Below are 479,426 nucleotides of genomic sequence, written 5' to 3' on the forward strand. Positions count from 1 at the left end.
TCGTTGACTGCCAGGGATTTCTAAAAATCTCAGTATTTTGTATTTAAATGCCAGAAGTATTGTTAAAAAGCTCGTGCCTTTACTTGCTCTTGTTACGTCGTACTCTCCCCATGTAGTGGCCATAACGGAAACCTGGCTACATGATGTAGTGCTTGATTGTGAATTTACCCCACCCGGTTATGTAGCAGTACGCAATGACCGATCACGTGGTAAAGGTGGTGGTGTAGCGCTACTGATTCGTTCTGACATCAAATTTTTTGTGCTCCCCGACACACCAGATGTTGAACTAGTTTGGTGTAAACTATGTTTAAATAAACTGTCAATAATTGTTGGTGTATGCTATCGTGCACCAGGTTCTTGCTTAGAATATTTACAAAGGCTTAGCACATTTATGCACAAACATGACTTCGGTACCTCAGAATTTGTCTTTATGGGGGAGTTTAATGCACCGGGTATTAACTGGCAAACGAAAAGTTGCACTGGGCAAGAAATTTCTATTTGTAGGGAACTTGTATCTATTTCCCTAACCCTGGGCCTCACTCAAATTGTACAATCTCCAACTCGCCACAACGCTCTCCTAGACCTCGTTTTCCTCAGTTCTCATTTAGTTCAAACAGCATTTCAGTGCGACGTAATTGATGGCATTTCCGACCACAAAGCTGTGCACATATCGCTTCCATCCCGTCTAATTAAACAGCAGCCTAGCATTACGCAGTTTCATGATTTCGTTCATGCTGATGATACCTCTATCACAGATGTGCTAGCTTCCAACTTTGATTCTTTTCAGGCACTTTGTAGTCACGGTCACGTTGACACTTTAGTCAGCGCATTTGAGCATGTCGTGAAGTTATGCATTGATCAATTCGTTCCTCTCAAAACCAAAAAAAGAAATCCGCAGATTCCATGGATGAATCGCAGCTTGCTGCAAACTTCACGTCGGGTTCGTCGTCTGCGCCGTTTGAAAAAGACAGGTAATCCAGATGTTATCAGTCGCTTTAACACTGCTGTGATAGATCTGCGTAAAAAATGGAATGTGCTAGGAACTTTTATTTCCAAATTGAACTTCCAGCATTATTAAAATCTAACCCACGCAAATTCTGGTCTTCTATTAACCCCGCTAGAACCGATACAGTTTCCTTTATATTAGATGGCACGGCAGTTTCAGACCCTATTAAGATAGCTAATGCGTTCAATATCTATTTTCAGTCAGTGTTCACGCACGACAATAATGCTCTCCCTTCGCTTAGAAGTTCTAATCCAGAGCTGTCCGTCGACGATCTGGTAATTAGCACAGATGGTATCCTAAACTTGATTCTCAAGTTAGATACGAAGAAGTGCACTGGCCGCGATAACATTCCAAATAGCTTTCTGGTGCGATACGCCCTGTGGTGTTCACGTTATTTGACCATCATTTTTAACAAATCTTTGTCTTCAAGTACAGTCCCCGAGTCCTGGAAGTTAGCCAAGGTCCTGCCTATGCATAAATCAGGAAACAGACAACTCCTCTCCAACTATAGACCCATATCACTTACTTCCAATTCTGGAAAGCTGCTCGAACACATCATTCATAAACACATAACTGAGTTTCTTGAATCGAATAATCTTCTGTCCTGCACACAACATGGATTTCGTCGCGGCTTCAGCACAATAACGCAACTAATGGAATTTTCACATGGTATTATTAGTAATTTAGATATTGGTAATCAAATTGATGCAATATTTATAGATTTCTCGAAGGCTTTCGACACCGTTATACACAGCAAGCTTATAGGTAAACTAGAGGTACTTTTAAATAATCCGCAATTAATTGACTGGTTAGCAAGCTTTCTAAACTCGCGCTCTCAATTCGTCTCATTCAATTCCAAGTCCTCGTCAGCAGTAGAAGTTACATCTGGTGTCCCACAGGGCTCCGTTCTCGGTCCCCTATTATTTCTGATTTTTATAAATGACCTTCCCAGCAATATTAGGTCCCAAGTTCGCCTGTACGCCGACGACTGTGTACTTGACCAGGTAATTACTTCTCCTAATGATCTTGCCATACTTCAAGATTCTTTCTCGCAGTTTTGTTCTTGGTGCTCGGATTGGCAGATGCAGATAAACTTCCAAAAAACAGTAGTTTTGTCTTTCACGAACAGCCATTCTCCATCACAATATGCATACTCCTTCAACAACATCGCAGTTCCCCGAGCACAGACATACAAATACCTTGGCGTTATGTTCACATACAACATGCAATGGTCGCATCACATAGATTACATTACATCTAAAGCATTAAAAAAATTAGGTTACTTAAGACGTACATCATCTGCATCGCCAAAATCCACCAAATTACTAATGTACAAAACACTGATCCGCCCTATATTAGAGTACGCTTCGTGTGTGTGGAATCCATACAAAGTGTGTGACGTGAATAAAATTGAATCTGCCCAAAGGAAATCTGTTCGCTTCATTTTTCATCGCTATGACCATGATTTTTCGCCCTCATCTGCAATGAAATCTTTGAAGTTATCTCCACTGTGCGCTAGGCGTGATATTGACTCTTTGAAACTTTTGAACTCTTATGTTCATTCATCATGCCGGCTATCTAATGATAATTACATCGTGTATGCTAATGCTCTTACAACTAGACGTGGTCACAATCTTAACATAAGGCCATTCTTCGCACGTACTAATATGTTCAAATACAGCTTTTTTCCGAAAATTATTGTCTACTGGAACGATCTACCCGGTTCTGTTCGTGAAATGAATATGTCAGATTTTTTGGAGGCACTTGAATGACATTGTTGTCCTTTTTTTTTTCTTCTTCTTCTTTTCATTTATGTACCCGGTTGTGCTCAAGAGGTGGCGATATTTGTTCTGAAGAAGAACTTGTTGTGCTGTTACTGTTATTCTTTCCTATTGTATGTACCCCACTCCTGCAATAGCCCTGCATTGGGCTGCAGTATTTGAAAATAAATAAATAAATAAATAAATAAATAAATAAATAAATAAATAAATAAATAAATAAATAAATAAATAAATAAATAAATAAATAAATAAATACCAGTGGTGCTAAAGTTGCTAGAATCTTATTTGCATATAAGTTAATTCACTGCATGCAAGTCAAACTTACATCCACGAGATCCTTCACATCGCTGATATGTAAAATCCATGCGACGCAAAGCAACCCCATTCTTGCACGCATCACATTTCGTTACGGGGCAAGACGCAAGAGAATGTTCAATCACGACACTGTAGCAACATCAGAATTTGTGCGATAGACACCGCACCCAGTGGAGTACCCGGCGCAAGACAGTGGCTAAGAGCAAGTGTCGCGGCATTGGCGCAACTAAAAAGGAAAGAAATCGAGAAAAAAAGAAAGGTACGTGGGCTGGGCGTAGACGTCCGCGTGCTTGTCTTCCTGATCTTCTACCATCACTAGATGACTCTATGGCGTCAAAATAAATACCGTCACTGCCCTTAGACTTATTCAGATGGCTTAGCGGCACCAGTACCAGCTCGAGAAGCGGAGCTCTTCCAGCGATTATTGTTTCGCACGGTTGTGTTGCGATAGATGTATTTTGTATCTTAAGATACGCGATACATTATTGAATGTATCGGAAATACATATACAGATACTCGTTTTTCGAGACGTATCGCGATACAGATACAAGATACCCATAGAGTATCTAAGATAGTATCTAAGATACATGTATCTTCGATACTGCCCAGCACTGCATATCAAGGAGATGATAAACAGAGGTAAAAATATAACAATACCACTGGCTTTGATGCCGAAATTCCCCAATTATGAATCGCGTTACTTATTGCATGCGGCTCTGAGAATCAATTGGCGTCAAAATAAGTTAAGTCTCAAAGTTCATAGAAACCGGAGAAAGGAGGCGTGAGCGTGGTCATTTATAGCGGATCCAAACGGAGTTCATCTAAGTATTCCGCAACGAACGGCACATGATGTGACAACGCGCCGCGTATTCACGCATTCCGTCCGTCGTCCGCGACAGTACGGACGGGATATGCCAAGCTATTTTTCGCATCCTTATTTGGATGGTTGCAGGCAGCAGATTTTGGTTAAAGTAGAATTTGTCTGTCTGGTAACATGCATTATTTTACAGTTATTATGAGATCACAAACAGCCTATTTTATGGCGTAGTTGTTCGGTGCCGCCGCCGCCGCCTCCGGTGTGCGTAAACAATGCAATAAGTAACGTGATTCATTATTGGGGAATTTCGGCATCTAAGCCAGTGGTATTGTTATATTTTTACCTCGGTTTATCATCTTCTTGATATGTAATATACATTCTAAAGTACTAACAAAAGGAGCTGAAAACCATGTGCTACAAATACACTACCTATTTTTTTTTTTTTTATGGAGTAAATTCAGTCGGTTTGTACTGCCCGCATAGGAAAATAATGCAATGGTGGGACTAAACTTCAAATTTTTTTTTCTTAACTAAAACAAAAACTACTTCGATTAAACTTTCTGTGGACAAAGGTGTTATGATTCTCAATCGTATGCGCTTTTCTGCTTATTTTTCCTTGGACCACCTTAGGGTGCTACAGACGTCGGAACATAGGCTAATGTAGCGTTTTTTCCAAGTTCAGGATTTTATTTTGGAGCCTGTGCGTCGCACACAGGCAAAACAAAAATTTTAGAAGATAGTACGTGTTATGCAGAGTTCTATAAAAATAATTGATGTATTTGGTCTAGAATCGTCTTTTGTGAAAAAAATCCCGAAAACGCTGCAATTTACTCAATTTTACCTACGCGCCAAGGAGTGAAAAATATAAAGCTACTCTAAGCAACCGTCCTATAGTGAAAGCGCGCTGCTCCAAAAACACGAAAAAGCAAGTTTCGAATGAATGCATGAAACCATCCATTTATAGCGAATTTTTCTTTCGTACCTGGTTTTCCACCATATCGAGAAGATCAAATGGCGCTCACGTGCCCGAAAAATTTTTGCCGCTCAAAATGTTTTGGGAAAACACTGTAGAAGTAATGTATATGTGTGTAATTTTCTCAGGTTTTTGCAGAGAAATTGATTTTTGTCGAGCGCCCCGACTGTGACACTTGGCATGGAATGACCCATAGAATTCGTTTCTATACCTTCACGGATTCGTATATGGTTATTGCGGCAGCATTTACTTCCTCAGAGGCTGGCATTCCACCATTCCCATTGACCCCCAATAATCAATGTCTTGCCCCAGTTGCGAGTTTCTTCTAACGTCGGCGAGTTTGTTCATTTGATCACACCACGTTTACTTCGCTGTCATCCTCGATTACGCTTCATATGTTCTGTCGGGCATCAATTTGTAAGGTACCCAGATAAACAATGAAATTACCGATGTACATAATGGAACAGTCATATAGGTTAGAAATGCAGTGGAACTCTGTGAGTATTATTTGGATATCATTGGTACCGATAGTGTCCACAAGAGGGGTGGGGAGAAAAAAACTTTGAAAGGCAGGAAGGTCAACCAAGCAAACATCTCGCTAATATATAAACAAAGGTCCAAATTATTAAGTGGCATATTACATGACATGATATGATATGATGATATGATATACGATGTGATATGATACAGCTTTACCGGTTCAACGCAGCCCAGGAGCAAAACTAGCAGCTGCAACTCCTGAGGCAATAATAACTGCGCCCTGTCGAAGTTTTGAAGGCCTCATCTTTCAACCTTTAACGAGATTGCAGAGATCGTAGACGGAGTCACGACAAGCGCTCTTGTCGACACGGGCCGTTTGTGTGATCAGTGAAGTACACCCCCGCAAATTGAACAAATTTGTGGTGGTGTACTACACGGCAATCCCACGCCTCGCCGTGCGTGGCTTTGCCGTGTTCGGGGAAAGGGGATCCTGGGGGTCGAGCCGACGCTGGGCGCTTGGACCTTTAAAGGGACACTAAAGAGAAACAATGAATTGGTTTAGATTGATAAAGTGTGCTCGGAGAACTCTTGTGTAGTTTATTTCACCACCATAGGTTTATTATTAGAGGAGAAAAAAAAAGTTCAAAGTTTCATTTTTAAATTTCGCGCCGAACTTTGTAATTCGTGATGTAAAAGACTTCAAAGAGCATTTAACGTATTTTGGCACCACTGCCTCGACGAAATTTCCACAAACTCGTTATGTCGAGTCTCTGGCCCCCTCAAAGGACAATGTACTTCGATTTAACCGATTAGGAACTACGTAGGCCCAAGCAGGCGCCGTCAAAAATATGTGACGTCACGGCAAATGGTGCGGGAATTCCAAGGTGGCGTCGCCACCTGTATTTTCTTTTCGCGCGTTTTCTCGCTTATTAAGCGTCTTCGCGCAGAAAGCGTGTTGTTTTTGGTATCGTGGAAGACTACTTTACTAATGCGAGAAAAATCGTTTTGCTCTTTAGTGTCCCTTTAACAGCCCCCGACAGAGGCAACACACCCCTTTGGCTTCACGTAGACGGCACCCCTGCACACCACCCAGGGGTAAACGGCAGCCGCCTTTTCAAAAAGGGTCTCAAGCATCCCTAAAAAAAAGAAAGCGATTTATTAGTTGTCGCACAAAGAGATGCGACAAGCTATAAGTCCGTTAAAAGTGTTTGGATGCGAGCTCGTGGATCTATCTAAAAAAACAACGCTAATTTACACACGGCCAAGAGAACATCACACGAAGACGGACGCTGAGTCCCCCATTTCTAACTAAAGGGGTACTGACACAAAATTTTGCGGCCGAGATAGCATGTGGGATCGATTCCCGTGAACATGCGTATATCATCTGCCACGGCCGGACTAAGGCGCGCGAGCGTTCAGTACGCTCGGCCGCCTTTCCAGTCAGGCCGTGTATCTGCAAAATATCAACAGCGAAAAATTGAAGGACACTTTGTAAATTCCAAAGTGGGTTCGGCGAAAGCCTGTGGCCATTCGACTGTCATGGTATCGGGGGAATCCATATTCTTGGAGCGCTTCTCCGAACCGCTTGCCGTGGAATCATCACTGGGCCGCTTGGAAGACATCCGACTAACTCGACTGCTGTAACGAGACGTCTGACCAAGGAGCGTTGCCGCGCGCGCCGCTGTGCCATCCCGTGATTGCTAAGAGAGTGTGAGGGGGCACGGACAGACGCCGCCGACGGACGCCGCCGTCGCATAGCAAGAGTTGCCATGCGCCGCTGTGCCATCACGTGATTGCTGAGAGAGTGTGAGGGGGAGAGGCCACAGCTGGCACCATTCCAGGGCACGGACGGACGGACGCCGCGAGTATCAGACATTAAAGGCTTTCACCTTAATATAGCTTGGAAGGTATACTATATGAATTTTGAAGTTCGCGTACGCGATCCAAGTGTTAAACGCCGCGCCTTGTGACATTGACGCCCTTGAAAGTGACTCGAAGGCGACCCCGCTACTTCCCCGACGTCACCACGCTGCAGCCGATACAACAAGTTATGATGACGTCATACTCGACATTTTTCTTTTGCCGCGCTTGCGCCAGCAGACTGCTTTTCGGCGGCTGCTCGCGAGCCCGTGGCCACGGGGCACGCGCGTTGAAAGGTTTGTGTTTGGCGACACTGCTTTCCCGTTTCCTCTTCGAAAGGACTTGTTGATTTCCTTGTTCTGTATGGGCCACGGTGTAAGAATATACTCAGGTGATGACACTCTTCCTCCAACGCATGGGAAACCGCAATCCGCGCGCGTCCACATAATGTTCGGGTTCTCATCAGATGACTTGCAGAGGGCGCTACGAAAAGCGGGGCAGTCGTCTCCATAGCAACGCGCATGCTGCTGATAACGTGCATTTTTCTGTGCCATTTTGCTGGATAATGTGCATTCGCCAAGCGGCGTCGAGGGGCGAAATCGAGAGAGCAACAGGAGAGGGAACGGCGAGAGCGGCGGCGATGACGCAGCACCACCGTGATTCGGCTACTCGCGGGCGCTCTCCGCCTCAAGCCGTTAGATGGCGCACCGCTCAACGGACCGACGACCGAACATTTTCTGGCCGCTTAGGCGAGCGCAGTGTCAACACCTGAATATTCTTACACCGTGGTATGGGCTACGGACCGCGCGGAAGTGCGTCACAGTTCTATGTGCTGACGTGTTCAAGCACTACACACGCTAGGTGGTGATAGTTGCACTCGGCGGCTTGACGTTTTTGGAGCTCTCTCAAACCGAACCTGAGACGGGTCGGTAATTAGGTGCCTGTAATTAATTATTTGTCGCGCACTGCAGCAAACGATGTGCCGTGTTATGGCTAAGATGCCCCCAGCAACACATTGCAGCAAAAAAAACGCGAGGCCAAAATTTTTGTGGCTTGACTCGGGGCCAGTCTTATCACGGTTTTCCTGCGGTTCGATGACCACCTCCCCCTCTCCCAAGTCGTTGCTGCGGGCAGCGAAAGGTTTGAGGTCGGAGACGTTAACTAGACCACCGACTTGCCTCCCTTGAGAGTCAGCCACTTTGCACACCAGAGGCGACACTTTGGTCTGCACTCGGTATGGGCCCAACCACTTGGCCGACAGGGAGGCAGAGATGCCTTTGGCGGCGTCACTGAAGACGTGATTACGCCTGAAGACGAGATCGCGGACATCGTAGTGCATGTCCCGATGCTACCGGTCGTATTGAGCCTTCTCTCCAGCTCGCGAAAATCCCGCCAGTTTAACAGTTGTGAGTTGTGCCCATTCGCGTCTCCTCGCAGCTTTCCTATACAATTTAAATGTCAAAGTCACACATGCTCGTGATTTACATTTCAAGCGAAGCTTTAACTCGCAGATTTCGGCGCCGTACACGAGAAACCTGGCGCCGGCGAGCGTACAGAAATGCAGCCCTCGAAGGTGCACCGGTCACATATATGCGTATTTGTATGCGCCGTTATCCAATAACTGATGCTCTCTGGATCGTGGGCTACTCGGCCGTTTCCGATATGGCAATCTGATATTTTACAGAGGTCATTTGTCATTTCACGTTGCCACATTTCGTTGTTGCCTGGATATGAACGCACTACAATTGTTGTCGCCTGCAGCAGCAAGTGAAGTGTTGCGCTGCTAAGAACGTGGATGAAGGTCTGATTACAGGCATGGTCGGAGGAAGGAAACAGCTAGGAGGGAGCATTGCGCAATGCGATGGAAATAAAGAAAGACAAGAAAATAAGTACGTCAGGCACGTGCACACCAAGCTTCGCTTGCCCCCATTTTACCGATGAGGCAAAGGCTCCTGAATCTTTTCAGCTGTTATCGGCTCTGCTATGATATTGAGTATGCCGTGGAGCTTCGCACGGCAACGTATGCGTACGTATGTATATACATTCTACCTTTTTTGTTGTTGTTACAATTAATGCTTGGCGTTTTTTGTATGGATCTAACTGTATGTTATGTATAACGCATCAACTGAATGTATTTGCATCCACTCCTGCTAGGGCCTCTAAATAGGCCTGCAGTATCCTCTAAATAAATAAAATAAATAAATAACAGCAGCTGTAGTATTTTGGTGCCACTGCTACTCAAGACGCCTGCTTGCACTCACAAAATATTGACTGTGTGGCTTTGTTCTTGCTTTTTTCTTTTTCTTACGGCGAAAAATTAATAGCTCTTTAGTTGACAAAGCGTCTTCCCTCTATATTCTGCATTTACAGGTGACACAGAAGGCAGTTGCAATGGTATCTTGTGAATAACTTGTAATCTTGTGTAGTTCACGATGAAAGGAACATTTATCATCCCACAACTGGAAATGAAACCCAGAGACCGGTTTGGAGAGAAAGAGAATAAAAAAACTCAACTTGGCGTAGCCTACTCTGAATTTCAAACTGCGCGGGCCTGAAACCGAAACCGAGAATGCACATTTGCGACACCGTCCGCTTGTGGTGCCCAATGCGTTTATTAGGGAAAGGAACCAGGCAGGCCAGTGACCAGGCAGGCGACCAGGCTTTCATGCTTCTATGCGAGCACTATGCGTGTCTTGTTTCCCTTTGTTTAGTTGTTCTGTGCTCACTCTCGTTGGAGGACTCCCTATGTACCAAGCTTTTTCTTTAATTGTAGTTTTTGTCGCGAGCAGGTCTAATGAGTGATTTTGAATTGTAAACGTCGGATCACTATTCATGCTGCATTCAACACCACCCCTTCCCCCCAGCTTCGGTAAAAGACATTTGGGATGAGATCGACTTTCCCGTACCGCTATGGGCTCACCGGTGACGGCGATGTTCACATCGGCAAAGCTCGTTATCCGAGCGAACTTTCCCGCCCCTGTCAAGCCAGCTCGACGCAGCGGTGTTGGCTGTGCGAAGACGTTGCTACTTGGAACGACGTTATCAGTCGCTTCGGTTATGAGTTGTGGGAAAAGCAGACCGGTATGCTCTGCCTCCGAACAATACCGCATGCCAGGGGCTTCGTGTATGAGCAAGTCACGCAAGTTTCGTCCACCCTATCCGCTCTCCTCGAACGGCACTTGTGCATTGATGAGGTAAACTTTACTTACAATGCCTTATTATGGGTCTCTGACCTCCAGAGGCACCATGTGAAGCTCATACGTCCTGGCAATTCTGTTCGCCACGTGAAGGTTTCGTGCAGTTGCACTCATTCGTGCGATCCATTCCAAGTCGCCGACTTTAGTTCTTTGGCGACTTTGGAAACTCTCGTTTTCGAGGGCTTCCACATCTCTGCCGATGCGGTCTCTAAGATAGCTTCGACATTATCTTGCAATGCAGCTACACTGAGGAAAGTGGTGATTGAATACGCACGCATGTCGCAAGAAGGTAGCGATCTATTGTGGCGTAGCCTGCAAGGATGCGTTCGCCTAATGTCAGCTTCGCTGTCGTACACATGCTTTCCCGGAAGCGTGGATCAATTGGTCCGTCTTTTGCAGTCGTCCCATACATTAGAACAAATGAAGGTTCCAACAATGACACACGCAAAGCATGTGAATCAGGTAGCTAAGGCGCTAAGGAATAGCACATCTCTGCAAGATATTTACATCTGTGATGCATCAACTTTGTCAATGGCACCAGTATTCACAGCTCTTCAATTTCACTCGAGAATAAAATGCTTGCATTTAGTCAAGTATGCCATCTTTAGAAGCCAGGGAACATCTGTAGCATCGATGCTCCGTTCAAACAAAGTACTTCGGATATTAATTATAGAACATGGTTCCCTATCCACGTGTGGTGCTGAGGAGCTTGCAAAGGGTATAAGGGAGAACTCGACACTACAGTGCTTAGAGTTCCTGTCATCAAGCGTTGGCGCAGCTGCCATTTGCTGTCTCTGCAAAGCACTTGATCAAAACAAGACCCTGAAGAGGCTGAAGTTCAACAAATATTATGCGCTGAACAGCGAAAGGTAACATGCTACATGTGGCGTCTCGATCATGAACATAGTATGATGGCTATATACCAGTGACTGTACTTTCTATTGACCCATAAGTAAGACTGGCTGTGTTGAATTGCAAAATGACATGGACATAATTGAAAGATGCCACTCAGACTGGACAATGAGTGCAAATACCAAAAAAAGCTAAGCTATAATTTACCACGTGCAGTGAAATTACAAAGGACACACACACTCTTTGTGGGTGTATAGTTTCTGCTGCATGTAAAACTTCTACTATTGAATGGGCTTGAGCACTGTCTCGTCTTGGCTAGCATGATTATTTTTAACCATGGTTCATCCACCTGGCCAACATATTGCAGTTATTTCATTGGTGCCTATCTTATACACCTGTATGGTTACCTTCACAATCAAGCAGAAATAAAATAGTGAGAATAAGTTATAGTAAGCTGGTCAATTCAATTGCCAAATGACAGTATAACTAGCATACCTGTAGAAATGATATGAAAGCGAACAGAACTGCTTATGTAGTTCTGTTTATTTAAAGACTTCACATTGAGGACTTTCATTTGTGTAGACACTCCCTTCCCGAGTGTCAGTAGGCATAAGAGGAGACAAAATAAGTTCAGACTGATAAAGTATTGTTTGAAAACTCTGTTGTCATTGTATCATTATTGGTTATTGAAGAAAAAACAAAGTTCCATATTTAAAATTTTGCACTGCAAAATCGCCCCTGGTATGTCATTGCAACTGTGAAGACCAAGGTGCATATGTGGTAGCATTGAAGAAAAAGATATTGACGGTAGAGGTGTCATGAATCTGAGTGTCGCATGCTTAGACAATGGCAAAGAAACATGCCAGGCTGTGAGCAAAGTAAGCAAAGAAATGAAAGAACGGGGGAGCCAATCCCAGAGGTGCATGGAGGTCTGAAAGGACCAATCTGTGAGGACCACGGAAGTCCAAGGCAACCAAACAAACGATGGGAAAGATTGACGCACTGTAGTGCAAGAAAAGTTAGCCATGTTTGCAAAACAGGGAAAGAGAGGGAAGAAAGAAGTCAGAACATCGGCCATGTGTCGGGGCATTGAAGACGAGCCATTGGGTTTTGAACCTCAGCCAACAAGGTTTTGCCTGAGGCCAGAGCAACTAGTGTCAATGGCTGGCAGAGTTTGGAGCTGGCTTTCCAAAAGTTTTCTTGCAGTAAAAGTAGTGTTTTTGATATTGTGCAAGGCTAGTTACTAATATAGGTGAGGTGGTTTCTTCCTTTGGTGTCCCTTTCAGATGCCTCAGTGAAGAGCTTTTTTCAACTTGCATATTACGTTGATCTGAAAGCATATTGTACATTTTGACCAAAAGCAAGCAGTTTGGTTGCATTGTTTACAATTCTTATCTTTCTAACTTCTTTATAGGGCGAGCTTGGCAGCTGTGCTGGGGAGCAGCAGCTCCTATGATCGTGTGCTGGTCCCACTTGTTGACGCCGACGTCAAGAGCATTTTATCACATCATACCAAGGTTCAGCTCTTTCCCACGGAACTCAGCCTAGACAACATCTGTGACATTTCTTCTGTGCTTTTCCAGGAACTCTGTGAAGCCCTAGCTTTAAGCACTACGGTGCAGACTCTGAAGGTGTGCTATGAGGGCCACGAACCAGTCAAGGGAGACTTATTTTCATCAATGCTGAAAGACAACAAGTCTATCACATCTTTGGAGATTTCCCTGCACTCAGACCCTGCTAGTTACTGTCTAGCGGTAAAGGTTGCTGCAGCACTTATCCACAACACAACTCTGCAGGAACTCAGTGTTTGCTTTGCCTCTTTAAAGTTGGACCGTTACACAGCCTTATCATTCTGCCACATGCTTTCTAAGAATGAAGCTTTGTGCAAGGTCTTTATAAAGATATCTCATGAGCTGTGTGATAAGAGCCTAGAACTGCTTTCAACTGGAGTCCAGAACAGTGAGGTACTGTTGGAATTTGGCACAGGAAAGGTAAAGATTCCACTTAATTGCACCACCTACCCTATGTTCAAGACCCTGCAGCAGAACAACAGCCGATTGAATAAAGCAGTTATGTTTGTTCAGCATAAGAGGGACAGGCAGTGTGCTGTGGCTTTTGAGTACCTTTGCAGAAAGCCTCACTTTGTCTCCTATGTGGCAAGGGTGGCAGGACAAAGCATTTCAGAGGCCTATCAGAACATTAAGTCCTCTCAGCGCTATCTTTTTGACAACTTCTTTGTCATTGCAGGAATTGTGCGACATTCTGTTCAGTGTTATCCTGGCCAGGGAACCCAGATTGATGCTTTGAATGCAGATAGTTGGCGTGCCATTGCTCAGTATGTCAAAATGTCAGATATTAGTGCCTGAGGACATGTGACATAGAATTGTATATATCTCTTATGGCTATGTTTTCATAATTTGTCTGCTTTTTGTATGCATTAACTTTGCCTCTGTGTGTTATGTCATTTGCATGTGTGCTTGAGTCACTCTCATTAACTGCTATTGTATATATTACATTTACTGGTCTTCACAGTATAATAACAAATGCAGTGGCTTGTTTTAAACCTGGGGACAAGTGGTTGCGTGACCAGCCACTGCTGATATTGCAAACCGCTGTTAATGATTTGTCTGTTCAAAAAGTCATTTTTGCAGTATTGTAAATTAGCATGTACAATCAGCAGTGATAGACCAGTTTCAAGGAATGTCAATTACATGTACTTATAAGTGGTAATAAGCTCAGGCTACTACTGATAAGGTCCATTACACACTTGGTGGTAAAGTTGCTTTGAATGAGAAGGCATGGTAATCATTAGGCATGAGCTGGAATGCTACCACGTGTACTTATATGGGTACTATGACACCAAAAGAAAGGAAGATGAGGAAACACACAATGGCAGACAAGACACCTGATCCCTAACGTCTTCGTTACAATTGTTTTTCCATGCCATAATACTTATACCAGTATGTCTGACCAACTACCACAATCTAATACTCTGCCACATGTGTGTGAAGTAGTCTAATTCAATTTGAAGATTCCAAAGGCTAGGTGCCTTTGTTGATGCATTGGTGTGTGCAGTGATGGGAAAGCTGCTACAATTGCTCCAAGCTGCTACATTTAATTAAAGCTGCTACATCTATGCTACAAATGAGCACCATTGCTCCAACCTGCTACATTTCGTGAAAGCTGCTACATCCATGCTACAAATGAGCAGAACTGCTCCAAAGCTGCTACGCATAGCCTCCGAGATTACCTGGCAATGCGCCGCTTTATCTCGGAGGCCACCGTCAAGGGGATTTGTTGGCTCTGTTTGTGAAAAATGCTGGTGAACTTCTTACAAGGTTCCTAAAACTGTTTCAGGGAACCGAACCCCTGCTTCACATTCTTTATTATGAAATGGTGATGCTGCTAAAAAAATCTTGGGAAGGTTTTTAAGGACTGAAGTGTTTCAGGCAAAGTCAGGCAGTCAGCTCGCATTCATTGATGTTGAGTCCTCTCGGAACTGGAAACAACATGTAGAGGTAGGAGCAGACACCGAAGAAGCTATTAAGACCTGGACTGCTGCAGAGAAAGCTGCGTTCCGGCTTGGAGCAAGATCGTTCTACATTACATGTTCGAAGTACTTGATGGCAAAACTTCCTCTTGAGAATCAGATGCTCCAACATGTCAGGTGCCTGCATCCGAGCAATCATAGTGCGGAATCTTCAAGAGACTCCTTCAGATATCTTGCAAAGTGTGCACCCCAGGTGGTTCAACCCGCTGAAGTTTCATCTCTTCTTGATGAATTGACGGTGCTAAACTTGAACCAGTTACATGCAGGTTCTGACATGCCACTGGACAAATACTGGCATCAAGTTTTCATCATGAAAGATGGTCAGGGTGGGCCAAAATATCCGCTATTGTCCAAGCTAGTCAAGGCACTTCTATCACTTCCGCATGGCAATGGCGCTGTTGAGCGTGGATTTAGTGAAAACTCAAGAGTCCTGCACGACAGGTCAAATCTTTCTCTCTCAAGCGTAAATGGCATACGTCACATAATGTCATATTCAAAGAGGTTTGACAGTGACCCGTGCTCATTTCCAGTCAATTCCGATGTCATCAAGGCTGTCAAGGGGGCATCAAGACGGTATGCGGAGCGCCTTGCAGCTGAAGAGCGACCATCAAAGCGTATGCGTATAGATGCAGAGCAAAGTTCACCGAATGTGGAACTTACCAATGACCAAGCCAAAAAGGAAGTGGCTGAGGCAGAATGGATGATTAAAAATGCTGACTTGTTGATTCAGCGGGGCATAAAGTTGAAGAACTTCTCTGACATCGAGAGTGGGCGAGCAGTGCTTGCTCAAGCACGAAAAAAGATGGCCGAGTGTATGCCACACTTGCATGCGGAGAAAAAAGGGAAGAAAGCTTAGTGTGTTTCATGCAAGTGACATTCATGTATTGTGTACCTGCGTCTTTGTGCCAACCAGTCTTCATATATTTGTGATCCTAGGCTTTGTTTAAAGCTTGCGTTGGTTGCGCCGTCATTGAACTCATGCGCACACTGTATTTAATACTTCATTTTATTGTATAATAAAAGCAATAAAACGCCATCTGACCTGTTTTTTTTTTTTCTTTTTCGTTTTCGCAACCTGCTACAAAACTGAGGGCAGCTGCTACAAATCATCATTTTTCCTGCTACAAAACCTGATACAAAACACTTTTGGCCATTCCCATCACTGGTGTGTGTTTACTATCTTAAAGTTTGATGTATACTGTGTGCTTAGATTTAGGTGCACGTTAAAGAACCCCGGGTGGTCGAAATTTCCAGAGTTCTCCACTACGGCGTCCCTCATAATCATATCATGGTTTTGGAACGTTAAACCCCAACAATTATTATTAAAGTTTGGTGTACGGTGCTGTCCAGTGTTGAAAAGAAGACTTCAGTGCACTGCCGTGTCTTGACCTGTAGAAAGTGAACCGGCTGTGATAGTCTAACAGACAAGGTGTGCTGCTAAGCTTGAGGGCGTAGGTTCGATTCCTGGCCATAGCCTCCGTAATTTAATGGGGACAATATGCAAGAACGCCCGTGTACTTATACTTATGTGCATGTTAAATGAATGTCAGGTGGTTAAAATTAATTCAGTCCCCACTACAGTGTGCCCCATAATCATACCACTGTTTTGGTACTTAGAACCCCAGAATTTAATTTAAGACTGGAAGATGGGCAAATTCCAAATCCCCAGTTCCAAAGCAGAAGACGTGGTACGTCCTTTCGACTACATTGTAAAACAGCGCAAAAAGACTGAAGACACAAGTGGAGGACCACACAGGACTTGTGTCGTCATCTTTTTGCGCTGTTTTAGAATGAAGTTAAACCAACTAGACCAATTTTGCACACTGTTGCAGTCCTTTCGACACTTGTGCTAGCAGGGGCGTAGGCACAAATTTTTTTCAGGGGTGGGGCGTGGAGGCCAGGCAGGCAAATGTAGTCGAGTGTCATTTTGGGCTCTGTACACCATGGCAAAAAAAAAAAATTAAGGGGCGGGGGGTTTGGCACGGGCCCTGTGTGCCACCCCCCGGCTACGCCACTGTCAGCTAGCATCAGCAGAGTGACGGCTACACAATGTGATGCTTTTTAACAGTGTACTGTTCTGCACATGTAAAACTTTCCTCAAATGTTTGTATTAGCTACACCACATGGCTACCGTAGTTGACTTGGGTAGCATGGCAGAACTTTTGTGTAGGGACGGGGGGTGTACTTCGACGGATAGACGTAACGAGGCATGAGCCGGGAGCGAGATAAGAGACGACCAGCCAGCTCGTGACCAGAACGAAGACTGAACTTTATTAACGTAAAGGTGATGTAACCAAAGGGCATATGGTGCCACCAGTACGTCACGCACTGGGGCGCACTAGTAGCGACCACGACATTTTGTTCAAATTCCCTAGTGTTGGAGCACAACTTGTGTAATTGGTACTAGCAATCCAACAGGAGCTACCAGTCCGTTCTTGGCAGAGACTGCAAGTTTGCGATTTGGGCACTAGGAAGATTTGATAAGGAAATTTTTAAACGAAGTTCGTATTGTTGACGAGAAGGAAATTATGAAAATGAAAAATGTTTACACTAGAACCTGCTGAAACAGTGTCGCTATCACTCCTTATTATGTAACCTGGCAAAGATAACTGCAGAGTCTTCGATGCTGTAAGTGGAAAATTCTTTTTTTTTGTTACACTGCTGCTCTGGTAAATTGATAGCATTGTTAATTTTCTTACTCTCGATGCCTTTCGGCATTTGGGGGCAGCAAGAAGAAAACAAAAGGTGATCACGCAGCGAGTGTGTCTGGAGAGAGAAATGCAATACGGAAAGGCAGGGATGTCAACTGGAAAATAAACATCTGGTTTGCTATGAAGAGTCTGTAAGGAAGACAACGAAGGTGGTTCTATTCCAAGCTGGTTCTTAGAATAAATGAAGCGTACAGCACTGCCTTGTTGAGCAACTTGGCAAACCACACTTTTAGCTTGCTCATTCTTGGGATGGTGATGCTCATACTAAAAAATCCTTGGACTTCACGCAGTGCTACCAGTCCCATCATGGTGCTGGAGATTTGTGTGTGCGTGTGTGACTCCATAAATAGTGATGACCTTGAGCTGTTGTTTTACTTCTGGTGTTGGCATCTGGTGTAGCTTTATGCAGCTCAGCCATTTCTGTGAATATTTTCCCATGACACCTCAAAACGTCAACTATATAAAATGTGGAATAGACAGGCAGGAGATGCACAGTAGTTGGTGTGCAAACCATCCTGAAAGATGCCGATTGCTGTACATTCTTGAGCTGTTGTCCTTGGAAGTTATTGGTTTTGTTCTTTGTATACTATACTATTGGTGTAAGAGGTGAAGACTCACACGTCCTGTTGGTGGAGAAGAAAAATTTGTAAAACCTACAAGGCATGTGATGTAAACTTGCACATGTCATGCAAAATTTTCAACTCGCAGCCACGAAAATCGGTTTTCAGTTTTATTTCCATGTGCAGCACTACTACAAAACAAATACATGTGGCCAACCACACTACAGGTGAAATAAAAAAAAGCATATAAAAACATAGGGAAGCTCAGCTACTATGCGTCAGCTGGTGACAAGCTGAAAGCTTTTAGAAGTTAACAATGAAAAGAGCAATGGCACACAACCAAAAGTGAGCACAACTTGCTAGCTAGATTGAGAGTTCTTAAAAAAAAAAAAAAAAGTGTCCAGCATCAATGGCACCTTCAGTCACCTTAAAACCTGAGTGGCTCTAAGCAACTGTTTAACAGTGTAACATGCTCTAACGCCTACTGTTCACGAGGGGCAGACAACAATTATACATACACGTGATGCAACATTTCAGAGCTAGCCAGCAGATGTGGGTAATCGTTCATCAGCGGTTCACGTTTTTCCTCAGCCTGCTGCATTTACCCGAACTGCTGTGTATTTAGGAACAGAGACTAAGAGTGGTATGTTAGCATGTGTATACTTAATTGTCGTGCAGGTTTTTCTGCATCCGAGAAAGTGAAAAGCTCACATGAGAGGGAGCGCAAATATTAACAGCCACTTTTATGATTATCAAAATGTTACAGTAGACAAGTGGTGAATTGTGATATGATGATCATTATCAGCCAAGTGCCTTGCTATCATTCACAGAGGTTTGTAATCTGCCATAAGCACCAGCCAAATCAATGCCTTTTCATGCCAAGGGGACTGGTGCTGTGTAAACTGCAAACTCAAGGGAATGCGCAAGGCGTGGGCTTTGATTATATCCCAAAGGTGAACCATTACACAAGCATGTATATGTGATCCCTGGGTACAACACGTGTGCAAATACCGCACACCATACAAATTCTTTCCATTGCGCAAAGCAGTTTGGACGCTGCTGTAGTAAGAGTAGAGAAAGATATGTCTCCTTTACTGCTTTGCACGATCCATTCGGAGGCAGATTTGGCCACAAAGCAGCATTCGTACGTTGCGATGCATTAAAACGCTGTACCAACACTCAAGAGAAGTGCCTTATACATAAAACTGTGTATATTTTGCTTGCATTGCAAACAAGTCGAGAAGTCTTTCAGTCTAAACTTATTGGTTCTGAGGAAAGACGCTGTGAATAAAAAAATTATGAAGTGCCATAACAGCCATCTGAAGTGTTTTACCACAAGTCAAAATTGTTTGGAAAAACAAAAAAGAATGACTTCAAGGCACATATGCTGCTTTCTGACACTGTGATCAGCCAGACAGGAGTAGATGCAGTGACTGAACTGCTGCATGTTTAACTGCTTTACATTTGCAATGACAGTGCAGTTTGTTACACTGCTCAAACAGTGTTTAAAACTCCAATATAAGACCAGAGACAAAAGATGAAGGAATGCCAGTGTTTTTCAGTGAATGGCAATGCAAGAAGGTTGTGAACACAAAACCACACAATTGAACCGACCACTCACATCATTAATGTAAGTGTGTTTCTTACATAGTTCACATGGGGATACATATAACACACTACAAGCTTTGTTAAGATGAAAAGAACAAGGTACAATGCTGTACAAATGCACTTTATCTGGTGTTGCATTGCATTAAAAAGTACTCAAAGCTGTGTCCGTTTAAGACAGTCAGGTGGGCTGGTACAGATGAATGCCCTTCTTACACTGCTTTTTTCCCTTTCCTTTATCAGTCATGCAAGTTCAAATGTGTTCTGCCTTGTTTAAAGGAACAGCTGTGCTTCCAAGATTTCAAAGCACAGCATTCAACATTGAGGCTGATTAATGGGTAAGAACACATACAAGAATTACACAATACTATACACAAGAACAATGCCAAGTGCCTGGACCCAGAAATGTTGACATAACAGTGCTTTACAAATGAAGCAAGCAAAACTATATTATGTATGTAAGTGAATACGGAGCACTGTTTTTGAGTTTCCATACTGTAAAGCTATCTACAGAATTGCCAAACTGACGTTCATGATTAAAAGGACAAACAAAAAGCACCGACTAAGGTTAAACACAATTAATGGACAAATAAGGTAGATGTACTGTACACTTTTCTGACTTAGATGTATACAGTGGGCATCAAGGGGGCGCTTGCTCAATGCCAACTTGCTCATTCAATTGATTACAGCACCAGATGTTATTTTTATAGGTTTATTCGTACCTCACTATAATAACCTAAACAAATATTTGAAAAGGACGAGGTACTTGCTGTGCTCTTAAGAGCAGTAAAGTGTATGAACGCATGAACTCGAGATAATGCAAAGCTTGTATGAGCACTGCAATATTCATGTAGACACAAAAGCTGCCTTGTGCATGCTCCAGGAGAGTTAACTGTGAATGGGCAGTTACCATTACAAGAACCACATTGTAACCAATTGATTTTTATATGTTGTGATTGCACAGTATGCAATGCTAGTACCAAAATTTTGAACCAAATTAATATTCCTAGCTACTGCTTACGGTACCTGTGGCAATAAGGGTCAGCTTCCATACACTGAGGTCACTAGCATAATATTGCAGGTTACTTGGCTGACCTTGCATGCCTTGTAACTCCTTGCAACGTTGTCATCCTTCAGGATTTGTTTGCGCAGGACTGCTACAATGGCTGGCACTACTGGTGTGTGACCACAGCAAATGCTCTTTTTTATATGATATATGAGCTATCTGTCAGTACACTGCCCTCTTACAGCACCTCTGGATAAATTCCAGAGGCCTTGCCGTGCAAGTGCAATGTGTCGTAAAAACTGCCATTTGCAACTTCGTTTTGGGAGTATTTTTGTTAATGTGTCACAGCTGCCTTGGTTTTCCGACTAAGGGGTAATGCCCAAGAATATAAAGCAAGAGTATGATAATATGATAGAAAACTGCATGATTCCAATACTACATTACCGAGCCTTGCATTAGCAGCGTACTACTAGATGCAAACAAATTGGAATACTATGAAGCTTGCCAGCTTTGTTAACAAAATGTGATGAATAGCTCTTTGGAGGTACTGATGTCATGATTCATTATGACTGCTCATTAAGCATATTCGGCATAACAAAACATTACAGGAAAACCTTTCTAAGGCCATCCTTCTGACTTAGATGCAAGCAGCTCTTTACAGTGTGCAGAATATACAAGCCAACATAAGTAAAGGTCTATGCTTTTCAGGTTTTGGACTCATTTTCAAAGCAGAAATGGTAACTTATCCGACTGTAAGCATTGAAAAAAGCGGCAATCAATGCCCACAGTAAAAAAAATAAACACAGTTTTGAAAAAGCTAAAATACAGAGGCAGCAGTGCTTCAGACTAACACAAATGATACCTGCCTCTTAGCAAACACAATACTAGCATAATGTGCTGTTGATACTACAATGACCGCTGACAAGTGATAATATGTATGACAGTATGGCATACAGGGTGTTTCAAGAAATGGAAATATATCCGAAAATCCTCAAAGTAAAGGAACTGCAATATTTGATCGCTACCTTTGGCATTACTTTTTCTGTGGTGGCAGACATATTAAGATGACTAGAGACATTAATTAGGGCAATAATTGCAGAAATTAAAATTTACCTGTTTAACTAGAATAGACAGACAGTCGGGCCAGATGTGAGCACTGAAGTACTTTCTGCAAAAAGCCCATTACCGCTTTGAGATTTAGAAAGAACAGTCACTAATAATTTTTACGGAGCGATAAAATTCAGCTATTTTGCTGGAGAACTGAAGCCGAAATGCCAAAGAGCACAACTGCCATATTCTTCCGAGACGTCTCAAATGAGCGAGCTTCGTTACATCAATTATCAATCCACTTCGCTTTGTAGGTGTGTGAGCTGCACTTGCCGCGATAGCTTGCATGCTGCATGTAGGTTCAGGAAATTAACATCAGTGCAATCGTTGCAAACAGTGTCATCATCCTGGGCACCTGCTAGAGTATTGCAGTGGCGCTCTTTGGCGCTTCGGTTTCAGTTTCGCCAGTGAATTTGGTTAAACTTATTCCAGAAAAATTACCAGTGGCTGCTATTTAGAAATCTCAAAGTGACAATGGGCTCTTCACAGGAAGGACTTCAATTCTCCCTAAAAGAATTGATTGTCAGGCTGATTGGTCGAGCATAACTGGTAGAGATAAATTAGCAAAAATAATATAACAATAAGGGCGCGCTGGTCTTTGTCTCCTTCCTTATGTTCCTTGTCATTTTATTATTTGTGCTATGTTATCTCATTAAATTCTCCCATTTGATCTGATGTCTGACTAAAACATTAATCATTCTTAATTTATATAATTAATGCTGTAATTAATGTATACTCATCACAAGATGTCAACTGCCACAGACACAGTAATTGTGAAGGCAGCAAGCAAATATATTGCATTTCCCTTATTTTTCAGGATTTTTAGACATTTCTTGAAACAACTGGTATACATGAAGCAAGTTCAAAAAGTGTCTAAACATAGCAAAGCAGAGGTTTTCTTTTCTAGAATGCAGATTTTGCAACATCCAAAAGTAAAATTGTAAGAATCTAAAAAAAAAGTGGAGGTCTCTGATGTATAAGATATGGTTACTTCCAACCTGCGCTGAATGCTGCATTCATAAAAGCATGAAATATGAAAAGGCAACAAACTATACATGTCTTTATACAAAGTCCAAACTTTGACATCATGCTGAACTACACAGCTGTAGCCCGTCAAGGTGAACGTGAAGGCATAGGCGTGCGCACAGGGGGGGGGGGGGGAGTGGCCGCCCCCCCTAATCACCTAATAGGGAGGGGGTGCAAAATCTGCCCCGTACATTGACCCTTCTAGTCACATAAGGGGGGGGGGCACAAAATCTGCCCCATACATTAACTTAGTAGGGTGGGGGGCGCTGCGATGAACCTTCGCACCCCCTGATGGGGAACCCTGCGCACGCCTATGCGTGAAGGAACCCCTTAAGTTACTTCCTTTTATCCGTGATGCATAACACCTGCTGATAGTGTCCGCATGATTAATGCTAATAGACTACTGAATTTGTTATTGAAGGAAACAATTCCAACACAACCATTATTATGTTTCAGCATAGTGCAACTATACTGCTACTAATGTCCCAGCCACCTGTAGACATCTGTGGCACATTTCTAGCAGGCACAATATTAGGAGCTGGTGTGTTACACTGAAAAATTGCCTATTTTTTTTCTGCAGAGTTATTTTGTAAGGTTACAATTGCTTTGGGTTGTTATCAGAATTGCATTACTTGATTACTTGAGTAGGTGAACTGCCTCGAGTCTTACTGTGTCATCCAAATCATGGAACATCTTGGTACAATGTCAAATGCATGGCATATAATATTTGCTGTTTTTGGGATAACTTCTTCATTGTAATCATGATTGGCATCCTGGAAAGTGTCTCAATAACAAGATCAGTGCCTCTAACAAGCATGCCCATACTATATGAATGCAACCAGACTTAGAGGAACTGAGCACCTGCTGCTCCTAGTTCATGTGCTTACACTTCCAAGCTGCCTTGTTTATCTCTTCTTGGCTGTGACTCATTTGTTAAATACACAGCATTTTAATTTTCTCAGCGTACTTTTGTCCCTTGCTCTTTAGAGTGTCAAGGTTTCAACTAGTAGTGTCACCTGCTGTCAAGGTGAATTTTTTTCTACTTTTGCTTTCTTTTCAATGAGTACCACTTTGTTTCCATCCATGCTCTACCAGTAAAATGCGCTCCAGCAACCACAGCTGTTTTGCTCAGTCACTAGGAGACTTGCTTGTCATGACACCAGCATGGAAGTTTAGGCTTTCTAATTTTGTTTCGAAGTAAAAGAAGGACAAACCAAACAGACGGTATAGTTCAGCATGCTCATAGGTTCATCTTATCAGAGGAGCACAACATAATTACAAAAAAAAATTTTCACCGAGGAAAGGCCAATGGATATGTTCATATGCATGAGAAGCTAGTCAAAATAACGAACCTGAGAGCTGTGACATAGTAGTTTCACACACCAAGCCATAAGCATATGTACAAGAGAGCAGAGTGAACAATGATATTTGGCTAAGCTATACAATGCAACATAAAAGACTGTGAATCTTGGCGAGCTATATCATAAAATGCATTGTCCGCATGGGCACAAGATGGAAGGAAAGCTGCTTGATGACATAAGAAAAAGAATAAGATGCACAGCTTGACCAAGCACAACTAAAAAATGTGGCGTAGCTTTCACTTTCATGATAACTTTACGATGATTCAATGATACCCGGTATGGACTGCCCAGAGTCACAAACACAGCAATTTAGAGTTAAAGGAAGACACACACATTAAACAAAATGATTTACATAGAAATATGCACATGACAATTTTCAAAGATTACACCAAGTGTCGTGACAGAAAATTCACATCGATGATGTTAACAGACGATGTATACAAGAGGGAAACTTACATGCACCCAATCAACAGATGCTCCTGTTGGTGAACTGAGTTCAACGCTCAGGTTTTCCTTTTGATGATGCCAGACTAGTTTGCTCAACTGTTGCTGCATAACGAACACTGTTTTCCTCCGCCTGCTCACGACTGCCACCATGCAGCACCTTGTCCGTTGGTTTGTTCCTTGCCAAAATTCGAGTGGTTCGTAGGCCTCCCTTTAGGCTGATCATGCAGAGTACAAAAAGGGATAGCTGTCACATTTTCCCTCCAGGAAGAAGGAGCCTGGGACTTCGTTGGCTGCAGTTGTCATAGATGATAACTGGGCAAGGCATCTCCTCTGCTTGCTACCCTGCAACAACCTTGAAGCTCCGGCCTTGGCACTGCAATTAACAGATTGCAAACAGATTGCTAAATTCTACAGTGACTCGATTATTGCAGGCAAGAAAGCAAAGGCAGGGGCATTAAAACACATTTGTAACACAGCAAAGAAAACACTTGTAATTTATAGACGTTGGTGTCATGAAATTTGCATGTGCCGAACGTGAACACGCTCCATGCCACAGGGAGCCCAAATCTCACATAAAAAATTGCACTCTTCTCCCTGCAGTTCCCAGGTAGGTACACACAGCCCTCTGGACTACTAGCAAACGGGAAAGTAACAACTAGAGACTCGTCCCGCCTGTCCTGTCACCTTCATTGCACATCGACACTAAAGAGTTGCAGAAAGAAGACAAAACAAGAAACGAACAAGAAGCATAGCACTGTTACTGATGCCGGCGCAAACTTAAAGGGCCCCTAAACCACCCACAGGTCAAAATTTAGTTGTGGTGTTGAAGTTGTGCACAAGTCTACAACGAACACGTAGCCGTGAGAATTTTTTTAAACGTTGCCATAAAGTGGAGTTAGATGTGTTTGATGATACAAAAGAGGCCCTCATTTATTTCCTCTTTCCTTCGCTATGCTCTGTTTGTGGGCTCGTCTCTCCTCCTGGCTAAGTGCTCCTCCTCACTGTGTGAGGAGGAAGAGCGGCGATTGTGTGTGTACGTGCGTGCAGACAAACGGGTTCTTTTTGTGGTTGACATGAGCAGAGGACAATGTTGACGTCACCGCGAATGCTGAGAGGCTGAGGGTTGCCTAAAGGCCTAGAAAGGAGAAGGGATTGTTTCTTAGAATTTGTGGGGCGCCCACAGCTCGTAGTGCTGCCGCATTTGGCATTGGTGATCATGACGGCATTCTGCACTCGATGCGCGTGTTTACTTGAAATGTTAAAAAAATTATCAGAGGTGGTTTACGAGCCTTTTAAAGTATTATCTATGTTAAGAAGAACCTATGCACTTTATACGCACCTCTTATCATTAGGTATACTACTCTTTAAAGATTGCGACATAGTGAAAAAATTACACCATCTCCCACTAAAGGGAACCATACGGGGATGCGAAGCAGCGCATGGGTTGACTTAAAGTTCCGTTCATCACGGGCACCTTGCTCGATGTTAATGCGTCCTTGCAAGTGTAGCACACCATGAATTCACTGTAGTTGCAGTTGCTATTACTTGTCCCGAACTCTTGTTGGAATGGCACGCGGGTTCATCGCCATGCCACGTGAGAGCACGTCGGTTCATCGCGCGTCTGCAGAATCTTGTTCCCTGACGCCATCACGTGATTGCTGAGAGAGTGTAAGGGGGAGGGCCACAGCGTCTTAGCAAGCCCCTTACACAGGCCAGAACGCACTAGCACGTGCCAGCACACATGGTTCCCGCGCAGACGGTCGCCAATGGAAGGACGGACACAGCCCCGAGCAAAAGCTGCTTCGCATCTAAAAGACAAATTAGCTTTCAAGAGGAGTGAGGGCATGAGGCACGTTAAGAAAAGGACAGTGTTTATCAGCACTCATGTCTACGTTTGTATAGTATACGTAGTTAGATGTGGGTTTTAAATTGCTCATTTTATTTCGCTTCAGCATTATCTGACACTATATTTTAATTTGGAAACAATAAAATGTAATGCTAATGCAGCGACACGGGCGAATGTTTTAAATGTAACTGGAACGTGTTCCTTTCGCATTATAAGGAACTTGTAACGGGAACTCGTTTCAAGATTACGGAGGAACGAGCTTTTGTTCCTGTTTTAGAGGAATGTGCATAATACTGAGATATGGCCACGAACTTGAGAAGCCATGGGATTGCACCGGTAATTAAACTGTTACCAAAGTTTCATTTGATGCCATAGGTGGTCTGCATATTCAGTAGGGAGCATACTGACTAACATTTGCCTCATATTGACTTGACAGACCTAGGATATAGAGTGAATGAATGACATAATATAATAAGAATAATAGCTAGGGTTTAACGTCCCAAAACCACAATATTATTATGAGAGACACCGTAGTGGAGGGCTCCGGAAATTTCGACTACCTGGGGTTCTTTAACGTGCACCTAAATCTAAGTACACGAGCCTCAGATATTTTCGCCTCCATCGAAAATGCAGCCGCCGCGGCCGGGATTCGATCCCACGACCTTCGGGTCAGCAGTCGAGCGCTATAACCATTAGACCACCGTGGCGGGGCGTGAATGAATGACAAAAGGTGTGGTTGGACATCGATGAATGGAAATAAGTGCTGGTGGTTCCATAGTCATGGGCATGAAGTCGAGTTGGGTATGAAGAGGAGCAAGCGCCAATTAGAATTAATGTCGCTATTAACGTTAGTGACCATTGGCAAGTGTGAATAAATGTAAGCGTGAATGAGGGTGTTCATGAGTAGTGGGCATGAGCAGGTGCTGTTGTGAACCATTTTAAGCATGAATGCAATTCAGTGTTGGTGAGTTGCGCAGATGCTGAGCCAATAAGTGCATGAGTGAGTTCCAATGGGTGTTAGTAGTACAAGGAAGCATGAGTGAGTACATATAGTTCCAAAGACAGATTGAGTACGAATGGTTATCTATTTATTCAGCTAACCTATGGACGCTGGCTTTGGTAAGCACTTAGGCTGCCCATATACAGCTGCAGCACTTGGGCTGTTTACCAGCTCATAAAATGTTGAATGTGAGGTGACCAGAAGAGCTAGTTCAAACCTTCATCAGCTGGCCAATAGTTGGTTTTTAGCAGACAAAAATCCTTGTGCTGTGCCAAACTGTTTGTGGAAAAGCACTATAAATATTCCCTGCAAACTTATTTAGCAAATCCATATGCTACAACTGTGACCGTATTGTGAAGAATAATACTGCCCGACTTATGAATGAAAAGACAGAAAGGATTGCTTAAGCATCTGCTCTTGATGCCAGTGTTATCCATAAGTCAAATAATTAATGAAGCATCATACAATAAGGGGAGGCCTCTACTTCTGCTTTGTTACAGACCATTGTATTTCAAGAACTTGGTTGTAAATTAGTGCCTATGGGCTTCGATTTCGGATATGTGCTTGGTTCTGCACTGTACAACTGACTATGCAAAAGGGTGTACCTGTCTTCACGTAACACAGCTCAATCCACTGACCTGCCAAGGCCGTTGAGGTGAACAAGGCTGTTCAGTCCTTGAACTTGTGCCTGGAGCGGCTGGCAGGTGCGATGTCAGCCTCACTGAGGAATTCAAGGTAGCCTTCGGCACCAGTGAAGATGACATCAACCCATATACGCATGGCCTCAGCTGTGGGTGCCATTAGGTGGAAGGTGCGTTCATATGTCTTGACACAGAACGTCACACGTGGGTTTGGACTCTTGACAGAGTGCAGGTGGTCCACATAGACCTCTTCTATGGCCTGTGTTAAAAGAAAAGTCAGAAGAATAAAGGTGAAAACAATGTATGAAACATTGTGCAATGTAATAAAAAGCAGAGAGATTCTGACACAGATGCACAACAGAAAACAGATCCCTGTTGTGACTAAACGACAGCAACATCAACACATGAACTGAAGCTTACCTTACAATTTTGCATATAATGCGTAAGCCCTAGGCATTGGTGTAACAAAGCCTTATAGCGTTAGGCTGCTAAATGGTGTGTTCAAGAAAAGTGTGATAACTGAAACTACAGCCAACCGTGCCATAACAGGCACCCAATGTCAACATGCAGAGAGTTGTATTATGGTCCATAAAAGTGCACAATTTCAGTTGTGTTACCCGAGCGCAAGTGTGAAGCATTAATGTAATTATGGCATGCAATGCTCGACATGTAGCTTCATAAAACAAGTTTAGCAATAGTGACAAGAGAAAATTTCTACTATTATTCATATCAACAAGCAAGAATTTGCATGGCACATCAAAGACATTGAATATCACTCGCACGTGACCCAGGTGCTATACCAGTGATGTGATTATGCAGCACGTAAAGCTACAGTCACATGCATGTATATCTATTTTCTGCTCCTTGAATTGCTTCAGTAAAGAAGTGAAAAACAAATGTGCCGGTGGGTACAAAACATGGCTGTGGTAAAAAAAATAACTGTGGTAGTAACAGCACGTTGAGGTAACATATATACTATAGTGTATTCAATTTTAGTATGCAGCTACCTAATATGTCGCACAAAAAATCTCAGCTTCAGTCAAGAACCCAATGCTGCAGCCCGAGTATCACAGGGAGGCTGTCACTGCTACCATGCACAGTTGGCATCAACAGTTTATGGGGTACAGCATCTTGTGGTTTGCATTTACAGCCTCTGCTAGCATACATGAACAACACATCTGTTATACATTTTTACTGATAAAAGTGGAGAAGGTTATAAACATTCTGCACTTTTGGTCCATCACAATCCTACTGCACTTGTGTGGTCCATCAAAAAATGGCGATGGATCACATCTAGCTGAGAGTTCACACAGGTTTACCTCGTGCGCGCTTACAACTTATGTGTGTTGTATCTGTTCCCAGTTAGGTCCAAATGGTGATGCACCGCAGCAATTATAAAAGTTCATATGAAAGTTATTTTGTACACTGTACATAGTTGTGCCGTGCATTTTTTAATGCCTGAAACGCTGAGTCTGTGAGCGACACAAACAACAAACAAAGGGAGATCTTCAACTGCATGTCGACCAGGAAAAATTTCCACGGGGAAAAAAAGGAAAATATCCAGACCTCAAAGACAAGCTTATAGACTTCTTTAAACAACCCTATGTAGACTATGCTTGTCAAGATAACGGCCCTTGAACTGACATGCCATCAAAGTGTATCCAGAACTGATATGAAAGCCAGCAAAGCTGGATCCCAGAAGGAAAGGAACTGCCAGAAAACTAAAGTTCCCATTGTTTGAAGGCCAATTGTACTTATCTCTCTGTTCTAATCGCCAACACAGGGGCATGCCACAGTTTTGTTTTACAAATACGGTAACATCACATTCAAGTGTGTTTTTATTTCAAACTAGAAATTTGCGTGTGAGTTAGATTCAAGTAAATAAAGTAACAATGTAGCTCAGCCCCTCGTAAACAAGGCCAGTTTTATAGCACAGCTGTGTAGCACAAGTACTGTCTGTTTCAATCTAAGTCACGTTGTTGTAAATAAGCACTTTCTTGGATAAATGCTCGTGCCAAAGTACAGCGAGGTACAACTGATATGTACGATGGGGAGCCACTCAGGCATGTAATCGACGAGGCTGTCCAAAGTCCATGCACAAGTGCTGATGAGAGGAAGGATTGTGCAGATACAAGTGAGTAGATAAGCAACTGCAGGTGATGTTAGTGTCTGCGTGCAGTGGAGTGGGCTCTCCTAGATCTCCCAGTAGCAGTAACAGCAGAAAACTATGATCTGGTATTTGCCAGTTATAAATCTGAGAAAGGGTGTCACTGGGAGCCAGTACCCAACAACTAGCTGTAGTGCCACTCCTGTGTTCGGTTTATACCATTTTCTTATTTACAGAAGTTCTCTTTCTACATGACTGCACACACACCTTGAGCAGTTGGGACATATTCCAATCTGACAAATTTGCCCAAACTGATTTTTTTTATCCAAAGGTATGGCAATTTTTCACGCAGCAAGTTAAGTTGATCACGCATGTAAAGACATTAACACTGGTAAAAGCAGCCACTATAACATAACACAGGCTCAATCATTAGGTGCATGGGTAGGATAAATATATTTCACCTATCTATATACTGTGAAGAAGAAGATGCGCCTCCATCCAGCAGCATCGCCAACGCTCGGCTCGCTCGGCTCGTGTTTCGGATCGCCGCTGTGCCTCTGGACGCTTCTTCTCGCTTGCTTGCCGCTGACGACCATTACGTCTTTCAACGACCAATAAACCTCTTCACATTTGGTGGAGGGTGCTGTTCATCCCCGTCGCTACGCCCTGGAGCTGCGTAGCCGGACGCTACCGCCGATCATGACTGACCACGCAAACCCACCGGCGCCTTCGTCCCTGTCCGTCACCTGCACCGGGCTTCCTCGGCTCCGGGACCCAAAGGTCTTCAGCGGTGCAGATGAGACCGACGTGGAAGACTGGCTTGACCACTACGAACTGGTGAGCGCGCATAATAAGTGGGATGACCCCGACAAGCTAGGCTACGTCATATTTTATCTGACTGGCGTCGCCGAATTGTGGTACAACAACCACAAACAGAACATCCCCACATGGACCGTCTTCAACACGTCCTGCTCTGAAGTATTCGGTCGACCAGCTGTCCGCAAGCAGCGCGCAGAGCAACGCTTGCGCGTCCGCTCACAGCAGACTGGAGAAAGCTTCACAAGCTATATTGAGGACGTCGTCGACCTTTGTCGACGTGTCAACGACACCATGCCCGAAGCTGACAGGATCAAACAAATCCTGAAGGGCATTGACGATGGCGCATTCCAAATGCTCTTGGCTAGGAATCCGGGCACAGTTTCAGAAGTCGTCAGCTTGTGTCAGAGCTACGACGAGTTGAAGAAGCAGCGCGCTCTGACTCGGCAGCCTCCACGGGGTGGCGAGTCGCTGTGCAGTCTCGACACCATGCCTGACCATTCGACGTTGCTTCAGCAGGTTCGAGACTTCGTCCGCGAGGAAGTTGCCCGCCAACTTTCCTTAATGCCTTTTACTCACGAGCCTACCACCCGTCTGCCCACCCCGCTCCGCACTGTTATTTCGGAGGAGGTTGCCCACGCTGTTCCCCTTGCGCGCCGCGAGCCGCCTCCATCCAGCCCTGTTCACTACGCGCGTGCATCGGAGCCTGTGGCCGCTCCTGTCGCCTATGCGCAAGCCGTGCAGCCTGTAGCCGCGCCCCTCACGTATGCTGACGTTCTGCGTAGGCTTCCGCAACCACCTTACACTACGCACTCTCAGCCCACGCAACCGCCTGTCTATCCTTCCACTTGGGCAGCACCGACAATCGCCAATCCATGGAGGACGCCTGATAATTGACCGATTTGCTACGCCTGCTACACTCCTGGACACGTCGCCCGCTATTGCCGCCGTCGCCCCCAAACTTTCGGCGACCGTGCCCGCTCGTCGCAAGCCGGAAGCCAGCCCTTCCTCCAATACGTTCCTGGCCCATCACCGCGCGATGCCCCTACTCACCGCCCTGACTTCCAGCCGCAGCGCTCACCATCTCCTCGGCGGCGATCACCGTCCCCCATGCGTCGCCGGCCCGGACCCTCCGACCAGGAAAACTAAACGCCGCAGTTCAAGAGGCAAGAACTGCGCCATCTCCGAACTGTCCAAGCCCTCACTCCTCCCCAAATAACGTGGTCGCCATAACTGTTGAAGGTGTTCGTACTTTTGCCCTTGTGGACACCGGCGCCGCCGTTTCTGTCATAGCCGCTAATCTCTGCCGTGTATTACGAAAGGTAACGACGCCGCTTTCGGGACTATCGCTCCACACCGCAAGCGCGCAGCAAGTGACGCCTCTCGCAGCCTGCACTGCAAGAGTGGTCATTGAAGGCAATCTGTACATCGTTGAGTTCATTGTCCTTTCTGCCTGTTCGCATGACGTCATCCTCGGGTGGGACTTCCTATCCCGCCATAATGCCGTCATCGACTGCGCACGCGCCGAAGTTGAGTTTTCCCCATTGTGTGACGCCCCATTACTTGACGCTCTTCATCAGCCGCCCAAGATGCTCGTTCGTGAGGATACCGACATTCCGCCTGGCACTTTCGCACTGGTCCCTGTTTCCTGCAACGCCCACACCGACGCTACAGTCTTTTTCACGCCGTCCGATGTCTTCACGAGTCGTAGAGCTCTGCCGCTCCCTTTCGCAACGATTGACGTCGCCGCCGGCAGCAGCAATATATTCGTCTTGAATCCGCTCTCTGCACCTGTCACGCTGCTTGCAGGCGAATGTCTCGGCCGCGTGGAAGATCTCGACTCTTCGTCTTTGGTTGACGTCCCGGATGACTGCTGCGACCCACCAAATGCCCTGTCGGCACTCGGGGAGTCCTCCAGTGATATATTTTCCAGTGCCATCGCCGATACCCTCACCCCTGCCGAACACGCTGACCTACTTGCTCTTCTGCACGAGTTCCGGAATTCTTTCGATGTGTCGCAACCTCAACTGGGCCGCACGTCGCAAGTACAACATTACGTCGACACCGGTTTACACCAGCCGCTGCGTCAAAGACCATACCGCGTCTCCGCTGAAGAGCGCCGCGTCATTAACAACCAAGTCGAAGACATGCTTCGTAGAGACGTTATTCGACCATCGCACAGTCCCTGGGCGTCTCCTGTCGTACTGGTGCGTAAGAAAGATGGATCTATCCGGTTTTGCGTGGACTACCGTCGTTTGAATAAGATAACCCGCAAGGACGTCTATCCTTTGCCGCGCATTGACGACGCCATTGACACCCTTCACGGAGCAGAATTCTTCTCGTCACTGGACTTGCGGTCTGGCTATTGGCAAGTTCCTATGGCTGAAGCCGATCGCCAGAAGACTGCGTTTATTACACCTGATGGCTATACGAGTTTAACGTCATGCCCTTTGGACTTTGTAACGCGCCTGCTACGTTTGAACGACTTATGGATAATACACTACGTGGTCTAAAGTGGTCTATGTGCCTGTGTTACCTCGACGATGTCGTGGTTTTCTCCCATGATTTCCCTACACACCTCCGTCGCCTCAGGCACGTTTTGACTTGTCTGACCAACGCTGGCCTTCAGCTTAACCTCAAGAAATGCCGCTTCGCTGCCCGGGAGCTCGTCATCTTAGGCCACATCGTGTCCAAACAGGGCGTATTACCTGACCCTGCAAAACTTCGTGCAGTCGCGGAATTCCCTAAGCCCACGACCATGAAGGAACTTCGAAGTTTTGTAGGTCTATGCTCCTATTTCCGGCGCTTTGTTCGCAATTTTGCATCCATCATGTCACCGTTAACCCAGCTTCTTCGCGGCGACGTGAACCTCTCCTCCTGGTCCTCTGCATGTCACGTAGCCTTCGCTACACTGCGCCGCCTGCTCACTTCCCCACCTATTCTTCGTCACTTCGATCCGACGGCTCCTACCGAAGTACACACAGACGCCAGCGGGGTCGGGCTTGGCGCTGTCCTCGCTCAACGAAAGCCCGGCTATTCCGAATACGTCGTCGCCTACGCTAGTCGCACGCTGACGAAAGCCGAAACAAATTACAGCGTGACTGAAAAAGAGTGTTTGGCTCTGGTGTGGGCGCTTGGAAAGTTCCGGCCGTACTTATACGGCCGCCCGTTCGATCTAGTAACCGATCACCACGCGCTTTGCTGGCTCGCCACGTTGAAGGACCCTTCTGGCCGCCTAGCGCGATGGGCACTTCGCATCCAGGAGTACGACATTCGCGTCGTATACCGCTGCGGACGCAAACACTCTGATGCTGACGCCCTCTCCCGCTCACCTTTACCGCCAGATCCAGCGTGCGCAACCACATGCGTCCACCCCTTGTCATCTCTCGATCTCGACTCCATTGCCACCGAACAACGTCGTGACCCGTGGATCGCTTCTCTTCTTGATTATCTATGTGGAACATCCACCATTCCTGTATCTCGATCCCTCCGTCGTCAAGCTTCCCATTTCACCATCCGCGATCAACTGCTTCATCGCCGCAACTACGCTGCCGATGGCCGCCGATGGCTACTGGTCATTCCACGCAGCTTGCGATCACAAGTATGCGCCTCTCTTCACGACGATCCGCAATGTGGCCATGCCGGGGTGTTCAAGACATACGAGCGCCTTCGCCATCGCTATTACTGGCGCGGCATGTACAATTTTGTGCGGAAATTCGTGCAGTGCTGTCCTGACTGCCAACGACGCAAATCGACACCTTTACGTGCGACCGGCGCATTGCAGCCGCTTCCATGCCCTGCCAAGCCATTTGATCGCGTCGGCGTTGACCTCTACGGTCCCCTTCCAATGACCGCAGATGGCAACCGGTGGATTATCGTGGCTGTCGACCACCTGACACGCTACGCCGAAACTGCCGCTTTGCCTAGCGCTACCGCTCGGGATGTCGCCTCTTTCATTTTACGTCACTTTATCCTTCGACATGGCGCCCCTCGAGAGCTCCTTAGTGACAGAGGCCGCGCTTTTCTCTCCGAGGTCGTCGAAGCTCTGCTCTCGGAATGCCACGTCATTCATCGGACAACCACAGCATACCACCCGCAGACTAACGGGCTCACGGAACGGTTTAACCGCACCCTGGGTGATATGCTCTCGATGTACGTCGCATCTGACCATACCAACTGGGACCGTGTTCTCCCTTATGTAACATTCGCATACAACACCGCGATACAAACAACTACCGGATTTTCGCCTTTCTTTCTCCTTTACGGACGCGAGCCTTCACATACTATTGACACCCTACTTCCCTACCGTCCTGATGCTTCCGAGTGTCCACCTGTCTCCGAAGCTGCTCGACAAGCCGAAGAGTGCCGCCAGCTCGCCCGCACGTTTACCTCGCAAGAGCAGCAGCGACAGAAAGAAAACCGCAGCACTTCACTTCCAGACCCTAGCTATGCCCCAGGGTCTCTCGTATGGCTCTCTGTCCCATACCAGACTCCGGGACTCTCCTCGAAGCTCGTTCCAAGGTACGAGGGCCCTTACACCATCTTGGAGAAAACCTCTCCAGTTAATTTTCTTATCGAGCCAGTTTCTCGATCGGATGACATGCGCCGGCGTGGACGTGACATCGTCCATGTTTCCCGCCTCAAGCCGTACCATGAGCCTCTACCTGAAACTTCTTAGGTCGCCAGGATGGCTCCTTTTTCAGCGGGGGCGATTGTGAAGAAGAAGATGCGCCTCCATCCAGCAGCATCGCCAACGCTCGGCTCGCTCGGCTCGTGTTTCGGATTGCCGCTGTGCCTCTGGACGCTTCTTCTCGCTTGCTTGCCGCTGACGACCATTACGTCTTTCAACGACCAATAAACCTCTTCACAATACTAATGTTGATAGGTGAAATATACCAATTCCACCCTGTGCAACTGAAAGTCACTCTTCCTTTACCTTTTTTTCTTCTCCTGAAACTTTACTCAAACACCACACTAGAAAAGCTGATGTTCTACCTCCTGCTCACATTCTTGATAGATCAGACGGATCTCGTAAGGTGTTCTTTCCTACTGCATACCCGTGCCACCTCATTGGTACATGGAAGAATACAATAAATTTTACAATAATGTCCAGATTTTCCATTAGCCCATTCATTTTACGTTATTCGAGCTTTGTCTTTGAGTTTTCAGATTTATTTAATCTCCTCAAAATGCCTCCATAAAATATATGTGCCATGTGCATCCATTCCTTCAATAATGCACCTCTATATAATTTGAATAACTGATAATGGCCGCTACTACAGGTGGCCAAGACTGACATGCTGTCACTTAATATCAGTCATGGTTGAATGAACTTGAACCACAATATTGCGTGCTTGCATCCGTACCTGAAATGGCACACCACCTTTCAGCTTGGTTTCAGTCTTGTCGCTGAAGTACATGAGGGCCCGCCGATTGCGGTCAAAGACGAACCAGCGCTTCTTCCACGAGCGCCACTTGCCACCCAGCTTGTGCAGGTAGCCACGGCAGGATGATGATGTGAGCTGCACGTGTGGGCACAGCTCCACCTGGTGACCCGCAGACTCCACATGTTGTCGCAGGTCGCACTCGGCGCCGCGCACGGGCAGGTACCGTGTCAGTGGCCTCTGCACATCCACAACGGAGGAATGGAATGGGCTGCGTTTTAACGACTGAGACTGACACTGTTATCACGTTATACCAGTTCCTTCCAAGTAATTTTGCTGCTTTGTGCTAGTGAAAGGGTTTCACAGATGTGTGAGTGTTCCGATTTTAAGGACACATTCACGTGACACCCTCATAATGTCACTGGTGGAACACAGACCATGTAAGCACATGATATTTGAGCTTTATTGAAATAAGCATGTTTACTACACAGCTGTAGCTGCACAATGCCGCAAGCTATATATCAGACTGAATTTCAACACCTGCAATCCCGAGTCAAATGAAGAGTCTGTTAGGCAGGCAGCATGTGCTATCAGCATAAAGTAAAATGCAAGACACTTTGAAACTACTCATATAGTATATCGTTCTGTTTTCAGGTTAACCGGTAACTGTAAATGTGACTTAATTGAAATTGTAACGTGTAGACTTTGGACAACTCCAGGCTTAGGGAAACCTGCTATAAAGTACCAGCCTATACACTAATTAAATGTAATGAGCATTCTGAGTAGTTATTTACTGTTTGCATTACATAATAATAATTTCCAAGGTTTTAGGTGCCAATACCATGATATAATTATGAGGCATGCCGAGGTGGAAGGCTGTGGATAATTTTGACCATCTGGTGTTCTTTAACCTGCGCTGACATTGCACAGTGCGTGGGCCTCCGGTACTTCGTCTACATAGATATGCGACCGCCACACCCAGAATCAAACCTGTGTCTTTCGGGCCAGGAGCCAAACACCATAAACACTGCACCACTGTGGCCACCTTGTTTGCATTTCAACTTAAGTTGATGGTACACTGCTCGATGGATGTACTCCAGATCCACATCTGGGAAATGCTTCAGAAATCCCAAGTTAATGAGGCTTTTCTTTATAGAGATAAAGTTGCAAGTTTGAGGGTACAGCTAGTAGTAGCTCATGCAGATGTATTTAAAAGGTTACAAGGACTACCTGGGCCGGTGACAGTACTTTTAGGGTTAAAGGAGTACTGACATGGATTTTAAAATTTTTCGGGTTGTTGCTCTAAATGAAAGCACGGGTGTCGAGAACCCTAAAAAGAGTGTCGTGGTGCCTGGGGATGCATTGCATATATTTTTAATACCGCTTCTTTCAACCAGCAGTTTCGGTTTCGGTTTCGAGAGGGCGGCTTCATAGTGACGTGTCAAGTCTGCCCGTGACGTCATTGGCAGACTGCAACCTATGAAATATGCACCTGCTATCCTTTGCTGTCAGTCGAACGTGGTTCATGATGAGTGAACTGTCGTCCAGTGCCTCCGACAGCGATTTCTGTGATTTAGGCTGTATGCAGAACCCAGACTTCGCAAACCGAGTGAGCTGACTTGAAACGTCATAGGGCTCTCCATGCGGTGAAGCTGCCTTGCAGATGCTGGGAGATGAAAACTTTAAAATCAAACTTAAATATTTATACGTGTTTCCCGGATGCGGTGTGGGGAGAGCGTTAACACTACATGCCAAGGAAACCAAAAACGTCCGTTTTGCTGCACTTCAAAATCGTGTCAGTACTCCTTTAAGTTCTGCATAAATTGTTCCCCTCATTGATCTGTTCTGCTCTTGTAAATCTTTGCCTCATTCAGGAATATGCAGAATGTGCACAACTGCGTACATTGATAGTGTCTGATAGAAATAATGACACTTAACATCTGTTGCATACATATTGAGGCACTTCTGATTAGGTGTCTGTTTAAAATCTGATCAAAATGAGCAAAACATTCTAGCAAAAGTAGCTGGAAAACGAACGTCTGGGCGCTTGATCATGGCATAATGATACATATTGTAATGTTGCACGTTAACCTTTCATTCCTCGCAACGCTTTACACCAGGTAAATATCTGTCGTTGCAAAGTTGGCGTGCTTAATATATACTGCACATAACAGCTGAGCCTCCCTAGTTGCTGTTTTTTTATAGAGCTCAGGCAAAGAGTCTAAACTTGTGGTTTCAACAAAACTCGCTCAAGGAATGAGAAGCTGTTCTACAGAATGCTTGCCCAAGATGCATGAAACAATATTTTATTGGACATAATTAACTGCCATTTAAAGAATTTATAGATGGAAGGTGATACAATTGCTGCACAAACTGTCGTTATAGCCCTATTCTGTGTTGATTCAAAGCCATTTCAGCATGCTCACTTCCGACACTCACATCTTATGCACATTGAAGGTATGCCACAGAGAAAAATAATTTCAGCTGAATTAGTAAAATACTTTTCTGCAATACAAATATTACACTCCCACCATGTGTAGTGAACTGGACGTGAAGCCAGAAGGCATGATATGCATAAACAGCGCTTCCCCTCTATGCTAAAAAATTAAATTGATTATCTGGAAATATCTGTGCAATGAAATAGTGTATGCTGACACATATATAAGAGTGTTTCCTCATTCAATAATTGCGTTAACAGTGCTCAGTGGCCTTTCCTAGTGTGTGTTTCAGTGCTTAACTGATCAGCTCAGTGCTTCATTGATTAAAAACAATGAAAACAACACAAAGAGTGCTCTGTGTGCCATTTGCATGGTCCCTGTCTCTTTATGCTTACCGGTTTCAATATGTCACTGTACCAACTAGTTCGAGCCCAGCCTCTTAAAAACAAGTTTGTTATGAATAATAATCCTGCCAAAATTACCTCTCGAAGTAAGTTCTGCCAAGTAAGTCAGCATGCCTACCTGAGCCTTCTGTTTTTCTCGTCGGCGTATCTCGTGATGGATGGCGTCATCACCTGAACGAGACACCAACCCTGACCGGTCCTCTGAATTCAGCTGCAAGTTGCGCTCATGTTGATGCACCTGCACAGGAAGGAAGACAGCTATTTTACCACTTGCTTGGCTTTCGAACTGTCTCTGTGCCATGGAAACTTATGAAAACGATATGCAATTCCAGAGTTGTTTCCAAAGCAATGCTAAAAGACATACTAACATGAAATTTCCAAAACGTCATCTTTTACCCCGTCAAATGGTAATCCGAACACGCTGTCAAACACCTGACCACATTTTACAATTTACCACAGTAAAAACTGCTTAGCCAAACAGTCTCATCAATAAAAACTGCTTAGCCAAACAGCAAGCCCTTGCGAAATCATGCCACCACAGGGTAGAAGAAAGCGTAGCAACCCAAATTAAGCGACTTCAGAGCAGTGGCTATCCTAAAGGAATGATTACACAAATTTGTGAAAAGCAGATAGGAGAACTAAAACACGACCCTAGCATAGCTAGAGTACCTATAGATAAAAGCAAGAGGCCTGTCGTTTTGCCATACATACACAGTCTTTCACATAGAATGAGGAAAATCGCTGCGCGACACGATATTAACGTAATCTTTTCAGCTCCGCAAAAGCTGAAAGGCTTGTGCAAAAAGGTCAATACAGGTCAAATGACCCAAAAGCCAATTTGCGATGTTAAGCACAGAGACAGGTTCGTAGAGTGCACGAAAGGGGTGGTGTATAAGATACCGTTATCGTGTGGTAGGTTGTACGTCGGACAGACGGGACGATGCCTTAATCTAAGGCTAAGAGAGCATCGGTACGCTTGCCAGCAGCTAGCAGCCGCTAGTAACTTAGCGGCACATTGCAAGAAATGTTCATGTAAAGCCTTCTTCGAAAGAACAGCTGTAGTAGCCCGCTCCGAAGATAAAACGGTCCGAGAAATTTTAGAGACATTGAAAATTATGGAAGAAGGCGAGGAAGCTTGTGTTAGTGCCCCTTCTATCGTCCTTACGGCGGCTGAGGTAGATTTTGCGAAAATTACAAGCTAATTTTGATTCGATCTTGCTTCTTCGAATCGCGTTCCCTCCTTACCCTCCTTTTTCACCTTTTCCTTTCTTTCGTACCCCCCCCCGCGCTCATTATCGCCCTGCCCCGTTTGCCTTCTTATGAGCATCTGCGCATGCTCGTTTGACACGCCCCTTTCTTGGGGTTACGTTTTTTCAGACAATAAACCAGTTGGTAGTTTGCGCTCGTTGCCTTATGTCCTGTACTTTTTCGTTTGTGTCGTTTGTGTTCACTAAGCGCACCTTTGAAGACAAACAGTCTCACTTCCAACATCCAGGAGCAAATCTGTTCCTGCAATTGCCATGGCTTCAATATCAGAGCAGCCTGAAGAAATGTGTGAACACCACTTCTCTGCACTTAATCGTACAACGAAACGCTTGATTGCGCAAGCGCCGAGTGCACCGGTGCATCTCCGAAACGCCCCCACGACCTTCAAACACAAGACACTGAAGTGTAAACATGCGACTACTTTTCAACGTGGCCTGGCAACACACACGAGCGCGATGCCCGCCCATACTCGAAAAATAACGTGTAAGAGCCGTGACCGCGTTCACTAGGCGCAACGCGTCGCACTGCAGGCGTGGCTGCGCGCTGAGATTTCAAAGAGTAACACCATCAGCACTACTCAAGTTCTCGAAATACCGCGCGCACCGCGGGCAACGAGTCACCCAAAAGTCGGGAGAGGAGGCCACACAGGACAATGCACGGAAAGCGGCAGCACGTCGTTTCACCGCGTAAAGTGGCCCCATCAACCCCCTCTTCTATCCCATAAATAACTTTCCCTGAGGTCTTATTTGCGTCGTTGGCTCAGCCAGCATGATAAGCAAGCGGCACCTACAACAGCGGTGAGTGTACCTCTCGAAATGCGTCCGGAATAAAAGGCGGTGCTCCGTAGCGTGCACTCACCGAAAGGTACAAAACGTGCGGATCTCCGAACATGGCTCGGTACAACGCGAGAACAGCTGTTCAGCAATCATGGACCGCTAGACGACGAACTACGCTCACGCTGCAAAAACGTCCGCGATGCCATCAACACACAACGAACACGTCGCTCAGCGTTACTGCCTCAGTTGATTGAAAGGGGCCGTTCGATGTGTGGCGCGGCTGGCGAGGTCGAAAGCGGGAGCGCTACCAACGCTACGCTACAGAACATACGCTACAGAAGACGCGATAAAGAGGCAAGGAGGCGGCGTCGGCGGAGCGAAGCGAGTGCACGTTGCCATGGGACCAGAAGAGAAAGGAAGGACTCCTCCTCGCTTCTACCCACGAGAACTCCGAGCGGGCGGCGGAGTCGCGATGCGTGGCGCCATCGGTGAACGCAGTCGTCATCTACGCGCTACTACGAAACTGGGGCCTCCGTGACGGCAGACAGAGCCCTCCGATCTCGGATACGAAGTAGCCGAACGCAATTTCTCAAAGGGCAGGTTAGGGTGTCGTTGCGTAGGGCTAAGTTGCCGGCCACCGCGGCTCCCATTGAGTTAATATACTGAGTATATTAACTCTATGGCGGCTCCTAACGCAAAGGTGGTTTCACAGTGGTATCTTCCGATAAATTGAAACCGCCCATAGGAATAGCCGCAGATTTAACCCGGCACCATTTCATCCGCTTACCAACTCATTTAAGTACAGCTTCTTTCCTCATACAAATGAAAAATAGAATTTACTACCAGGTGAAATTAAGTTGTTGCCTTTAGAGGAATTCTTGCATCAATTAACCTGATTCACACCGTGTGTAATAATAGCTGCTGTTTACTTATGTAACATTCATTATCCCTGCAGTGTTGCGGTGGATTTGTGTTGAAAAATGTTTTGATGTGTTTACAACGTATAAACCCACTGGTGCCCAATTGGGCTGCAGTAAGTATTAATAGAATAAATCAATAAATACAATTAAGAATTTCCCGTTTTACACGATAAACATATCACCGAACACGGTGGTCTAGTGGTTAAGGTGCTCGACTGCTGACCCGCAGGTCGCGGGATCGAATCCCTGCTGCGGCGGCCGAATTTTCGATGGAGCGAAAATGCTTGAGGGCCGTGTACTTAGATTTAGGTGCACGTGAAAGAACCCCAGGTGGCTGAAATTTCCGGAGCCGTGCACTACGGCGTCTCTCATAATCATATGGTGGTTTCGGGACGTTAAACCCCAAGTTATTATTATTATCGATAAACATATCTCTTTGGTCTAGCTCGTTAGGTTGATCATAACAATGGACTTTAAACAATGACAGGGCAGGACCAACTGAGGGAAGCTATAGGGGCCCAACTATGGGGCCCACGGAGAACGCTGATTTTTCGCTCACGACCAACGACGCCCGAATTTCTGCGAAACGAGCTCTTTAACGCTATCGCGTTAAAATGTCTCATTCTACGAAGTTTACTGTCACTACTATGACTACTACTACGGCGCTACAAACACTACTACTACTAATACAACACTACTACTGCTGAAATGTCTTCAGCGCAATGCTTAGTTATTAAATGCGAAGCATTTCTTAGCGAACCTTTGGCACTTTGAGCGTTTCTATCTATCTATCTATCTATCTATCTATCTATCTATCTATCTATCTATCTATCTATCTATCTATCTATCTATCCATCCATCCACATACGTCTGGGTGCTCTCATGACCGCCTCCTTAACTTGGTGTAGACCAAAATTTGCACGAGAGGGTGAGAGTGTTTGACGAATATGACTGTCGGGTCATAACATGAATAACGTGAAAATCCTGTCGCGTACGTCGTCAAACCCTTTCCTCGAGACACGTGTGGCTCATACTCGTTCACCACGGGCGCCGGTGTACGGGTATGCGCCACAGGTGATTGACAGTTTATATCTACCGAGGAACGGCGAGAACAGATATTCGAAAACTTTAATGCGAGAACGTTACGAAAAACCGAGATCGGCAGCGTTGACCTGACAAATGGAAAGAATAAAGATTAGGAGACAGCAGGAATCAAACCCTAGCATCCTGCGTGGCAATCAGGTATTCTACCGCAGAGCCACGCCAGGGCTATAAACTGGTTTGGAAAAACGGTCTATGCAGGCGTAATGTCGGTGCAACGTCAACTGTAGTTGTGGTGCTGGCCATCTAATTTACAAACACGATACAGGTGTCATATCAACTTAACGTCTGTCGTTCCAGTGTTTTCTCCGCTTTTAAAGCAGTCTAATAAACATTACATTTGGTATTCCTATGAGTCCGCAAGCTATATTGAAGCATTGCTCAACCTCGGAGGAATACATTAACGAAAGTTACGTATGATGTCCGCATGATTGCACCATAAATTGCACTTAGTTTCGATAATACTGACGTATGTACTCTAGCGTGAGGGCTGACGTTACGTGGCACTATAAGTTAACCTTTAAACGCCACTGTTGTCGACGTGCCTGGTAAGCCCACGATGTGCACACAATTACAAAAAACACGTCGATTCACCTGGTAACGCTTGGCTCAAAGCCATAAAATATAGCACAGAGGTACTCGCCGACTGCTTCGCATGAAACCGATTCCCACAACGCGTGGGATCTGCCAAATTTTTATTTACTTCATGCCATGGGATCAGTCAACTTACTAATTTTGCTTGAACCGTCTTACGGGTCCCGCTTTATGACGGATCCGGTCAAGTCGCGCCCATTAGGCTTAGAAAAGAAGAAGAAAGCGGAAAACACCACCTCGTGCTAACGTGACACTTCTTATTTTTCTATATACCCTAGACGACCGATGAATTCCTTTTCCTTCGCCTAAATTTCCGGTTTCATGGTCAATCCCCCGTAGTGGGTGAGAGCCAAAATTAAAGGACCAAGCAAGCATCGGGGAACAGCAATAAGAAGAAACTGAAGAGGGTGACAGTCGCTGCTGCCACAGCTGCCTGTAACGCCGTGCTGTAACCATTATTCTCAAAGTGCAAGGAGGCCACTCTGAAGACAACAGCGACAGAAGTTACTCCTAACAACGCAGCAGCCAATCCTGCCATCCCGTTTTCAGATGCTGGGTAAGATCTCGACAAGAGGCGTGAAACGTCACATGTATGATTTGTACAGAGAAACTATGACACCGTTCAGTGAACTCACTATCGGAACGAGCGCAACTTACACCGGGGGCCATGCCGCTGCGGTGTGGAATTACATCGCGAACGACGAAGTGACGTCACTGGTTAGCGACCGCAGTGCTGCTTTCAACTTATTGCTTCTGACTGCACAGAATGCGCGTTCCAATCAAAAACAACTTCTTGGCCTATAGTTGGCACTTGCTATGGGACATAATTGAAGCCCGTGTCATCGGCCTTGTGTTTTCTTTCGTATCGGCTTTGTGCGCGTCTTCATTGTGCTTATCGCGTTGCTTGTAACACACACAGGCACAGATAGAGAGATATGACGCGTTGGTAGTCTTTTAAAGTAGGATATATACATATGAAAGGTGCATATTGCGCCACTGTGCCTTTACAGACTCAACGAAAGGACAACGTGGGAACAGAAAAGTAGTGATCCGGATGGACCGGAAGCAGCAGCAGCATGAGTTACCACAACGAACAGCGAGCACTCGGTGACGCCCGGAAAAAGTTTTGTTGTCGGACTGGGCGTCACCACGGTCGTTTCGCTCAACTGTTTCTTATGCGTGATGGTGGCCCGTAAGGCGTTCCTGCTGCCTTCCTTCGCCGTGCAAGAGGCCCAGCAAGACGACCGGCCGCACCAGCGTGCGGGTTCTACTGGTTCTGGCAATGAGGCTAGAACGCCAGCCATGTTCCACGCTGCGGCTGAGCATCACACGTCTACGGCCTCGGGTGGCAGGGGGCCGCGCGAGGCCGCGGCCGGGCCAACCCTCTGTTCACCGCAGCCGTCTGCGAGCGCCTGGACGCCTACCTAGGCGACACGCTGGAGCGCGAGAAGGACCCATGCGACGACTTCTACGGATACGTCTGTTCCCGGCAACGTGGCCGCATCGAGGCTCCCCTCCCTGTACAGGTCAGGATCACAGAGGTCGCTTCTGCATGTTTGACTCACGGATGGCAGAGCGACATCCCCGTAGAGGCGTTGGTCCCACATTCGCACTCTGGACGTGTGAGAATTCTTTTAAAAACGTGTAGGGGTTTCCAGGGGCGTAGCCACAATTTTTTTTCGGGGGGCTTCAACCAACCTTTATGTATAATCGTGCGTGTGTATGTGCTCGTGTATGCAAAATTGAAAAGTTTTATTGTTCTTTTCTTGGGGGGGGGGAGGGGGGGATAGGGGGTATTCAATTATGCTTTGAATGAATAATCGGGTAATGAGGCCTTGCTGAACTTAAAGGCGATAACTACGGATCGCCTATACCGTATAAATTATTAGATGCGTTTCAGAACATGCCAACTTCGGGCATAACATGTCGGTACTTTGTGGTAAACAACACTAAGTGTGCTGGAACTGTTTGCTAAACGCTGCTGAATTTCAGTGCGCACTGAAGCGCTGAAATTAAAAAAAATATCCGTAGCACAACAAAAATACGATAGTTTGATGTATTCAAGTGTTAGAACGTTGAACCGAGCATTAAGATTACCACGGTGCAATAACATGCGTGCACGTGCAGTCGCAGGGATCCGGCGGTCTTCTGTACGACGTTCAGAAGGCACTGTCTCACTACGTGGCGAGTCACGAGAGGGCCTACCACGACTTTCCAGGCGTTTTCCTAAACAAGGCCGCGTACTTCCTGCCCAACTGCACCTCTGCCTACAGCCGCAACCGGCTCGGCTGGGATCCCTGGCAGGATGTGCTCAAAATGGTGGACATGCAAGGCTGGCCCCACCAGCGAGGCCTGCCGCTGAGAGACTCCAGAGTCTCGGACAAGGCGGCCAAAGTAGACGCGCTCCTCGGCGTTTTCCCATTTGTGCAGGTATATACGACCATATGCATACACTCTGTACGCAAATAGAAACTGACTAATAAAAAGGCCCGTCACTATAGCGACTGCACTATTATAGTGACGGGGTAACAGTTATCATAGACGTGCTGAGGCCGAAGAGTATACGTTAAGTGCACCAAAGTGACGCGAGCAAACCACTCAACCGAAGAAAAAAAAATGCTACGCCACCGGTTCAGCCGCCGCGCGCATTGATAACTGTCCATTATGTAACTGCGCAAAAAAACGGTAATGGATCATTACCAACTCGCCCAACTTACCACTCTCTGCAATTGATAACTGTTACGGACACCCTCACCGTGCTGTGCAAAGTAATTATAAATACTGTTTCACAATATCATCATATGACATGCCTTGCTTGCGTACTTTTCCCTTCTCTCTCTTCAAAACTCGGCGCATCGCCACTTTTAATGTCAATAATGCTATGTAACGCTGATAGCGCACACGCGGTTCGCGGCCTGGAAGAACTGGGCGAGCATCGTTAAAGCTATAGGAAAGATGCGAAAGAAGGTAGATTTCAATTATTGCTGTGGTACAAGAAGACACCCTGAAGAAAGCGAGTTTGTTCCAGAGTACAAGACGCGACAGACAGTCAACTGTTTTCGCCCAGTTAAGCAGCTGAACGAGCTACCATTGGCATCAGCGCCTCTTGATCTCGTGGACGTGAGCGTGAAAGAGGTCATCAGAGGTTTTTTTTTTTTCCTGTTTCATTTTTGTGTGTATAGTACAACATAATAGTACAACATAAAATTTCGAAGTAACCTCGACGACGCATGTAGCACGTCTTTGAATATCCAAAATGCATGATGCAGGATGACCAAAATGCATTTAGGTTTTTTGACGTGCTGTACGATCCACCCTGCTCCGTCATCACAGTTGAATAGTATATAGGACAAACCTTAGCGCATCGAGGCACGTTCACGGCAAGATCCCCTTCTCTATACAGGTTCGTGTGAAGAGCGAATACCAACGCTGCTGCGCGATTCAGCTGGACGTTCCGAGCACGGTGTTCAAGCGTCACGCCCTATGGCACGCCCGAGACCCGGCGCCGAACTACACAGACACAGTGTTGGGCAGCCTGACACTGCTCGGCTACGTTGCCGGCAGCGAGGAGCTGGCCAGGGACGTTGCGGTGCTCGAGACGCGCCTCGAGAACGCGCTCGACCTGCGCGGAGGCCCGCCCTTCGGTGGGAACAGTCCCAGGGATCCCGGCGCGCTTCCCGCCAGCCGCCGAAACTGGCACTGGCGGTCATACCTCGAGAACCTGCTCGCCGGCTTCGCCATCGACAAACAGACCCCTAAAGGCACGCTCCTCCTCAAAGCTGCGCTCTTAACCAAGCTTGCAACTAAGCGCGCCCGCCGTCAGTATCGTGCCGTCGATATTATCACATACATATATGGCGACAATAATAATTGTTCGGGCTACGGAGCCCTCCGTAGTGGAGGGCTCCGGAAATTTCGACCACCTGGGGTTCCTTAACGTGCACCTAAATCGAAGACACGGGCCTCAAGCATTTTAGCCTCCATCGAAAATGCGGCTGCTCCGGCCGGGATTCGATCTCGCGACCTGCGGGCCAGCAGTCGAGCACCATAGTCACTAGACCAACACACACACACACACACACACACACACACACACACACACACACACACACACACACACACCACACACACACACACACACACACACACACACACACACACACACACACACACACACACACACACACACACACACACACACACACACACACACACACACACACACACACACACACACACACACACACACACACACACACACACACACACACACACACACACACACACACACACACACACACACACACACACACACACACACACACACACACACACACACACACACACACACACACACACACACACACACACACACACAACACACACACACACACACACACACACACACACACACACACACACACACACACACACACACACACACACACACACACACACACACACACACACACACACACACACACACACACACACACACACACACACACACACACACACACACACACACACACACACACACACACACACACACACAGAGAGAGAGAGAGAGAGAGAGGAGAGAGAGAGAGAGAGAGAGCCTTCCATGAGGATGAAACTGCCGCTAGCAGCAACATGACAAAAGCACAACACGTTTATGCCGTTCATTATTACTTTGTAATGATTAACTGAGTAGATAAGGTGCTGTGTAAGGGTCCCGGTACCGTCCCTGAGTTTGGGATCCTTGTCTGTATATAATCTATTGTGATATGTTGTTATTAACAAAAAATAAACTGACAGTGAAGTTCTAAACTAAATTTAGAGCCAATATGTCGCATCCTAAAACCGCAAGTTCGATTGTTTGGCGTTCGGCCTCTCTCGCGTGATGCCACGCGAAATATCTTTTTCTTGTCCGCCCCATATCGCGAAATCAAATCCCTTACGTCAGTAAAGAAAGAACGATGTTGACAGCCACGACGCATTATTGTTATCTACCGGAAGTTACTGTTGGCACCACTCGGACTTCTTTTATGACTTCGTCGTTATGTGCAGTGTTCGACATATACACAGCCATGTTTTCATAACAGCGTTGTTCCGTGTCGTTCGGTGCTCACGTACTGGTTTTCGCCAGCGCGACTCCCATGTAAATGACTCGTATCTACAGACACCGCTGTGGTCGGTACCGCGCAGATGGCGGCAGATCTCGCCCGGCCGTGGGCAGCGTCGAGGTGTGGGCGAGCGATTACCTGCAGGACCTTGCCGAGATCATGGAGAACAGTTCGCGCACGACGCTCTTCAACTACCTCGGATACCGGCTCATGGTGCACTTGGCGCCGCTGCTGCCGGACGACGCGGCCTTCTTGGTGCCGCTAAGCCACGAACGAGCGGTGCGCGGTGGCTCGGACCGCTTACAGGTGCAGCAATAATTCAGTTTAGACTGATAAATTATGCCTTGACAGCCCAACCTTCGTTAATTTTGCTATCATAGGTTTATTAATAAAACAGAAAGTGAGGGTCAAAGTCTCATTTTTAAATTTCGCAACGATATCTCTGCATATGAATGTCAGCGTGAAGTCACGGATTTCAAAGGTACTTTTTCGTATTTTGTTCACAGTGACTGAACAAAATTTCCTGAAACTTGGTACGTTGTCTCTGGCCCCCTTAGAGGACAGTGGTTTGTTTTTAACAATTAACCAGCATACGCTGCCAAGATCCGTGACGTCACGGCGAGTTGGTGCGGGAACTTCAATATGGCGACGCGACCAGCATTTCCCTTTCTGCGCGCTTTCTCGGTTCGACCAAACAACTTCCCGCGGCAGGAGTACCAATACCATATGCATCGCTTTTCTTTTTAGCATCTCTTCAACACTTTTGCCGTCATCACCTTTTCCACGAAAGTTGACGACTGATTTCGTAAAATAACGGCGATGCTAAAACGGACATCTTTCCGCGTCTCGTGAGGCGCGATCATCCTTGCCGCAGTGCACAAAGCAGCGAAGTGCAGGCGAATGCCAGAAAATGAACAACACACAGTGTGCTGCAGCAATTAAGTTACGCCTCTATTGCTTTCCATCAGTTTGAGCCTTTCACTTGCTTCGTTTATCACTCGGAAGAGAAACCTGCTGCCTTGCATACGCGTTAACTATACATGGAGAAAAAAAAGAAGAGAAAAACAACGTTTCTTAGAACGGAAGTTGTAAAAGCAAATGTGCCAATTATGCCGCTGTCAATAGCATGTGCTACAGACTATATATCCGATGGAAGTCCGCTTATAGGTGACCGCTCGAAGCCCTTCAGTCGAACGCGAATTATTTTGACACGATTTAATACGCAAGAGCGAAGGTCGTTTCCGCTCTTAGTCACGGTGATGCTCGATATAATTACGAGCTTTATGATTGTTGCCCCCCCCCCCCCCCCCTAGCTGTAGCTGTCCCCAGTTTTTCTTTACTACTCACAGGAACGTTCCAATGTTACCTAGAATCAGCATGCGCGGAGAAATCATTATACAACAAATTACTGCTCCGGCCGGTTTATTTAGTGTAAGCAACGATGCACGCGTGTGTGTGCCCATTAGCGCTTTACAAGGACAACAACAACAACAACAAGAAAAGTGTTTTGGTTGAGTTACAATTGATACATATAGCCTGGTATAACATAAGGCAAAACGCCTATACAAGGATTGTGCGGTCCCCAAATACACTACAATCTTCACAGTAAAAAACAGCGCAATGAAACGACGACAAGAAAGACCAAACAGGACCAGCGCTGACTACCCACAAGTGTATTTATTTTACATCTTCTTGTAGTTTTATTGCGCTGTTTTTTTACTATGACTGCCTACCAACAAGCTCGATTTCGTACGCATTTAAAAGTACAATCTTCCAAGGCATGCATCGCAGGCATGCGGTCGCCTCCTCGAACGACTGTTCCCGTTCGGGACGCGCACATTCCTGCGCATGGTTCTGGGCGCCGGGAAGCCGACGCGCCGCCCGAGCCAGACGGAGTCGTTCATGGAGGAAGCATTCAACGAAACTCGGCGCTTGCTCGCTGAGCGGGTCATGTTCGCTCACTGGTTCAACCCTGTCGAGCGCGTCATAGCACGCGAGAAGCTGGCCGACACGCAGTTCGCGTTTATGGGCGCCGTGCGAGACCTGAACGTGCCCACGGCCTACTACGACCCGCACGGGCCTTACTTCGACGGCGCACGGCTCGTGCACAGCTACGTTGAGATGCAGGCGCACACGCGCCGGATATACTACCGACCAATGACCGTGGGGCGCCAGGACTGGGACTTCGACAACAGGTGCGGCGGTGAATACTTAAAAGGGATCTGGATTCTACGTTATAAATGCCACAATACCATTGTCACACGAGAAGATTTAATGTCATTTGTATCTAATCACATTCTACTCATCAAATGACATTAGGTGCCGTGCGCGCTGCTACACGGCTGTATATAATATCATTAGCATATGATGGTAATCAGGATGCAGCCATGACTGGAATGAAAAAAAAAGCCACAGCGTGTGTAAAAATATGTTATGTATATCAAGCTTTATAAAAATTATATCAAATGTCTGGCAGACTGCCTTGACGCCATCGGTGGCACGCATTTTGTAATTCGGACTGACGCCTACTACTGAGCATATGACCTGACATGGCCGGCAACGCTCTTGATACTCAAATCTTTTTGAGCGAATAAGCTGAATTGTTAGGCAAAAATAACTTGAAAATAAAAGCATAACTGTTATAATGAATTATTTGCATTTTATGCATGTATTTGCACGCGGCTCCTATTCGGCGAGAGTACTCATTCGTTTGCACATAACATTTTCATTCAATGACATTCGCTGTCCCGCGCGTATGACATCCAACTAACCACATGAAATGTAAATGCCGCTAGGTACAAATGATATTGTGGGGTTTTCGTGTGAAAGGGATATTACACTGCTCTTAACCATGGGCGTCCCTGAACTTTTCATTTATTTATTTATTTTGCGTCGGAGAAAACAACGGGAAAGCAAACAAAAAGTACATAGGACGGTAAAATAGTGGCCGTGTCGATTAACGCTCCTTTTTTTGTTCACTACGAGCTACGCTTACAAATGAATCGGTACCAAATATGTCAGCTTGAAAAGTGCGAGTGGCCATTCAAGAGAGCGTCAACAAAACTTGCCAGACAGAATTGGCCGCATTTAATAAAGCAAAGCGTTCCACAAGACAGCGGTCCACAATATTAATGCACCCAAGCTCCCATCACATAGAGAAGGCGATCACTCAGATGCAATACCGGACGTACCCAGCTCCTCCAATTCTGTACGGCTGACGTTGTAACAGTCTATAATCTAGTGCATTAGCCAGCCTATATTCAAGGCCAATTGGCAGGAAAAGCAGAAAACACTACTACACCAGTGCAATAAAAAAAAAAAATGCCACCACCTCCCATGGTTTAGAAAACCTGCGCACGCGGGACAACGCAGGTACCACGTGAGCAGCTTGCGCCCAGGCTACGAATTTGTTCAGGGCCGCAACCTGCTGTTCGTGCCGTACGGTGTGCTCGGGTCAGCGCGGGGCGTGTCGCGTGAGCTAGAGGCGGCGTTCGAGCCGGCGGTGGCACCGTTCCTGCTTCGGGGCTTGCTCGAAGCCGTGGACGAGCGCGGCGCCTGGGTGGACCATCGGCGTCGCACCCGAAACTGGTGGAGCAGGACGGCGTACAGGAGATTTGGCGCCGTCAAGGACTGCTTCTTCGGCGAGTACAAGAGGACCATGCAGGCGATACTGGGCAAGGCGAGTACACGCGCACACAAAGTGGAACGCACTGGGGTATATGCCGGGCATTGTTGAATATCGCCGTGTTCTCAGCTCTCATGGGCACAGGGGGCTCCAACTCTAGATTGGCCAATAAAATGCCGCCATTACAGACTACTTGACAGTACGAAGGAGTTCGATGATGTCCAGCAATAATACTCCTCGGTGTATAGAGAAAACACGAAAAGTCGTTCACTAAATGCAAGGCCGCAACTTTCTGGTAGCTCAAGTGCGAAATGGCCAGAGTAATTATTCATACGTGGCAGAGACATCATGTAACGGCCTATTCTCTTCAGGATGCGTGAACAAAAACCGGCAGGGCCGATAGCTGTAAACGCCAGTCTCGTTACACCGACCAAAGGTGGATTGGGGGGGGGGGGGGGCTAAATACAAACACGGACACGGCCATTGAACTTTTATGCAACCCGGCATGAACCGGGGAAAAAAAAAGGCTCACTACCCACTAACAAATAATATAATAACAATATCTGGGGTTTTACGTCAAAAACCACGATATTATTATGAGGCACGCCGTAGAGGGCTCCGGAAATTTCGACCGTGCATCTGGTGTTCTTTAACGGGCACTGTCAACGCACAGTACACGGGCCTCTATAGCATTTCGCCTCCATCGAAGTGCGACCGCCACGGCCAGGATCGAACTCCCGATTTTCCGGTCAGCAGCCGAGCACCGTAACCACTGCACCAGCGAAGCAAACAGCCGACTAACAGTCTACGCTTGTAGTTTCGACGCAATGGTATCCGCGGAAGGGCTGCCTATGGCCAAATAACTTACAAAGCGTAGGCCTACAGTGAACCGCAGCACACTAAGAATTGCACGAGCGCTTCCCGGGGACCATTTTCTCTGTCATATCATCACAGGTATTGACAAATAACGCATTAAGATCTTACACTTGGTAAAGTCATCATCTAGAAGACCTTGTGCAGAGAATGACATGGGATCTCTCCATCAATTTATTTAGTCCAGCGTATAATGTTCACTTCGTGGTGTACTTAGAACTCGTCCTGTAGGTGGTGCGATGATCCCGACACCCAGTGAACCCGCGGCGCAATCAGTGAGACTGGTGGCTAGCTTACCCGCCGGACCTGCCACGTCGGGCTGGCTCTCCCCCGATTCAGTATTCATCCTCATTACCCCCAAAGGTGCGGCTCAGGTGACCACCTTTTGTGAGACGTATGCTTACTGTATATACAGATATACCCTATACTAACTCCAGTGTGAGATGGACCGCGTCTCTTCCTTTCTAAATAATCACTCCCCCTGGAGCACTGGTTCTCAGCCATGGATGTTTCAGGGTACCCTTGTGGACTGGTGGAAGTGATGAGGGACCCCTTGCACTGAGAGGAAAGGGGGCGGGGGGGAAGGGTCATAAGTTAACGCAACATGCAGCTTTAAATAGGTGCCTTTTATTTCTCCCTGGCCACGAATGATCAAACCAAAGGGCCACAATTCGATCTCAACAGCTTGTAAACAAGTTCTCAACACGATCTCAACAAGTTCTCAACAACAATCTCAACAGCTTGTCAACATTCAACCTGTTGCTATGTTTGCTCTTCAAATATGCAAGCCTGGAAAAAGCATGCTCACATGACTATGTCCTAGAAAACTGCAACAAAAGTTTCACAGCCATCTCATGGAAAACAGGGAACATAATCAGCTCCGCCGCAATGCAAGGTTGTTATGCGGCGAAGCATATTAAAAATCAGAAGGGACCGATGTCACACGATATAGCGTGCCTCCAAAAACATGTTTTTTTTTTTTTTTAGATGCGAAGCAGCTTTTGCTCGGGGTAGTGTCCGGCGGTGGCGTCCGCTTCCGACCGCCTAGCACAGCCATCTGAGCGCTCGCTCGCGCCAAGGAGAAGTCTTCCTCTTGTTCTTCGACCGCCTTGATGATGATACGTGCAGAGCACTTAAGGGGCCCGGGCTGGCGTATGCTGTCCTAGCTTGGCGTAACGCAGACAAAACCATGTGTGCTGGCACGAGCTAGCGCGTTCGGGGGTAAGACGCTGTGGCCTCTCGCCCTTACACTCTCTCAGCAATCACGTGATGGCGTCGGGGAACGAGATTCTGCAGACGCGCGATGAACCCGTGTTGCCCGCGTGGCGTGCTCCAACAAGTTCGGGACGAGTAACAGCAATAGCAACTACAGTGAATTCATGGTGGGCTCCACCTGCAAGGACGCGTTAACATCGGGCAAGGTGCCCGTGATGAACGGAACTCTAAGTCGACCCATGCGCTGCTTCGCATCCCCACACGGTTCCCTTTAGTGGGAGATGGTGTAAGTTTTTTTTGTCTTTTTTTCGAGCATGGGTTCGCGGACCGCCAAAAATGGCATCGCGGGCCCCCCATTCGAGAACCGCTGCCTTAGAGGGTCTGACGTCAAAGCGGTAACTGCAGAAAATGTGCTGAGCCCCGTTGAAAGTGGTCGTGATGTACAATCACCGAGCTTTCGAAACGGAGGCGTCGGAAAATGCAAAAGCTTCGAATACCGTGAACGTCCCGCAGGCTTGGGCGCGAGAAACTCTTCAAGTCTGCAACTGAGTGTGTTTATGCTTGCAACCTTTCGCGAACTGGAAGCACTGACCCACGCGCTGTCGGCGCGCACCCGCGGTAGCAATATTTACACGTGCGGCTCTAGACATCTGCAATTCGTACCTGAAGAATAAATCGCCACTTATACACGCGCTGAAGTTCCGAAGGATGAAAGCGCCTTAAGATGTGCAGCCACTGACCATTAACACACGCCTGCACGAATGCGCCTTTTGTTACTATATTGGTACGCGTACTTGTTTGTTTTTCCCTTACCTTCTAACTAACCATCGCTACGAAGTTATTGCTCAGCACTAAACGAGTCTTTATACGCATCGGAAGTTTTTCGAATATTATCGGAGATTCTAATAAGACCCGCGGTGGTATAGCTTAGCGGCTAAGGGGTCGCGCTGCTATGCTTGAGGGCGCGGGTTCGATTCCCGGCCACGGCGGCCGCATTTCGATGGAGGCGAAATGCAAGGACACCCGTGTACTTAGATATAGGCGCGCGTTCAGGAGCAGCTGGCCAAAATTAACACGGAGTCCCCCACCTCGGCACGCCCCATAATCACGTCGTGATTTTGGCGCGTAAAGCCCCATGCATTATTAATTACTTAAATTATTAATTACTACAAGCGCGACGAAAATATACGTGTACATTCTAGAGTTACGCGAGCAACGGGTATTATGTTTTGAGTGTTTAATTTGCTTGGTAGCCGGCCGCAGCGGCTGTTTTTTCAGTGGAGGCGGCAATGTTTGAGGCCAGTGTACTTAGACTTAGGTGCACGTCAAAGAACTCCGGGTGGTCGAAATTTCCGGAGCCCTCCACTACGGCGTCCCTCATAATCATATCGTGGTTTTGGGACGTTAAACCGCAGATATCAGAGTTTGCTTGGTACAAGTTCACCGAATAATGAGTTAAACAATTGCCTAACGCATTAACTGTTGTATTGTTTACCTTCACAAAGACCAGACAATAAAGCATATCCCTGGCGTTGCCTAACTAAAACTGAGTTACGTGTAAAGAAAAGTACGAGTGCGACATGACAATGCGCTCAACGGCCACAGCGATTATAGATAACGTTCTCGGTATGACAAATCAGCCTTAGGTAAAGCGGTACAGAGAACGAATTGCAGTGACGAAGCATTTACTCATTTGACGTGAGGTCTGTGTCCGTTTCTCCAGCCCGATAATTCTAGCTTTGATACACCAGGCGTGAATTCGTCCGCCCCTCGATACTGAATCATGTTCCAAGCGGAACAAGCAGATAACACCAAACACCGCGCGCACACTTTCTAGTGATCAGCGTCACATTTTGTTTTATTGTCACGTTAGCATCATTGGTAGCGTGTCGTTGTCATTGGGGACAACACTCATTCTTAACCTACATAAAGGCATAAAATTTGGGCCTGACGAGATAGCTCATTTATGTCTCTCTCTCTATCTTTATCTTTCTCTCTTTTCTTTTTTTTTTTTTGCACAGACGCATGCACTACAAGCATACGGTCATTATAATGTGATTTAATTACGATCGAAACATGCACCTGAGATGGCATAAAACCCTGAATAAAACACTGTTATTCGCCAGCTGGTGCATATAGAGTACGTCCACGAGCATTTTGCATTTCTGTTTCCGGCAAAAAAGCAGCCCGCTGCGGCGGGGAGTAGCACACGAGTTTTCGCAAACGTCTGCAAAATGCCGCAGCAACTGCGCCACGATGGCAGGTGCCAGAAGTAACGCAGATCAGCTCATACTGCCACGGGCGCTTATTTCTTCATTTTGGTGTGATGGGGCTTCCGCCACAGGAAACTCACCACTGCTCGGCGCAGGTCGCACCGCAATGTTTGGCAAACTTCTCAACTGTTTTAGACTATTCCGATAAAATTGCGCGCACGGCGCCAGTAGTCGAATTTATTCTGAAGCTAACACGAGCCCCGGCGATAACGCTGGAATTTTCGATCATTCATGTTTAAGAGAGGACGCGTTCCGCCGGCAATCGACGACCTTTGTGTCGACCTTTGTATCGACGATCTTTGTGTCTCGAGTGTTACTTGATTGCACAGCGAGTGCAACCCTTACAAAAATGTATGTAGACGGTCTATAGGCTGTTTAAGTTCTTTTTTTTTTTTGTAAGAGAATGCCGTATCCGGGACCGAAGTTCGCCCAATAAAGAGTTTCATCTTTAACATTTTGCTTGCCAGCTTTCTTACCGTCGCAACTACGTGACAATATAATGCGCCGTAAGTTTCACGGAGGCCATAGCCTGAATACTAATAATAATTCTGGGGGTTTCACGTGCCAAAACCACGATATGATTATGAGGAACGCCGTAGTGGAGGACTTGGGAAGTTTTGACCATCTGGTGTTCTTTAACGTGCACCTAATTGTAAGTACACGGGCTTCCAGCATTTCGCCGGCCGCCGCGGCCGGGCTTCGATCCGGCGACCTTCGCGTCAGCAGTAGAGCACCATAACCACTAGGTCACCGCGGCGGGTGAAAGCCTGGATACTATCGTGCCCATGCCGCGCGTGCAGGATGTGGACGTCGTGAGGGACACGAGCGCGCTGGTGGCCGAGAGTCTCCTGCTGGAGCCATTGTACGCGCGCTACCTGCGTCGCCTGGCCATGGACGGCAGGGCGGCTCGCGAGCGACGCAGTCCCGTAGCCGGCCACACGTTCGAGCAGCTCTTCTACGTGCTGTACGCGACAGCACAGTGCGAGCCGCGACCGGCCATCGAGCAGCGGCAGGTGGCGTTTGGGGAGGCGCCGGCAAGGGCGCGCGTCAACGTCGCCCTGCGAAACCACCCGCCGTTCGCCGCGGCCTTCGGATGTCAGCGCGGCCACGACATGCGGCCGAAGAGAACGTGTCCCACGTGGCAGCACAGCTAATACGGGATACAAGTATGCGGCTATATACGAACCGAATGCGTAAACTGGTGCTTTCGCCTTTTTCTTGCGAAGTTGTTCGCATGTCAGCTACGCTTAAAGGATAGACAGAAAACAGTGTGCGGGATGTCGGATACATGCAACTCTAATATCTGATAAAAGTGACTGCACCAAAATACCAATAGCTGAACTGAAAGTCGAATACGCATGGTCACAGCTACACATGCTCATATTTAAGAGATTCATCATTATTGCTCATGAATGAAAATAAAACCAAGTCCGATGTACACGCAATATGGTTGCGTACTATTCTGAATAACCAATGAAGTATGACGTAACGACTACTACGCGAGTTCGTGCCATTCGCTAAACTTGGGCTCGTAGATTGGGCTCAGGTTATGTAAAAAGACAAAAATATATAGACAAAAACCACGTTTAAATGTACATATATACCCCATAAAGTGGACGGGGGGATGGCCGCCGCGGTAGCTCAGTTGGTAGAGCATCGGACGCGTTATTTAAAGGTCGCAGGTTCGGTCCCTGCCCGCGGCAAGTTATCTTTTCGTCCCCTTTTCTTTCTTCACATTTACCTTACATTTACTACTAATAACATCCTCTATACTTTCCTTGGCATTATTGTCTGTCAGTGCTCATTAATATTGTGTATAACAAAGAAAAGCGAGCCCTTAAAATTTCCACTTCTTTCACATATATATATATATATATATATATATATATATATATATATATATATATATATATATATATATATATATATATATATATATATATATATATAAAGTATGGAGTTGTAGTTATTGCAGCCTAACTGTCCAATAAGCCTGAAAAATCGTATACCGGACCGATGCATAGCGCCTCTTTTTTGCCTACTCCAGATATCATCTGTTCAAGCGTACGCAACTTTATATTTGCAGGAAGGGGCGCGCGCACGCACACACACAAATGAAGCCGCAGTGACGATGCACAGGCGTCTCTGTTTTGCGTTCTGTGCGTTTGCATTTATCGGCAAACTGTCTTTCGGCAAAGGCTAATTAACTAAAGAAGCAGTTACCCCGATAAAACTTTTCTGTCGCCGAATGGAATTTTATACCCGAAAGCAACACTGCGGTTATGACAGGAGCTATTGGAAAAACTTCGGATTAATTTTTTTTAAAGGTACACTAAACAGGAGTCTGAATTAAGCTGCGTACTGACAGTATCCTCCTCAAACACCCAAAAGACGAACTTTACTACGAGAGAAGGCTCGGTAAGCCAGAAAATGCGCAAAAACGAAAGACAGCTGGCGATGCCACTTTGGTGTTCCCGTATTAGCGCACCATGACGTCACCATCTGCGCGGGCCTAGCTGTTTGAGAGTCCTTCAAACGCGTCTTTCTCTTGGCCGAGAAATTTGGGTGAAACGAAGAACCACCACAGCGCACGTAAGAAACGCTATAGCGCTAAGCGAAGACCGCTGGCAACGCAATTCCTTCATCACTGCACACCATCTGAAGTATCTTCAAGGACCCCCTTTACAGAGAAGGCTTTGTCAAGGCGTGAGCGAGTAAGTTGCTCGGAAGTTTGCGCCATGGCTTACAAAATTAGTGTCGCCCGTTCGCACAAGGCACCTGTCCTGTTCAGAGATCGGTTTTACTTCAGCAGCAGGATACGCGGCGAGAGAGTAACTTAGTTGCGGAATCGCGCGGAGTCGAATCACGTGACCGACGGACGGTGGCGGCGTAGATGGGAAATAGATAGGAAATCTTTTCCCGCGCAACGCTATCGTAGACGTGCGCTATATTTAAGCATGTAGATGTGGGCACGCACCTGACGACGGCGAGGCTTCGATTGTACTTGGGCGGCCAGGTAAATGCAGAGCAAACGACGTAGTATATAGCGTGCAGTATGCGATGTCTGCAGTGGAGTCACTTAAAATACTGCATTGAGCACGGGCTGACGCGCACTTCAATTAAGTCGCTCACGCAAGAACTTGCAGCGTCCGTGGTCGAACGTGCAGTTGGTGTCAAAAGTTTACGGCAAAGAATAAACGTTCGCTTGTGATAATACGCAGTGAAGCTGTAAATAAATCAGAATACCGCGCAGCGTGCACGGGCCTCGGAGATATTCCGACTTTTCTCGCAGATCTAGCAATCTAAAATTTTTACGCCAATCGTACGTGCTAACACTGTGATGCTGTGATACAGCCCAAGGCAACACTGCCAAAAGGTAGTGACTGGTGGTATCAGAGAATGTATTCAACACAGACGTATTCATCATTATATTACAGCTATTATAACATGAAAGGTTTTTTTGGATAAAGGCTCTTAACTATCTTCTGTCTCTTCCACGTATTTTGTTATTTCGTTATTTTTGCGCTCCTTTAGCCTCGTTATAGTATAAGCCACCAACTCGCCCAATAACATGTCTTGCTAAGCGCACAATAAGTATAAATGAATTAAAGGGACACTAAATAGAAACAGTGAATTGGTTTAGATTGATAAAGTGTGCTCGGAGAACTCTTGTGTAGTTTATTTCACCACCATAGGTTTATTATTAGAGGAGAAAACAAAGTTCAAAGTTTCATTTTTAAATTTCGCGCCGAACTTTGTAATTCGTGACGTAAAAAGTTTTAAAGAGCATTTAACGTATTTTGGCGCCACTCGCTCGACGAAATTTCCACAAACTCGTTATGTCAAGTCTCTGGCCCCCTCAGAGGACAATGTACTTCGATTGAACCGATTAGGAACTACGTAGGCCCAAGCAGGCGCCGTGAAAATATGTGACGTCACGGCAAATGGTGCGGGAATTCAAAGGTGGCGTCGCCACCTGTATTTTCTTTTTGCGCGTTTTCTCGCTTTAAAGCGTCTTCTCGCAGCAAGCGTGGTGTTTTGATATCGTGGAAGACTACTTTAATAATGCGAGAAAAATCGTTTTGCTCTTTAGTGTCCCTTTAAATTAGATGAGCGTACTGAGCTATCGGCCGCACATGTAGGTCTTCTCCGAGAAGTCCCAATTCGAGAGTGTTAAGAAAAACAAAAGACAATAAAAAGAACGCACAAGAGTGGTAACGTAAACGCTGTCACAGAGGTTTCTTGTGGCAAACTGGAGGAATCATAAATATGCTTTTACGTCCCAATACCATGATATGATTATGAGGGACGCCGTAGTGGAGGGCTCAGGAAATTTCGACCAGGTGGGACTCTTTAACGTGCACCTAAATCTAAGCACACGGACCTCAAGCATTTTCACCACCATAGAAAATGCAGCCGCCGCGCCCGGGATTCGATCCCGCGACCTTCGGGTTAGCAGTCGAACCCCATAACCACTAGACTACCGTGGCCGGTAAATCATTTAAATTCTTCTGTGTGTCGAACTGCAGAAATCGATTACGATAAATGGCGAAAACGAAGGACAACGCGCGAAATATTTCAACAGGAGAGTGGGTGAGAAAAAAGGAAGGAATGCCGCAATTTTGTTCTGAGGCACCGCGACAACGACTGTGAAGCAGCGTTGTGTGAACATTGATCTAAATGTGAGTCAACGATGAAGTATCATTAATTAAATTAATACGTATAGAATTATTCTGCAGCAAATATGGCCTGCTATATTTCAATAAAGAATCACGCAGTAGAGGCTTGCTTCGACGACAGAGTAAATAGGTGTGTTGCGGTAATGCCACGTTTACAGGAACAAGAAAAGTCGCGACCAGTGTGGGACGTGGGGCGGAAATGCTCTCGCCTTTCTTACGACGTTCAGCAAACATCGTCCACTAGACAATTTGTTAGACACATTCGGATAGTCTTGCGTTTAGTTTTAAATTTTGCTATACAGGCGCTCAATCAGCAGCCTTCCACGAGGCGCTAAATTATACAATAAAAAAAATCAGGGACACGCTTCGGGGGCCGAATTTACAGAGCTTTATCTTCAGTAAGTGCATTTGTCCACTGTACGGTAGGGCTCGCCAGTATGTCCATCATATAAATTGGCAGAATTTTTTTTCTTACGAGCAATTCAACAGTAACATCTTTTTGTGAATACGGGCTCAGGTCACTGAAGTCGCGGGGGACTAAATTAAAAAAAGATGAAATAATTGCGCGCGAATACGCACCTTGTAATAGTACGATTTCCAGAGCGCGAGGATCATGGCTGTGACAGCGTCGCGTATGCCGACCACTTGAGGAGTGACAGTCGTCAACAGCTTGCAGAGGAACGTCTGCACGCTCGACACACAGCGCGCCGCCACTACACGACCCGACAGGTGAAGGGTCTTCTTCAGGGGGCGGGCCAGTTCGCTGGCTCTCCTTATTCCCGAAAAAAAAGCACCAGCGACTCTATCGTCAGCACCCGAGTGTCCACAGGAACAGTGGCATTGGAGTCCCAAAGGAAGAATCCGACTGAAGAACCAGCGCGCACTCGGCCTCACGAGAACGAAGAGCCCACTGGCGCGCAGTTACTCTGGTGCGCGGGAGAAGAAACTCTTCGGCAGCGTAGAAGAGAAAGGTGGCCCTAGGACGGCGTCTGAATGCTCAACTGGTGGCCGCCAAACGGGGTTCTGTTTTGGAGGGCAGTGAGAGGGGGAGAAGGAAGGCGAGGGAGATAACCTCGGAGACGAAGAAAGAGAAGCGAGCGAGTGAGCATATCAGGGAGTTCACGGGCAAGGCATCCCCACTAAATTTAGAGGCTAAGCGAGGCTTCTCTCTCTCTCGCGAGCCACTCTGGCAGCCACGTGTCACGAACGCGTGCGTGGGATCGCCGCTTTCTTGGGCCACGCTCGAAGCCGAGGGCGCAGGAAGGAAGAGCTCCGACTGCCACTCGTGCAACGATGTTGACACAGAGACGCCTTCGGTTGTTTGTGACACCATTCGGTCACCACGCGTTCTCTTAGCACCCCGCACGTCGCCCTTTCGCAACTTCCGTTTTCCCTCCAAAATATGACACTTCTTTCTGCGCGACGGTTCGTTTAGGGCCGTCGGCGTGGCGTATAGTAAACGGCTCGATTATGTCACGCAGACAACGTCGTCACCGTCGATGTGTTTCGTATCTGGCTGACGGTCTACGCCAGCACACACGGACCACCTTCGCAAGCTGTTGCGTCACGGCTGAGGGGCTCAGCCATGCTACGTGTACGTAGGTGCGGCGAAAAGTAAGCAAAAAAAAAAAAAGTCTGAATGACACCCTAGTTCGAACAGCAGCTTAACGACATTCTTTAAATCCATACAATCATTGTGTTTGCTCTTTACTGACTTTTGTAGGGTCAGGGCTCATTGCAATTGAATTGCTAACCATTCTTTTCGCGAGACAGGCGCTTCAAGTGGGCATGCCTGACAACAAGGGCACATCGAAAAAAAAAAAAATGATTGATATGAAAAGATCGCTCGATGGACACCGCATTTCACTCCACGAATTCAGTTTATCTCGGGTGCTAAAAAGTATGTTCGTATGGTACCGATTCGGTAAAAAAAGAGCGCGGCAGAGAACACACGAGACAGTTGCTGTCCGCCTTCTGCACAAACAGCCAAGTGCATTGCAGGTGTAGAATCCCATTCGCCGATGGCCTTGAAGGTTGAGTATTTCCCTTATGCGTTTTCAGCTGCATCTGAAGAAGAGGCAGGTTGGGCCGCCGTTGCGGCATCCGGGCGGGCTTTCTATTTCCGACCAGACGTTTCATTTAGACATTGTCCCGTTGCGTCATGTGCGTCACTGCCTTCCTCGAGCTTAGAGCTGCATAGCTATGATCGAGACGAAGAGGACGTTGCGAAGAAAGCTTGCGGCCTTACAAAAATCGATCCCAGCGATGGCCGTCGATTGCACCATTAAATTCCGAATAGCAACGAGTAGCTCCCCACACGGACAATACAATTATAGATATATTATTTTCCACATCCGCGATAAACCCGTCACAAATAATTTAAATACCCGCAAATGTCGCATTACCTCATTCGGTCTACCCAGAGATTGGTGTACTTGGGCATAACGGAATGGACGAATCCAAAGCAATGACATAATTGAAGCTAACAACCTGAATTTTATTCTAAAAAGACAGGGCGTGCAAACACGGACACAAGAAAGAAGTCAGGACACCACAAACGCCGACTAACAACTGAAGAGACGCACAACGGCTGAAAAGAAGAAGGCACGAAAACTTATCTGCGCATGCCCATGCAACAGGCGAACCTACTAATCCGGCACGCGTGGCGGTCCTACGTGGAAGATAACTGTTAAGGCATTTGATTTCATCTTTATGCAAGTTAATCGACGGTTGGCTCACGCATGCGCTACCACTATTCTCGATATGCCATGCTTCAATCATCAGGCGCGTTTCTTCATTTCTATGACGGTGCAACACTGCGCATTCATCGAATTTTGGCGTGCACTTACAATCTCGACAATGTAAAGATAGATTAGAAGGTGAGCCTCCTGTTAGCGATCTCTTATGTTCCAACAATCTCTGGTTAATGCATCGGCCCGTTTGTCCTACGTAGAAGCGACCGCAGCTGAAAGCCGTTGTGCGTCTCTTCAGTTGTTAGTCGGCGTTTGTGGTGTCCTGACTTCTTTCTGTGTCCGTGTTTGCACGCCCTGTCTTTTTAGAATGAATACTTACCAACTAGCTCAGCTCTCTGTTATTCTAAGCTGAATTTTATGTTTCCGCAAAAGATTCGCCGTACTGTCCAGCAATCCAAAGCGCTTCGAGTACGCACCATCACAATGTTACACGATATCCAAAATACTTTAAACCGTGAAAAGCATTTTCAGATAGCGAGGCATGCGCTAGAAAAAAAAAAAAAAAAGAAAATCCCAGCTCATGCAGACTAGGCGGCCAAATTAACTAAAAATTTGGCAGGAAAGAGTCACCCATAATGAAAAGATGACGATTTTATTGGAAGCCACCATGAAAAATAATGAGAAAACATAGGAAGTTAGAAAGAAATGTTAAATGAATCTTCGCTGTCTGTTTTTCTTTCTTTCTTTTTGTTTTAAATCCCGTCTCTTATGCAACGCCCCCTGAATGTGGGGGGCCTTTAAGGAAATACAACTGACATGAACTGAACTAAAGACGACAAGGTGAAGAAAATGTACGGAATTTGGGCCGCGGGAAAGAGAGGGAGCGCGCGTCACAAAATGCTCCTTGAGGCGGAGCCCACAGAGAAGACACCTCGTCCACGTGTGGGCGAATTGGAGAGATAGGTGAAGGAAGGACAGGGGGTTAACCAGAGGAAGCCTCCGGTTTGCTACCCTGCACTTGGAAAGGGGAAATGGGATGTAAAACAATGAAAGAGAGGAAGGAGACTGTGCGACGAAATGGAGGTGCACATTAATCTCTGATGATGAGTCGAACTTTCCCGTCACTGCTGTTAAGCTAACGAGTCTGCTCAACTCTCGTTGCGTGTCGTCGACCGAGCTGCATAAAACGAGCACCATGGCGAAGTCATCCACCTGCAAGAACTGACCGAGCGCAGGTTCAACCGCCCGGCAAACGTAAACATTTTGCTTGCAAATGCATAGCCACCGCATCCGAGTTCAAATAAACGGGTTCGCGGACTAGGCGCGATGCACAGGGACGCTTTCACCGAAAGACACGGGCCGCCGTCCAGCGATACACATTAGTGCTACCGACGACTGTCAACGTGTTTCGTGGGGCTCTTGAACAACAACTCGTCATCTTCCTGCCAACGTGATCTGGTGCAGGCCTGAGAACTGTAACCAACAATTACTAGTCGACATCTACAATGGGACGTCAGTTTATTTAATGAGCGTGGGGCAGTTTAACGTACGCAAAATATGGCGTTCGTGCTGACTATGGAGAAATGAAATGCGCCAGAATTTTTAAACATGAAGCGTTCTTTGCCTCATTCCAGTCGCTTTGCCAGGGGACACAAGATATTTTGCCTTGTCACACTTCGGACCTGCTCTGTACCCCAATGGAATGTAGCAAGTGCTAGCTATATCTAAAACTGCTTTTTTAAGCACAATTATAAGTAACTTGATCACGTTTGATCGGCGTTCTCTGCGCAACCCTTAAACGCAATAATTCACGTGCAACACCTGTATAGGCAGGCACTAAAGCTATAGCTAACAAGCCAGTGACCTTCGACAAGTTTGCGGTAACGCTATGTACTGGAAAATCGCAACTTATGCTCAAAATCGCAACAGTAATCAAAGTCCTTTAGCTTCTTGCAAATTCAATGATCGGATGTCATCATTTATACTTGGAGATCGGCTCAGAGTGCACTCTGTCGGGAGTAAAAGCACCATTGAGTTTCTGTTTATACAGACGTTCATAAGCAAGCGCTGCGGCTTGCTTTAATCCAATGTTTCGGATTTTCTAATGTGCGACTACTAAAAAGAAGTTAATATATCGCATATTTTGCATGGTCTAGGAATAAGATGTATTTCCTTCTTCCGCCAGTGCTGGTTTGAGGCGAGCTGAAGGTGCTCAGGTACGGACGCCAATTCAGAGTTGGATTCGGATAACGCGCCAATCGTTCTGACATTTGCGATCGTTTCACGCCAAATTCAGTTCAGCCAACCGCACACCTCCTTTCCTATCCCCACTTGCATCGATGCCCTTGAGACACGAGCCGCACAATCTTCTGCGAAGACACAATCCAACGGCGGCAACTATGATAAGTTATGCAACAGAGGACATTCTGACACTCAGGAGAGCGAAAGGCCTAGCTGACAGCAGTGTGTCGCGGCCCTTTTAATAAACGCGTTCCCGTGCGCCGGTGCAACCGTGGGCTCCACGCGCCAAGAGTTCTAACTCGGCAATGAGTCGCTGAAAAATAACCTTGAGGTATGAAGCGGCTCTGCAATATATATACCTCTCGCTGCTCATCTGCACGGTGCAGAAGCGGTTCGCACCGGTGGCCATATTTTTAGCATCACCTGCGAAGCGACAGGGACGCCGTGTCCTCATATCACGGTAAGCGCGCGCGTGCCTCGAAATAAGCACGCGATCTATTTAGCATGCTTGAAAAAAAAAAAAAGTCGAATTTATGCGATCTATTTGCACGTATTTGTAACTGTATAGAGTCCGGGATGTGTGCCGGGAAGTTAAAAAAAAAACCGAGAGTAACGGTAAAAGCGGGAAATCAGCATCGGAAAGCAAGCAATGAGAGCGAAATTTCCTTTTAAGAAAATCATACAAGCAAAGCGACGCAGTTAACTGCGCCGCTATTTGCTTGTACGATTTTCGTTGTAAGGGCCCATTTAATATGTTGTGACGTTATCGTTGAGGGAGCTGGATGAGATGTTCTTTCTTGGGTGACGATGTGGTCTTTGTTGGGTGATAAATAGGCGTAGATTATGAGAATAAACTTTAGTTTGTAGTTAGCGCTCGTCTCGTGTTACTCACCTGCTCAAGTATGCAATCTTACAAACTTGCCCGGATTTCAGTTCTCGTAAACTACGAGGCAGACAGTAGAAAGAGTCTTCCTTTCCACTCCTGCCTGCCTCCTAGTCTTGCTTTTTGAGTTTAGCGCTACAAATCATGTGATTCAGAATAGACACGTGATGTAACGATGGTGACAGTCGCTCATCATCGCCCCACGCTATACAAGAAACTTAACTGATATATATATATATATATATATATATATATATATATATATATATATATATATATATATATATATATATATATATATATATATATATATATATAAACACCTGGTGCTTTGCTTTCCGCAGGAAACTTACTTATCGAGTAACAGAAAGGCGTTCCACAGAAACCGTGCCACGAGCACAGAAACGCGCCGATGTATCGCTTCCTTGTTGCGCCATTGGGCAAGGAAAACAGTCGGCCGGAGCTCCCACTCGAGCGCTAAACGGCCGAGCAGGCCTGGGCAGATGCGGGCGCGGCGGCACGCTGACTGCACCAGACGGAACGGGCCGACAGCCCACGCTCAGATTCCGATCGCGGGACCCCCGCAGAGGTACAGTCTTTGTTGATTGTCTTTCCCAGCGGCAAAGCGCCGCTGCTGGGAAAGACAACACAGCCGGAGACGGCTGAAGGCATCACTGGTGGTAAAAACAAAAATAAAACCACTGAAAAAGAGACACCAAGAGACGAAGCTTGGCTCGCACTGCAGCTCGTCGGTGCAGTGACTTCTCCGAAAAGAAGATAATGAAAACGCTCGAAGGCGAGGTTCGTTCGTGAGTGGGCTTCTAAAAATTGCCGCTGGGAATCTTCATTGTCTTCTCGCTCTAGCGCCCGGGGTTCTTCCCTTTCTTACCTCCTCTCTTTGTTTCTTGCTCATGCACGGTCCTCCTCTCACCCTAGTAGCGCTGAGAAACAATGAAGAAGGCACCGCGTGACGACATCATGACGCCGCCCGTGACGTCATTCATTCTCTCCTGCTCGCCATTGATGGAACTCGATGCGGAGCAACAGCGGCATTCCTCTGTCGCCGTGAGGAAACGTTACGATGGATGCGTACTCGGGTGGGGCTGAGAGAAAACAGAGGCCGGGGAGCGTAGTTTTCGGAGCACGCCAACGAGGAAAAAGGCGAGGTGGGCAATAAGGTTCCACGAAGGACTGAGTACAAAGGAAGCGGTGATGTGAAACCAACGACTATAAGTAATTCAGCCTTCAACGGCGAACGGAAAAGAGGAAGAAAACGCCAGGCCTGCGCGGATAGCGCAGCACAGTTACAGCGAAAGCGGGAAGAGCGGCATTTTTAGATCCCGTTATAAACTCTCTTGTGGCTACTGATACAAGTACACTAGCAACGCCACAAATCATAATTTTTGTGAAGTCGGGAAGCATCCACCACGACATTATTCGTCATACTGCGGAGAAGCGAGGGTACCATCTGTAAGGCATCATTTGCACTTTGTTGATGCGACGGTTGATGACGATGAAGAATTATGGCTGAGCTCTTTGTAATGGGTTGGAAGCTTTAAAAGACCCACTAGTTACGTAATTCGCATTGTGTGACGCCCGGTCGTTATTGAACTCTCCCGCCACGCTTTATAACATACGTTCACGTGAGAAAGAGAGAGAGAGAGCGAATTAACTTTATTGAGACCCTGAGGAAATGGATCATGGGAGCCTTATGGGCTTCTTTGGCAACCAATAGAAGTGCAGTGCGAGGAACCCACTACGCTATAAATCACGATAATTATTGTGAAGTAGGGAAGCAGCCACTATGCAATTTTTCGTCATTCTGCGGAGAACCGTGGTACCCGCTAAATACCTGTAAGACATTATGTTCACTTTGTTGATGCTGTGGCTGATGACGATGAAGAATTTATGGCAGATACCTTTGTAATGGGTTGGAAGCATTCAACAACACTCTCGTTGCGCAATTCGCGTTGTGTGACGCCTGGTTACAGAGTTCGCGTTGTGTGACTCCTGGTTGTTATTTTACTCTTCTACCACACTATATTACATATCTTAATGTGGTCCCTTACCGACATCAAGCCTGTAAAGTGTCTTTTTGCAAGGCGTTTTCAAGCACCGGCATGGCTCTGAGGTAGAACACTGGGCTCCCACGCAGAGCGCCCAGCTTCGAACCTCGTTCCATCCCGGAATTTTTTTCTTATTTCGCTTTTTTTTTTTGCTTATTTCGAGCGATTGTGGTTACGGACACCGGCGGCGGAGGCGGCGGCGGACAACCTCGGCGCCAAAAACGGCCCTTGTTGTGATCTCATAACGGCTTTCGCTGTAAAATAATGTCACTGCTTTTGTTTTGATTTCTCAAATCCTTTTAACAAAATTACACCCATCGCGGTCACTCTGGATAATCCTAAAATATAGGTACTGATATGCAAGGCAAAGTACTCTATTTTGCATGGCGTTTCGTCCGCACTGCTCTTTGGCCAAAACGAAGCGGTGGAGGAACTAACGATGATGAAGTGCGGCAGAGGCAATACCTCGCGTCGCCGACACCACTGAGCACGGTCGAGATCAAGACGCCGACAAAGGTTCTCATCGATACTCGTTACGCGGCTAATATTCTTACACAGCCCGGCTTTGTGTCAAAAGCTGTCCGTAGTTCCAGCTGCTTACGTAAAGAATCTAAAAACTCTAAATAATTGCATTTGTCGATTTATAACCCTGAGTGGTCCGCTCGAGCAGAGGTCGTTATTTGGATATCATGATGATATATGGAGGTTAATGGCGCAAGGGCTACATTGTATTTCAAGAGAAGCGCTTCAGAAATTGTAGTGTTTCTTACCCGCCGTGGTGGCTTACCGGCAATAGAGGTATATGCTAATATAAGCATAAGGTCGCGAGATCAAATCATGACCGCGACAATCGTATTTCGACACAAAAACAATGCAAGAACATCCATGTACCATGCAATGGGAGCACTTTAAGGCACCCCAGGTGGTCCAGGTTATTGCATGACTTATGATGACATCCTAGGGTTTGAGCTCCCTAGATGAGATACGACGCTATCCAAGGCATGGTAATTCAAGACCTAACCAGGCGGTAAGTTTTGTAGAAAAACAGACGCAACTCCCGAGGGAGACGCGAGGCTCTGCGAGAGAACTGTGCCAGAGGCGTAACATTAATCTTGGTGTATGCTCAGAATTGTATAATGTTGTGATCGTGTGTTTGATGTTATGTGTAATTAGTCTTAGTGTGTTTTCCTGTGTATGTCAAGTCATAGAGAATATCTGAATTTGGAGGTGCACATGTGATCTTGTTTTACCTATTTGAACTTATGCTCGACTACTTGAGACTCAAGTGGTGTTCGATTTTACTATGTTTGCACTTCTTGTGTTCGACTGTATAACATTCCGTGCCCTTTTTCTTATTATTTTGTACTGCGTATTTCGTCTGCTAAGCGAGCAGAAGTAGCCGGTGCCACCATCAAGGCACCAACCTCTCGTATTCATTATTTCAGTAAAAAAAAAAAAGAACTGAGCCACCCACGGAGATCACTGCTGTTAATAACCCTCCAGCAGTCACGGTACCTTACGTAAAAGGACGATGCAGCGCGCAGACTGCAGCATTACGCAAACGTTATTAGGCCCGCTGGGGCCACGAAATGCGCAGAGAGCCTCGATGTGTTCAGGGCATTCGACTCCAAGCATGTTTTGCAAGAGACTTGTGAAAGCAGGCACGGCTTAACTCTCACAGCTCCCTCTGCCTTATCATTTCCACCCACGCCACAAAGAAATTAATGGAAAGGAAACGAATGATGCGTGTTTATGCTCCAGTATGTCATATATGTATAAAATGGCTCCCGTGAGATGCAGTACTTGTGCAGCGTGTTATGCAATAAAGTGGAAATCTTTATCTTATCGTCGGCTGAAAAAAACGAAGAAAAGAAACAATATCATTATTGTTATTAAACGAAGGCCGCGAGTTAAGCAAAAAGATTAACAGGAAACAAACGCTCAAGGAAACACATGCGCCCAGTAAGGTAGTTCCCTAGTGCACATAAAAAAGAAATGAGTTGTACGCGCCTAACGTATTTTGGAGTGTGTCTTACACGCCATACAGCAAACTCAATCTGTAGCACTATATCACGATGGCTCAGTAAGCCTCACAAATGTAGTTTATATTGAAGATCGAGTTAGAGGAAAACAGGCAAGGAATATATCCCAGAGAATAATAATAAAGATATAACACACGAGGTAAAGTATTCTTGACTGCTACCACTCGAACGAAAACAACTCAATTTAACGTTGCATGACGCGGGTTCGAAGCGGTTGGAGACGAAAACACGTACGGATGGACACAGAGTACGCAGCAGAGGCGAAATGGATTCGGCGGAGCGCTAGAACAGCACCAGGCGAAGCTGCTTCATGCGTGAGAGTAAGCACACTCTGCCTGTACGATGCAGGCCTTCAACGTCACTGTTTTCTTGCCGAATGAATAAGCTGCGCTACAGAAAACCAATACAGCAAAAACGAAGCCACGCAGTTACCGAGCGAAGTTCAATCAGTACCCCGGGCTAAAGATGTTTTCTTTTTTCTTGTTGCATCTGTTATTCCTGCCGTTTGTTGACGACAATCACCTGCCAAAACAAGAGCAATGGCGCGTCGATGGAACCCACGTGGAAAAACACGCGCAGCCCTCTCTCCGCTGTCAGGACGAGGCAAGACTGGCGTAAAAACAAATCGCGTAGCTGGGAGAGCTTATGCGTCAAGTTTAAGACAAGTTCCTTTTTCTTCCTTTTTAACGGGTAAATTTATGAAACCTTTACGTTTTGTACGGTTGCTATGGAAGACAAGTTTAACGTATGTAAAATTTTCGATGCGCCCCAACGTGATTGGTGGTCTCTCCCACAGTCGCTCCATACCGTGTTCATGTACAGCCAATCGCGCCGCTCAGCAGAAAGCGTGAAAAAAGAATAGTGCCCCTAAGAGATGTATGCTTGGGCCGCGCTCCGACAGGCTCCGGTTTGGATCAGCAACGCCACATAGCTTGAACACAGGGCTGTTATTTGATCTGACGTTACCTCTTTCGTTCTAGCTACCTCGTAGAGCTTCGCACGTGCTACCAATAACCAGTAATGAATATGCGCTTGCCGCAGCAAAGCTGGCGGAGAGTGCAGCCACGGTCGGTTAACGGGAAGTGGTGTGCCTATACATACACTGTCGCTGTGACGACTACTCTACCTGCTGTCGTTAGCGCATCAACAGTGCTAATTGCCTGTTGCATGATACCTTTATGTGCTTTAGTATTAAAACACACGTATCTGAGGCGCATAGATCACACACTACATACAGCTGTCTCGGGAGGTGAGACAACACTAAGCAGGACTGTTCCAATTTTTTCCCTATGAGTACGAATCGAACTAGATGCATTTTTAGTGAGTTAACGGAAGCGGAAAGATGGTAGCTGCACGAAACCAAAATGTTAGAAAATAAAGTTGGGCAAAGAAAAAGGCGTTTCCTACATGCTCTCAACCAGAACAAAAGAGTGAAACAGCAATAAAAACGTACGCAGTGAACATCTCTCTCTCTCTCTCACACACACACACACACACACACACACACACACACACACACACACACACACACACACACACACACACACACACACACACACACACACACACACACACACACACACACACACACACACACACACACACACACACACACACACACACACACACACACACACACACACACAAAACGAACGAACAAACAAACAAACGATTTGTTCGCAAAACAGTTTGCAGCGCCATCAAAGCTGTCTGCGGTGATGATTTGTTGCTAGTAGGTAGACAAATCGAGATTTGTAGCAAACTAGTTTCGAGATTATAGCTACCTGCCACCAACCGAAAGTACAGCAGATGAGCTGAGCGATCGCCTAGCTGTGCGCACTAAAGCACGCAAGGCCTACGAAGTACCACATGCAGTAAGTTGGCCTGAAAGCTTGAAGTAATGAAGGGCGGCATCGAGTGAGTTCATTGTGATCATTACATCGTCTTCAACGTATTGCAAGGTTCCTGTAACTTCCTGCAGCAAATCGGCCCTGACAAGCTGGCTGACCTCTATTAGACGCGGCTTACTCAACACGGATTGTTAAACTTCAGCTGAGGCGAAGTCGACGCGAGAGAGCAGTGTCCTGGCTATCCTATGTTTCCCACCGAAACGGTTAATTTCGCTACGCGCCGGAAAGCGCAGTGCGTATGACCAGCCAGAAGAAGACACACACCTTTTAAAGAATACATTAAAAAAAGGAAAAAAAAAGGTCATTTCCTCCGTCTGTCTATTCTTTAGTATGCGTCCAAGTGCATCGCCATGCCAGCTCATCTGTTTACTTTGCAGTTCAAGAACTTTGCAACTTCAAAAGTCAAGCGAGAAGCAGCGACCGAACCTCAGACGCTAAACATGTCCCAACACGCCACCTCTTCTCAACTTCTTGTTCTCTTCATAGGCCAGGTTTACGTGTTTCTTGCGTTTTTTAAGGCACGCACTTGCGCGAGCCAAAAGTCATAATTAGCCCGGTTAGTTTTTTTGTCTACGCGGCTTTTCCGCTCCCGCAGGTCTATTTGGTTGCTCGAAATAGTCGGCATGCGACGAAAAAAGATCACGCAGTTTGCCGCCAACATCAAGTATATAGAAAACAAAGTGAGATGAAAAGAAATTAGGAAGACACACAGAACGATGGGTTTGAACTTCATTTACATACACATAACTAACTGCGCAATACACACGCTGAGGTTCTCTGCCTCGTGTTCTCCCGTTTGCTCTGATGCCGTCATTCGTTTAAGGTGAAACGTTGTGAAAACGACTAGGACGTTTTTCGTCCTTGAGAACACTCAGGAAAAAGAACGCCCCTAAGAAAAGTGAGCGGAAGCGATTTCGTCAAAATTCGCTGCGAAGCGAAATGAGGATTAAGAAACGCCATGGGCTGCATTCCTCGGAGCGATGCGACTGAAATCAGTCGGACGTAAAACCAATATAAGCGTGCTAAGATCTCGACCTAATTGTGACGTACAACGTAGTAAGGAACATCTAATTACTCTCACCGTCTGGGTCAGGGTAATTCTTTAACTTGCTCCCAATGTACGAAAGAAAGAAGATGATTTTTATAGGCTCGTTTTTTCTTTGTTAGACACAATATTAATGACAACTAACAGACAATAATGCCAAGGAACAGCATGTCAAGGACTATTATGCCAAGGATCATTATTGTCTGTTAGTTCTCATTAACACTGCGTCCCAATGTACCAGAATGTTTGCATTGCGCCCCTAATCGAAATGCGGTCGGGATCTGGCTTTGTGTATAGAAGCGAAACGCTACGGCAACCGAGCCACTGCAGCGCGTTAATTAAATCGGAAAAATAATGACGATCTGAACTGCTCTCTCAAATCCGAGTCGACGCGCTAAGAAATAGTGCAGCGCTGGTTGGAGTGCGACGGCAGCTGACCGCGCGACAGAAGTGGCAACAGAACCTATCTGCGGAGCATGGGCGCCGATGTGCCAAGACAGTTTCTTAGAGTCAAGACGACGAGCAGTATCAAAGCGTTACGCTAGCAGCCAGGATGACCATGAAAATAACGTGTATACGCTATCTAATTACATTCGCCTTACAGTTGCTTGAACATTACACGGACGGACAGCTCAAACATTCTGCGTTATTTTCATCGTTCAGAGGATATACCGTCTGGTTCTTCAATATTCCTATGGTTCAGATATAGATTACTATATGCGAGACGTTTACAGTTAGGTTAGAATAGGTTCCCAAGTTTTCGTAAAGCCTTACCACGCTGGCCACGTGGTGCGTAGTTTCTGCCCGCAATGTCCAACCCAACGAACGCTCCTTGCGCTTGCACAGTTCGAACCTGGACTACTGCAGGAAAATTAGATTCTTTGCTGAATCCACAATCAGTAAGCTTCTGACGCCGGCGGTGTACATTCTTGCGCCAAGTAAATTACGGAGACTGCACTTCGGTGGCGCAGGCAGGCCGTATTGTTGAATCCGTTCTCTTAACATTTTCTTTCGAACAGCTCCTGCAACGCTGCATATTCTAGAGAGACACCGTATAAACGGCGGGTGCTACGCCATCGCCCGCCACAGCTACACCAAAAAGGACACGCGGGGCGGACTGCGTCGCGCCGTCTTTCCGGCGACAGCCGCTCCGAGATCTGGGTCGCCGTAACTTACTTTCCGGAGCATCTTCCATCCACTCTTGTCAACGCCTCGATGTCGCTTCATTCCAGCGGAATACCAGACGCACTTGGCAAGCAGGCCGCTTTCAATAAGGCATACACAACCGCTTGGCCTTGGACGTGCAGCTCTGCCGACGTCACTCGGCTCGCAAACAACTGCTTGAAAAATTCACTGCAATTTGTAGTGGAGGTCTCAGACGACGGGAATGGGTCACTCCGCAAGGGTTTGTTGTCTGCTTGGCTCGCGACGCAAAGGGTCGCCTAGAAATGGCATTAAGGGGAACCCATTCCCTACCTTTAGACTGAATGAACAAAATCAGTCATACAGACTTGACTTTTTCTGTACATGAGTTATTGCTGCTCTGCTTTATTTTATTAATTTTTTGCGGGTGCACTTTAGTGTCGACATACGTGAGTGTGTGCAGCGTAAACGTACTTTGAAGTCATGTTTTCCCACAATGATAAGCTGTAACTAAGCTTTAGTTCTGCGTAATTCCTCGTCCCTATAGATTTGTACTCGATTTAAGCTTCGAAAGATATTACACCTCTCACAACGACAACTAACCGATAGCGTTTCCTAGCTCGCACGCAGTGCGAATAACGGTACAAAGATCTAAAGTTAGTGCGCTACACCTGGTACGCTTCGATGCCCTATAGTTGAACTTGTGCCAGCAAAGCAAGGAAAAAAGGCCAAAGTGCTTTGACGAGCATACGCACGGTGGCGCACATGCTATCGTATTCCTGATCGCAGAAATTCTTCGCGTCTCTCGCGCAATGTGCGTAGTACCATCTTGGAAATGTCTTCGAATCAAGAAAAAAAAAAAACAAGAACACGCAAATGAGAAAACGCTCCAAACTGATCGAAACAATCCAGTGTACTACACCTTACGAAACGCACCAGACGAATCCCAGATGACGCCATCGTCATGCAGAAACATCGCTCACCACAACCGGGGAAGCATCGAAGAGCGCAGGCAAAAGTTCCTAAAGAGCGAAAACGAGACCATATGCAGAAAACAACGCCGGAATTCGGGGCTCGGGGCGATAAAGACAGGAAGGATGTAGGCAGAGGTCAAGCAAACGCAGTCATCTTTTAAGGCAGCCGTGATCGAGTGAATCGAGCTGAGCGCTGACTTTAGTCCAGAACCCCCAAAGGAACTACGCTTCGGCGCATGGAGCACGGTCTGTCACACGATCAATCAATCGAAACGAGACTGGAGGAAAGTGAGGATATATTTTTTCTCTCCCTTTCACCCGTTAGTTTCCAAATCGCGGCTAAATCCTGGAGGCGATAATCTGTCGAACCACTTGGATTTCGTCATGCTGCTCACGGTTAGTGCGCCTCGCCATCGATGACCTTGCACGTGTCGTGTTACGAAGTCACTGAATAGTAATGATCACTTCACTTGCATTGACGCAATGTCCATAAAAAAGGCTACTTGCTCTTCGTTACATGTCAAGAACGAGACGAACGCCCATACGCCCCTCCCCCTCTCCCCCCCCCCCCTCTTTTTGCTGTCTTCGTTATTTTTTTTCAGTCAATTAGGTTTGTATTATTACACAGGTTCACATTTTTTTAACTTCTTCAGCGAGGAAAAACATGGTCAGCTAGGGTACGTGTGCGGTGGAACTACAGCAGAGTAGTTGCGTGGCCAGCTGCAGCATGATCACTTTCCACTTCCGCTATTGCCATCAGAAATACTCTCCACCTTCGGATTCTTGCCGTCCAACAATAACGAATGCAATGTCAGTGTCGAGAAAGGCAGAAGGGGAAAAAGAAAGACAGAAGTTAAGGGACCGATACCTGTGACATAAAGTGATAACGTAAACAAGCGCTGATGCTAACGTCATGGTCGACAATCTATGTCGATGCTGACGTCCTGTTGTTTTAGCACACTCTTTCAAAGTAAGTTTCTGACGTGTCACTTCAACGAGCAAGACAAGCTTCCTACGCACTAACACGACTGAAGCGCCATCGCATGTAATATGAGCGAGCACAACAAAAACGCCGCCAGCAGCGCAATGCGCCCAACAGACGCCGCAAACACGGAAAGTTCCGCTGAGAGGCAGTCTCGTTAACCGCATACTTCTGGCTCAGCCCAAGAGTAAACGAACTGCAACGGCGTTTCCCCGGGGGATCGACGGCGCCACTTATTTTCGACAGGGCGTTTTTCACACCTTCCTCCGACGCTTACCACACAAGACGCATCTGGAGTGGCGCAAACACACACAAACGCAGGTATTTGGCCCGGAGCCCAGTCAAGGTGCTAGCGTCCTCAGAGAAACAGTAGTGACGACGTGCGAACGACAGCCAATCCGTTACGCACTTTGGGGCCGCTTTACGCCGAATGTTTGCTCGAATGCAGGAGCCGGAAGGCATGGGTGCAACTCGGCGTCTAGGCTGTCACGGGCGCCGCTCAATTCCGGAAAAACCCCGACGCGTTCTTCCGGTGTGTCAGTGCCATGCTGAGACTTCTCGTTAAGCCAAATGGCATGCCGGAAAACAAACGTAACAGGCAACGGAGGTACCTCGCTACATTTTTACTTTTGGTCGACACGCGCTCCTATTTCGAACACGCGCCGTTCTCTGACGACTTACGTGTGCATAGTGGGCCTAGGAATACGACTACTTCACGGCTAGTTTATCCGTCACAACCAACTGCACGTCGTCGCTATAATCACGTGGCTTCAACATCGTATCCCGATTTGTCGCTCGCTCCACGTTTATCAAAAAAAAAAAAAGTTGATGGTCAATACGTTTCAATGAAGCCTACCTTAACTTCGGTACTTGATTTGCGAGCGCAGCGTATCTCGTTTTACATGCAACACTTCTAAATTAAGAAGCATAACATTATACGTGGCAGCTGTGCCCTTTTGTGAACCTTCAACGGCGAAGAACCGCACAGTAGTAGTTCAACATAACACAATTGCAGATTCCCTTCATTTTTTTTTTTTCTTAGATCGAATGCCATGATGTCGCCGAAGAGGTCGCAAGAGGTTCCTATACCGTAGAAGCCCTATACGCGTGACACTTGACCAAAGAAACAAAAAGGAAAAGGAAGGACAAGGAACTGTAACGAAGAGGGGTCGTTTTAATGACGTTTCGACAAGTCAGCCTCAGTTATTCATTCAAATATACTATCCGAGCCCGTCCCACTCAGCCATATTAGCAGGTCTATACCCAAGGGTCTCCATAATTATCCTGCCCAGCAAGCCAAGGAGGTCGCCTTCGTGTTCGGCACACAGCGCCACCAACGTCACAGCAGAGAGAGAGAGTCCTTTCATTAGGGATATAAGACAAGGAGGTCTCCAGGGAAGCTGAGAAGAAAGGGGCGGAGGGCGATGCACGCCGGACACGGTCCCGCTAAGAGCTCGCAAAATTACTCGCCCGTAGGTCGAGACGGGGGGCCACAACCCTTTCACTCCGAGCATGAAACGGAAGAACCGTGCGCAACCGCTCTAGAGGCTGCACTTCTTCAGGTACGCAAGCTTGAAGGGCACTGCAGTCATCAACATTACTCTCGACCTCTTCGTTAGTGCACAAACTGTGTTACAAAGACTGGTCCGCATGCTCATCCCTACGAGACCGTAATGCGCTTTCCTTGTATAGCGACGCGTAATTATGCCGCTCTTGGGGTCTCCGCTGTGAAACGGTCGCCTCTATAGAGCCTTCCCGCATACCGCCACTCTACAAGTCACATTGACGAAGCTCTGCGCTCTCGCATGGTCCACTTTTCTCTCGATGCGACCCCACACGCCTGCACGGGGAGTAACGAAAATAGCTCGAGTGCACTTATCTGTGCGTCGACACGTAATCGTGCAAATCAAGGAAATGATCACGGATAGAGAGTCAAGTACGCATGCATCCAGCATTAATACGCCGAATATTCACTCACGAGCATTCGCGATACCTATGTGTAGGTGGTCAAAATTTCCGGAGTCCTCCAATACGGCTTCTCTCATAATCGTATCGCGGTTTTGGGACGTAACAGCCCAACAATTATTATTATTATTATTATGTAGTTGACGTTGTAGGACTCTATTTCTATTTCTAATTTCCTGCCCACAGTCTGTAGCGAAGATAACCTGAAGAGACGCAGCCGGGGCGGACATGTAATTTCACTCGTGTTTACCTCGTGCGAAACGCAGTTTATGAAAGAAAACATTTGGAACGCGCAGTGCAGCGTCTCGCGTACGCTCGCAGCCCGAATTATTAATGAACAAAGCGGGCGATCGGATCGCGACCCGTTTATCTCCTGCGCAGGGTACGGGAGGCTGCTGTGCCAGCGCTCCACGGCCCACTCATACAGCGACGAGCGTGTTCGCGGCGTTAGACGGCGGCGCACCGCGATAAATAATGCACTAACGCGAATGCATGACAGCGCGAAACTCGCGTTAGGCTTCCTCTATGGGGTCACAGTATCGGTCGCGCTAACCACGGAAAGTTCTTAAAGTCGAAACAACGCCATCAACGGGCTAAGTTACCCTCGCGTTAATGGAATATTGTTGGTATATAGTACGCTCACGCGGATGTTACGGCGGCTTTTGCGTTACAAGGAAGTAGACAGAAAAAGAAGGAACTAAGCGACGTTTCCTTAACTGATAACTTCCACGTGACGGCATGTGCGCAGCTTTTTAACGTTCTCGTACTACGGTATGGCGGCTGCGATGACGTCAAGGCAGCATATTCACTGCTGTCATGGCTATAGTCGGCGTCTGTGCCGGAATGAAGCCAAAAACGTTTACGTGACGTCATGGACGAAACAGTTTGGCGGCTTCGATCACGTCAGTGTAAACCATCTACTACTGATTCATTTTTAATCCAACTTAATCCAACACCACATCGGCGACAAGTTCTCCGCTCTGCTTCAGAAGCATGCTCACCAATCTCGGTGGCAGACGTCATGCTGATAACATATATCGCGCATAGTTAACGGTGACAAAGCTTGTAATGGGATGTGGCATCGCGCGCCTTCGTACAATAAATGCGTCACCTTTGCTGGCATTGTGGAAGACCACACCTGCTTCTGGAAAGCGTCGCTGGGCTTGAAGGCGCCCAATGCAAGGTGAAAAGGGGCCAGTTGTGCAGTGCAGCCGCATCGGGCATTCGACACAGTGTGCAGAGGTATCACGGCCGCGTCATTTATACCAGTAACAAGACCCCTCCCCCCTAAGTGTTCTGCGCAAAGTCGCGTATGCAAGTACGGCGTGCGAGAAATACACCAAAAAACAAAGTAATGCGCTCCAGCTGACGCGAATAACACCCCACTTGTATGGTGTGCGTTGCCCATTGGTGATTCCGCATAGCAGTGGCAGCTAATTTGTAGGCGCGGTCACTCGCTTCAGGAGTAGACGTGCGCAATGATAACCGATGACGCCTTAGGTTCGAAAGATGAAACTGTAGGTTAGGATAGCGATCGCAGTGGAGAGGTTCGGAATAAATGTTTATAACCTCATCTAAAATAGCACGTATTTTAGGGCAAACGGCAGTTTTCATATCCTGTCCAAATTGAAGTATCGATAATAATAGTTCATGGGGTCTAACGTCCCAAAACCACGATATGATTATGAGAGACGCCGTAGTGCAGGGCTCCGGAAATTTCGACCACCTGAGGTTCATTAACGTGCACCTGAATCTAAGTACACGGGCCTCAAGCTCTTTCGCCTCCACCGAAAATGCGGCCGCCGCGGCCGGGATTCGATCGCGCGACCTTCGGGTTAGCAGTCGAGCACCATAACCACTAGACCACCGTGGCGGGCAATTGAAGTATCGAAGTAGCGCGACTCGTGTATACGTACGACGGACGCTCACACTTAATAAAACCAATACTGTTCATCGTCCCGCACTTAAGAAAAAAAAAAGAGTATGCGTGACTCCTTTCGGGGAGTCTTGAGTTGCCACGTATATGACTCTCTTTAAAGGGACATGTTAACTTTCTTGTGGGTCACACGACTCTCCGAAGTGAGTGTAATGATCTCCGAAGAGAGTTATCGTGCCCGTTTAATGATAGTCATATACGTGGCAAGTCAAGGCTCCCGGAAAGAAGTCACGCATACTCTTTTTGTTTCTTGGAGTGCGTACTTAAATATGTGAGATACAAGGGAAGGCGTTGTAAAATGCCACAGGACAATCTAGCCCAGACAGTGGCTCCTCGTGTCATCTCGATTCTTCCGTATAAGCTTCGGCAAGCAGACTTAGACCAAGAAGCTTAGCAGTCTACGTTTAGCATTCTTTCCACCGAGAGAAGCAAACGTCCTCGTCACTTCACTAAGTTTCGCAAGATGTAGAGATCGACCGCTTCTCCTATGAGCGACACGCGCGTCCACTCCACATCCACCACTTTCCCGAGCGCTTATTTTCGTCATCGTTAGCTCCATTCAGAGAGAGAAAAAATGAAGAGCAATAAGAAGGACACGGACTTTTTCATAGCCAGAAAGAGACCGCACCACCAAGCCACATGTACGCAATACGAGGCTTTGAATGGGGAGAAAAAGATAAACGAGAATAAACGAAGACAGGAAAAATGAAGGCGCATGCGTTCTTGGCCAGAGTGGCGCAACGGAGACCACATGCGAGGGCGCACAAAACACGCTCGGCGGGGACTTGGATGCACGACGCGTGTCGTGGCCTCTGGCCGCAGCAACCGTTCGTCACTGAGCGAGCTATATGAAAAGTGCATGCTGTCGCGGCACGCTCCTACCAAACTTTCTTCCGCAAAAGTGAACGCAGCGACGACAGTGTACGGGCGAGATGATTTGCCTCGCACAAAAAAAAAAAAAAGTATTTGTCAATAGCTGCAAAAGTCAAAGGAACGTCTTCCGTCCACACTTACGAAGTAAATTTTTTTAGAAGTGCACTCCTATGAATTAAAAACAACAACTAAAGAAACATGCAGCCCAATTCATACAGCAAGGACGATTTCTGCAAGTGATTTCATAAAGAATAACGCGCGAACGGAACGCGGAAAAACGGCGACAGAACACTGTGCCAAAGCGAGCACAAACACCGCCTCGTCCTAACGTTTGTTTTGTTATTGATCATGGAGGGATATTTCGGAAATTCGAAATGTACGCATACACTAAGCAATCAGATATTTTTAAAAGAAGCGCTACGTTACGAAGTGAAGGAGAAACATTAGCAGGATTCGGTGCACGTTATTTGTGAGGACTGTGCGAATAGGATTATGAAAGCTGAATAGAGATCTGTAGAACGGCACGCAACAGCGCTTTATTTCTCGGAACAAATGAACAGTAAGACGAGAAACGGTTCAAGCTTTTAGTACAAATGGTGCGTACGCGTCCGTGCGATGCATAAAATAGAAACGTATACACGCTTATTCAGTAGTGCATGCTGAAACTTAGTGCAGTGTCATCAAACAAATCATTAAGAAATTAACCCCCCCCCCCTCTACTTCCAAAGAAAGTCTATGCAAACAAGTTTGAACAATTATGTGAAAAGAAATATTTCATGAAGCGGCTTTTTACGCGTGCACTACAATTTTAGCCCAAGTAATTTGAACATACCAGCTAAAGTGGAACGCGCCTTTAATGATGGTAACGCGGCTTTATGGGTTTCCCCGTGCGAAAGATATCGCACATTTTAACGCGATAGCCGTCGAAGAGCTCGTTCTGGAGAAATTCCGGTGTCGGCGTCGTTGGTTGTGAGTGAAAAATCATCATCTCGTATAACATATAAAAATCTCTTAGGTTCGAGTGAGAATCGAACCCAGGCCGTCTGCGTGGGAAGCAGCTGTTCTACCGCAGAGCCATTTATTGCTTGGAACTGTACTGAAATTAAGTTTAATGCTTCACAAACATACACGTCCTGTGTACAGGTGTCACAGTACAAGAGTTAATATCGCAGTAAAATGGGGTACAAGCGTATATTGCCACCGGGCGTCACACCATGTGAACTGCATAACGAGATGACGTGGCTTAAAGCCGGCCACCCATTACAAAAGGCACACACATTACTGCGCGTACTTCCTTACGAACATGTAGTGGGTGCACCGCAACTTCGAAAAATTATCACGCGCGTAATTGCTGCTCGTTTAAAGCATGCCACCCATTACAAAGGGCATACACATTAGTGCGCGCATTCTCTTACACAGACGTAGTGGGTACACTGTTGTCATAAAGGTGCTGTTGAAGAAGGCGGAAACCTTTACCTTTACTATAGGTATGTCGAGAGAGAGAGAGAGAGAGAGAGAGAGAGAGAGTGTGTGTGTGTGTGTGTGTGTGTGTGTGTGTGTGTGTGTGTGTGGTGTGTGGTGTGTGTGTGTGTGTGTGTGTGTGTTGTGTGTGTGTGTGCGTGCGTGCGTGCGTGCGTGCGTGCGTGCGTGCGTGTGTGTGTGTGTGTGTGTGTGGTGTGTGTGTGGTGTGTGTGTGTGTGTGTGTGTGTGTGTGTGTGTGTGTGTGTGTGTGTGTGTGTGTGTGTGTGTGTGTGTGTGTGTGTGTGTGTGTGTGTGTGTGTGTGTGTGTGTGTGTGTGTGTGTGTGTGTGTGTATGCGTGAGACCGGGCGACTGAACATAATGAGAAGCGAAACAGAGCACAATGAGCATGGAGCCGGATAACGCTATCGCGTTCAACTCTTAAATGCGAAACTTAAGCGTCCCCCAATTTTTTCGAGCGAGTTTTGAGATGATGAAATTTCTTCAAGTTAAACGATATCAAAAAAGGAAGAAAAAAAAAAGAAAAACGAGGAGCAACAGGTCCACTAAAAACGCAAGTACAATGTCCCCTCGTAAATAAGCAGAAGGCCAGACACACTTCCAACACAAGCTAACACGCATTTCAATATATTAATCACGCTTTTCAAAAACGCCTAGTCGGTCGAGAGGCAGTAAAGAAGGGGCCGAAAGAATTTCATTACACACAGCCGAAGCGGAGAGACCGCGCGCAAAAGCCGGTTGAACAGTGACATATGGAGCCGCCGACGGCGAGTAACAGCGCTCAGCTCGTACAAAAATAAATACCAGCGGTCTTTCCTGCCAGAGTTGGCAAAGAGGCAAAGGAGGCGGTTGAAGGGGAAGGGTCGTTTCATAAGAGGCATCCTAACCTGCATTGAAGGGGCGCATTACCCCTGTCGCGTTTATCCACGTTCAGCCAGCCACTAGAGGCGCGCTGAGCGAGGGATGTACGTGATTAACGAGCCAAGACAGCGTACAAGAATTTATAACGAATGGCAAGGAATGCAATTACTCCGGAGCATGTAAACAGGTCGCTCACGGGTGAAATAACTGGGCTGCTAACGCAAACAATGTCGTGCTCTAAGGACAAAAGGTGAAGCGCGAAAACAGCGATAAAGAAGATGTATATTCACTCGCGCCATGTTGCGTACACTATAATTGGTGGCGATGCAAAAATCACGGGGAAAAAAGCTCTCAGACGTCACAAGATCTCGTCGTATGGGGACACGAAAAATCATCATCAGAATGTGTTGCCTTGTTTGTATGCTTTGGCGTTTAACAAACGGACAAAAGAGCGTATAGACACAGGCAGCGCTCTTTCGGTGCCAATACGTTCACACGTCGCGTCTTGAGAAGTCTGTTTCTTAAACCGGCCAACCCGGAGTTACTTCGAATTAACCCTGAGCAATAACTCTCAATACAGCCTAATCCCGGAGTACATATAGCAGAAAATATCCCCTAGCCTTTTACAAGGTTCTGGCGAGATCCGCCAGGGTACTACTTGGCGCTGTTCGGTGTCTGTCAACTATAACGCGAATAAACGGCATTTTTTCGTTATGTTTGACCCCCACAATGAAATTCTTTGCAGGTTTTGCGTGAAACACCGGCTTACGCATCAACAGTATACTCAAAATGCACTACGCACTGTATACATGCAGTTCGAAGCACTGACAATATAGCAGAACGCTGGAGAACTACTCGTGCGAGTTAAGTAAAAAAAAAAAAACTATTTTGCAGCAAGAACTTCTTGCTTTTCCTATTTCTGCTCCTTCCCTCCCCCTTTTTAAAAATTACACCCATATAAAGGCAATGTTGAAATACAGCATCGAGGGTACGTTTTGCAAAATACACGCCTATCAATTATTCCGGCGTCCAGGACAGGTACTTCTCGTCTACTTTGTAATGTTAATAAAAATATCGTGCATACACCGTGATAAATTAAATGAAAAATAGCAAGAAAATGAAGCAATACGAGGGAAAATACAAAAATACGAACTGCTACTTCTGGAGACTGACTAATGTGTTATATTTTGCTATTCACCACAATGAACAATTTTAAGTGTGTACTCGTGCTGTTCTTTTTTAGTTATGTAGCTTCGCCGGAGGACAGTTTGTATAGAGGTCAGGGCCTCAATCAGGTGCACGCTAGCGCCTCTGGTCCTAATCAATTTGTTTTCTGTAAGAAAACGAAAAAAAAATTTGTGAATAAGAAATAAGCAAATTTTGCATGTATTTGAACCACTGTACTACCTGGTTGTGTCGCGTTCTTCTCTCTTTGTCTCCGACGTCAGTGCGCGCTCTCCAGTAACGATGGATGCATACCAACTCGCCCAGTTTTCTGCTTTCTTATGTACTATACCTGGCAGAAACACGGGCGCTGTTCCGTTCAGCTACAAAACAAAACGGCATTGCGGCAGCTTCATGCCGCATCTTCTTCGCCTATTGGAGGAAAGTGTCACCGAAAAATTGAACCGCAGATTTTTATTTTACGAAGCAACAATCTGGACGCCGAGATGACCTGTGGTGCTATAAGCTTCAATTAAGCACCCCTTCGCGCTATTTAACGTGCACGTGACCGAAGCAAGATATGCGAGCATTTCCGCATGTCACTACAAGCTCTATCCAAAGGCTGACGGCTAAAAAAGAGGTCGACTGAGGCCACGAACTGTCATCTGGTTTTGTCCGCAGCGCAGTCACATTCCCCGCTACGTCGGCTTTAAATTATCAGTGGAAGAGCGAAAGCTGTGGCCGGTGGCCCTAAAGGCTTCACTAGAAAAATGTGCCGCGATCAATCAATGCGTATCGTTGCCAGACGTTGAATAGAATGAAGGGTAAGGGAGACCGGTAAATGAGAAATCGCAGGCGTCTAGCGGTGATGCTCGTGAGAAAGAACAGACAGGAAGGCGCCAAGTTTCTTCCGCTGTTTCGTCGAGCTTTAAGAGAGCGCCGAGAAGTGGAGCGGATGCACCGGATTCAGGCCACGAGGGTAAGGGGCGAAGCACAACATCCGGCCGACGAATCACCAGATGATGCCAACTGACAAGGAGCTCGTCTCTCGCTGAACGCGCAGAAAACGTAGCCCGTAACGGCCAGAGAACAAGCCAAGAGCATAATCACCCACACCTATTTTGACATTCCGCGAAATCTGATATGCTTTCTGCGCTGACGACTCAATGACGAGAACCGAACTTTTCAGCATGTATAGCACGAATATTCATGCAAAGCCAGGGACAGGTGTTACGGCACTGCTTGCGGTATGGCATTTTAATGTTGTCTCATCAGAGCCATCACGATGGAATATATACGATGAGCAAAAATCACGCGTGGTTAGGAGGAAAAAGTGCATAATAAGGAGACGTGGAAGGGGACATAATATTATCCCTATATAGTTCATCGCAGCTTGTCTTGTGTTATTTCATGCACCTTTCTCTGGCATAAGAAAAATAATAACAAAGAAAGAAAATCTCGCAGGTTCTACAGTTGTGCCGAAACCAAGAAGACGTGAAGCTTTCGAAGCGTTAGCGCAGACGCTGTTGCCTGTAGATAACGCTAATGCTTGACGTTGTTTGGTGCACGCAACTGACATTCTTGAACGGCTCTCCGCTTATTCGCAGGTTTGCCTAGGAATCTCTGGCAGTCTCTTTTCGCCATTACTCGCGTTTATGCCTCAAGACTGCCTATGAATACTTCCACACGAGCGAGTTGTATGGCGTGATTGACGCACTGGTGTTCCAACGTTGCCGGGCCTAGTTCAGCTGTCTTTAAACATTTTAGGCTAACAAAAAAAGTCGGATGACGTAATCTCGGAACCTCCCGTTTTCTCCGTTATTCGAAGAAATTACGAGATACTTGTAATACGGACAGCAAAAGTTCCAGGCAGACGCTACATCGAAAGCAAAGCGTAGTTCATAACGCTGCTTAGGCAGTCAATAGAGTGGCGAGAAACAAAGGAAAAAAGTGATGTCACGGAGAGTGCAGAAACGTGAGCCTTACTTTTATCATGAGCGCGGTACAGAAAGATGCGCCACGTACCTGAAAAGAGAGAGAGAGATTTGCATTTAGGATAACTCGTACGAGAAAGTGTACAAAGAAAATGTCTACAACGCACAATCGAAATACAGTAGTCGCTAACTACATAAACGTATTATAGGCGCATAATACATGGTCCTCTAGAGCAATGGACAGCGCAAGCCATGATTACTAGTGAGGATTGTGGACAAACCTCAGTATATGACAAAATACTCTTAGAAAAATGTTTTGCATAAAAGTTTTTACTAGAAAGAACAGCAACAAAGGTCATTCTACAGAGTACATAGTACAAAGCACAAAGTACAGGATGATCGCTGAAAACTCAATGAAAATGCACTGTGATGCTAATAATAGAATTATTGTTTAACCAAGCAAATCATGCAGAGTGGACTCTTCCATGCCATTCACTACAAAGCACGCTGAGCATTCAAAGACCGGAAGCATAATAAAGGCGGCACTACAAAACACCATCGTTTCGTAGAACAATCGGTAGCGAGCACCTAAAGCTGGAATTTCAGTCCGGGTATTCGAGGCACGCGTTCGAAGCTGTAGGGATGCCATCAATTCTAGTGAAACTTGCTGAAACAGATTCTCCCAATTCCTTTTTTTAGTACGTGGCAGCACGTCTGACTATTACAAGCAATATTTTACGACACGTTGCCGTGCCTCTGCTCAAAGATACCACAGTAACGCAATACACAGAACATTGCCTACCATAGCCGACGACCCAACAGATTTTTAGAACGGCGCAGAATGACTTCACACCGAAATACGCACGCTGACAGGACGACCCTTTGGAGCGTGTGTGACGCCGCTCACAATTCGGCGAAATGTATTGCTTTGCTACAGCACACAGTTACCCCGAGGTGACAGGACCAAGCAGACAAGGCGTTACGCAGGAACGGCTCACTTGTCACGAAGACGCGTCACAAAAGGTGTCACGGCCCTTTGAGAATAAAATTGTTGCGACGTATGCCCACGAGCTAACAAGGCTAGTAGAAAAGGCTCTTGAGAGTAAGTTTGCGCGCTAAGAAAGCGGGTCAAACAAGTCGAAAGCGAGAAATATATTTTTTTTTTATCCGGCACGCGAGCCCTGTTCTGTATGCATTCTAGATGTGCATGAAACGGAGGGACACCAATCAAGGCAAAGAGCAAAAGTAGGAACGTTATTTTACTTTACGAAAACGAAAAAAAAAAAAAAACCTGACGTGTCGGGTCCCATTCGGACCCGACCCTTCAGGGGTGACTGGGGTGCACCAAAGAGCAGTGTTTATATAGCCTTCTTTACTTGAGGCCGTGGGGTCAAGCCTTTTCTCCATAAAGGCCCAACCACGTGCACGCGATTTTTGAGCGACAGGATTTGCTGTCGCGGAGGGCCATCCACCGCCGTCGCGTCGCAGGTTTCTGGAAAACCAGAAAACATCGCTTGTCGCCCGGAAGTGAGCATGACGATTTACGTCAACATGACAGCATCCCTCATCCTCGCTTCGGTTGCAGTTTGCTCTTGATGCTTCTTATCGGCGCGTACTTCAAGGAATGCAAATTATAGACAACTTTCTTTACAGCCAGATCTCACGCGGAGAGCGAGGCAGCGGCCGTATTTTTTCGTTAATCTTGTTATCGACGGTTTGTTTTGACGTTTCGGAGGTAGCTTGCTGCAATGTCAACATCGTCGTCCTGTGACGTAGCCCTTCTCCATGCCCTTCTCCTTGCGAGGCCGCGATGTGAGGCGCTGCGGATTTTTTTAAAGATTTCATGACAGCAAGGGGAAACGTTGTCGAGATACTCCTCGTGGACTAGCCCTAACATAGCGCAGTTTGCAAAGTGCGACGTAGTAGCGTATATATAGTTACTGTGTATGCCACCTAAAGGTAGCATATGCAGTAGTCTAATAGCATACGCTTCCGGGAGCCCCATCGAGATCGCAGCAGATACTACTGTCGCGGTTAAACAAAAGATACGCGAAAAAAGAAAGTCACAAAACGCTTTTATGGCTTCCTTATCTCACAGAAGACAATAATAAATTTGGCATGTTGCCATTCATCTACATTGTAATTCTTTTTCGCAATTTACCTGAGTGCACGCAATAGTTTTCAATCGAGCAACCGTGACACTTTGCCGCGAACATGTGGGTGCTCCCGTCGTGAAGCGACAGCGCGACGGAGCCCGTTTGTTCCAGTCGCTCGTCACTCAAAAGTCGCGTGCATGTGGTTGGGCCTTAAAGTGCCAAAATGCGTTAAAGTAGACGCTCGGCAGCGCGCCTGTAGACCGGCTAACATACATTTCTCTGAAGAAGACACCCACGACGATTGCTAAACGATATGTGGAAAGGCGGCGACAGTCCTGGAGTGCCATCAGAATTCAGAGAAAGCCTTGGCACAATGGCGTGCACAAGAAAGCACGCGAGTCAAAAGGTGGGGGGCGCGGAACGAGAATTATATCGGAGTACCCACAGAGAATGCGTTAATGCATGCGCAGCCTACGGCGAAGCTAACCAAACACAAGCCGTGCTAACGGTGGCCGCATCAGCGTAGCGTGACCTGCCAGCCAGCCCTCGCGTGACCTGCGAGACCTGCCAGCCATTAAAAAAAAAAGAACCTACCCAACTCAACAACCATTTTTATCTGGGGCGGACACAGTACCCTCCACCATAGAGTTTCCTACAATACTTAATAGAGGGAACTCTGGCGCTAGTGTCTATGGGAGCTGCAACGCATGACGCTTCAGCCAGCATGGGAATGATGAGTAGTACACAAATTTGTCTAAACTTCGTACTTTCGGCTCCGTTTGGCTCCGCGTCGCCTGCATCCGCTTTGTCGCGAAACGAAGTTCAGCAAAAGTCAGCAGTTTCACTTCGCCACTTTAACTTCTTTAGGCTCAGCGATTCAAATCTGGTCACGAAGTTCACAACGATCCATTCTTTTATCCGAAAGAAAACCAAAACATAGCAATAAACAAAGCCACAAGCACGTTTGAAGCCGCAAGCACGAAGGCTAGGCAAATTTGTGTACTACCCGTCATTCCCATGGTAGCTGAACGATCGCAGCGCCAGAGTCCCCTCTAGTTAATTTTAGGAAACTCTATGCCCTCCACTACACAGAAAATTAAGCAGACCACAGGCTCTGACACTCAGGCTACTGCACGTCGGGTCATACCCTAACCTCTCGCTATTGCACAAGATTTATCCGGAAATACAGCCAACTTATGCATGTTCATTATGCGCGGATATAGCCAATCTAGAACACATGCTCTGGCGGTACCCCGCGTTACGCGGCGACGAAGTCATCACGCCGTCCAAATGCGAGGCTGCTATTACCAGCTCCGGACTCGAAGAACAGCTATGGGCAGTTCAACGGGCCCGCGACGTAGCAGAGAGACTTGGACTTCCTCTTCCGACGTGGGAGCGGCCCGCAACGTGCTAGCGCGTTCCGAGGGACCAAAACAAAGTTTATCCATCCATCCCAACGCGTTCGCTTTATTGCTTGAGCTATATAGGCAAGGTACTCGCGAGCTCAAATGCCTGCGCTGACATGCGTAACCAGAGACGTCCCCAAGAAATTGGAAGTCAAAAACGACAACAACAATAAACAGACGAGATCACACACAACACGTTTGAACGAAATGTCACGAATGAAATCCCGCTAAAGAATGTAGGCGCACTCCGTTCCGCTACACTGCCAGAGCGTTGCGACTTCGGGCCATTCTGAGCTCCTTCCGCTTCTGAGATCCGTACGAAACTTGTGGAGGCAAAAAAGAAGCGTCACTAGTGTATCGCTAAACCTGAATGTTTGCGACTTATAAACAGCACAATATTTCCTTTCGTAGGAGTGCCTGTTTCGTTTGTGGAATATAACCGCAAGATTTCTGGCTTGGAAGAGCTACCAAGTGCCCAGCAGAGGCCGCCACAAAATAGAAAAGCACGACCAAGATTGGCGTGAGAAGCTACCAACACTGACAAGAAACACATATAAAGAAAGCAAATGAGGAAAAATTTCATTATAGCAGAGAGAATGAGCGCTAGGTTCGATAGGGTGGCGTTTAGATTCGCATCACCATTAAAGCGTCGTTGTGAGAGTATCACCACCGTGACATAAAGAAAAAAACGAAAAAAAAAAACGAGAACACTGCTGGAGAAGAAATCTGTGGCGCGTACCTCTGGAAGAAATGACGGCGTTGTCACCAAGCGAAGGAACAAGCGGACAGGAAAGCTGAGCTGAAGTAAGCGATAGCTCGCTGCCTAAGCAATCCACCGAGTAGTTGGCTCCGAAATAAATAGAAAGAAATGCCAGGCTCACGGGCACGCGGAACATAAGCAACACATAAGTTTGGTGGCACCACTGGTGAGACAAGGCACATTCCTAGCACCGCGACAAACAGGCGACCAATATTTTTCGCATTGGTGCCGGCGCATAGTATCGTGTACCCAGGAAAAGGCTAAACGGCAGCGCCTTGCGCATTTTCTGGTATATTAATTCTTAAACGACAAAATCAAGCTTTCTTCCCACTATAGAATGACCGAAGCAAATAGCTAGGCAATCCACATAGGCGCAGAATTCACAAGGACAACACATAATTTAGGCCGCTCACACTGAGCATTTAAACATGTGTGAGTACGCGCGTTGGTGTGCATATAAACGCAAGTCATAAGGTATACCTCGAGGGATGAGCGAACATGACAAAGCAAGCAATTTCAATGACGTAAAAAAGGCGCGTAGCTCAGAAACAGCGTAGATTTGATTTGCTTAAAGTGGCTTGCTCAAAGTAGAAAAAAAAAAGGCAGATGTCCAGCGGAACACGGGAGCTCGAAGAGATAAAAAATACTTGGAACATCGGGTGTCGATTCTCGTTTGTTGTTGTTCTTCTTCTTCCTCCTCCTCCTCCTCTTCTTCTGCTTCTTCTTCTTCTTCTTCTTCTTCTTATTATTATTATTATTATTATTCCCTTCACACATCTTGCCAGCTATCCGCGTTTTCACGCACAACTTCAACATGCTTTCGCGAACTGTAAAGGAGGCTTCTCCTAGCGCACAAAAGCGCGAGGTAGAACCCCCCCCCCCCCCCCCCCCGCGTGAAATCTGCTGATGTTCAAATTGGTTGCAACGATGAAACAGCCAAATCTTGAGGCCGTAGTTCGAATACAAATAGGTCTTCTTAACCATGTCTACAGTGCAGAGAAGTAAAAATATGAATTAAGAAAACTAAAATTTGCCCACTTACGAGAGTAGACACACACAGAATAGCCAGCAAGGCAGCAACCTTCAGTACGTATCGTGGCGTACTTAGAATACACACGCGTCTGGTTTTTGTAGCAGTAACAGCTAAACGCATGATCTGAGAAGGCGCATCTAAAACGGCATACAAGAATAGAAGGACACAGGACGCCCAACCTTTTATTGTGCTGAGCTAAACGCGCAATTGACGACTGTTCGTAGGCTCTTTTAGGCGAGCGTACGTACGTGTACGTAGTGAATTTTGAGAGCGGATGTGTGTACGACAATATCAGCAAAAGATGTACGAGCGCACACCTCCGACGAACAAGTTCTTTGCGAATGAATTGTGCATTGTCAATTTTCCAGTGTGTGTGTGTGTGTGTGTGTGGTGTGTGTGGTGTGTGTGTGTGTGTGTGGTGTGTGGTGTGTGTGTGTGTGTGGGTGGTGTGTGTGTGTGTGTGTTGTGTGTGTGTGTGTGGTGTGTGTGTGTGTGTGTGTGGTGTGTGTGTGTGTGTGTGTGTGTGTGTGTGTGTGTGTGGTGTGTGTTGTGTGTGTGTGTGTGTGTGTGGTTGTGTGTGTGTGTGTGTGTGTGGTGTGTGTGTGTGTGTGTGTGTGTGTGTGTGTGTGGTGTGTGTGTGTGTGTGTGTGTGTGTGGTGTGTGTGTGTGTTGTGTGTGTGTGTGTGTGTGTGTGTGTGTGTGTGTGTGTGTGTGTGTGTGTGTGTGTTGTGTGTGTGTGGTGTGTGTGTGTGTGTGTTGTGGTGTGTGTGTGTGTGTGTGTGTGTGTTGTGTGTGTGTGTGTGTGTGTGTGTGTGGTGTGTGTGTGTGTTGTGTGTGTGTGTGTGTGTGTGTGTGTGTGTGTGTGGTGTGTGTGTGTGTGTGTGTGGTGTGTGTGGTGTGTGTGTGTGTGTGTGTGTGTGTGTGTGTGGTGTGTGTGTGTGTGTGTGGGAGAGAGAGAGAGAGAGCGTCGTGTGTCCACAGAAAGAGGAAATGAGTAGGTCGGAAGAGGAAGAGGTATTAGCTGCCAGGCGAGACGGAAATTGACGGTGCCACATTGACAGCTCACCAAGAATAGCGGTCGAGACGTGATTGAACGAGGCGCTCCACGCAGTGAGACTGCGCGCGGACGCACACGCACGCACACGCTGATCTGACTGGAATTCTGACTTATGAAGCCGGAAGGAAAGCCGGGTCAACTACGCGCATAAGTTTCTAACTTGTTCGTTATCGAGCTCCAAAGGTCATCGCAGCAGTGCTCCTCCATAATGCTGAAGGAGAAAGGAAAAAAAAAAAACGAGCGAACTGAGGGAAAACATATGTTGGTCGTGTGTGACGCCCTCGAAAAGGACGAAGATGACGGGGCCACGCGGCCAGGAGCAGCGATCGATTTCACAGACAGCTGCGGTTTCGATATAGGCCCAAGCAAACGGCAAAGGAAAATGAACATCAAACCGAAAGGGCGAAAGAGAGGTCGGGTTAAGTACGAGACAGACGGTACGATTTTCCATGCGATGCGACGTCCGACACAGCGGTGGGGAAGCGGGAATGGTGGCTGTCCGATGCTATGAAAGGTCACCATTCCGGTTTCCCCACCGCCGTGTCGGGCGTCGCATCGCATGGAAAATCGTACCGTCTGTCTCGGCCTTTATAGGAAGTGCTCCCTGCTCTGCGGCAGAACGGTAGACGTGTATTTATGAGGTAACCAGGGATGGGATGTAATGCACTAACACTGCAATAAACGCGGTATAAAAGTGGTGTCACACTATATCATGGTCCGCCAAACAACAAAACAGAATTTTATTAGTTCCAAGTCTTCAGCTGGTTGTTTAAAGAGACACTAAAGAGAGAGACAATTTTTTTTCGTATTGGTAAATTACCCTTTCACTGCAGCAAATCAACCCGCCTGCCGTGATAACACGCTTGGTAAGCGAGAAAACGCCCTAAAAGAAAACGCGGGTGGCGACGCCACCTTGAAGTTCCCGCACCAGTCTCCGTGACGTCATAGATTTTGACGGCGTCACTATGGCCTACGTAGTTCTTAATCGGTAAAAATGGAGTATATTGGGTGCGTTCCATTACTCACCGTAGACAGCTAAATAGACAGCTAAGTGGACAGCGGCCATCTTAAGTCCCAGTCCAATTCTCACGTAGCCAGCAAAATAGACAGCTTCGAGAAGACGGCGTCGGAGACAAAAACAATGCAGGCTACTTTGCTGTCCAAACAAGATGGCGGCTCAGCGAAATGCTTGCGTACCTCGGATCTAGCCGGCATGGTCGTCTGTACACCAGTAGGCGCTTTTCCAGGCTCTCAATGTAAGCTACGTTCACTTTTTGATAGATTTGAACACGAAAAAAAGGTAAAGAAATAACTGTTACGTTTGTTTTTTCTTAGCTTTTTCTCGTCGACGCGAGGTGGCGTCACATCGCGCAGACGTCTTCTAGACGCGTTCCATTTCTCGGACAACATGAGCTGGATGCTGTCTTCTAAGCTGTCAGCGTAGACTGTCTACGATGCTGTCCAGGAGTGAACACAGCCATTGTCTTCAGACGGAGCCAGAGACTTAACATAACAAGTTTCAGGAAATTTCGTTGAGCCAGTGTGGTCAAAATACGAAAAAAAAAAACGAAATCCGTGACGTCACCACTGGAGATTTCGGCGGGAAATTTAAAGTGAAACTTTTGACATTTATTTCTCATGTATTAATAAACCTAAGGTGGTGATATTAGCTACACTATGGTGTTTCAGAGTGTAATTAATCAATCTGAACTAATTTACTGTTTTCTTTTAGTGTCCCTTTAAAAGCGCTAACCAGTATATGACACGGCGATGGCCCCAAGGGAAAAAAAAAACTGCCGGACAGATGTTTGATAGAGGGCCGCAGCCACAACACGCTACGAAAGTAGGATTTAATGATATTAAGAAGCACAATGACGATATCGAGTAGGCGGAGAGTAAACAGAAAAAAAAAACGAGATAAAGAAAGCCCCGCTAAGATAGGAAGCAGGACTGGCTGTCACTCGTCGGCCATGAGCGCTAGAAAGCTTATAACAGCACGAAGCGGCTAAATGTGAACGACACGCTGTCACTTATGGCAAAGTTCGCAGCCGATATTGAATAAGATACTCATGGCTTTAATTTTCTTAGACATTAAGTGAGAAACAGTGACTGAAATGCACTTTCGGAAGGGAGAACTGCAAATGTGACACCTGAATTAGGATTTTATTCCGATGCCACCGAGAAAAGGCCTTGCTGCTTAACTTACTCCACAAAGGCTTGCGAAGCAGCGCAAGGCTTTTATTTTAAAAAAAGAATCACTTGGTTTTCTCGAATGAGGCATCTCATTGCCATCGACGTTTTTACATAGCAGCGAGGCTCATCAGCAACCATCTTGCACATGACAACGTGGCTTTTTGGCTGGTTAAATGCATCAAAAGGTGTCATAGCGCTAGCAGACACGGACGAGGAAGGCACAACGGGACGAGCGCTAACTTTCAGCTGTTTATTGTTTATTGTCAGAAGCAGCAGTATAAGAAGACCCGTACACGGAAGAAGGCCCAGTCACCACACATGGACGCTGGATGGTTTCGTGTGCGGTGATTGGGCCCTTCTCCGTGTACGGATTTACTTGTACTGTCTTCCTCGTCCGTGCCCGCTAATGCTATGACACCTATTGATGCATTTTGCACTTAACGTTGAGAGCGAAGCCAACGCCCCAAACTTCCAGTAGGACAAGGACAAGGCAGCGTCTAGCGTATCCAGAAGAGAGCGCTTCCACAACCAGGAGGGAGTGGTGTTACAACACAACGACGCTGTCGGCCTTGTTTCATCTTTTGATCGAGCGGCGCTCAAGTGCCATGGCTGAGCGACGAAAGGACAGCTCTGTACCGTGGTTCCTGCCGCGTCGCTTCATCGTGCCGGTGTTTGCCTTGCCTACGCACCAAGGACACGCCAGAGTGCAAATGAGCGGACCTGTGTAAACACTGTGGAGGAGTCCAACTAAGAGAGCAGAAAAAATAAATAAAACGAGCAAATAGAAAGAAGCGAATGGGACAACGAGAAATACCCGAACAGTAAGAAGCACGGACCAGAAAAAAGCACTGCCGCATTGATTTCAACGCGGGGAGTGGAGTGGAAGTATCTACTTCGTCCTGAGCACAGACAAAAGGATAACGAATCGTGTCGCGTGCGGAGCCAAGGGCGGAATTCGCTATTTCACAAAGACCTTGTTTCGCAGACACAGACATTTCCAATAGACACGATCGCTTTCTCGACCAAACAGCGACCGCGGACGTGAGACGTTCATTGCGAATCGGTGCCACTGATTTGAGTGGATTGTTAATTTCCGGGCTTATCGCTCCGTTTCAGCGTACTTCAGCCATAGCAACACAACTGACACACGAAATATTGCACAGAGAGAGCATAGAGAGAGAAAGAGCGCAACCGAGTGATAGTGTCTACCTATATGTTTTACGCATGCAAGAACACACTTGTAAACTGAATACACTACGACCACTGCTTCGCGTATTGGTTAATCTAAAGAACATGTACTGCAGGCAAAGTTCTTGCTGGGTAACTAGGTGTTTACCCTAGGCTATATTTGATGCAACAAAATTTTCGTGCTCTATAACCACGTCGTAAGGATATAAAAAGAAAAAGAAGTAAATGAAAATGTCGCAACAGACCGGGCATTGCCTGACCGATACAAAATATTTTTTTCTGCTTCACGATACTATCATACACTTGAAGCGGCGGAATAACGGACGAGTACATTATCTCGCAAACGTGAGATATACCTTGAAAACATAACGTTCGTCACCACCGAAATGTTCAACACGATAGGCTATATGCGAACAGGCTCTGGAAATTATCGGCAATAGCACTACCAGAGCAAAATCCCAGTAAGGTGCGTTTTAATTTATTAAACCTTAATCTTCGGCTTCAGTTCCCCGCCCCGCACAGCAGCGCACTTCTATCACGTATAAAAGATGTATGCAGCACGAGCGAAGAAAATTCGAAGGGAAGCTTCGACTCGGCTGACTACGAGAGAAAAAGTTGTAAAGATACTTTGATTTATTTGTATCCTTAGGTTGTAGATCGCGCAGCCATTAAACGCACCACCTTGCAGAATACGTGTTTTAACACCGCTCGATGGAAGCGTGTATCACGCTTGAATGAGCGGGCGCGCGGAGTTACCGGTAATGATGCTGACACCACTAAAACGTTCTTTATTACTTTTTTTAGTCCCTCGATCCATCCAAGCTGCGTCAACGTTAATTACACAGCCATTAGCGCTGGTGCGCCGACAGCCCCCCACGTTCCTAAGACATGTCGATGTATGAAAAGAAAAATGCCGAAAGTGGTGTTTCCAAGCAATTTTTTTTCCGATATCTGCAAAGAGTAAAGGATCAATAAAGGTAACTCACCCAATAATGTGCCCCTTGACTTCCGCTGTGATGTAAGAACAAGTATATCACACAGCGCTAACACATCAATTATTTGTTAGTTGAACAAGCACCCATGAGTGCTTTCATAGTGTAGTTTAAGAAACAAAGACATAATCACGTAAATTGGTATATTGAGACGGTCAGCGCTAACATATCCCGCAGTACAGCAAGACCAGTACTCGAGGAAAAGACAGTTCTCACAGCACGAAGACAAAGGTACCAGGCTGGCGCTCCTCTATCGTCAAAAAAAAAGGCAAACGAAAGAAATGTTCTGAAAGCTAAAACACGTATTAGCAAAACAGAAGGAGATAAAAATAAACGCCAATACCGCCGAAATTTCCGACCAGAAACCAAGAGGAAATATCTCTAGACAAAGAAATACAACAGCTGGTTTCGACATAATCGGCTCTACAACAGCGTACCCGTTCAATCAATTTAATATTAACGATGTTAATGCGAAACCCTAACCGAGCGACAAGACATCATACTGTCACGGATGAAACCACAGAAAACTTCGGGTAGACGCTAAAAAGGTGGGGCGTTGTCAATTCTGAAGCAACTTGCAAAGTAGTATCTTCAACGCGAATTGCAAGAATAGTGCCAAAACAAAGCGGCGAGACAAGTTTTCGAGTAATAGCAGTGCACATTTTTCTTTGTCTCCAGACAAGCAGAACACGCGCTTTGAGGAAAACGTCATGATCGTTGTTTGCGAAACGAACGTATTCTAACAGTTCAGTCTACAACAGCCGTACGCGGGCTTCTTCTGTAAAGCGTGCACCGCCGCGCAGTCTGTATCAATGCGAGGAAGTTGACTTTACATCTGAGTACCACGAAACAGGCACAATTCAAGTTTTCTTCAGAAGAGGCGTTCTACAGAAGTAAACTGGCGTTTCGGAAGCGGCGTTCGTTTCAGTTAAAAAAATTCCGAGCACTAATTTGGAGAACAAATCTGTGCTGCCGGACGTGCTGCTGGAGCTTTCTGCATGAACTCGCGCGATACAAGCGCTTGCAAATGTTCGTTAATGCTGGCTGTCCGCTTTCACAACAGCGTAAAAATACATATGGACTATCATGTCTATGTGCCTCACTGCATTAAATGAATCCCACACCACGGCTACTTCACTCTAAAAATTTCGCCGTAACTTTTTTTTTTGTCTAAGATGAGGACACAAATAACACTACGACGGCACGTATTTGTAATGATTTAAATGAAGTTAAGAAAACTTAATTGGGTCAAGGTTTATGACTTATGTTGATTCTTCTAACAACCATACTAAAATCAATTAGTCATAGTGGGCACGTGCCGAAAAGCAAGCGACAGGGAGGCGACACAATTTACGATATCCAGGGAAATTAGTAAGTAGTGATCTAAAAAGAACGGTCCTGAGAAAATGAAGCCTGCGAAGCACATGCTTATCTTTCACATGCAATACATAATGCGAGTGACGCAAACAGTGCCGCATCAATAGCTGTACGAAAAGCAACGGAGACAAGGCGGTTGCTTCTCTTGAAAAGAAAAAGGCTACGGCTTCCTGAAGACTGCACAGCGATTCCGACACCACGGGCTGACAATGCGAATGTGCGAGTGAACAAACACAAAAGCAAGCATTACGATGCTCGAGAAAACGAAATAGCCCCGGGCGGCAAAGGCAATGTTTAAAAATCGCATTACCGCCCGAGATTTACATTTCTTTTTCCTTCAGTACCAAGGAAGCGAAATCAGTCGGCGCAATGCAAAGCAGGCCGGAAATTTACGACGCGCTCTCCCGGCACGTTCCAAGGGAAGCTTTCCGCGAAAGGGCGAAAGACCCGACGTTTGCATACGGAATTCTGACTGTGCCATCCAAGCGGGGGTCATGATTTAACGGTCCTGCAACGCCTCCCCTCCCACCTTCACGAGTAACCGCTTTTCAAGAACGAGCAGTGAGCCGCGTCCATACATTAACCGAAGGCCGAAGGAGAAGGCGGCCAGAATAAATGGCGCACACATGCGCAACACAGTTATGAGGAAATGAAGAGAAAAGAAAAAAAAATAACTGCACCGCATCAGCCACGAGCGGCCTCCCTCTTGCATACGTAATCGGCCACCGGCAGCGAAAATATATTAGGCACAATCGCTTCCGCAAAGAAGCCGTGCAAAAGATGGCACAGCGGCTACGGAGCCCGCATTAAAATATTCTCACGCTATAAGTCCTCCGAAATAGAAAATTTCAACCAATCCCGAGGTCGTACATAATACTAGCGAAGGCAGCCAGCCAGAGACTAGGAACACTTCGAACAAAGAAATTAAGTTAGGCCCCTAAGGTCGAGTTCACAAAACTTTTACTTTATAAGCGACCTTTGTCACTGGCTGGCCGCCTTCGTTATTATTACGTTTATTAGCAGGATTCGCAACTACTTCAGGAGCAAGATTAAGCTGTCGGACTCACCAATGTGCGTCCAATGTAACGTCCCAGAAGATCTGAATCATGTTCTTTGAGAATGCAAGCGATACGCGCCAGAGAGACAGTCTCTGAAGGCGGCCTTGCACCTTCAACGGGGCTCGTCCTAAGAGATGCGACATCTTCTGGGCCCATGGCAAAGCAGCACCTATGCGCTACGTGTCTCGAAAGCGCTGTTGGCTTTATTGCGGGCTACGAGCCTGAACGAAACTTTGTAAACTTGTGTGGCTGTATGTGTTATGCGTTTATCAGTGTATATATCATAATCGTCACCCAGCACCTGGAGTAGCACGTCAGGCGAATAGCCAGGCAAACATCTCCAGCTTTTCATTAAAATGTTTTTCTCTCTCTCTCAATAACACAGAAATTATAGTGTAAGAGAATTTGTGCGAATAGGGGCCTCGGAATTTTATCGAAATGACTACGCTTCATAACTCGTCACATCGCCTTTTCGAAGTTCACAGAAATGCTTTACTTCCACCACGTTCATTTATTCTTTCTGGTAAACGTTTAATGAGAGCGAAGTTATATGGCAAGTAGTTAGTGTTCCAAAGCATCATTTATCTAGAGTTTTCCTTCAAGTTTTCCACGACACTTGCGGCTCGTGGTTAGCAGCTAAGCTGCACTGCCCTTGAAAGTTCAGTTGCCTTTCCTTACGCGAGTACACTAATAATATTGTGTTCGGACAAAAACTAGGAGGAAAACCCTGCATCCAGAACTCTTTATTTGAAAGGCTGAGCTGGTTAAATAAGTTACAATGTGCACGACATGCACTAAAACAACAATATTCAAACCAGACAAGTTCACTGAGCATAACAACAAGAGAGAAGGCAGCAGTAGTCACTGAAGAAAACACCTCAGTGCACCAAACAATACCCGGATGTTTTTTGTGGATTAATGACAGTAAACGGCAGGAGGAGCGAATATGCTTGCAACGTAATATGAAACGAAGCAGCTTCTCGGAATAATCGATCATGCCTTAGCCTGGCTGCATCCATTTTCTAAACACCCAAGAAACGTAAAAAAACGATTACAATAAGCTAGTACGTCTCGTATTGTTTAGGGATGGGCGAATATTCGGGCGTTTCGATAATACGAATAAATATTACAGTATTCGAATTCGCTTCGACATGAATTTAGAGTACTTGAAATGAACGAATATATGCATATTTGAGCGCATATAACCCCTCTGTAAAGGCTGTTTCACTGCTGCATAGGGGTGCTATGCCGCGAAGCCATCCGTGCAGAAAAAATTCGCACTGCCGCAAAGCTACACTTCAAGGTTAAATGTGCGAATCACCTCCACCTCAATGAATTATTATTTTTTTAAAGTTTAAAAGCGTGTTATACGGGCTTATATGCGCTAAGCATGCAATTTTTTAAAACGTAACGCATTGTACCAGTTATAACTTGCACCCTACTGCTATACAAATCTTGCTACTATTGAAAGTTGCTTCCACTTCACTTCGAACCAAAAAAGTGACATTCACATATGCCTAGTTCCAATTCTTAAAAATAGTGTGCAAGTTAGTTGGGTCATGACAAAAATGCCATTTTTTCTCAATAATATGTGATATATACTATTTGAACTATCCGACTCGAAATTACTCGACCAAATCACTATTCGCTTCGAATTCGCTTCGAATCTCTAACTTACTATTCGCCCATCCCAAGTATTCGTATGTTTCTTTACAAGAGGAAAGAAACGGCTCGTGAAGTAGTTAGGCTCAACCATACTTCCGAGTTATAAGAGATGTTTCGATCAGGGAATGCCAGCAGTTTGTGTACACAAGAAAAAAAAAACTGATTTGTCCTAGAATCACAGCGGCTGGTCTGTGGTAGCGTAGGACAGGGTTTCTGCGTTCGTAAGTGCAAAATTTTAAGATCTCTCAGTTTACGATATACTTTGAGCCCATTAAAGCAGTATTACACGAGACCATATATGCCATAACTGTGGCGTCATTCTTAGTATTAAGGCGAACGCCTCAGATGCCTCATCAAACGCGAAAAGTGACCGTCGGCGTGAACACTAAGTGATACAAAAAATCATCCCCATGTGATTAAGCCATCACATGACGCCATCACGACGTCACAGGTCACCAAAATTCGTGACGTCATATGATGATGCCCTCACACGACATAGTCGCTTGGTCAAACATGGGCCGATCTCGGAGGAAGTGCTGCAAACCCACGAGAGGTGCAGAAAGCTGCGATGCCACCGATCCTGGAGGCAGCGCAGAACAACGTTAGGAACCAGAAAGCTTTGTGGGAGGGTGGGGGGGGAGGAGAATCAATACAATCGATCGATAAGAAGAAGCAAAAGGAGAAGAAGACCAATTTCGCCTTCGAGTCGTCTGAAGCGTCTGAATAACGAACCGTGTGACTTTTTGAACGTGTGAAGCGAGCGAGAACAAGCCAAGAAAACAGTGAAATGGTTGCTAAATACACGAAGTACCGTACATCTTAAGTTCCGCACAGGCACAGCTCTGAGCCATCGACTGTGCAGCAGCACTATCACGTAAAAGTTGAGTGCTCTAACCAAATTTCATGGCGAATTACCCTTAAAGGCGCCTGGTCATTAGGCCGGTACTCGTTTAAGTGCGATATAAGACGGCGTAGAATCGCGCCTAGTAGTTTTATGAAATTGCCTCAAAGTTTGTCCCGGCTGGTAGCTTGCCCATTCGCGCGTTAATTGCATTCCACGCTTGAAGGCACTCATACCGCCATTTTAGAAACTGTGGGCGGCACACGAACGTTGAATGCTGGGCACAATAAAGTTCACCACAGTTCCTCACGACAGTACTTCTCTAACACCCCGACTACTCAGTCTTTCGAACGGGATAACTTTCGATGACCTAAACAAGGACACACGTAAAGTTGAAATAATAGAGTTAATTTACCATGCATATCTAGGGCCGCTTCTATTCATACATGCATGAGCAACAACCAAAAAACGCTACGCCGTGAGCATAGCACTCGCCTTAAAGGGACACTAAAGTGAAACAATGAATTGGTTTAGATTGTGAAATTAATGACATTAGCGTTGTCAGAGCACACTTTATCAATCTTAGGTTTTATTAATAGAGAAAACGAAGGTCGAAGTTTCATGCTTAAAATTCGCGCCGAAACCTCCACGCGTGACGTCACGGATTTCAAAGTATACTTTTCGTACTTTTCCTAAAACTTGGTATGGTAAGTCTATGGCCCCACAAAGCAGAGGCATTGAAGACGCATAGTGAGTACATAGGTACGCTAGGAACGGTAACGTGACAAACAAGGGCGAGTAAAGGACCGATGAAGAGCTACGTAGGGACCTAGTAGACACCGTCCAAATCTATGACGTCACGGCGATTAGTGCGGAATTACGATGTGGCGTCCACCACCCGCTGTTTCTTTTCGCTAGCTTTCTCGCTTACCAAGCGTCTTCTCGCAGCAAGCGTGGTGTTTTTGGTATCGTGAAAGAGTAATTTACTAATACGAGAAAAATCGTGCTTCCATTTAGTGTTCACTTGAAGCGCGAATGGAGTCAGCGCTTAAAGAAAGTTGGACTAGTTAACTGAACAGGCGCTTGTTCTGCATCCTTGTCTCTGTGACTCCGACGTTCTCCCGCGCTGGTCACGAGATATTGCCTACAGCTGCTCTTGCTCGTTGGTTTTGACACACATGCCTTCACACAAAGTAAGGCCGCTTTCAATTTCACAAGTTATACACGAACATCTCTAGTAGCGATCGTTATGTGCTAACGCAGTTTACTGTCGCTCTTCTAGGTATATAAATCAGTTTGATTGTTCCGCATTTAAATGGAGAATAAAGAGAAAAATTATCTTTCGCGCATTTGTAAACTACCCTTTGACAGCGCGAAAACCACAACTCTTGCCACGAGAAGGTGCGAAAACGCGCAAAAATAAAATGCATGTGGCGACGCCACCTTTCTCGCACAAACTCGCTGCGACGTCAGAGACTTTGACGGCGTGTACCAGGGCATACAAGGTTGTTTAGCAGCAAAAATGCAGCGCATTATCCTTGGAGGGGGCAGAGACGTAGCCCACCACGTTTCAGAAAATTTCGTTGAGACAATGCAGCCAAAATACGGGAAGAACACTTTAAAATACGTGACGTCACGCTGACGTTCGTATGCGGAGATCTCGGCATGATAGTAAAAAAAAGAACAAAAAACTTTGGCTTTCATTTTGACTTATATTAATAAACCTATGATGGTGAAATTACCTACAGCAAACATTAAAAAAATAATTTATAAGTTTAACTTGATTCATTTTGTCACTTTATAATGTAGAAAATGATTATGCATAGGGCAAGTGGAACCTCCACGCTCGCTTCAGCCTCTTGCAAATGTCTCGCCTAGAAATAGCATCTTTTGAGCGCTCAAACGCACACCAAAAAAAAAAAAAGAAGAAAGTTTAATAACAAAAATGTCGGTCTAAGGGCACACTGTACACAGCCTAGCATTAATTTACGCTTACACACGCAGTGGCCGATAATTCAAGAGAAGGCACCAATAAAAAGTTGCCTGGGCTATCATATGTTATTAGCTAAATTGCACAGCGTTGGCAGTCATCTTTGTAGGTTCGCAAACGGGGCTTGAAAGACATTACGCCAAAGTTGCCGCCAACAGATACTTCGACAGAGAGACGAAAGCAAGGAAGCGATCCGGAGCATCAGTCTCTTTCCAAGAAGCTCAGCCTGCACAGTGTTATTCTTGAAGCAGCAGCTGAGCCTTACATGCCGTAACTGAGAACGACGAACGAAAATCCGACGGCCATGGAGCAAGGAAGACATAAGCTAGTAAAACTAATGCTTCACTTGACGAAGACAAAAGAGAAAACTTACGTAAGTGTCACGCGCTGCACCGGGTCACGTTCTTTCATTTCAGCCCGATGACAAAATATATAGGCCAGTGTCAGAGCAATAGGCCGAGGATGCAGCGTGAGAGTGGGCGCAATAACGCGAGCCTCAATCCCTGACGTCAATCAAAGGGACTTGCGCAGAGCCTTAATACTGCAGAGGACACGACTGTTACATGGGGTCGACGAAAAAGAAAGTAAGGTCTAAATCGCTGAAGGCGCCTGCTTAACACAGTTTCGCAGAACGGCGAAAGACGGGCCTGCTACCACGGCTCACTATAGCCATCAGTGCAGAGCGAAGCCGCTAGTTGCCATGAAATAGTGTTTAATGGTAATATACTTGATAGTTATGTAGCGTGTATAATGGTTAATCGGCAGAAACTACAAAAGAGCAGAAATAAAACGACGAAAAGTTAGACACTACGAAGAAACCGATAAACAAATAGGACAAGAAGAAGACAACGTCATAGTTCCTTTCGGGAATCGCAACACTCAGCGGAATACATTTCCTGCATTTTGCCACACGTGTGTGGGAAGCAGACAGTAAACTGCCTCAAGTCTATACTTGTACTCTTGCGCCCAGAGCTGTGCCCTTCAAACTTCCCTCTTTGTGCTCGTAACAAACGCGGTGCGCGTTCGCTCGCCCAGCTGCACGCCACATATAATCTCGGGTATTAAACGAGCTCCGGTGGGTTTGCTCGAGTACGCACGAGTCTGGTCCCATAGACACGGAGCATTTCGTACGCAAATGTGGCTCGTATGAAAAGACGCGGGGCCAGTCGCAAAAGCGGATGCACAGTTAAAAGGAAGCCGGACGAGAGCGATTTATTGCAGAAAAACAAAGAAAAATTATGCACGAAAAGCGTAACGGACGTCGCCGCACGAAGTTTAAGCCCAGCATACGCTGTTACGAGTGTATTCCACATGTATATACCTCGGAAAGAATAATGGATCCGGTGCACGAAACAGGGAGCTGCGGTAAGACAAAGACGGCACCGTACCCAGATTCAAGATGCATACACAAAGCACATGTGGTCTTCGCTATAAAATGAAATCTGTAAAGATAGGCACTTAGAAGCGGCAACTAAACATAATTAAGTTGCTACGGTAAACAAAATTAACAGTGATAGAACTACTTCTCAACGTAAACAAAAATAAAAAGCTTGTAAAGAGAAGAAAGACCCGAGAAACAACTCGTGGAGGCAAAAGGACCTTGCCAAACGCAGCGAGTGCTGCGGTGGTTCTATGTGTAACTTAATTTTGACTTATTTCCTAATATAAATATGTAAATGTAGTCCGCCTAAGCCGACTGTACTTTAGCCGGTCCAGAAAAGCGTCAGGTTGGCATGCCCACGCAGGAGTTGGGAATAAGGAAGTCAGAGCGGAAGGATAGACGCTGTTACAGAGCAAATCAAGCCAAAAGACAGTGAACATTACGCCAACACCGAACTATTAGAATAACGGAAAAGGAACAAAAGTTCGGACTAATAGGAAAACGGCGCAGATTCCCTCGCCGCGTTAAGGATAGCCTAATGATAACGTGCGCATAAATAGAGGGCAGAAAAGAGCAGAACTTGGCGCACCGAAAAAACAATAATGACATCCTCGCTTTCAAAAACTTTGTACGCGGATAGCAGACGAACGGCAGTAGCACAAATGGTTCAGGGTGCGGGAATGTCTGTTATTAAACTAATTTAGAAAGGTGGTTAGGAACGGAATGATGAGGCTGCAGAAGTAAATGTGAATGGGGTAAAGTCGACAGATGCTGAGGTGAGCCGCACGTGGCTGATAATATAAGACTTGGAAAATTTCAGTTCAAGAAGAAAAAAAAAGCTCCTTATCGCTACTCGCGAAAAGCTTTCCCAAAAAGATCGCGCAACGACGCGTCGGGCTGATCTTTTTTCGAGAAACGTTTTCCCTATATATACATTCAACGCTTATTATTCCTGAGCATGCCAAGCCTTTATGTTACAATTTAGATGTCCCAAGAAAGCTGTTTTCTTGAACAGGCGGCAGCACAGGCAATAAACTAACGGAAAAGCTGTATGCCGAAGTTCAAGAAAGGTATATAGCTCATTAGGAAGTGAAATGGTGTAAATATAGCGAAATTTAGGAGCGCCTCGGGTGCGATTCTGTTATTCTGCGGTGCAGCTGACCGTTCAAGAGCAAGGGATTCCACTAAAAGAGGGACCTCGAGCGGAGAAAAGGTAAGAAAAAGTGTACGTAGAATTACAATATCCCATTTGCGAATTCAAAAACGAAAAGCATAAAAAATAGAGAACAAAGTGCACGTAATGAAATACAAGGCAGTATGCGATGTTTAGCATTAGAATACCAAAGTTTCGCAGCGAATGCTAGATCAACAGAAAAAAGAAGGAGGCATTGAACGACAAGTATAAGCTGACAGGCACTCGACGAAGACCGGGAGCCACAGACAAGCACTACATGTTATAGAGTTAAACATGAAGCCTTGTGGCGGTAAGGTGAACACGGTGCTTTAGTCAGTTACTGCCCCAATATGCGTCCGTAACCTACACATCACAGCTGCCTCATTGATAATGCTCATCATTCGGTAAAAAACAGATTGTCACTGGGTGCCGTCGCTATTAGCACCGGCCAGCGCGCCTTAGAAACAGCTCGGCACCTATGCGCTTGTGTATATTATAAACGCGCATGGAGCTACAGGCAAGGCGGGAGGTAGAGCGGATAGGCACGAACGGCGTTGCTTCATGATTAAAAGATCAGATTCCGCAGGGTCTAGCTGAGTTCAAGCACCTATACGCAAAGACACATTGAGGTAGAAAGAGTGGAAATGGTATCGTTAAGCCTCTAGGCGCTGAAGAACGTCACAAGTGGCTTCAGAGCATATAAGAGCCCACGGGACCAGAACGCCTCGGAGCTGCAAGCAGAAGTGGTACGACGATCCAATCAGGCAACGATGCACGCGAGGGGCTTCTCGCCAGGCGCGCCCGCGGGCACAGACGAGTGCAATAAATGTGGCAAGACGTGCGTGCTGCTATGAAGGCACGAGTTTGTGGCCAGAGTTTCGCTGGCGCAATCCGCTGCCAGCACTTTTATAACGCCCTCTTCCGTCGGGAAGCAAGTGGAGCAACACGAACACTCCGACAGGGCTGGTGCGAGTGTGGCTGGGAGTGGGCCACCGCGAACAGCGAGCTGTCACAGATACACTATGCATGCGGCTGAGCAGTAGGCGGTGCGCTGAGCAGCAAACTCTGCCGCCGTAGATGTCATTACATACGACACTTCAAACTCTGTTGTGACTGCTGCAGCCGGAATGACAACGGCACCTGACGACCTGGTGGACAAGAACGACCCATCAGTATAAATCTGCCTTCGGTCCGAGTATGTATCATGTAAATGCAGCAGCGTCGCTGGTTGCAATGCTGTTCTTGAGTGGCTGGTCTGCCTTGTCCCGAGAATTGTAAGGCCTATCTATGGCTGCTCGAAGCACCAGAGATGGACATGTAATTTTCGTTGCTGGCGTATATACTGATAGAATACTGTTTACATGATTGATTACTACGTATAAGAATCTAGCTCGAGGTCTTTCGCACGTCAGCAGGATCAAGTGGTGATCGGTGATTTGAAAATATCAAGCGAGAGAAATGATTTGGTGCCATGTCCCGTCTCTTCAATAGTTCTTTCCTTTCGATTTCAATTGTAGCACTAAGAAGAAAAAAAAGCAGACGTCAAATAATGGTTGATATCCAAGAGGAAACTTATATAAGTTAGCCTGATGTCGAGATTTGTATTTTACAATAATGCAATAGCTTTCAAAGTGCCATATTGTTTTTTGGCCGTCAAAGCGCAGTAAATTTTATCGAAATTTGTTCAGCTGAATATCGTATTCGCAATCCTTCATTACCAGCGAATGCTTTACTTGACCCGAGCAAACTCTCTAAAAATAAACAGCGTCACGGTGAGAAGATGCGGACCGCGCAATCAATGTTTTTTTTTTTTTTTCCCCATGTTCTAGTCTCCTCTCGTTTACTGCCAAGCAGTCTCTCATGGAGCACACAGCACATTCGCTGTTGCGTATCATAAAGTAGTAACTCGTTAATGATATATCAGCGTCGAATTAAAGCGAGCGGTCAGTTGAGATTTCACAACAATATTGAAGAGTGTCAAGTTCAGGTACGAAACATCATAGAGCCGGTTCAGCGCCGTTTTCTTACGCCTGCGCTGTTGTCTTAAAAATACGCTTAATGGAAATTTGTTGTTCATTCAGTGCGTCTTGCCAATATGACGTAACGACGCCCGAATGACTGGTTTCGTACGCAGCGCCGGTAATTGCGCCCGATCTTGCATCACAAACAGAAAGCTCTGTTGTTCTTAAGTTTCACGAAGGAAGCCAATCTGGCGGACAATGTACAGTACCAGCACGCGCCACGGCTCTAAGGAAAACAACACGCGGAATAGGTTAAATTTCCGAGCGTAAACAACGCGGTCAGCGTGATCCGTAGCTCGTTCCACAGAGCGTACTGTGAAAACAAAACAAGCCACGGGAACAATCGATAATTGCCTTCTATCGATTTATTAAATGTTCTTGAAAATTGGGGTTTCTCTTATTCAAACCTGCTGTTAGGTCACGCAGTGTGTGTGTGTGTGTGTGTGTGTGTGTGTGTGGTGTGTGTGTGTGTGTGTGTGTGTGTGTGTGTGTGTGTGTGTGTGTGTTGTGTGTGTGTGTGTGTGTGTGTGTGTGTGTGTGGTGTGTGTGTGGTGTGTGTGTGTGTGTGTGTGTGTGTGTGTGTGTGTGTGTGTGTGTGTGTGTGTGGTGTGTGTGTGTGTGTGTGTGTGTGGTGTGTGTGTGTGTGTGTGGTGTGTGTGTGTGTGTGTGTGTGTGTGTGTGTGTGTGTGTGGTGTGTGTGTGTGTGTGTGTGTGTTGTGTGTGTGTGTGTGGTGTGTGTGTGTGTGTGTGTGTGTGTGTGTGTGTGTGTGTGTGTGTGTGTGTGTGTGGTGTGTGTGTGTGGTGGTGTGTGCGTGCGTGCGTGCGTGCGTGCGTGCGTGCGTGCGTGCTTGCGATGCGTGCGTGCGTGCGCGTGCGTACGCAATGTCAAGAACACATAAGGTGCTAAAATCAAATCAAAGTGCGCTTCATTGAGCAATTACCTTATAAACAAAAAAAAAAGCTTTACCTACAAGCGAGGAACGAGAAATCCCAGTACGGTGTTTTCGAGAGGACGGTGAGGCGCGTGCGCTGGTACACATAGTTAAACGCATACCCCATTTCGGAAAGAATAGTTTCAATGGTTTCTGGAGGAAAAATGGAGATTCAAAGATTCATATATGTCACACTGTGTGGGACCGTTATGCAAAGTATTGGCACGTGTACTTAGCAATACATCACAAAACGATCCTGAACAAAATATATAAAGGAAGAAGTAAAAAAGAAAAAGAAAACACTGGAGATGAACGCTGAATTTTTGCCAGGGTCCTGCAACAGTTCGCAGTTCCAAGCAACACAATTGCGACGATTTAAAAAAAAGCGGCCTATGATAATCTACAAACGATGAAGGAATGCGGGGTGCGTTCCCACACGTCGCAAACAGATCGCCGCATTCTTGCACTGTCGCCGCGTTGAAGATACACGTCGACACTTGTCTCCACAAGGTCGCAGGCGAATGGTGCTTACGTAAAACGATTTTCAGCAGACAAAGCCCTTAAACGGAGCATTGCGTAAGCCGCTGTGTGCCACGCAACAAAAGTATGTCGATCGTGCCAGATGCACAATCGTCGGCAGAAGGCAACAGAGGCAAGAATACCTTACGCAGATTGTTTCGTCTTTTTTATTCGTCTCACGTACATACATACATTCCCTGACCCTGTTATCACGTACGCTGTAGGGGACAGAAAAGCCGATTCAGCCTTGAATTCTTCACTGCGTAACGAAAAGCGGGCAGAACGATACTCGAAAACACGCGAGTGTAGGATGACGATGATGATCAAAGCTTTATTTCTCCCAAAAGGTGGGACCGACCCAGAAATCGGTTACGCTGCTATAAGACGCGACGACTGTTTCAGGAGAATCAAGATCGATTATTGATAACGCATAAATGTTCTTCGCCATGAAGAAGCAAATGACGCAGTAATGAAATTGTGTGTTCGCGCGCAGCAAAGTTCCCAGAGAAAGCGTGGCCGCCGGGGATCGGCCGGCCGTGCCGCCGCAGTTAAACGGGTCGGGAATGATACGCTGTTGCACCGGCTACATTGTCGTTGAACAATAAACAAGAAAAGGTTCGCCCGATCATTATGCCTCGCAGCTGTTGTTAGCACGCGGATAGAGGAAGGGCCACCACAATTGTTCTTACGTCACTTCCGTGTAATGTAATGCGGTCATCGCGGGCTCTCAAAGTGTAGTCTGGGTACGAATCGTTTTAAAGAGGTCGCTAACACCTGCTGCGAACACTTCGAGCTGATTTCTACATCAATACAATAACATCGATGCACTTCAAAATCCCAAACTCTCGAACTTTCTGACACTCGAAGAACTCGTACTTTTTATTTACAAGCTCCAAAGGTAAGCATGTAAAACGAATCATGAGAATGTGTGGGTTTCGGAACGCGTAGAGCCAGTAACCGTACTTTGCTGACGGATTCATGTTCCACAGTGACGACCGTAATGCCAAGTGGTAGACGATGTCTTCTTTGGGCTTTTCTTGCTATAAGCAGTTCAGAATTCTGTGGTGCGCACTTAAGTCCCCGCGCTCGTGCGTATTGTTGGGCGACATCCGCTGCTACTTGTAGCGCGTCCTGTATTTCACGAACTGAGCGTCTGGTGGAATATGTTGTAATATCAGCATATAGCGCATGCCTGACAACTAGCAGAGGAGGTTGTCCGCTCATTGCTGCATTAAATGGCACGAGAGAAAGTACTGACCCTTGTGGCATGTTTTATTTATTTATTTATTTATTTATTTATTATTTATTTATTTATTTATTTATTTATTTATTTATTTATTTTTTTTGAATAGGATGAAGTAAGTCCGACCGTATGCTTCCGATTCCAATTGTCGCTGTGCGATCTTTGAGAAAAGCTCGGACATAATCGTCGGTTCGTCGGTCGCATTTGGCTACCGCTAGATGGTGTCTAATAGATCATGAGCTATGTCATCGAACGCGTCATTTAGACAGACTCAGGCCAGTATTCGTGGTGAGAGAGATTACGGCTCCGAATGCGAGGCTAACCCTGCCTCTATAAAATACTTCGACCAACAAACACACCTATGAATAAAACATCGCACCGCGGTTATTTATTTCGCGCCCCCGCGGAGCGGGAGCAATGACACGTCGACTCTGTGATTACGGAACATCCTACAACGAGCAAATGAAATGGGATACCACGCATTTAAAATTTTCAATCTGCGATCAAGTTTCTCGAAACGGGAGTGCCGAACTTCGCCAAGCGTATTTCGATATTGCATGCACGAACATTTCACTTGCATCAAGTTTCAGTGCGTGCCGCGTATTCATGCGGTCAACAACCTAAAGCGATGTTTAGAAAGGCAGAGACCCCAGCTAGTTGGTAGGAATCCAACATAAAGGGTAAGGCGTGCAATCACGGTCACAAGAGAAAATAACAACGTTAGTGTCGTCGATTCGGCTGCCAACGGCATTTATGTTGTCTTGTTGCCTTCTCTTGTGCCCGGGTTTTCCAAAGTGACGCACTGGCGAAGATGTTTTCAGAAACGTAAGCTCGTAAACAGTTCTCCGGTGTCGAAGAGATGGAGCACGGATAAAGTAAAAGAAAACGATAACTCGAGAACATAGGCACGTTAAGGGACTGCGCGTGTAAACACGGTCACAAGAAAGAAGCGAAAACACCACAAACGCCGAAACTTGACTTATCTTTCGTGTCCGCGTTTGCGCGTCCAGGCCTTTAACACGAATACGTACCAGCTAGCGCTCTCTCTTATTCTAAACATAGGCTGAACAATGTAAAATTCATTATTGTAAAGGCTGAGAGAGTTGCTGAAAAATTTAGCTCAGAGATAACTGAAAGGATGAAAAATAAACCAAAAAGTAATGTTTGCTTGAGGCCGACCGAGTTATGAAGAAGAAGAAAAAAAAGGAGCACGAACAACGCAGGCAGAAAGAGAGATAGAGGGAGAGACGACGCTTGAAAATATGCGCAGATACAGGGTGATTCAGATAAAAAAGCCCGAAGTATTAAAAAAATTAAGCATAGGCGCTACGCGTCTCCGATTAGCACAGTATTGTTCCAAGCCATATAGAGCACGTCAAAATCTTTTATTTTTCCAATCCGCAAAGCTCGGCATTTAACAAAGATTGCTTCATGAAATTTTTAAATAGTAACTCTAGAGAAAAATCTTGATTACAAAAGTTGTAGCGCTTGTTCAGAAACATCGAATTTTTCGATCTACGGTAAGACATCTCCCCTGCTTAATTTTTTTCCGGCATTTCTTTAAAGCGCACCAATTAAAAAAAAAAAAAATAGCACGTGACTGCCGCCTAACGCGCGGCGCTTTTAGTGCCCTCAAATGTAAGTTGAACGAATTATCAAAGTCTGCCCCGCACGGAGGCGGATTGAGCAGGCTATTGGTGACTGCGATGGACGCTAAATGATGGTAGAGGCGTATACCGTCTTAAAAAAAAAAAAGAACAAATTATACGAAAGAGCGGCCGTCACGTGCGAGTGCATATTTTATCTCGGTCCTTCATCACGCTGTCACCCTCAACCCTTCAAATGTGTTTCTTCATGGGTGCGAAAAGAAAAGAAAAAATGCCTACGCTGCATCAAATGCTGCCTACGTTCTGATGTGGCATTTGCTTCGTAGCTGCCGCTTTTTCGCTGAAGAACTTTTTCTTCTTTTTTTCTTTTTTTTTTTGTTCTTGAAACGGTATGCTCCTTCTGTCGCTTAACGTCCATCGCAGTCACCGATAGCCTGTTCAATCGACGTCCGTGCCCGAAGCAGTCTTTGATAAATCGTTCAACTTACATTTTAGGGCACTGAAAGCGCTCCGTGGAAGCCACGTGTGTATTTTTTTAAATTCGCGCGCTTTAAAGAAAGACCAGAAAAAAAAAATTAAGCAAGGGAGTTATCTTACCATAGATTGAAAAATTCCATGTTTCTGAACAAGCGCCACAACTTTTGTATTGAAGATATTTCTCCAGAGTTACTATTTAAAAAGCTCATTAAGCAATATTTGCTAATTTCCGAGCTTTGCGGACTGGAAAAAAATATTCTGACGTGCTCTATTGGCTTAGAACAATACTGCGCTATTTGGAGACACGTAGCGCCAATGCTTATTTTTTAGTACTTGGTGCTTTTTATCTGAGACACCCTGTACGTGCAAAAACGGTCAATGCAAAGCTATGCGCGCTCAGGAACGCATTCTGTCCGTGGGTGACGAATATAAGAATGAAATAATAAATAAGAAACTCATACAGCGTACTTTATCGCCTCAGAGTACAGCGACACCTCGTCACTCGTTTCTAGAAAGCGCAGGCGCTTCTTCTCAGAGCCCTATCGCTGTTACAAAGCAGATACGAAGGTCCTGGGCCAGCTGTCTCCAAACGAGTTTTCCTGCTTCTTGGACTCCCCCCCCTCCCTCATTTCGGAGAACGGATTAGACACCTACACCTGCTGTCTTTTCCCTGAACTGAGCGCTTCGGCGGGAAGCTGGCAGCTACGCGCGGGTCGCCTCTGTGGGACGCGTATTTGCATCGAGTGTGCTTTTGGTTAAAGCTGGTCCGACGTGGAGAGTGAGAGCGCAGTGGTCCCTGGCGTGCCATCCTGGGGGCGGTGACCTATGTGTCGAAGAGACGGACCCTCCAAAGGCATGCATGCTTGTGATTGGACGTTTGCTAGTTATGCAGCTTCAAAAGGCATGCACGTTTGTGATTGGACATTTCCAATTAAGGAGTTTCCCTATCTTGGGAATGAAGCGTATTTAAGGGGCAGCAGAGCGTCTGCTCGGAACGGATCGATCGGACTAGATGTCGTTCTGACGATTATGTCCTCTGTGATATTGTAATAAACGTCTGTTAAGTTTTCCTCAACGCCGGTCTCTCTGCCTCGGCTTCCTGCTGTTCTGGACGTCCCTGGGCCTGCGGTACGACTCCCGCCGCTCAGCTCCACGCTACCCCCCTGAGTCCGCGTCGGCCAACGTCGCCGCTCGTAACAACTGGTTGCAGCGGTGGGATGGATCCAATACCCACCCGTAACATCGCTTAGTTTCGAATGCGGATAGTCATATCGGCTATGGTCATAACAGACATACCGTATGCAGGAGCACGTAACGTATAACGTGGCAGTATGGCAACCAGTTCCAAGGAAACACTAAAAGTGCGCACCAGTAGCGATGATCCAGAAGAAACAACACCACCAGAGTAAGAGCTTCCGCTTCGTGAAAGTGTTCGCCTGGTTCATTCGAAAGCGCAGTCAAAATTATGCATGGCGCTGAACGGAAACGAGCCAGTGCGTGGCTACCACGGCATTCAGATACACAATTACTCCTCGCCTCCTCGTCGTCCAAGCTCCTCGTCTATGAAGCGGTGTCTTCAACAACACTTAGGTCAGTAGGCAAGAAATAAAACAAAATGAAGCGCGAAATGTACGCACGGTTAACGACAGACTTCATAACATTAATGGCAAGGAGTGAGCAGGAACTGCAACCCGGCTAGGTAAGACCAAACAAGGCCACAGCACGCCCTGCACTGGTTTTCTCTTCCTCCTATGAATATTCACTAACCGGCCGCATTTCCTACGCCAGTGACGCGAGAACTTTGTTGCATGGGAAACGACGGGCAAGATACCCGGTCATTAAGAAACAACATAAGCGCTTTAAGTCCTGTATCGCATAGACGCGCTAAATAGGAGCGTCCTGTAGCGCAACGCACCGCAACGCGAGATGTTTCGACAAATCAGTTGTTGTAATTTTCACACCGACTACGTAAAGCCAGTAGCGAGGATGAAATTTTCTCGAAAAAGATGACACCCTCACACCACAGACATAAAAAACCGACTTAATCTACAGTATCAAGTACGTTAAAAATTGTGGCGAGCAAACAACAGAAAATTAGTGTGCATAACTTAACACGTACATCACACAACCAGATGCAACAAAGTAAAAGACGATCACACATATTTTCAGTGTCAGGGGTTCCCGCCAGGACTGAACTTATTTAGTAGTAAAAAGCGACGATACGGTGTTGTACCATGAGCACAATATCATAAAAATATTCCGTTCTAAAGTGAGGTCCAACTGATATTACTCTCGAGGCACAGCGATGCCGTGTACGTAAAATGATGATAACTGTTGAGGTTTTACGTCCCAAACCCACGATAGGATCATGAGAGATGCCATAATGGAGGGCTCCGGAAATTTCGACCACCTGGAGTTCTTTAACGTGCCTGAAATCGCACAGTACACGGCACTCTCGCATTTCGCCTCCATCGAAATGTAGCCGCCGCAACTCGGATTCGATCCCGAGACCTTCAGGCCAGCAGACAAGCACCGTAATCATTAAACCACCGCGGCGGTGTATACGTAAAACGACTCAACTGCGTTTTGCAACTACGCAAACATTACTCGCAAGTGCATCTATTCTCGAAAGCAGTTACGTACAGTCGACGCCAGAACGACCACCACGCGCAGGCGTCTTCTACTACTTACAGTATACTCCTCGGCTGCTCAAGAAAAAAAAAAAGAAGTTTCTTTTGATAGGCATATTAACGCGCCGAATACACTTCCCTTTGACGTAGCTAGTTCGCCCGGTTTCGTGACGCTGCGTGCCATACTGGTGATGTCAGTGCGGCCTGAAGAGCGAAGAGCTAATGGCGACGAACGCGCCTAATCGTAAATATAATATTTTCATTTTTTTTCGGCAAGTGAGAATAAGCATTCTGGACATGTCGTGTTAGGGTGGAAAATTTTCGCTGTTTTGGTTACACCACGCTATAGACAAGCGACGTTGGCATCATGCGAAAGATTTAGGCCAATCTCGAAGGGCAAGAAGCAGAATGGTTTTGCGTCAAACTGACCCATGTTGCAATACGCGCGATAATAGTTGTCCTAAAGCAGAGATGGGGCGGCTCTCGGTAAACAGAGTAGACCAATACCAAAAAAAAAAGTTACGTGGAAAATGTTGTATAATTAAGGTGGACGCTCGACATCTAGCTGGTAGAGGCGCAGGAGGGAAACATGCTAGACAAAAAAAAAAGAAAAAAAAGAAAAATAAAGGCGAACCGGAAGAAAACCTTCAGTGACCATTCTCGTGGCGATCAAATCTGGAAACGGTCGCCTGGCCACTCAAGGTAAACAAACAAGCAAACAATAAGTGAATGCTTACTGAAAAACCAAAAAGACGCGTACCATCAAGGAAAAGGTAAGGACAGGACAGAAAGGGCGTCATTCGCAACTAACTTTATTCCCAGAACATCAGCGACATATATAACCACAGCGACCCTGCGCGCGCACATCGCCTCACAAGCTCGTCAGAAAACACGCGATAACATGATCAACTAATCGAAAAATGAATCGATGAAACTAAATTCACCCCCACGCAGAGCAACAGATGTGTCACTAACACAGCATTCTTTCTTCTTTCTAATATAGTATGCTTCCATAATTTCACACGCTAAGACATCGTTACTCTTTCCAAGAACGGAAACACTGGCAAACCCAGGCTCACACTTGCAGGAACCACAATGCACAGGCAAATGTGCTGAATGTTTATTTTTCACCGAAAGTTCGTGCTCCCTCTAGTTCGTACGCCCTTTCTGTCCTGTACTTACTTTTTCCTTGATGGTACGCGTCTTTTTGGTTTTTCAGTAAGCATGTACCAACTAGCCCAACAAAAAGTTCTATTAAATAAGTGAATGCCAGCGTCAATCACTTCCGGCTCTGAGAGAGGCCCTTTGTCCCCCGCTGCTGCGATAACAGTGCTTCAGCGACAGCCTGAAAAATCATTACAGCGAAGGGAACAGCCAATGAGCGCTAAGTACGTGCACAGTTTAGCAAAATTACCACCGCTCTTACTTGAGCGTGTGAGTCCGAGACGATGGTGGCGATATGGGCTTGTTGGTGAGTCACATAGTTGGAAAGGTATCTAGATTTCGGAGCAAAACATGGCCAGAAGAACAAACGAAGACGAGGCAAGGGCGAGAGTCTAAGATTATTTATAGAAACCTAGCGAATCCTTTCGGCCGCTGACCACTTTACCACCAAGGCGCCGCTATCATTGTCCGCAAGAGAGATGGATTATTCGCGCTTGCCATGAATAGTTGTCCACATATGCAAGGTAATCATTCACGTTTCTTGATGTATTCTTGAAGTAACAGTATTGCTTCTTTTTAGTGCGTAGGTACGACTGATTCCAGAAATAAAATTTTCATTGTTGAAATTAGTGCTTGTTCCGTCTTCGTTTCTTCTCTTCATGTTTGGCTGCGCTGTCCAGATACCATTTCAACTATGACTCCGAGACCAGTGGCGGATATATTATTACGCCCCGAAAATTTGTACAGCTCACCGCGGTAGGAAGATACACCTTGGCGCAGCGCGCATTTCCTTCTCGATTTCAAAATTTCGCTTTCTCGTTTCCTCACCCAACAAAATGAGAAAATGCCCAAATAAAGAACGCCACATGCCGTTGCCATAGCTGTGAATCTTTAAGCGATCTCGGAGAATACCTGAGTGACACACATTCAGGTACCGTGCGAGAACACGAGAATATAACCTACGAGAACGGAAATCTGGTCGAGTTTGTAAGAATGCATCATAGAGCAGGTAGTACAAAAAGCACGTCGACACAAGCCAGGCACATAAACATGAGCGCTCGTCTGGTGTTTATGTTCCTGGCTTGTGTCGACGTATTTTTTTTCGCTACCTGCTCTGTGATATATATCTACGATTTCTCATATGTTCACAGTAGGTCTTGCAGTTCGTCACACGGAAGAGCGATGTAATCTTTCAACATAAACTACGAGTCACCCGGGCACTAACTTTCAGCACGCAGTCGTAAAGTTCTCGTCGCTCTAATATAATAATATCCGGTGTTTTACGTGCCAAAATCACGTTACGATTACGAGTCACGCCGTTGTGGAGGGCTCCGGAAATTTCGACCACCTGGGGTTCTTTAACCTGCACCTAAATTTAAGTACACGAGCCTCTAGCATTTCGTCTCCATGGAAATGCGACCGCCGCCCGGGATCGAACCCGCGACCTGCGGGTCAGCAGTCGAGGACCGTAACCACTGTGGCGGCTAGCTTTCTCGTCGCTGTAAAGATGGAAAGCTCATCGCGCATTACGCCCTAAAAGGAGTCAACCCTAATGACCTCGCGAAACTGCGTGCCTTGAAATTGTAGCAACAACCTGAAGAAACAACAAAAAAGCTTTTGACAAATGTTATACTTTACGAGAACGCCGTTAATTCAACCATAGGCAACAAAACAGCAAAAAAAGACGAAATACAGGCGGCATGCCACGCGCATGACCTCCCGTTGTCATCTGCGGCGTCGCCTACAGGACGAAAAGGTCACCGCTCGTTAAGCTTGTTTGCGAGGTTCGGTTGCACAGGCTGAACGTGCTCTACCGAACAGGCGGGCGATTCACCGTTGACAAAAACAAGGTGTGGGCGCCTCTCTCATTTGCGTTCCCTCCACTTTTCCTTCCCGCGGGAAACTAAAGGCTCTGTTTATTTTTGTTTCTTTTTTTCGAAAGTCTGCCCTTAGGCATAATAATTATTGATTCAAAAATACACATACAAATTTGTGCTGGCGAGGATGATGGAATGCTACGCGTCTCGTGTGGAAGCTCAGCGCCTGCGAAAACACTTTCGTGTTATTAGCAATGTGAAGATGATAGCAAATTTCGCCACAGTGCGACAGAATTGCTACACGGCGCATTTCATTTCCAAAAGGTATCGTAGCTCCACGTTATTCCAGGTATTTAACTATTCTTTTATCGGAAACAGTGGTGTTACTAAAGAAGTAAATCGGATGCGACAGTCACCTTGACAAGTCTCTATAGCCACAAAAGTAAATAAATAAATAAATAAATAAATAAATAAATAAATAAATAAATAAATAAATAAATAAATAAATAAATAAATAAATAAATAAATGTTAATTCGTGCAGAACATAAAAGCTATATTACACTATTACACTATACAATTCCCTCTCGTTGGAAATAAGAACCTCTTACACCTCCATCAACCCTGATCTTAGTTTGAGAGCGCCGACATTAACGAACTTGAAAAAAAAAAAAAAAAAGAAGCCGAATGCTGAACATTGTACGTCGTATATCTGTTCTCTCCTGCATCACAAGACTCCATGGAGCACGTATCCAAGAAGGGGAAAAATGCCATCAAATAAGTCGGGTTAAAGTAAACAGCGCACTTAAGCTCACTGTCCCTACCGATGATGTAGCTGCAGAAGAGCGACGCAAATAGTAATGAGCGCACATCTATACAGAGTAGTGCGCGCGCGGAAATAATTCCATTTGCTTCAGCTTTATTCTTGGCGTACATACGTTCGCTCGTGCACTGTCCTTAACATAACACTTTAGATTAGACTCAAGTGACTGGAAAATTAACAGAGTGTCGACAACCGACGGCGAAGCTCGCTCAATTATTCAGCTCCATTCAGACTACACATCCGGATGGAAGAACAGAAAGCTAAACACCACATCGCTAGCCTGCACCGGCAGCGCAAGAAAGAACAGGGAGGATTTAATGATAACGGCACGCAGAATATTTGCTGATAGTGCGTAAGACCGCCCCTTTGAAAACGTGAGAACAAACGACATTAAAGACGGGGAAAATACAGTAGGGTCCTTTTGGGCACTCAACACATACCTAACGAGGGCAATAATTATCATACAAAAATAATCAGCAATCGCTACTTACGGGCATGTATTGACAATGCGTGTATTGTCGAGGACTTCGCGAGGCCCCAACCGGCCACTTATACGGATTAGGCCACCACGCCGGGTCAGCAGCTGCCCCGAGACGTTGGATACATAGCTCCATGCATCAGCCGCTCCTCGACTTTATTCCTACGCATTCTCATTGAACATACGCCGCCGCTAGAGCATACTTTAAGTGGGCGTTCTTGGAACTGATAGTAATAATCGATGAGGTTTTACGTCCCAAAACCACGATATGATTATGAGGGAGGGCTCCAACAATTTTGACCATGTGGTGTTCTTTAACGTGCACCTAAATCTAGGTACACGGACCTCGAGCATCTCGCCTCCACCGGAATGCGGCCGCCCAGGCCGGAATTCAATCCCGCGACCTTCGAGTCATCAGTGGTGCGCCATAACCACTAGACCACCGTCGCGGATTAAGGAGAAGAGGGGGCTCCCTGCTCTTATTTGCGGACCGCACGCTGCGACGCAACGAAATCAATGAGGAAATGCGACGAGAATTTTTTTCAGAAATTAGTTGCTTAAAGTAATTCATTACATTACAAATTACAAGCCCACAAGAGGAACTCATTACATTACTCATTTAAGCAACGGTAATTCGATGACACTGTAATTCCACAACTGCGAAGTCTGATCAAGATCAATTAAATGCCTTAAATTTGAGATCATTCGCGCTAAAAACGATTATGCGTGTTCGTAATCAAAGCAGGAATATATGCTCGATCACTCCTATTCACTAGCTGAATAGCATCGGAAGTACGCGCCCACTAACAAAACACGACATCCGTAACACTCATGAGGAGATAGTAAGCAAACAACTGACTCGATTCTCAGTACTGCTCGTGGTATCAACGTGTACGCTTTATTCGCGCATAATATTTTACGTACTGCGCAGCAGTCCGGATACCCGAGCGCTGCTTCCGGGACAGCTAAACACGGCCGGCATTTTTAGCGTGCGATAAGATCCGTTCGGTTCCGGTAATTGCGCTGATACGCGAGGAAACTCAGACGACTGCATGCACCAGAACAGGGCCGCGCAGAGTATCTCTTAATTGCGGACTCCAGTCGAGTGGAATGCAGAGAATGACGCGACCTGGAATCGATACGAGGATCTATGTTTATACGAGAGCACGCCTATCGTACTAAAAGCCCGCTGCAAGGTAGGTTCTGAATCCCTGATCCCAGCGACAGTATGCGAACAGTCGAGTGTATTCGCTCATGCGAACGGACTGCCAAGATTTAGTACAATAGTTGCGTGCTGCAATTGCCGAGTGAATAGGCACGCACGCTACCTCTACGTGCGCGAGGCATTCTCCGCCCTCGATTACACGGCGTTGGCTTCAGGGCTGACAAAGTTTTCGAGAGACGGAGAAGGCGCTTAATATCATAACTGCGCGGGTTTCACATGCCAAAATCACGGCATGATTATGAGGCAAGCCGTAGTGGGGGACTACGGATAAATTTAGACCACTTGGTGTTGTTCATCAACGTGCACCAAAATCTAAGCACACGCGTGTTTCTTGCATCTCGCCCTCGTAGAAATGCGGCAGCCGTGGCGGGGAATCGAACCCGCGCCCTCCAGCGTAGCAGCGCAACCGACAGAGCAGGCGAATCCACCTCGAGCCATCCGGGGCACCAGTAGTAAATACTCTGACACTCTGCACGAAGGCCCAGGCCACGTTGTGAAAGGTTGGAGCATAGAGCCACACAACGTTGAACTCCCGCACAGCCTGCACTTGCCATGCTGCGCGACTGCTAAAGATAGAAAATTGTTCTCACATTTCTGTGCAGTGCCTTTAATCTCCTCAGACATCATTCACTCGACGGTGTTGTTAAAGATAGGCGGATTTATGGACACACTTAAACGTGTTCAAAGAAGGCAGCATACTTTGCAACAAGCTCTATCAAGCATTCGGTGCCGATGAGGCCGAGAGCGGACAGCCTCATTCTGGAAAGAAAACTTGACCTTCCTTCAAGTCGTAGAATGCCATAGTAGGAACGTAGAATGCCATAGTAGGAACCAGACCAAAGGGACGTTCTAAACACATCTCACAAGACTGAGGGTGTTCTAGCCCACCGAGAATTCTGCCGGTCAAAATCCCCACTGCCGGGCACGCAACGATACTGCGGCACAGTACTAACTTCTTGGTAGGAGCGAGATCACAGCTTCTCACCTTATAATAAAGCCATACAAACAGTGACTAGAATAAGGCCCTTAAGGCAGTGCCTTCCCAATGCTATTCAAGTTAAACACACGGTTTCTCGAACGCACCGTTGAGAGTGACCGCACACTGAAACTATAGAATCAAACGATATTCATAGGCGCACACCGCGACTGGCTGCTGCACGGCTAGTAGGCAGAACAGATCGTTCAGCATGGCCTTCCTGTAGAGGAAAACAAGTATGCCATCACAAAATACTTCAAACAGTTTGGCCGAGATGCTCTATAGTCGTCAAGCACAACCACAGTGCGAAATGTGAAATACCATTTTCGTGTGCTTGTTAAGCAGAACATATCTGCCACATTACTGAAGAGAAACCACGCCCGCACTTGAACAGCACCTTAAACGGAAGCACCGTTTCTAGTAGTTCAAGTGAACGTCAATCACCACCCACCTTCCTTACTTTGTTTACGAGGGACAGAAAAATCGCATCACGTACCTGAAACGAGAGAAAAAAAACGAAAGAACCATGTCAGCCATTCGAAATGCGCGCACTTCGTGAATATTTACAGAGTGACACAATAAACATGTCACCGGCAATAGTTCCTCAAACTTTGATTGCGATTTCGCAACAAAACGGAAGGCGAAAACTGTGTTTATTGTTAACTGATAAATTCAATGCTCAAGTACAAATATCGCAGTAAACTGTGTTCACGAGAACGGAGCGCTCCGTCAAGTAACGCCTGTCGACTTCATAGGTCGAGCATTCATGACATGTACCTATACATATCAAAGTAATTTCGCGCAATAAAAAAGGGAGGGAAAGGGACATCATCCGAGGTGCGATAGCTTCTTTACTGTATAAATGTTGTTAAAAAAGTTTTGAAAATATACACCTTGTTTACGCGAACAAACTAACTGTGAACCAGACGCAAAGTAAATAACGGTGACAAGCGCGGAACAAACAGAGCTATAAATATGCTTTCGAGGATGTACTGCGCATTTCTTGACTCTAGTTCTAAGCTTAACGACGGGGCAGAAGAGTTGTTCGAAATCAACTTTCTGGACGGTGCGCTGAATCCGACGCCATAACGATAATCTTTTCCGGTTCTCGGGACCGATTCGCACAAATGGCTCCCGCTTCGCCGGCCCTAATCCCGCTCGAGGAAACGGTAAGCCCATACCAAATACTGGCGAGTCGGGAGGCCTCATGCGATGTCGAAGGATTAGTCGAAAGTGTTTTATCGAAGAATGCGCGAAACAGCGCATGTCTTGATCATAGGCAGTTTCCGGCGCAAAAACTTTTCTTGCAGCCTCCTCGACGTGGCGCTAGAAAACTTCGCCCAACATAATCGTCATCGAAATATCATATGTAGCAACACAACATTTCAAGACAAACAGTAAGTGCACAACCGACTAGCAGCGACCTTGGAAATAATCACTCTGACGGAATTGAGCGAGTGGTCGCGTCGTACAGTTGAGCAGCCGTTTTCGCTTAAAGCTTAGCGAGTTGTTAGCTGCCTGAGTACTGGAATCGCAGCCTCTTTGTTCCCGTCTTAGTCTGAATTGGAGAAAGCCAGCAATTAAGGAAGCGAAATACTCGACACGCGTTGTGTATGTCTTATAACTCAAGCTTGCACAGTTATCAATAAGGTTTGATCACGTCATCCTTGACAATGATTCAATATCTATAGGCCTGTTAATTTATAGTCATCGGTCTTACGTTATTTTTGCCTTGCAAATAACTCAGAAGAACGGCGGAAGTGGAAACATCCGTTTTCTCCAGAAAGTAAACAGCTGTCGTTATCGTAATAGCGCCTGGAAAGTTACCAGTTATCGCATTGTTTGGTAACGGGATAATAGCAAGTGTCGGACGCTATACAAATATCCACGCAAGTGAATATGTCCTTGGCCTCCTACTGCGCGCACTGTGAACTCGCTATATGAGCAACAGATTACATAATGCAATGTACGTAAGAACAGGATTTTTGTTAGGTAATTGCGTAGTAATTCTAGCACAGCGCTTCCAACCGCTTAGAGGCATCAGGAGACAAAGATGTTGTTGCGGTGGTTACGGATGCACTTGAGCGTCCCAGCATCTTGGGTGTATCGGTAGAGGATTAATTTTTTTTTAATTAGCGGCTGAAACCGCGCATCCTCGTTTCAAATAGCAATATGAAACGCATAGGGTGTCAGCACACGATAGGCGAATGAAAGTACACTGACGGCTAGCTCACAAGTCCGCTATTTATTTCTCAATGATATTTACTCCTAAGTAATAGACTGAGAAATAAGTACGTGACTGAGAGAGCTACAGTCGGATGAAACTCTAGAAGGAAGCGGCACCACCACCACAAAGGCGGATGCACACAAATCTGAACCAATGAGCACGACCTCATGAATGACCCTCTAAACATGTTTCTGTACCTTCTAAATATGTTTCTGTAACCTCTGGTGTACCACAGGGGTCAGTTTTAGGACCCCTTTTGTTTTTGTTATTCATTAACGACATCACTTCGGGTATCATATCATCATTTAGAATGTTTGCAGACGATTGTGTGGTATATAGGGTCATCAGTAGCGATTCGGACAAACAAGCACTGCAAAACGATTTGAATTTGATTGCCACATGGTGTGAAAGATGGAAAATGTCATTGAATGTGAAAAAAAGTGTCCACGTCACCTTTACTAGGAAGCCCTCACATTGCAGCAATCGTTACACAATTAATAATGCCACTCTTCAAGAAGTCATGGAATATAAATATTTAGGTGTATATTTCACTGCTGATCTGAGGTGGAACAGACACTGCACTCATGTCAGGAACAAGGCTATAGGAGCACTGAACTTTCTGAAACGTAACTTCAGTTGCTTGCCACGGAAACTCAGAGAGCAGTTGTATTTTACACATGTCCGCAGTATACTCGACTATGCGTGCGTCTGCTGGGACCCCTATACAAAGGAACTCATTACTAAACTTGAAAAAGTACAGAATAGAGCAGTCCGTTTTGTCATTGGCAATTATGAAAAAATGCTTAGTATGACGGAAAGCAAAAAAATATTGAATTGGCCTCTTCTGGAACATCGTCGTCGTAACTTCAGATTAAAATTTTTCCATAGTATTTACCATTCTAAAACAGGGATAAACAGGCAACTGTATTTTCAGCCACCCAGCTATGTTTCTCAACGAAGAGACCATCAGCTTAAGATACGTGAGATACCTTTTAAGGGTGACACTTTTTGCTACTCTTTCTTTGTTCGTACGATACGAGACTGGAACACCCTGCCAACTGAAACTGTCTGTATTTATTCAAATGACGTTTTTTTCCATGCTTTATGAATGTATTGTTATGTGCTTATTTATATGTAATGTACCCTCCCTGCTGTAATGCCTCTTGGCGAAGCAGGTACTTAATAAATAAATAAATAAATAAATAAGGCGCACGGTAGGCGACCCCGCCTTCGGAAAACGTCGCCGAGTACATGAGCGGGATTATTTATTCAGTCACAAAGGCAATCGGCTCCGTGCTTAGTTCACCTTGGCGGGGTCTTTTCTACCTTGTTAAGTTGTATCCGACTATAGACGCGTGTGAAAATTAAGGCTTAACAATGACTACGCGACGGCTGATTAGTCCGCAAGAGTGAATTATGTATGTAATGTCAAATACATGCTGCGAATTACTGATCCACCCGATATTGCGTATATTTTCAAACGACTTCAAGAACATACCAGAAACAATGTGCACTACTGCCAATGACGTCGTAAAACATTTGGTAATTTCTCCACGACACGATGGCGCAATTTTCCCGGCGAGATCAGACAGCGGAACGATCGAACAAAAGCGCACACAGCCCATTCGACAAATTGTGTTAACCTAGCCAGTAAAAGTAGAGATTAGAGAAGCGTGTTATGTGAGCCAGCCCAGTTATTTCCCTGAAAAAAGAAAAAGTATACGCCCAATCGCGCAAAGTTGAAAGCACGAACTTCGAGAACATGACATCCATGTCTATCGTTGCTTCATAAATCTTGGATAGATCACGGCTGCAATGTCGCCGAGTAAAACGGACTGCATACCCTTGTTCAAAATTTCACAGCGTTCGAAAAGTTATTTGAAATGCCCGCGAAAAAAAAAAACCAATATCAGAATAGGTTCAACCAACAACAACAACAACAAAAATGAGCCTATAGGTGAGTGAAAATTACGATCACATCCATCTTACATGGAAGTAATTCGGAACAGAAATAGCATCTCCCGGAATAGCATCTCTCATTATGGAAATGTATGAAGGTAGGAAAATCTTTGAAAAAGTGCTTAAAGCCTGACCAAACGTACGCGTTGCAGCGCGTCAGCGCGTGGCTACACGAAGCTGCGCGCCCTCTCCCTATGAAGAGAGAGGGGGCGCACCTTCGTATAGCCACGCGCCCTCTCCCTCCATAGGGACGCGGTACCGAGTCTACACGCCACGCGCTGACGCGCTGCAACGCGTGCATGTGGTCAGGCCTTTAGGCCGCCGAAAATTAAAACGAACTAGTACACTAGTACATGAGAAATTGAGAATATAAAGTTGGTAGCTATGGTGGCAAGCGAAGGAATACTATTTTCTTTTGCAAACAGAGTACTAATGAACAATGAAAAGCTTCTAGTGAGGCATAGCACGACAATTATGTGGGCAAAGATACGGGACTAATATAGCGGAAGCAGCCGCTATGCAATTTTGCTTCATTCTGCGGAGAACCGTGGTACCTGCTAAACACCTGTAAGACATTATGTGCACTTTGTTGATGCTGTGGCTGATGACGATGAACTATGGCAGAGTCCTTGGTAATTGGTTGGAAGCATTCAACAACCCATCCTTCGCGCAATTCGCATTGTGTGACGCCTGGTTACAGAATTCGAGTTGTGTTACGCGTGGTTGTTATTTTACTCTTCTACCACCCTACATTACATATGTTAATGTGGTTCCTTCCCGACATCAAGCCTGTATAGGGTCTTTTTGCAAAGCAGTTACAAGCACCGGCATGGCTCTGAGGTAGAATACTGGGCTCCCACGCACAGGGCCCAGGTTCGAACCTCGTTCCATCCTGGAATTTTTTCTTGTTTCGTTTTTTTTTTTTTTTTCGCGCGATAGTGGTTACGGATACCGGCGGCTGCGGCGGACAACTACGGCGACAAAAACGGCCCTTGTGATCTCATAACAGCTTTCGCTGTAAAAGTATAACAGTACCGATATATATTTTCGATACATCATCTAATTAAAAAAGCGTCGGAAGGTGCGAGAAAACTGAATAGAAATAAAGAAGTAAAGGATGAAGCAATGGGAATTACAGTAAAAACTTAAATACTACGGCGAATAAAACAAGGATGTAAAGGTGGCGGGCTGGAACTTTCCGACGGCGTGAGGAACGGCTGGACGCGCATTCAAACAAACAAGCAAACAAACAAACAAACAAACAAACAAACAAACAAACAAACGAAAAGGAAGGAGGAAGGTAGCGAGTTTAGGAAGTATCAATACTTGCGAAAGAGCGCTTGGAACTTTCAGCACGGGAAAATTCGATTTAGCGGATCTTCGGTAATAGATCACTCTACAAAAATTAAAAAAATAACTAAGAGTTTGCAAATCGGAATACTCACGGAAAGAGGAACTTTTGAAAAGGAGAATCCCCTTTTCGTGTTTAGCCAGGCGCCAGACTTACGGTGCTTAAGATAAGGACATGAGCAATCCGAAAGCACCACGCCTCGACAGCAACTCAATATAGAGTCACCGGGCGGATCGAAGAAAGCTAGGTAAAAAGACGCGCGCAGAGAAAAAGCAACAGAAAGAAATGCGTAATTTTATCGTCACCTTAACTTCGTCACGTCGTATTTTATCTACTCATGGCGCGTCAAAAACGCTGAGCATCACGCACTTCGCGCGCGACGCCAAGGAAGGAACGTGCCAGCAGCGAATTCCTTTTCCAGGACAAAAAAAAAAAAAAAAAAAAAAAAAAAAAAAGATCACCGATGGTTAGCGGGGCACGCGCGCTCGGGCAATAAAACGTTACGAATGCAGAACAGGAAGAAAAGAGTGTCTAAAAGCGGAATTTCACTGAGCTAAAGCAAAAAAAAAAAAAGTTACACAGCAAGACAGAAGCGCAAAAAAAAGAAAGAAAAAAGTACCAGCGTCCTCTTTTAACCTTCTCGAACAAATACGGGCCTATGCACAGCAAACTGACGATTACGCGCGTTCTATCCTCGAGAGCATAAAGACAGATAAGAAAGGCAGCTCGTACTTCAGAAACAGTCGACTTCTTTGTCAAATAATAATAATAATAATAATAATAATAATAATAATAATAATAATAATAATAATAATAATAATAATAATAATAATAATAATAATAATAATAATTATTATTATTATTATTATTATTATTATTATTATTATTATTATTATTATTATTATTATTATTATTATTATTATTATTATTATTATTATTGGGGTTTCACGTCCCAAAACCACGATATGGTAATGAGGGACGCCGCAGGGAGGGCTCCGGAAATTTCGACCAACTGGGGTTCTTTAAGGAGCACCTAAATATAAGTACACGGGCCTCAAGAATTTTCACCTCCATCGAAAATGCGGCCTCCGCGCACGGCATTCGATCCCGCGACCTTTCGGGTCAGCAGTCGAGCATCATAACCACTAGATTACCGTGGCGGGTTTGAATGGGTAACAGAAAATTGTGTCGATCCTTTGAGATAAATGTCGTTTAGTGTACAAGCTTTATTTCACAAGTTTCCTTTTTCTTTCTGTATACCTGTACTGCTATAATTAGCTCTTTAATCAAACATCGGTTACTAAACAGAGGTGTTCTCGTTTCTTTTATTTTGCCTTTCAGTAGCGTTATGCGGGGCGAACACGTCGACATGCGCAAACTCATCCAGGAAAGTGCCGAGTTATTAACCTGGTTAACAAGCGCTTATCTGCCCGGGATGATGTTTACCGCCAATTAGAAATGCAGTTTACGAAAATTATGCGAACAAAAATGCACAAAGGCAGAAAACAAGCTGAAAACACAGCACTTGTGCTCAACCTTCATCTGTTTCTTCTCGTTTAATTCCTTTAGTCAAGATGTACTAACAGGCTCACATCATTAACCTTGGAGCTGAAAATTTTTGTAAAGCTAAATAACTTATATGAAGGCCGCTGAACAGTGCAGAACCATTTCAATAAGATAAAGTTCGAGTAATCAAAGAATGAAGCGTTACGGGCGAAACGAAAGAAATAACGAAATTTGCCTCTTGGTCAAAAAGCAAGAAACACTTGTAGTAACCGCCTTTCGAGAAAATTCCGCGTCGCGACGACGACCAGATGACTGGTAAGCCAACGAATAATCGAGAACAGAGCAGCAATATTCAAACAGTGCCGGCGAGCTTGCATAGTGTCGAGAGATTAACGCGCTGGAATGGAATGCCGGCCAAAGTCAGGCGAGCGCTAAATGAAAGTAAGGGTTTGCTATAATGAAGGACGTCAATCCATCTCGCAGGAGCCACATTATGAAAAGGGAACGAAAAACGGAATAATTCCTTTCCCCGAAAGGCACAAGTAAGTGGGATCGTACACGACACAAACGCCCTATACACTTCCATAACGTTGTGTTAGGAATACAGCAAACATGAAGAACCAGAGCGACAGGAAGACAAATATTTGATTACAAAAGATAGAGAGCCGCTGCGCAAACCTCAATATAAACTTACCGGGAAGACAATAAAATCGCATAGGCCTTGCGGTAAGGGCTCCCATGACACGTTGCTGAAGAAGAAAGCTGACAACGTGGCTCGAAAGAACAGCGCCGTGACGAGCAGTGGGTAATACCGGCACGTTTCTCGACACCTATAGGAGTCGAAGCACCACGGGAACCGCACAAGGTTTTGCGAACGGGTGAACGCTCAAGACAGCGTCTTGGACTTCCCAAGACATCAAGCACTACGGCGTCAACGGCCTTCGGACACCGGTCGGCATCACAGAAGTTTCCAAAGCATATGATATCTGCTTCAACAAGACATCACCAACGGAACCATGGACTTCTCAGCAAACGTACATCGATTCGTGCACCAATTTCACAGAGACACTTGTGTCAGGGTTAAGTTCGCAAATGCAATGACCGAAGAACAACGCGTGAGTCCTTCGGCGTCATACCAGAAAGTGCTCACTTGCGCTTTAACGTTGCCTTGCTGACGCACTGAAATTAGGTTGGACGTCAGCTAGAAAGCCGGCCTACGCAAGCACGTGCATTCGGAATTCGAGTTTCCAGCAGAAACGTTTGGCACAGATAGCCGATGTCTCAATCTCCATTATCGAAGGCCACTTATCGACGCGCGGCCTGTTTTTATCAGCGGAAGGACCTGCAATTGTACTTTTCCCAGGAGTGAGGCAGATGTTAAGACTATTGACGTTTAATGCTAGAGCCAATTGAATCGCGGCGCAACTGGTGTTCAATTTCTGGTCGTCATCGTATATGGAAAAGCGCGTACTTTATGGCAAAGCGTCCGATATGGCAAGGTAAGGTTATGTTTTTCATTTTGAAAGGAAAGGGGAAAAGGGATAAGGATAGAGGGAGGTTGCTACACACGGAGCGCGCGCATGTTGAGACACACGGGCGAAGCGCCCATATATTCGCACACTATATGTATATAGAACTGTCACTGCAGGCAGATCTGCGCAGTATGAACATTATATCAGCAGCAAAATACCCAAAAGGAAATAGGTCGTCTGCAAGATTATCTAAATACAATGTTACTGATAAGAAGCATAAGAAGATGAAGCTAAAGAAAAGGACATAAAGCCAACCAGACTAGGCACGACAACAGCAAGAAATCTCCTTATCGCCAACGAAGACAAAAGCGAAAACGAAGAGCCGTTGATGAAGGAGTGACTGTCGCCTAAACGTGAAGGCTACCATACACAACGAGCTAAATAGAGAGAAGGCAGAGCGCACGGAGAAGTAGCTGTACTTGCGACAGTAGACGAAACAAATTAGTGTGGAAAGAAAAAGAGAATAAGTAAAGCAGGCGAATGCTGCGACTGCACCTAAATGAGAAATAGCCCCGAAGTGGCAGGGGAGCTGACGAAAAAACATGCCACGCTGCGGTGACCATGCGAAGATGAATTGCACTGGGAGGCCCCGACAGCGCAGCCACTACACGCGGACGGCGCCTCGGTGACGCTGGACCAGGGGCAGTGGAAGAGCGCGTGCCCCGCAGGGAAGCTCATCCCGAGTCGGGAACGGCCGCAGAGGGGACGTCACGCGATGTGATGGATCGAACGCGCGTTGCTGAGGGACAAGAGCATGGTTAGGCGCCTGGCCCACGAGACCAGGAACCCACGGGGGGACGCCGCAGGAGAAGGCACTCATCTTCTGTTGCAATGATGCGCGTAGGAGACGCGCACGTTGCAATCGGGAAGCTAGACGTCCTCAAGCAGTTACCGTCAGAAGCTGAAACACAGGACTCTGGTTTCGAAGTTCGGTGCATAGAGAATCAATGCAAAGAATGTCTAAATGTAAAAGAGAGAGAGAGAGAGGGAGAGAGAGAGAGCAAACTTGTCATAGCGAAATTCCAGTGTGGGATAATTTGCAGGCAGCTGTATTTTGCGACTTCAGGAAACAATACTCTAGAAAGAAAAAAAAAATAGAAAGCTAATTTGCAGCCACGCGAAGGGGTTCGTCTACGACTCTAGGCAACTCGCAGAGCGACGTTCTTCGGTCAAGCATAATCATAAATCACATCCCATTATATTCCATTCGGATTAGGCGCTTCTTATCTTAAATTTCAGTCTTGTTTGAAGCGTGAAATGAAGGCTGCTTATATATGAAACACAGCAGCGTTCCTATTCGAGCCGTCCTACCTAGAGCTAGCAAGCTTAAAGGGAAAACGCAGAAAAAGTGGTACAATATACTAGCAAAAAATCAATACGGCGCTCGGTCATCTGTCCTTTTCTGTCATCATAATATTTGTGAGTTATTTACCTAGTTATTAAAGATATTAAACTGGCAGCGCTTAGTTAACGCTAACTGGGATGCCTTATATTCCTGCTGTTAGGGATTCCATTCAAGAAAACGAGCCTCTACTAATTACTATATGCAATTATAAATTTAAGAGAGGTAAATATGGCCTGCGCCACGGGGGCAGGCCAGAAGAAAACGGCTCTCCATAATGGAGCACATATCTAAGCAAAGCCTCTGTGGCATCGACAACGCAGTGTTCTTATTTCGTCTCAGCGTAGCATGAAACAAGGATGGAAAAGACGAAACAGTACAATACAATATAATAACAAGAAAAAAAGAAACAGAACTGTCTCACGGGGGACACGCTTGTTCGAGGCTTACAACGAAGCGCTAATGTGACGACGCCTGCACGCCTCTGCTGAATGGGGCCCGGGGGAACCGTTTCGGAAACGATTGGACCGCCGAGAAACAGCCACTCTCCGGAAACAGGTCGCTTCCGAGAGGCTGGGAGGCGCGCACGTAATACACGCATCAGTCGCACCAGAGCCAGCTTCGAGCCACGCTCGGCCGAATTCCATCACCGCGGAAATTGCAGCTTGAGCGGGAACAAAAAGCCATAGTACACAACCACCACCTCCTGCAATGTTCGCGGCTTTGCGATGCAATGACAGACAGGCTACCGACGACCACACGTATATTTAAGGGGCAAGGATATGGACGCGAATGGAGCCTGTGAAGCAGGCAAAGAAGAATCTGTTAAACTAAATTACGAGGTATGAGACAAACTCGACGCGTTAAGCGATTATACCCGTTCCGTCGATGCATTTCGATCAAGAGAAACCAATGTGCGGGTCTTCGCTCTGCAGTGAGGATTAAGAGGAGCGCCTTACGCGAACGTTAGCTACGATTAGCTCCGGTCGTCCATTGATACCGTAAATAACGACTAATTACATGCGTGCAGTAATGTAAACAAACAAAACTAGACATTCCAACAGGTTCTTTAGGGTGTAATAACAAAATTTAGAATACATATTAGTAATTGATCCGCACTGAAAACGACTCCGCTCCACATATCACGTAGCACTAAAGCGCCTGCACGGAAAGCATCATGAATGACTGAGATATCGGGAAAGCTAAATAGTTGCCCGCGGAATGCTTAGTGAACTTGTCAGATATTACTGTTTTGCCATTACAGAAACATAACAGATGCACTCACAATTAAAAAAAACCACCACCTGCGAACATAGAGACTATAATTAACTGCAGTTCATGATATCGTAGCAAGCCATGACAATATTCACGTCATACAAAAATTATTCTACAAAAGCATGTCATTTGTTGATCATTCGCGAGAAACAACCCAGATAAATACGTGTGACCGCACTCGCAGCATCGCAACTATCCCTATAGCTACTATAGTTAAAGAAGTTAGCCATGCAAATGGCAACTACCCACCTTCCAACTAAAACACCTAAAGTAACCTACAATGCAATGAAAGACGGAAACTCTAAATCCGCATCGCTCAACTTTGCCGATCCCACGAATCAACGGAATGATGCTTATTAATTTTTCCGGGCTGCAGATTGCAGCTTTTAGGAACATAAACACCGTTGAAACAAGCAATTAAATCCAGCAAATTTAAAATTCCGGCGCTAACGTTCATCACTGAAAGAAGTTTGCATGCCACGTCGTACCTCTCGCAAACCTGCGATGTTCCTACAGGTCAAAATCAGGGTATTACTTTTAATATCTGATCGAAATCGCTGTAAACCATGATGTGAAACATTTCGTTACGAATGCAACGAGCGAGATTAAGTCTTTTAACTTGAATAACTGAATTTAACGTGTAACTAAAATCTGTAGAAAGCGTGAAGTTATAATTTCGGATACTAATGTACAAGTGCAACCACCACCGAGCAACGCCTTTCTGGGCGCAGCTACACAACAACTGCACCACGACCGCACAATCAGAAATGCCCTTTCCAATAAACCCGCACACTCCTTAACGCATTTTTGCAACAATAACACAAACAGATAGAGAGAGAGAGAGCTAGGCAGCTCGTTTGGACCTCGCAAATACTTCATTGGCATGGCGAACGCATCTCCAGGTCAAAGAAAAAACAAAAAGCAAGAAAACGTCATCGGACTTAAAAACTTGAATTAACCGACGCCGAAGCAGGGACGAACTTTTCAGAAAAGTCCCACGTCTCTCGGATAATTAGTTTTAGTGCTAGGGCTTTCCTGAATTACTTAGGGACATAAGAATGGAAAGGAATAACAAAGGAAGAAACAATGTCTCTGGAGAGTGCCGCTTCATGTTCGCGTTTCGCGCGCTTAATGCAGTCTCCCCTGCGCTCCAAGCCGTCAACTTTGTTTTTATATCATTGTAAAAACGCGGCTAAGGCCGATGTTCGCGGCGCCGAATTTCGAAATCGCGAAAGAACCGTTCCCCCCCCCCCCCCCCCCCCCGCCCCTGTGCGTGCTACTTGTGTAATTGGAAAAACCTGCGCCACCTAAAAGACAACGCGAAGAGGTACACGCCAAAAAAAAAAAAAAGATGGGGGAAAAGGAGAGAGGAACTGAACAGAGAACAAAGCAAGTTCGAACAGAAGGCGGCCATTTTGGTGCTCAGCAAGCGATTCCCTGGGCTGGAGGAAATGGACGCAAAAACGCACGCAGAAAAGAAAGTCCTGTAGCACTCTGTCGAACGTTTCCGGTGTTTCGTGTGGGAGCTGGAGAACAAAGTGCTACCGAAAACTAGACGCAGACAAGTAACACAGTGAGAACTTCTATTGACGAAGGAAAATAGAAGATCAATGGCAAACTACGATTACTCGAACTCAATGGAATCAAAAGACAAAGATGCACAATAATGCTTCTGTGTCGTCTATCTACGTAGCCTAATAATAGATTCACCGCACGCAGTTAAAGATATATAGGTCGTAAAGCACAGTAAGCCTAAACTCCGTGGACATTATAAAAAACATCAACTTTAACACGTGTCCATATTTTTCCACGATGAATCATGAAGATTAGCCTACTGAGGTGTGGACACGGAATTACGATATATCTAGCAACCGTACACTTGCACAGAATTAAGGTTATTGGTGGTGTTTATAACCTCAAAGAGCAACTTCCTACGGTAGAAAGAAGCGAAGGATGAGCCTTCTCGTCGGCGCCGACGTAGTGATGCAGAACTATCGGTAAATTGACTATCGATAGTATCGATAGTTTTTTTGAAACTATCGATAGTGTAAACAAACTATCGATAGTGCTACTATTGACAAGACAAGAAGAAATAGTAGAGAAGGAAAGGCAGGGAGGTTAACCAGTATAGGACAACCGGTTTGCTACCCTACACATGGGGACAGGGTGGGGGAGATTTAAAGATGAAGAGGAAAGAGAGAGAGAGAAAGATAAAAAGATAGCACGACACAGCACACATAGAATCAGTCGGTCACTCTTGCGTGGTAGCATAGCACACATAGAAACAGTCGGTCACTCTTGCGTGGTAGTTGGTCACTCCTGCGTGGTACGCGACATTTCTGTCACAGGCGCTTGGCCAAGTTCGTCGCTCTCAAAAACCTCAGCAGTGCCTTCGTCGCCTTCAGTTGTGATGTCTTCTGTTGACAACATGCAAGTATTGTTTGAACAGACATTGGTCTACTATCAAGGCACGCTAGAACGGACGCCAATGACTGTCTCTGAGCATTATATACCGGACAGTCGCACAGGACGTGGTGTAGCGTCTCCTCGCAACGACAGGCATCGCAGAGAGCGTTGTCGGCCATTCCAATTCGAAAGGAATAGGATTTCGTAAATGCCACCCCTAGCCACAAGCGATAAAGCAGTGTGGCCTCTCTTCGGCGGAGTCCAGTTGGCATACAGATGTGCATCAAAGAGGACAGGTGGCGTTGACGATTAGTCCGGTTGGTTTGGCTGCTTGGTGGGCACCATAGAGCGAGCGTGATCTCCTGTGCAAGGCCTCGAAGACTGCTGGCAGCGTCAGACCTTGAAAGTGGGATGGTATCTTCCTGTGTGCTTTCATGAGCTGTCCGAGCGGCATTATCGGCCTGTTCGTTCCCTATGACGCCGCAGTGACTTGGCAGCCATTGAAACGTCACGTGGTGCCCTTTCTCATATGAAGTGTGGAGAAGACCTCGAATTTCAAAAACGAGCTGTTCATATGGCCCGTGACGCAGAGCAGATAGCACAGATTGTAGGGCTGCCTTTGAGTCGCTGAAGATAGACCAATGGTGAGGTGGTTCCCGATTAACAAAACAAAGCGCAGCGCGCAGAGCAGCTAGTTCCGCAGCTGTCGACGTCGTGGAGTGGTCGGTCCTAAAGCTGATGGTAATAGCTCTTGCTGGGACAACCACCGCACCGGACGAACACTGGATGTTTGTGGAACCATCTGTATATATATGTACACTGTCCGCATACTTCTCGTACAAAAGAAGCAGAGACAGTTGTTTCAACACAGGTGACGACAGCTCAGATTTTTTCCGGATCCCTGGTACACTGAGTTGAACTGTGGGTCGAATAAAACACCAAGGGGGCATCGGTGGTTTAGATGCAGTGGTGAAGCCCGAGGGAAGTTTATCGTTGTACTTGACGATAGTTTTAGAAAATGATGCGTGGCGCCTCTCTGAAGGCAGTGTTGCAAGGTGATGACAGGGAGCACGTGCAAAATGTCTGATGTGCGTTCTCAGGACTTCCACCGTAATGTGAGTTTGCATTGGATGGTCACGAGCAATCGCAATAGTTGCCTCTATTGACGTACATCTGGGCAAACCAAGGCAAGCTCTGAGTGCTTGAGCTTGTACTGCCTGCAGAACACGAATATTGGTCTTACAAGTATTACTCAGCACGGGCAGGCTATATCTAAGAAAACCGAGAAAGAGCGCTCTGTAGAGTTCCAGCATTGCGTCTACTGACATCCCCCACGTCTTTCCTGCCAAGAACTTGAATAACTGGGAAATTGCTGTCAGGCGCTGCTTCAGGTAGGCCACGTGCGGGCTCCAACATAGGTCCCTGTCGATGATTACGCCAAGAAACCTGTGAGTTCTGGCATAAGAAATGGGCCGCCCGTTGATTGAGATGACATAAGGTTTCATTAGTTTCCGGGTGAATGCCACCAGTGCGCATTTTTCTGGTGATATGCTGAGACCTTGTTTACACAAGTAGCTAGCTGTCAAAGTTGCTGCTCTTTGAAGCCGCGCACGTATCTGAGGACGTGTGACTGCCGAAGTCCAGACACAGATGTCGTCTGCGTATATTGAAACCTTGATGGTAGTTGGCAAGTAGTCAGCAAGCCCAATAAGTGCGAGGTTGAATAGCGTCGGGCTGAGAACTCCGCCTTGAGGAACGCCCCTGGAGGTATAGCGTCGTGTAGTTGGGCCATCGTCTGTTAACACAAAGAATGACCTTGCAGCCAGGTAACTTGCAATCCACGAAAAAATTCGACCACCGAGGCCAACCGCCGCAAGTGCATCGTTAATATTACTATAGCGATATTACTGCCACGCATGTTTATTGCTTTGTTTTGACGTATTCGGGTTTCACCCACAAAGTCTGTTAGCAAAGTTTGACGCAGACCGCTCCGTAATGTTTGAGAAGCTCCACAATAGTTTGAGATCATTCTGTTAAGATTACGCACCGGACGCGAACAGTCAAGTTTATTCGAGAGCTTACGCGAGCACCAGCGATGACGCTGGAAGGTTTGATGACCGTTGTATAAAGGACGACGCGTTTTACCGAAGATCAGATTACTGAACGGCTGACGACTGCTCCCGCCACTATCAGTGCGCAGCATGTATCGCTTGTCTTTTGAGTTTTGATTTTCTGGGCGCAAGTTCACCCAAGTAAGGAGCTCCGTATTTCCCGATCTTGCTGCAGCCTTCTTGACCGTCACAACCACGTGACAGTACTATCGATAGTGGTGTGAATAATGATGCGTTTGCTGGCTGGCCATATTGCCAAAATATTTGGGATAGCCTACTACGAGCTTCGCTTAATTTATGAGCAATTTTTGGCAGAGAAATTAAATATTTCCGCAGTGAAAATGGCGGTATATATCCATCAATAAATTCGTATCCAAAGGCAACCAATTACACCGTACATTTAACTTCTTGATATTCTTTTTTTATTTTGAAATCATAAAATGCAATATCAATTTGAAGCCGCGCAGTCTCACCACATGTAAAGGCTTCCTTTCCGCTACAGCTGAACAGTTTCATTTATGATCATGTGTCAGCAGAGCGCTGGTGAAGAGCACAATCATGTCAATTTGCCCTTCAGCCTGCTCCTCCGACTATATGTACCACGCGCGCGGGGAACCAGTTTATTCTGCAGTGAGTCCGCGCTTTTGATTTTATACTATCGATAGTACCATCGAAATTTTTACTATCGATAGCGCTATGGATAGTATTTTTCACCATCGATAGTTCGATAGTGACTCAGCTATCGATAGTATCGATAGTACCATCGATAGTTCTGCATCACTACGCCGACGGCCACCGCACACTAACGCAAACGCGAGAATTTTGAAAGCAGCGGATGTTCAATAAAAAAAAATTGCAGTGGCTTAGCTCGGCTATGCCAGGATATGCGTAGCGTTAGCAAAGGTTCAGCTGATTATTCTTAGCTTTCCATATTGTCTAGGATTATTAGCCTTCTTCTGTTCATTCTTCGTATGCTGAACCGCTAAGTGCCAGGCAACTACTTCGGGATCCGATGAGATAAGCATCTCGGCTCTTCTGCGCCGTTGAGCAGCATTTGCGCTCTCCTTCTCAATGGCGTTAACCACCTGCAAACGCCAGTCAGAGGCGCTCTCAAGCGGCTCCAGCGCAGCGTCAGACGGCGACCGCACAGCGAAGGCGAACAGCTGCGCGCGCGCCGGCGCCAGTACGTCTACCTCGGCTACGACGTCACTTCTCTGGAAAGCGCAGACCGGCGGCAGCGAGTCGCGCGCGGGAGGTGCCAGCTCCGATGCGCCAGATGTGTGACATCACTGATCTTCACGCATGCGCAGCACGGCTCATGAGGATCCACGCGAAATCGGCTCCGGCTAGGCAAGTGTAGCTAACGCTACAAAAACAATTATTATAGCGAATTATTCGTGATACGGACGCTGCCTCGCAGCGGCAGCCACGGCACGACACTACTACAGAGAGCAGGAAAGGCTGTGTTCGCATTTTGCAAGGAAATGGATGATATCTGGTGGGCGTGTAGAAACTACGCCTGCTATGTATTTCGCGGGCCGCTTCTTCGGTAGCAGCAACGAAGCGCGCATACCGTGAAACATGAGGCTTTTTAAGGTATTGCTGGAAAAATTTGTAATTTGTGTGACATTTTCTTTTGTACTGTATTTGTTTCTTTTACTTAGTTCAGACACTTTCGTTTGATCTTACTACAACGCATATATTAACATTTGCTACAGATGTGTTTATTTTTCTATTGATAACTTCGGTAGGGACCCTCTAACAAATTTGTTGGGTCCCAAAAGTGTGTTCTTTGTAATAACATGCTTGTCTTGTGTTAAATAAACTTTCAAGCTTTAAAAGTAGGGTTGGCACGAAAAAAAAGCGTAACACAGTTCATTGGTGTTTGACAATGCAAATGTCGTACTTGCAGCTGCTGCACGATACACGAGTGCGCATATTTGAAATGCTACGTAAGCAACCCTCCGTCGCATATTCGCCGTCAAACATGCGCCTCGAGGCATTGTTTACACCTGGCACGTCGCCGGCTAGATGGAGGAGGACGAGCCATGACACACGCAGCTTCGCGCACAAAGCCAGCGCCTTCGGCAGCAAAGACGTCTGTGTATGCTAAGGAGATCTCGTACGCACGAAGCATATAGACGGTGTTTCTCCTGTATACATTTGCACGCTGCGGAAACTGCAGAGTCATAAAACAAACGTCCGCGGATCTTCAACGGAAGGTCTGTTTGCTTTGAAAAGCCCCTGAGGCATAGAATGCAATGACTGTTGAACGTCTAAACAACTGAGTAGAAGCCGAGACCAGGATCACTTAAACATTAATAACAATAAAGAAGGCATAAAATAGACAGACAGGACATAGCGAAGCAGCATATGCTAGACTGTCACGCAGCATCGCGTATAGTTTTTGCCCCACTCTGATATTCAAGTAACAGTAAACTGAACGTCACAGAAAGGCGCTCCTACGACCTGCGATTCAACCCAGTTTTTGCAGGCCAGATAAAATCTACGCGGCACAAAAAGGGGGACTGGGGGCGGGGGGAGAAAAGAACAGGCATTTGAAAGTTATACCCCAAGAACTATAGGGGGTCTAAGTAACTCCAGCCAGGTAAGTGCAAGCTGCGAAGCGACGCTACCATTCAAAGAGTAAACACGTCGAACGACGACTTTCACATAGAAGAGAAATCATACAAGCTAGAGATTCGCAGATGAATCCATGCATGCCCTCATTTGAAAGATTTTGTTCATTCAAGGGGATCTCCTTTATATACAGCAGCCCTTTCAAGGGTTTTAAGCCTTACAGCTTTAGCCTTCAACATCAGGCTTTCTTTTTCGCTGCTTAGGAGTATTTGCCGTTCTCCTCTTCTGCCTTAGCCACTCAGCGCAATGGTATCAACTGTGCACACAAAGACGACCAAATACGCATTGCCATGCCTCTTCCCGATCCACTTATGTAGGCCAGCGGACAAAGTCATGTTACGGTCTTCAAGATCACTGCGTTACAAGCAAATCTACCAGATACACCAGGTGTATAATCAAAACAAAGCTTTAAAAAAGGGCAAATTAAAGGATGACAAACAGCCGGAGTTGATAAACTCATGATTTCTTCCAGTACTACTGAGTCATCCCCCCCCCCCCCCCCAAAAAAAAAAAGTTAGAATGACATACCATACATATATGCCAGTAAAGTTTCATAAACTGCGAATTAAACATTACCAAGACGCTAGTGCGAATCATAAGCGGAAGTTATTGTCTAAAAGGCCAAATTTAAATAAAACTTTCCTTTCAACGAAGGCAAAAACTTTCGTATCTTTTAAAAAAAGGACAAAAGAAAACTTTCACGGCAGTAAAGGCCGCAGTTGTGTTAGTGAACGACCGACCGACTCGGAATTTTCAGTAGCTGATGTCTCTAGAGCGCAGCGTGCACTAGAATGTACGTTATCTCTTGTAACACTAAACGTATGTACTAGGGCTCTCGATAAACAACATCGGAATTACTTCCCTATAAATATTTTGTACATTCAGGTACCATGTTTTACACTCCCAAATCTACAGTTTACCTTTCAGCGTATTATTGCAGAGGAGGCGCTACTTTTCTCAGTAATGAGCTAAATGAGTCTGAACGCACTTTGATTACTCGTTAGAAGGTAGGCATACTTCGTACAAGTATCTTTTTAAAAAGTTCTTTATATCCAAGAAAATGATTTCCTCTGGCACCTATTAATGAAGAAATGACTTGATCAAGCAGGATGTCATTAGCTGTAAACGAATGACGCGGAACTCATTAAACGTTTACAAATACTCTCAACTTACAAATTATGCTTTCTGTGTGGCTTTTGTAATTGCACTTTTAAAATGTTCTCACTGTAACATTGTTGTTCTTCCATTTACTTAATTGTAAGCTCCATTATGCTTTCCAATTATGTTCCCCCATTGCTCGCTTCGATTCACCTACCCTGTAATTAACCTACATAATATCGACAGGAGGTCCCCCCGACAGTTTCGACTTCGGGACCTCCTCCTGAAACACTTATGTACTATGTCCCGTGTATCTTTTTCGAAAAAATAAAAAATAAAGCATCTCAAAAATAGCTGCAGCGATCTTATTTTTATTTTTTTGCAGCAGCTTCAATTTGCCACTTGTAGACTGTTTATCTTTAGCTAACACAGGAAAGTTGGACTCTCATAACGTAATCGTTATTTTAATCATAAACCAGCTCTCTGTCCTCTGTCAAAAACGAATTTTTTTCTTCGTTATAACAGGCGGACCGGGGGGAGGGGGAGGGGGAGGGAACCGAAGAGTGCAGATACCTTAATTAAGCGCTATTCCAGCAAATCCCGACAATGGGGCGAAATTCATCTTTGGTTTTCGCAATATTTGGATGCTGAAAGATAAGCGAGATATGGTAAATTAGCTTCACTTAATTAGGCAAAATTGCGAAGCTCTTAATCTCGCGGTGCGTTAGGGACAAGCACGTGCAGTGAAACAGCACTGATGGAACCAAGAAACGAACAGGATCATGGAAAAAAAAACTTAGAAGAGAAAAGAATAGAAAAAGAAAACGGGAACGGTGAGAGGAAAAAAAAAAGAAATTTCGCACAGTGCGGAGGGAGGATGTCACTATGTGTGAAAGCGCATATAGTCAAGGCCTGCGTTGTTCGGCGAAACATTGTCTAAGAAAGCGGGGATAAAAACCAGCAGGGACAGAGAAGGCCCCTGAGCGACATCAAAGGAGACTGCCGAGGAACGCAAATAAAGTAGATTAAAAGGCGAGGACTGCGAGACATCAAAAGGACGGGACGTGCTTACGCTTATCAGAGGCCTCAGAGCCAATTTACCGTACCCGTATTTCTATTAGAAGGACACGATGAACGGTGCCCTTTACGGCAGGCGCATCAGGCAGTATAGAAAAAAAGAGAGAACAAGGAAGAAATGACTGGCCTTCAGAGTCGAGAAAAAAGAAAAAAAAGCTTACACTATGAGGGCACACGAAAGGCATACGAAAGAAAGACGTTCTAGCGCGGCATAAGATGTAAGGTTTACAAAGAAAGGAGCCCGTCCTATAAGAGCCCAGCTTTTATGAAGTGTCCTCGAACCTAGAACTACGAGTATCTGAGTACTCTGACTTAATTACGTGGTGCACAATGAGCTCTTAAGACGTCTCACAGCGGCAGTGACAAACAAGATAGATAAAATGTATAGAATGGCAGGAGCGGGGTGCAGTGACCAGAGGTAGTTCCTGCTGACGACCCTGAACGAAGGAAGAGTGTAATAATAATAATTCTTGGGGTTTTACATCCCAAAACCATGATATGATTACGAGAGACGCCGTAGTAGACGGCTCCGGAAATTTTAGTAATGATAATATCTGGGGTTTAACGTTCCAAAACCACAATATGATTATGAGGGACGCCGTAGTTGAGGGCTCCGGATATTTCGACCACCTGGGGTTCTTTAACGTGCACCTAAATATAAGTACACGGGCTTCAAACATTTTCGCCTCCATCGAATATGCAGCCGCCGCGGCCGGGATTCGATCCCTCGACCTGCGCGTCAGCAGTCGGGCACCATAACCACTAGACCACCGCGACGGGTTTATGGAGGGAAAATGCATGTGAACACCGCCGTACAATGTGAATGAAAGGCAAGGTGCCGCCTGGCATTGCGTAAGAAGTGCTATTTCGCCAATGTCACTGGAGGGATAGCAACTTGAGCCGTGGCGCTTCGCGCTTCTCACTATTTTGCCAGAGCCACCACTGCCAGAGCCAGGGTGACGTGGCGCTCGACATACCTCACGTTTCTGCTCGGGTCGGGTGACCACGAGCAGTAGAGGCGCAAACAGACTCTCCCGAGTGGGAAGGTTAAAAGTGAGGCGAACACAAAGAAAGTAACGGCGTACACTGGGCACCGGTGAAGCATACATATATATAACTTATCCAGCGTCCAAAGAGAAGAAATGACGGCACACACAAGCATGAAAAAAACAGAATGACCTTTCGCGACAGGTGGCATAAAAACAAAAACAAATAATAAATCTTAGGACACGAATAATGCGTGTGTAAGTTAGCGTAGGTTTCACTTTCAATAAGTGTGTCCGGCCATTGGTTCAAGGACACTTATTGGTCACGGCGCGACGAATATGGACGCGCTATAAAAACAATTAAGTCTAGGAGCTATTACCTGCAATCATTTTAATCGCACGAGAGTGGAGTTCCTACATCTCTATTTCAAGTATCCTATTCCTCTACTTTAAATGACTAGCAAGCAGTGACTATTGTGAAGCAAGACTTGCTGCTGGGCGAGTTATTTGACGTCAAAAGGAGACATGTTAGCGCAAACTAGGAAACCATAAGTCGAGAAAGGAGGATGCAGAAAGGAAGTTTAACGTCCGACCTTTCTTCTTCCTCCTACTTCTTTCTCGAGTCTTTGTTAACCAGTTTGCGCTCGTGTGTATCCCTATGACTATTGTGAAGCACTTCTATTTTAGTGTATGATAGACTCAAAATATGTGCATGTAACACCCATCACGTAAAAATATAAAGCACGAACAACAGGTTTTTGCAGAAGCCTAATACGAACGGGTGGTTTTGGGTGTGTTCTGAAGTAATCGTACGAGGTTACAGGATAGCAGGCATAGATAACAGTCATACTTTTATTTAAGACGCATGTACTGCATCGTTACGGTGAATATGGAACAGGTACTAAACGCTGCAAGAAATAAAAATCAGCACTAATATAAGCATTGGCTGTATCCTATAGTGCAGTTCACAGGGGAATTTATCAGCTTAGTATTTACTAGGAAAGGAAGAAACTGGAACATCGTGCTTCTGACTTCACCGCGTCAATGCGCTCGGAAAAGCGCTGCCCCCAACAGAAGTTTTTTGCAACGCTGCACAGCTTTCGCGATGTCCAGTACAGCGGCTCGCAATCTGTGACCGACAGAAAAGTCCTAGGAAGGGAAAAGGAGAAGGCAGGGGCGGGGAAGGGGTCCAACAACAAGCCAGCGCAATCGCAAACTCCGGTAACAGGGTGAAGAAGACGGGGCAAGATCCAATCACGCTGCGTGAGGCAGACTCTTGGGCGACTCGTCGATAGTGGCACACATGGGGATTGCAGAACAAGGGCGCCGGAAGAGAGAGAGAGAAAGAGAGAGCGGTAAGGCCGACCAGAAACGATCCCGGCGCAATCCCGTTCCAAGCCGGCGCCTTCGCCTCACTTCACTTCACTCAGCCTGAAAAGGCCAAGCAGGCGACGTGACTCTTCTAGCATCAATGCGCCACGTATCTCGACGAGAAAACAATTTGGTGACCACGAGGCAGTACGCGTACAGTGTGCCTATCCCTCCGCAATGTACAGTGGTGGTGCAGTTTAGTGTACCGGCCTTTCTGAACGACTGTAATCAGAACGCTCTTCCCATGTCTGTTGTTCTTTGTTCTCGCTTATTTCTCTTTCTCTCTACGCTCTTTCCGACCCCTATATCACCACCCCAATTGCAGGGTAGCGATACCGAAGCTAATATCTGGTTAACCTTCCGGCCTTTCTCTTCATCTCTTCCTCTCCCTTGCATGCCTGAAGAACGCAGGAACTCTGACCAGTTATTACCTTTCGCGTGTTGCTGAGATCTTCAATTTGGTGAAGCAACTGAGAGCACACTACACCTTTATGTAGAACGGGTGTAACTATTCCAGACAAGTTATGTCAATATTTTTTATTGCAGTGTCTCTTGCACAAGGAGCTTCCGAGGTTAATCACCAGCGCGAAATAATGCAGAGTGCAACACTCAAAAAAAGGAGGTGCTCGTCACAGATCGCTGTTCAATGGAGCAGGTAATTGACGTAAAGAGAATAGGAAGAAGATGCACAAGTGAACTGGACGCAGTACCAGCAACCTCCAAGGAAGTGGAGAGATATTGCCTGTTCGAGTAATACAGTGGAAGCATAGTCTCCCATAAAGTGACACAGCATAGGTAGGCCCCAGAAATGCCCATCTTTAAGAACGATTAATGGACCGAAACAAAAAGAAACAGCGCAGAAGCGTCATTTCTGTTTTAAAATGAGGTCCTTGCGGTCAAAGAAAATCTCAAAAAACGAACAAGCAAATCACGCGAAAGTCGATATGCATGAAAAGAAGTATGCCATGATGTTGAGTTTCGTTTTTCTTTTTTAGCTACAACATCAAATTCCGACAGAAAGCGAAATGCCGCATAGTAAAACAGGATAATTTCAAAATACACGAATAAACGATGTCTGCAATCCCTGAAGGTAAGAATGAATGACTTAATTTGAAAGCTGAAGCGCCTTTTCAGGCGGGGATAAATAGTTACTTAGAGTCTTAGCTAGCGCTCCCGAAGGGATCTATAGAACACTGGCCTCGTATTAGCTTTGCTGCAGCCGCGAGGACAACGCCTCGCTAACAGCAAAGTATGGCCGCTGCCGGAGGATTACGTCGCCAGGTCTCAGGGAGAACGTAATCTACGCTTAATCCACACTTCACGAGACAGCACCAATGGCCTCTTAAGGACTGGCTTCTGGTACTTGCTGTGCAATGCATTAGCACATCTGGACGCATGAGCGCCGACGGCTAATCAAGGAATAACGAACATTCTCCGACTGCACACTCCGCAGCTACTAACTCTGAAGCCTTAAGTAGTTTACGTTAAGTCAATTTTCCTGAGAAGCATCTAGAGGTGAGGATGTCATGAAATTCTGGCTAAGGCAGAATAGAAAGCGAGAATCCCTAGACTTTGGTGACTCGACTGTTTAACGTCTGAGCCAATTATTTCGACACTAGACAACATCATTTGACATTGAGTAGATGGCTGCAGCACTCCTGAAGAACAAGCAACACTTGTAGAAATTACGTAATTAACTTGGCAGCTCGAAGAGACGTCATTACGATGGGTATAAGTATGCAGCTTGCATTTTCTCCCTGATCACAGCAGCGCCCTCCTTTTAAAGACAGAACTTGAAAACTATAAACCGGCTGGCGGACCGATGCGATCATGTGATTTCTTATTTCATAACTGCTCGCACTAAAAGAAGCCAAAAGAAGAGCTTCTAAGTTAAACAAAAAAAATGCGATGCCAACAAAAGTCTCCTGCACTAGTGAAAGTTCTCCTGCAAGCAGAGAAAAAAGTGAGTTTTCCTGCACGCAGAGAAAAAAAAAAAAACATGGCTGATCCCTCTGTCACATGAATCGGTATAACACGAAAGTGAAACGTGTCTTCACAGACGTAGTTGATCGTTCGTTGGGCATCCTTTAACCCCAAGGGCGAAGGAATGAGTGCTATAGCAACAAATTGTAATGTCACGCAAAGAACGGCAAGCAGCTCGAAACTTACAATGCGCTGCTCAAGCAGAAAGGACGCACGGAACGAACATACACAGGATGAGCGCGAACTGTCACAGTAACTTATTTTTGTGTGAGCAGCGCGCTCCTTTCGCAAAAGCGGCCCGCTGCAGTGAGCGAAGTGACCTTCGTGCTCTCAATGCAAGCTTGCGGTGAGAGCACAAGACGTACAAACCACCGCCATCACGAAATAAGCGCGCGCACGAGCGACCACGCCCTGTAGAGGCGCGCACTCATCGCGACGCGTGGGGCGGCGATCTTTAAAGCGCGCTCTTCGAGCCCTTCGCGCCATCTCGCGAGTGATAACGAAAACACGCTGATGTACGACCGATCGCTCAGTACCGCCACCGGCAAATGGTGTATATAAAAAGCTCGCCGTTAGCATGGCGAAGAACTTGCCGCCTGTGGCCTAATCGTTTGGCGCCGCGCGCTGCGGAGCGAGGGGTGGTCAGTTCGACTCCCGGTGACGGAACTTTTTGTTCTAGTTTTTCTTTGCCATCTGTTAGTCTTTATATTTTACAACATCATATCCGCGACTGAAATACGTCAGTGGAGCCGTGGTGGACCCCGGCATAAAAGACTTTCGTGTTAAAAAAAAAAAAAAAGAACCGCCATGCACTTCTTTTAAACGACGTAATCCTGGGCGCATATAACCACGCACAAAAGAAAACACCATGACAATACGGAACGGCACCATGAAAAATGATAACACGAAACGGAAAAAGTGGTCATAGTCAACCAAAATACATGCCAGGTGCGATATTTGGTGAACTTCTGGCCAGTGCTTTTTGCACTGGTTTTTATTCCCCGTCATAGCTTGCACGTCTAGCAGCGAGCTGAGTTGGCTCTATATCTACATTAAAAAAAAAATAACAACACGTGATTAACAATAAACTCAACGGCGACACAGTAAACTAAACAGCACGCCAAATAATGCCTCCCTTCATAGAATCGTGCAACGAAACTAGAGCATAAATGGCGAGAATTTATTAAAGGGTGTATTTAACGCACCCAAACGGCACAGTGGTTTACGTCGGACGAAGTTGTGGACAGGTCATTTTCACCAACTGGGATTTTTTTTTTTTGACGAGAAATGATGTACGCATAAGTACACGAGCGTTTCCGAAATGCGGCAGCTGCGGCGGCAAATCACAACCGCCACGTTGGGCTCGGCAGTAAAATAGCACAGCCACTGAGCCACGGTGGCCCTTGAGAGAGAGAGATGTCTCGTGTTCAACGAGGGCTGACAAGAACCTGCAATGCAACAAAGAAAGTGCACTTGTAAGCGGGAACAATACGTCGCTGCATAGTAGCAACTAGGGGGCCAGGAGGCGATATAATGCTGCTCCAATGCGTGAAACTTTCAAAAGAGCTTGCAAGACCGGATAACGACAGCGGCGAGAAGAAGCTAGCGGTTCTAATGGTCCACTCTCTCGTAAGTCAGAGTGCGTGCCGCAGTAAACGTGATAAACCGTGCGCTGGGGCGTTCCTAGGCTTCCCGTACTGCTCGAACGTTAGACCAAGCACATTCAGCGACTTCGGCTGTAGAGTTATACGGAGGCCACTCCACGGGGGTTACACGATGACGAGCACAGCATCAGCAACTTCTGCAGCGCGCACACTGCGAGGCACCATAGCAGAACATGTCTCATACGAGAAAGAAAAACTGCGATGCTGCGCTGGCTCGAGTATTGATTAGCCTGCTCTGGCACCCTCGAAAAATAATGGACATTAGAGGCTTTCGTACAGATGAAGGCAACGGTTTCCCACGATAATGTTCTGCGTCCAGGACGCTCGTAATTCGCGAAACCCTGACGTCAATCAACTGCAACTCAATATCTTAACCGTGCTCACAACCACCATATGTTTGTTCGAACTATAATGTTTAACACTACGGTCTATGGAGCAGGGGGAAGAAGAGGAAGGAAACATAAAGGATACAAGCAAAGAGGTTAACCGCTAAGAGGTTCGTCAGGCTAGCACCCAGAGTGACAAAGAGATAGACAGAGAGAGAGAGCGAGAGGTGAAATTACGCACGCATAGACTGCACCACCTAATCGATCGAAGAAGTTCGCACAGGCCCGTCGTCCTCAAGAAGCACAAGATTGCCGTCAATGCCTTGTGGGCCGACGAGCAACGAGGCACGCTGTTCAAGTGGCACTTGGTTAAAACCACCAAGCAATTCCACATACAATTTAGACACCACAGGGAAAGTCTATGCATGGAAACGCAAGACCGAAAAGGAGGAAAGACAATAAACAACACCACGGTCACCAAATGCACCACCTACTCTCCTCTGAATGTACACTTCGGCAAGGCGCGACTAACGGGCAAGATATATGAAAGCTTCCCGACGAGAAGACACCGCTGCTCCGTAGCAATGTGGGGCCGACCAAGGCCACAGGCCAGGGTCGGCTCAAATAAGGAAGGATATGACCACGTATAGCAGCTGAGCTCAGCGGTTTCGCGCCTGGTTCTGGCAGCGCCACGGTTTCCATCACGATGGCGCCGACACGCGACTGTACACAAAATGCTGCTGTAGCCCAACCCCGGCTACACGGGCATCTGCCAACAAAGTGTCAGTCTCCGACAAGGGCGTAAAACGAAAACGATGTGTTATTCAGAGCAGCCGCGACCCGAGCAATCACACGGAGTGTCTCAGCACTTTAGCACCCACCTCCACGTAAAACAGCCTGGAACGACCACGTAAGCTCAATCACAGTGATGACCGAAGGCACCACACGGCAGTGTGGCGACACGTGGCGACACGCCGTCATTAAACGAATGGCTCGCAACTCGCGCAGCACTTTCGCAACGCCAACAAATCACGCACACGGAGATGATCACAAATATCATTACGAGCGAATAACGGCAACGTATCGGTAACGTATCAGTTTTAAATGTCACGGCATTTATTCGGCTATGGAATTTATTCGGTTAAGGCGCACATGTAGACCCATCCGAGCTGTACATCCGAGGTGAACTAAAATTATGCGAGACACAGGCCATACTGTGTCGTGACCAGCGCTGCGTCTGCGTCGTCTCGCTGGAGACCCAAGACGCCTTGGAAACCCACGATAGTTATTTTTTTTTTTTTTCACGGAGCAACGTGACGGAAGAATCCAAGAATGGTTTGGGTTCTGCGCATGCGCCATGGCGGCTCGGAAATTTCTTGGGTCCCTAAGCTCCTTGGGTCCCCAATTCTTAAACTCTCTCATAAGCTTGAGCAAATTGGGGGCGTAGAGTCATTGCCGCCTCGGCGGACCTGCGCCAACGTGCTATGGTGCAATATGCTGTGAAGAACATGATTGGTTGTACACTATTTATTTAACCGTTTCATGAAAGTTTCGCCACTCAAAAGCTACAACACATGCGTTAGATCTGAATATCCGCGCATAGTCTTCTCGTCAAGTGTGCGGTACGCGTGAATGAAGCTGTTCGCACATTTTCGCCATATGCGAGTCTAGAATTATTTGCCCTTATGAGGCGGTACACATTCCGACTGACGTGAGCGTTATTAAACCATTTTTCTGCGATAGTACTGGCTCAAATTACCGCACTCGTTATCGTTGGTTTCTTTCTATCATGGTTCTTTCCAATCAGGCAATACTTCACCTCAGTTAAATCTCATCATTCAACTTTTTTCGTTAGTAAAACCCACTGACTTTGTGCAATATAGTACATGCTAAGCTTTGCAACTTACAATTAGTATATGTAATCGAATTGAGATGTGTTGTCACCAGCACATCTTCTTTCCAAGGTTAGATGCCGTCTATAGTAACTACATTCGGATGCATTTTTGCCACAGTGAGTCATTTTACTTATTACGGAGGCGAAAACCACAGGTTCAACGTACTTAAAGTTCAGCAGGAGACCTCTGACGGTTGCAACGTCAACAATGCGCACAGTCGGCGGTGCGACGTCATTACAGCAGTCAGTGATGGCATTGCCACGTAGCGATCAGTGACCAAGTGGACGCAGTGTCACTCGTGATTAGAAATAGCATATGAGAGACGGCGCCGGCTGCTGCACAAATTGTCGCTGCCGGAAGATAATAGGCTGCTTCGTTGTTAACGAGTGGACGGCGCATGCGCATTACGAATTGCCCACGCTTTCCGCGATTAGAAGCGGAGAACACGAAGGCTCCAGCCATCCGAAACTCGTCTCGACTTCGTCACAATGAGCGGTCATTTTCGGGCGTGTGAAATCCCACGTCGGGCATTACGACGAGAGTGAACCGTTGCGAAAATTACTCATGGAACAGGCGCAATTATACGGAAGCCGGAAAATAAAGCACGAAAGTGTACTTGAAAGTCTTTCCTCTTTCTTTCTTTCTTTCTTTCTTTCTTTCTTTCTTTCTTTCTTTCTTTCTTTCTTTCTTTCTTTCTTTCTTTCTTTCTTTCTTTCTTTCTTTCTTTCTTTCTTTCTTTCTTTCTTTCTTTCAACATATTATTTAGAGCCGCGGACATGAATATTCGCGCTTAGCAGCAGCCTTATTATAATAATAATTGTGGGGGTTTAACGTCCCAAAACCAGGATAAGATTTATGAGGGACGTCGTAGTGGAGGGCTCCGGAAATTTTGACCACCCGGTGTTCTTTAAAGTTCATTGACGTCGCACAGGACACGGTCCTCTAGCATTTCACCTCGATCAAAATGCAATCGCCGCGGTCGGTGATTTGGCGGTGCCCTACAGCGCAAGTTGTTGGAAACCTACATTTAATATAACGGATACACTGCAACGGCACACTGCCCAAAAGAACAAGAGAAATAATCGACGCGCCTCCTACACGTACGTGCAAGGTGACATGTGTATCAGTCAACCTTCGATAGTCTTGCCACAGGCCGAGTTATGATATCTGCGAGAGTGTTCGAGGGATCTGTTCTTGAGTAGTCAGCCACGTGTGTAACAGTCATTTGCCACTTCTATGTGTTTTTGTTACCTTGCACACGTGAGAGGGATTTTCTGTTATCGTTTCTTTGGGGTTTTCTACTTATCCTCTTTCGTTAAAAATAACCCTTAATTGCGAGTCAGTGTCCATGTTTTCCTTCGTCTTTTCGCGCTTTTTTTTTTCGTTCAAGGTAAGCCCTCCACGCGTGCTGCTTGACTGAAAGCTCCGACATCCTATCCACTCACCGTTCATTCTAATTGCGTCTCTCTCTCTTTCTCTCTGTATCACTCGCTCTCGTTCTGTCACGCGAAAGTTCGAGGACATTGGTGATCCATACGCGGGTTGCCACACAAAAAGAAAGTTTGTGAAGATATTGAATGGAATCAGAGAGCGCTCAACCGATCATTATATAAGTGTGTATTCCTCGAAAGGGGCGCCAGCCTCTCCCTACTTTTCTAGCAAATGCGTATGTTACGCATGAATAATCTTTTTAATGAGAAGAAGTTTCACATGCATCGACACGGTGTTACCGATTTTGAAATATGCTGCCCAGTACGCATACGCAGTGTTGCCTAAACGATCGATAAATTAAGTACCGGAGAAGCGGGCAAGCGCAGCGCTGAAGCAACGAAGAGGAATAAAAAACGAAAGTACAAAGCGACACAGCTCTCAACAGTGCAGTTAGAAGGGGCCACATGTACTCAAGATCCAATATCAGCAACGTTATACAACCGAGGGCCAATTCTAATTGCGTTTCTGAAAGATGTCGCAAACGCACTTCCAACCAGGCTGAGCCGGTAACAGCGCTCGAGCGCTGTTTCCACACTAAGTCTACACTTACTGTCATCGACGGCAAAGTTTGCACTGGTGGACTTTCGCGCAACCCTTGGATGACTGGCATGAAAATATGGCTCTTTCTTCTGATTTATTATGAAGCAATCATGAGCAAGAAAGCTTACCATGGACCCTAAATATCGCAAGCAAGATTTCGCGAAACAAGCGCATTGCGCAAATACCTCACTATCGAATTTGTCAGTCGTTTCTCGCGTAAAGCTTCAACTTCTTTTTTGTCCTTTTTTTCTTGCGTGAGGAGGCAGAAACAACCACGGCGGTAAAAAAAAAATGTTCACATCGTTAAGTTCGCGGGCAGCAAAAAAAAGAAACATCTGTTAAACTACCGAATAGTGAGGTACGTCCGTCACTTAGCAATTATTTATTCCAGCCCTTCAGCACATAGGACATGTGTGTCAGTTAGGACTATCTTCACATGCCGCCACTAACAATGCAGACAAGAAACTAAGACGAATAATAATAATAATAATAATAATAATAATAATAATAATAATAATAATAATAATAATAATAATAATAATAATAATAATCTCTGGGGTTTAACGTCCCAAAACCACGATATGATTATGAGAGACGCCGTTGTGGAGTGCTCCGGTAATTTGGACCACCTGGGATTCTTTAAAGTGCACCTAAATCTAAGTACACGGGCCTCAAGTATTTTCGCCTCCAACGAAAATGCAGCCGCCGCGGTCGGGATTCGATCCCGCGACCTTCGGGTCAGCAATCGATCGCCATAACCACTAGACCACCGTGGCGGGGCTTAAGACGAATAAACACAAGGCATATAGATGGATCAAAGCACTACAAGCGCTTCTTCCATCTGTTCCCAACCTAGCTCACCACCGGAGCGTCATCGACTTCTCCACATTCTGGAAGCAACAACGAAACGTAAGGCGAAGTAGCCTCCGCGGGTGACGCAACTACACTGACAGGCGCCCGTAGAAGAAAAAAAAAAAAAAACATGCCAGTCATACAAGCCAGTCATACACTGTCGATCGCACACATTGGATATGTGCGCCGCCACCAACACATCTCAGTTTTTTTTTTTTCTCCCTCGTGCTGTCGCTCAGCCACTTTAGACTGATTTATTCAAGCAGGGCGTGGTAAACAGCCTCAGTGACGCCCATTACTAATAAATGTAGGCGCAGCTTGACAGTTCAAGGAGCCTCAAATAGTAAGCGCTTCTGCGAATGAAGCATGACTGTTCGAGTAAATGAAACCGATATCTTGTAAGCTCGAGCTGCCAAAAACCAAGCTGTCACACAAATTTCCACACTTTCTCGAGTGCATCTCACGTACGCCAGTGGCCGGCATATTGGTTTCAAGCTTGCGTAATAGGAAATTAGCTTTCCCACTGCCATACGCGCACAACTTAGGTTCATTGCTAACGAAGAGCCACGAAATAACGCAACCAGCTCGGAATAGCAGGAATAGGGGAAAAACAAGTCGGCGCCAATTTCCCTGCAAATAAATGCAGATGTTACAGCTTAAAGTAGTCCTGACACAAAAATTTTCGCCCCGCGTTTTTTTGCTGAAATGTGTTGCTGGGGGCCTGTTAGTCATAACACGGCACATCGTTTGCTGCAGCGCGCGACAGATGATTAATTACAAGCTCCTCATTACCGACACAGCCTCAGTTTCGGTTTGACAGAGCTCCAAAAACGACAAGCCGCCGGGTGCGACTATCACCACCTAGCGAGTGAAACGCTCGGTCACGTGAGCACACAGAACAGTGACGCGTTTCCGCGCGGTCTGTCGTCACCGGGCTCGTCGTCGTCTGATGGCGACGATTTTCTTGCGGTGGGGATGCAAGGAATTTTCGACGTGGCGAATCACTTCAGGTTTGATCCGCTGGCGAGGAGCGCTTCGTCAGGAAGCGCGTCAAAACAGAAATGGCGGCTACGACGTCATCATAACTTGTACCGCCTGCATTAGTTACGTAGGGGAAGTAGGGGGGTCACCTCGGGTCACCTCCGAGGGTGTCAATGCACCCGGTGCGGCCTACAATGCTGGATCGCGCTCGCGAACTTCAAAATTTATATAAAATACCTTCCAAGCTTTATTCGCTGTCGATATTTTGCAGATGGTACACGCACGTACACGAGAATCGATCCAGCCGGCTATCTCGGCCGCGAAATTTTGTGTCAGTACCCCTTTAAGCCACTTATCCCAACATATGACCAGGCAAGCTGGCAAGTGACCTCCTACATGCGAGGTGAAAACCATGCTAAAGAGATACGGGCACCTTATGGCAACAAAACGGAGCAGGTACTAAGAGAAAACTTCTTTAAATTCAAAATCAGAACTTCGTTGACGTGTCTGATGAGAGTTGAGTCCTCTGTCCTATATTTTTCTACACTGCGTTTTTATGAGCAGGTGACCTGTGGCACGAGTGCAAGTGATAGAAAAAACGTGGAGGACGCTTGAGCTTCGCTTTCAAGGGTAGAACGCAATAGCGTAATCGGACCGTGCTCGTATCGCCTTCCCAATCGCTAGCCTAGTTTCGCTTCTCGGTGGAGACCTAAAGCGCGCCGCAAGGAAAGCCAAAGTGCGGCCGCCCTCCGGGTTCAATATCCTTTCATGTGGCGCGACGAAACACGGCCACACGGCGCGGCGATGCCACGTAAGAGCGCGGCCGTGGGCCTTTTGCGCCATCTCGCGGGTGTTGTGTCAAGCCCCTGAAAAACCTCCGAGATGTGCTTCCCACCAACGCTAAATGGTGTACATAAATAGCTCGCCGTTAATATGCTAGAGGATGTATGCGTGGTGGCCGAGCGGCTAAACGCATCGCGCCACGGAGCAAGGGGTCGCAGGTTCGAATCCCCAGTCCCACTTGAACCAACTTTTTTATTATTTCTTTATTTGCATCTACCTCGAATTTTCGCTCACGGAAAGCACTCATTTTTCGCTCACAACCAAAGACGCCGGCGCCGCCGACCCCACCGACACCAGAATTTCTGTGAAACGAGCTATTTAACGCTGTCGCATTAATAGAACGCTGCTGAGACGTCGGCACCGAGTTACAAACACGCGGCAAAGGATGCTCTCCACAGCAAGCGGGAAAAGCAACCTGTTGAAAAAATTCGCCGCGCATCTCGTATCTGCGTGCTTCGCTCCAAATGTCGCTCCAAATGGCAGAAGACGATAGTTTTCTGCCATTTATGTTTTGCCTTGCCTCAGACAGCGCCTCCTCGATGTTGAATCGGCCCCGTCTGGCTGGAATTGATAAAATAGAGGAGGTGCTGCGTGAGATATGGACGCCATCTGGGAGTGGCGTCGGAAAACATGAGCTTGTGCAGAACCCAAGGTCACTGCCGGATTGCAGCACCATATCGTTGGCAGAGGGCTTTTTCGTGCATAGCGTCGCATTTTCAGCGAGGCCTAAGAAACACTAGGGTCTTTAGAATTACGTATCTATGTATTTTCTATTAAAGGAACGAACACACCACTTAATACTTACGTACTGATGTTGCGCCTCAGATATGCGTAATATTTGTTTTTTGATCGAAAATGTTCACAAGTATGAATGCAGCTACCAGTTCAAGATGGCTGGGCGTTCAGCAAGTGCTTAAACTTTGGGGGGGTGGCTGAATCGTGTGACAGACAGAGAGACAGACAGACAAAAAGACCAAAATTTCTGCGTTCAAGTATCCCAAGAAAGACTATCGCCTTTGAAACTGCGCGGTTGCAATGAGCTACAGTTTCTCCACATGGGCAGTTACAATTCATCTGAGCAAAATTTTGTACGACTATGTCAACCAATGTGTTTGAAATGGTGTATATCTGTAACCAACCGGTATAAGTCCGTGCCCAACGCTGGTGATGAGTTAGCGACTAATTGTGCACCCGTTTTACGAGCATGCGCTTCCACTTTTTTTTATATTTTAGTGCGACCCAGAGACATGCTCTGCGAGTATCTTGATTTTTCATGATATTTACTTCACAGTGTTCAGCATATTCATGATCTTTTTAGTAGTTCTGGTGTCTGGATCTTCCTAGCTCAAATTTTCGGCTAGCCGGCCCTTTTCACGGTGGCCACGTCTACCACATTCCACGTCAATTACCGAGCGGCGAGCTGCCGACTGCTCCACCGATTCCTCGTCATTACGGACGAAAATGCGATACACTTCAAAAATACCAGTGTTGCGTAGCCGTCACTACCTATGGAAGTTTCATGCTTTAAAAAAAACGGAGCTGCACATTAAAGCTGAAGCACCAGCCCTAGGCCGAAAGGAACGATAACGGACTCTCCTCTAAAAATAGGATCCGTAAGCCCTCCGCGCCCGAGCGCTCAAGGACACAGCCTAACTGCGTCGCGCTCTAAGCTTATCTTTGATCCCGTGTAGCGCAGTCAAAAGCGTATAACGACACTGATAGGCTTACGTGCAGCTCGCAGCATCAGGGCCATTGCTGCGAGGCATAAGTCAGAGCCACACCACCGGTACGAGTCACTAGCTCACTCGAGGGAGCCTAAGGCCGCCGATAGACTTTGTGCGATGCGTAACAGCGTTCCGGAGGCGAAGGATTGGCGTGACGTCCACCGAAACAACCTTCAGCATTCGACTGTTGCCAGGCGTTTTGGTCACAAAATGTGTAGGCAGAAAGAAGGCCTCTTTTGCTAATAAGTTCCGCGTCGGGTCTGCAAGCGGGCAGATAAGCTCAACGTGAACGATTTACTAGTGATTTTAAGTATAGCGAACTGTCGTTTAGTAGACACCCAGCTAAAACGCAATATAAAAACAACATATCGCGCACGCATATATATATTCAGGATTGTGGATTAGCGGGTACGTCACTGCGTTTCTAAGCATGAGGTCGCGGGTGCGATTGTCGCGGGTCATCAATCGCTGCCTGGATGTTTATACTCACACTGACAACATAAACCATCCAATAATTTCCAGAAGTTCCCAGTATTGGGCAAATCGGCCCTTGGTATTTTTGCCGCTTTCTTAGTAAACTTTAGAAAAAAAAAAAAGCGAGGAAAAAAGGCTTTCGTTTTTCGGTGTTACCCCGTGTAGAAGAGACGGCAATGAAAAGCGGGACCTTTATAAAGGCGGAGATCACATTCAGCCGATGATGCCGTCATAGTGAATACCCGTAAGAAGAAATGCGACACCCAGTGGGGCCCAGCAGCCCACGACTCGGCGCATGCGCCCTGCCACGAAGAAAAACGAGAAACTAAGAAGGGTGGCTTGCGGCAATCCGTAACTAAGGAAACGACGCCGTCAGAACAACTCGAGGAGTGCTGTATGCAGCACACACAACAGCGACTACGTAAGCGCCGCGCGAAAAGGAGTCGGAACAAGCGCCGCTTCTTTTAATCTCCTCGCGACTGCCAGCCCGAGAGCAAGGAACTCGCCAATTCATGCCGACGGAAGGAAAACACGGCGAACTGCCCACGCCTCGAGCTGCAGTCGCGACAATTTTCGCAAGACGAGCGGAACCGCGTCACAAAGTGGCCCTTCCAGCGTCAGCGGAAAGGAAACGTCAATTGTCGAGCGGCAGTATGCATGACAAAATAAAGACAACACGAGAATAGGCGGGAAAGAATAGGCCAAGGGGCATTCGAAGCTATACACGGAACATGCAAGTGCTAGTGGGCAAAATACGGGCGCGGGCTCGACCAACACGAGCGTCCATTGACTTGGCTGCAATCGATCCAATGTTGTCGCCTACGACCAGCAGCTGGCGCCGTCAAAGGGCAAACAACTCTGGCTAGGCAGGCAAGCGATCAAACAATGCGATTTAATGTTTTATCTGCCAAAACCACGATGCGATTATTAAACAGGCCGTAGTTAGAGGACAGCGGATCAACTTTGACCACCTCAGATGCTTTAACGTGCACCCAAATCTAGGCACACGGGTTTTCTTGCATTTTGGCCCTACTGAAATGCAGCTGGTGTGACCAGGGACGAAAACCCGCGTCCACGAGCTTCTCAGCGTAACAATTTAACGGCTAGGCTACCACGACGGGTTTCAAGGGATTATAGCAGCTAGCGCTTTACAGCGTAAGAAAAAAAACACACATAAAAAAACGCCGAGAAAGCAGTGTAGCCGCCGCTAGTCTTTCAACAACGTGCAGTCATTACTTTCTAAAATGTTTAGTCCGACAGCCGATCTGCGCCAGCATTCCTTCTAAACCTTTTCGTGCCCAATGTAGAGATGAAGTGCCAGAGATATACACTCACATACTCCAAACCACCGCGCATTAAGAATATCCACAAACACCTCGTTTCCTCTTTAGGCCGAGAGGGCGGTCCATAAGGACTACACTTTCCGCGAGTGCAAAACCCAATCAAAGCCCTTCAGGTCGAAGCAATCCAAAATGTGGCGGAATCGTTCAGTAGCATGGAAGCTTAGCCGTCGCTTTGCGAAGTAGCATATAGCGTCGTATAAATGCAGGTGCGTGCACAAAATGGCGCTGGCGCTGGATGGAACTGTCGGCCCAAAAAGCATTATCTGATAGCTATCTCGCAATGTCAAGCGCACGACAAGAATTCTCCATCAGGATTCGACACAGGGATGTGTCGCACAAGAACACGATAAAACCACTTGCCCGTCATAAGAGGGCGGATATCCTGTCTCAAAATTTGCTTTCAAGCAGCTTAACCAGCAATCCCGCCAATTTCTGCGATGATAACAGAACGGGGGATGACATGAGCATTTGTTCCTTTAGCCCCCTTCGTTGTTTTCCAGATTTCCCAGAGCGGGACGGATCGTTGCATCTACGGAGTAAACAAAAGCATTGAAAGTTATAAGAAAACTAAAATGAGAATAGAAACGCAGATAACAGAGCTAACATACAATTAAAAAAAATACAGTTGACGTAGAAGCGAAGTCTTCCAACTTCTAAGCACCCAATCACCTGCCTTACTTTTATTCGTACGTGTACACCCTTCTGTGTCAAATTGAGCATCCTTCCTGTTTACACGAGGTACTAATGCGCTTCCCTTGTACGGGTCGCATAAATCCTGCGGCGGATCCGTATTGGATCTATTTCCCTCCCGGAGGCTGTTGATCTTAAGTACGGGCCTGCAGTACGTCGCGCCTCCACTTTTTGCCTTGTACTGCGCGCCATTATTTTTACCGCGAGTTACTATTTGGTGGCAATAGGAACCGGAGTATTTGCATTCCATAACGCTCGGGATTGCCGCTTTCCTTTAATTAAATAAGAGTTTACATAGCGAATAGAAAAAAAAGAGAAGATATAGTAAATGTTCTATAGTATATTAAATATAGTAAAAAACTATTAAAAAGTTCTATTATATTAAAAAGTAATAGCATTGGTACTAAACTGTTCGCCCATGAATTATTATGCCCGGCCCGATGAGGATGTGTCATCCAAACTCTTCATTCATGCATGCGATAGCGAAGCTGCCAGCCATCCCTGGAACGTCTTTTTTTTCTTCAGACATTTCACATGATCACTACTGTGTGCGTCTGAGTCGCGTGTCTCTGCTATGATCCGCGCTCAGCTCGTTTATTTGTGCACACCTGCGCTATGTGTTAATGCATTTCTTGTTGTCGCCTACCCCTTCGTTAAACTCGGTCATTCTTTACTTATCGTGAAAAACAAAAAAAAAGGAAAAAGAAACGCTGCACTGACTGTTTTTTTTTCTTTTTTTTTACTTTGTGATGAGCTGATTCCCATTTTTTCTCGCGCATGTATTAGTTTTGAATTGTTTACGTTGTTTCGCGCGCGCATTGTTTTTGTCTCTTAAGGTCTCAAGATGTTGTTTTCTTGTATTGGAAAACATATTGCCAAATGTATCTGTAACCCACTCCTATCTACAACTTCGCATAGAAGCCGGAGTACTGACTAAATGAAAAAATAATAAATGAGACACACTTATACTAGCCAGCAAAGCAGGATCGACTTAGCTCTGCAAATATCAACACTGTACCCACTTGCACATAGCTGAGGGAAAGTCCACACACTACTCTAAACAAGAGGTCACTACCGACAACAAGCAAACTAACCTTGCATAAAAACAAATCACAGTGGCTACAACCACTGCTACTCCATTATCGCCTGCCAAAGTCGGGACCTTAAGCAAGTTGAGCACATCCGATATCACACTACTTAGCTGACTAGGTGTCGGAGCAGCTCACTAAATCACAGCTATACCATAAATGGCTGACTAGTCCCTGTGGCGCTCATTGAAGATAAGGAGAGACCGCCGAATATTTACTTCCTATGGTTCCTGATTCGACAACCAAAGCCAGACTCACAGATGTCCTTTCAGTGGACGGAGGCGATCGGCCTTCCTTTAAAGAAAAAAAAAAAGAAGTCCTGCCATGCTGGTCTGAGCAATTCATCAGCGCAGAAAGCCACACGTGTTCTTCACAGTACATAGGGTCGACAACATATTCTAGTACCCAATTTTAAGTATGCTGCGCCATGCTTAATGCGTGTGAATAATCTGGACTGACGTCTTATCTCCAGCCTCACCTCCCATCCACTTTCTTACGTTTAGCACAGTCAGCTAAATCTATTTAACCTCCACGCTTTCCTTACCTCTCACCGTCTCTAAACGCATTAGACGCTGTCGCCCATGCATCCACCATTTCGATTTGCACAAGGCTCAAGCAAAGAGCCGTGGCGCGCGTACTGATAATCTACGTAAAGTGCTCGATAAACACTCACGGCGAACGAGTGAAAAGGTTCAGAGCCAGCAACGAGCGACTGACCAAGTACGCTGTTGACATTAGTCGGTAATGCACTGTTCACTACTGTGCGTTCCACTTAAACGCGTTAGCTCTCATTCGGTATCGTAGAGGTCATGAATTTATAGAAAAGGTCCCGCGAGAGGCCACGGAAACATGAAATGCCAGCGGCGTCACTTTACCCTGTTGGTGCAAGGAATCACGAATGTCCATCTCGTTCCCTCACTTATAAACAAGTTCCACATTGCCTGGAAAAACACTCGAGCGACTAACTCCAATAACGTTCCTCTAAGCTAAGCTCGCTAAGTGCTGAAGCGTTCCGAAGACCCTGCGCGCCCTCACGTCCGACGCCGCGTGGTAAAGCCGTTGCTTTCCATCGCTCAACGGTCTCAAGGAAATCAGCGCCGGCCTCTCCCAAATCCATGGGCAAACTAGGCAGAATGAGCTCAGCAACAGCCGCAAAGGAACTTCGGACGCACGCCCCAATAAGGCAAAAGAAGCACGCGCAGTGTGCGTGCTGGCGTGGTCAAGAAGAGCAAGAGAGTCAAGCGAAGTGCCAAGTCATCTCGGCCGTGACACAAATGCGAACAAATTTACTAAGGAGCATGTTTTCAGTGCTCATTTTTGTTTAGAGTCATCATGCCGTCTTCACCCGAATCCGATGGCTAAAAGAAAATAAACAAACTAACTATATTGGATTACCACTTCCTTACGCCTGTGATTACAGTGTGCGCGAAATTACCTTCGAGTACCTATTAGGCATTCAGCCGTGGTCCCTGTCGACAGCGCTGCGTACACTACACGGCCGACCACTGGCTATCGAAACAACCGAGCAACACCGACGTTGTAAGGATGTTGTACGCCAGTGATTGCGACCGGTGGCGCTGGCTTACATTTTTGAGCGTCGCTGTGGTATACAGCTGAATGGGCTGAGCGTATTCTAAGGCGAAAGGCACAAAGACGACGACACACACAATGTGCAAACTCATGAAGAAGTGCGCCTCTTGATTTAGCGTGTTCTGAGGTGGGTTCGGTCGCCACCTTCTACCAGTTTGTTTTTTCTATTTTTTTTTCGGCTTCGACTGAAACGGCGCTCACACCAATATCATAAAAAGAAACAACAAAACGCGCGACGTGTGACAAGCCTTGAATCGTCAAGCCGCAGCCAAACCCGAGTCTCAACCCCAGACACTGTCTAAGCCATCCTCACCTCACTAGAACGGTATTCCCGAAACAGATACGAGCGTCATACTCGGCACGCGACAGCAGTGGGACGGTTGAAATGTCGACAAAATCAGAAGTCTGCAAAAGAAATATACGCGCCCGGAGCTCGGCCGAAAATTAAAGGTCGGAATGCGCCAACGATTCCATTCTTCCGTCGTGCTTTGCTGAAAGTCCCGAAGACGACGCATAAGAAAGACTGGTACGCAGACCAAACTAGATTGGCGCGCGGGGCGCAAAAAAAAAAAAAAAAAAAAAAAAACGACGAGCCCCACGAGAAGAAAATTTCGCGCTTTGGCGAGCACCGGGGCGCACACAAAGCGAACGCTCAAAACATCCGCTCAGCTCTCCTCATTCGAGAGCTTTTCAGCGCCAAGCCAATTCCGGACCCTTCGAAGGGGTTTGACTTTCTTTTTTTTTCTTTTTTTTTTTGAAAACAGCTGGCGCAGCTGCTGATCGATTGAAACTGCCACGAAGGACTTCTTCGTCGTCTCACGAGGACACACACACAAAAATACAAAAAGAAAGAAGACGGATTGGAGCACCGAGACAGCGGGTTTGCTTTAACCGAAGTGCACCGAGCAAGTCCCGGCACGTATACACTGTCGTCGATTCAAGTGGGCACGTTCGCACCTCGACGCCTCATCGCCCATTCAATCTGGCTTCAGTTAAAGAGAGACTCTCAGAATAAGCAAGGAACGCGTGAGAAGAGAACTGGAAGCGACCAAGGACAAAACCTTCCACTGAACGCAATCACAGTTTGTCATTGTTTTAAAGCGAACCAAGCGTTTCTAATGTTTCAGTTCATTATATTTAAAGTGATCGTCAATAAATACCAAGAGCGTTAGTACAAAGCTTGGTAATACCGCGTTGCCATGCTTACACGCCGAAAGCAATATGGTAAATACACAGGTAGAGTAGAAAAATATGGGGAAATCGTAAGCTTTGCCTCTAAAAACGCAACGCAATAGCGGACCCCGTTCGCGTCGCCCTTCACTCGTTGGCGATGCTTCTTAGAGGACGCCTCCACCATGCTGCGAGGGCAGGAACGTCCCGCTGTAAAATGTCTTTGGGAGCCTATTGCAATTGCAGCTGCGGAGTACCCACTTCGTGTCTGTAAGCGAATACGCGTACCTGTGGCATAGCTGCACACTTTGGAGACGCTTTAGCTGATGATTAATTATAGCTGAGCCCTTTTTAATAGCTTGGCAGCTATAAACGACCCGCTCGTCACGCAAATCACATGGTGTGCCGGCTGGTGCGATTCTACGTTTCTGCTACGCTCGATTACCTCTGTTAGCGTGACTCCTCGCACGACACGGCTATTTCATAGGGTCTCTTTCCGAATCAATCCCAAGTACTGGCGTGGCTCTATGGCAGAATACATGACTGCCACGCAGAACACCTGCATTCGATTCTGACGCCAACACCGCATTTTCTGCGACACGAGCTCTTCAACGCTATCGCGTGCATATACACCGGCTCCAACGCAGTGCATTATCCCATAATCAAAACGACTGCCAAAAGCAGCGTGGCACTGATGAACAGAAATTACTCGTAAGAACAGCGCAACAGAAACGAGTATCGTTCTCCATCGTCGACGACTAACTACACATTCATTTCATACGCCGTAGCAACCGCGACAAGTCCGCAGCGCTCCCCATCCTGAACGAAGCCACATTGCGCGTTTCGCCAAGGTGGCCGCGACGCCTACCCTTCGCCGCCCGGTTGGCCGGTGGAGGACGGTATAGAGAGAAAAGTCACGTACCTGCAACGAAAAGAAGGACGACAAGGAGTTAGCGATTTCCCTGCTTATTCACGACACTGCAACAGTAAGCTGGGCGATACAGAAACAACACTATAACAATTGTTGAGGTTTTACGTGCCAAAGACACGATATAATTGTGAGGCACACTGCAGTGCGGGACTCAGGATTAACTTTGACCACCTCGGGTTCTTTAACGCACAGGTAAATCTAAGATCACGGGTGTTATTGTACTTAACCCCCCTCCCCCTCAACGAAACGCGGCCGTCGTGGCCGGGACTCGAAGGCGCGACCTCGAGCGATACAGAAACAGCTCAAAATAGCGTTTGAATAGATTCTAAACATAGGGTGTTTAAAAACACATACACACGGCGAACGAAACATTGCGCATCATACAAGCACACGAGAGACAGGAAATATCGCATGGAGTTGAGACGATGCAAGTTACACGGTGACGCTGTGTTAAAAGAACTTTTGGAGTGATACCATGCATCTGCAGTTCAGCAGGACAATCCGCTAAATATTCATACAACCTAAACAAAGCAAGAACTGACAAGGTCCCTCATGCGTTCACCTACGACGACTCGAAGGCGAAATCCATCTTCTTCCCAGTCTATCCTGCCCCGCCACTCTCCGAAAGCTTCGTGCACCTAATGTGATTTTGCATTGCCTCCACGATCTGAGGCCCCTAACCTTGTTTCACACTGTCTCCGTGATCGGCTCACCTTTGACCAAGCTGCGATGTTGTGTGACGACGACATCATGCGATGTTATGTCAAGTGAAGTCATGATGACGTCATAAATTTTTGCTATCTCCGACGTCATGATGACGTCATATGGTGAATTCATCACGTGATGATATTTTTTTCCATCACTCGCGTTGTCCCTGCACGCCGCGGGAAGCGGTCAATTTTCGCGTTTGATCAGGCATCTAAGGCTTTCGCCTTAATAATGAGGGGTGTGCGAATATTCGAAAATTTAGAATAACGAATCGAATGTCACTGTATTCGATTCGGTACTCGAATCGAATAGTACATATTCGAAATGTCCAATACTTTTAGAATAGTTTTCGAATAATGAGTACCGACGGGGGAACCCCAAAACAACGAAACTGTGGAAGAGCTAAAGGCAATTGTTGTTCTTTTAATCACTAAATTACCAATGTGCAGCAGCTCAAGCTTTCGCGGGACTGCTGACGTCATATATATTACCAGATGAAGGCCATCGCTATTCGAATATCTCTATTAGATCTAAACGCACTAAGGGCTCGGGAGAAACGCGCCCTTCGGCAAAGAGCCGAAGCGATCTTCCCCACCGGCCTTCGTCGAAGCCCGGGCTCGGCTCCAAAACTTCAGTTAAATTACGTATTGTTTTCCTACGTGGTGGTATTCCCCGAACGTTTTCACCACTGTGTCCTGATATATATATATATATATATATATATATATATATATATATATATATATATATATATATACACACACATTCTTACACAAGCGTTAGGCTTTTTGTTTATGTTAGCGAAATATCTCGCTTTTAGGTATTAATCTTGCCAGCAAAGGCGATAAGAAAATTCCATGGAAGATTTATTTCCTTCATCGAGCGCCTCTAGCGCTTTATCATCTGTATATCTTATCACAGGTCCTCAGACCAGTGGCGTAGCCAGGGGGGGGGGGGGGCACACCGAGCCCGTGTCCCCCCCCCCCCAAAAAAAAACAATTTTTTTTTTGCCATGGCATACAGAGCTCAAAATGACACTCGATCAAATCTGCCTGCCCGACCCTCACTTCAGATCAAGGAGGTCCCCCCCCCCCCCCCCTCCCCCGAAAAAAAGGTCTGGCTACTCCCCTGCCTCAGACCATCCTCGAATGCGCAGTGAAGATGTCATAAGTCTGCGCGCATATCACTTTTTCTTTCTCTTTCTCTCGCTTGCTATTTTCCTCCGCTTTCCAGAACGTAGGGTGTAAAACCCGCTGCAATTTGGCTAGCTCCCTACATTTTCGTAATCTCTGTCTTACCACGCATAGAGGAGCACGCCGGATCCGGCGATCAATTCACTATGCAACGACCACCAGCTCAAGTGCATATACATTTTTTTTTTCACGTATAGTTGCGGAGCACTGGACTGAAGTGTGCAAATAACTACATTTCAATGACAACGTAATCGCGCATAAACTCCTCCCAGGACTACGCACATAAGCGTTTTCCGTTCGTTCCGTGCGCAAATTCTGCTCGGCGCTCTCATCTTATAAGACGGCTCAGCGCGCACACTACAAGTGTCAGCAGTTTCAGCGGCACGTTACCAATGAGAGCAAGTTAGAGGAGCTACCTAGAAATAAGCGAGGTCTTAATGGCTACAGCGATGAACATTCAAGTAATATCAAAGCTGGCCAATTATTACATACAACGAGTATTAAAGTATACTTAAAGAGCTTTGCGAGAGCACACAAACGGAATGGCAAGCAGGATTAACGTGTACAGCCTGCAGTAACGTGTATCTCGCCCTTTCCATTTGCCTGTGCCTTCACATTTACAGTCGGCAGCAATGTCGCACGTGCGCTCTTGCGTTTCATCATATCAAGCATTTCGCTTCAGCCGGCTAATTTCGACACGCTGATGAGGCGGGCACGTTATAGAGCCCCAGATGGAACGCGAAAGATATGAGGACCATCATAACAACGGGACAAGAACAGCGCTTTTGTACATTTGAAACTTACAATCTGCTCGCAAGTGCGCGAACGAAAGCGACGGAGAGGTTAATGGCGTGTAAGAAACATGCAATGGCAAAAATGTACATACAAATATTATCAGGTAACAACGAAAAAAGAAACCTAGTGAATATGAGCAGCGCTTTGACCATGTCCCACTCTTAAAGAATCGCCGACTAGCTGTTCAAGAAAGCTTAGCATGATTCCGTAATCCAGTGGGTCCTTTTGCAAGTCAGGATGCAACGTGTGGACAAACCGTTACGACGTAGCGTTCATTATGTGGGGATTGGATACACTGATAGATGCACCTTTTTAGCGTTTTGGAGAAGTTATGCAGTAGAATGAGCACAGATTCCCGAGAGAAAATGACGTGTTTGCAGTGCGTAGAGAAGCTATATGTAGTAGCAAATGGTGCGTTTGAGAAAAGTAAATGGCGAGCAAGAGTGGAATTTCGTGTTCTTTATTGAACGTACGCTTCTATATAAACCACGAGTTTTAAAGCGTACATACAGAAGTACATCAAAAATTCATGTTTAAGCAGCACAACTCCAGGTCTTAACCAAGCATCACATTCCTAGCTGCCAAGTTGTTTTCAGCAGTCAGTACTTGCAAACACCAAAATGCATTGTGTCGCAGCCTTCAAGAGCTACCTGAAGGCCGGAAACGTGCATTTTACCGCTAAAAAATTACCGCGTAAGGAGAAACCAGGTAAATGGTGGACAGCGCTCACTTGCGCTATCACCAAGAATGCACAGTCATGAGCATCGTTGGACTGCGACTATCTCTTTGCCACAGACAGAACACAGAAAGAGAGAGAGAGAGATAATTCTCTACCTGAAAACATACCGGCTGCTAATATGACAGTTTCAAAGGATAATGATGAAGGTAGAAAAGATTTGCAAAATAACGCGTGTGTTAAGATGAATTCCTGCCGATGTCAGAAACTCGCCAACGCACTACCATGCACTGTTTGGGTTTTCGTCTTTTATGAAGTACTAAGTTCACATTCTACGTATCAGAAAATACAGTGCGTATAAAAGTCGTCTTGCGTACAGCAAAGCTTTTCACTAACAAAAATATGCAAAGACTCCAAAGAATCCCAATGCAATCCCAACAAGACCACCTGGTCCGCGTTCACTGAAAGCGTCGGAAACAAGCGCAGTCAAAGAAAAAGGAGTAAATGTAAATATAATCTCGTGAAGTGGACGCAGTAAAATAGCTTTCGAAAGAATAACGCGCATAGCATGCAAAAAGCCTGGCACCGTGCTGAAGCGAACGTGGAATACGAAAATACGGTCGAAATGGTATTTGGTCGTAAACGCAGAGTAATATAAAAAGACGGGCACACGCGAATGTCTCATCCTTTCTCGTGGCTCAAAGTGCGTTATCCTTGTTTATGTACTTTAGAACAGTTGAAAAAAGAAAGTACTAATACACTTCCGACTCAAATCACGACAACCTGAGCATATCAAGTTCAATGCAGAACGATAAACGCGTAACACTTGCGATGAGAAAGATTTCCGCCATAAGGTACTCGCCCTCTTACAAGAACCAAATTCACATCGAAAGCGCAAACAGGTCGACGAAAGGGTTTGCGAATGAAGAAAACATGAGCAAAAAAAAAGCCCTAACCTACAGACGATGCACACTTGAGAATAGGCCATAAATATGAGTGAAGCGGCGCCGGAAAATAAATCTGAGAAGAATAAACATAACTCATAAGCAATGCAATTGCAGCCACCGCACAGAGCTGTCACATGTGAAAGAACAAGAAAAAACAGTGAAACGCACGAAGTGCTGCTGGTTCACGCTGTTGCTTCGCATTTCGACGACTCGCCCTAGAAACTGCAGTCATCGTAACCTTTTTTTAGTGCCAAAAGAAGGCAAACCTTCACATTCCTCGAACTTGTACTCGTGCTGGTTCTCGAAGAAAGCTTAAGAGAACAAGGCACAACAGCAAGTTGGCGAAAGCGCCAGGCAGTAATAAAAAGAACGAAACCAATTCGCCGAGAACACAAGCGCAGTAGCGATGTCGTAAAATTCCCCGCGCGGCATCTAAAAAAATTTCTAGTCTTGGAAGAGTAGCGTTGAAAAACGCTCTCAAGGACTCCAAAGTGATCTTCCAAGATTGCCAAGTTCGAGATCGTTGCGTGCTCGGCTTACATGCAGCATCGTATACCACGCCTATAGAAACTTGTTCGGCGCGAAGCGCGCCGCCTAAATCATAAAACGAACGCAGGGAAACTTCAGGCACATTCAGGAACCTTGAACGATACACGAGCCTGACGATACAATAAGATCCTGTGCTGAATGAAAACCTTCGTGAGTACCCACCTTTATTATTGGACTTAAGCACATAGCAACGGTCTCCGAGTTGACTTACTTCGCGTCGGAACTTTAGGTACTGAAAAGTATTCTGCGTATGGAAGGAACTCGACAATCAGATTAAAGTACTGAAATTTAAGAAAAAGCGCCAAAAAATTACGAATATTAAGATATCACTAAGGAAAGGTAAAAGCTATCGGAATGATTAAAGGCGCGTTCTTACTAGATTATATAAAATCTTCGCGCCTCTATAGTCGTTTTCCGACTGAAAGGAACACACGTTGCCCAAGTACGCAAAAAAAATAGTATTATCCGGTCATTTTGCATGTCGTCCATATAAAATTTCTGCGAAAACGAACGCACAAGAATAGCCTATCGCACTTGATGTGCACAGGTTGTTTCGTTACGGCCAATTCTTGTTTGCGAGCATGAATGGTATCCATTACGATCCTGATAATTTCATGTTGAGGAATATAGAATAGAGAAGATCCTCCGCATCAACGGAAAATGCAAAAACCGACTCCGAAGGACCGCCCGGTGGTGAATGGGCGCAAAAGCAACAGTGCGTGCACTAAGCGGCACGTGACTCCGTCTGTGCCTTGCGAGATGGGTGTCGCTTACAAGATACCGCTTGCTTGCGGCAGATGCTACATCGAGCGCAGTCCCAGTGACAGACTGCGAGAGCATCGTGCAGCAATGGACGCGCAGGCAGCGGGGGAACATTTGACGAACCATTGCCGCAGGTGCGTCTGTGCTCCGGAATTGATTGCTACACGTGTGCTACGAACAGGCAAGGACAGGCGACTCGAGAAATAATAGAAGCGTTTCGCAGCGTTAGTAGAAGCAGTTGTGTCAGTGTTCCTTCAGTTGCTCTGTCACAGAAAGAGCTCGAATATTTGGATTCATATCTTGTACATGCAAAGTGGTGACGTGTGAAGTGCGAAAAAAAGAGCCCCCTCGTAGTGTGACGTAGCGCATGCGCAGTTGTCCAACGTGTTGTGTGTTTCCTTGCAGTAAAGTCTGTTTATGTGTAACGCCCGTCCTGTCTATGAGTCATCTCTTGGGTGTGTGCTCGCTAGACTGAGTTCATGTTAAAAACGCAGTATGTATCAGGCGTCTGGTGCAAAGACATAGAGGACCTTCCTGTGTACATCTCTTCATTGTTCGTGTTTTTTTTGTTTTTTTAGCGCAGCCATGCATTATGTTATATGGAGGACGCTTAACCTTCACCTTTAACTCTTTGAGACGCCGCCTATGAACAACTGCCTGTATATACGTCAAATCGATACAACGTTATTTCAAGGCGCTCAATAGTCTACTGCAACAAAAATGATGTCACAATACGTTAATTTATGTGTGTTATAGTAATTGCTCCTAATTAAATTGTGATTAAAATCTCTTTATTCTGAAGTCATTTATGCCGTTTTTGCTAAAATAGAACGAAATCTCAGGCTAAAAATATGGTGCAAATTCTTTTCCGGTTAAGTTGAACAAAGAAAAATTATACTTTTGTCACGGCTCGCGGGACGTCCAACTACTCGTCGAGCACAGTAGTGCCTCCAGCACAGTGATCATAAGCACACCGCAAAATGAAGTTAAATGAAGGCAAACTTATTATGCAGGAGGTTCAGTTCATCCAAAGATCAATGTATCTTGCTCTTTCTTAGTCCTTACTCGATACAAATAACAAAAACAAGTGGTGTACGTAATCGCGTACATAGCGTCTCAAAGGGTTAACAGTGGAAAGTGATTCATACTTAGGACTGTGCAGCGCTCACAAAAAGGGACAAGGGACAGAAGTACACAGGACAGCGCTTGTCCTGTGTACCTCTTCTGTCCCTTGTCCCTTTTTGTGAGCGCTGCACAGTCCTAAGTATGAATCAATACCAACTCGCTCAATTTTCTGTTCTAAGTGGAAAGTGACAAAGTTATCGGGCCCTGTTCACATCGCTTTCTCATTCACTTGCCATAATTCGCTTCTCGGTGGACAGCTCCACCGCGCCGCGACGTCTACGCGCGTGACACTGGTCGTTGTAAACTCCCCGAGGGCGCCTGCTGCAAGTATACCGTTGCGAAGTATCCACTACGCCATAATTCATCATTTTGTGAAGAAGCGAAGCGCCCACTACGAGTGTCTAAGGATACGCGCACCCACCTAGCTGCGCACTTTGCTATAATGTGGCTGATCATGATCATAATGAATTATTTCTCAGCTCTTCGTAATGGATGGGCAGGTTTAAACCACCCACTCGTTGCGCAATTCCCATGGTGTGACCCCTTGCGCGATTCTACGCTTCTGCCACGCGATCTCACATAACGTTACTCCTGGCCCGATACGACGCCTGCTTATGAATCTCTTTCCGAAACAGTTCCAAGCACCCCTGCGACACTGCAGCAGAATACTTGACTGTCATGCAGGATACTTGGATTTCATTGCGGCTGGAACCCCGAGACCACGTAAAGAATGCGCAGTGCAACGGGCGTCTGGTGCAAGAGCAACCACACAAATCGTAGTTTTCATTACTAAATATTAGCGTACTTCAGGCAAAAAAAAAATAATAATTTATCCCACTTGTGCTTCTGCGCCTCCTGTCGTTCTTGCTGCAGTTCACTGGCGCCCCCAAGTGTAGAAGCCGCTATCGAAATACATCGGCGGGAGAAATACATGAAGGAGCAGTATTGATTTCAGTCACGCATGCGACCACCTTCCATCCACTTGACTGATTCTCAAGGGATAATTCTGCTACGAAACGCTCACTTTAGGCACCTCTGTTACACTTTTCCGTGCACTTCTGAGCGTAAATACAACTGACGCACACCTTGCCCAGATTTCATGAAAATCGGCCATTCCAGCGCAAGAGAGAATCGAAGGCCAGCAAGGGCAAGAGGAAAAGTCGGAGTCGACGCGGTGATGTTACGACGCACTTTTTGACGGGTGCCAGCTGTCAGGACGAGATCACAGGATCCGCGAATACGTTACCAGCGGACAAAGAACGACACTGTGTGCGTTCTCTTTGCGCGAGCAATAAAGAGCCCGACGCTGCCACGAGTGACCACAACGCTCGGTGCTCACATTGTTTACAGATGCGTCGCAGCAATCGAGCACCAGCCCTACAGCGACAGGATCAGGAAATGAAAGCCAGCTTCCTTAATTAAAGACACCGATCCTTTACAGAACAACGAGCGCCGACAGAAAGAGGGCGAGACGAGAGCCAGCGGTCATTCCACCGAGTCAACAACAGCGCCATGCGCGCAATAAACACGAGAAAACAATAAGGTCGGATTGCAGGGTTTCGGCACGGCAATATTTGCGCTGGGGTAAGCACGACAAAAATAATGAAAGCACAACAGACGACAAGGCAAGCTGGCCCGGCATCGAGGCCCGTGCTGCTCGGAATTCTACTGTTTATCCTCCCGGAAAACAATTTCTGCTCGAGTGGCGTAGATTAAAATTTTTTGCTCAACATTGTCGTTGATAATTTTTAAACATATACGCCTGTTTTTAAACATGAAAAAAAAAAACCTTAACATCGACATTCTGCTTTAAATTAGTACCCAAGTCGCGTACGCTTCGATACACGATACAAAGTGTTTTAGTTTGTCGTTTTTACGGCCCGCTCTGCTCCGAATTGGTCTGCTAAACCACAGCGGAGCGGCGGGCGATTATTTCGTTTTAGTTATCTGTTTTCCGTTGCCGAGCGGAAGGATGGATGGATGGATGCTATGAGCGTCCCCTTTAAAACGGGGCGGTGACATGTCTGCCACCAGGCTCGAAGAAAAAAAAAAAAAAAAAAAGCTTCCTTGTTTCATGTTGGCCTAATACCTTATCTACATTGATTAAATCTATGTTATTATACCAAAAAATATAAATTCACGGTCCATCTCTCTGCCTCTTAAGGCAGAATGACCTTATTTTTCCGCCATTATTAAGGCAAACTTATTATGCAGGAGGCTCGTTCAACTTCCGCAGCTGCAGCGCCCTCTCGTGAAATAAAATGAAAAATCATTTTGTCACTTTTACACAGTAAAACAAATATGTATCATTCACTCGTTCACGACGAGCGCTAACAATGCGTTAACGGTCCATTTTATCGGAAAAAACAATAAAGCGACGACTTGAAGAAAGCCACGCGATGGCCAGCGTGGTTGCATTCCAGATACACTCCAATCCGTTTGGACGCCAATGTTGTTTTCGTCAGCTGTGCCATTTTGTTTGCTTCGCGTCACCTTTCTTAATTTGGCGACTCGAAGTAATCACAAGTGTCGGTCTATGCGAAAGCGCTTTTGCGGCATGCGCTGCGCAGACGAAACTGAAGCCGCCGTGCACGAGGAAAGCACGGCGGGCACTGGAAGCAGCCATCTTGGAATATGCAGGGAGTCGACGCACGCGTGAGGGAGGGCGCGCGTCGACACCCCTAGCTAGCGCGAACGGCAGCGGAGGGTGCATTTCACAATTTTAGTTGGGCGTCCGCAGCAGCACGGCGGACGCAGGCTGCCAGCCATTAGCAAATAATAAAGGCTCGTTCACACCGGCGACTAGCCCTGGTCGCGCGACCATTTGCGACTGCAATTCAAAAATGCGACTCAAAGCGACTGATGTTCACACCTGTGTGCGACCTATATATGTCGCCACATAGAATTCACGTCTGCTCGTATATAAGCTCGTATTGCCATTGCCCCGTAAAATAAGGTGACGTCCTGTTCCTGCGCATGTGATTGGCTCAGAGCTTTGCGACTGCAGTCGCGCGACTGAAAAATCTAGCAGCGAGCGACTGAGTCAAAGCAGTCGCTTTGCGACCAAAACGACCATTTGCGACCATTTGCGACCAGTCGCTTTGCGACTAACGTAGTCGCGCGACCGTTGCTAGTCGCCGGTGTGAACGAGCCTTAATAAAGGCAGGCTGCGTCCGCAGAGCTGTTGCAGACGCTCAACTAAAACTGTCTATTCGCGCCCCCGCTCCGCTTAGATGCTGAGCGGAGCGTAAAAACGGCAAACTAAAATACTCTATTAAACCGGAGCATTACCCAACTCTCCCTGCCACTATATAACGCTAGTCCAACAAACCATATTTCTGCTAAAAAAAATGGGGGACGATTAAGCTTCACCTTCAAGAGTTGAACGCGATAGCGATATCGATATCCGATAGCGATAAGTGCGAACGATGCACCTGAATTCGTGGAAACCTGCGGAACCTCTCATTCCGACTCCCCTACCCGGAACTCCATGGGTAGTCTCGGGCATGGACCTGTGCCATTGCAACGGACAGACTTTCTTAGTTGTCGTGGACTACTACTCGCGATACCCGGAAGCTGTGAGGCTCAGACGCACTACGGCGGGAGTGATCAGAGAGATCCTCAAGAGCTTGTTTGCTAGACATGGCATTCCCAGGATCGTCAGATCCGACAATGGACAACCATATTCCTCACACGAGATGGCTGCTTTCGCACGGTCCTACGGGTTTCAACTCGTAACAAGCAGTCCTCACTACCCTCAGTAAAATGGGGAAATGGAGAGAATAGTGCAAATAGTCAAGAACTTGTTCTCAAAAGCCAGAGACCCCTATCTCGCTCTCCTGGATTATCGAGATACGCCAGGCAACAGCGGACACTCTCCTGCACAACTATTAATGGGAAGGCAGTTGAGGACAAGGCTACCAAAGACAGAAGAATTGCTTCAACCAGTGTGGCCGGTGCCAGAGCACGTAGCCGAAAGCGATAAAGTCAACAAAAAGCGTTACGAAAAGGATTTCAATGATGGTCATTGCGCTCGACCTTTGCCACCCCTAGAACTGGGGAACAGAGTTTGGGTACGCCCAGATGATTTACAGGCAACAATACTGAGCCAGGCTCAGCGCCCAAGGTCATACGTCGTAGAGACAGATGAAGGTACAGTGCTTCAACGTAATCGCCGTCACCTTGTGCCGTTTGACAGCTCGACTGCCCCGAGTGGGACTGAACACCTTACAGCGCAAGAAAGTGAAACTAGCGTTGCGCCCCCTAGCTGTCCTACTGCCGAACAGGCCGGTCAGCAACGAGGCGCTGACGGTTGCGATCCCGTGATTCGTACAAGAAGCGGTCGTCGGGTCGCTCCACCAGACCGTTTGAACTTGTAGTATGTGTGTTCCGCCCATCACTCTGAAAGGAGGGAGATGTCGTGGTCGCTACTAGTGCGCCCCAGTGTCTGACTTACTGGTCATTCGTTCAGACAGTAAGTCAGACACTTACTGGTGTCTGACTTACTGGACTATATGCCCTTTGGTTACGTCACCTTTATGTTAATAAAGTCAGTCATCGTTCTGGTCACGAGTTGGCTGGTCGTCTCTGATCTCGCTCCCGGCTCGCGCCTCATTACGTCCCCCGATCCGACAGACGTCACCTCTAACGTCATCATGACGTCACAGATCACCAAATTTGTAGTCATTGTGACGCCATGATGACCATTACTATGACGTCCATAACGTGACGTCACATGACGTCGTCGCTTGGTCAAAGGTGGGCCGATCACGGAGGCAGTGCAAAACGGTAAGCGCAGAAAACGTTCGGAGGAACGCGGGGGAGAATCGGTACATATACTTAGAAGAAAAAGATGAAGAAGATGGCTTTCGTCTTCGAGTCAGCTTAGGCGAATACATGGAGAACCGTGTGATTTTTTTTTCCCTATTCCTGTAAAGCGTGCTCTGCCACGAAAATGCTCAATGTGTGGCAAAGCCTCTAGGTTGGTATCGATGTCTTCTCCCGTTGATTTCTGTCATGGCTAAGCGAGCGAGCGAGACAGAGACAGACAAGCAGGAACTTGTATAGGCCCATTACTTTTGCTAATTCACTAAACGTACGTAATGATGCTCTTCAGTGAACAAGATGCGATCAGCAAACAGCAATATTAAGCGGAAGGACCAATAAAACCAGAACTCACACCCACCTAGATTTATTAATATTGAGATCGCTGGCCCGTGTCCACATTGAGTAACCACAATAAACGCTGCTCTTCTCGACGAATGACGTTTGAGTCTAAGGGCTATAATGTATTAGGTTAATTGGTGATTACAAATCGAGTTACGCACGTGCTTCTGGTACAAGGCAGTGCATATAACTTTTCTGGCGTGTAATGAAAAATATTAGCGTAACGTGCACTGAAGCCACAATGCTAAAGAGAAAGGGGAGCATATGGGCACCCAGGTAGGCCTGGCTGTTGCTGTTCTGTAAATATTTTTTCTTCCTTCCTCTATTTCTTTCTCTTTCTCGGACTTCTTCTCTACCTCTTTCTGCATTTCTCGCTTACTCTTCCTCTCTCTCTCTCCTTCTCTCCTTATTTCTCTTTCCGCCATTCGTTCTCTCCGTTTCACTCTTTCTACCTATGCTATGATTTACTCTCACCATTCTTCCTCAGCCTCACTTCCCTTTCCCACCCCCTTGCTATATTATACTACAAAAGGCTATGACTATGCTTTGCTAGCGTGCCTGGATAGCCGAGTGGTCAAGACAGTCGCCTCTGTATCGTGGGTACGCGGGTTCGAACCTCGCCTTACAAAGAAATATTTTGCCCTAGAATTGATCTCTTTCTTTATCTTTATATCTATTTCTTTATCTCTCTCTTTCTATCTGCCTGTACTCGTTCCCTCGCCTATCAGATTTATTGCATGCCGCGCCGGAGAAAGCGGCGCACGTGTTCTGGCAGCGAAGCAGAAGAAGACGACGACGACGTTGAAGAAGAGGACGAAAAGAGCGAGTGCCGGTTCATGACGATGGTAATTTTTGTTCGCGGTTCATGGACTAACGGCCGCCTTGAGCAGCTCTGCTGTTAAAAAAAATGCCCCCACCTCCCCGAAGGGAATCGTGAGGAAATGCGAATGCATTTCTTGCGCCGAGAGTACACGGCGTAGTAATTTTAATGGCGTAAAGCTGGACACATCGACGCGCTCAAGTGTCTCCCTTTTGGGCGCCTCTTTCAACGAACGCTTCCTACGTGCGTTCGTAATCACCTCAGGGATGTTGCCACCGCCTTCAATGCAGCACAAACGCGTTTAGAACGCGCTGTTTTCAGGCTGTGCCAAGGCAGCACAAACGCTACAAACGCGTTTCAAACGCACTGCATTGAGGCGGTGGCGCAGGGAGGAGAGAGAGCGAACGGCGAAGGAGCGGCGAAGCACTGCACCTACCCTCTCCACACACGCGGGAGCTCCGCCGAGCCAATGCTACACCTAGAAAAAAAATTGCGCTGGCCGAGCTCCCGCGATGCGAGCGCCCTCACACGCCAGAGCGCGCTCCTCCTCTCCACTCACTCTCCGCTACTCCGCCCGCACCACCTGCTCCGGTTGCTAGGGGCGAGGATAAGCGCGCGCGCCCGCAGCTGTTGCTATGGGAAAGGGAGTGAGAGCGGAGAGGCGCGCAGACAACGCCGGATGCCTTACATAGCCCGACTAAGAAATGCATTCGCATTTTAAAAAATTCTGGGGCTTGACGTCTCAAAACCACGATATAATTATGAGGAATGCCTTAGCAGGGGAATCCGGATTAATTTTGACCATTCCGGCTTCTCCGACGTCGACCTTATATTTAAGTACACGAGCGTTCCTTGCATTACGCCCCCATCGAAATGCGCTTCTCGTGACCTGTCAAAAAACCATGAAAAATATGATTACTGTGCTAAACAAACGCTTACATAATCATTCTTCATAAGTAAACTACTGCATCTGTTACATAAGCGAGCATACCAATAAAAAGGAAAAAAAACATTTCGTTGCCTTACACCTGATTGACCATGCGTAAAGTGTTGGACGAACGAAAATACGGGTTCCTGCCGAAACACGTGACCCGAAACTAGCAATATAGGGCGATATTGCAATCCATTCTCAATTAGGAGGCGACATTCCAGACAACAGCACCTGCTCGATACACTTTAATCAAACGTCACTTCCATTTCGTAATAGGTTCCGCGAAAACAACTAATATCGTTACCAACGAAATCCCAAGAAAAGAAATATTAAATACATTAGTAGCTGATTATCCTAGTACATTACGTAACATTGTATGCTTGATATCTGTTCGCACGACTGTCTCAATTTATACGACGCAGGTTAATTCCACCCAGTTTCGAAGAAAAGTATTTATGATCAAGGAGCGGAACAAACTGCACGTAACAGACTCCGTGACAACAGTTGGTCCGACAGAATGAGAAGTTAAAAATTCTGTGTTTTTTTTTCAGCAAAGCTCCCCTATGTTCTCCAACACTAAATCGGAACTACCCAAGGAACGTAGGACAGCAAGAGGTTAAATACAGATGGGCAGACATAGCGCAAGCTCGATGACGCTTTCAAACAATGCAAGTTGCAAAAGGACTCGCTCGTCAAGCTTATTATACCATGCAAAGCGAGCGAATCGGGCACTGTGTTCATTTTTTCCCCCTTTTTTTTTGTTGATTATTCAGTATCACCTGTCTTCCTTCATCCCTGCAGTGTGCAGCTTTCATCTCCCGTGTGGTAAATTCACCTCGTGAGTAATGAGACATATTTAGAGGCCACAAAAAATCACGGCCGCCTGCAAAGAAACCCACGATCTGTTACCTAGCGACCGCAAAAACCTGCCTGGCGGAATCTAGCACGGTGTGCTTCAAGCACCTTCCCGGGGAACCCTTGCAGTAACTTCGGTGGTTGTCGCTGCATGCTGTTTGCTTCTTCTGCGGCCACTTACGAAAGCAATAAGGCACAGCCGTCTCCAGCGGCGACACTGAGAGCGACAAGGCAGCCCAATTTAACGTTCCGCTGGACTGAGACGACTGGGCAAGCAGAACGGAAATTGACGGTGCCACGTTTAGCCGCCAACCCGAAGCCAGACAGTCAGTCGCTAGCCCTGGCGATGCGTTGCACTCGACCGCTACTCTGGACAGCGGCCCGATCTTTCAAGAAGGGGCGGATCGGTGAACAGGCGGTGCGCGGCCGTGGCGTCCTATGCGTCGAGTGGACCCGGGAGACCGAGTGGGTCAATCCAAGTGTCCTCGAATCCCACAGGGTTCGGAAGAACAAAAAAAAACCCGAATGACGTAGCGCACAGCGGAAGCAACGCAAGAAATAATTTAAATGACAGAAAATACGCGCGACGTCCGCAAAACTCCAACGTAAGAAAACATCTCCAGCGTCCCTACCAGTAGAAATCAATCTCTTTTCCGGTTGCGATCCGCAGGTATCATCCAAGCAACAGAGAGGAGCCAGACGCGGAGTGGGCGAAATCGAGTCCCTCGCAAAACAACTCCAGTCCCGTCGGTCCACGAGCGGCGCAGGCACACATTCACGTCGGACAGATCAGTGGTGCCGCGCTTCAATGAAACGCTCGAGACACGAGTACGCGTCGACACAAAATCTGTTTAGCAGATCTGCTCCTCTCACTCTCACCATCAGAAATATGGCTGAAACAATTTCCACGCTTTTAAAGGGCGTTTACGGGATGGACTCGATAAAATGGTATTTCCGGCAAGCTAACGAAATGATGTAACTGTAAAAATAATGACATTTATGTATATCGATTCTTCGAGGGCTTTTCGCACGAGCAAAATTGAATAAAGTTGCAAAGTTTGATATTTTTTCCAGGAACAAGGCAAACTCAAAGGGTAGAAATTAATTATATACTGGAAGCCTTTTCGACATACTACAAAAAAAAATAATTTAGTCGCTGAAGGTGTAGCAAATAGTCTGAAAAAAAATTGCGAATTTCACTTTTTTTGAGAAAAGCTCTGTATTCATCGTCAAAAAAACTTGCCTTGGTGGTCGGACTAAAATATGCACGATACATCATTTGAAAGCTCTATGTATTAGCTGAACATAGACAAAGTTACAAAAGGGTATAAATTTTTTAACTTGAGAAATATTTTTTTTGAAATTCTGTATCTCCACCAGCTTTTCGCCAACGTAACTCAAGCGGCATGAAGCACTCACAAAGGCAATCTTCAGCCCATGCCCACTGACCTGGAATGCAGACGTCAAGCACGGTGCTGTCTATAAAGCAACCCCATTTCCTTTTCCATTACTTTATAGACAGCACCATGTTTGACGTCTGCATCCAACCCAGTCAGTGGTCAGTGGGCCTGGTCATATATATATATATATATATATATATATATATATATATATATATTCTACAGCGTACAGCGTTGTCTCTCGTGCTGAAATACTTTATCATAACATCCAGAACATTTTAGGTGGTGCCCCGTAATCTCAACTATCTAATAGTTTTTGATGCTTCTCTGCTCATGCGCCGTGAGGTACAGTTTTTCTAGGTATATATAGAAGTTCCTTCCTAACAAACACTTCAGTCATCACTCAGCACTGATGTTTGCCTCTCTCCGTCTTTCGTCTTCGCGTGCTGCACCCCTTCCAAGTATGCACCCACTGGCCGAAGTCCTCGCCTGATAATTTTTGTTATCTACATCAATCGGGGTTTTCTTTTTTCGCTCCCGGACAACGACACCGACACGTACACTGAATTTCCCACGACACGGGCTCTTTAGCGCTCTCGCGTTAGAACAGCTTCCAGCTCGGTTACACGTAAAAGTCTCAGGTAGACATTCTGACGTTGAAACAGTTCGTGGGCTACCCGAGAACAGCTGGCATTGCCGCGCCACGGTGCGCGTGCTCGCTGATAGCCGGCGGAGGATCATCAGCGCAACGACGCAGTATCAGCTAAGAAAGCTCGGCTACGAATGTGGTGGACACTCGTCGACACCAATCCCAAACCTTGCATTTTTCCCCCTTTGTCCTTCTTTTTTCCCCTCGTTCCCTCCGGCTAGGACGCAGTCATGCGTACCTAAAGGGTATGTCACAACTAAACATCACCATCGTCAGCAGCCAATCAAAAGGGCACAGACCCATCTATCCATCCATCCTTCGGCCTTGCGTTCACAGAGTTACTGTGACTAGGATGACCTACGATTTGTAAAATTTAGTAGTAGAACGTTTACAGCAAAACCAAACTTGTATGTGCAGGGCGCTTCAAGTAACGCAGAAGCATTCTTCACTCTCTTATCGGCCCTTATCTCACAACGGTAAGGGCTACTATTGTAAGATAAAGCAAGCGAAATCGAGAAAGGGTCCCTACAGTTCCTTGAAAACAGGTCTGAGGTAAACGTCCACACGATCCGCCATTACACCAAAAAAATTTTTTTTCTGCGATTTTACGTGGCAAAATCACAATTATTAGGCATGGCGTACTGGGGGACGACTGATAATTCTGATCCCGTAAAGTTCTCTAACACGCGCCTAAATCTTAAGTGCTCGAGCGTTTTCACATTGTAAAAATTTGTACACCGTACGCACAGCTCCACGAATTATCTACTGCAATACACTGTAGTAACTACATGCCTGCTTAACTAGCTCGCGCTGACAGTGCAGTGATATCACCGAGGTGTAAGTTGCCGTGACCTTAACGTGACATTAATTATACGCAAACACACACCGTAACGTTAAGACAAAGAATAGGGAGTGATACGTACGAAAAGCTCGTCGCGCAACGCCGAAACAAAAACAAAGAAAAAGGCAGGCGGAAAACCGGGCGCGACGCGTCTCTGCCAACCAACGCTGAGCATCTGTTCACTTCTTCTGGACATTCCACTTTGAGTAAGCTTGTTTCTAACTTAATTAAGGGAGGGAGAGAGAGAAAGTGAGAGAAAGAGAGTTCTCACGCGTACTCGATACATCATCGCTGCTTTCAGGTGCTCTCGAAATTCACAGAGGAAAACAAGTTGCATAGTGATGCCAAGGCAAACAGCGCTTGTGTTTCGCCTCGGAAAGAGAAGCGAGGGGAAACAGCACGATCACGAGAAACGATAAGGCTGAGTAAGTACAATACGATAACTATTCAAAGATAAAGTGACAGCGCTTGCGCACTGACGATCAACGCAAGCCTGGATGAGAATGCCGTTGGGGATAACAGCAAAACGCAGTGACATACTGCGCACTTCGCGAGGCCAAGGCCCGAGGGAACCGTTTGCAAAGTCATTTGTTAGCAGCAGAACGAGGGAGGCTAGACGCCCGACGCGTACACTGCCGCAGCCATCGTAAACCTCGCGAGGGAAAGAAGGTGTTAAGGCATGAGGTGGTTGCTGGAAATCAGTTGCATTATATAGAAAAAGAAAGGAAGAAAAGCACCTTACGAAAGAGCGATAGGCAAAGCAGTATCCCACCTTGCTATTGGTCGGAAAGCTTGCCGTATGTCTGCCGCGTGCACCCCCCCCCCTGGCTCCCCAGCCCGCCCCCCAAAAAGAAAAACAAAGTGCGATGGTCTATAACACAAGAATAACATTGCCGGAACACGTCAGCGACGAGGATAACCACAACCATGTTCACAGAAACACGTCCCCAGGCGTTCACCCTCACGAATTTCAGCTGGCCTCGGTGAAACAACTTTACGAGTCTAGAGCTGCGCCTGACTCGGGGTCATATTCACTATCGCCACGAAAAAAAACGGCAGCATGCCTGTCTTCCTAAAGAAAGTTTTTGCCACTTGCCTAGGCCTGTGAGATTTGACGAACAAAAACACAAACTTCAAAGGCTCAAAGACCCTCTGCATCAGATTTTTTCGCAAGGGACACTTTGAAATGTAGGTAGCGCAAAGAAAAAGACAGGGTATTAGGATGTGATCTCGCGCTGCAATCAACAACGGCAGATATTAGCACGAAGACACAAGAAAAACTACAGGAGAAGCTGCAATGGGAACGCATTGCCTTCTTGCGTTGGTCCAGCTAAATTGACGGTTACTGATTTAAACATTGAGCAGTGCACCTGACGGTAACGCTTGCGTTCGACAGATACACACAGTACTCGGCGCGTGCGCAGTGCCATATGGGAAGCATTCATAATAACTTTTGGTGTTTTACGTCCCAAACCCACGATGAGGGACGCCGTAGTGGATGGTCCGGAAATTTCGACCACCTGGCGTTTTTTTAACACACACCTAAATATAGAATAACAGAGAGCTGAGCTAGCTGGTGAGTATTCATTCTAAAAAACAGGGCGTGCAAACATGGACACAAGAAAACTCACAGGTTCCCTTTCGAAGGTGAAAGCCATCTTCTTTTCAGTTGATGTATTGATCCTGTCCCGCCATCCTCCGAGAGCTTTGCGCGCCTAGCGTGGTTTTGCATTGCCTCCAAAATCGGAGGCACCTCACCTGGTTTTGCATTATCTCCGTGATCTGCCCACTTTTGACCAAGCTACGATGTCATGTGATGACGGCATCATGTGACGTCACGTGGCGTGACGTCACGCCAAGATTCGCTACGACATGGTGACGTCGTCACATGACGATTTCTTGCATCAGTCGTCCGCGGTGCCGCGGACGCCGACGCCGGCGGTCAAATTTCGCGTTTCATGAGGCATTTAAGGCTTTCGCCTTAAAAGAAGTCAGGGCGTGTGTGGTGTCTTGACTTCTTTCTTGTGTCCATGTTTGCGCGTCCTGCCTTTTAGAATGAATACCTAAATCTAAGCACACGGGCTTCGATCATTTCGCCTCTATCGAAACACGGCCGCCGCAGCCATGATTCGATCGCGCGACCGGCGGCTCAGCAGTCGAGCACCATAACCACTAGACCACCACGGCCGGTTATATAGGAAGTAGTCTGAACGATTCGCTCTAATGTAATGATAAAGATGATCAGTTACGCGAAACGCTTACGCACGTGCCCATTGTTTGCATCGAAGCAGACAGACAACGGCAAATGTATTTTCCGCGAAAACTGACCGGCGTCTCGCGTCGGCGTCCACACGAGTGATGAAAAAAAAAAATTCATCGCGTGATGACTTCACAGTATGACGTAGTAATGATGTCACAGATCGCCAAAATTTGTGACATCATTATGACATCATAGTGGCGTCACACGACGTGACATGATGACGTCATCACATGCACCTTAGCTTGGTAAACGGTGAGCCCATCACGGAGGCAGTGCAAAACGAGGTGAGGTGCCTCTGATCCTGGAGGCGATGCAAAACCACATTAAGTGCAGACAGCTTTTGGGAGGGTGGCGGCGCAAGAACAATACATAGACTGAGAAGAAAAAGAAGATGGCTTTCGCGTTCCCGTCGTCTTGGGTGAATGCAAAAGGGACCCTGTGAGTTTTTCGTTTGTGTGTCCACCTGCCTCACAGCCGGTACAATCGCGTTACACTTCCGAGTCCACGCTCCCGAAACCAAGACAAAAAAAAATAATAAGCATGTCACCACCTGCTAGTTTAATATTTTCGCACTAGAAAAATCGCCAATGCCCCGATGATTTAAAACAAATTTCTCGAACACTTATGTGAAAGCGGGTGAAACAGATTTTTCGAGAAATTCTCCATCGCTTCGCATTTTGTATTTGTTTCCTCACTCTTCCTGCTACTCTGTCTCATCGCGACCTCTGCACGTAAACGCCGCGAAGTGCTGTGTCAGTAAGCTGAGCTCAGTAAGGACATCTGCTGGTAGCGAGATAAAAAAAAAATTCAGACGTGTCTCTCTCAACCAATACGCAAGAAAAAAATTGGGGGACGCTTAAGCTTCGCCTTTAAGAGTTGAACGCGATAGCGATATTCTGTTCCTAGTGCGCAGTTTCAACACTACGAGTGTTTAACAGAATGCGCACACTAAGGTGTGTGCCTTATGTAATGGGTAGCATGCTTTAAACCAGGAGCTATTATGCGCGAGAAACTTTTTCGAAGTTGCGATGCACCCACTACGTGGTCTTAAGGGAATGCGCGCAGTAATGTGTGTGCCTTTTGTAATGGGTGGCTGTCTTTAAACCACCAAGTCGTTATGATATTGACATGGTGTGACGCCCGATGACAATGTACGCTTGTACCACGCAATATTACTCCGATATTACATCTCGTACTTTGACACCTGTATACAGGGCGCGTATTTTTGGGAAGCATGAAAGTTACTTTCAGTGCAGCTCCAAGCAGTGGCGTGGCTGTGTGGTAGAACACCTGCTTGCCACGCAGACGGCCTGGGTTCGATTCTCACTCGGACCCAACATTTTTATTATTTATTTTATTTGCAGCTTTTCCGATTTTTCGGTCACGGACAAGATGATGATTTTTCGCTCACAACCAACGGCCCCGACGCCGACGGCGGAATTTCTGCGATACGAGCTCTCTAACGCTATCGCGTTAAAAGGGCTCCACGCATGGTAACATCGTTTACATGCCACAGGGACGGGCCCATGGCAAAGCAGCACCTGTTCGTTGCGCGCCACGAAAGCGCTGCTGACTTTCTTGCGGGTCACAAGCCTGACTGAAACTTTGTAAACAGTGTAGTCTATGTATGTGCGTGTGGTTATCAGTGTATATATCATAATCATCATCACCCAGCACCTGGAGTAGCATGTCAGGCGAATAGCCAGGCAAACACCTTCAGCTTTTCATTAAAACATTTCTCTTTCTCTCTCTCTCCTCCGTAGAAAAAGACAAGACAAAGTTAACTAAGGAAACTCCGACATCTGAGAGGTTTCACGAATGATAAATCAGGAGGCAGACAATGCTTTTAACTCAAGTTAGAGTTCCTGTCAATGCTTTTAACAGGAAGCTGAGAGTTAAGTATTCGGCTAATGGATTGGACGACAGAAAAAAATGTCGTTAAAGGACACGTAAATAATACGCAAGCGTATGCGTGCGCACTCCCTGCAAAGTGCTCCAGGTGCTCTTACAAGTAATAACCAAAGAAAGAATTTGTCCGAAAAAAAAAAAAAAACTGAAGCGCACGTGGTTTACAAAATCGCTAACACTCCCATGAAACTACTGAAGAGGTTTTGTCACGAACGAGGCACGAAGAAAATTTTTCAGCTCCGAAATTCGCAGCCTTGATCTTAAAAGTGCCCCAGGAGATAAAAACATTTTTAACGTTATAGGAACGGGCTTGACTAGAATGAGCCACCGACACGCTCCACAGAAAACGCTCGCATTGTCATCGCAGAGGATGTTACATACTAGTGTGAGTGGAAGGGATGAAACGTACATGGTGTGAAAGATCGTCTTGCAATGTCGCTTTTATCCTATACACACTTAGTGTACTAGTCAACTATTAGACTAAAGCGCAGGCAGATTTGAATAGTTCGCGGCGGTGACCAACTTATATTATTGGCGCATTGACAATCGCTTAAATACTTCCAGACACAAAAGAAAACCAAACGCAACGTAACTGTCTTGTTGCTAACAAGTGTGCAGGCCATACAAATTAGCTCGAATGCCGGTGTGCATCTATAGGACACGAATGGCGCTAGCACAAATTTCCAAGCTATAGATGTACAAGGCAACGAAAGTCAAAACCTCCCATTAGAAACGTAATTCACCGATTGATGTTGGACAGATGTACAAAAACTTAACCAGGTAGTCACGTGGCGTTACGAAAGTACACAGCCATGCCGCATCTTTTGGAGCAGAGAAGAAATGCGAGACAGTGCTTTGAACACACGGAGCAACAGCACCGCCTGTTGAATTTCTAAGGCTCCTGCCGAAGCTCACGTTTGCGTCCCCATCGGCTAGACTCGATGAAGAATATCGGTTTTCCGATTTGAACGCAGCACGGGACATACGCTAAGCGATGCGCAATGCTAACTCACGCGGAAAATCGCTAGTCCGCGGTGTCCGTGTTTGCATTTCAGTTCTCTAACCAAATTCCAGTTGCACGGCCAAACGTGCACCGCATGCCCTTCGGGGCATCGCCGACTCTCCGTAGAGATGCAGGATAGCAAACGGCCAGTAAGCGCGCGTGAACAGTCAAACTGCGCAGCGGCACGAAGAGAAGAACGGCAAAGCCGCTCACCCGTTAGAAACGAATTCCGGCGGCAGACTGCTGAATTCGTAATGCGCGCAGCGAGAACCGAACCAAGGAAGTACGGGGAATAGAAAGTGCGCTGGCGCAAGCACAGCCGGACGATGTCGAAAGCGGCACTCGACACGTTTCCACATCGAAATTACTTTGTTGCTTCACCTACCGCGGGTGCTCTGCACTTCACGGTACCCCGAACTTTCAACACATTGACCATGTAGACATTGTGCTTCCTCCTCCGCTTCACTGGCAGCGCGTGGGATATTCTACGCCCGTACGCCGTAAGGCATCCTCAGAGACCGATGAAGCGGCCACTGGAGTAGCCCGCTGTACACCGATGACGGTTTCGTTGTTGCTCGTAAACTGCCCCGCACGTTTGCGCACACTCAGCTACGGAATAGTTCCCTCAATTTCGACTTTGGCGAAATGTATGTGCCGCGACGTGCTATTACGAGCGCGCTCTCCAGCCTTTTACGAAAGAAGGCGAAAGAGAGCGGCGTGATTATCGAGATGCTATGTGCGAGAACCGAAGAACATATGGTCCACGATTCCCCCGGAAGAAAATCAACATTCATGACGCAACGGCGTCACAAGAGCGCACTCGATATCTTACGGTACAAAAGGCTCGACGCGTACCAGAAGAAGAAAAAATTCCGGAGGCGACCCTAATCTCTGGCTTAAGACTCTGGTAGTGGCACCAATGCACCGATCGTCGACCGACAAGCGACACGGGGGGCACTTCTCGGCTTAGCCTTTTGTAAGCTCCCTTCAATGCCTGGTGCTGCCTACACACGTTCGCCGCCACACTATTCCTCTCTATTCATGGAAGGATAGACAACCATAAATGCTATCCTTGTAAATATCACTGGGTCCCTTACACTTCACTAATTGAGAAAATTCCGTTGACAGTTCCAGAAGGAATTTAAATAAATAAATAAATAAATAAATAAATAAATAAATAAATAAATAAATAAATAAATAATAAATAAATAAATAAATAAATAAATAAACAGGCAGAAAACAGACACATGGACGAAATACCTGTACCAGCAGCTAATGAAAATTGCGTGAGCACCGCTCCATGCAGATTTCTGCGAGTGCACTTGGACCAGCAAACCGCGTTATGGCAATCGAGAAGAGGTGAGCCCTTCCAAAGCAGCCAATCACCCCAAAATCATTCCCCGAACCTGCACTAAGCCCTGCTGCGAGAAATTCAATTCTCCACTATCGATCCACCGCTGCAAAGTTTATAATCGAACGCTTTATGTACATATCGGGGTCGTCGCAGGACAGGACACAATGGGCCTTGCAGGAGTTTATAAGAACTTCTGCATGGCAAACTCGCACGAGGCTCGAAGTTGATGCGATCACGCTAGGCTTGCGCGAATATTCGAGCAGTTCGAATATTCGAACGAATACAGTATTCGAATTCGCTTCGATTCGAACGTAAGTTATTCTAAATGTCTAAGTATTCGAAATGAACGAATAGACATATACAAACCGCATGTAACCCCCTGTAGAGGTGGCTTCACTGCAGTGCAGGACTGCTATACCATTAATACACCTATTGAGGGGAAATTCGCAGTGCCGCAAAGCCCCACTTCAAGGTTAAATGAACAAATTACCGTCAAATCGATTAATCATTTTTTTAAGTTTAAAAGCTCGTTATACTGGCTTATATGCTCTAATTATACCGAATTTTAAAACGTAACGTATTTTACAGGTTGTCACTTGCATTCTACCGAAAAGCAAATCCTGCTACTATTCGAAGTTGCTTCCACTTCCTTTTGAACCAAGAAGAATGACATTTGCACAAGCCTTGCTTTAATTTTATAAAAACTATTGTGCAGGTTAGTTGGGTCACGACAAATATGCTAATTTTTCTTTATAATATGCGATATATATGCTATTTGAATTCGATTCGAAATTATTCGACCAAATCCCTATTCGCTTCGGGCCTAAAATTTACTATTCGCGCAAGCCTATATTCCAAACGCTTATTCCAAACTGTGTGTTATACCGTTTCATCCGTGATCAGTTGTGGCAGTGCGCATTGGCGGCTATTCGCAAGCTACGCGCGTGCGGCAAGAAACTGTGTGGGAAACGGTGAGGTTAACTTTCAGTTTGGTGACAGAACACCGCACTGACTGCAGTATTAATCACTTTTCTTTTGTGCTGCTGCTGCTATTGTCGTCGAAATACATAGTTATATATTTTTTAATACACAACCAGCAGAATGCTTCGTAAGTTTCGTTGTCATCGCTGTACCGTCACGGAACGACAATCGCACAAGTCTCATTCATTAAAATGCTGCTCTAAGTAAGATACGGCTCTCGCCAAAAGCGCTGCCAAATAAGACTATACTAATTCCCTACGTAAATCTGCGATCTACTTCCTAAACAAACCACAGAGTGTAAAAGGGACGACGACTGTAAGCAAGACCCTTCAAATACTCAAGTTTCGATACGAATTTGTGTAAGAAACATTGCGTATAATGGTAGAGAGAGCTAACGAAGAATACACAATAACTGAAAATCTACCGGGAGAGAACAAAACAAAATGAGTGACGGAGACAGCCACTCCATTGTTATAGTGACGGTATATAAATGCACACGCAGAAATAGACCAACGCGCTATCAATTTGCTGCCAAAAGCTTTCATCCGTAAAGTCATTACTGAACTCCAAGGACTGCTCAGCGCAGATGCCACTTTGCTCTGCCAGGAAGAGTCTGCCGAAACGAACAGAACGCTTTTAACCGCAGAATGTCACAAAAAAGAGAAAAAAAAAAATAACGAAATGGGAAACATCTCCCAGAGCCGGTAAAAGGATAGCCCAGAGAACTTCAAAGGAAATTTCAGATTTTGTGTTGTTGAGCGAGAAAAGAGCATTTGCCCAACTGCGAGACACTTTACTCTCGGGAGTCTCCCGTATCAGCCAACACAAACAGGCGCCCAATCAAGGAACCGAGTACGGCCACTTAAGCTTTACTGCACGGCAATTCCCGCCGAGCAACGGAACACCGTAGCGTTTCGGGTGCTCTCCCCTTTGTTGCGGCTCTTTCAACTTCAATTGAAACTTCTGTAACGAAGGAAAGAAGCAAAAAAAAAAAGTTGGCAGAAAACACTCAAGTTGCCACCAGAAACAGCAGCAAGCGGGACAAACACAGAAGCGGGACAAACACAGAAGTGGGACAAACACAGAAAGGCTCCTAGCTTACATACGCGGGGAGGTTGGCTTTATACGAGACCGAAATTTCTGAAGCCGCAGTCTGCAGCACAGACTGGTGAGAACACGAGACAAGAAATGACACTGCGCAAGAAGCTGAGCAGTGACTGAAAACTTAAACCTACGCCAAGAGCGGGAGTATAACTTTAATTTTACGAGTATAAAACACCGTAAATGAAATGTTTTTGATTTATTTGTTTGTTTGTTTGTTTGTTTGTTTGTTTGTTTGTTTGTTTGTTTGTTTGTTTGTTTGTTTGTTGTTTGTTTGTTGTTTGTTTGTTTGCACTCCTGCGTGCCTGTATACGTGTGTTATAAGGACGGTGCTTGGGAACGGCAAAACGAGAATACTTCCCACCATCAAAGCCATATTTGTAGAATATAAAGCAACACATTCTGGTCTTAAAATGCGCACAGTGTACACATACGTGGTTCGTTCTTTAAGTCACCATGCCGCCCCAAGAAGGAAGGTGATCAAGAGAACGTTTTTCAACGTAAACACTAAAAACTTCCCGCGCGCGTGCGCGCGCACACACACACACACACACACACACACACACAAAACACGCACATACATACATACATACATACATACATACATACATACATACATACATACATACATACATACATACATACATACATACATACATACATACATACATACATACATACATACATACGTACATACATACATACATACATACATACATACATACATAAGGCCGACGGATGTGTCCTGGCAAGTATCAATGCACTGTTCAGAAAGACAAGTAAATCATTGACATTGTCACAGCTATGCTGAATGAGGAACAAAAAAAAAACGATGCACTCGAACAATGCACGCGCGACGTTCCCTAACCCCGTCGGGAGACATCAGCTCAGGGTTCGAACCAATGAAGCACATCCAATCGTGCGGAGCTCGCGCAGTGACGCAAGCCTTCGTCGTAAGTGGCGATGAAGACCACTCGAGAAACATCGTTAATGCTGGATAAGCAATCAGACGCAGACCGCTGCCGCCGCTATGTGTTTAAGGGAACCCAATGCAGGATTTATGTACGCGGTTACTCCGGACATCACTCCATGGTTCCTTGCACCCAAGCTTGCGGTGAATCAGCCCGTTAATAAAGCGAAGAGGAACAACCGAAGCGACGTAAACACGATGAAAGAGACGCTTTTCAAAAAAGCGCAGGACTGCTCAGACAGTGAAAAACACGAGCTCAAAGAAAATATTACCGCCAATTATCAAAGAGAGTGCTAACCGACAAGACCGACACCAACAGCAAGAAAAGAGGCGCTGTCTGACGTGAAAGTAATGGCTCCCTTTTTTTTAAATTTTACTATTCAGGCACGCTTCAATTTAAAGAAAGACAGGCAGGCACTATATACAGTATCAAATTATATGACCCAGAGGATGCAAACGTTCCACGAGACAAGCTACCCATCTCACAGCGAGGTTTTTTTATTCTTTTTTACATAGTTTTAGGTTTGCGAAACACAGCTGATCTGGAACATTCGCAAATAGTAAAAAAAAAGAAATCCATTGCTGACCCGAAGGTCGCGGGATCGAATCCCTGCCAGGCGGCCGTACTTCCACAGAGGCGAAATATTAATGAGAACTAACAGACAATAATGCCAAGGAAGGTATAGGGGGTGTTATTTGTAGCAATTACGATATAAATGTGAAGAAAGTAAAGCGGACGAAAAGATAACTTGCCGCCGGCAGGGACCGAACCTGCGACCTTCGAATAACGCGTCCGATGCTCTACCACTGAGCTACGGCGGCGGTCATCCTCTCGTCCACTTTATGGGGTATATATGTGCATTGAAACCTAGGAGTGTTAGTCAGCGCCGGTCGCAGCCATAGCGGCGAGTGTGGAACACTCGTTTTCTGCCTGTTGGCGTCACGTAGCACGTGATCTTTTTACGGGCTGGCAGCTGACCAATAATCCCTCGCATATTACCTGAAGGCGTCAAATCTGCCAGAACGAGACCCTAACCATGAATGAAGGAAAGGAGATGGCTTTTAAGGGCTCGTTTTTCTTTGTTAGACACAATATTAATGAGACCTAACAGACAATGATGTCAAGGAAAGTATAGGGGATGTTATTTGTAGCAATTAGGATATAAATGTGAAGAAAGAAAAGTTGATGAAAAGACAACTTGCCGCCGGCAGGGAATGCTAGAGGCGGCACGTGTACTTAGATTTAAGTGGATATGTTAAAAACCCCCAGGTGGTCGAAATTTCCTGAGCCCTCCACTACGGCGTCCCTCAATCATTTCGTGGTTTTGGGACGTAAAAAGCCAACAGTTATTCTTAAACTGTTGTCAAGAAAAGAAGGCACGCCAGCTTATTTTTTTACTTCACTATAATTGAAATTCACGTTAAAGATTTCATGAAGCTAATTGGTATCATATCATTATATTTACGGCTGAAGGGGAAAACGTACGTCGCACGTCGGCCTTGACCGCCACACGAGCACGAAGCTTTTCCCTGAACAGCTCCGCTTTCAAGCAACCTGATCTCGCCGATACCCCACGGTAACGGTGCCTTCAAACATGTCAATGCGCAAGTCGACTATTTCGCTACTTTGTATTAGAAATAATACAAATAGTAAGCCACAATTTTAAATGAGCATTCGTAAAAAAGGACACTGCCCAGTACCACGTATCACTTACAGATTAATTTCACTAACGATAATCAATTAGCGGAACGCTCCAAAAAGCCTACACCATCGACTGCGACTATTCATACCACGTGAAAGCATCAAGATTGGTTTGGTTTATGGGATTTAACGGCCCAGCGACTCGGGCTATGAGAGACGCCGTAGTGGAGGTCTTCAGATAATTGCGACCACATGCACTCCTTTAGCGTGCGTTGAAATTGGGCAGTACACGGGCATCTAGCATTTCGCCTCCATCGAAATGCGACCGCCGCGACGAGGATCGAACCCGCGTCTTTCAGGTCAGCAGCCGAGCACCGTAACCACACGGCAAGCGCGGCGGCTGAAAGCATCAAGAGCTAATACCAAAGCTCGCGAGTAAAAAAAAAAAAGCGCCAGGCCTGCGCAGAGCGCGCAGCACAGTCACAGCGAAAGCTGGAAGCGCGGCCTTTCTAGAGCCTCTTCTAAACTCTCTCGCAGAAACTGATGCAAGTACACATGCACGGTGTCCACTGCGCCACAAATAATCATTTTTGTAAAGTTGGGAAGCACCCATTATGCCATTATTCATCTTTCTGCGGATAAGCGAGGTACCCGCTACACATCTGTAAGGCATTATGTGCACTTCGCTGATGCTGCATGTGGCTGATGGCGATGAAGAATTATGGCTGAGCACTTTGTATTGGGTTGGAAGCTTTAAACCACACAGTCGTTGCCAATTACTATTGTGTGACGCCCGACCTGGCGCCTGTATAGGGTCTTTTTGCAAAGGCGGTTCAAACACGCGCGTGGCTTTACAGCAGAATACTCGACTGCCACGCAGAGGGCCCGGCCAGCCCGGCTTCAAATCCCGTCCGATCCTGGTTATTTTTACAGCGAAAGCTGTTATGAGATCACAACTACGGCCGTTTTTTAGCGCCGCAGTGTCCGTAACCGCCATCGCTCGAAATAAAAAAAGTCACAGTTTCGTCGCAACGGCGAATCAATGAATGCGATAGCAATAAATTGGAATGTAACGCGAAAAACGGAAAGCAGCTCGAAATTGTCAGCGCGTCGCTCGAGCCCAAAGGACGCACGAAAAGAACGCACACAGGACGAACGCGAACTATCATGCGTCACAGCTCGACACTGGAAGCGCACTGCTCAAACATTAAGCAGGACGCACGAAACGAACACGTACACACAGGACGAGCACGAACTAACTGTCCCAGTTGTTACTTATTTCTGTTTGAACAGCGCGCTCCTTTCGCAAACGCGGCCGCTGCAGAGAGCGAAGCGACCTTCGTACGCTCTGTGACTTCAGCGCGGACATCGCGGGGAAAGCACAAGACATACAACTCCCCGCTCCCCCCCCCCCCCCCGCCAGCCGCCCCCTTCTTTCCTCGAGATAAGCGCACGAAGGCGACCCCGCCCTGTAGGGCGAAGAGCAACGGCGTTCGCAGGAACGGGGCGACGATCTTTAAAGCGCACCACGCGTGCACATCGCCCCATCTACATGGCAACTAAGAAAGCATGCTGAGGTAAGTGGTGTATATAAATAGCTCGCCGTTAGCAGGCTCAAAGACGGTGCTGTTGGTGGCCTAACCGTCTAACGCCGCGCGCTGGAAAGCGGGAGGTCGCCCGTTCGATTCCGCGCGTCGGGAAGTCTTTCTGAATTTTTTTTTCTTTGTGGCTCTGATATATATATATATATATATATATATATATATATATATATATATATATATATATGGTGTTATGGGCGTGGATGCGGCGTACCAACGTTTTTTTACTTTAGTGCTGACAAAGAATTCTTCATCGTCTTCAGCCGTCGCATCAACAAAGTGCACATAATGCATCACAGATGGTGTCTCGCTTCTCCGCAGAATGACGAATAATGTCGTGGTGGGTGCTTCCCAACTTCACAAAAATTATGATTTGTGGCGTAGTGGGTACGTTGCTAGTGTACATGTATTAGTACCCACAAGTTAGTTTATACCGGGCTCTAGAAATGCAGCTCTTCCAGCTTTCGCTGTGACTGTGCTGCGCTTTCCGCGCAGGCCTGGCGTTTTTTTATTTATTTCATTTTTTTTATTTCACGCGATAGTGATTACAGACACCGGCGGCGGACAACTACCCCATGCCGTTGTGATCTGATAACATATTTCGCTGTAAAACAAAAACATCTAAAGGCAAGATCGCGATAGACATATACCGATTATGGCCGATGATAAAAATCGAAAAGATAGCACGATGGAAGTAGGTCACACCCTACTCCTCGCCGCTTAGAAAGAAGTAGCGAAAACCTCGCGAAGCTCCGAAATGTAGGTCAAGCTTGCCAAAGGAGCGAAACGGCACTGTGACCTTTAAAGGGGTACTGACACCTTTTTTCGAAGGCGAGTTTACTCTGCCATACATATCTCCTGTATGCAGAGACAGCTCCGAGCAAGTGTGAAGCTCAGCAAATGCTAATAAGATATTTTAATTTGATATTAATGTCAATTTTTCCATGGCGCACCTACTGACATCGACACTAGCTTGACGTCAGGCTACAGTACAAATTCCGGTGACTTCACGCAGCAGTCTGGCTTGTTGTGATGACGTTAGGTACCGAAACTTCCAAGATGGCCGCTTGTACGTCATCAAAACTTCCAAAATGGCCGCTTGTGCGTGGAAACGTCACTATATATTGTGCGAGCACGTGACGAGAAGCTCATACCGTGTTGTGACGTCAGGGTACAGTAGGAACTGAAACTAGCTTTTAAAAACGTACTGTAATTACTTTTTCAGGGCGCACTCGCGCTTATCACTACCTTTTCTAGGCTCTTGAGGGCTTGGCCTTTCATTTGACGCAAAAAAACGACAACTGAAAATATTCGTGTCAGTACCCCTTTAAAGGAGGCGAGGGAGGAAGGAAACGGGCGCAAGTGGGGACCGTGAATGCAGAATGTCCTCAACCGTCATCAAACACAAAGAAAGTAAAGAAAAAATCAAGCTAAATTCAATTCTCCGGGGAATGCGGAGGCACTTTCCACAAAGAGAACATTACAGGCCGATGAATTCAGTGCTTCGTTTTTAGCGCAACCGCGGGATTCGCCTTGCCGAAAAGAAGACAGAACTGCAAGCCGTACTGCAAAACAGTTTTTGCCATCGGCATTCGCGTATGTACTCAGCAATTAAGACGCGTAGTCAACTATATACCGCAGAAAAGGGTAATAACAATAATAATAACATTTTTCATAGGCAAATTCTCACAGGAAAAAAAACGCGAAATTAACGAATAAGATTTCCATTAATTAGTCGCTATATAGCTTTTACGACGAGACAAAACAGTGTAACCTGCGTATGCTAAAGCGAAGATCCAAAAGCGCAAAAACCACGTAACCACGTTTCGCGCTTCCAAAAAAACAATGCATTTTCAACGACCGCGAGCCTTCGTCAAATAAATAGAGTAGAAAAAGCTGATTATAATCCATAAAAAGTATCAGCCGAGGCTGCTTTGCATCCTGCAATACTGAAAGCAACGTCAGGAAACGAACAGACTCGGAGCAAACGCAGCGACGCTGGAGACCCGTATACAAGCAAACTGCGACAACCCGTGACGTTTCAAAGTATCCTGAAAGTATTAACATGCCTCGATCGAGTGACACGTGTGGTGCCATTCAGCACCTACGATCTTCCTGCCCGCGGACAGATCAACGTCATGAACTGTTTTGGTGAATGAATCTCTGTCCGCATTTTTTTTTTTTCGCGATGCAACGGTGCATGCGCCTTTCCCCTAGCGGAAAAGTTGCGAACGCTTCAAGATTTCGGAGGCTTTCGTTCTGGCGATTCCAGTAGTTCCGACCCCTACAAAAAGCCATACCTAAACGGCAGAGGGCAGCACATGAAAATGGAAAAGGCGGATTGGGCCACCGCACGATAAGAGAAGCATCAGTCCACAACCCAGCGAGCGCGACAATACCTGACGATGTTTTCTGTAAAAGAGGCACATTTTGCCGAGAAGGACACAAGTCACAAAGCTCCTTTTCAGCACAACCACTCGAAGAAAGAGCAACATTTTGGTAATCCGAGGCGCGATGAGTCCCAATAAACCTCCCGCAAACGCGCCTGCGACTGTGTGTGAGCGTGTTCGCTACACCTACGTGGGCGTTCAGCCGCACAGTTTCGGAGAGGGCAGCCGGAGGGAACAACGGAAAAACGAAATACCGAGAAAGTCTACCACGTGCGAAAAGCCGAAAGAGGGAGAAAAAGAGGCGAACAAAGCGATAGCAAATAGAGAGACGTTGTGGTGTTGGTGGTGTTCTTCGGTAATCAGCGGTTACGGCGCCGGAGGGCGGCCGCAATAACTCGCTTGCGCAAGAAGGCCCCGCCATAGCACCGTCAGAGAAACGAACGCCCAGAGCGCCTCTTCTCCTAGCCTTGTCTTCACGCGCGCCTCTCGAGGAACCATTCGGTGCTATAGGATAGAGTACAGCAAGAAAGGCCTCCTGTTAACTCCCTGTACGTGTACAGCAAGGAGGCAACAAAACACAGGGGACAGCATAAAGGACGCAAGCTCAGAGTGGCAGGAACAAGTACGAAAGCCTCGGCTCGTGGCCAACAGATACGACCGAGCAAAATGAAACGTCTCCAGTGCCACAGAGGCACTGGCATTCGTGCGAGAAGCGAATCACGGTGACTGAGTTTACAGAACTACACGAAAGTCCCCATAACAACCATAAAGTTAACTGTCCCGAGACATTCGCTCGAAGCAAGAAAGCGCGAAGAGTGCCAGTAAGAACTGTGAAGAAAAGGTTTCGTTGAGCCAAGGCCTAATCTAAGTTCCGGAGCGCGAGCATGAACGGCAAGGACTCCTGGAAAATAGAGCGGCGCGAACAAGAGAAACGAAAGGTAGCGAGAAGTTACTTAGGCCCGAGCGATCACCTGCGGCGTCCCGAGATTTACTTAGCGCGCATTAAGTAACGACAAAGCGCACTGCAGCTCTACGCTTTCTAGCAAATTGCGTGGCTGTTTCTTCAGCAGTCTTCTACACCACAGAGGCTGCTCTTCGGCAACGCTTGCAAAATCGAGCGCTTCTGAACTTACACACAGACATTGCTACGTTCAGAACATGCAATTACGATGTTTCGGACTAGTCATGCACGATCAGCTAAGGCATAAAGATTACATAAGTTACACGCAAGCGCCTTGTGAACACAGAACAACCACACTTGTAGGCCACACCACTGAACGTTATAATGCCGTGCGGTAAAACGACCGCAAGAACGAGTAGGCAGAGAGGTTTTCCTCCTTCTGACAAATGCACAGGGCATCTCAGGGTTCATTACAAACTATGAAAGTATTTAACGCATTCGTTCTGTCGACAAGATTTATTAACAGAAGTATTCTCAACTTGCGCAGGGACAGTAGAACGGCAATAACATTTTGAGTTTGTACAAGAAAAAATTTCACAAGTGAAGAATACTACGGCCAAGGAATATCAGCTTGCGATCGACAACGACATCATTATGAATTTACAGATGTCAAGCTGGTTATCGACGCACTCGTGTACAGTGTTACGACTGCAGCTTTCCTAATTGTCTTGGATTCAGATTCACAGCAAGTGATCAAATTTAATCCATGTGAGATGTTTCGATCCAGCACCATGCTGCACGTTTTACATCAAAAATCGAGCGATTGGCTGGTAGCGAGTAAAACATTTGCCGTTTTAGCAAAATTATATTTACACTGGAGTTAATGTAGGTCAATCAGAAAGCGAAAGGCGCCGCAAAACTCACTTCGAGTAAAATTTTTTATACCTTTACACCACCGACAAACCCAATCGCATCATAGGGCGGATAACACATTTCACTCCTTTATTCAGAGAAAAACGAAAGCGTAAAACTGGCACAGTAAAACTTCAACTCGCGTGGCTGAGTCTCACAAAGCAAGTTGCGAAAGCTTCGCATAGAGGATTCGCTTATAGCAACACCACTTCTACGAGGGGCCCATAACTACAGGTGTCAAAATCGAAGCGTTAAGTAATAGTTGAGCTTAATGGAAGGACTGATACGCCAACAGAAACCTAAACTTGGTATATATATATATATATATATATATATATATATATATATATATATTATATATATATATATATATATATATATATATATATATATATATATATATATATGAAGAGAGAGAGAAAGAAAGAATAAAAGGCGCGAATAAATTCTCCAAGCCTGCGAAAAAGGCTAGCAAAGCAGGGTGGCAGTAGGAGCCAAAACGACAGGAGCTGTAACAAGTGTGACACCACCGCATCTTCTTCGCAGTGCGGGAGTTATCAACGGAACGCCGCGGTAGTGACAGATGTGGACAGCTGGGATCAGCATCTGGCCCAAGAAAGCTGACACATTGGGGACCACTGTCATCTGGTCCGATCCCCTGTGAAGCCGGCTCCCGCGACGGGATCACAGCTGAGCATCTACATTCTCTGGCGAAACGCGTCCAAAAGAAAGCTCCCAAGCATAGTCGAATGCACCGCCACATTCCCTTTATTTTTGGTTAGAAGCAGGGCGACGCCGAATGAAACAAAAAAGAAACGGCAGGAAGAAGGATTTCCGTCTCAAATCCGTCTCATAAGAACGCTCCGACAGGGTCGCGGGTTGCTATCAAATAGGTAAGTGTCCCAGGGTTTAATTATGCGGTAAGTTTCTCGTGCTTTTTAGTTCTGCACCTTGTCTCCATCATCATCATTCTCAGCCTGTTTATGTCCATTGAAGGACGAAAGACACTGATGTCCAGTTCATAACCTATCCTGTGCGAGTTGATTCCATTTTATTAGGGGTGTGCGAATATCAAATTTTTCGAATACGAATCGAATACGAATATTCACCTTCGAATATCGAATCGAATATCGAACATCAAAGGAAAAATGCCTCCAGAGTAAAAATATTTTATTTAGCATGTAGCTATTTGATAAAATAAACAGCCTGACTGGCAAGACAACATACACTACTATCTCCAGAACACAATGTCCAGGATAGCACAATGCACATCACAACACAAGCAAATATCACGGCACAATGAAAGTAATGACTAGATGTTATCATGAAGAAATATGAGTTTCTCCACATGATCAGGCAGCAGGCGCTCTTTTCTAACAGAGACAACCCCCTCTGTCACTGAAAAGGCACGCTCGCTTGGAACAGAAGTGGCTGGTATAGGGAGGTGCATGGGGCAAAACTTTGCCAGAGTGGGGTATCTGAAGGTGCCTACAGTCCGCCACCAGTCACATGGGTCACTGTCTTTCTTCAGAAGTGGTCCCGCATAGTGAACTAGTGGTAGTGCGGCATGTTACGGCCGCATAATATTGAAAATGTACGGTTACATGATCGCCAACAGCGCTGCACGTTGGAGATGCACCAGCAATAAATCATACGTATTGGGGCGCTCGTCGCAGGCAGATATCGTGCCTCCGTGTACTTACGATGTTTATCGCTCCTCTCGGCAACGTTTTTAGCTATACGAACGCAGCAGAAATGTGGAAGACGAGTTATTTTATGTTATTTCATGCATGATAATCGAATCGCATATTCGAATTTTCGAATATTCGTAGTTATCGAATATTCGAAACTATTCGAATACACGATTTTCGAATCGAATACGAATATTTCGAATGTAACATTCGACGAATATTCAAACTTTCGAATATTCGCACACCCCTACATTTTATCCCTGCGAACTTAATTTCACCACTCCATCTTCCTCGACTACGTTTCCCATCCCTTGGTAACCATTCCGTTGCTCTTACTGTCCACCGGTTGTCTGTGCCACGCATTTCGTGGCCAGCCCAGGTCCATTTCTTTCGCTTGATGTCGACTAGGATGTCTGCTACCCCTGTTCCCTGACCCATTGTGCCGTCCTGCGATTCATTAATATTACTGCTAACAATTTACTTTCCATTGCACGCTGCGTGGTCCTCAACTTTTTCTAGAGTTTTTTTTTGTTATCCTCCATGTTTCTGCCTTATCTGCTAGAACTGGCAGTATGCAGTGATTGTATACTTTTCGCTTTAATGAGAGTGGCAGCTTTTGCGACATTATTTGGGAGTGCCTGCCGAATGCGTTCCAGCCCATTCTTGTCCTTCGGTAAATTTCCTTTTCGTCATAAAGCTATCCTCTTGGTAGTTGTCCCAGGTATACATATTCTTGTATACACTCCAATTGCGAACTCTCGTTTCGCCAGGTTATTCAGCATTATCTTGTTCTTCATCATATTCATTTTCAGGCCTACTTTATACTTTCTCGGTTTAATGCACAAATCTCTTTTCTTTTTTTTTCTTTCTTTTTTTTACAGTTTGTTGCCACCGTTAGTCCGTACCTCAACTAAAAGTATTGAGCAGAAAACCACAGGCTAGTCTGTTTGCCTTCCCTACAAGTCCTCTTATTGCACTCTCGCTCACACTCTCACCTTTTTCTATCTTTCTTCACCTGCACTCATTGCTGTTCCCGTAACTACACCGTATACGCGTGAAAAGTTCTGCCCAGGACAAAAGTTTGCCGACTGAATTGTCCCGCTGCTAACGAACACATTTTAGATCACAATGGCCTTAAGCAATCATGTTCTGGCATAACAACACGAAATGCTGCAAGTTGAAAGCACTTATCAAAAATGCGCACGCATCTCAGAGCTTCTAAACAGGAAGCAACGTACCGTTAGCCCAAGCCGGAGGTTGTCAACCGCAGACACAGAAGCCTTCTTCGAACAAGGCATATTTGTTCGATTACAGCGATACATAACCCGTGGTTCAGTGCGAAAATATTTACAAACGCGTGCGGGAGGCAAGCATGACAAAACTAAAGCCAGGGCGTGAAAACACGGACACAAGAGAGAAGTCAACACACCAGAATTGCGTCTTGACCTCTCACGTGTGTCCGTGTTTGCACGCCCTGTCGCTTTAACGTGAATACTAACCAAATAGCTCAGCTCTGTTTTATTCTAAAGCTAAAGCGACGACGAGAAACGGAGAGAGAATAAACTTTACTTTACAAAAAGGCTCCTTGTCCAGTTTTGGAGTGTTGTGAGGTACATGATGCAGAAGTAACTCAAGATCCACACCAGATCCACACTTCGCAAATAAGCTAAGAGATTCACCGAAGTCTCGGCAGCTAACGCGACGTCCATTTCGGTACTTCGCCACTGCGCAGGCGCGATGCACACGAGGAACCGGCAGAAAATCCACGCAAACTCGTCGTCCTTGTGTAGAGAACCATGGCTCCCTCTTACTTCTATATTTCCTCGTTGATTTTGGTCGTACAGGTTGCGTTATACACCGTCCGCACTACGTTAGCGTGGTAACGCGAGTAACTTCGCAGAGCGTGACAGTGTTTAGGCACTAAAATAAACTGGCATTTACTCGCACGTCCGAGGTCGGTGCCGTCACTGCCGCATTCTCTTCGCAGAGAAATGAACGCATTCTTTCAGACTGTCAGACGAAAGCCGAACCGGCGCTTGACTGAATACGACGGCAACGAGGAGACAATAGGCAACCCGCTTAACTAAAATCCACCGGGCATGCTGTCCCAAATTAGCTACGCACGTACCCCCGGCTGAAGAACGCGCTACCTGCCACAGTCATTAACTAGAGCAGAAGGCGTGGCGCGGGAAAAACACGCGCGCGCACACGTGTACACACACCCACACACACACACACACCACCCACACACACCACACACACACACACACACACGCACCACGCGCGCGCCATGCACTACGCGCACAATCCCTCGGCGGGCGCTGTTAGACACGCGCCGTAGAGGTATACGTGAAGACCAACTTTTTACACACAATCAACCAGCGTCCCTGAGGAATGAGGACTGCCGCGAATTCATTAGCGTAGGCAGAATTTTTTTTTCGGAGGCGAGTAGGTGGGGGGGGGGGGGGGGGCAAGATAGAAAGGGGACATGAAGCCACGATAGAAAGAACCAAGGGGAAGGCGGTAACGACTGAATGGCTTCATCGGAAAAATATCTCAACTAGTGCCTAGTCTCAACATGCCAGGTGGACACGGCTCTAATTAAGATAGCAATGACGCAAAGTGCAAGCACAGGAAATTATGATGTCATGCCTTCGTGCATAAAAACGAGACAGATAAAGAAAGAAAAACGTTCCGCCCATGGTACCAAGCAGCGATGGCAATAAAAAAGGAATTAGAACAGTATACGAATGCACCTAGCTTTATCGACAATATGAGTAGCACCAAATTCGCGTACCAATAAAAATAAAAAGCATGGTGTCACGCGCGTAAATGAAATGCAACATCAACAGCTATTACTCGATTACCACGAACACTCGCTGTCACACGCTGGCGTGATGATGAGCACAAACACCTTGGAGGGACCGTTTTGAGCAGCTTCACAATTCAACGCGCCTCCGAAACCTCCGACACTTGCAGAGCGGGAGCATTAAGCGCATCACGGTACCAGCAATATCGCCTGTCCTTAACCTTTGCACCCGCTGAAGATTACCACAGCGATACGGCGTGCGGCCAGCGTACGAACTCACCCTCACGGACATCTACACAAAGCCATGACGCGCTAGAGAAGACGCGAGCAGTCACTCTGTCCTTCGCACAGCAAGCTTACCGAACTGTAGCGAACAATAAGTATACCTAGCAGAATAAAAGCTGCAGCGGTACCTTCTTACCTTGTTCCGAAGGCACCAGAAAAAGAAACGGAGGGAGCACGTACCTGTAAAGAGAAAGCGAAGACGATTAATTGAGAGCGATCATAAGTGAAGCGCTCAGGACTCAAAGAAAAGTTAAATGTTCTGTAACTTATATAGGAATGACGTGCTTACGCTCTTTGGACGGGATTTGAACGGAAGTGTGCGCTTGGACCTAGCATACATTCATTGATGGGCGTCAGTAAACTCTGCCTTACGATGTTGTTTTTATTTGTTTTACTTCATTCATTCATTCATTCATTCGTTCATTCATTCATTCATTCATTCACATAATTTACCAGTGTCACATATTGTTTTTTTTCATATTTATTTATTTATTTATTTATACACAACATAACAAAACAACGCAGCGGAAGAACAGTTGACATGAATTTCTCCGCAGAGAAATGATGTGACCGAGGTACGCCTCATCAGACTTTCTCCTCGGCAATTCTTGCACAGCAGAAGAGGACAAAACAAGCAGACTTCAAAAACATGCTCAGATTGCACATTTTCTCCACTGTTCATTCTGCGTGAAAAAATGACGTCAATCGCTTTGATAACCTCTCGATTTCCTTTCGCTGTTTACAAGCACGAGCGAAGAATAGCAAGCCGATGCGCTTCCCATCAACATCCTCGTCAAAAGCCGGTAGAAGGCGAAGCCTTTTGTTTTGGTTTTCTCATATATCTATAAATTTAGGACGACAGAGAGGCAAAACAGAAGACCATGCTATTATACCATTGTGAGTGAGTGAGTGAGTGAGTGAGTGAGTGAGTGAGTGAGTGAGTGAGTGAGTGAGTGAGTGAGTGAGTGAGTGAGTGAGTGAGTGAGTGAGTGAGTGAGTGAGTGAGTGAGTGAGTGAGTGAGTGAGTGAGTGAGTGAGTGAGTGAGTGAGTGAGTGAGTGAGTGAGTGAGTGAGTGAGTGAGTGAGTGAGTGAGTGAGTGAGTGAGTGAGTGAGTGAGTGAGTGAGTGAGTGAGTGAGTGAGTGAGTGAGTGAGTGAGTGAGTGAGTGAGTGAGTGAGTGAGTGAGTGAGTGAGTGAGTGAGTGAGTGAGTGAGTGAGTGAGTGAGTGAGTGAGTGAGTGAGTGAGTGAGTGAGTGAGTGAGTGAGTGAGTGAGTGAGTGAGTGAGTGAGTGAGTGAGTGAGTGAGTGAGTGAGTGAGTGAGTGAGTGAGTGAGTGAGTGAGTGAGTGAGTGAGTGAGTGAGTGAGTGAGTGAGTGAGTGAGTGAGTGAGTGAGTGAGTGAGTGAGTGAGTGAGTGAGTGAGTGAGTGAGTGAGTGAGTGAGTGAGTGAGTGAGTGAGTGAGTGAGTGAGTGAGTGAGTGAGTGAGTGAGTGAGTGAGTGAGTGAGTGAGTGAGTGAGTGAGTGAGTGAGTGAGTGAGTGAGTGAGTGAGTGAGTGAGTGAGTGAGTGAGTGAGTGAGTGAGTGAGTGAGTGAGTGAGTGAGTGAGTGAGAGTGAGTGAGTGAGTGAGTGTGAGAGTGAGTGAGAGTAAGTGAGAGAGAGTGAGAGAGAGATGAGTGAGCGAGTGAGAGTGAGCGAGTGAGAGTGAGTGAGTGAGTGAGTGAGTGAGTGAGTGAGAGAGAGAGAGAGTGAGTGAGTGAGTGAGTGAGTGAGTGAGTGAGTGAGTGAGTGAGTGAGTGACTGACTGACTGACTGAGTGAGTGAGTGAGTGAGTGAGTGAGTGAGTGAGTGAGTGAGTGAGTGAGTGAGTGAGTGAGTGAGTGAGTGAGTGAGTGAGGTGAGGCCTTCCGCGAGATAACGGTACCTATTGTGCCACCAGTTCGCTGTGAAATACAGGTTTAAAAGAACTGTACAAAAACAAATACCCCATGCTCGAGCGATCAGTATAATGAAGAATTTCCGTTACTTCCTTCCTGCTTCACATATATTGATTCCTCGCACACCTTCGGCAGACGCGTCTTTTGTTTGCGAGTAAGGGTTCGCAAGGACAGACCCAGAATTCTTCGAACCGCAGTAAAAACTCGGCCGCGCGATATGTCGACAAGCCACGAATGCCAAGCGACAAACACCGACAAGCGATGCCCGAGTACCGTTAATGCGATTAGCGTGAGTGTTCGAGCGAGACTTAGCCAATTAACCTGACGCCAGGAGCGGAACTAACAAAGCCAGTGATACGAGGCAGCCCTCTACACACAAGTTGTGCAGGCCTGGACAAAGGAAGTCCCTAGGGAAGCTGCATGCAGGCTAGGTGCGCATTATTAGTGCTGTAGAACGAGCCGTCCACAGCCCACAAAAAGAAAAAAAAGATGAAAAAAATATTGGGCTATGGCATTTGGCGCTAATTGAGCGCATACATACCACGGCTATGCCGAACAAGCGACGCCTACATCGAGTTCTAAGCTTACTGTTAGTGTACTCTAATTATCACAAGAGAGCTTTCATAAGCCCCATTCCCAACAGCCAGTCTTGATAATTAGCGTATAAAGGAAGCTGGAACACAGTTGTCCTGCGTATTCAGAGCATATTCTCTGCACATCATCTCAATGACATTGGAAGGACAAGCTGGAGCCGATGGGGTATCATCCCTTTTAACAGCTACAATTTTTCAAAACAATTATCAGAATAAATTTAACTGGATCTTACAAACACGTTACAAACATTACGAGCCAGTAAAATGGAAAAAGGTCACAGTTTCGCCGCAACGGCGAAGCAATGATTGCGATAGCAATAAATTGTAATGTAACGCGAAGAACGGAAAGCAGCTCGAAATTGCCAGCGCATCGCTCGAGCCCAAAGGACGCACGAAAAGAACGCACACAGGACGAGCGCGAACTAATGCGTCACAGCTCGACACTTGAAGCGCACTGCTCAAACATAAAGCAGGACGCACGAAACAAACGAACAGGTACACACAAGACGAGCGCGAACTAATTGTCACAGTTGTTACTTATTTCTGTTTCAGCAGCGCACTCCTTTCGCAAAACGCGGCCGCTGCAGCGAGCGAAGCGAAGCACCGCACCGGCCGCCCCTTCTTTCCTTGAGATAAGCGCACGAAAGCGACGACGCCCTGTAGAGCGAACAGCAACGGCGTTCGCCGGGGCGGGGCGACGATCTTTAAAGCGCGCAACACGCGCGCACGTCGCGCCATCTGTGGCCACTAAGAAAGCATGCTGAATTACATGTGTATATAAATAGCTCGCCGTTAGCAGGCTGAGAGACTGTGCTGTCGTAGCCTAACGTCTAACGCGGCGGGCTGCAAAGCGAGAGGTCGCCCGTCGATTCCGCGCGTCGGAAAGAATTTAATTATTTTTCTTTGTGGCTTTTCTATATATATACATACTTATACATATACGGTGAATGACGGCGACGGGGACGGACATTTTCCAGCCGAGACTGTCCATATAATGCTATCGCAATAAAACGTAGCTCCCAATACAGCTTGTTAAATAGGCATTCTGGAAATATGAATTTACGTGAATAAAAAATATGCACACAGAGATCCGCGTTTCACAGACCATATTGCTTCCAAATGCCTTTATCACATTCGATCAACGTTGACTATGCCCAGTAGCACTGAAGACGCAAAAGGATGACATGCGATTTTCCTCCAGCGAACCCGACCGCAGACGCACTCAACGAGAAATGATGACGAGACACAACGTCCCGGGAACTGTGGCACGAGGGATGCTCCAGTAAGAGATGAGGAATTGACGGAGCACGCCCACCGATGCATTGCATCCCAGGCACTGCGTTGTGATGCGTAGTGATGATGGTGTGGAGAAAGAAGATCCCTGTTCTAAAGCATTGCACAATTGAGAAGAGGAAAGGAGAGAAGGCTGCGAGAACTCAAAAGAAAAGCCCACTTTTGAAAGCGTTGATATTTGGTTCACCACTCGCATTTGTTATGATCTTATAACGACTTCAAACAGCGAAAAACCGCGCGCCATCGACAAGCTGAAGTCGAGGTGTTTAACGGGTATATTAAGCTAAGCAAACGATCTGAATTACCCAAATTCACGCAATGTGGCAATGAGCAAAAAAATGGCGGCAACTCAAACTTTGGGTCTACTGTGACATGCTGTCTTAAAAATTCCCCACACGAATGCTAAGATCAGTGAATAGAATAACTTTAACTGCACTAAAAAAAATTACGACCTAACGTCGCCCTCATCATTTACAAGAGGCCATTGTTAGTGTTTATCCCGCCCCTCTCGTCCAATCCTTCTCGACCACCTTGAAAGAAACGCCACTCGATCAACTTGACACGGATAAAAAGAAGTGACACCGCGTAAAGGGTTTATATGAAATATCAATAAACAGATACAGCGAATTCAACGACAGAAGAATCTTCCAAGGTTGCCGCCGTTGCTCACGATGTCGAGAAAACTGCGAGCGAGATAGGAGGTACACCACGGGAGCACGCAGACCCGTGTCGTCGGTGCATTATTTTTACTCCCATCAGCGACCAAATGGCCCGTGCTTTATTAGGGACGACAAACAGCCCGCGACGGAAGTCAACGGCCGTGTCCTTACCCGGAAGACGGGGCTAACGGCGAGTATCCCGCGATGCTCCTCCTCTGGCAAGCATCACAGAGCGAAGAAGGTATCAAGCAGAACGAAACAGAAAACAAACGAGCTATACAGACGATAGGCAGGCACAGCGCGTATGCGACATGACGGTGATACGGTCTCACATCCGCTAGTTACGCGAAGGGTCGCTTAATGAGTTGCCGCTAAAGGGACTCTCTGGCATTTCGTTCCATCACCAACAGCGTCCCAAACTTGTGCCGCCTCAAGACGCGACTTCTATGGTTTCGTGGTCTTTGTGTCTTCAACCTTAACATAAAATTATTATTATTATTATTATTATTATTATTATTATTATTATTATTATTATTATTATTATTATTATTATTATTATTATTATTATTACTTGTGAATCTCCTGCAGAGCTATCTGCTCAATAGATATTGTTATGTTGCCGTAAATGGCCAAACGTCTTCTTTGTATAAAGTGACTAGTGGGGTCCCTCAAGGGTCGGTATTAGGCCCACTCCTATTTTTAATTTACGTTAATGATGTTTCTTTTGCCATTCGTAATTCTTCTTTCCTCTTGTATGCCGATGACATCAAGATTTTTAAGGAAATTCATTCAGTTAACGACTGTCGCTTGCTGCAGTCAGACTTGCGCTCTTTTTCCGAATGGTGCGACGGTAATAACCTTTCTCTGAATACCTCGAAGACAAAATTCATGTCTATCACTCGCAAAACATCTAGCGTGTCATTTCAATACTCTGTCAATTCTGTGCCGTTATGCAAGGTTTATGAAATCAGTGATCTTGGTGTTGTTGTTGACAGCGCGTTAAACTTTTCTTCTCACGTTAAGCGTGCTGCTATGAGGGGGCCTTCGTTCTCTCGGATGTGTTTGTAGAATATCTCGAGAATTCAGGTCTCCCATGGCCCTACACAAATTGTACACGGCAATATGTCTTCCGCAACTTGAGTATGCGTCCGTGATATGGAATGGCATTGCTCAATCCAGCGGTAACACCATTGAACGAGTCCAGAAAAAATTCCTCAGCATATATAACCATCGCTTTGCTAAAAATGACTCTGGATCTCGTTCAAGTACTGCTGAATTATTATCACTGCCATCACTTCACTGCCGACGAAATCGCTCTGATCTCTTATTTCTTTACAAGCTAGTCCACGGTATCATATCCTGCCCTGTACTTCTCAATTGTGTAAATTTTCGAATTCCGCGTAAGTTAACCAGAGAGAACAGACCGTTTCATGTACCCGCCTGCTTCTTCCAACACTCTACCGTTCACAGAATACAAAGTCTCTATAATGTTAATTTTCTTGATCTTGACGTTTTTCATAGCCCACAATCATTGTTTTTATCCGAGCTTTGCACTGTTTGACATAGTGTGGCACAATGTACAAAGTCTTCCCTTCTCAGTCTTTCCACATAGTTGTATATATGCAATCTAATTTTTTATGCCCCGTCAATATTTCTCGTGTTGTCTTATTTACTCCTCCCCTTTTGTGTTCATTTCTCTTTGTCTACGTGTTTTGCTCTTTTTATTTCTGAAAACTGTCTGTATTGTATTGTTTATTATTATTGTTTTTTTTTTGCGTGCGCCAGCACAAAGACCTTACGGTTGTTCCTGGGCACGTTAAATAAATCATTGATTGATTGATTGATTGATTATTATTATTATTATTATTATTATTATTATTATTATTATTATTATTATTATTATTATTATTATTATTATTATTATTATTATTATTATTACGAGGCAACTATTGGGGTTCCTCAAGGATCAGTTTTAGGACCCCTCATATGTATGATATTTTTCTTGACGAAGTTTCTTCTGTCATTTCGAATTCTTTCCGGAATGTTCGTTTTTGGGGACTGACTAAACATAGCACCCAAAGACAGCGACACTGCGGCCGCAGCAAGAACCGCGCCGCTAACTTACGCCGCATTTCCGACGCATACAACAGCATCTAGATCCATCGCTTTCAACACCCAACATGCCTCAGCGTGTGCGCAAGGAACAAAAAAAAGTTCGACTCAATACATGTCGACATTGTTCAAGCCACAATCTTTCACTTTTATTTACGCGTCATGAAAGGCCCGAACGAAAGCCCCGCATCGGTGCCGTCTAACCAGTTGAGTTAATTAAGCAAGCTTACCTTAGCACATAAGCTACCCCGAAGTAGGGAGGAAGCTGTTGTAAGCCCTTGTAAGCCGTCGACGCTTACTACGCAGAAACAAAAAGTATAAAAACATGAACGCGCACTAAAAAAGACATCTTCTGCATCTCCTCGATTACTCCGTATGAAAGAATTTCCTTGCAAGGCATATGCTGAGAGAAGGTCGAATCTATTCTTAGAACGTTGTAGATACGGGTGGAAAAGGAAGGAATGATAAACAACTGCTTCGTTTCCCTTAAGCCTGCGCTTACGACGGTATATTATGACGGATTATGCTACTTTTTCCAAGGAAGTTTCACAATAAAACGCTCAGCAAGTTCTCAAGCAGCGCTATAAAATAAAACTTAAGAAGAAAGGAGACATACGCCTCAGGGGGGGGGGGGGGCGAAATCTGCCCCATACATTGACCCCCCCTAGTCACTTAAGAGGGGAGGGGGGCGCAAAATCTGCCTCGTACATTGACTTAGTAAGGGGGGGGCGCTGCGATGAACTTTCGCCCCCCCCCCCCCCCCCCGGCCCCTGATGGGGAACACTGCGCACGCCCATGCTTGACGTCACTAAAATGACTACGCGCTTTGGGTGGAGCCTTCGAGCAAGTTCTCTAACAGGAGGGGAAGCGATGGCTGTAGGCGGAGATGACATTTTGTAGCGTTAGCTACACTGGCCTAGCCGAGGCAGTTTCGCGTGCCTCTTCAAAAGCCGTGCTGCGCATGGGCGAGGATCAGTGATGTCACACAGCTGGCATACCGGAGCCGGCACCTCCCGCGCACTCCGCCGCCGTCGGTCTGCGCATTCGAGAGGAGTGACGTCGTAGCCATGGCAGACGTACTGGCGCCGGCGCGCGCGAAGCTATTCGCCTTCGCTCTGCAGTCGTCATCTGACACTGCTCTGGAGCCGCTTGATGGCGCCTCTGAATGGCGTTTGCTAGAGTTACTGTATATGCTACCTTTAGGTAGCAGAGTTGCGCATCTGTCTTCCAACGCCGCTAGCAACCATGCATTGCGGAGAAGCTGACGCTCGGGCCAATTTTTGTATTTCTCGACGCCGCCACGGCAGCGAACTGAATTAACACTTGTCATCGACAGATAATGCTTATCGCCGGTCATTGACACGCCTGACATGTTAATCGGCGACACGGTAGGCATGTCGCCTGCAAAAACGCAGTGCGACTTCACCGCATAGCTGTGGTTGCTAGTCGGACCTATGCGCAACTCTGTTACCTAAAGGTAGCATATACAGTAACTTTAGCGTTTGCCAGTGTGGTATAGCCATGGAGAAGGAGAGCTCAAATGCTGATCAACGGCGCAGAAGAGTGGAGAAGCCCAACTCATCGGATCCCGAAGTAGTTGCCTGGCAAAATAAATATACATGTGCCACATAATACGTATACCATGTGTGTGTGTGTGATTGGAGCAGCAGTAAGCATGATAATCAAGCTAATCCTAAACAACCAGGGAAGCTACGAATAATCATCTGAACGTTTGCTAACGCTACGTATATCCTGGCATAGCCGAGCTAAGCCACTGCAACATTTTTTTTTTCTTCGGCTGTAACCGAGTATGAGAATGTAAATAGCAAAGCTACAGTAAACAAAGAATACCGTGAAATTAGGCACCAGAGCGACGAAAGCTACGCCCCGAAAATAACGCTCATTATTCGCTGAAGCAGCTAACAATGTTCATCTCGATACGAAACTTCTAAGATGTCACATTAACTTTACATCACGTAAATGGGCACTCACAAAGTGTGAACACAAAATATCGAGCAATGCCGAGCAATGTCGAGCAAGTACATCTCAAGCGAAATGCAGCTACCCCGCTCAACCAGGCTACCTTACAGGCAAAGCACGCTTTACAGGAAACTAACCGCGCTGTAGTATTTTATTTCAACCCTTTACAGGAAGGACAGCTGGTTTATATTTGACAGCAGGTACAAACAGATAGGCCAAAAAAAAAAAAAGGCCGTCCTAGACTAACAAGAAATCGCCAAACAGGTTGGTTTCCTATTCGCGGAATTGCTTTTAAAATATCGTGAAACAGCTTTTTTTTTTTATCCGATGAAATATATTAATGTTACGCTTTAAAGCGGAGGTCTCAAGCTCACGTCAGCGCTAAAAGGCCGCAGTCACGCAATTTAGCCCTACAAGGTCCGGGACAGCCGCGCGGGGGGGGGGGGGGGGCAAAATGTTGCTTAGCATTGCATTTGGAAGTACGCTTTTCCCATATCCCATATATGGGTTATTTCTAAAGCGGATTTGACGACACGTTAGAAAAACATCGATACTGATTTCCAGAATAACTAAAATCTGGACGCCGATTCTGAAGTATAGAGTTTTCCTTTCACGGCGATGTTTCAACTCACAGTGACCGTACGGGCTGCCTCACGAAAAATACAAATACTCGAGACCAGTCCCCTCTCTCTACCTTACACGAATAACGCGCTCTTAATTGCAAGTGGAGAGAAAATAACGCGAGTACTGTATTCATCAAAGCGACAACACTTTATTTCGTGTGAAGCCGCGGGACGCGTGTTTGAGACCCACGCCTTAGCTCTGTAACCACAGCCAAATACTAACGTTTTGAAAACATTAAAAGTGCGTCCCGTTTTAAGCAAAAAAAAAAAAGGTTTAGGCAACAAAATTAAAAATGAAACTCGGAGATATATTGCAAGAACAATCATATGACAATAAATAAATAAATAAATAAATAAATAAATAAATAAATAAATAAATAAATAAATAAATAAAAGCCAAACTAGCAAACAGTTCCACGTCTAAGAAATATCTTGTGTGTGAACATTGTTGTTGACGCGTAAACCCTGTTTATGACGCGTGAACATTGCTTCTGTGAACGAACCTTTTCGTGCGTGAATTTTGCATCACTTTATTGACAACTTCATGGCGCAAATTATTACGTAAGAGAAGGGGAGTAGCCGGAGCCGTACCTAGGCAGCAATCCCGCCTCAACCCATTTAATAATTTTTTTAATGTTTTATTTGCGAGTGCCATTGCTACGAAAACTTAGTACGGATGTATAAGATGGTCATCGATCCTCCTCCTCCTCCGGAGGAGGAGGAGGAGGAGGAGGAGGAGGAGGAGGAGGAACAAACTCCGTTCAAAATGAAGAGAGGTCTCGGGGCCCAATGCTGGTGGCCCCCGGAAGGTTCTTTCATTCGAAAAAAGATGCATAAAATCATGCTCGAGGTAAGGAAGCCTGATGCTTAAAATGAATCAGTTTGCAATAGAAATGGGACAACGTTGCTCACTAGCAGCAAAAGTAGAAATGCAAAGAAACTAAGCGAAACGATCCTGAAGAAGGAAAAAAAAAGAACGAAAAGGAAGCGACATATATTCAAAAAATAGTTCCAACTTCATCACAACACTCAGCACTCCTCTGTACTTGGCGAATCAGTTATGCAGAAGCCTGCAACGTTTCTGAAAGGGAAAAGAAATGTCATACACGCGTTTGTAACATGCACGGAAATCTAGACGATTTTCTCAGAAAGAAAGCCTTGCAGCAGGCGAAAATTCCGACATGGTCTCAGCACTTACGTACGAAGTGAAACCTTATCCCTTCGTCGCTCAGCCGAACGTAAATAAAATTAGGATATGTAAAGAAAAATGCACTCAACGTGCACACATAAACCCGAAGGCAGTGCGCCTACGAGAAATTTAAAACCGATGCACCAGAGAAACGTGCACAGGACTTCGCGCGTTCCTTCAGTTTCGAGTAAAGAGGAGCATACAGCAAAGCTCGCCTCGGGGCAGTCATTTCCCCGCTTGCAGGTAAGATACACTGTGCGACTGGCAGAGCGGAAACCGTGTGAGCGCCTTGACAGGTGAATGTTACCACCGTAACGTTTCCAGATTCGAAAAGAAGAATGCATTCCAAGAAATGCGCTCCTCTCCCATTTGATTCTAGGAACATGTACATACACGATGAAATTGAGTTTCTTCCAATGCATGTTTACTAAAGCCAACAAGTAACATCTGCGAAGTTCAGCTAAATAATGCTTAGCTTCAAAATACTCGAGCGTGTGAGAACATAAAAAACTCTCACAAAAACAATATTGTTTTTAAAAAAAACGGCACAGCAGCGTTACGAAAAAGGTGCAATGTTAGCAGGTACACCTGTTCGGAGGTTCCCCCAGCACCTCTGAGTGCCTCGGAACGTAATCAGCAATATATTTTTAGACGACAAGTTCCTATTCTACAAACAAACCCCGTAGTGAATGGCGTGAGTTGTATAAATATTTGCGATCCCGTTTCTCTTTTTTTTTTTTTTTCAACAGCTCCGCTCAGACAGCGTAGTTGTTTTCGAAAAGCTAGCTCACGCCAGAGAGAACAAGTACTATACCTACTTTAAATAAACACATCTCTCTCAGCCTTATGTATAGGCCACAACAGAATTACGTGCCGCAGACCTCATTCTGAACCGAACCCGCCCGTGTGGCGCATTTCGAAAGGTGATGCCCTGCTGCAAAGCGGTTCGGCTGCTACCGCCGAAGCGTCTCACAAAGGATCGAATCAGGAAACGCTGATAATGTATTTTTCTCTTTTGATGTCTCGATTCGGCGAGATTCTCGGCTCTTGTGATCTCGAGCGTGAAATCCGGCTACTTTAGTCGTTACACGTTCTTGTGATTAGGGTTTTCTTTTTTTTTTTTTCACTACCTTCTCCGGTACGACCTCTTCGTTCTTGCGCATCCAATCTATTCAGAGAAAATGCTTTCCATATCGCACATGTTTCACATCCGGCTGATCAAAACACTTTTCGCGCTGGCATGCCTTGAGCTATCGGCCTTTGCTATTTTCACCGTTTCCGCTTCATCGTGAAAGCAGGGAGCTCCGCGAATGCATCGCGAAAGGAAATAACTTTTTGTTTTTTCGTTTTGAGTGCAATCTTCCCGAAAGACGAGATAGTATGCCGAAAATTTTAACGCCCCCGATCCTCTTGGCCAACCTTTCCAAACGATCGCGGGTTCGATCTCGACAGCGGCGGTCGCATTTTCGATGTAGGCGAGAATGTCAGAGGCCCGCACTTAGGTTTAGCTGCACGTTGGTGGCCGAAATTTCCGGAGCCCTCCCCTACGGCGTGCCTCATAATCATATCGTGGTTTTGGCACGTGAAAACCCGGCAATTATCTATTATTTTCAAACTAGAGCAGCTGCGTCAAAGTTGTGCATTCACAGAGAGAACACGACATCAGGCATCATCAAAGAAAACAGTTGACCCCACCAGGAAATACGCTCGAATAACCCCGTAGTGAAAACCAATGTCATCAAGCTGTTTCGAAAAGATAAAAGTAATTTAAAATTATAAAAAGCTCGGTTCATCAGAATGAAAATTTCGAAGTGGACACGTACTTTTTTTACGTCCACGATGTCTCGAGCGGGTGTCACGTACATTATCCTTTTATATCTGCCGTCTTGAGGAACAATTACACGTAAAAACCCGAACTTTTTTTTTTTTTGGTACAGTAGACAAGACGCGAGTATGCTTTCTTATATTGGCGCGCAGGAGAGCGAGAAAACGCATTCGGACTAACTTGTTTATTTTATTTTTTTAACAAAAATAAAATTAAAACTATGATTTGTTCAGTAAAAACAACAATAGCAAGCAGCATAAACGAGTGCAATCCCCCGTAGCTGTTTTATGTAGGTTTTCTTTTTTTTATGCGAGAAATCACAAGATCGTCTCAGGAAGCGCCAACCGAAATTGTGGGCGAAAGTGTCTCCATATAAATGGATGGCGCGCCATTCCCGTTTTGCGACCCTCTACAAGCTCCGAAACGATCCGCTTTTGCTGTCGCTGTAAATATGATTTAGGAGGCTCGTTTAGCCGCGATCAGTAGCAAATCCTCGCTGGATAGGCAACAAATCACGTGAGCCAGTCGAAAGCAGCGGCAGTCACAGCAAAACAGCGGTCGCAAAAAACAAGCCAGTAAAGCAGCCACCGAATGCGCCTCTACTCACAGCGAGACCTTGGGTATCAACGAACACGATGAGCGTGGGTGCGTGCATTGTCTTCCCATTCTGGGATACATGCGGCCATGCACTCTGCTGGATGAGGTTCAACGAACCACTGTCTCGACTGCGCGCAGCGTCACAAGTAAGGGCCAGGCGGCGGTCGCCGCGAAGCTGTTTCGTGTTCGCAAGCGCCGTTCATTACAGGCACTGGCTATCATCTCGTTGTCTCCGTCTCGTGGTCAACGGCATTTCTTACGAACCAGTCGCGTGGAAGAACGGTTCCCCCGAAAAGAAACATTCTAGCCGCCTTTGTTATCAGAATGCCTGCTACCACGAACAGGCGGCCCAGCCAGTGTTCGGACCGCTCCAGCCTACGGACAGCATTTCCGATGCGAGATCATCACACGTGCCCATGAAGCATTGCTAACGTAACGGCATTCCATTCATCGGCAGTGCGTTCCCCGTTGCTCATGTCAACGGTCACATGAGATAAATGCTGCAACAGCACTCGATCAAGGAAGGCCCTCACGAAAAAGTGGGGCGAAATCACAAAGCCATTTCATAACCCTTTCATTACCTCTCATAAACCCGTTCCTTTTTTGTTTCTTGCAAGTTATCTTCCCGTTTTAATGTTTGCTTACATATTGGATGCCGCGTTTGAAAGCCCAATGACCCAGTAACACCTGTAACGGGCTGTATCACTTTGTTTTGACCATATATCTGCTATGCTCTCAGCCGAGAGTGGCAGTATTGAAAATAAACAAAAGAATGTCGCCATCGGTCCGTAACATCGCTAATAACTGTAGTCCCAAGTTAAGATCCACTGGCTCCTGGTACGAACAGTTCCAGCGCAAGAACTTGCTTCACAAATAAGAACATCCAACTGATATTCTCAAAAACGTAGATCAGTACAAAGAAATAAAGAAAAATCGCACAGTGCGACAACAGTGAACGTTCGGTCATGCATTCAGGGCAAATCTAATACAGTTGTTTCCACTGGATTTTGTACTTCTGTTGCCGTTACCGGCGTCCAATAGTCGACCGTGGAAACGACCCACTCAAATAACGAAATAAAAAAAAGGCATGTCAGCGAAGGGGAGGTAGACAACACGTGTCGCGACGTGGGCTTGTTGGTGCATCTTGAAAGGCAGTATAGCTTAGCGCTGGTGAAGATGAGTACAACAATGAAGGGACACATGGGCGCCACTCAGAACAATAAAGTTTATTTCTTGATCGGATCGAACAGAAGTGCCTTCAGATACACGTCACGAGATCGTCTGACCTTCGTGACGTCCAAGAACCAGAAAAAGCCGGGCGAACCAACAGAAAAATACACTTGAGCGGGATCAGACATAAAATAAATTTTACGGCATACGCAAGGAACTGATTTTTTTTTTTTTTGTCAGATAGCGTTAGGGAAGTTAGGTAGACGCCCGCGAAGTTCCCGTCAAGTTCTTTATTTCACCAGACGGGGGCTCTGCGCAAAACCCGGAACGGCAGACATGTGACAAGAGAATCGAAGGGGAACAAATAGCGCGGCGAGAAGGTGACGTTTGCGACATCAACAAAAGACCACATTAGGAACACGACGAACGAGCCCGGTTTGCGCTCCTAAGTTCCTCTGACAGCGCCTTTCTTTCTTTCATATTTTTTTTTCTCCCCGCGAGGACCGCAAAAAACGCAAGGAGGCCGATTCGACAGTATTTCCCCACCTAGTAATTCCTCCATATCCAGCGTGACAGGCACTTGACAGCCAAGGCCTATATGCAGCCTTCGAACGGGCGAGGCACCAAGCTGCTTCGCAAGTTAAAGAAAAAACTCTAAATACGAGCTCGTGCCAGGGTCAAATGAAGAAGACACTGCCCCTGTGCAAGCTAGGCTTCCAGAAACGTCTAAGCGCCGTGCGCTGACAGCACCATCGCATTCGTCATAGCCTTTGCACTGTGAGCGCGACCGCTTAACGGACTGGTCTCAATTGCGCTCAACAAGCACGTGCCCTACGGCGTGCTTCATGCGTGAATGATTACGTGCCTGAAGTATTACAGGTAAAGAAAAACGTAGGGCTTTATTGATGCCACAAAAGTGATCAAAACTGGTCGCGATCGAGACTGCTGCGCAGAGACTTCACAAGTGAGTGAGCGTTTCGTCATCGGTTGCCGCCTCTGTGCTGAGCATTAACCACGAATAACGTCACCATAACCATAGCACCGGTCAATCCCGATCATCAATCTTAGCAGCATCCTTCCGGACAGACAGGCTACGCTTGCTTCATTAAATGCGAAAGGAATGGAAAATTTGGGTGTAATCATAAAATGGAAGCTAAACAAGAACTGGGAATGAGAAAATGCAACTGTTATGCAACTGTTAAAAATATAGTTATTAACTTCCGTAACCTTAATTGCCCGGGTGGTCGATACCCTACCAGGAGTATTCTATTGAAGCACTCCTCATGGCCACAGTGTAGCCTTTCGAAGCAAAACGTCCCTGTGATTCGACAACGGTGTAAAATATGTCTCCATACCACCAACATGTCGACGAAAAATCGTGTATTCGTCAGTGGCACGGTACACTGAAGAAAATAAAAAGCTCCCTCGCAGAAAATGCTTGTTAGAATCACAGCCTAACGTGTGTCTTAATCGCAAATATATGTAAATGATTAGATACAAGTTATTTGGTGTTCTGCCTCCCGATAGCTCGTAGTGCTAGCTTCTTGATGCTGCTGCTGAGTTGTTTTTGCGAACAACGAAACTGCATGAGCGACTCTCTCTCTTTCGCTCTCTCTCTCTCTGTGTGTGCACGTGCGTGCGTGTAGTGTGTGCGTGCGTGTAGTGTGTGTGTGTGTGTGTGTGTGTGTGTGTGTGTGTGCGTGCGTGCGTGCGTGTGTGTGTGTGTGTGTGGTGTGTGTGTGTGTGTGTGTGTGTGTGTGTGTGTGTGTGTGTGTGTGTGCGTGCGTGCGTGCGTGCGTGCGTGCGTGCGTGCGTGCGTGCGTGCGTGCGTGTGCGGGCGTGCATCTCTATATCCCGACCTAATAGACTGACGCACCAGCATGGTACAAACAGCGATAAAAACAGCAGTTATTTCACATCACGAATAAAACAAAAGAAAAGCGCCATTGTGTAAAAGCTAAGCCTCGCCATCTTACGGCTAGCCATGAGGTTTCCTATATTTCCGTTGTACACGCCACACGGCGCGTGGGCCCACGAGGACCGCTAGCTTGTGGCATGGCACGGTGGGAGACGAGTGGTCGAAAGAAGGTTTCGTGGCAGCGCCACACAAAAACCCAGAGCCGTTCAGCGTGCCGCATTCCAGCCGCTACATCAGGCACGTACCAAGACTAACTCAAATAGATCGCGCTGCACTTCATCCGTGCGTCGGGCGTGGACGGTTAAGCCGACGCGACCACGAGATTGCACATACCGCGGGGAAGCCATTTTTACGCGTATACACATATACTCGCTGGTCTCCATTCAAAATTTTTTTTTGCTCCTACTTTACGCTACATTTCCTGCGAAGTATACCCTGAAGAAACTTCATCGTAGCGTACAGCGTAGCGTTCGATTTTGCCCTTGTGAGCGTGCACATCACGCCTTCCCGTACTCGCAGCACAACGCTCGTAATCGTTTCACGTTAATGGTGCGTGAAGCGCACCTCAAACTCGCCAACATACGGACCACCTTAACACATTGTGATATCAAAGAAGCACGGCTGGGGTAGTGGTGGCAACACTGCTTCAGGGGACACTAATGCGAAAAAATAGTACGGGCAAGATATATAATATATATATATATATATATATATATATATATATATATATATATATATATATATATATATATATATATTATATATATATATATATATATATATATAAATATATATATATATATATATAAACACGCATGTATATACACACACATCGTCCCGCAGCCTCCCGCAAAACTTTACAATTCACTACATGCATGCTAAGAGTTTTCACGGAGCTTGAATGGCCTCAAAATGCGGAAGAGTGGTATTTTTCCCCCTTCCATGCCACGCGCTTAATATGCCAGCGAGAAAGAGGCAGACGAAGACGCAGTAGCTCTCGCGCCAGTGCCTTTGTTTTGGCTGTGCTGTGCCGAGCCCGTTCGGGACTTGGGGCCTTGTATCGCCGCCTTGTGCACGTCGCCTTTGTATTAAACGTGACATTTTATTGGTGGAGGTGCGGGGTAATCTCACCTATGCAACAGACCCCTTCCAGTAGCAGGAACGCGAACCAGAAACCGGAACTTACGCCAGTACACCGTGCTAGCCGGAGAATTCGGGGACTGGCCCCCGAGATTGTGCCCTGCTGTACAACTTCAACGTCGACAGGTATGGAGGATACTACTGCGCTCACCCCTGCTGCCATCCCTGCTGCTGCAGCTGCAGGTGCACCCGCTTACTACACACTGCAAAAACCGCGCGTGCCGAGTCCCTTCCGTGGTGGTCTTTTTGAAGACGTGGAAGACTGGCTGGCTGAGTTCGAGCACGTAGCGGATTTCAATGGATGGGACGAAGACGCGAAACTCAGGAATGTCTACTTCAGTCTTCTGGATGGTGCTCGTACATGGTTCCAGAACCGCAAGGGCCTCCTAACATCATGGCGCGAGTTCTGTCGCAGGCTCCTCGAGACGTACTCCAGCCCTGATCGTCGAGAGCGAGCTGAATGGGCCCTCCAGTCCCGCATTCAGATGCCTAATGAAGGTGTGGCTATGTACGTGGAGGATATGGTCCATCTGTTCAACCGAGCCAATCCAAACATGCCGGAAGACAAGAAGCTGCGACACTTGATGCGAGGTGTGAAAGAGCAGCTCTTTGGTGGACTCATTCGTAGTCCGCCGAAGACGGTTGCGGAGTTCCTCACTGAAGCCGTCGCCATGGAGAAGGCGCTGCAGCAGCGGAACCAGTATGATCGGCAAGTGAATGCTACCTATACTACCAGCCTAGGATCATTCCCGACTGACGTGGAAACGCTTCGGCAGCTTATACGTTCGGTTGTCCGCGACGAACTGCAACAGTTGCACCAGGCGCAGCAGCAGCCTACCACTAACTGCATCGCCAGCATCATACGCGAAGAAGTGCAGCATGCGCTCGGAGCGCATCGTCGCGAAGCACCTGTTCAGGTTCCTGCACCACTTCAGGCGTTCGCACCTTCAAGTGAACCTCGACGTGTGAGTTACGCCGACGCTTTGAGACGCACCGTCCCGTCGTCGGTGACACCACCTCCGGTGAGCGGCTTCCAGCACGCCAGTTATGCCGACACATTCGGACACATCTCACCCGCAACAGTGCCGCTATCGGCAGCAACCCCGTATGCCACACTTCAGTCTGCACAGGCGGTTCCTTATTTTGAGGACACTCGGCCCGCAGCGCGTAAATCCGACATTTGGCGCATGCCGGACCGACGACCGCTCTGCTACCACTGTGGTGAGGCGGGTCACGTGTACCGAGAGTGCCAGTACCGGCGACTTGGCCTTCAGGGTTTTCCTGCCAATTCACCCCGTCCCCGGTTCGGACAGCGACCACCCGAAATTGAAGATTTTATCGCTCGGCAGCGTCTACCACCCAGGCGTCAGTCGCGTTCACCATCACCACGGTCGCCATCCTATTCGGGCAACAGGAGTCGGATGCCGCAAGGACGATCTCCGAGCCCTCACCTGGAAAACTGACGCCAGCGACCTTTCGAGGCGAGGCCGCTGATTATCGACGTGATGAAGACCTCGACCTCCAATCGACGAGACATCGGACCGACGGAAATTCGACGACGCATGTATCCCAGCCTGGCGACATTTCAATGGACATACCTGTGCTTATCGACGGTCGGAATGTAACTGCTCTAGTAGATACTGGCGCTGACTACTCGATTATTAGCGGAAAATTGGCCAGCCTACTGAAGAAAGTTATCATGCCTTGGACAGGGTCCCACGTACGCACTGCTGGAGGACATGTTGTCACGCCGCTTGGTGTGTGCACTGCGAGGCTACAAATACGAAGTTCCACGTTTTTGGTCAGCTCCCTCGTGCTACGCGAATGCTCCCGCGAATTAATTCTCGGAATGGACTTTCTTCGGGAATACGGTGCCATAATCGACCTACGCAGACGCTGCATTTCCTTTTCTACAGTCAAGGCTACGTCAAAGGACACCTGCCGCCGTACAGCCGCCCTTCGTGTTTCCGACGACAGTGTGACAATACCACCTCGTGCAAGTATCATGATTCAGGTGTCTTCCGAAGGAACAAGTGATGGTGAAACACTGGCAGAGTGCAACGTCTCCCTGTTGCTGGCGCTTGGAATTTCTGTGGCACGAGGCATCGTTGACATTAGGAACGGTCAAGCCGAGGTCATGATCACGAATTTCACAAATGAGCATCGTCACCTGTTCCGTGGCACTGCCGTCGCCTACGCTGAAGCCTTGGAGGACGTCATTGAGTGTTTTACGTGTGAAGACAGTAGCCGCGATGGACAAGCCGTAACAGATGTTGACATCAACAACGCACTGTCAGAAGAGCACAAGAAGGCCTTGCGAGAGCTGTTACTTGAATTCAGGACGTGCTTTGCTCAATCGTCTAAAGTGAGTCAGACGCCAATCACGCAGCACAGGATAATCACTTACGATGACGCAAGACCTATCCACCAACAGCCATACCGTGTCTCGCAGAAAGAACGCGCAGCCATTAAGGAGCAAGTCAAGGAAATGATCGACGATGGCGTTATCCAGCCTTCGAACAGTCCGTGGTCATCACCCGTCGTCCTGGTCAAGAAGAAGGATGGTACGCTTCGCTTTTGTGTCGATTACAGAAAGCTCAACAACGTCACAAAAAAAGACGTTTATCCGCTGCCGCGTATTGATGACTCTCTTGACCGGCTACGGCGAGCGAAGTATTTTTCTTCCCTTGATTTGAAGAGTGGCTATTGGCAAATCGAGGTTGATGAACGCGACCGTGAAAAAACAGCCTTTGTCACGCCGGATGGCCTCTATGAATTTCGAGTGCTCCCGTTTGGTCTCTGCTCTGCGCCAGCTACCTTCCAACGCATGATGGACACTGTGTTAGCCGACTTAAAGTAGCAAAGCTGCCTTGTCTACTTAGATGACGTGGTCGTATTTTCAGCCAGCTTCTCCGAACATCTGAAGCGACTACGACAAGTACTCGAGGCAATCCGGTCGGCTAACCTTACGTTAAAGCCACAGAAATGCCACTTTGGCTACGAAGAACTGAAGTTCCTTGGGCATCTTGTGAACGCGGAAGGCGTTCGTCCTGACCCCGAGAAAACCGCCGCTGTAGCAGCCTTCCCGACTCCTGCCGATAAGAAAGGTGTTCGGCGGTTCCTTGGGCTATGTGCATACTACCGGCGCTTTATAGGCAATTTTTCGAAAATTGCCGAACCACTTACTCGACTCACTAGAGCCGACACACCATTCGTTGGAGCTCTGAACAAGAAACTGCATTCACCGAGCTTCGCCATCGCCTGGCATCACCTCCTGTTCTTGGGCACTTCGACGAGGAAGCCGAAACAGAAATTCACACCGACGCCAGTAACATCGGTCTGGGCGCGGTACTCGTGCAGCGGCAGGAGGGAGTTGAAAGAGTCATCGCTTACGCAAGTCGCACCCTATCACGCCCGGAGTCCAACTACAGTACCACGGAGAAGGAGTGCCTTGCCGTCGTATGGGCACTTGCTAAATTTCGACCGTACCTCTATGGCCGCCCATTCAAGATAGTGACGGATCATCACTCGCTGTGCTGGCTCGCGAACTTACGAGACCCTTCCGGACGACTAGCACGGTGGAGCTTACGTCTGCAGGAGTACGACGTCACTATCGTGTATAAGTCAGGTCACGCACACGAAGATGCAGACACGTTATCACGCGCGCCAGTTGAACCTCCCCGCTCAACACCTCGAAGATGACTGCCCTTTTCTTGGAGCCGTAAGCATAACAGACTTAGCTACACGGCAGCGAGCAGACGCTGGATTGCGACCTATAATGGAACATCTAGAAGGCCGCAACGTATCTCTGCCCCCGAATATCGCCCGCGGATTGTCATCCTTTTGTTTGCGACAGGGCGTGTTGTACAAGAAGAACGCTGCTGCCAGCAACAAAACTTATCTATTGGTCGTTCCAGCAGGGCTTCGTGACGAAATTCTATTTGCCTGCCACGACGAACCTTCATCTGGCCACCTGGGCATCACCCGAATCCTCGCTAGGGTACGCAAGTCATACTACTGGCCGAAACTTGCCGCTTGCGTTAAACAATACGTTCAAGCCTGCCGCGAATGCCAGCGCCGAAAGTCCCCATCTGTTAAGCCTGCGGGGTTACTTAACCCTATCCAGCCACCCAGAACACCCTTCGATCAAGTCGGCATGGACCTCCTGGGCCCGTTTCCCTTGTCGTCTTCGGGAAACAAGTGGATAATCGTCGCTACAGATTATTTAACCCGCTACGCTGAAACGAAGGCTCTTCCCAAAGGCACAGCTTCCGAAGTCGCTCAGTTTTTCACAGAGAGCGTTGTACTACGCCACGGCGCTCCATCCTGCGTCATCACAGACCGAGGAACGGCGTTTACGGCAAGGCTCCTTGAGCAGGTTTTTCAGCTAAGTTGCACCACGCATCGCAAGACAACAGCCTATCACCCACAGACAAACGGATTGACCGAAAGGCTGAACAAAACGATAACTGATATGCTGTCTATGTACATAGACGTACAGCACAAGACGTGGGATGAGGTGCTGCCTTACATAACATTCGCGTACAATACCGCTACGCAAGAGACCACACGCTTCACGCCGTTTCGTCTCCTATACGGTCGTGAGTTCAGACGATGTTGGATGCAATGCTCCCCTGCGACATTGACAACATCGACAATCTTGACGAAGATGCTGAGTGTTTTGTGCAACGAGCCGAGGAAGCACGCCAACTGGCCCGCGTGAACATCAAGAAACAACAGGACGTCGACACACGGCGCTACAACCTCCGCCACAGACAGTCGATTACCAACCGGGTGACCAAGTGTTGGTATGGACCCCCGTGCGCCGCAAAGGTCTTTCTGAAAAGCTTCTCAGTCGGTATTTCGGCCCTTACAAAGTGCTACGACGAGTGAGCGACGTCAACTACGAAGTCCTTCCGGACGGAAGCCAATCACCACGACGCCGACAGCCACGACCCGAGATTGTGCACGTGGTGCGGTTAAAACCATACTACACATTGTGACATTGATGACATTAGGTTTTTCGTTTATGTTTACCGTGAATGCTTCGTTGAGCATCGAGGCGATGCTCCTGCGGGAGGAGGGGCAATGCCACGCGCTTAATATGCCAGCGAGAAAGAGGCAGACGAAGACGCAGTAGCTCTCGCGCCAGTGCCTTTGTTTGGCTGTGCTGTGCCGAGCCCGTTCGGGACTTGGGGCCTTGTATCGCCGCCTTGTGCACGTCGCCTTTGTATTAAACGTGACAATATATATATATATATATATATATATATATATATATATATATATATATATATATATATATATATATAAACACGCATGTATATACACACACATCGTCCCGCAGCCTCCCGCAAAACTTTACAATTCACTACATGCATGCTAAGAGTTTTCACAGAGCTTGAATGGCCTCAAAATGCGGAAGAGTGGTATTTTTCCCCCTTCTGACAATGGCGGTAAGGTATACGTTACCCATTAGCAAAAACAACCCGAGGAGTACGGTAATTATCAATTGGCAGGCACAGACGTTGCCGCTTCTATATACCTGTCTTGTTTTTTTTTAAAAATCATGAATAAAGAATAGAAAGTGCGGCCCGTGAACAATCTGGAATTGAAGCTGCAAACATGGCATCCTGTCAAGAGAGAGAGGTTTATTTATAAAAAGCTCTGTGTATAACAGCCGCACATGTGGCGGACACGCTTCACAGATCTATGCGACGAGGAAAAGCGCATTTCAAAGGCGGTTCCCTATACGCCATCCTTTTCCTCCATCCATCGCCCAACAAGGCAACGAACAAGATACAGCACACAATTGTACACTCACGTACGCCACTGAGAAAAACCATTTAATAATACCTGTTGGGCTTTTACGTCCCAAAAGCACGATATGGTTATGAGGGACGCCGTAGTGGAGGGATCCAGAAATTCCGACCACCCGAGGTTCATTAACGTGCACCAAAATCTAAGTATACACAGGCCTCGAGCATTTCGTCTCCATCTAAATTAGGCCACCGCAGCCGGGTTTCGATCACGCGACCATCCCGGAAGAAATTAACCGACAGCTTAGCTTAAAGGTCAGAAAGTCGTTCTACAAACGGGTTGATAACAATTCTCCCTTTCGTAGATATTCTAACTGGTATTCACTATGAATTAACAGGTCAAAAAGTAGGACCAATGTCATGTGCACATCGCGTAAGAGGCTGCAACGTCAGATGGCGCCTGCGGAAGCAGCATCGCTGAGAAGGTTACAGGGCGAATACGATGAACACCGAGAAGAGGGAAGGCAACCAAAAATCGACAGCGACGCGACAGCAGTGACGTCACACGTGACACTTTCGCTCATGCGACGGCAACATGAAGTTCCGTTTTTGCAAACTTTAGGCTGTGGAAAAGCGCACAGCACGCAGAGAATGAACATCGCAGATAACCACGGGCCCAGCGGCGCGGAAACACGTGAAAGGTATGCGCAATCAACCGATAAATAAGATGTGGGAGCCAAACTGAATCACGCAAGCACCGCGCGTGCAGAACCAAAAAAAAAAGGAATCGGTGGATGAATGAATGTGGACAGGAATGCGAGAGACTCGCTACACCGACTGCGAAGACAGCCAGCAAGCAAATGCACCGAACTCGCCCGAGCTGCTCATTTTCGCGCGCGACCTCCATTCGCACCACTTGGTTCGCCATGAGCTTATGCGCGCTCGAACGCCTCCTCTAACCCGAACTCTATATATAGTAGCCTAGTAATACGTTTAGCATCGCTGCGACCAATAAAAAAAGAAGGAAATCGCCGGCCGACATTCTGCCGAGAAAATAGTAAAAAAGGACTGATGATTTGGACAATAAGCGAGTAGAGCACGTGTGTGGTAAAGTCCTCCCTCCCCCCCCCCCCCCCCCCCCCCCCGTTTCCTTATGTTAATTACCAATTACCGTGAAGAATCACAACTCGAAGCTGGATACATGGCATTCTACCAAACTCTGAGCATAATAGCCGAATATGTGACGGACACGCTTCACCGATCCTTACGCGTTTTTTATCCTTATCATTAACATCGCGTATTCGATAGAAACCGTAGCAGCTAGCTCCCGAGTGGCAAACTAAAATGACAATCGTGGTTCAAGTTCACCATTTCTGAAATGTTATTCTTGTTGTTACTATTACAAAATGTTTATAACAGAAGCTCGTTCCAACTAAAGACAAAGCTGCCAGGCAAACTCTTGTAAAACATGTATGTACAGAATATGTACGGTTAACAACAGTGTTGAGGACAGCGCAATAATGGTTGTGTCAACATACAGCGAGTAAGAAACAAACTATTAGGTAGTGGACAACTACAGTAGACTAAGCAAACTGGAAAGGTGTATCGTAGATTAGAAATAATAGAGGGACGCAAAATGACGTTCAATTTATCGACTAATTAGTCAATCAGTGGGTACTTCAATCCCCTGTCATTCGAAATAAGCGAGTCAAATAAGCAAACCCCAGAAACAATGCAAAGCGTAGAATGATTTAACAAAAGTAAGTCGGCACCAATACCGCCAAATTGTACGACAGAAACCGGAGAAGTACTTCTAGTTGGAACCCGAAGAAATCTTGGCACAATGAAAGGCCTCGGGGTACGTTAAGTCACCGTGGCCGGTCATTTGCCCCGCGAAGGAATAAAGAGTCAGAGGCCGCTCCTCGTGGAGATCGCGGCGAAAGATGCGTATATCTTCACCACAGCAAGAGCGCACGATAGCGCAATAGCGTTTCGAGCCAAGGAGCGCGCAGGCAGCGCGCGCGCGCGCGCCCCACGGCGCGATATTTAATGTATATGCTAATAGCACGCCTTTTGTGCGCGTGTCCCGCGCATTCAGTCGCGAACAAATGCATTCGCTGGCGGCGCCTCGGCAGAAAAGGCGAGACCAGAAAGAAATAAGAAAAAAAATGGGGAAGGGGGGAAGCACTCGTTTATTTTATTTCACGCGTCGCATTTTCAATTATGCGCACAAGAACCAGCGCGGCTGCACTGGCACAAGCCACTTCACTAGGCGCACGGGAAACATTATTATTGCTGCAACGACCAGTGTGTGTTTACAGTGTGCGTTACGAGAACAATGCAGCTGCACTACCACGGTGGCACTCGGTGAGTCGCACAAAGAAGTGTTTGCGACGAATCAGCTGTACGCGATCCCGTTCTTCCAAGAGAGCAAACAAGACAGTGGCTAGCTCGGAAGGCAGGAAACTTATTCGCGGGCTAACCATTGCAGCGAAGGCATCCACTGATCGCACCATGGGGAAAACGTGCAATTGCAACGCTATTGGTTGAACGGCGAAATGAAGTAATTTTAGCGCTCATTTACTCGTCTTTGCGAAAGAGGACATATAACAGTCTTAGCACTGACTTCAGATTCCGCGCCATCGACAGGACCAGCATGCATATATTGTAAAACTATAAACTAGTTCCCATTATGGAACTTGAACCAGGGTGTCGCACTTATTACAATACATACGGAAGAACGTAGGCGCGAATGGCCGTCGTCTTGAGATTTCTGGCTTCGCAAACTGGTGTTCTTTAACAAAATGTTGCGCTATAAACGCAAGTATTCTCTATGGCTCTGTATGTGCGCGGAGTCCTACTGCGTTCTGCGATTAGAAAAAAACTCCAGGCCTGCGCGGAAAGCGCAGCACAGTCACAGTGAAAGCTCGAAGAGCGGCATTTCTACAGCCCGTTATAAACTATCTTGTGGCTACTAATACAAGTACACTAGCAACGTACACACTACGCCACAAATTAATTTTTGTGAACTTGGGAAGCACCCAACACGACATTACTCGTCATTCTGCGGAGAAGCGAGGTACCATCTGTAAGGTATTATGTGCAGTTTCTCGATGCGACAGCTGATGACGATGAAGAATTAAGACTGAGCCTTCTGGAATAGGTTGGAAGCTTTAAAGGACCCACTAGTTACGTAATTCACATTGTGTGACGTCCGGTCGTTATTTAACTCTTCCACCACGCTTTATAACATATGTTAACGCGAGAAAAAGAGAGAGAGGGAATTAACCTCGTTGAGACCCTGAGGAAATGGATCTTGGGAGCATTATGGGTGTCCTTGGCAACCAGTGGAAGTACACTTGCGAGGAACCCACTACGCCATAAATCATCATCATTTTTGTGAAGTAGAGAAGCAGCCACTATGCAATTTTTCGTTATTCTGCGGAGAACCGTGCCCTCTGCTAAACACCTGTAAGGCATTATGTGCACTTTGCTGATGCTGTGGCTGACGACGATGAAGAATTATGGCAGAGCCCTTTGTATTGGGTTGGAAGCATTCAACAACCCACTCGTTGCGCAATTCGCATTCTGTGACGCCTGGTTACAGAATTCGCGTTGTGTGACGCTTGGCTGTTATTTTACTCTTCTACCACGCTACATTACATATGTTAATGTGGTTCCTTCTCGACATGAAGCCTGTATAGTCTTTTTGCAAATCAGTTTCAAGCACCGGCATGGCTCTGAGGTAGAACGCTGGGCTCCCACGCAGGAGGCCCAGGTTCGAACATCGTTCCATCCTGGAATTTTTTCTTATTTCGTTTTTTTTTTCTTATTTCGAGCGATAGTGGTTACGGGCGGCGGCGAACGGAGTTCTGAACGGGTAGCTGAACGAACGGAGTTCTCCCTAGTGATAGCACCACGTGACGCCATTACACCGCATTACACTGCAAATACAAGCATTCGCAGAACCCAGGGAAATGATAATAACGAAAGCCTGCGCGCACCTGAGGCACGCAGCGAGCGTTTGATGCCGCTGAAGAAACAACAACAAATCAAGGCACTCAGGTGAGCCAAAGAAACCGAGAAATTCGAGACGGAAAGGTATGTATACGTCTCGGGCAATCACAACATCGCGAGGCAGCTAGGCAAACAGATGCGGCAGTCGTCTATTAATCAGACGTTGGCGCACGTTCTCGTGTTTCCGGAACATGGATTCCCTTGTGAGCTCAAACAAGCATGTGCGAAGCGGAAGGAGAAAGGAAGCTGAGAGAGGGTCTCATGAAAAAGTGAGCAGAACTGAGCCCGACGTGGCGAGAACCTCTTACGCCGTACAGTGTTTACCAAGAGGCAAATCTAACCAATCTTCGTCCAAAACGTATCACTAACGAATGCGGGCCACGAGTGGAATAAGAGCGCTTGCGAACGAAAACCTCCGTGAATACGCATGCTATGCAATACTGAGTACGGTTCCTGCAAGATACCGCTTTCAGAAAGAGTGGGCAACACCATAAAAGTTCTACAAAGGGCCAAGCCGTAGTTGAAGTGTAACGAACATATAAGAGCAGGTTGTCATTCCATATTGCGCAAAGTGATACTCCTCCCACGAAACAGTCGACACTCGGCATTAGTTATTTCCATGGTGTCGTTTCCCCGTTTTAGCCATTAAATACGTATAATAAACTCCACTAACCTTCTTTTAGCAGGCTGCACAACCGTATGTAGATACCGTTAATACGTTTCTTGAGCGCACTCTTCTCGTTATACCGGACACGTCACTAATATCCCTCGCACATTATGACAAACCTTATATCTTATATTCTTATATCATTTATACCTGCTTTATCATTAATCGTTTATATACGACCAAAACTAACAGAAGTTTTTTATCAGTCGCGAATAGTTTAAGCTCCCAAGCAACACGGAGAAGGGCACAGGCAACAGCGAGCGCATCCCCCACCAGCGGTCGAGCTTGTTTATCAACATCGAGCCCGTAATTAAACTTGCTGCCTTTCTTTCGTGGTGGCTCGCGCTCCATGGAGTACGCGCTTTCTGTTTCTCTTTCTTTCTTTCTGTGTGTGTGTGTGCGTGTATGTCTGTCTGTCTGTCTGTCTGTCTGTCTGTCTGTCTGTCTGTCTGTCTGTCTGTCTGTCTGTCTGTCTGTCTGTGCGTGCGTGTGTGTGTGTGTGTGTGTGCGTGCGTGTGTGTGTGGGGGGGGGGGGGGGGGGGGGGTATGTGTGCATGTGTGTGTGACAGCATCAAGCCTATCATAAGGCATTATGTCGCATTGATGACCCAAACTCTCGCTTCGGCTCTTCCATTGCGCCTATTGTTATAAGTTTATTCCCGCACTATTCAAAATTAATAATCGAGATTATTACTCCATGCTTTCTCAGCCTCAAAATATGCGTCATTCATCGAACTTTCGCCCTCACCCCAACCCATCCCCATTTAAAAATTTTTTCTCTCGAATATGCGTTGCTTAAAGCCAGCAAGTTTTCCATTGGACGCAGAACGCGAGGCTTTACGTCTGCTCACATTACCGAGAAACGAAAAGTCGCCGGAGACCAAGCTGCAGGCACGTACATACGTGCGATACAGCGCAGTACAGTAAGCACGGCGTCACAATAGTGCGGCGCGCCTTCTGACAACACACCGAGAATACTACTCTTGTGCAACTCTCGAGACGCCGTGACCGTTCTTCATTTCGTGAGCACCAGTGTGTTCCCCGCGGATCTGGCTGAAGTTGTCTCGCGTTTGTTTCCATATAATGTTCTCTGCACTCAACTACATCCACGATCACGTCCCCGTCTTAGACTTAGCAAACCGTCCACAGCTGTGTTTGCCGCGCGGCTAATCCCTTCCGGCGGGGAAACGCACAAAAGAGGAGGAACGCAATCGAAGAAGTCAAAAAAGAAAAAAAGGAAGTGATCGAGCACAGCCAAAAAAAGGAAAACCGCCGCGCTGACGGACGCCACTTCTTTATGAACCCCGGTGTTCCATTAAACACGACCCTTCGTTCTTTGCCGATGAAAAAATACATAAGGAAATGGCTCAACGCAGTTCAACAAGAACAAAACCCGCACACTTATTTCAGCTTTTCACTTCACCACTAAAAATACATAGCTTCAGACCAGCAGTAGAGACGACCATGTTGAAATGTTCAGGGCAACCTCCGAGACCTACGTGTCGGTAAACTTAGCGACAATAAATGTCTGCCTCTACATCAAGGCGTTTATTTTCATGTTTTATTTCTTTTAACAAGCTGCAGCGTAAACATATCAGGAAAAATTTCCCTTTCAGAGCCGTATTCTTTATGGACGCTGACGTTGCAGGTTTCAATACGTATTACGAGCTTGGAATAGATTAAGTCATCATTCAATAAATGCAGTGATCATTTCACGTATATTAAGTACTCCTAATGAGAAAAGTCTCCTATTTGTAACGTCCTGGACTTAGTCTGATAACGTCACCTGATATGTTACTTTGACACCTGCATGTTGCATTTTTCACATACCAAGAAGTAGCCGGCTCCTTATATGTGCACTATAGATTCATTTTCATATCGCATCAACAAAACAAGAAAAACCATGAGTTATCAATTAAATATATTACGCTGCGTGTATATACTTCTCGCCTGACATGACGTGCCAGTGCGACACGGTAAACCATGTTTAAATATTTCAATTTTTGAATAAATGTTGGATGAAAGCCATCAGAGTGAGGTGGGTCGAACGAGTGCGCTACTAAATGAAGCTAAAACGCGGAACAACAGCCAAAGAGACGATTAATCTCGAGTCATACTTAAGTTGTCCCAGTTAAAACAGTAGAGCACTGCCGAAGCTGCAGATGGCGCGTAATTACATAAACGCGCTTCACAATGCGCTTAACATGCAAATAAGAACCATTAGTAAGTAGCCAGCCAATTTACTATTGCAGGCTGCAAAGCAAGGACCAACTTCAATAAAGCACGCCCCAGATAGCTTCGCGAGTTTGCCCTTAAATGAGACGACGTGTTAGCTTCAGAACACAGCCGGCTATAATGAGACGCATAACGGCAATTGCCCGGATGTAGCAATGGCTCCTATGCGAGCATTGCTAAACGGCTCAAGAACTGCGGAGCAGACCAGACGAAATGTGCCAGCAGCGTACGTGCAACAAGAAAGGTGCGGATCGATTTTCGATCTGCCACTGTTCGCAGGGAGGACCGGAACAACTCGCCAATAAGAACAGCGCTCCATTGCGCGGAAACAAAGTCGGCAAACGAGGCCGCAAACGCCTTCGACGGGGACGTGCAGGAGGAAACTGCATGCGGATGATGTACGCAACAAGCGACTGAACATTAGCAAGATGGTTAAGCGGCTGAGAGAGATCATTTATTTGCAGGCAGAGAGGTCGGCCTGAGCTAGTGCGCTCTAGCGTGCTACTCTGCACAGGGGAAAATGGAAAGGGGAAAAAAGGATTGACGAGGGGTGATGATGGGGAGAGGAAAGAGTTATGCGTATATACAATAAGCGTGTACCATAGGGGTTTCGCAGAGTCTGTTGTCCAGTCTTGTACTATTCAGAAAACCTATAGCAGCCTTGACAGCAGCTATTGACATTGTCTGATCGCACATTGCTGACAAAATACTAGTCTCACTTAGCGTTGCCGCACCGGTTGTTAAGCAGCTGAGTTTGCAATATAGGTACTGTAGAACAGACCGTGTTACAATGATGAAGCAAGAATTGAACTGGGAATTGTTGTCTTCACGCCGACGAAAGTTGTTAAGGCTGAAACTGTCCTTTTTTTTTCAGATATATTACAACAAGGCTGGGATTAATAAGGAAACTTGCTTAAAGACACATTTTAGTGTTTCTAAACGTAACGATCATAAACTCAAAACCAGTGAATATCAGCACAGGACGTGCATGTTCGCCAATTCTTTTTTCTTTTTTTGGAAGTGTGTACCGGAACCGAACAAGCTATCTGAAGGTGGTCAAAATGAAGAAATATTTTTATCTATGTTATAACCCCCCCCCCCCCCCCATCGCTGCTGTAACGCCCCAGGACAATGCGGGGTCATCCTTGAATAAAGATCAGATCAGATCAATTAAATTTACTGATTGCTCTGGGAATTGGTGGGATGGGCCTGGATCCCGCCTAGGCTTCGGCCAAGGGTTGCTGGCCCTTGGCGGCTTCCTCGGCTAGGTGGCTCTCGAGTCGCAATGTCTGCACTTGTCTGTCGTATATAAATCTGGGATATTATATGCATGATAGCTGGACTCGGGTAGGATCGGGTTTGTAACTGCCGCCATTCGACAGACTGTTTTTTGCTTAATTTCGGGTGAGGCGGTGGGAATGTACGCCTCTGCAATCTATGGTGTACTGTAATTTCGAGAAATGTGGTCATTCTCTCTTCCCACTCCCACTCGTCGGTATTCCCTGAGACGGCACTAATCGATGCTCGGTCTGTAAGCCCTCGAGCCATGCGGTGCGCCGCCTCATTGCTACCTTCTGATAGTGTGTGAGCGGGTGTCCATATCAGATGGACACTTTTACCTTGATTATTAACGAGTTTTAGAATTTGCAGTGCCTCTGGGGAGATTCGGCCGTTTGAATAAAGAAAAGAAATAAATATGCGTAGCGTGTCGCTGACACCGTGTATATGATGTCTGCTATGCAATTCATGAAATTTCACGCCAAAAGAATACATGAGCCACGTCGAACGCTATTTAAAGACAAACGGTTCAGAGAGCAAACAAAAGCAGCATCGCTATATCGAGGATGCACAATTGGACGAGGCCTGCAAACCTCGCTTTCTCCATCCTAGCGAAAAAGAAGACAGTTTCCAACTGCCCCTACCGTGATGCCACCAAACGCTTCTGTAGAACACTCACACACCGCGCACAATATGGTCGACATTATTCGCTCACTAAATTAAGTAATCTGGATAGACGTGCTTTCCCTATCGCGAAAATACTTGGATCAATGTCATGCCCAGCTAAACAGCGAAGTACCTCGACAGCCTGACGGAATTTTCTTAAAGACAGTAATTTAATTACTTGATTTGATTCGGCGATCGTATGAATTCAACGTATATTGTGTGTTTGGGGAAAAGGCAACTTGCAAAGGACATTCGTGTCTTTCCCACATATCTTTGTTCTTACTGAACTTTCACATGACTGCTTGGGTATCTTCGTCACTTCTCCTGGATTGGTTTGTTCACACTTTTTCTTGTTCATATTTTACGTCGACTCAGATTGTCGTTTGCCTCTGCGATGTGTATGTTTACTTAGAAGAAAACGGGTGGCTGATATGTTTACCTGCGTAAATATTACGATACCTGGCTGTGATGCAGCGTACATTTTCCCATATGTGTGCAATTATTAAACAACAAAACAGCAACAGTAGTAGCTATGAACTCGAAGAAGTGCTAACTCATAAGTCGCAAAATTAGGCTTACCACTACTGAAATCTGTTTGCCCGGCGCCCTAATTTAGCGCATTCGCCGGACGAAACATCAAAAATTTCCAAAGTTTTATATTCAATCTAATTATCTTGTGGTCACCGCAATGCGACACGCCGTTATAAAAATGTGTCATGCCGCAACAACCTTGATCAGTTTTTTTTTTTTTTTGATCCAGTGATCAAGTATTCTAGGCCTCCTTGCCAACTTCGCGCGATGCTGTTTGGCCCGTGAAACGTCAACTTAGCTCGAGAGGCCAAAAAGCAGATTACATAGCCAACTTCTAAAAGTGGGAACGACCGCTCCTCTACCACTCTCAACTCGCCCTGATGGATCAACTTCCCGGGGGAGGGGGAATCGTTTTCTTACCTTAATAAACCTTTCAGGTGCAACAACCGCAACAATTCAAATCGACGCTTTACGCTTGAAAATCAAACCTCTGAAACTGCGCCGTAGTTGATCCAGAGTTATTCGTAGTTGACTCAAAGAGCTACACGATGAACCCACATCCTACGATGTCCGCAGCACGCTGCAGTCTGTGGCAGTGCTGCGGCGCACGCACGTATTAATGCGATTAGCATTCTTAGCTATACTTCCTCTACCAAACCTTGTAAGTCAGCGTGTCTTCGGCAATAAGGCGCGCCGCTACGTTGCTTGAACGCTAATCACATTATATTGTCGACAGCGATCGCGAAATCTGTTCTGCCAGATTTCATTTCCTTTATGTCTGAGTTATTTCTATTTACTTTTTCTTCATACGACGAAGCTAAAATCGTTCGTGTCTCTCCTTAGGCGACTCATATTATGTGGAACGACATCTTGGAAGAGCATCAAAAAAAAAAAAAAACGACATCTGAACATGGCGCCCGAATGCTTACCGTTCAAAGGGTCGAAAAGACGACGTTACCAAGTTTACCGTCAGAGTACTGCCGCAAGGATATCTAGCATGAACAGTCAGCGCCCAAAGTTTGGAAACCACGAGACCCAAGAAAAAACATGGCTGATCCCTCTGTCATAGGAATCGGTATAACACGAAAGTGACACGTGTCTTCACAGAAGTACTGCTTATTGTGTAGTGATATATGAGAGCTTGTACAATGTCTATTCGTGTTTGGCAGCTATAGCACCATTTGACGTGGATGCACCCATGTTGACAGCATGTCTATACGCGACGACTAACGCCCATGATCATGATTAAACCGTTGCGCATGGTAGCTGAAGGTGTGAACATATATTTGGACACAGCGAATCGTGAATCCCGCGTAAGGATGATATCAACAAGCTCATAATCAACATTGGTACCCGGTATGCACTTCTTCAAAGCGTCGTCAATTAAGGAGAGAAACGGCACGGTGTGCGCTTTCTAGTAATGGGTAGCCGACGCCTGTGCTCACGCATCATAACACACACTGCGCTTCAGCAACACGGGAGGTAGAGGTTCGTAGCCTGAGCCGCAAACGCGTGCGTCCCGCTGGCCTCTGTTTCGCAGGCGCTGCTCTCGCTCCACCAAGGCACGACATTCGCCCGTCGAACTCGCCTCCTTTCTGCAACGCATATTGCAGCAGTTTTGTTAGTCGGTGCTCTCGCAATTGAAGCAGTCGGCGGCGGAGAAATCCCGTTGGTGCACGTGGGAGCTGCACTACTCCGATGAGCCGACGCACGCTAACACGAAGCCAAAGGCAAAGAACGTAACTGCGTCAAGGGTGCCTCGGCGACGCCAGCGCGGCCAGTCTACCGCTCTGGTATCGAGACGCTTTAACCATGACCTCCGATATCACGTGTAATCTCGGAGTAAGCGCTAGTAAGTGTCGAGCGTGAAGCATTACTTCTTTTCACATCTCACAGACGGCGGCCCCGCTCCGCCCGCCGCGAAAGAGAATGTGTGAAAGATATAAGGCGCGTTCGCGCCGTGTCTAGCATCTCCCGAGTTAGCTTGGTCGGTAGTGCGTCGGGCGCTTGCCGTCGCGGCCGCAACGTCGTGGGTTCGATTCCCAGCGGGGTATCTTTTTCTTGGTTTTTTTCTTTCTCACCCGTTGGCGTCCATTTTATCAACGTCATATCCGTGACGGATGTACTTGGTGGACCCCGGCATAAAACACTGTCGTGTTAAAAGCTCAATATTCCCGCTGCTTCGGCAGGTAGCCTGGAATCCGGCATTTTCTGAAACGCGCTAACGTACGGTGCAGTTCGACCGAATACACTCACAAATTGCCGGGAAGTTCAGTTTTCTCAGACCTATTGTGGTCTCTGAACTTTTGTCGCCGACTTCCCTACTAACGCCAACGTCTGAAAGGAGAAAAGAGTAACATTGCGAAAAACCGCACTCTCGGTACAGCTGTCCATACGAAATCATATTTAGAGCACACCTCGCCGGTGAACTGCCGCGTTACGCCGAATGATGCACCCACCGACCTACGCTGCCGCAAAACAAAGGTAGTGCACATTTCCTGCCTCGTGTCCTCCTCCTATATGCGTTCCACTGCAGTTGAACTTGCGGCCAGGCTAGGCGCTTCCGTCAACGAAGAAAATTGTAGGCTTTTATATGGATGTCATCTTCCTGATCTGCACAAGACCGTAACCATCGTCGTCGCTTCGCCAGCTTGTATCGTGAAGTCAGCTACCAATAATAGGGAACACTGTTGGTAGGAAGCGCTCGAAAAAGCAATGGAGCATGACCATCGCATGAATTCTCGAATCACGTGGTCAGGTACGGTATATCCTTAGGCCTGCTGCTGTAGCAGGTTGATTCACTGTACCAACAAAGCGGGTATTTCTTTCTTCTTGACGTAATGAACCTTTCATTTCATAGAAGTCCTACAAGGCCTTAAAAGTACCAAAGATATGCGGCTAAAGCAATCGTAACAAAACTTATGAAAGGCGAAATCGGCATCCACCCGCTTGCTGCACACAGCTACAAGGAAATCCGTACTGATATCTCAGAAAGTAAGGATTCCTAGATTACGAAAAATCTGTCCTAGTCAGGGGTTCGAACCCGGGACGAATGCCTATCCGAGGCGATCGGCCTACCAACTGAGCTAACCAGGAGGCTGGTAATTGCCAGCGCGAGGGCGAATTAATCGACAATTCGAAGCACATAGACATTTCATATGAAAAATGAGTTCTGCGGAATCACGCAAGGTGGCGAAAGGGGAAAGTGGACGAAGGCGAATCCAGATTGCGGGATTCCGCAGAACCGATTTTCCGGAACTTACAATATCACAGAGCATGACCAACATATGCGCATGTGCTCCGGAAACCTATAGTGATGCGCACTAAGACGGGAAAGTGACTGCCAACATTCGCGCCCAACGCAATCGCTGTTTTCTTTTTAGTCAGCGGTACTTGATCGTGATGCGCATCGGAAACCGTGGAACGCGCATTGCGCGCAATGCCATCCGGCCAGCGCGACACCGAGCACGGAGTAGAAGTCTGGGCCTTCTGGTTCGACATCACAAGTCGTAGCGCTGAGACACAGAGAGGACTTTCGTTACGACTTACAGCGATAACTGATTCATTGACTCACTCTTCTGGTCTTTCTGACGTCATCTCGCGCTTTGGCCGCTCTGTAGTATTTGTCTGCTTTATAAACAAACAATTGTGGCATATTAATGCTTATACCCGCTAGTCATGGCTTGAAAGACCTTCAGTGCGAGGAAAAAGTCCCGCATGAATTCTACGCGTACACACAAGCTCTTACAGCACCCGCTAAACAAAAACTGCGCGATAAACATGAGAGGAGGAACTTTAGAACTACCACTAAAGTGAGTGGGAAAACGCTTTCGTGATGAAAACAGTACTGCTATAGTAAACTGCGAACTCTCCTCGAATTAGATTAATTAAATGTTACTTATTCTTTACACTAGCTAGCCTATTATTGTTATCCTTACAATGCGCCTTGCCTATATGTCTTTCGTTTCCTTTTACGCTAACTAAATCCGCATCAACACGCTGCAATCAGTACGGCGGTCAAACGTAATCAGAGGGAGCTCATCAGCGTATTCAATGAGAACGTCCGTGCGGTGAAGCGACGATGACCTAAGTGAGAGCGCGGCCCTCTGCGGGAAGTGAGCGGCCTGAGGGAGAGTGCTGAATTGCAGATCAGTTCACGTCAGCCGCTGGCGGCTTATTATGCAGATGATATGCAGCGGGGGACAAAGAGGAGACGAAAAGTCGCGCGATCGTCTCCTCCGTGTCGTGTCGCTCAGCACGACGACCGCTCCGTCGTCCGAGCCTCGTTCAGCCGCTGTTAACTTCGCGATTTACCGAGTCATTAACAATCTCGGGAATGCATCCCGCTCCCTCTTGGCGTCACAGGGTGAACGTTGTCGTAGTGATCACAACTTCTCTCGTTAAAGGGGGCTCTGAGAAAAGCTATCTTGGTTTCAAAGCGCGAATGCTACCATACTGACGGCAGCTTTCAACTCTAAGAACGGTTGTACGTTTCAGGGCGCCTACTTTTACCGCAACGATAACCGTCATCTATCTCGCGTGTCTTTCCTTTCTTTAACGCCGCGCGCACTGTAATTCCAGGTCACGAACGGCGTGCTCAAAACCAACGTGACACAGCATTCTTGATAGTGAAGTGTGGGAAGCACCGAGATTTTAAGAAAACGCAAGCATGCCATATGGCGATTATTCTTGCTGGACGAAAAGAGACTTTGGAAAGTAGGTGGTTGGTAGGTTAAAATGGTTTAACGCCCCAAGGCGACTCATGCTGTAATGGAGGCTTGCGGATAATTTCGACCATCTGGGGCTCTTTAACGTGCACTGAAATCGCACTGTACACGGACCTCTAGCTTTCCGCCTCCGTCGAAATGCGACCACTGCGGCCGGGGTCGAGCCCGCGGCTTTCGGGTCAGCAACCGAGCATCATAAGCACTGTGCCACCGCGGCGGCAGTGCGAAATGTGCGAGCTATTTTTATGGCGTGCTCATTAAAAGCAGCTTCAAGAACAGCCAGGCAAATCACCACTTGCACCGGCATACAAGGCTGCTTCTCTAAAATAGTTGATTGATGGACTAGTTGGTCGTGGGCTGAGACATAGTAACGCGAGGAATAAAACGACAAACACAAGAACTTGTCTTCTTTCTTGTGTTTGTCGCTTTGCTCCTTGCGCTAATACGTCTGAGCCAGTTATGCTTCTCTAATACATTCGCGTATATATTCTCGAGCAAACGAACTGCCCTGTTATTAAAACAAGACGTAAGTTCAGGGCAATATGGAGGCCTGAAGTGATGAGAAATCGTTGAACCCAGCGACTTTCCCTGTTGACGATCTCTCACCGTTGCACATAACGAGGAAGTCGACACTACTACAGCAAACTCGGTAATGCTGCCCAAGGAGTTTTCAGCAACACAGACTCATATAGATTCATTTCCACAAACGGGCCCTAAATGCACTAATTTATATATCAACCACATTCACATTATATGCTAAACATGTTTTTAATCAGTGTATAACTGTTGCGTTCCGCTAATTTTGTTAACTCCCTGTGTTTCATAATGACCTCTTTAGGTATCACTGAGATATTTGACGCTGCCTTTGTTACGAGTAACATTTGGATGTTGTTTTTCCTTTTTATATGTTCTTTTTTGTTGTTCAGTTTTCTAGAGTATCAACATAGGAGGTCCCGCCAGCGGTTTGTAACCTTGGGACCTCCTTCTGCCTATTTACTCGTATTCTCTTCTCGCACCACTGATGAGGATTGATTTGCACTTACCACTGCTGTTCTCCTATAGGGCAGCAGTGGTAATGGTATATTATTCCTTAGTATTCTGATCGCGTGGTGTTGAACAGTCGGTAGTGGTTAGCCGAGTCCTATACATGCTACTCCATGATTTCATGCACTAAACTTACACCGATGTCTACTGAACGTCATCAAACATAGCAGCCAAATTCACGGCGCACTTCACACGCAAGAACTTTACGTCATGCCGCACTAACAATATGTTGGCAATCACATGTGATCACAGCCCGTTCTTACACGAAGTACCCTCCCATATTTAATAAATCCATGTTTGGAAATCAATCCACGTGGTGGACAGCTTCATAGGAACTGGCGTCCAACAAACATGACAGCGAAGTTCGTTAGTGCATAAAAGTCCTTAAGCATAATAGATTTAGTACGGCCTAACCATGTACTCGTAAAAGCAGTTTAAGACCAACGTGGTGTTGAAGAACTTTCAGGCCATTCCGGGCACTTCAACAGTAATGCGGCAAAAATTCTAAAACGCGATGCTCGCGCCACAGCCATGTGTCGCCAATAATTTCTTCCGATAGATCTAAACACCACGGCAGAAAACTGCAGTTTCAGTCACAAGACAGCATTTCAGAACATGTGGGAGACACGCTGGAAAAAAGAAAAAAAAAGGCTACCATAAATGAGCCTTATGAAGCCACGAATCCATTGTGCTCACTGACAGAAGCGCACAATGCCGAAGATAGTGATTCCTCGCACATGACTTGCGCAACCGAGAAGCACAAGAACAAATGTTTTTCTGCTTCAAAATGCGCACTCTGACACTTGTTCGGGTATGACACCACCTACACTCGACGAAAGCAGGAGCAACTGCGCCAGCGATAAAGGCTGATAGACACGTTCATGAGCGCACGTTGACAAGACACAGATTAGCAACAATGGCCACTCAACTGAGCCTCCGCGGGAAAGATAAGATGTACAAGCACCACCTACAAGTGTCGTCGGCGAGGTTACATATAGCACTATGCGCACATTCCAGCTGTTCATGCAGTACGGCGACCATGGGTCGGCAAACTCACCCATGAGTCGACTCACTCAGACTCTGATCGACCCGTGGGTCTGAGTGCGAGTGAGTCTGAGTGAGTAATATTTCAGTGAGTTTGAGTCCTAGTGAGTCCGGTCGAGAAAAAATTGAGTGAGTCTGAGTCCGAGTGAGTAAGGTTGAGGAAATTTATGGTGAGTCTGAGTCCGAGTGAGCGCTAAGCGCAAAATATATTTCGTGAGTGAGTCTGATGAGCTCCACATTTCTTACCGACCTATGACGGAGACTGCCATTACCTCAAACGTGTTGCACCTTGAACAACCCGCGCGGACCATTATATTAGATAGAATGGTTTGACCAGACAGACTCTAATGCAGCGAATCCACACCGGCGAGGTAATTTACTAATGAATTAACTTGGGATGTACCAAAGCCGCAATTATCCGCGACATTGTCGCGGGTGTCCCTGGTTCCGTTTATTGCTCTCGGCATAACTTTCTCGCGGTACATTGCGCCTTCGTGAAACGAAAGGCCCGCCGTGATACTCGTGCAGTCATTTCATTCGCGTAGACGAACAGTTTCAGGGTAGGAGTGCGCTGTTACCTGTCTGCGCACGCTTCCGCCGCCTGAGGAGGAGCTGCCGCTGCTCGTTGTCACAGTGGTGCCGAGGGCCTTGTTGCGCTTCAGGCGCGTCACGTATCCCATGAGGATGGCCGACATGACTGTCACAGCAGTTCGCTTCACCAGCTGTCAAGGCCGATCGCACGATAAAATCAAGTCAACGCGATCGCGAACACACCTTCTCAGCGGGCTGCGCGTACCAAAGACCACGCGGCAGCGAAGTGTCAGCTGGCAGAAGCCCGCCTCTGCCGGTTGTCGGGGAAAAGGGCGCGATCTGAGTCAGTTCGCTAGAAGGATGGTCGTGGCACGACAGCTGAGAAAACAGGCGAGAGGGCCACACGCGCGCATCTTGCTGGCTGTTTGCTTTCTTTCTCCACGGGAACGGCAGCTAGACCGCAGAGGGTCAGCAGTAGGGGCGTACGGATATATATACTGGGATCCTGGAGAGTCGCGTCAGTCTCGGCAGACTACAGGATGGAGCGGCGAAACCCAGCGAACAACGTCAGCGCTCTTCTCACCTTCCCGAGAAACACTGAGAAGCAGGCGCAGCAGTCGGCGGACACACAGTTCAGAACTGTCCCTGCTTCTGTCACTATACTTCAATCAACCGCTCCTGATCCTTCCTCCTGCCCTAGACACCACCGATCTTTTTACGAAGCCTCCCTCCCAAAACTGCAGCAAATCGGAGGCGGCAAAGCCAGCGTGCCGCCGATTCAGCAGAAAGCCAGGTCGTCTCGGCACGACTCCGTGAGCTGTCAGTCGCCGGCTCCTGCCTCGGAGTTCGAGGCCCTCAGGGGAGATCCGCGCACTAAGAGTCGTCGCCGAGGCCCAAAGTGGCTCACGTGGAATGCTTCTGTCGGGGGAGCACTACACCGAAAATAGCGGTGCACGACGATAAGCGTCTCGAGATGACGACGAAAGAGCCGCGGAAGAGGGCTCAACGAATAGGAGGGCGTGACACGGCTCCCGCACCGGCGGTGGTTCAGGCGCTCTAGGCGTTCAGAGCGTAGATACGACGCGTCGCCACGGCCCCGCACGGGTCATCCAAATGAGCGCGCGCTCGTCGACCGGCGGCTCCAAAAACGCGCCACAAGGCACGAGAGAGCGCCCGTTGCCGAGAGGCGGCGCCTCCGTGAGCCGGTGACGTCAGACGGCGCGCCCCAATCAAACGCGCCGGTCACCGCAGGGCGCGAAGAAATAAGCGCGCCAAAGGAGCGCGACAAAAAGTTGGCGCTTGCGGAAGGGAGAGACGAAAACGGAGGAGGATGGAGAGCGAGGGATCCGGATGCCGCGGATTGGAACGGAGCAGAGCAACTCGGACGGGCACTGCTCTTTCCGATTTTTGCGTCGCTTCCTTTCGTAAAGCCACGCACCGAAGAGAAAAAAAGAATTATTGCGCACAGCCGGTTCTTTTCATTTCGCGAAGCTAATTATCTTTGGCTTTTTGTCGATCCCCCCCTTGATCTCGTATCCAGACTAAGGATAATCAATCCCGGTAGGCAAGCGCCAGCTTGGACAGCGTGAATGGGGCGAATAATTGGAACCCAGAGCAAGGACGTCACTCCGGCCTTGATGCTACGAAAGAAGATGAACTTTGAGAGACGCACTGGAGAGCCGCTCTTTCTTTGTCGTGTTAAGCATTTCTTTCTCTTTACTGTTTCCTCAGTGAAACACGGAGCAAAATGCCAACTCAGACGATGGATCACCACTCGCAGAATTCCGCACAATCAACTACGACAAAAAATTCAAGCAGGGTGCCTCGGATACAATAACGCGCGCCGGCTTGATACCGCGCTGTTCATGCGCGCTTCGGGAGCCCCTACGATGGCTATATGTGACTGATGGAGTGAGTATAATTGTTTATTACTCGGTTTCACTTCCCGGAAGTGTCCCCGCCATTAATGACGATTGATCTTTCGCTTAAGCTCTCTGGATACCTTAACCCGCAGCAAAAACTTCATTTGTCATTCAACTAGCTAATCCACCCAAGCGTCAATTTGCCATATTTTCAGAACTTAGCCCCAGCTTACGACTTCAGCCAGAATGTCGTGAACGAACCCCCAGAGCTTGCGAGAGTTTTAACGAACGAATTAATATAATATGTGTTGAAAGAGTGTATGCTTGAGCATGTTGGTAATTCATGTGAAAAGCACTGTGTCCGCGTCGCTTTTCGTCCTTATTCATTTGTGCGCTCAAAAAAGTGAGACGTAACATGTGTGTTATGTTCAGCATGCAAGCGCGTTCACTCTCCTGTATCAAAATATAAACAAATACAAGAAGTGAAGAAGAAGTAGAAGAGTTCATTAGAGACGATTATCTTTACGTTACCAGGACACTTTCCTTGGAAGCAGCTCTAAGTTAACCGGTATCCAATGCACTCACGTATCAAGAAAAGTGAAAAACAAAACGGTTAACGATACGGACAGCTGCAGAACCAACCGTTTTAATTTATTCATTGATAAGGTTCCAAATCTGCCAGTATGGATGTGTGCGAACCAAATCAACTCGCCAATACATTTCTTAATTCTACATTTACTCATGGAGCGAGCACTATAAAAAATACTGAGATAAATCCGTATGGTTACGTTACGTTTCTTTCGCGATCCCTCCCAAGAATGAGATCTGCTAGCACAATCAACAGGTCGCGCTGACGAAGAGAGGCGTTCAATACGAGTCCCGTTATATCGGACGTCTTAACCCGTAACATTACGGTTATTTGTTCGCCAGTGGTGTGGTACACTTAAGCGTGTGCCAGGCCATAAAATACCGAAAATGTTGAAATAAGGGATGTAGTAACTACGCGTTAAGGACTCTGAGAAACTGGTCACATTCCCTCATACACGTTAACCTCTCTACGCTGCGAGAGCACGACAAGAAGTAATGAACTAGAAACGAACTCGAGACCGGGTGATTAATCGACCGTGGCGGCGTTATGAGTCGGCTACTGCAGCAGAAATAAAGAGTGCCGCTTGAAGCGCCTATTCGCGAGTGACGCATGGAAGCTCGAATCCTTCACCAGCCGTCATCAATCTCTCCAGACTGCCCCCCCCCCCCCCCCCCCCAGTCAACCATGCAGCGTGGGCGCGCTACACAGCCCGCAACCGCTATACCAGAGGGCAACGAAAAACTATACCACTTCCGCGGTGGGTAGCCACGGCAGCACAGAACACAACAAACAAGCCGGCTAGAGCCGCAAGGAGGCACAGCATCGCAACGCGGCAAACACGCACTGCACGTTAGTGGCGCGGCGTCGCCTTATTAAAGCCGCGAGACCAGGGCGCGAACAGATGGACCTCGGGTCCATTGATATCGCGGGTCGCACGCCACCGTAGATCACCGGCCCTGCCCGCCGGCACGACCCGACGAGGGCACGCGATGGCGCACTGCTGCCCACTGCGTGGATGGCGCAAGCAGTCTGAGGACCGTTGCACGTGAAGGCGTGTGGGCGCGTTCACAGACAGCGTAGGCGTCCCAAACAGGCCGGCCGGCCCATTTTATTAGCGATCAACGGCCGCGCGCGCATCTCCGCAATCCACCGTCGCCAACGCACGGACGGTTTGTTATGAGGCGGCACCGCGGCGTGTCCACGCATCCTCCCCTAGCAAGGTTGGACCCCGACTAACGTCCTATAACAAATACATATACGGAAACAAGAAGGGCACCAGGCCAATATCGGGCGGCGACACGCCCTGACACAGCAAAAGCAGGCAGACCATCGTTTCTTCCACTCGTGAGCACGTTTCCTGCTTCGGAATCAACGGGTCCACTGCGTACGTTGTTGCTGCAGACCATCTTTGCCAAAAGACGACCTATATACCAGTGACCATTTATGATACAGCGAAGCCGCGGAGAACGTCCTCCATTGAAGAAGACCGGGCCTTTAATATCTGGTGCCTAATTCACCAACGTTTTGATTCGTGAGGACATTTTGTCATGGACCAGCCGTCTGACAAGCGAATAATTAGACACGTCACGGCCTAAACACATGACAGAAAAAAAGAAAGATTTCCTGCGAACCCAACATACTTTCGGAAGTGAACGCTCCCGATGGCTCAGTCTTAGCATGGCTCCTCAAGCTGATGTACACAGAGAGCGCTATTCCCAAAAATAGAACACCTGCAGAATGTAGAGTGAATAAAGGCTGTATCCCTATCTGGTCTTTCCAGTTACCAGTTCTTCCTTTACTTAAACAATGATAGCACTGCAGTGTTCATCAATGTCCGACAAAACGTGAAAAGTTCCAGTCGAGCTGTCGTGCACTCCGCGGAGATACTACAATCTGTAAAAAAGCAGCAGCCGAGCCAAACAAGAACAATCCAAATACCTGCAACGGACGGTCTCCTCTCAAAGCTTTTTTTTTTTAGCCAAGAAAAGAAACAGACAAAATAAAACAAGGCACGGACCGTGTAAACACGGCCCTGAGGGAATACAGTAAAGAAAGAAACCCTCAAAAAGCATTACAACGGAAGAGAGCCTCGGCGGGCAAACGATGCTATAGAAACAGGTGGTCCAAAGGAGTGAGCAGCGGGAGATGAATGGCGTTCGCGCGCATTCCGAACACGCGCCGCCGTGAAGCTTTTCCCGCTTGTGCGTCGGCAAGCACTTCGTGTATAGCTGTCGTGCTTAGCGAGGAGCGACGACGAACCGGAGGTTCGCTAATGGAGCCCGCGCCTCGGTAGCGTGCCGTTCGTGCGCACACCCACGCAGCCCCCATTATGCCGCACTCTTCCAATCGGTTCTGAGCGGACAACGGAGACCACTGCAGTATTTAGCCTTCGGCGCAGCTGTAACGCGTACGATAGTGCGACTGAAAACATCAGCAAAAGCGACCGCGTTCGGCGACAGCCACGAACCTGTAGGAAACCGAGGCGGACATAAGACGGAAACGTTCCAAGAGCCGCCAGTTCCTTTCCCCGCACTTGCATTATTAATAATGCGAAAGCCTTAGATGCCTCATCAAACGCGAAAAATTAACTATCGGCGTCGGCGTCCCGCGGCGTCAACATGAGTGATGCAAAAAATCGTTATCACGTGATGACGTCACGATATAATCTCATCGCGACGTCACAGATCGTCAAATTTGTAACGTCGTTACATGACATATCGTCGCTTGGTCAAAGGTGAGGTGCAGAAAACTCACAATGCCTCCGATCCCGGAGGCTGTGCAAAACCACGTTGGGCGCAGAAAGCTTTCAGAGAGTGGTGGGGCAGTATCAATACATCGACCGAGAAGAAGAAGAAGTAGAAGACGGCTTTTGCCTTCGAGTCGTCTTAGGCGAATGCATAAGGGACCTTGCGAGTTTTTCTTTATTTTTTCTCGAGCGATCTTCCGCAAGGCATATGCCCCAAAAAATTAACGAAAGCGTGTCAACCTAATGCACGCCGCTCTGTATATGGTGCAAGAACTGCAGCCATGCATTAGCGAATTTGTTCCGCGTAGTGCAATACTGCGACCTTTTTTTTATTTTTCTTGCTTCGTGCGAGCTCCTTTGTTCAGCGAATTATATCGCTTGCTAGTCAAATGGGGAAGCGCGCTGGCGCACCCTCTCCGCCAGAGCGGCTTGCTTCCGGCAATAGCGGATTACACGTACCTATATACCGAGCACTCGCTTCGTAAAAAGCATCCGGAACGGAGGTTTTCCGTCCTTGGCTGCCGTTGGCGAAGGTTTGCGAGCACGCAAGCAAAAATTTACACGCACGAACTCACAGGCGCACGCAAGAAAGAAAGAAAACCACGAACGCGCCTGAGTACTGCCCTGAACGCATAAAGCGAAGTTCATGCAGAAACTTTTGAGAGCCGACAGCATGGTATATTAAAGATTCAATAGGCGCGCCGGAATGACGCCTCGATTTTCAAGAACACAAAATACGTCAATGGCCGTCGTGTATCTCGTGTGCGTGCACACACACACACACACACACACACACACACACACACACACACACACACACACACATATATATATATACAGAGAGAGGGGGGGAGAGAGAGAGCAAGCTTTACTAGGAAGAGAAAGAGTACAGGGCAACGAATTGCTCGTCGAAAGACACCTCATTCCCAACTCTACACACCAATATATAGTGAGAGAGTGTCTCTGTCCCCAAGAGGACGAAAAATAATTTTCTAAACACGCCTCACGCGACAAGTGTGCGCAGATAACCAAGCAGTCAAAGACGTTGATCAGAAGTAATCAGCGTCATCATGTTTCGTGTAAAAAGTTCCGAGAGATATAGTGTGATAATTAGAGGAAGCTCAGTAACATAACAGTTGCCTCGAGGTTCGTTTCGTAACGTTATCGGCGTCTGTCCTCGACACACTTTTTTTTTTTTCATAGCTCCATGCCAACGGCCCGTGTTGCCTTCCGGTAGAGCAAGGACTTGCCGGCCATCGGGAAAAATAATTGGACAGCCTATACAATGACCATCGCGAATGGGGAGCCCCAGTATCGCACAACGTCGAGCTGCTCGCGAGAGTCCGAGCAAAGCCAATTATCCCGAGGCGCCGATCCAGCGCAAACGAGGTTAACGTCTTCTAATTGCCGCAAGCGCAGCCACGGTCGCCGATCACTTTGGTGACGGAAAGCTGACGCACCCTTTTACGCAAGCCGTGGCTCAAGGCAGCGTGACAGGGAGAAGGCAGCTGCGCTTCGTCGGTGGTCGATGCGCGTTACGTGCACCGCAGGGCAGCAGCCAGCGGAGGCCAGGCAGGCCTGCTCATCAGAGCACGCCAACTGCACCGGACAGGAGAAACGAGGACGCAGAAAAGCTAACATAGGAGCTGGGGGCAACGCGTGCCCCCTATATATATATGTGTGCATCCCTTTCGGTTATAACGGCCAGACCGTTTATCGGGCATAGCAACGAATGCATATTGGCGTAACAAGCTTGTCTTTTTGTTTGTTTTACTTCTGCCATCTCTGTGTGCGCCTGGTAAATGCACGCCAGAAATCCCGGTCTCGGGACAGGGTTCAACCTTACTTCGTCGTGTCTGTGATAGCCCGCGCATAATATGGGCGTTCTCCCCGAAGTTACAGTGCACTGTGCAGGGGTTGCAAACATTAAGAACATCGTAAATCAAGATTGATTGATTGAGTGAGCCCGAGAAAGCCATATATATATATATATATATATATATATATATATATATATATATATATATATATATATATATATATATATATATATATATATATATATTGCAGAACCGGAAGTTAACATTCAGCCAAGTAGAGCGACAAGACAGCTCAAGCGATCCCCCCTCTTATTAATATATATATATATATATATATATATATATATATATATATATATATATACATCTATATATATATATAGAGAGAGAGAGGGAGAGAGAGTGGGGGGGGGGGGGGTCTAAGGGCGCGTGAACAAATGCTGCAGTAAATATCCACAACAAGATGAGCATGCATCTGCTGCAACAAAAATCCGGAAACTACACAGCAGTTCGTAAAGGAATGCCAGGATATTCACCCAGCGGGACCCGCGGAAAGCGTGCATCTTCCTGGGGCTGCGGGTTTGAAGGTGATATAAGTGCTAGGTGACTGGCCAGGGGTTTAAGCAAACAAAAGACGCTCAGAATACTGATGAAAAGAAAAACGAGAAGGGAGTGATAGAACCGGAGTCAGTTTAAAGCAATCCAATTACGAACACTTAGCGCTTACCTAGAATAGACAATAAGGAAAGTTAGCTACATTAGCGTAAATTACCATTCACAAGCTTTCTGAAGTTGTGTTTGCAGCCATTCGTAAAAGAAATCTTTTCTATGTGGAGTCAAGAGGAAAAGTCTGGAGACCACAGACATCGTTACAACATCGTTAAGCAGAGTTCTTATTCTCCCAGCACGGAGATAGAACTGAGGTGGTCCAAGTCTCGGCCCGAGTTTGCGTGTTCGATCCATGCCGCATTGACAAAATTCGACGTTGCGCGACTTGTCATGGAATATTCTTTTTCGTTTTTCCTCTTTCTCTCTTGCCGTGAGCCTCTGATAACTTTTTGCTCTCAAAGGTGCATCTTAACGAGACTCCAAAATCTCACCGAAAGAAAGGAAGGAAACACACAGATCGGCGCCCCTCACGCCGTCCGGAGTGTCGCAAGAGAGAGACGCGAAAGAATAACGCGGGGCAAAGCGGGCTGCTCCTTCCCAGAAAAGGAATTTACGAGTTCCGGGAAGCGACAAAGAAGCACGCGCCTGCAGCGCTGCGGAACCACAGGTGTCGTGGAGTGCGGCGAACGTCGCGGCGCCTCCTAAACGGAACCGATGGTCCAGTCGCCGAACAACGACCTCCCCTTTTTGCGGCAGTATTTTGCCCCTATTTATTTCTTTCCCTCAGTTCCTCTCTCTCTTCACAGTTGGTCGGCCATGTCGATCGATACACGGCTTTCTGCAGCTTCCGTCGCCGACAGGCGCAATGCCGATATACATCTGCACTTGCTAAATTCTTATGCGGCGAAGGAGACGAAGACGAAGTGTTGCTGTAGCTGAGTGTTTGCCGTTCATCTTCATAGTTTTCTCTTAATTTCGCATTTATACGGGGAGCATAGTTCCCTTTTCGGCGGAGATGGAAGTGGACTCACCTGCACGCCCACCCGATTTGCCGGCGTCCGCGTCGGCAGCCTCAAGGAAGCGGAACTGCGTTTCCAGTGACAGTGAGGCTACCCTTATTGACACTGCCGAGAGCGCCGACAGCTCCGACGACGAATACGTGACCGTCATGAGCCAGAAAGCAAAGCGGAGGATGCTCCGGGCATCGGTGGACGCATCTGCTGTGAAGGCCCCGCAAAGCCCGCCGAAGTACACCGTCCTCTTCTTGCCTACGCAACCATCCATCAACATGAGGCTACTGAACAGGCAAGCTGTGTCTTCAGAGCTCGAGTTACTGTTGCCGAACAGTATTGAGGATATCAGAGTGAATCCCCGGAAAAATGTTGTAGCAGTGGACGTCGCTCAAGCGTCAGCGTTAGATTCACTGAGCAAAGTCGCCGTCCTCGGTGGCATGAATGTTCGCACTATCATTCCGCTAGGAAAACAGGCAGCTACAGGCGTCATATATGACATTGACGTGACCATCTCGAACGAAGATCTGCCGATTCTCATTAAGCCTGCTAATGATGGGCCCCAAATACTCCAAGTGCCGTCTAGGAAAGTCGAGATGCGTGAAGATTGACTTTAAGAGTGATCGCCTGCCGTCACATGTTAAGGTGGGTCATTTCCGACATGCTGTGCGGCCCTTTGTTCCTAAGCCGCTTCAGTGCCGAAAATGTCAGAAATTTGGTCATGTGAGTGCCGTCTGTGGAAATTCTACAACATGTTCTCGTTGTGGTGCACCACACTCTGCCGACAACTGTAAGGCTAATTCCTATAGTTGTCCGAATTGCCAAGGGCCCCACGACGCCACATCAAAAGAATGTCCGAAAATAAAGCAGGAAATTTCGGTTTTGAAGAAAATGGTGAGGGACCGTTCGACTCACCGAGAAGCGGTTGCTGTCGTCAGGCGACATCGTTCTCGTCGCAGACGCTCATCTAGAAAGTCTGCAGGTATCAAGCCTGCTGTAAAGCCTCCTTTCGTTAAATCGGCCTCATCACCACCGCCGAACAGAAGGAACACGCGCACTGAGAATGCTGTTTCTGGAAAGGACGCTGTGGAAGAAACATGGCCATCACTCCCAAGGATAACTCCTGCAGAAAAACTGGAACGCGAAGCGGCCGTGGCACCACGCTCCGCATCTCGCCTAGATGAGGTGACAGAGCGTGACCGTGAAATTTTGATGATGATCAAGTCTCTCATCAATGCTATTCGCACGCTTGTAGGCAATACGAACACGCCTACAGCACGATGCGCAGTGCAAGTATTGGATGCCCTGAGTCCAGTGCTTGCCAACTTTGCATAGACACAATGGCTCGTTCACTGCCTTCATTCCGAGATGAAGTACGCAGTGCGACAGTTTTCCAGTGGAATGCCAGAGGACTTAAATCACGGATCTCATGTTTTCGCCAGTACGTTTTCCGCAACAGGTTTCCTGTATTAGTAATATGTGAACCAAATTTGTCAAAAGCGATAAAGCTCTCTGGCTACGAAGCCTTCACTTCATCGACTTGTGGTGAGCCCAGCAAAGTAATTGTGTATATCCGTACAGACTTAACCTACATTCCACATTTGGCGCAACCCCATAACGGAAATCAGTACGTGTGCCTCCGCGTTGCGCAGAAGAAGGTAGCCTTCACGCTTATCGGCGCCTACATCTCACCATCGGGTCGGTTCGACGGTGAGAGACTGCATGACATCTTGATGGCGACACCTGGACCCTGGATTGTTACTGGTGATTTCAATGCTCATCACTTGCTTTGGGGTAGCACCAAAATTGATTCCAGAGGCCGGAAACTTGCTGAATTCGCCTCACGCCACGAACTTAACGTTATGAATGACGGCAGTCCAACGTATTTACGTGGTTCGAAATATAGCAGTTGCTTGGATCTTGCATTGGTGTCACGGCGATTCACTCAACAAGTGCGATGGTTCACTGATATTGAGACTCACGGCAGTGACCATATTCCAACGTATTTGAAGGTCACAGGTTTTACAACTTCCTCCTCATCAACTTACAGAAGAGTTGATTGGACAATGTACAAGACAAAGGTGGAAGAGGCATGCGATGATATCACGTGCGGCCTCGAGGAGGTAATTATAAATGTGATGGAAACGGTTAAGTGCGCCTTTACGTACGTATCAAAACGTACAGATTTCGATGTGGAACTTGAACGATTACGAACGATTCGTAGGCGGGCTGAGAGGAGATACAGGCGCACTAATTCGATTCATGACCTCAGAGATGCTCGACGTCTACAAAAGAAAATCCAACGTCGAATGGACAAGCTGGAGGACCAACGGTGGAAGAAATTTTGTGAATCACTCGATCCTCGCAAGCCTATGTCGCTTATATGGAGGACGGTGCGTGGCCTTGGCTGGACTCCACAACAACAACATCCATTCAGCACATTGGCTCTCCATCAAGGCCGTCTGCAGGTTGACGTTGCCGAAGATTTCTGCGTGAAGATTGCGGGCAATGTGGTCGCCATGAGTGACGAAGTTCTCGGTGATGTTCCTGTAGCGCGCGTCTCTGAACTGAATGTGCTTTTCTCACTCGAGGAACTAGATGCGGCTCTAGCCACCTGCAGGCGTTCATCATCACCTGGGCCGGACGGCATTACATACGTTGCTTTATGCCATCTTGGAAGGCGCGGCCGAGACCAACTGCTGAAATGCTACAACCAGTCATGGAACGATGGCGTCGTTCCCGAAAGGTGGAAGTCCAGCCGTTTGGTACCGCTCCTCAAACCTGGAAAGTCGCCGCTTGATCTGGCATCATATCGACCCATTGCGCTGTCCAGCTGCGTGGGGAAAGTAATGGAAAGAATGGTTCTGACACGTCTCGAGTGGTACCTAGAGCGCTACAATATATATCCAGAGGCTATGGCTGGTTTTCGAAGAGGCCGCTCTTCTATTGATAATGTCATCGACCTTGTAACCTCTGTGCAACAACAGAAATACCTCAAGCGCATCTCGGTTGCAATGTTCCTCGATGTGAAAGGTGCATACGACAACGTAACGCACGATGCCATCCTCGATGCCTTGGCGAACGTTGGAATCGGTGGAGAAATGTTTCGATGGATTCGGAGCTACCTACTGAGGAGATCCTTCTTCGTGCATACTGCGGAAGGCCGCACCGTTGACCATTACACCACTCGTGGCGTTCCACAAGGCGGGGTTCTCAGTCCTACGTTGTTTAACCTCACGATCATTGGCCTTGTCCAAATTCTACCTCGATCAGTCAACCTCTCTGTGTATGCTGATGATATATGTATCTGGGCTTCAGCAGTGACACGACCCCAGGTACGCGCACGGCTCCAAAAAGCAGCGAGAATAACGTCGATGTACCTCCATGCTCGAGGCCTCAGAATTTCCACCGAGAAGTGCGCCTTAGTCCCTTTTACCCGCAAGCCCATGATCTGGTATCCCGTTTCCATCGACAACGTGAGGCTTTCGTATACGAGACGTCACCGATTCTTGGGCGTCATTATCGACAGAGATCTTTCGTGGAGTGCTCACATCTCGCACTTGAAGAAGAGGCTCACCTCTATCACACACGTAATGAGATTTCTCGCTAATGAGATTTCTCGCTGGGAAAACGTGGGGCACATCAGTGTCATCTATGCTTCAGCTGTACAGAGCGCTATTCTTGGGATATTTGCGGTATAGCACGCCCGTGCTTTCCAACGCCGGAAAAACTAACACCCGGGTCCTGCAAAGCATTCAAGGCCAAGTACTGCGCACATGCTTGGGGCTACCTCGGTGTGCTAACACAGTAGCAACGATTGCTATTGCTAAAGACCACCCGATCACGACATATATAACTGTCGACACACTCCGGGCACATATCCGCTACGTATCCAGAGTGTCTGACCACCACCTCGCTAGCTTGCCACTAGAAAGACCAAAGGCAGCGTTTTCCAAGGTTGTTGCGGCTAACCAGCATTCCATCTCGTGGAGATTCTCGCCCGCAACAATACCACTATCTCCGGAGTGGTGCATGAAACGGCCCACTGTGCACCTTGAAGTGCCGGGGATATCTAAAAAGGCAAGCCTGTCATCTGCAGCCCTCAAGCAGATCTCACTGGACCTTTTGCATTTGTCGTATGCTAACCGAATACATATTTACACAGACGGTTCGGTCTCGGGAAGTTCGACAGGTGCCTTTGTGATACCATCTCGATCAATCACCGTCAAGTTCAAGACATCACACGTCACGACATCTACGGGCTCCGAGCTCGCCGCTCTTCGAGCCGCTATGGAGTTTGTTATGCAAGAATCCCCTAGTAGATGGGCCATATTCTGCGACTCCAAGGCAGCCCTTCAATGCGTGCGAAGTCTACGACGTGGAAACTACCACCAGTTGGTGTCTGATATCAATGCAATTTGTCATCACGCCGCTAATCAAGGACACGACATTGTTTTACAATGGCTGCCGGGTCACTGTGGCATCAGTGGTAACCACCTCGCTGACGACGCTGCCCGATGTGCCCACGATGGAGCGCCCACACTGTTCATACCCTTGTCAAGAGTAGATGCAGCTAGAGAACTTCGTCGCATCGCGCATAATACCACGCTTGCGCACTGGAATTCTCCGCTTAGCTCCAATCCTCGCCCTAAGAACCTTGAATCATTACTCCAGCTACAACTGCCATCCAAGATTTCTCGACGTGACGCTACAATGCTGTGCCGGTTGTGGATCGGTGTAGCGTTTACTAACTCATTCAGCCATCGCATTGGCATGGCCGATTCATCCATGTGCGAAAGCTGCAATTGTATAGAGACTACTGGACATCTCTTGTGCCACTGTGCCCAATTTGATGAAGATCGCCGGACTCTCCAGTGTGCCTTGGATAGACTGGATGACCGTCCCTTTAATAAAGCAAAGATCTTAGGAGCCTGGTCGCGCAGCATATCAGCCCAGAAAGCCACACGAGCCCTACTGCGGTACTTGAAAAGAACCCTATTGAGCGACCGCCTGTGAAACTCGGCACTGTGTGTGTGATGTGACATGTGTCTATCCTTCTCTCTCTCTCTTTTACTCCCCTATTCCCCCTCCCCATGTGTAGGGTAGCAAACTGGACGCATTGTCTAGTTAACCTCCCTGCCTTTCCTACATTCCTTCTCTCTCTCTCTCTTATGCGGCGAAACCTTACTCGTATACCACTGAATGCCAGATTGCCACAGTTCTCAACAGTACGGCGCCTCACTGCAGCTGACGGCATCGTCTGATTACAACCCGATGCACTTAATTACCATGGAGTTTTTGCCTTCCCAAGCAGAACTGTCATATAAGGCGCGAAGCACATAATGGAGTGAAACAGGCGCATAGTAGCACACGTGTATCATTTTATTACATTGTTATCGCGACGTACAGAAAAGATTAGCCCACATTAAGCAGCATCAGACGACAGTTTGCCATCATCGGCCAGCGTTGGTATTCTGCGAGAAAATACGATAGCCTTCGTACAAACTCTACACTTAATTTCCAATATTAGTAGCGTTATTGTATATTTAGTCATTATAGATTTGTACGATAGCGTGTATGTCCTATACAATACATCAATATGACCTTTTCCCAATTTTAGCTCAGAAAATCTTGATTTTTTTTTTCTTTCTTACCCAAAAGGCGTTACTGAAGCATTACTTTACCCCCAATAGGCAGCTTCGCATTCAAACTGCATCCTCACAACGATGCAGGCATTCTCGACGAATTGCAAGAGTGTATGCCACAATTTGTACCTGTCACATTGGCACGGCTGTGGTGCCCTGTGCGTACCGAAATTTCAAAGCACGTTAAACTCATGTACAGTCAAAATTCCTCACGAGGCCCGGTGCTATACGGAGTCGAAGCTCGTGTGCTGCTCCTGCGGAGAAGTTTATTTCTTATTCTTCACGTTGCAAACCCTCCGCACCGTACACCAATGTGTAACGATAACCAAGGTGGAGGTAGAGTGTACTAGATAGTGGAGGTAAAGCATTGACGTGTAGAGCGTAACAATTGAGGCTTATACATTGGAAATGCTTTGAAACTACTTCCTCAATTCAGTGCAGTACATCCCGCTCGAGATCTACGCAGACAAGAGTCTTCGCAGAATCCCAGAGGAGGTGCTGAATGTCTATTCTTTTCGGTTATCTGTGAATGTCATTGTATTCGCGAAGAAACTGCTTAATCATGCATTTAGGTAACAATTAGGTAGGTAATTAGGCAGTAACAATTAGGTAGGTAACAATTAGGTAGGTAGTAAAAACACATAAGGCACGCTTGAAAGCGCGAATGACTTTCTCGTCATGAGACGAGAACTGAACCGCACAAACTACGAGAAGAAAAGGACACACGCACGCAAGCGCGTCCATGTATTCTTCTCTTAACCCGTGTTCGTTTCTTCTTATGCGTGTCAGTGCAGTGTCAGTGCATTTACTGATCATTTCCTTTTTTTTCGCTCCCCCCCTCTCTCTCTCCCATCTTTCCACTCCCCTTCCCTTTCCCCCGGCGTAGGGTAGCCAACCGGACTGGTTAACCTCCCCGCCTTCTCCCTTTCGTATTCCCCTTATTTCTTAAGGTCCTCCTACAACGGCAGCTGGCGAAAGCCGTTTCGCCACAGCCGTCAAAAAGAAAGAAGAAATATAAAAACGAGAATCGCCAGCCGACAATTACGAGGTGCGTGGAAGGCCATCGACGTAAGAGAACCATTATCAAAGCACGCGTTGTTCCAAGAAGCGCATACCTTACATTACATCGCTCTCGATTCTTCACACTCTCCTGTGCCTCGCATTCAATTCGTTTTGGAGCGTGAAGCAAGCACGCATTTCTGCGAAAACGCCCCGGCCGCGTCGACTTCGAGCCAGGGCGTCGTGGCGCGGGATAATTAAGTGACAGCCCCTTTATCCTCAGGCCGGTCTCCCTTTCCCCCAGAGAATCCTCCTTCTCCATTCCAAAAAAAAAAAAAAATCAACGGTGTCACTTCTCGGAATATGATGCACAGCGAGCAGCAAGCAACCGGCGCTCTTAGATATCCAGCCACACGTGACACATCGCCTTGCTTTTGTTCGGCACCAAACCACCGCCACCATCCGACCACATGACTTCTCGGCAATCAATTCAGCCATTACTTCCATCGCAATCCACAAAAACTACCTCTCTGAACGTCCACGCTAACTCCTTAATCGATTAACGCATACGGCGCAAGCAGCTGCGCTCGAGCGTTTAAAAAGTGCAGCCTCGCAGGAGCTGCAGTCGACATCACCTGTACTGTGTGTGTGTGTGTGTGTGTGTGTGTGTGTGTGTGTGTGTGTGTGTGCGTGCGTGCGTGCGTGCGTGCGTGCGTGCGTGCGTGCGTGCGTGTGTGTGTGTGTGTGTGTGTGTGTGTGTGTGTGTGTGTGTGTGTGTGTGTGTGTGTGTGTGTGTGTGTGTGTGTGTGTGTGCGTGCGTGCGTGCGCGTGTGTGTGTGTGTGTGTGTGTGTGTGTGTGTGTGCGTGCGTGTGCGTGTGCGTGTGTGTGTGTGTGTGTGTGTGTGTGTGTGTGTGCGCGCGTGCGTGCGCGCGCGCGTGTGTGTGTGTGTGTGTGTGTGTGTGTGTGTGTGTGTGTGGTCATGGCACAATGACACAATGAGCACTATCGTCCGGGAGAAGGGCTTCTTCATAAGTTCTCAAGTAATAGGCGCTTTCCTCCAGAAGTACGCATCAAAATGTTATTTGACAAAACATTTCTTTCATTTTACTTTCGTGCATTTCTGTTCCTTTCTTTATTTCCACCTTTTTGTTCAATTGCACATACTCAGCTGAGTTGATACACCTACCGTTTCCTTATGTATATATGTTTGTTGCTTCCATTTAAATGTTTCTTTTCAAATTGATTATAAACACTCCCCTCTATAAGTCACTTGGCCTTGGTAATGAAATAAATCATTAAATATTACATGCCCCATTTAAAAAAGCATGGGGAAACGAAGACGCCATGTGGCCAACCGGTACGTATGAGTTTCCCAGTCTTGTAATCTTATCACTCAGATTGGAAATTTCGCAGCCACTCTGTTGCAACAAACAATCAACGGTGATCTGATCTATAGATCATATTCCCTGCGAGGAAGAAAATAGAAATAGATAAGTAAACCTTTATCCATCGATATCCTCATTAATTATTTGGTGTCCATCGGTTTACTTGTCAAGCATTACCGGCTGATTCGATTTGTGCAATCTTATCGTCCATGCACATCTATAAGCCATTCAGCAGGCGGGCGTCCGCCAATATCAACGTTCCAGGACTTTCGTGAGCACGGCATCTGGTCTACAAATAATGCGACGGGTTTCCAGGGCACGACGTAATCCTGATATTAAAAGTCACTCGGTTGATCAGCAGAGTGAGATAACGATCATTTTTTTTTCTTTTTGTTTGCAAACTGACCGCCGCGGTCAGTGCTTGTAATCGCGACCATGTGGTCAGCAAAACAGAACACCAAAACGTCGCCAAGTCATCGTGTTTAACTCCTCCAGGCCTGCTCGCACGACTTCTTATTTCCCTTCTGTTATGCCTCAGGATTTCATAACCCCCATCACACGGAATTTTCTTCTTTTCTTCCATCGCCATAGTCAGAAATGCGCAAGGGAGAAACGAATTCAACCTAACCAGTAATGAAAAAGAGAGAGATCTAAATTCGATGTTCCAAGCTTTTAACGCGCAGTATGCTCCCAGAGATTTCAAGAGAGGCAAGCAACGGACAGCGTTCGCTCATTCTACAGTCCCTTCTTTCATGAAAAGAAAAAAAGAAAACAAGAATAAGGACGTGCACCTTGCGGCGCTTCTGAAGGGATGACTCTACAGCGCACCGTTGTGAACACCATCTCTTATCTTGCTTTTCACTGCTTGGGCCCCGATGCTTTCTGAAACTGCGCCGTTAAGGCGAACTTGCGGAATTCCACGAAAAAAAAAAAAAGGAATACAGACGTTCCTCTCTCTGCAAACTCTGCTGGTGCACTGTGAACGCCTGCTAGTGGCAGCATTCGGTGCAAAGCGAAAGATTGGTTCGCAGCGCTGTCGGCGAGTCTGCCCACAAAGAGGGTCAAAAAAAGAGAGAGAGAGAGAAACAAGAACGTGCGCTCAAGCACAATTCCATGGAGTACCTGGAAACGCAGCATTAGTGAGGTACACACATTATACGTCACGATTTCGTTGTTCAAGTATAAAGATGCCACAACCCTAACTTTCCACCAACTATTCGGATCGAGAGAGTCGGTAAGGAGTAAATGTATAAAGAAAAAAAAAGTCAATTTCGTGGTTTTTCGTTATGAAACCCAGAGGTGATATTGAGGCACGCCGTAGTACTAAGGGACTCCGGATTAACGATGTGACAACTCGGATATCTTTTTTTTAAACACGCGCCTACACCTCCCTAGACAGCGAAAGAAAGGTGGCCGAAGACTCGGCAACAAACAAAAACAATTTCGCTGACCCTACTCGAGAGCTAAAACTGACGATGCTGGGCTACTCGGCACGAATCGAAGCAGAAGGGTTGAAAAGCGCGCTAAGCCAATATTCCACTATGAATCGAAGCCTTCCAATAAATACCTGCCTTCGGTTTTCTTGCGCGTTCGTAGAATCCATAAGACGCTTAAGTGTTACGCACAACTACGTCTCTTTCCCGTCTTGCTCTTTCCTGTTTTGTTCACTTGGAAAGTCATTTATCAAAAGAGCGCGGAAAGCGCGACACACGCAGCAGACTGTTTCCGACTCTCCTCCTTTCTTTTTATTTGCTTATTCTTTTTTTTATTCGCACTGCTCAAATTCCATCCGGAGACTCCGCCTGAGGGATCCAGGTGAGAGAAACAAAAGCGCGACTCCCGAAACGCGCGTTTCCCAGAAGTTATACGAAATGAAAGTTCCAGAGTGAATAACGCGCGCGATTATTCCCGTCGCCGCGGCGAAGCTGCGCGCGCTGCCACCCGGGAGGGGGCGGCTCTCGAGCGCCACTCCTCTCGCGCACCACGGCGTAACCGGTTTTTCCGGGAATCGGAAGAAAGCAGCGGCGGCATCACGAAAATCGTTCTCGAAATGCCAATCCTCATCGCGGGTTTACTGGAAAACGCGGGCACGTGCACGATGCGCCCGAGCGCGACTTGGGAGAAATTTCGAGCCGCCCCTACGTGCGCACAAAATTCGCTATCTACGCTCAAAGCCACGGTGGAAGAGCACTGGTTTCGACGCCAACCTCGCATCAGGTGCGGCAGATCGACGGTTACGCTCCCCTGCGCTATTGGGCAACGATGCCACGAATTGAATTCTCGGTCTCAGCGGGCGCACTCCGATGGGCACGCGGAGGAAAAGAAAATTTCTCAACCCCTTGTTGCTCCATTTTTTTTCCGTGAAGAAAAACACGAGCAAATCATTTACAAATATAACAACGAAAATCTGAGCTCGGTGGCCGGGATTAATCGTTGACGAAAGCAAGATGAACGGGAATTGACCGAAAAGAAGGTCTGGCGTTTGTGGAATTCTTTTTATTTTTCTTCTCTCGTGCACGTTACTGTACGCTCTACTTTCTTCTACACAGTTAGGAATACTTCTATGCGAGGTAAACACATCCAACGCTGCTGTCATGCCTGACCCACGCAACGGCTTCTTTTATGCGAACGCGTAATCAGGTAACAGATAATTTGATAGCACCGAGAGAAAAGTTGTGATTGCAAGCTGAGTTCTCGTCACGCGGGACAAACTAGCCCAATTGTCTGCCTCGGAAGAAGACCTTCCTCTCGCAATTTATCAGATTAGCATGATTAGGGCATGTTTGTACACCCTTTTGATTTTTTTTTATTGATAAATGTCTCCATTTCCGTATCCTTGTTGAAGGAAACTGGAAGCGTGTCAGAGAGGAAACTAATATAAGTGCAAGTCAATTTATTATACACATAATAATAGCCTAAAGCAGCACTTCGTTTCATTAATAAGATTCCAGCGCTGTGAATTTCACCTTGTTGTGTGCGACGTCTACACAGTACCAACTGCTTATCGGGCTCTGTCCAGTTAACTTTTCTGCTCTCTCTCTCTCTCTCTGTTACATACAGTTACATGATGAGGCGTGCAGCAGATTTTAATTATCTGTAATAGAGGAGAGAGAAAATTCTTACGCACCGTATATTTGACCCATCACATGCTGAACTCATTGTGATAAACCCAACTATAAATCATTTGTAAACATTTCGCAACCATTCATTCATGATTTATTTATTTATTTTTCGTATTTGTTTCTTTCGCTCGTTCGTTCTTTTTTAGCAAGGTAGCTAGCACATGGAAGGCAGAAAGTGCTCATCGAGGCGTTTCACCGTAAGGCGAGCCGAAATAGGCGCTCAAATAAATATTCAAAAGGAGAAAATCGACAAGAGCCGCAGGAAAGCTAGTACGTCTATATGAAACGCACTGTTAACGTTTTAAACACGCGCACACACAAAAAAAATACCCACATAACGCTGTTATCCATCCGAATCCCGTTTGGCATGTCAAACACAGTGCGATCAGTCGACGTCAACAAACGAGCAAAGCTGAGCTCCACGTCTTGTTCTTGTATACTTCCCGCACAAGAACAAAACACGCAAGGCAGGCGCTAACGTTGGTTGAACCAATGATCGTTCCGCCGCGCAAACACGGACGGCCAGCCCGACGGCAAAAGCACTGTGCAAATCGAAGCACGTGAACAAATTCGAAGGCCGCAACTCTCCAGGACGGGAGCTCTGAGCCGACTAATTTCTCCTGGCCAGGTAAACACTCCAGCAAAGACAACGTACAGCGCCGCAGGAACGCACAGTTCGTCTTGCTCGCGTAGCGAAAAATCCTGCGAAAATAGGCCGTAGGAATGGCCAGTGGCTGTCTGTATTTATAATGAGTCTCGCTCTCGGGAGAGCGACCGGCGAGACGGAAGAACCGTTCCGAAATCACCGAACAATGAGCGGAAAGACTAACTAGCGTTGCCTGCCGCGAAATGGAGAGATAGATAGATAGAGACTGCCCGAAGGCGCCGCCGCTTCCACAAATTGAATTAGCTCGGTAGCGGCGAGAAACAAAGCGCCCGAAGAGGAATAATCTCGCACCGTCGAGGAACTGCCGCCGCAAACAGTCACGACAGGGCGGCGCTTCAGTTGCCCAGACCCGGGTTATTTATTTCAAGTACCGCTATTTAAGCGCCGGTCATTCAAATCACGGAGCGACAAGAAAACAAATTATATTGCTACGTAGCTAGCACAATCCCACTGACTTGGATATTCTGCCTGCAGGAGACCACAAAGAGGAGTGGCCTGTCCGGTGTGGATGCTGTCCTCCATCTTGGCCGATGCTGTGCACCTCAGCGCAAATACGCTTGCAAATGGTGACGCTTCGTGTCGTTTTACGTAACAACTTCGTGGTGGAGGTGCGGGGTCATTTTGCGTAACAATATGTACATGTGCCATGGTTAACGCATCGTCTGAGATATGACCTATCTGCTTTGATAATGTGGCTGTCTGTGCTAACCGGCACAACGTCTTGATGAACTGCAGCGCAGAAAGACAAAGTGACAAAGGAGACGAGACGGAAGACGAGCCTCAACTTCCGACAAAAAGCTTCATTTTCGACTATTCGCGTTTATACTCGGCAATCGTCGCTGTACACACGCGCAGTTCACGCTCTTGGGAAGGCTCATTTTTTTTCTCTGACAAGTGCACAGGTGGCGCGCTGGCACACCAAGAGGGACAGCGCTGCAAAGGTCATCAGGTCCCCGACAGAAATAATAAAATTAATTGTTGGGGTTTTACGCCCCAAAACCACGATACGATTAAGAGGGACACCGTTGTGGAAGGTTCCGGAAGTTTCGAAACGATAGAAACAAGTAAAAGACGGTTTAAATATTGGCGGCGGAAGAGCAGGGAGAAGGCGAAGCAACGCGACATCGCTGTATCGCAACGCAAATAATACCGACACTCCACTCGCTAGTTCAACCCACAGTGCAGGGTCGTACGGCCAAAGGATAACGACGTTCTCAAGAAAACTTCGCTCTGCGCGCCGTTCTCAAAGGAATACTATAAGCAGATCGAGGGAACTCGCATAGGTCGGCGGTGCTTTTCTTCGAGCACGGCGCGCGGGAAAGGCGTGTACTCGGCATGCGGTAAATCGAACGCATCAACCACAACGTCCTCAAGCATGCAGCTCAGCGTCGTTAGCGCAGAGCGACTGAGCAGATCGCCCACGAATGCACCTCGCAATGCGCGTGCTCGCGTGAGTGAGTGCAGTCCATGCCAACTTGCGCGCTGGGAAACCTCGAGAAAAGAGAGCATCCCTCAAGCCCGAAATGCACTCGCCTCAGCGAGCCATTTAAGCCGAGCTCCCGAGCACTCGAGTGATCTTCCCTAAGCGGTTCCCAACAATCCGCGCCCGTACAAAAGGCCGCGCGTCTTCTGAAGATAGAAGCCCGGTCGCGCACCGTATACAGGCACCATATACATCGAATGGAATAAACGAAAACGAGGGAACGCATTCCTAATTTCCGGAATCGCAGTGCCCGCCGTCGCGTGCACACGTGGCCAGTCCCACGCGCGTTCCGCGCGCCGTTTTCCGGCGCTCGTCACGTACAGTACCGATGCGAATTCGCTGTGGGAAGGGTTATCGCGACAAGCGACGCTTTCCGGGAGGGTACAGCGTCCACACCCCGCTGTCGTCACCGCTAAAGCCTGATTACGGCCAGTACTACCATGCAGCGTTAGGCAGTGACGACAACCAGGTGTGTGCGTGGGCCACTGCATGGTGAGACGGCTTCGTCGACAGCATTGCTACAATAGCGAGCTAACGCGAATTCGGTTAATGAGAAAAAGGACAAAGGAAGCCGCGGCACGAAAACAAAGGTTGTATTATCGAAAGGCAGCGATTAGGCGAGGCCTGGGAGAGAACAGCACGTTCAGTGATGAAAGCACGAAGGTATATATCGCGTGCTGTCAGTAAAATGGCCGTTGAACAAGTGCATCATGTCGACCGCGACAGGCATGGCTAGTGACAAACTATACGAGCAGCTACCCTACCACGCTCACGAGAGACTAATACATCCGCGGTGTTGCCAATTTCATCATAAAACAACGACTGCGGCGCGATCTATTTGCACCCTGTCGCGGATCCCAAACCCGCAAGCTCTCACAACTGTCACGAGCCGCTGTGGTCGGGCAGTCACAGAGCACACATAAAACGAGCAAGCTCATCGATAAGCCCCCCCGAACAAAAAGGTGCTCAATGCAATAAATGCGAGATGCCAAACGAAAACTGTTGTTGCGGTCGCAGTGTCACTTTCACGGCTTTCGCGATATTCAGCCGTGGCTTCGGAACACTCAGGGACGCCCACGCACAACAGCCGTTCGTGTCAGCGAGCAGCGCACCGCCTGCGCGCCAGTTACGGTTTCGCGCCAGTTACGGTTTGCTGCTCCGCCCACGCTGACAAAATAACATTGTATAGGCAGCGTAGAACACGTGCATTCGAGCGAGGAAGCGATAGCGCTTCCCCGCATCGACCCACGGCCCGTCGGAGCGCCAAAGGCGATAGCTGTCAATTTGCAAAGCGGCTTTCTGGATGCCAGCCCATTTCCCCGGTTGTGCGACGCAGCGCGCATTTTCGAAAGCATCAGAAACACAATGCACGTTGGCCGAATGGCCTTGCCCTCGCCGCACACGGCGCTTATGAAACTACAAGCACAAAGCGAGAAAGAGAGAAAATAACAGAACTCGAACTTGGCGCTTTTCACCTCCCTCGGAAGAAACGCGACGCAACTGAGAACGGTATGTGACAGGAGGCAACACAAGTCTTGACGCAACGAAGAGTGCCGGTCCGCCAGCGCAAAGCACCTGTAGCACCCACGTGCCTTAAAAAGGTCGCGCTAGAAATCCGCGCGAATGGTGATGGCAGGTCCAGTAGCAAAAGGACACTTCACGCAGGAACAATGGCAAGTCGAGTGAAGTACGAATGATAACCGCCTGTCGAGGAGGAAAAGTGGCCCCTCTCGACCGATATTTATCAGATTTTTTTACCAAAAGATGACAGCTCTCCATATGAAGAGATGTAGATTACAAGAGCAATGAATAATTATACACAGGCACAACAAGCAACAGAACAATAGTAACAAGGCATTAGAATAACAGAGAGCTGAGCTAATTGGTAAGCATTCATTCTAAAAAGACAGGGCGTGCAAACACGGACACAAGAAAGAAGTCAGGACACCACAAACGCCGGCGTTTGTGGTGTCCTGACTTCTTTCTTGTGTCCGTGTTTGCACGCTCTGTCTTTTTAGAATGAGTAACAAGGCAGCTTGAGAATCACGCTAAACGCATCCGAATCTAAAGAACTTTTGAGTTGACAGACGCACACTTTCAGCAGGATGAAAGTATGTGTCTTCAGCCACTGGACACACTCAAGACCAACAGTCCAGGAATGCGAACCGCGCGAAAGTACGGATATAAAAGAGAACACTTCGCCGGCGGCCGCGGCAATTAATTTCATTTGTATACTTTACCGCGAAACTTCATCCGTTCTCGGGAATCGAAGCCAAGAGGCCATAATGAAGGGCTCCCTGTAGTCACCCTTATTTGTCTTCTTTTTACATCTTTTTTTTTTGCGAAATACAGTTCGAGTCTTTATTACGAAACCTAATGAGCGACTGGCCGTTTCATAAGAGCTTTCAGAGCACCCTAGGAGCTGGGTGGGCGAAGCCAGAATGCCCCTGTAATTGCGCAAAATTGTCCGAACAAAAGCAGTACGACCAGGGCAAGGGCAGGGGTGCGCTGGCAAGAAAATAATGAGTGGCATTAAAGAATGCGACAACGCGAATAGCCCGCATCGTGCGAACTATAACCGCGGGCTGCGAGAAAGCCCCACGCACTGCCGCCAACAGCGAAGAACTCGCACACAGACAGATATACCTCTGCGCGCGGTACGTACGGAACACTAGATATACGGCGAAGCGACAGGTTGTCGTCCAATTAGGCCCATATTCACCTGACCCCTGCGCGTTGGGGGCACCAGGCGAGTGCCAGCTAACGAGTGCTATACCTTCGAGCCCCCACTCTGGCGCGTGAGGGGCTCGAAGCTAGAAAACCTATACGTACGGTCGCCCTATCGGCTCGAACCATGCAGCGCGGCATACGTAATGAAGCCTTAACGAGCGACGTGCACAGCAGCGTCAAGTTCTCATGCCAGTGAGCAGAAGATGTGACGGGTAAGCCGAGCAAAGGGAGCCCTGCAGCTGTCACGATCGCCTCATAAGCTCTGTACCGGCAGCACGTATAATCCTTCAGATTACACACGTACACGGTTTCTGTCTCGTGCGTTGCGAGATTCGACGTTTCATGCTATTTTAGCCGCCCAATGATTACCATGGTGATCACAACGCATTCCTGCGGTGTTTCCTGCGCTCCAATAAAGCTACAACCGTCTCTACACAAATGCAAGAAACTGTGCCCACCGGAAACACGCACACGCACACACACACACACACAGATTATATATATTCTGCGGCACCTAATAAAAATTGTTGTGGTTTTACGTTCCAAAACATGCACCTAAATCTAAAAATAAGTAAACGGGCCTCTATATCATTTCGCTTCCATCAAAATGCGGCAGCCGCCGCCGGGATTCAATCCCGCGACTCAGGGTCAGCGGTCGAGCATCATAAACACTAGACCACCATGGTGGGCATCCGGCGGCAGCTATACTAATAGGTATGTAGGTAATAAACTTTATTTAGAGTCCAACGAGGAATCACTGGCCCGGGCTAGGCCTCCAGGAGCCGTCGTCCGGGGAACAATTTTGTTACATTCAAAACACTTTATATTTTCACGCAGACAAAACCATTAAAAAGTAAGAAAAAGTGAGTACATCTTGCTTATACACGCACTTATGTTGAAATTCGAGCGCATTAAGCGCGTCTTGTGTTCTCCTTGGGAACAAATAAAGTTAGCCGGTTAAATGCGTCCGCCACATGAACAGCAATCCGGCATACACAAACTTCTTTTAACCAAGGTCTTTCAACGCAAAAGGCTCCACAAATGTGTGTCGGCAAAACTATATAGAACGTTAGCAGAATGAGAAATCTCATAAATTCAAATTTCGTTCACTCAAAGTATCACTATTTTGACGGACAAAAAATTTCAACGGTTTAGAGTCAGCCATATGAGCAAAGCGATTCCTCCGAGTACCTGACAGCAGCTTGAGCTTATGACGCCAATTCATGCACAATCCAGAAAAAGATGGTTCATCCCTCCTTCATAGGAATCGGAATAACACGAAAGTGAAACGTGTCATCACAGAAGTAGTTTATTGTTTATAGTGCATTGGTATATGACAGCTTGTACAATGTCTACTGTTGTTTAGCAGATATAGCATCGCTTGATGTGGACGCATCGCACTGACGTTGACGCCTAGTGGCACGTCTCCGTAACGACGACAAACGCCCACGATCCTGATTTAACCCTTGCATTAACTGAAGTTTTTAAGACATACGTGGACACCGCATATGGTGAATCCCGCGCAAAGATGGCATCAACAAGCACACAATAAACACTAATTCTCGATATGCACTCCTTAAAAGCGTCGTGAAGTGCGAAGAGAAACGCTACGCGCGTCGTGTCTTCCCTCTAGCCTGGCCGTTACTTCTCACAGGGCGAGCGGTGAACGCGGTGCGCTATTTGTCGATATGGATGGATGCTATGAGCGAGGCTTGCGCTAAATCCGCCACCTCTCGGTGTGTTAAAGCGTTGACGAAATTAAACTTGTATTGAAAACGCGCAGAATTTGACGGTCGTTGCAATGACGCGTTTTTTTGTTTTTTTTTTTTCGAGCCTGGTGGCACAGATGTCACAGCCCCGTTATAAAGGGGACGCTCATAGCGTTCATCCACCCAAGAGCACTGCGACAGGCAAGTGTCAGACATAAAAGGCGCGTTCATGTCGCCTCCGTAATGTCTTTGGCGGTAGCTCAGTGGGCTAAACGCCCGTCAGCGATCGTCGCGGCCTGAGAGGTCATGGGTTCGATTCCCGTCAACGGAACTTTTTCTTATAGTTTTTTTTCTTTACCATCTGCTGGCGTTCATTTTGATGACGTACTTCCGTAACGGAAATACGTCATGAAAGTCTTGGTGGACCCCGGCATAAAACACGTTCGTGTTAAAAAGAGCGCGAGAAAGCGGAAAAGAGGCGCCGCCTTCTCGAGGTGAGTCCCCGCACCATCGAGCGCAACACCCCCCTCCAATTACAAAACCCAGTGGGTTCCTTAGCTTAACGAACGCAGTAGTTCCTTAGCTTAACGTATAGGCAAGTCGAGCCGGGATTGGGCGCCCAAAGAAAGCCGGGCAAGCGACGAAGATGCGCGTTTTGTGCAGCGTTCGTATTACGCAGACCGAAGGTGATGAGGAAGTCGGACGAGACCAACGACAGACTCACTGCGGCAACCAGATTGCAAATCGAGGAGGGCAAGCGACGCTTTCGCGCGACAAAGGCCGACGTCGCAGATGGACGCAAATAAACTAAGGGAACAAAAAAAAAAAACACGCAGAAGGCGTCGAAAGGTGCCGGCTCAGCACGCGGGGACAATGCCGTGGCCCTCCGAAGCGGCGCGGTGCTGTGCGGATCCCCGGGCCGCCAACGCAGCACGTCGTCGTGTCAAAAATAAACATGGCCACGGCAGAGCGTCCACGCCTGCCTTTGGCGTCCGCTGACCGCACGGCGAGCCTTCCTTCCGTTCTCGGAGAAGCCCTGGCGGAAGTCCGGCCGGTGCTCGGCGATGCCGGGCTTCGTCCCAGTTTCCTCGGTGCCCGTTCAGCACTCTCTTGCGAACTGCTCCGACAATGGACGCAGCAAGGAGAAAAATACGCGAATGGAATCGCTTTCACTTGGGCGCAGTCGCGCGAACAGGAAGATATAGGGTACGCTTCCAGAGCTCAATCGCGAATTTCCGTGAACGAGTTGCTGGCGAGTAACGGCAGGCACTGCGTATAGTATACGAGCGGAATACAAGTAATGGTGACAGTTTAGTAGTAGTAGTAGTAGTAGTAGTAGTAGTAGTAGTAGTAGTAGTAGTAGTAGTAGTAGTAGTAGTAGTAGTATATAGTAGTAGTAGTAGTAGTAGTAGTAGTAGTAGTAGTAGTAGTAGTAGTAGTAGTAGTAGTAGTAGTAGTAGTAGTAGTAGTAGTAGTAGTAGTAGTAGTAGTAGTAGCATATGGTCATAATGTGAGGTTGGTGGGACCACTATAGGAAGACGGGAAATAGGGAAAAGAGAAAGACAAAACCACTGGCGAGTCTTGTGCGCTTCGCGGCATGACACGAAACGGTCTTCGTAAGACTAATTCCACACAGCACTTCTATCTTTCTCATTATTATTTCAATAAACGCAACCGTGGATGGAGCATGCAGAAAATTACGAATGAAACCGGCCGAATGGCACAGAACTCCGTAAACAACAAGACTGATTGCGTGTCCGATTAAGGTTCGAGCGAATCTGTGCCTCTGGGTGCGCTCACGCATCCGTAGTACGAATCTCTAGCGCAAAAGCTTCCAGTTTCGTTGCACACAAGCTTAATTAATGCAACCGTGCGACCGAACGCGAAAAGCATATACGCGCGCGAAAGGGTGCAATACGCTCGGGTGAAACATGCACAGCTGAGTGTGCGTCTCAGAGGAAAAAAAAAAAAGAAAGAGCGAGAAAGAAGAACACTTATTTGCAAAGGCCGAGTTGAAAAACAGGCGCTTAGGGGAAACGGAAAGGAGAACATAAACGACGAAAGTTGGCTTGTTTTTCATCTAACCTCGGCACTTTCGCGCATTAGCTCGGTTGCAGGGGAACGAAGTAACGCGCAGCGGCACTTCAGAAAGAAATGGAACACGCGAGGAACGAAATGCCCTCGACGCAAGAAAAAAAGCATTCCCTCTCTCTTTCTCCTGTGCAACGCCTAAAGACACACGACGCCACTAGGGGACGCGCGCACGGTCGCTTCGCTAACGAATGGCGCTGCAATCTCCTAGAGACGCGAAAAGAAATTAACCAATCGCCTCGAAAAGGCGGTGCGTGCACGGCCCAGCGGGCAATGAACGCGAAGAACTCTTCTATACCGCCCGCCACAAGGACGCCGAGAGATCTCGAAACTCTTGCGGCGCAGTGGTTTACTTCTCCAGCGTTCACGCACTCCTGCGCGCGAAGGCGATTATCCGGGGTCGCGATTTCGCGCGCATCTTCCCCAGCGCGACAGTCGCCGAGAACTCCACCCGACACTCTTATAACCGAGAAGCGCTTTCAGAAGTGGTCTCAAGAAGGCCTGCTTTTTAGGGGCGAAGCTCCTTATAGCGGCACCCGTTCGTCCCTCGTAGCGTAGTATGTAACCAGTCTTACGCTTTGACCTGCAAGGTGGTGCCGGTGGGAGATTTTTCCTGTGCGTTGTTGAACAATAAAAAATTCGCAGCGTTAGCTAAAAGCCGACTTCTTCTGTCTCTCATTCTCATTAGCAGCCATTCTTTACCTCCAAGGTAGTGCCTGGTGAGATTTCTCCTGTGCGTGATTAAACAATAAAAATTTTGTTCAAAACGCCGTTGATTGATGAAATAAACCAACAAAAGACGCCAGATGTTTTGTAAAAGCAAAACGAAAGAACGCCAGATGTTTCTAATGCAAAACGAAAAGACGCCAGCTGCTTAACGAAAGACGCCAGATGTTTTCTAAGCAATGGTTTTCTAAACAATGAAAATTCACAGCGTACATGTAAAATTAAAGTGCGCTGCAAGTCGTCATAACTCATCGAACCTTTAGTATAAACGCGCCCGATCTCACGTCGGTGATGATGTACTGGGCAGAATTCACGGAAGATTCACGGTTTACCGATGAACCTCCGCAGCTTCGCCCACTCATCATCATTCACTCCGTGGATATGCTGTGATTTTTTCGATATGGATGGACGCAATGAGCGAGGCTTGGTGCTGAAGCCACAAGCTCGCGGTGTGTTAAACGAAATTACACTTTTGTTGGAAACGCGCCGAATGGGACGGTCGTAGCAACGGCGCGTTTTAGGGGCGAAGCTCCTTATAGCGGCACCCGTTCGTCCCTCGTAGCGTAGTATGTAACCAGTCTTACGCTTTGACCTGCAAGGTGGTGTCGGTGGGAGATTTTTCCTGTGCGTTGTTGAACAATAAAAAATTCGCAGCGTTAGCTAAAAGCCGACTTCTTCTGTCTCTCATTCCCATTAGCAGCCATTCTTTACCTCCAAGGTGGTGCCTGGTGAGATTTCTCCTGTGCGTGATTAAACAATAAAAATTTTGTTCAAAACGCCGTTGATTGATGAAATAAACCAACAAAAGACGCCAGATGTTTTGTAAAAGCAAAACGAAAGAACGCCAGATGTTTCTAAAGCAAAACGAAAAGACGCCAGCTGCTTAACGAAAGACGCCAGATGTTTTCTAAGCAATGGTTTTCTAAACAATGAAAATTCACAGCGTACATGTAAAATTAAAGTGAGCTGCAAGTCGTCATAACTCATCGAACCTTTAGTATAAACGCGCCCGATCTCACGTCGGTGATGATGTACTGGGCAGAATTCACGGAAGATTCACGGTTTACCGATGAACCTCCGCAGCTTCGCCCACTCATCATCATTCACTCCGTGGATATGCTGTGATTTTTTTTTAGGGGCGAAGCTCCTTAAAGCGCAAACCCGTTCGTCCTTCGTAGTCGTAGTGCGTAACCAGTCGTAACGCTAGTACCAGATCTTGACCTCCAAGGTGGTGCCGGTGGGAGATTTTTCCTGTGCGTTGTTGAACAATAAAAAATTCGCAGCGTGCGCGTTAACTAAAAGCCGACTTCTGTCTCTCATTCCCATTAGCAGCCATTGTTTACCTCCAAGGTAGTGCCTGGTGAGATTTCTCCTGTGCGTGATTAAACAATAAAAATTTTGTTAAACACGCCGTTGATTGATGAAATAAACCAACGAAAGACGCCAGATGTTTTCTAAAAGCAAAACGAAAGAACGCCAGATGTTTCTAAAGCAAAAAGAAAAGACGCCAGCTGCTTAACGAAAGACGCCAGATGTTTTCTAAAGCAATGGTTTTCTAAACAATGAAAAATTCACAGCGTACATGTAAAATTAAAGTGAGCTGCAAGTCGTCATAACTCTTATCGAACCTTTAGTATAAACGCGCCCGATCTCACGTCGGTGATGATGTACTGGGCAGAATTCACGGAAGATTCACGGTTTACCGATGAACCTCCGCAGCTTCGCCCACTCATCATCATTCACTCCGTGGATATGCTGTGATTTTTTGTACCCATCCATTCGCACTATCCGTATCTATCCCCACTGACTATCCATTCACCGATAAATATGAAAGTAAATTAGTTTCTCCTACAGGACTTAAACTTGACTGAACGTTACCGGACTATGTATGACGTAAGTACAATGCCGGAATTCGTCGTGTCGTCGTAATAATCAGCATCGTGCTTAAAGCAGTATAACGCCGTTAAGCAGCCGCTGCAAGAGTACGTAATTGTTTTTAAACGTTCATATATACAATGGAAGTTGAAATAAAGAGCACCGTGGCATGCGCGTTGCCACTCCATTTCATGGGAAATACTTACACGGCAATAATAATATACATCAGGCTTCGTTAGTGGGTACATCCGAAGAACCTACGCAGAGTTCAACGACTCTGGCAGAGAATTTCGACGAATGGTTGTTGCGAATCCCTTATCTGACATTCGGTCTTCGTGACGAGTCAAGAGGTCATTTCACACATGTCGTAGTATCAGCAACTGCCACGCAAAGGTGTTTAAAGAGTAATCGGCACTTACAAACATCACAATACGTTAGCTCTGATTAAACGGCGAAGCCTGCACCCTATAGAAATCGCCACGAGCTCTAACCATTCACGACAGCGCCCGTATTTGAAACGATCTGCCAGTTAAGGTAGGCAAGTTCAATATCTACTTGGCCAGAGGTGTGCATAGATTCACTGGAAGTATTTTCAAGCTTACACTGCCTGCCTTAGTACTTGTAGGCCGCGAAAACAAAACAGAAAAAAAAAATTACACGGAGCGTTGTTCGATGGTCGGAGCGCAGAAATCGAGAAAGCAGCAAAGTTCACGGGCAAGCATTTAGAAACGGTCCACCAGAGCTATGCTCTCTTTATTTTGACTTAACCGGCCTACAGAGCGCGCGCAAATGCAGCTACATACCGCATGCGCGGGCAGGTTTCCGGAACGGATGAGTTTATCCATGCCTGCCGTTTCGCGAAATGAAAGTGCGCTTCGAAGGGAGACGATGCGGCAAAGGTCCACAAATCGAGAGACTACTCGGCAATGCGTAAGGAGCAGGGACAACGAGCAGCGCGCTAATCTGGTCGTGCGCGCGCATTCCACGAATCGGCCGCCGCCACAGTTGTTGCTGCCCTCCGGCGACCGACCACGACGCCGAGGCGACTTCCGAGGAAGCCGTTAGCGTCGGCCGGTCAAGCGCGGAGACCCGATGACGCCAGCCGTAAAAGCGAACGCCGCCGCCAACAGTCATAATCCTTCGCATGTGATGCCACTTTGGCACGTAAGGTACTTTTTTCTTTCTTTCTTTTTTCGGTTTAGTGCGGTCATCTTCTTGCGCACCCCCCGCACCAAATGCACGGGAAAGCGAACTTCCTAATCCGACGCCTGGTTCCAAGGACCGAGTAAAGAAAGGAAGAAAGAAGTAAGTGCAAGAGAGAGAGAGAAGCTGCAAAAGGCGGGGGAGGGGGAGGGGGAGGGGAGGAGAGTGCAGTGGAATAACTAAACACTCCCTTTCGTTGCAAGGCACGGGTTTCTATCTGTGTGGAGGTTTCTTACACTTCTTTTTGTTCTTCCTTACTTGGTAACAACAACAACTGTGTGGTGCACGCGCTGTAATCAGAAACATGCGAAGAAGGCACATAACTTTTTCTTTAAAACGTAATAACTTACGCTACAGCTGCGGTAAGCTGCGAGACGACGAAAAAATGAAAATCTCACAGGCTCCCTTATGCATCCGCCTCAGTCGACCCGAAGGCGAAATCCATCTTATTTTTCTTTAAAGTCGATGAATTGATCTCCCCTCCGCATCCTCCCAAAGCTTTCTGCAACTAAGATGGTTCTGCAATGCCTGCAGGATCGGAGACATTGTAAGCTTTCTGCACACCCCCTTGTTTTGCACTGCCTCATGGATCGGCCCAGCTTTGGCCCAGCAATGATGTCAAGTGAGACGTCACAGTGACATCACAAATTTTGTCGATCAGTGACGTGATCACGTAATGATTATTTTTTCCATCATTCGTGTTGACGCCGCTGACGCGGGACGCCGGTCAATTTTCGCGTTTGATGATGCATCTAAGGCTTTCGCCTTAATAAGACAGCAAGTCTTTTTTTTTTTTTACAGCATAGATCACGTGGCTCTTCTGGCCTGGCGATATCTGGCTCTAGTAAAGTCATCGCAATGGCTCCTTGTACCGAATTCCTGGGCAACAATCCAACTGATATGCAAACATGCATTGCATGTACAAAAAAAAAAAAAGATCAAGTCCACGTGTCCTATGTTTCGTTGGCATGTGTTAGATCTTTAACACAGTCTTTTAAAAAGGCCTACGTTAATAGGCTACATATACAAACCATTAATTCCTAGCTGAACTACGTTGTGAACGCGTTGGGAAGTTTACGGGACCAGTCGTCGAAATAAGCACAAAAAAGAAACAGATTTATAATGAAGCATAGCTGAACGCGGTTCAAAGAACTCGCCGTTTACATTATGCGCAGTATATTACCGGAGTAATCTTATACTCTTCTGTTTTATTCAAGAGGGAAAAATTGCAGGAGTGCAAGCCAGACATCGACTTTGTCAGCAAATCGCCTCAAGCAGTTAAAGCACAAACGAGTGTAATGATAAATGAAGAGCTAATAATAAATGTCGCAGGGGCGAGCACTGACTCCGCCATGATTAATCTTTTAGTGCGCTACAAACCGGAGAGTCGGCCTCCGCGCACAGACAATGGCCGAGAGTTTTTGTTCCGCCGACAGAAACAACCAAACAGCGGTCTCATTGTAGTTGACGGCCACGCGCTCTGAATATGGCGTGTCGTTGACCTTGTCGAACTTTTGTTGGAGACGAGAGTAAGCCGACGTCAGAGACAAATTAAAGGACCAAAAGCAATTGCTCGCGCGCGAGACAAACTACGTCCAGAGTGTATCTGTTGCGGCTTCCTCTTTTGCAGACAGCGTGTTCGATGACTTTGATTGCCTGGTATACGCACACGTCATATAGTTTCCAATCCACCAGACAATCCCGGATTTTCAGTAAAAGTCCCGAGTCACGACTTCACTCAATTGAGACGCCAAATTTCTCGACTTTAGATTTTTTTTTTTCTCTCTCACTGCAAACACGCAACATACCAGACATCATTTTCACAATGCCTCGCAGCTCGATTGCACATTATTCTCTTTTGCCTCCTTTTGCACTGTCATGAACGCAAAAGGGTTTCGGTCCGGCCTTGGTTCATTAACATGTCCTAGCCGCCGACACTGTGTACCTCTATCTGATAGCAAGGTAACCACTGCACGTTTCTCGCCGTAAATCGTGATACGGTAGGACCCAGAAAACTTTTTCAACTTTGTTGTTGATATATACGTACTCAATTTGGAGGCTAATTGACAACGATCAATACTCGCCAGACAGTCCCAAAATCGGTGCGAGTAAACCTCGAATACCGCACTTACCAGTGCAGTGGACACTACAAATCATATTCGTTACAGCCAGGGAATGCGAGCAGATGTGACCTTCTGACATCTTAGAATATAGAATTAATGCGCAAAACCACAGCTACGTACGAAAGGCACGCATGACAAGTACTGGCTATATCCTCTGCATCCGTCTCTGTATGTTTTGGACAGAAAATTAAACCACGTCTAATTATTTGTTCACTCTCCCAATTCCTTTATTCATATTGATGTATTTTCAAGTACACATGTATAACTTGTATTTGGTTAACGTCACGGTATTCGTCGCGCAAACGTCCCTACAACTGTGACTACGTTAGTACATTCCACTGTTTTCTCCGCCTGAACTCCATATATGCGCATCGTAACAGATGCTTTTTAGCGCCAACAATATTGCTCATCAATAAAAGCGCGCGTACGCTCAGTGGTCGAAACTGCATGTGTTCTTATTTATTATTTTTCTCACCTCATTTTTTGAACGTTCATGAGACAATTAAATTATACTTTGGAAAAGCCGGCAACGAATCTTTACAGCATTTCCGGTATCATCAACTAAATCACATAACTACTCGCCATGGTGGTCTAGTGGTTATGGTGCTCGACTGCTGATCCGAAGGTCGCGGGCTCGAATCCAGGCCGTGGCGGCCGCATTTCGATGGAGGCGAAAATGCTTGAGGCCCGTGTACCTTGATTCAGGATCACGTTAAAGAATACCGCATGATCAAAATTTCCGGAGCCCTCCACTACGGCGTCCCTCATAATCACATGGTGGTTTTGGGACGCAAAACCCCAACAATTATTATTATTATAATAACCTAAATCAAATAACTGCAACGACTAACTCCAGCCGCCCGCCCTCGACGTGCGCCCTCGTCGTATAGCCCGACAAAGGATTTTTTTTTTTTTTTCTTGCGCAAGGACGCTCGGCCGAGGTCGGCGCACGGAGTCGTCGGGAGAGGAGGCGCCCCTGCAGGAGCACGCGCACACCTGAGTATGAGACGACGCGGAGGGAGCCGACGACCCGACCCAATCATCCATCTCATTATCATGCGCCGAAAGCTCGATCCAACTCCGGCACGCTTTGAACGCATGCCGCACTACGTAAGCCAGAAACGACCCGTCGCCATCACTCAATTAGAGAGGTATATAAGCACACAAGTCATTTTACATTAACGCATGGTATTGGCGCGATGCTGGCCGCTCATCGCGCTTACAGAAAGGACGACAACAATAACTTAGCACTCGAGAGGAGTGAGGTCGCACAAACAATCCGTGCAGTCAGGCGAAAGATGGTGTTCCATCCGCCCCGTCCTCCCCAAATAAATAAATGTGCGTGAGTGTGCGTGTGTTCGTGTTCGTAGCTGCTTGTCTATATATAATGCTAAGTTTTTTCTTAGTCTCAGGATGACACTCTCACGCAGTCTGTTACAAACAGAGATCTAATGATGAAATGCATAGTTGTCTCTTTCAGCTACACTTCTCATCGTTCGCAGCACCTCTCCGGTGAACTGTGCCAGCTTACCAGTGCAGGGAAAAATAAGAGTATTTTACAGAACAGCCCAAGTGGGTGAACGAGTCTCAGCAACTCTGGAAACGAACTACAATCCTTGGGACCACATTACCGCGTTTTCTCTTTTTGTTTGTTAGCTCGCTGACACTATTCGGTTCCCCTTGGACATAACTTAAGCTTTAGGAAAGTCGTTGATACGGTTAGGTGAAGTTCAGAAGCCGTACGCGAGGTCGGCGACGTTCTATAAGCATGGTCAGTCCAATGCGATGAAGATAGCCAACCGCGCGATGGCCACCCAATGACGAACTTTCATTATTCCAGTGCGGCTGCGCCGTTTTCCTGCGAAGCCACAACAGCCCAAAAGCATCAGTGTAGAGGTAACATATACCGCCCCTGCGGATGTATATAGCATACAGTGGCCAGGGAACGCCGCGGGTGCGCTGTCACGACCTCCCAGCTCGGGACACGCGTGAGAGATTAAGGAGGTCGCCGCCAGTCACACAATTACAAGAAGCAGCGGGAGGTCCTCAACGGCGGCGTAATATCAAGGCCCAGAGGCATGAAAGACGACCGTTCTGCAGCAGACCCGTTTCCGAAATTATGGAGTGCGGCTGCAGTGGTCCAAAACAAGCCATATTAAAAGACCCGTTCCCTTTGCAAATGCTTCTTAGCAGAAATGCGTTACAGTGTCACTGGAAAAGCTGAAGTAATGCGCTGTTATAGAAGGAGATCGCTCAGATAATGTGCCGAGAATTCACACAACCTATACAACATGGAATATTTACGCCGGAAAAGCAAGTTATCGCCCTTCTTGCTTCTCGAACCAAAACCTTCCCTATCATTGCCACATGAAGTAATGTGAAACGCTAGAAACTAATCCGTGTCGAAAACTCTGTCCATATAGAGCTGACAGTTCGGTTTCGGGCGTCACAGGCCTTCTGTTTCTAGATCGAAAAACGTTGATGACCTGTTTCCCTGGTCTCGTCTCTAATTCATTTTACCAGCTAGTAGGATCTGTTTCACTAGCCCGTTACAGAATCACCAGTCTTGTCCTAGTGTCATCGCGCTGGTAGTATACTGTCCTCTTTTTGTACCGGCACACCCTCCCGCGTCCAGGGTAGCCAACCGAAGCTACTTCCGGTTAACTTCCACGCTTTCTACGCACTCTCTCTCTCTCTCTCTCTGCGGTTATTCGAGCTTTATTGTTTCCCTTTGCTTTGCTATTTATCGTCCCGTGCAGACCGAGAAAGACGACGAGAAGGTTCTAAGCCACACTCGTGAAACCAGATGGCTAGCAAGCGAATGAACAGACTTGCGCTCCACCAAGGAGAAGAGCCTGGCGAACGTTAAGCAACTCGCAGTCCCGACGGCCTACGCTCAAACGAGGCCCACTTCAACGTCGCGTCTCAAGGTCGCGACGCAGCCACGCGCTAAGCAAAGCTCGGTCCGGGGACGAAAAGGAACACGGGGGAAAAGGGACCGCCCGCATTAGTTCCGTGTATGGACTGCACGCGCGCAAGAATCGCAGCAGTCTTTTTCAGGGTCCGGGATGAATCTGGCCGCCGAGGAGCAGGGGCGAATAGCCTGGAGGACTTCCCTTCGGGAAAAAGGGGGAACCTCTTTCGAGATGAAAGGGCTACGCAAGACGGTCCGCAAAGCACCGCACAAAGAAGGCCCACAGTAATCGCTCTGACTCGTAAGTGCTGCAGCACCTCCCTGCAACGTCACTCCTCCATTTGTGCATTTCTTTAGCCGCGAGTTCCGCTAAACCGCGAATAATGGCGACCGTGGTGACTTGGGACGAGCTTCTTGATTTTTTCGGAAGACGTCGCGCACCTTTCGTTAACGCAACGTGCCTCGTCTTCATTCTTCTATACTACGACTCGCCGACGGCGATGCCGGTAGGGATTTCACAAACTCATGGGTCAGTAAAGATACGGCCGAGTGAAGCAGACTTCGCGAAATAAATAAACGAAATATCTGCTTTCTTGACAGCTGTGAAAGAATAACTGCATGACCCGAAATGCCGAAACCGCAGTCAGAGTTCTACAAGTATAAGCAACTTGAAACGCAATCTGCAGAGGCTGCCGCTTCAAGCTGACGGCACATTATTTCGACGGTGAGAGGTCTGCGGACAACCACGAGCGCGGCGTCAAGAAAAATGAAAGAGGGAACTAAAATATGCGTGCCTCATCATCACTACACAAATGAAGAGCCTTTTCTCAGCATAACACTTCCCTGTGTATTGCAATCTTACAGCCAGGGTAGGTAAGGCTATACGCAGTTGACCAGCGACTGAAACCCTAAAAAATATCTGACGAGATAGTCGAAAAATGATATAAACCCACCATCCGTTTCAAACTTTCATCGCAAAGCGACGGGGGTGGCATCAGTAGAGCCCTTACTTGCGAGCAGCCCCAGAGCCCAGAGTGTATCGCGAAATGTTACAGCCGAAAATATAATCATAGCGTTTACATACCACTGCGCCACAGCAAGCTACTGCATGCAAATACTACGTTTACGTGAACTTGACGCAAATGGGTCGAACAGGAAAAACCGGCTAACTTAGTTCGGGACGGTAAGCTTCACATGCAACTCGCCAAGGGATTTGGGCGAGCGAACCCCCTGCAGGCGAGTTGGCCTGAATCCCTTCTGTGGAGGGGCTTAAGGATCGCCGAACTCGCCTCCATGTTCGCTTGGCCCAACACACGGACCAACGTTGAGCCAGGAGCGCCTATACATGCGACTGTATTGCCTCCATGTAAACATATTAACCTAAGTCGTAACAAACGTGGTCGAGATGACTCAAGGCACGTCCATTTCTCGGTGAACGTATGCCATTTCTCGACTCTTAGAGTCAGCTGCAGCACCACATACCATACTCATGTACTCTGAGAATCAAATCGCTCAGAGATTCATTCGTTCGTTCGTTCGTTCGTTCGTTCGTTCGTTCGTTCGTTCGTTCGTTCGTTCGTTCGTTCATTCATTCATTCATTCATTCATTCATTCATTCATTCATTCATTCATTTTTTAAACAGCCCACCTGCCGCCGGAGAGATAGCGTGCGCGAAGCTAACACAAGCCACCGTGAAGATCCGCTGAATCTAACGTTGTGAGTCTGCACACGAGCTGTCTTCTCTTCATCTGCTGTCCTTGTCTTAGCGCACTTAAAACCATTACGGAATGAACGTCAAGCAACTACACTCTAAGAAAAAAAAAAAAAGTACATGTGACTCCTTTCGGGGAGTATTGACTTGCCACGTATATGACTCTCTTTAAAGGGACACGTTAAGTCTCTCGTGGGTCACACGACTCTCCGAAGAGTGTGTAATGATCTCCAATAAAAGTTGACGTGCCTCCTTAAACAGAGTTATATACGTGGCAAGTCAAGACAGCCCGAAAAGAGTCAAAAGACTCTCTTTTTTTTCCCTTAGAGTGTAGACCAATTTTGGTGCTCTTCTGCGATAAGCGGTATTCTTTCAAAAAAATAATAATAATGGATTAAATTCTGAGGTTCTACGTGCCAATGATCATAACGCATGCCGTAGAGGGGGACTCCCGATTAATGTTGACTACCTGGGTTCCTTAATAAGCACCTACGTTTAGCTACACTAGTGTTTTAACACGAAAGTGTTTTATGCCGGGGTCCACCAAGGCTTTCATGACGTATTTCCGTCACATAAATACGTCAGCAAAATGAACACCATCAGATGGCAAAAAAAAAGTAAGAAAAAAATTCATTGACAGGAGTCGAACCCACGACCTTTCGATTCGCGACGATCTTTCACACTTTCCTCTCGCGGTGCTCTTGGTTGGATGGATGGATGTTATGAGCATCCCCTTTATAACGGGGCGGTGACATGCGTACCACCAGGGTCAAAAAAAAAAAAAACCTTCGTTGCCTCCGCCATTACCTAGCTCCTGCAACGCGCCGTTGCTACGACCACCCCATTCGGCGCGTTTCCGATAGGAGGAGTGTAATGTCGTCAACGCTTTAACACACAGTGAGGTGGCGGCTACCATTGCGGTAGCTGAAGTTGTCTAGATATACCTGGACGCCGCATATCCCGCGCAATATGGCAACAACAAGCACATAGTAAACACTGATACTCGATATGCACTCCTTCAAAGCGTCGTGAAACGCGTCTTCCATCTAGCCTGGCCGTTAATTCTAACATGGCGAGCGGGGAACGCGGTGCGACAGCCAGGCGAGCGTCGGAGAGCCATTTTTCGATATGGATGGATGCCATGAGCGAGGCTTGGGGTGTTTGACAACTTCAGATACCGCAATGGTTAAATCATGATCATGGGCGTTAGTCCTCGGTACGGAGAAGTGCCACCAGGCATCAACGTGGGTGCGTGCACATCAAGCGGTGCTATATCTGCCAAACAACAACAGACATTGTACAAGCTCTCATATACCAATGCACTATAAGCAATCAACTACTTCAGTGACGACGCGTTTCACTTTCGTGTTATACCGATTCCTATGACGGAGGGATCAGCTATCTTTTTTTGCATTTCGCCCCCCTCAGAAATCGCTAGCCGGGAATCGAACCGGCCTCCTCGGGCAGCACAACACCCTAAACGCTAAGCTATCAAGGCGGTTTTGCTTCCAGTATAGGCCGTCGCTGAAAGCAGAGGTCAATGCCGCGCTTCGTTCGAAGAAGAGGTTACGACACGACCGTCTTCGATGTCCTCCCACTCGTGACGCAACCTACGCAGAGACGTGCACCACAGGCAGGACTCACCTGTGCGATGCCCTGGGTCACGTGTTCGCTGGTAGGTCGGCTCCGGTCGTCGCTGCTGCTGCTCACGCTGCGCAAAACAAAAGGGAACACGCCGATTTAAAGGAGCGGCCATGACACCCAATTTTCGACCACAATCTGTTTTATGTGGGTTAATCCGTGTGTGTTCACAAACAAGCTATAGCAAAACTTTAGCACATTCGGTCGAGCACCTAATTTATAACTGAATATTTTTATAAAGACGCAAGCGGCTTGAGAGTCGGGCAACACTGGCGCACTCGCGAGCAGTGACGTAAAGAGCTGCTTGTTGTGCGAGCGCCTGCATTTCGGCTATAGTGAACTAGAACCAACTACATGTTCTAGTTCACTATAATTTCGGCGAACAATTCTGTCCCGTAGTCAGCTGCGCGTGCAATCGAGCTACTTCAGCTTTGCTCAGCTTCGCATGCTGGGCAAATGTAAAGGAGAAGCTGAATGACGCTTAACAATTTCGACCTAGCAAACATTATTGTACAGCTTTGGGCTTAGAGAGATTTTAATTTGGACCAGTTGGTTCCCAGTTAAACAGGCAAGCAGCGCAAAGAGAAAGGGACGGAGGGGACAAGAGAACACTGGACAAGCGCTGAACTCACAACCGAATCTTTAATGCAGCAGCCACGCGTTTTTCATAGTGAAGAACACCGTGCCACATTTCCACACAAAGCTGCCACGTCAAAACACCAGGACAGCAATCTACATTACCACTCAACATTTGAAATCGAGCGTATGACGGCATCGCGTTCCGCCGGGATGAAACACATCAAAAGAAAGTATACGAGCACCGACCAAAACAATTTTAAAACTGATGTATTAGGCTCCCCGACTGAAGCCACGTTCACAATGAAAACATCGGCACAGCTGTCCGCCTTCTCATGTTCGGCACATGACGTGACTAAGGCATCTGGCGTACACGGGCCAAAGATTACCTTCGTTGGGATTAAGAGTGTGTGATGTGCTTTGGATGAACAAGGACTCGAGATAAAAGCGTGCAACATGATTTTTCTTTTCTCTCTGGCAATCACACGAGCGCTCTTCCAGTTGATAGCGCCACGTGATTTTTTCTTGCCGTCGCTCTTGTGCTATTGAAGACTTGTCTTAAATTTGCCGGTTTCTCCCATAACGGTAGTCGGCGCACGGGATGACGTACACAACACCAGGGAGCATTGGCTCGTCAAGAGGGTCCTTTAAGCGCGAGACAGACGGTACGATTTTCTATGCGATGCGACGGCCGACGCGGCGGTGCGGCAGCCGGAGTGGTGACCTTTCATAGCATCGGACGGCCATCATTCTGGCTGTCGCACCGCCGCGTCGGACGTCGCATCGGAAGGAAAATCGTACTGTCTGTCTCGGCCTTTATATGTACGAATTCGTGCCGGAGCTTCTGGGATGAAACGTGCGCAGCTTGTACGTCAAAAGACCACAAAACTCGTGAGAGAAGCTCGCTTACACCCGGAACGTACGGTATCGCAGCCCGTCTCTGCTGCGAGTACTACGCGAGCCCACTGACGTCCTACTGAGTCAATTAGGTAATCAGAGTACCCACACTCTTGCCGCACCAGTGCACTGTCCTACGCACGGTCTTTCCCTGCTGTGCGTACCTTTACTGCCCGACGAAGAGGAGAGCCGACAACGGACCTCGTTTGCGAAGCAGGGTTTAGAGACCAGTGTGGATAAGCTTCCTAAACAGCTTGAAGGACAAGCCTGGACCATCACGTTTCATCGAAGCGTCCAAGAACGGTAGCTGGCCCTCACATTCCGCTTCTACAGCGAACTTAATCGCTGCATGCATACTGTTCAGGCGAACCGTGAATAAGTCCAAGTTATTCCGCTGCCAAACAATGAAACAGTCGTCGACCCACCTTCGAATGACCTTCGGATTCGGCGTAAACGAAAACAGTGCCCGAGCTCCGATAGCCTTCACTGTTAGGTTAGCGACAGTTACCTAAATCGTCAAGTACGCCGTGGTCGAGCACTGTGCAACTATGCCACACGCTATCAACTGGAAAAACGCCCGTGTGATTGCCAGAGATCAAAAAAAGGCCGACAGCTGCGCCGATGTTTTCATTGTGAACATGGCTCCCAAGGGGGATCCGAAACGTTAATACTTTTGTTTTTAAAATCACTTTGGTCGGTATCCGTAAGCCATATTTTAATATATCAATCAACGTTTGCACGCATACCTGAATCCATAGGTCGGCAAACGCAATCATGAGTCGACTCACTCAGACTCATATCGAGACGTGATTCCGGGTGAGTAAAGTTTTTGTGAGCCCGAGTTCGAGTGAGCCCTAAGGGCAAAATATATTGCCTGGGTGAGTCTGAGTGAGCTCCACATTTTTTGCCGACCTATGGAGGCGTGAGTTGCGGAGGTAGAGGGGGAGGAGGTGCCTTGACCCTCCCCCCCCCCCCCTCCGCAATCTTTTTCACGGGTAGTTATTGATAAAAAATATCTCGTGTGAGTCATCTCTTTCAATAAAAAGGTTCTTATTGAACTGCAACCTTTGATAACTCGTGTTTGAAGGTACGAGATCAAAAGGTACTAAGCAGATTAGTTATGCAAGATGTTGGTGTTAAAGAGCATTGAAACTATGGTAGAAAAAAGCTATTTATAGCCTAACGGACTCATGAGTCAATTCACTCAGACTCAGACTGAGCCGTGAGTCTGAGTGAGTCCGAGTGAATTATACTTTGGTGAGTCTGAGTCCGAGTGCGCCCTGTTGAGAAAAATTATAGTGAGTCTGAGTCCGAGTGAGTCCGGATGAGGAAAAGCTTGGTGAGTCTGAGTCCGAGTGAGTCCTAAGGGCAAGATATGTTTGGTGAGTGAGTCTGACTGGGCTCCACATTTATTGCCGACCTATGCTTGAATGTCACCGTGCGTGCTCGACCACCATGCTCAAGAAAATGGCAACAAGGTGAAAACAAATACAAGGCCTTAGCAAATATAGATTAACAATCAACGACATCAACAATCTCCTTAAACCTTAGGTCCCGAAAGTGTTAAATTGGTAGGAAAAATAATTATCTAACAGAAGCAAATCCCGCGTCCACGCTATTTCAAAAGTTCGATGTAGAGGAACTACGTCACGAGTTCCTCGACACCGAATTGTTCTACAGGCAGGAAGTGTGACCCGCAACTACCGTAGGCACTTCTGCAATGAGCAGAAGGTTGGCGCATGCGTGCGGCGCATCGCGGGGCCAGATTAATCGACAACTCCAAAAGGCGGAAGCTTCGGATAGAGCGCAATACAAGAGAGCCATAAATTTTGCTTTTAATTGTTGGCATTTACGTCCCAAAACCACGATATGATTAAGGGGGTAGTCGTCGTAGTGAAGGGCTCCGAAAATCTCGACCACCTGGGATTCTTTACTGTGCACTTAAATATAAGTACACGGGCATCAAGCATTTCGCCGCCACCGAAAATGCAGCCGCCGAGGCCGGGATTCGATCCCGCGACCTTCGGATAAGCAGTCGAGCACCATAACCACTAGACCACTGCACTCTAAGAAAAAAGAGAGTCAAAAGAGGGTCACGGCCCAGTGACTCTCCTTGGCTGTCCTTTTGACCCCTTCTAGGTGGTAGGCATCACAAAATAAGAGTCACGGCTTGCCGCATGGTCAGATGACTCCTTACTGGCTCGCGAAGAGAGTTCGTGAAAGATTGCGATTCCTGTGCGACTTGGGGAGAGAACATTGTTTGCGAGAGCTGCAGTACTATTGATTTTGGATTTTTCTCCTACGTGTATGTTCAAAGGTGTTTGGAAACGTAAGTTTAAGAGTCACTCACCACTTAAACCACAAGTTAAATAAATGAATGCGAAGCACATGCGGCAATTTTCTAAACGTGTTTTATAACTTAATGTACAAGTTTACGACGTTTACGATAATAGTTTCTGATGTTTCGCGTGCCGAATCCACGACACGGTCATGAGGCATGCCGTAGTGGAGGGCTCCGAATAATTTCGGCCACATGGGTTTCTTTATCGTACACCTAAATGTAAGTACACGGGCCGGCTCTAGCAGTTTTGCCTCCATTGAAATGCGACTGCCACGGCCGTTGTCGAAACCCGTGTGTTTCGGTTCAGCAACCGAGCGCCGTAACCACTGTGCCGCCGCGGTGGTCAGTTTACAACGCCAATATATTAGCAGTGCAACGGGGTATTCTGCATAATGAAAAGCAGTACTACAGAACAAAGAAAAAGAAGATGTGTTAGTATGGTATGGTTACAAATAACCAAAAATAATTTTTACCAAGAAAATGACACACAGGAACTTCCTAATGTAGCAGCCATACAATGAAGCCAGGCCAAGAATAGTGGACACTGTGTTTAACTGCAGTGTTGGAACTATGACCAGTGAAAATGTATTAAAGTGGGTGAAATAACTTGCCGTCGGTGGAGATCAAATCCATAACACCGGAATGGGTGCCATAACCATCGATGGGAAGTTAGTTTTTGGCCACTTTTAATCCATTTCTATTTGTCATAATTACTGTGCTACAGTTAAAACACTAGAAATAATGTGCACTTTGCTTTCCCCGACTTGTCGATTCACTTCATTAGGCTGTGTCTAACAAAGAAACAAGCACCTCAATCCATTCCGCTTCTTCTGTTTTACATAGAAACAAATTCAAGCAGTTCTTTTATTCATATGTCCTCATATTTGCACATCATGTGTGCAACACAAGTTTGGTGTTTACACGTTTTCACAAAGCTACGTGTTCATGTTCTCTTAATAAAGGCATAACAAAATTCATGTAGCAAATAACCACATTTATTTCACTAACTGCACAGATCACTGTAACACAAGCATCAGCTGGCAAATTATGACAGTAACATAATTTGAACAAGTGCATTTATATACATGAAGGAACATACAGCTATAGACAAACATTGCGCATAATGAAGATGACAATACAATTTATCAGATACTTAACAAGGTATATCAAAGCAAAATGTCTAGGCGAGCTTAAACAGGCTGTACTAAATTGATCTCCCTGACATGCTCGTCCTAATGATGTCACCAAAAAGCGTCGGCGATTTGATGGTACCTGACACACTGAACTACAACATTACTCAAACAACACAACTTCACAACTTGGAACAAGCTCTCCCCCAAAATAAAGGTCTAGGCACTCTGGAACAGCTTCATCACCAGGTTTTGCCGCACACAATGTACCAGACTTAGCAACTCGGAAAGCATACCGGTGTCTTGCAAACTCCAGTAGCTCAAGTCTCTCTAGCAAAAAAGCAACCTCATTGTGTGCAATGTAGATTCCAATGATCTGGCAAAACTGCGGGTCATCCCCTTTGAGCATTACAAGCACATCGTTTACTTTGTAGGTTACCTGGTGTAGTGACACTGACTTTGCCTGCCAGATGATGCCAACTGGCATCACAGCTTGAATGCACGTGTGAAGCTGAGACCTCTCTACACACCTTAAACTGCTTGTGGATAGCGCAGCATCCAAAGTTAGTTCACTGAACTCAAAGCTTTGTAGCAGCTGGTGCCTATTTGCAAGGGTTTGGCAAACATTCTTGAAATTCTTCACACGCATTGCAATGCTCTTAAAATACTGGTGTTTTGCTTCGAATCTCATGCACCATAACTGCTTTAGTGGTCCAAAAAGGGATATCATTCGGGGGTAATGGATGAGGTAGTGCATCTTCGGAATGAGACGCACAGATGGGTAGCGATTGACGAAGGAACGAAGGAACTCCTGAATTTTAATTTCCAGGTACGAGAGTGACTGCATGGGAAGTTTATCTGATAGTAACATGTCCAGAATTTCTCTTAAAAGGAGGTATACTTCCCAGTCTTCATTTCCTTCTGGAATACTGGACCCAAATATTTGGGGCAAAAGGCGAAACAGGCACAATTTTTGTGACGCAGTGCCCTTCAGAGCACTTCTGCCCTGCACGAATGAGTCACTTGGTGGCAGCGGTTTGTTTTTGACATCATTCCTACCATACTGAAAGGTTCGTACCTTATCAAGGTCTGATGCGGACAAAATATTGCTATCAAACAGCCCTTTTAGCACATGCTGCATTACAAATGGCAATGTTCCCTCAAAAACATCATGCATGATATCAGGTGGTAACTGTGATGTTACATCAAAGCCTTGCAGAGAAGACATGACTGACTCGCCACCCAAACCATACAGCCGTTTATACAATGCTGGGTTGACTTGAATTGCTTCCAAGTGACTTTGATGAAGCTCTTTACTCCTTATCTGGCACATGTCTTCTCTTGTTATTGACGAAATGTTTCCGATTTGTGCCATACAGAACCGGCAAACAGATCCATGAGCAAAGTTACAGGAGAAACCTCCCAAGCGATGCATGGACAAGTTGTCACCGCAGAAAGCTAAAACTACTACTTTCACACACACTTCCTTTCCTTCATACATAACACTAAGGCCTTTATCCTGCAGTGCGTTTAACTCTGCAAGCAATGGCCTGAGCACAATCTCCATGCCATGTCTTTGAACATCTGCATACTTTGCAATGAGTGCGAGATGCAGCATTTTCAACTGTGAGCGATACACAGCATCTACATTGAGTACACTGTAATATACTGTCAAAAGTTTGTGCACACCCCTAGCTGCTCCAAGTGGGTTAGCAATCTCAAGTTCATCTGTGTACAGTAAAAGATGAATCAGCCTCTGATTGGAATTCGGAGGTATGTCACTCACATGCTTTTTATAAATTGCCCCTTCTCGAAAGGTGCTCAGCGCATCTGTTTCAGACACTTTGGGTTTCATTATCTGTTCACTGATACCTTTACACCGCATGAAATTGCGCAACACGCTACCAACTGGAACATAGTAGAAAGAAGCTCGGTCACTGTCATTATACGTGCACTTCTGCGCCTCGGTGAAAGGGTACCTGGATTTTGCATACTCAACCCTTTGGTACTTCGAGCGAATATCATCGAAAATGCTCGAGAGGAAGCTGCAGTTCAACAAATTAGTCAGGCTTTCAGGCACAACAGAAAAAAATGCAGAGAGTGCATGCCTTAATTGTTCTGCGTACTGCTGCACAGTCGACTTAAGTATAGCCTCTACTTCTTGAAACAAGCTCTCACAGGTGGAGTTCGGAACCTTTCGCGCTTCAGAAATACGAAAGAATAGGTTCGCTAGTGTTTGTTTCAAACCTTTTGCAAAGTCTTCTAGTGATTGCAGCTCTGACGTTTCATGGAACACTGTGTCACTTGGAAAGTTTGTTGATGACACAAATGATGAGCTGGGAACTGGCCAGTTCCACTTGTCGCGTGAGAATCCTCTGTTGTGTCGGAGTCAGAAGCATCAGCATTTTCGTCCGAGTCTCTTGGCGCTTCTCCGTCAACGTGCGAAATCCAAGACTGGTGCTTGCGATACAGATGGCTTCGGAGGCTCGACACAACTGCATATCGCTGCTGGCACCCTTGAATGCCACACGTAATTTCGAGACGCGGCTCCTCGGAGTGAGCCCCTTCGAGATGCCAAATCACGCTCATAAACTTGAACGCGAAAAATGGGCATCGAGGACAGCGAAAGCAGGAAACAGATGCCATGGCTGCCCATAGAAACCACACGTTTCTAGATTATCGTGTCAGCCCGAACGCAGCACGCACACACACATAAACGAATATTCGTAGCCGTAGAAACAAAGCGCAGAAACACAAGCGCAGGAACAGGTAGTCCAGGCATGCCAGAGAACTCGGAGACAGCACACCTAGAACAGTGCCGACTGTGGTGATGGCCACCTCCTCACGCTTGCTGAAAAAATAAAAAGAACACGCATTAAATAACACGTTGCAAATGATCGCTCGCAAGATAAAGCTCGCTTTGAAGCAGCACCTACCTTTTAGGTCCTGCGCCTTTGGTAGTTGTAGTCTTGGAATGCAAATTCTAAGGCTGCCACCTAAACAGCGATTGGATGCAACCACGGATGCAACACCTCCAACAAACGGTGCCGACTGCAGCGAAAAGCATGCCAGGCATATTAGCAACTCCACACCGCAAATGACCATCCGCTATATAATGATAGCGTTGACAGGGCGCTTACCTTTCGAATCCTAAGCTTCCTTCTTTCCGTGTAATCTTCGAATCAATTTCGAAGACTGCAGCCGCGACTTATGCAACATGACATCACAAAGCTAAAGCAAATTCGCAAAGCGTGCTATAATGTATTCTAGACTTTAAATGATTTAAAGGCCCCATTTGTAACTGCAGTGAGCGAGCCCTGTGCACGTATCTGAAACGTCATAACAACACACAATAAGGGAATGGCAAAAGCAGAATGCTGCTTCGAACTCTTTTTCTTTTTTCTACAGAAACCGTGTCACGTTGGGCTACGAGTTATTTAACATGAAGCTACACATAAGAAAGCGACTAACACACGTACCAAAATGCCATGCATGACTTTGACTGCTTTGAGTATGGATTCGGCTTTCGGAAAGAGGGGAGAATCGTACTCGGCGGCGGAAACGCGGAAACTGCAGACTGCAGCAGCTCGCGACGATGTCGGTGTGCTGGCGCGATGGATGTGAAGGTGCTACGAACGCAACTGACAAGGCTGAGTGCTTGGTTTCGCTTGGCGAGTCAAAGAAAGTTGTCCAACTCACAGGCGCACGGAAGGAGGCCGATCTGCGCACAAGCCTGCTGCAAGGCCATTTCGCGAACCTGACGTGTGAAAGGTTTCTGATTCAGGTGAGTGTCTCAGTCTGCTTCGTTTTTACGGTGACGCCGTCAGTGCAACAAGGGCCCGAAAGCTTAATGTGCATGTTTTCATGGTGTCACGGGGAGTTTGTAGTAATTGAAAATGTGGGTCATGGCAGGCGTGATCAGCAGGGAACTTTCGGGGCAAAGTACCCGAATTGATAGGGGCGACCTGAAGATGGTAACCTCGCTTTCTACAGGTTCAGTCGTTATATTTAATGCTGACAAATTTTCTTGCTGCCCTGCTATAACCAGAGTCGACAGGGGATAGATATTTGGGTAAAATTGGCGGCCGCGTTCTATGTTACGCGTACCGAGATTTTCAAGTTAGCGTGAACCACTGTGCCTTCTGCACCACTGTCTCCCTTAACTGGATAAATTTATAGTCCAGTACTAGTAGCTGCAACATAGTTAATTACAGGATTTTCTTAGCAAGTGGTTGAAACCGTTCTAAAGTTATTTGCAACGTTTGAAGTGCTGACTAAAGTTTGAAGTCGTGTTGAAGCGAGAGACGAACAACGATGCTCTGCTTATGTCTGTGACGTTCCTTACATCACAGCGTTGTAACAGCGTGTGTTTTTGGTCATTGTCTGAGGCGTGTGAGTGCAGAAGTGCCACCGCGCTTTCTAAATACGTTAGCAGTTTTAGTTCCAGCCAGTAGCGTGGCCAGAAATTTTTTCGGAGGGGGTTGGGGGGGGGGGGATCAATCATACTCTAAGCATGTTCGTGCGAGCGGTTGTATGTGTGCCTGTGTATACACGCAGGCAAAATTGAAAAAATTCCGGGGGTTTGAAGCTCCCCCTCCCCTCTGGCTACGCCAGTGGTCCCAGCCATTCGCATCGAGCAATGGGTTACGTGCGCGCGTGACGTCAGAGCGGCGCACTTAGTACGCCACTGGCGCCCTTTCCCCCATTCCTTATGCCAGGTAGATCTAGCTAAAAAAATACATGCAAGCGGACATGACAAAGGAATAACCGCATTCTCCGAAGCTCAGCTACCATGGGATGACCTTGTTAAATTAGAAAGGTGCCACACTCCGTGCGCCTCCTACGCAAGTTTACCTGACTATTCTTTTGAGTGCATTGACTATGTGTGCCCCATGGCACATGAGTGCTCCATTCTAAACCGCGTATTGCCTCAAACAATGCAGCTTATTAGTTTGGGAAGTTATGTGCGTGGGAGAAGTACGGTCATTATTTTAAAAAAAATGAAGTGCTAAAAAATTCGAGTGCTCAGTAGCAGACTAGAGTTGTTTCATTGTTGCTGCAGTGTGATTGTGAGGGCAGAAAAGATAGTGATGCACATAAATGAGCTCATATCTGTTCATGTCACATTATATGCCTTTACAGTTGTGATTCAGAACATATTTAAATTTAAATCCTGGGCAGTAGTGACTGTGCTTTATTGCATTATAACAATAAATGCACTGTAACACCCAAACAATTTTATTTTTGTATGTGCTCATATTATGTGTCAACTGCATCGTTATCCAACTGGACTATTCTAATGAATATGTGTACTTTCAGATATACAATGCACGGTTCGGATGTTTTGTAGACCTGGATGATGAAACAGAAATTGAGGATGGTGCAAGGATTAATTTAATCATCTGCAAAAACGCTGAGCACCAACTTGCAGAAGAGTAAGCATTTTCTCTACAGTCAATGCCTAAAAACAGTAAAACCTCATTGATGTGTACCTGGTATTGATTCCAGCATAACTACACACCAACTGCTGTTTACAAATGTCTCCCTCTTGCGGGGGCATATCGAATAATTTATTTCAATGGGAAATGGGGGAGAACGAGTCTCCGGTCCTTTTTGCATGTATATGCATGTGTTTGTCTACATTTCTCTGCATGTGTTCCTCCTATCCTCAATGGCTGCAGCCAGAAAAAAAAATTCCATACCATTAGTGAATGTAGCTCCTTCACTGTTGGCTTTCTGTTCTTTGTAGATAGAGCGGAAAAAGTTTTGCTGTCTTGAGGAACTGTAAGGTAGCACCTCCTAGTGCCAATACCAAGGAGCATTTTGGAACTGTAACAGGAAACACGGCTGCAGGGCGGAGTATTTGTCTTGCTTTCTCTGATACATGCATGTATATTTGCACGAGTGTGCCTTTTTTTTTTTTTTCTACACTAGCAGTTGAGTGCTTGAACATGGGTTTGCCATGTGCGCCTGTAATGTCTATTGGGAAGGACAAACTCTTTAAGTATTCATGCTAAGTACTCTTATTGCAAGAGCTTTTGTCACAATGCATGGGCATTGCACATGCCAAGTGGAGAAATTAGACTCCATTAAGGTGAGAGACCATTTACCCTTTGACATAGGTCCCTCAGCAGAGACCTTTAAAAAGACAACCAATGGATAGAAGTGTGAGGCCTTTAATAATGCAGTACTTTTAAGGGAGCAGCGACTGTTGAAAACGAAATTCCGAGAAGAGGCAGAATGTTTGTATACGGTCCCCAGCCCGGAGAAAAAGGTCCCTTTTGTAGCCTTTCGGGCGAGCTCAGAATGCGCCCCCCTGGCTGTAACCTGACACCGCAGGGCAGCTGCGGGCGAAGAGAACGAGGGCACCGGACAGCGCTGTGACCACCGGGGGAGAAGGGAGGACGAAGACGACGCGGTGACGGGCCAGTCGCAAATCGCCCTCTGTGCTGACAAAAAGCATCTAACTCATTGTGTATTCGTGCCACGTTTTTCTTGTTCATAATTTAACAGTTATTTTGTTACCGAACGGACGCATCAGTCTTTCATTTTAATGAACGTGAACGATAAGCGACACCTGGATTGGTACAAAATGCTTGAATCAATGAGACTTGTAAGAAAGGTTATCACAAAAGTACCGGGAACCAACCACAGCACTCTTGTAATCAGGGCTTCACTGCGGCAAATGCTGTTGCAGAAAGTTTAGACCTGAAGGATTTGCTGAAGTATGGTAACCTTTTTTTTCTCGTAAATGTTTCCTCCATGAAAGCAGAACCCCCAACTTTTGCTTGGCCTAATTTAAATCATTATTTCAAAGATATTTTAGTGCAGTCAACTTGAGCATATGGCTAATCTTTGATCAAATGTTCCAGGCAAATGAGCATACTGCTTGAGGATGTGCAACAAGTTTTCACTGTGCCAGATTCAGCAAAACATATGGAGGACTATACGTTGCCACAAGTGCCAGTTGATATAGCAGCACAGGTCAAGACTGTGAAAAATGGAAATGTTCCAGAAATGCTCAGAAGAAGAATAATTGACTGGCTTACTTACGATCTATCATTACGTGGAATGTAAGTAAAATGATTTATATAAAAAGCTCCTATTTATGATGGCATTTCATGTCATGCATTTCGGTAGAGTTGCATAATTCTCTACATGTGTTGTGCAGCCTATCTTTTAGTTAACAAAGCTGCCAAAGAAAAGGTTGTTGTGCACTTGTTTGTTTTCGCACTAACCACTTTACGCTTTAGTGACATCAAACGTGAGCACATGCACACATAAACAGACTTATATACTTCTTATTCTTCACTTGGCTTATAAGTTAATGGTTGTATTTATTAAGCTACGGCTGGTTGTTTCATTTGTCCTGACGATTTTATGTTGTGTGTAGGGCATTAAGTGGGACACATTCATAAGTATTTCATTTTATATACATGCAAACACACTTTTTGCTTGAAAATAACTGAAAATGTTAAAGGCCTTTGGGTAGGGGTTAGATGCTGGGATATTATTTGTGCAAGAACCAAAAAAGCATGATTTGCCAATTTAGTTTTGAAATTTCAGTTCTCAATTCAATACACAGCTGACCTTTCTGTAAATTTGGTCTGTTAAATATCTCCAAACTTTTGTTCTCAGGTACCCAAAAAGGCTCTATGCAACTGCAGCAAGATGCCTTGTGGCATTGTACCCACAGCTGAAAGACAGCTCAGACAGTGGCCATGTAAGAAGTTTTATTACTTGTAACGTTGATATAAAGAGGCAAAGGGTAAGAAAATAATATATGAGCCTTTATCGCATATATTTCTTTCACAACGACATTAATGAATAAATTATCATGTCCTCACAGGAACCCTCTACCACACAGTGCTATAAGCATGGCTGAATTGATTTGATTGCTTTTCATTCTGCTGTGCTTTGCTGTGTAACATATGAGTGACTTTATTGCCAGTGCATTACCATCTTTTTTCTAACCTGCGCTGGCTTTTTTACAGCGTAACTCCTAAGCACCAGTTAATGCGTTTCATGTAGTCTCTGTCTCCAAAAGAATGTTTGGGGCAGAGGTCAATGGCAGGGAGTGAACTCAGAGTGCAGCAGACAATAAATGGCAGTAACAGTGAAGAGAGCGAGGAAAAAGGCAGAGAGAGATGGAGGAAACATGAAAAGGTTAAGGAGGGCAACGACAGAAGAAACCCAGTGCTACTTGAGCATGTGCAGAGATGTGTCTCATGTGCCTGAGATTTGGTGCTACAATAGTGCACCATTGTCCATTTCCTGATTGCCTTCATCGGTAATGTGTACGGTGGGTGCCTCCACCAATACCAGGAGTCAGTCTCAGAGAGTGTCAGCGCCTCAGAATATGTGAGCGGGCTGCTGCTCGTTGTTTGCGAGCTGTTAGGTCGCAGCGGATGCGGATCCGTGGCGCCGACACCACAGGGGGTCGTCGGGAGAGATGCATAACTCGAAAGCTGTGGCAGGTTCCCGGAATTATTGCTAGGAGAGTTCGTGTCGGGGAAGCGAACCGCGGTAGAGGATTCTCAAAACGTTCAGGCGGTCGCCGCGGTCCAGGCCACGTGGCCGCAGCGACAGAAAAAGAGAAGTGATGTCCAAATTGGGATATCGGGTTACATCCGTTGGCAGTAATGGTCAACGCGGGTGGTTCTGCGGAAGGAGAGCGTCGCGCGGATTCCTTTTCTCCTAGCTGAGAGCAAGGAGAGGGGGAACGTACACTGTTTGTATAATGGTTTTTCAACTGAGAGAGGAAACGTACAGTGTTTGTATGCTTGTTTTTCAACTGAGCAGGAATGCCCGTTGGGAGACGGGAACTGGGAGAGTTCGCTGGGCGCAGCCCATGCGAATGGTCGCCGTGAGTAAACGCTACCTTCAGCCAGACTCTGGCTCTTGCCTCGCGTTGCCAGCGTGCACTCGGATCATCGAGAGGCTGTCGATACCAAACCAAACTTAACTCCAGGATTGGAAAGAAAGTTGTATGCAATTGAAACAAAGTGGTGTCTGTGTGCACAACTGCTCTGAAATGCACCCACACATCAATGCAATGTGCTACATTATATGTTGGCTGTGTCAGCCACACTATTCGCAATGTTTAAAGGGACATGCATGCATGTCTCTGTCAAATTTTGTGCCTTTTATATTGCTGATGTAAAGGCATTTATTTAGTGCTGGCGTAAGAGTCATTCGGTAGCTTGATCGATGGCTGAATTTACAGACCCATTTACGAGCAATATGCAGTAGAGACAGTCCCACTAGATGTCACTGGAGAGGGTGACCCACTATAGCGTTAAATCCTTTTCACTAAAATTACACTGGGGACGAAAAAGGAGCCGTCCGGAGGCCTAGCAGCTCGTCACTATAAGTGGATCATAGTATGGCTTGAGATGCTTGATGTTGACAATGTCACATCCACGACGGCGCATGTCTGAAGACTGTTCAATGGGCTTAATCACGTAGTTGACAGGTGATACGCATTCGATGGCTCGATAGGGGCCTTCTTTCTCGGGGAGTAACCTTGGGGGGAGACCAGATGCAGTGGTAGGAACGGAGAGCAACACTTGAAGTAATGTCGTTGCGAATGCTCTTCTGGCGCTCTTGGTCCTTGGAGGTAAAGGCGTGTGAGGTTGCAGCACTCTTCAGCATGCCTCACTGTGTCAGATATAGGTGCACACTCAGAAGCATTCGGCCGGTACGGTAGGATGATGTCGATAGCGTGCGATGGGTGCTGACTGTACAGTAGAAAATAGGGTGAAAAGCCAGTGTTGCTCTGAGTAGCGGTGCTGTACGCATAGGTTACGATGGGTAGAATGGCATCCCCATTCTCAGGGTCCCAGGCGACGTACAGACGGGTCTACTGAGGGAACACTTGCATGCAGGGCATGTTCGGATTTCGCTCTCTTGCAAAAGCATATTGCCTGATATTTGCATCAGACTACAGGTGGTTGACAGTTGCGACTCCTTTTGACAGAATAGTGCCATGCACAAACGAAGTTTCCCCATCCACTTGCCGTTATATGGCCAGCAATATGAAGGGCGCTCATTCGAGTGTTCCCTTTAACAGTGGACCGTACTGTACATTGAAAGCATGTCACCAAGCGGCGTCTTGAGGCATGGTAAAATGTCAGTGTACGGAAGTTCCAGGGGCAATGAAGGGGGATCGAAGCTGTTGTGAGGGCACAGCATTTTCCACCAATTGTAAAGGCGTTTATTAAACGCTGGTGTAAGAGTCGACTGGTAGCTTGATCAAAACGGCTGAATTCACGGACCCCGAGAGCGAGCGGCATTCTCGAGCAATGCACAGTAGAGACAGACCAACTAGATGTCACTGGAGGGAATGACCCGCTACAGTGTTAATTGCTCTTTGCTACAAAGAATAAAAACACCGGAGCAGTTGTGCTCAAATTTCACGTTACGGAATGTCGTAATTGTCTGCAAATTTTTTCTGTACACAGTTAAACATAACATTGTGTTTTTGTTGCATCCATTATCATGTACACTAGATGGAAAGGTTGCATAAATATCCTCAAGGCTTACTGTGCTGATTACGCTCATTGATTCAGTGTTCCAGTAATTTAATCTAAAACTGCGATGACTTCTGTTGCATGCGTGAGCATTTACCACGTTTGTTTCAGTTTTCCTGGTTTCTATCTTTGAAAAACAAATTTAAGAATCTTCGGAAACGGATGCCACCCGGATGTCCCGAAGTTGATGCACAAAAGGCAAAAAGGGCACGGAAGCCTTTGGCTGATGTTAGTAATCAAGCAAACCAGCAGCCATTCTGCCATGAGGTAAGATGTATTTTTATGCCTTGTGTCAGCCCTTTTACACCAGCTGATATTAACTGCTTCACACAATAATCTGTTGGTATGTTGCATGTACTAATTCTCTAAGCACGTGATTGTTTTCATATATTTGTAGAAATATCTACACATTTTTGGTTGATGAAATGTGCAATTCTGCTGCCTTTTTTATATAACTCTATTGTTTTGCATATTTTCGCAGATTTTCTAAATCGTTAAGAATGTAATGGGTGAAATCTGGTGGAAAATTTGCCTATAATTCAGAACGATATAAATCACTTCGTGTTTCTCGCATGCTTCCAAGAGTCACTTTTCGACTGTCAAGCAATAGACCTTTTACAAGCAATCCCAGAATGCCCCGCAGGCACACGGAGCACTATGGGAAAGTGTGTGTTGAGAGAGGTGGTGGTTCAGTGATCCGCTGTTTGTTGGCGCCGTTGGAGCACGAAACGAAAAGAACACGTCACCGCTTCTCGAGTATTCTTACATCGTAAATTCTACACATATCCGAACGCATTTGCATCTATCTCTCTGCATGATGTGTTAAAGGAACAACGCATTCGGTGTATACATATTTCTGAGAAAATGTGTATCGCAAGTGACAGTAAAGTTGCACACACCATATCGCTTACTGATACTGGCAAGACTTACTGCTGTGTGCAATATGAGCTGGAACATTGAATTCATGTTTACTCAAAGGTTACTTGCAATTCTCTGATATCAATGTGACATATTGAATTGCCAAAGGTACCTTTCCGCTTGAGTATTTAGTGTCACGAATATTTCTGTGCTTGCCAGCTGCATTTAGTGGCTATGTCCTTTAAAAGGTAATTTTAGTGCTCCATCTCATATCGCTCACGACCATGGATATCACTGTATACGGTCACCTGTAAACTAATACGCGAAAACAAAACGGCCGTATATAAGCTTCTACCACCCTTTGTTGACACTAATCGCAGCACCTGCGGTTAGTAACAATGAAGGGTGTTAGAAGCTTATTGATTGTTGCCATTGCTACCCATGGTGCGAACAGCGCGCAAGCTGTCTAATCAATGTATCTTATTTTACTAAATGCCGACTGTACTGTCTTGTGTAATCTTTAAATCCCAGGACCTCACCCTGTGCTCAACAATATCTATGTAACTTGATTTTTATTGGATACACGAATTTCATCGACAGCTCGTGGACTTTATCTAGGAAACGGAGCTGTATCTTTTTCATTTAATCCATTGAGCACTTTGGCGGGAAAAAAAAAAAAAAGAGAGAGAAAACGACGTTTGGGAACTGCTCAGCTAGTCCAACTGTGGCATGCAAAAATGTTAGACAAATGAAGATCGCAGAGAGGCCATCACAGCTCAACTCAGAGGTTCACGATTAAATTACACAGTAATGTATTGCACTTTGTCAAATTCACTTGATCTGAGAAGTGATTGCATAGTGCAGGCGGAAAGTAAAAGCGTGAGGCACACATGCTCGTCGCGGCGCTTGCTGGGGCATACACACTTTTCCCATGGGCGCTTGCACGCCAGTTGGTGGTGCTCGTGTGCTTAAAAAAGATCTATTGTTTAGTAGGCCTTTAGCTTCTTAATGAGCATCTTTAATTCGGGTGTATGTTAAACCAGGTTAGTGAGATAAAATTTCATTGGTATGAACTACTTGGTATGGCATGAGTTTGTTGTACATTGAAGTGTTTGTCCTTTACGAAATCAATGTAAGATGGAGGTAGATTACCTTTTTTCTATTCAAATAATGGAGCATTGATGACTAGGGTGGAGAAAAGATATTAAGGACACGGTGGGGCAAAATCTAAAAAAAAAATTAGGTTTTTGCTTTTTTTGTATGTTAAGGCCTTCCTTAACAATATCCAGTGCCCCATACATTTTTATTGAGCCAAAAGGACCAGGTTTTTGAAACCAATTGACGAGCAGCCAAGCTCGTTTCTGAGACCGTGCACAAACTGAACTTTCTGCCTCAAGTTAATTTTTTTAAAAAATTACGAGTAACTGTGTCTACACAGAATGTGGAGGAACTGTGGCTCTCATCGAGAACACAACGGATCGTGTTCCTTGGAATGGAAACTCTCAGAACTGCCACCTTTGAAACCGTTCGAATTTTCAAAAAGGCCTGCACGGGCCGAGTAAAACTTCTCGAGGCCATTTGGCATATCACCGAGGTGCAACACTGTGATATGGTTGGGTGAGATTGTCTGCCAGCGACAGTATTTGGCCAATAGAGAGACAGATGACATGAAAAAAACAAGCCAGGGAATCAAGGAAAAAAAAAACCGATAAGCTGATTCGTGGGATGACAATATAGCAGGTTACTATTAATTAAATTGTTCAGTGCACCTTCTTTTTGAAAAAAACATGAATAAACTTGTTTTTCCTCTTCAACGCTCAGTATCTTGAAATCAACTTTTTTGTTACATTTGCCCCATTATCAAAACATCTTGAAAAAGCAGAAGGCTGATTTTTTACCAGCATAAATGAGAGATCAATACAAAGCTACTGAACTAGAATGGTGCACGTATGCAGAATAGTTTTCAGTTTTTTTGGCAGTTTTATTTTAAAAGTAAGGACAAAAATTACTTGCTTATCTGAAAAAATTGCAAAAATGTCAGCACTTGAAATAAAATTGTAATTCCAGTTCCATTGCAAGAAGAGTCGAATAAAATGAAACTTTACATATAGTAGTTTCAGAGAAAATGGGTGTTAAAGAAGCCTTAAAATATATGGGAGGTATAGGGCCTACCCTGTGCCCTTAAACATAAACGGGTGCCCAATCCTGCAGCCTGTGCCAGTATTTAGGCAGCATTCATAGACCATTGTTGATGTAATCTATGTTGCAGTGGCTAACAGCTTGTGAAAAACGTCAAAAATAACATGTCATAATTCCAGAAGCACCTGCTAATGTGTCCTAATGTTTTCAGACTGCTGTCGCACCTGTCTTTGAAATGGATGAAGTTTTTGTGACAGAGGCCATAAATTTCATGAAGAAAGAGCTTTCAACTAGAAACCCAAATATGGAAAAGGTGAAAGATGCCATGGACAAAACGTGCAAGGCTAGAAGGAAATGCCTAGAAGGGGATAAAATGAGTGTAAAGGAATTCGTGGCATTATATCCTGCATTGACGCTTGAAAGAGAAGTAAGTGTTGCAGTTTAAGAAGCATTATTACAGTTTTACATAGTAATGTACTGAAGTAGGTCACATCTATTTATACTCTGTCAGTTTTAATGCTATTCACATTTAATAAGTGCTGTTTGTGTATTGTTGTGTTTGCGAAATGAAGACTTCAGTAAACCTGTTACACTATGTAAGCTTGCATGAAATATACTGGGAGTTCTTGCTACAAATCTTTAGAAAGCCTGTTCAACGATGTCATTGTTATATATATATGTGCTTAAGTAAAAAGCCATAATCAGATCCTAGATAGGAAAAATATTCCAAGGGCCACTTACTCCAACAGCTATGTGTACAGACGGAAGCACACTTGTCTAGAGTGGCGGTGTGCGTGGCTGTGGACACTGTTGTCCACAGCTGCTACCTCACGTTAGCTGCAAGCTTCCGTTCATGCTTGAATTATACCAAAAGAACCTAGCATGCAGTATAACTGTTAGGTATCAATACAGCATCGGTATTTGCACATTTTTGCAGAAAACTGCAGCTAAAGTGGCCAGCTGGGCGCTTTAGACAAGTGTGATTCTGTCTGTACTTGTCATTCTAGTTCTGTGTTATGGCTTTGAACACTTTTATGTTCAGTAATCTTTTGTCCTGTTTACTGTGTACAGGGGGGATGGAAAGAAAAAGAGAGCAGTGCGCTGTTTTCATCATGCTGTGACCTTGGGGTTGATAAAAAGATGCTAGACGGTTCTTTATTGTATCATGGATGACTCTAGTGGCTTTTAAAACACCATCTAGGCTGCAACTATTTGAAAATAAATGCGAAACAGCAGAGAATGTAGATGGTGCTTTCCATCCCCACTGCACATATCTGTCTCATGATATTGTGTAGTCAGCAGTGCATTGGGTCTAGTTGCTATGTTTCAGGACATCTGTACTGCTTCGACGGTTGTTTGAGAGCTTTCTTGTTGTATTGTGAAACAATTTCATGCTTGAACTACTGATAGTACTGACCGCAAATGCAACACAAACCAAACTCTCGCGGCAGTGTACATAGCACAAAATGTCTTGTTGCACAGTCTGTGTCACTGAAGTAGTGAATTGCTTTCTTTCTTGCAGTGCAATATGTATTTGACCATTCAAGCTTAGCCTGTGCTATTGCAGCTAGGGCTTGATAAATGCATTTTTTTTTTGTTAAACACTAGTAGTAGGCCTGTTATAGCAAAGTGGCAGTATTTCTTCATAAAAGAACCATGCTTGTATTCTAGATACTCAACGAATGCAGCCGCCTTACATCAATTTCACCTGACGAGTCCTTCACACAAGCGCTTAGAAGACATAGTGATGCAATCCTTGAAGCAGTGAGACTGAAACGACCAGCATTGCCCTCATACAACATTGTGGCAGCGGCAATCCTGTCTGCTCAAGGGATCTCCAAGAACTGTACGTTTTGGTAGAACAGAATGTTTTGCCTACTATCTACACCCACAATTCTTTTATCAATGGGTGTTCTGTACCTGATGTAACATGGCAACTTGAAGTTATTGAAGTGTACTTTTCAGCTTGGAATGCAAGTTTTAACCTTTTCTGGAATCTACTATTAATGTACCAAATTCCAATGAAATTTCGTTAACAAACTACTGCTCTTGTTTGTGCCTATGATTTTTATGTACCAGATTAGTATGGTTTCATTAGGATGCTGGTAGTAATAGCATTTAGGCACTGCCGTAATCTAGGTTCACCCTCACTGAATGTGCTGCCTTCTGTTGAAACTGCAGTATGTCCACATTAACGAACTGTTTTTACTGAATGAGCGTGCTTTTTAGTCAATGTCGTCAAATGTTTCGGGGTTTATAATGTTCCAATGTTATTAGAGCAAGGCTTCGCTTGCCAGCCATCACTGGTTCTTCGCGGTTAATGCTTGGTTCGTTGATATATTTGTATGGGTATTTACGATATGCATTCAACTGTCGTGTGCACGAATTGCAAGTGCCAGCAAACAAGCCTGTGTAGTCCCTTAAAGCTTGTAGGAAATGGGATGGTAGTAAATGCACCTCTATTCTGCTTAATACTACTGAAATAAGTGCGCAGACAAATTACACATGGATTATATATGTGTCTTTAATACCCACCATTTATTGAAGTAGCCCATTACGCTCAGTGTATTTCCTTCCTTCCAATTCAGCCATTCAGTATGTACCATTCGGTGTGTGGCCATTCTAAGCCTAACTTACAGGGTGCGTGTGTCCTACTATGGCAGGAGAGATACAGAACCCTTCAGTGTAGAATGACTTAGGCCGTATTTACTTGTCCATACATCTGCAGTTGCCATTCTTCTGCCGGGAAGTGTACACTTCCTTCATCCTTGCAGCATTATTACTTACAAGTCTCGCATTTTGCAGCCTCCTGATTAGGTGTTCACACTGCAGCGTAGCTCAACTACTTGTAGTACATTAATGTAAAAATTGCACATATTAACCGGCATTTTGCATCAGCGTAATTACTGGATTCCATTGTATATTCCACCACATGAAAGCAAGCAAAATTGTGCTTGACCTTTGCTTTCCACAAAAGCACCTCACAAGCTTGCCCAGCTGTGCGAAATCTTGTGGGTGTTGCTGTAGTTCCTTAGGATTTGAATAAAATCATACCACTAAGCTTTCATTCATCACAGATTCCAACATCTGTGCTTGCTTTGAATGTTTTCACGCATTTATATTTCAATATATCTGCAATTAAGATGTTCCGAGACTTCTTATGTGTGTTTACCCATGTTGCAATTTGTCTGCTTTCACAAACACTCTTCTGAACCCTATTGTAGATGTCAGAGGAATCGGTGCCCTCGTTCTGCTGCCATTCCTTTTGAGTGAACGAGGAGATGACATTTTTGCCCCATTGGTAAGAGCCGTTATACTGAGATACTTTGATAATAATGTTTTGGGGTTAAACGAGTCTAGATGGTACTGTGTTTGTTGGTCTTTTGGGCCAAATAGTTCTGATAAACGGCATTTTGTAAACTACTTTTTGGGCTATAAACACAAGGCTGTCGGGGTCTTATTGCATCAGTAATTTAGTCCTGGGTGACTCCACGAGAGATCGAACATGCCTGTCCTGTCGACGACAAGAACGCGTCTGCCACCCAGTTTCATTCGCCTGTCGAATTTCAGTAGCCACTTCCTGAATAGGTCACCTGTCATCCAGGCTTTCTTGTTTGCGGCGTACTCTGTCGGGAGTGACCAAATGTTTTTGAAGCACCGTGGCTTGTGCGCTTTGCCAATCACAAAAAGGGGGACCTTTTCAGTATCGGTCATATTTGCGGCGACCAGAACAGTGACACGCTCTTTGCTGCGCTTGCCGCTGGCACAGCTGTCTCCCTTGTAGGTGATCGTCTTGTCTGGCTGCAACTTGAAAAATAACGCTGTCTCGTCAGCGTTAAACACATCCTGTGGCGAGTAGCTCTCCAAGTACTACTGCAGGGTGTCGCTTCTCCAAGTAGCGCATGTTTCGGTGTCCACTTCCTTTGCCTCGCCTGATAACGTGCGGAATATGAGATTGTGCTCTCCCTGAAACGATGAAACCATCCCTCAGAGGCGACAAAGTCTTCAATGTCCAAGCGCAGGGCGAAATCGGCTGCCTTGGCCATGATGATAGGGCCGCTCAATGCGATACTCTGGGCTCTCATTTCTTTAACCCAGATAATCAAAGCTGACTCCAGTTCCGGGAATTTCGCTGTCCTTAGCCTTTTCCGACTGGCGCCAAAATCCTCGGCTTCACAGGCGTTTTCAGTGGCCGTCCTGTTGCGTATGTAGGTTGACAACGTGCTCGGAGGTATGCCGTGCTTCCTTGCAATTTCATATTTGCTCGACTTCCCTTGGTGTACCTCTCGCAAAATCTCCACCTTCTCTTTGACAGTCTTCGCACAGTGCTTGCCCCGCGGCATCTTGCAACTTTGATGCAGAATAAGACGCATTGACGGCTTGAAGAACAAAGTGACACCGCCGGGTGCAACCTAGGACTATCCACCACTCCGCTGCCTCAACGTCCCACGTATAACAAGTGGCACCAGGCGCTGGGATAGCGGGAGGGTGACGGAACGAAATTGCTCCCGTGATTTCGGAGGCCATACTTTGCTCACCTTTTGCTCGGAGGCCACCTGAAGCACCTAGCATCAAAGCTCGAAAAAACCGGTCGTGCCACCTATCGTTCGGCCGTAAAAGCTTCCACTGGTGTTTGACGACGATGACGCTCGGTAGCGCGCGCTTCGAATTATCCGTAGAGGCGGCAATTTCTCTTTGAATTAACGAGTCGTTTTACACCTGGTTTCTTATGCACTGCGGACCGGACTGCGGCGACCATTTCAAATTATCCAAAATTTCGAATTAATGAGGTGACTGTATTCTATATTGGGCACTGTTTTGAAGTGTTGAAATAGGAAAGGTGCCAACGCATCAAACTTGGCAAACTTTTTTGATTTGGGCCGTGCTTGCCATTTTTCCAATTTTTTTTTTCCTTTTGGGGACGGCATAAAAGCATGGATGTAATTCACAGTAATGCGTATTAAAACCAGCAGAAAAAAATTTTCCACACAACATTTATAGTTCGTGTTAAGTTCGGCCGTGATATCCAAAAATATTGCAGTGAGCAAAAACGGGACACCCACGCCGCCGCCTTCAAATATTTTTCTGGCGCGCTGGGAGCATTTTTTGAAAATAAAATTTTCGGTTCCGTGCACTTTAAATGTGCCCACATAACATACAAAAAACCCAGACAAAACAAAAAATATTGACCGGACATGCATGTTCGATCTCGTGGAATCACCCTCCTATATGTACCAAAAAAAGTTCATTCATAATGCTGGTAACCCATCGGTCCTCCTTAGAGGCCTATATCTACTGCATTTACTCAGTTCTAGCACGCACCTTTTTGGGAGGGGGAGACTGGCCTTAAAGTCGTACGTTAGTAAAAACTGGGAACAAATCGAAACTGGCCCCCACCACAGCTTATTAGCATTGCCGTTTAGTGGTAGCAGTACCTTATTGCTAGCAACCATGGTACCACATTTTTCTTGTTTTCTGTATCGCAGTCCTGAGTCTTGTGTTGCCTTTGTTAACACCCTTGTCGAGTTCAACCCACACAGTATTTTGCCAGAAGGGATATCTTGTTAAATGAAAGCAATGGGCTTGAAGAACAATAGTGTCCGCTCTGAGAACAGCTTAAAGGAGTACTGACACACAAATTTTACATCTTGTTTTTTCTGTTGCAATAAGTAGCCAATGACCCACTTATCACGGCTTGAAACCTTGTTTGCTCGAGCGTGTGACAGTTACTTATTTGGAGGCAGTTTGGGCCAGTGGCAATTTCGGTTTCAAAGAGTGCTGAGAGAGGTGAGACCTAGAGTAGTTTTATTGTAAACATAGCTGGCTACGTGCCCACACAAAACTGCGTTCAAATTAGCACCGCGTCGATGACTCTTCAACAAAGGCTCGCTGGGCATTGGTCGGCCAAAAAATTGGATCTCACTCAGACTCACTCAAGAAATATATCTTCCTCTGAGGGCTCACTCAGACTCAGACTCACCAAATTTTTCCTCGACCGGAGTCACTCAGACTCGGACTCACTAAACCTTTTCTCACTTGGACTCAAACTCACCCACATATTACTCAGCCGGACTCACGGCTTGACCTGAGTCTGAGTGAGCCTAAGTGAGTCGACTCATGAGTCCACCAGCGTGAAATTAGTTTTTTCGATCTAGGTGCAAATGCTCTTTAACGCCAATATAGCTCATAAACGGTGCTCTATACGCCTTTTGATCATCCACCTTCAAATACGAGTTATCTGTGGCTTCAATCCAGTAAGGACATTTTTATGAAATATGCGACTCACTTGAGATATATTTCTCAAGAACATGTCAGAGTTTGCGAAGAGAGATCATGACACCTCCCGCCCGCACTTCCCCCTGCCCCTAACTCACGCCTCTGATCAATAAATATTGATATGGAGCATGAACGCTGATGAGTTCAAATATGTGTGAATAGACTTAAGTGTAAACGTAAGCCTATATAAAGCTGACAGTAATGTTGAGAATGAGTAGATAGGGCCATACAGGTCGGCAATAAGAGGTGGAGCTCACTCAGACTGAGTCAAGAAATATATTTTGCGCTTCGGGCTCACTCGGACTCACACTCGCCAATATGTTTCTCAGCCGAACTCACTCTGTCTCAGACTCACTAAAATTTTCCTCAGCTCGACTCCCTTGGACTCAATCTCACCAAAATATTACTCACCCGGACTTACTCAGATTCACGGCCTGATCTCAGTCTGAGTGAGTCGACTCATTAGTGAGTTTGCCGACGTATGTCGCTGGGTGCTGCTCTCATCCCCTGTGGGACGTTGTTAATATGCGTGACTCCCCCAAAAATGCACTGCTGAGGCAATGACTTCAGTCTTTGTACTCCCTTGTACTCTCGTGGAAATCCATAACAGATGTGCCCCCTTTCTCCGTTGAAAAGGTCTGCTTGCAGAGAGCACTTGCAAGGATCATGACAGCGAACACAAACTTGTAATGCTGGTGGCTTTTGGTTGTTTATATTAAAATCAAGTTGCTGTGCATGCTGCAGGCCCATAGCCAGGAATTTTTTTGTGGGATGGGGGGCCCACTTGCCTTCACTGTTCGAGAAAAAACATGTATTCTTATTATTTATTTACAGTAAAACGGCCCCCTCAATCAAAATTTGCCGCCCCCCTCCCCCCTTTCCATGGCTTCGGACCCGCGATGTCATGAGGTGGGGCGTATCGCATGTGGTTGTGAGACGCACACTTTAAAGTTGATTTTAAATATGTTTTAGGCAATATTAGCCATTGATATATTGTAGATGATGCGTGTGTCCGCACAAATATATCACACAAGTGACGTCGCCTTCAAAATTTTGTGTCTGTAGTCGTTTAACTGTAAAGTTATGCTGTGTGGAAGAGAGCAGCAACAGAGAGGCAGCCCACAATTTCATCTTGCCAGAGATGTTTACACGACTGAAAAAAACAGGAAAGGTCCATTTTTGACAGCAAGTATCAAGGAAACGTCACAGGCACAGAGAGATTTCCAAACCCTCAAAAATGAGCTAGCTGATCTCTTGACGCAGCTCCGAGTGGACTGTATGCCTGCGACTACCAAGGTACCTGGGGTGAAAGCTTTTGAATGTTTCAGGCGTTGAAGCCAATTCAAATCTATCCGGAATTGCATTGCTGAGTTCATGAAATGCAAGGGATTTTCACTGTGTAGGTGGACTGGCATGTGCCATAAGCAGCCAAAGGCTTTTGAGGAAAAGGGGATTTCTTTTTAGCAGTACATTATGTGGTTGTCACACAGCAACATTAATCAACCTAGACCAGTCTGCCCCACGGACTTAGTGGCAGTGCCAGGTGGCATGACATCTTGGCTACAGCCTCTGGACTTGTGCATCAATTAGATTGTAAGGGACCACATGTGGACACATTGCGAGGGCTGATGAACGGATGCCACGTGTTCACAGTCAGCAATAGGCTGGAAGGTGCATCCTTCAAGGAAATATCAAGGAAAGTGGGTGGTCGAAGCTTGCCTTGAAATTTCAGCGATCATAGTAATAAAGGCATTTGAGAGATGTGAAATTTGTAGTGCTGTAGCTGAACAGAAGATGAGTTGTTGTGGTCTGACAGTGATAAAGACCTGTCCAATAGCAACAGCACATAAATGGACATGTTTTTCCACGCTGCAAATATTTCCCTTTTTTAGGAAGAGGGGGTCATAGGAATTGTATGCGTGTTAGAATCAGTGGTGCATTAGACTGGGTAAATACGGGAATTAGCCATACCTCTCAATATTTGTAAGGCATTGTTTCGTGGGCAGGCATGCTGCAGTTGTATGCACAAAGGATGTTTACTATTGCCACTGCTTTACATGTCTCAACAAATAGCTTTAGTTTCACTTCAAAAGTGTAGTTGTACAAGAGCTATAAAGAGCACCTATTTGCATTTCGCTATCATAATAGCTGTTTGTTTCTTCTTTTCTTTCTTAGGTTGACGGAAGGACCCACACGTATCCAACTCTTGTTTACTCTGGTAGAAGCATCCTCTCTTCAGACGCTTTAACTGTAACATTTGAAAATGTTCAGATTGATGTCCTTGATGTAACCGCTGGTATGGCATTAGTGTTCTCAATGTATTGGGCATACAACATTCAGTATGTGCCATCTGCGAAAAAAACCTTTGCATTGCTTGAACACCTCATCGGCATCAAGAGGACGAAGCTTTCAACAAAAGCAATCAGAGTTCTCACAATGCTCAATGCATCTGCGACTTAAGTAAGCGGTGAGGTGCCATCAAAATGGTTTGATGCAGCCGTGACGCTGTCCCTTGTGGCACATGAATGTTTTGCAGTTACGATGCAGCTGAAAAGAAGAGCAAATGCACTTGCCGATTTTTGTAGTGTGACAGCAGGACAGCAAAGAAAACTGGTAGGACATGAGCCGTTTTCAATATAGTGATAGAAACTGTGAAATACAGTGTTTTAAAGACTAAAAGTGGCACCATCAAATCATGAACAGTGTGTCAGAAAGAAAAGACAGTGGCGCATGGCCTTAAGCATGTAATATGCATATAAAGGGTGCCCCAGCTATCTCGAGCCAGAGTTTAAAAATATTCAAACGCCCGCTATGACGATGTGACCAAATCCATGTTGCCGAATATTGCATGGAGTAAGTCACACTATTTTTTGTTTTCTTCCTAATTGCCTAATTAGGTATTTTTAATAGACTAACTTTTGAAGCAATGAAGGTGGGCAAAAAACTCCTGGGAGAAAGCTGTATATTGGGTTGCAAAATGCCTGATTAAACAGTTTCTAACTTTCTATCTGTTAATTTTTAGTGTTTTTCTGTTGGCTAAAAGTGCCTGTGAAATACAAAAAAAAACGTGACAAGCCGGCTTGCGGGCATTTGTGCACCGTGATTGCGGTGCTCCATAACGTTCCACACGCAAATGACCATAGCACTTGGCTGGGTGTGCTGGCTCGACAGGGCAGTGACGATGGTGGTGGTTGTGCGATGACACACGTTTTGCTAGCTGCAACACAAGCGATAACTACTATGTCTGCTTATCGCTGTCATGAACTGTCGCAAGGGAAGCATATCGTTTGTATGGGGAATGTTAGGGAGCACTGCAATCACGGTGTGCGAGCGGGCATGTCACATGGTTATTTTTTGTATTTCACGTGCGCCTGTAGTACGCAGAAAAACACTAATAATTAACAGATATAGAGTTAGAAACTGTCTAATTGGACGTTTTGCAAACCGATCTCCAATTTTTCTTCATAGAATTTTCAGCTAGCTTCGTTGCTTCAAGAGTTAGTTAATTAAGCTTGCCTAATTAGGAAATTGAGCGGAAAACCAAAAATAGTATGACTTACTCCATGCAGTAGTAAGCAGCATGCATTTGGTCGTGTCGTCATAGAGTGTGTCGACATATTTGTAAACTATGGCTAACGATAGCTGGGGCACGGTTTCTATTAATTGGTGCAGACAGCAAGTGAGTAAACACATTTTTTTGTGAGTAAACAAAGCAATGCTATCTTATGGCTTTTGTAAAATAACTAAACATTGCAATGGTATAGTGGGCCCTCGCAACTCTTTAGTAAAGCTTAGCCCATGTGCACTTGGCTTCACTGGAGTGAAAGGAGCACTCTTTTTCTTTTGTTGAACATACCATATTTTCTCACGTAAAACCGCACCCCCCAACTGCAACCTTCGGTTTGATGCACTCTAACATCGCTATTTCTTTAGCTGATGACTAGCGCGGCCTAGAGCACATCAAGCAGGCCTCATTCTCCACATGTGCAAGCCTAGACATTGCTTGCTTTTCTGCTGCCATGTGCCGACCGCTTTCTCCGGGCAAACGCGTGCTTTGTGCAAAAGACGTCATGGAGAGGAAGAAGTGCACGGGAAATGCTGACTGCTTTCTCCGGGCAAACGCATGCTTTGTATGAAAGACGTCATGGAGAGGAAAGAAGTGCAATGTCGGTGTGCACGTGAAATGTTTCAAGGCTTACCACACCTGCACATAGCACCCCTAATGCCCAGTGTCTTATATGTATAGGACGGCTTGAAAAACAACGTTGCGTTTAGCTGGCAGTAAATAAAGAACTTGTGCTTTCTTTTGAGGGTAGAAGTACACATTTTGTGAAAAGAAATCTTTGTTTTGTCATTTTTTCTGAGTTTGGGCATACATGGGTTAAACTAGTTCGGCACTTGCTAAATTGCTACTTATGCGTCCTGCTGTCTCGCTGCTGAAACTAGCATTGCGTAGCCCAGCTGCTAGCTTCTTTGTAGGTGCAACATTTTTTTTTCTTGTGCTGTATAGAACAACCTCTCGAAGTTTTGCAATTGCTGAGGAAGAATGAGTGTGCCCCTTGCCACAGCTCTTGGTTCTGTCATATGTGATGTAGCTACATTTCAATACCCCATCTGCGTAATGGTGCTCAAGTGCACTGTTTTATGTTTCTTGTAACTTTTCATTTTTTTATGTGTCAATATCAGGTGTTTACTGTGTGCTACTTACCACAGTTCTTGTTTTTTTCACATGTATTAATGTAGCTACATTTCACTACCGCATCTCTTTAATGGACATTCAAAGTGAACTGTTGTATGTGTGTATCTTGTCACTTTCGTATGGTGAGGCGTCCGGGTCAAATGCTTGCTGTGCATTTTTTGATATCTGCTGTATACTTGGTATCGTCATGAAGCAACTAATCCCATCTATTGCACTGTTTAAGGTGCCATTGCTTTTTAGGTGTGCTTATTTATTTGCCAAGTGTACATCATTTCTTTTTCCTTTCCTGTGTCATGCCTTATCCTACTGCAGAACAGGTGCATTGTCATTTGTAATTAGCTGCAGTGAAGTGCTGAGTTTCACTCTGTAACATGCATATAGCATTGTGGTATTGTGTTTAACAATGTGCCTTTTATGCAGATATTGCCTTGCACAATATCTCTGTGCCTTTGAAGTTATATTTGATGTAGAGTTGATTGAAGCATATCTTTAGCATTGTATCTACTATTAATTTATTAGTTCACAGTGCACTGAAGGTATGTTAGTATTTGTAAACAAAGAAGTTCCCGATGATGCTGTGGTGCTGTGCTGTAGGTAAGCACCGTCGGATTTTTACATAAAAATATCTATGCAGTTTAAGTGAGAAAGTTTCTCTTCTAGTCATTCGAATTAACATTAAAATACAAGTGACATTGTATCCCTATGTATCGACCCCATTGAGTCCCTATGTATCGTCGAAGTGAGTTCGATTGGAACTCAAAATATTGCTCCTATTTCTGTCATTTGAAGGAGACCAGTTGTGATCAGTGCTGTGATATTTTTGTGCATAATAAAGTCTTCTATCAAACTGTTGTGTGCATTCCACAAAATACTTTTATTATAGTGAATTGCAGACTGGAGATCATCTTTTTACAAGTGCTTTACTCTGCAGCAAGGGTTATGCTACCTAATTCACGATGTTTTCTCAAGATAAGGGTAAGTGCCAAGGGCCAAGTGTCTAATTACTCTTGGCCCTTCGGCAAGCGTCATTAGACGCATTTAAAATCAATAATTCACTGTTTCCATAAGTAGTCGCATGACACTACAGCCAGAGTCACCTGACTCCTTTAGCGTCGGTACCGTCAAGAGTCAAACGATTCCCTTTCAAGGGTTGCGTGACGCTTTCGGCAGAAGTCACCCGACTCTCGCAGCAGTAGTCAGGCGATTCTTTAGTGCAGAGTCCCTGCACTCTTGCAAAGAGTCAATGTACGCCCCTACGGCGTGCTGACCCTCGGCGAGAAAAAGAGTCACCGTGCCTCTTCAAAGAGCGTCGTATACGTGGCAAGTCAGAACTCTCCGAAAAGAGTCACGCATACTCTTTTTTTTCTTAGAGTGTGTGGCGGCCGATGTAGGGGAATTACATCACGAGTTCCTCGACACCAAAATTTGATAGTTAAGCGAAAGTTAGTCTACAAGCAGGAAGTGTGACCCGGAACTATTGTAGCCACTCCTGCAATAAGCAGAAGGTTGGCGCACGCACGTGGCGCACCGCGGGGCCGGATTACTCGACAACTCGAAAAGGCGCGGAAGCTTCGCAGGAGAGCCATAAGTTTCAAGCCGGAGGCTATCTGCTCGCTTCCACGCAACGTCTGAAGGGGATGTTTGCAAATAAGATCAAATGGCCAAAGAGAAGCACGGTCACGTTACATTTCAAGGCAGCTTTTTAGGCAGCCAAAATGTGTTCTAGACTGGTCACATAGGTGGGCTAGTTGATTCATGAACATTGTGACAGAACAGCGCAAGAAACGGGACAGTAAACATACAGGATAGGGCGCTGACTATCAACTATTTCTTTATTGATAAAGCAGAGCGTACATAGGAAGGCGAGCAATAAAAAAATTTTAAAAATAATGCACAAACTCTACCAAATGACTCGGCCGGCCGGCATAACTATCAATTTTGACAAAGATTAACAGTTTACGTGATGCAGTGAAAAGAAGATTTCGTGAAATGGCAGTCAAAAGCGAAAAAACAGCAAAACAGGACTAAGACTTGGCGGTCGGTACAGGTATAAAATAGGTTTTTCGAAAGAGGTAATGAAATAATTTGAAAATTCGGGAGACCTCGACCTGCTACTGTGAAAGCTCCATAGAGTTATCACAGCAGTTGTCAAGCCATTAGCGGGCGCTGGTTCAGAACCTACCAATACATTAAAATGAGATTAACGCTTCATCGCAATCCCTACTGCGGAGTTCTACTAATTCGCGGCGTTTAATGACTGAAACAATAGAGAAGTCCAAAAAACCTTGGTAGAGCTACCTGGTGATTTCGGCGGTGTTTGAGAACGCTGCGTGAACATTGCCATAAACATATCCTTTAAGACGGAGCAATCTGCAAAATAAGGGAGTTTTGATAAAGGGGAGAGGCTTGTGTAATAGGTACCCCCCTCCCCTCTCATCGACTTATCGAAAATTTTTCGCGTAATCGCAGCAACGTTATTATCTATCGCGCGGGTCTGTGACCCGTACGGACCCTCCACCAATATGGAAATTCTCGGCATTGGTAAATAAGCACGGAAAGTTGAAAACTGACACTTATATTGGTTAAATATTTTCTTTTAATTTACTACAAACTTGTTATCCCAAACGTATCGAGGAAAGCTCAACATTGTTTAACTGTACAGTACCTCCTGTTGAGTAATATTGTCATCCAATTTGATGGGCAGTTTAGCTGCTTTCACATTAGTAGGCAGCAGACCCGACAAAAAGCACCCCCTTCCATTTCTCGTAAGTGCAGTTTCACCGTTATGCTTTGTTAACTCTGGGGTATAAGTACCTGCAGTTACTGCTAAATGTTTTTAGCACCACGCAGATAAAATATAATAATATCAGTCGATAAGTGTTGAACGAAAGATATAAAATCTGCCGGAAAATATCTTTCTAAATAGTGATTTTCTTTCCTTGCTCGCTCCGTAGCACTTCTTTATCACTCTAGCCCGGTACCGAACAAAATACGACATAATAATAATATCTCCGCAAGCTCGGGATTTCTTAATTCATCAGACCTTCCTCGAACTGTATTGACGTGAACAGCGCGTGTAATACACAAGGACGAAGAACCGACGAGGACTAGCGCTGACTTCCAAATGAAATTTATTAACACAAACATAGAAAAACGAGAACAAGTAGGCACACGTGATCACCGCTCATTTGAATTGCGCATGACGGCAGGCATGGAGAGGGAACCAAGAACCAAAAAGAATTAATAAACAAAAACCACGAAACCGCGAAAATAATAATAAATTCATTATTATTATTATTCAATAATAAATTAATAAATTTCAGTTGGAAGTCAGCGCTAGTCCTCGTCGTTTCTTCGTCCTTGTGTATTACACGCGTTGTTCACGTCAATATGGAATACCAACTAGCCCGGTCACACACCTTGCTTCCTCGAACGTCAGCGCGCTATTTGCACCTCGAAATGCCGACTCCGAATAAACTGAAGTCCACCACGAGCGAGGACAAAATGAGAAGAACAGTTCGTGACCTCTGCCTCCGCAAACGAAAGAAAGCGACCACAGGCCCTAGGCTCATATGCAAGAGTAACCCCCGCTGTTTATATACTGACAAAAGATGCGTGAATGAACATAAGAAAGCAAAGCCTTCGAAGAGTTATATTTAACCTCCTGTAAGCAGCTCCGCTGTCAAAACGTCAAAGCCTATTGGCTGTGAGGAACGAGGGGGTAACAAAATATCGACGCCTCACAGCTTTTAGCGAAGGCGGTAGGAGAGCGCTATGCGGATTGACCTTACATGGGCACTTCGCTTGGCCTCAACGTCGCGCAGTATTCTATGCTCCCGTTTTAACTTTATATATACAACCGCGAGTTATTCTAATGTACATCAGCAGGCTTAAACCAACACGCACACATTCCTGTGACGTCATAACCGCACCACCTAATCGGATAGCAGTGACCTCACCGACTCCCGATACAAAGCGGCTGCAGTAATCGCTAATTTCACTGGGAAAGTGGCCGCTAAGTGGCCAATACATTATATCCGGCATGAGAATAGAGACAGCACTGACGCACGACCACAGCCGGTCACGATCATCACACCGCATCACGGCAGTACGTATAGACCACGTATGCGTACAGAGCGAAGAACACCAATCCAGGCTATTTCGTGCATTGAAGTCGGGATCTGCGTTAATGAGCGGCAATTAAAGCACACTTGACAAAGTCGATCAAGATTGCGGATGCGTATCAACGGCCGACACGTCACGCCCCTAAAGCGTCACGTGGCGCACTTTCGCAGGCGACTTCCCATGGAATTCGTTCCCTATACGCCAAAGCGTGAGTGCGAACCCTGACACTGCCACTCCTGCCCCCCGACACAGCACGCATCCACGCATACAACGCCCTAAGACGTCAACGACCGAGAACGTTGCCCCCGGCAGGTAAAAGCAGCACGATGGCCGACGAAGTCTCCAGCGTGTTCTCACCTCACCTCGTGAAAACGGTGCAGCCTAAGTCTATCAGGATTAAAATGTCTAATTCACGAGCGGGTTCACGCGTGGGAAAGGAATTACTGAACTAGTCATATAAGGCGTCGATTAATCAGGCTTACAAGCGAACAGTTTAGAAAACGTGGTCCTTGTTGAAGGCAGTCGCCAGCTACAGCTTGCACGGCGCTGCACCGTTTTAGCTTTCCTCCGACGCCAGCCTGATCCCATATTTCAAGGCATGCTCGGCAGGACGGGAGCTGAGCCACTCGCAAACATACACGCACGCACAGACAACTCCGAGTGACGCTACCCTTCAAACTCGTGGGTTTCATGGAGAGAAGAAAAAGGAAAACAAACATAAAAGCGGCGGAAGCCCTTGATTTCGCAAGTCTGCCTGCGTTTCTTTCTAGCTTCCTTTTTCCCACAGAGGAAGCACTCCTCCTCTTCATTATCTTTGGCGCTGTCAGTTGTGACGCGCATATGAGGAGCCCGTCACGGAGCGGGTCCTCTCTCATTCGCGTCGGCGGCTTCACTCCTTTTGAACGACTCGGTGCCCAAATCGTCGCTGACGTCCACGCCGGAGTGCCGAGATTAAATTCGTAGTCCGAGAGCGGACGCGCACAGCACCGTGAAAGGCTGATCCTCGTGCGAGCCGAACAGCGCCCGCACTAATGCGCTTCTCCCGCATAAGAGCCGCGACCGGTGCGCCGTCGCAGTCTTGTAGCTGGCATCACTCCGAACTCTCGAGCGATGAAATACAGCTAGCTATAGAAAAATGACGAGACAAAGCATAAGCGAAGGAAGTGTCCGGCTCTCGAAAGGGCGATGACATATCTGAGAAATATTCATATCTTCGCCACACACAAAAGAAGTGCCTGGCATCACAGCACTGTCTAGAAAGAGCTAACCAGATACCGGATCATTATATATAGCACATGGAGACGTTTCGAAAGCGAACGCAAAACGAAAGGAAGGTTATCGGTCGTCTAAACAAGAGGTCCATTAAAGATAATCTGATGTTCGGTGTCACGTGCAATACCCATTGTGCTAACCGCGTCATGTCGCTGCAAGTCTGGCCGCTAAAGGAAATGTTGGCTCTGACGTAAGTGTTAAGAGTCAAAATTACGCCGATACGATACGAACTGTAGTTGCCGGAAACGGAAGTACGTGCATTACTCATCGCTAAATTTTCGCGTTTCCATCCGTGAGTTCTGTACATATTGCAGCGAAGAGTGTACACATAACGCGGTTTTAGGTCAATGCTTTTTCTCTTCGCTTTCTGACAATCTGGCTGTTCATTTTTGGGCGCACAAGACGCCTGTAGCTTTGGTAATGAACAAAAAGCGAACGAACAAACGAAAAAGAAGTGCGTATGCGCTATCTAGAACAAAAGTGCCTATAGGGCACAAGGTCTAAGAAAAAAGCTGAATTGTCGCTTAGCTCGAGATTATGGCTTCTAATTAAATGTTTAAGCCGTATATAGTAGTTCTTTTTTTTTTCTTGCTACCTACACAGATACCCGTTGAATGAAAGAAGGGTCATGTACTAACAGAGCAGGAATTCGCAGAGACCTTCTCTGAGAGTACGCTTCTGCCATATAGATGACATCGTACGAGGAGATCTGCCACGTCCCGTAAGCCAACACCACGCGAAATAATTAAGTGAAAACCAAAGCAATGTGGTATGTAGCCTTTCCGGTCATTAATGAATCATACCGGAGACAATCGATGCCACCGTTCGGCAAAGCATCGTAACTTTTGCCGCCAAGTCGCGTGTGCACTGTCGAAGAGATAAGCAGAAGACGTTACGAGCAGTAAACACGGTGCTTCCGCCTTTTATTCCGCGTAACACACCCGATTTGATTGTGATCCTGCCTTCCGAACAAAGAGACTACTCGACCAAATACACGTCCTGCGGTGCCTGAATTTCCTTCCGTCCCATCCAATACTATTTCCCCCAGGCGCGGGAAACTTCCGCAGTCCGCAGGAAGCAAAAGGCGTTGTCGCAAGCGGAATTGCGGAAGTAGTTTCGAACGAAGCTCTGGACACTTCTCCGTTTGCTCTCGGCTCCGTGTAGCTTATCGTCACCGGCCAGCAGAGATCGATAAAACGGGAGCTCGGTAGACCAGTGCGGACTCGGCGTGACTCTCATGCCGCGCGCTAGTCAATGAAGCTATCGATGAAGGCAGCATGTAACGATCGGCTGAGTGTGCAGGTTGCGCACTGTTAATTAACCCCTCTATATACGACCGAAAAAGGGGGCAAAGGGTGTTCAACAATTCTTTACTGCAGTGCAAACACTGCGATTTCGAAAGAGGCTAGCCGACAACTTAGTGCACAATACCTATGTTCTGACTGCGCCTGGTGACCTTCGCGACAACGTTGTCCTTCCCCGCAACTGCCTAGTGACATTTCAGGGCGGAGTTACGAAGTTGCCTTTCAGGGGTGTAGCCGGGGGGGGGGAGGGGGGGAGGGGGGGATAAACTTCCCGCCCCCTGGCTACACCATGCAGCGTTGTCTTTGTGCTCTTGCGCGTCCCGTAAAAATACCACACTCAGTTCAAGCTGGCCCAAATGTTTACTCGTTTCGTCACAATCTTCTCTTGAACATTTTTTATAGATTGCAACCAACGTGGTACTCGTCATTAATATGAAGCATTGCATGTAATGGTTTCCACGATATATCCACTTAAACAACCACTGTCAGTGTCCGAAGGGAACGCACAATCTACGGCAAGTTATCAAGCGCGATTGCGGTATGACAATGTGTGTTATGACGTTTGGCCCTGTCACAAACGAGCGCGTCAATAAAGCGCGCGCGCGGCCGCTTTCAAACGGCAGCGAGATAGCACGCGCCAGCCGCTCGCCCAAGAAGTGTGAACAACGAAAAAACACGTATTAAAAGACGCCGGCGCGGCGTCTTTTAATACTTGTTATTTTGTTTTACTTTAATTTTTGCTTTTTTAATACGACCACAACCAGCGTTCGCTGGCGCACTAAAAGGACCAACTCTAAATCGTCCGTCCTTTCGTGGTGCGTTTCGGGGAGCCGATACATCCGGCCTTGGAATCCGCCCGGCGAGTGCCATCCCCATTAACGGGATTAGTGGCAGGCCCCAAAGTGCACTGGGGATCATCTGCAGCGCAACCCATGCAGCTTTCAAATCGACACAAAGGCCCAGTTATCTATCTAACCAACACGAGCACTTGAAAACGGCCACGGAAAGTGTGTTCCTGCTCACGGGGTATGGCGGAAGAGTGCGCAAGAAAGGGACGCGACTTTTGCGAAACGGGTCATGCCGAACTTCTCTGAATTATCACAGAATGACCTTACGATTGGACTTCGTCGCCTCACAAGTCTCCCGCCAGAGAAAAAAATACATGTTTGAAATCCGTCAAGTACACGAGAAGTTATCGCACTTGCTGCGCGTTTTCGTCGCCACGAGCGCACTGGGGAGGAAGGATGGGAAGGTCAAGGAGGAGCGATGCGCTAGCCAAAAATTACGTCGCTTTGAGAATGTTTTTATTGCTGTCTTTTTCTTTAATGGTATTGGCCATTATTTATGGCTGAGAGGTGCCCGACGTTCGCGGTGCCGGTGCGTCGTAGCACCCAGGCCGCGGTGCCCACACGAAGCGGCGCGGGATCTCCGAGATCATCCGCCGGTTCATGAAACCATGCCAATACCTGTCGCGTCCGGTTGCTACATATATCTCGGCCCGCTCGCTGCGTAGCTGAGACGACATTGCGAAAAAGAGAGCAAGCGATCACGCGCTGTTCTTGACAGCAAATTGGAACTTCACTTCTGCATCCAGTGCAACGATATTCGGCTCACATGTTCAGGGGAGCCTTGAATACAGATCGGCAACGTTTTCTATGTTTAAAGGCAGTTCCAGAGGCTCAGTAAGTGTGACCCAAGAGCGCAACGCCACGTAATAATCTGTCACGGAAATTTTTACGTCGGCTATACAGTTGCTTAACATTCGATGTTTATGCTTGAAACAGAGCGAAAAACTGGCGGGAAAAGTGAGGACAGAGAAATTTCACCAGAAATCACACTCGTCGACTCTTGTAAACAAAAAATGGCGGCCCAAGAGTTGGCGGCCGAGCGCCATTCCATGCAGCCCGTTAACCATAAAACATCTGTCTTAGTCCTGTCACCAATCATATGCATGTGAAAGCCAGCTGACGTCCGCACTCCGAGTAATCGAGAAACTGGGAGCCACCTCACGCCTCGGATCGTACGTCCTGCATGCGGTTACGTAACATCGACGTCGCTAGCGCTTGCAGAGAAAGCCTGCAGACCTTTAAATTTTGATCTAGTCTATATGTGGAGTGTGTGGAGGTAAGGAGCCGGGCGGTATTGTTGACACACGGAAACTTCTGGGCTCTAGAAGAGACGACGGTGGTGCACCGGGAGCCATCTGCCCTGACCCGCAGAGACTTCAACAGCAGTGCACGGAACAACGAAAGGGCACGGAACATCACGACTCTTATTGCACATGACTTATTGCACATGACTCGCGATTCTGGGAGGAGGGGACAGGACTCACTACAAGATAAATGCATATAAAAAAGTGGGGGAGAGAGAACGAGAAAAAATAAAGAAGTCCGGTTAATGAAAGCTTGGCTCGTCTTCGCGAGTTTGCAGGAAGTCTCTCGTTGTCACGGCGAAGGCAGAGAAACTCATAAGAACGTATTAAATACAGGATAAACGGGCGAGTTTTATCAGGGTGATAAGACTGGTCGATACAGTCTCGACTCTCGCTTCTCCCACTTCTTTTCTTCGACTATCTTTTGTAGTACTGCCCTTTTCTTTCTTTTTTTTTTCTCAATATTCGCAAGAACAAATACTTATGGTAAAACACGAGTGCACTTAATGCAATTTGTAACGTGACAGAGCGAGAGCTAATGAAAGAGTCGGCGTGCGTCTCGAGAGAATGAGAAGATGCGGACGAACGAGTGAAGGGAATGAAAAACTATGTGCGGGAGCTAGGGGGACGCAGCTAAGGATTTGCGGATGAGGAACTGGCAAATACAGTGAACAAGCCTGAAGAGCAAAGGCACACTTCCGCAAAGCTCGACATACCGGAACACGGTGATTGGATAAAATCGCTCCGCTTCAGCTCGCCGTCTGCCATTATGGGAGGCGTCTCTTTCGTTTATTTGTTCGCTCTACACTACGGCAGGAAAAGAAAAATGGCCAGGAACTCATATCAATCCACTCGAAACGTTCCGAGAATTCCGTAGAAGTCGAGAGAGGCCAGCCAACAACAACAAGCACGACGTTACGAGAGCAAAATAATAATAATAATAATAATAATAATAATAATAATAATAATAATAATAATATAATAATAATAATAATAATAATAATAATAATAATAATAATACAGGCGCATGATTTCGTCGTAGCTTCCGAGTGGCTAGTGCGCACGTGGAGTAGCCCGAGGCAACGCTTGCGGCCGTTAACGCAATGCGCGTTCCCTCCACTATCCGCAAATTCCGTCGGCGACGGCCGCTCGAGGAAAAGAGGCGAGTGACGCGGCACGATGCACCCGTCGTCTTTACCCCATAGCGCGAAACATACGCAGCAACAGCAAAGAAAGAAAGAAAGAAAGAAAGAAAGAAAGAAAGAAAGAAAGGAAGAAAGAAAGAAAGAAAGAAAGAAAGAAAGAAAGAAAGAAAGAAAGAAAGAAAGAAAGAAAGAAAGAAAGAAGGAAGGAAAGAAAGAAAGAAAGAAAGAAAGAAAGAACCAGCGCCCGCTCCACAAGCACCGCGACTCTGCCACATCAAATAGCGCTTCTCTGTTCTGCCGCGCAGATTGCGCCCGCTTTGCGAGAGCTTTCTGCCGATGCAACAAACCCTTCGCTTGAGCTGGAATGCCGGAACTACTTTTAATTCCCCATGCAGCCCACCAAAGCAGAGGCATGCGTCCAAATCAAATAGAAGCTTATTACCTCGGCTCCGGAAACGAAACCGTGCGGCTCTACTCGAGCGAACGAGCCCCGAACAAATCTCGGCCGGCATTGGACGTCCCTCCTTCAACGTTCTTTCTTGCTTTCGTTACTTCATAACGCGCGCAACGCTGAGCCTTTTGCGAAAGGCAATCCCGCGAACAATCTTGCCCCGTGCTGGCTTCCGTCCTTCCTGCCTTTCCCATTTCTGCTCCTGCAGCTGGCAGTCCTATATAGGCTGACCAATACGTGAGCCCCGCGGTGGCTCTTCCGCGAGGCTGGATGATTCGACAATCACCACAGATCTCATTTCGGCAGGAATCCCCGGTCCAATACGGCACGTGTATACGCTGCCCGCTCACCGATGTCAACAACAAAAAAAAAAAAAATCAATGAGCCAAAAATTCACAAGAAAGTGTAATAAAGGGGATACAGTGACAACCACGAGGCGTACCCTGTCTACCCGGGTCACGTGACGTGTCCTCAATTGCTTCAAGTGTATACAATATGAATTGAAGCTGATTGCCAGAAACAAAGGCGTAGGTTTAAAGACAGGAAGAGTGGGGAGGGGGGGGGGGGGGGGCGTGTGCGCCGTAACTGGGCATTGTGAGAGGCACACAGATAAACGAGTCATTTCTGTTACCACATTTCGGAATGTTATTCACGTGCGGTTTATTCACGCCCAATTGTAGCATCGGACGCGCTATCCGAACGTCGCGGATGACGTGGACATCAAACAAACACTCGATTTAATCAAACCGGCAAGCCAAACCGCAAGGCGACTGAGTCTTGCAGAAAAGCCAGCTTTTCAGAGACCCAGCAGAAACAAATGGTTGCGCATCGTGGGGAAGCAACGCAACAGGGCCCGTGCGTGTGCAGCTGGTTCCGCGTGAGCTCGCGTCGCAGATCGAGCCGGTCTGAAACGTTCCTTTCTAAGCTCGTGGCCACGGCGGCGTGACGTATTACTAGTTCGCGTTATGACCGTAACGGCCTGCTCTTGTTCTCCGTCGTTAAGCAAGGCCCTATGCCAGGGCAGCAAAACACCCTAGCATCCTATTCTTAACCATAAATTTGGCGAGATCTTAGGAAACAATATTAATTGAACTGTCAGTACTGATAAGCTCCATCAAACGGTCACAGCTAAATCACTCACAAATGATAACTAGTTCAAATGCCTGACTAAATGGAAAAGCTTCCATTAAGTTCAGCTTCAACAATAACACTAGATGAAATGCACAAAAGGAAGATAATAGAACATCAGTGAACACATCATACAGACGAAAAGAACTCGAGTTTGTCACATCATGTACTTTTGGTCAGTGTACTATGTACACTACATGCTAGTATTTTCAAATAAAGCATGCAAGCAATTGCTGGCCCAGCTTTCTACATTGCTACTGCACTGGAGGAAAGCTATGCAGTGAGTGTTGCCTTAACCGCAATTCAGAAATATGACTCAACTTCAAGCTACGACTTGACGATAATGTCAAGTCAAGACACCTGACGTTATCGCAGTGCCTCTCGCGAATGTACCACTGGAAACCCAATGAGCATCTTGGGCTTGTTCATGTGGGGTGCTACTCCATCAGGACTTGTCCGAGTCCAGTTGCAGCTTCAAGTCAAGGTGCACTTCTGAATATCAGGGTTAGGCTTTTATGACACACTACAGGTGGCTTGCACTTAAAGGGACACTAAAGAGAAGGACAATTTTTCTCATGTTAGTAAATTACTCTTTCACAATCTGCCTTTTCCACGATGCCCCAGCTCATGCGCCCTTCCCCTAGCGGAAAAGTCGTGAGACTCCTCTTCATCTCGGAGGCCTTCCTTCGGGTGATATCGGTTGTCCCGGCCCCTACCAAAACCCTACCAATAAGGAAAAGGGCAGCAGAGGAGAACGTAAAATGCGGATTTCAAAATCACCATGCTTGTCGTGAGAACACGCTTGGTAAGCGAGAAAACGCAGAAAAATAAAATGTGGGCAGTGATGCCACCTTGAAATTTTGGCACCAAAGGCACCATGACATCACAGATTTCGATGGCATCTACTAAGTCCTACATAGTTTGCAATGAGTAAAATTGAAGTACACTGTCCTCTGAGGGGGCCATAGACATAGACAAGTTTCGGAAAATTTCACTGAACTAATGTCACCGAAATATGAAAAGTACACTTTGAAATCTGCGACATCATGTGCAGAGATTTCAGAGCAAAATTTTTAAATGACACTTTTTTTAACTCTGACTTTCTCCTCTATTAAAAAAACTGTGATGGTGAAATTAGCTACATTAAATTTCTCAGAGTACAATTTATCAATCTAAACCGATTCACTGTTTCACTTTAGTGTCCCTTCAAAAGCACATTCACCCAGAAGTGCATCATGTGAAGCTTTAAGGTTGCAGAGGCATTGTGTAAAGATCACATTCAACACAAAAAGAAACGCCAGGCCTGCGCGGAAAGTGCAGCAGAGTGACAGCGAAAGCTGGAAGAGCGGCATTTCTAGAGCCCGTTATAAACTCTCTTGTGGCTACTAATACAGTTACATTAGCAACGTACCCACTACGCCACAAATCATAATTTCTGGGAAGTTGGGAAGCACCCAGCACAACATTATTCGTTATTCTGCGGAGAAGCGAGGTACCATCTGTAAGGCATTATGTGCAGTTTGTTGATGCGACGGTTGATGACGATGAACAATTATGGTTGAGCCCTTTGTAATGGGTTGGAAGCTTTAAACAACCCACTAGTTACGTAATTCATATTGTGTGACGCCCGGTCGTTATTTAACTGTCCCACCACGCTTTATAACATATGTTAACCGGAGAAACGTAGAGCGAGAAAGAGAGAGAGAGAGGGAATTAACTTTAGTGAGACCCTGAGGAAATGGATCATGGGAGCCTTATGGGCTTGCTTGGCAACCAACAGAAGTGCACTTGCGAGAAACCCACTATGCTATAAATTATCATAATTTTTGTTAAGAAGGGAAGCAGCCACTATGCAATTTTTCGTCATTCTGCGGAGAACCGTGGTACTCGCTAAACACCTGTAAGGCATTATGTACACTTTGTTGATGCTGTGGCTGATGACGATGAAGAATTATCGCAGAGGCCTTTGTAATGGGTTGGAAGCATTCAGCAACCCACTCATTGCGCAATTCGCATTGTGTGACGCCCGGTTACAGAATTTGCGTTTCTGCGACGCCTGGTTGTTATTTTACTCTTCTACCACACTACATACCATATGTTAATGTGGTTCCTTCCCGACATGAAGCCTGTATAGGGTCTTTTTCCACCGCAGTTTCAAGCACCGGCATGGCTCTGAGGTAGGACATTGGGCTCCCACACAGAGGGCCCAGGTTCAAACCTCGTTCCATCCTGGAAATTTTTTCTTATTTCCTTTTCTTTTTCTTATTTCGTGCGATAGTGGTTACCGACACCGGCGGCAGCGGCAGCGGCGGCGGCGGACAACTACGGCGCCAAAAACGGCCGTTGAAATGATCTCATAACAGTTTCGCTGTAAAAAAGGTACTAAAAGAGCTTTCCCAGAAAGAAGAACACCTGCAGGTCATCACGACGAGTAAGCCCTTCAAGTGCACAATTACCTTTCGTTGGGAAGATCACTGCTGCTGATGATGCTCGAAGATTCTGACTCGATGCCAGTGAAGCTTGACTCATTGCCACTGAGCCTGTTCACTGTAATGAATATGTAGCTATTTTAGCTCAATGGCTCAGTTTAACCTCAGCATGCACATTCCTTCACAATTACAAATGATGTACTGTATCATCACTCTCTCAAACTGCATTAGGGTGGAAATGACCAACTTCCTTTAATTCTGTTATTCAAGTGTCAAACTATTGAAAGGTCTTGAAATGTACCATGAAGGGGCACTGGAACAACTTAAGGTGCATAAAATGTGTCTGCTAATAAAGGGGATGTCTCCTAGAAGAATACCATTTTTTATTCATTTACCATTAAGTCCCGCAGGTCTATATAGGCTTAATTCCGACGTCAGCAGTAACTTCTTTCTCTTCCGAACGCTCAGTCATTTTTTTTCTTGCTTGTGCATTTAAACAATCAACACATAATTGCCCATAAGAACATCCCCGTATTCAATGTGTTCATGTTAGCTCAATTGATCACCCCTGCATACATAAACACCCCCTTAGTTCAAACGTGCATTACTTTGCACTATTCAAAGTAATATTTTCCATTAAGCAAGTTAATACCAGTTTATATGACTTCCATGGCAAGTAGCATCCAAAAGCTTAGGAAAACACAGACCCGAATGAGGTTTACAAGCATAGTGGGAGATATCATAGTAAGCACGGTTGAACTCAATCCTCTAATATGCTATTGTCTCCTGAAGAAGAATCACAACTGTAGCCTGTTTAAAGCAAGGCACTGACTACATGCAAGAGTAAAGCAGACAGTGTCAATGTAGTATCTGTATTTATTCCACATATAAGAATATAAATCCTGGCAGTCAATGATGTGCAAGGCATATCGTTATGAGATAAAAATTTTTATTCAACAAAATTCCTATCCTAAAAGAAAGTGCAAGTCATAGTCAAAGACAGCATAAACAAGCACTCACCTGTGGCATCTGGGACTTGGAGCAGGAGGTTCTGATTCCACGGGCTCTGGCTCCCCATTTTCAGTGTAGAGCCCTGAAATAAAGGAGTTCAAACACAAGGTGATAATTGCTATCAGCTCAACCTGTTTGCATTCTGTGCCCCTTCTTATTTCATCTAAGAGTACCTTAGAATAAGAAGCCTTAGTTCTTACATTATTGAAACCATAGTATATCAGCAATAAAGTCAGCACACCGATATAACATTCTTGCTTAAAGGGACACTGAAGACAAATATTAAGTCGACATATATTGTTAAGATATAATTCCAGAAATGTCGCAGCGCAGGTTTTGCGCCATGAAAATGCTTATATTTTTTTTCTCTAATCGTGTTTCAAGGGTCCGCATACCCCTAGTGCAATTCAATTCACCTGCCCCTCCTATGACTTCACATACATCATCACTGCCCTTTACTGCCCAACAGGTGGCACTAAGGTTTCTTGCATAAAACATGCCTAAAATGCAAAAGTGGGACCAGGGAGCGACCCGACAGCATCACATGGAAGCGGAATTTTCTCTCACTTAGAGTGAATTTTGTGATCAACCAAAGCCAGCAAAGCACTACCGTAAAATTCCGAGCGAGCACCCCCTTCCCCCCCTTCAGCAAGTCTAAATTACCGCAAAGTGTGGGGGGAGGGGGGGAGGCTTTCCAAGAATGGTACCAAAATTAAAGATGGCGGCAGCAAAGCTTTCGAGCCAGAAAAAGAAATGGAGTGCATGTGGACATGCTCAGAAGTCTTCTCGATCTCATTCGTAGCACGGCACGTTACAACAACTGTTCGCAAACACACGAAACACAATGGCAACGCGATCAAACCACGGGAAGCACGACATGGAAGCCCCTCTGACAATGAGCCAATGCAACAGCTTTAAAGGGGTGGTGCCACCAAATTTTTAGGCCATGAAAAGCCTGCTGTAGGCTTCCTCTGTATATGAGGACACTGAGCATGAAGTGTTGTACCAGCAAATGTTTAGAATATATTTTAATTCGCTTCCAAAGTGTGCCAAATGCCCATTCTCACGATCGAGACCCACCCACTGCCAGCACTACTGACACCAAAATCCCTGTGTAGGAAGTGTAACAAAAGTTTTAGTGACGTCAGACCATATTAGAGTGACGTACAATGAGCAGTGACCCACAGCTCCGCTGGACCAGGAAAGCCAAGAGAACATCGGCTGCGAACCTACACATTTTTGTCTCGGCATGTTGCCAAAGTAGCCCAACTTGCTCGCATTTTGCAATGCGCTTTGCATGGTCACGCGAACCTGCGAAGACGACTTTAGAGAACTTTAGCTTGTTCACACACTTCTTTGCTTTAGCATTACGGGTTACCGTCGCCGTAAGCGTGAGACCAGATAGGTAGGGCCACCTGGTGGCACTATGATGAACCAGGCGAGCACACAGTTGTTGTTGCAGAAATCTAATGTATTCTACGTCTCTGCTGCTGTAAATTCTCGGCAGTGGAGTAGTTCCGAATGTGTTGCCTTTTTAAACATTTTTTCGCCACGGTCACTCAGCAAAAACAAAGAAGCACACCTATAATTGTCGCTGCATGAAGTGTCACAAGATGTTGGTATCATTGTCCGGTAACCCAGTACTCTGCAAAGATCTCTGCGTATACTGGAGTTCTGAACACGCTAATATTCGCTATTAGAAAATTTTAGCGAGTTTTGAAGGCATCCGCACGGTTGCTTGCACGTGTGCGCGAGAACAGCCAATGCAACTCTGCGTGCATCACAGCTTTGTGAGCCCATGTGTTCAAGCTTCCTACACAGTGACATCACTGTCGAACTCGGCGCCCAGAAACCGAAACCGAAAGTCGTTCATATAAATAAGGCGATATCAAATTACTTGGCAAGAATACATGAATCTTAGAGCTTGTATCATGCTTCCTAGACCAATAAGAAACATTTGCAACAAAGAATGCACAAGCAACAAATTTGATGGCACCACCCCTTTTAGCAACACAGATCTCAGAGGCCTTACTTTTGCTGACTACGCTATCATAGGTACCATCACGGAATACAGATCTCGAAGGCCATGTTTTTGCTCGCAGAACCCTGAAAATCATCCTGGGTGTCTTGCACCAAGTTCGGGGTGTGATCATTATACAGGGAACAATATCAAATTTTAATGACAAATTTCAGGCACAGGCGCTTAGAGGTCAGGCTGCTAAGCAAGATCAGATGGGATTCAAGCAGGCCAGTGTTGCATGGATGCAGTGAATGATCGAGGTGCGAAGCGGCGGAGGAGGGGTGGGGGCTTTCTCGGAACAGTGTGACAATTTGAAATTATTAGTGAAATTGGAGGGGGCGCTTGCTCAGGTGGTGGCTCTTGCTCGGTATTTTATGGTACATGGTAACAAAACTAATGAAATGCAAGTGGGCAGGCAGCGAACATTTCAACCACTCACATCCCCTTCATCGTTATCAAAATATGGGTGCTTTAAACATGACAGCAATGACGTGTTTCCAGCTTTTGCAATCCAATTTCGGCACTTGCATCAACAGAGATGCAACACCTAGGCTAATGACAAAAAGATATTTACTCTAAAAATCAAATAGAAATGCATAGTTAGCATTTCATTCTGGCTTGCAATGAGCTTCAATTATCTTTTTATTATTAGTGGCTGAGCACCAGCAACAGAATTATACTGAGGTGGGGCTACATCATCAAGCTGGTATGTACCAGAAAGCCTCGTTAGAGCCATGTTTAGTGCCATAGCTTTACCTTAATATCTCAATTACTAAAGCACTGTTGTTGCTAATGTTGACATTTTGGAGGTTTTCAAGTGTTAATTCAACAGTGTAGCTTAAATAATTAATCACCTTTAGTGTCCCCTTAAAAGGGCCCTGGAACACTTTTTCAGCATGGTCAGAAAACGCTGCCGATCGGTAGTCGAGGCTCCTGAGAACACGCGAGCCAAACATTATAGCTCAGCATGCGGCCTGGAATTTACAATTAATTCTCAAAGTCAGCTAGAAATTGTTCCCTCCGATCTCGACCAATGATGCCACAATCCCAAATGACTGCTCCATAAACCCAAAGGCCACAGTCATTGACTGATTTGAGTATCGTGAGCTCCTTAGTTGAGCTCCATAGTGAGCTCGTGAGCTTCGCGACATGCCTGCACTCATGATCACATTGAAAGTAAGCCACGCTTTAAAAGAAAAAAAGAAAAGAAAGTGCTCAAGATCATGATGTGCGCTGATGAGCAGATGCATCTTTTTGCCCTCTTGTCACCCCCCCCCCCTGCGTATCCTTCAGAGCGCGCGCTGGTACAGAAGGAGAGAGAAAGCGCTTGAAGCGTGCGACGAATCCCTGTAACTCCACTCATACTTGACAGACTTTTTTGCGGCAGTTGATTCGTGAGGCAGTAAGCTCTTTTAATGAAGCCATTCGACAATTACTTGGCAAAGTGTTGCAGGGCCCCTTTTAAGGTGGTTTTAGCTTCACTGTCACAGGGCATTTTAACCCCAGGTCACAAAAGCCCAGACAAGCTGAAGACAAGTTGATTTGCAGTTACCTTAAGATGTCTAGCTGTATCTTTCAGACATGACCCATGAACATGTGCACATGTTACGCACATGTTTCGGACATGACCCATGCCACTGTGTCAGCGTACACTGGTGCCAGTGTTAATGGCACCCTGAATCATACTGCTCTTGTGTGCCTGTTGATACCAGAGGCTGGCCAGACATGCTCATATGTTGCCGATCCCGCACCACCGGCCCATTTTGCCGAGCTTGTCACCATACGTGATGGAGTGGCCGCGCTGCTTCAGTGTCTTCAACCTGCTAGATGTTCTCAGCTTATCATTTGCATTGGCTCGATGCAAGCAATTCATGATATACACAGAGTATATCAGCCTACATATAACTCTTGGATAGCATTCACCATCTTGCTGCCTCCACAACTGTACGGATATGTATTAATTGGGTACCTCGGGCTGCCTTGTCAGACATAGTCAAAGCTGATTTGGCAACCCACCCACAAGTCATATTGCACCCCCTACCACATTTTCCTGAAGATGATCGAGGGACGGATGCTCTGAAGAAAGCCTCCGATGTACCACACGAGCTCTTACACGTCCGTGTGGGTCAGAGCATAGAGTTTCCTAAAATTACCTAGAGGGGACTCTGGCGCTGCAATCGTTCAGCCACCATGGGAATGATGGGTAGTACACGGATTTGCCTAGTCTTCCTACTTGCGGGCTTCGAACGCACTTGTGGCTTTGTTTACTGCTGTGTTTTGGTTTTCTCTCAGATAAAAGAATGGATCGTTGTGAACTTCATGACCAGATATGAATTGGGGAGCCTAAAAAAGTTAAGTGGTGAAGTGGAACTGTTGAACGTTTGCTGAACTTCGTCTTGCGAGAAAGCAGATGCAGGCGACACCCAGCCAAACGGAGCCGAAAGTACGAAGTTTAGACAAATCCGTGTACTAGCCATCATTCCCATGCTGGCTGAAGCACCATGCGTTGCAGCTCCCATAGACACTAGCGCCAGAGTTCCCTCTAGTGTATCTATATGAAACAGGCTTCGTACAGGTTTCAACGGAAAAAATTCAAGGATATTCAAGGAATTTCAAGGGCCTGTCACACGTTTTTCAAGGACTAAACGAGGATTTTTTTTACTCTAACAATGTTCAAGTTCTGACTAAATTTATCGCACTTATACATATACAGTTGAAACTCAATATAACGAAGTCATCGCCACGCTCAAATTACTTTGTTAAATCGAGAGGTTTGTAAAATCGAGAAAGGGGTTTTTCAGTCCTTCGAAACCTAAAATTCGAACACAGAGCCACCCAAAATCTACTACAGCATTGTTTTTACCGCTAAGCCACGCATGTTCATGTGCAAAGTCTGTTCAGGTGCACCGAACAGTGAGCCTCATATGTGGTCCAGGCGATGAAGGTTAGGCAGACAGTCACGTCACATGATATGCAGGCGGAATGCAAAGACTGGGAGAACAAATGCAGTCATTATGCGAGCAGGGCAAGCAAGAAAGTTATTATTAGCGTTGCATAAATCATGAAACAACAAAATCATACAGTAGTGTTCCTGTGGTAGCATTGAAAGGAACACTAAGCCACCGCCACCCATAGTGCCATCTGGTATGGAACAGCTCGACTGTTGAGTCCACTGTTCCGCTATCGTTGTCAAAATAAAACCAGGCTCGTGACTATGGGTTACAGATGTTTTACGTAATAGCTTCAGTGCCCGCACTTGAAGAAAAAAGCCATCTGTGTAAAACAGTATGCATGTGTGTGTGTGTGTGTGTGTGTGCGTGTGCGTGTGCGTGTGTGTGTGTGTGTGTGTGTGTGTGTGTGTGTGTGTGTGTGTGTGTGTGTGTGTGTGTGTGTGTGTGTGTGTGTGTGTGTGTAGCACTGTTCTTTACTAATTTATTTCAGAAAAAACTTCCAAGTAAGTTGCGTTAGTTCGAAGCTTATGAGTACCTGCCGGGGAATGCAAATTTCTTCCTTAGATTGGGAACTACATAAAATCGGGTTTTGTTATATCGAGTTTTAACTGTATTATAATACTGTCGAAAATACTAGCCTTGATTCCATCTAAAGTAGTTCATAACATACAACAAATGTTCAGGACAGGTGCTGAGACTTCTCTAGTATATCAGCAAGCCTTGACATCATTACAGTTTACTAACCACATGCACCGCTCCCTTGACGGGGAAAAAGCAGCATAAATGCAGGATACAAGAGTGAAGGCGTAAGGAGGTAAGGAGAGAGCGAAACCGAGACAAGATGCAGACGGGTGTGGAGTGAAACGAACATTACGCCAAGGCAAACAAAATACTATGCAAACTCACACGGTGCAGTTTCTGAAATAGAAAGTTTGCCGCATCGACGCTAATCTACAACAGAAAGCAGGTCGCACTGTAGACTTTAGATGCACTGGTCCCGAAATTCAAGGGTTTTTAAGGACGGAATACAATTCCAGGACCTTCAAGGGCCTTGAAAATGTGATTTTCAAATTCAAGGATTTTCAAGGTTTTCAAGGACCTGTACGAACCCTGTGAAACTCTATGGGTCAGAGCTCCCTGGTGGTTTAACCCACTGAGAGGAGGTTACGTTGACAAGGCTTCACGTCGGAGTTGCACTTACCCCATCTGTGACCACTCTCTGGGCACAACAGTACCGCGGACCATATGGCGCACTGTGAAGATTTTGTGACGTCCCAATGTGCATGTGACAGTGACACACTTGCTGCGAACTAGGTAGTACAGGCCTGCATTTAACTGTCTTCACCACCTCCGCGCAACAAGCCTCAGGCCTGGCCGGCCAACCAACCTTGATCGCTGGATTCACGGACCATTCTACTACTTTGTAAGACTTCCTAAATGAAGCAAATTTGTATGTGTATTTATGACACTACAGTACTATGCCTAAGCTTCCGAAATTTAGAAAAAAAGAATCAAGCCACTGCATAGAGCTCTTACACCAAAAGTGAAACTTCGTACAATTATGTTCTTTGGGAGAAAGAACATAGCCAGGCTCCTAGAATTCCTGCATTGCACTACACACACTTGGTGATACGAGGAATGTGCTTACAATTTCTGTATCAGAAGAGCTGCTGTCATCGCTTGAATCCAAAGAGATGTGCTGGGGGGTGCGAGTAGCATTCCTCAGCTGCTGGTCCAGGAGTTCCAGCCTCCGTTGTTCCTGAGTAAAAAGGCTTTGTCACATTTGCTTTCTGTTTAAAGCTCACCATCCCACATCTCTCATAGAATAAAAACATATACTGATACTTCAGCAATCTTGAAGGCCCATTGCATCATAGTACATATGATATTGGTATAACAAGTTCAAGTCACACATGGTGCCCCATTTATATAGTGAAGAACTATATAAATGCTGTTTAACTATTCCTGATGCAGAAGTACAGTCGCGCTCAATATGACTTGCAACACAGGAGCGTGTGGCCTCATGAGTTTAAAGATTTCGCATTCCTTCCACTAGCCCTTATTTCTACAGCTAAACGCTGTTCTCTTACTGTGGGAAGTTCCCAAATAAGAAAATAATATTAATTACAAATATGAAGCAAGTTTAAGCCGTGCGCAATCATTAAACTCATGAGGCCACGCACTCCCGTGTTGCAAGTCATATTGAGCGCGACTGTACAGTACAAACTGTGCTATTACGCATCAATAGTGATTGTAGTGCCATTTTACTTTTGTAAGCATCTTTCACTGCTGTCAGAAAGAACAGCACACTCACCAGATACAGGAAAAAGAAAATTTTAAGAACTTGGCATTTTGGGACCTCTTAGGGTACTCTGTTCACGAAGCAAAAGTACAAAAAGCCATTCTTTAATCACTGATGCAATTGCACAAGGCTCTTCCATGAACTTGTGGTATGTTGGCATGTGTCTGGTTTAGTGTGTGATCTGCAAGTTCTGCAATCTGTAAAAAGGGATAAAAAGGGACAACCCAAAAACATGGCCCACGTATTTTTTTTTTTTGTGGAAAAAAGGTCGCGTATTTTCTGGTAATTCCGGTATTTCAGACAATCCTGGCAGTCCCCTTCATGTTCGAATTGTCAGTCAGTGACTGTAGATCCTTCCTTTTTGCCTTACAAAGTCATGCAAAATGCTGGGGGTGTGTCTTATACAAAGGTGTGACTTATGCACCCGGAAATATGGTATATTACTTTATTTCCTTGTTGTAGGACGTTGTGTGCATTAATACAGTATTTCACTCTTGCATCTGTCCTCAGCAACGTCCACAAGAGCCTTAGAAAGAGAGAATCTTAACAGAGGAATTACCTGCTGCAGCTGAGTTTGCACAAGCTTTTTCTCAATCTCAGAACTGGACCGTTCCTGTTCGATTTGCATCTGTACTGTCTTCTGCTGCTCCAAGAGCTCCCGAATTCTCAACTGCGGCAAAAAAAAGAGAAACAGCAGACAAACAAGTTTAGGATACAATACAAATACATGTTCTCACAAAGCTACCAACACATGCATTACTAACATACTGTGATGTGTCAGTAACATCTGACGTGGCTTGAAAATCTACAAGTTGGGACAAGGTTTGATTGGATAACGTATTGCATAACTTCTTACAGGTTATGAAATCTTCAATGCCCTGCTAAATTCATCAACGTCATTTCCCTACTGCCATATTTAATTCCTCACGGTGATATTACAGCTGCAAGCAACACTACCAAGTTTCCAAGAAGCAACAATCCTCTTAATACATCTCACCGAACATATCTGACAATGCACTAAGCAAGGGCAGGTGCACAAAAGCAGTCCCTAATTCTGTTCCTCAGAGCCTATCTTGCACTTGCCCACAGCTTTGATTAGAGCATGCTAGCAACTTTCCTCCTGTTCTCACCTACTTTGGGGCCAAGTGCCTTCGTGAAACTGACATCGAATCTGTGTCCCCTGTATTTCTTTTTTTTGCTTCCCGATTTTCCTGTTGAGTGGCATATTTCTGGTGGCAACTCTGTGTATTGTGTCTTCGACAATATTTCTGGAATTATTCACATTGCACCTGAAAGCAACGGTTCTTAAGTCGTTTCTACTGGTGGACAGTGTGGCTGTGAAAGTATGGCTCCAAGAAGAAGGGCATGGGACTGTTTTTGGAATGTTTAGCTACTTTTAAGGCCTACATTGGTGGAATACACCATGGACAAAGTCATCAATGCAAGATCTGTCCTCCACATTTGTTCGCACTCCCACTACTGTCACGATGACGAAGAAGACCAACACTGGTTTGACTAGAGACAACAAGGAACACATTGAGTGGCTGCTGCTACTTCTCTTGCCCCCATTTTTTAAAGGAATGCTAAAGTGAAACAATATATTAGTTTAGACTGATTAATTATGCTCTGAAAGCTCTAGTGTCGTTAATTTCACACCATAGGCTTATTAATAGATTACAAAAGCAATGTAAAAAAAATCACTCTGAAACTTCCTGCTAAAATCTCCAAGGGTGACGTCTCAAATTTCAATGTGTTTTTTCTTATTTTGGCCACATAGACTGAATTAAATTTCCTGGCTCTTGGTATGTTAGTATCTTGCTCCCTCAGAAGATGATGTACTTCATTTCTACCGATTAGAAACTGCATAGGCCCTAGCAGACGGCGTCAAAATCGATGACATCATGGTGACTGGTGCGAGAACTTCAAGGTGGTGTCGCCACCTGCATTTTCCTTTTGTGCATTTTCTCACTTACTAAGCGTCTTCTCGCAGCAAGCATGGTGTTTTTGTTATCATGAAAGACACAAGTCAAGTCAAGTTTATTTCCAACATAAAGTTGGAGGTCCTTAGGTGAAAAGATGTCGCAGACATCTTGAGAGAGCCCAAAGACCTGTTCAAGAGCAGCAGGTATTTTACAAAAATATCACTTAAATCACTTTACATGCACGTGCCAAAATAAACAGTAATTTGTTCATTTCCATTTTAGTGAACAATATAAACACACAAATATAGTACATGCATTACATAAGTCTTGCATGCACTTGCGCAAAGGCAACAAATTTTTATGCAATAGAAAAAAATGTGTATAAAACATGATAACAAAATACAGATGGTGGTGTGTTTAAGTAGTTGCTATATGTTTAACAGCATACTTCGCACATGTTTCTTGGATTTACATTCAGGCAGTTTGAAGTTGATACAAGCTAAAAATTTGTTCAGTACTGTTGGTATCTGGTACTGAAGAAGGCATTCTCTGTAACGTGTCCGGGAAAAGGGAACTGGTCTGGGTTGATTTCGGAGAGTGTATTGGTCGAAGCTGTCAACTGAATGCTGATGAAGTTCGTTTTTCTGAGTATAAAGTGTTAGTTTATATGTGTAACCGTCACTTGCTCTAGTAATATCGTGATTTATAAAGAGCTGAGGAGTACGTAGTTTGCTGGGAAGCCCATAAACGTTTTCAAATATTCTAAGAACTTTTTACTGTAATACCTCCAGTCTGTTAAGGTTCTGAGCAGACATTTTTGCCCATACTAGTGTGCAGTAAGACAACTGGTATATAGCCTTTTTAAGCCATAATGGTACAAGGTCTGATAGCTTATACATGCAGCCTACAGTTTTGCCTAATACGGAGACCAGCTTTGATACATCGGCATTCCACAACATGTTTCCTCGAACCACACTCCTAGGAATTTCTGCGTCTTAACGCATTCTAACGTGGTGGCCTGGAAGGAGAATTTCAGATTATTGCATGGCTTATTAGTAGGCCAAAATATAACATATTTTGTTTTACTTGCATTTAACTCAAGCTTGTTTTCATGGAGCCACAGTTTCAGATGCCTTAACTAATTTGTCACAGTAACTTGAAGATTGGTCATTGATTCAGCACCAAAAAAGACATTTCCTGTCATCTGCGTACATGACTATTTTTTCTGTGTAAGGGACATTACATATATCATCAATATGAAGTATAAATAACAAGGGTCCTTGTGGAAAGCCTTGCTTAAAGTTGTGTTTCTGCTGATGTTAAGCTTCCGACTTTAACATATTGTTTTTTATCAGATGAAGAAAAGCAGATGACTTTCAAGGGTTCGTTTTTCTTTGTTAGACACAATATTAACGAGAACTAACCGACACTAATGCCACAGAAAGTATAGGGGATGTTATTTGTAGTAATTAAGATATAAATTTGAAGAAAGTAAAGTAGACGAAAAGATCACTTGAAAAGATAATCAGTAATTCATAATAAGTTTAGGGAAGCGCCACGTATTCCGTAGTCAAATAATTTTTGTTCTAGAATGTCATGTTTTATGCTATCGAAAGCCTTCCTCAACCCAAGGAACAGACCAACCGTATATTGCCTTTTTTCGAAATTATTTAGTGTCTTCTCCTTTACATTTAATAGGGCTAATTCAGTGCACTTGCCATTCTGGAATCCATATTGAGCACTGTTTATTATTTGATAATTTGAAAGAAAGTTCTTTAGTCTGCAATTGATGGCAGACTCAAATACCTTCGATAGCACAGGCAAAACAGAAATTGGCCTATAATTTGAAATGTCATTCAAAGCACCGCCTTTGTGCACAGGACATACACGCACAAGTTTGAGTTCAGAGGGGAAAATACCAGAAATGAACATGCAATTAATAATATGAGCCAAGGGTTCCGATATAAGGTCCACAACGTGCTTCAAGAGTGCAGCGTTTAATTTATCAGCGCCTGATACGACATTGTTACGTAGTCTAATTATCGAGCTGTGTGCCTCCAAAGGTGTCACTGGGGTTAGTGTGATTGTGTTAGGCTGTCTCGTTCTAAGGGTAATCCTTTCTTGTGTACACTGTCCTGAGGGAGGCAAATAGTCACCGGAATGGGCAAAATATTCACTCATAGTCGTAATAGCTGCATCGTCCCTCATGCCTTGGGAGAAGGCTTTTACGTTAATAGTATGCAAAAGCAATTCTCGCAATACACAATTCTCGTATTAGTAATTTACTAATACGAGAAAATTTATTTTTCTTGTTAGTGTCCCTTTAAGCATCAAGTGGTGCTACCTGTGCAGTTCGTGTGGGTGTACATCGAGAGCTTTCGTGCCAGTCTGCACCTCTCAAGATTCTGGTGGAGGAGCAGGGTGGAAACACACAGCTCCGCACTCACTAGTCCTACCACTATGAGCAACAGCCAAGACACCACAATGGCGTACAGCCCACCACCGGCGCAGCAGACTCTGACTTTTATTGTGTCAGCCCAGCCTCTTGTCAAGAACCAGGCATCTTGAATGGCTTCAAGAGCCGCTGAAGATGATTTCATGGAAAAAGTGCGAAGGCAATGAGAAGCAGTGGGACACAGTCTTAATGTTAGCCACAAATGTTATATTTTACCAGCTATGTTATATGTTATATTTTACCAAGTTCCAAATGTTCTACCAAGTACCAAATGTTATATTTACCAAGACACAGCAAATGTTGAATATGAGGCACACAAACAAGAAGTAAGTACATGGAGATGTGTTCAGACATGTTTGGAAAAAGTTTTTTTGGTTGACTGCTGACAGCAATGAAGTTTTCCACCCATGCATGCTGCCACAGTCTGACGTGGTATATACTCGGAATGTGTTTGCGCTCTGTCGCAAAGTCAACAACAACATGAATGAGATGGACAAGACTGGCCATATCCTGAAACGTATTACCGATGACACATTCAACACACTCATTTGCAAGGACTATGACTCATTGGAAGCAACTGTCAATGAGTGTCATAATTATAAACAGGTGAAGAGCCGTCGCATTATGCGGTAGTTCAGCAGGCTGCCAAATATGGCTGCAGCACCTTCATGCGAGGATCAGCTACTTGAGCCCCACCTCTCTGGCCAGGAAAATTTTACACGGTTAATTCGTCGCAAACTCAAAGCCATGTCTAATAATAATAATTGTTGGGGTTTTACGTCCCAAAACTACTATATGATTATGAGAAACCGTAGTGGAAGGCTTTGGAAATTTACACCACCTGGGATTCTTGGAAGGGGCCATGACACAGTCACTCAACAATTCGTGGTTTTCAGCAAAAAGTAAAGTAGAGGATCTGTTGTAGTTATGCATATATTAAAAGGTACTGTACAAGAATATTTCAGTAGAATACAGTCGAACACGGATATATCGAACTCGAAGGGGATCGCGAATTAGTTCGATATATGAAAAATCTTATATAAAAAAATACAGGCTCCGAAATACGGGCTCCAGTCGAAATACAGGATCTGAAAAAAATATAGTGGCGGACGATCACCTACAATCGGCGCATTCAAGAATGACAACTAATTCCGCACACACGATGCAATGAAGTTTTGTTTGCGCGAAAAAAAATCGCTTATCTTGGCCTGCTTCTTCGTCTTCGAAATGACGTTGAAGACGCTGGCCTCGATCTTATCGAGGCTGTCAAGGTGCGACAGCCCGGTTGCCTCCATGTCGCCGCAACAACGGCGAATCAAACCGAACGCTGCCGCCACTGCAGTGGCAGAGTACACACGTGTAGCCGCCGCCTCGTCCGGATGATCTTCATCCCCACTTGAGCTCTCGGCCTGGCCATCCTGGGTCCCCACGACCGCAGCTACAATGTCCTTGTCAGCAAGGCTCGCAACAGCCTGAACATTGCAGTCCGCTTCCACGAAATCATCCACAGACACTTTGGGTAGAACGGCAGCCGGGAAGAGGGACGACAACTCGCGAAACGCGTCGTCTATGCGCTCGTCGTCGCCGTCTTCACCAGTTTCCACAAGTTCCGCCGTCACGAAGCCTGCCTTCCAGAGGCAGTTGGCCACTGTGTCCGTCTTCATGTCTCGCCAGGCGCCTGTCACCATTTGAATGGCACCAAGCAGGTCAACCTTCAGCTCGGTGCCTATGCGGAGGTTGACCAGCAGCCTATCAAGGAGTCGCCTCCTGTAGCCCACCTTGAAGGACTTGATGATGCCTTGGTCGAGCGGTTGCAGCTTCGCTGTCATGTTGGTCGGCAGAAACTTCAGCTCGATGTTTTTGAGCTCGCAGGTGAGCACGCACGCAAGAGAGGAATGCGGTGGTATGCGACGACTCATGGAAGTGAACTGCGCCAACAAAGCGCTCGCAATCAGTTGCAATGGCGGCAATGGCTACCCGGGCTACCTGCGAGGGAAGCAGCGATGTACGAAAGGCGCGAGCTGTGGTTGGCTGATCAAAACTCACAAAATAGCACCAAAAAAAAAGACAGAAAAGGCGAAAGGAGGAGGCCGCCAGCTCCTTTGTTCCTGCTCTCCGAGCCGACGGCAACACGGAGAAAGCATGCAAAAGAGATAGAGAGAAAAAAAGGAAAAAAAGCCGTTCCACAAGTTGGAGAACGTGCCCAACAGGAGTACAGTCCGAGCCCTTTCGCCCTCACGTTTTTCAAGCGTTTCGGGTGTCGGCTGAGGCGCGGTGCCGCGAAGGTCGCGGGGCGCAGCGAGTGTCTAAGCGCACCTTCCAGCTTGCGCGGCATTCAATATATCCTATGGCGGGTAAAAATACCGTTCGATATAGACGTGCGACTTTGTATACTTTTACAAAGGATTTTCAAGGGGATAATTTACGAGTTCGATATAGCTGAAAATTCTATATATGCGGCTTCGATATACATATCCGTGTTCGACTGTATAAACCCTAGAAATCACTGGCGATAAACTCAACCCACCGCCAGCGACCAGCATTTTGCCATAGGGTGTGTGATGTCATACGCTGCATGTAACAGAGCCTTCGCCTTTTACCAAACTTTCAGCAGCTGCAAATCATTCAATTTCAATTTCAAGCTGAAGAAAGCTAAAATGGCTTGACTGCACGTGCAGCTGACCAGCAAACAAGATCGTTCGCTGGAATGCAGACGCTCGCACAGCAAACAACTTGTTACGTCACGCCTTGCAAGTGCGCCCATGTTGCCAGACACTCAGGCCGCTCGCGTCATTATAAAAATATTAAATTATAATTTAAGTGCTCGACCAAAAGCGCTAAAATTTCGCCATCTTGTTTGTGAACGCACAAGGATTAACTCACATAACACGGATTATGATCGGAAATTGGGTGTCATGGCCCCTCTAACATGCACCCAAATCTAAAGCACACGAGCCTCTAGCATTTTGCCTCCATCAAAATGCAGCCGCCGCGGCTGTGATTTGATACTGCGACCTTTGGGTCAGCAGTCAAGCACTGTAGTCACTAGGCCGCCGCGGTAGGTCTGGGTGCGCTGCCCTTTCCCACATGCAGCTGCACCCCTAGATAACAGTGCCATGCCATAATGCAGCTGGCCTGTGCACTGCAAGTCTTACCTGCCGGTCACGCAGGTTTTGGCGAACGCGGTCGGCGCGCGCCACAAGGGCCTCGCGCTCTTCCTCACGGCGCGCCTGCCGCTCGAGCTGGCGGAACTCGAGGTCCTCGAAGGCCCTCCTTTCACCATCGAGCCCCTCGAGCTCACGCCGGTAGCGCTCCTCCAGCTCAGGCCGACGGGACAGGGACCCGGCCTCCTCGAGCACCTCGCGCAGCTCCCGAGTGAGCTGCTCCCACTGCTCGATGCGGCCACGCGACACCTCCAGCTGCAACTGCTCCTGGAACCAGTGTCATAACTGCATTAGACACTCACAATAACACACTCCATTAGAATGTGTTGTCACATTAGATTCTAGTACTTTGATGTGGGGCACATTTTAAAAAATAGGCGGCATCAGGCTCTTATTCCAGCACCAAGCTCCACTGTCCAACGCAAGGAGCATAACTGTAACACAAGGCTGTGATGGATGCTGAAGCAAATGGCAAAATTAAATCTCAATAAACTGCACTTTTGGAAGAAATAAATGTCTTCTATGCAGGAAAGCAGCTTGTAGTGGGAGAAGATACCCAGGTGAAAATGAGTAACTGGGAATCCAACTGGTTTCAACTGGCATCAACTGGGACCAAATGGTTCCAGTTGGGAAACAACTGGTCCCAGTTGATTCCAGTTGCAACTGGTCCCAGTTAGCAGCTGGTCCCAGTTACAACTCAACTGGTCCCAGTTAATTCCAGTTGCAACTGGTCCCAGTTAGCAGCTGGTTCCAGTTACAGCTCAACTGGCCACCAACGGGAACCATGACCAGTTGAACTGGAAGAAGCTGATCCCAGTTGGAAACCATAACCAGTTAAATTGGAAGCAAGTGGTCCCAGTTGCGCCCTAACTGGAAGTGCGACCAGTTGTCCTGGTTGTACGGTTCTTCAAAGTGAAAGAAGAAAGATAATTGAACGCATACGCAGCATTGCTGCACTTGAGTAAATGGGTTTTATCTAAGAGCTTTTTGTGTCCTATTCGCAGAAGGGTACCATCACTGGCCTAGTAATATTCCTAGGACAATGAGAGAATAAGAAAATAGCATCTCATGGTTTGCGAATGAATTATCTTTTCTTGTTTAGACGTCATCCTCTTCGTGTTGTTTAAACCCCATTACATTAATATATACAGCCTTACCTCACCTGATATATATGTATTTTTTAAAATCATATTATCGTGGATTATTCCGTTGCGCAAATGCGCAACACAGTGCACACAAGCGTACGCTTGTTTTAGCATCGGTACATTCAACTAACATTAAAAAGCTGTTGTCAATCTTTTTACGTCCATCACGGTGAGAATACGCGCAACCGAGGCGGGCCCAATTGACGTGGGGGTGTTAATATTGCCATCGTCTCGCTGGGAGCATGCCATGCTTAATAGTCTTGTCTGCAGCACAGCGGTTACTTCCGTACGAGAACGAAAAATGGAGTAGTGCCAGTGCCGAAAGCTACCACAGCTGAGACTGCCGACATGCTGCCGACACAAACCCACCCACAAACCGTTGCACAAACGCAGCCTCTCTACATCGACTGCCGTCACATTAGTCCCGTATCTCATAGGCTCAAACATTGAACGAAGCAGTAAAGTAATCAAGCATAAAGATTACATATAAAATAAACTGAAATGAATTATTTCGTGCCAATTCGGCAATATTTAATGGAAGAAAGAAACTGGATAACAAAGACATAAAATTTAGAAAAACAGCGATGCTAGTTTCGTACACCACATGGGACGAGGGCTAGCTACCGAGCGCTCGGTGGTCCGTGGTCGCGCTGCTTAGTTGTGCTGTTTTTCCAAAGGAACGTGCAGTCATGGCGTGCGTAAATTAGACTTTGTCGAATTAGTGTTCGGCAGCTTCATCTGTGGAAGACTTTGACTTCAGGCAAACGCCGGACAAGTGTTTACGCCTGTGACAAGACGGATATACGGACCCATTGTGTGCAGAATGCTGCCTGCCAATTGTCAGCGATGCAGCCATTTGAAGGTAATTATACCATTTATGCTTCGAGTGCTAGTTGTTCAGTATCCTAGAGAAGATGTAGATATAATGCAGGCAGAGTGCTTTGAGTGTTGAGACGATGGAACGTTGCATTGTAAACAAATGCTTTCTGTACTGCTCTAGCTAAGTTTGTTTATGGGTTTGTGCGGAGTGCTCGCAAACTTGCTGCCATTTGTTTGGGAGCATCACAGAAAATGCTTTGAACGGCATGCTAAATAACTATGAAGTGTACTCGTAACTCTGTCCGCGACGTTCAAAGAAAGCGCTAAGGGCCCGTATTTGCACTCTAAATGAATATTTCTGAACCTGTTGCATGTGTAGGCATATGAATTCGAGTGAAAATAATGGTGTTTTTTTATTATTTTTTGCTGATGATATATAAACTCGACTTCTAAAAATTCGGAATAGATGCAGCGCATGATCTCTGTAGACACTGTTTGTCGTGTGAATTGTTAGAAGGTAGGTCTGCTGTGTATGCCTATAAGGCAGTATCTATAAATTGATATGACTGTTCTGAGACATGCATGAAACATGTTACCTCTTATTTGCAGCAACGCTGTTTCATTGGTCACGGGTGAATGGCACAGATTCATCAGCTGCGCAGCCCGAAACTTCACCAGTATATTGGTTGAGAAAATACAGCACTGCATGAAAGCCGAGCGGAGGAAATCTTTGCACTGAATGTGCACCCACGCAAAAGGAACCTCGGCGAAGACCCCAAACCCGCACTGACCCCGGAGAAGGTCAACGTCGTTGGAGGTTGGTCTGCTGTGTATATACCTTGTGGTGAATTATTATTACTAATACTTTTAATCTGTTTAACAAGGTATGAACTCTTTATTTTTCAGCGACCCTTGCCCATTGGGCCCGCTCAACAAAAAATGAAGCGCTCGCGGCAGCAACCAACTTGACCAATGTGCTGTCTGAAAAAATCCAGGATAGTGTGAAGGCTGAGCGCCGAAGAGAAAGGGAGGTTGTGCGCAGTCCGGCATTATGAACATTTCTTTTTCCGCAAGCTTATTTTGAACTGTAATTTATTGGTTTCAATAAATATATATTAAAACCTTAAATGCTTCTTTCGAATGTCTTAGGTGTTATCACAATAATCCACAAGTTCAAGTGTACTTGAGCTGACTGGAGTATGATTACATCGGTGGAGACAGGTCCCAGATGGCATCTGGAACCAGTAGGCAACTGGAACCAGAAGGCAACTGGAACCAGTAGGCAACTGGAACCAGTAGGCAACTGGAACCAGTAGGCAACTGGGACCATTTGGCAACTGGGACCAGTTAGGTACTGGAAATGTGTTCCTTAAACCATTTGAACTGGAACCAGTTGAAACCAGTTGGATTCCCAGTTACACATTTTCACTAGGGTATGGCACCTTGGATGATTCTTTCCAATGATGGGTGGAAAAAACTTTTTTTAAAGTTCTTCGGAATGTCTTATGTTGTTGTTATTTTCTTTTTGCCATGGGGTTATGGCTGCTTCTCGGGCGATTTATGGTCCCATCCGTACAATCAGGAGGATTGGTCAGAATTCAGGAGTCTCCCGGACGAATTGGGAGAACTGGCAGGTATGCATATCCCCTTCAATACATAAGACGTGCTCAATTCTTTCCATGCAGTCAAAATCCATAACTACAATTACTATTAAAGGCCCTGAACATTGACAGAAAAGAGTAATTTTACATGGCCAACTGGTTATAAATGCTGTAAGTCAATAAAGCTTTGCTGAAGTGTACAGTGTTCACGGAATGAAACACGACATTGAAATCTCAGGCATAACCATTGGTATGCGCAATTGCTCATGTCGCTACGAATCTGGCTGCTAAAGGTAATGGTGGCTCTGATGTAAGTGTATGAGCCAATGTTACACTGATGGGAGATGATCTGAAGATGGTGGAAATGAAAGTATGTACCTTAGCCCTAAGTCGATGCATTTCAATATGTGAGCAATGTGCATGTTTACTACCAAAAAAAATTTCATGACATGTTCAGTGAGAAGGTAAACCATATGCCACACCTCTTCGTTTATGGCACACGACACGCGGATGCATGAAGAGGGGTCACCTGCAAGAACTTCAATGGATATGTAAAGGTATATTCGAGCAAGCTGTTTTCCAGCTTCCGCAAGCAATGAGCCAAAATAGCTGCTATGTTTTCGGGAGAGAAATCTGAAGCTTACCTGTTCACGATCCAGGTCTGCCTGCTGACTGAGTCGTCTCTCTTCCTCCTGGATCTCTTCTAGGATTGCAAAGTCTGACTTCTGACAAGCTTGTGCATCGGTCAGCTCACCCGTTAGCAGTGCATGTTCCAGCTCCAACTATAAAGTGCAATGTGCAAGAACTTGAACAGGCACACAAGAAAAACAAACACGTGATTTCTAGGCAACAGTGGGAACAACAAAAAATTTTAACACAGGGAATTCTGAATTCCCCAAATTAAAAAAGACATGCTTCCAGACACTTTGTGATTGCTCCAACTGCAATTGAACTGCTGCGCAACACAATGCAACCCCTCGCAGTCAGCTGTGAACAGCATTATTCAACTATCTGCATTGTTCCAGGTGCTGTAATTGTTCTAGAGGTACCCCTCATTGGTACTTTGCAGTAGGTGCTCACCCATTGTGGGATTATTGTTTAACATTTTCATCACTTTCAAGCTCTTGACGGCAGTCTCAAAGAGAACTGCAAGTAAACTTTCAAAACACTCCCGCATATTTCTTGAAGCAATGCCTTCTTCTTGCACCCCCGCAAGCAAGATGCAGCAAAACTTGATAAATAACATGCCTAAGTGCACAAGCGATCCTTTCTCGTATTTGTCCAACATTTGTACACATGGGTGATGAAAAGTGAGAGAGAAGATTATAGAACCTGTGCTCTCTTAAGGTTTGTAGTATTTATCTAGGCATAATGGAGGAGTACACTTTTGACTTCGTTTGACCCTAGCGAAGGTTGCCAACTACAAATAACTATTCTCTGGTAGATATGTTCACGTTTCACAGCATGCCACACTCAAAATATACTTCGATTTAGACTCTAAGTATAAAAATGTGCTTAGCACATTTTTCAATCTGATGTTTAAGTATCACCGACATGCATTCACTCAAATGCTGTTGAAGCTGTACATGTTGCAGCTTGCTCAGTTCGTGCATCAGATGACGTGAAGTACATATGAGGAAAAGACAATAAAGAAAAAAAATATACTTAGTAACAGATTAAGCTTTGATGGGAATTGTTGCACTCATAATAACAGCAAAATGTAGTAAATGTTAGGAGCACATTCTTTTTTTTTTCGAGGTCAGGCTATAGTGTTTTCTTTTATAAGAATACTAGCTGTAAGTCACAAAGACAGCATGAAGTCCACAAATGAAACTTTTGAATTAAGTGAAGCCATTAAACAAATGGTGAATTGCATCTAGTATTACAGCATCTAAAAGGAAAAAATATTATTACAATTGCACTGCTTTGAATTACAAGAGCCTGCCGATATTTCAGACCACTCTTTGTTTCATTTGCTTGATTATTCAGACGCTGCCGCAGCCCCACTGTGAGGACCATAGGGTGCCATATGGTACTGCAGGAACTTGAGTGAATGCAGCACATCAACAAGCATCAAATGAAGAATGAGGAAAATAGCTTGCAAATAATACTTGCACTACAAAGAATGCAGAAGAGCAGAAAATGGTTCATCATTTCGAAGGAGGAGATGTGTTTGCTTCAGGTGGATCTAAGCCTTGTAAATGTTGCTAGCAATTGCTCTGGCCAAGCAAAACATATCAAATGCAGTGCAGTCTGAAAATCTCTGCATGTAGTGCCAACACGGTGCACATTACCTAAATTATGCTGACCCATTCCCACTCCAACCTGGTATCACGGAGGAACTTAAAGGGAAGCCAAAGCACCACTCCTTTGCTACCTCTCTTCTAAATATCCAGTGAGGTCTTTATGGGGTACAAAATGTCACTTGTACTTGAGTTTGGGGCCATCTTGCATCTTAGTCCATTTATTGTTACATATATAATGCTCTATGTCAAACTCAGAAGACTTTAACGTGTAGGTGCAGTAGACACTCAGTAAATGGAAATTTCTTAAACGGAAGTGCTGCTTAAATGGACCAACTGAATCTAATATGATTGGTTTCCCACTTGAATGCTGCACCTCTGTTCATCTCTCAGTATGGATCATATTTTCCTGGTCCCTTCAGTGACACTCAAATGCTCAAGCGATGCAGTGTTGAAAAGATACTTTGTAGCAATGACTGGACTTTAGTGGTCCCATTGAAATAGGTGATGCAATGATATTGATATGAACATGAGAAAACGAAAGTATTTACCTCTCTCATCCCTTCATTAGACCGTGCTTCTAGAGCAAACAAATCTTTCTTGAGCTTTGCTATTTGCTGGAACGAGTCCTCACGCTGCCTCTTCAACAGACCAATGTCGTCAGAGCTTGACCTTACCTGCAAAATATGAAAACAAAGGCAGACCAAGTTCATCAAGAACGTAAACTTTACTATTCCCAACAAAACACACGCCTGCTAAACTTTATTTTCTTAAGGGAAATATACATGGCAACTTAAATTTCGCTCCAATACATCCACGGTACTTCCTACTCATTTCAGTCACTTAAATAGCATGCACACCAGCAAATAAACTTGTAGGAAGGACAACCCTCTCACAATCAAAAGATATCATGAACATGCCCAGCGGAAACAAAATGAGGATTCTAATTATCTGTAGTCGGGAAAGCTACAACAGTAAGTAAATAAAGTTTTAAAGCCACTCCAATTTTTCGTCTAGCTGTTCAAATGTGGATCAAAGCCACTCCTACCATATTTGGTGGCGATAATTAACTGAATCCATCTACATAATAAATAACTGTGCACAACAACGGTAAAACCTCGTTAATTCGAACTCGGTTATTTCGAAATCACGCATAATTTGAAGGGTTTCTGTGGTTCCGTATTTTGCAATGTAAATCTGAGTGGATAATTTGAAGCGGCGGTCAGAGCCAGCCCGGTTAATTCGAAAACTTTGGGCGGCATGTGCCAATTCCCGATCCCGATTTCGCCGCAAATCCGCGGAAGCGACGGCCCTTAGGAGCCACAGGGCAATGCAGTGCAGCGATATTAATGAGTGACAGTTTGAAGCAACCCAGCCTCGCTGCTGCTAGCACAAAAAAAAAAAAAAGAAAACACGGTCTCGTGGTCAGTTAAAAACCTTCGCCTGCGGAAAATAAGACGTGCTTCACTGCAACACAGCGGTGACACGCGGGCAGCATGTAGCATGCTTCTCGCACCAATTTACCAATTCTTTTTGGGAAAAGAAAAGATAATAAAGGATGGTCTGACGGAATTCATGATGTATGCGAACCTCCGAATGGCGGTTGCTTCGGCAATTTCCGCACTTGCACTGATGGCGGAGTTCTTGCCTGTAACGCCTACTTCGAAAACTCAGTGAAAACTTCAATGATCATGTTTTCCTGCCAGAACACATTGCGGATTCCGTCACACTGGCCATTATCATATTCTTTATTTTACCAGAAAGAATGGGCGAATGGTCACATCATGACGCGCTGAGGCTGCGAGGAGCAGGTGACATGCTGCCCGCGTGTCGCCACTGTGCTGCAGTGAAGCACGCCTTCTTTTCCGCAGGCACGCATTTCAGCTGACCACGAGACCCTTTTTTTTTTTTTTTTGCGCTAATAGCAGCGAGGCCTGCCGTTTTCCCGAGTTCGCGGCAAAAATGGGACCAGGTATTGCTGGAAAACAACCCTTGCAGCCACAAACTAGAAGACCAAACGACCACCTCTGATTACTTTCAGTAATTCAAAGTTCCTTGCATCCCGCTTTTATTGCGATAGCAATTATATGGACAGTCTCGGCTGGATTTTGCCGTCGCCGTCGCCGCCGTCATGCACCGTATATGTATAAGTATGTATATATATATAAAGGCCCCAAAGAAAAATAATTCAGAAAAATGCTTCCGAAGCGCGGAATCGAACCAGGGACCTCTTGCACCGCAGCGAGCGGCGCTATCCACTACGCCACGAAACGCAGATCCTCCACGTAGCTAACGGCGAGCATTATATATACACCCTTTAGCGCTGGACGGACTCAGAGACAGCAGGCGATAATAAGCGTTTCTTCATTACCAGCGAGGTGGCGCTAGGAGCCCGACGGGCGCATTTAAAAGTCGTCGGCGAGCTCGCTCGCTTCTTCTTATATTTGCGCATGGGAGAAGCTTGCCCTTCCGCTGTCTGCTCGCGCGGTTTTCTCGTGGCGAGTGGTAGAGGAATGTTTCACGCTTTCACCGTGATGTCCGCGCTCATGTTACGGCGCGTACGAATGTCACTCGAGCTCAGGGACGCCGCTAAACGAACAAACAGAAGATGAGCGCGAACTATCAAGTGTCACAGCTCGACACTTGAAGCACGCTAGTTTCCTTCGCTGCTTCGGCCGCCTTTGCAACAGAAGCGCTGTTCACACTGAGAGTATCCATTGGTGAGCCTCACTTCGTATAGCATTAGTTCCTTGCTATCGCATTCATTGCTTCGCCCTTGCGGCGAAACTGTGACTTTTTTGTATGTTTCGTTAATTCGAAAACCCGCTTAATTCGAAAGTTTTCCACAGTCCCAGTGACTTTGAATTAACGAGGTTTTACTGAACTTCGTTTCTCCTGTCCTAGAATCATTCAAAGGGGTCTCCATTTGCATCAGCATTTCTCACTGTAAACTAGACAGCAAGGACTGTTCTCGTCTGCTACAGTACTCAAAGAAACATTCAACAATTTCAAGCATTTAATTCTTAAACAGAATATAAATCAATCAGCAAAAGCTATTTGCTGTGAAGTAATCACAGCACAGTTACTATTACTACTTCAATAAGAGAAGTTACCAATTAGCCCAACAGCAAGTTTTTCTAGAAAAAAAACTACTTCAGTCACATCCGAAATTTTGAATATTTGCATACCCCATAAAAGGTATTTTATTATGTCCACTACTTAAACGTGTCTACATCCCTGAGTGACACAAGCTGAGCCCTTTGCATGAATATCGCAATCTATCACCTATGGCTGCCTTGCTAAGTGAACACACCCTCCGAAGTGGAACTCTGGACTCCTCCACAGCCTTGCGGATGTTGAGGGAACCCCCCCGCTCAGGCAGCTTCCTTGGAAGTGAGTGCTGCTGTGGCAGGTCCTTGAGCACAGGTATGTCATCCAGGATCGGAGGTCCTATGGTAGCGGGAGGCGTCAGGGCCTTCCCGCCATGAGCTGAAGCCAGCTCTTTCCAGGCAAGGGGATTCTCAAAGACTTCGGGTGAACGTTCCAGCGTCGCCACGGTGCGAATTCGGGTGCGTGGACTCTGTGGATAGGCCAGCACAGGCACTGGCGTCTTCTCGCTAGCCAAGGTGATGCCGTCGGATCGCGGGCTTGACAAGCCGGAGCCTGCGTGGTTGGACAGAACCCTTGGCCCTGAAGCATATCAAGACACAAGCATTTGAAAGTGACAATAAATGGCGCATAACAATGACACATCAGCACATGGAAGGCTCCTGCCATATCATAATAATAATAATAACTGACATCATTTACCTTTTACATTCTCAAAAACAAAGTGAATGAACGAACTTGCAGATTATATTAGCATGTTCATTTTGCCACCAAGATGGTCTCGGAATATTCCCGGTTGAGACCATGCCAAACCAAGTTAGTTTAGAGGAAATGAGCAGGAACCAAGCGGATGCTTCACAAGAAGCCAGTTCGGCCGATCTATACTTTCACCCGAGTTTGTCATGTTAACGCCAGTTCGCACTAATTATATCTACTAGATACATTTTCATAGCGTGTCATAACCTTTAGCCGAATGTGTGCGTGTGTGTGCGTGTGTGTGACTTGACCCGTTAATGGGGAGGCAATCGCCGGGCAGATTCCAAAGGCTGACGTATCAGACCCCAAAACCGCGGACAATATATAGTAGGTCCTTTTGGTGCGCCAGAGAACGCCGGTTGTGGTCCAAAGACCGAGAAGAGCCAAGAGTTGATAACACAAACGAAATATATTCGAAATAGGCAGTACAAGTAAAACACAAACATGTACACTCGGCTGGTATAAAATACAACTCACAATATAACTTAGATGGTGTTTAAACAACAGGAACAAAACAAACAGATCACGCGCTACAAATGCAATCTCATGCATTACACGCTATTCAAGAACAGTTAAAGTCCTGAATATGCACCAACGTATCCGGTCCACAATTCTTGGACGTAACTTGAATGCTTCTCTTCCAGGAAACACTCACGCAAACTACAGCACCGATCTTTGTTGTTCCCTTCCGTCGTCGGTCCCGAATGGTTCTCTTCCAGGAAACACTTACACAACTTTTCACTGCTCACACGGCGTCATCACCCGATTCTTCCAGATCGACAATCGACTGACCGCACTACATCATAAAAACATGTCTTCTTTGGCCAACGGAACCACACTCAACATAACTTCATCATCTCTGGACCGATACTCCCTTCCGTCGTCGGTGCACGCTTATACGTATCTCCTCACTCCCGGGTTCCAGAAGCATCGGGTGTGTTCTTCAGCGTGCAGCACAGCCAAAGCTAGGGAAAGGACGAGATTCTTCTCATCGGTTCCACTCACGGTGGCTTAACTCGGTGTCACATCATGCTTTCTTTTGTGATGGTTCCAGACTTTGCCGGGCATTTGATCCGAGACTACTGGTTGTCTGCGGCTGTTTTATAGGGGTGAGGAGGAGCACCGGCGCGCGTGCGGCATTTTTGTCGTCGTTTTAAATCGGTGACAGGTGCCCAATTAGGCACTCGTTTGTGACAGAGAGAGAGAGTGTGAGAGTGTGTGTGTGTGTGCGTGTCTGTGTGTGAGAGAGAGACCACTTACTGTATTTACTCGAAAATAGGTCGAACACGAACATAGATCAACCACTTTATACTGTGCCCCACAACAAGCAATAAAAATAAAACTATTCGAATGCAAGTCAACTTATATATCTTGAGAAAGAGAAAAATTGGAACACAATGATTAGTTACAATAAACAAACCTTATTTACAGTAAGCATGCACAAGACCACCTACATGTCACATTCCCACGAGCAAAAGCATGGCCTCTGAGATCTTCATTTTCTATTCGAAGATGGTACATATGACGGCTGTTGAGATCCGTGTCTCTCATCCGGAGCCTTTGCGTTAGCATGGTCTCGTCATCATTGGAGATGCTTCCATGCTTCCCGCAGTATGATGATGTTGTCTTTGTGTTTCTGCTGTTTGCGAGTCGCCGTGCAAGTGCACAGCGTATGTTTTGTTCTTTAACACTTTCAACTGTTGGTGACAATGGAAGCACATACATTGATCATGTTTCTGTGGATGACGCTGTTCCCAATTCCACGGTTTTGTCCATTAACAAAAGATTTTGGATGAGTGTGCTGGCGTGTGCAAATACGGTGCCCAAGTTAAAATTGTAGTTGGCAGCATTCACGGTGACCTCGAAGCATTTTTATTAGTTCTAAATTTTTCCTTCTTATTTTTGTGGTGTGTCAGTTAACTAAAAATATATACATATGTAATGTAACAGTGTAGCCTGTGCTGCTTGAAGAATGGCTGGCACGATAGTGGAACTCCATTAGCTTGGTCTTTTGTGACCTTTGACCCCAAACGTTTTATCACGAATACAGGTGGATAGCCAATTATGGGTGACATTTCCAAAAAAAGAAGGGTCAACCTATATTCGAATAAATAGGGCAGCACTCCCGAAAGAGTGCAAGCAGAGAGCACAGAGCAATGACACTTTCTTGAAACGCATTGTATAAAAAAACAGGCTAAATTTCAATCAACCAGTGTGCTGTTACAAAAGCAGTAACAATGTTGACAGCAACTAAAAGCCTTTAATCAACATAAAACTGAAGTTACTTCCAACAGAACAACAATATCCAGCTGAGTTTTCACAGTGAATTCAACAAACCGGTTTAAGTTACGTGAGTAAAAAGCTGATCTATTACCATTAAGGTACAGGAACTACTACCCTTCTTTTTTTCAGATGTAGCAAACAACAAAAATATTCTTTTCTGTCACCACAGGCTCACTGATACTGGTTATAACTAGGCTTGTGCGAATATTCGAGCACTTCGAATATTCGAACGAATATTACAGTATTTGAATTCGCTTCGAAACGAAGTTAAATTTCAGGAAATTTCGAAGTATTCGAAATGAACGAATAGACACGAATTCGAATGAACGAATATTCGAATGAACGAATAGAATATAAACCGCATGTAACCCCCTGTAAAGGTGGTTTCACTATAGTGGAGGTATGCTATACGGTGAATACACCTTTCCAGGAAAAATTCGCACTGCCGCGAAACCCCACTTCAAGGTTAAATGAACATGCAGTAAAACCTCGTTAATTCAAAGTGACTGGCACTGTGAAAAAACTAATTAGGCGGGTTTTCGAATTAACCAAACATACAAAAAGCGCGATGCAAGGAACTTTGAATTACTGGAAGTAATCAGAGGTGGTCGTTTGCTGTGCCTGCTAGTTTGCAGCTATAAGGGTTATGTTTTCCAGCAATACCTGGTCCCAATTTTGCCGCTAAACCAAAGAAACGGCGGGCTTCGCTGCTGCCAGCGCAAAAAAAAAAGGAAAAAGAGGAAAAAGAACGGTCTCGTGGTCAACTGAAATGCGTGCCTGCGGAAAAGGAGACGTGCTTCGCTGCAACACAGTGGTGACACGCGGGCAGCATGTCACCTGCTACTCGCAGCGTCAGCGCGTCACGATGCGACCATTCACCCATTCTTTCTGGTAAAATAAAGAATTTAATAATGACCAGTGTGACGGAATTCGCAATGTGTTCTAGGTGGAAAAGATGATCACTGAAGTTTTCGAACTGAGTTTTCGAAGTGGGTGTTGCAGGCATGTACTCCGCCAGCAGTGCAAGTGCTCAAATTGCCGGAACAACCGCCAATCGGAGGTTCGCATACATCGCGAATTCCGCCAGACCGCCCTTTATTAATTTCTCTATTTTCCCAGAAAGAATGGGTAAATCATGACGCACTGACGTTGAGAGAAGCATTCGTCATGCTGCCCGCGTGTCACCGCTGTGTTGCAGTGAAGCAGATCTTCTCCGCAGGCGCACATTTCAGCTGACCATGAGACCGCTTCTTGTTTTGTTTTCTTGCGCTGGCAGCAGCGAGGCTCGGGTGCTCAACTTGTCACTCATTAGTATCGCTACATTGCATTGCCTTGTGGCTCCTAAGGGCCATCGTTTCTGCAGATTTGCGCCTAAATCGGGATCGGGAATTGGCACATGGCACCTAAAGTTTTCGAATTAACCGGGCTGGTACTGACCGCCGCTTCAAATTATCCATTCAAATTTACATTGAAAAATACGGGGCCACAGAAATCCTTTTAATTATGCGGGATTTCGAAATAACGAGTTCGAATTAATGAGGTTTTACTGTATTACCCTCACATCGATTAATCATTCTTTAAGTTTAAAAGCTTGTTATACCGGCTTATATGCTCTGAGTATAGTAAATTTTAAAACGTAACATATTTTACATGCTATCACTTGCATTCTACCGAAGGCCAAATCCTGCTACTACTCAAAGTTGCTTCCACTTCCCTTTGAACCAAAAAGAATGACATATGCCTATGCCTTCTTTCAACTTTAAAAATATTGCGCTGGTTAGTTGGGTCCTGACAGATATGCTCACTTTTCTTTACTATATGTAATATAAACTATTCGAATTCGCTTCAACATTCGCTTCGACCAAATCACTATTCGCTTCCAATTCGCTTCAGACCTAAAATTTACTATTTGCACAAGCCTAGTTATAACCATCCCAGTAGCAGCCTACAGTGCATGCATGATTTCAGAATGTTAAAAAAACATATCAACAAATAAAGATGTCACAGCTCTTTGTTCGGAGCTTTCTCTACTTTCGATTACACCCAAACCCTGTAGTTCATATTTTATGCAATTCCACCGTTTGAAATAGCTTACCTCCTCCACCAAGGATGTTCGACAGTTCATCCTCCGATGAGGTGACATTCACTTTCTTGGGGGCAACGGAAAGCATCCCGTCCGACAAGACATTCCCATCCACCAGCATGCGGTTGACCCTCTTGCCGTCCACTTCGGTGGGAGCTAGCGAGCCATTGGTCTTGATACGGTTCTGGTGATGGACCAGTGCCGGCACCGGAGGAGATGTGCCCGTCCCAGAAATGGCCACTGCTCCCACCGTTACCACTTCTTCCGTGGGAGGAGGAGGAGGTGGTGGTGGCGGCGCTTTGCTCTCCGGCGACTTGGGCATTGCTTCCGACAAGCTGCTCTGAGACCGCGGGGCGGGAACTGGCCTCGTGGCCAGAACCGGGACTGGCTTGACGACATCGGGGCGCTCGGGCAGCTGCTTGCCGCTGGGCCGACGAATGACCGTGTCGTTGCGCTGTAGCCCCGGCTTGTCGTCTTCGGCCGAGACGCCGCTCCCACTGGAGGACTCGGACGTTTTGCTGGTGTCGTCGGGAGCTGAAGAAGACTCACTTCCAGAGCCCGGTGGCGAGGTGACGTCCTCGGTACCGGAGTCTGAGGAGGGGGGGCTTCTCTGCAGCTTCTTGTCCTTGGCTCCCGAGGCGTGCACTTTGCGCTCGTACTCGGCACAGAGCGAGAGGATCTCCTCGAGGCGCTGGCGCTCCTGGCGCTCCTGCTCCTGGTCTCGCAAGCGCTCGGCTACTGCCTGCAACACAAATGAGCCAAGTGAGGAGGACAAAGCACAATGTTCAGGATGTGTCCAGACGATGCTGTCATAATTAAACAGCTCGTAAATTAATATAAGCATCATAGATATGTCACGTATCTCGGGAGCGCTTGCAATGTGTGATGGAGTTGGGAGAGAGAGCGGGGCGGGAGACCGTGGCGTCACTGCAAACAAACTTTATATAACACACCACGGCAAACAAGAAGTTAACACCAAAAAAAAAAATTTACATCAAAAAGTAACGTTAGAAAACATGACGCTCTAGCGCGCAATCTCTAACAAATCGCAAAGCCTACAAGCTATGCTTGACTTCGACACACTCTAAAGTCTGGCCACTATGGCGCCTCAGTCTCGCTACGCGAATCGAACGTTCTTACGGTTCGTGTTGCCCGTCGCCTCGATTCGATGCGAAGATCGACGCCCTGCCCAGTCGTCGCCGCTGCTGTCGACGTCTTGGGGTCGTCGTCGTCGATCCGCTGCGTCGCTAGTCTTCCTCGTCGCCGATCCTCCGGCCCTTCGTCGAGAACATCCGTCTCGTCCAGTTAGGCCTACCTCCTGGCCTCCCCTTGGTGCCACCGGGTCGAACTGTCGACGTGGCTCTCCAGTGATTGCTGGTGGGTCGCCGTCGTCTTGCCGAGCTGTGGTAGTGCTGCAGGTGCCACGAGAACTGCGTGCTGAGGCTGCCGCAAGCCCAGGACGCCTCGCTCGGTAGACCCCGAGGTCGACGGCCACCCTCCCGGGGCATGCACAACGCTGCCTCCAGAACTCAGCCCTGCCGTTCCCGTCGCGGACGCGACGCTGGCTTCCACCACCTTGCTCCTCGACGTGATCTTAGGAAATAGGCCAGGGGTACGAAGGGTGGACGACCCAGCGCAGCCAGGTGGCTATGTCAGGCCAAGAAAACAGTACAGGAGAAAAGAGAAGGCAAACAAAAGCCCTGAAAGCTCAGAGGCTAGAGCGGAAAATGTGGGTGGCGAAGGACAACGCGAGAGTAGATCGAGAATTTTGGAGCAGGTAGGGGTAACCTCAGAGGAGTTCTCGAAAGAACAAAGGGGTGACAGAACCCTGAGGCACGCGAGAGATAGGGTTGGCCGTAAACGTACAAGAGAAGGGTTTAGAGACGGAGTGTCCTACGAATCAGTCAAGGAGTTAATTTTCCGTAAGTTTTGGAAAAGAGGGACACTAATTAGACAACTGACTATAACAACCACTTCTAACTAGGCTCGGCCTGAGTGGCCCGAAAGTCTGGCAACTATGGCGCCTTAGTCTAGCGATGCGAATGGAACGTTCTTACTTCGCGTGAGTCCGTCGCCTCGCTTCCGCGCCAAAGTCGACGCTGAGACCCGTCGATGCTACTCCTCGACGTCTGGGAGTCGCCGTCGTCGAAGCTGCCGCCTCGCTAGTCGTCCTCGTCGCTGACCCGTCGGTCTTCCTTCGAGAACGTCGTCTCGTCCGGTTAGGCCTAACCCTCGGCCTATCCTCTTGGTGCCACCGGGTCAAACTGCCGACGTGGCTCTCCGTGATTGTCGTGGGTCGCTGTCGTCTTGCCGCGCTGTGGGAGTGCCGAAGGTGCCCTGCGAACTGCTGTGACGGGGCTGCTGCAAGCCCGGGGAGCCTCACTTGGATGACACCAAGGTCGACGGCCACCTTCCCGAGCCTCTCTTGCTGCTGCCCCCAGAACGGAGCCCTACTGCACTCGTCGCGGGTGCGACGCTGGCTTGCAACACCTTGCTCCTTGACGACTCCAACGAACAATGACTGCTTGATCCTCTCGGGTTCCGCACCTCAGTTCGGGTCGCGTGGCACGCGCCTTCCTTCGGCCAATGGCTTGCGTCGACGTGGCGGGGGCGCACACCATCGGGTATTTTTCCATTCCCCGCACACCATCGACGCCTTGCGCTGTCCGGCGCGCGCCGCGTGCCCCTTTACTCATGACATTGGGCCCCCTTTTGAAGAGTTTTTTCGTAAAAAACTGCTTTCATCCTCCTCCTTGGGGTTACGGCCCTCTGCTCTTCTGGTGGTGTCCCGTAGCTTGTGATGCGTGCTTTTTCCTTGCTTGGCTTAGGCTCACCTTCCCTTCACCACATCGTCACACGCTTTCACTCACAATTTGTCTGCACTTCACAACACCACTATCCTTGGTCCTACCCACCACATGTTCATTGTCCAAAACACTATAATCCGTATCAAGGTACCACACTTCACACTGACACAACCAATAGCTTCATTGGCGACTTTTCACAAATTGCTTCACATCTCGATATATCCCTGGCCAAAATGCCTCTCTCGTCACTTCTCTTCGCAGGTTCTTGGCATCTCTGAACCCACTCGCGTAGCAATATTCTAAGGTTGCCTGCCTATAACATGTGGGCACCATCAATTGTGTGACGGGTGTTCCGCTTTTCCAGAACCTCCGGAAAATCAAATCATTGATCGCTTCGTAAAACACTCCGTCTCTAAACCCTTCTCTTGTACGTTTACGGCCAACCCTATCTCTCGCGTGCCTCAGGGTTCTGTCACCCCTTTGTTCTTTCGAGAACTCCTCTGAGGTTACCCCTACCTGCTCCAAAATTCTCGATCTACTCTCGCGTTGTCCTTCGCCACCCACATTTTCCGCTCTAGCCTCTGAGCTTTCAGGGCTTTTGTTTGCCTTCTCTTTTCTCCTGTACTGTTTTCTTGGCCTGACATAGCCACCTGGCTGCGCTGGGTCGTCCACCCTTCGTACCCCTGGCCTATTTCCTAAGATCACGTCATAAATTGGATCCTCCATACACTTTGCCATAATTTCTCCTACGAAGTAAGGGGTATCCAGCCGTATCTTGGCCTCTGGTAGTCTCACCTTGGACCCATCTGCAAAAACCACTGTTCCTACTCTCCCCGTGAAATCTCGTTCATTCACCAGGCTTCTCCTCACTAACACTGTATCTGCTCCTGAATCCCTCAATACCGTTACCCGTTTGCCGTTTACTTTACCTTCCACCACTGGCATATTAACCCCTTCCGACCTATCTATCACAGCACCGACTACCTCTTCCTTCTCTTCTGACCTTACTGCACATGCAGTATGCTCTAACGGTCTATTCCTGCACTCGTTCGCTTTGTGCCCCCTTTTCTGGCACAATTGGCATATCCCGTGGGATTCTTGTCGACTAGTGCTTGTGCGGCAGTTCATAGCTATGTGCCCAATTCTGTCGCACAAGAAACACCGCTGCTGTGCCCTTTGTTTACCCCTTGGGGCCTCACTGTTGGTCTCTTCTTCCTTACTGTTGTCCTTGTCGCCTTTTTCCAAATTTCTTATCCCTTGTGCCTCCATGAACTGATCAGCCTGCTTGGCCATCTCCTCCACCGTGTGCAAGTTCCTTTCTTTCAAAAATACCGCCAATTGACTGCTGCACCGGTTTAGGAACTGTTCGCCAACCATCCTGTCGCGCACCCCTTCGTACGTTTTTTCCGTCTCGGACAATTCTATCCAACGATCGAAGTAGTTGGATAGGCGACATGCGAACTGCTTGCCCGTTTCTGAATTCTCGGGCTTACATGTTCGGAACTTCTCCCGGAAACCTTCGGCAGTTAGCCGAAACCTCTCCAATAAAGTCTTCTTTACTATGTCATAGTCTAGAGACTCTTGGGCTGGCATGCGACCAAACACACTCAAGGCCTCTCCCACGAGACACAGACTCAAGGCATTTGCCCACTCGCTTCTCTCCCAGCCTTGCCCTACGGCGATTCTCTCAAACCGATGCAAATAGGCATCGAGGTCGTCCCTTCGCTCATCGAAGGGTGCCATTAGCTTTCTTGGGCAAATTTGTCTCGGCGTGGGAGTAGACGAGTTGGCCAACGCCGTCGTCGGGGTACTCGCGCGACTAGCGTCGTTGCGCGGAGCGACATTTATTTCGGCTAACTTCAACTTGAGCTCGAGAATCTGCATCTCGCGCTCATGCTGCTCCCGCGCCTCACGCGCACGCTCCTTCTCGCGTTCCTGTTCTTTCTGCGCGCGTTCCTTCTCACGCTCGTACTCTCTTTCGCGCTCTTTCTGAGCGTTCTCGAAAAACCTCATCGTCTCCTCCTTATTCATTTCGCAGTCTCTGGCCACGGCCGCCAATTTCTCCCAATCCATCCTTGCAACCCCCGACGGTACGTGACTGGGCCAAACGCTGGAAAAATCCTGGCACAGGCTCGCCACTTATTATGTCACGTATCTCGGGAGCGCTTGCAATGTGTGATGGAGTTGGGAGAGAGAGCGGGGCGGGAGACCGTGGCGTCACGACAAACACACTTTATAAAACACAACGCTGCAAACAAAAAGTTAACACACTACAAATTTGCAAACAGAAGCAACATATTCGAAAACGCCAAGCGTTACAACTGAATACGACAAGCACTTCTAACTAGGCTCGGCCTGAGTGGCCCGAAAGTCTGGCAACTATGGCGTCTTGGTCTAGCGATGCAAATGGAACGGTCTTACTTCGCGTGAGTCCGTCGCCTCGCTTCCGCGCCAAAGTCGACGCTGAGTCCCGTCGATGCTACTCTTCGACGTCTGGGAGTCGCCGTCGTCGAAGCTGCCGCCTCGCTGGTCGTCCTCGTCGCTGACCCGTCGGTCTTCGTTCGAGAACGTCGTCTCGTCCGGTTAGGCCTAACCCTCGGCCTATCCTCTTGGTGCCACTGGGTCAAACTGCCGACGTGGCTCTCCGTGATTGTCGTGGGTCGCTGTCGTCTTGCCGCGCTGTGGGAGTGCCGTAGGTGCCCTGCGAACTGCTGTGACGGGGCTGCTGCAAGCCCGGGGAGCCTCACTTGGATGACACCAAGGTCGACGGCCACCTTCCCGAGCCTCTCTTGCTGCTGCCCCCAGAACGGAGCCCTACCGCACTCGTCGCGGGTGCGACGCTGGCTTGCAACACCTTGCTCCTTGACGACTCCAACGAACAATCACTGCTTGATCCTCTCGGGTTCCGCACCTCAGTTCGGGTCGCGTGGCACGCGCCTTCCTTCGGCCAATGGCTTGCGTCGACGTGGCGGGGGTGCACACCATCGGGTATTTTTCCATTCCCCGCACACCATCGACGCCTTGCGCTGTCCGGCGCGCGCCGCGTGCCCCTTTACTCATGACAAGATACTAATAGGAAAAACAGAAGCGTCCTAAAACAGTTTAGTGATTGAGCAAATTATTTAGATGCGTTCGATTTGGTTGCAGCGACGCAGCTGCAAAATAGTTGTCATTCTCTCAGCCAAAAGCGTGAGATATGTAGTGTTAGCAAGTACCATATAAATTTTTTCTCTTTACATTTTCGTTTTTGACAAGCAAACAAATACCTGAACATTCAAGAATTTTTGTGAAAAATAAGCAGTTGTGCTTATTGGTTGTGGTATTGCGGTGAAAGCACTGTAATTGAGGTTATACAGGAAGCAGTGCAATTTTCTGCCCAAAGAACGCCTACTTATCTTAAACAAGCTGGGGAAAGGGAGGTGCAAACAAGCAAAGATGCACAATAGGCAGGAATGTTAAGTCATGAATATCCACTTATAAGTGACATGTTTTTTGCAGAAGTTCGGGGGAGCATGGAAGCTTGAAGAGATGAAAGATTCGTCAACACGGGGTATTGCTGGAGCAGACGTTTCCACGAGTGGACTTGTCAACCTTGAAGAAGACAAGCCCACTTCTTGAAATGTCGGCTCCAGTGACACCTCGTGTCGACAAATTTTTCACGTTTTTCTGCAGAGCATTTGAAATTTACCATTATTGTTCACAGGAAGCTCCTCTACTAAATAAGTCGACCCATGCAAAATCCCTTTAAGTATTTGAACAGAAGCTTGTTGGTATGAATCGATCAAAGAAAACAGCACTAAAAAGACAGACAAGCAGCGTTCGTCCCTTCAAGACCTTAAAGTTACAACTTGCTCGTTCGTCGACATGCAATAGCAAGTGCAAAATATACTACTACCACTACCACTACTACTACTACACTCTTTTGCCCTGCGGAGCATTGTGCAACCTATTCTTAACCAAATAATATAACACACAGATATGGTGTAGCTGCAGATATTTGTATGTTGCAAGTGGAATGCATGTTGCACATAAGTGTCACACACATGATATAATCTTGGCTGTACAAGGGAGTTGCTCTTCTGAAAAGAAAGTGCGAGGTTTTGTTCTATGTTTCAGCTATTTTCGCATCATACATCGAAGAAATGGTTTACAAATATGACTGCCATTGCATAATCAATGCAATACATTAGCCTGACAGCAGCAAGTGAGGCTGGTGAGGGTTCCTTAATATAGATACATTCACTCGCATACAGCACAATCGAAGCAATGGAGATAACTGCACACATCAAGCACATAGGTAATATGAAAAGACTGCACCATATAAACAGCTTTACAGGTACATCCGTGCTCTGTCTGTCATGTTGCATACTGGTATAGCTGATTGTAGGATTCATACAGATTTTTTTGAAGGCCAAAATTCAAGGATATAAGATCCCTGTCAAAGGTTTTCCAAGGATGCAGAGCAGCATCCCAAGTAGGCACTTCTTGCTATGACATCCAAAACAGTATGAATAGTTTGCTGCACTATAAATATAACAATTAAATCATGAATGTCCTGTATTGCTGCCTTTAAGTTCCTAACATGCAGAGAAGTTCATAACATTTATGCAGATGCTGGCACATCTCTCGTATAACCTAGGTAATGTTATTCGGTTCCCCCATTTCACTTCTTTCAGGCTTTGACAAACTGTTTGACTTCACTACAAAGTTAACGTCGTACGATGCTTCCACTGAAGGCAGACCAGAAAAGGGAACATAGAGCTTGTGGGATCATCATTCGTACTTGGTCATTCTCAAAAATTGTAACGTACCTCCAAGAGGCACATTACTCATTGCAATGTGTTTGGGAGACTTCAAAAAAGTGTGGTTCAAGGCCTTTGTAAATCTTGGATGGCAAAGGTCATGCTTTGACTAGAGAGACTGTTCAAAATTTTTCATTCTTGCTTGCCATATGTTTGCAGTTTTGCCCACATGCACACAGTTAACTTTTCCATCTTTCCTGCACAACAAATGTGCTTTGATTAACAAACTTTAGTTGAAAGCACACACCCATTAGCCCCCTTCATCTCTTGTCCTGTGTTTTTCACACGAAGTCACAGTGGGATACCACTGAATGGCTAAATGAAAAAGCATAGTTTTGCACCGTGCCTAAGTATTGCTGCTGCACATCAGTGCTATTTACCCTGCGGTGCTGTTGAGCCAACTCCACCTCGCAGGCTCGTATGTCCTCGTGGCTGGCCACTCGGTGGCCCAGGCGTGGAGACGTGGGGGTGCAGCGGCCACCGGCCACCAAGGGGCTCGCCCGGCCAGACAACGCGCTCACCCGTGGCGACTTTGGTGACTTTGGTGATGAGGATAACGGAGGTGTTGGGGTGAAGCGAGGAGCTGGCTTGCTCGAAGGGCCCCGTAGGGAAGGTGACTGCAAAGCCGTATGTTGGTTCAATTACGCAAATATTAGCCAACAATGGCTACCCATAACAAATAAAGAGGCACAGAAATCAATTCTACCGATATGTATCGAATGAAACGTGGAATAAGGCCAATAAGAGCAGCTACAGGGGCTAGTTGGTGTTGCATCTTGGAAATTCGCACTTTTTATCGTACGAGAACGGACTGAGTACACACAAACACAGAGCGCAGACTAACAACTGTTTTATTTCAAGAAAGCCACAATCGAGAAAACCACAACCTTGTTGCAGGTTCACGATAAAATGGAACGAGTTATAACCGAATCTTATATGATGACACAGGCACATGCCGACGAATGTACCAGCGCACCATCCATTAATCTTTCTTCAAAAGAAATCCACTTCATAGGAACAAATTACTCTTGTCATGCGCATGCCCATTTGAATATTTTATCTTGCTTCGGGTTTTTGCGATGCTTTCCTTTGGGTATATATGGGAGGAAAATGTATTGAAATAAAACAGTTGTTAGTCAGCGCTCTGTGTTTGTGTACTCAGTCTGTCCTCGTACGATAAAAAGCGCGAATTTCCAAGAATAAGGCCAGTCATCAAATAGACCCACTTATAGCCAACTTGAGCAACCAAACAATAATACTCACCATGCATTCAACAATTTAACATCTTCAGTTTTTTACAAGCTCCATGATCATTAAAATTTTAACAAAAAGCAAATGCGAAGCTTACAGCATTCTCTTAGAATGTCACAATTTTTTCTTCAAGTTTTTCTACCCTGTTATCCAGCCTGATGCAAGCACCCTACAACGAAATGCAAAAAGGAGTAAAAGCAGAAGCTTAATATTAGGAATAAACTGTACTATACACCCAACAAAAATCTACAATACCAATGCTGCCTCTCTCTAGAGCGAAAGCACAACACACCAAAAGCAAGAAACATTGTAAGCTCTTAATGCTTTGTGCACATTAAAAAACAATCCCTGGTATGTCTGGCAAATTGTGCTGTCTTGGGTGCAGGCACAATTTGTAGAAACTAAATTAATGCATTTTATCTTTCTCAATCAATGAATGTAGCTCCCTCGGCAATAATTGATGGTTGATTACACATCGCACTATATTTGGAACTAAGTAATTCTATTTTTCGACTAAGCCACTCCGAGAAATCTGGCAGCACTGCTCAGTGCGCTATATGCTTCTCCCTGCCTTTTCATGCCACAGATCAGTCTATAGATAATAACCTATCATCTATAGGTTCAGCCGATCATTACAGGGCAGTCAAAAAAAGCTACAATGCCCGTCATCCTAAAAGTGTGATCAAAGTTCACTGTGCCATCCACGATTAATAAATATGGCCCCTGGAAGGAAGTGTGATTTTTCGCATCAGATGATTAACTAAGAGAAGCAACCAACACTAAAACAAACCTGCTCGCAAACTCGCGAAGGAGGCGATGGTGACACCCTGATCCCATCCCGAACAAACCAGCGAGGACTCTCGGACGAGGCAACTGGCGGCGAACGGTTGTGGGCAAGAAATTCAAATTTTGAAACCTTCTCGACAAAATCAACGCTGTTGTCTATGTCGAAGGAAGCTGGGGAAGGCCCACCAGGATTGTTCATAAAACGGCCAGGGGGTTCCGTTACTGCAAAAGGAAAAAGCCACAGCAGTTAATTACTTGCACATTGCAATAATAATGTTTCCTCGATTAGTTCAAACATACGTCTGAATTTTGACTACCATTTCAAAATTCGTGTACAAACGTGGATTGACCAGCCCAAATCGAGCATACCTTACTGTTATGTTGGTGAATATGCCCACTGGCTTTCTCAGAAACACATGCTAGTTACGATTCCAGGTTTGTCAACTGCGCCAGATATTGTGGATTTGTCCCAAATTTTTATGAAATCACTCCAGGTTCATACAAAATCATGCTGGGGTAAATATATAACTTATTTATCTAATCCTCGATTAGACTTGGAGCCACATTGCCCCTCAACACACAGGTTTGCCAACCGAGGCATATTGGGCAGTACACATTTTATAACTACTAAAACCTGCTCAACATTGTACTAAATATCTTTTCATGTGCATATGCACAACATTCCAGCAAGACAGTAATGTTGCAAGGTCTCTGTAACAATTCAGTGACAAGGCCGAAACACAAGAGAAAACAATGCACTAGAAGAAATATGAATAGGTTGTCCTGTCCCGTCAGTGCTCATCCTGTCAATTCTTCTTTCTCTGTTTTGTGTAAAATATTTTTTTTATATCTACAACACATTTTGACTAACCCAGTTCTCCCATAAAACTAAAATATCAAAACACATTATTGGGCAGACTTATGCCTAGAAGGAAAAGTAACTTGATGACAATGAGGACAGTGAGCATGGTCCACAAACTTAAGCCGCACAGCTAAAGTGAGTCCAGTATCTACAGTGTACTACTTGCGTCACCACACCGTTCAGAGCGGTCATTTGTGCAACTGCTACTTTCAAAGTTGTTCGAGTAAATGTTCAGGTCACACAATAGTAAAAGCATTGCTTAAAGCATTAGGCTTTGTGCCTAATAATTGGAAGGCAAATGTGCATATTTAAGAACCACTACACGAATAATTTAATATAACATAGGAACTACCAACCTGGACGAAAGCTATTAGATATGGGTGGTAGCCTCGCATTTGGGAGAGTGTCTTTCTTCAGATTCTCGGCTTCTTCAGGATTGTTGAAGCGAAAAAAGTTTGACCTTCCGATGCAAATCATGCAGCCTGCAAAGTGGATCAACACACAACCAAAATAACCATTAATGCAAATACCAATGGTTCTGCAATACATTTACAATGCCAGTCACAATATAATCTTGTTCTACACAGCTGAACACAATAGCAGCTCAAAACATTACAGCTACAAACACATGCAGATAAAAACGGCCATTAGTCAAATTAGCCTGTCTCATAACTTTTCTGTACAGGATAAAGTTTAGCAAGCTGATTATAACTGCCCACTTTTCATGCAAAACCATCTTTGAGTTCCACAAAATCCAAAAGGAGCTGATATGGTGAACTTCTCCGAAGAACACTAATAGCCATCTGACACAATGAAGCACGACCGATCTTACAAAGGTGCAGCACATTGTTCCAGCTCATATGATGAGTAGGTTCAATGAATGTCAGAGGACGGCTCAAGACTTGCAAGCATAATTCTGCCTTCTGCTACCACAAAAGCAAACTTCCTGCTTATTAGTAGCGCTGTAAAGAGATCCAACTTGCAACAAAGTTTTAAGTCCCAAAAGAAACCTATCAGTGTTGACACTACCTGCACTCATTTCTTCTATGAGGCAGCCTTGCAAATAACAATGTATAATAGTGATCATTGATTAGGCTGCACAATCTTAACTACATTACTTTTGCTCTCAGTCAGACGACTTAGCCTGCACCACTCACATCACACTCCTTGGTTTGACGTAGTGCAAGAACAGAGTGTAGCGCAAGCCCTGCAGGCCTCATAAGAACTTTGTCCAATACAACATAGTATAGCCATTTTTTCATATATATTGAGATGCTGAGGTTACTTATTGGTAAGGATATTAAAACACATTAAAATGCAATTGTGGTAATGTCACATGGAGTAATCCTAAAGCACTGCCACAAAGGACAGTTTGATGAAGTTGCAATCCACCATACATTGGAACACCATAGCATCAGAAAAGCGCAATGCATACAGAAACATTGTAATGTCTACGTCAAAAAGAAAACCTACGTATGAACAAGGACGTGCACACAAAATGTTAAGTGAAAATAAGCAGAAGTGCAACAGTATAGAACACTTCATTAGGCTCATCATATGCAAACTGAAGGGAAAGCATAAAGAAAAGCCAAACAGTGGTGCAATAAAAATACATATAAAGAAAGAAAGCAATGCTTGCAGACTACAAGGGTTTGGTTGCAGCAAGCGATTGCACTCAATACTCACAGTTGTCTTCCTCATTCGGAGACGTGGAACAGAAACATGGAACAACTTTTGTAACTTTAGAATACTGCTCTCTCATAAAGCATACGAATAAAGTCCAGCACATGTGTAAAATTCACAAAGCCCAGAAGTAGGTACAGCCAGATCAGGTTACCATAAAATATCTCATGACTGCCTAGATGCAATATTTCTAGACGTTTAATAAACAAGATGTGTAGCCATTGTTTAATAAAAGGACAAGTGCAATGAATAAAAAATTTCACCTCAGCCTATATAAGAAGTTCAGAAATGATATTAACATAAAAAAAAACATTAATAAACTAGCAATGTAGAATGATTTGTTAAGCCATAATGGGTCACTCATTGCTGTAAATCTATGGCTCACAAGTTAAATAATGTGATGGGTATCAACTGCCACCACTAGAAGAGCCAAATATACTGATGTCTATGTCTTACCACAATAAGGCAAATCCCCTTAGCCTGTACATTAGCTTTTGTTTTGTTGTTTATATAAAAGAAAGGAAATGCAATTCAGACTGAGAGTGATATTAACATATATTAAAGGCTGTGTTTCTCCAAGAGTACAGTTCATAGATGAAACTACCAGAAAGGTACAGTGAGAGGCCAAGAAAGTACAAGGATACTTCTCATTTGTTCAGAAAGCTTCAAATTCTTTCAGGGTCATGTTTTTTACATAAATTGCCATGACAAAAGCACAAGGAATGACAGCCTTTGAGTCTTTTTCTTTTTTTCAAACAGCACTGAGTGTTGAAACTTAATATATGTGTTTAGAAAGATAGCTCAAGATGCAGTATTAAGGCTATTCTACTAAAAGACAGAGGCTGTTACAGACATATGCAACAGTTATGGAAAGTTTTTGACCTAAAGAAAGCTGAAGCCTCAGAAACCGCTGTTGAATAATAATAAAGCTATGATCAGAAAGTTTTATGCAATGACAGACTGGCAGTTCCTCTTTTCAAATTAGTAAGTACCCTTTCTTACATTCTATTTTATTTTAGACTGAAGCTTTCTTTTTCTTTGCCCCTTCTAGAACCCCTTGCCAAAGCTAGCTGTTGCTGTCTTGCAGAGTAGATAACTAGGACCACTGGGTACACGCATTAGCTAATTGTTACAGAAGTAGCTTCACAGATTGTTATAGAACAAAAAATATTATTAGAAAGCAAGTGTGCAGGCCATATTTTACCCACGCATTGCATGACGGACATAAGAATAAGGCGTAAGTAGAACCACAGCACTGGTTGTAGATTGGATTTTTTTACAAAAAAGGCCTTTCTTTAAAAAAACGCCTTTATATTAAATTATGCATTCCTTAAAAGAGGTGTCAACTTAGTACACTGGTTACTATTCTAATAAAAAAGATTGGACATCACGCCCACGCAACTGAGACGTTTCGTTTAAATGCGATAAGCAGTAATAATCATGAAAGAAAACATGGCATGTGCAGAGCAAAAGAAACGTACCCTGATGTAGCCTCGATGGCTCAGTAACGGCCATTCCATCAATGGATATCATGTTCCCCAGGGGATGCAGGGTAACCTTCCCAGACTCGTTCTGGATGTAACAGTGTTCAGCCTCAACAGCTGGACCCTGGACCACAATGTCCTGTGGCATGGCAGCATCATTCCTTCCTATTCTTGTCTTTCCTAAAAAACAAAAAATGGTCCCCAGTGTCACCCTCACTGTCACGTTGTGATGCCTGTCATCACTTGAACCGCTAAGGCCCATAGTGGGTATTACACGAGGAAGGAGCATTGCGAGATTATTGTGGTCATAAAATAAATCTGAAACAATAATGAAAATATATATTTAACGAAGGAGTATATGATATCGGTTATATTATGATATTATGACGATAGTACAGGTGGTGTCGACATGGAAAAACTGTAAGGAGTGGCACTGGCGTGGCGAAAGTGAATAGGTGCAAAAGGAGCCTGCTACTAATTGAAGAAATTTCCATCGTCTAGTTGAACAGACAGCTTCGGTGGAAATGGGACGGTGACTTTGGAAGTTAGGCCAGTGGGCCTGCTTTCTTTTCTTTTCTCATCTTTTTTATCTGGAAATTTTTGCCGCGCGTACCACACCTGTAAATCATGCTTCTCTGCACTAAGACCCGTAATGCAACGAAGCCCGCTTTAAACACTGAGTCACGAATTTCAAATGCAGTCGCCTACCCAAGGATAAGCTCGGCTGTTCAAGAACGTTTTACAAGTTATTTACAGCTCAATAAGTGTCACCTGCCTCAAGCACTGGCACAACAAAGAATGACTAGATCATTTTCAATTTTCACTGCGATACCTCAGTCCTCCTTCCAACCATATCTCACTCGGTCTCACTTCTTGCCTTTTCGTTGTCTCTAATGGCTGAAAATAAATGAGAGCAAAGAATCGTTTATTACATTTCACAAGAAATTTATAAAGCAATGTAAAAGCTCAATGACCACCATTTACAAACCACTTAATTTTTTTTCTGAAATAAGCGAAATTCTTTTTTTTTTTAGACAATGTAATCAGGTGTCCAAATTACATAGAGGTATCTGGTATATTCGCCGAATAAACGTTCGACGGATGTAAGCCATTTCCTTGCTCGCCAGTGTTTTAAGAACTCTTCGACAGCTCTGCTGATGGGCGTGAGTCTTCGGTACAGGAAACAGGAGTCAAGGTCGCGGCCTGGCGTGAGTCATCGAAAGGAGGATCAACCGAGAACACTTCGCCGAGCGTTTCCATAGCGACGCGGCACCTGTGGCGTAAGCAGTGGAAGGCATACACAAACCTTCGGGCAGCGGGTGTATGGTGACGGACGTGCTGAGCCTTCCCCCGCCAAGGCTCACCAGGTGCGGCTTCTCCTGCTGCAGCCGGACAGAGTGGCTCGTCTCGATCACCTCCAGGCCATTCTGCGACAAGCGTACGCACCTTATGCATTAGCCTTTGAGAGGATACCACGGCTTTCGTGAAGTACGCCACAGTTGAGTGATAAAGCAAAGCCGAAATTAATTGCGTATATTCAGAGGCATTGCATGCCGAAACCACGATATGATTATGAAGCACATTGTCGTGGGGGAATCCAGAATAAATTTGACAAACTCGTTTTTTTTGTTTTTTTTTTTTTTTTAGTATGTACACCTACACCTAATTACACGGGCGACTTTGCATTTCGACTCCCACCGAAGTGCCGCCGCCGTGCAGGCGAATCTACAGGGGCACAACGGAAGAAGCCGAAGTTGATTGCTTCAATTTAATTCACTAGCCGCAATCGATCAGTTATGTGTATAGGAAATGGGCGCGAAAGAACGAAAGACAACACAGCGAATGCGACATGTTTACGAGCACGGAAGCCAGACGCGCTAAGCGCTATAAGCTACAAACGGTCACGTGGCTCGAACGCGTTATATCTGCTTACCACTCTTGACAGGGATAGCGCCGCCATCTAGGAGCGATGAAGAGAAGCAGTGCGGGAACGTCTCGGTGCGGCGCAGTCACGACTGCGTTGCTAACAGCGTTGGTCCAGCGAGACACACCAGCAGGAAGCACAACGCTTTCGCACGTTCGATGCGTGCACTATGAACTGTGCCTCTTGGATTCGTGATTCTGAGCGCGCCGGACCAAAATTCTCGGCGGAAATGTGGCACTCGGTGTTAACATGGGTTCATAACAATGGCGATACACACTGTGCAAATTGTATTTCTTAACATCCAACAGAGCCGCAACTACTTCTTGAAGACACGTTTCACTTTCGTGTTATGAACGATTCCTATGAAAGAGGAATCAAGCACAATTTTTTTTTAAACACCAGCACCAACGAGGCTCAGCACAATTTGTGTTGCAACCGTAGGTTGCCCCCACGGTGGCTGCGCCATCAGGAATTTGCTAGGGGCATCTTAAGCTAGCACCACCACTTGTCGTTCACTTTTACGCGTCTTATTCTGCTGGCCTAGCAGGTCAAGCCGAGATAAAAGACTATGCACTATTTCGGGTATGCGCTCTCGGGGTTCTTCCGCCGGAGAAGTTCCCGCCATGTACTTCTCGCATGCACGCTAGCCTGTGTTGTAACACAAAACCTGCATCTAAGCGCAAGAGTGAGCCTATGTCGCAGTGCAGAACTGAGAAGATTAGAGGCGGTGCCCAACTAAACGGAGCAGTGGAAGTGAAAACGCCGAATTTAGCGTAGTCCCACATAAGCCACGATGCTCCTGGCTCGAAGTATGTATGAGCAGCGCAGCTCGGCACTCAGAGCGGCAGCAAACGCAAACAAAGAAACGGCACGTCGCAGAAGTCGACCGCAGCTCATCGTGGAAGCCCCAGACGGCCGCAAAATTCTCGCACGAGGCACCAGCAGCAACAGTAGTGCTACACAGCCAGACGCCTAAAAGCGACGCGGACCGGCGCGGCCCCTCGGGAGGATCATTAACGCCGCTACTAGTAGTACACACAAGACGCGGCGGCGACACAGCAGACGTCGTTGGGCAAGGCGCCGACCGGCACGCGAATTCGGACTCGGGCAAGCGAGAGAATCGCTTCCTGTCTGCGTCGCTATAACTTTCGTAATGACCGCTAACCGACACTTCTAGTTTCGCTCGGTTACGTGTCCCCATCCATCTCTCTTACAGTCCGCTTGTCGAGACACGCACTTGGTTTCTCGTTGTCCTCAAGACTGCTTCGAGGGAAACCACTCCAAGAAAACTACCGGTGTGCATCCAATTATTAGAGAGGCAACTCGCCTCTTCTTTTTTTCTGTTGAAAGCTACTTGTGTCAACTTGCTCAGCCAAAGAAGAAAATTTAACGGCTCGTTTTTCTCTGTTAACACAACCCTAATGAAAAATCGACAGACAATGAAGCCAAGGAAGGTACAGGGGACATCATTTGTAGTCATTTAACTGTATATTGCAGTAATTATGATACAAACGTGAAAAAAAAAATTAAAGTACTTGCCGCCGGCAAGGACCGAACCTGCAACCGTCGGACAACGCGCCCGATGCTCTCGCATTTCTCCTTCCACCGCAGCAGAATTACAGAGCATGGAATAATTATAGCGAGCTTGCACGCGCGAGCACGTCCACTTCGTTTGCCGCTAACTACAAAATACAACGAGGACCTTCACCATTGCCTTTATGCGCATCTCAACTAGCAGCGTGTTTCCTCGCAAAAAGCGACCCGACAACTGTAACAGGCGGTGCCTCGATCGCGTCGTTTTCATTGCTCAAGAAGCGGCGCTGGCGCATTTGCTTCGCATGGTGGAAAAGAAAAGCACGGTAGAGCAACTCTCCTACCTTGGGCGTTCTCGAGCGTTCGTTGGAGCCGGTGCCGTGGTAGCTGCCGTTAAGGTGAATCGGTGAGCTGTAGAGGTCCGAAGAATTGAGCAATCTCACAGACGCCATCGTCAAAAGAGTTCGGATGACGTCAGCAACATAGTAGCCTCAGGGACATCTGCGAAGAAAACGGAATTGGGGCAGGGTCAATCGACAAGTCGGAGTACGATGACAATCGAAGAGCACGTAACAGTGCTATTAGAGTACAACTAAAAACAACCTAAAATGGGTTAAACTAAGAAGCGAAGCACACATGGCGTAAGAAATGAGAAACTTCTCTAGCATGTAACTTCTCTAGCTGTAAAGTTCATGACGCCAGAAGGACTACAGGAGGTGTGGTCGCGTTAGAATGACCTGAAAAAGCGACTGCCACTTTCCGCGACTTCTTATGCGAAAAATAACACCACACCCACGTATAGTTAAGGACGCGCATTTCTCTTGTGACACGTGTATATACTACACACAAAATAATATACGCTATGGCGAACACGGAAGCCATGAAGTGACCATAAGTACGCGCGAGCGCGTTGTTAATAGTTTCGTACTTCGAATTTTTCAGGGGTCTGTCGGTAGTCTATCCCTCTCTCCTACTCACTCGCACACTTCGGTGTCATTAGAGGTAGAGCTCACTCTAAGCTTTTGATTTAACAATTTTTTCTTACAGTGCATTTTTGCTCTTCTGAGGAATGTATCAGCCTTCCGTCTTATCGCGCAATGAAATACGTTCATTTTTGTTCTACGTATGCCTCTCCTCACGATACGGTGTGAGCGAGTTGCAAATGCGTATTCTACAACCATGCCGCCAGAGGCAGTGCGGCCAAGATGCGCCAAGAAGGCTTCGTTCCTGCAGGAGAGGCGACACAAATCAAGAGAGCGGCGGGAAACCGGCGGCCACGGCCGAATGGCGACGCCCTCGGCCTATGGTCTTCAGGGAGGGACAAGAACTGAGACGATACAAAATTTTCAGCCGAAATGAAGCACGAATAAACGAAGAAGCCGTTTAGGCCACCCAAGCACGCGCGTGCAGTCGGGAACAATCCCAACGAGAGAAAGACAATTAACGAAAAAGAAGAAGAAACGCGAAGGATGCGCAGCGAGTTTTCATTTCCACGCGGATATCCCCGGACTTTTAACGACCGGCCTCTCGCAACGAAGCCACGGCGCAACTGGTCGAGAAAGGAGTAAGCAGCCGCCACAGCTGCGAGGCCAGTCGGGAATTCTCTGCTCTTTTTTCTTTTTTTTTTTTTGTCCGAGTTGCAGTGCCACGAAGAACGGAAGCCCGAAAAGAGAAAATAACAGCATAAAAAGGTGTCTCTGAAAGTGGAAGCTGGCACAGCAGTGCCAGTGTTATAGTTGCGGAGAGAAAGCGAAATGTTCTGGCTCAAAATTTCTACAGAACAAGAGAAGATCGGCGAGAATAAGCGTCCTTACGACAAGCTCACCCCTCCTGCCTTCAATGCACTCCTTGCTCCTCGACGAAAAGTCTGCGCGCGCGGGCACTTAATCCAAACGCCAACAAGCGCCGGCGTGACGATTTCGCTGACAGCGGCGTGAGTTTTTTGGGCCGACTGGTAAGGGCGGTCCCAGACAATCGAATGGTTTGTAAGCGCGTGGTTCCTCACTAAAACAAGTAGCGTTGTGGAAGAACGTGTTGCTGGGTAAGTTGGTGTTTGCTAACAGATATATTGCAGCGCTGAAGCACAATCACAAAAAGAAGAAAAACAGGACGATAGCACGGGCGCTATCCTGTAGTCTTGTGTTTCTTCTTTTTGTGATTGTGCTTCAGAGCTACAATATGTCTGTTAGCGTTGTGGAAGTTGCGGTTGATGCAAAGCCGGCCCGAAAGAGCCGCAGAACATTCCGCTCAACGCGCCAGCCGAAGTCACACGCTGTTCTGTCGAGCGTGGCGATGAGACAAACTGTGCAGAAATAGTGCGTGAAGCAGAGGTGGTTGTGTTCATGCCCGCGTCCGTCTGCTACCGAACTACCGAAGGGGCTTTGGATGAGCAACGACGCGAAGCGAACGCCAACTTTGGCGCTGCGCATCTGGAAGAAAACGAGCGAAGCGAAGTTTCCACAGAATCGTTTCATCCTCGCGGCAGTCCCAGCTTGCATAAGGAGATCATAAATACGGGCGTCGGTATGAAACTGAATGCGCAAGTTCTATGAGTGGCTGTTTATTCATGAAAGTATCTTTCTGTCTTCTGCATATGCTATGCGTTCGCACAGCAGACAGAAGGTACATCTAGCCCATCTCCACGTGTGTACATGCTAGCGCTGCAAATGTTACCCAGGAAGAATGTTCCGGATTAAATGTAGAAGAAGAAACGGACAAAATGTATAAAAAGAAATTCGCTTGGCATCAACAGACAGCAAAATAAAGATACAAGCAAACAAAATCGCCTACCTGTGTCTTCTCAGGTCATCTAAGGCACAGGAGAAGCAAATTACCCGTGGCGTATATACGAGTCAGAAAGAGAACATCAGCCGGTACACCGGGCCGATAAAAAGCGACGCGTCCGCCGTGCAGTCTTCACAAACCGCGAGTCTTCGTCGCTTCGTAAGCTTTTATTCCAACCCAGTGATCCTCTTTCTGCACCGCTGCTTCACCGTGAAGACCGTAAATCGGACGTTGTTTACGGAGCAGGGCCACCGCCCGCTGCCAGTCATCGCGCGCTCGTCATATGGGGCACGGGCTGCTCTCGTGAATAAGATAGGATTCGGCCAAAGCGATCCGCCCCGCAAGGCGACACACGCACATAGATGGCGAAATAATAAACAAGGGGAAGAATAAAGAGGGCCACACGGGGCAGACAGTCTCGCCCGGTTAGAGACGGCAGCGAGCAAAACGAAACACGCGAGCGGAGCAGAGAGATGGAGGTTCAACGAACGCGTCAACCGCCGCTCGTGTTTTTGGACGCCGGCCAGCAGAGGGTTAGAGTCACTCTGCCTTCCGGCTTGCCATGACGACGCCGTCTCGGAGAGGCTCGCACGCAATTGCGGCTGTAGGCCACACGACAGAACCTTCAGACGAGGGATCGGCGCTCCGATGACAACCCTGGGAACAACTAGGCAAAAACGAGGGCGCTGCTAAGTATGCGTACGTCATATATTTCGCATAGAGGATCCCAACTGTGGTTTGTGCGTATCTTCACCTTGAGCTTCGACTCCAAGGCTCGCTCTGAATTATCCATACATCATCCGGAAGTGACGCAGGCCTGCATGTTTCTTTTATATAAGAACGTTTACGCCGCCATTCTCTCTTCTACGCGTACGAACGACACAGCCACTAGGTCATCGAATGACGAGTAAATTGCATAGTTGCAGCTATGTCTCGAGTCATTTCGATGAGGATAGTACGGACGTAAAGCAAGTCCAAAAATTTTCAGTACTTCTAAAATTCGCAGCCTAAAGTATGACCCACGCAGCGGATTGCATAGTCGAATTAAGTCCTTGGCGTGAATGCTTACACAACGAAAGGTGAAACCTTCCGGAGTGAATTCAATGAGGGATGCGTTTTCGGCCAACCGTGCACACAATATAATGAACTTCCAAGTATATGTATGAAAAAGTTAATTGTCTCTTCAATATTTTGTTCGTCCAATGTGACGATTTTATACTGTGGACCCACCATAATTATGAAAGGTTTCAACTGCAATAAGATAAAGAACAGGGCGAGTTCATTGGTGCTGACACACCAATCACAGTAAGTGACCAGGGGAGCAGAAGGACCAAGAAGCGTAGAAGTGTGTCCGTTATTTCATAGAATCGATCAGTATAGATACAAACAGAAGTATTCACAGATGTCTCAACAGCTACAGCGGTCGTATTTTCCGTCGACCACTACCCGTGACACTTTCAATGTCGTGTGACGTAACAAACACGCAATGTCACATTGGAGCGAGCGCTGGGCGTCCTGTGCGCTATAACCCATGCAATAAATGCCGGTTAAAAGTGCGTAAACCCGAAAGTGATCGGCCTAGAAAGTGGCCACTGGATCACGTAAATAGTTACTATATTAAATATAAAAAAATAAACTCCCTCTATGTTACTGCGATTTGCGCGATGAATAATCTACGTAACAGAACACATAAGCAGTACGAAATATAAAAGTGTAAGTTATACTGATGAAAGGACACAGCAATAAACGTAAAATCGCCCCGTAACAATTGCCAGATGCACTTGTGTAAGTAAAGGAAGCTGCTTGCACTTCTCCGAATGCCTATATCCCGATTTCCGCACACATCAGCTCACGCACAAGTTACCAGCGCTATATTTTGGAAAAAGCCAAGATTAAAAGCTTAAGCAGCCCATTCCAAGATTTTGGTTGGTAACAACTTTATTGATGGTCCGGCAGAGCTTTCGCCGACTGGGCTTTAGGTCTCCCACGTGGGGACGTCGAGGCTTTGCCTCACCGCCGCCTCGCGGGCCTGCTGGACAGCCCAAAGTTGGTCGCCGAGGCTGGGGCTGCGAAAGGCAGCGGCCCACCGCGGCGAAAGGGTTCCGGAGTTAGCACCTAGCGGGTTTTTGTCACAGTCCCAGAGCATGTGATTTAATGTGGCGACCTCAGTGTGGCAGACCTTGCATATATTTGTCTACCCATATAAATACTCATTCCAAGAGGCTCACTTTTTTTTTTGACAGGTGAAATACTACAACAAAATCGCACCCCCAACGACCACTAATATAGCCTAAAGCGGGACCGAACATAACAAGGTCGTGCTGTTGGAACACAGGCTGTTGCTGTGCGGCGTTCTACCGAACAATGCCGGAGATTCCACCCACGCAAAACACAATAAAGAGGGTGGAAAAAACGAAGAGAATCTGGAAATATGACACTGTCTGAGCGTGGCGAGCACGGCAGCCGGAAATTCTTGGCCACCTTCCAGGCCGAAGGCTGCAGCTCGCAGTTCACTAACCCCACGGTACTACAGGACGAGCCCGGCGCACAGCTACCAGAGACAAAAATTCGCGTTTCGTGAGCTCTTTTCTCGGGGCACGACGAAACAGAGAAGCAGCACTATAATGTACGTACGTCGTAATCAATCAGTGTTGCGTCCTTTTCGTACTGCCGTTCCCCGGGATAACTATGGCTCCGAGACCGTGCTCGGATGTTACACCCCCGTTGTACCTATGTAGCTTGGACAGTGATTAGCCTAATGATAAGAAAGGAGAGGTCAGACGAACGAACGGGCATGCGGCGTACTCCTCAACACACGCCTAAATATACGGTAACTTTAGGCCCGATTCCAGATGTACGCAATATTCGTTACGTGATGTGAGGCGTTTCCTACGAAGGCCATTACCGCGCAAAGAAACGAACGGTCTCGGTACCTGCCCAACGTTTCCGTACAGCAGCCCAGAAACAAAGCCGACCATCGTTTTATTGCGTTTTTTTGCTCGGAAGCTTCGTGAGGTAATCGGCGCGCACCGCAGGCCATTGCGGCTGCAGTCAGCGTTCGCGGGCTTCCATAACTATCGACGGATGGGGGGTGGTAATTAATTTGCGCACGACGACCACGCTGTTCCGCGATGTGGGAACCAGCAGCGCGAAGCAGAGGAGAGCGAGTAGACGCCGGCGTGATCAAAAAGCGCGACCGCTCCTTCTTCGCACGGCGGCGAACTGCTCTCGGAGCGGTCACGATCGACGGCCGCCGGCCAAGAGCCCCGCAGCGCGTCTGCACGCGCCGCCGCCGCGCAGGAGTTGCGAAAGATGGCCGAAAAGTCACGTGCACCAGCGATTACATCAACGGATGGGTCCGGCAGCCACAGAAATTCTGATCACTATAGTGTTCCATCAGCCGCCGACGACACTCGCTACAACGAGCACTGCACTGATGTGACTGCTAGCTCTCTCTCTTGCAAACGAGGATTCACAGTGGTGCCAGTACACGCGAAAGTTGCCAAACGAATGCCAGCCGGTTGTGGTCTAGTTAGCGAAATTACAGAGAAGGCGGCTGTATATAAAGGGTGATTCGAGAAATGTGTCCGAAAATCCTCAAAAATAATAAAAATGCTATATTTGATCGCTGCCTTCGTAATTACTACTTCAGTAGCGACAGTCAAAAAAGAAAAAGAAAAGGCTGTAGTTCAGGGAAACGTGGCAGCTTGAAGAGATGAAAAATTTGTGAACACGAGGTATCGATGGAACCGAGTTTTAGACAAGCGATCTTGTCTTCTTCAAGGCTGCAACTGCAGCCTTGCAGCCTTGAAGAAAAGTCGGCCGCTTGTCGAAACGTCGACTCCAGCGACACCCCGTGCTCACGAATTTTTCATCTGTAGCGGCAGGCATCTTAAGATGACTAGACGCATCAATTACGGCAGTAATTAATGTAATTAAACTAATTAACATATCAAGTAGTGGAGACAGGCTGTCGGGTCAAATGGTAGAAAGGGAGCTATTCATTTCCTGAACACAGTTCCGAAGCCACCTTGAGTCAACACTACAAACCGACAAACACCCCCCCCCCCCCCCCCCGGCCGGGGAAAAAGGAAGAAAAACTTCAGCTGCACGCAACCATTCTCCTTTCACTGGTGACACGGCACAGCTGCGATCTACTAAATAGGTCCGCTTGAGTATGACAGCCACCTTACGCGCTATGACTCATATCTTTCTCTCTGCGAGTCACTTTCGCGGTAGCTGATAACTTACCGCGCCTTTAGGCCCGGCCCCAACTAGTGAAAAGACGTTCACAAGAACGAATCTCTCGGCGTCAACTTCTTTTTATGCCTCGAAGCAGCATCGCCAAACAACGAGGACTTAAAATAGAGGGCTAGTATTACGGGGGTACAGTGCATTTCATTTGGGTTCGTGACAGTTCGCGTTAGACATTGCTAAAGAGATTTTAACGATAACTTAATGTTTTCCCGAATTAACGCAACTCTCAAAGAGTGAAGGAAACGAGGAGATAAGAAAGAGACAGAAGACGGTGGTGGCCCCACTATCGATTATCTCCTCGTTTCCTTCACTAGTTCTGAGTTGCGATACTTCACGATAACGCCATGCAACACTGCGTCGCCCAAACTGCCACGCTTTCACAACTAAGCTGGAGACGTTTGGCAAATGCTCGGACACTGCTGCTGAAAAGCAACCCATTCACTTCCCCGCAGCAGCAATCACTTACGCCACATCGCAACAAGTTAAAGTGAACGAGAAACGAATAGATAGATAGATAATAACTTTATTTAGGTCCTGAAGGAATCCACCCCTGTTTTTTAGGGGAAGGATCGTGGGCAGGGGCGTAGCCAGAAATTTTTTTCGGGGGGGGGGGGGGGGGGGGGGTTCAACCATACTTTATGTATGTTCGTGCGTGCGTTTGTATGTGTGCGTGTATATACGCAAGTAAAACTGAAAAATTTCGGGAGGGGTTGAACCACCCCCCCCAACCCCTCTCCCCCCCCCCCCTGGCTACGCCCCTGATCGTGGGCCACTCACACGTTGGGACGGGGTGTGCTGTGTGTATCCTCGTTTGTATGTCCATATTTTCTAAAATTTTACGCTGGTGTTCTCAAGATCATGTGCAAAACTAGCCCGCCAGTGCCACCCAAGTAAATCTGAAATAGCAGTGACCTTTATTAAATTTCATTCTTCGTTTCTTGTTGTTGTAGTGTAGGACCAACAAGAAACGAAGAATGAAATTTAATAAAGGTCACTGCTATTTCAGATTTACTTGGGTGGCACTGGCGGGCTAGTTTTGCACATGATCTTGAGAACACCAGCGCAATATTTTAGAAAACATGGACAGCAAGGATACACACAACACAGGCGCATATCAGCGCATGTGTTATGTGTATCCTTGTTTGTCGATGTTTTCTAAAACTTCGCGCTGGTGTTCTCAATATCAGATTTACTTGGCGTCCGCAAAATATTTCCGGAATCGACGGCAACACTTAGTTCGATTACATGTTTCATTTCAAGCACTACACGAATACTGCGAATGCACAAAATAGACACGTGGCACAGCCGTGATATTAAAAAATTCAAAGGCATAGGGTGGAGACGGCTGATTCGAACTAGGGGTAATTGGTACAGCACTGCGAGTCGACCTTGACAATATTTGCGCGAAAACACAGGGACAGAGAAGAGCAACACAAGGACGAGCGCTTTCTAACAACTTGTTTATTTTTTCGAAAACATTTGCTTAAAGGGCCTTTCACCACCCAGCGTTCAAAGACGAGGGAGTGGTTTCGTCCCCGCCTTCGCTACCCTTCCTACAGACCATATCTCCCCCTCGCCCCTTATTTCTTAAAAGTACGTGTACCGTTCAACACTAAGCGTTCATCCTATCAAGATTTCGCGCTTGTCGGCTCCACGCTGTTAACTCCATTTGCGCAGTCGCAAACACAGAAAATGAAGTGAAATCAGTTGAATTGCGCACGATAGTCATTGGAGGCAAGGATGGGTGGCTGCACTGCAGGAGATAATTCACATCTGATATTTCGCGTATATGGACCAATCGAAAGTATGCACTATATAGACGTCACGGGAATCACTGTTCTGCGTCACGAAGTGCGCCAGAAATACAAGAAACGCCAGGAGAGACTATATTGCTCTCGTTTGTTGCATTTTCAAAGGCTGGTGAGGGGCCCTTTAAAGGGACACTAAAGAGAAACAATGAATCGGCCTAGATCGATAAATTGTGCTCTGAGAACTCTAATCTCGTTAATTTCGTCATCATAGGTTTGTTAATAGAGGAGAAAATCAAGTTCAAAGTTTCATTTTTAAATTTCACGCCGAAATCTCCCCGCGTGACGTCACGGATTTCAAAGTGTATTTATCGCATTTTGACGCCACTGGCTCAACAAAATTACCCCAACCTTGGCATGTTAAGTCTATGACCCCCTCAGAGGACAATGTACTTCAATTTTACCTATTAGGAACTACGAGTATCTAGTAGGCGCCGTCAAAACATGTGACGTCACGGCGAAAGATGCGGAAACTTCAAGGTGGCGTCGCAACCCCCATTTTCTTTTTGCGCGTTTTCTCGCCTACTATGTCCAATTGTTTCTGCGTTGCCCACAGTATATTGTACAACGACTATCCCTTTGCTACGCGCTCAACAAGTTGGATGGCCGACCTTTGTCGGAGGAAAGAATTCTACGCCATCGACAACACGCAACGTCGCAGAAGAAGGCCGAGCAAGCGCTACTGCGCTTCTTGCGATCGACTGGCCTTTTTGAACGACTGTAACCAGAACGCCCTTCCTGCGTGTGTTGTTTTTTATCCTGCGAGTGTGTATGTGCGTTTCTTTTTTTCTCTCTCTCTCCCTCTCTCCCCCTAGACCCCCTTTCTTGCCCATATTTCCCCTCCCAAGTGCTGGGTAGCAAACCAGATGCTAATATCTGGTTAACCTCCAGGCCTTCATTTTTTCATCTCTCTCTCTCTCTCTCTCTCTCTCTCTCTCTCTTACTAAGCGTCTTCTCGCAGCAAGCGTCGTGTTTTTGGTATCGCGAAAGAGTATTTTACTATTATGAGAAAAATCGTTTTGCTCTTTAGTGTCCCTTCAAGAACCCACAGATATGTGCGCTCCAGATAACAGAATTTCATCAATAGCGCGCATGCCTCTGATAGCAGTGCAGTGCAGTGAACTTCATAAAGATTCGACAATGTTTCTTTAATAATAATATCTGGGGCTGAACGTCCCAGAACCACGATTTGATTATGAGAGACGCCGTAGTGGAGGGCTCCGGAAATTTCAACCACCTGGGGTTCTTCAACGTGCACCTAAATCTAAGTACACGGGCCTCGAACATTTTCGCCTCCATCGAAAATGCAGACAATGTTTCTTTGAAGCGCTCCAACGTTCAGGCTAGCCGCACGACAGCGTGAATGATATGGTGTTTCCGCGTGGCCGCTGGAGATTCAGGAAGGAAGTGTCGCGACTACTTTTCAAGTTCTCAAACGTTACAGACCTCGCATGTGACTGGTGATGAGTGACACTTATCCATCGGGTACGGTGTGGTGATATGGGGGCCCGGCACAGCACCGTATACGGGATAGCTCAACGGCCACTGGCATATGCGTTGTTGCGCCGCGCTGCGTGCGTTCTCGGTAGCCTGCCGCGCTTCGTTTAAAAAAAAAAATTGACCTATTTTCAACATAACCTCAAAGGAGGAAACCGAGAGGGGCATTCGCCTACAAATCTCGCAAGGCTCGATCCGCTGGCAACCTACGACATTCTCCTTCTCCTCTTGATCGCATGCCCTATGGATACGAAGAAAGGAGCGAAATTTCTTTTTCAAGCAACGGGAATGTTCAGATAATAATCCGCGGCAAGACACTGCAATAGTCGGATACAACTTTAGAAAGTTCGCGGCATTTCCTCCTCAAAGGCGGATGCACACAAGCCTGCGCCAGTGGGCGCGCACTCGGGACTGACGTCATGAGCCGGACGGCCGGTGGCTCCGCCTTCGGAGAATACTACCGAGTGCATAAGCGGGACTATTTCTTTAGTCGCGGAGGCGATCGGCTGCAGCGCTTCGGTAGTCTGGCCGGGCCTCCCCGGACTTCTGAACTTATATCCGACTATACATCTCTGAAAACTGTTTCGCGTCTTGACCGCGGAAGTTTTCAGCATCCCGAAGAAGCGGCCTGGTTGAAGACGGAAACACACCCACGTGCGTAAAACAACGCCCGGCGACTGTCCCTCCTCTTCTTGCAGTCTTTCCTTCTCATGTCGCGCGTATGAATTAGTAATCGTGGCGTGTCTCCCTTTATGATTTAGCTGTTAGGCATTATTTTCTCACAGCCGTCGCTCCACCGAGAGATCGATACATCTCGTAGCTACAGGCTGTGCAAACAGCGACGGGTGGGCTTCGCCCGTGCCGCCACAGACATGCCGTAAAGTTCGCTTTGCAGAATCCGTTTTCGCTCATTTTTTGTTATTTCGAAAGTATTTCTTTCCCTCCTGCCTCCTCCGACAAACAAAGCCAGCCTCCAGCTACCAAAATGGTGACCTTGTTTACTTCTCCACTGTCGTGCTTGCGGTTTCCCAGGTCACTTTTCGAGCGTCATCGCGTGAATAGAACTGGTCTACTTTTTCTTTTTATAAACTAGCTGTTCAGAGAATGAGAGTCACATTGAACAGGGGCGTAGCCAAGGGGGGGGGGGGGGGGGGGGTTGGGGGTCAAACCCCCCCCCCGAAATATTTCAGTTTTGCTTGCGTATATATACACGCACACATACAAACGCACGCACGAACATACATAAAGTATGGTTGAACCCCCCCCCCCCCCGAAAAAAAATTTCTGGCTACGCCCCTGACATTGAAGTAGACAGTCTTCGTACACTTCAATATATATATATATATATATATATATATATATTGTACTTTGTAGCGGTGCGCATCGGCGCCAGCTCTGTGCCAGCGAGAGTGAAGACGACGACATTCGTGTGTTGTGCGCCCGGTCTGTTTCTGTGCTGACGCTGTCTTGCATTCGTGACCCTTGTGCCAGGCGCCGTGCCGAACCTCTTCAGAAGAACCCGCCTGTTGCAATATATATATATATATATATATATATATATATATATATATACGCACACAAGAGATAGCCACGGCCAACGCAAAGATGAAGACGCGCTTCTATCCATTTCTCACGTCGTTTAATGTGCGCTTTTTTTATCAGTCACGTTCTTTTTCTTCCTGCCGACGCTTCCTTATGCGGGAGACGAAGTAAATAAGTCGGCACACCCTTAGACCAGCGTGCTCCCTTCAATTCGCCACGATGAGCGCGCTCCTCGCATCGTATACGACACAGCGGGATGCCGCGCAGGCCGGCAACCCTCGGCGCGTGCCGGAAGCCCCAACCACGGGCCCTATTTTGAACCCATTTCCCTCCTGGTCCAGCCGACCTCACCGCGCAGTCTCCGCATCCTACGCTCGTTTTCTTCTTTTGTTCCACACCAGACCCCAGGATATCGGGGCAACTCTCGGCTGCCGCTTCCACCGAGACAAAACATCCGCCCACATCCGACGTAAACATGCAGCGGCTCCCCTGCCCCTCTTCCCTCCAAATATTCGCCTTCTCCCATAAAACCGCGTCCGCTAAACGTGCCCACCGGCAACGACCGAACCCTGGTCGACGCGCCGTTGAACAAACAGGAGCAAAGGTCAAGCCATACGCGCGCCCTATGGGTCTGCCTGACCCGCATATACGGCGAGAAACGCAAACACGGTGTCTGTATTCAAGATTAGCAGCACTCCCGGGACCACCACTCGATAGGCCCTCTTGAACAACAACCGAGCGTATGCAAAAAAAGCGGGGCGGTTCGTAAATGCCAAAGAGAATGCCAGTAGCAAGAGGGCTGTAGTTAGAGCAAGACATCGCACGCAGTTCACTGATATCATAGATATCAAACCAGACACGCTTCAGTTCCAACTTTTACACCATTCAGGGGTTGCTTCATTAAATATAATTATTACTACTTTCTATTCTTTTGGCGCACACTTATACCTCTCCTTTACTACTAGGTCGCATCGCTAGTTCATATTAAAATCCAAAATTCAGCATAAGACTTTCACATTGAGCAAAAAGAAAAGGAACCGAACACTCTCGAAGCACTGCTTCTCCGCGTAAATGCATTGAATACGCGAGGCGCTATACTCGTGGTCATTACGTTACATTGCTGCAAGGCAATTTTGTGAGCGAAACAAATGATTCAATGAAAGGCATTCTTTCAATTACACTTAATAAGGCAATAGTCACAAGGGCACGGCCATGCAGAAAATGTTGCCTGCAAAAACTACACTAATGCATTTACAGTATGGCTACGTGTGCTCGTTTTCACTTATTTTTGCGTATATGTATGTTTGATAGCGTTTCTTGCAACATTTTTTTTATCTTTTAATCACTGTTCCTAGTATTTTATTCCATTCATTTATTTATTTATTGCTTTGTTTTGGCCGCCTAGTCTGCTGTTCATTCTTCTTCTAATATGTGCAATACGAAATTATATATCCACCCTAACTACAGGGTGGCACTTTCTCCCTGTCTTCTATACATCGCAAAACAAAAAGTCGAAGGCCCGCCAAGTTGGCCAGTTCATCTTTTCCATCAGTCCTTTTCGTCTACTCGTGACACTTGATCGCAAGTATTGTAGTAGATCAATAATATCCCACAAAGTGCCTTACTCGCGGCGGAGGGAAAGAAATAATTTATAGGGTTCAACGTGGTGCCAAAAGCACGATATGATTACGAGGCACGACGTACAGGTGGACTCCGGATTAAATTTCGACCACCTGGGGTCCATTAACGTGCGCTTAAATCTAAGCACACGGGTGTCCTTTCCATTTCGTGCCCATCAAAATGCGGCTGCCGTACCGGGAATCAAACCCGCGCTAAGCCACAACGAAGAGAGAGAGGGAGAAAGGTACGGGATGTAGGCGTGAAAAAGACGCATAGGGCGATGCGAGACGAAAGCCGACGTGTCTGTCACGCGACACCAGTCAACGCCAGCGTGAAGTAGGTGGGACGTCACATTGTGTACGCCTACCCTGTGCCCCGGTCATGCAGGAAAGGCAGCCACATAGGAAGGCACAGCAGCCGGCTTGCAGGCGGCACTCCTCGCCATTTTTATTCTCGCTAACTTTCCTCTCTCACTCCAATCTGTATGCGGCAAAAGAGACGCACACACACTGGAGCGGATGTTCGGAGACGCACGCACTGGAGACGAGAATGATGGCAGCAGCCGGCAAGTCGACCAGAAACAATCTACGTAGACGCAGTGAACACACAAGCTTGTCCTCGGCGAGACAGGAAACAACTCTCACAACGAACGACCTCTCTCGTCCCGCAAGCGAGCAGGCGCGACTCGACTGGTGGTAGGCTATGCGCGGTCCGGGAAAATGCGTCGAAAAAAGAAAAACTGCTGCCGCTTCTTTGTGACACCTTCCGGCAGCACAATCCTTTACGGCACGCATGCCTGGTTCGTGCATTTGAAAACGCCTTTTCAGCGCTATGCAAGTCATGCAGTGTTGGGCAGTGTAGACTGAGCGGGGAAGCCATGCGCCTCCACGCTATGCGCATCCGTGCACCGTTTCAAAGTACGCAGTTCACCACTGCCCTCAATGTGCGATTTTTTATTATTGTTGTTGTTGCGGGTGTTTCTAGACATTTTTATTTTTCATATTTTTTTCCCGTATTTCACTACAATGCCCCGACAATGACTACAGTCGCGTAATTACTCAGCCAACCCTCGTCAAAAGAAACAGAGGGAGTGACAGCCGATATGCTCATAAACAAATAGAAAACAGACGAAAAACAGCGTATGGTGAGAATTTCATTAAAGTTTACATAATATCATAGCCTATCTTCCTGCATTTTTGCGCAGCAAGGATTACAATCATCAATCGCCCACAGCAGAAAACCACGCGACGGTTCGTGTATCACGCCAGTGTTGCGTGGCGCGATAGACGAACAAAAGCCGCTTTTATAACGCAAGCAAACACGGAGAACTTTACGAAGCCAGCAACATTTTTAACAAGAGAGAGAGAGAGATAAGATTCTTTAATGAAATGCCCGGAGAGGTTAGCCTGGTTTGGTCTTCGCAAGCACCAAGGTGTGAAACCGCCGAACCTCTAACGCAAAAATGAGAAAAGAAAACGGAGTAGGAGTCGGGGAAATAATTCAAGGTTGCAAGGAACAATCTAACGAAACGATTTACATTGATAAAAAAAAGAAAAAAAAAAGTCGGGAGCTAGTGCTTCACCAGTCATGCCTCAACAGTTCTTGCGCTATGCCTGGCGACAAACACGCACAGGCAGTCAACATCCTCGGAGCCGTTTAAGCGAAGCGTTGCGCGATTGCTGTCACCTACCTAGCCGAAGTTCCTGTCGACAGAACCCAGTCGCTCATTAACTGGAAACAGCGAACTGCCTGCCACTGATACAAAGTGTGGCGATGCTGACGCGTAGCAACGTGCGACGGGTCTTGCACTCTGCGGACAGGCGCGCCTGCAAAGCACAAATATCTGCACGTGCCTCCCGTATCGTGTTCAGCGAGGCGCACTCGCGGCCTCCGCGACTGCACAGAACCCTGCGCTCGGACGTCCTCCTGCGGACTGCTATTTCACCCCGGGTACGCCGGTATGTAAAGGGGGAGCATCGTGTTACCGACGCGCCTCCTGACACCGCCGCGCACGCAGGAAGTTTTCGATTCAGGGCCGCGTGGCTCGGCGCGAGCTCGCTTTCGAAAAATCCGGCGTGCACGACACGTACAGAGCTCAAAGATACCCCGCCGGGATCGGCGGCAGGAAAACGCGGCTTGCACAATGGGCGCGATCGCTGCAACTCCGACAGAGACACCATTCTGCACGAGCGCGGGTGACAATATCTCTCAACAAAGTCACTCCACAAGCGAATTATGAAATATTATATTCTATACACAGTTGCGACTCAGTAAATATGTAAATATGTGTAGGCTGGCTGGGTCAAGAAGGCGCTTTGCGCAAGGAGCGTACACAGAAGGGGGGGAAAAAGCTGCGATGGAGGGAAAAAAATATATCATAAAAAGGCGGGCGTTTCTGCAACCGCTCGTTGCGGTGCGCCTCGCACGTTCTGCGCCCGTTTCATAACGCCGTCGCGACGGAGCTATGAGGTCACCCCGACTGCGAAACAACGAGTGCTCGAACACGAATTGGGATCTCCGCCACACAGGTGTTGACCTTATCCGGTCGGGTGGCAACCACGCAGTAATCGTATAATCACGGTTCACTGGCGAGGATAAAGAAAGAAAACATCTTTAATGAGCGTAATGATTATTTGCAGGAGTGGTTCCCTCATTGCGGGAATCCATGCGGTGTCTTGGCTACGCCCGCCCTCTCGACCAGGGCGGTCCGGAAGGCGGGAGGCAGGTCAGGATTTTTATCGCACTCTATGACTATGTGCCGGTGTGTTCCTACGTGTTCACAGTACTAATATTTTCCGGCATATTGAGTTGGGAAGAGGAGATGTAGCCTCATCGGGCGGGGAACGTGTTGTGCTGTAACAGTCCGAGTGTATCCAACGCAGCGCTACAGGGAACATGAGCTGCCGCATTCGGTAAACGTAGCCTAAAAGAATATAAGGTAGCCCTTGCCCGAGCAAAAGCGGCGAGCACAGTAATGCAAGTTCATTACGTCCTGTTATTAGATGTGAAGCATCTTATAGCGGAGTTCAATCCGGTGGTGGTGGTGTGCGGCGTGACCACCCTTACTAGGGTCCCTTACTGCGCATGCGCAAACCCTCTCAACTTCCCCCCTCCCCCTCTACACTTCCTGTCTCCCATCCCCATCTCCTTTCCCCCTCCCTCTTCTTCTCCACCTCTCCCCTTTCCCCCTCACCACTCCCCCTCTGAAACGCGGGCTCTACATGCCGAAACACTGCTTCGCATCGCCTCATGGGTCCCCTTTAGCGGGAGATGGTATGATTTTTTTCGGTCTCGACAGCTTTTCGAGCTTCCGAACGAACTGCCTTTTTCGAAAAAAGATTACTTTTCCGTGAATTGAGAAAAATCATGGACCTATATATATATTTTCTATTTGTCTTCCTTTTTCACTTATATATTTAGCGAATGCACTTCAGGATGCCTTTTCAAGTAAGCGCCGTGATTTCCTGACTTACGCTGTCGTTTAGTACACGCACACCCCATATACGAGATTGTCACCCCCTAACAGAACACTGCATGGCGCATTGATAAAAATGGGGACATTGAGGTGTCGCTGAGACAAAGCTCCTCGGCCGAGCACTCTGCTTTCCTGACATTAAAGTATTCTCTCTCTTGAGCTGTCCCATATGAAACGCCTGAGACACTATTGAGATGGCTTGCGCCTAAGGCAACCGTTTGTGAAAACGTGAATAATGGTGGCGTTTACGTGGAATTCTCCGAGTGAAATGAACAAAATGCTTCTTGTTTCATGGAAATCGGTTAAGTTTAAAAAAAGGTTACCAATTTTCACCAGGAAGTTAATTTCTGCCCGCCATGTAATGTACCCTTTTTTCTCGCGGGATTCGTCAACATTAATAAGATCTCATTTTTCGCGGTTAAAAGACTCGTCAATGACAGATGCTTCCCGTTATATAAAAGTGCACGGTATACGCTTAGTTCTGTCGTCGTATATTACAGTATATCGCGAGACTATAAGAGTTCGCAGCTGAGTGGTAAAACCAGCGAGGAAATACCCGCACTGCCAGCGTTGCTGCATCTCAAGTGAAGTGGTTTACGGGATGCGGAAGTGGTTACCGCGCGCAATGGTCCGTTCATTCATCCATTAATAACACTCAGCGGCGCAGACGAAGCAGTGCGAAAGAGTTCACACGCTGCTGCGCTCAACACTGCGCGCAAAACAGAAGCCTCTATATAACACAGTTAAAAGGCAAGGTGCGATCCCACGACGCCCGAATAGCGCACGTGACGAGGTGCGCACATTCTTTAAACAACGCCGCTGTCTCTCTGAATGGCTTCTGCCTCCGTTTCACACGGGTGAACACATGTGCGAAGGTTCCTGGTGCACCTTGCGGACGTCTAGACGGCTCGTGAATTCGCACTGCCCGCATCTCGGATGCAAGGCAAGTCGCCGCACAGGCAAACAACGCACGCACGAACTTCGTGATTTCTGCCTAATGCAACACGCGAGACTCGAGAAGCGGCAAGTTCGCGACGTCCGCACTGACCGTATACGAATCGGTCTAACCAGCTCGGTTTCACTCGGGCATAACCCATTTGGATGACGCCTTTGTTCACACATGACTTCGGAGAAGATGCCTGCGGCGCAACTGCGAACACAATCTACAAGGTAAGTTTTTGTGTACATTCGTTCTTTTCCGCCGTTGTGCGTCTCTTCAGTCGGCGTTTGTGGTGTCCTGACTTCTTTCTGTGTCCGTGTTTACACGCCCTGTCTCTTTAGAATCAATCTACACACGCGGCGTTCTTTACTGCTTTCTGTCAATGTGCAACTTAGGCACCCACTACAAAATTGCACAATTATCGCTTTTCTTTTCTTTCTTTTTTCTAGTTTTTGCGCATCGGAGCCATTAAAAAGAAAAAGAGAAAATATGGAACGGCTGGTAGGCTACATGGAAGCTGGGGGAATCCATCGAAATACTAGAAAGCAGAGAGCGGAGGTCCGCCTAAGGTATACAGCGCAATCCAGCCCTTCTTCACAACTGTTGGGGAAGAAGGAAGGGGTGACGAACTGCATAAAATCAAAACCACAACTTAGCGATGTACTGCTGACGGAGTGCACGACGTTCACGGGAGTTTGAGGAATAAAAATGTAGTGAATCTGTTCAAAATGACACAAAAAAACTCAATCGTCCAATATATTAGGACTAGAGGCAGTGATTCCATTGGCCTTGTCATACTTTTCGTACCTTTCGTACCTTTTTTGTGTCTTTTTGTTTATAATTCTTACGATCTTCCAAATATTAATGTATATACGTATGTATGAATATGTATTTCTGTATATATATATATATATATATATATATATATATATATATATATATATATATATATATATATATATATATATATATATGTGTGTGTGTGTGTGTGTGTGTGCGTGTGCGTGTGCGTGTGTGTGTGTGTGTGTGTGTGTGTGTGTGTGTGTGTGTGTGTGTGTGTGTGTGTGTGTGTGTTTAGCTTTTTTAACAATTATGCGCGCCCGTCCTGCAAGGACCACAGTGTGGTCTGTAGTATGCACTCAATAAGTAAATAAATAAATAAATAAATAAATAAATAAAGTTAATATATTCACCACATACGTGTCTTAAATTCGTCATCAATTGTTTTCGGTAAATCGCTAAGGATACGCATTGATGTGCACTCACTACGTCGTCCCAGAGAGCCAGCTGAATAGCCCATGGCAAGTTGTCTTTGCGGTCGAATGTTTGGTTACACCTACCAATGACGAAGCTCTACGAGCAGCCCTAATGTGACTAGTCGTTCCAGTAGTTCAATCTCTGTGCATGCTACAATTACGCACTCGTGCTCAGTCGACGCGTGCATACATAGCACGTATACACACACATGGCTAGCCTGTAGTGAGTCAGTCGTCGAGCATCCGCAAGCATTTACGTTGCTCGCACGCGATGTGTGCAAACCGTTCTCGTAATTAGGTTAGCGGCAGCCGGACATCATCTGCCCTAGACTGTGTTTGCGATATAACATACTGTGTCGTCTGTAGGCCTAGCCTGTATTTGTACAGCGTATAATACTGACCACTAGCGCAACTGAAAGAGAGAAGATTCTGATTACCAGTGATCAGACAGTTCGTTTAGGGGGATCGAAAACAGCATGTCCCTGTTAAGCGGCGTCACCACGCTCTCAGTTCCTTGAGACGAACCACTGACCTCACTCCTCGTGAGTGCCGGTTCACCGAGCGTCTCCAGCAGGGCGGCATTGAGGCTACAGCGGAGAACTTGTACAGATTTAGCTTCAAGGCAAAGCCTTCAACTTGGTCCTCTGTGTACTGTGTGAACAAAGGTCGCCGAGAGTCAAAGAATGGCTCTGGCCTACTACGAGAAGGCAAAGCGATTTTCAATAACGGTCCATTCTATTCACTCGCAGCACGAGCACTGTGTCGGTGACGTGCTATAGGCGATCGGCAAGAAGGGCAGCGGGAACATAAATTGAAGAAAGAAAAAAATGGTCAAATAACAAACCGCCGAGCAAAAGCGTACGACTTGTCGGGTCAAAAACGTGACTGCGCCCTGCGGCCCAGCTGCCCGAGAGGGAAACAGAGGCGTCGTATTATTCCCATAGCGGCAGGATATGTGCGCGACTGCATAGTCTCGTTCATGGAAGGCCGGCCACCCATTCGTGTAGTACACATCTGTTGGCGAAGAGCGCTGCTTCGCAGTAGGACGGCATCTATAGCTTCCTTTCTTTCTTCTTTCTCTTTTTTTTGTTTGTTTGTTTCTGTTTTTGTTTGCTCGTGTACATAGAGCACTCCGGCATGCAACAGTGCCCGGTTGATCCTCGTCAAAAACCGCCGACGAAGCAGCATAGAGTGCGCAGGGAAGCCCAGTCGCAGGGGACGAGACGCGGACGAGACGCAAGATACCACGCGTCATCATTCCATGCGAACCTTTGAACTATTGGGAGTACGCTATTTTTTGAAATTCGCGCTCGCTCTAACCCATCCAGTGTTCGCTTTCGCGAGCGGGCTCGTTGCAGTCTATCGTGCACTGCATACATACAGCGACGCGAAACGAGAACTGTATCGCAGTTGCCTTTGAAGCGTGCCGTTGAAAGCTTATACTCCGAGACCTCGTCTTTCGGAAGAATCAGGTGCTGCTGCAATCGCCTTTCTTTTTCTGGAGTTGGCTGAACCTCGTAGCTCATCCAGTGTTCGCTTTCGCGAGCGGGCTCGTTGCAGTCTATCGTGCACTGCATACATACAGCGACGCGAAACGAGAACTGTATCGCAGTTGCCTTTGAAGCGTACCGTTGAAAGCTTATACTCCGAGACCTCGTCTTTCGGAAGAATCAGGTGCTGCTGCAATCGCCTTTCTTTTTCTGGAGTTGGCTGAACCTCGTAGCGAGCTTGGAATAATTGTAATCTTGTTTTGTTCTGCAAGTTCAACAATACGCCAATAATATACTAAGCCTCGACTCCTCGAGGGCAGTAAAAAAAAAAATAGCTGCGTGGAATGACTAAGAAGGAAGGCGGACCGAGGAACGGTGAAAAAAAAAATCTCTTTCGTCCATTTAAAGGCTAGAATATTTTACTCGAGTTTAAGTTACACAAGTATTCTTTTGAACGGGATGGCATAGACGCAAACAAAATACGTGAAAATACACTGTAATTCCTGGCGTCTCAATAAAACCTCGGCGATGGAGCTTGGGAGCAGAAATTCAATGAACTATTATTTGCCTTTAATTTTTTACGCTAATGAGCAAAATTTTTACGTCGTCTGCATTATTATTATTATTATTATTATTATTATTATTATTATTATTATTATTATTATTATTATTATTATTATTATTATTATTATTATTATTATTACTTTGTTTGGATACACAGAAAACACGAAGACACAGAGGAAATAGGGAGGCAGCAGGCTGACAACAGCCACCTAAAGGGGCACAACGCCTGGCTGCTCCTTCGGGAAGGGGGAACCACAGAGGAAAGGAAGATAGGAGGAAAGAAAAAAAAACTAATAACAGTAATCAACTAATAAATAGTCACACGGAAAAATGTCTATAAATGCGAGGCCGAATCGGTATTGTTTAAGAAAGTTAGTAGGGCTCGATGGGCCTGGTCACGCCGAGCAGCACATCCTGCCGGGAACGGGCAATCATCAAGGTTCGTGCCCTTAAGTCCAATGAATCCATATTCCTTGATGAGCAGTACTCGCTGCATAAGGAATGTGGGACACTGTAAAAATATGTGCTCCAGTGTCTCACAGGAGACACACGACGTACATAACGGACTGTGCACACGTCCTTGACGATATAACCGCTCGCGCACTGCGGTTCTTGCTGCATGCAAAGTGGGTGCTTCTAACCGACATATCAGCAGGCTAAGCTTACATTCACCGCTATACACGCATTATGCACCGACGCCATCGAGGCCGCCATTTGTTGTACAGCAAGCAACACGAAAAGCTGCGCTCTCTCTGCGTCTGCTCATGCCCGGAAGCACACTGCAGTGGAAGCTGCGACTCGCAGAGCAAGATGGCGTAGGTTGACGCCAGGCGCATGACTGCCCAAATTAAAACATTTCCCTCGCCCAGTGCACTGCCATTTTTCATAAGCGGCCATTTCATATGAAACAATCAAACCCTCTTAGAAGGTCAGAAATAAAACTCGGCTCAGGTCGAAAGAGAAAACAAACACATAAATGACGTCTGGGTGTCTCTGCGGTTTCCTGGATCACAGTTTACCTTGACCGTGACCACTGGACTACCCTGCAACATCTTCCAACATCAGATGCATGTACACGTGGTGCGTATATACAGCGGCGGCAGCGCGTCTCGCGGAGCTCCCTCCACAAGAGCGAGCGGGACAAAGGGACCCCCCGGCGCTCGACACGCGTCACAAAGCAGCGGGCTGTCCGTGCAAGGTGAGATAACGAGGTCACCAACCCGCGCGCCCAGACAGACGCACGGGGTCTTCCTGCACAATACACGCGCATCACTACTAAGACAAGAAGAACACGCGGAGTGACAGCCTGTCCCGAGCGCCAAGTGGGGTGACATTCACGCTTCTCGCCAAGCTTTCGCCGAGAATCTAGTCGAAATGCTCGACCTGGTGCGTACGCGCAACGAAAGCGCTGCTGACGTTCTTGCGGGCCACCAGCCATGACGAAACTTTATAAATAGTGTAATCTCTCCCCCTCTCTCTCTTTCTGTATGTGTGTGCGTGTGCGCGCGTGTGTGTACGACGGCGAGAAGCTTAACAGAAACGTGATTGGGATCAAGTTCAAATGGCACATTTTGAAACTTGAAGAAAACGGCAAACTAAGGAATTCCATAGGCAGCCAAGAGCTCTACAGAATTGGTAATAAAAACAAAAGAAAGAAAAGAAGGCAAGACAGCGATATAGTCCGGGTCGTCACAAGCATGGGTCACTCTACAACATTCATTGTGGGGAAGACAAAGAGGTGCGTTTGAGTTCGGCTGTTTGCTAACTTAGAAAAAAAAAACAGAAAGAGGAAGTCGACGGGCCAGAATTATTCCAGGAACGTCGCGTCTCTATTTACAAAACTACAGAAATGTTAATTAATATACAGAAGTTTTAATGATGAGAGAAATGAGCGACGAGAGAGGAAATAAAATGGAAGGCTGCGACAGTTGCAGTAAAACGTGATTAGCGCAAGCAGGCTGCAGCCATCCCATCTTGAAGAGCGATGCAAACAGAAACAATCATGAGACCGTGAAAATGTCGTGTGCACTAACCATCGAAAGCATACAGTGTGACTGTGTACAAACCTGCACACGCATTTTAGGCTGATGTCACGAACAACGCGAGCGCGTAACTGTCGACCCATAAAAGTTGCTATACGCTTGTGTGAGAGTACTTCTGCTCTACAGGTATACATCGCATTTAGGCAATCTAATTATCCTCTCTCTTACAGCGTCATATCGTCCTTTAATACTCACACTCGTCGTGTGTTGCACAGTGAGCGCACGCGACGCCCATGCACGTCTCGGATATACGTGAAAGCGCCGCGAGGTGCTTTACTTTTTTTCTAGTCAACGGTCGCACGCGTCTTTGCGCCAACGATCCGTTCTCGTTAGGAGACCGTCCATCACAATTAGTGTTCCGCAGTGAAACGTTTCAGCTCGAAAGGGTTTTACAATTCACGTTAACAACGCACGTGAAGCCAAGCGCGACCGAGTGCGAGCAGAGGCCGCGCGCAACGACGGAAGGAACCCGCCCGCGCCAGCCTTTACCATCGTAGCGGTAATAACTATAATTTACTTTGTTTCCCGTTACCATTAATTAACGACGCACTGCTTCCTTCATGCTTACAAAAGAAGTGTTAGGATCATCAAAATGCAGCCCTGAATCGCACGCACGACAGAAGGAAGTCATTAGTCGACAGTGCGAAAGACGCATTCTACGTCAGTATGCTATGAAACTCGCGCACTGAAAACGAACACGACTACCGAATATCCAGGGGTCAGTATAACGAAGAGAGCACGATGACAAACACACACACGATGCCTGCTGCAAAAGCCGCCAGGAGGTGAAGCCACATTAACAACTTTCCTTATTTCTATTATTGTCGCCTGATATACAAATCGATTGCTACGACTATTATGATTGTTATAACAAATCGATTGCTATGACTTGACCATTCAGTGATTCAAGTATTTCCACTGTCTTCGCACCATTGCACAGAGCTCTACCCTTGAGGTCCAGCAAGCCCTCGTGGAAAGAGCCGCGGCGGCGTCCTCAGCCAACGGAATCCCGGAATAAGGATTCCACCAGCTTTCCCTTATAATTACACTTCCATTTTTCTTCTCAATAAAACGTTGTCAGAAGTCACAGAGTCGAGTGGCACATTCGCCAGACGGCATTCTTTCAAGGCTGCATTTGAATGCAGACCTAAATCATATTTATGATGAAGGTGAAATTCGGCCGGACAGGTACCACATCTTGGGGTGAAGGTATACCCCTTCTAAAGTATAATGTGTGCTTCAGTCAAATTATTTCCACTGAAAGTATGAAAAGTACATGAGATAGTGACTCTACAGCTGATGGTTGAGTTAGGTGTGTGTGCCACAATTAAACTATGCACATTTGGTGAATGTTTTATTGTGTTAAAGCATCCGTAATTAACGTTCCCGGTTCGCTAATCAGGCGCTTCTACTATTACGCATTACTGAAACGAACAGCATGAAGAAAAGAAAAAAAAACTAGGTATAGGCTCCGGGATGCTGACGGCGAAGACGTGCCATGTGATACAATTAATGAGGGGTGTAAACGGCCCGAATGCTCCAGGTCCGACAGAGCTTGCGGTTTAGCAGATGGTGCTGTTGACCTGGATATAAACCACGGCACTGACAAGTACATGTGTTTTCTGTAAGGTCACACGATCTACGTTCGAGCAGGCCCAAATTGTTCACGCATGCTACGGCGAGACTTTTCTGCCATGGTAAGCATCGCCGCAGGAACACGTCACTCGGTGGCGTGCACAAACACATTGAAGTGCGTATACAAACAAGCGATAAAGTGACCTAAATATCGGCAAATGAACAACGCAGAACCGCACACGCTCGACCATGTTAGTAGAGCTCCATCCGGCCTGTGCAATAATACACGAACGAGAGCAATATTGCACGCCTATCGACTATGCTTGTGCATATACATATCGCCGCCCTACTGCGGTACACAGACTCAATCAAGACGCGCTTCTATGTATATGTACAACACACGCTGCGTGGGTCGCCAGTAATCCGGCCGCGAATCCGGCTACATCAGCAGCGACAAGATTACGCCCCGACATCGGTGGGTATACCGCGGAGGAAATGGATGCCAGATGGGAGCGAGCGCGGGTCGTCGATTGGCATCGCGACACTGAGCGGCCTGCAGCTGCCGTCTGAGCTGGTGGGCTGCTTGCATCAGGCGCGGACAGCGCACATGCAGTTAGCGCTCCCAATCGCTGCGCGCCCCCCGAAAGCCAAGCCCGCGAGGAACTAATTAACGCCAATTTCGACCAGGAATGCGCATACGCCGCTGCAGGAGTAGATCAATGGGATCATTCGTCTTTCCCCATCGCGTACCGCAGCAGCAGGGGGGTAATCAACGCGTCCACTCCTGTATGGGCTCAAGGCGGCTGCGTTTGAGCAGCTTCGCTCCGAGTTACGAAGCAGAGACAGCGATGCTGCAAAGCACTCGCGCAACCGGGGTATCGTGACTTGTTGTAACGAAGAGCGAAAGAAAACAAAGAAAGCACGCCGACCCAGTAAAAGCGTAGAGAAAGAAAAACGAATGAGAAAGACTATTGTAATGAAGAGCGAATCGCGCGCTCCACTGTTGCGAGATCGGACCACCGAGGTACACAGCTCAGATATATATGCAATGGAGTGGGCGTGTGCACGTTATGGATGGCAGCCTATTACAGGGCAAGTTGCGCGATGTGCTCTCCAATCGCGTGTACATGTATAAATGGCACGGGCGCGCGTGGTCATCCACTACGCACCAGTTGATAATTCTGTGACCGTCAATGAACGCTTGACATGATCACGAGTCGTATAAGGACAACACAAATGCGCGTTTATCATTTCTAAAAGGAGGATAGGCACGCACACGGATACGGACGTTACGCAAGTGCGACAGTAATACCTTAAAAACGCATGTTACAGCACCTTTAAAGCGACGCTTTGCAGTATATCCTCCCAAGAAAGAGAAACACTGCAACACTCGACAACTTATGTACCGTCGATAACACCGCAGAATTCTTGTGGTGTGTGTAGATATAGCGGAGGGCAGCTATACTCACTAATAATCTGCACGTATAAACGCGAATTACGTCAACACGGTATCCAAAATACCGGCTTATGAGCCCCTGGACGAACCGGCAAGCGTGCGCATTCATTCACATATCAACAAGAGGTCCATCTACAACAAAAGGGGCGGATTGGCCATTCATTCACCACCGCACCCAGACAGCTGGCTCACTCCCGAAAACACCAATTTTACTAACGCCCCTCCCTTGTTTACGCAAGCCCGCATTGCCTACTATTACGGGCTCAATTTCTCAACGCTCGCATCTTCCCACGTCAAGCCTCCATAATTCTACCGCGCCCACGAAGGAACAACGTCCAGCAACAAGCAATGTAAATAAAGCCGGCTACATCGCTAAATGAAGCCATTACAAATTCGTTACACGGAGGTGCGAATAAGGACCGCCTGTCTAGCGCGCGCCCGCACACACGCGCGCAGGTGGTCAGTATATATACATAGGAGCGCGATGACCACGCAGCGCTCGATTTCTTGCACTCCTATCCAGCTTCCGCGCGAGCACCGATGTGAGGCTGCCGCGCCCATACACACCCCTCCTCCGTGTATCGCACGAGGGTGGTCTCGCTCCACGAACGGGCGTGAACAGCGCGCGGCCACAGGCTCCGTGCACCCACGTGGACGCCCGCGCGTTCCGATGGGGCCAGATGCGGGTCGCACTGTCGTCGCACGACGAGGCGCCCCCAAAGGACCCCGACTACCACGCACCGCTGCTGCCCTGCCCACGACCCCGCACAATTTCGTATACAGCGAGGCGTAAATTGCGTAACGCGCGGGCCCATTCCTGGCACACGCGGAAGAGGGCGCGCCGTTTCTTAAGACTCTGAGAACAAGGACGAGCCGATGTTGTACACTTGTTAAAATAGAGACCGCTGAAAAAGGTACGCGCAGGCACAATGAGTATGTCACCACATTATCCATCGGTTCTAGATAAAGTACTATACAAAGGGTATAGGCTTTCGAAATTAAAGAAGAAAAAAAAAGCATTAATAATTATTGGGGCTTTACGTGCGAAAACCACAATATGATTATGAGGGACGCCGTAGTGGAGGGCTCCGGAAATTTCGACCATCTCGTGTTCTTCAACATGCCCCTAAATCTAGGTACACGGGCCTCATTTCGCTTTCATCGAAATGTGGCCGCCGCGGCCGGGATTCGGTCCTGCGACCTGCGGGTGAGCAGTCGAGCATCGTAACCGCTATAGACCACCGTGGCGGGTAACTGGCCACGGTAACTCGCCACGGGATATCCGCCCAAGCATTCTGTATCAGACGGTGAACATGAGAAGCTGACACGTGCCCACCATGTTCTGCTCTCACTCAGCCACACTCGACAACTTATATACCGTCGACTTAGTGCAGACTACGCTTTTTTAAAGACGATAGTCTTTCTTGGGGAACTTAAACGCAGAAATTTTGGTCCGTCTTCTGTCTTTCTGTTTGTCGGCACGTCCCTCGATTCAGCCACTCGGCCAAAGTTGAACCACTTGCACAAGGGCCAGCCATCGTGAACGGCTCACTAGGTTCATACTTGTGTACATGGTTGATCAAAAAGCAAACATTACGCATATCTGAGGCGCAACATCACTAGGTAAGTATTAGGTGGTGTGTTCCTTTAATAGAAAATGCATAGATACGTAACTCTAGAGACCCTAGTTTCTTAAGCTGCGCTGAAAATGCGACTGCGCCGAAACTTGGCTTCCTCCGTGCCCTCTGCGCGAGCTCATTGTTGTGTTTCGGTTTCAGTTCAGTATTGCACTGTACGAGTGCCATGGGGCGCCGCTCTGGCATTCCTGCTTTACCCAGGCGACGTGAATATAAAAGAGTGTGTGGAGAGTACTCGCAAACCGCGTGTTCGGGCTGGCTGGCGTCCCCGCCGGTCGCGTTGGTCACCGCCGGTCTTGCCTGCTGCTGCGCCGGGACTACCAGCCCGCAACACAGCATTCACGTTTCCCGAGTATTGCCAGATGGCGTTCATATCTCACGCAGCGCCTCTTCTATCGTCTTTAGACGACATTTAAGCGAAGCACGCAGATACGCGGCCAATTTTTTTTTTTTTTTGCCTAACACCGTATTCCTGTTTCGCCATATAAGCTAATTAATAATTAAGTTACTCTGCCCGTGACGTTCTATCAAAAGGCAGCGCGTGTGCACATCAGCGGTGTCACCTATACAAACCGACAGTACACGCCAGAAATAACTTGCGCAAAATCTCAAAGCAACATCAGCAGCACAAAATTACCGACAGGCAAATCGAAGTTCGTTACGCTGGCACTATTGGCTTAATATTAGCGCTGCCGGACGAACGACACCGCCTCGCTCATTGCGAGCGACCACGAGCGCCGTCGGTTAACTGCTTGCGTCACCGCAATGTCGTCACGCTGCTTTACAACACCGGAGGGCACCGCCTACATTTCGTATATGCATAATTCCGCCAACGTACATACAACAGAACGATGGGGAGTTTCGAAAGACACGAGTTATAACCTGACCGCGATCTCGACGGTCCACTTAGCAAATTCTCTGCAAACGAACCGCTAACAGCGGCACGAGACAAACTATTCGCTGTCCTCAACCGTACACGTTCCAGTAACGACTTCGCCGGAAGCAACAAGTTATCGGTGCAAACGACCGTATGAGGTGCCACCGCCCATTGCTGGCTCTCAGCTAATTGCACATAATTCGCAAGCATATTCAGACGTCCTAACTAATGCGTCAACGATAAACTTAGTGTTCCAAGGCGTTCATCGCAACCGTGCAGAAATGTGCACAGGTATACGCACGGCGTCAGCGAAACACAGCGAGTGAAGCGCCGAATAAAAATTACAGAAGGAAAGATATATATCTAGGGAGCTTTGTTAGCGAGGACAAAAAGATGGTGTACAAGAACAGGACAGCGATGCACACACATATGAAGCGTCACCGTAGAAACAAACAAACTGGCGCGAAAAATCACGCGATACAATAGCCTCGATATGATGCAGCAGCAGCAGCCGCAAAATTGGTACTCATACATGTACGGGGGCGATGGAAAGAAACGCCAACAGTGTTGTTCGGATCTGTTTTCATCGCGCTCTAAGCTCGGTGGCAACAAAAGGACGCTAGTCTAGTCCTTGGATGCATCGTTGATGACTCCAGTGCATTTGTATTACCAGCCAGGCTACAACTGGCTGGCTACAACTGGCTGGAAAAGCGAACAGCGGAACGGATATACACGCCGTGCTGTTCGCATTCCTTTCCATCGCGGCCGTAGATCGACACTCGCTGAAGCTGCAGGCATGCGGCACTGTGCGCATCTCTGCGAATAAATTCTGTCCTTCAGAGTGCGCAATGCAACACGACTTGTGAAAATCCAGGCCGCATATTGTATTAACCATCCTCTCAGCATTTTACGCTTCTCTAGACGATTAAGTTTTCAAGGAAAGCCTCCATCAGCCACAATCAGCCTCGATCAAGCTGCAAGAAATATGCGACCGTACGTAATGATATGGACGTGTCGCGTACGTGAACATCGTCCCCGGGCTGTACTTGGCTCGACTACACTTTAGGGCACATTTTCAGCTTCCGTGTGGCATAATACCCTGACATGCCACAGCAGCAAGGGGTAGCCTAAATACTGTTTCCGCGCAACAACATGGTGCACTAACAGTGACGATGGTGATATCCCCAAAAGTGATTCAACGGAAATGAACTCTCTGCTTTGCGCGCTTTGTGCGATTAATGATTGGGTAAAAAAAAAAACAACTTGCGTGATACTGCTGCCGCATGCTACATAAAAAAAAGAATGAAGTCACCTTCGCACTAGTGGTGCCAAGACTGAAGGAAGTGCAGAGCTAAGCGGCCTTCTTTGTGTCTTTCTTTCTTTTTTTCTCTCTATTTCTTCTATGTCTTATTTGTCTCTGTTTATTTCTATTTTTTTCTTTATCTCTACACACATCTCTTTCTATTACTCATTCCTTCTATCTTTCTTTCTCTTTCTTCCCTTTATCTCAATTTCTCGCTTCCTCTTCTTTCTCTCTTTCTTCGATTCCCTCTCTTTTTCTGTCTTTTTTTTATTCTCTCTCTTTCTCTCTTTATTTCTATGCTACGCTTTACTCATTCCCCTCCTCCTCACCCTCACTTCCCTTTCCCACCTCCTCGGTATATACTATACCAAACTTATGCTCTGCTAACGCGCCTGGATAGCCTAGTGGTCACGATGCTCGCCTTCGGATCGTGAGTATGCGGGTTCGAATCCCACCTTGTCAAAAAATTTCTTTCGTCGAGACTTTCTCTCTCTCTCTTTCTCTATCTCTCTGCACTCAATTAGAGCAGCATTTCGGGCTAGTTGGTGATCCATGTCATCAAAGAAATTGAGCGACGAAAACACGGACACAAGAAGACAGGTACAAACACAGCGTACTCGTTCCCTCCCCCATCAGAGTTATTGCATACCACGCCGGACAAATCGGCGCACGTGTTCTAGCAGAAGAGGACGAACAAAGCACGTGCCGGTTCATGATGACGATGGCTTTTTCTGTTCGCGGACTACGACCAACGGCTGGCACAAACTGCTCCGCTGCTATAATAAAGATATTATAAGGTTACTTTGTAACTCGCCGTGGTATCGCTTGGCGGCTGAGTTGTGCTGACAAGCACAAGGACGCTGGTTTGGTCCCCGGCCACGGCGACCGCCTTTAGATGAGGGCGAAATTTAAAGAAAAAAAAACGCATACTTAGATTTTATACGCACGCGTAGTAAACTCAAGCCGTCAGAGTTAATCCACAGCCCCCACAGCGGCGTGCCTCATAATAAATGCGAGGTTTTGAAACGTAAAAACTTACTTTTTCTTTCTACTCAGTGAACAGTCAAAAACGAAAACGTTGAACGCATTTCTAATTATCAACTGTACTTAGGGGGCGAAATGCTTTAACAATCAACGCTTTCCCCATGGTGAAAAAGCAGTAACTGCGTCATGGCGCTCTGAGAGTGAGAGAGAAGGTCAACACGCATATCAACGCTGCAACTGCTACGCGGAAAGAACAATGCGTGAAAAACTTATGACGCGTGTTATTTTAACCTGCGTACAAGATAACATATCAACCTTGACATAGAAAAATGTATCACACTGTATTGTTCTTTCTTTTCTCTCCCCCTCGTTTAAGTAGACGCGGACACGGTATCTTGTGCACACAATCCATTCAGACAAAGAGTAATCCCTGATGAACAAAGCCGCTTAACTCGGCTCTTGGAGCGTGACATACTTCAGCACACATTTGAAGCCACTCTGTGTGGCTAATATTTGAACTCATTAACTAGATTTCATACCAAAGAAAAAGAGTATCTGTTATACTCCATTTGGTGAGTCCCGACTTGGCACATATATAACTGTCTTCGAAGATACACGCTAACTCTCTTTCAGAGATCAATATATACTCTCTTCGGAGAGCCATGGGAGGCGCGACTCTCGAAAAGAGAGTCAACGTGTATCCTTGAAGGGAGTCATATACGTGAGTAGCCGGGACTCCCCAAAAAAAGAGTACGACAGGTACTCGTTTTTTAACAGCAGAGCTGTTTAGGCCGGCCGTAAAAACTTTGGTGTCCGCAGAAAACCACAGGTGGGTATGCGCCACCGGCATTGGACAAGCACCACTACCGAGTACAGCAGGTGCGAGCGTTAGACAAAAACTCGGCTCGGCGAAGTGGAGCACGTGAAAGAGATAGAGAGAGAGAAAGAGAAAAATGGAGAGAAATGAAGAGAATAATGATATAAAAAAATATAAAGACACAGAAAGAGAGAGAGAAAAAAACAGACACGAAAAAGAGACAGAAAAAACAGAGAGCAAGGCAGAAAGAGAAAGGAAGAAATAAATAAAGAGAAACAAAGAAAAAGAGAGAAAGAAGCAGAGAGAAAAGAAGAAAAAAAAAGAAAAAAAACAAGGAACACGCAGGTCTCCGCTCTTCCTTCAGGCTTGGCACCACTAGTGCGAAGCTGTCTTTTTTATCTTTTTTTTTTTCTTAGAGTGTACTGCTGTTGTAATCCTTATACGTGCCTGCACGTCCGCATGCCGATATCTCCATCAGCCGATGTGGAAGCGCACCATCCACGACACATCAAGCAAGCTCTCGGCTAAAGCTCAAAGTGAGCCTATCGTCGGCTCATAGCATCTTCCTTCTTTTTTTCAGAAGCAAAAGGGAGCTCAAACGTTCTGCACCGCCATGCCTCATCACTCTCTATATTCTCTCGTATTTGCGTTTGTTATCCGCGAGACCCGTGGCACGTGCAGCAGGCTGAATGCCGGTTTATACGAATCCCTATCTATATATGGGCGCCTCTCGACAGCAGCTGCACTTTCAGCTGCCACGCTTCCCTCCCGTTGCTTTCAAGACCCTTCACCCTGTTACGAAACAGGCCGCCAGATCAGCGACGGTCCGTATAGTCTGCCATGTTTGCGCACAAGGTATACAGGCCAGTACGCGTGCCCCCCCCCCCCCCCCCCTGCGGCGAAGGCAAAAGAAAACTCTCCGGCGCATGCAGCGAGGCGAGAAGTGTCGAGTGCCACGCGTGGGCCGTAAGGAATCTCGAACGCCTCGTCGCCAAACACCCTCGGAGTGTCGTCACTTCACCTCTTAGTTCAACAAACTGACTCGCGCTTTCTGGAGTGCCGATCCCGCAGCTATAGGCCACGATGGTTGAACTGCAAAACCGCGAAATTGTCCGCCTTCATTTCATTCGCGTGGGCCTTGACGAAGTCGCTTCCGCAGAGATAACACTGGACCTCAATCTCACTGCAGTAAGGCAACCGCAAGAAAAGAGCAATAATAATAATAATAATAATAATAATAATAATAATAATAATAATAATAATAATAATAATAATCTCTGGACATTTACCCGCAGTTAAGCCACGATATGGTAATGGGGCCCGTCTTAATGGGGGAGCGTGGGCAGTGGCGTAGGCAGAAAGTTTTTCGGGGGGGGGGGGGGGAGCAGCTCCTTGATCTGACATTGGGTCTGGGCAGATAAGTGGGGTCGAGTGTCAGCTTGTGCTCTGCATCCCACACTCTTAAAAAAAGTTAGTAAAAAGGTTGTAACTGCAAGCAAATAGGTAGTAACTGCAGCGGTTACTAACTGTCGGACCGTACTAACCTTTTGATACTTGTTTACACTACGTTAGTAAACAGTTACTACTTGCAACCGTTGCTAACTTTTTCCTACCTGTTTACACCTACGTTAGTAACTGCAAGCAAATAGGCAGTAATTGCAGCCGTTACAACTTTCATGGACGTTACTACCTTTTCCTATACATGGCCGTTAACTGACTAATCTAAAATTGTAGTTAAGATCTACTGTGTTAATTATAACTGGAATCGTCTCGACACATCATTTTAATCGACAAGGGTGAAGGATGTCGATGGATCAAGAAAAAAACACATTCTCTTTTAAAATTACGCAACCACGATTTCTAAGCATCGTTCTTCTATTCTGAAAACGGAGGAGCAAAAGTTAATGAAACTGTAAGCAAGTGCTATACGCGTTTTAGTACACAATATCAATTCCAACAAACTAGCATGATAGGCGGATGTGAAAGAACCACAGGTGGTCAAAATCGCGTCTCATAATCATATTGTGGTTTTGGCACGTAAAATCTCAGAAATGATAATTATTAGCTTTTTACTGTCTATGTACTAGCACAGGAATTCATTGAAATGCACTGAGGCTATGTTAGTGGACTTAGTACCTTGTCTCGGCCGCTGTACATAATGCTTTTTTTGCGGCAGTTTCATAGCAAAGAGAGAGGACTATTGTTTGTTTAATACGGTTGATTAAAAGTCCTGTGCTACGTCCACAAGCACATATAATCCGGTAGTAGGGTTTGGTACTTTAGTGTCGCATTTCTTGATAATTCATCGTGAAACACAGGTGCTCACCGCTACCAGTCGTGCATCTCGAATGTAGGGGCTATAAATACCCCGGAAGTCGCTTAGTAAGTGCTGTCGCGTAGTGAACTTGTTGTTGCATCTGTGTATTCTTATAGTTCATGACACTCCACGGAAGATTACCCGAAGTTGTATCGAAGTGTGACATTATGAATTTGATCGCTGTTAATAATGTGGCAAAATGAACACGTTAGTATCGGTACTACCTTTTTTTACAACCTTTATTTTACTACCTATGGTTAGTAACGGCTAGGGTAGTTACTAATTGCTGTTAGTAACGGCAAAGGTAGTAACAGTTACCACCCTTGCCGTTACTAACTGCACTTACTAACAGGGTAGTAACATATGTGACGAGCCGTACAACCCCAAAGTTAGCAAGTACTACTACCTTTTTTTAAGAGTGCATGGGAAAAAATTTCGAGGGGGGGGGGGGCACGGGACTGGGGTGCCTACTCCTGGCTACACCACTGAATGTGCGAGCCAGACTCTTGGAAAGAGAGTTAACGTATACCTTTAAAGGGAGTTATATAGCTGGCAAGTCAGGACTCATCAAAAAGAGTAACAGCTAATATTTCTTTTCTTAGAGTATATACGAACCGTCACTAACGGTTTAAGTGCACTGCTTCGATAAGCGGCGATTTGGAACTGAGAAATAGCTTGTGCTTGAGAGGTGAAAAAACGGACGATGACGTGCTGTCAAACGCGAGCCAATTAATTCGTAATTACAGCTTGCCCGCACCACGTTACCTTTCACGTTATGCCGCGTTACCTTTCATAAGACGGACATATGCTTTAGGTATGTATAGTTCAACAAAACGTCAGTCTTGACTGTCGCGTTGCCCGCCTCCATCAAGTGAAAGAAGAGCGGTTCACGAAAGCAGATCGCCCGACGCGCCGGTGGCACGCAAGGTGCGACTCCGCAGAGGCGTATATAGCGCATGCGCGGTGTTCTCTTTGAGGCGTGAGTGGGCTGACAGTGTGTTTTGGCGCAAAGCCGAGACTGCGAGGTGAAGAAGAAAGAACAGAGCGCCGTAATGCACGGCGCTAACAAGGAACCTTGAACAGCGTATAGTTTGCCTAAAAATAAGGCGGGGCCTCTCGGCGCTCTTCGCGCGACACGGCACCGAAGTGAAGACACGCCAGGGCGAACACAGAGGTCGGGAGGGTGTAGGCTAGTGATGTAAGAGGATCGGAGAGCACCTGAGAGAGTCGTATGAGACGGTGATCCAAACACGACCACAACAAGCACCAGAGATGTTTCCAGTTGCCTGGTATATGACGGCCTTTTCTCATGCATGCGTATACACAAGCACACAAACGTACGCACGACCATGCATAAAGGGCGGTTGAACACGCCCCCCTCTCCCACCTTCCCTCTCCCCACCCCATCCCGAAAAAAATTTCCGGCTACGCCCCTGTCCGTTACTGTATGTTGCGTTCTTCTGCTGTCCCGAGCACAGTTCTCTTTCTCTTTTTCAGAAGTAAGAGCCAACCTCATTCGTTCCGCTATAGGAAGATAATGCAGGCGCAAGCTTCTTGGTGGCTTGACTACTCCTCGTTCGCGTCGCGGATTATATCTCGTGCTTCAATCACGAGTTTATAGTTTGCGAGCGGTGCATGCATGCGTGCCTCTCGCCTAGACACAAGCCGCACAAATCAGTCGCACATCTGCCAATACGCGCTGAGTAACAGCTACCCGTCGAATGCGGTCACTCGAACCGTCAGATGTGGCGGCGTCGCCAAGAGCAGAGACGCGTCTGTTCTTAAAATGGTGGCACGGGTGTCCTGCGGAGCGGTATACCTGCTGCTTATAACACCATGGTAGGGCCCACTATATACGTTCATACCACGCATGACGAGCGCACACACAAAGCATTATGCCTCCAGCTGGCGACGCTTCAGCTCGTGGGAGAGGGAGGTCGATCTACATGCCACAGCGCTGGGACGCGATTATAAGTATCAGCGGCAGTCTTCAGCGAGTGGTCTTGACGCCCAGCGCTCGTCGCAGCAGCCGGGTCGGGTCGTCGCCATTCGCGCGACGGCCTTCGCACGTCGCAACCGAATGAGCGGCGGAGACGGCGGATCTTTCAGCGCCGCCGGAGCGAGACGAGCGCGTACGCGTCCGTTAGCACGCACGCAAGCCACGGGGCGCCCCATACGGCTGCAGATACCCGTCGCCGCCTGTTGCGTGCAGCAACGCTGCGAACAGAGCCGCTTATATGATACATAGAAGAAAGCATCCACACTGCCCGAGATCTGACTCAACCGCAAGTCAGAGCGCTTCAGTCACTGTATATATACTTGTTCAATTGTGCATAATCACCTCCGTCAGAGATCGCGAGAAATCGCAGAAACAAGAGCCGTAATCAGCGAAGGTTCTGTGTATGTTACTGCGCCATTTCCTTTATTACAGAAAGATATCGTGCTTCAAAAATTAATTAAACTCGGCATTGTGATAGACATCGAGGGTCATGGACTTTGGGATCCATGTATTTACATATTATATGAAGACGCGATATTGTTAGACTTCAGTTGCTAGTGTACTCCCATGCGTGCGCGTATTCAAGGGCTTTGTCCGGATGCCCCCACTTTTTGATGTTTGCGTGCGCAGCGCCAGCGCACAGCACGTTACTCAAAGTCTTTCTTGTCAGTTGTCATTCTGTCGTCAGAACGCTAAAAATCACGCGAATATATTGATATTACCCTTATTGAGCATCAGCGTATAGGTGCAACAATTATCATCATCGATCCACATCTACAAGCGGACACCTCCACGAAAAAGGCATGGATCCGTGCCTGCTCCCATGTCGTGTGTATGTTTACAGCATAAATAGTCCGTGTCTTCCATAACACATGCCCGCATAACACTGCTCCCGAGTGCACCGAACTAGCAGCAGCCGAGGAGACGGCAGTCACCGGTCGACAGCGAGCACAGATGCGCCTCCGCGATGACGATCGACGCCCACGGCGCGACCCCCAACGACGCGAAATTTGTCGACACGACCGAAGGAAGCCAATTAGAAAATGCCGCCTCGAAGTGCGCCGTTTCGCTGTCAGGCTGGGTGCTTCTTTCAGCGGGCGGGCTGCAGATAAGGCGAGGTCGACGCAACGTGACTAAAATACTGCAGCACGCGACGGACCCACTGGCGTGCCGGCGTGTACAAGCGAACAGACAGGTCGAACAGTGCGAGAGAATTACATCGAGCCATGGCGCGCCTTTACGGCGGAATGACAAGCGAACTCGCCGGACACGAGCGTCTCCCAAGTCCCATGGATATACCATAAGCTCGAAATTAGACGCGAACCACGACGATCTTTAACGTATCTCTCCGTTTCCGTGTTCGCAAGTATTTGACATCGATGAGATTCCGGCGCAGACGCTTTTTCTTCGGGCTCCTGCATGTTTAGCAATTGGTCGCACAATTTTCGCACATAGGACATGCAAAACGAGTGTAAGAATTAAAATGTGTGGCCGCGCAGCACATTACCACCATATCGAATCCCAATATACTCTTGTAGTACAAAAATTTCGGCATGAACAATGGGCCAAAGAAGCGAAACTATGCAAGCAAGCAACGACTAGTGGTAAGCAACGTGCTAAGGCTATAAGTATATACAGTGGAAGAACTGCAGAGAGTGGCGCGTCATGCATATGTCCAACCGGAAACGTCTGTCTACAATACATATCACAACCTGCCCAGACCCCCCCCCCCCCCCTTAACGCCCTCCCAGCCAAAAAAGAAAGACAAATTCCTGGCTGCGTCACTGGTTAGGCATACTCAAGGAGGTTTTAAACCTCCTTGGGCATACTTTACGTTATGGTGGATCCAGACGACGGGCCAAACCGCTTTTTTGGCCCGCGGCCTCGCCGTCACGTGATCCTCCACTTCCGATTGGGGGAGTCCGTAGCTGGGCCGCGGATCGGGAGGACCAACAATGCCGAAAACATTTTCACGAACCGTCCGTCCCCCTCCTCGCCTGCGGGCCGCGTGCTCGGAGGGGTGGGGTGCCAACAAGACAGGTTTTTTTTCTTCTTTTTTCGGTAGCCGAGTGCGCCGGCGGCTCTTCGAACCTGCGGTTTGTCTTTCGAGACGCGCGCGCAGCATCGTTTGCGGTTGGAACTGCAATCGGTCCGGGCTTTATTCCTCCCGTTTCTGACTGCGCGTGTGTATGGCGCAAGCGGACGGGCCACTCGCGTTCTTACTGTCACGTGACTCAGCCGCCCGTGGGTCGGTCCGTCGTCTGGATACACCAAGGATATTACTATATAGTTCAGGGCGGGCGACCAGTCCTCGAAGTGCCGTTTGCTAGCGATAACGGGCGGTCACACCCGATGGTCAGCGCTAGGTTATCAGGTCGAGGTCGCCATAGGGGGGAAGACATCGAAAATGGGATAAATTACGGCGATATTTCATCGCCATAAGCGTACGTTAGCAACTGCGCCCCGGAGAAGCAGTCTCGAACGAAGAGCACAGCGACCGCATTCCCTCCGAACGTATTTCTCGCAACGCTCTCTCCTAGCACCCCCCCCCCCTTTTTTTGTATTTTTCTTTAACTGTTGAGCACGGTGAAGGACTGCACCACTTCCGGTGGATTGGAAAAACCGTAATAAAGCGCGGTCGGCAGCCGGTCGACTCCATGCAGCCCCTCCCGTCTACACAGAGTGCAACGAGCAGCGCTCTTTCCGATGCTCCCCGCCGAGACAGAGCAGAGCGGCGAATGGACGACGGCCGAGGCACAAAAGGCGCCCAGCCATTCATCATCGACACCGAGCCAGCCGCAGGCGACGCGCCGGCCTCGGCGTCACACGATGCTCCTCCTCGTACAAGGCGCGGAGGAAGCGAGAAGTTGCAGCGCGGGTAATCCCGGGACATGTAACGACACGACGGCTAAGTGGTCTCGCGGGTCCTGTGGCATATACAACCATTGCAAGTTACCCGGGCCGCCATCGATAGGCGGGCACACATTCCGCTCACATGCCGAATATAACTTTTTATCGAAAACAGCTCAGTTTACACAATTCAGGACACATGGGCACATGGGGGCGAACGAGCAATCAGCGCGCAGGCTCCGCCCACACACGGCACCCCGGCTTGCACGCTCGGAAGACATCGCATCCTTTTCGTTGACTGCAAAACAGACAACCTTACGCAGCCACGCTTCGTTCTGTAAGAACATTGCCAATAAAGCAACGCCTTCGCAAGCGACAAACATCTCAACAGCCCGCATTCACTCGCGACTCCGAGAGTAGGCCTGTCACGACACCGAACGTAGGCCTAGCAAGGCGGACGCTGTCGCTAGCGCCGTTCGCGATCAATCGCGAGCTGATCGTCGAGCACTTATTTTTATCAACACGATTAAAACTTTTACGCTGATGACACGCGTTTACATGCGCAATTGGTTTTCTCGTAGGCCTCGATTTGACGAGCAACGGTGGAAGCGAAGTCGGCCGGTTCGCCGAGACGGCCGGTGCGGCTGTTAGCTGCGAAGTGGCCTTCCATCACGGCTCGATATCTCGCTAGTGGTTCGGAAACGGGTGCCGCCTTGCACAAATGACACACTTCAAACGTCATGAGTTATTTGATGTCAGAAAGAAAGTTTAACCAACGTTTTTCATGATCGGAGCCGTCCGAACGTAGTGCAACAAACGCGCAAACAAACAAACAAGCAACAAACGCGCCACTAGAGGCGTGACGTCAGGCGTCTCCCGCGCTACCATTGGCTGCGGCCGTCAGGCCGACGCGGCAGCCGCGCGGCTTCATTCAGCAAGTTGGATGCCCGTGCGGCGTGCGAATAGTCTCCGCACGCTGATGGAACCTGTTGGGCGTCTGTCGGATGCGGCTGTTGGCACGAACAGCCGTACGACGAATCGCATCCGAATTCGCACCATGTGTCCAGCGCTGTACACTCCACTGCATGCGGCGCGCAATAAAAACAGAAGCCGAGTACCACCATAATAGCGTAAGCCACGTCTACGTTAGTATAACGAACGAGCAAACACAGCCGCGACCGTCACAATACATCACTGCGATGACCGTTCGTCTTTGACGCGGCAGTGTTTGCGGCAACTTCACGAGGCGCTGGGAGCTCTCAGCCGGGTGGATTTCACATCACTACGACCCGAAGCGGCCTCCCTGGAAATTGATTAGCGAAGTTATCGTTTTCATTATGTAGTGCCTTTTTTTTTTTTTCAACGATATTTCTTTTTATTCGAGTATCCCCTGAATCAAATAGTGAATGATTGGCGAAGGGGAGGACAGGAGCGAGCAAGGAACTGCGCGTTTAAGCACGGAAAACGCCATACATCACTGACGATTTCAGATATCGAGAAGAGAACAAAGACGACAGAGAATGAAAGAGATCGAGTGCACTGGGAGAACAGATAGAGTGCGTCGTGCGCAGCGGACGGCGAGATAAAGGGAGTCCGGTTATTCAGCCTGTCCCGCGCCTGAGAAAAAGCAACACTGAAAAAAACAAGCTCGAGTTGAGAGCCACAGGTGGCCATAAAAGAGCAATAAAACAAATCAACTGCAGACCGCAACCAATGCAGAACATCGGTGAAGTCGTTAACAGACTTAGCTGTTCCTCTATTTTCATTTCCGAACTTCTTCGAGGCTCATTGCTACGCATTGCCGCACACCTCGTTGTTGCGGTAAGCTCTGTTGATTACAAACCAGGAGGAGAACCCGCTCCTGATGTCAAAGTCTATATATGTATTTCGGCCCATTACTTCTTTTCAAACTAGCTCTGAACAGTGTGAGCGTGTGGTTTGGCTAATGCGCCCTTTCCTGTTCGGTGCAGCAGAAATGTTCGCACACACGTACTCTTCGGTTGAAACCGCTTAATGTTTCTCGGAGTCACCCGTCGATGTATCCATCCCCTTATGCTCGAAACTCAGCCTTATAACTGGTACGCTTAATGTCGAAGATATATAGCGCCAAGCTTCGCGGTAGCAGCGATATTATGCAAAACTTTACGCAACTGCTTGTGACTGCCTGTAGGTTGAGCAAGGTTGATGGTAGTGTGCCGAAACCTATAATCGCCAACATGTCGCCACATCTCCTGTTTTTAATTCCCTGCACTGTTCTCCCATCTGTATAATGTTCATCTTTCAGTCTCCCTTCCTCAAAGCGGCATAGCTAACCACACAACCGCCAATAAACGTCTCTTCCGCCCCCGTAAATTTGCCGGTAAGCGTACAGGTGACAGCTGTAACGCTACCAGTACGGTGAACAGGAACACTGCAACGAAAAACAGCGCAAGAAGACTGGGACGGAAAGGGGCACAAACACGAGCGCTGTGTGTGTGCCCCTTTCCACCCCAGTCTTCTTGCGTTTTTTTAGGGGCGAAGCTCCTTATAGCGGCACCCGTTCGTCCCTCGTAGCGTAGTATGTAACCAGTCTTACGCTTTGACCTGCAAGGTGGTGCCGGTGGGAGATTTTTCCTGTGCGTTGTTGAACAATGAAAAATTCGCAGCGTTAGCTAAAAGCCGACTTCTTCTGTCTCTCATTCCCATTAGCAGCCATTCTTTACCTCCAAGGTAGTGCCTGGTGAGATTTCTCCTGTGCGTGACTAAACAATAAAAATTTTGTTCAAAACGCCGTTGATTGATGAAATAAACCAACAAAAGACGCCAGATGTTTTGTAAAAGCAAAACGAAAGAACGCCAGATGTTTCTAAAGCAAAACGAAAAGACGCCAGCTGCTTAACGAAAGACGCTAGATGTTTTCTAAGCAATGGTTTTCTAAACAATGAAAATTCACAGCGTACACGTAAAATTAAAGTGCGCTGCAAGTCGTCATAACTCATCGAACCTTTAGTATAAACGCGCCCGATCTCACGTCGGTGATGATGTACTGGGCAGAATTCACGGAAGATTCACGGTTTACCGATGAACCTCCGCAGCTTCGCCCACTCATCATCATTCACTCCGTGGATATGCTGTGATTTTTTTTTATTGTGATAGCAATTATATGGACACTCTTGGCTGGTTTTTGCCGTCGCCGTCATGTCCCGGATATGTATATGTATGTATACATAAATAAAAGTCACAAACAAAAATCAGAAGAAAAAAATTCCGAAGCGCATCACCGGGACTCGAACCTTCGACCCCTCGCTCCGCAGCGCGCTGCTTTAAACAACTCTGCCACGCGCCACCGGCTGTTTAGCATAACAACGGCGAGCTATTTATATACAGCATTTAACGCTAACGGCACGCAGAGCTCGGAGGTGCTTCAGTATGTGTAGTATCACCCGCGAGATTGCCCGAACGGCGCGCTTTATAGCAACGCCCCTCCCAAGTTACCGAACTTACAAAAAGAAGCGAGTCTATGCTCGCATATCATGAAATCGCAGCACACGTGCACTAGGCTGAATCGGCAAGTATACCCAGGTGCGGACAGATCGCTCAGTAAGAAAGACGAGATTATGTGGCGAAAGTTGCAGACGGGGTTTTTGCAATACCCCGTACTTTACAGCAAGTGGCACCCAGTTTTCCGGTCCCAGTGCAAATTTTGTGATGAGGCAGCGAATTTGGTTCACATGGTGTGGACATGTCAGAGTCAGAACGATGGTTCCCACACTCTAGAATCCTGGGAGGCCCTGCTAAGCAGCCCAGACCCCAACGTCCAGCGGGACATCATCAGTCAAGCCCTTGCTGCTGCCGTGTCTCAAGGGATTCCGGCCGACGGCTAGGGGCGACGGGCAATGCCTGACGTGATTGAATGATTTTTTTAAAATAAAGTTTTCTCTCTCTCTCTCTCTCTCTCTCTCTCTCTCTCTCTCTCTCCCAAATTTTCCTTCAGACGCGCACTAAAAAAGTGGCCCATTTCTGTACCCACTGACGATGTGAACGCCGAGTAAACGATGCGTCGAACGCCACCGCGCGGCAGAAGACGCGGAGGGGTCACTCCACGCGCCGCAGTTTTAAAGAAAAAGAAGTCTAAGAGCCTTGGATTGTAGCGCGCTGCTCAAACAAGAAGAAGTAACAACCGTAACAGTCAGTTCGCGCTCGTCCTGTGTGTACTTGTGCGATCTTTTCGAGTGTCCTTCCTTGTGTTTGGGCAGTGAGCTGCAAGTGTCGAGCTGTGACCCTTGTTAGTTCGCGGTCGTCCTGTGTGTGTTCTTTTCGCCAGTCCTTTGCGTTCGAGCCGCGCGTTGCAAGTATCGAGCTGCTTGCCGGTCTTCGTCTCACATTCTAATTTGTTGCTATCGCATTCATTGCTTCGCTGTTGTGGCGAAACTGTGACTTTGTTGTTGTTGTTGTTGTTGTTGTTGTTGTTGTTGCCGGTCTTCGTCTCACATTCTAATTTGTTGCTATCGCATTCATTGCTTCGCTGTTGTGGCGAAACTGTGACTTTGTTGTTGTTGTTGTTGTTGTTGTTGTTGTTGTTGTTGTTGTTGTTGTTGTTGTTGTTACAATGCTTCAACAACAACCAACCCGCCAACGAGCATTAACAAAGTCAACAGGAAGCTTTCTTTCACTCACTCTAAATTACTGTTACAAAACAACCAACTACGCATACAGACACGTGGAGGGTTGAAATGTGCACGAGGGACAGTTACAAGTTACGACTGTAAACGTATTTATGCCCAACCTTTTCAATGTCCAGCTATGCCTACCAGGCTGTCAAAAAGAGCTCGCACGCACGTGGCCAAGCCGCAGCGCGCAGCAGTGCCCTGTATCCGATAAAGGAAGGGGACAGAGCCTGTAGGCTGTAAAAGAAGCACCTGGGACAAGCCATCCCAGCAGCATGCAGTGCTTCCTCGGGATGAACCAAGACACTGTTACGAGGACGAAACGGGGCGTAACACGGACTCAGCCAAGTGAGGCGGGGAGGTCATGATGTGCGCGAACACAACGGTTCGCAGTCATGCCGCTCAGGCCATTGAAGTGCGGCGAAGAAGAGAACGCAGGCATGATCGAGAACTGATTGCAGAGCATAAGAATGGGAGTGAACTCTTGCCACGCGAGCGTGGATCGAGCACAAAAATATCATTAGGCTATCGGCCGGCCATCTTGTGCCAGTGACCGCGCGCCTGAACAGACTCCGCACCTACCTCTGTTGCAGGCTCTGCTTTATTACACATTTTATTTCGTCCTAACCGGGGCGCGCACAGTAACACAATACACGCGCACTTGAGTTCTCGTATCAGGTTTTCACATCCGCCGAGGTACCCTTTGAAGTAACGCAGTTATCTTCCCATTCGCACGCAGTTCTTATGCAGAACGACGACAACGCGTGGAGTACACGCCGCATTTGGTCGAAGGCGATGATAAACTTCACTGCACCATTTTCTTAGCCATTACACAAGTGCAAATGATTTTTTCAGGCACAACAGTTTTCTATGCGTCCAATAATAAAAACAAGAAGAAGCTGGGCCTGGAATTATCAGAACCCATTCTTCTTTCTTTTGGGGCCACTACAGCCACAGGGATGTTTTCCTTGCTGTCCAGGAATATCGCATTGCTACTAAAAGAATCCCTTGCTAAATTCCATCGGCACTAAATTTTTCATTAGTCAATATTGGCACTTCAATTCAATAATTAAAAATTCGGCAGATCCCACGTACCGTGGGAGTCGATGTTATGCGAAGCATGCGGCGGGTAGGTGACTGTGGCGTAACTTTTTTTTACTGAGCGACACGTTACAAAATGACGCTAAAGATTTGTATAAATTTTATACGCACACATATATATGTTGAAGAGCCGCATATGTGTTACATAACCAGCTGTTTACGGTTGGGTAACGCTGGCAATGGCAACGTGGGTATTGCCAACACCAGAAGCGGTAAGTCGATATGTAGTGGTTATACGTGTCCCGAGAACGCATGCACGTTTCACAAACCCGTGTGCATGTGTGCCAGAAGTTCTTGACAGTTCTTGAACAAGGGCACCATCACCGTGATCAGTGAGCACCAGCAGCTGGTCATGACTTCGTATAGGATCCGGTCGTAATCGTGGTGACGAGGGGTCCATGTGTAGTGAAGTATGTCGTAAAGTATAGCTGTTGGAATTCGTGGATGCCTTGGTCATTTCGTCGACAAATTGTTTGTCGACAGAGCCGGCGAGATGTCGGAATCTGAAGTCACTCTTCGCGTTGGTGAGGTATAGGCCGTCGAGGCTGGTAGACCTGGATAGTGCTACATAGACCAACATCAGTGGATAGTGTTTGTCGTATTCGTAGACTACCTGGGCGTATGTAGCCTACGTAGCCTAGTCTACAAAGCGGCTGTCAATCAATCTGGCATCATTCTCGGTCAGCATGAGGCCATCGCTCAGCCTCGTAAGAAATGAAGAGGACACTGCGTCGTTCTGGTGGACGAAGTGCAGTTTACGGTGCGGTGATGTGGATATCATATGTAACTTAACTTTCGTTAATGTATTCCTCCGGGGTCGAGCAATGCTTCAATATAGCTTGCTGAATCATAGGAATACAAACGAATGTTTATTACACTGCTATAAAAGCGGAGCCAACACTGGAACTACAGACGTTAATATCATATGACGCCTGTATCGTAGGAGTACACATCGTAGCAGTATCATGTAGTGTTTATTGCTTTCTTGTAAAATTACATAGCCAGCACCACAACCACAATTGACGTTGCACCGATATTACGCCTGCGTAGGCTGTTTTTCCAAACCAGTTTATAGACCTGGCGTGGCTCAGTGGTAGAATACCCGATTACCACGCAGAATGCTTGGGTTCGATTCCTGCTGCGATCCTAATTTTCATTCTTTCCATCCGTTGAGTCAACGCTGCCGATGTTGGCTTTCCTTAACGCTCTAGCATTTAAGTTACCAATGTCTGTTCTCGCCGTTCCTGGGTAGATATAAACTGTCAATCACCTGTGGCGCATACCCGTACACCGCGGCCCGTGGTAAACGGGTATGTGCCACACGTGTCTAGTGGCAAGGGTTTGATGACGTACGCGACAAGATTTTAAAGTTATTCATGTCACGACCTGGCAATCATATTCGTCAAATCCTCATACCCCCCCATGCAAATTTTGGTCTACACCAAGTTAAGGAGGCCATCATGAGAGCACCCAGACGTAGGCGGCTAGATAGATAGATAGATAGATAGATAGATAGATAGATAGATAGATAGATACGTAGATAGAAACGCTCAAAGTGCCAGAGGTTCGCTAAGAAATGCTTCGCATTTAAAACAAATAGCGTACTAAGGAGTTACACCATACAGAAAATACAGGAAGAATTCACTAACTATACTCGGCCAATCCCCTCCAATGGGTATGGCCATGAGGAGAGGACAATAACAACAACAACAACAACAACATCTTAGAAGCCTTGCGTTATCAGAGGTGCCGCCTGCTATACCGAAATATTGAATAATTGCACTTACAGTCATGAAATGCTTGAGGCCCGTGTACCTCGATTTAGGTGCACGTTAAAGAACCCCAGGTGGTCGAAATTTCCGGAGCCCTCTACTACGGCGTCCCTAATAATCATATTGTTGTTTTGGGACTTTAAACCCGAATACTACTACTACTACTACTACTACTACCACTACTACTACTACTACTACTACTACTACTAATATAATATAATAATAATAATAATAATAATAATAATAATAATAATATTAATAATACGACAGTGTCGGTAAACACAGAAGAAATCAATATGGCAATCGCCCACTTATTGCGGTGCAACAAAGATAAGAAAGAAGCCATATATATTTAGTGCGTAGCCCACTTGATCTACACGGGCTCAGCTCCTTCCAACGACAACTGACCTTTTTCATAAAGGCGAATTATGGAAAACAACGTGGTGCTCCCGTAACCAACACGATGCCGCGCCTTAGCAGACGCACAAAAACCAACTAGACCTAATGTAAATAACAGAGCGCGCTGGAAGAAAAAGAAAGAAAGAAAGAAAGAAAGAAAGAAAGAAAGAAAGAAAGAAAGAAAGAAAGAAAGAAAGAAAGAAAGAAAGAAAGAAAGAAAGAAAGAAAGAAAGAAAGAAAGAAAGAAAGAAAGAAAGAAAGAAAGAAAGAAAGAAAGAAAGAAAGAAAGAAAGAAAGCGTTCGATAGGGGCCCTCTCGCTAACACGGGAAAGGCGGTCCGCAGCAGCGCGTACAAATAAATCTGCTCTCACGCAGAGAGGAGAGAGAGAGAGAGCTTCATTATTTGATGTTTACGCGAACGACACAAGCTCATTACAGGCCATTGCATTCATGCGCGAAAGACGGCAGCACGTACACTATATACGTGTGCCGCAAGGCAAACAATAACACATGTGCCTATGTATACACAAGTATAGTTTACACGAAATTAAAGCAGAAGCGCAACGCGACACGAAGCACGCATCGACGTTCAACATGAACGGTACCAACATACATGTACTGCAGGGGTTAGAAAATATCAAAAGATCGCGAGAAACTCGCTTATGAGGAGTTAAATTCGCCTCCCCTTTAATTGATGGCGATTTCAGCATACTTAAGGGAAAAGAATAGAGCAGAATGGGTGAGGGAACAAACGGGTGTTAAGGACATCTTAGTCGAAATCAAGAAGAAGAAATGGGCATGGGCAAGACATGTAGCATAACCGCTGGTCATTAAGAGTAACCGACTGGATTCCAAGAGAAGGCAAACGCGCGAGGGGGAGACAGAGAGTTAGGTGGGCAGAGGAGATTAAGTCAAAGTCTGCGGGGATCCCGTGGCCGCAGCAAGCACAGAACCGCGTTGACTTGCGAAACATGGGAGAGGCATTTGCCCTGCAGTGGGCGCAGTCAGGCTGGTGATGATGATTTCAGTACTTCTGTAACGAGGACGTCAGCTATAAACGCCTTCTTCCTGAGCGACTACCTTGGCATTCTATTGCTATGTGTGTTCTGTCGTTTCCGCATATTTAAACAGTGTAAAAGACAGGTGCTCATCCCGCTGCGAATACTTTCACCAGCACGTTTTATTAGTCAGGCAGCCCGGCCGAGCCTCAAGTGCCATTTGCGTTATCGTACAGAATCGCCACCTTCGGTGAAGCGCCACTTAGCGGCGGCCAAGTGCCTCTGACAAGGACGTAGTTAACATATGCTAATTATCACGCCTCTCACGCAGTCGTGAAAGTATAACTACCGATGAAACGAACAACACGCGAAGCACTCGGCAAACAGCCCTTCAAATGGAGCCGGCTCTTCTGTTTCTAGAAAAGGCCACGGGGCGAATAAGAGAGCGGAGAAGAACGCAGCAGAGAGACTAAAAGGCGTTAACGACCTAACGCGCTCGTAAAGTGTTCGAACGCCGCTTATTACCAACACGAACACGCACCCTTTGCCTTCACATTTGTTTCACGAACCGATAAAGTATGCAGGGCCAACGAGATGAGAGAGAGAAAATTCAACTTTATTTCCTCGACCAGGCTTTTTATGCCCAGAAAGATCATAATTTTGAGTTTGGAGTGGTTAATGTGGCCGCTTGCAATGCATGGCCTTGGAAACGAGGCTTGATGTGGCGAGTACACCGTCAACCGTGCAGACACCGAGATCCTGACAGCATACCGCTGAACAAGTTCAGATAGAAAGACGGTCGTTGAGAACATCAATAATCGTTTCGACAAATCCTACAATTACCGAATAGGGAGGCTGTATATATACCTTAAATGGTGCATATCACATTGATGTGCCTGCAAAAGTTGCCATATGCTAAGTCAACGGCATGAGAGCGGAAATATCAATTACATATACTAATGTTTCTAGAGAACAGAAACGAGAGATCGCTGTTCGGCGTCTGTCTTGCAAGCGTCCATCGACGAAATTGAACAAGTATACGTGTAGGCAGTTTTTATACAAATGTGATCACAACGAGCGTGACTGTCAGCCATTCCTTGACAGGTGGCTTTCCCGTAACGCTCTACGGCGTGCACAAACTGATCTGTGCCCATGTACCTTCTTTTGAAATGAGGCCGTCGTTGTATACTTGCCCTAACAAAGTGCACGGTGTTCTGTAAGACATGTCTATACACACCAGAGAGCCCCGATGATGCACGTGCAACTTCCCTTTCCATCGTCGGAGCCACTCATCGATCTCTATCAGCTCTCCGTCCCTTCTTTAGTCAGCTCGAACACACAGAAGCCACGGAGCTGGTGGCATGGAAAGGTCATTCACCCTTGGCCATGCCTCGTCCTGCGCAGTAAAACTCGCTCGCTCGTCTCGGCTCGCTGTCGTCGTCGCCAGTAAAGCAGTCTCGCTCACCTGGCCACACCAGGACGCCAGGCCACGTGGCTCCAGGGCATCCGGTGACAGGGTGCTGCGTCCTTTCTTTTCTCTTCGATAACGATGTTTCTACACTGAAACCAGCTTTCGACATCGCAACTCCGGTCGCGTTTCCGACTGGTTTTAGAGATTAGCGCTATAGATCTCGTCACGTAACGCCGTGAAATTCCCTGTCTTCTCTATACATAGGACATGGAGCAACATCATCAGGGCGCCGCGGCGTGATAGGCATCGTAATTGCCACGCAAACTCGTATACGGCGAAACTCGCGTGAGAGGCACTTATACATGGACTAACTACGCTCGTAAAAGTGATTCCATTATGCCGATACGCTGAGTTGAGCTCCTTTTTTATCTTTGCTCTCCTATTCATGAACATGCTTGTGCGCGACAACCTCATTTATTATTTGTTATTTGCGGCAACGTGTAGCGTCGATAACGCATGCGTTTTCAATGTGGGCAACACTGTTACACGTTAAGCCTGACTGCGTCAGCGTATATGTTCAGGGCCAGATGTATCAGAGACAGGCCTCAGGAAAATTCGGGATTACTATTAAATATTTTCTTCTAAAATCTACTCCTGTGTCTGTGTGTTTGTGCTTCCCTCCCTCCCTATCCCATTCCTCTCCTCCTTACTTTCCTGTCTCCCCTTACCCCTTCCCCAGTGCAGGGTAGCAAACCAGATATTTGTTTTCTGGTTAACCTCCCTGCCTTTCCGCATTACATCTCTCTCTCTCTCTCTCTCGTAAAAGGAGTAAAGTTTGCGTAAGCCAAAGTCAAATTAACGGCAACTCAGGCACATGCCCTGACGTACGTATGCTGTCTGGCACTGAGACCAACCAGCCTATGCTGGAATCATTACAAAACTCACTGAGATGAATGAGCCAAGCTCTTTTATCAAGCAGCCCTACGATTCCCCTTCTCACATCTCCGCAGGCTCATGCTTACACTTTCCTGGAGACGCTCGATAATGCAGTGTGTGCTGGAACACTAAAATATGCACACAACGTGCTTTGGAAAATGGGCAAGGAGCTGCTGATGCAGTTCTCGCGTCCTGGTACAGTGCACCCCATGAACGGCGGATCCAGAGGATGCCCCCCCCCCCCCCCCCAATTATTTGTTTTCATATAATCCTGCATAAACTGCGCTCACCGAGTGCAATTATTCATCAGTAGGAAGTATTTGCCATTCTCTGTGTGCTGCACGGATATCAAAACGTAGTTGCAGTTCACCTAAACCGACCACGACAATACTTGAACCAGGCCCCGCCACGGTGGTCTAGTGGTTATGGCGCTCGACTGCTGACCCGAGGGTCGCGGGATCGAATCCCGGCCGCGGCGGCTGCATTTTCGATGGAGGCGAAAATGTTTGAGGCCCGTGTACTTAGGTTTAGGTGCACGTTAAAGAACCCCAGGTGGTCGAAATTTCCGGAGCCCTCCACTACGGCGTCTCTCATAATCATATCTTGGTTTTGGGACGTTAAACCCCAGATATTGTTATTAATACTTGAACCAGAGTACCTGGCGGAGAGCCCGGGTAGTACGAACAAGATAGCGCCACAATCTCTTCGATCAAAATATCCACGAAAGCACGCTGCACGACAGGCGTTAAATGCAGGTGTCCAGAGAGTCTTCGGCAACGACGTCGACCCCGGGCCGTTCTAAGGAAACGCAGGCAGAAGCATATTATATATATATATATATATATATATATATATCATAGTTGAAATTAAGAAGAAGAAATGGATATGGGCCGGCCACGTAGCACGTCGGCAGGATAACCGGTGGTCATTAAGGGTCACTGACTGGATTCCAAGAGAGGGCAAACGCGTGAGGGGAAGACAGAAAATTAGGTGGGTAGATGAGATTAAGAAGTTTGCAGGTATAACGTGGCAACAGAAAGCACAGGACCGGGTTGATTGGCGGAAAATGGGAGAGGCCTTTGCCCTGCAGTGGGCGTAGACAGGCTGATGATGATATATATATATATATATATATATATATATATATATATATATATATATATATATATATATATATATATATATATATATATATATATATATATATATATATGAGTGAGACATGCCCAACAGAGATTGGGACTAGCAAGAGCGGTGACAAAGCGGTTCCAGCAATAGAAACCGTAGAGCGGAGCATGCAAACGCGTGCAAGCCAACGGTGCCCCGATGCCAAGACCGGGACGCCCCGAGCCGGCGTAAGCGGCCGGGCCCTCCCACGGGCAATCGCACAGCAGAGGCGGCGACGAAAGCGAGATCGCCCACAACCAAGCGTGCGCCGCGCGACTTCGATCGTGTGCCGCCGTTGAGCGCAGAGTTACATGCAGCGACGCTGGATCGAGCGAGCGATCAAATCGGGCGCCGCGTAACCCACCACCGAACTTACGGTCGAACGGTCTGCCTAGTCTCGGAAACGGCTCGGATGAACGGTCTAAACGGAGCAGCGCTACGCCTGCGCATCGTGCCTTACAAGCTTGGTACGATGAAGCAGTCGTGGAGACATGGCCCGAAACTTCGGAAACAGCGATAGCGACACTTGGCAGTATGCGGGTCACTCGGAGCTCCAGCGGCTCTGCTGCACAGAAATGGCGCGACTAGGAAACGGGGCGGGCAGGGAAGCAAAGTCCCGGGAAGAGTCCGAGGGACAAGAGAGGCTCTGTGGAGGAGAAGGAGCGGTGGGTGTGCACCGCGTGGCTCGTCGTCGTACCCGGTCGATCGTGATGGCAGCACGCCAGCTCTCGGAAAGGGGACAGGGAAGGAAAAAGAAAGAAAAGCGCGAGAAGAAGAGCACAATGGAAGTACACCACCAAAATTAGGGAGGGGAAAGAAAACACAAGTGGGCGCACAGGCGGCCCGAGTGCAGTGCCCCCGTGGTTCTCCTGCCACGCTGGCCCCCTACCGTAGGCCGGCGACTTTTCGGGAACCGGGAAGCGCCGCCGCTCCGCTGGCCACGATTCCGTTCACGACGCGTATGCGGTTTTCCCGAGCACAGTGGGTTTCGGCGCAGGCAGGCAGAAGTACACACATTAAATAAATAAATAAATAAATAAATAAATAAATAAATAAATAAATAAATAAATAAATAAATAAATAAATAAATATTAACATTGGACATAACGTAAACGTGCTGGCGCTTAGAAAAGGCGATAAATTTCAGCGAATAATTATCGAACAAAAAAGCGATCTTCGCGGTATAGTTCACATCAGTCCGTACACGTGCAACAATCATTACCCGGAAGCATTCAACAATTATCGATTAGTAAACATATCCACAAACAAGCGCTCATACTCCTTTTGTTTTCTTTTTGTTATTGTGACACAAGTTCAGAGGCAGATGGATGCTTGAAGTGATGAGAAATCGTCGAACAGAAAATGTCGCTGACGCTTCGACAAGTGGACTCATGTTTGTCAAATTGGAGCCTTGACAAAGACAAGCTCACTTGTTGAAACGTTGCCTCCAACGACATTCCGTGTTCAACGATTTGTCGTCTTTGTTTATTATTATTCAAGTGATTTAACGCAGGTCCAAAAAAGAAAAAAAAAAAAGGACTACAGCGTTAATAGTGGTGCTTGCGCATGCGGCTTCGTTGTCCGTTGCGGGTAAAGTGATACGAAACGTTTGGTTCTATTCCGGCTTGACCAGCGCGAAACGAATGAGTAGTGATAACAAGCACTTTTCCTCTGCTCTGGTTTGCGCTATACATCACTCCTCAAGTACACATGAAACAGAAACCAGCTGAAGCCATAACCCTTCTTCAGTTTGTCCCCGCTAGAGCATCCCTTACTTAAAGGGGTACTGACACCATTTTTCGAAGGCGTCTTTACTCTGCCATACAATTCTCCTGTGTGCAGAGGCGGCTCTGAGCAAGTGTGAAGCTCAGCAAATGGTGATAAGATATTTTATTTTGATATTAAAGTCAATTTTTCCATGGCGCACCTACTGACATCAACAATAGCCTGACGTCAGGCTACAGTAGAAATTCTGGTGATTTCACGCAGCAGTCTGGCGAGTTGTGATGACGTTAGGTACCAAAACATCCGATATGGCCGCTTGTGCGTCATCAAAACTTCCAAAATGGCCGCTTGGGCGTCACCAACGGAGCCACGGTGCGGTGCGGCCTTGGAAACGTCACTATACATTGGGCGAGCACGTGAGGAGAAGCTCATAACATGTTGTGACGTCAGGGTACAGTAGCAACCGAAACTAGCTTTTAAAAACATACTGTAATTAATTTTTCAGGGCGCACTCGCGCTTAGCACTACATTTTATAGGCTCTTGAGGGCTTGACCTTTCATTTGACGCAAAAAAACGACAACTGAAAATATTCGTGTCAGTACCCCTTTAATATGCTTAGATTCAGGGTGCGACCATAAACGGTGAGAGTCGCCCTTGCATTGTACAACAACAGGACGGAAATTACACGCGACGACGCGCTGCGACCAGCTACCGGGAAGTGGACGTTGACATATTATTCGGTTGGTGTTTCACTAACTAACATAACCCAAAGCAACACAAAGAACAGTCTCGTCTTCTTGCGTTTTCTCGCCATGTGCGCCAAAATTTGGTGCACGCGACATTTATTAGAGATGTCGGGACAGTTAATCATCGCAAGAGATCATTTGGAACTTGCAGTCACACGCAGGTGTCGTCACAGCAGCCCGAGCACGCTGCCGGTATACACTCCAAGCAAGTTCGATTGGGGACGCGCACATCGAACCAAGTTGCATTAGCGCCAGCTGAATACACGGTGCCGTCCTGCTCCTCGATCGCGTGAGATTGCGTCCTCCGACCCCCTGGCTTCTCGAGCGTCACGCCGCCGGCGCGAAAGCGGGCTGCACGCCAACACATCTCCACGTAACGTGTTACGTCCCTCGCACCCTGTCGATGCCCCGTCCCTTCCCTCGCGTGACTCTCGAATCGAACCGCGCTATAGAATGCCAGCACGATTGCACGTATGCAAGCCTCGAGAGATAGAGGAAAGGCGCTAGATCAAACATACGACCGCTCCACAACAAACAAATCAAGGCACACGCACGGGCGCGCGTGTCAGAGTCATGAAAGACCTGTAAGAAATATGGAGCGTTGCACTTTTCTGCAACGCCAGGTCACCATCAGCGTGACTTTTCTAGTAAGAATTCCGTAGTCTTGAGGGAACACTGCGAACTAGTGCGCGGAAAGGAGGCGACAGCATCTTCGTGAATCAACGGTTCGACACACACATTACGTCCCAAAGCGGTACGCATCAATGTTACGAGAGAGGGGATAAAGTGGAACGGCGGAGACCGAGCACAGACAGTTGTGCATTTGCCTCCATGGGAATTCGGCCGCCGCGATCAAGAACCCGCGCTTCCCTAACATCAGACTAATCTGAAAACGACAGCGCCTCAGCCATAGCATTTGCAAAGCTCGATGACAACATAACGGACCGTACTATGTCACACACGTTCTTCTACTGTAGAGTTCGAGATGGGATCTCGTTATACTCGTGGCATATGGACCATTTTTCCGTCACCCTATTCCGTAATATCGAGACGGAAATGGCAGTGCTCGTTGCGACACACGTAATAAGTTATAAAATGTCATACGCATGTGACATACTTTTGTAACAGTTGCAAGTATTACAGTATAACAGATTAGACATTTCGGGCGTAGCCAGGGGGCGGGTTGGGGGGGTTCAACCCCCCCCCCCCGAAATTTTTCGCTTTTGCTTGCGTATATATACACGCACACATACAAACGCACGCACGAACATACAAAAAGTATGGTTGAACCCTCCCCCCCCCCCTTCCCCCGAAAAAAATTTCTGGCTACGCCCCTGGTCTATAGTTTCCTTTTAAGCAACTTTCTTCTCTTTCAAGAAGCCCTTACTCCCTAGATAGAATAATGACGTCTGTATATAGGTATAAATAAGCCCTTGATTTAGTCATTTATACACACTCCGTAAGACCAAAGTGTCTAGACTTATCAGTGCATAACACATATCGTATCACCGGGTTGACAGCTCTGGCACTGACGCAGTCTCTAAAAGCTATCTCTGGCGGGCTTAATTCGGCCAAAATATAGTCGCATACGGCTATATCTTGCCCAAATGTCATCCTTGCTATAGCAAAGATGACATTTGGGCAAGTTCCCATGATGAAATAAAGATAGCTCAAAAGAGAACTGAGTACCGAAGAGAGCTAACAGATCCTTGTTGAAGAGGCCTGACAAGACGTCGCCATCGATAATCAAATGATATACCAGATACATTTCACGGTGTTATGGTAATACAGCAGTATAGTGGTGCTTGCGTATATACGGAACACCACTAGCATGGCGCTATCGATCTATACAGTTGCACTGGCGCCTTGCCTGTAGCATTTATAGCCTGCCGAGTAATCCGTGTGAGGCATCGCGGCTTGAAGTGCAAGGCTTCCAAATGGTAACGCTGACGGTAGAGCGGCAGCGGACCACGCTATAGAACTATTTATAAAAACTTGCTGTTTGTGAAATTTTACGCGGGCGCATTATTGCAGTAAATGTTACATACCTAACAAGTATAACATACGACAAGCGTTGCACAAGTTAGCGTCACTGACATGCTCGTTTTACAAGAGAACGCGTTCGACCCGGACTTCGAGAACAGCTAGGCTTTCCTCGCCACGCCCACATGGGTGCCGCCGCGACCTAGGAGTTGTCCGATATGGCGACAGGGTATATCGCTCTTCACAATTTCATTACACCGTCATTCTCCAACAAATGCACCGAATATACGGAAATGCATTTGCACCGGTTCTTACTGTCTCTCCAAAGGCACTTATCGGAAGCATCCCAGAAATTTCAACGGGAGTTCGCACGAACGGCTGCCTCTGCACGTCGACCGTCGCCGCACCCTTCTAAAAAGCCACCGCGGTTTGCTCGTTTCGCGGACTGAAAAAAAAAAAAAAAAAAACGCAAGACGGCGCGCGCGCTCGCAGGATCGAGTCGGCCTTCTATCAGAGACGCGCCCTGCGAGCCTGCACAGCGCAGCGAGTAAACATGTTTCGTCCATCAAGACGTCGCCGAACGAACAAACAAGAAGCGGAGTGATGGCGCGCCCCCTTCCGACCGGGATGCCGCGCGCAGACCCTGCCCCGCACAACGCGCGCGCCGGCAACGCCCCGCGCACGCATAATCACGAGCAGACTGCAGTACACGCGAAGCGACAAGAAGCACGTGCTCCATTATATACATAACAAACGCGCACGTGCCGTTACACAGGCCCGTCCTCTTGCCAGATGGCTTCATCAGAAGCCGCCAGGCTGTAGCTGACGCCATTGCTGCGGGCGAGATGGGCCACCCAAAGTCTTCGCGAAAGCGAAGGTGCCCTTGTTTCTGAATAAGTCCTTTTCTTGCCTCTTCATTTGTGGCGTTTTTGCGCTTTGTGTGTGTGTGTGTCCTTATCTGTCCGCGTTTCATTAAGCAAGATTTTCTTTGCCGTTCGTTACAAAAACAGCATTGTATTTTTATTGTGGAACGCACCGATGTTGTAGTTCTGACAGCACGCCAACAGTTAGTTACTTTAGATATCCCTCTGTGCTGCCGACGATGGACGTGCTTCTACGTATGAGTGGTGTCGTTGAATAAAGCTCGTGTCGCTTCCCTCTATTTCACTACTTACACATATTCCATGGCCGTAGGGCAGTTTCGGCGAAAAGTGAAATTTGCGATACAGTTGTTATCCATGTCGTCTTTCCTTTTCCTCCGTACAATAGATTAGCGCAACCTTCTATATACACGGTTCAATCTGAGATGTGCGGGTAGTACTTCAGAAACACTGTAACACAAATGTGAAAAACCCCCTGGGGCTGCAATATTACTTTCGGTCGATAAGGAGGCCGCCCACCTAGGGGTGCACACTGCGCTTGCTCAGAATAAAAGTTTATTCTCCTTTCCTCCTCTATTCCTTTCCGTAGATATAGGAAAAAGGGCAAGCTGGATGCTATCTACATAATCGAACTCCAGGTCTAACATGTTTCTACACATAGGCACAAACTTCCCCTTTCATTGCACTTTCCCGTCTCATTTGTAAGCAAAATATACTTATAGTATACGCCAGACATCAGGCCAATTACTCTCAGGTTGGCGGCAGATTTTCTCCTTTTGAAGCTGACGCGAAAGGAGCGGCCCGATAGTAATGCCATCAAAATACAACATAGCGAAAAATAGTTCGCAATGGAGCCTGCAGGTTTCTTCATCAACTTAATGGATATGCATCGCAATTCAACCATGACGCTACTTAGGTGTATCATGTTACGTGGTTTCAAAATTGACGGAGCTTAATACATCTTGGGATCAGACGGTCGTTTCTGAAATCCACCATGGTTTTGCAGGCGACGTGCATGTAAAAAAAGCACATCGCGAATAACAACGTGTCCGACTCATCGAGAGCGTTACCACTGCAACAGCAAGCTCCGTTTTAAATAAAGACACGTGAGCCAGAATCGATAGTGGTATCTCTCGATTGCGAGACTCCAAGTTCCGGGAAGTGCAAAAAGCGGAAGTCAACCAGCAATATACACACAAGTGGGACGCCGCCAGCTCCGCTCGCCCGTTCATCACGACGATCGGCAGCGCGATATCAGGGTAACACGAGGACCGATGATAAACACCTATCTTGCGTGGATAACTACACGAGCCCTTGACCTCGGCAGAAATATACGTGCGCGTATCGTGCGCGCATAGTTCTAAAAAATGACAGGAAGTAAGCTTTCAGCATCTCGCCGAGTTTTCGAAAGTACGTTCGCCCGACATCCTGATGAATGAGATTATAAACTGTAAGCCGGTGCACTCAGCGTAAATATGGGATCAGCGTGAACAAGTACTGGCGACCATACCCCCGGCTAAGGCTATGGACCGTAAAGGGGCTGAAGCCTGGGTGAATAAACTATGGTTTACAGTGTTGGAGCGTGGTTAAGAAGCGAATAGCCCCTTCACGCTGTAATAATAATAATAATAATAATAATAATAATAATAATAATAATAATAATAATAATAATAATAATAATAATAATAATAATAATAATAATAATAATAATAATAATAATTGCTGTATAGTGTTTTACGCACCAAAATCACATGATTGTGCGGCACGCCGTAGCGTATGGCTGAGGAAATTTCTGCCGGCTGGGTGCACCAACATTGCACAGCACATGGGCCTCTAGCATTTTGCGAGAGGCCCATGCGACTGCCGCGGCTATCTTTCGGGTCAGCAGGCGAGCCCTGCAACCACCTAGTATATATCTACCGCATATATCCATTCCCATTACCTGGTAAATAGTAGCAGGTTGTATAGACGCGTTCGCCAGGCCGATCTTTGCTCCTTTCTCTCCATTAAATTATATCCCGCCTACTAGCCATTTCTTTATTGCAGGGCTTTTCTCCTCCGTCACGCGTGCACAAGCGCGGCCATTCCAGAGGGACAGTAACGAAATCCCTGCACACCAGCTGCCCAGCCACCGTCCTCGAATCCGCAACCCTTTCGTGTTATCGCGCACTCTTATCAGCGGAGTGAGAATGCGTACCACGGCAGATGCTTTCCGAAGACGATCTGTGCGCTAAGGCGGCGACCGTAGGACGACGTGCTGAACTTTTTTTTCTGCGGGGAGAGAGAGGAGTCCTTGGCACTTCCTAGTCGGGCGCCTCCTCGTTCAGCCAAGGGCCTCTTCTCGCATATCGCGCCGCCGGCAAAGAGCAAAGCAGACAGAGATTCGTCACTTCCTGCAGAAGGGCGCGTATCAATTTTCATGAGCGACGGCGAAGAGTTTCGCGCGATTCCCACAGCGTCGGGGGCAACTGCGCAGCGCAAAGCGGCAACACGGCCGAATCGTTGTCATGCGGAACCACCGGCGCGACTCTCCCGTTTTTTCCAAGCAGGGGAGGATCAGGCCGCCAGCTGTATGCGGTGACGTTTTACATCCATGAACAGCGCGATCAAAAGAAACCGGGGAGAGCTTCCTGCACGTTAGCGGAACTGTGTTGAACGGTGTTTCATAAAGCGTGAATACCGTTTATATACATATATATATATATATATATATATATATATATATATATATATATATCACCGTCACGAAGAAATTTCTATTGCCAGTCCTTTCTCGACCCGTTCACAGAAAGTATACGTCGAATGCGCTGCTTTCCTGTTGGTCACACTGGAATGGTGCACGTGCTTCGACGAGAGTGCGAGAGTTCCAGTGATGAATGCAAGAAGCGAAAAGAAATTCCTGAAACTGATAACTGTAACACGTATGCCACCAACCACCCCATACTTTGGAATTGAACATATGAACAGCTCTTTCAACTGATATAAAATATTTTTTTGTAAAATCGAAAGTTGCGCTTGTTTCTTTGCTTAAGGCATATTCAGCTGGTCGCTATCGCTATGAAAAATGGCCCCGTGCACGGTTGGATGACATTGTTGCGATCGGCGAGCGACCCTTTGCCGCGGGGCGCCGGGACGGTATAAAGGCAGCCGCCTCACTTTGCGGTGATAAGGATAATAATAATAATATCTGGGGTTTAACGTCCCAAAACCACGATATGATTATGAGAGACGCCGTAGTGGAGGGCTCCGGAAATTTCGACCACCTGGGGTTCTTTAACGTGCACCTAAATCTAAGTGCACGAGCCTCAAACATTTTCGCCTCCATCGAAAATGCAGCCGCCGCGGCCGGGATTCGATCCCGCGACCTTCGGGTCAGCAGTCGAGCGCCATAACCACTAGACCACCGTGGCGGGGCTTGCGGCGATAAGGAAGAGCGCGAAGACACCCGGCTGTTTCTCATGCACCAGGAGGTGCATGGTTGCAATTTGCTCGAGACAACACCATTGTCGCTGGTGCCGGAGCGGAAATGCGACACATGGCGCCTTTGTGCCCCAGGAAAGGCCGCGACGCCTAGTTTCCTCCGAAGACGGACCTCGGACCACCGCGCTGTGCGTCTCCGGCGTCAGCTGCCCAGGCACATACCATTGGATTTGTCAAACCTGCGGCCGCCGCGCGCGCGCGCGCGCGCGCGTGTGTGTGTGTGTGTGTGTGTGTGTGTGTGTGTGTGTGTGTGTGTGTGTGTGTGTGTGTGTGTGTGTGTGTGTGTGTGCGTGTGTGTGTGTGTGTGCGCGCGCGCGTGTGCGTGTGTGTGTGTGTGTGTGTGTGTGTGTGTGTGTGTGTGTGTGTGTGTGTGTGTGTGTGTGTGTGTGTGTGTGTGTTCGTATCCCGCCGACGGAAAGGGTGATTTTCGTCCACTGTAATTTCTTTCAATTTAAGTGAGAATCGTTACACTGCAGTTAAGCAACCACAAATGATGGCCCTTGTCGTTACATCCTCTACACAGTGGCAATTCCGATTAAAGGGCGCGAGTGAAGCAGTCACGCTTGCCGTCACCGATAGCCCTCTTGTTTTCAAGCCGGGTGATTCGCGTCGAAGCCCCGAGGTACGTTCCTTCGCACTGTCGTTTATTTCATCCTCTCTCTCGCGCGCTTTATTGAAAGCTCGACCGGAACGAAATGCCGCTGTCCGCGGCCAGGCCACAAATGCCCGTGCGCGCCTAGCTGCAACGACGACGTCAGCGACGGCCCCGAGAGGCATGCACAGCGCGCCACGCCTGGCGTGCACTCCATTAGCGGAAGCCATGGAAGCCAGCGCACGACGCCAACTGAGGGAGTCTCTTCTGAGCAGGACCAAGGATGAACAGAGAAACGGAACGAGAAGCCGGCGCCGTTAAAAGCGGCCCTTGTGCGTGACCGCTATATTGCGCACATTGCCGTCCGCCGGAGCGCACATAATAAATGGCGCTCGTTCCGAGGTATATACAACTCGTTCTGCCCTGTTCGCGCCTCGTCCGCGATCACCGCACGAAATGCGCTTCGTGTGCGAATCTGTTCTGTCCGTCGTTCCGGTTCGATGGAACCGATGAGTAACTCGCACGGTTCGGTGCGTGCAGTGAATGGCCTTTAACATATGCAGACTGGAAACTGGTTGGCGCCCCCATTAGTGGGATGCGAGTTTACGCACGCGACGACCGCATGCGTTCCTTTGCACGAGACTCGATATTTGAAAAGAGTGCTCCGTTGCGCAAACACGTGCAGAATAAAATAAGCGAACCCAGGAATCGACCCACATGCTTCTTGGCTATAGTCGCGGATCTCGCGTACTACTCGGCACCGTTTCAAACATCGGAATATCTCAGCTCTTCAAAATGACGAGCTGTGGCGACCCCATCTGGTTATGCAACTTTGCCGTTGATATGTTACCTGGCCTCCAAAAGGGTGTTAAATCTAATTGCGTGTCGAATATCGGGTATCCCTGGGCTCCCGAAAATCTCGTGATTGGAGAGCAAGTGCTGTACAGGAGACGGTGAGGTCCCTTGCTTACCATCGTGGTGTTTTTGAGTTGGCCTCAGAAGAAATGGACGGAGACGTCACTGAAACATTTGCAATATCATGCGCGAGAACCAAATCACAGACAGTTATCACATTGATAACTGTGTGTTCTTCCCGACCAGACGGGCATCCGTCGAAGCCTCGATTACAGTCATCACATGCTCCGGCGTATACTCCCAACGACGGCTGCACAAGCGAAAATGGAGCGTTTCCGAGCGCAATTCGTCGCCATTTCCTTCGGGCGCGGCACGACAAAAAGCCAGAGCTCTCACGCGCCAAGAGGCGACAGCTGCGACGACGTAGTCAGCAGTGACCGCGTATCCGATTAAGTGTTCTCGGTCTTCGTCGCACAAAAGGGGCTGCGGATGTCGAATGCAAGGCTGGACAGCACAGATACGCCAGGCTCTGCTGACGTATACGACGTTGAAATAGATCCTTATTCGTGCCGTATCTTGCTGTCACCCAGGAGCGTGCGTCAAAGAGAAGGGCGCTGAGCAAGATCCGTCAGAAAACATTTGTACGATTAGGGGATAAATAAACGAAAGCAAAAAAAAAAAAACAGTCGGAGAAGTGAAAAGGCGAGAAGACCAACCATCGTGACGACAAAAAAGTCCACTCGACGAATGCGGAGGCCAAAGAGAGCGAATGAGGAAGCCCTCACGTGCAAAGTGATGCAAGGACGCCCCCCCCCCCCTTCCCTTCCTCGCTGGCAAGCTGCGGCCCACGGACAGGCATTGCAGCGCCGAGGGAGGTCCGCAGCGGAAGGCGCCACGTCGTCACTTTCGCGCCGGCCGCCGCATCAATTCCCCCCCAGCGAAGGCAGGAGCCAACAGACGGGACTGGGCGCAGCCTCTCGTACGCTCATACACAAAGACGCACGAGACATCACCCAGAGCAGCGTGTTTCTGCTGCCGGCGGTGAACCCAGAAGAGGTAGCGGACGGTAGACCAGAATCGAACGAGCTACAACAAACGCGGCGTCACCTCCTAACAATCGTTCAGAAAAGAGATTACGGTGGATCACACACTGTGCGACTATTACTTTGGGTATTAATTATACGAGTACAATGTGATAATATTAGAGGGACAATAAGAATGCCGATTTCAGAAATAAAGTCTTGTAAACGTCTGACATACGTATATATTCATAATGCCAACAGAGAGCGTACAAACCGAGCGAGGAAAGAGTGTTAATATGATATACCGTAAATGGCTCTCAGGAATCCTGTAACCGCGTTGTTCTATACCGCGAGGAGTACGCAGTTATATTTCGAAAGAAGAACGCAGTACAAAGAACACATACACAGTCATGGCGCCTCGGGAATTTTTATTGCTTTTGTCGACAGCCTCATTAGAGTATATAGCTTGGCCTTATCAGAGAGCAAACATTGTGCAAGGATTAATATAGCGAACTCTTTCGAATGGCGCCACCGGGACGACCGAACGTGTTCGATCGCAAGATGAATTGCCTTGGCAGTTGACGCTGTTTTGCACAGTTTGTTACGAATAAACCGAAAGAAACAGAAGTGATGGCAAAGGCAGGCAGTTTACGCAGAAAGAAAAATCTGGTAGGGTGTAAAGAGAGAAAGAAAACGGAGCACACGGTCTGGCACTATTGCCGCCGCCTGCTAGAGCTAGAGTGCAGCTGCGAGCGATCGTCGCAGTCATATAGATTTTTTTAATAAATAAAGTAATAAAGGTGGGCTACAGATTTCTCATAAAAATAAACGTCAAACGGTTCCATATGCATTCGCCTAAGACGACACGAATGTGGTTGTTGTTCCTCAGATACTTGGCGCAACCCACACGGGGGATTGGCCATGAATCGGACGGTGCCTCTCGCTTAAGTAATAGATTTAGAAATATGCAGTGTAACCATCACTCATTAATGATATACACAAATAAAATTCAGAAAAATAACTTTAATAACTCGAAGGTGAAAGCTATCTCCTTCTTCTTCTTCTTCTTCTTCACGATCGATTACGTTGATCCTGCATCTTCGCTCCAGGAATCACTGGGTCTTCAGCGCTGTGATGGTACACTGATCGCGCGAGAAAAGAAGGTAAAGCCAAAAAGACGAGCACTAACTTGATAACTTCAGCTTTACGCATGTCCTGTTGGATTTACCTTCTTGTGCGTCTTTATTTTTATTTTTTTTTTGCTTCAGACCATCATGGAATCATCAAAATCCGTAGAACTGAGTTCCTTTGGCCTCTATCTTCTCGAATAAAGCTTATTAAATAAAGTTTACATATGCGCGCGTTCTCGTATACGCTTCAAACATTCAACTGAACGAAATATCAGTCCCTCCGTCCCTGTTGACGGTCACAATTGTGCAAGCGCCGAGCAGTCGGACAAGCCCTCCTTGTTCTAACAAAGTCGTGCATCCAAAGAAAGAGAACAACGAAGATGGCTCGCATTACACGACCTTCGTTAAATAGAGGCGTAACTGCACGCATCTGCCCCGTTCGGAGGTTGCCTCACGTTCCCCTCGCATCATGGCGGCATCGCACGCATGCAGAGCAGGTGGAGACGAGGACGCAGCGGCAAAGGAGGGAGGAACAGATGCCTCGTTACTGCCAACTGTGCACGGCCCAGTACTGCGCGTGCACGAAGGAAACACGCCGCAGAAACACTGTAACCAGTGCACGGGGCAGCTGGCACGATATGCGCCGCGCCACATGCACCTGCGCACGAATACTGCACTGACTCGACAGCCATTCACGTTACGTATACACTCGCCCAGCGCAGTTCTGCCGGCGTGTCAGAGGTCCGTGCACGGCGCGGCAAGTTTGTTGAATGATATCGATAGATGGCTTGCATTGACGACACTGAAACTGTTGTGTTGGAGCACCAGCATATAGGGACGCCAAGTTCATGACGTGACACTAATGTCACCACAACGTCACACGCAGGTATTTTCGTTATTCACGCACAGAGGCAGGGGCGTAGCCAGAAATATTTTTCGGGGGGGGTTCAACCATACTTTATGTATGTTCGTGCGTGCGTTTGTATGTGTGCGTGCCTATATACGCAAGCAAAACTGAAAAATTTCGGGGGGGGGGGGCTTGAACCCCCCAACCCCCCCCCCCCCCTTGGCTACGCCCCTGCACAGAGGCGTTCCTGCCACGTCGACATCACGTTATCACATTTATCGCGCTGAAGCAGGTTAACCGCAACTTGCTTGTCATCAAAACCGCCATCGTGGAGAGCCAACACGTTCAGAATCTGCATCCATGGCGTCACGTGCAAGCGCTCTATAGCGCATATAAACGGGAACACGAACGCACACAAATGACACTACTTGTTCATGTGCCTCTTATGTGCCCCCGTTTATATGCGCTACAATATTATTCGAGTATATACCAACGAGCCCCTCGCTACGACACTAGCGGCAAGTTCAATAGCCAAGTATGGTATAAAGAACAAAAAGAGGATTATTAACAACTCGAGATTCCTGTACCCTGACGGAGAGGGTGAAGCGGCCTTGCAAAGCCGCCAGAGCGGAAGCTGCAAAGCCCGGCTTTAAAGCAACCTACAAGTTGTTAGTATTGAAAACGAAGCAACTTTGAATGTATACCACCTACTAGACTGGAAGAAAGCAGTTGATGTTATGCGTTAGATAGGCCTTTAATGACAAAATAAAAACAGCAATAAATTCCTGAAGTGTCGGGACCACAGCTGACGTGTATTCAGGGATACGGAGCGAGCTGGCTATGTTTTTCTTTCTGAGCAAGTGCGAGCCGCTCTACGTCTCGGCGATCTCATTAACGAAGTACACGAGCCACCTCGGCGATCCCGTGTGCCCTGCAACTGACGCAGCGACAAGAGAGAGTTGAAAAGTGCCGGCTGCATAGCAGGACGCATTTTCAATCCGGCGGGCACGCTTCTTCTCCGGCGGGCCCCCCTTCCAGACCCGCAAGGGCACCGGTCGGCGCGGCCTCGCCAAGGACGTCGTGAGTGGCGCTCCTTGCACGACGTGTACGGAACGCATTCCGACGAGAGGAGGGGCAGCGGCATGGCGCACAGAAAAATAATGGAACTTCATGGCTGGGCAAAGCGCGACAGCGCGCACATTTTCCGCTCTTCGGACACACTGTCGAACGAAATGGCACGCATGTCGATGTGGCAGAGATTTAAGGTTAGGAAACACGCTAACTTCTGCAACCCATAATGGAACACGGCGCCACGTCGCAGGGAAACCGCATCAGAGGCAGACGCTCTACCATTTCACCACCACTCATTACATTTACTTAGTACCCTTAAAGGGCATATACAGTACATTACTGCTCATCTGAGGAGCGCGTATACCGTCGCGGACGAACCTGTGGCTGTACTCACGCTGAAGGCGCACCGCGAAGCGGCAAATTTATGTTACACGTCCTCCAGTGACACGTGCCACCAGCGACCTAAACAATTGCGAAGCCGAGGGCCCCATTCGTATTTCTACTGTGAACCAATCGCAAGCGAGGATGCCGCAAGCGAGATATGCCCGCAGACTGCAACCGGCAGCCGCGCCGATGACCACACCGCGCCTGGTACGATTCGTACCAGGTGGGCGCCACGAATGTCCGCAACTCGCAGCTCCCCTTCGCGAACGGAATCAACACCAATCACGTCAAGTGTCGCACCCGACGGCTACAATTTAGATAAGTCGCTTCCCTCGGCAAACGTACGAGCGGTCTGCGGCGGTGACACCGTTCCGACGGGCGAAGATAGGGCGCTCCGTCGGCTTGCTTTTAGATGCGTAGCAGCTCTTTGACTAGACCGTGTAACGCTGTCCGTCCGTCCGCACAAACGCGAGGCAACGCGCTTCCCTCAGCGCAGGTGTTGGAGCGGTGCCAAGTAGGTCACGCAACGAAGCTAGCCTGACTATATGGTCGCGTAGATATAAGCGACCGATGTAATGAAGTAACACTGTGGCCTTTATCGTTTCCAAGAGCACAGTCGCAGAGAGATAGACATTCTTGCGGAGGAAGATGTACAAGCGACGCGCAGAACCCCTTTGCGACACTCTGCATGCCCTGGTATGTAAGCACCACACCTGGAGCAGAGACGGAAGCACCGCGTTTGTAGAACACATTTTTGGCGCCTGTTGGATGAAAATGTGACCTCGAGCTGAGCAGGTGAAGCGGCCTGCCTTCCTGCACTTTTTTTTTCTTTTTTAAAATCAGCATAATTCATGTACACAGACTTGATAAGTGACACTAGGTAATCAAAATACATCCCCACTTATACATGCCTCAATCATACCATGGCTATTTCGCGTAAGGTACCAGAATATAAGCCTAAAATAACAGAGAGCTGAGGTAGGTGATAGGTCGCGGTGTTCATTCAGGTGGTAGGTATTCATGTTAAATGAGTGGCGTGCAAACACGGACACAAGAGAAGTCAAGACAACTTTTTCTTTTAATAACAACTTGACTTCTCCTGTGTCCGTGTTGGCACGCCCAGTCTTTTAACACCGGAATAGCTTGCAGTCCGCGATCGCATATACGTGATTCGCAGACGTGCGGGCGGAAGCAATACGTCGGCGCCGCTTCTTATTGCGTGTGTTATCTTGGCATGAGCAAGAAGCCGAGTGACCGGTCGAACGATAGGCAGGCTAGCGCGGGCACGCAATGCTGCAAGCTGTCCAATAATCCCCACACATGCCGACAGACGGCGAGTCGCGAGAGGTTTATAACGTATATAGGAGGGCTGTTCTCGCCTAAATAGGTTATGTACTTCTGCGAGTTGGCATTTCGTAGTAAGCTCGCCAAAGCGCTTTATAAATGCGACATATGAATTTAAACAGGCGGGAACAAACACGGCGCTTGTCTGTTGCGTCCATTCATTTGCCACGGGTCCCGTTCACAAGCACTTTTGCAAATCTTCCTGAACACTTATGAATGCTTATACGATCGTTATAAGCACACTTATACAGGAAGGATGGCAGAGGAAAAGTGGTCGTGGCTGGTACAGTGCGCCGGAGATCAGGAGCATGCAGCCAACAGGAAAGCGACGACGTCAGCTGGACGGCGTACCTGGTCGCACTCGGTGCTCACAACTTGCAGCAGAAGGGACAACTGGGCTAGTTGATTGACTTGCACCTTGAAAACTATATGTTAGCGCAACAGACGAAAACAGAGAGAAGCGCCTTGTCCTGACGTGCCTCTGTGTTTTCGTCTGCCGTGCGCTAAAAAAAAAAAAAAAATGTTTCCAAGATGATCCTCTGTCTTGCTCGCTCAGTCTCACTGCATGCGTGGATCAAGGCGACGGTTCGAGCGCCAACATTTTCCTACTACAGTGACGCGACGTGTATGAAGACTGTAAATATAAACGGTCGTTTAGTAGCGTCGTGTACGAAAAAGAATATAACGAAAGTAAAAACAAAACGAGCGGCAACGGCGATATGCGAAAACCGCGTGTGCGTGTCGAAAGAAAAAAACTCTGAGGCTTAAGGAGCTCCTTGGTTAGCTGTGTCGGAGTTCATAAAAAACCACATAAGGAAGATATCCCTGATGGCTCAGAGGCGAATATACAGGAAAACATAAAAGAAGTACCAAACGCGAAAACACGCGAAATGGGGCATGCAGATAGAGCGCTTTGCTCGCTGGAATAACACTCATCTCCCGGTGTATGTTTTTCTGCGTCAGGCGACACGATAATCGCGAACGGCTGGAGGACGACTCCATCAGGCGCGCATGACGTCGACTAGGCGGCGGGAAAACCGAGTCGTATAAGGCAAAACTAGCACGAGGAGGCAAAAAAATAATAAAGAACGAACACTGGCGCGGACGAAGCGCGAATATGACGACGATGCCGTCTCGCGGGACTGCGTTTCGGCACAGCACCCCATTGGGCACTAATTGGCCGTCCCGCCGCCGATCAAGTGGCACGAAGGCGGCTCCCCTTCGGAGAAGTGATCGGTCTATTTGGAGCAGCGTCGTCTCAGTTGCCAGTGGCGCTGGGAAGAGAGGATGTCGCAAGAACTAGTTGTCAGTGCACCGGGATGTGACCCGCGCAGCTCTTGTCTGCTTGCTCGGGGGGAAACGAAAGGCCGGAACTCGCGAACTACGCGCCCCGAAAGAATCGCAGCACGTAGCTGCACTCAGTAATATGCGATTATACACGAGCTTTACAAGTGCAACGCAAAAAGAGGACGTCACTTGATGCTCTAACATTATAGTCGGATACAACTTTAGAAGTCTGTCGCATTTCCTTCTCAAGGGCGGGTGCACACAAGCCTGAGCCAATGGGCGCACACTCCAGACTGACGTCACGAGCCGGACGGCCGGTGACCCCGCCTTATAGGGGAGCATTGCTACAGTGAACTGGAATACTTCTAAAACACTGCAACATTGCCGAGTCTGGGACAATTTCTTTGTAGTCGCGGAGGCGCTCGGCCGCCGCGCTTCGGTCATCTGGGCGGAGGCTCTCCGGACTACATAAGTTGTATCCGACTATAGATATATACCCAGACCAGCCACGGTGGTGTTGTGGTTATGGTGCTCGACTGCTGACCCGAAGGTCGCGGGATCGAATCCCGGCCGCGGCGGCCACATTTTGATGGAGGCGAAATGGCAGAGACCCGTGTACCTAGATTTAGGTAGAACACCAGACGGTAAAAATTTTCGAACCCCTCCACTACGGCGTCCCCAGGGGCGTAGCCAGGGGGGGGGGGTTCAAACCCCCCCCGAAATTTTTCAGTTTTGCTTGCATATATATACACGCACACATACAAACACGCGCACGAACATACATAATGTATGGTTGACCCCCCCCCCCCCCCCGAAAAAAATTTCAGGCTACGCCCCTGGGCGTCCCTCATAATATTATGGTAGTTTTGGGACGTAAAACCCCGACATTTATTACTATATAGATATAATAGTAATTATGAATAGATATACTCTTTTTTTGGTGCATAGTATTCGCTTTCCTTTTTATTATTACTTTTGTTTTTTAAATTTACAGTGTCTACTCTCCAAGAAGGCATGCAACGAGCCGCTCCAGCGTAGAGCCAAACATACTCAATCCCCAGGCAAGTCTTCATAAGTTCATTTTCGCCATCGATAAATTAATTTCAGCGAATTTGTTCTTGCTTTCCAGAACCTAAATATACAGTCAGCACCTCGGATTTTATAATGACACGCGCACTTGCTTTGCAAATCCAATAATAAATAGCGTCAGCCTGCTTGAATACGAGTCTGTGTGTGACGACCACGGTGACGACGTAACCGACGCATAGGTTTCTGCGATATACATGCATGACGAAGTCATGCGCTACACACACTTCGTGAAAGAAGTGAAAAGGAAAAATTCGGCAGATCCCACGTACCGTGGGAGTCGATGTTATGCGAAGCATGCGGCGGGTGGGTGACTGTGGCGTAACTTTTTTTACTGAGCGACAGCTTACAAATGACGCTAAGATTTGTATAAATTTTATACGCACACATATATACGTTGAAGAGCCGCATATGTGTTATATAAGCAGTTGTTTACGGTTGGGTAACGCTGGCAATGGCAACGTGGGTATTACCAACACCAGAAGCGGTAAGCTGATATGTAATGCTTATACGTGTCCCGAGAACGCACGCACGTTTCACGAACCCATGTGCATGTGTGCAAGGCGTTCTTGACAGTTCTTGAACAAGGGCATCATCACCGTGATCATTGAGCACCAGCAGCTTGTCATGACTTGTTATAGGATCGGGTCGTGATCGTGGTGACGAGGGGTCCATGTGTAGTGAAGTATGAGGTATAGTAGATCCGTTGGAATTCGTGGATGCCTCGGTCATTTCGACGACAAATTGTCTGTCGATAGAACCGGCGACATATCGGAATTTGAAGCCACCCTTTGCGTTGGTGACGTATAGGCTGTCGAGGCTGGTAGGCCTGGATAGTGCTACGTAGACCAACATCAGTGCATGGTGTTTGTCGTATTCGTAGACTACCTGGGCGTATGTGGCATACGTAGCGTAGTCTACAAAGCGGCTGTCAATCACTCTGGCATCATCCTCGGTCAGGATGAGGCCATCGCCCAGCCTTGTAAGAAATGAAGAGGACACTGCGTCGTTCTGGTGGACGAAGTGCACTTTACGGTGCGGTGATGTGGATATCATGTGTAACTTTCGTTAATGTATTCCTCCGGGGTCGAGCAATGCTTCAATATAGCTTGCTGAATCATAGGAATACAAACGTAATGTTTACTAGACTGCTTAAAAGCAGAGCCAACACTGGAACTACAGATGTTATTTTGATATGACGCCTGTATCGTAGGAGTACACATCGTAGGAGTATCATGTAGTGTTTATTGCTTTCTTGTAAAATTAGATAGCCAGCACCACAACCACAATTGACGTCGCACCGTTATTACGCCTGCGTAGGCTGTTGTTCAAAACCAATTTATAGACCTGGCGTGGCTCAGTGGTAGAATACCTGATTGCCACGCAGAATGCTTGGGTTCGATTCCTGCTGGGATCGTAATTTTCATTCTTTCCATCCGTTGAGTCAACGCTGCCGATGTTGGTTTTCCCTAACGCTCTGGCATTTAAGTTACCAATGTCTGTTCCCGCCGTTCCTGGGTAGATATAAACTGTCAATCACCTGTGGCGCATACCCGTACACCGCGGCCCGTGGTAAACGGGTATGTGCCACACGTGTCTAGTGGAAAGGGTTTGACGACGTACGCGACATGATTTTAACGTTATTCATGTCATGACCCGGCAATCATATGCGTCAAATCCTCTTACCCTCCCACGCAAATTTTGGTCTACACCAAGTTAAGGAGGCGATCATGAGAGCACCCAGACGTAGGCGGCTAGATAGATAGATAGATAGATAGATAGATAGATAGATAGAAACGCTCAAAGTGCCAGAGGTTCGCTAAGAAATGCTTCGCATTTAAAAACAGCCATGCGCTTATCTCGGTGAACAAAGCGCGCTCAACGGAGCCTATACAGATCAGAATTTTCATCGCTTGCAGGCGGCAGCCATCTTTGCTGGGGGCCTGCCGATTACGTGGAACGGACGACTACGCTAACATCCGGCCTGTCCTTACTACACGATGACCGCCAGTGTTCGCTCGCCATCAGCTGTGACGTAACTACCCCGCAGCGCCTACGCTGGCCTCGCAGACAGATGACAACTGGGGTCAAGATTATGTATGCTTGCTCTAAACGCGGTTGCGAGAGTAAAAATAATCTGGTCTATAGCCAGCAAACGAAATCTATACATGAGCACAATTTGCGCTACGCTATGTCTGCGACACTTCCTCGATGCGGGGCTGCTGAGGTCCTTGTATTATTGCCTCGTCCCACGGAGACCCTCCGCGGTTGCCCTTGGAGGAGGAGGTTATTGCGAGAGCGAGGCGCACAAAGAAAGCCTCGTACGAGACACGCGAACGGGACACGCCGTAGAGCTCCTTGTTTGGTACACGCATGCGCAGAGGAGGAGAGGAGAGTGTCTCCACTGACGTCGCCGTCGTTACATGGGCCGTCAGGTGCGTGCCGCGAAAGACGCAGGAATGCGCGACGCCAGCGCATGCCGGCTCAGGCAACGTCAAGGTAGAGGGACGGGAAGGAACGAGAGGGGAAAAAAAAAAAAAAGAACGGGGTGAGGAGAAGCGGTGATAACTCAAGACTAGCGAGGAAAATACGGGCGATGCGTGCTTTGCAAGCAACCGCCGCTCTGCGGCAAGGTAGAACGTTAAGTTACAGAAAAGACAAAACCGAGCAGGAAGTAAGAGACAAAATACAAGAGAAAACAAACAGAGGAAGGTCAGAGAAAGTGCTCCTGCCGCTGCATTCCTGGCTTCACCGGCGAGCGCCGTTCACAAGCGACGCAGGTCGGTCTCGAGTGGCGGAGCGCGTGCCCGCACCGGCAGCGAAAATCTGCCAATTTGCATAGGAGCATCGCGTTCCGAGGCATGCGCGTCCGGTGCGAACGGAAGTGTCGAGCAGGAACGCCACAAAAGCGCCGGCGTAGTAGTACGTTCCGTAGCGAATGTTGAGCTGCCGAACGGATTAAATAGCGCGGACACTGTGAACGCTGACAGCGTAAAGGTAACACTCATTGGGGCTTCATTTTTCCGAAGGACGTTCGAAAAGCATCAACGTGCGAGTGTTGGATGATCGATAGGCAACACGGGCTCCGTATTCATTCTGACAACCCAGGGCACTTTACAACTTATTCGCACAGGCGTCAACACACTTAATTGTCTAAAACACTGGAACGGCACGCTCTGGCGTCGTGTATACCGATAACAAGTATATAGTTTGATGAATCCCACGCTTGAGCATTCATCCTCAGAAGTCATGCGTGCTATATAATGGTGTAACAGTAGCGCAAAAAAAAAAAAGACGAAGACAAGAAAGTGAACACCACAAGCGCTTCAGTACCAACTAGCTCGCCTTTCCGTTGTGCTATATAATTCAGGCTCTTTCAAACCAAATGTAATCGGCAAACGTCGTCAGTGCAGTCCGGAGCGCGCCGTTCCAGTGTTCTAGACAAGTGTGTTGACCCCTGTACAATAATTGTTTACGACATGCATCTGATATTCGGTACGACAGTGTTTTTTTTTAATATGACCACCATCGAAATGTGGCCTTCGCGAAATCGAGAACCCATCCAGCCCACGAGCTCATTCAGCCTCTGCAGGAGAACGTCCCAACCACCGAAGCGACTGAACCATCCGGTACCCTCTACCACAACGGCGGATAACGTGAGGTGCTCTGTTCTAAAAAATACTTACCAGCAGAAGATACCTCACTTATACACCAAACTGTACGGTCTAACCAAGAAGCCGCGTCTGCTAAACAGTCACAAACAGGTCTACTTATGGAAGAACACTACATATCGACAAGAGGCGCGCAGCGAAATTATGCGATAAACCTACCCAGCAATCTTCAGCTTCGGGTAGACTCAGTCGCTTTAGTATACATAATGCAGGCAAACAGTTCTCTTTTATTCGCTCTATCTTCTTTCCCTGTAATTTTAATCTTCCGACCACGTAGCCGCATTCTGATTGCCGTGCACACCCACGTATGGATGGATGAATGGATGCTATGAGCGTCCCCTTTATAACGGGGCGGTGACACCTGTGCCACCAGGCTCGATTAAAAAAAAAAAGTGTTTCCCTTTTCTCTCCTTTTTCCTAATGTTTGCCTAATGTCTCTACTTCAATTAAATCTATCTGACTACAGGAAAATAAAAAAACGTAAATTCTCAGCCCACTTCCCTGCCCTTTACGGCAGAATGTCCTTTTTTTTCAATATTTATTTTTGTCCTTCCTCTCTAATTTTCTGCCAGTCTGCAGTCTCTGAGCAGCGCCATCTGCCTGGCTGACGCAGAAGATGGTAAAAATTCTGCGGTTTTAGGGTGCGCCAGTACCACCATCTGCTTATATCAGACAACTAATGAAACCAACAGACGCCAAGGAAAGCATAGGGGGACGTATTTCTTTTTTGAACTGTGCTCTAATGATTATGACCTACATTGAAAGGAATTAAAAGTGGACGAAAAAGTACCCTTACTGTCGGAGGGATTTTTCGTCCACTTTAATTCCTTTCAACCTAGGACATAATCATTACACTAGAGTTAAAACACCACAAATAATGTCCCTTATACTATTATTGGCTTAATTGCCTGCTGGTTTCGCTAGTTGTGTCTAATAAAGAAACGAGCCCCTCGAACAATTTGCCTTCTTTCGTACATCAGCTTATGAGGCCCACCTAGCGGAGGACTCGCTCGCATTTCGCTCACATCAAAATGCAGCAGCCGGGGCCACGATCGAACGTGTGGCCTCGAACTAAGCAGCACGAGTGATTGGCTGAAGCATACGTTGCCGAGCCCATGTACGTGTGAAGAAAAGCGCAAACACACCAACCACATTCACTGCTTGCAATTAAGCGAACGAGATAAACACGGAATTCATTTTATAGCTTTATAGCTGTTGCCAAACTTCAGACATTACATGTGATGTCGCTTATCTCAACAATCGTAGAATGCGTCTGTACCATCGACGACTTACAGCCGGCGAACCTGCTTTTTACTGGATTGTCCGCTTTTTGTTGTTTTTGACTGCGTCTGAAAGCCGCAAGCTTTCCGAATTGCGAAAGCGATGCGAATCGGCATGCGAGCTCCTTGTTTTCGAACGCAGCTCTGGTCAGCCTGTGATGTGGCAGGTCCAATACTCCTCTTACTCTCGTGAATTTCTGCCTCTGTACCGATAGCAGCAATAGCAACGTAAGACAGCGTCGACCCAAGGATAAAGCCGGCACGCAACTAGCGTTTTATTGTTTCCGGCCGGCCCTGAGTCGCGATTCCATATTGCGAATATTATCGCGACCTGAGCACGCTGAATGCGATAAGGCGAGCAGGCGACGTAGCCGACGATACGCGAGCGGCCGCCTTCGTCGCCCTGTTATCTCGCAGCGCTTCTCCGAAGGGCCGACGCACCGCTCAACAGAAACGGCCAGGCTGACCAACAGCGAAATGAGTCGATTATACGGTGCGCATTACTTCAGCAACAGGGGCTTCGTCAGGATTCTAGTCTTTATTTATTTATTTTATTTATAAATACTGCTGTCTCGATTTCGAGACATAGCAGGAGCGGGTACATATTTTAGTACAAACAACAAAAGAAATAAAAGCTAGAATTATATATATACAAACAGATGAAGATATGATATGCTTACTTAGCTGTACAACAAAATCTTTCATCAGGTGCGAGTACAGACGTTGATGGGAATACAAAAAAAAAGACAACCGTTAAGACAATGAAAACAGATTAAAACTAAATGTGTATTCGTAGTTTCTCAACGAACTCATCATGAGTCAATGCGCGAAGCGAACCATCCAAGTTGTTCCAGGTTTCAACAGTGAATGGAAAAAAACGAAAATTTAAAACAGTCAATGTGTGTCCTGAAAGGAATAATGTTTAGTCTGTGGGTTTGCCTAGTGACACGTGTATTAGCGGGTACAAAAGAGAAGGGTGCCTGAATACCGGATGACGTGTGGACGATCTTGTGCAGCAAAATTACGCGTTCGCGTTTGCGCCTATGCTCCATAGTCTGCAGCGATAAGATGTGAGCATGTGATGAAGGTGAGAAGCTGCGATCATAACGACCGAAGATGAATCTGATAGCTTTTTTCTGGATTGATTCCAGCTGCATTATGTCGCACGTGAGGTGAGGAGACCATACAGTTGGAGCGTAATCTAGTTAATCATCACGTAATTTGGGGCGGCGAACTTTTACGAAACTCTGAACATGTGCCAGGCCCGTAGCCAGGAATTTTTTTCCGGGGGGGGGGGGGGGGGGCAATTGCTGAAAACCTTGAGTTCTTGAGAAAAACACCTATTTTTATTATTTATTTTTGGTAAAAACACATACTTCACCAAAATTTCGGCCCCCCCCCCCCCCCCCCTGGCTAGGGGGCTGACATGTGCAGTACACCTTCCTCCCAAAGTTACGCTTACTTCAACGCTATAAACATTTACTCGCAAAAATAAAGCGGCACTGGAGAGCTATATAAGGCCAAATGTGAACAGGCGCGTAACAAGACTTTTTTTCTTATAGGAATGGGAGGGGCTCTTAGTGGTTATATACAGGGTGTTTCAAGAAATGTGTCCAACCTTCTCAAAAAATCAGGGAAATGCGATATTTGCTCGGGGCTTTCAGAATTGCTTTTTCTGTAGCAGCAGGAATCTTAAGGTAGGTAAGGACATCATTTAGGACAGTAATTAAGAAAGTTACATTAATTAACTTTTTAATTAGTGGAGTTAGGTGATCGTGTCAAATGGGAGAATTGAAGTTCTTCATGCGAGGAACCCATCCGAGCTTTGAGATTTCGAAAAAGCGTCCTCTAGTAATTGTTGTGGCGCAATAAAATTCAAATGCAACGGCTTTCAACAGCGAAAGCCATCGAATTCGGTTGAATTTCATTACTTCGTAATTATTACTAGAGGCCGCTTTTTCGAAATCCCAATGTTGGGATGGGTTTCTGGCACGAAGAACTTCAATTCCCCAATTTGACACAGTCACCTAACTCCACTAATTAAAAAGTTAATTAATTTAATTTTCTTAATTACTGTCTCAAGTCATGTCTCTAACCATCTTAAGCTGCCTAGCGCTACAGAAAAGGTTATTCACTCATTTTGGATGTCTCAGAAGAATATGGCAGTTGCGTTCTTCCATGTTTCTGTTTAGGTTTCGCCATTGAATTTGGTTGAATTTCATTACTTCGTAATTATTACTAGATACCACTTTTTCGAAACCTCAAAGTTGGGTTGGGCTTCTGGCATGAAGAACTTCAATTCTCCCATTTGACACAACCACCTAACTCCACTAATTAAAAAGTTAATTAATTTAACTTTTTTAATTACAGTCCCAAATAGTTTCTTTAACCAACTTAAAATCTATGCCACTACAGAAAAACCAATTCTGAAGGCAGCAATCAAATATCGCATTTTCCTGATTTTTTTAGAAGGCTGGACACATTTCTTGAAACACCCTGTTTATATAAAATTATGTACTATACCCCCGATAGCGCCGTTACACCCTTCGTGGTTTGAGGCGAACCCTTAGCCGGAGCTTGTTGCACGGTCCCTTATTCAGGTTCAGAAACGAGGCACCGGCTCCTTCTACAGCTGCTGGACTGACAAGCGAGAAAGAGTGGTGCGTGCGAAAGAGACGACCGGACGACATTGCGAAATGTGCCAAAACTATTTTTGTTGACCACGAGCTGCAGTGTGGAAATTATTTATATAGCTCGCACAAGAGAACAAAAGACGGTGACAAAACAGAGCAGCGTTTCATGTCTCAAAGGGTCAACTGACCAGGACAAGTGATAGATCCTGGTGGAAACGAAAAGGCCATGAATTATAGTGACAGATTCAAGCATCATTTCCGCGATTTGAGTAGGATTATATTTTCAAATTGCGTTTAAAGGTCGCAAACAAAAAGGTATGTCTTGCAGCCATGATGCTGCACTATGGAGTCGTTCCGTTTGTGCTGCGTAGTCTGATGCTTTTTTTATGTGCACCATAATTAGTGCTGAAATTTACTGTATGCATATTATTATCCATCCGTGCTCTATTCTGTCCTGCTTACGAGGTAAAAGGAGTTGGCGCTGAAACGCGGCGCCGCCTTCGCGGCAACTAGTGAAGCACGTAGAGCCGCGGCGCATGCGCAGTAAACCGCAAAACACTAACTACTGCCGCTCTCGCCTCGGGCGCCGTTTGCAGCATGAGTTGTATGCAGACGACTTCATAGTCGCCGCAGATAGAAAAATTGTCATTATAAACGCTTTCATGCGTTTTCCGCGTTACCATTCTGTGTAGACACTCTGACCGATAAGGTTTTCGTTGCACAAAAGCAAACAGGTACCGTAAAAATTGGTTGTTGGTCCCTTTAAGCGATATGAGCCACTGTTTTCGGTGGCGAGTTTCATATACACTGTCTTTCGCAAATTATATCTGTATTGTTTACTGCTAAATGGTTCCGCAACGAGCTATAATGCTATCCGTATTACTGTACAGAGCGTTACTTGAAATTCTTGCCTTTAGAGGTAAAGGCAGTAATAATAATATCTGGGGTTTAACGTCCCAAAACCACGATATGATTATGAGAGACGTCGTAGTGGGGGGCTCCGGAAATTTCGACCACCTGGGGTTCTTTAACGTGCACCTAAATCTAAGTACACGGGCCTCAACCATTTTCGCCTCTATCGAAAATGCAGCCGCCGCGGCCGGGATTCGATCCCGCGACCTTCGGGTCAGCAGTCGAGCGCCATAACCACTAGACCACCGTGGCGGGGCAGAGGTAAAGGCAGTAAAGATTCCAGCAGGTAAGGACGCGAGCACATATAAAGAGAAACATAGACAACGCCTTCTTCTGTGTTCTTACGTTTTTGCTTGCCAGACTTCTTCACTTTGTAATCATGCCCCAACTGACCCAGTGCATCACATTTTTCACAGCGTGTTGTCTGGTAATGTATGACTATTTCGTTTTAAATGGCATTGTCATTCTAACTTTTCTTTTTCCTGCTTGACGTCCATTTTGCAAAGGTCCTTCGCAGTATTTTTTTTAATAATTAAATAGAACACATAATTAGAGCATAGGGTAGCTACGAAAAGGAACTAAGAAAGCTCGGGCCAGGCAGATCTAGCGAGGGAAAGAAGGGGGAGGTTGCCAGCAAACCAAGCGTAACGCGGCACGCACCGGCTCGTCCCATTAAACGCGACATTGACCACAGCTGCATGATCTCGGCGGAGGGCATCGCACTTCCTGGGATTGTACTTTATGCACAGCGTACCCCTTGAAAGGCAGCGTCGAACGTCCGCTCCGTGGAACGCCCACGCGACTGACTGCTCGATCGAGTCGGGCGCGCCGCTCCACCAGTTACACGCAAACAGCGACTGCGGCGAAGCACATCTGCGACGAAGATCCGGTTACATCTGTAGAAGCTCGTCCGAAGCACTGCATGCGGACTCATCTTGCAACATTGTGCGAAACGTCGCACGGATGCAAACAAGGGTGAATAACTAAGGAATGGCAGCGCGCTTTCAATATGAAGGGTCCTTGCTGGTCCTCTGAGTATGAGCTGCTAAACACAACAATCGGTACCAAAGCGATGCTTAAACAGCGGTTAATAAGCTTAATGTTAATAATAATATATGGTGTTTTACGTGCCAGAACCACGATATGACTGTGAGGCACGCCGTAGTGGAAGGCCCCAGGAATTTCGATCGCTTGGGGCTCTTCAACGTGCTCCTAGCATTTCACCTCCATCAAAATGTGACCGGCGCGGCCGGGGTCGAACCCGCGACTTTCGGGTAAGCAGCCGAGAACGGCAATTACTGTACCACCAAGGCGGACGTTAATAAACTTGGATCAGTCTGTTCGAGCACACTAAAATGGTCACGAGCTCTGCGGGAACATTTCAAGACCAGCGTCGGCCCAGCTCAAGCTAAGAAAACGGAACACTTGTGAACAATTGCGTACGCTGGGTGGAACGAATAGATGTGAGGTCAGATCACGACGTACTACAATACACTCTAAATTTAATTTAGCTTATCTAGGTCAGATGTATGAGAACGTCTGTGACTGGTAGACGGAAATAGTGAACCCAAGGAGCACGGATGCATCGAAATCTTCCGAAACTGTGAGACAACGCACGAATCGCGGAGTTGCCGGGGGACTCACGAACAAATGAGACCCCTTTGGCTGATCCATCGAGGAATAAACGAAATGAACCGCTGCATATAGGTGACGTAGCCGGAATGGGTGAGGAAAGGACAGGTGAGGGGGAAGAAATAATGTAAGCAATGCGTTTCAAAAGCTGTTCGGTTTGCATCTGTCATTTCAGAGATAAAAATTATTGTGCTGAACTCACTGTGATGGAAGGGCATCGCACCCATTCTAAAAATATTAATCGAGTGCGAAAAACCGGGCAGACAGAACCAGAACGATTTCACAGGAGCCTTATGTGGCAGCTTTCTTTGTATCCGATGTAATTTCAACACGACATTTAAAACAGCAAGCCGCATGCAGTAACATTTGTCGCTAAGTTTCTCAATGATGAATACACAGTATTCTCTAGCACATATTTCGCTGCTCTACACCAACGCACGTTGTTTTTTTTTGTTTTTTTTATTTTCTCTTTCTACGTGCCCATGTAGCTATGAACAGTAATCATTGCATGCAGGTTTTGCGGAAAACACAAGACATCATCTTTTTTTTGTGTGTGTGATTAGCGACTGTACCCTTCGAGCGAAACGCGAGAAGCACCGCCCAATAAACTGGAAACTTTGTCCAAAGACAACAAGCCAGAACTCAGGCTAGTTAGAGTCAGACAAACTCCGCGTAGTGTGGTACACATTGTGATGGGGTCGGATCACCGTGGGTCGGATTAAATACCGAGAGAAAGCAGATGGGCACACCACCGTCTCAAATCAGCAAACGATGACGTGGCATGCCATGACGATACGTTCATTATGCTCTGCCGTCGCAAGCAAAATGAAAACAGCAAGAAAACGCAGACTATTATCCGACCGCGGTGGCAGCCAGAGGACAACACGAAGCGGTTGCGATACTTTCAGCCGGCACGGATTCATAACACGAGAGATAAGGAAAGCGGCTAGGGAGAGTACTCACTACAAAATGAATGAAATTACCTATTTCTTTTATCAAAAAGGACTGGTCTTTCGCTGAAGTGCTGGGTTATCAAGAAGGAAGGGGAGGGCTGCGAGATAAGAATAACACAAATTCGAGAGAACGGCACTCAGTATGAAAGCGAGCCATTCGCCAGAGGGGAGGGTGATTATTCGCTGTCATCAATCAGCCTCCAAGGATAGCTGCGGCTCAGCGCCGTTTTCAATGAGAAAGGCGCGCTGCAAAACAACTCGCAGCCGAGATCAACATCGTCAACTCAAACGATTTCTGCAAGTGTACTACACGAATGCGTGCGGCAAACACGCACACGGCTTGATAAGGGATCTTAATTCGCCACCGGCCATGCACCAAACGCTGCACCGGCGATCGGAGCGCCTTGAACTTCGCTGAGAACAGCTGTGGCGAGCAGCTGGCGTCCGCAGTGGGTCGCACACTAGCAAGATCCGCGCGAGGCGATAGATCATTGCTGTGTGTAGAGAGCTGTTTGTCCAGCAAACTGTGGCAGCCGACCATAATTCTGCGCGCTGAACGAGACCAGAGATACAAAGAGCATCAAAAAATAAATAATAAATGGTCAATCACGGCAGAGTTGCAGCAAGCTAAGTTCCGAATTTGTGCACTGGCATACCGAGGTTATAAAAATTTGACAGATCACCCTACTTGAACAAGCCGCCAGAGATTCCCAGAGAAATCGGCGACGACCGGTCGGTTATTAGGCTGCAATTAAGAGACCCGTCTAGCAATGACGTCATGATGGAACCGTGGTCGAAATTCCTATGAGCTGTTCACCAGCAAAAGTTTTCCCCACCGGCTAACACAAAGCTATTGAAAGAGCTCTTAGAAAAGCAAAAGGCGCGAAATCGCCCAAAGCGCGCCTCGGGGAGTAGCTTACGACACGGGGGGTGCTGTCGCTTTCAAGTCGGGTCGGCGCTTTCTGACGATCGCGCGGACGCGTCGTTCCGCAGTAGTAGCGCTCTGCCGGTACAGACTCCTCGGAAGACTTCTGAGCGTTATTTTGTATGCCGTCAGCCGGAAAGAAACGAATTATTCCTTTCAGCATCTACGATTCAGCACAGCAGCGCGTGCTCGGTAAAGCACAAATGAGTTGCGTGAAACACATGGTGCGGTACCAAGAGTTTCTGGCGCGCCTGTCATTGCGTGAACAGCGCTGACGGTAGGAATGATTTCCACCCACCTTAATTGTGCATCCAGGCGTTGATATGAGCTATTCCATAAAAGTAAGCACCCTAATGCCTCAGAAGTCGTAGGTGCAACAGTAGAAAAGAGCAGAACGTGAGGTCTTGCGGCGAGCACAGGCACGGGCGCTTCGGAGTATCCGGGCGATGGTTCGGCGGTGCCGTTTCGACCGCAGCACAGACGCGGGGGAAATAGGAACACACACGCACACTCATGCAATGCAGCACCAGACGCTCTAAAGGCAGACGCAGCCAAAAAGCACGACGAAAGCACGCTGGAAAAAAATATCCTACGCGCGAGCGAGCCACACAAACAAGGAACACATGCGGCCGACCGACACTGGCCTCCTCCGACAAGCAGCGAGTGAGCGAGGAGGCACGAAGGGGGAGAACTCTCGCATCGTCACGCGGAATCTCGATGCGGCTCTCGCGCACCATGGCGGCGCGCGTCGTCTGCCAGAATAGCTGCGGCTGGAGAAAATTTGTGTGGCCCTAAAGTATAGTGCCTATACCCAAAGAAAGAGAAACTTCGCGGGAACGTTGTATGTTCTTTGTCACTGTTGCTATAACATGTGCTTTAGAAGAAACAATTCATGTGTGCATCTATAAATAAGGGAAGCGTTCAGGAAGAAATACGGTCACGTTGGCTACGTTGACCTTGCTGTTCTTGGCTTTTAGCTAGCGAGCGCGAGGCGCCAAATACGAAATTTACGACAGCCATTCTTTTTTTAAACTTTGTTCATTTGTGAACCTGTGCTAGATATATCCAGGACTTTTTTTAACGTACGCTAATCTAAGGACATTGTTGCTTGTTTTATAAGGTGCTTATGAATATTTCACGGAGTCTTCACGCGGCGTCAATAAATACCAATAAAAAAGGAAACCGTATATTCGCGAGACATCAGAATTTATTTGGTGATGAAGAAGGGTGGTATGAAAGGAGAAGCAAAATTCAGCATCAGAAATGCAGAGGCAGGCTCCCGCAATGGCGTTAACGAACTGTAATGTATACGGTTGCTGAGTGTACAGCTCTATTCGCATAAATACATGAATGACTAGAAAACAGTTTAAATCACAGCATCTTCGCCGTTAAAGTACCACATGTTTACACGGTCGCCACTAAAGATGCCCAAAACGAAATACCAAGCAGCTTATTTTGTAAATCAGTTCTGGAGAATCATGCAAGGTGGCGGAGGAAAGGCTATTACAATTTTCGCTTTCATAATAGATTATTTTGTGTGCGATAATGAGCTTCGCCATAGCGTATCACTGAGGATAATGCCTGAAGCAGCAATTCGCAACAAGAAAAGCTTTCATCATGTCTAAGGTCAGAATAGAAAGCGTGTGGTCGTGAGCTTTCCGATTTTCCTGGTTGAAAGAAGGGGAGAAAAAGGGGGGGGGGGTGATGCTTGGAAGTCGAGGGAACTGTGTTACGGAAGAGGGAAGACAAAAGAAATCATTGTCGTGATAAAAATTTGCGGATTTATTTACGCAAGGTTCCTTCTAACGGTATACATGTCTATAAAATGTTATAGAATAACATTTTATACAATAACACGTTTTTATAGAATAAATAAGTTTCTCGGCCGGAGAATGCGTCGTACTCGCCCTTCCTCCACAAATTGAGAGTGGAGGGAGGAAGCACACCCTTACTCTTTCATAAGTAATGCATCCAACTGTGGGTGTAAAATGCTGCAAAAGACATAACGTTCGGACTAACGAAACCATTCCTTTTGCGCAGTTCTAGTCTGCGTTTATCAGTCACCGCTGTCAGTCGGCTTCTTCTACTGATAACGTAGGCGAACCACTGCAGAAGCATGGAAAGCATGGAATAGGAATATAATCCTCATTCGTCAACATATATCAGCCCGTATAACCTCGCTGATGACGGACACCTTCACATTTTGACACTTTATACGTTGGGCAAACTCTCGAAAAAAATAAAAATAAAAAAACTAGGGGTGTGCGAATATCAAAATTTTCGAATACGAATCGAATACGAATATCCACCTTCGAATATCGAATCGAATATCGAATATCAAAGGAAAAATGCCTCCACAGTAGCAATATTTTATTTAACATGTAGCTATTTGAAAAAAAAAAAAACATTAACAGCCTGACCGGCAACACAACATACACTGCTATCTCCAGAACACAATGTCCAGGCTAGCACAATGCACATCACAACAGAAGCAAATATCACGGCACAATGAAAGTAATGACTAGATGTTATCATGAAGAAATATGAGTTGCTCCACATGATCAGGCAGAAGGCGCTCCCTTCTAACAGAGACACCCCCCCACCGCCACTGAAAAGGCACGCTCGCTTGGAACAGAAGTGGCTGGTATAGGGAGGTACATGGGGCAAAGCTTTGCCAGACTGGGGTATCTGAAGGTGCCTACAGTCCGCCACCAGTCACGTGGGTCACTGTCTTTCTTCAGAAGTGGTCCCGCATAGTGAACGAGTGGTAGTGCGGCACGTTACGGCCGCATAATATTGAAAATGTATGGTTACATGATCGCCAACAGCGCTGCACGTCGGAGATGCACCAGCAATACATCATACGTATTAGGGCGCTCGTCGCAGGCAGATATTGTGCCTCCGTGTACTTACGATGTTTATCGCTCCTCTCGGCAACGTTTTTAGCTATACGAATGCAGCAGAAATGTGGAAGACTAGTTATTTTATGCATGATAATAAAATCGCATATTCGAATTTTTCGAATATTCGAAGTTATCAAATATTCGAAACTTTTCGAATACACAATTTTCGAATCGAATACGAATATTTCGAATGTAATATTCGACGAATATTCGAAACTTTCGAATATTCGCACACCCCTAAAAAAAACGTATCACCCCATTTCTGTCACTCCAGCCAGCGATTTATCACTCATCTGGTTTACTTCGAATTACCAGCTTTATAAGGCATCCGATACTTGTCGCAACCTCCAAACGAATTCAAATGTCCAAAATATGTGACTCGTCTCGTACGAAATGTCACGTAGCGTACGCATGCCTTCGCGCGCTCACAGTGACCTCCCCTATACTGCTTCACATCTGGTCGCGGCGGGTGGCCCGATTGGAAAGCTGCATTTAACAGCTGGCGCCCTGCAAGTGACTTCATATCGTCAAACCAGTATTGTAGCATGTCACAACACGTGCTCTGAGAAAAAAAAAATAGACAGTCCCAGAGCCCCGCTCAGCCCGCACACTTATCTCATCGTTGTCGTTTCGCTAGCCCCCGCGGAGCGACCGATTATGCCGCCGCAGGCAACTGTGGCGGCGGCACAGTGAATCAAAACGTCGCCCTCTCAGCCGGCGGCCGACGAAGGCCCCGGGGCAAGGTCGCTCTGCAGCTACCACCTGCACGTACTACGCGCCGACCACTTTCCCCGCAGCCGAGGCCTCACGTGTCCCACGGCTGTAAGATTACCCACGCTATACATAGGAAAGAAGAAAAAAAAAATATCATCTGTAGGCTGTAGCCGACTGTAGCGCAAAGCCACAAAGGAAACCCACATACAGGTTTCTCAGAAAGAAAGTATAGCAGATCAAATGAGTACTGTTCTCCATTGGCATCGAACCACGGAACCAACGGCTTTCAGTCGACGGGCGGTCACCCTATATATCATCTAAGCCAATCAGGAGGGTCCCTGATTGCAGCGCGGAGCCAAAACAATCGACAATTCAAGACACAGGACACACAATCGAGTTGCAATACAATCGAGTAGGCTACAGGTTACCTTATATGTAGGGCTCCATGTTTTCGGGTAAATCCGACAAACACTCGCCGGTAAAATTTTTGACAATTCGGATTTATCCGATAAACTCCTATTTTAACGGCCAATACGACCCCGTTTCATTATTTATCGAAAGGGCATGTTCTAAGCGGTCATTGACACATCGTCCTTCAGAAAGCACAGCGCACTAAACGAACGTGAGACGAGGTGAACACAGGACAAGCGCTTTTTCGTGTTCGTTTAGTTTTAGCCGGTTTCCGAGGTACGATGAACACGCCCAAACGTCCTCCCTTCTGGATTCACACATCAGCAGGTTTGGCCGATGTAAACTATACCTCACGTCAACAGTATCTCGTAGGCTGCGCCCATCGCACATTTAACAAAGGGCTTATTGAGCGCAGAGCGAGAGACGTATGGCCCCCGGGAGCGCGAGACATCTTGATATAAGGTCCCCTGGTGGCACTGGGGGCGCGGCAGACGACATCGAATATACGGACCTCGTAAAGCATGCTCGCGTCTATTACAACAAGCTTTAAGGTTCTATTACGTATGAACGTAGATGTTTTGTAGTCAAGTATTCGCTGAGGGTTGCAACGTGGGCTTGTTGGTTACTCATTTGAACAGCTTTTGGTGTAGCGCGAAAAGGAAACACGGACACGAGAATGCACAAAGGAACACCACACAGCAAGTATTCGCGTTTGTGTGTATATGTGTTTGTGCGTTCAAACCTTCCAGACAACTAAAGTACGCTTCGTCTGTTCTGATGTTTTCGTTTTAACATATAACTTCATCTAAGATATTGAAGGATTGAGAATAATGCAAAATTAAGTTCCGAATTTTTGGAGAATTGGGGATTTACGAAACTCCTATAAACGCCGAATTTCTGCCAAAAAAATAAACTCCGAAAAACGCCCTCCGAATTTCGAGAAAAATAAACTCCAAAAACACGGAGCCCTATACTTATGTATATTTGAGCAGGGGTCGGCAATTTTTCGAGGCGAAGGGCCGAGTTGCATATGAAGGCGACGTGGCGGGGACCGGACGGAATATTGTGGGGGGGAAGGGGGGGTTGTACAATAATGTACAAAATTGGAATAGAAATCTGTTCTATTTAGACTAGAATAGAAATCATGTTTGGTTTATACCAAAGAGTTTCCTTACAGTCGAGATAGAAGCTTTACAGTGGAGGTAGTTACAAGAAGAAGACGGGGGGTCTGACGTCGTGACGGGGGCCGCAGGTTGCCGGCCCCTCCGTTGGAGCAAATATTCCGCAAAGGCTGTTCGACACCTACACAGGGCGACATTTTTCTTTTAACTGCGACGTTTTCTTTCGCTTCTTACATTTCCTGTGAGAAAACAATCCGCCATCCTTGGAATGTCTCTGTGTTATTCCGACGAACCTCATTCTAGCTAGTAAATATCTGTGTGCCGTAGCAGCTATATAGCATATATACTACATCGTTCTGGTTATATTGAGAGCAGGGGTGTGGCCAGCGTATTATTTCACCGGGGCGGTGTCCGACACTTCCGTATGTATGTACAGTCGCGCTCAATATGACTTGCAACACGGGAGCGCATGTCCTCACGAGTTCAAAGACTGCGCATGGCTTTCAATAGCCCCTATTTCCATAACTAAACGCTGTTCTCTCACTTGGGTATGATTCCAAATAAGAAGATATCATTTAGTTGTTGAAATAAAAACAAGTTGAAGAGCTATATATATAGCAGAGACAAGGACAAGAAGCAGCGAATACATCAAACGCCAAGAGCCACACACACACGTCTACATGCAAAATGTGCCCTTAATTAACACTTAAAACGCTCTTTTAATTGGCGGCTCTGCTCGCCTAACTGTCACAAGCAACACAAACGACACGTTTTTGGTTTCGTGATATGAAGATCCTGTTCTCTTTCTTTTCTTTTTCTGTACAGAGAGCTACGTCGCGACGATGAGCAGCAGACGTTGCGGCCTTGGCGAGAGATGTCCGAAGACGCACTGAGACGCCCAAGGCGTAGTCTAGTCGCCGTAACAACTACGCGGTTAAGTGTAAAAAAGGGCCTGCGGACGCTTCCGCATGCGCACTCAGATTGCGTCAGCACCTGCAAAGCTGCGCAGTTCCATTTGTCTAAGTGTTTCTTTAGGTTCTTCTCGCTATCCAAGGCATCGCGAGATTGGATCCCTATACCTGCCTCTCAACCAATATGCGCGCTTGCATATATTTTACTAGGACTGCCAATAGAAAGCACAGAGCGATTTATTGGCGGTGTCTTTGTCTAAAATTCTGGCGTAAGGGTACAGAGAGCGTAAACGCTGTCACTGAATTCAATGTCTTCTTTGTTGACAGCTCTTGCTACTTTATCTATCTATCTATCTATCTATCTATCTATCTATCTATCTATCTATCTATCTATTCTATCTATCTATCTATCTATCTATCTATCTATCTATCTATCTATCTATCTATCTATATATATATATATATATATATATATATATATATATATACATATATATATATATATATATATATATATATATATATATATATATATATATATATATATATATATATATATATATTATATATATATATATATATATATATATATCTGACAGACACACGCACGCAGTCCTGCATGGTGTGGTCGATTTCAGTTACTGTCGCTTAATTTTCTGCTTACGTTGGCAAACATAATAAACCTAATGCGCTAGAACAACACAGGATACCGACCGCAAACTACCAGCTGCTTATCTTTCAAAAACCTGAGGACACCATGTATGAATGTGGCCGAATCGAATGATCAGTTAGCTATGCCCTTCCGGAGCCTATATTGACACGTCATCGGTAAACATTCGGTTAAGGGGACAGGGTAAGCAAAAATTATGAAAAATATCATTTTTTTCTTTGTGCGCAATTTGAAATCTGCGGCCTTTTCTGAACCCGAATCAGTCATTTGTTTGTTCCAGCGCGACTTCTTTTTGTCTAAAAATGACATATTTCGAAACCTCTGCGGCGGCCTGCTACGGCCCCCTTCCTTACGCTTCGCCGAATGCACGCGTGGGCAGCTAAAAACGCGGCAAAATGAAGGGGACTAATTCATTGACAAGTTTAGTAGTTTAGTGGGAATGAGATTTGGTTTGACAACAAGTGCTTCATCAGCCGAGTCCATGTTCAGCCGCCGCCGAAAGCTCTTTGCGCGCATGTTTTTTTTTTTTTTTTTTTTTGCACGTGTGTGCGCGCGTTCTCGTAGAGTTCTCTGTTTTCGATTTTCAACCTGGTGCGATGCCAAGATCGAAGAAGGTGTTTAGGAAACGTCGCTTCCGCGGCAATCACATATTTCCACATGGCATCAACGGATACCAATCCACCCCACGGCCTTTGCCCGAAGGACGTCGACACCTATAGTGCAAATTCAACAGCCCGGTTGAGTGGTGACCATACGTTCACAAAGAACACCTTCCAACATGTGTTCTTGAGGCTGTTACGCCAATTTATCAGCAACTTGTTAATCCCGAATTACTTGCTAAATGCCTCCATGGGAAAACTCAAAGCGCCAACGAGTCGTCCAACAATGTCGTGTGGGTGCGCGCTCTAAAAAACGTGTTTCACGGACTCCAAACATTGAAAATGTGCACTCTTGATGCTGTGCTCACTTTTAATGACGGCAGTATAGCCCGTGTGAATGTGTGGACTCCTTTGGAATTTCGCCACGGCGCTACAGAGTGCAGGGCCTACGCACCCTTGACCTGCACCGACAGTATACTTCGCGGACACGGGTGCGCAGCAGGCGACAAAGGAGGCTCGCCAGGCAAGACGCCTCAACAGCAAAAGAAAAAGTGATATTGGTAATGAGTATCTGGCTGGTGCCTATTGAAAGAGTCCTTCAATTTTGTGGTACTTTTGAAATAGAGCACATTTTCCACTTTAAACGCGATTATCTCAAAACATGCTTTTTTTGTACTTTTGTTCCTTTATCTCAGCAACCGCTGTATCTAGGAATATAGATTTCGGCCAGTATTTAGAGTACGTGCTAGGGAATGTACTGAAGCAGAATTATTCTTGTGTGAGGAAGTGCTTTTCTTAAACACAACATCTAATACATATTACAGAGTGCTAATGATGTACGTGAAGTAAAAAATTTACAAAAAACAAGCATTAAGATTTTCAGTGCTAAATCTGCTTCAGTAAGAAGAGCAAAGGTTTATCGTCACAATGATAGTAAAATAATTACTGTAACACGTGTGGTTATAGAGAAAAAGGTACATAACGTTTGCCTAAAATACATGGCGGGTATAGGGCTTACCCTCTATAACATCACTTAGCTAGGCCCTTCCTTAGGACGGAGAAAAAGAAAGATATTACGTGACAAGTGCACAAAAGTGAGAATCTGCTCGCCATGTGTTTCCTATAACACTTTGTAGCTCTCTCATTAGAATGTTAACTTTTAAGTTAAAATTGTCATAATAATTTAATTAATCATGGCTAATGATGCAATCAGTCAGAACGCAATACCAAACCGCGTGACTCAGTTGCTTTATACAGACCCGTGTCCACCTAGTCCTTATAGAAAATATTATATATTCGAGTGCATTACAACATAAAGTCGCCAGTGAACGCGATAGAAACTCCATGCAGATAAGTAAGAAACATTTTTGTCACAAACGAGTGCGTAAATAAAGCGCGCGCGCGGCCGCTTTCAAACGGCAGCGGGATAGCCACCATAATAGAACGGCGCGAGCCGCTCGCCCAAGAAGCGCGAACGACGAAAAAACAAGTATCAAAAGACGCCGACGCGCTGCATCCTCCTAACCCACTCGAGCCAGACGCAGACAACCCGATCAAACGCCCGGCAAAGCCTGAAAACATCTGGAAGAGAAGTATGACGCATCGCCGAGCGACGCCGCCGCGATTCGAACCTACGAGAAAACTCTCGCCCTTTTCCTAGCCTTGGCTGTACTGCACGCCGAAGAACGCTCCCGGCGCTTCTAGAACCCAGGGGAGAAGGGATAAAAGCGTGCGACGACGACCAGTGAGTGAGTCAGTGAGTGAGACAGTTGGCCCGGAGATGGTGAAGTTATGCTGAGTGTGGCTCCGTCAGCCAAAGTGTTTATGATGGTGTGCGGTCAGTCGATCTGGAAGAATCGGATGACGACGCCGTGTGAGCCGTGACAAGTTACGTCGACGGAAGGGACAACGACAGACACCGCTGGAGTTGACGTGAGTGTTTCCTAGAAGAGAAGCATTCAAGTACCGTCCAAGAATTGTGGACTAGATACGCCGTTGAATATTCAGTACTTTAACTTCTTGAATAGTCGTAATGCATGAGATTGCATTTGTAGCGCGTGATCTGTTTGTTTAGTTCCCGTTGTGTTAACACCATCTGAGTTAACACCATCTGACTCGGTCTTTGGACCACAACCGGCGTTCGCTGGCGCACTAATAGGACCAAGTTTCTCGTGGTGCGTTTTCGGAGGGCCGAGACGCCAGCCCTTGGAATCCGCCCGGCGATTGCAATCACCATTAACGGGATCCGTGACAATTTTAATGAGTTTTGTAAGGGAGACTTTCATCGGCTAAAATTGGCTGCAACATCTTGCATAAGCTAGTATTTAAAAAAGCCTAAAGTGAAACACTGCATAAATCTACACTGATAATGTTCCAAGGAATGATTTCCCAAAGTTTGGCTGCGCAAATACTGGCCGCCTCAAATATTTCGTATAAAGTTATATAACTGCGCTCTCTTCAAAATACACTTGTTTCAACATATGCCCGTAGGGTGAAAACAGTAAGTGCGATATATACGCAACATTCTAGACTTCCTTCGGAATAGCTGGTGTTCACCAGTGCACAGTTAGGGAATACCGAGCCACGACGAACCTCTATGCCAATTCGTTTTTGTTAAAACTCTCGCTCAGTGGAATCGACTGACATGTGAGCAGGTGTGCAGTGTTGACGAATATGTATTCTTTTTTTCCCGTTTGTAACTCCCCTGCCAAACTTTTTCGGTCTAAGCGGAGAAATGCCTGAATAAAAAATAAACCAAAATGCGAAATATTGACTATAGCTACGTTTTCATTAATGCTACTCCGGCTCATATCTATATCGCATCGCATCCCCGACTGTAATCGCGTAGGTGGACCTTGTCAAGCGGGCTGACCGAACTCGCTTCGACGCTCGCTCTGTCCAACTCGCTAATGTGACCCGACTTGGTCGCCTTCATGCTAATGTAGTTCATGGAAAGAGCGGAAGTGCGAGAGGAAGGCAAATCGCAGCAGGTGCATCGCACCTTGCGAGACGGCTGCTCACGATGATATCCTCCACTCTCCGGTGAAACGCAACACCCCGGAAACGCGTTCCGGTCGCTTTCGCACGGAGGGGCACGCAAGACACGTGAACCTTGTTGCATAGTATTACTGTGTCGTATTCATGTAAACGGGATCCCCGTCACCGTGATTGACGAGCACCGTTAACGCGCAGCTATTTGCTATTAAACGCTCTATTATGTTTAAATGGGTCATGAACCAACCCTCGCGCTTGGTGAGAAAACACAGCCTGCGAATAGACCTCTTCACAGGAGAGAAGAAATACCTCCTTTCTGGGCTGTGGCACGGGAGTACAAAGGTTGACGTCGCAGACTCGGTAATGCATTTTTGGGGGGTCCCGCATATTTAGCGCAGCTCAAAGGGGATTATGGCGGCGCCCGGGGAGCATTCTGTGAAAAGGTGGACACTGATGTATGAACGTCTCAGCCAAATCTTGCAGTCGTGCGCGGCAAGGAGAGCTTACAAACGGAGCGTGAGGTTGCCATTTTCTCAAGCGCCTACTTTTCATACAGAGGCCCGTCCTCACTCGCTTCAGAGCTGCCGGCGCCCGCTGTTTGACGTCGAACAGCGGGTAACATGCTATTGGCCAATAGCCGGCATGAATCAAGAGCGGCGTTTGGATCATATGCGCTTCTTGCCACGGGGTGCCGCCACGTGCCGGCGCTGCGCTCCATAGTCTGCTAAAATTACACAGTGACCCACACTCGCGCGCAGGAATCACAACGGGAGAGCGCGATCGCGTTTCATCACGCGCGCTTATGTAACTTCTTTCCTCCGTGCCATCCCTCCCTGCGTAGCTTCCAGCGCGCTCGTCGGGGCGAGAGGAGAAAGCGCTTGATGTGCTCGACAAACCCCTGTAACTTCGCTCGTTCTTGACAGATTCGATAAATTTTTGCTGCAATCTATTCGTGAGGCAATACACTCCATAACTGAAGTCATTCGATTATTATCTGGCAATGTGGCTCATGACCCCTTTAAGGAAATGCGGGGACAGCATCACCGGTGCAGTTCTTGTGCACCTCAGCTTCGATCCAACTATACTCTCCCGAGTTCACACTTTCTGCGACTGCCTTCTGACAAATTCCGGTTGCGAGTCGGCGCTCCTGTGCCCAAGCGCGACAGCTTTTGTGCTCTGTGAACTGCAGCGGCGACGCGTACAACGCAGGCGCGGTCTGTATTTAGAAAAGAGCCCCTGTCCCGTGCGAGGGGAACCGGAAACCGCCCACATGCGAGGCGACGCGGACCGCACGTGCCCAAATAAAAGCGAGCGCCGGCGCGCCTATAGTAAGGGTTGGGGCCCATCGCGGCAACGCCAGCTGAGCCCACATATACTTAAAAAAAGGTGGAAAAAAGAAAACTACAGGCACGCAATGTTCGTTCAAGTTATATCTTATTTCAGTGCGCCATTGAACAACAAGGCTTTCCGACGTCGTATTAAACGAAACGCTTAACTAAACTTTATCACGCTTATACCCAGTGCAATGCAGCAAGAGCTACGGCTCCCTGGCCAACTAGACAGCGTCTCATGCCATAAAGGAAGCGGTTCATCGCAGTACCGATATGTATTGTGGTTAGATATTTAACATGCGAATGCAATACCGCCAAACGGAGGCCTCTAAGAGAGCATCTGAGATTACATTGAAACTGCAGGCGCAAAATCTCCGGGGCACCCGAGCTGCATTCTAGATTTCGGGTACCCGTTCCCCTTTTCGTATCCCGGGGCATCGTCGTAGACACGTCGTTCATTCACATTTCATACGTGCACCCATTTTTATTTTTCTTCACCGCATTACACATTCGCAGTGCGGAGAGACCAATACGCGTGCCGAAAAGAGACGCGCGAGAAGGGCTCTTCCACTGTACCCGTATGATCGCTGCTCGTGCGAAGCTGTCTTCTTCGATTCGCTCGCTGGATTTCAAGCAAGACGGACGTGCCGGCCGCGATGTCCTGGATTACTCCTCGTACCTCTCGCTGACCGGCGCCCCGTGACGGTCGCCTCGCCCGCTATGCCGTGCGCCGCTCATCGTCGGGGCCTTCGCCGCTTCGTCGACGTGCACCGCGTGCCTCTGGCTGTGTTTCGTGGTCCCGTCCCTGAACTCCCGTGATCGTCTCCCCCATCTTTCCTGTCCTCTTTTCTCTTCGTTGGATGGATGGCTCTATCACTTATCTCTCTATTTTTTTCCTACTATTCTTTCATTCCCTCCTTACCCCCACCCCTACAAGGCACTGCGCCGTGTCGCCTGAAGGCAGACAGAAATTAGGTGCCTTTTTCCTTTCCTCAATAATCACAGAAGAAGCTGTCTTCCTCCAAGAGGAGATTGAGGAGAGGAAAAAACGCTACTTCTGCAGCCCTAGTTGGGAGCTCGTCCCAGCGTCTGCAGGGGAACGGGGAGAGGGAATAAAGGTGGGAAGAGGAGAAGAAGAGAGTGGCATCCATGGCCAAGGACGCGGCGGGTGGCTTCTACAGCCGGTTGGACAGTCCAGTTGTCCCCAAGGAAGTGAATAACCGCCTTGAAGACCTGCGTGTGGAAATGGGCACGGAACAGGAGATCCCTCTCTCTTCTTCCAGGCACATTGCCGTCCATGGCACTTATTGTGGGTATTGTGTGCACTTCTATCTACTCGTTGACCTCACAACCACGATTTTTTATGCAACTTTGACTGCAAAAATGGAAGGAACAAAGCCGAATAATAATAATAATTGTTGGGGTTTAACGTCCCAAAACCACGATATGAATATGAGAGACGCCGTAATGGAGGCCTCCGGAAATTTCGGCCCCCAGGGTTTCTTTAACGTGCACTTAAATCGAAGTACGCAGGCCTCAATCATTTTCGCCTCCATCGAAAATGCGGCCGCCGCGGCTGGGATTAGCTCCCGCGACTTGCGGGTCAGCAGTCGAGCACCGTAACCCAACGTGACAGGTAACAAAGCCCAACGCTCTTGGTGGTAGTGCGTGCTCCAATTTCGGCACATTCAATATGCATGCGGGGCCTACACTTTGTAAAAATTCCCACAACCTTACATTCCCCTTTTCTTATTTCCCGTCGCACCGTATGGCCGATCCCGAAGATGACGGCGGTTCGCTGACAACCAAAGTATTGACGGAGGAAACTGATAACTAACTAAAAATGTATAAGATACGACCACAGATAATAGATCATAGAAGCAATCGGTCCCTCCGATTTAATATTGAAAGCGTTGACAATCTACATTTGTTGGATCTACATTCCTTCTCTAGATCACCCCTTCTTTGGTATAATTTTTTAGCTTCCTTTAAGCTTTCTTTCTTTTCTTTCCTTCATTCCTCGAAGACTGAACGCTTATTCCATTAATAAGAGCGAGCACCGTGAATGATCCCCTTTCCTAAAGCTCCCGTTAAGCGCGCTTTCTTACGACGCTTATTTGCCTCGCGTAACAGCCGTACTGCAGGAGGAACAAAGAGGATTTGCCCGGTCGGCTTAGCTTTCAATATAGCGCACACAGAAGACCCTTAGTGCCGCAAGGACGAGCAAGCGAGATGCCAAGGCCATCCGAGACGCGGATGCGACGGCCGGAAACCGAGAAGAGGTGGAAAGCTGGTTAAAGGGAACGGAATTAACCAACACAAACAAGAGCCGTTAAGGATTTTTAGAAGCCCATATATGCCTACATCGTGTTCTTCTGCAACACGGCTTCTTCCAATTAGTAAAAACAGAAAATATAGAACAATTTCTCTTTATTGCTGATCAAGTCTTGCAGGTATTAGAATTTCCGCGTTAATAGATAATAATATTATTGCAAAGAAACTATATTATCCAACTTCTGAATTAGTGAAATTTCTCTGCGCAACTAGACCACGTAGCAAAATTTTGTGACCTACAGAACTCGAAGCGCAATCATCACCCCCTCCTCCTCCTCCCCTTCCCCGTACACTTAGATTTAGGTGCACGCTAAAGAACTCCAGGCGGTGGATACTTCCGTAGCCCTCCACTACAGCGTCTCGCATAATTATATCGTGGCTTTGAGGCGTAAAACCCCAACAACTAATTAATGAATAGGGGTGTGCGAATAGCGAAATTTAATCGATCTCGAATCGAATTCGAATCGAATAGTGCCGAATAATGGCGAAAAATGTCGAATATCGAATACAAAGGATTTTATTGAAAATTGAAAGAAGAACGGTAATGTTGTGCTTCATCGTCATGAGTGCTCCAGGCCCAAAAATCTTCGGCCGCCCGTTCACAGAAGCGTTTTAACTGCGTGCCGGAACGATGGGAGTTTCTGAACGAGTGGTGCATTGCGGCAATGGCGCGACTGCAGAGCGTGAACAAACTTTCACATGTCAAGCCAATCGCCAAGGGTTTCGCGGGCCAAATTCGAGATGTTTCACGGCGCTTGCGGCATACGCGACCGAACTACGCAAGAAGTACGTGCCTTCGTTTCGGAAGCGATGTTGTGAAGGGCAAGTTGGTAGTTCTCTCGTGCATTCTTTTTGCTTACAGAAATGGCATAATATCCTTTAAGATGAACATGTGATCGCTTTGGACCAGGATATCGGTGCAAGTTTTAACGAAAGGCGCATACTGTGCAGGCGCTAGCCACCGCACCCTCACCTCACTCGCACCGTTGCCCTTTGTCGCGTGATATTCGTCCCGTCGAATTATTCGAAACTTCGCGAGTACTAGCCACTCGAAAGTCGAATCGAATTATTCGATTACGTATTATTCGATTCGAATCGCGAATATTCGCACACCCTTATTAATTAATTCTCTACCCTATAAACATCGCGCGCTTTGCACCTGTTAAATAGAGAAACACGCAGTCAAAATGCGTACAGAAATGCAATGCTGAATCAGTTCACAATTCTTCATACTGCATTTCTTTTTCAACGTGGAAGCGCACTGACTGGAGCAACCATCTACAGTAGAACCTCGGTGATACAAATCTCGCGGTGTCATCCAAAATATTCGTATCATTCGAAATTCGTATCTCCGGAAAACATAGAAAATAAGTACGCGTCAAAAGAAAGCTGCCGTACGTTTTAATTTATTGTTTCTCGGGGCTACAGAACGTCATGAATAGCTCTTAATTTATTTATTTATTTATTTATTTTCAAATACTGCAGCCCGGTTAGGGGCTATCGCAGGAGTGGGTACACAGCAAGAAATAATAAAAAAGTGCACAAACAAAAACAGGTGAAATACACAAGTACATTGGCAGGTCATAGAAATGCAAACATTTTATAAACAGAATTATACGAACAATGAAAAGTAGCAAGGTTTACAGCACACCGTCCTTTAATGCATTCAAAAATTCATCTTTCTGAAAAGACCGAATGCGACCCGGTATGAGGTTCCACATTTAAATACATCGTGGAAAAAATGTGTATTTGAAGAAGTCAGTGCGAGGATGAAACACAGACACATTAAGTGCATGGCTGTTTCTGGTGGATGATGGTTTGGCAGGTGTTATGTAGTTGTTGTGTGATGAATATTGCGGTGAATTAAATAAAGAGTGAAAAAGTTTCAGAGTCTCGATGTCGCGTCTTTTAGAAAGTGATGTTAGGCCAAGTTGCGCTAGATGGCATGATGGTGAGAAATTACGATCATATAGCGTCTGTAAATGAAGCGAATAGCTTTTTTCTGGATAGATTCAATGATTGCCAGTAAACTCTTTAGACGTCAACGATCTTACTTGTGCTCGTAAACATAAGGCGGTTGAATGCCTGTGTATTGGACAAGATCACCCGTGACAGCTAGTAGCCCCTTCCTATTCTTAGCACGCGTTTTCGCATGACATCAGAGCACTCCGGCGAAAGTGACTTAAGGAGTGCTTTGCACGCGATAGATGAAGGCCAGAAAATTTTAGAACCGATGGCTTTGTTTGTTATCATTTTCTTATCGCGGTGGCGTTGGGGACGTTTTTCGGGAGATTTACGGCCACGCCCGCACAATCGGGAGGTTTGCCCGAAAATTCGGGAGTCGCGCGTGAAAATCGGAGAGTTGGCAGGTGTTCGCGTCAACAACAATCGTGCATGTTGACGTTGCGAGGCCTAGCTCGCTCGCCAAGACCACCTCCTTCCTCTTTCGGTCCTCGTCCACCTTTCATAGGAAGTCTGATTGCGAGGACATGACTTGCATTGACGTGGCAGGCGCGTGCAAACACAGTACAACGACGCTGCCTCTAGCACAGCAGTTAAGGAAACAAAGAAAGTGCGACAAAAACGCCACCTCTAACCTAAACGCGAAAGCACACGGAGGTGCGTTCAGGCTTCCTAGATTCGCTCGCGCAATCTGAGAGGCTACGATGCGCCGCTGATGGCCAATTTTGACAAAATGGCGGCGCGGCGTGCATGCCCGCGCTTGCATTGCCGCGCCTGCGCGTGATTGTCGCAGCTTCCGCGACAGCACAGAAACACTTGCTCGTACCTGCGCGGTAGCGTATGTTCGTATCAAACGTCACGGGGTGAAAATTGGTTCGCAACATCCGTACTCCATTACATTGCAGGCGAATGGGCCTTCGCCGGGACCACAGAGAAATTCGTGCCACCCCGAAATTCGTACGAGGCGTGATCGTATCACCGAGGTTTCACTGTATTTCGCTGCAGAAAACTCGCGCATGTTGATTTTAAAAGTAATACATTCAATATTTATAAAGTGGGCCAGTAGTTGTGAGCTATTAAACTGGCCAGAAAATAACGTTGCCATTAAAAATCTTGCAAAGCGAGACAGCAAGGGACTATAAGGCAATTAACGCGATCACCGTTAGCGTATGCTAGCGACTCGCGAGTTCCCTAGTACCCTCCTGCGGCGAGGTTTTCGAGGTCATGTGGACAAATCCGCATACTCTGATTGGCAAAAAAGAGCGCTACAACTTCTCTGATTGCCTTAAACCACCAATACGGCAAAACATGACAGTATCCAGGTGGTGACCCAGAGGGTACACCGTGTCCGATTCCGAGACCACGCACAAGCAGAGAGATATGGCCCACATACGGACTGGAGATCACCCGTGCTATCGGTGAATGCTGAGGACATGTACCAAGCGTGGTTCATTAATATTAACGCAATAGCGTTAGGCAGCTCGTTTCGCAGTAATTTCGGTGTCGGCGGTTGTGAGCGAGAAATCAGCGTTGTCCGCGAGCGAAAATTCGACATAGATGCAAATAAAGAAAATAAGAACCTTCGGTTCGACTGAGAATCAAACTCAGGACTTCTGCATGGCAAGCAGGTGTTCTACCACAGAGCCATGCCCGTGCTCGATATTGTTTCGGAAAAAGACACTACCGTAAAATCCCGAGCAAGTGCCCCCCTCATTTTTTTCGAGAAATTTGAAATATGCGAAAATGACAGAGCAAGCCCCCCCCCCCCCCTCCCCTCCCGCCATTTTCACTATTTCGTTCACTGTTTAGTAAACAGGGAATGTATGCGTACTCAAAAAAGTATTTCATTAGAACCACGGGCGTGCATTTTTTATTCTTAGTGGCTCTTCCTCCGCCATGATGAATTTTGCTCCATGACCGAGCGAGGGCTCCGCCTCCAAATCTCGACGGATTATCTTTCACTGTAGAGGGGAGGGGGGGGGGGGTATTTGCTCGGGATTTTACGGTATATGTATGTCATGTAGTGTGAGGATGCGCATGTAATATTTATAGCGTTGTGGGTTCCTCGCAAGTGCACTTCTATTGGTTACCAAGGAAGCCCATAAGGCTCTCATGACCCATTTCCTCAGGGTCTCAATAAAGTTAATTCCCTCTTTCTCACGTTAACGTACGTTATAATGCGTGGTGGGAGAGTCAAATAACGACCGGGCGTCACACAATGCGAATTACGTAACTAGTGGGTCGTTTAAAGCTTCCAACCCATTACAAAGGGCTCAGCCATAATTATTCTACGTCATCAACCGTCGCATCAACAAAGTGCGCATAACGCCTTATACTGTAGATGTTACCTCGCTTCTCCGCAGAATGACGAAGACTGTCGTGGTGGGTGCTTCCCAACTTCACAAAAATTATGATTTGTGGCGTAGTGGGTACGTTGCTAGTGTACTTGTATTAGTAGCCACAAGAAAGTTTATAACGGGCTCTAGAAATGCCGCTCTTCCAGCTTTTGCTGTGACTGTGCTGCGCTTTCCGCGCAGGCCTGGCGTTTTTCTCTATTTTTAGAATGTACAATTAAAGCAAGAGCACTGGTCCTACATTGTGACTTCATTCGCTAAAAAAAAAAACGGGAATTAGTTTTATATACCGTATAATTCGATATAAAACTTTTAAAAAATTTGCCGTATTTTTCATAATTTTGGTGAGGAAGTTGGCTTCGCTGCATTGCTTCACAATAATGCAAGGAAGGCGGCCTACGGCAATACGCAGGGAACTGTTTTTTAGTTTTTATTTTTACGCGGTTTGTAGTTAGGGGTGCGGTTTATATGCAGGGGCGGGTTGTAGGCAAGGAAATACGGTATCGATGTAAACAGCGACTCAGCATTTTCAAACGCAGCTGTGCGTACTAGTCGGGCTTGAACAATAGGCGCTGCCATTTGACTGAAAGAAGGCCTTTCCCATATCTCGTATAGGGTAATTTCTGAAGGGGATTTGAGGTCAGATTTCGAGAAAAATATTTATACTGATCTCCAGAACTATTAAAATCTAGGGCCACTGTTTCTGAAATATAGTTTTTCTTTTACACGGTTATGTTTCAGCAAATGGTGACCGCATGCGTTGCATCATGAAAAAAAAAAAAAAAAAACTTGCTACCAGTCCCGCCTGTGTATCTTACCCCAATAAATTAAGCGCTATTAATCGCAATGACCGAGAAATAAGGCTGGTACCATTTAACAAAGTTATAAAACTTTATTCCTTGTGAAGCACAAAATAACGACTAAAGTTTTAAACACGCTGACTTGATGTCTGACAACGCGCTTAGCTGCGACGAGAGAAGAAATACCCACATAACGGTCCTCGCGGTCGCTTGTAGCTGTTCATCCTTGACCGGACTACTTCACCTTCAGCAAGGAGAACAGTTGTTCGCTCAAGAAGGTACTTCCGAGCGTGGCGTTGATCCCAGCAACATGTCGGCATAAGGCCAGGCCGTGGCGGGCCGCTAGCGAAGGGTCCGCGGGCCGCGTGTTTGAGACCCCTACAGCAGAAGCTCATTAATTCGGATTTCACGGGACCGGAAAAAAATGTCCGAATTAATTGAATGCCGAATTATCGGAAGTACAGAAAAAAACAGTCTATTACATCAATACACCTTCATTTTCTTTATGAACACATCAATAAAGTGCTTATATATTGCATAACAGCGTAAAAGTCGCAATTTTCGTCATCGTTCATCCGAATTATTACGTACCGCCGCCACCAACACGTCACGATACTTCTTTCTTTGGAAAAACGGCCGGCAATTGATCGTTCTATGCAAGCATGCGTACCGCGGCTGAAGCTCTTCATCTTCGACAGCTTCCACCTTGTTTAAGATTTGTGACATAGCGCTGCCATTGCCCGAAGTCAAAACGAAGCTACCGAGTGCCCGTGCCGCATCCGCTTCGGACGAAAGCGTGGTCGCTAAAGACACGATCATAGTGTCCACGTAGTTCTGAAGGCACACGCGCGACCTACGCTCAGAGTCGAAATGAAACTGCTGAGCACCGACTACGCAGTATGGTCAGAGAACATCTATACCACTTGTATGGTTCTGAAGGCACGAGGCGAAAACCTAACTACTGCTTGTCGCATCAGTAGCTATCAACGCAGTTCGCGTGCGCCAAGTAAATTCTAAAACGAAACAAGTTTGCCGCCTCAGCAGTGCATTTCAAGGGGTATTCACACGAGGGAGAAATCAGCGGGGGACACGGGGGGATTGCGGATCACGCGACGTCGTCACGGATTAGTGAGTGGGCGCGACCCCCCCCCCCCCCCCCCCAGGGGATCTTTTCCCCGACAGGACAAACGATTCCGCGGCGGTGGGGAATATATCGGAATTTCGGGCTCTTGTGTGGCCATATTGTTGCACTTGCTACTGCGGAGCGGCAATGCGTGTCCAGTCTGCAGCTGCATGTTCGTCTGAAGCTCATCGTCAGCAGCTCGTCAAACGGGCGGTACAAGCCAGAGTAGTCTGGTAACCAGAGTAGTCACCAGAGTAGTCACCAGAGTAGACACCAGAGTAGTCTGGTAACACTGGTCCCCCCTCCGTTTGCCTCGTCCGTGCGAGTGGGGGACATTTGTGGAGACTTCTCCTCGCGAGCTGACGTCACTAGGCTCCGCCTTTATCTCCCGAGGATTTGTCCCCCGTCTGAATACCCCTATATCCCCCACTACCGGGGGATCGTTTGTCCTGTCGGGGAAAAGGTCCTCGTGTCCTCCGAGGGGGGGGGGGGTCGCGCTCACTCACTAATCAGTGACGTCGCGGTCACGTTATTCGCAATCCCCCCGTCTCCCCTACGGATTTCTCCCTCGTGTGAATACCCCTTTAGAAGCCTTCGTTGGAAATGTGCATAGGGAAGCAGAAAAGGGCGGAGAGATGAGGGAAGAGGTAGAGGGCGGGGACAAGGTTCTCCTTTGCCCCTTTTGGGCAGTGGTTGCCGAGGTAGGCTGACAAAGGAGGCAGCCTCAACAGGCAACGTGACAAAGGAGGTGGACGGACCTCCTGCCTCCCACTGGATCCGCCACTAGTTCAGGCCCCACTACAGCCATAACTCATCCACCAGATACAGTGGCCTACAAAATGTACTGGCACTGCTCATGATATGCGTCTAAGGA

The 479,426-nt window shown here is 46.8% G+C and overlaps 4 protein-coding genes across 6 annotated transcripts; 3 read left to right on the top strand and 1 right to left on the bottom strand.

Annotated features, from left to right (window-relative positions):
• Window positions 1–9,957: 9,957 nt before the first annotated feature.
• On the top strand, window positions 9,958–14,695 carry LOC119393211 (uncharacterized). The gene is made up of 2 exons (XM_037660066.2): window positions 9,958–11,298; window positions 12,696–14,695. The coding sequence occupies exons 1-2, from the start codon at window positions 10,118–10,120 to the stop codon at window positions 13,645–13,647; spliced, it is 2,133 nt and encodes a 710-aa protein (XP_037515994.1). The 5' UTR covers window positions 9,958–10,117; the 3' UTR covers window positions 13,648–14,695.
• Window positions 14,696–18,259: 3,564 nt separating this feature from the next.
• LOC119393209 (pleckstrin homology-like domain family B member 1) lies at window positions 18,260–458,980 on the bottom strand. Of its 3 annotated transcripts, none has more exons than XM_049416141.1 (22): window positions 458,624–458,980; window positions 376,710–376,866; window positions 374,215–374,335; window positions 372,906–373,088; window positions 371,428–371,472; window positions 370,098–370,223; window positions 368,884–369,101; window positions 367,223–367,459; window positions 359,246–359,975; window positions 354,317–354,666; window positions 351,555–351,680; window positions 349,405–349,542; window positions 345,187–345,462; window positions 338,214–338,324; window positions 337,001–337,111; window positions 330,391–330,463; window positions 329,398–329,488; window positions 285,920–285,986; window positions 39,409–39,528; window positions 36,431–36,688; window positions 28,139–28,400; window positions 18,260–25,027 (listed from the first exon to the last, which is right to left on the bottom strand). In XM_049416141.1, the coding sequence occupies exons 2-21, from the start codon at window positions 376,815–376,817 to the stop codon at window positions 28,170–28,172; spliced, it is 3,720 nt and encodes a 1,239-aa protein (XP_049272098.1). In that variant the 5' UTR covers window positions 376,818–376,866; window positions 458,624–458,980; the 3' UTR covers window positions 18,260–25,027; window positions 28,139–28,169. The 3 variants fall into 3 exon arrangements, with proteins under 3 accessions (XP_049272098.1, XP_049272097.1, XP_037515992.1); XM_049416140.1 differs by having other exon boundaries at window positions 354,317–354,693; XM_037660064.2 differs by lacking the exon at window positions 371,428–371,472 and having other exon boundaries at window positions 354,317–354,693.
• On the top strand, window positions 50,847–58,477 carry LOC119393212 (membrane metallo-endopeptidase-like 1). The gene is made up of 3 exons (XM_037660067.1): window positions 50,847–51,247; window positions 52,425–52,731; window positions 57,839–58,477. Exons 1-3 carry the CDS (start codon window positions 50,901–50,903, stop codon window positions 58,190–58,192), a joined length of 1,008 nt encoding a protein of 335 aa, XP_037515995.1. The 5' UTR covers window positions 50,847–50,900; the 3' UTR covers window positions 58,193–58,477.
• LOC119393213 (uncharacterized) lies at window positions 297,739–313,014 on the top strand. Its single transcript, XM_037660068.2, has 6 exons — window positions 297,739–297,933; window positions 298,499–298,583; window positions 301,504–301,659; window positions 304,601–304,816; window positions 307,614–307,690; window positions 312,841–313,014. The coding sequence occupies exons 1-5, from the start codon at window positions 297,797–297,799 to the stop codon at window positions 307,656–307,658; spliced, it is 639 nt and encodes a 212-aa protein (XP_037515996.2). The 5' UTR covers window positions 297,739–297,796; the 3' UTR covers window positions 307,659–307,690; window positions 312,841–313,014.
• Window positions 458,981–479,426: the final 20,446 nt, after the last annotated feature.

This window comes from Rhipicephalus sanguineus, chromosome 5 (assembly GCF_013339695.2).
Source record: "Rhipicephalus sanguineus isolate Rsan-2018 chromosome 5, BIME_Rsan_1.4, whole genome shotgun sequence".
NCBI lineage: Eukaryota > Metazoa > Arthropoda > Arachnida > Ixodida > Ixodidae > Rhipicephalus > Rhipicephalus sanguineus.

Excerpts from the sequence above, each read along its gene's own strand:
- LOC119393209 (XM_049416140.1), bottom strand. The coding sequence starts at position 376,817 with ATGGCGTCTGTGAGATTGCTCAATTCTTCGGACCTCTACAGCTCACCG. Across the intron at positions 329,489-330,390 it reads CCAAGTCCCAGATGCCACAG|TGAACAGGCTCAGTGGCAAT; the intron begins GTGAGTGCTTGT and ends TATTCATTACAG. Across the intron at positions 285,987-329,397 it reads AGTGATCTTCCCAACGAAAG|CGTGAGCAGCAGCAGCGACG; the intron begins GTAATTGTGCAC and ends TGTTTTGCGCAG.
- LOC119393211 (XM_037660066.2), top strand. The coding sequence starts at position 10,118 with ATGAGATCGACTTTCCCGTACCGCTATGGGCTCACCGGTGACGGCGAT. Across the intron at positions 11,299-12,695 it reads TATGCGCTGAACAGCGAAAG|GGCGAGCTTGGCAGCTGTGC; the intron begins GTAACATGCTAC and ends ACTTCTTTATAG.
- LOC119393213 (XM_037660068.2), top strand. The coding sequence starts at position 297,797 with ATGGAGGACTATACGTTGCCACAAGTGCCAGTTGATATAGCAGCACAG. Across the intron at positions 301,660-304,600 it reads AGCAGCCATTCTGCCATGAG|ACTGCTGTCGCACCTGTCTT; the intron begins GTAAGATGTATT and ends TAATGTTTTCAG. Across the intron at positions 304,817-307,613 it reads CATTGACGCTTGAAAGAGAA|ATGTCAGAGGAATCGGTGCC; the intron begins GTAAGTGTTGCA and ends ACCCTATTGTAG.
- LOC119393212 (XM_037660067.1), top strand. The coding sequence starts at position 50,901 with ATGGTTCTGGGCGCCGGGAAGCCGACGCGCCGCCCGAGCCAGACGGAG. Across the intron at positions 51,248-52,424 it reads GACTGGGACTTCGACAACAG|GTACCACGTGAGCAGCTTGC; the intron begins GTGCGGCGGTGA and ends GGGACAACGCAG. Across the intron at positions 52,732-57,838 it reads TGCAGGCGATACTGGGCAAG|GATGTGGACGTCGTGAGGGA; the intron begins GCGAGTACACGC and ends CCGCGCGTGCAG.